The sequence below is a fragment of the Bufo bufo genome, chromosome 5 (genome assembly GCF_905171765.1).
Source record: "Bufo bufo chromosome 5, aBufBuf1.1, whole genome shotgun sequence".
Taxonomy (NCBI): domain Eukaryota; kingdom Metazoa; phylum Chordata; class Amphibia; order Anura; family Bufonidae; genus Bufo; species Bufo bufo.
In genome coordinates, this window is record NC_053393.1 from 438,010,726 (window position 1) to 438,587,441 (window position 576,716).

General features: G+C 45.5%; 2 protein-coding genes across 2 annotated transcripts; both read left to right on the forward strand.

Annotated features, from left to right (window-relative positions):
* Positions 1–23,591: 23,591 nt before the first annotated feature.
* Positions 23,592–282,637, forward strand: LOC121002190 (cytidine monophosphate-N-acetylneuraminic acid hydroxylase-like). Its single transcript, XM_040433533.1, has 18 exons — positions 23,592–23,602; positions 23,970–23,973; positions 31,379–31,383; positions 43,111–43,118; positions 45,955–45,959; positions 46,448–46,651; positions 57,869–57,960; positions 112,029–112,138; positions 117,977–118,167; positions 119,094–119,241; positions 120,930–121,011; positions 126,680–126,817; positions 177,966–178,101; positions 206,095–206,235; positions 211,819–211,993; positions 256,882–256,998; positions 264,238–264,353; positions 282,200–282,637. Exons 7-18 carry the CDS (start codon positions 57,915–57,917, stop codon positions 282,309–282,311), a joined length of 1,512 nt encoding a protein of 503 aa, XP_040289467.1. The 5' UTR covers positions 23,592–23,602; positions 23,970–23,973; positions 31,379–31,383; positions 43,111–43,118; positions 45,955–45,959; positions 46,448–46,651; positions 57,869–57,914; the 3' UTR covers positions 282,312–282,637.
* Positions 282,638–337,119: 54,482 nt separating this feature from the next.
* DAZL (deleted in azoospermia like) lies at positions 337,120–403,333 on the forward strand. The gene is made up of 8 exons (XM_040433995.1): positions 337,120–337,131; positions 337,784–337,900; positions 357,436–357,527; positions 392,187–392,238; positions 394,602–394,665; positions 394,741–394,874; positions 402,318–402,395; positions 403,286–403,333. The coding sequence occupies exons 1-8, from the start codon at positions 337,120–337,122 to the stop codon at positions 403,331–403,333; spliced, it is 597 nt and encodes a 198-aa protein (XP_040289929.1).
* Positions 403,334–576,716: the final 173,383 nt, after the last annotated feature.

A 576,716-nucleotide genomic window follows, 5' to 3' on the forward strand; every position in this document is an offset into this window, starting at 1 on the left:
AGTATCTGGTGCATTGGAGGGGTTACGGTCCCGAGGAAAGAATGTGGGTTCCAGCGTCAGAGGTAAACGCCAACAGGTTAATTCAGACTTTCCATGCCTCTCATCCGGAGAGACCTGGTCCTGAGTGTCCGGAGGCCCCTCGTGAAAGGGGGGGTACTGTCACGAGGGTATCAAGAGCCACGTCTGACTCCGTTATACCCGGGGTCAGGAAGTCGCAGCGGGTGGCTGCGCGCTCTATATCTAAAGATCACGTTGTTTCTTAGTGATTGTTTTCTGTGTTTGCCTTGCTATCCTTTTTGTCTCACTCAGGGATCCGTAGCTTCTCCTCCTCAGCTGTTTCTTGTCTGCCACTCCCTACCTCCTTATATTCTCCCCTCACACTTCTCTAGTTGCCAGTTATAGAGCTTCCTGCCTGGACATCTATACTGACCCACTGGAGTTGTGAATCCTGGTTGTCGTTCCAGAGTGCTACCCTCCGGATCCCTGTTGGGCTTATTGTTGTCTCCTGTTGTCGCCCACCTGGGATTATATGTTGAGTCTGTGTTGTCTGTCCTCCCCTTGGTATTTTCCCTTAGAGCTAGTGGTGCGGACTAGTGTTCCCATCGCCCTGTTCACTATCTAGGGCTCAGCTCAGGGAAAGCCAGGGCTTTAGGCACGTGATCGGCGTACGGGTGAGGAACCCGTCTAGGGACGTCAGGGCAGCCAGGTGCCAGCCGCCAGGTGAGTCAGGGGTCACCATCTTCCCTCTCACTTGGGCAGGGCCTTCCTCGTTCCCTCCCTCTGTGTCACGTATGTGATAGCCACGCCGCCCGTGATACAGGGGTTGCTCGATCAATTTGTATTGTCGTGTCTGCGTGAATGGAGGAGAGCATGTAAACGTCACGCTTGTCTCTCCATTTCACCGCGAGCAGTTCTTCGTTACACAAGGCGCCCCCCTTGCAAGACGGGTGGTAACGAGCCGTTGGGGGAAGCCCACGCGACTAGTTCGCGCGGTGCCACAGGCGCAAATCTGTTCTAGAAACAAATGCCTAAAGAGGGCCACACTTGTGTAGAAATTGTCCACATAAAGATGGTACCCCTTGCCAAATAAGGGTGACACCAAGTCCCAGAGTGTCTTCCCACTGCTCCCCAGGTAGTCAGGGCAACCGACCGGCTCCAGGGTCTGATCTTTTCCCTCATAGATCCGAAATTTGCCTGTGGCCCTTTCACAGAGCTAATACAATTTGACCCCATACCGGGCACGCTTACTTGGGATGTATTGTTTGAAGCCAAGGCGCCCGGTAAAATGTATTAGGGACTCGTCTACGCAGATGTTTTGCTCGGGGGTATACAAATCTGCAAATTTCTGGTTGAAGTGGTCTATGAGGGGCCGAATTTTGTGGAGCCGGTCAAAAGCTGGGTGGCCTCTGGGACGGGAGGGGGTGTTGTCGCTAAAATGCAGGAAACGGAGGATGGCCTCAAATCGTGCCCTGGACATAGCAGCAGAGAACATGGGCATGTGATGAATCGGGTTCGTGGACCAATATGACCGCAATTCATGCTTTTTAGTTAGACCCATGTTGAGGAGAAGGCCCAGAAAAATTTTAATTTCGGAAACTTGGACTGGTTTCCACCGGAAATGCTGGGCATAATAGCTTCCCGGGTTGGCGGATATAAATTGTGTGGCATACCGGTTTGTCTCTGCCACGACTAAGTCCAAGAGCTCCGCAGTCAAGAACAGCTCAAAACATCCCAGGGCCGAACCGATCTGAGCCGTCTCAACCCGAACTCCAGACTGGGCGGTGAAAGGGGGAACTAATGGTGCGGCTGAAGTTGGTGACTGCCAATCAGGGTTTGCCAGCACCTCAGGGATTCTAGGGGCTCTACAGCCTGTCTGTGCGGTGGCTGCGACGGGGTAACTACTGCACGTGCCACCGTACCAGCTTCAACTGCCCTTCTGGTGCTCGCCACTTCACCATGTTGTACGGCAGCGCTGGTACTAGGTCCAGGGAGGGCTGCGCTGCTGGTGTATGCCTCACCACGTGATCCGACAGCGCCAGCCCCACTCTGCTGCTCTTGAAGCGGATCCTGCGCAACCTGTGGTCTAGCGACACAGGGCCGGGTACGCCTGGTTCTATCAGGGACCTCCACCTCCTCGTCCGAACTTTGGGTCAGAGAGCCACTGCTTTCTACAGGTTCATATTCTGACCCGCTAGATTCGTCAGATGAGGGTTCCCATTCCTCATCCGACTGGGTCAGAATCCTGTAGGCCTCTTCAGAAGAATACCCCCTGTTTGCCATTTGGACTACTAAATTTAGGGGTATTCCCTGAGACTACCCAAGAAAAAAAGCAAGCCTGTCTTACAAAGGGGAGGCTAGCGAAGTACCGGAGGTCGCTGCAGTTGATAAAAAATATCAAAACAGATTTTTTTATCGCCGCAGTGCTTGTAAAGTGAATGTGCAGTGATCAAAAAAAAAATATTTTTTGTCACTGCGGTGGGGCGGGCGTGGGTGAACGCACGTGTGGGCGACCGATCATGCCTGATCGGGCAAACACTGCGTTTTGGGTGGAGGGCGAACTAAAGTGACACTAATACTATTATAGATCTGACCGTGATCAGTTTTGATCACTTACAGATACTATAAAAGTACAAATGCTGATTAGCGATACGCTAATCAGCGAATCAGTGACTGCGGTGCGGTGGGCTGGGCGCTAACCGATCGCTAACTACCTAACCAAGGGGCCTAAACTATCCTAAAACCTAACAGCCAATACTAGTGAAAAAAAAAAGTGACAGTTTACACTGATCACTTTTTGTCTTTCACTAAGTGATTGACAGGGGCGATCAAAGGGGTGATCAAAGGGTTAATTGGGGTGCAGGGGGTGATCTGGGGCTAAAGTGTGGTGTTGGTGCTACTCACTGTGAAGCCTGCTCCTCTGCTGGATCCAACCGACGAAAAGGACCAGCAGAGGAGCAGACAAGCCATATAACAGATCATATTTACTAATATGATCTGTTATATGGCTTGTGATTCATTTTTTTGAAAATCGCCAGCCTGCCAGCCAATGATCATTGCTGGCAGGCTGGTGACGAAATTGTCCTTTAACTTTTGCCGGCCCGCGATGGGCATGCGCGGGCCGGCTTTGAGCGAAATCTCGCGTCTCTCGAGATGACGCGTATATGCGTGACTCTGCGCAGCGCTGCCGCCTCCGGAACGCGATCCTGCGTTAGGCGGTCCGGAGGCGGTTAATCAGACCTCAGATGACAGCCCCAATCAGACCCCCAATGTTAATAAGACTCCAATAAGACCTCAGATTAGACTCCAAATCAGACCTCAGCTAAGACCCCAATGTGAATGACCCCCAATCAGACCTCAGATAAGAGCCCCATGCCTCTCATCAGCCCCCATATCAGACACCATTGCCATATTTCACCCCCATGATAGCCCCCATTGCCATATTTCAGCCCCCATGGCCATATTTCAGCCTCCATTACTATATTTCAGCCCTCATTATCAGGCCCCATTGCCATATTTCAGCCCTTATATCAGCCCCCATGGCCATATTTCAGCCCCCATATCAGCATCTATTGCCATGTTTCAGCCTCCATTGCGATATTTCTACCTCGCTGCTCCTCTCCTCCAGCGTGATCCTCTTTCTCCTGCTGTGCTGTGAACTGGCGCGCACAGATGAGGACCAGGAAGCGGTTAGTACAGAGCCTTCACCGCTTCCCGGTCCTCCGGTAATAATGAGCGCTTTCATAATGGAAGCGCTCATTAGTATTCACCCCATAAGACACCGGGACATTTTTCTCCCACTTTTGGGAGGGAAAAAATGTGCCTATGGGACGAAAAATATCCTAATATTTTAAAAGAAATAACAAAGAGAAAATATAAGTCAAAAACCAAAAGTATTTATTTATGATTACTTTTTCAAAAAAATATCCAACTATTACATCATTGTACAAAAATATTGAACATTAAATGAATTATAACAGCTTCATGTCAGCATTATTATGTAAAAGGTCAAGCAGAGGCACATATCATTCGTAGTCATGATAATGCTATGCTCTCCAGCAAATGTACAATGGTGGATTACGCTACAGAGCGAGATTATTGCGATGGACTCACTAGTGGAAAACAGGTCTTTACATAGAGGTAATTATACATAACTCGCATATCCAAAGGTTCCTTAACACTTTTAGCCCCGGAGGTTGTTTTTTTTTGCATTTTAGTTTTGCGCTCCCTGCCTTCCCAGAGCCATAACTTTTTTATTTGTCTGTTCACATAGCCATATGAGGGCTTATTTTTTGCGGGACAATTTGTACTATTAACGCCACTATTAAAATACTGCATATGATGTAGTGGGAAGCGTAAAAAAAAATTCCAAATGGGGTGAAATTGCAACAAAAAAAAAAGCTATTCCACCACAGTTTTAAGTTTTTTTATTTATGATGTTCAATGTGCGATAAAACTGACCAGTTACTTTTATTCTACAGGTCAGTGCTAATCCAGTGATACCTTTATATGTATAGTTTTTCTTGCGTTTTGATAGTGATAAAAAAATTAAAAAGTGGGGAAAAAAATAACTTTTTAATTTTTTGTCGCCATATTTTGAACCCTATAACTTTTTTGTAATTATGTGTACGGAGCTGTATGGGGGCTCATTTTTTGCGGGGCGATCTGAACATTTTTTATTGATATCATTCTGGGGTGTGTATGACTTATTTCAAATACACTGCACCTGAACTAAACTTCAAACAGAACTAGTGCAGATGCCAGGTGCAGTGTATTTGATTGGAAGAGACATGACACAGAGGTGATTTGCCCGATCTCGTGACCACACGGGGGAGACGGAGTATCACCGGAAGCGCGCGCTTCAGGTGTTTCACGAGTTCAGATTGACCACGGCATCTGAGCGGTTAAATGTCCGCGATCGGCATTACTGCCGGTTCCATAAGAAGCAACCGCGGCTATGGCGCCCGCAGCGCTCAGAAGAGGGCGCCATGTTTAAAGACCGGCCCAATGATGTACATGTACATCATCGGGCGTGAAAGGGTTAAAATTAAAATAATACAAGTGCAATGTTAACGTTTTCAAGGTTAAAGAGGACCTTTCACCACTCCTGATATTGCTGTTTTAATAGCTTCATGCATTCCCCATGTACTAACAATTCTGGAGCATCTATTCTTATGACTGTATGTTGTCCCATTTATCTATTTTTTTAACTAGAAGTTATGAATTAATTGCATTAGCTTTCAGTAAGGGTACAGAGGGGAGGAAGTTGGGAGTGTGTACCTGCACAGTCTGAAAATGGCAGCACCGATTGGATAGAGTCAGACTGTGCATGTACACATCCCCAACTTGTTAACTCCCCGCTGTTCCCTTACTGAAAGCTAATGCAATTCATTCATAACTTCTAGTAGAAATAACAGAGGAACGGCACAACATAGAGACATAAGAATAGATGCTGCAGAATGGTTATTACATGGGAAATGCATGTAGCTATTAAAACTGAACTGTCAGGAGCAGTGAAAGGTCCTCTTTAAGGATCATTTCCTTGTACGATATGGGACTGAAAGTCCCATACCAACTCCAAGGACCATGTACATATCAGTGATAGTAAATAGCACCTGAACTACTATTTGACTTCAGGGACAGCTACGGTATAGATCAATGATTACGACCAGCTCATTACAGACAGTTTCAATACCAACATAGAAAAAGCTTTTATAAAAGTTACTATAGAAATAAAAGTTTAACAGTTTGGTCAAAAGCAACATAGCCAATGGTTCGAGAAAAGTGCATAAAAGTGCAAAAATATCCTGTCATCAACAGGTCCTTACGGAATTACAAGTTTTTATAGAAGAAAAAGTGCAACAGTTTTGTCACAAGCAACATAGCCAACGCTTCGATTAAAGTGCAAAAAATATCCTCAGTCATCAACAGGTCCTTACTGAATATGGGACTACTCAGCCAATGTTGACTACATCAAAAATATTTGTTGTACATTTTTTTGTTATTGGTGACCAATGTCTTTGCAATATGCAGAATTTTCTATATTTTCAAAGTTATGCCCCCTGGTTTGACAAGTCCTGTCCATAAAATGGCTGGTGTTGAAGGGTCACGAGACTGGGCAAATCACCTCTGTGTCATGTCTCTTCCAATCAAATACACTGCACCTGTCATCTGCACTAGTTCTGTTTGAATTTTGGTTCAGTGTATTTCAATTGAGATGACATCACATGGTGGTTACATGACCCTCCATCAACGGCCATTTTATGGCCAGCAGCTCTATGTGGACAGCACAAAGGCATTGTAAATAGGGGATCATAACTTATGAAATGTAGAAAATGGTGATTGTACACAAGGACTATATTAGTAAGTGTCATATTATCATGTCACAAAAACACATGGGTCGACCCATAAAAGTGTCCAGCCTCTTTATGGACTGGGCCCTTATCAGTTATAGCATGTGAAATCGTACTTCGGTGTCTGACTCGATCACTTGTATGTAATACATTCCATTAACAATGATAGTTGGCTGTATTTCTTACGGACCTGATGAGGTATTCAGTCATAACTGTTATCAACACTAAATTTGGTTTCACCCTATTGTAGTTGTTGAGTGGATTGCCCCACTACTGGAGCATCAGTAGTGGACCCAAGATCTTCATCACTTTGGTCAAGGAGGGAACACATAAATGACTCTCAAGGTCTATAAAATTTACCCTGCGGATGGTGTTGTAGAGTATGAAGAGGATCGGAGTCAGAACCAGAATGGTATGGAAGGGATTGGTTGGAGGGAGGGGTAGGAAAAGAGGTGGGAGTTGGAAAAATAAAGGGAGAAATAGCATCTTGCTGGCGGATTGTAGAAGAAGTAGATGGAGAAGTCAAATCAGGACCATGTGGCTGAGAGAAGGAAGCTGGTTGTGTTTGAGAACTGGCACTGGATTGGGATTGTGAAGGTGATGGAAAAGAGACAAAGGAAGGTGAATGGGATTGGGAATGGCTTAACAACTAGGGTGGTCAAAATGTAGGTTGATAGGTGGGGGATGGGTTTAAGATGGAGTAAAGGTGTGGGACGTTGGGTAAGGGTGGTGGTGGGACGTTGGGTAAGGGTGGTGGTGGGACGGGGATAGGTTTGGGATGTTGGAAGGGTTTGGGACGGGGGACGGGTGTGGGGCAGGGGAAAGGTGTGGGACGGGGGAAAGGCGTGTGCCACATAGTAAGAGCAAGCAGGTGATGAAGTCATGGCTGTTGGAAAGGAGGTGGTTGGGGGATATGACTAGGGTGGAGGACACGAATGGGAAGGGGGTGGATGTTGAATATTCCAGACTATTTGAATCAATGTCACTCTACAATCACAATTCTGCTCTTGAGTCATGTCGTCCATCCAATGACTTAACATTAATAGAAACTGCTGATTAGGATTAAGGGGATCTGGACGGCTAACACCCTCCATCTGCTGGACCATGGTTATTAACTCTTGCTTATATCGAGTCTGCTGTTCCTCTAATTTTATTAAACAATCTCAAAAGATTTGTGCGAGATCATCCAAGACTCTATGTTGTCTCCAAACAGCTATCGGCCTACTTGATACTCTCTCAAAGGAAAAAGTAATGAACTGGCGAGTATCATGAATCACAGCACATATTTGTGGTTGGCGACCTTGTGACTCTAGAGCAGAATCATGTGAAGTAGAGGGTCCAGAAGCTAGATCAGGAGACGGTCCGGAGACTTGTTCTGTTTCAAAATCATGTTCAACAGGCTCTCCTTCTGGAGGTAGGGTGCTTGAATGAGTACTGTAAGGCTACTTTCACACTTGCGTTAGGAGCGGATCCGTCTGGTATCTGCACAGACGGATCCGCTCCTATAATGCAAACGCTTGCATCCGTTCAGAACGGATCCGTTTGCATAACCATGAAAAAAAAAAAAAATTATTATAATTTTTTTTTTTTGTTCATGATAATGCAAACGGATCCGTTTTGACTTTACATTGAAAGTCAATGGGGGACGGATCCGTTTGAAGATTGAGCCATACTGTGTCATCTTCAAACGGATCCGTCCCCATTGACTTACATTGTAAGTCTGGACGGATCCGTTTGACTCCGCACGGCCAGGCGGACACCCGAACGCTGCAAGCTGCGTTCAGGTGTCCGCCTGCTGAGCGGAGCGGAGGCTGAACGCTGCCAGACTGATACATTCTGAGCGGATCCGCAGAGAGAGAGCCTTCAAACGGAACTCACAAGCGGAGCCCCGAACGCTAGTGTGAAAGTAGCCTAAATTAAAAGAAAAAAAACATCTCAATAATCTCAGTAGGCATCATAGAATATTCAATCCACTAAAAGAGGACCTGTCACTCACGTGTGCAGCTCGAATGAACGTTGAATGAATTAGAGATAGTGTCCATATTGATAAGGTGTTCTTCTTAAAGCCCCAGAACCACTTGGCGCTGTTCGATCACGATTGAGGTCACGCATAACGCAATCACGTATTGACCTCCAGCGTGTTGATATAAAATCAGCTAAAAAATAATTATGAGAAATAAAAAATTGTTCTATTTTAAAACTGTAACAAAACTATGGAATGCTTCTGTAGATTATTGTTGAGCGCGAATATTCGAAAAGCGAATTTTTATCGCGAATATCGGCACTTTGAGAATTTGCGAATATTTAGAATATAGTGCTATATATTCGCAATGACGAATATTTATTTATTTTTTAACACAGTACACATCAGGTGATCATCCCTCCCTTCTTTTAGCTTGTAAGCCAATGAGAAGGCTTTGTCACAGCTTAGCAACATCCCTAGCAACCAATAAAGTTGCCTACCCCACGCCGGTATTTTGCGCGCATTACGCAAATAAAACATTGCAGATTTTTGCAATCAAGAATATTATCTCGAATTCGCGAATTCACGAATATATGACGAATATTCTACAAAATATTTGCGAAATATCGAATATTGTCCCTGCCGCTCATCAATACTGTAGAATATGGTCTTCTTTCAACAGCGCTGGTTATATAGGATGGCACAGATAGTGCTGCCCCAGCCTGTAGAAAATCTGTACTGCTTTTTACCCAATGTGTGTGTATGTGTTTATCTGTGTGTATATACAGTATATATATATATATATATATATATATATATCCCTTTCAGGCCCGGGCCATTTTTTATTTTGTTTTTCACTCCCCGCATTCCCATAGTCCTAACTTTTTTATTTTTCTGTTCACATAGCCCTATGAGGGCTTATTTTTTGAGGGACAAGTTGTACTTTCTAATGGCGCCATTTACAATTGCATATCATGTAGTGGGAAGTGGAAAACAATTCCAAATAGAATAGAATTGGGAAAACACAGAATTCCGATTTTTATTTTAATTTTTTTTATTACACTGTACACTATGTGGTAAAATTGACCTGTTATCTTCATTCTCCAGGTCAGTACAGTTCCAACGATACCACACTTGTATAATTTTTCTTGCGTTTTAATACTAACAAAAAATTTAAAACCTTTGAGGAAAAAAAAATTTTACATTTTATAACCATATTCTGACCCCTATAATTGTTTTGTAGTTATGTGTACGGGGCTGTGTGAGGGCTAATTTTTTGCGGGACTATCTGTTATTTTCAGCGATACCAATTTGAAGTGTGTGCGACATTTTGATCACTTTTTATAAAAAAAATAATTGGGTAGTTGAAGTGACAAAAAATTGCAAGTTGGCAGGTTTTTTTCCCTGTTACGCAATATGCCGTAAGCCCTTAAAATTGTTATATTTTAATAGTATGGGCATTTTTTCACGCAGCAATGCCCTTGGGTGACAATAACTGGCAATCATTAGATTGCCCATTGTGTTCACTGATGGCTAAAAAACCCCATCATTGAACACTTAATTTGGAATATAACAATACAATGCTGCCACCTTGTTATATTTTAATAGTATGGGCATTTTTTCACGCAGAAATGCCCTTGATTTTTATTTTTTTTATTGGTTAAGTATTTTTATTTTTATTTTAAGGAAAGGGGGGGTGATTTGAACTTTTAATGTTTTTTTATTTATTTTTTATATTTGTAAAAACTTTTTTTTCCTTTTTTTAATTTTTTTACGTCACCTTGGGTGACAATAACTGGCAATCATTAGATTGCCCATTGTGTTCACTGATGGCTAAAAAAAACCCATCATTGAACACTTCATTTGGAATATAACAATACAATGCTGCCACCTAGCGGCCTGCATTGGTATATTTCTGAAATAGGCACTGAAGCCTGCTTGAGGCTTCGGTGTATTTCAGCGAAGTAACAAGTTCACCGATCTCAGCCAGGGAACGCTGTTACCGGAGTGCACAACTTCCGCTTCCGGACTGCGCAGATGCTGTGGTCACATTTGAAAATTTATCTTGAACTATTCTACCATTGTAAAACCTCTGACCGATATGACTAAGAAGGGCGCCGACGTCTCTGTCTGGTCAAATGAGGCATTGCAGGCCTTTTCGACTATTAAGGAATGTTTTGCGTCTGCTCCCATTCTGGTGCAGCCCGATGTGTCTCAACCATTCGTGGTGGAGGTTGATGCATCAGAAGTGGGGGTTGGAGCAGTGCTGTCGCAGGGTTCATCTCCTGGCAAATGGGTTCCGTGTGCTCGGTCGCCGAGAGGAATTATGATGTAGGAGATAGGGAATTGCTGGGCATCAAATTGGCCTTTGAGGAATGGCGTCACTGGTTGGAGGGGGCGTCTCATCCCGTTACAGTATATACGGATCATAAGAATTTGGCTTATCTACAATCTGCCAAGCGTCTGAATCCTAGACAGGCCAGATGGTCACTGTTCTTTACCAGGTTCAATTTTGTGGTTACTTTTCGCCCGGGGGTTAAAAACGTCAAGGCTGATGCGTTGTCTCGCAGTTTTCCTGGGGGATGTGATTCAGAGGATCATGCTCCGATTTTGGCTGATGGGGTGGTGGTCTCCGCTCTGTACCCCGAATTGGAGATGGAGGTGTTGGGAGCCCAGGAGGGGGCTCCTGGTTCTTGTCCCCCAGGGAGGTTGTTTGTTCCTGATGGACTGCGATACAAGGTATTCAAGGAACATCACGATATTGTCCTTGCTGGACATCCTGGTGGTAAGTCCACCTTTGATCTTGTGTCCCGGAGGTTCTGGTGGCCCGGGTTACGTAAGAGTGTTGAGGATTACGTAGCAGCTTGTGAAACCTGTGCACGGTCAAAGGTTGCTCACACTCGACCTGCTGGTTCACTTCTTCCTTTGTCTATTCCGTCTCGTCCTTGGACGCACTTGTCTAAGGACTTTATTACGGATCTGCCGAGTTCCTCCGGGAAAACAGTAATTTTGGTGGTTGTTTACCGTTTTAGTAAAATGGCTCACTTTGTATCGTTAGCCAGTCTGCCCAATGCCAAGAATCTTGCTCAGATTTATGTTGATAATATCGTGAAATTCATGGCATTCCATCGGATGTGGTTTCTGATAGGGGCACTCAGTTTGTCTCCAGGTTTTGGAGGGCGTTTTGCTCTCGGCTAGGCATTCAACTTTCGTTCTCTTCGGCTTTTCATCCGCAGTCGAATGGACAGACAGAGCGTACTAATCAAAACCTGGAGACCTACTTGAGGTGCTTTGTGGCTGAGAATCAGGAGGACTGGTCCTCATTCTTGTCCATAGCAGAGTTTGCTATGAATAACCGTAGGCAGGAGTCCACGGGTAAGTTGCCATTTTTTTGGCGCATACGGTTTTCATCCTCAGTTTGGTACCTTTTGTGGGACTGGTTCCTCTGGGATGCCAGAGGAGGAGAGATTTTCTTCTGCCTTGTCTTCTATCTGGCAGAGGATCCAAGTGAATTTGGAGAAAATGGGTGAGAGGTATAAGCTAATGGCTGACAAGAGACGTGTGACTGGTCCGGACCTGTGTGTGGGTGATCTGGTGTGGTTGTTTACTAAAAATATTAAACTGAGCGTACCATCTTGGAAACTGGGTCCAAGACTTATTGGACCTTACAAAATATCTGCGGTGGTCAATCCAGTAGCGTTTCAGCAGCATATCCAAAATCCTTCTTTATTTCAATCGATCACCGCATAACACAGCATAAAAACAGCAGCAACGTTTCGGCTAGGAATAGCCTTTGTCAAGCATATTTTACAATTAAAAAAACAAGTATATATCCAACATATCAATGCCGCCCACTATGATCATGATCCAATCAACTGTTCTTTTTCTATGTTACACCCACCTAGTTAATATGCACCAAGCTGCTATACAACATTCATTAGCTGTTTCAAACAAACATGAGCTGAATTCACATATTCACCTGTGTGGTATAATGGCGTGTAGGCATCCTCATAGTAGCTGGCGTCTCAAGCTAGAAAGTGCGCATGCACGTGCGCGTCATCAGACGGCGACACAAACCGAGACGCGCCGCAACCACTATTGACAAAAAACTCAACGTGGTGGCTAGCGTCCCAATGTTCACACTGCGCATGTCTGTAAACGTCATCAGAGGGCGGCCGGCTAGCGTCACGATGCCGCGCCTATTAGTGACGTGACAGGCAGCGTGACAGGGGAGGCAACATAGCTGCAAATGAGGAATGTCCGCATTGCTAAGATACAAAGCAACGTGCAAACTGATAGATACAATAACACATGGTAAAGATACAATGTGTAGCGTACCTCAGTTAAAACGGAGATCGCCAAGTAGATGAATGGACGCAATACCCACACAGGTGTATACATATGATAATATACAAGAATACAGAAGTATAAAACATGTGTAGCCAGCGTATAGCATTAGAATGAAAAAAAATCGTTCTGACTGGTGACGTGTCAGTAGAAACTGATGATCGGGTGGTTATCAATCGCGGGGCTATGCATTGTGATATATTACAACAGTTTTCAAATACATAAAACATAACATAAAGAGATACATATAACAGAAAAGAGTCTAGCTGATTCCTGCCACATTGAACTCAAGATTGAGTCCAAACGGCTGTAAGGACCTCAGCGTATAGATATGTTGGATATATACTTGTTTTTTTAATTGTAAAATATGCTTGACAAAGGCTATTCCTAGCCGAAACGTAGCTGCTGTTTTTATGCTGTGTTATGCGGTGATCGATTGAAATAAAGAAGGATTTTGGATATGCTGCTGTGGCCCTCCACTTTTTCTACATACCTTGGATTGCTTTGGATCTGTGATCTTCTGCCCAGCTGCTGCATGACTTCCATTATCGCTCTACACTAGCCGCTTGCTGTGCTGCTCCTGCACACCTTTCTTTCTCCAGTAGCGTTTCGTCTGGATCTTCCGCAGACTTTGAGGATCCATGATGTGTTCCACAAGTCTTTACTAAAGAAATATGTGAGACCGGTGGAACCATCGCCATTGCCTCCTCCCCCTGTTCTGGTTGATGGAAATTTAGAGTTTGAGATCTCCAGGGTATTCGACTCAATGGATGTTAGTGCCAGCCGACTGGTGAGGGCTTTTCACAGATCCCACAAGGATAAAGTTGGGCCGGGGTGTCCGGAGGTCACCCGTAGAAGGGGGGGTACTGTCATGCCCTGCTCAGGCTATGTGCGGAGGTCTGCCAGATTAGAAGCACGTGTGTAGCCTTTTGTTTTTGTTTGAAGTTGAGCTATATCCGCCTCCCTTCAGGTGCAGTGGGTGGGGTCGTTAGTTTGAGTTTAAATTACGCCCACTCCCAGTGTCCTGTGCGGGTTATAGCTTTTGTCTGGCTCAGAGGAAGGAAGGATTTGCTGTTCCTGCTCAGAAAGATAAGTTGGTGTTGCTTTCTTGTGGTTGACTGTCTAGGCTGTTAGAGAGACGCCTGCCCCTCCAGGTCTGAGGGAGCAGGCTGCCTCCTTCCCCCTTTTACCATCTTAGGGATTTTAGGGTATCTTCAGCCTAGGCACAGGGACACGGTCATTCCCACCTTCAGGGTCTGAAAGTGGGCATAGAAGTCTAGGGAGAGCTGGTAGGGATTTGTCAGGAGGTGACCTTCATCCCCAGCTTCTTGCCTAGACACTTGTTTGTTTATATTCTGTGTGTCTTGTATTGGACCCAGTATTTTGTGATGGACTGTGGTATTTGGCTCTCCTGGGGTGGTATTATGTGCCTCAATTTTGGTATTGCAGGCCTATCCTACTTGTGTTGACCCTGTCTTTCATCAATTTGGACCCAACTAGAAAACGGGGCCACTTTTAGTATTTTTTCCCAGGATCACTTTAAGTTCCTTGAGGGTCACATTGCCCTGCCTCCCTTTATTGGCTTCAGTGAGCGGTGACAACACTCCCTGTAGCTGCTTAATCACATAGCTGGACAAGAGTACTCTGAGAAAGCTCTATGACGGCGCTGGTAATGTAGGTCACTGGACAGGAAGAAATCAAAGATATTTGGGTATAATTATTCTCCTACAATAAAAAGGCTTGCTACAATACTATATGATAGGGGCAGTGTGGGCATCTCCCAGCACAGCCCATGTACCTACTCACACGGCCTCCACGTCCTCGAAGGACGGCACGCCCACGCTGTCCATGACCACCTCGCCTAGAAATACTGGCTCCAACAGTTGATTGAGAGGCAATTTGCCTGTTTGTTTCTTCCTATAAAAATTTTTTATTTATAGTTTTAGGCCCCTTTCACATGGGCGTGTACACATTGCACCCACCTGAGCCATTCATTTCAATGGGGCTGTGTACATGAGCGATGTTTTTCACGAATCACTTGTGCTTTGCTAGAAAATCGCAGCATTTTCTATATTCTGCGTTTTTCACTCAACGCAGGCCCCATAGAAGTGAATGGGGCTGCATTAAAATCACATTGTATCCGCAAGCAAGTGCGGATGCAATGCGATTTTCTCAGATGGTTGCTAAGGAGATGATAATAAATAGGGATGAGGTCCATTCACATGGTTATAATGGAAAATAATAGCATTCTTTAATACAGAATGCTAAGTAAAATATCCCTTGAGGGTTAAAAAAATAATTAAAAAAATTACTCACCTCATCCACCTGCAAAAGGACCTGCGCTGACGTCACCACGCTCACCACGTGGTGAGCGCGATGACATGAGCGCAGGTCCTTTTGCAGGTCCTGCAAGAAGAAAGAAGACTATAATGGCTGCGCGATCAAGTGGATGAGGTGAGTAATTTTTTTAATTATTTTTTAACCCTCAAGGGACATTTTACTTAGCATTCTCTATTAAAGAATGCTATTATTTTCCATTATAACCATGTTATAATGGAAAATAATAAAATCTACGGAACACCAAACCCAAACCCAAACTTCAGTGAAGAAGTCCGGGTTCGGGTCTGGGTAACACATTCAGTTTTTTATCACGCACGTGCAAAATGCATCAATGCTTTGCACTCGCAAGGAAAAAAATGAACAACACAACACAATCACAGACAAAACCGACTGAAATTGCGTGCGCACTCGCGGGTTTCCCGCAACGCATCCAGACAAAATCTGTGACGCTGTGTGCAAGGAACCTTAAACAACAGACCATTGCATATTTTACATAACATAAGAATTTCTACTCACATCCTTTATTTGAGGAAGACTACTTGATCGAGTTTCACCGCCACTGCAGTTGCCTGAATGTGTACCCTCCTGTGTCTGGAAAAAAACACACAATTAGGACTTACATGGCCGTGTGCCTGCCGTGCTGCAACATAAGGGCATCGCCCATGTAGACTCTTTTATGTAAAGTCATTCGCTAAAGAGTGGTTCCATTTTATTGTCATCTGTATTGTTGGGCGGTGCAGGCCGATCTTTGACCCATTCATTTTGGAGTCTGCATCCTTCAGCGCAAGACACATGGGCTGTACCCTTGCAAATCTAAACATTCGTAAAAAAAAAATAATAATAATATGTCCTACTTACTGCCTCTATTGGCTCTGGAGAAAATTTAAATTCCTCTAGATCTACTTCAGAGGATTCCGTTGGAGAATTTCCCTGAAATATTGAAAAATGTATTGTATAGAAAATATAGATATCTTTATAAAAGAATATTTTTCAATTGATTAGTTACCGGAATCTGAAATAATGGCGTACTTCGACCGCCAACAGAAGGAGAAGGCAAAGACATCTGGAAAAAATAGCAAAGAAGAACCATTTTAATACAAGCTCTTAATTTGACATATGTGCATTGCATTGGAGCATTTTGATGCTCTGCCTTGCCTTGCGATGCATTGCGCATCATCGGCCTTTGGTTCTGTTCAGTGAGGTATCGTGTTTTAAAACATTATGCTAGGCAGAGGCTTCCCAGTAGCATTGAACATAGTTGGTAGTCTATATAGTATCCACCTATAAAACACCCAAGCGCAGCGCTTGACAGCCAAATTAGGCGATGTCACCGACCTAACTGCTACTGAAAAGCCTCTACCTAGTGTAATGTTGTAAAACACGGTACCTCACTGGACAGAACCAGAGCCGGACAATGCACAATGCAGAGAAAGGCAAGGGGGAGTATCACAATGCTCCACTGCTATGCTCATTTATGTCAGCCTGGAATCATGTACAGTCCTGGCCAAAAGTTTTGAGAATTACATAAATATTGGAAATTGGAAAAGTTGCTGCTTAAGTTTTTATAATAGCAATTTGCATATACTCCAGAATGTTATGAAGAGTGATCAGATGAATTGCATAGTCCTTCTTTGCCATGAAAATTAACTTAATCCCCAAAAAAAACCTTTCCACTGCATTTCATTGCTGTCATTAAAGGACCTGCTGAGATCATTTCAGTAATCGTCTTGTTAACTAAGGTGAGAATGTTGACGAGCACAAGGCTGGAGATCATTATGTCAGGCTGATTGAGTTAAAATGGCAGACTTGACATGTTAAAAGGAGGGTGATGCTTGAAATCATTGTTCTTCCATTGTTAACCATGGTGACCTGCAAAGAAACGCGTGCAGCCATCATTGCGTTGCATAAAAATGGCTTCACAGGCAAGGATATTGTGGCTACTAAGATTGCACCTCAATTAACAATTTATAGGATCATCAAGAACTTCAAGGAAAGAGGTTCAATTCTTGTTAAGAAGGCTTCAGGGCGTCCAAGAAAGTCCAGCAAGCGCCAGGATCGTCTCCTAAAGAGGATTCAGCTGCGGGTTCGGAGTGCCACCAGTGCAGAGCTTGCTCAGGAATGGCAGCAGGCAGGTGTGAGCGCATCTGCACGCACAGTGACTTTTGGAAGATGGCCTGGTGTCAAGAAGGCCAGCAAAGAAGCCACTTCTCTCCAAAAAAAACATCAGGGACAGATTGATCTTCTGCAGAAAGTATGGTGAATGGACCGCTGAGGAATGGGGCAAAGTCATATTCTCAGATGAAGCAACTTTCCGATTGTTTGGGGCATCTGGAAAAAAGCCTTGGCTTGTCCGGAGAAGAAAAGGTGAGCACTACCATCAGTCCTGTGTCATGCCAACAGTAAAGCATCCTGAGACCATTCATGTGTGGGGTTGCTTCTCATCCAAGGGAGTGGGCTCACTCACAATTTTGCCCAAAAACACAGCCATGAATAAAGAATGGTACCAAAACACCCTCCAACAGCAACTTCTTCCAACAATCCAACAACAGTTTGGTGAAGAACAATGCATTTTCCAGCACGATGGAGCACCGTGCCATAAGGCAAAAGTGATAACTAAGTGGCTCGGGGACCAAAACGTTGACATTTTGGGTCCATGGCCTGGAAACTCCCCAGATCTTAATCCCATTGAGAACTTGTGGTCAATCCTCAAGAGGCGGGTGGACAAACAAAAACCCACTAATTCTGACAAACTCCAAGAAGTGATTATGAAAGAATGGGTTGCTATCAGTCAGGAATTGGCCCAGAAGTTGATTGAGAGCATGCCCAGTCGAATTGCAGAGGTCCTGAAAAAGAAGGGCCAACACTGCAAATACTGACTCTGCATAAATGTCATGTAATTGTCGATAAAAGCCTTTGAAACGTATGAAGTGCGTGTAATTATATTTCACTACATCACAGAAACAACTGAAACAAAGATCTAAAAGCAGTTTAGTAGCAAACTTTGTGAAAACTAATATTTGTGTCATTCTCAAAACTTTTGGCCACGACTGTACATTCACACTCTCAGAATGTTTTCCAGATTAGAACAGGTGTTCAGTGGTACATATGTACAGAGTACAATAAAACTTTTCATTTGGATAACTACCTTCCTTTTCCTACTGGCTTTCACAAGCTTGGCTACTCATAGTTCAATCAACATGTTCTTCTCTGCATCCCAAAATTGCAAAAGCTCTATGACGGCGCTGGTAATGTAGGTCACTGAACAGGAAGAAATCAAAAGATATTTGGGTATAATTATTCTCCTACAATAAAAAGGCTTGCTACAATACTATATGATAGGGGCAGTGTGGGCATCTCCCAGCACAGCCCATGTACCTACTCACACGGCCTCCACGTCCTCGAAGGCCGGCACGGCCACGCTGTCCATGACCACCTTGCCTAGAAATACTGGCTCCAACAGTTGATTGAGAGGCAATTTGCCTGTTTGTTTCTTCCTATAACATTTTTTTATTTATAGTTTTAGGCCCCTTTCACATGGGCGTGTACGCATTGCACCCACCTGAGCCATTCATTTCAATGGGGCTGTGTACATGAGCGATGTTTTTCACGAATCACTTGTGCGTTGCGTGAAAATCGCAGCATTTTCTATATTCTGCGTTTTTCACTCAACGCAGGCCCCATAGAAGTGAATGGGGCTGCATTAAAATCACATTGCATCCGCAAGCAAGTGTGGATGCAATGCGATTTTCTCGGATGGTTGCTAAGGAGATGATAATAAATAGGGATGAGGTCCATTCACATGGTTATAATGGAAAATAATAGCATTCTTTAATACAGAATGCTAAGTAAAATATCCCTTGAGGGTTAAAAAAAATAATAAAAAAATTACTCACCTCATCCACCTGCAAAAGGACCTGAGCTGACGTCACCACGCTCACCACGTGGTGAGCGCGATGACGTCAGCGCAGGTCCTTTTGCAGGTCCTGCAAGAAGAAAGAAGACGATAATGGCTGCGCGATCAAGTGGATGAGGTGAGTAATTTTTTTTATTATTTTTTAACCCTCAATGGACATTTTACTTAGCATTCTCTATTAAAGAATGCTATTATTTTCCATTATAACCATGTTATAATGGAAAATAATAAAATCTACAGAACACCAAACCCAAACCCAAACTTTAGTGAAGAAGTCCGGGTTCGGGTCTGGGTAACACATTCAGTTTTTTATCACGCACGTGCAAAATGCATCAACGCTTTGCACTCGCACTGAAAAAAACTGAACAACACAACACAATCACAGACAAAACCGACTGAAATTGCGTGCGCACTCGCGGGTTTCCCGCAACGCATCCAGACAAAATCCGTGACGCTGTGTGTAAGGAGCCTTAAACAACAGACCATTACTAGAGTTGAGCGAACACCTGGATGTTCGGGTTCGAGAAGTTCGGCCGAACTTCCCGGAAATGTTCGGGTTCGAGATCCGAACCCGACCCGAACTTCGTCCCGAAACCCATTGAAGTCAATGGGGACCCGAACTTTTCGGCACTAAAAAGGCTGTAAAACAGCCCAGGAAAGGGCTAGAGGGCTGCAAAAGGCAGCAAAATGTAGTTAAATCCCCTGCAAACAAATGTGGATAGGGAAATGAATTAAAATTAAAATAAAATAAATAAAAATTAACTAATATCAATTGGAGAGAGGTCCCATAGCAGAGAATCAGGCTTCACGTCAGCAGAGAATCAGTCTTCATGTCATAGCAGAGAATCAGGCTTCACATCACCCACCACTGGAACAGTCTATTGTCAGATATTTAGGCCCAGGCACCCAGGCAGAGGAGAGAGGTCCCATAGCAGAGATTCAGGCTTCATGTCAGCAGAGAATCAGTCTTCATGTCATAGCAGAGAATCATGCTTCACGTCACCCAACATTGGAACAGTCCATTGTCATATAATTTAGGCCCCGGCACCCAGACAGAGGAGAGAGGTCCCATAGCAGAGAATCTGGCTTCATGTCAGCAGAGAATCAGTCTTCATGTCATAGCAGAGAATCAGGCTACACGTCACCCACCACTGGAACAGTCCATTGTCAGATATTTAGGCCCAGGCACCCAGGCAGAGGAGAGAGGTCCCATAGCAGAGATTCAGGCTTCATGTCAGCAGAGAATCAGTCTTCATGTCATAGCAGAGAATCATGCTTCACGTCACCCAACATTGGAACAGTCCATTGTCATATAATTTAGGCCCCGGCACCCAGACAGAGGATAGAGGTCCCATAACATAGAATCTGGCTTCATGTCAGCAGAGAATCAGTCTTCATGTCATAGCAGAGAATCAGGCTTCACGTCACCCAAAACTGGAACAGTCCATTGTCATATATTTAGGCCCCGGCACCCAGACAGAGGAGAGAGGTCCCATAACATAGAATCTGGCTTCATGTCAGCAGAGAATCAGTCTTCATGTCATAGCAGAGAATCAGGCTTCATGTCACCCACCACTGGAACAGGCCACTGTCAGATATTTTTAGGCCCCGGCACCCAGACAGAGGAGAGAGGTCCCATAACATAGAATCTGGCTTCATGTCAGCAGAGAATCAGTCTTCATGTCATAGCAGAGAATCAGGCTTCACGTCACCCAAAACTGGAACAGGCCACTGTCAGATATTTTTAGGCCCCAGCACCCAGACAGAGGAGAGAGGTCCCATAACAGAGATTCAGGCTTCATGTCAGCAGAGAATAAGTCTTCATGTCATAGCAGAGAATCAGGCTTCATGTCACCCACCACTGGAACAGGCCACTGTCAGATATTTTTAGGCCCCGGCACCCAGACAGAGGAAAGAGGTCCCATAACAGAGATTCAGGCTTCATGTCAGCGACTTAGCAGAGAATCAGTCTTCATGTCACCCACCACTGGAACAGGCCACTGTCAGATATTTTTAGGCCCCGGCACCCAGACAGAGGAGTGGTTCATTCAACTTTGGGTTGCTCCGCAATATAATGGTAAAATGAAAATAAAAATAGGAATGAATGAGGAAGTACCCTGGAGTACAATAATATATGGTTAAGGGGAGGTAGTTAATGTCTAATCTGCACAAGGGATGGACAGGTCCTGTGGGATCCATGCCTGGTTCATTTTTATGAACGTCAGCTTGTCCACATTGGCTGTAGACAGGCGGCTGCGTTTGTCTGTAATGACGCCCCCTGCCGTGCTGAATACACGTTCAGACAAAACGCTGGCCGCCGGGCAGGGCGGCACCTCCAAGGCATAAAAGGCTAGCTCCGGCCACGTGGACAATTTGGAGACCCAGAAGTTGAATGGGGCCAAACCATCAGTCAGTACGTGGAGGGGTGTGCACAGGTACTGTTCCACCATGTTAGTGAAATGTTGCCTCCTGCTAACACGTTCCGTATCAGGTGGTGGTGCAGTTAGCTGTGGCGTGGTGACAAAACTTTTCCACATCTCTGCCATGCTAACCCTGCCCTCAGAGGAGCTGGCCGTGACACAGCTGCGTTGGCGACCTCTTGCTCCTCCTCTGCCTTCGCCTTGGGCTTCCACTTGTTCCCCTGTGACATTTGGTAATGCTCTCAGTAGCGCGTCTACCAACGTGCGCTTGTACTCGCGCATCTTACTATCACGCTCCAGTGCATGAAGTAAGGTGGGCACATTGTCTTTGTACCGTGGATCCAGCAGGGTGGCAACCCAGTAGTCCGCACACGTTAAAATGTGGGCAACTCTGCTGTCGTTGCGCAGGCACTGCAGCATGTAGTCGCTCATGTGTGCCAGGCTGCCCAGAGGTAAGGACAAGCTGTCCTCTGTGGGAGGCGTATCGTCATCGTCCTGCGTTTCCCCCCAGCCACGCACCAGTGATGGGCCCGAGCTGCGTTGGGTGCCACCCCGCTGTGAACATGCTTCATCCTCATCCTCCTCCACCTCCTCCTCATCCTCGTCCTCCTCGTCCTCCAGTAGTGGGCCCTGTCTGGCCACATTTGTACCTGGCCTCTGCTGTTGCAAAAAACCTCCCTTTGAGTCACTTCTAAGAGACTGGCCTGAAAGTGCTAAAAATGACCCCTCTTCCTCCTCCTCCTCCTCCTGGGCCACCTCCTCTTCCATCATCGCCCTAAGTGTTTTCTCAAGGAGACATAGAAGTGGTATTGTAATGCTGATAACGGCGTCATCGCCACTGGCCATGTTGGTGGAGTACTCGAAACAGCGCAACAGGGCACACAGGTCTCGCATGGAGGCCCAGTCATTGGTGGTGAAGTGGTGCTGTTCCCCATTGCGACTGACCCGTGCGTGCTGCAGCTGAAACTCCACTATGGCCTGCTGCTGCTCGCACAGTCTGTCCAGCATGTGCAAGGTGGAGTTCCACCTGGTGGGCACGTCGCATATGAGGCGGTGAGCGGGAAGGCTGAAGTTACGCTGTAGCGCAGACAGGCGAGCAGCGGCAGGATGTGAACGCCGGAAGCGCGAACAGACGGCCCGCACTTTATGCAGCAGCTCTGACATGTCGGGGTAGTTGCGAATGAACTTCTGCACTACCAAATTCAGCAGATGCGCCAGGCAAGGGATGTGCGTCAAATCGGCTAGTCCCAGAGCTGCAACGAGATTTCGCCCATTATCGCACACCACCAGGCCGGGCTTGAGGCTCACCGGCAGCAACCACTCGTCGGTCTGTTGTTCTATACCCCGCCCCAACTCCTGTACGGTGTGGGGCCTGTCCCCCAAACATATGAGTTTCAGAATGGCCTGCTGACGTTTACCCCGGGCTGTGCTGAAGTTGGTGGTGAAGGTGTGTGGCTGACTGGATGAGCAGGTGGAAGAAGAGGAGGAGGAAGCTGAGTAGGAGGAAGAGGTGACAGGAGGCAAAGAATGTTGCCCTGCGATCCTTGGCGGCGGAAGGACGTGCGCCAAACAGCTCTCCGCCTGGGGCCCAGCCGCCACTACATTTACCCAGTGTTCAGTTAGGGAGATATAGCGTCCCTGGCCGTGCTTACTGGTCGACGTTTCTGTGGTTAGGTGGACCTTGCCACAGATGGCGTTGCGCAGTGCACACTTGATTTTATCGGATACTTGGTTGTGCAGGGAAGGCACGGCTCTCTTGGAGAAGTAGTGCCGGCTGGGAACAACATACTGTGGGACAGCAAGCGACATGAGCTGTTTGAAGCTGTCTGTGTCCACCAGCCTAAATGACAGCATTTCATAGGCCAGTAGTATAGAAATGCTGGCATTCAGGGCCAGGGATCGAGGGTGGCTAGGTGGGAATTTACGCTTTCTCTCAAATGTTTGTGAGATGGAGAGCTGAACGCTGCCGTGTGACATGGTTGAGATGCTTGGTGACGCAGGTGGTGGTGTTGGTGGTACATCCCATGTTTGCTGGGCGGCAGGTGCCAACGTTCCTCCAGAGGCGGAGGAAGAGGCCGAGGCGGCGGCAGCAGCAGAAGAGACCAAGGCGGCAGCAGCAGAAGAGGTAGCAGGGGGAGCCTGAGTGACTTCCTTGTTTTTAAGGTGTTTACTCCACTGCAGTTCATGCTTTGCATGCAGGTGCCTGGTCATGCAGGTTGTGCTAAGGTTCAGAACGTTAATGCCTCGCTTCAGGCTCTGATGGCACAGCGTGCAAACCACTCGGGTCTTGTCGTCAGCACATTGTTTGAAGAAGTGCCATGCCAGGGAACTCCTTGAAGCTGCCTTTGGGGTGCTCGGTCCCAGATGGCGGTGGTCAGTAGCAGGCGGAGTGTCTTGGCGGTGGGTGTTCTGCTTTTGCCCACTGCTCCCTCTTTTGCTACGCTGTTGGCTCGGTCTCACCACTGCCTCTTCCTCCGAACTGTGAAAGTCAGTGGCACGACCGTCATTCCATGTGGGGTCTAGGACCTCATCGTCCCCTGCATCGTCTTCCACCAAGTCTTGACCCCTGACCTCCTGTTCAGTCTGCACACTGCAGAAAGACGCAGCAGTTGGCACCTGTGTTTCGTCATCATCAGAGACGTGCTGAGGTGGTATTCCCATGTCCTCATCATCAGGAAACATAAGTGGTTGTGCGTTAGTGCATTCTATCTCTTCCACCCCTGGGGAAGGGCTAGGTGGATGCCCTTGGGAAACCCTGGCAGCAGAGTCTTCAAACAGCATAAGAGACTGCTGCATAACTTGAGGCTCAGACAGTTTCCCTGATATGCATGGGGGTGATGTGACAGACTGATGGGCTTGGTTTTCATGCGCCATCTGTGCGCTTTCTGCAGAAGACTGGGTGGGAGATAATGTGAACATGCTGGATCCACTGTCGGCCACCCAATTGACTAATGCCTGTACCTGCTCAGGCCTTACCATCCTTAGAACGGCATTGGGCCCCACAAAATATTGCTGTAAATTCTGCCGGTTACTGGGACCTGAGGTAGTTGGTTCACTAGGACGTGTGGCTGTGGCAGAACGGCCACGTCCTCTCCCAGCACCAGAGGGTCCACTAACACCACCACCACCATGTCTGCGTCCGCGTCCCTTACTAGATGTTTTCCTCATTGTTACCGTTCACCACAATAAGAAAAATATTATTCGGGCCAATGTATTGAATTCAAATTCAGGCCTTTTGTTTACAGACACCCAACACTATCTGGCTATCTATTTAGGTACCGTATTACACTAATACAGGCACACCAGTAATGACAGATTTAGCTGAATATAAATTTGAGGCCTATTATTTCGGCGCTGGGTGACAGGTATACGTTTAATCACAGAATTAGACTTGGATCTGCACAGTAGCGTGTGTGTGAAGTTATTGAGAACTACCCTATCAGCACCTTGAATCTAATATACCCTTTTAGGGATAGATTTAAAGTAGGCCTGATACAGCAGAAACCACTAATTTAAAGAATTGCAAAATTGGGAATTGTATTTCAACCCAGAGCAAAAACTGTGCTTTGACGGACACTAAATAACTTGACCAGCTAAAGCAGTAATGAATGATTTGGACGAATATAAATGTGAGGCCTATTTTTTAGGAGCTGGATGACAGGTATACGTTTAATCACAGAATTAGACTTGGATCTGCACAGTAGCGTGTGTGTGAAGTTATTGAGAATTACCCTATCAGCACCTTGAATCTAATATACCCTTTTAGGGATAGATTTAAAGTAGGCCTGATACAGCAGAAACCACTAATTTAGAGAATTGCAAAATTGGGAATTGTATTTCAACCCAGAACAAAAACTGTGCTTTGACAGACACTAAATAACTTGACCAGCTAAAGCAGTAATGACAGATTTGGATGAATATAAATGTGAGGCCTATTTTTTAGGCGCTGGGTGAGAGGTATACGTTTACACACAGAATTATACTTGGAATTGCACAGTAGCGTGTGTGTGAAGTTATTGAGAATAACTTTGTGACAGGCTCAGCTTGACCCTGATGTAGGATATAGCCAAAAAATAACCACACTATTGATGGTTAAATGCACTTGTGACAGGCTCAGCTTGCCCCTGATGTAGTATATGGCCAAAAAATAACCACACTATTGATGGTTAAATGCACTTGATGACAGCTTGACCCTGATGTAGGATATAACCAAAAAATAACCACACTATTGATGGTTAAATGCACTTGGTGACAGGCTCAGCTTGCCCCTGATGTAGTATATGGCCAAAAAATAACCACACTATTGATGGTTAAATGCACTTGGTGAAAGGCTCAGCTTGCCCCTGATGTAGTATATGGCCAAAAAATAACCACACTATTGATGGTTAAATGCACTTGGTGACAGGCTCAGCTTGCCCCTGATGTAGTATATGGCCAAAAAATAACCACACTATTGATGGTTAAATGCACTTGATGACAGCTTGACCCTGATGTAGGATATAGCCAAAAAATAACCACACTATTGATGGTTAAATGCACTTTCGTGACAGGCTCAGCTTGCCCCTGATGTAGTATATGGCCAAAAAATAACCACACTATTGATGGTTAAATGCACTTGATGACAGCTTGACCCTGATGTAGGATATAGCAAAAAATAACCACACTATTGATGGTTAAATGCACTTTGTGACAGGCTCAGCTTGCCCCTGATGTAGTATATGGCCAAAAAATAACCACACTATTGATGGTTAAATGCACTTGATGACAGCTTGACCCTGTTGTAGGATATAGCCAAAAAATAACCACACTATTGATGGTTAAATGCACTTGGTGACAGGCTCAGCTTGCCCCTGATGTAGTATATGGCCAAAAAATAACCACACTATTGATGGTTAAATGCACTTGATGACAGCTTGACCCTGATGTAGGATATAGCAAAAAATAACCACACTATTGATGGTTAAATGCACTTGGTGACAGGCTCAGCTTGCCCCTGATGTAGTATATGGCCAAAAAATAACCACACTATTGATGGTTAAATGCACTTGATGACAGCTTGACCCTGTTGTAGGATATAGCCAAAAAATAACCACACTATTGATGGTTAAATGCACTTTCGTGACAGGCTCAGCTTGCCCCTGATGTAGTATATGGCCAAAAAATAACCACACTATTGATGGTTAAATGCACTTGATGACAGCTTGACCCTGATGTAGGATATAGCAAAAAATAACCACACTATTGATGGTTAAATGTACTTGGTGGCAGCTTGCGCTGGCGCACCACAAGCCACAAAATGGCCGCAGATCACCCCAGAAAAAAGTGACTGAAAAACGCTCTGGGCAGCCTAAAAACAGTGAGCAATTGAATAGCAGCAGTTCAATGATCCACAGTTGTAGATCGATCACTGAATGAAGTCTTTTGGAGGAGTTAATCACTGCCTAATCTCGCCCTAACGTCGCAGCTGCAACCTCTCCCTACACTTGTATCAGCAGAGTGACGTGCAGCGCTACGTGACCCAAGCTTATATAGAGGCTGGGTCACATGCTGCACTGGCCAATCACAGCCATGCCAATAGTAGGCATGGCTGTGATGGCCTCTTGGGGCAAGTAGTATGATGCTCGTTGATTGGCTGCTTTGCAGCCTTTCAAAAAGCGCCAAGAAAGCGCCGAACACCGAACTCGAACCCGGACTTTTACGAAAATGTTCGGGTTCGGGTCCGTGTCACGGACACCCCAAAATTCGGTACGAACCCGAACTATACAGTTCGGGTTCTCTCATGCCTAACCATTACATATTTTACATAACATAAGAATTTCTACTCACATCCTTTATTTGAGGAAGACTACTTGATCGAGTTTCACCGCCACTGCAGTTGCCTGAATGTGTACCCTCCTGTGTCTGGAAAAAAACACACAATTAGGACTTACATGGCCATGTGCCTGCCGTGCTGCAACATAAGGGCATCGCCCATGTACACTCTTTTATGTAAAGTCATTCGCTACAGAGTGGTTCCATTGTATTGTCGTCTGTATTGTTGGGCGGTGCAGGCCGATCTTTGACCCATTCATTTTGGAGTCTGCATCCTTCAGCGCAAGACACATGGGCTGTACCCTTGCAAAGCTAAACATTCGTAAAAAAATAAAAAAAAATAAAAAAAATATGTCCTACTTACTGCCTCCATTGGCTCTGGAGAAAATTTCAATTCCTCTAGATCTACTTCAGAGGATTCCGTTGGAGAATTTATCTGAAATATTGAAAAATGTATTGTATAGAAAATATAGATATCTTTATCATAATTATGAAAGAATATTTTTCAATTGATTAGTTACCGGAATCTGAAATAATGGCGTACTTCGACCGCCAACAGAAGGAGAAGGCAAAGACATCTGGAAAAAATAGCAAAGAAGAACCATTTTAATACAAGCTCTTTATTTGACATATGTGCATTGCATTGGAGCATTTTGATGCTCTGCCTTGCCTTGCGATGCATTGCGCATCATCGGCCTTTGGTTCTGTTCAGTGAGGTACATATGTACAGAGGACAATAAAGCTTTTCATTTGGATAACTACCTTCCCTTTCCTACTGGCTTTCACAAGCTTGGCTACTGATAGTTCAATCGACATGTTCTTCTCTGCATCCCAAAATTGCGAAAGCTCTATGACGGCGCTGGTAATGTAGGTCACTGAACAGGAAGAAATCAAAGATATTTGGGTATAATTATTCTCCTACAATAAAAAGGTTTGCTACAATACTATATGATAGGGGCAGTGTGGGCATCTCCCAGCACAGCCCATGTACCTACTCACACGGCCTCCACGTCCTCGAAGGCCGGCACGGCCACGCTGTCCATGACCACCTCGCCTAGAAATACTGGCTCCAACAGTTGATTGAGAGGCAATTTGCCTGTTTGTTTCTTCCTATAAAAAAATTTTATTTATAGTTTTAGGCCCCTTTCACATGGGCGTGTACGCATTGCACCCACCTGAGCCATTCATTTCAATGGGGCTGTGTACATGAGCGATGTTTTTCACGAATCACTTGTGCGTTGCGTGAAAATCGCAGCATTTTCTATATTCTGCGTTTTTCACTCAACGCAGGCCCCATAGAAGTGAATGGGGCTGCATTAAAATCACATTGCATCCGCAAGCAAGTGCGGATGCAATGCGATTTTCTCGGATGGTTGCTAAGGAGATGATAATAAATAGGGATGAGGTCCATTCACATGGTTATAATGGAAAATAATAGCATTCTTTAATACAGAATGCTAAGTAAAATATCCCTTGAGGGTTAAAAAAATAATAAAAAAATTACTCACCTCATCCACCTGCAAAAGGACCTGCGCTGACGTCACCACGCTCACCACGTGGTGAGCGCGATGACGTCAGCGCAGGTCCTTTTGAAGGTCCTGCAAGAAGAAAGAAGACTATAATGGCTGCGCAATCAAGTGGATGAGGTGAGTAATTTTTTTTATTATTTTTTAACCCTCAAGGGACATTTTACTCAGCATTCTCTATTAAAGAATGCTATTATTTTCCATTATAACCATGTTATAATGAAAAATAATAAAATCTACAGAACACCAAACCCAAACCCAAACTTCAGTGAAGAAGTCCGGGTTCGGGTCTGGGTAACACATTCAGTTTTTTATCACGCGTGTGCAAAATGCATCAACGCTTTGCACTCGCACGGAAAAAACTGAACAACACAACACAATCACAGACAAAACTGACTGAAATTGCGTGCGCACTCGCGGGTTTCCCGCAACGCATCCAGACAAAATCCGTGACGCTGTGTGCAAGGAGCCTTAAACAACAGACCATTGCATATTTTACATAACATAAGAATTTCTACTCACATCCTTTATTTGAGGAAGACTACTTGATCGAGTTTCACCGCCACTGCAGTTGCCTGAATGTGTACCCTCCTGTGTCTGGAAAAAAAACACACAATTAGGACTTACATGGCCGTGTGCCTGCCGTGCTGCAACATAAAGGCATCGCCCATGTACACTCTTTTATGTAAAGTCATTCGCTACAGAGTGGTTCCATTGTATTGTCGTCTGTATTGTTGGGCGGTGCAGGCCGATCTTTGACCCATTCATTTTGGAGTCTGCATCCTTCAGCGCAAGACACATGGGCTGTACCCTTGCAAAGCTAAACATTCGTAAAAAAAAAAAAAAAAAAATATGTCCTACTTACTGCCTCCATTGGCTCTGGAGAAAATTTAAATTCCTCTAGATCTACTTCAGAGGATTCCGTTGGAGAATTTCCCTGAAATATTGAAAAATGTATTGTATAGAAAATATAGATATCTTTATCATAATTATGAAAGAATATTTTTCAATTGATTAGTTACCGGAATCTGAAATAATGGCGTACTTCGACCGCCAACAGAAGGAGAAGGCAAAGACATCTGGAAAAAATAGCAAAGAAGAACCATTTTAATACAAGCTCTTAATTTGACATATGTGCATTGCATTGGAGCATTTTGATGCTCTGCCTTGCCTTGCGATGCATTGCGAATCATCGGCCTTTGGTTCTGTTCAGTGAGGTACCGTGTTTTAAAACATTATGCTAGGCAGGGGCTTCCCAGTAGCATTGAACATAGTTGGTAGTCTATATAGTATCCACCTATAATACACCCAAGCGCAGCGCTTGACAGCCAATTTAGGCGATGTCACCGACCTAACTGCTACTGAGAAGCCTCTACCTAGTGTAATGTTGTAAAACACGGTACCTCACTGGACAGAACCAGAGCCGGACAATGCACAATGCAGAGAAAGGCAAGGGGGAGTATCACAATGCTCCACTGCTATGCTCATTTATGTCAGCCTGGAATCATGTACAGTCGTGGCCAAAAGTTTTGAGAATTACTTAAATATTGGAAATTGGAAAAGTTGCTGCTTAAGTTTTTATAATAGCAATTTGCAATATACTCCAGAATATTATGAAGAGTGATCAGATGAATTGCATAGTCCTTCTTTGCCATGAAAATGAACTTAATCCCCAAAAAAAACTTTCCACTGCATTTCATTGCTGTCATTAAAGGACCTGCTGAGATTATTTCAGTAATCGTCTTGTTAACTAAGGTGAGAATGTTGACGAGCACAAGGCTGGAGATCATTATGTCAGGCTGATTGAGTTAAAATGGCAGACTTGACATGTTAAAAGGAGGGTGAAGCTTGAAATCATTGTTCTTCCATTGTTAACCATGGTGACCTGCAAAGAAACGAGTGCAGCCATCATTGCGTTGCATAAAAATGGCTTCACAGGCAAGGATACTGTGGCTACTAAGATTGCACCTCAATCAACAGTTTATAGGATCATCAAGAACTTCAAGGAAAGAGGTTCAATTCTTGTTAAGAAGGCTTCAGGGCGTCCAAGAAAGTCCAGCAAGCGCCAGGATCGTCTCCTAAAGAGGATTCAGCTGCGGGTTCGGAGTGCCACCAGTGCAGAGCTTGCTCAGGAATGGCAGCAGGCAGGTGTGAGCGCATCTGCACGCACAGTGAGGCGAAGACTTTTGGAAGATGGCCTGGTGTCAAGAAGGCCAGCAAAGAAGCCACTTCTCTCCAAAAAAAACATCAGGGACAGATTGATCTTCTGCAGAAAGTATGGTGAATGGACCGCTGAGGAATGGGGCAAAGTCATATTCTCAGATGAAGCCTCTTTCCGATTGTTTGGGGCATCTGGAAAAAGGCTTGTCCGGAGAAGAAAAGGTGAGCGCTACCATCAGTCCTGTGTCATGCCAACAGTAAAGCATCCTGAGACCATTCATGTGTGGGGTTGCTTCTCATCCAAGGGAGTGGGCTAACTCACAATTTTGCCCAAAAACACAGCCATGAATAAAGAATGGTACCAAAACACCCTGCAACAGCAACTTCTTCCAACAATCCAACAACAGTTTGGTGAAGAACAATGCATTTTCCAGCACGATGGAGCACCGTGCCATAAGGCAAAAGTGATAACTAAGTGGCTCGGGGACCAAAACGTTGACATTTTGGGTCCATGGCCTGGAAACTCCCCAGATCTTAATCCCATTGAGAACTTGTGGTCAATCCTCAAGAGGCGGGTGGACAAACAAAAACCCACTAATTCTGACAAACTCCAAGAAGTTATTATGAAAGAATGGGTTGCTATCAGTCAGGAATTGGGCCAGAAGTTGATTGAGAGCATGCCCAGTCGAATTGCAGAGGTCCTGAAAAAGAATGGCCAACACTGCAAATACTGACTCTTTGCATAAATGTCATGTAATTGTCGATAAAAGCCTTTGAAACGTATGAAGTGCGTGTAATTATATTTCACTACATCACAGAAACAACTGAAACAAAGATCTAAAAGCAGTTTAGCAGCAAACTTTGTGAAAACTAATATTTGTGTCATTCTCAAAACTTTTGGCCACGACTGTACATATGTACCACTGAACACCTGTTCTAATCTGGAAAACATTCTGAGAGTGTGAATGTACAGTTGTGGCCAAAAGTTTTGAGAATGACACAAATATTAGTTTTCACAAAGTTTGCTGCTAAACTGCTTTTAGATCTTTGTTTCAGTTGTTTCTGTGATGTAGTGAAATATAATTACACGCACTTCATACGTTTCAAAGGCTTTTATCGACAATTACATGACATTTATGCAAAGAGTCAGTATTTGCACTGTTGGCCCTTCTTTTTCAGGACCTCTGCAATTCGACTGGGCATGCTCTCAATCAACTTCTGGGCCAATTCCTGACTGATAGCAACCCATTCTTTCATAATAACTTCTTGGAGTTTGTCAGAATTAGTGGGTTTTTGTTTGTCCACCCGCCTCTTGAGGATTGACCACAAGTTCTCAATGGGATTAAGATCTGGGGAGTTTCCAGGCCATGGACCCAAAATGTCAACGTTTTGGTCCCCGAGCCACTTAGTTATCACTTTTGCCTTATGGCACGGTGCTCCATCGTGCTGGAAAATGCATTGTTCTTCACCAAACTGTTGTTGGATTGTTGGAAGAAGTTGCTGTTGGAGGGTGTTTTGGTACCATTCTTTATTCATGGCTGTGTTTTTGGGCAAAATTGTGAGTAAGCTCACTCCCTTGGATGAGAAGCAACCCCACACATGAATGGTCTCAGGATGCTTTACTGTTGGCATGACACAGGACTGATGGTAGCGCTCACCTTTTCTTCTCCGGACAAGCCTTTTTCCAGATGCCCCAAACAATCGGAAAGAGGCTTCATCTGAGAATATGACTTTGCCCCATTCCTCAGCGGTCCATTCACCATACTTTCTGCAGAAGATCAATCTGTCCCTGATGTTTTTTTTGGAGAGAAGTGGCTTCTTTGCTGCCCTTCTTGACACCAGGCCATCTTCCAAAAGTCTTCGCCTCACTGTGCGTGCAGATGCGCTCACACCTGCCTGCTGCCATTCCTCTGCAAGCTCTGCACTGGTGGCACTCCGAACCCACAGCTGAATCCTCTTTAGGAGACGATCCTGGCGCTTGCTGGACTTTCTTGGACGCCCTAAAGCCTTCTTAACAAGAATTGAACCTCTTTCCTTGAAGTTCTTGATGATCCTATAAATTGTTGATTGAGGTGCAATCTTAGTAGCCACAATATCCTTGCCTGTGAAGCCATTTTTATGCGATTAAGTTAATTTTCATGGCAAAGAAGGACTATGCAATTCATCTGATCACTCTTCATAACATTCTGGAGTATATGCAAATTGCTATTATAAAAACTTAAGCAGCAACTTTTCCAATTTCAAATATTTATGTAATTCTCAAAACTTTTGGCCACGACTGTACAGAGGACAATAAAACTTTTCATTTGGATAACTACCTTCCCTTTCCTACTGGCTTTCACAAGCTTGGCTACTGATAGTTCAATCGACATGTACTTCTCTGCATCCCAAAATTGCGACTAGCAGGGGTCACATGATCCTCCGAGTTGTTTTTTTTTGTCTCTTCCTGTCTTTTTCGGAAAGTTTACGTATTTCCGTTCCATAAAAAAAAGAACATGTCCTATTCTTGTCCGCATTATGGACAAGTATAGTACTGTTCTATTAGGGGCCAGCTGTCCTGTCCCGCAAAATACGGAATGCACAGGGATGTCATCCGTATTTTTTGCGGATCCGTTTTTTTGCAGACCACAAAATACATACAGTCGTGTGCAAGAGGCCTAAAATTGGAAAACCTCAGCAGAAAATAGAACTTTTTATTGTAGATTTTGAATTTATATCTTAAGTAAAAATAGCTGGCATACAACTCAGGTGACTGAAATTCATTTTAACCCCTTTGTGACGTAACTAATTTTAGCCTTAAAGGGGTTGTCTCATCTCTCCGTTACTAAGGCGGGATGAGACACAGTCCAGAACACCTCCTGGCTGGGAAACAGCAGTGCACACCAGCACTCTGCTGTTTCAGTAGCTCTCATTGCATGGGTAGCTCTCATTGCATGGGAGCTACTGAAACAGCGTAGCACAGTAAACTATGCTGTTTCCGAGTTAGGCAATGAGAGTTACTAAAACAGCAGAGTGCCCGAGCTCTCTGCTGTTTCCCGGCAGGGAGATAGTTGGAACTGTGTCTCATCATGAGACAACCCCTTTAAGGAGCAGTAACATTTTATCCCCTCTGTGTTCCAGCGATAACCTTTTTATTTTTATTTCAATGTAGCTAAATGAGATTATGCATTTTGTAGGACAGCTTGTAGTTTTTTTAGGAACCGTTTTGTTAATTTATTTTTAGGAGGGAAGATAAAAAAAACAACAAAGCACAATTTTAACAAAATTTTGTGGGATTTATTGTCATAGAATTCACTGTGTGGTATAAGTGATATAATAACTTTATTCTGTGACTGACTACAATTATGATGAGGCCAGTTTTATGCAAGTAATATATTAGATTCAAATGTGGGGGATTCAGCCAGCACAACCCTGTATGCAGGTGCACATTGCTATGGCGAAATACAGATACAAACGCAAAAACAAATGCAATCGCACTCTGCAACCAGCACTCTGCCCTGCCTCTATGCTGGATGTTAAATGGGGCATTGGTGTACATTTTGGCCAAAGAGTAATAAGCCACTCACCACGTCAAGGTCGCCTCCATGAGTGGTCCCTAACACTAGTTCCTACCTGTTATGGGCCATGACAGCCACACAAAGTCCAGGGAGCGCAGGTACAGCATGCACGCCAAGCACACTCTGCTTTTGAGATCACAGCCAGCTAAAGGGAGGTGGGGTGTTTTAATCCTTCATATCTGGGTCTATGTAGGAATACTACTTTCAACTGCTATCACTCCTAACCCAAATTCTAAAGGCTATTATCTTCTGATGTAGAGGAGCTAATGCTGAGATCCTAGATTTGTTTTAAAGCTTAGATTGCTTTTAAACAAGACCTTACCTATACCTCTAAGTCCTACAGAGCCCATTATGAAGGGTTAAAACAGTAATATGAAGGGTGAAGCAGCCCACCCCTCTCACCCTGCTGTCTAAGCTCTGCTGGGGCTAAACTGTTAGGTCCTTTTATCAAAGCCCAAGAAGACCTTAAGCAAAACTGTAACGAGGTAAAACTGCACCAGATTTATCACAGTGGCTGATGCTGGACGATAATTCAGGGCATCTTTAAACCATCTAGTGTAACTTTACACCACCTGTTTGTTGGCTTAATTTATCTTAAAAAATGCACCAAATGTTTGGTGCTTGAAATCACATTTAGGCCATGCCCCATTCCCTTCCTTTCGACTGATCCATGACCCCTTTGTGGGAGTAAGTACACCAGTTTCTTGGTGCAAATTCCATTTTCACCAAATAATTCTGGCACATTTTCATTAGTAAATCTCCCCTACTATGTTCTGAAAACTAGACTGGCAGCCTGCTCTACTAAGTGCTCTGCACTACCTCTGATGTCTCCATCTTCCAGTCCCTGCATTGTTTTCTTCCAGCGGTGCATGGCATGAAGCCAGTCATTAGCTGCAGTGAAACATGTGACCAGGCCCATGCAACATTGGAAGACGCTCATTCATCGAGTAATTTGATTGTTTATGCGCACATAAAAGTTCTGTGTCAACACAATCTGATGCGGGCAAACAACAAGTCAGTATGGGGACGAGCGATGGCATTAGTGATTGCTCCTCCCCATACTCTGGAGGAGATCCCTAAATGCAGCGCTCTCGTCATCTGATGAGCAAGCAATTGTTGGGAAGGAGCGCTTCTTTCCCAACAATCTGCTGCTCTGTCATCCTGTGTGGACCTTCAGCTCATAAAACAAGGTAAAAAAGATAACACTTTGTACTCAGCCAAAGAAACAGATAACATTGGGAACTAAATAACTAAATTTGATAAATCCACATGTACTAAAGATAAACTATACTCCTATTTGCAGTACAAAGTTGGGTATGATATTCAACAAACAGTCAGGAATGACAGATTAATCCAAACACCAGGTGTTAAATCACTATCAGACTTAAAATGCAGCCGACTATTCCGCTGGTAAGTATGTTGACTAGAGGCAATAGGGAACAATGTCCTCAGTGGTCTTACAGTACTGTGGAAGCATATTTAGATGTGGAACATACATTTTATCACAGACAGAACATTGATACTTATCTGTCTGTTGTTAAGCATCCTATGTGCGGGATGAACGGCTGGTAAGTCTACTATGTGCTGGATAATTGCCTGATGGGTCTGTCAGAATGGGATTCCAAGCAACGAGCTCCCTGACTTTAATCCACAATGGCACCATAGTTTGCAGTGTGCATCATGGCGTCAGTTCCAGGAAGTACATCACAAGTTAGGACTGAAGTGATGTACTTGATGTAACACATTCAAGGGTGGAAGTAGTGGCATAAGCCATATTCAACAACCTTCATTCCTCATACAAAATAAATCCAATACCCATGCCAATGGCCCTCCCCAATTAAGTTGTTTGTTCAAACCTCCTGGGTGTATAGTATTAGAGGGGTTGTCTGGGTTCAGAGCTGAACCCAGACATAGCCCCTTCTCAGAGAGGCTGCCTGGGTAAAGATGAGCATTGAAGCATTTCATGCTCCAATGCTCTCCATTGCCCTAAAACGGCTAGGGTAGCGCTATGACAGCCCATTAATGTCGGTGACGTCATCGGCAACACTGCTAGGTGGAAGCCTATGTCTAGCAGTGTAAATAAGTAAACAAAAAAGCCTTTGCCCTGTGCAGGGCAAGGGAGAGCATCAGAGTAGGAAATGTTCCGATGCCAATCTCAGAGGGGCTGCCTGGGTGAAGAGCGGGTTATGTTCAGGTTCACCTCTAAACCCAGACAACCCCATTAAGCCTATAAATCCACTGTATTTGCTTCATACAGAAAATCTAATCCAAATTCCTTCTATGTTTCGATTCCCTTACAACCGCCTTTGCCTGGAACGTCTGGATTATTATTGTGACGTTCTCGGACATGTTTTGCAACAGTTTATCATGTGTATTAGTATCATCTCCAATAAGTTCCAGAATGCAAATCCAGAACCCAATAGTCTTACCGAGAAGTCTTAACCTTCCTACTTCCCAGACACCTCATATTGGTTATACTTACTCCACTCCCCAGCACCTGCGTCGCTCCTGCTCCCGGTACGGCCGCCACTGAATCTCCCCTTCGCTGGGATCAAAATATCCAGCAATAGGGATGGAGTGGTGGAGGGTTCATGGGTTAGTCAGCCAATAGCAGGTAGCGATGATGGACGACCCTCCCTAGTGTCACCCGAGATGCTAGGGAGGCTTGTTCCCATCGTAGCCTACTATTGGCTTCTCCCCACATCGCCAGGTTTTTTGATCTGCATGACGGGGAGATGCAGCAACGGCCATGTGGGCATCAGGAGCAAAGCAGGTGCTGGGGAGCAGGGTAAGTATAACTTATATGAGGTGCCTGGGCATTGGGGGGTTATTATAGGGGTTGGATAACCCCTTTTATACACAAAAACATAGATATACTGTATTACTTCCATTGTGTTCTGTAAAAATTGGCAAAGGTGCGTGTAATATCTAACTTCAGTACGAGCATCAAAAAAATATTACTCACTTGTACATATTGGCAAGCATTACATTTGCCACATTGGAACGCAACAAAAAAATAACAGTATACTGCTACAGATGGATCTGGATAGATTTGAGGCTTGAGCAGAGAAGTGGCAGATGAGGTTTAACACTGATAAGTGTAAGGTTAGGACATGTATTTTCCTTACCATGTCACCAGTACATACTAAATGGTAAAACACTGGGTAACACTGACATGGAAAAGGACTTAGGAATTTTAGTTGACAGTAAACTTAACTGTAGCAACCAGTGTCAGGCAGCTGCTGTGCCAAGGCCAATAAGATCATAGGTTTTATCAAAAGGGGCATAGATGCCCGTTTTGAGAACATAGTCCTGCCACCTTACAAATCACTAGTCAGACCGGACATAGAGTATTGTGTACAAATCTGGGCTTAAGAAAGACATAGCAGAGCTAGAGATGTAATAACTGGGATGGCTGGACTACAGTACCCAGAAATATTGTCCATATTAGCAGGAGTGGAATTAAAAATTTTAAGAACCGGTTCCCTACTCAACGGCAAATATACGGCGTCACGACACATGTTTACATATACATACACCATATATTTGCAACACACATACACATAAATACCCCATGTATACACTACAAACACATACCACAAAACGTTTAAAAAGCCTAACGAGCTAAACTATCAATGTTGAAGTTTTTTTCCAGCGCTGGCCCACACCTCTAACTCCTCCCAATGTCTATCTGTACATGTCCCAACCCTGCTTAGTCTTCATTGTGCCCCACACACAGTACATAGGTTTGCCAGATCTGGGATGGTTGGGAGGTATGCATACATAAACAGACTATATAGACACTACACTCACATAATCACATATACAGTCGTGGCCAAAAGTTTTGAGAATGACTTAAATATTAGTTTTCACAAAGTTTGCTGCTAAACTGCTTTTAGATCTTTGTTTCAGTTGTTTCTGTGATGTAGTGAAATATAATTACACGCACTTCATACATTTCAAAGGCTTTTATCGACAATTACATGACATTTATGCAAAGAGTCAGTATTTGCAGTGTTGGCCCTTCTTTTTCAGGACCTCTGCAATTCGACTGGGCATGCTCTCAATCAACTTCTGGGCCAATTCCTGACTGATAGCAACCCATTCTTTCATAATCACTTCTTGGAGTTTGTCAGAATTAGTGGGTTTTGTTTGTCCACCCGCCTCTTTAGGATTGACCACAAGTTCTCAATGGGATTAAGATCTGGGGAGTTTCCAGGCCATGGACCCAAAATGTCAACGTTTTGGTCCCCGAGCCACTTAGTTATCACTTTTGCCTTATGGCACGGTGCTCCATCGTGCTGGAAAATGCATTGTTCTTCACCAAACTGTTGTTGGATTGTTGGAAGAAGTTGCTGTTGGAGGGTGTTTTGGTACCATTCTTTATTCATGGCTGTGTTTTTGGGCAAAATTGTGAGTGAGCCCACTCCCTTGGATGAGAAGCAACCCCACACATGAATGGTCTCAGGATGCTTTACTGTTGGCATGACACAGGACTGATGGTAGCGCTCACCTTTTCTTCTCCGGACAAGCCTTTTTCCAGATGCCCCAAACAATCGGAAAGAGGCTTCATCGGAGAATATGACTTTGCCCCAGTCCTCAGCAGTCCATTCACCATACTTTCTGCAGAAGATCAATCTGTCCCTGATGTTTTTTTTGGAGAGAAGTGGCTTCTTTGCTGCCCTTCTTGACACCAGGCCATCTTCCAAAAGTCTTCGCCTCACTGTGCGTGCAGATGCGCTCACACCTGCCTGCTGCCATTCCTAAGCAAGCTCTGCACTGATGGCACTCCGATCCCGTAGCTGAATCCTCTTTAGGAGACGATCCTGGCGCTTGATGGACTTTCTTGGATGCCCTGAAGCCTTCTTAACAAAAATTGAACCTCTTTCCTTGAAGTTCTTGATGATCCTATAAATTGTTGATTGAGGTGCAATCTTAGTAGCCACAATATCCTTGCCTGTGAAGCCATTTTTATGCAATGCAATGATGGCTGCACGCGTTTCTTTGCAGGTCACCATGGTTAACAATGGAAGAACAATGATTTCAAGCATCACCCTCCTTTTAACATGTCAAGTCTGCCATTTTAACCCAATCAGCCTGACATAATGATCTCCAGCCTTGTGCTCGTCAACATTCTCACTGAGTTAACAAGACGATTACTGAAATGATCTCAGCAGGTCCTTTAATGACAGCAATGAAATGCAGTGGAAAGGTTTTTTTGGGATTAAGTTAATTTTCATGGCAAAGAAGGACTATGCAATCCATCTGATCACTCTTCATAACATTCTGGAGTATATGCAAATTGCTATTATAAAAACTTAAGCAGCAACTTTTCCAATTTCCAATATTTATGTAATTCTCAAAACTTTTGGCCACGACTGTACAATATACACCATACAGTATATAAATGACCCCCTAGGCTACACTTACAGTAGATTTACCTACACTATATGCATTTTATACACATTTGTACCTAGCACTAAAGACATATTTGCATACATATTATATTCTGTGCTATCCAGAATACAGCACCACATACCTCTTATATCAAGTGACTTCTCCTCTGATGCAGATCTCTTTCTGCATCTTCTCCTTTGAGAGCAGACCGCCATGATTATTTTTAACCCATCTCTTGTCTCTGCAGTTTGACAAAAGACATCTTAGGTTCCTACTTTTCCATCATCCTCATACCTTCTTAACAACTTGCCTGCCACCTTCAATAATAATAATAACGTGCACTAGTTCAAAAATGCTCCCGTTCTGTGTGCCAGTACAAAAAATTCCCTCAGTGCCCCCAGTTGAGCTAATGTCCCCATAGTGCCCCATAATGTGTGCAAGTATAAAACATCCCTATATAATGCGCCTAGTAAATGCTCACATAGTGCTCCTCTCCTCTTCCCCATAGTGCCCCCATAATGTGCCAGTATAAGATTCCCCCATAGTGTCCCCCAGAATGTGCTAGCATAAATGCCCCTTGTTAGTGCCCCCATAGTGTGCCTATATAATATGCCCCTATAGTGTTCTTCCTCCCCTCCAACACCATAGTGTCCCATAATGTGCCAGTATAAGATGACCCCATAGTGTTCCCTATGTGCTAGCAATGCCCCCAGTAGATGCCCCCATGTGCCATCACTGTCCCCAGTAGATGCCCCCATAGTGTCCACATGTGCCAGCAATGTCCCCAGTAGATGCCCCCCATAGTGTCCCCAATGATGTACCAGTAGATACCCCATAGTGTCTACATGTGCCAGCAATGTCCCCAGTAGATGCCCCCATAGTGTCCCCTTTGTGCCAGCCATGCCCCCAGTAGATGCTTTCATAGTGTCCCCCATATGCCAGCAATGCCCCCAGTAGATACCCCCATAGTGTCCCCCATGTGTTAGCTATGCAGCCAGTAGATACTCCCATAATGTTGCATATGTGCAAACAATGCCCCAAGTTTCACACAGAAAAGCAAAAAAAAAACAAAAAAAAAACAAACACTTACCTCCTGTCATGGTCTTACCTTCTTGCTGTTCTCCTTCGTTTGACATGTGTTGGCGGCCATCTTGGTTTCTGGGTTTCTTGTAGCCTTCCACCCTGCGGCTCCTCCTTCCCACTGGGAGGAGCTGGATGCCTAGCTCATATATATAGGAGGTCTGTGGCTTCAGTTCCTTGCTTGGTCCTCCTGTGTTCACATGCTTCTAAGACTGCTGCTGCTTCTGGTTCCTGATCCTGGCTTCGTCTGACTACCCTGCTGGTTCCTGATCCTGGCTTCGTCTGACTACCCTGCTGGTTCCTGATCCTGGCTTCGTCTGACTACCCTTCTGGTTCCTGATCTCTGGCCTCTCAAAGACTCTGCTTCGGTTTCACCATTCGTTTGGACTTTTGCTTTACAGCTTTATGTTCAATAAAGCCTTCTTATTTTCACTTATCTCTTGTTGTACGTCTGGTTCATGGTTCCGTGACACCTCCACCCTGTTAGTGATGCGATGCAGGCCTCTTCTGGCCTGTATCCCGTGCTGTACGGCTCAGGCGGCGCGATTACGTCATTGTGCCGCCTGCAGGCCTCTGATAGGCTGCTGGCCTTATGCCAGCAGCCTATCATAGGAACAGGGAAGGGAGACGCCTCTCCCTTGCCCTGCTGCAGTGTTCATCTGCATTGCCGTCCTGAGGACGGTGATACAGATGAATGTAGGGAGATGAGCGCTTCCACAATGCAAACGCTTATCTCCCGCCGCACCGGATCGGGATTCAGCCGATTCTCCGATCCGGCTGTAATTTTAACAACCGAATCTGTAGAACCGGAGCGAACCGGCTGAATCCCATGCCTGCATATTAGGATTATTTTGTTTAGAAAAAAGATGACGGAGGGGAGATCTAATAACTATGTATAATATATATCAGGGGTCAGTACAAAGATCTCTCCCATTATCTATTTATACCTAGGACTGTGACGAGGGGACATCCTCTACGCCTAGAGGAAAGTACATTTCTCCATCAACATAGAAGAGATTCTTTACTGTAAGAGCAGTGAGAACATGGAACTTTCTGCCAGAGTGATGGTTAACTTGCTAAAAGAGTTCAAGGGGGCCTGGATGTATTGGAGTGTAGTAATATTACAGGTTACAGTTACTAGAAATCGGGAGAAGGTTTGTTGACCCAGGGAGTGTTTTTGATTGCCTGATTAGATTCAGGGGGGAAATTTTTCCCTTAAAATTAGAAAAATTGGCTTTTACCTAATGAGGAGTGAGGGATTTTTGCCTTCTTCTGGATCAACTTTGCAGCAGAAAAGGCTGAACTGGATGTTTTTTTTCAACCTATTTTACTATGTTTATTCCTACATAACGTTAGCCATGTGTCCTTTGGTACCGCGAATGCTGAATGACTCTTAACAATGTGGTCACGTTATAGTTGGTAACTCTAACAGAGAATCAGACAATTCTGGGTCTGTTTTTAATAATACCCAATATTTGGTAATAATAATTGAGAATAATTGAGAATTGGGTGTCATACGTGCCTAGGGGGGTACTATTGCATCCCTTTCCTCTCATACGTGCCTATAATGCAGAGATAGGAGACATTATCCCTTCCCAGATTTTTCTTAGAGAAGGGGACCTCTAGGGTATGTCTTCGCATGTTTATAGGCTGATATGATCGTATGTATCGGCTATCCTCTCATTTTGAATCTATCAGCTTCATAGATTCATTCACACAGGACTCCTTTCCAAAGCAGTTTCTACCCAGGAACAAAAACTTCCCCTTGGGGATATTTCTTTTTAAGGGGTAAGGGCTGTATAGTCATAGCCGACTTGATGGCGTTATTACATATTGTATTGACTAAGAATTTTTTCCAGCTTGGATCGGATTTTTACTTACAGTTGCAGGGGACTTCGATGGAGTCCCCTGCAGCACCAAGTGTACCTAATGTATTCATGTAATTCTTAGAACAATGTCATACCTGTGGGTGTCCACACGCCTCAAACATTCTCATGTGGGAGAGGTATGTTGGCAACGTATTTCTGCTGTGGACTGGTAGTGAGATGGTTGATAAATTTGTGGCCAGAGGATATAATAGAGATGAATTGGTACAGGTAGCGCAGGAGGTTGGTGAAATGGATAGGGAAGTGCTGTTAAAAAAGAAATGTATGAATGATAATAAAATCTGGTTCTGTTCCACCTATGATTCATGCACTGCGTTAATTAGAGGAGTGGTTTTGAAGCATTGGCATGTTCTTTCCCAGGATAGCTTGTTTTGAGCTTGTTTTAAGGATAAGCCCCCCCCCCCCCCCTTTATTTATAGAAAAGGTAGATCTTTAGCTAATCAATTAATCAAAGCAGATATAGCTCCAAAAAAGAAAAAAAAAAAAGAAAGAACAAACAAATGTTTCTGTCTGCTAGGAAGCGTGGGACATTATCAAAGAGGATTATGTATTGCATCCACTTCAGGGTTTTAAAATTAAAATAAAGGGGTTTCATATTTGTGAAAGTAAGAATGTAATGTACATGTTGAAGTGTTCCATCGTGAAAGTGTAGGTAGGACAAACTTCTAGACCAGTAAAGGAGAGACTAAATGAACATTGGTCTGCTATAAGAACATACTCTTCTAAAGAACTGCAGCATATTGGTGGTAAACAAGAGAAGTCTCCTCCTAAGAAAAGGTTTGGAGAAACGACAGTAGCCAAACATTTTATTGAGGCTAGACACTATGGGGGTCATTTATCAAACTGGTGTGAAGTAGAACTGGCTTAGTTGCCCGTAGCAACCAATCAGCTTCCTCCTTTCATTTTCCAAAGGAGCTGTCCAAAATGAAAGGTGGAATCTGACTGGTTTTCTATAGGCAACTAAGCCAGTTCTACTTCACACCAGTTTGATAGATGACCCCCAATATCTGTGATTTAAGGTGGACAGTATTAGAAGAGGTTATGTGCAGGGACAGTACTCTTGTGGAGACAAGGCTACTACAGAGAGAAGTGCATTGGCTAGTTAAACTTGATGCTTTATTCTCGGGGCTAAATGAGAATTGTAGCTGTAATGTGTTTCTATAGGACTATGTTTGGAAGCATGCTGCAATTAGAGATGTTTAATCAACAGCTATGATAGAAGGCAGTGCCTATTTAATGGAGATCAGCAGACTAGCCCTCATGCTTGACAAAGGGGGTAGACCCCCCGAAACGTATCTACATTCTTGCTAGGCACGACATGTGCTGAACCTCAAAAAGGACCCAAGCACAAAGGATATTATTAATATGGACTTTTATACAATTATATGTGCTTTTGATATAAAGAGAAAACTTGGTTCCTTGGTTGAACTTGATAGACTTTTGTCTTTTTTCAACCGTATTAACTAGGTATTAATTATGTAACTAATTGTGTTTTGGTGCAGTTTTTTACTTGAAGTCTGAATTAGTGTCAAGTTGGGATATCGACATTAATGCACTTTGGTGGTCCTGTTGTGCTATTGATTGTGCCACCAACTATTGTATGAAGGGCTGTATTACACCAACCAATTTCTGGCCAATGAGAGCAATAGTTGGTATTGTATAACAAAAGATCTGTGTGTGTAAATGGCCATCTGACCAATGATTGGTAAGAAAATCTGTCAGATAATCTGTTGGTGTAATACAACCCTAAGGCCTCTTTCACATGGGAGGGATTTCCGCGCAGGTGCAATGCGTGAGGTGAACGCATTGCACCTGCACTGAATCCGGACCCCGTGAAAATCGCAAGCAAGTGTGGATGCGGTGCGATTTTCACACATGGTTGCTAGGAGATGATCGGGATGGGGACCCGATCATTATTATTTTCCCTTATAATATGGTTATAAGAGAAAATAAGAGCATTCTTAATACAGAATGCTTAGTAAAATAGGGATGGAGGGGGTAAATTTTTTTTTAATATAATTTAACTCACCTCATCCACTTGTTCGCGCAGCCCGGCTTCTCTTCTGTCTTCTTCTTTGATGATCAGGAGGAAAAGGACCTGTAGTGACATCACTGCACTCATCACAGGTCCTTTTCCTCAAAGAAGAAGAAAGAAGAGAAGCCGGGATGTGCAAACAAGTGGATTAAGGTGAGTTAAATTTTTACTTTATTTTTTTAACCCCTCCATCACTATTTTACTTAGCATTCTGTATTAAGAATGCTATTATTTTCCCTTATCACCATGTTACAAGGGAAAATAATAAAATCTACACAACACTTAACCCGGGTTTGGGTACCAAACATGCCGATTTTTCTCACGCGCGTGCAAAACGCATTAAAATGCTTTGCACTCGTGCAGAAAAAGATCGCGCCGCACCCGCATCCTATCCAGCCCAAATCCGTGACACCTGTGTGAAAGAGGCCTAAGGGTGAAAATTATCCCATCTCAATAAACTGTTGCTTGCGCTCTCCTTACTGTATAAAGTTGTCTGAAGACTATTTGTCATCGCCTTTATAAATATAAACTCAGGATAGGTCATCAATATCAGATCAGTGGGTGTCCCGCACTTGGCACCCACGCCAATCAGGTGTATGAAGAGACGGCGCACGCAGTGTGAATGTGCCGTCTCCCTTCTCTCTTTCTGCTCTGCTGCTGCTTTGCCATAGACTATGGCAAAGCAGCAGCAGAGCAGGAAAAGAGATGGGAGACAGCACGTGCACACTATGCACACTGTCTCCTTATGCAGCTCATCGGCAGGGGTGTCGGGTGTCAAACCCCCGCAGATCTGATATTGATGACCTATCCTGAGGGTAGGTCATCAATACCAAAAGCCCGGAGAACCCCTTTAACAAAATACAGATCAGTATTAAAAGTCTCTCTGTAATATAGTATACAGTATGTTCCACATCTAGATATGCTTCCACAATACTGCACGACCACTGAGGACATTGCTCCCTATTGTGTCTAATCTTTATGTGCCATTATGAACATACTTATCGTGTAATAGACGACTGCATTATAAATCCGATAGTAATTTAGCACCTAGTGCTTTACGTAGTCTGTTATTCCTGACTATTTGTTGAGCGATCATGCAGACAATTGTCGGGAGGGAAGTCTGCTGACAGATGCCCTTTCAAAGTATAGCAAAAGGAAACTATCCTCAGCTTTTGTTCATAAAAACTTGCCCAAAGGAGTTCCTCCTCTCATTTCCATATTCTGCTGCATTGATATAAATTATTTAATCAGGTTTCCTCTAATTAATCGAACATGATACATTGTTATTCAGTATAAATGAGCTATTAAACATTGTGATAAAAAGCATTATCATAAGGGATCAGATCTCTTAGGAGATCTGAAGAACTGAACTGTGTCGGAGATGCAATTGCTTTGTATTGTAGTGCTTCGCAGATTCTCTGTGAAACTGATAGCTGGGTGCATCTGATATCATTTGACATGGTAAGAAGGTGCTTACCTGTGAAGCCTGCATCCATTGGTAGAAATTCTAAGCGTATAGGATGACTGAGAAAAATGACATCTGTCATTCACAAACTACTGTAGTGTGGGTGTAAAGTACAGGAATCATTTAACAATAGATTTTAATAAAGGGTCTTTACTCCACCTGACAAGTAATCTTTTTTGTGTTTTCATCTTAAATAGCGTGGGACAAACGGCAAACATTCTCTTCCATATAAATCCTAGTGAAGTTGAAAGTCTGAACGATGGAATCAACTTCTTCAGGAATAAGGAAACAGGAAAGAACTTTATTGTATTTAAAGATGGTGAAGTATTGAGAGCGTGTAAAAATTTATGTAAGCATCAAGGTGGAACCTTCATTAGAGACATTGAAGACCTGGATAGCAGGTAACATTGTTTATTTTCTAAATATACCTTATCACATTGTTATATCTTTGTGTAAATGTCAGACTGTCCAGGAAAAGCTTACTATATTTCACAACACTATCATGTTGGCATTTTCACCAGAGATTTCTATTTCAGAGATAGTTTCTGTAAGTCTTGCATTGTTTTTGTTGAAACAATTAGAGATGAGCGAATTTCAAAAAAATTCTATTCGGCTGGTTCGCCGAATAAAAAAAAAAAAAAATTCTGTTTGATCCGAATTTATTTCCGGTGAATCACGTTAAAAAAATGCTATTTCCTGGCTGCAGAGAGCCTTTATAGTGGTGTAGAACACTGTGCCTTGCAGTTACATGCATATGGAGTCTGCTTTGATAGTGAAATAATACTGTGAGTCAGTATGACATGCAGATGACAGGCGTCGCTCTTAGAATCACTGCACACTTCACTTATTTGAGCAGTCACGGGGCCAAAACTGACCAAATAACTCAAGTATGAATTTAGCCTTACAGGTCGATGTTAGCATCAAGAAGCGCAATCCTTTTACACCGCCTTCACTCGGTCAGCATTTGGTCAGTAATCAATCAGTATTGCTAATGCCAAAAAAAAAAAAACAGGAGTGGATCCAAAACAGAGATGACACGTGAATGGAAAATTTGCATGTCTTTTGTGTTTTGTACCCACTCCTGCTTTTGACTACCAAATCACAAGCCAATTCTGATAGGACCATACAGGCCTTACAGTTGCTACGCAGAAAGGATCCATTTTTCCTTTCTTCTGACAGATGAGAAGAAGGGTCAAATAAATGATGATGTCAGCCAGGCCGAAAGGCAAAATAGTGGCCCAGTCATGAAGTGGGGAGGGTGGGAACACCATGAGAAGTCCAGAGAGTGGCCCTATGACATAGTGGTGAGGTGGAAGCAGCATGAGGAGACTACAGAGTGGCAAGGTGACAGTGTGGAGGTGGCAGCAGCATCAGGAGACCACAGAGTGACTCGATGACAAAGTGGGGAGGTGGATGGCAATACGAGTACCAGCTGAAGATGGTGGGTAAAAGAAGGAGCCCTTGGCATCAGATGTGTGGCTGTTAATATCTGGACTTAAACCCGGGACCTCTGCTGCGTCTGGCGGTGCCTCTACTTGCTGAGCCACCTGAAATGCTGGACAGTTCCTTAGACAATTCCTTGAATGATCTTGTCTTGAATCTTGTTTGCCTTGAACCTTGAACTCTTTGCTCCTCCCATGAACTTCCTGATTTAAGCCATGTCTCTGCACTTCCTGGTTGCCAGAATATTGTGCCTTTACCAGCCAATATCTTGCTCCTGTCTATCCTGCTGCCGACCGTATCTCTGCTATCATCCGTTACTGACATTTGGCTTGTTCCTCGACTACGCTCCTGCTTAATCCCAACCTGCACTATTCGTTACCGACTTTGGCTAGTTTCTCAACCACGCTTCTGCTTGATCCCTGCCTGCTATTTCTGCTCCTGGACCTTGGCTTGCTCACCTCCTGCTTGAGCTATCCTGAGGACTGCGACCTGGTACTAACACGCAGCAAAGTCCATCTCCACCATCAGGAGCTCTGGTGAATACCGGTTAGTACTTAGACCCCGCACCTCAGGTAAACCCGTGTCATCAGCCAGGGTGACTAGTGTGAATATCTGCTCCGCTGCTATAGCTACTGACCTCCGAGCCTGACTCCAGACTGTGACAGTGGCATCAGGCGAGTGGCAGCATCAGAATAGTAGCTGAGGCAGCCAGAAGAAACCGGTCTCTTTTGTCAAAGTGTTGGTGTGATACCATGGATAATCTAGTCTGATGCATCAGGCATTGGTGGGTGGAAATCCTGGCTGATATACGCCTGAGGCCTCATGCACGCGACCGTATTTTTTCACGGTCCGCAAAACGGGGTTCTGTTGGTCCGTGATCCGTGACTGTTTTTTCGTCCGTGGGCCTTCCTTGATTTTTGGAGGATCCACGGACATGAAAAAAAAGTCGTTTTGGTGTCCGCCTGGCCGTGCGGAGCTAAACGGATCCATCCTGAATTACAATGCAAGTCAATGGGGACGGATCCGTTTGACGTTGACACAATATGGTGCTATTTCAAACGGATCCGTCCCCCATTGACTTTCAATGTAAAGTCAGGAGTTAATATACCATAGGATCAAAATTTTCTCCAATCCGATGGTATATTTTAACTTGAAGCGTCCCCATCACCATGGGAACGCCTCTATGTTAGAATATACCATCGGATTTGAGTTACATCGTGAAACTCAGATCCGACAGTATATTCTAACACAGAGGCGTTCCCATAGTGATGGGGACGCTTCTAGTTAGAATATACTACGAACTGTGTACATGACTGCCCCCTACTGCCTGGCAGCACCCGATCTTTTACAGGGGGCTGTGATCAGCACAATTAACCCTTCAGGTGCCGCACCTGAAGGGGTTAATTGTGCGTATCATAGCCCCCTGTAAGAGATCAGGGGCTGCCAGGCAGCAGGGGGCAGACCCCCCTCCCTTCCCAGTTTGAATATCATTGGTGGCCAGTGTGCGGCCCCCCCGGCCCCCCCTCTATTGTAATATCATTGGTGGCCAGTGCGGCCTCCGTCGGCCCCCCTCCCTCCCTTTATTGTAATATCATTGGTGGCCAGCGTGCGCCCCCCCCCCCTCTATTGTAATATCATTGGTGGCCAGTGTGCGTCCTCCCCCCGGCCTCCCCTCCCTCCCTCTATTGTAATATCATTGGTGACCAGTGTGCGGCCTCCGTCGCCCCCCCCCCCCTCTATTGTAATATCATTGGTGGCCAGTGTGCGGCCTCCGTCGGCCGGGAGCTCCTCCTACTGGTAAGTGACAGGTCTGTGCGGCGCATTGCTTAATGATCTGTCACTTACCAGTAGGAGGAGCTCCCGGCCGGTCACAGACAGCGCAGCAGGTAAGTATGATGCTTCTAATATTGTAATATTGCTAAGTAACCATGGCAACCAGGCCTGCAGTAGCGTCCTGGTTTCCATGGTTACCGATCGGAGCCCCAGCGATTAAACTGGGACTCCGATCGGAACTCTCCGCTGCCACCAATGATCGGGCAGGGGGGGGGAGAGGGGAGGCCGCACACTGGCCACCAATGATATTACAATAGAGGGAGGGGGGGCGACGGAGGCCGCACACTGGCCACCAATGATATTACAATAGAGGGAGGGAGGGGAGGCCGGGGGAGGGGCCGCACTGGCCACCAATGATATTACAATAGAGGGAGGGGGGGCGGGGGGGGCGCACACTGGCCACCAATGATATTCAAACTGGGGAGGGAGGGGGGTCTGCCCCCTGCTGCCTGGCAGCCCCTGATCTCTTATAGGGGGCTATGATATGCACAATTAACCCCTCAGGTGCAGCAATGACTTGAATGGGTCCGTGAACCGTTGTCCGTCAAAAAAATAGGACAGGTCATATTTTTTTGACGGACAGGAAACACGGATCACGGATGCGGCTGCAAAACGGAGCATTTTCCGATTTTTCCACGGACCCATTGAAAGTCACTGGGTCCGCGAAAAAAAAACGGAAAACGGCACAACGGCCACGGATGCACACAACGGTCATGTGCATGAGGCCTGACAAAGGTCAGTCTCTCCACATTTTGGGTGGACAGGCGAGTTCTTCTTGGGGTAACTATGACCCCTGCCGCACTAAACACCCGCTCTGATGCCACACTACTGGCCGGGCAGGACAGTTTTTCCAGGGCAAACTCTGCTAGTTGCGGCCACAAATCTAGTTTGGCTGCCCAGTAGTCCAGCGGATCTTCAATGTAGGGTGGCAGGGTACTGTCCAAGTATGCCACCATCTGCTGGTTCAGGTCCTGCTCCAGGTCTAGCTGCTGTTGCTGGTGAGTAGTTTATTTACTAGGCTGCTCATCGGTGACTCTAGACTCAAATTTCTGCTGATGGAGCTGGAACTGCTCCTACCCACCCCCCACCCTGCCACAGCAGCCATGGCAGAGGAACGTGAGCGCAGAGGGCCCCCCTGGTCAAAACTGCGAGAGGATGGACGATGGCACAGATAGGCAGTGGCCAACTCACTACATAGGATGTGTCTATAGTAGTTCAGTTTGTCCTCCCTCTCAGCGGGTGTAAAAAAGGCCCTAGTAGCGAGGGTCCAACAAGGTGGAGAACCAGAAGTCATCCCTCTGCCGAATGGTGACTGTCACTGTCACTATGCAAGCAAATGAGCAAGCATCGGGCCATTTGTGCAAGTGACTCAGAGGGACTCAATGCCTCCATCTCCACTGCATACTGCCACGGTGTGTCTGGGTCCTCTGCCTTGTCTTCCTCATCGCCCAGTAGCTCCTCTGGCAGCTCCTGCTTCTCCCTTACCTGTGTGTAAAAAAACACCCATTTCGCTACACATTGCTTGTGCTCCAATGTCCTCCTCCTCCAGTTCAGCCCCCACAGGGCTCATGTGGCCGTGAGATCTAGGCAACATGTCTCCAGTCCCCTGACCAGCCAGATTTACCAGCATCTGTTCCAGGACATGAAGCAATGGAATGACGTTGTTCATCCCCTAGTTCTGGCGACTGACAAATAACATGGCCTCCTCAAAGGGCCTGACATTGAAGTTACACAGGGGAGTACTCCTGTCCGATTTGATCATCAAGAAATAGTTTATGGCCTTTCTCTGTTTGTATAGTCGGTCCAAAATATGGAGGGTGGAATTCCAACGGCTAGGAATGTTGCATATCAGACTATGTTGGGGGATGCCGTTCTGCCGCTGCAGCTCAAGGAGGGTGTGATTTGCGGTGTACGAGTGGCTGAAGTGCATGCAAAGTTTCTTGACCATTTTTAGGATGTCTTGCAGAGGGGTGGAAGACTTCAGGAACCGGACTGAACACGTGTGCCATGCAGGGTGCATGGCTCAGCCCTCCTTGACGCAATACCGACACCATGTTCTTCCCATTGTTGGTCACCATGGTTCCAATTTTGAGTTGTCGCGGAGAAAGCCAGGATTCGATTTCTTGATGAAGGACACGGAGCAGGCAAACGAGGTGTAGAACAGCGTGACACCGCCGTGCCCTGCACGTGTGGTATGGTGGATGGGCACTGTGAATGTTCACTGCAGTGGAGGCTGAGGACACATTGGAGGATGAGGAGACAGAGGCGGACATTGTCGCAGGACCAACAGCGTGAGAACGTGGAAGCGGCGTGCAGGAACCACATTCACCCAGTGGGCCGTAAAGGACATGTATTGTCCCTGACCGCAGTTACAGCTCTACATGTCGGCGCTGCCGTGCACTTTGGCAGACACCGACAGGCTCAAGGACTGGCCCACCTTCTGATCTACACAGGGGGGCGTTGCTAGTGTCTCTAAAGATCTGGGGCCCAAGCCCCAATTAATATGGCCCAATTCTCTAAGTCGACCAACCGCCACCCCCCCTCCCCGCAAACACTAGCACTGAAGACATTTTACTGTACTAGCTATACAGCAGCACGTACCTCTCACATCCAGTGCCTCCCAGGTGACGTCTCCTCTGATGTAGATCTTCTCTGTCATCATCTTCTCCATTCGGTCCGGACAATTTCTCTCAGCCGCCCCGTCTCTGCAGAGTGTAACACACAGACATCTTAGCTTCCTCACTTTTCTGTACCCCCAAATATTATCCTGAAGAAAAATGAGTGTCATACCCATAGTAATAGTCCTCTTCATAGTCCCACCAATAGTAATTACATTCTAGAATACCCTTATTAGTAATACCGCCCCCTACAGGGCCCCCAACAGTGATAGTGCTCCCCAAGAATGCGCCCATTAGTAGAAGAGCCCTCCAGTATTAAACATGCCCTTACAGAGCCTCCAGAAGAAATTAGGCCCCCCTATTGTCCCCCCAGTGGTAATAAAGCTTTCTGCAGACCCCTCAATAGTAATAAGGCCCCCATAGTGCTCTTAGTAGAAATAATGCAGATCTATAAGTCCCTCCTATAGAGCCCCCAGTAGTAATAAGAACGCCTAATGTCAGCTGGATTTAAAATGCCCCCCCCAGTGCCCCCAGTATTTATAATGCCCCCTAGTGCTCATCCTGAAGTGCCCCAGTATTTATATCGCTCTTTACTGTTATAATGCCCCTACAGTGCCCCCAGTATTTATATTGTCCCCTACTGTTATAATGCGCGCCCTGTAGTCCCTCCAGTATTCATATTCCTCAGTTTAGTGTCCTCAGAAATTATAATTCCTCAGCCCCTCCACCATACAGTCCCATGTAAATAACATTATTTCCCTCCCTCTGCCATAGAGTGCCATGTAAATACCATCACACCATCTCTCCTGCACCCTCCAATATACAGTCCCACGTAAATAACATCACCTCCTCCCCTGCCGCCTTCAACATACAGTCCCATGTAAAAAACATCACCCCCTCCCCAGCCACCGTTAACATACAGTCCCATCACCCCCTTTAATATTCTTTCCCATGTAAACAACATCCCTCCACCAGACACCTTCAACATATAGTCCCATGTAAATAAAATCATCCACCCCACAGCCACCTCCAACATGCAGTCCCATGTAAATAACATTACCCCTCAACATTCATTCCCATGTAAATAGCCTCACTCCCTTCAGCCCTAACTTACAGTGCCAGTTAAATAACTACAACTCCCAGCATTGCTCTGCGTCTCCCTTCACTTACCTCTCCTCATGTAGCAGACCTCACCACAGCTTCTTCGAGGAATTCTCTTCACTGCTGTGCCGTCCTCTCCTGCACTGGTCACATGATGGTGACATCATCGCAGGTCCTTTTCAGCTACTGCATTAAGAACTGATGACATGGACTGTGATGTCATCACTGGTCCTTCAGCTCTTGCAAGGCACTATATTCAAATGTATTGCCGTCCTAAGGATTGCAATACAGTTGTATCTATATGGCAGGCAGTACATTCGGGGTCTGAGACAAAACATCAGGGGCCAGGCCCCGAATGTTTTAACGTAGCAATGCCCCTGGTTCTACTTACGTGTGCAGGGCTGGTACTGCCTTTTTGGCAAAGAAATGACGGCTTGGGACTCTCCACCTTGGCTCGGCACAAGCCATCTTTTCTCTGAAAGGTGAAAAGTCCACCACTTTGAAAGGGATTGACTGCAGCCCCAGCAACTTGGCCAGGAGCACATTAAGCTTCTGCGCCTTTGGATGAGTGCATGCATACTGTTGTCTCTTGGCAATCGCTTCGGTGATCGATTGCTGATGGAATGACTGACGAGGAGTAGGGGGTGGAGTCAGGACCACCAGATGATGGGAAGGACAGACAGCTCCCTTCGGCTGAGATGGTGGAGCCTTGACTGCCTGAAATCGGGTGCGTGCCACTGCGAGGCAGGCTGGACCACCACATCGAAGCCACGGTTCTCCCAGGTCACTTTATGGTGATGCTGCATATGTTGATGCAGGGCCGTGGTGCCAACATTGGCACCCTGGCCACGTTTCACCTTCTGCCCACAGATTCTACAAATGGCCATGTTCACCTCCTCCGGCGGCTTAACAAAAAACTGCCACACTGCCGAGTAGGTGATTTTACCCCCAACACTCCGCACTGACTGACACCACTGCTGCTTCCATGAACCCCTGCACCACTACTTTCCGGGCACGTAGGCTCCTGCGATGCGGGTGGTCTACCACGGGCACGTTTGGCTCCCGACCTCCCACTGCTGCCATCCTGCTGACTCCCAGCCACGCTAGCGACTTTCTGGCTCCACCGCTGCCTCACGGGCAAGCTGCCAGCCTCTTCTCCCGATGACGATAAAGCCCCCAATTCACCCGGCTCCCAAATGTGATCAGCTACATCATCATCGAGTACTGTCTGCACGTCACTGATGTCCTCCTCAAGGGTCCCTGGGTCAGGAGCCTGACCGCTCGCAACACCAGCTCCCACGCCACTCTCCTCATCACTACTTGCCCGCCTACAGGAGGAAGAATCGGATGTCTCCTCCACATCTTCGCTGGCCAGTAGCTGCTGACTGTCCTCTAGTAGCTCGTCCTCGCTGTATAGTGGAGCTGAGCCTACAGCATATAATACTTCTCTGGCTGAGGGAACAGAAAAGGACAGAGGCAGGTTGAGGACAGGTGAGGGCACAGGGCCTGCTCCCGGACCATGCCAACTGAGGGTTGTGTCTCACGAACCCACTGACTCTTGGCTGTGGGTGTCTGATGTCACTTGGGACGAAGTGGATGACCGGGTCAACCATTCAAGAACCGCTGGGTTGCTGGTCAAGACACGACCGCTAGATGACACCGGGAGCTCAGGCCTCTAGCTGCGATTCTTGCTGCCACGCCCCCTTACTCTGCTGCGACCTGTGCCTGCCACTCTTCTGTGCAGGGCTGGGCACTTCTCTGTCTGACATACTGTTAGAGCAAATAAATAAATAGGAAATTAAAACACCCCAAAAAAGTATGTAACTTTCTCACTTTACTACACAACGGCTAATAAGCCCTTTTTTTCCACTAATGCACGCCAATAGAACATATAACTGCACCGCTGAATGGAAAATATATATTTTTTTGCCACTAATACATGCCAAAAAGGGCTGTAATTTTCTCACGTCACAACACAATGGCAAATAAGCCCTTTTTTCCCACTAATACAAGCCAAAAAATGCTTTAGAACATATAACTGCACCGCACAAGGGCAAATAAGACATAGAAAAACTTCCTTGTAATAAACCCTGTTAATGGTTGCAACAGCACTTGCACCCCAATAGCAAGAACAGTTTGCTGGAATTACAGAGCTGTATAATGGCAATTTGGATCCCCAGTCAGTGCAGCAAGGTGTAATAGGATTGTTCCTATAACGCTGTAAACTCCCCTACTGAACCCTATTCTGCTTCAATACTGTGGAATGATTCCTCCCTATCCTTTCCCTGATCTTTTCTACCACTGTTCCAAGCGCCTGCTGGCATCTCTCCCTGCACTAAGTACACTGGAAAATGGCTGATTCCAAGATGGCTGAGGCCATTTGTAGGGCTGTGACATCACAGGGCTGGCTGGCTGCTGATTGGTTGCTTGCATGGCATTGTGGGTGATCCCTCGTTCTCAGATATCTTTGCTGCATGTCCTAACACGTGCCGCAGCCATTTTAGGAAAAAAATGCGATTTGTTACCACAAAGCGTGAGGAAATTTGGATTCGGTGCGAATCAAATTTTTCCTAAAATTCTGATCGAATTCCACTTCGTCAACTTCGATTCGATCATCTCTAGCTGTTTTCCCAAACTTCAACCCAAAAAAATATTAAAGTTAAACTGTGTGGAGATACACCAACACTGATTTATACCCCCACCACCACACAAATATTTTTTTTTACTTCTGTTAAAATGGAGGAAAAAAAAGAACAGAAATGTCCTTGCAGGTAGCTGCTTTTGAGGTCATACAGCAGCTGCCGCTGTGTTATTAGGTAGTAATTTCAGCTGGAATGTACTGCCAGGCACACCCAGCGTCAGCTCCTCACTTTCCAGTCCCTGGCTTAAAGCTTTCACTGCCTTTCCCTATTGTACACAATTATTCTTCTTTGGCCTCATGCACACAGCCGTTGTTTTGGTCCGCATCCGAGCCGCCGTTTCGGCAGCTCGGCCGCGGACCCATTCACTTCAATGGGGCCGCAAAAGATGCGGGCAGCACTCCGTGTGCTGTCCGCATCCATTGCTCCGTGGCCCTGCTAAAAAAATATAACATGTCTGATTCTTGTCCGCGCTTTGCGGACAAGAATAGGCATTTATATTAAAGGCTGTCCGTGCAGTTCCGCAAATTGCGGAACGCGCACGGATTCCATCCGTGTTTTGTGGATCCGCGATTTGCAGACCGCAAAACACACCACGGTCGTGTGCATGAGGCCTTTATAGCCTTTCCCTTCAGTGTCCGTGACAGTAGAATAGAAGCTTAACTGTAAATGTACACTGTCATTAAGATCGTTTTTCTGTCAGACACTGAAGACCCATGCACCCTCATTCACAGCCCAACACAGTATGACGTTCTGCTTGTTCTGTAAAGGCACCTCCCTGCCTGCTCCAGCACTGATCTGTCTGTCAGCCTGGGAGCCAATCAGGGCAATCCCCCACCCCACATCCTTTCATGGTCATGTGAGCATCTTTTTTTCTCCCTAGTGCTTTTTCCAACTGACATGTGCAGTAAAATGGCGCAGTTTTACAGGATTCATCCTAAAACCTAAAAATCTTCGGATGCTGGACACAATTTTGCAAAGTTAATAACAAACTCATTTTTTAAGAACTGGTTTGCTCATGTCTACAGGGAACAATGTTTTTGTTTTATGTTATGTTGGATTTATTGCGACTGCAAACTAGCCCTGCCAATCCGGTCACTAGGTAGTCAAAAAATGTTCCTTTAACGTGCCATTAAAAAACGTGTCTTGCAGTGCAAAGCATGTTTTATAGCACACATTTTTTTAACAGTCTTTTTAATAGCAAACTACCCCATTGAGTTTAAAAAAAAAAAACACTTTCTGTGACTGAAAATCTGTCCATTATGTCTCAATGGAGTTGTTTCTGCAGCATGTGCAAGGTGTCTTCAGGTGAATAAAATAGAAAATTCTGCAACAAATCTGCTCCTTGTGAATATAACCTCACAGGTATTGATCCCTTTCAGTTAATCTGCGCTATTACAGTAAAATACTGTAGATCATCAATATCAGATCAGTGGGAGTCTGACACTTGGCACCCTGCTGATTAACTGTTTGAAGAGGCCGTGGCACTCGTGTGAACACTGTTTCCTCTTCAGTGTTTAAAGGGGTTGTCCAGATTCAGGGCTGAACCCGGATATCAGCTATTCTTTTGCTCTATATGAGTGGAGCACCGGAGCTTTTCCTGGCTCCGATGCTCCCCCTTGGCTTGTGCTGTATCTCGCAGTACAAGATCTACTTGTTTACTGCCGGTGACATACCAGGCTTCTCCTCACTTTGTTAGGAAGAGACTTCCACCCTAGCAGTGAGCCCGGTAACATCACCGGCACAAAAGCCCTAGGCTGTCATTATAGTACCTGCCTCCAAAACAGTTAGAAGTCTCCGCCTAGCATAGTGAGGAGAAGCCCGGTACGTGGGTTTGCTGGTTCCAATGCGCATTGAAAAAAAAATGTTTGTAATAAGGTATTTGTGTCCGTACCCGAACCTGCCGACTTAACAGATATTTCATGTTTTAAACTGATAGTGTATTTATTAACTTGTTAATACTTTTTTTTCTGATGAAATTTAGAACTGTTCGCTGTACCAAACACAACTGGAAGCTGGATGTTAGCACCATGAAATACGTCAACCCTCCGGATAGTTTCTGCCAAGATGAGCTAGGTAATAAATATAATAATCCATTTCTGTTATAAGTCAAATATATCAAACCAACATCATTGTCTTTACTGTGTTTTTACAAACCCCCTCAAAATCAAACCTTTTCAAATATATCATAGCGTCGTCTAAACTGTAAATTCCACTCCCCGACCCTCCCATTAGCAAAATGCAAATTTACAGGATAGAAGACGTCTCTAACTGCAAAAATTAAGGAAACCCTGGTGGGAATAGTATGTAAGGCTATTTTTACAGTAGCGCTTAGCATCTCCGGCAGGCTGTTCTGGCAGACAGTAGCATGCCGGAGATGTCTGGATCCGACACTGATGGTAGCTATCTGAAGGCCCGCTAGCCCCATTAACCCCTTCACAACCACCGCCGTACATGTACAATAGAGGTTTGCACTTTGAAGATGGCACCCACGGTCAGCAGGCCCAGGGAAAAAGTATGTGATCAGCCATAAGGCCATCGCATACATTTAACCCCTCAGATGCCGTGATCAAATGCCGAGCGCTTCTGCACCCGTAACAGCATTCGCTGGATGAGATTAAGGAACCTATGTGCTGGTGATGGCTCGGAGCTTCAAGCAGGCTCTGATACCCATCACCAGAATATTCAAATACAGGCCAGCAGGTAGCAGCACTATATTGGAATACAGTAAATGGAGTGTTCTGTGATAGATATATACCCATCACAGAACACAGTTGGCAATCCAATGATTGCTAGTTATAATCACCTAGGGTGACTTAAAAAAGTAAAAAAAAAAAAAAGAGGACCCCACTTTCCCCAAAATTAAAATAAACAATATAAAAAAAATATATATATATATGACAATATTTATCCTATACGACGAATGGTATAATGGAAAGAAAATTAAAAATGGCCAATTCGCCATTTTTGTCACTACACCTCCTCAAAAAAAATTGAATAAAAATTGATCAAAAAGTCACACACTTCATAATGGTTTCAATAAAGATTTCCCCACAAAAATACATCTTTGTGCACATAACTACTAAAAGTTATAGGGTTCAGAATAAAAAAAATTTCAAGGTTTTTATTTTTTTCAGTATTATAATGCAAGAAAATCTATACAAGTATGGTATCATTGTAATCATACTGACCTGTAGAATAAAGGTACTGTAACAGGCCAATTTTACCGCATAAGGAACGCCGTTAAAAAAAAAAAAAAAAACTGTGGCGGAATTGCGTTTTTTTTCCAATTCCATCCCATTTGGAATTTTTTTTCAGCTCCTCACTACATCATATGCAATATTAAATGGTGCGATTAGAAAGTACAATTTGTCCTGCCAAAAATATGGCTATGTGAATCGAAAAATAAAAAAGTTATGGCTTTGGGTAGGTGGGGAGTAAAAAGACGAAAACACAAAAAATGGAAAATCACAGGGTCCTCTAAGAGTTAACTGTAATGGGGACTGACAGAAAATCAGCCACAACCCAACAAATATGCCAGGAATCGGCTGGACTAAAATGGCTGCATACATACACTCACCTAAAGAATTATTAGGAACACCTGTTCTATTTCTCATTAATGCAATTATCTAGTCAACCAATCACATGGCAGTTGCTTCAATGCATTTAGGGGTGTGGTCCTGGTCAAGACAATCTCCTGAACTCCAAACTGAATGTCAGAATGGGAAAGAAAGGTGATTTAAGCAATTTTGAGCGTGGCATGGTTGTTGGTGCCAGACGGGCCGGTCTGAGTATTTCACAATCTGCTCAGTTACTGGGATTTTCACGCACAACCATTTCTAGGGTTTACAAAGAATGGTGTGAAAAGGGAAAAACATCCAGTATGCGGCAGTCCTGTGGGCAAAAATGCCTTGTGGATGCTAGAGGTCAGAGGAGAATGGGCCGACTGATTCAAGCTGATAGAAGAGCAATGTTGACTGAAATAACCACTCGTTACAACCGAGGTATGCAGCAAAGGATTTGTGAAGCCACAACACGCACAACCTTGAGGCGAATGGGCTACAACAGCAGAAGACCCCACCGGCTACCACTCATCTCCACTACAAATAGGAAAAAGAGTCTACAATTTGCACGAGCTCACCAAAATTGGACTGTTGAAGACTGGAAAAATGTTGCCTGGTCTGATGAGTCTCGATTTCTGTTGAGACATTCAAATTTGGCGTAAACAGAATGAGAACATGTATCCATCCTCTGATGGCTACTTCCAGCAGGATAATGCACCATGTCACAAAGCTCGAATCATTTCAAATTAGTCTCTTGAACATGACAATGAGTTCACTGTACTAAAAAGGCCCCCACAGTCACCAGATCTCAACCCAATAGAGGGTTGGAATGTGGTGGAACGGGAGCTTCGTGCCATGGATGTTCATCCCTCAAATCTCCATCAACTGCAAGATGCTATCCTATCAATATGGGCCAATATTTCTAAAGAATGCTATCAGCACCTTGTTGAATCAATGCCACGTAGAATTAAGCCAGTTCTGAAGGCAAAGGGGGGTCCAACACCATATTAGTATGGTGTTCCTAATAATTCTTCAGGTGAGTGTATATCATGAGGCTACTGCCTATTCATCAGTTCAGCACTCCAGCCTTGCCTGTAACTCATGACCTGTTAGCGAGTGCACTGTGGGGGAGATGCTTATGGTCCATATTAAGGAAAGGCAAATTGATTCTAGCGAATCGATGTGTCTCGTTAACAAGAGGTGAGGGGCTGTCCCAACAGGTAAAGAAGCACCTTAGCCCATCCCCAACAGTCTGGTGTTTTATTTATGTGTACTCATCCAACCCATTAGATGCAATCAAAAGATAGCCCATTAAAGTCCCCTTGTGGAACTAGTAAAAAAAACAAAAAAAAAAAAACAAGTTGCATGTTTTCCAATTTCTTTTCAATGGAAAAATTGCAAAAATCACCTCCATATATTTGGTATTGCTGCACTACACAATTATGATGAAATTTATGCTGCACAGTGAGAGCCATTAAAAAAAGCCAGAATTGATGTTTTTTGCTTATTTGCCACACAAAAATTGAATGATAAGCAATCAAAGTGTTATGAACCTCAAAATGGTGGCAATAAAGTCATCCTGCACATAGTTTTGTAGAAAAAAATATATAAAAAAAGTTATGGGCTTGGGGAAACAGCGATGCAAAAACATTTAAAAAAAATAAAGGGTTTTTATTGTGCAAAAGATGTAATATAAAAAATATATGTGCCGTATTTTTTGACCCATTTTTCCCCCCAAAAGTAGGGGAAAAATGTCCCTGCATCTTATGGGGTGAATACTAATAAGCGCTTACATTATGGAAGCGCTCATTTGTACTCACCGCTTCCTGGTCCTAAGGCTGTCGGCACTGCTGAGGTTACACACAGTGTGAGGACACTGTGACCTCACGCTTTATTTGTTGGGTCACAGCCACGGCATGAAGCAGACAGAGCGGGCTGGAGGTGAGGAGCAACGGTGTCCGGTGCAGGAGAGTCTGATTAATGATCGAAAAATTCAGTATTTGGTATATCTGTAATTGTACTGACAAAAAATAAAATTATAATGCTGTTTATGCCCAAAAAAAAAATTAACATGGCAAAACGTATATAGCAAAAACTCATTGGCAGTATTGCTGTTTTCTCCCCTTCCCCCCTCCATAGTTAATAAAAGTAAGTTAGTATATTCTGGAGCCAGGGTACTTTGGACTATGGACGTTTGTGTACATTTGCTCTTTTTTTACTATGCAAAGCCATCAACTCACTAGTTTATTGTACTTTTGAATAGTTAACTTGCACTGTGATTGTTGTGTGCATTTATACTCTATTTTATATTCTTGAACTGCATTTTATATGTTTATTGTAATATATTCTGTTCACTGTTGCACTGTTATTGCACTATATCTGCACTGTGGAAAGGTTTAATTCACAACCAGCTTAAGCTACTTTCACACCTGCGTTAGGTGCGAATCCGTCTGGTATCTGCACAGACGGATCCGCACCTATAATGCAAACGCTTGTATCCGTTCAGAACGGATGATAATGCAAACGGATCCGTTTTGACTTACACTGAAAGTCAACGGGAGGCGGATCCGTTTTCAATTGCACTATATTGTGTCAGTGACAACGGATCTGTCCCCATTGACTTACATTGTAAGTCAGGACGGATCCGTTTGGCTCCGCATCATCAGACGGACATCAAAACGCTGCAAGCAGAGTTTTGGTGTCCGCCACCAGAGCGGAATGGAGGCTGAACGGAGGCAAACTTATCCGTTTTGGGCCGCTTGTGAGAGGCCTGAAACGGATCTCACAAGCGGACCCAGAAACACCAGTGTGAAAGTAGCCTAATGCTAAGAGACTTTTTGACTTTCTACCTACTGTAAGGGATCGCTCTCTCTCAGGGGGTCACAATCACAGGATTTAATGTCCAAACTGGTGCTTTGTTGTGGCACTTCAGCACCCGCACAAACATAAGCATCAAATAAACACCTGCCCGTCTAGGCACTTCCTAATACACAATAGTTTTCCCTGACTCACCTCTAAGCACAGCTTGTACACAGGGTTTCAGGCTTCAAGCCTTAACAGGTCTGCTCATCAGACACAAGTCCAGACGGGGAAGAGATCAGGCTTCCTCAGCCTTTCTTCCTCCAAGTCATACACAGAGGGTTGTTTTAGCCCTCCTTGATTACAGCAGCAGGCCTTACTTGCGATTACCTCCGGCAAAAGACAATACATGTAGTGGTAGGATGTGGACTGGCAGATCCCACTACCAAACCTATCCACCAGTCCATATGAAATCCAGCCCAGAATAACATCTAGACAAAACTGTCTCCGCAAACTACACTTTGCTGAAACCACTGCAGCTTTCTGGATTTTAGTTATCTCATCCAGCTGAGGTATCTAGGTGGGATATACACACCTCCCAGCACTTATGTCTCCATTCACACGTCCGTACTGTGTTTTGCGGATCCACGGATCCGTGGATTCGCAAAACACGGACACCGGCAATGTGCGTTCTGCATTTTGCGGACCGCACATCGCCGGCACTAATAGAATATGCCTATTCTTGTCCGCAATTGCTGACAAGAATAGGACATGTTCTATTTTTTTGGGGAACGGAAATGGGGACCCGATGTGCTGCCCCATGGAAATGAATAGGTCCGCAAATACGTTCCGCAAATTGCGGAACGTAATTGCGGACGTGTGAATGGACCCCTATACTGTACATATCACCACACTACAGTATTTAAAGTTTTGGAGGGAAAAGGCAGACACACTGGGGGAGATTTATCAAAACTGGTGCAAAGGAAAACGGTCTTAGTTGCCCGTAGCAACAGATTACAGCTTTCATTTTTCAGAACACTTTTCCTTTTACCCTGTTTTGATAAATCTCCCCCACTGACCATGTGTAATAGCATTCCCAGGCTGAGATTGAGGAAGCTGTTATGTGCCAGTGATGGCTCGGAGCTTCAAGCAGGCTCTGATACCCATCACCAGAAAATTCAAATACAGGCCAGCAGGTAACAGCACTATATTGGAATACAGTAAATGGAGTGTTCTGTGATAGATATATACCATCACAGAACATAGTTGGCAATCCAATGATTGCTAGTTATAGTCACCTAGGGTGACTTAAAAACAAGTTTAACCCCTTAGGGACCGGGCTTATTTTCACCTTAAGGACCAGGCCATTTTTTGCAAATCTGACCAGTGTCACTTTATGTGAGAATAACTTTAAAACGCTTTTACTTATCCAGGCCATTCTGAGATTGTTTTTTTCGTCACATATTGTACTTTATGACACTGTTAAAATGGAGTCCAAAAAATTCATTTTTATTTATAAAAAAATACCAAATTTACCAAATATTTTGAAAAATTAGCAAATTTCCAAATTTTTATTTCTCTACTTTTATAATAGATAGTAATACCTCCAAAAATAGTTATTATTTTACATTCTCCATATGTCTACTTCATGTTTGGGTCATTTTGGGAATGACATTAAATTGGGGACGTTATAAGGCTTAGAAGCAAGTTTAGAAGCAAATCTTGAAATTTTTCAGAAATTTTCAAAAACCCACTTTTTAAGGACCAGTTAAGGTCTGAAGTCACTTTGTGAGACTTACATAATAGAAACTGTGGCGAAACCAACCTCGCCACTGTGTGCTGGAGAAGCCTGGTTGCCAGCCTCTTGCCCCAGGATTATGGGCCCTCTCATCAGCCCATGCTAAACTTAAACCCCATGGCGATTTGACTGTGTTTGTGGTATCTGAGCGCTGTTTGGATATATTGAGCGCTCAGATCCAAGCCATCTAGGGATATGTTAAATGTCTATATTTACTGTAATGGTTGGGACATTGTATATTTGAATAGTGATGTCTGTCCTATTGTCCCCACGTGTGTATTGGCGATTTCCCTTTGTCCTGAGAGATAATTGAATTACTCCTCGGTTGTCTCCAGGACAGAAGACATTGTTTAAAACTATGTATTCTCCTGCCTGTGATAATTACATAAACCCCTTGTGTAAGGTAATTGTATCACAGGCAGAGGGGAGGATTTTGTATGGGAGTGTTTAAACTGTAAAGCTGTAAAGGATTGGCTGCTAGGTCATGTCCTCAGTTCCCAACCAGGTCTACGGGGGTGGAAAATGTGTATAAGTCAATGCTTGTGTGTTCAATAAAGAGTTCCTGTTTTACCCTTCATCATGTTGAGGCTGGTGTTTGGGTAACTGATCGACACTGGGGATTGCTATACGCTGAAGATTTGCTATACTCCCCTGGCTATACTATTAGCTCTTGTAAGAGCTGTTCCTGTTCCTGGTTCCTGTGGTGCTTTTGGTGTAGAGCGGAGTGCTTGGAGTCCTCGGGAAGCACTAGGAGCATCTATCGACGGAGGTACCCGGTCGGGGTGCCAGGAGATCCGTTACAGAAACCACCAAAAAATGACCCCATTCTAGAAACTACACCCCTCAAGGTATTCAAAACTGATTTTACAAATGTCATTAACCCTTTAGGTGTTCCACAGGAGTTAATGGCAAATGGAGATAAAATTTCAGAATTTAGATTTTTTGGCTAATTTTCCATTTTAATCAATTTTTTCCAGTAACAAAGCAAGGGTAAACAGCCAAACAAAACTCAATATTTATTGCCCCGATTCTGTAGTTTGCAGAAACACCCCATATGTGGCTGTAAACTACTGTACGGGCACACGGTAGGGGGCGTAGAGGGAAAGGTGCGCCATGTGGTTTTTGGATGGCAGATTTTGCTGGACTGGTTTATTTACACCATGTCCCATTTGAAGCCCCCCTGATGCACCTCTAGAGTAGAAACTTCAGAAAAGTGACCCCATCTAATAAACTACACCCCTCAAGGTATTCAAAACTAATTTTACAAATGTCGTTAACTCTTTAGGTGTTCCACAAGAGTTATTGGCAAATGGAGATAAAATTTAAGAATTTCAATTTTTTGGCAAAATTTCAATTTTAATCCATTTTTTCCAGTAACAAAGCAAGGGTTAACAGCCGAACAAAACTCAATATTTATTGCCACGATCCTGTAGTTTGCAGAAACACCCCATATGTGGCTGTAAACTACTGTACGGGCACACGGTAGGGCGTAGAGGGAAAGGTGTGCCGTGTGGTTTTTGGAAGGCAGATTGTGCTGGACTGGTTTATTTACACCATGTCCAATTTGAAGCCCCCCTGATGCACCTCTAGAGTAGAAACTTCAGAAAAGTGACCCCATCTAAGAAACTACACCCCTCAAGGTATTTAAAACTGATCTTAAAAATGTTGTTAACCCTTTAGGTGTTCCACAAGAGTTATTGGCAAATGGAGATGAAATTTAAGAATTCAATTTTTTGGGCTAATTCTCAATTTTAATCCATTTTTTCTAGTAACAAAGCAAGAGTTAACAGCCAAACAAAACTCAATATTTATTGCCCCGATTCTGTAGTTTGCAGAAACACCCCATATGTGGCTGTAAAGTACTGTACGGGCACACGGTAGGGAATAGAGGGAAAGGTGTGCCGTGTGGTTTTTGGAAGGCCGATTTTGCTGGACTGGTTTATTTACACCATGTCCTATTTGAAGCCCTTCTGATGTACCCCTAGAGTAGAAACTCCATAAAAGTGACCCCATTTTGGAAACTACGGGATAAGGTGGCAGTTTTGTTGGGAGGCAAGGTTACCAAAAATAGAAATTCTGAAATTTCATCTTCATTTGCCCTAAACTGTTAATGAACACCTAAAGGGTTAATAAAATTTGTAAAATCAGTTTGGAATACCTTGAGGGGTGTAGTTTCCTAGATGGGATCACTTTTATGGAGTTTCTACTCTAGGGGTGCATCAGGGGTTCTTCAAATGGGACATGGTGCCAAAAAAAAGGCCATCAAAATCTGCCTTCCAGAAACCATACGGCCTTCCTTTCCCTCTGTGCCCTGCCGTTTGGTCATACAGCAGTTTACGACCACATATGGGATGTTTCTGTAAACTGCAGAATCAGGGTAATAAATATTAAGTTTGGTTTGGCTGTTAACCCTTGCTTTGCTACTGGAAAAAATTGTTTAAAATGGAAAATTTGCAAAAAAATAGCTGTTTTGACAGTGTCCATCTGAGGGGTTAGGTCATGGGGTATTTTTATAGAGCAGATTCTTACGGACGCGGCGATACCTAATATGTCTACTTTTTTTAATTAATTTTAGTTTTACAAAATAATATTTTTTAAAAAATTTTTTTTTGGGTTTTAGTGTCTCAAGTCTGAGAACCATAGTTTTTTTTCCCTATTGTCAGTGGCTAAATGGAATTAAAATTGGGGAAGGGGATTATAAATTTAGTACTCCATGGAAGTGCGGTACTCCCTGAAGCAACCAATAATGCAGAGGCCCGGATGATCGGGGCACGTGTCACACTGAGTGGTGGTGTCCTTCCGTATCCCCCTCCTGTGACACACTCTGCACCTTTTTTGGGTCCGTCCCTTCTTTCCAGTATGGGGGACCACACCTGGAAAGTGTTGGCCAGGGACGATCCGGGTGCCTACAGTTCCCGAGGTACTCCGGCCTGCTCTTTCCCAGTCACAAAAGATCAGGGCCTTGAGGACTGCCTCATAGAACTGGAGGAATTTCCCTGTGTTGCCAGCGCTCCGGGACAGCACAAAAGAGTTGTACAAGGCAACCTGTACCAAGTAGACCGCAACTTTTTTGTACCATGCCCGGGTTTTGCGCATGGCATTATATGGCTTGAGAACTTGATCAGAGAGATCAACTCCTTCCATATACCGATTGTAGTCGACAATACAATCAGCCTTGAGGACCGTTGCCGCGGTACCTCGCACAGGGACAGGGGTGATGCCGTTACCGTTAATTGTGGACAGTACAAGGACATCCCTCTTGTCCTTATATATGACAAGCAACAGGTTTCCACTGGTAAGGGCACGGGACTCACCCCTTGGGATAGGTACCTGGAGGGGGTGGGTAGGGAGGCCGCGTTGATTTTTCCACACGGTCCCACCAGCGGACGTGGATCTGGCAGCGAGGGACTGGAACAAGGGGATACTAGTATAAAAGTTATCCACGTAAAGGTGGTAACCCTTATCTAGCAGTGGGTGCATAAGGTCCCACACAAGTTTCCCGCTAACACCCAGAGTGGGGGTTCAATACGGTAATCTCGCCTCTCGTACACACAAAACTTGTAAGTGTGCCCTGAGGTACTCTCACAAAGTTTGTATAGCTTCACGCCATACCTCGCCCGCTTACAGGGAACATACTGGCGAAAAATGAGTCTCCCCTTGAAAGCAATAAGAGACTCATCAACCGCGACCTCCCTTCCAGTTACATAGGCCTCCAAAAATTTGGCCCCAAAGTAATCGATGACCGGCCTGATTTTGTACAGGTGGTCATAGGCAGGATCTCCTTGGGGGGGACATGCTGCATTATCTGCATAATGCAGGCATTTCCGGATGGCCTCAAACCGGGTATGTGTCATGGCCGTACTGTAAAGTGGGGTCTGGTAGAGGACATCCCCACTCCAGTAATGCCTGACACAGTTTATTTTTTACTAGGTCCATGTGCAGCACGAGGCCCCAAAACGTTCTCATCTCGGCTGCACTGACCGGAGTCCAGCCACCGGCCCTAGCCAAAAAGGAGCCCGGGTGTTGAGCAATCAACTGTTGGGCGAACACATTCGTTTGTTCCACCATCAGATTCACAAAGTGGTCACTGAAAAAAATACTAAAATAGTCATATTCAGTGAAGCCCATTGTGGTAATCTGGATTCCTGCTTGGCCAACAAAATCAGGAATTGCAGGCTCAAAATGCTCTGGGGTACACCATGCAAGTTCACCGGTAGGGAGCTCCAGTGGACTTAACTGGTGGGCCGGAAAACTAGTACGAGCCCCAGAGCTTCTCGTATTAGTGTGGGCCACAGGGTCCCTAGCATGGCGGTCCCCTTGCTCCAACTTGGGGGCTCATCATCATCGCTAGATGATGAGGGGGACGCCGACGACAAAAGTAAAGTGGGGTCATCCTCGTCTTCACTGGGGCTCTCGGAGTCGGAGGCAAGCTGGGCGTATGCCTCCTCGGCCGAGAACATCCGGTGGGCCATAGGGGAGTGTGTGTGCGCGTGCGTGGAAAGCTTTATTTAGTGTGCGTGTGTGTGGGGGCACGGGTGTTCGCCGACTTTGCCCTAAAACGAACATAAAAATAAAAATTAAATTAAAAAAGGCCAAAAAATTTGAAAAAATAAAATAAAAAAATTCTAACTCGCTGATCAGCCGTCCGAAGCTGATCAGCGGTGGGGTGTGCGATGCGCTAACAGTGGCCGGACACTAAGAGTGCCGTCCAGAGTCAGTGTACGCAGAAAAAAAAAAAAACTGCTTGCGCCCCAAAAAATGTGTGTGGGGGGCAGGGGGCAAGCTGCAGCCCCCCTGGGGGGTCTAGGGTCACACAGCTCTGCTGTGGACCCCAGACACCAGATTAGGGTGATGCAACAGTTAAAAACTCTTTTTTTTTCCCACTAAACTTTCCCTGAATATCCCTGCCTAACCTAACCTGTCCCTAACCTTTCCCTAAATACCTTTTAGTGCCAGATAGCTCTGTGGAGAGTCAGAAGGGGGTGCTGGCTCTGGAGATCCGAATGCAGGCTCCTCTCTCCTCCCTCCCGGACACAGAAAGGAGGAGGAGAGAAGCGCTGCAATAATTTGAACCTCCCGCCAGCCCCTGCAGCCAATCAGAGCCGATCCTGAGAGGTGATGTCACCACCTCTCAGGATCGCAAGATGGTGATTGGTGGTGTATTATCACACCACCGATCACCATCCTGTTCCAGGTTATTGGGTCCCCAGAGACCCAAATAACCAGGAAACGCAGCAAACCTCAGGTCTGAATTGACCTGTGGTTTGCTGCGATCGCCGACACAGGGTGGTCACAGGACCCCCCCCGCACATTGTCCCAGGGTGCCTGTTCGGCACTGGGTGTGAAGGGGTTAAAATATGACAATATTTATCCTATACGACGAATGGTATAATGGAAAGAAAATTCAAAATGGCCAATTTGCCATTTTTGTCACTACACCTCCTCAAAAAAATTGAATAAAAAGTGATCAAAAAGTCACACACTTCATAATGGTCTCAATAAAGATTGCCCCACAAAAAAAAAATATTTTTTTCAAGGTTTTTATTTTTTTCAGTATTGTAATGCAAGAAAAACTATACAAGTGTGGTATCGTTTTAATCATAATGACCTGTAAAATGATGGTACTGTAATAGTCCAATTTTACCGCATAGGGAGCGCCGTAAAAAACAACAACCATAAAACTGTGGCGGAATTGCATTTTTTTCCAATTCCATCCCATTTGGAATTTTTTTCAGCTCCTCACTACATCATATGCAATAATAAATGGTGCCATTAGAAAGTACAATTTGTTCTGCCAAAAATATAGCTACGGTATGTGAATCTAAAAATAAAAAGGTTATGGCTCTGGGAAGGCGGGGAGTGAAAAACGAAAACACAAAAATGGAATATCACAGGGTCCTCTAAGAGTTAACTGTAATGGGGACTGACAGAAAATCAGCCACAACCCAACAAATATGCCAGGCTGGACTAAAACTGCTGCATACACACACCTGGCCATGGAACAGCTGAGAAGCCAATTGTCCCATTACTTTTGGTTCCTTAAAAAGTGGGAGGCACATATGCAAACTGTTGTAATTCCTGCACCGTTCACCTGATTTGGATGGAAATACCCTCAAATTAAAGCTGACAGTCTGCAGTTAAAGCACATCTTGTTTGTTTCATTTCAAATCCATTGTGGTGGTGTATAGAGCCAAAAATGTTAAATTGTGTCGATGTCCCAATATTTATGGACCTGACTGTATATATAGTATACATCATGAGCCTACTGCCTATTCAGCAGTTCAGCACTCCAGCCTTGCCTGTCACTCATGACCTGTTAGCCAGTGCACTGTGGGAGAGATGCTTATGGTCCATATTAAGGCCGAATGCACACTGCCGTGTTCTGCGGCCGTGAACAGTCCGTGGTATGCCGGGCTGGATTCCTGCTGACAGCAGGAGCGCACGGCGTCATTGGTTACTATGACGCCATGCGCTTCATGCCGCCGCTGCACTACAGTAATACACTCGTATGATCTATACTAGTGTATTACTTTAGTGCAGCGGCGGCATGAAGCGCACGGCGCCATAGCAACCAATGACGCTGTGCGCTCCTGCTGTCAGCAGGAATCCAGCCCGGCATACCACGGACTGTTCACGGCCGCAGAACACGGCCCTGAGCATTCGGCCTAAGGATAAGCAAATTGATTCTAGCAAATCGATGTGTCTCGTTAGCAAGAGGTGAGGGGCTGTCCTAATAGGTAAAGAAGCACTTTAGCCCAGTCCCAACAGTCTGGTGTATATTTATTTGTACTCATCTAATCCATTAGTTACTTATTTATGGTAACCTAGTCTAAACGTTTCATGGGTCTCTTGTGCAGTGTAGAGCACGCGGCTCTATGTCGCCAATAGTGACCACGGCATATAAGCGGTTTGAAGGGAGGGAGCTCCTTCTGTCAGGCATTTGCAACCCAGAGTATGAGATGGTAGGGTGCTGATGTCTTAGCATAGCAGCTGAGGGCTTAATGAAGGCCCAAGACCTGCCTGCAATGTATGCTCATAAGGCCACTCCTCTCTGGTGTATAATAAACTGTACTGCATATTATAGAAGCAATCAAAAGATAGTCCATTAAAGTCCCCTTGTGGAACTAGTAAAAAAAAAAGCTTTCAATGGAAAAATTGCAAAAATAAATCCACATATTTGGTATTGCTGCACTACACAATTATCACGAAATTTATGCTGCACAGTGAGAGACATAAAAAAAGCCAGAATTGCTGTTTTTTGCTTATTCGCGACACTCAAATTGAATAAAAAGCAATCAAAAAGTGTTATGTACCTCAAAATGGTGACAACTGCACATAGTTTTGTAGAAAGAAAAATAAAAAAGTTATGGGTTTGTGGATACAGCGATACAAAAACATTAAAAAAAATAAAGGGTTTTTATTGTGCAAAAGTTGTAAAATATAAAAAATAATGTGCCGTATTTTTTGACCCATAAGACACATTTCCCCCCCTCAAAAGTAGGGTGAAAATGTCCCTGCGTCTTATGGGGTGAATACTAATGAGAGCTTCCATTATGGAAGAGGTCATTAGTAAAGGAGGACCGGGAAGCAGTGAAGACTCTGTACTCACTGCTCCCTGGTCCTCAGCTGTCGGCTATGTTGAGGCTACGCACAGTGTGAGGACGCCCTGTGACTTCACGCTGTGCTTGTTGGGTCACAGCACAGCCATGGCATGAAAAAGACAGAGCGCGCTGCAGGTGAGGAGCGACGGTGTCCGGTGCAGGAGAGTCTGATTGCTGTTCTGACTTTCTCTAAAACCTAGGTGAGTCTTATGGGCCTGTGCGTCTTATAGGTCGAAAAATACAGTATTTGGTATATCTGTAATTGTACTGACAAAGAGAATAAAATGATAATGCTGTTTATGCCAAAAAAAAATTACATGGCAAAACGTATATAGCAAAAACTCATTGGCAGTATTGCTGTTTTCTCCCCTTCCCCCCTCCATAGTTAATAAAAGTAAGTTAGTATATTATGGAGCCAGGGTACTTTGGACTATTTACATTTGTGTACCTATTGTTACTATGCAAAGCCATCAACTCACTAGTTTATTGCACTTTGAATGGTTAAAGGGTAACTGTCATATTTTTATTTGCTAGTTTATTAGAGCTAGGCATGTATACCTGAGTTAGTCAGTCAATGATTGCCAAAAGATCTGTACTTACCTTATAATAACAGCTTTCATTAACCACTTCACATCCACCCATAGGATATAAACGTCCTATGGGTGGATGTTTAACTCTGAATGGACGTTCTGGAACGTCCATTCAGAGATCGCAGCTGCATGTGTATTTTCCCTGTAACTGTGGCTACTATGTCAGCCCCAGTTACAGGAGAAATAAATAGAGAAAAAATAGCCAGCTCTATAAATATATCACATGATCCACCCTGTCCGATAAACACCATAAAAAATAAAAAATAAAAACTGTGTAAAAAAAAAAGCCATTTTTGTCAACTTACATCACAAAAAGTGCAACACCATGTGATTAAAAAGGCATATGTCCCACAAAATGGTACCAATAAAACAGCCCCTACATTATAAAATTGCTCAAAAAATAGAAAAACTATAGCTCTTAGAACATGGAGACATTAAAATATAATTTCTTGTTTCAAAAATGCTATTATTGTGTTAAAGTGAGATAAATAAAAAAAAGTAGACATATAAGGTATCGCCGCATCCGTAACAACCAGCTCTATAAAAATATCACATGACCCAACCCCTCAGTTAAACGCCGTAAAAAATAAATAAATAAAAACAGTGCCACAAAAAATAATTTTTTTGTCACCTTACATTACAAAAAGTGTAATAGCAAGTGATCAAAAAGTCATATGCACCCCAAAATAGTGCCAATCAAGCCGTCATCTCATCTCGCAAAAATTGATATCCTACCTATGACAATCGCCCAAAAAATAAAAAAACTATGACTCTCAGACTATGGAGACACTAAAACATTATCTTTTTTTTGTTTCAAAAATGATATTATTATGTAAAACTTAAATAAAAGAAAGTATACATATTAGGTATTGCCACGTCCGTAACGAACGGCTCTATAAAATATCATATAACCTAACCCCTCAGATGAGCACCGTCCAAAAAATTAAATAAAAACTGTGCTAAAAAAACACTTTTTTTGTCACCTTACATGACTAAAGCCCCTTTCACACGAGCGAGTATTCCGCGCGGATGCGATGCGGGAGGTGAACGCATTGCACCCGCACTGAATACCGGCCCATTCACTTCTATGGGGCTGTGCACACGAGCAGTGATTTTCACGCATCACTTGTGCGTTGCGTGAAAATCGCAGCATGCTCCTCTTTGTGCGTTTTTCATGTAACGCAGGCCCCATAGAAATGAATGGGGTTGCGTGAAAATCGCAAGCATCCGCAAGCAAGTGCGGATGCGGTGCGATTTTCACGCACGGTTGCTAGGAGACGATCAGGATGGAGACCCGATCATTATTATTTTCCCTTATAACATGGTTATAAGGGAAAATAATAGCATTCTGAATACAGAATGCATAGTAAAACAGCGCTGGAGGGGTTAAAAAAATAAAATAAATCATTTAACTCACCCTAATCCACTTGCTCGCGTAGCCCGGCATCTCCTTGTGTCTCCTTTGTTGAAGGACCTATGGTGAGCATTAAATACAGTTACAGGACCTTTGATGACGTCACTCCGGTCATCACATGGTACGTCACATGATCTTTTACCATGGTGATTCACCATGGTAAAAGATCATGTGACGTACCATGTGATGACCGGAGTGACGTCATCAAAGGTCCTTTACCCAGGTCCTAAAGAAAGGAGACAGAAGCAGATGCCGGCCTCGCTATCAATTGGACTAAGGTGAGTTAAACATTTTTTTTTTTTTTTTAACCCCTCCACGCTATTTTACTTTGCATTCTGTATTCAGAATGCTATTATTTTCCCTTATAACCATGTTATAAGGGAAAATAATACTATTTACAGAACACCGATCCCAAGCCCGAACTTCTGTGAAGAAGTTCGGGTTTGGGTACCAAACATGCGCGATTTTTCTCACACGCGTGCAAAATGCATTACAATGTTTTGCACTCGCGCGGAAAAATCGCGGGTGTTCCCGCAACGCACCCGCACATTTTTCCGCAACGACCGTGTGAAAGAGGCCTAAAAGTGCAACACCAAGTGATCAAAAAGGCGTATGCCCCCCAAAATAGTATCAATCTAACAGTCACCTCATCCCGCAAAAAATTAGCCCTACCTAAGACAATCGCCCGAAAAAAACTATGGCTCTCAGAATATGGAGACACTAAAATATCATTTATCAGTTATTTTACACCTTACATCACAAAAAAGTGTAATACCAAGCAATCAAAAAGCCATATGCACCCTAAAATAGTACCAATCAAACCGAAAAAAATGAGCCGCTACATAAGACCGCCCAAAAAACAAAAATAAACGATGGCTTTCAGAATGTGGAGACACTAAATAAATAATTTTTTTAAATGCTTTATTATGCTTTATAATGCTTTATTATGTAAAACTTAAACAAACAACCAAACAAATTAGTCATATTTGGTATTGTTGCATCTGTAACAACCTGCTCTATAAAAATAGCACATAATCTAACCTGTCAGATGAACATTGTAAATAGCAAAAAATAAAAACAGGGCCAAAACAGCAATTTTTTCTTACCTCTCCTCACAAAAAGTGTAATATAGAGCAACCAAAAATCATATGTACCCTAAAATAGTACCGACAAAACTGCCAGCTTATCCCGTAGTTTCTAAAATGGGGTCACTTTTTTTGAGTTTCTACTCTAGGGGTTGCTTTAGAGTGTCTTCAATTGTAACATGGTGTCAAAAAAGCATTCTAGCCAAATCTGCCTTCCAAAAACCACTTGGCGCTCCTTTCCTTCTGCGCCCTGCCATGTGCCCATACAGCAGTTTACAACCACATATGAGGTGTTTCTGTATACTACAGAATCAGGGCAATAAATATTGAGTTTTGTTTGGCTGTTAACCCTTGCTTTGTGAGCGGAAAAAAATGATTAAAATGGAAAATCTACTAAAAAAGTTAAATTCTGAAATTTCATCTCCATTTTCCTTTAATTCTTGTGGAACACCTAAGGGGTTAACAATGTTAGTAAAATCAGTTTTGAATACCTTGAGGGGTGTAGTTTCTAAAATGGGGTCATTTTTGGGTAGTTTCTATTATGTAAGCCTCACAAAGTAACTACAGACCTGAACTGGTCCTTAACTTCTTAAGGACACAGCCTTATTTCACCTTAAAGGGTTTCTACCACCTCATTTGGACCTAATTAGCTGTCAGACACTAGCGATCTGCTAGTGTCTGCTCTACCTAACCATGCTATTCTAAGACCTTTGTGTGCAGCTGTTACACTAAAAAACCTACTTTTATTGGTATGCAAATGAGCCTCTAGGTGCTATGGGGGCGTCTTTTCAGCACCTAGAGGCTCCGTCCACTCACCCTGTATTCCGCCCCGCTCGTCCCTCCAGCCCGCCCATCTCTAGATTGCCAGCCTCCATCTCATCCATCGGCCTTATTCTCGCGCCTGCGCCGTGTGCGTCTGTATTCGGCGCAGGCGCAGTGACTGTCTGACCGGCCGGGCGTCGTCTGTTCGGGAGTGGTCAGACAGTCACTGCGCCTGCGCCGAATACAGACGCACAAGGCGCAGGCGCGAGAATAAGGCCGATGGATGGTTTTTTTGTGTAACGGCAGCACATAAAGGTCTTAGAATAGCATGGTTAGGTAGAGCAGACACTAGCAGATCGCTAGTGTCTGACAACTAATTAGGTCCAAATGAGGTGGTATAAACCCTTTAAGGACCAGGCCATTTTTTGCAAATCTGTCCAATGTCACTTTAAGTGGTGATAACTTTAAAACGCTTTGACTTATCCAGGCCGTTCTGAGATTGTTTTTTCGTCACATATTGTACTTCATGACACTGGTAAAATGAAGTAAAAAAAAAACATTTTTATTTATAAAAAAAATACCAAATTTACCAAAAATTTGAAAAAAATTGCTAACTTCCAAGTTTCAATTTCTCTACTTCTATAATACATAGTAATACCTCCAAACATAGTTATTACGTTACATTCCCCATATGTCCACTTCATGTTTGCATCATTTTGGGAATGATATTTTATATTTTAGGGATGTTACAAGGCTTAGAAGTTAGAAAGCAAATCTTGAAACTTTTCAGAAATTTTCAAAAACCCAATTTTTAGGGACCAGTTCAGGTCTGAAGTCACTTTGTGAGGCTTATATAATAGAAACCACCCAAAAATTACCCCATTCTATAAACTACACCCCTCAAGGTATTCAAAACAGATTTTTCAAACGTAGTTTACCCTTCAGGTGTTGCACAAGAGTTATTGGCAAATGGGGATGAAATTTTAAAATTTAATTTTTTTGCCTAATTTTCCATTTTAACCCATTTTTTCCACTAACAAAGCAAGGGTTAACAGCCAAACAAGACTGTATCTTTATTGCCCTGACTCTGCCGTTTACAGAAACACCCAATATGTGGCCGTACACTACTGTACGGCCACACAGTGGGGCGTAGAATGAAAGGTGCGCTGTTTGGTTTTTGGAGGGCTGATTTTTATGGACCGGTTTATTTACACCGTGTCCTGTTTCAACCCCCCTGATGCACCCCTGGAGTAGAAACTCCCTAAAAGTGACCCCATCTAAGAAACTACACCCCTCAAGGTATTCAAAACTGATTTTACAAACGTTGTTAACCCTTCAGGTGTTGCAAAAGAGTTATTGGCAAATGGGGATGAAATTTGGAAAAAAAAATTTTTTTCCTAATTTTCCATCTTAACCCATTTTTTCCACTAACAAAGCAAGGGTTAACAGCCAAACAAGACTGTATCTTTATTGCCCTGACTCTGCAATTTACAGAAAAACACCCCATATGTGGCCGTACACTACTGTACGGCTACACAGCGGCGCGTAGAGTGAAAGGTGCGACGTTTGGTTTTTGGAGGGCTGATTTTTATCTGACCGGTTTATTTACACCGTGTCATGTTTCAACCCCCCTGATGCACCCCTGGAGTAGAAACTCCCTAAAAGGGACCCCATTTTGGAAACTACGGGATAAGGTGGCGGTTCTGTTGGGATTATTTTTAGGGTACATATGATTTTTGGTTGCTCTATATTACATTTTTGTGAGGCAAAGTTACCAAAAATTGAAATTCAGAAATTTCATCTCCATTTGCCATTAACTGTTAAGGAACACCTAAAGGGTTAATAAAGTTTGTAAAATGAGTTTTGAATACCTTGAGGGGTGTAGTTTCTTAGATGGGTCACTTTTGTGGAGTTTTTACTCTAGGGGGGCATCAGGGGGGCTTCAAAAGGGACATGGTGTCAATAAAAAAGGCCATAAAAATCGGCCTTCCAGAAACAATGTCGGTCCTTTCCTTTTGCGGCCTCCCTTTTACTGATACAGCAGTTTACGACTACAAATGTGGCGTTTCTGTAAACTGCAATATCAGGGTAATAAATTTTAAGTTTTGTTTGGTTGTTAACCCTTGCTTTGTTACCGGAAAAAACGGATTGAAATGGAAAAGTGCCAAAAATAGCTGTTTTGGCACCGTTTTATTTTTTACCATATTAATCTGGGGGGTTAGGTCATGGGGTATTTTTATAGAGTAGATTCTTACGGACGTGGCGATACTTAATAAGTCTACTTTTTTTACAATTATTTAGGTTTTAGACTATATTATCCTTTTTGACACAAAAAAATGTTTTTGTATCTCTAAAGTCTAAGAGTCATTATTTTATTGTTTTTAGACGATTATCTTATGTAGGGGCTAATATTTTGCGGGATGAGAGGACGGTTTTATTGGCACTATTTTGGGGGCTATAAGACTTTTTGATCGCTTGTTATTAAAATTTTTGTTGGGTAAGGTGACAGAAAAAGTTCTTTTTTTGCACAGTTTTTTTTTTTTTTACCGTGTTAATCTGGGGGGTTAGGTCATGGGGTATTTTTATAGAGGAGATTCTTACGGACGCGGCGATACCTAATTATTTAGGTTTTAGACTATATTATCCTTTTTGATACAAAAAAAAGTTTTTGTATCTCTAAAGTCTAAGAGTCATTTTTTTTTTTTTTTTTTTTTTTTTTTTAGCCGATTATCTTTAAAGGGGCTCATTTTTTGCGGGATGAGAGGACGGTTTTATTGGCACTATTTTTGGGGCTATAGGACTTTTTGATCGCTTGCTATTAAAAATTTTGTTGGGTAAGGTGACAAAAAAAGTTCTTTTTTTGCACCGTTTTTTTTTTTTTTTTTGACCGTGTTAATCTGGGGGGTTAGGTCATGGGGTATTTTTATAGAGGAGATTATTACCGACGCGGCGATACCTAATATGTCTACTTTTAATAAATTATTTTTGTTTTTTTGGGTGTCTCAAGTCTGAGAACCATTTTTTTTTATCCGATGTCAGTGCTAAATTGGGATATAAACTTAGTACTCCATGGAAGTGTGGTACTCCCTGAAGCAACCGTCAATGCAGAGGCCCGGATGATCGGGGCACGTGTCGCACTGAGTAGTGGTGTCCTTCCGTATCCCCCTCCTGCGACACACTGCACTTTTTTTGGGTTCGTCCCTTCTTTCCAGTATGGGGGACCACACCTGGAAAGTGTTGGCCAGGGACGATCCCGAGGTACTCCGGCTTGCTCTTTCCCGGTCCGAAAAGATCAGGGCCTTGAGGACTGCCTCATAGAATTGGAGGAATGTCCCTGTGCTGCCAGCGCTTCGGGATAATACAAAAGCATTGTACAAGGCAACCTGTACCAAGTAGACCGCAACTTTTTTGTACCATGCTCGGGTTTTGCGCATGGCATTATATGGCTTGAGAACTTGATCAGAGAGATCAACTCCTCCAATATACCGATTGTAGTCGACGATACAATCGGGCTTGAGGACCGTTGCCGCGGTACTTCTCACAGGGACAGGAGTGATGCCGTTTCCATGAATTGTGGACAGTACAAGGACATCCCTCTTGTCCTTATATCTGACCAGCAACAGGTTTCCAGTGGTAAGGGCACGGGTCGCACCCCTGGGGATAGGTACCTGGAGGGGGAGGGGAGGGAGGCCGCATTGATTTTTCCGCACGGTCCCACAAGTGGACGTGGATCTGGCGGCAAGGGACTGGAACAAGGGGATACTAGTATAAAAGTTATCCACGGAAAGGTGGTAACCCTTATGTAGCAGTGGGTACATAAGGTCCCACACAAGTTTCCCGCTAACACCCAGAGTGGGGGGACATTCTGGGGGTTGAATACGGGAATCTCGCCCCTCGTATATACGAAACTTGTAAGTGTACCCTGAGGTACTCTCACAAAGTTTGTATAGCTTCACGCCATACCTCGCCCGCTTGGAGGGCACATACTGGCGGAAAATGAGTCTCCCCTTGAACGCAATGAGAGACTCATCAACCGCGACCTCCCTTCCAGGTACATAGGCCTGTACAAATTTGTCCCCAAAATGATCGATGACCGGCCGTATCTTATACAGACGGTCATAGGCAGGATCACCTTAGGGGGGACATGCTGCATTATCTGAATAATGCAGACATTTCCGGGTGGCCTCAAACCGGGAGCGTGTCATGGCCGTACTGTAAAGTGGGGCCTGGTAGAGGACGTCCCCACTTCAGTAATGCCTGACACTAGGTTTCTTGACCAGGCGCATATGCAGCACGAGGCCCCAAAATGTCCTCATTTCGGCTGCACTAACCGGCGTCCAGCCACCGGGCCTGGCCAAAAAGGAGCCCGGGTGTTGAGCAACGAACTGTTGGGCGTACAGGTTCGTCTGCTCCACCATCAGATTTACCAGTGGGTCACTGAAAAAAATTGCAAAAAAAGTCATATTCAGTGTAGCCCACTGTGGAAATCTGGATTCCTGATTGGCCTACAAAATCAGGAATCATGGGCTCGTATCGCTCTGGGCTACACCAGACAGGTTCACCGGCAGGATGCTCCGGTGGATTTAACTGGTAGGCCGGAAAACTAGTACGAGCCCCAGAGCTGCTCGTACTAGGCTGGGCCACAGGGTCCCTAGCATGGCGGTCCCCTTGCTCCTCCTGGCGGCGTCTCCGCCGCCTTGGGGGCTCATCATCATCGCTAGATGATGAGGAGGATGCGGATGACAACAGGAAAGTGGGGTCATCCTCGTCCTCACTGGGACTCTCAGAGTCGGAGGCAAGCTGGGCGTATGCGTCCTCGGCCGAGAACGTCCGGCGGGCCATAGGGGAGTGTGTGTCTGCGTGTGTATGTGCGTGTGTGTAAATCTTTATTTGGTGTGCGTGTGTGTGGGGGCACGGGTGTTCACGGACTCACCCTAAAACTAACAGAAAAAAAAAAAAGGGCAAAAAATGTGAAAAATAAATTCAAAACCACTGATCAACCGTCCGAAGTTGATCAGCGGTGGGGTGTGCGATGCGCTAACAGTGGCCGGACGCTAAGAGTGCCGGCCACATTCAGCGTACACAAAAAAAATAATAATAATAATCCTGCACCCCAAAAACGCTTGCAACTTTTGAATCTCCCGCCAGCCCGCCCACCAACCAATCAGAGGCGATCCTGAGAGGTGATGTCACCATCACCACTCAGGATCGCAGGATGGTGATTGGTGGGGTAAAATCACACCACCATCACCATCCTGTTCCGGGTTATCGGGTCCTCAGAGACCCGAATAACCCGGAAACGCAGAAAACCGCAGGTCTGAATTGACCTGCGGTTTTCTGCGATCGCATACATGGGGGGGTCACAGGACCCCCCGGCGCATTTGCCCCAGGTGCCTGCTCAATGATTTGAGCAGGCACGTGGTTCCGATCACCGCCCGCCGCGCGGCAGTGATCAAAAATACACAGGGCGTACAGGTACGCCCTGTGTCCTTAAGTACCAGGACAAAAGGGCCTACCTGTGTCCGGAAGAGGTTAAAAAGTGGGTTTTGGAAATTTTCTGAATATTTTCAAGATTTGCTTCTAAACCTCTAAGCCTTCTAATGTCCCCAAAAAATAAAATGACATTCACAAAATGATCCAAACATGAAGTAGACATATGGGGAATGTAAAGTAATAACTACATATCTATTATAAAAGTAGAGAAATTAAAAATTTTCTGTCTTCCTTTTAATACTGGTTCAACTGGATCGACACAGCCTGTTACATAACAGGAATGTACCACCTAAATATATATCAACCAAATGTGAATCGGTACTATATAGTATCCATTAAAATAGTTTTTTATTTTTATTAAATGACATAAAAGACATAAACTAATACATAAATGTAGAGACCATTCAGAGTGCCATCGAAGACAGTCCACATAAAAATCACTGTTCAACAATGGATAATCACTATACAATCAGCTATCTTGCTTTGGGAAAGCTGTGTACCAACGACCAGGTCAGCATAAAATATCCAAGCTGGCTCTGGCTGTGCTCACAGCTACCTGAATCCAAAGGTACATATAGCATGAGCATAGACAGGGTATCTCTAACATTCTTATGTTGAAGCCGACATCATATGACCTATAAGGTGCATCATGCGATGCTGCAATGTATGTAGTCAGGCCGATCAAAGTCTCTTTATCTTACCCTGTATCCAGTGTGGTATAAGTGTGGGCTGGCTCCGTTTGGCGTGCTCCTCGACGCACGTTTCGCTTTAATGCCCCTCCTGATGAAGCATTAAAGCGAAACGTGCGTCGAGGAGCACGCTAAACGGAGCCAGCCCACACTTATACCACACTGGATACAGGGTAAGATAAAGAGACTTTGATCGGCCTGACTACATACATTGCAGCATCGCATGATGCACCTTATAGGTCATATGATGTCGGCTTCAACATAAGAATGTTAGAGATACCCTGTCTATGCTCATGCTATATGTACCTTTGGATTCAGGTAGCTGTGAGCACAGCCAGAGCCAGCTTGGATATTTTATGCTGACCTGGTTGTTGGTACACAGCTTTCCCAAAGCAAGATAGCTGATTGTATAGTGATTATCCATTGTTGAACAGTGATTTTTATGTGGACTGTCTTCGATGGCACTCTGAATGGTCTCTACATTTATGTATTAGTTTATGTCTTTTATGTCATTTAATAAAAATGAAAAAATATTTTAATGGATACTATATAGTACCGATTCTCATTTGGTTGATATTCCTTTTAATACTGTATAAACAGAAGGCAGAGGGGCGGTCCTTCACACTGCATGTCTGCATTAGGCTTTAGAGTGAGGAGGCGTGTCTCTCAGTAATCCAATCTGATTGGCTGGCAGGGAGCTGCTGGCTACAGCAAGTGTGTATGGGAAGTGAGGGAAAGAAGTTTTGGCCTCAGAGAACTGGCAGAGGAGCCATCTTAAGAAGGTCTTCATATTGTAAATGTTTAAACAGCTGTAACTAAGGTAAAAACTCAAGAAACACTGTGGTATGTGAAGAAAGTAAAGATTGCTTTATGTATAATGCTGCTGCAGCAGTAACATATGCTAAAATTGATTTTGTGATCAAAACATGACAGTTAACCTTTAACTTGCACTGTGATTGTTGTGTGCATTTATACTGTATTTTGTATTGTAGAACTGCAATTCATGTTTATTGTAATATATTCTGTTCACTTGCACTTTTATTGCACTATATCTGCACTGTGGAAAGGATTAATTCACAACCAGCTAAAGCTAAGAGGCTTTTTGACTTTCTACCTACAGTATGTAAAGTTTTTGGAGGGAAAAAGACAGACACACTGGGGGAGATTTATCAAAACTGGTGCAAAGGAAAACTGGCTTAGTTGCCCGTAGCAACACATTACAGCTTTCATTATTTAGAACACTTTTCCTTTACACCAGTTTTGATAAATTTCCCCCACTGACCATCTGACTGTTTAGTTTAGAGTCAGCCAGACGACTGAGCCACAGACCCTTTGGCCAGGGTACCAGAGAGACAGAAGGACAGCCAGCTCAGGCCTTTCCTCACCATAAAACCTTCTTCTGTTTGGCAGGAGATTGGAGAAGCTAGTTCAGTGCCTTACTTAATTTGTTTTGCACTTGAGTTCCTCTAATAAAGAAGTACACTGGTTTACTGCAGACTCTGACTCTCTGGGCCATTGGAATATAGCAACAGCTGCAGCTTAATGCAAGGAGGAACTATGTTAAGGCTGATAGTAGATGGGGCTACTGTTATATTCAAGTGCAGTTATTCCAGCGTATGAAATGTCTGGTGATGATGTAGATGTTATCTCTGGTAGTCTCCATCTTCATGATGATGTTACAGTCAATGGTTGCTGTTTTGTTCCTAGTAAAGTAAACAAGTTCTTTGTTTCCCACAATATCTGAGCGCTGTTCATGAATGCTGCAAACATTGCAACAGGTTATGGACCCAGACACCAGGAATCTTCCAGAAGTCTCCTCAGAATACAGAATCTTAAACCACAAAGCACACACTATTACCATTAGCAACAGTGTGATATTTACTTAGGATCTGAAAGATGGTTTGATGACAATGCTGGAATCAAGAGCAGAACAAAATACTGAAAGTAACACCAACAGACTACCTGTGAGTCTCCTGAACAAATAGATGAATTAATGCAAGCCCAAGCCCCGCCAATGAACAGATACAACCAAACCCAGATACAGAGCCACGATGTTCAACAACAGAAAAGAAAGTTAACCACCTGAGTGTCTCTCATACAAGGTGATCATAACTTCCAGAAGGGGACGCCAACAATGGATAAAGTCAGCAGAAGAAATTAGATCCATGCATGACACAAAAATATGGAAATCGACAGAACTGCCACCTGGAAGAAAAGCCATGGACTGTAAAAACTTTCAACCTTAAATACAACAGATGGGACAGTAGAACCATACAAAGCCACCAAGTATTGAAAGGCACTCCAGGCGGATGAAGAAGCTGGGTCTAAGATTAAACCTTAGCTGTGTTACAATATAGCAACAGCTGCAGCCAGGGGCGTAGTTAGAACTGACTGGGCCCCACAGCAAATTTTTGTATGGCCCCCCCCAACTTAATGTACACACTCATACACGTACTCACCACATACATGGACACACTCATACATACGCTCACCACATACATGGACGCACTCATATATGCGTTCACCACATACATGGACACACTCATACATGCGCTCACCACATACATGGACTCACTCAGGGGCGGACTGACCGGTCGGGCACTTCGGGCATGGTCCGAGGGCCCGGGCGGGATGGGGGCCCGCCGCAGAATAACATTATGTGTTGTTAATGTTATCCCCCAGGGCTCCATTTGCGACTAGAGCCGCGCCGCAGCTCTGAATACAGCGGCGGGCACAGACAGAAGCTGAACTATCACTTCTTATCAGCAGCGCAGTGGAGGAGTCTCTCCCTCCCCCCTGTGCTGCTGCTGCCGCGGCCAATAAGAAGAGGGACAGGGGGAGGGGCTGTGGCCACTGCGCCACCAATGAAGATAACTGAGCTGTTAATACAAATACAGGAGGCGGGTGCCGGAATCAAATAGCGGCACCCGACCTCTATGACAGGGAGCTGCACCTGAGGGGTTAACTGCCGCTGATCGCAGCTCCCTGTCATAGAGGTCGGGTGCCGCTATTTGATTCCGGCACCCGCCTCCTGTATTTGTATTAACAGCTGTTATCTTCATTGGTGGCGCAGTGTGGCCCCCCCCCCCCAGTATAATAAACAATGAGTGCGGCGCCCCCCCCCCCCCCAGTATAATAAACATTGAGAGCGGCGCCCCTACCCCCAGTATAATAAACATTGAGTGCGGCCCCCCCCCCCAGTATAATAAACATTGAGTGCGGCCCCCCCCCAGTATAATAAACATTGAGTGCGGCGCCCCCCCCAGTATAATAAACATTGAGTGCGGGGCCCCCCCCCCCAGTATAATAAACATTGGTGGCTCAGTGGGAAGTGCCAATGAGGGTTAAAATAAATAAATAAAAATTAACTCACCTCCTCCAATTGATCGCGCAGCTGTTGGTCTCCTGTTCTTTCTTCAGGACCTGTGGTGACGTCACTGAGCTCCATCACATGGTCCATTACCATGGTGATGGATCATGTGATGTATCATGTGATGAGCACAGTGATGTCACCACAGGTCCTTTGACAGGCTGCTACGCGATCAATTGGAGGAGGTGAGTTAATTTGCTATTGCTATTGCTATTATTTTCCCTTATAACCATGTTGTTATAAGGGAAAGTAATACAGTGAATAGACTTTCATCCTAGCAACCATGCGTGAAAATCGCACGGTTCAACCGGAAGGATGGATCCGGCATTCCGGTGTTTTGAATGCCGGATACGGCACTAATACATTCCTATGGGGAAAAATGCTGAATCCGGCATTCAGGCAAATCTTCAGTTTTTTTCGCCAGAGATAAAACCGTAGAATGCTGCGGTTTTATCTTTTGCCTGATCAGTCAAAAAGACTGACCTGAAGACATCTTTTCCGGTATAGAGCCCCTGTGACGGAACTCTATGCCGGAAATGAAAAACGCTAGTGTGAAAGTACCCTAAAATATTAAAGAGGACCTTTCACCTCTATAAACTATGTGAACTGAGTATGCTGCCATATAGAGCGTCGCCCGGGGATCTCACTGCACCTACTATTATCCCCGGGCGCCGCTCCGTTCTCCCGTTATAGGCTCCGGTACCTTTGCTTTTTAAGTTATAGTAGGCGGTGTCTTCCCTTGTCCTGTGGGCGTCTCCTTCTCCTAGGCTGCAGCGCTGGCCAATCGCAGCGCACAGCTCACAGCCTGCAAGGTTTTTTTCTCCCAGGCTGTGAGCTGTGCGCTGCGATTGGCCAGCGCTGCAGCCTAGAAGAAGGAGACGCCCACAGGACAAGGGAAGACCCGCCTACTATAACTTAAAAAGCAAAGGTACCGGAGCCTATAACGGGAGAACGGAGCGTCGCCCGGGGATAAAAGTAGGTGCAGTGAGATCCCCGGGCGCCGCTCTATATGGCAGCATACTCAGTTAACATCGTTTATACAGGTGAAAGGTCCTCTTTAAGTTTAAATCCCCCCTTTCCCAATTTTACATATAAAATATATAAACAATAAATAAACATATTACATAGCGCTGTGTCCGAAAAGTCCAAACTATTAAATTATTAAAAAATATCTCCTATGCGGTGAGCATTCGCCATTTTTAGTCACCTTGTCACCCCAAAAAATAGGATAGGACTGTTCTATTATGGGCCGAACGTTTCATAAAATGCAAAATGCACGCGGCTTTTTTTGGTGTTTTTTTGCACGGTATTGAGTATCGCAATACTTTTTTATGGTGACGAAAGCGAATCAAAACTTTGGTATAGAAACAACCCTACGCCAATCTGATCGGCGTAGCGTTGTCACGATACCAAAATTTTGATTCAGTTTTGATTTGGCGACTAAAAATTTAATTTGGCTCCTAAATTTTTCAGTTCAGGAGCCAATGGCTACTAGGTATTTTTTTTAGTCTGGAGCACTGCGCCCAGCACCCCGATTCCGAATGTTATGCTGGCCTGGTAATGGCAGCGGGGCCCGGTGCAGTCACTGTATTCTATTACACTGGGCCCCGCTCACTGTAATACTAATATTCATATGTGAACAACTTAAAATCCTCTGCGATCCTCTCCCTCTGAGCTCTCTGTACTCACAAACTCAGTAGCAGACCGGGTGGCAGCGCAACTCACTGACGTCACGCGCCTGCTCCTCCCACTTTATGAATGAAGCAGGCGGAGCAGGCGCGTGACGTCAGTGAGTTGCGCTGCCACCCGGCCTGCCTGCTACTGAGTTTGTGAGTACAGAGATGGAGAGGATCGCAGAGGATTTCAAGTTGTTCACATATGAATATTAGTATTACAGTGAGCGGGGCCCAGTGTAATAGAATACAGTGACTGCACCAGGCCCTGCTGCCATTACAACACCAGATGCCGGCCCCCAGACCCTGTATTGGGGGTCATTCACTCTCAGCGACACTGTTATGGGGGGATCTGTGGATGACACATATATAGCATAAGGTGCTATATATGTGTCATCCACAGATCCCCCCCACAACAGTGTCACCCACCGAGCCCCCACAACAGTGCCATCCACAGCGCCCCCACAACAGTGCCATCCGCAGAGCCCCCACAACAGTGCCATCCACAGAGCCCCCACAACAGTGCCATCCACAGAGCCCCCACAACAGTGCCATCCACATAGCCCCCATAACAGTGCCATCCACAGAGCCCCCATAACAGTGCCATCCACAGAGCCCCCATAACAGTGCCCGCTACTTGTGGGCTGCGCGGGAATGAGTTCAGTCACTTCGGTGCGCAATCCCGTCCTGCAGCGCGTGATCCCGCAAGACCCGCCGCTGTAGGTCACGGGTCTCGCGGGATCACGCGCCGCAGGATGGGATTGCGCACCGAAGTGACTAAACTCATGCCCATGTAGCCCGCAAGTAGCGGATCAGTGGAACAAGTACAAGGTGGGTGGGGGGATGATCTGTGGGGTTGCCCAGACGGCTAGGCCCTTCACAGTAGTTATTAACCCCTTTCAGCAGTCCCCCATTCACTGAAGGTGAGACTGCTGAAAGGGATTAATAACTACTGTGAAGGGCCTCCCCCCCTTTCACAGTAGTTATGCCCAGATATGTGCCCCCTTCACAGTAGTTATGCCCAGATATGTGCCCCCTTCACAGTAGTTATGCCCACACTGCTTCTAACAGAGGCTCACTAATGGACGCTGAGATTAGATCACCCCATAGGAAAGCATTGAATCAATGCTTTCCTATGGGGAAAAATCTGACCCTGGAGGTCATCATGCAGGGTGTGAGGACGTCCAGCGTCAGATACCGGACCAAAGGTCTGTTTTACTCCAGGAAGCCCTCAGGTGGCTGCCAGCGACTAGAGGCTGACTTATTGCTGGAACGTAAACAATGCAGTTTCTCTAGAACATTGCAGTTCGATTTGCAAAAGGGACACTGTACCCAGACCACTGCAATGAGCTGAAGTGGTCTGGGTGCCTTTTGTGTCGCTTTAACTTTGAAATCTTATTAAAGATTGTGTAGGGTGTGGCTGGAGGCGGAGCATGGAGGCGGGACAAGGGTGGGGCTTGCAGCAGAACATGGGTGGGGCCTGTAAGGGGGCCCTTGATTTATTTTGCCCGGGGGCCCTGAGGGTTCTCGGTCCGCCCCTGGACTCACTCATACATGTGCTCGCCACATACATGGACGCACTCACACATGCGCTCACCACATACATGGACACACTCATAAACACACTCACCACATACATGGACGCACTCATACATGCGTTCACCACATACATGGACACGCTCATACATGCGCTCACTACATACATGGACGCACTCATACACGTGGTCACCACATACATAGATGCACTCATACACGCGGTCACCACATACATGGATGCATTCATACACATGCTCACCACATACATAGATGCACTCAGACATACACGCGGTCACCACATATATATAAGCACTCATACACGTGGTCGCCACATACATGGACACACTCATACACAGTCACCACATACAGTACAGACCAAAAGTTTGGACACACCTTCTCATTTCTTTATTTTCATGACTATGAAAATTGTAGATTCACACTGAAGGCATCAAAACTATGAATTAACACATGTGGAATTATATACATAACAAAGAAGTTTGAAACAACTGAAAATATGTCATATTCTAGGTTCTTCAAAGTAGCCACCTTTTGCTTTGATTACTGCTTTGCACACTCTTGGCATTCTCTTGATGAGCTTCAAGAGGTAGTCTTCTGAAATGGTTTTCACTTCACAGGTGTGCCCTGTCAGGTTTAATAAGTGGGATTTCTTGCCTTATAAATGGGGTTGGGACCATCAGTTGCGTTGAGAAGTCAGGTGGATACACAGCTGATAGTCCTACTGAATAGACTGTTAGAATTTGTATTATGGCAAGAAAAAAGCAGCTAAGTAAAGAAAAACGAGTGGCCATCATTACTTTAAGAAATGAAGGTCAGTCAGTCAGCCGAAAAATTGGGAAAACTTTGAAAGTAAGGGCTATTTGACCATGAAGGAGAGTGATGGGGTGCTGCGCCAGATGACCTGGCCTCCACAGTCACTGGACCTGAACCCAATCGAGATGGTTTGGGGTGAGCTGGACCGCAGAGTGAAGGCAAAAGGGCCAACAGGTGCTAAGCATCTCTGGGAACTCCTTCAAGACTGTTGGAAGACCATTTCAGGGGACTACCTCTTGAAGCTCATCAAGAGAATGCAGAGAGTGTGCAAAGCAGTAATCAAAACAAAAGGTGGCTACTTTGAAGAACCAAAATTATGACATATTTTCTGTTGTTTCACACTTGTTTGTTATGTATATAATTCCACATGTGTTAATTCATAGTTTTGATGCCTTCATAGTCATGAAAATAAAGAAAACTCTTTGAATGAGAAGGTGTGCCCAAACTTTTGGTCTGTACTGTACATGGATGCACTTATACATGAGCTCATCACATATATAAATAAAAAATAATAATATATATATACAGTACAGACCAAAAGTTTGGACACACCTTCTCATTCAAAGAGTTTTCTTTATTTTCATGACTATGAAGGCATCAAAACTATGAATTAACACATGTGAAATTATATACATAACAAACAAGTGTGAAACAACTGAAAATATGTCATATTCATATTGATGGTCCCAACCCCATTTATAAGGCAAGAAATCCCACTTATTAAACCTGACAGGGCACACCTGTGAAGTGAAAACCATTTCAGGGGACTACCTTTTGAAGCTCATCAAGAGAATGCCAAGAGTGTGCAAAGCAGTAATCAAAGCAAAAGGTGGCTACTTTGAAGAACCTAGAATATGACATATTTTCAGTTGTTTCACACTTGTTTGTTATGTATATAATTCCACATGTGTTAATTCATAGTTTTGATGCCTTCATAGTCATATATATACAGTACAGACCAAAAGTTTGGACACACCTTCTCATTCAAAGAGTTTTCTTTATTTTCATGACTATGAAGGCATCAAAACTATGAATTAACACATGTGGAATTATATACATAACAAACAAGTGTGAAACAACTGAAAATATGTCATATTCTAGGTTCTTCAAAGTAGCCACCTTTTGCTTTGATTACTGCTTTGCAAGAATTTTCTATCAATACATGTGATTATAGCTGTTGTGCGCCCAACACAACGCACTCAGGTGAGCGGTATTCCGTTCTCCCCTCTGCACATTCATCTCTGTATTCCTTCACATCCGGCTCTCCTCTTCTCACTTTCAAAGTAAATTTTCCTAAATGAAAAGTCATGGGTTTAGTACAAAGTCATACAAATTGTAGAACAGTTATAGTAAAATTTCAAGCGTGTTTTCTTTAACTTAGGCCTCATGCACACGACCGTTGTGTGCACCCGTGGCCGTTGTGCCGTTTCCCGTTTTTTTTCGCGGACCCATTGACTTTCAATGGGTCCGTGGAAAAATCGGAAAATGCACCGTTTTGCAGCCGCATCCGTGATCCGTGTTTCCTGGCCGTGAAAAAAATATGACCTGTCCTATTTTTTTCACGGCCAACGGTTCACGGACCCATTCAAGTCAATGGGTCCGTGAAAGAACACGGATGCACACAAGATTGGCATCCGTGTCCGTGATCCGTGGCCGTAGGTTAGTTTTTATACAGACGGATCCGAAGATCCGTCTGCATAAAAGCTTTTTTGAAGCTGAGTTTTCACTTAGTGAAAACTCAGAACCGACAGTATATTCTAACACAGAAGCGTTCCCATGGTGATGGGGACGCTTCTAGTTAGAATACACTACAAACTGTGTACAAGACTGCCCCCTGCTGCCTGGCAGCACCCGATCTCTTACAGGGGGCGTGATCAGCACAATTAACCCCTTCAGGTGCGGCACCTGAAGGGGTTAATTGTGCTGATCACGGCCCTCTGTAAGAGATCAGGGCTGCCAGGCAGAAGGGGGCAGACCCCCCCCCCCCTGCCCAGTTTGAATATCATTGGTGGCCAGTGCGGCCCCCCCCTCTATTGTAATAATAGGTTGGTGGCCAGTGCGGCCCCCCCTCCCTCTATTGTAATAATTCGTTGGTGGCACAGTGTGCGCCCCCCCCCTCCCTCCCTCTATTGTAATAATTCATTGGTGGCACAGTGTGCGCCCCCCCTCCCTCCCTCTATTGTAATAATTCGTTGGTGGCACAACCATCGGCCCCCCCTCCCTCTATAGCATTAACAACATTGGTGGCCAGTGTGCGGCCTCCCACCTCCCCCCCCTCATCATTGGTGGCAGCGGAGTTCCGATCGGAGTCCCAGTTTAATCGCTGGGGCTCCGATCGGTAACCATGGCAACCAGGACGCTACTACAGTCCTGGTTGCCATGGTTACTTAGCAATAGTACAATAGAAGATTCATACTTACCGGCTGCTGCGATGTTCGTGTCCGGCCGGGAGCTCCACCTACTGGAAAGTGACAGGTCTGTGCGGCGCATTGCTAAATGAACTGTCACTTACCAGTAGGAGGAGCTCCCGGCCGGAAGCAGACATCGCAGCTCCCAGGTAAGTATGAATCTTTTACTATTGTACTATTGCTAGTAACCCGCTGCCACCAATGATCGGGGGGGGGGGGGGGAGATGGGAGGCCGCACACTGGCCACCAATGTTGTTAATGCTATAGAGGGAGGGGGGCCGATGGGGGGCACACACTGTGCCACCAACGATTTATTACAATAGAGGGAGGAAGGGGGGGGGCGCACACTGTGCCACCAATGATTTATTACAATAGAGGGAGGAAGGGGGGGGGGCACACTGTGCCACCAACGAATTATTACAATAGAGGGAGGAAGGGGGGGCGGGGGGGCGCACACTGTGCCACCAACGAATTATTACAATAGAGGGAGAAAGGGGGGGGGGTCGCACTGGCCACCAATGATATTCAAACTGGGGAGGGGGGGGGGTCTGCCCCCTGCTGCCTGGCAGCTCTGATCTCTTACAGGGGGGTATGATACGCACAATTAACCCCTTCAGGTGCGGCACCTGAGGGGTTAATTGTGCTGATCACGGCCCCCTGTAAGTGATCGGAAGCTGCTAGGCAGCAGGGGGCAGTCATGTACACAGTTTGTAGTATATTCTAACTAGAAGCGTCCCCATCACCATGGGAACGCCTCTGTGTTAGAATATACTGTCGGAAATGAGGTTTCACGATCTAACTCATATCCGACAGTATATTCTAACATAGAGGCGTTCCCATGGTGATGGGGACGCTTCAAGTTAAAATATACCATCGGATTGGAGAAAACTCCGATCCGATGGTATAAAAGGGACTCCAGACTTTACATTGAAAGTCAATGGGGACGGATCCGTTTGAAATGGCACCATATTGTGTCAACGTCAAACGGATCCGTCCCTATTGACTTGCATTGTAATTCAGGACGGATCCGTTTGGCTCCGCACGGCCAGGCGGACACCAAAACGACTTTTTTTTCATGTCCGTGGATCCTCCAAAAATCAAGTAAGACCCACAGACGAAAAAACGGTCACGGATCACGGACCTACGGACCCCGTTTTTGCGGATCGTGAAAAAAAACGTCCGTGTGCATGAGGCCTTAAAGACAGAGAAGCAATTAAATGTCCTTCCCCTGCTACAAACACAGTGAATACCGCTATTGACAATTTGCTTTGGGAATAATGCAGTATTGGTGCAGGTATGATTTCTGCCCACTGTGTTTTGCCTTAAGGACCCTACCGTTTTTCACCTTAAGGACCAGGCCATTTTTAGCAAATCTGACATGTGTCACTTTATGTGGTAATAACTTTAAAAACGCTTTTACTTATCCAGGCCATTCTGAGATAGTTTTCTCGTCACATATTGTACTGCATGACAGTGGTAATATTGAGTCAAAAAATGTCATTTTTATTTATAAAAAAAATACCAAATTTACCAAAAATTTGGAAACATTTGCAAGTTTCCAAATTAAAATTTCTCTACTTTTATAATAGATAGTAATACCTCCAAAAATAGAAATTACTTTACATTCTCCATATGTCTACTTCATGTTTAGATCTTTTTGTGAATGCCATTTTATTTTTTGGGGACATTAGAAGGCTTAGAAGTTTAGAAGCAAATTTTACTTTTTAAAGGACCGGTTCAGGTCTGAAGTCACTTTGTGGGGCTTGCATAATAAAAACCACCCAAAAATGACTCCATTTTGGAAACTAAACCCTTCAAGGTATTCAAAACTGATTTTACAAACTTTGTTAACCCTTTAGGTGTTCCACAAGAATTAATGGAAAATTTAGATAAAATTTCAGAATTTCACTTTTTTGGCAGATTTTCCATTTTTATAAATTTTTTCGATAACAAAGCAAGCCAAACAAAACTCAATATTTATTGCCCTGATTTTGTAGTTTACAGAAATACCCCATATGTGGTCATAAACTGCTGTACGGGCACACGGCATGGTGCAGAAGGAAAGGAATGCCATATGGTTTTTGGAGGGCAGATTTCACTGGGATAATTTTAAGTTGCCATGTCACATTTGAAGACCCCACTGAAGCAGAAACTCCAAAAAAGTTACCCCATTTTGGAAACTACAGGATAAGGTGGCAGTTTTGTTGGTACTATTTTAGGGTACATATGACTTTTGGTTGCTCTATATTACACTTTTTGTGAGGCAAAGTAAAAAATAGCTTTTTTGGCACCGTTTTTAGTTTTTATTATTTACAATGTTCATCTGACAGGTTAGATCATGTGGTATTTTTATAGAGCAGTAGCATGCAAAGGTTAACATACACAAGAAAAACCCACATAAGATTGGGCAAAATTGTCTGACCCTAAAGAAGCCAGCTCAGCATCATGAAGTAATCCTAAAAAAGCAAACTGAGACTCAACAGGCTAAAATAAACAGTAATTTTATTAAAAATATAAATATGACAAAAGACACAAAAGTACATCAATAGATGTGGTACGAATCACTCCTGAGGAATAGTATAACACAGATATAAATAAATGAAGGCTTGTAATAAAATGCTAAAACATCCCTGGAGGTGGAAGGAAAGATAAGTGATCAGGTGGGGCTGCCATAAAAAACAAAAAGCACCAGAAGTTGTCTTGTTAGTGTTAAATCGCAAGGTAGCAATACAAAGAGGTAGTGCAACACAAAGGTAAGATATATATTAAACCCTAAAATAAGGGAAAATGTCAAAAAGTGTATGCAACTACCTAAATTGTATATAAAAGTAAAAAACAACAAACTGGCAGTCACAGTGAATCACTATCAATGTATGCTTCCCAAACCTCCTAACAGAGATAAAGTGCAAAGTGCAAAAGCAAACACAATGCTCTCATATTACTGACAATAGAATCCCATAAACGTACCCATGAAGTTAGGGGGAGATGATTCCTCAGGAGAGCCGTACACCCCAACGCACGTTTCGGCGTCTGCCTTCTTCCGGGGGCTTCTTCCTTCTTCAGTTTTACATAATAAAGCATTTTTAAAAAAAAAAAAATTTCAGTGTCTCCATATTCTGAAAGCCATAGTTTTTAGTTTTTTTTGTCTTATGAAGGGGCTCATTCTTTTTGGTATGAAATGACGGTTAGATTGGTACTATTTTAGGGTGTATATGACTTTTTGATTGCTTGGTATTATGCTTTTTGTGAAGTAAGATGACAAAAAATGGCTTTTTATTTTTATTTTTTTACAGTGTTAATCTGAGGGTTTAGGTCATGTGTTATTTTTATACAGCAGGTTATTACGGACGAGGCTATACCTAATATGCATACTTTTTTTATTTATTTAAGTTTTACACGATAATTTTTTTTTTGAAACAAAAAAAAAATTATGTTTTAGTGTCTCCATAGTCTGACAGTCATACTTTATTTATTTTTTGGGCGATTGTCTCAGGTAGAGTATCATTCTTGCGGGATCAGACGGCAGTTTGATTGGCACTATTTTGGGGTGCATATGACTTTTTGATCGTTTGCTATTACACTTTGTGTGGTTTTTTTTACACCGTTTTTATTTTTTATGGTCTTCACCTGAGGGGTTAGGTTATGTGGTATTTTTATAGAGCAGGTTGTTACGGACACGGAGATACCTAAAATGTATACTTTTTTAAATTTATTTAAGTTTTACACAATAACAGCATTTTTAAAGAAAAAAAAAATAATGTTTTAGTGTCCCCAGTCTGAAAGACATTTTTTTTATTTTTTTGTGTGATTGTCTTAGGTAGGGGCAAATTTTTTGTGGGATGAGGTGACATTTAGATTGGTACTATTTTAGGGTATACGCCTTTTTGATCGCTTGGTGTTGCACTTTTAGTGATGTAAGGTGACAAAAAAATGGTTTATTTAGCAGTTTTTATTTTATTTTTATTTGATGGTGTTCACCTGAGGGGTTAGGTCATGTGATATTTTTATAGAGCCATATAGAGATATGGACGCGGCGATAACTAATATGTCTACTTTTCTTTTTTTTCCCTATTTTTAAAAAAAAAAATTACTTTATTTTGGGAAAAGGACGCTTTTTTTTTAAACTCTTAAATTTTTCGGGGAAAGCTTTTTTTTTTTTCCGTATTTTTTATCCCACTCTGGGACTTCTACTTTTGGCGGTCTGATCCCCTTTACAATGCATTACAATACTTCTGTAGTGTAATGCATTGGCTGTAAGTGTATTACTGAATGTAATACACTTACAGCCTGTTTGCCTGTGAGATCCAGGGGGCTGGATCTCACAGACTCTCCCAGAAGGCAGCGACAATGCCTAAGGAAGGCATCAGGCTGCCTTCCCTGCTATTGGGTCCCCGTCATAGCAGCGTGGGGACCCGATGGCCACCCTGCACATGTCTGAAGCCCACACGTGCCGCAGTCAGCGCTGACCACGGCTGTGCAGGAGTTAATACTATCAGTGACTGCCGGACCGCTGCCGCTGATCACCATGACATACATGTACTTCTCTGGTCCTTAAGTCATGTCAAGAGATGACGCACATGTACGTCATGGGTCCTTAAGGGGTTAAATGTCCTTCCCCTGCTACAAACACAGTGAATACCGCTATTGACAATTTGCTTTGGGAATAATGCAGTATTGGTGCAGGTAAGATTTCTGCCCACTATGTTATTTGCATTTAAAAACACACTTTTAAAAAAGACCTTTTTGTACTGTAAAACACACCTTGCAAACTTATAAAATGATTATCCCCCCCCCCCCCCAACACCAATATGACAATGCAGGAAAGGCTGATGTAAGATTTGACTACTGTGTTATTTGTGTTTAAAAACACAGTTTCAGAAAATACCTTTCTCTACTGTAAAACACACAGTGTAAACTAGTAATGTGATTGTTCGCCTTCCCCTACAACACCAGTATAACCATGCAGGAAAGGCAGTAATTTTTTTGTCTACAGTATGGTGTAATTGCAATTAATTTCACAGGTATAAAGATGGCATTATTGTCATAAAATGCTTTTGCTATAATGTAAGGATAAGCTAACCAGTTCGTATTGAACGAAGTTTGGTCCAAACTACGCTATTTTTCATATGGCAGATGAACCCAAATCTTTTCAGGTTAATTTTCGACAAATCCACTAAAACGGCTTGTAGTGCCATTTTGTTGCACATGTCAGCGGGAAAAAAGCACTAGGGAGGAAGAAGAAGGGTACCCACATGGGTCTGAGAGAAAGTGTGTGAGAGGTGCCCTAGCAGAACATCATTCTGTGCTGGGCTGTGAATGAGGATGGTTGGGTCTAACAATGTCTGCCCAAAATTTATATTTTTTTGATGGGATCAATTTAATTAAACCAGAATATAGGTGATCAGTACACCAATACACAGGGTAGGGCAAAAATTTACCTGTTAGTGTTAATGGTTGAGTATTAACATAAAAATAAGCACTAGGCCTCAATTATCCATTTCCATTTATTGTATTTCCACATGGTTGGAATTTCATTTTTTTGGTGGGTTACATTTAATTAAACCAGCATATAGGTGATCAGTACATCAATACACAGGGTAGGGCAACAATTTACCCATGTGTTAACGTGCAAATAAGTGCCAATCCATTTATTGCACTTCCACACGGTTGGTATTTCATTTTTTTCCTCTTGCTCAATTTAATTAAACCAGCATAGATGTGAATAGTACACCAATACACAGGGTAGGCTAGCCTATTCATCTGGAGGACTCATATATGCTGTCCGCTTCCTACCAAAGAATAAAATAAATTGTTACTACGCAGAGCGGTGAGTGCCGTCCTTTTGTCTCTTACCTGTATATAATTATCGAAGCCGTAACCGCCTGGTTACATGTGGAACAGAGCACCGCCGGCAGCGTGTATTTTGCAAGTATACCCGCCAAGTTCCCAGGTGACGAGGTGCTGACACAAGGAAAGGGGTTTTCTTCTATTGTATGCAGTGCCACTCCGACCTTTTTCTACAACCACTATCAACAAATTGCCCATGAGTGTTAACGTGCAAATAAGTGTCAGGCCTCAATCATCCATTTACTTTAATTGTACTTCCACACAGTTGGAATTTTTTTTTATTTTTACTTGCTCAATTTAATTAAACTAGCATATAGGTGATCAGTACACCAATACACTTGATAGGACAACAATTTACCTGTGAGTGTTAACATGATATTAAGGGTCAGGCCTGACCCTCAATCATCCATTTTCATTTATTCTTTATCCAGATTCCACATGGTTTTAACATTTTTTTTTAGGAGGTTCAATTTATTTTTAACCAGCATATAGGTGTCCGAAAGGGAGGCCCCTCTCCTCCCCCCACAGAGTCACCGCCCCTCCCACCACCACGAGCAGCAGAAGCCACAGCAGCAGCAGCCATTTCAGTCACCTCAACATGATGGAATAGTTTTTTCACGTGCCGCTCCAAGCTAAGCCCTGCTAGCAAGCTGACAGCTCCCACCACAATGCCCAGGTTCAAGCCTACCTAAACTGTGGCCAGTCTCTGGCGCATACCCTGTTCCCGGACCCTATATAGTTGTGGGCAGGCAGACTGGAACAGTGGCCCAAATTGGCACAACACGCTCTCTTTCTTGCCCAGACTCCATTGTCATCTCGGGGAGGGTTTTCAGTGCCACTGTGGTTGTGGTGACACCTAAACGGACCAAGTTGTCCTCCGCCAGTGTCTAAAACATTGGTTTTGTCCAAATGAATGAAACCTGGGTTCGGGAGGATTATTACACTCCTCTGTCTGAGGCCGATGTATAGATCTCGCTTTGCTGGGAGTGCCCCGTCTTGCCACTGTTGCTGCCTCCCTCCATCATTCCACCACCACCATCATGTCACTCCTGTGACCTGCCACACATCATGTTCTGTACAGCTACTGCTGTTGATACCCACTCCATCATGTCACCGCCACCATCATGCCACTGCTATTACCTGCAAACCATGTTCTGTAGGGCTGCTACTGCTGCTGCCACCTCCATTATGCCACAATCATGCCACCATCATGCCAGTGCTGTGACCTGCCAACCATTATTTTCTGCTGGTTCCATCATGCCACCCTGCCATCATGCCACTGCTGTGGCCTGCCGAACATCATTTTCCATAAGGCTGCTGCTGCCTGTCAACATGTACCATATGGCTGCTGCTGCAGCCATCGCTGCTCCTCGCTGATAATCCCCTACTGCCACCACTATTTACACAAAGCATCTACCGTCACTATCACTACTACTATTACTACTATTACCCATAGACAGCCATTCTACTGCCTTGTATATTCCACGCTATGCTGCTTCTGCTGCCACTACTATTGCGGCTGGATGCCACTATATCCGTACCCTTTCCACATCTACACTGCACTGCTGCTGCTCTCATTTAAAATTGAGAATTACTTGTGCATGTCGTATGGGCAGGCATTTTGACCCTGTCAAGGAATAATTTGCAGACACTTGGTCCCCCAAACCAATTTATTTATTTATTTTTATCCCATAACACAGTGTGTATTTAACCCCTTGAGTACCGAGCCACTTTTCACCTTAAATCCCAGGCTAATTTTTGTAAATCTGACATGCGTAACTTTATGTGGTAATAACTTTGGAACGATTTTACTTATCCAAGCCATTCTGAGACCTTTTTTCTCATGTCACATTGTACTTCATAAATTTGAGTCAATATAGTTCACCTTTATTTATGAAAAAAATCCCAAATTTACCTAAAATTTGGAAAGTGATACTTCAGAAAATATTTATTACTTCACATTTCCCATATGTCTGCTTTATGTTGGCATCATTTTGTATATGTTATTATTATATTTTTTTTAGGAAGTTAGAAGGCTTAGAAGTTTAGAATAAATTTTTCAACTTTTCAACAAAAGTTAGAAAAGTGATTTTTAGGGGCTTACATAATGTAAACCACCCTTAAATGCCCCCATTTTAGAAACCACACCCCTCAAATTATTTAAAACTGATGTTACAAACTTTGTTAACACTTGAGGTGATCCACAAGAATTAAAGGAAAATAGAGGTGAAATTTCAAAATTTTTGGGTCGATTTTTTTATGTTAATCAATTTTTTTATTGCAACACAGCAAGGGTTAACAGCAAAATAAACTTCAATATATATTACTCTGATTCTGAAGTTTACAGAAATACCCCATATGTGGCGTTAAAATGCTCTATGGTCACATGACAGTGGTCAGAAGGAAAGGAGCGCCATATGGATATGGATTTTGGAGGCAGATTTTGCTAGAATGGTTTTTAGGATTAACTCAGAAAAAAATATATATCGTATGACGACGCAATGTATTGAATGGTTAACTAGATTAATAAGTATCGCTAAAATATAACCTTTATTTGGTATCTCTTAAAATGATTGGGGAAATTTTTATATATCATAAAATATATTCCTATCCACTTTGTTACTCAGGGATACTAAACCAGATGGACAGCTAGCAAACTGCAGGCTCCGCTATCCACATGGGGACTAGTGTTAATGTGGGGGAGGAGTATATATTCAGTGCAAACAGCACATGTGGTTTATGGTTGTCACCACCCTGTGTAGCTGGTAACTATGTTACCTAATATGTGCACCTGGACCTAGTGTTGTCGCTCATATCATTCAACAAACAAGCAGTCACCAATAGTCTCTCATACACTTCTATTTCACTGTAAACCTCTAGTGCTATCCCCCCACCAATAAACTAATGCTGGCTATGCCAAATTAGCTTTGCTGGCTATAACATATTAGTTCTAGCTGTCTCATCTGCGATATGAAAATTTCAGATATTACTGCTGTCCTATACTTAAACCCTCGACGCGTTTCTGAGGCAACTATTAAACATTAGCCTCTTCATCAGGAGCGTTTTTTTTCAGCAGCAGACAGACAAACATTCAGACATGCTGCACACTGTTAGTATCAAGCGTGCAGCACACAGAGACAAAGCCTGCAGCACTGGGATGGCCGTAACACGGCCACTCAATGTGCCTGTTTATGTAGACCTATTCCCGCCCCCTCTGGGCTGTGTCGGCAATGCGGGATCCAATCAGCTTCGGGGGAGTGTCAGGTCAGGCACTCCCCTGTCCCACCTCTTCATCGCTGGAACACCAGAGGGTAAGTGATATATGAAGTGAATACAGGCGGCTCAAAAGACTCATACAGTGATTGTATAACCCCCCCATACCAAGCCAAGGAATTAACTAGGGGTGTAATCTAAGCAGTTAACTATATTATCATCAGCTCGCTCACAGTTCAGAAAGTAAACATACGGATCAATTCTGCTATCTATTGTGCTCAATGCACGCACTACTATCAGACACAATATAGATATAGGGCACAGTGTGAACCATTACCTGACACCATTGGAAGACATGTCATAACACATATATATTGGTCACTCGTTACGAGAAAAATATTCCCCAAAAAATCTTTTATTTTTAAATCAAAATTTAAAAAAAATTCTTTCCTTTCTTTTCCACTTCCTTTCCTTCCTCTCTCTCTCTTCTTTTTTTTTTGCCACGCTTTTACCAAGGCAAGGAGACCCCATGTATATGTAAAGATATTCAATATTTCAAACAGTGAATAGTGGACTTATTTTAGCGCATACGTCAGAATTCTACAGGACAGTTACATACAGGGTCAATATACTTTAGATAAAACAGGCATAGGAACAGGGGCGTAGCTAGAAATGCATGGGCCCCATAGCAAAAAAATTTATGGGCCCTCCCCCGTGCCATCCACAGATCCCCCTCCCCTAAACAGTGCCATCCACAGATCCCCCCCCTCCCCTAAACAGTGCCATTCACAGATCTCCCCCCTAAACAGTGCCATCCACAGATCTCCCCCTAAACAGTGCCATCCACAGATCCCCCCCTATACAGTGCCATCCAAAGATCCCCCCTAAACAGTGACATCCACAGATCCCCCCTCCCCTAAACAGTGCCATCCACAGATCTCCCCCCTAAACAGTGCCATCCACAGATCCCCCTCCCCTAAACAGTGCCATCCACAGATCTCCCCCCTAAACAGTGCCATCCACAGATCCCCCCTCCCCTAAACAGTGCCATCCACAGATCCCCCCTCCCCTAAACAGTGCCATCCACAGATCTCCCCCCTAAACAGTGCCATCCACAGATCCCCCCCTAAACAGTGCCATCAACAGATCCCCCTCCCCGACGCTCACAGCAGTATATTTATAAACTAATCAGTAACTACTTTAACTTTAATCATTGCTCATTGCTGAGCTCTTTACTTGGATTATTTGGATATCTTACTCTGTCTTAGCTCCGGTAACAGCAGGCAGTGCGGGGAGCGGCGCTCACTCACTGACGTCACGCGCCTGCGCCGCCTAGTGGGAGGAGCAGGCGCGTGACATCAGTGAGTGAGCGCCGCCCTCCCGCACTGCCTGCTATTACCGGAGCTAAGACAGAGTAAGATATCCAAATAATCCAAGTAAAGAGCTCAGCAATGAGCAATGATTAAAGTTAAAGTAGTTACTAATTAGTTTATAAATGTGCTCCTGTGAGCGGCGTGGCCCTGTATATTCTAACCCCCAGGCAAGCATCCCTGTCACCATGGGAACGCCTGGGGGTTAGAACATACCATCGGATTTGAGTTTTTTACGATCTCACTGAGCTCGTGAAAACTCAGATCCGATGGTATATTCTAACCCCCAGGCAAGCGTCCCCGTCACCATGGGAACGCCTGGGGGTTAGAATATACCATCGGATCTTCTGAGTTACTCAGTGGCCTGGCTGGAGCCTCCGCAGCCACTGTGTCGGCCCTGCGTGCGCCCTGCTCCAGTCCTGACTCCTCCCCAGCCAGGCCCGAGCCGTGGACCGCCCGTGCCCCGCCCACTACACTAGTCTAGTGTAGTGGGCGGGCGGGCGGTCTGCGGCTCGGGCCTGGCTGCCTGTGTGTGGTGTGTGTGTAAATAAAAAAAAATTAAAATTTAAAAAATTAACAGAAGGCGGCCCGGACGGGCCCCCAGTGGCGTAGGGCCCCATAGCCACTGCTATGGTTGCTATGGCGATCCCTATGCCACTGCATAGGAAATAAATTCATTGGGCCCCAAAGGTTTCACCGTTTGCACGATGAACATCCATTGGGCTTCCTTACGTAGGAGGAGATTGTCCGTATCTCCTCCTCTGGGAGGAGTAACTGTCCTGTAGAATTCTGACGTATGCGCTGAAATAAGTCCACTATTCACTGTTTGAAATATTTAATATCTTTTTATATACATGGGGTCTCCTTGCCTTGGTAAAAGCGTGGCAAAAAAAAAATTGTGGAATAGTTTTTTTGTTTTTGTTTTTCGTAACGAGTGACCAATATATACAGTGGATATAAAAAGTCTACAGGCCCCTGTTAAAATGAGACAAAGATAAATCATTTCAGAACTTTTCAGAACTTTTACCACCTTTAATGTGACCTATAAACTGTACCACTCAATTTAAACATTTACTGAAATCTTTTAGGTGGAGGGAAGAAAACAAAAAAAACTAAAATAATGGGGATGTAGCTGTGTACAGAATTAAGCAATCACATTCAAAATCATGTTAAATAGGAGTCAGCATACACCTGCCATCATTTAAAGTGCCTCTGATTAACCCCAAATAAAGCTCAGCTGCTCTAATTGGTCTTTCCTGAAATTTTCTTAGTCGCATCCCACAGCAAAAGCCATGGTCCACAGAGAGCTTCCAAAGCATCAGAGGGATCTCATTGTTAAAAGGTATCAGTCAGGAGAAGGGTACAAAAGAATTTCCAAGGCATTAGATATACCATGGAACACAGTGAAGACAGTCATCATGAAGTGGAGAAAATATGGCACAACAGTGACATTACCAAGAACTGGACATCCCTCCAAAATTGATGAAAAGACGAGAAGAAAACTGGCTACCAAGAGGCCTACAGGAACATTAAAGGAGCTGCAGGAATATCTTGCAAGTACTGGCTGTGTGGTACATGTGACAACAATCTCCTGTATTCTTCATATGTCGGGGCTTTTGGGTAGAGTGTCAAGATGAAAGCCTTTTCTTACGAAGAAAAACATCGAAGCCAGGCTACATTTTGCAAAAACACATTTGAAGCCTCCCAAAAGCATGTGGGAAAAGGTGTTATGGTCTGATAAAACCAAGGTTGAACTTTTTGGCCATAATTCCAAAAGATATGTTTGGCGCAAAAACAACACTGTGCATCACCATACCCACAGTGAAGCATGGTGGTGGCAGCATCATGCTTTGGGGCTGTTTTTCTTCAGCTGGAACTGGGGCCTTAGTTAAGCTAGAGGGAATTATGAACAGTTCCAAATGCCAGTCAATATTGGCACAAAACCTTCAGGCTTCTGCTAGAAAGCTGAACATGAAGAGGAAATTCATCTTTCAGCATGACAACGACCCAAAGCATACATCCAAATCAACAAAGGAATGGCTTCACCAGTAGAAGATTAAAGTTTTGGAATGGCCCAGCCAGAGCCGAGACCTGAATCCGATTGAAAATCTGTAGGGTGATCCGAAGAGGGCTGTGCACAGGAGATGCCCTCGCAATCTGACAGATTTGGAGTGTTTTTGCAAAGAAGAGTGGGCAAATCTTGCCAAGTCAAAATGTGCCATGCTGATAGACTCATACTCAAAAAGACTGAGTGCTGTAATAAAATCGAAAGATGCTTCAACAAAGTATTAGTTTAAGGGTGTGCACACTTATGTGACCATATTATTTTATTTCTATATTTTTTTCTTCCCTCTACCTAAAAGATTTTAGTTTGTTTTTCAATTGAGTGGTACAGTTTATAGGTCACATTAAAGGTGGAAAAAGTTCTGAAATTATTTATCTTTGTCTCATTATTTTACATCACAGAAACCTGCCATTTTAACCAGCCCCCATAGCTTAAACACCCTTAATGACCAGGCCACTTTTTACACTTCTGCACTACACTACTTTCACCGTTTATTGCTCGGTCATGCAACTTACCACCCAAATGAATTTTACCTCCTTTTCTTCTCACTAATAGAGCTTTCATTTGGTGGTATTTCATTGCTGCTGACATTTTAACTTTTTTTGTTATTATTCGAAATTTAACGATTTTTTTGCAAAAAAATGACATTTTTCACTTTCAGTTGTAAAATTTTTCAAAAAAACGACATCCATATATAAATTTTTCTCAAAATTTATTGTTCTACATGTCTTTGATAAAAAAAAAATGTTTGGGTAAAAAAAAATGGTTTGGGTAAAAGTTATAGCGTTTACAAACTATGGTACAAAAATGTGAATTTCCGCTTTTTGAAGCAGCTCTGACTTTCTGAGCACCTGTCATATTTCCTGAGGTTCTACAATGCCCAGACAGTAGAAAAACCCCACAAATAACCCCATTTCGGAAAGTAGACACCCTAAGGTATTCGCTGATGGGCATAGTGAGTTCATAGAACTTTTTTTTTTTTTCCTTACAAAGTCTCATTTTCCGCTAACTTGTGACAAAAAAAAAAAAATTCTAGGAACTCGCCATGCCCCTCACGGAATACCTTGGGGTGTCTTCTTTCCAAAATGGGGTCACTTGTGGGGTAGTTATACTGCCATGGCATTCTAGGGGCCCTAATGTGTGGTAAGTAGTTTGAAATCAAAATGTGTAAAAAATGACCTGTGAAATCCTAAAGGTGCTCTTTGGAATGTGGGCCCCTTTGCCCACCTAGGCTGCAAAAAAGTGTCACACATCTGGTATCACCGTACTCAGGAGAAGTTGGGCAATGTGTTTTGGGGTGTCATTTTACATATACCCATGCTGGGTGAGAGAAATATTTCGGTCAAATGCCAACTTTGTATAAAAAAATGGGAAAAGTTGTCTTTTGCCGAGATATTTATCTCACCCAGCATGAGTATATGTAAAATGACACCCCAAAACACATTGCCCAACTTCTCCTGAGTACGGCGATACCAGATGTGTGACACTTTTTTGCAGCCTAGGTGGGAAAAGGGGCCCACATTCCAAAGAGCACCTTTAGGATTTCACAGGTCATTTTTTACACATTTTGATTTCAAACTACTTACCACACAATAGGGCCCCTAGAATGCCATGGCAGTATAACTACCCCACAAGTGACCCCATTTTGGAAAGAAGACACCCCAAGGTATTTCGTGATGTGCATAGTGAGTTCATGGAAGTTTTTATTTTTTGTCACAAGTTAGTGGAATATGAGACTTTGTAAGAAAAAAATAAATAAAAAATAAATCATAATTTTCCGCTAACTTGTGACAAAAAATAAAAAATTCTTGGAACTCGCTATGCCCCTCACGGAATACCTTGGGGTGTCTTCTTTCCAAAATGGGGTCACTTGTGGGGTAGTTATACTGCCCTGGCAATTTAGGGGCCCTAATGTGTGGTAAGTAGTTTGAAATCAAAATGTGTAAAAAATGACCTGTGAAATCCTAAAGGTGCTCTTTGGAATGTGGGCCCCTTTGCCCACCTAGGCTGCAAAAAAGTGTCACACATGTGGTATCGCCGTACTCAGGAGAAGTTGGGCAATGTGTTTTTGGGTGTCTTTTTACATATACTCATGCTGGGTGAGAGAAATATCTCGGCAAAAGACAACTTTTTCCATTTTTTATACAAAGTTGGCATTTGACCAAGATATTTATCTCACCCAGCATGGGTATATGTAAAATGACACCCCAAAACACATTGCCCAACTTCTCCTGAGTACGGCGATACCAGATGTGTGACACTTTTTTGCAGCCTAGATGCGCAAAGGGGCCCACATTCCTTTCATGAGGGCATTTTTAGACATTTGGATCCCAGACTTCTTCTCACGCTTTAGGGCCCCTAAAATGCCAGGGCAGTATAAATACCCCACATGTGACCCCATTTTGGAAAGAAGACACCCCAAGGTATTCAATGAGGAGCATGGCGAGTTCATAGAATTATTTTTTTTTTGGGCACAAGTTAGCGCAAGTTTTTTTGGCACAAGTTTGTTTTTTCTCACAAAGTCTCCCTTTCCGCTAACTTGGGACAAAAATTTAAATCTTTCATGGACTCAATATGCCCGTCACGAAATACCTTGGGGTGTCTTCTTTCCGAAATGGGGTCACATATGGGGTATTTATACTGCCCTGGCATTTTAGGGGCCCTAAAGCGTGAGAAGTCTGGAATATAAATGTCTAAAAAATTTTACGCATTTCGATTCCGTGAGGGGTATGGTAAGGTTCATGTGAGATTTTATTTTTTTACACAAGTTAGTGGAATATGAGACTTTGTAAAAAAAAATAATAATAATAATTTCCGCTAAATTGGGCCAAAAAAATGTCTGAATGCAGCCTTACAGGGGGGTGATCAATGACAGGGGGGTGATCAGGGAGTCTATATGGGGTGATCACCCCCCTGTAAGGCTCCATTCAGACGTCTGTATGTGTTTTGCGGATCCGATACATGTATCCGTGGATCCGTAAAAAACATACGGACGTCTGAATGGAGCCTTACAGGGGGGTGATCAATGACAGGAGGGTGATCAGGGAGTCTATATGGGGTGATCACCCCCCTGTAAGGCTCCATTCAGACGTCTGTATGTGTTTTGCGGATTCGATCCATGTATCCGTGGATCCGTAAAAAACATACGGACGTTTGAATGGAGCCTTACGGGGGGTGATCAATGACAGGGGGGTGATCAGGGAGTCTATATGGGGTGATCAGGTTAATAAGGGGTTAATAAGTGACGGGGGGGGGGGGTGTAGTGGTGTTTGGTGCTACTTATTACTGAGCTGCCTGTGTCCTCTGGTGGTCGATCCAAACAAAAGGGACCACCAGAGGACCAGGTAGCAGGTATATTAGATGCTGTTATCAAAACAGCGTCTAATATACCTGTTAGGGGTTAAAAAAATCGCATCTCCAGTCTGCCAGCGAACGATCGCCGCTGGCAGGCTGGAGATCCACTCGCTTACCTTCTGATCCTGTGAACGCGCGTGCCTGTGTGCGCGCGTTCACAGGAAATCTCGCGTCTCGCGAGATGACGCATAGATGCGTGACTCTGCGCTGAGCTGCCGCCTCCGGAACGCGATCCTGCGTTAGGCGGTCCGGAGGCGGTTAAAAGGGGTGTGTAGACTTTTTATATCCACTGTATGTGTTATGACATGTCTTCCAATGGTGTCAGGTAATGGTTCACACTGTGCCCCATATCTACAGGGTGGGACATTTATATGGATACACCTTAATAAAATGGGAATGGTTGGTGATATTAACTTCCTGTTTGTGGCACATTAGTATATGTGAGGGGGGAAATTTTTCAAGAGGGTGGTAACCGTGGCGGCCATTTTGAAGTTGGCCATTTTGAATCCAACTTTAGTTTTTTCAATAGGAAGAGGGTCATGTGACACATCAAACTTATTGGGAATTTCACAAAAACAATGGTGTGCTTGGTTTTAATGTAACTTTATTCTTTTATGAGTTATTTACAAGTTTCTGACCACTTATAAAATGTGTTCAATGTGCTGCCCATTGTGTTGGATTGTGAATGCAACCCTCTTCTCCCACTCTTCACACACTAATAGCAACACCGCAGGAGAAATGCTAGCACAGGCTTCCAGTATCCGTAGTTTCAGGTGCTGCACATCTCGTATCTTCACAGCCTAGACAATTGCCTTCAGATGACCCCAAAGATAAAAGTCTAAGGGGGTCAGATCGGGAGACCTTGGGGGCCATTCAACTGGCCCACGATGACCAATCCACTTTCCAGGAAACTGTTCATCTAGGAATGCTCGGACCTGACACCCATAATGTGGTGGTGCACCATCTTGCTGGAAAAACTCAGGGAACGTGCCAGCTTCAGTGCATAAAGAGGGAAACACATCATCATGTAGCAATTTCGCATATCCAGTGGCCTTCAAAGTGGCCTTGAGGTTTCCATTGATGAAGAATGGCCCTACTATCTTTGTACCCCATATACCACACCATACCATCAATTTTTTTGTTCCAACAGTCTTGGAGGGATCTATCCATTGTGGGTTAGTGTCAGACCAATAGCAGTGGTTTTGTTTGTTAACTTCACCATTCACATAAAAGTTTGCCTCATCACTGAACAAAATCTTCTGCGTAAACTGAGGGTCCTGTTCCAATTTTTGTTTTGCCCATTCTGCAAATTCAGTGCGCCGATCTGGGTCATCCTCGTTGAGATGCTGCAGTAGCTGGAGTTTGTAAGGGTGCCATTTGTGAGTATCTAATATCCGCCAAAGGGATGTTCGACTAATGCCACTCTCCAGTGACATGCGGCGAGTGCTACGCTGTGGGCTCTTGCTGAATGAAGCTAGGACAGCCACTGATGTTTCTTCATTAGAAACAGATTTCATGCGTCCACATTTTGGCAAATCCAACACTGAACCAGTTTCACGAAACTTAGCAAGCAGTTTGCTAACTGTAGCATGAGAGATGGGTGGTCTCGTAGGGTGTCTTGCATTGAAATCTGCTGCAATGACCCGGTTACTGCGTTCACCAGACATCAACACAATTTCTATCCGCTCCTCACGTGTTAACCTTGGCGACATGTCAATGGCTGTAAACAAAGAGAAACTTGTAAATAACTCATGAAAGAATAAAGTTACGTTAAAACCAAGCACACCATTGTTTTTCGTGTGAAATTCCCAATATGTTTGATGTGTCACATGACCCTCTTCCTATTGAAAAAACAAAAGTTGGATTCAAAATGGCCGACTTCAAAATGGCTGCCATGGTCACCACCCATCTTGAAAAGTTTCCCCCTTCACATATACTAATGTGCCACAAACAGGAAGTTAATATCACCAACCATTCCCATTTTATTAAGGTGTATCCATATAAATAGCCCACCCTGTATATTGCATCTGATGGTACTTGCAGTGCGTGCATTGAGCACAATAGATAGCACAATTGATCCGTACGTGTACGATCTGCACTGTGAGCGAGCTGATGATAATTTAGTTAACTGCTTAGATGACACCCCTAGTTAATTCCTTGGCTTGGTATGGGGGGTTATACAGTCACTGTATGAGTCTTTTGAGCCGCCTGTAGTCACTTCATATATCACTTACCCTCTGGTGCTCCAGCGATGAAGAGGTGGGACAGGGGAGTGTCTGACCTGACACTCCCCTGAAGCTGATTGGATCCCGCATTGCCGACACAGCCCAGAGGGGGCGGGAATAGGTCTACATAAACAGGCACATTGAGTGGCCGTGTTACGGCCATCCCAGTGCTGCAGGCTTTGTCTCTGTGTGCTGCACGCTTGATACTAACAGTGTGCAGCATGTCTGAATGTTTGTCTGTCTGCTGCTGAAAGAGGCTAGAACACTAGGTCCAGGTGCACATATTAGGTAACATAGTTACCAGCTACACAGGGTGGTGACGATCATAAACCACATGTGCTGTTTGCACTACAGTGGAAACCCTAAAAAGTGACCCCATTTTGGAAACTACACCCCTTAAAGAATGTATTAAGGGGGATTGAGCATTTTGAACCCCTGAGTGTTTTACAGAATTTGGAAACACTTGGCTGTGAAAATGGAAAGTTTCCTTTCGTTAGCCCCAAATTTTTCATTTTCACAAGGGGTAACAGGAGAAAAAGCACCCCATAATTCGTTACCCAGTTTCTCCTGAATACGGCAACACCCCATATGTGTTGGTAAACTGCTGTGGGGACACATGGCACAATTCAGAACGGAATGGAAGGAGAGCCAGATGGCTTTTGCAGCATATATTTTGATGGATAGGTTTACGGGTGCTATTGGTTTTTATTTTTTTAATGACTGTCTTATGTGGGGGTTCATTTTATGCGAGATGAGGTGATGTTTTCATTGGTACCATTTTGGGGTACATACGACTTTTTCCCTATGTTTTAAAAAAAAATTGAACTTTATTTTGGGAAAAGGATGCTTTACTTATTTTTTACTTGAAACTTTTAATTTTTTTGTAAAACGTTCTTTTTTTTTTTTTACTTATTTTTTTGTCCCACTCTGGGACTGCAACTTTTGGGGGTCTGATCCCATTTACAATGCATTACAATACTTCTGTATTGTAATGCATTGGCAGTAAGTGTATTACTCAATGTACGTAATACACTTACTTACAACCTGCTTCCTGTGGATCTCACAGGCTGGATCTCGTAGGCTCACAGGGATGGCAGCCACGATGCCCAAAGAAGGCATCGGGCTGCCGACCAAGCCATCGGGTCCCCGTCACAGCAGCGCGGGGACCCGATGGACAACCATGACCCGTCAGGATACAGCGGTCAGCTATGAAGAGGAAAAATTCATAAAAAATAAAGGAAAAAAGATATGTTTTGCTTAAAAAGTGACGTATATCAGCAGTGGCTGTTGTTTGGCACTCGGGGCGGGTCCATTCTTTGGCACCCCCAAATTCTTTAAAAATTGTACCACCGCACAGTACCATTGCCCTCATTGTACAACCTTCACAGTATAGTCCATATATTTGCCCCCTAACAAAATCCACATTGTGCCCCCACACGGTAGTTATGCCCATATTGTTCCCCCTCATGGTAGTTATGTCCACATTGTAAAACCTTCACATTGTGCCCTCCTTAAAGTACTTATCCCTTCATTGTGCCCCCTTCACAGTAGTTATGCCCTGATTGTGCCCCCCCTCACAGTAGTTATGCCTTCTATGTGCCCCTTTCATAGTAGTAATGTCCTATCTGTGCCCCCTTCGCAGTGGTAATGCCCTGTTTATCCCCTTCACAGTAGTTATGCCCTCTCTGTGACCCTTCAGAGAAGTTATGTCCTCTCTGTGCCCCTTCAGGGTAGTTATGCTGTCTCTGTGCTCCTTCAGAGTAGTTATGGCCTCACTGCGCCCCATAACAATTATGTCCCATCACAGTAGTAATGCTATCTGTGCTCCCCGGTGCTCCAGCAGGCCGTTTTTTTTCTAAACGACATAAATCTGATCATCTCACTGGGTTTTGTAGTCTGTCTATTCCCTGTATTGCTTTCATTGCCTACCTTAAAGGGATTGTCCCACAAAAAATATTCTACAGTTTTCAAACCAGCACCTGGATCAAAACACTTTTGTAATTGCATGCAATTAAAAATGTAATATAGCTATGAGTTATTTAATGATAACAATCTGTATAGCACAACCTGCAGCTTTTTTTCTCATTTCTCTGTCCTCACTGAGAAGGCAGCACATTCCATCCATCAACTGTCACCAGTTGCAGCAGAAATGACACACCCCTGAGAAAAGACACACACACATTAAGCTGACAGCTTGAAATAAATCTAGCAGAGCAACTACAGCAATGAGTGGGGAGATCTATGGGTCCATTTGAGGCACAGGGCTGCTTCTATCAGCTTTGTTAGAAAGACGTTGTCAAGTACTAGATTATTATGATTTCCATTTTTACATAATTCATGAGATAAGCCCTTTAACATGGCTTGTTATGCATTGCACAAGATGTCAATAAATCACCCCGATGCATAACTATATGGAACTATTTATATAATTACACCATATTTCCTTGTTATTGTTCAGTCATTGAAAAGGGTGAAGACGATGGCATATCACTTGTTGAATTAAATCCACCAAATCCCTGGGATACTGACCCTCAAATTCCAAAGGATTTAGAAATTGGAGAACTTCAGGTAAGGTGTCATGGTATACAGTATGAGATGTCACATACACATGACATGCCCACACTGCTCCAACATTAGCTTTTCCACAGAATTTGTCACGTGTCGGAAGAACATTCATGAAAAATCTAGGGCTTTAATCACTTTTCTAGCATACTTTCTAGAAAAAGGTTTGGATATTGGTATCCAGAGAACCACTGATTTACTTTCCAAATCAATTCTTGTTGAACCGAAGTGAAAAACAACACATAATTTACACCGGCTACAGGATTTACAGGCTACATGGTGACTTTGGCCGCAACAAGCATCATGCAACCAAAGCGGCAAGTTGTCACAACCATGACCCCAAAATTGCAAAAGAAAATCAGCACTGTCAGATTTTTTGCAATGCTGAAGTTGTGACAATTTGTGATTCTAATCTGGCCAAAGAGTAAAGGAATAAAGTATTAAAGGGGTGAAAGTGCTCATGCATGAGATTAATATGGAATTAAGGAATTAATTTGTCCACATATTTGATGAGATATTTGCTTACTTTGACTTTTTTTTATGTATTGTACAATATTAATGTATGCAAATGTTTCTATGTTTAGGGGGACTTTTATCAACTACTGTATGCTACAAAAACTGGTCTCAAAAAGTCATAACATTTAGCACATGCCCTCACATACAAAACGTTGCCACTTTTGGGAGGTTTTGCGCCCTTCTTGCCACTTTTCAAAAAAGTAGGTGGAGTATTAAAATCTACACCAAGAAAATTATACCTGAAATCTACACCAGTTTCCTGGAACAGACCTGCATAGATGTACCCTAGTTATTACGAGGCTTGTGCCTTTTAATAATTGTAGCATATTTAATGTCAGTGGGGGATAGATTAATGGTATGTAAACGCCAGTCTTAATAAATGTTTTACTTTAAGTTTCAATTATTTACCATTTTCAAGTCCTCTATTTGCTGACATGAATTTATGTTATACAAACCAGATTCCAAAAAAGTTGGGACACTATACAAATCGTGAATAAAAACTGAATGCAATGATGTGGAGGTGCCAACTTCTAATATTTTATTCAGAATAGAACATAAATCACGGAACAAAAGTTTAAACTGAGAAAATGTACCATTTTAAGGGAAAAATATGTTGAATCAGAATTTCATGGTGTCAACAAATCCCCAAAAAGTTGGGACAAGGCCATTTTCACCACTGTGTGGCATCTCCCCTTCTTCTTACAACACTCAACAGACGTCTGGGGACCGAGGAGACCAGTTTCTCAAGTTTAGAAATAGGAATGCTCTCCCATTCTTGTCTAATACAGGCCTCTAACTGTTCAATCGTCTTGGGCCTTCTTTGTTGCACCTTCCTCTTTATGATGCGCCAAATGTTCTCTATAGGTGAAAGATCTGGACTGCAGACTGGCCATTTCAGTACCCGGATCCTTCTCCTACGCAGCCATGATGTTGTGATTGATGCAGAATGTGATCTGGCATTATCTTGTTGAAAAATGCAGGGTCTTCCCTGAAAGAGATGACGTCTGGATGGGAGCATATGTTGTTCTAGAACCTGAATATATTTTTCTGCATTGATGGTGCCTTTCCAGACATGCAAGCTGCCCATGGCACACGCACTCATGCAACCCCATACCATCAGAGATGCAGGCTTCTGAACTGAGCGTTGATAACAACTTGGGTTGTCCTTGTCCTCTTTGGTCCGGATGACATGGCGTCCCAGATTTCCAAAAAGAACTTCGAATCGTGACTCGTCTGACCACAGAACTTCTATTTTGCCACACTCCATTTTAAATGATCCCTGGCCCAGTGAAAACGCCTGAGCTTGTGGATCTTGCTTAGAAATGGCTTCTTCTTTGCACTGTAGAGTTTCAGCTGGCAACGGCGGATGGCACGGTGGATTGTGTTCACTGACAATGGTTTCTGGAAGTATTCCTGAGCCCATTCTGTGATTTCCTTTACAGTAGCATTCCTGTTTGTGGTGCAGTGTAGTTTAAGGGCCCGGAGATCACGGGCATCCAGTATGGTTTTACGGCCTTGACCCTTAGGCCTCCTGCACACGACCGTATTTTTTTGCGGTCCGCAAAAACGTCGTTTTTTACGGATCCGTCCTGAATTACAATGCAAGTCAATGGGGACGGATCCGTTTGACGTTGACACAATATGGTGCAATTTCAAACGGATCCGTCCCCCATTGACTTTCAATGTAAAGCCAGGAGTTAATATACCATAGGATCGGAGTTTTCTCCAATCCGATGGTATATTTTAACTTGAAGCGTCCCCATCACCATGGGAACGCCTCTATGTTAGAATATACCGTCGGATTTGAGTTACATCGTGAAACTCAAATCCGACAGTATATTCTAACACAGAGGCGTTCCCATGGTGATGGGGACGCTTCAGGTTAGAATATACTAAAAGAACTGTGCAGGTGCTGCCAGGCAGCCACCCCCCCCCTGTAGTTAACACATTGGTGGCCAGTGCGGCCGCCCCCCCCTCCCCTGTAGTTAACTCATTGGTGGCCAGTGGGCCCCCCCTCCCTCCCCTGTAGTTAACTCGTTGGTGGCCAGTGGCCCCCCCTCCCTCCCCTTTAGTTAACTCGTTGGTGGCCAGTGGGCCCCCCTCCCTCCCCTGTAGTTAACTCGTTGGTGGCCAGTGGGCCCCCCTCCCTCCCCTGTAGTTAACTCATTGGTGGCCAGTGGCCCCCCCTCCCTCCCCTGTAGTTAACTCGTTGGTGGCCAGTGGGCCCCCCTCCCTCCCCTGTAGTTAACTCGTTGGTGGCCAGTGGGCCCTCTCCCCTCCCTCCCCCTCCTAATTAAAATCTCCCCCCCTATCATTGGTGGCAGCGGAGAGTACCGATCGGAGTCCCAGTTTAATCGCTGGGGCTCCGATCGGTAACCATGGCAAATAGGACGCTACTGCTGTCCCGGTTGCCATGGTCTCTGCGTCCGGCCGGGAGCTCCTCCTACTGGTAAGTGACATGACCTGTCACTTACCAGTAGGAGGAGCTCCCGGCCGGACGCAGAGATCGCAGCTCGCAGGTAAGTATAATGCTGCTACAAATTGCTAAGTAACCATGGCAACCGGGACAGCAGTAGCGTCCTGGTTGCCATGGTTACCGATCGGAGCCCTAGCGATTAAACTGGGACTCCGATCTCTCCGCTGCGACCAATGATAGGGGGGGAGATTTTAATTAGGAGGGGGAGGGAGGGGAGAGGGCCCACTTACCACCAACGAGTTAACTACAGGGGAGGGAGGGGGGCCCACTGGCCACCAACGAGTTAACTACAGGGGAGGGAGGGGGGCCGGCCGCACTGGCCACCAACGAGTTAACTACAGGGGAGGGGGGCCGGCCGCACTGGCCACCAACGAGTTAACTACAGGGGAGGGAGGGGGGGCCCACTGGCCACCAACAAGTTAACTACAGGGGAGGGGGGGGCCGGCCGCACTGGCCACCAATGTGTTAACTACAGGGGGGGGCCCACTGGCCACCAATGAGTTAACTACAAGGGAGGGAGGGGGGGGCGGCCGCACTGGCCACCAATGTGTTAACTACAGGGGGGGGCTACCCCCTGCTGCCTGGCAGCACCTGCTAGGCAGCAGGGGGCAGTCATGTACACAGTTCTTTTAGTATATTCTAACCTGAAGCGTCCCCATCACCATGGGGACGCCTCTGTGTTAGAATATACTGCTGGTTCTGAGTTTTCACAAAGTGAAAACTCAGCTATGAAAAAGCTTTTATGCAGACGGATCTTCGGATCCGTCTGTATAAAAAGTAATCTACGGCCACTGATCACGGACACGGATGCCAATCTTGTGTGTATCCGTGTTCTTTCACGGCCCCATTGACTTGAATGGGTCCGTGAACCGTTGGCCGTGAAAAAAATAGGACAGGTCATATTTTTTTCACGGCCAGGAAACACGGATCACGGATGCGGCTGCAAAACGGTGCATTTTCCGATTTTTCCACGGACCCATTAAAAGTCAATGGGTCCACGAAAAAAAACGGAAAACGGCACAACGGCCACGGGTGCACACAACGGTCGTGTGCAGGAGGCCTTACGCACAGAGATTGTTCCAGATTCTCTGAATCTTCGGATGATGTTATGCACAGTTGATGATGATAGATGCAAAGTCTTTGCAATTTTTTGCTGGGTAACACCTTTCTGATATTGCTCCACTATCTTTCTGCGCAACATTGTGGGAATTGATGATCCTCTACCCATCTTGGCTTCTGAGAGACACTGCCACTCTGAGAAGCTCTTTTTATACCCAATCATGTTGCCAATTGACCTAATTAGTGTTAATTGGTCTTCCAGCTCTTCGTTATGCTCAAATTTACTTTTTCTAGCCCCTTTTGCTACTTGTCCCAACTTTTTGGGGATTTGTTGACACCGTGAAATTTTGAATCAACGTATTTTTCCTTTAAAATGATACATTTACTCGGATTAAACGTTTGATCTGTCATCTACGTTCTATTACAAATAAAATATTGACATTTGCCATCTCCACATCATTGCATTCAGTTTTTATTCACAATTTGTTTAGTGTCCCAACTTTTTTGGAATCCGGTTTGTACATTCAAAGGCTTAAAGGGGTTGTCTGAGTGTTTTATACAAATGATCTTATCCTCAAGATAGGACATCAGTATCTGATCGGTGGGGGTCTGACTCTCTAAGCACATTAAAGGTATAATTTCATTACAGAACCAATAGAAAAAGACTCATGGGGTCATTTATCAAACTGGTGTCAAGTAGAACTGGCTTAGTTGCCCATAGCAAACAATCAGATCCCACCTTTAATTTTCCAACGTAGCTGTCAAAAATGAAAGTTGGAGTCAGTTATACCTTACACCAGTTTCATAAATGACCCCATTTGTCCATGAACTAAGTCTAGTATTGCTGCTGACTTTTTACCTACACTGGAAGCATATTGGGCACATTTATGCAAAGTTCATTACAGAATTTTCCTTTTATAAAAAATTGTGCTAATATTATGGAACATGTAAATGGTTTAAGAACATAATACAAGGATTATGCTTCTTACTGCACAAAACATATTGGGGGAGATATATTAAAACTGGTGTAAATGAAAACTTAGCTTAGGTGGCCATAGCAACCAATTAGATTCCACCTTTGATTTTCCAAAAGAGCTCTGAAAGATGAAAGGTGGAATCTGATTGCTTGCTATGGGCAACTAAGCCAGATATCCTTTACGCCAGTTTTGATAAATCTTCACAATTTCAATAAGGCTGTAAGGCTATTTGATCACATAAAGAAACCTCTTCTGCATATTATAATGAAATAAGAAAAGCAATGTATTGTAAGGGTATTTTTAAGTACTGATTGGTTCTGTCCCCTTTAATCCTGTCTCTTTTACGTGAAAGTATTGATTTGCCCTATCTCATTACAGCCTGGGATGTTGGTCATGTATTATAACATGGTAGAAAGCAATGTGTTATAGCATGACCGACGGAGTCTCACTCCATATTGCATGTTGCATATTTAGGCTAGTGATGTATTTACTTTTTATTATTCAGTATGTGATTTGTTTGTGATATATTTAATCACACTTAGTAAATATATGTATTCACTTAGCCTCCGTAAACTTACTCATTCTCAAATCTTTTGAATTCACGTTATGTTACAAGCAAATACAGTGAAAATTCTTCAGAAGCAAACCCCTGATTTATGCCACATTTTTACAGATTTTAAATTCCATTATATCCTAGGTATGTACAGTGTACTGTGGAAAACCATTTTTAGGTGGTCGTCTCAAAGAGATTTCACTGCACTTATAAACAAGGTGGTTTAGTAAAGAATAATAGTAACAAATGTCATGTTTTTATAGATTACCTATCTCACTCATGCCTGCATGGAGTTGAAGCTTGGTGAAACATACATGGTTTTTGATCCCTGGCTGACCGGTCCAGCCTTTGCTCGAGGATGGTGGCTGCTTCATGAGCCTCCTTCTGATTGGTTGGAGAGATTGTGCAGGGCAGATTTAATTTATATAAGTCACATGCATTCTGATCATCTAAGGTATGTATGTTCAGATACAAAAAAAAGATTTTCTAGAAATTTACCAACAGAGTGGTTCTCATGAGAAAGATGCAAATTGTAAAATGAATCCTTTAAAATGAAATTTATCACAATCCTTTCTCTCCCCTACAACCCTTCAGTCTCTAGTGACATACTGATACAACATCTCATCACTGGATAGCCAATGGTGTAGCACCGATTCACTGTAAACCAATTGTTAAAGTGGTTTTGCAGTGTTAGGATATTGATGACCTATACTCTGGATTAGGCTACATTCACACAAACGTATTTTGTTTGCGTGTCCAATCTTTTTTTTTTGGGATGAAAACCCATTCATTTCAATGGGTCCGCAAAAAATGTGGACAGTACACCGTGTGCTACCCGCATCAGTATGTCGGTTCTGTAACCCTGCAAAAAAAAATAGAACATATCCTATTCTTGTCCGTTACAATGGATCTGCGAAACAAAAAGGAAGCCATATGGAACATCATCCGTTTTTTATTTTTATGGATCCACAATTTGGGACCGAAAAAAACCCAACACATAAGGTCATGTGAATGTAGCCTTAGTGTGGGTCAGGGCATGCATCCCTGACAATCAGCTGGTGGAAGAGGCTGAGGCACTCATGCGAGTGCTGCATCTTCTTCAGTGTTCCTGCATGCCGTCTCCCTTGTAGTATAATTACACCTGTAGTATAATTACACCTTGTAGTATAATTACACCTTCCTCTCCCATACTAATTACACCTTCCTGTGTATATATTGTAGACCTTCATTACCTTGTCCAACAAGAGTCCAACTGTTGGTTAACCATTAGCAAAGTTTTCAGTTGTTTTTTAAAGGATGGCCAAGTTTCACAAATAATGCCTTGAGGGCAAACCCCACTGACCTGACATTTGACAATTTTTTTTACTAATTGTTCCTCAGTTATCCAACATTGAAGAAGCTTTCTGAAAGAAGACCAGATGTTCCAATATTTGTGGGCAAAACTGAACGCCCAATCTTTTGGTACTTGGAAAAGAGTGGCATTAATCTAACAAATGTCAATGCTGTTCCTTTTGGAATATGGCAGCAGGTCAGCCAAATTGTTTCTTTTAAATAATGATTGAAAATATTATAGACACAATATAATTAAACTGATTAGGGCTCGTTCACATCATTGCTATTATTTTCTATTCTTCTGCTCTGTTATAGGAGCAGAAGAATGAAAATAACGGAAATGCCGGATTCGGCATATAACTGACATGAACGGAACCTAACAGATCCCATTGGCTATAATGGGATCTTTTTGGTTTCCGTTGTGGAGAACATTTTGTGGTGTCTCACAGGGGGAAGTAATTGAGGGTATATATGTGTGTCTCCCAGGTTCTTAGCATATGCTGAAGAAAGTTATTTAGGAAAAGGTTAAAAAAAAAAACTAAGCCTGGGTCCTGATGAGCTGCACCTGGGGAGTTGCTAGAAAACTGGGCTGACAACACACTTGCTCAGAACTTCCTGGGAGTGAGAGAAGCCACATCTCACTGAGGGACCCTGAAGGTCCAGAGCCTACAAACTGCAAGTATCACAGGTTGCTGTTCAGACAGCGTGCTTATTTTGGGTGGACTGAGGATAGCTCAGCCACGTCCTAGAGAGGGGCCTATTGTTTAGTTAGAGCCTGGACAAGGCTAGGTGTTCCGTTTATGTTTTGTGTTTTAATGCAACCTGTGAAATAAAGCTGTCAGGACGCCAGTTGAAATGCACTTCTGTCCCCTGAGGTCTCCTTGTGTGAAATAATCGGACTAATCCCACTACCTTTTCACCTCTGGAAAGGTGAGCTAAATAACGGAAAATCACAATTTGTATAGCAGAGAAAAAAGTCCTGAATGAAGAACTTTTCTCTCCAATATTTCTGGATGGATACCCTTAAATAGGGTCTCAATACTGGAAAAAACGCTTGTTTAGACCCCATTCATTGTCAATGAGGACAAAACGTAACTGAACGGAATTCTCCAAAATGCTCTCATACCGGAGAGCAAAGGGCAGCATGCTGTGGTTTGCTTTCCGTCCTGACACAATAGAAAATGGATCCGTCCCCCATCGACTTTCAATGGAGTTCATGACGGATCCGTATTGGCTATGTTAAAGATAATACAACCGGATCCGTTCATAACGGATGCAGATGGTTGTATTATCAGTAACAGAAGTGTTTTTGCTGAACCCTGCCGCATCCAGCAAAAACGCTAGTGTGAAAGTAGCCTTAGGCTCTGATAAACTTTCTCTCTCGGCTATACGTTTGAATACCCAAAAACGGTACAATTTCCCATTCATGTTTCTACTCTGACCAGCTTTCTGTTCATTTCCATCCTTTTTGCCAGGCAGAATAGCATGGTAGACTATGTTATTCTGTCTGGTAGAAAGCATAGAAGTGGCTGAAAATCATTTCAAACTGAGTCAAAATATAAATGTTTTGGACTCCCATTTGCCTCACTGAAGTGAATGGATCAGTTGTGGTACAAATGTCAATACCGATTGTGGACATTCAAACTTATACCCCTGATCGAAAGGCCAGAGGACGGCTAAAATGTAATGTTACCCAGCCTTATATAAAAAAATGGCTGATTTATTTTTTATTGATTAGAAATTTGGCTGTAGTTGTACATGTTGTTATTCCCTACCTCAGTGTATAATGATGCAATATTGTAATCCAGGTTACTGGATAGATAGCTACATTAGAAACCATTAGAAACCAGTGATGCCTTCATAAACACTCTTATTTTTATTTAGGTCAATGAACATCTCCGCTTTATGATTCTGATGGATGGTATTCACCCTGAAATGGATACATGCATCATAGTAGAATATAAAGGTAAATCAATGCTAGGGATTATTTATAAAAATTGGGAAGATATCTGAAACTGTCTAAAAGAAAAACAGTTTTTGTTGTCCATAGTAAATTACAGATGTAGCAGAGTTAACACTCAAACTCTTAACTCAAATTTCAAAACTAATCGTGTTATCTTGAAACAAAAGCAATTGAAGATGTTTGCTTATTAGTTTAGATAACAATGTCTCATAAAACATGTGTTAACTCTACTACATCTGTAATAGAGAGTAGCTGCTCTTGAAAATTGAAAGCTGTGCTTTGATTGGAGGCTATGACAGTTCTTCTTTTAAGCAATTTTCATAAATCTGCCACTTAGTCTAAGACTAAGAAACATTTATCAAAACTGGTGCTAAGGAATGCTGGTTTAATTGCCCATAGCAAGCAATCAGATGGATTATTTCATTTTCCAAAGGAGCCATAAAAAATGAAAGGTTTTCCTTAGCACCAGTCTTGATAAATGTCCCCATTCATGTCTTTTGTGTTCAAAATGGTGCAGGTGGGGATTTAGAGTTGCACATGGGATTTTGTGACATTATTCACAACTTTTCTATAGGGCCCTTTCACATGAGCGAGTATTCCGTACGGGTGTAATGCGTGATGCGAACGCATTGCACCCGCACGGAATCCGAACCCATTTATTTCAATGGGGCTGTGTACATGAGCGTTGGTTTTTACGTATCACTTGTGCGTTGCGTGAATATCGCAGCATGTTCTATATTCTTCGATTTTAATGCAACGCTGGCCCCCATATAAGTGAATGGAGCTGCGTGAAAAATCGCATCTGCTAGCAAGTACGGATGCGATGCGTTTTTCACGGATGGTTGCTAAGAGATGTTTTTTGTATAGCTTCAGGTTTTTAAATCATTTAACCTCCTCAGGACCGCCGTACGCAGGAATGCGTCTTTGCGGCGGTCCTGTTGTTCTGGGTGGACGCGCCGGTGCGTCCTCTCGCGAGACGCGAGATTTCCTGTGAACGCGCGCACACAGGCGCGCGCGTTCACAGGATCGGAAGGTAAGCGAGTGGATCTCCAGCCTGCCAGCGGCGATCGTTCGCTGGCAGGCTGGAGATGTGATTTTTTTAACCCCTAACAGGTATATTAGACGCTGTTTTGATAACAGCGTCTAATATACCTGCTACCTGGTCCTCTGGTGGTCCCCTTTGTTTGGATCGACCACCAGAGGACACAGGCAGCTCAGTAATATGTTGCACCAAGCACCACTACACTACACCCCCCCCCTGTCACTTATTAACCCCTTATTCACCCTTGATCACCCCTGATCACCCCATATAGACTCCCTGATCACCCCCCCTGTCATTGATTACCCCCCTGTCATTGATCACCCCCCTGTAAAGCTCCATTCAGATGTCCGCATGATTTTTACGGATCCACTGATAGACTGATCGGATCCGTAAAAATCATACGGACGTCTGAATGCAGCCTTACAGGGGAGTGATCAATGACTGTGGTGATCACCCCATATAGACTCCCTGATCACCCCCCTGTCATTGATCACCCCCCTGTAAAGCTCCATTCAGATGTCCGCATGATTTTTACGGATCCACTGATAGACTGATCGGATCCGTAAAAACCATACGGACGTCTGAATGCAGCCTTACAGGGGAGTGATCAATGACTGTGGTGATCACCCCATATAGACTCCCTGATCACCCCCCTGTCATTGATTACCCCTCTGTCATTGATCACCCCCCTGTAAAGCTCCATTCAGATGTCCGCATGATTTTTACGGATCCACTGATAGACTGATCGGATCCGTAAAAATCATACGGACGTCTGAATGGAGCCTTACAGGGGAGTGATCAATGACTGTGGTGATCACCCCATATAGACTCCCTGATCACCCCCCTGTCATTGATTACCCCCCTGTCATTGATCACCCCCCTGTAAAGCTCCATTCAGATGTCCGCATGATTTTTACGGATCCACTGATAGACTGATCGGATCCGTAAAAATCATACGGACGTCTGAATGCAGCCTTACAGGGGAGTGATCAATGACTGTGGTGATCACCCCATATAGACTCCCTGATCACCCCCCTGTCATTGATCACCCCCCTGTAAAGCTCCATTCAGATGTCCGCATGATTTTTACGGATCCACTGATAGACTGATCGGATCCGTAAAAATCATACGGACGTCTGAATGCAGCCTTACAGGGGGGTGATCAATGACAGTTGGGTGATCACCCCATATAGACTCCCTGATCACCCCCCTGTCATTGATCACCCCCCTGTCATTGATCCCCCCCCCCCCCCCCCCCCCCCCCTGTAAGGCTGCATTCAGTCATTTTTTTTGGCCCAAGTTAGCGGAATTTTTTTTTTTTTCCTACAAAGTCACATATTCCACTAACTTGTGACAAAAAATTAAATCTCATATGAACTCACCATACCCCTCACGGAATCCAAATGCGTAAAATTTTTTAGACATTTATATTCCAGACTTCTTCTCACGCTTTAGGGGCCCTAGAATGCCAGGGCAGTATAAATACCCCACATGTGACCCCATTTCGGAAAGAAGACACCCCAAGGTATTCCGTGAGGGGCATATTGAGTCCATGAAAGATTGAAATTTTTGTCCCAAGTTAGCGGAACGGGAGACTTTGTGAGAAAAAAATAAAAAATATCAATTTCCGCTAACTTGTGCCAAAAAAAAAAAATTTCTATGAACTCGCCATGCCCCTCATTGAATACCTTGGGGTGTCTTCTTTCCAAAATGGGGTCACATGTGGGGTATTTATACTGCCCTGGCATTCTAGGGGCCCCAAAGCGTGAGAAGAAGTCTGGTATCCAAATGTCTAAAAATGCCCTCCTAAAAGGAATTTGGGCCCCTTTGCGCATCTAGGCTGCAAAAAAGTGTCACACATCTGGTATCGCCGTACTCAGGAGAAGTTGGGCAATGTGTTTTGGGGTGTCATTTTACATATACCCATGCTGGGTGAGATAAATATCTTGGTCAAATGCCAACTTTGTATAAAAAAATGGAAAAAGTTGTCTTTTGCCAAGATATTTCTCTCACCCAGCATGGGTATATGTAAAAAGACACCCCAAAACACATTCCCCAACGTCTCCTGAATACGGCGATACCAGATGTGTGACACTTTTTTGCAGCCTAGGTGGGCAAAGGGGCCCATATTCCAAATAGCACCTTTCGGATTTCACTGGTCATTTACCTACTTACCACACATTAGGGCCCCTGGAAAATGTCAGGGCAGTATAACTACCCCACAAGTGACCCCATTTTGGAAAGAAGACACCCCAAGGTATTCCGTGAGGGGCATGGCGAGTTCCTAGAATTTTTTATTTTTTGTCACAAGTTAGTGGAAAATGATGATTTTTTTTTTTTTTTTTTTTTTTCATACAAAGTCTCATATTCCACTAACTTGTGACAAAAAATAAAAACTTCCATGAACTCACTATGCCCATCAGCGAATACCTTGGGGTCTCTTCTTTCGAAAATGGGGTCACTTGTGGGGTAGTTATACTGCCCTGGCATTCTAGGGGCCCAAATGTGTGGTAAGGAGTTTGAAATCAAATTCTGTAAAAAATGACGAGTGAAATCCGAAAGGTGCTCTTTGGAATATGGGCCCCTTTGCCCACCTAGGCTGCAAAAAAGTGTCACACATCTGGTATCTCTGTATTCAGGAGAAGTTGGGGAATGTGTTTTGGGGTGTCTTTTTACATATACCCATGCTGGGTGAGATAAATATCTTGGTCAAATGCCAACTTTGTATAAAAAAATGGGAAAAGTTGTCTTTTGCCAAGATATTTCTCTCACTTTTTTGCAGCCTAGGTGGGCAAAGGGGCCCATATTCCAAAGAGCACCTTTCGGATTTCACAGGTCATTTTTTACAGAATTTGATTTCAAACTCCTTACCACACATTTGGGCCCCTAGAATGCCAGGGCAGTATAACTACCCCACAAGTGACCCCATTTTGGAAAGAAGAGACCCCAAGGTATTTCGTGATGGGCATAGTGAGTTCATGGAAGTTTTTATTTTTTGTCACAAGTTAGTGGAATATGAGACTTTGTAAGAAAAAAATAAAATAAAAAAAAATCATCATTTTCCGCTAACTTGTGACAAAAAATAAAAAGTTCTATGAACTCACTATGCCCATCAGCGAATACCTTAGGGTGTGTACTTTCCGAAATGGGGTCATTTGTGGGGTGTTTGTACTGTCTGGCCATTGTAGAACCTCAGGAAACATGACAGGTGCTCAGAAAGTCAGAGCTGCTTCAAAAAGCGGAAATTCACATTTTTGTACCATAGTTTGTAAACGCTATAACTTTTACCCAAACCATTTTTTTTTTTTACCCAAACATTTTTTTTTTATCAAAGACATGTAGAACTATAAATTTAGAGCAAAATTTATATATGGATGTCGTTTTTTTTGCAAAATTTTACAACTCAAAGTGAAAAATGTCATTTTTTTGCAAAAAAATCGTTAAATTTCGATTAATAACAAAAAAAGTAAAAATGTCAGCAGCAATGAAATACCACCAAATGAAAGCTCTATTAGTGAGAAGAAAAGGAGGTAAAATTCATTTGGGTGGTAAGTTGCATGACCGAGCAATAAACGGTGAAAGTAGTGTAGGTCAGAAGTGTAAAAAGTGGCCTGGTCTTTCAGGGTGTTTAAGCACTGGGGGCTGAGGTGGTTAAAATCATTAAATCACATTGCACCCGCGCGATAAAAACTGAACGCGATCACAGGCAAAACTAAATGAACTTGCTTGCAAAATCGTGCATTTTTCACTGAACACATCCGGACCTATTCCACTCACGCTCGTCTTCAATGGGCCATATTTGCCAACCTGGCATTGTTTTATCCTAAGCCCAATCTATGAACAGGATGTATGCCCTGTTGATGAATTTGGCACATTTGGCTCAATGCTCTCTTTATTCGTCCACATTTAATTAATATATAAAAAACAAAACAAAAGAAAAACTTTCATACGTATCAACATTGTCGCTGGTAAATCCGAGGCATGCATTTAGATCTACCCGGGACTTCCAGTTTATGGATGAGCTTGCAAAAGCCCTGCCCATTTCCAGCTTGGGACAACCCAAATTTGAAGGTACAATCTCAGAAAATTAGGGACAGTCCCTGCAAATTTGACACTGGTGGCAACTATGATTTTCTGTCCTCCCTTTAGAGATGAGCAAATTGATTTGTAAGAATCGGTTCACCTCATGAAGCACAGATCTGCACCTGCGACCCGGTGTCCCCGAAGCTAAGGGCGCTCCTCCTACCACTTGACTGACAGGGCCGGACATCTCTGCCAGTCCTGACAATCTCTCACCTGTACTGGAGCTCCAAGTAGCAGCGCAAGCAGAGAGGTTCTGCTTCGGCTATTGGAGCAGCGACTGTGCATAAGTCGCTACACTTCCAGGTAGCAGCGCATGAACAGTCGCTGCTCCAGAAGGGGAAGGAGAGGCTCTGCACATGCGCCACTACTCAAAGCAGCGGCACAGGCGCCAGATTGTCAGGGCCAGATATATGGCCCCTTCAGTCAAGAGGCAGGTGAAACATCTGCAATTTAGTGAACATGAGGTGAACCAATCTTTACAAATCCATTCTACTACCTTTTGTCAGTTAGGAGTTTTATAATAAATAATAACTTTTTAATCTGCAGGTCATAAAATACTTAATACAGTAGACTGTACTAGGCCAAATGGGGGAAAACTCCCCACAGATGTTGCTGTAATGATGAGTGACTTTGCTGGAGGTGCATCAGGATTTCCAATGACATTCAGTGGCGGAAAGTTTACAGGTAAAATATAAACACTTTGGGAGGCATTTATCATTTGCTGTGTTTTTGGTGTCAGTTTTAAGTCTGTCTTTGGTTTGTATTTGCTGCACCAAATTTATAAAGTGGCTCTGGGGTTTATTAAATTTGGAGCAAGTGAGATGTGATTTAGCCACTGTCAGTGAAAATACGCTAGGGAGATGCAACATTTTTGCGACACATACTAAATGAGACATAACACTGTTCTAATCTCTAATTACAATCAATTTTGCATTCCAGAGTGGCGAGGCTAACCAAATGTCGCAAAATTTGTCCAAATGTCACAAAAATCTGCACAAAAAGTTGCATGCAACATCTCTTGAGATATTATTATGTCACAAAACTGGCGTGGCAGATTTGATAAATAATTGATAAATCTTTATATGTAAAAGAACATTAAGGCTGCATTCACACGTCCGTGATGTGTTGCGGACCCGCAAATTGCGGGTCCGCAACACACCAGCCCGGCACCCCCATTGAAATGCCTATTCTTGTCCGCGGACAAGAATAGGACATGCTCTATCTTTTTGCGGAGCTGCGGACCCAAAATCGGGGCCGCGCTGAGGAGGCACATATCTGGCCATAACTACAGTGAGGGGACAAATATCTTGGCAAAACTACTGTGAAGGGGCACAAAAGTGGGCATAACTACAGTGAGGGGGGTACAAACTGGGCATACCAACTGTGAGTGGCACAAAGATTGGCATACCTACTGGCCGGAGGGCCGTCACAGGGGATAGGATTGCGGGACCCGGCAGTTTTGTCCCTCCTTCCCTTTGGTGAAATGCCAGCTGCGCTGGTCACTCCGGGCTGTTTCCCGCGTTCCGGTGGAACCGGCGTCTCTGTGCGGCATGAGGGGGGCATTCCTGGGCCTGGGAATGCCCCCACATTCCTCCTATAGCTGCCGCGCGAGCCTCTGTGACGTGGGTTATCGCGTCATCAGAAGGGGGCGGCGCGACGCATGGGAGGTGGCGGAGCGCCGTTGCATAAGGAAGAGGAAGAGCGGGCTGTTGGCGTCCTCCTGCAGCTCCCAAAGTGCTCCTCTGTCCATCCGACGATGCAAGCCGAAGGAGACTCCCCCAGAAAGCCCACAGACACCTCCAGGCCTTCTAGCCCGGTAAGCCTCCTCCCTACTCTATGTATGAGGGGTATTTTTTTATCATGCACTATCCACTTATGTATACTTGCACCCAGTTTTTTCTTCTGGTGGTGGTTCCAAAAAAAAAAAAAGATAAATAAATCTATAGCTGTCGTTTGTGTTTCCTACGGGAGAGAACCTTCTAAAAAGGAACTATCAGAAAAAAATGTGGCATTTGCAAGAAAACTCTTTCTGGCTCACATAAAAAAATCTTTGTCAGAAATGTTGCGACAAAGTGGTCTCAGAAGAAACCCCTTCCCTAGTGGAGGATGATTAAAGAAGAAGTAGGGGCAGCGGTATAAGCAAAGCTATCTTCCATACCGCCCAGACCTTCCACTTCTAGCACCCCCATTATGGAGCAAGATTCTGACCTTGATGAAGGAGAAATGTCATCCGGTTCAGACTCTGATATTTCGGAAGACGCCTATGGTTGACCCCTTTGTTCAGTGGAAGAGATGGAATCCTTGTTAAAAAATATCAGAGCTACCATTAATATGGAAGAAGCGAAAGAGCCACTATCTGTACAAGATCAGATGTTCGCAGCTCTAGGAGACAAGAAAAAACTTGTTTTTCCTGTCCATGCTAATATTAAGTCCTTTATCCAAACGGAATGGAAAGAGCCTGAAAAGAGACAATCCGCCTCTAAGATATTCAAGAGAAAATATCCGTTTGGGGAAGAAGACTCGGCCACTTGGGATAAGACGCCTAAAGTGGATGCCCCCGTAGCAAGAATTTCAAAAAAATCTGCCCTACCCTTTGAAGACCTGGGACTTCTTAAGGATCTGTCACGGCGGGGAGTGGGGGAAACCCCCCCCTTCCCCCACCGTGCGGTATCAAAGGGATAACGGGTAGCTGCTAGGCCAGGACGCCGGGATCAGGGAGCAGGTCACCTCCTAATGCGTCCTTAATTCTGACCCTGACTCCTAACCGTATGAGCCAACCTAGATGGTAGGAGGGCTCATACTCTGGAAACTCGGGCCCCTACTAACCCTCAGGAAATCTCTGGACTAGGAGCAGGGTAAGACAACCTGTTCCTCCACAACACGGACAAACAGGAGTCTCCACCGGCCAAGCTGCAAGGAGAGGGGAACACATACAGCTATAAGGAGATGGCAGGTAAGTGAAACTAATAACACACTTACCTGCCACAGACACACTGACTGGAACCCGTGCACAAGTGCTAGTGTCCACACCAACATTAAAAGGACACAGCACACACCACAACCACACAGGAACCCAGGATAACCATAGCTGCAGGGTGGCCCTCACTGGACAGATGGAATATAAAGACCAGTAGCATGGCTCCAGCACACACCATGGCTGGAGTACCCCTCAGCTTCAGGCATCCAGCAGAGGCTAAATAGCCCAAGCAGCCACACCCACACACATAAACCCAGTGTTCACCAAACACTAGGAAGGGAGTTAACCCCTCCAACACCAGACAGAGGAAGGAAGCCACATAAAGGGGAAGTGCACACACAAGCATGGAAATCTACACGTTGCCGCAGCCAACAACATGCGTGACAACCATGTCACAGCAATCACCCAGAAGGCCGAGACACTGCCACCGCATGCACACACAGCAACACATTACAGCGGGCAACTGCAAGTGAAGCAACAGTGTCACAGCGCACACCATAGGCCGTGACACTCCCACCCCTCAAAGCCCCCCCACCAAAAAAAAAGGGTACTAAACAGAACACCCAAAAAACAACAGGACAGGGGGTGTAGGGGAAAGTAAGAGAATCAGTGTCAGCGCAAGCGAGTCTCCCCAGAACTGCTGCCAGCCACTGGAGCCTCACACAGGAACCAGGGCGCCAGCCACCAGACAGCCAGGAGAGACCGCACTGATCACTGCGTCCACACTCAGACACGGTTCGCACCAAGTTGCTGCCAGCATGCATCCCCAACCAGCATACCTTAAAGCCAGTTCAACAAGGAATGCAGCCAGCCACCACAACACAAGCAATAGAACCTCTGAGACATGGACGAGGGGAGACCAAACACAAGTGACGGTTCACACCTACTGCAACCTCAGTTACAGAGAACCGCACTGTTAACAGGGTTCCCCTTTCACCCTCCCTCCGGAGGATAAGCATGTGCGCCAGAAAACGGCAGGCGACACATGCTGGGCCCTCTTCCAAAGGCGCCAAGCAAGGAGCCTTTGTGGTCATACTGTCACGGCGGGGAGTGGGGGAAACCCCCCACTGTGCGGTATCAAAGGGATAACGGGTAGCTGATAGGCCAGGACGCCGGGATCAGGGAGCAGGTCACCTCCTAATGCGTCCTTAATTCTGACCCTGACTCCTAACCGTATGAGCCAACCCAGATGGTAGGAGGGCTCATACTCTGGAACCTCGGGGCCCTACTAACCCTCAGGAAATCCCTGGACTAGGAGCAGGGTAAGACAACCTGTTCCTCCACAACACGGACGAACAGGAGTCTCCACCAGCCAAGCTGCAAGGAGAGGGGAACACATACAGCTATAAGGAGATGGCAGGTAAGTGAAACCAATAACACACTTACCTGCTACAGACACACTGACTGGAACCCGTGCACAAGTGCTAGTGTCCACACCAACATTAAAAGGACACAGCACACACCACACAGGAACCCAGGACACCCATAGCTGCAATAAACGTGAGACACCATAAAAACATCTATGACCACAAGGGTGGCCCTCACTGGACAGATGGAATATAAAGACCAGGAGCATAGCTCCAGCACACACCATGGCTGGAGTACCCCTCAGCTTCAGGCATCCAGCAGAGGCTAAATAGCCCAAGCAGCCACACCCACACACACATAAACCCAGTGTTCACCAAACACTAGGAAGGGAGTTAACCCCTCCAAAACCAGACAGAGGAAGGAAGCCACATAAAGGGGAAGTCCACACACAAGTATGGAAATCTACACGTTGCTGCAGGCAACAACATGCGTGGCAACCATGTCAAAGCAATCAACCAGAAGGCCGAGACACTGCCACCGCATGCACACACAGCAATACGTTGCCGCGGGCAACTGCAAGTGAAGCAACAGTGTCACAGCGCACACCATAGGCCGTGACAGGATCCCATGGATAAAAAATTTGAAAGTCTCCTAAAAAAGACATGGGAATCTTCCACCGCTATATTGAGACCAGGTATCTCGGCAACCTACACCGCCAGAACCCTGTCTCTGTGGTTGGGACAGCTAGAGGAGCATATTGAGTCCGGCACGCCTAGAGAGGACTTCCTTGCTTCAATCCCTATATTGAAGCAGGATGCCAATTTTATCGCTGATGCTTCTGCAGATATAGTAAGACTATCTGCCAGAACAGCCGCCCTATCAAACTCTTCACGAAGAGCTATTTGGTTACGTAACTGGTCAGGTTATACAGCGTCAAAAAATAAGCTCTGTTCTTTGCAATGCGAAGGAGATAGAGTTTTTGGCACGGCTCTGCATGACATCTTGGAAAAAGCATCGGATAGGAAGAAGGGCTTTCCCACTGAATCAAAGTTTTTTTTACAAGAGACGTTCCTTTCGGCCCCAGAGACGTGGTAAATTTGACCAAAAAAAGAAGGATTCAGGACAATCTTGGCAGTCTACCAGAGGGAAAGGAAAGGGGTTCTTGTTTAACCCCGAGAAGTCCACCCGCACATCCTCCCAATGACGCCAGAGGGGGAAGGCTCAGGTTTTTTCACTCTGCCTGGGAGAATATTCAAGCTTGCCCCTGGGTACTAGAGGGGATAGAAAAAGGATACAGTCTGGAGCTCAACCATTATCCTCCAGACCGGTATATGGAAAACATAAAATTGAAAGCGGAAAACCAAAAGTCAATGGACCTACAAATATCGCTCCTGTTGGAGAAGAGGGCCATCGTTCCTGTACCAGTGGTAGAACGGAAGGAAGGTTTTTATTCACCGTTTTTTTTTTCTGTTTTTTTTTCTGGTAAAAACCGAACGACTCCTTCAGAGCAATAATAAATTTGAAAGCCCTAAACAGGTACATAGAGTACAAAAGGTTCAAGATGGAGACAATAAAATCCGTGACCAACCTGCTTCAAAAAGACTGTTTCATGGTAACATTAGACCTGGCAGATGCCTATTACCATGTACCAATCCGAGAGAAAGACCAGAAGTTTTGGAGGACGGCGGTATGGTTCAAAGGATCCCTATGTCACTACCAGTTCCAGGTTCTTCCATTTGGCCTCAGTTCCGCTCCAAGACTGTTCACGAAAGTCATGACGGAAGTGGCAAAATATTTTCATCTGGCAGGGATCTTATTCATCCCATACCTGGACAATTTTTTGATTGCGGCTCCATCGAAATACCTGCTGCTTCATCACCTTCAAATTATACAGAAGACCCTGACCAACCTAGGATGGATAATCAACAAGGAAAAATCATGTCTGCTTCCCTCAAAAAGAATGATATTTTGGGGAGTTCTTCTGGACTCAAGGCTGATGACTTCCTTCCTTCCAGAGCAAAAACAGGACACCTTGATTTCCAGCATAGAGAATTTCCGAAGACAGAAGCTTCCCTCTTTCTGGAATATAATGACAGTCCTGGGTCTTATGACTTCAACAATCCCGTCGGTAAAATGGGCCCAGCACCATACAAGAACACTCCAGTCCTTTCTTTTAGAGAGCTGGGACAAAAAACAAACTTCCTTAAACAAAAGAGTAAAAATCCCATCTCGTGTAAAAACATCCTTATCTTGGTGGATGAATCGAACAAATCTTTCCCGAGGCGTGGCATGGAAACCGACGAATCAGGTAGTCATCACTACGGATGCCAGCCAACACTGGTGGGGAGCCCACATGGAAAAACGGTTGCAGCAGGGTCTATGGGAATCTTACCTACAACAAGCCTTGTCAAACTTGAGAGAACTAACCGCAGTATGGGAAGCCCTGAAAGTCTTCGCCCCTTTCATCCTCCTGAAGAATGTAAAAATCCTATCAGACAATTCAACGACTGTGGCCTACCTGAGCAAGCAGGGAGGAACAAGGAGTCGCTCCCTTTCCTTGGTGACAGGGAAAATTCTAAGATGGTCGGAGAAAAATCTACTGTCTCTGTCCGCAACCCATGTGAGGGGAAAAGAAAATCAAGTGGCGGACTTCCTCAGCAGAGACCGACTAAGGGCAGGAGAATGGACTCTGAACCAACAGGTCTTCAAACTAATTTGCTCCAAATGGGGCACTCCAAGTGTCGACCTGTTTTCCACAAGAAAAAACACACAGGTCAGGGACTTTTTCTCCCTCTCGGCCCTAGATTGTCCCCTGAGTGTGGATGCCTTGTCAACACCTTGGCCCCAGCAGCTGCTCTATGCCTTTCCTCCCTTTCCCCTGATACAAAGGGTCTTAGACAAGATCATAGAGGAGAATGCCCAGTTCATACTGATAACTCCGTTCTGGCCCAGAAGATCATGGTTCCCAGTCCTAAAGAACCTTGCAGGGGAAAACTTTTGGATCCTCCCTCCCCGACCGGATCTATTGTTTCAGGGCCTAGTTGTTCATCCCAGAGTCACCCAGCTTCACTTAACAGCCTGGAGGCTGAAAGGAGTATACTAAGAGGGAAAGGTTTTTCAGAGGCAGTTATATCCACCCTTTTGCAAAGTAGAAAACCTGTTACATCAAGAATATATGTGAGAGCCTGGGAATCCTTTCTGTGATTTAGCGGCAGCAAATATGATCCTTCCGGAGAACTTTAGGTGGCGCTAATCCTGGACTTCCTTCAGGCAGGACTAGATAAAGGACTATCTGTGAGTACCTTAAAAGTCCAGGTAGCAGCTTTAAGTGCATTTTCAATCAGCAAGCTATCGGACATAAATGTCATCAAAAGGTTCCTTAGGGGGGCAAGTAGAATCCGCCCAAAATTAAGATCTTCAGTTCCGCCCTGGGATTTAAATCTGGTACTCTCCAGATTAATGTAGCCGCCCTTTGAACCTATAGCAGAAATCCCCTTGAGAACATTGACCCTCAAGGCAGTTTTTTTTTGTTAGCCATCACTACAGCAAGAAGAGTAGGGGAGATTCAGGCCTTTTCCATCCTACCTCCTTATCTTATTATTCTGGAGGATAGAATCATATTGAAACATGCTCCTGAATTTCTTCCTAAAGTTGTAACAAAGTTCCACTGTCAACAGGAAGTTACTCTTCCCTCCTTCTGTTCCCAGGCGACCTCGGAGATGGAAAAACTATTTCATAACCTAGACGTGAGGGGATGCGTCCTACAATATATGGAGGCCACGAAAGATTTAAAAAAATCCAACCAGCTACTTGTACAATATCTGGGTCTGCATCGGGGCCAGGCAGCTAGCAAGACTTCCATCTCTAGATCGATCAAGGCCTGCATTGTCCTAGCCTATGAAACGGAAGGGATTGCTCCTCCACCTTTGTTCAGAGCCCAGTCTACCAGGGCACTGTCCACATCCTGGGCTGAAGGGGCCTCGGCCTCGATAGAAGAAATATGTCGGGCAGCCACATGGTCCAATCCCGGCACCTTTTTTAAACATTACAAATTGGACGTCTCTACAAATAGAGACTTATCCTTTGGACGCAAAGTCCTGTCTGCAGTTGTCCCACCCTGATCATGTCTCCTATGTTATTCCTCCACGTAGTGCTGTTGTGGAGGCGTCAGGAAAAAATAAAAATTACTATTACCGGTAATTGGATTTTCCTTTGGCCTCCACAACGGCACGAGGAATTCACCCCCCCCTCCAAAAAAAAAAAAAAAAAAAATAATATATATATATATATATATATATATACACACTCACCTAAAGAATTATTAGGAACACCATACTAATACAGTGTTGGACCCCCTTTTGCCTTCAGAACTGCCTTAATTCTACGTGGCATTGATTCAACAAGGTGCTGATAGAATTCTTTAGAATTGTTGGCCCATATTGATAGGATAGCATCTTGCAGTTAATGGAGGGATGCACATCCAGGGTACGAAGCTCCCGTTCCACCACATCCCAAAGATGCTCTATTGGGTTGAGATCTGGTGACTGTGGGGGCCATTTTAGTACAGTGAACTCATTGTCATGTTCAAGAAACCAATTTGAAATGATTCGAGCTTTGTGACATGGTGCATTATCCTGCTGGAAGTAGCCATCAGAGGATGGATACATGTTCTCATTCTGTTTACGCCAAATTCGGACTCTACAATTTGAATGTCTCAACAGAAATCGAGACTCATCAGACCAGGCAACATTTTTCCAGTCTTCAACAGTCCAATTTTGGTGAGCTTGTGCAAATTGTAGCCTCGTTTTTCTATTTGTAGTGGAGATGAGTGGTACCCAGTGGGGTCTTCTCCTGTTGTAGCCCATCCGCCTCAAGGTTGTGAGTGTTGTGGCTTCACAAATGCTTTGCTGCATACCTCGGTTGTAACGAGTGGTTATTTCAGTCAACGTTGCTCTTCTATCAGCTTGAATCAGTCGGCCCATTCTCCTCTGACCTCTAGCATCCACAAGGCATTTTTTCCCACAGGACTGCCGCATACTGGATGTTTTTCCCTTTTCACACCATTCTTTGTAAACACTAGAAATGGTTGTGCGTGAAAATCCCAGTAACTGAGCAGATTGTGAAATACTCAGACCGGCCCGTCTGGCACCAACAACCATGCCACGCTCAAAATTGCTTAAATCACCTTTATTTCCTTCTGACATTCAGTTTGGAGTTCAGGAGATTGTCTTGACCAGGACCACACCCCTAAATGCATTGAAGCAACTGCCATGTGATTGGTTGACTAGATAATTGCATTAATGAGAAATAGAACAGGTGTTCCTAATAATTCTTTAGGTGAGTGTATATATATAAAAAGGGATAAGATATTTTCGGCTATTTAACATTTTCGATTCCATTACGCTCAGGAGATTTAATCCTGACCTCGTATATTGAACCATTTTTTTGTTGTTGATGTTATATACCTTATTAAATTTGAATTGTTTGCATCTATCTTTGAGTACTAGGTTACTAACTGGCAAGGTAAGAGGGAGGGGGCCCTTTATTGGCTGGTCTCGGAAGCTGTTTCCTGTCCCTAAAGAAGGCGGGGTAACCCTCCACGTAGTGCCGTTGTGGAGGCAAAAGGAAAATCCAATTACCGGTAAGAGTAATTTTCATTTTTTTGCCCCAGGTGCAGGAAAGTCTAGCTACACATCTGGTTTACGAGATAGGTGCTGGTCCCACCTATGGGACATGCACCTATCAGACAATGGCAGCAAATCTTAGCAATATGCCCCCATTGTCTTAGATGGGATTACCCAGTCCTACCTGAAAAATGTGCCCTTAATCTAACCTGCGGAGAGAAGATGAAGGCAGCCATACTTACCCGTAGCTGAATTGTCCTGGATCCTCTTCACGGTCACATGACTGCTCCTTCGGCATTTTCTGCTGTATCGGTCCCTTGCCATCTTCTTCTCTTCCTCTCAGAAGCAGGAGACGTCATGTCATCACTGACATCACCGCCTCCTGCCTTTCTTTGGTCCCTATGCCTGCATATTTGTGGCTTCTGTGTGGAGCCTGTATTGACTCATACATGGCACGATATGAGTGACAGATAACGATCAGCCACAGTGGATGGCATTTGGGGGCACTGTGGAAGGCATTTGGGGGCACTGTGGAAGGCAATGGGGGCACTGTGGATGTCACTGTTATGGGGGCTCTGTGGATGTCACTACTATAGAGGCTCTGTGGATGTCACTACTATAGGGAGCTCTGTGGATGTCACTACTATAGGAAACTCTGTGGATGTCACTGTCATGGGGCGCTGTGGATGTCACTGTTATGGGGGCTCAGTACGAGTGACCGTGATCGGCCCCAGAATCCATGTCCCGGTCCATGAGAGGCCAAGATAAACACTTCAGCAGGCAGATCCCCAAAATATATGATTAGACCTCATGCACATGACTGTATTCATTTTGCGGTCTGAAAGCTGTGGATGCGCTAAATAAGAATACTGTCTGTATGCGATCTGCATTTTTTTGCAGCGCCATTGACTTATATGGGTTTGAGGCCTGCATTTTGAGGACCAGAATAGGATATGTTCTGTCTATTGCAGAACTGACATACGGATGTGGAAAACACATGGACGTCATTAGTGTTCTTTCCATATCCGTATGTCAGTTTTGCATAACATAGAACATGCCCAATTCTGGTCCTCAAAATGCAAAATGCGGGTAGCACATGGACAGTATCCTTATTTAGCAGATCCACGACTTGCAGACTGCAAAACGGATACGGTTGTGTGCATGAGGCTTTAGATACCAAAGAACGTCCACTTCTATGCCTGTCTATGATTCTTGCAGTCTCTCTGTAGCTCTGTTGAAACCTGCTGATGACACTCTGTGACACTCTAAGCTCAGTAGCCACTTCCGTCTGAGAACATCCTGCTTGAAGCCTCGCAATGGCGAGGTAATTTTGATAATTTGTTATGTGTCGTCTTGGTCTCATGATGTCAAATTGTGAAAAGCATGATGAGGAGGACTGTTTAAATACCGATTCTAACTAAACCAGGAAATTTATTGGGCTATTCATGGATCAAACACCTGTTGTGAATTTTGCCATTAAGCTCCTTATACGAGAACAGCAAGTTGTGCAAAATGTACAGACTGCACTATTATACTTTGTACTTGTCAATTCAGTGTGTGTGTGTGTGTATATATATATATATATATATATATATATATATTTTGTGACAGGACCAGGGGGAAAGTGGTAGAAGGAGTCTACATTTCACCTAGGTTCCTGTCCTATACGTTCTAAAAAGCAGCCAGGAAATTGACAGCAAGGAAAACTAGGTTTACTCTTTGCAAGGGTTTTGTTAAAAAACCTGGTTAGAAGGGCCTGGCTGCTTGGAGCAGGGAGAGTTGGGTGGGTCCCTGCTCCAATTAGCCACTCCAGGTATTCCGGGTAACTGTGGCTAATCACCTTGGAACCTGAGTGTACTATAAAAGGGCAAACAACTCACTAGCTGATCTCTCTGCTCCTGGGAAGAACCCTGCTGGGTGAGTGAAAAACAACAGTGTGTTTTGTTGATGGAGCTGGGCACAAGGCTCAGTTTCATGTAGTTACGGACTACTGCCTGTCTAGAAGTGGTGGCCAGACAACCAGGTATTTCATTTGTTTAGAACTGTTTTGTTTAATTCTTTTTCTGCAAAAGTCAATAAAACTGGCTGAGGCCAGTTGCACCATACTTGCTTGGATTGGACTGTGTTTTATGTGCCTATAGCGCCCGTCTATTCCAGGAGACGGCGGTCCCGTGAGCTAATCCCGCTACATATGGTGGAGGCTGCGCTTGCACAAAAATCCAGCAAGTTTTATGTCCTGGGTTAAGTCTGCTGTTCTGAAAAAAACAAACAGTGCAGATATGGAGGAAGTGCTGAAACAGCTGATCCAGGCTAACATACAGCTCCAAAAGGCGAATGCTAACCAGCAGGAAACCAATCGGTTGTTCATGGAGACTACGCAAGCTGGTTTCAGAGAACAGCAATCGCTTAATAAAAGTCTGGTGGAGCAGATAGCGGTGCTGGGTGAAAGGCCCCATGTCCAGGAGGAATCCATCTCTGTGGGGAGGAGAGTGCAAGCTTCCCTTCAAAAAATGGTAGCAGGGGATGATGTGGAGACCTACCTCACCATTTTTGAAAGAGCCGCTGAAAGAGAGAAACTCCCTGCCGAACAGTGGGTAGACACCCTTGCTCCATTTCTGAGTGGGGAGCCACAGAAAGCCTACTATGATTCGAGTGAGCAGGATGCCAGACAGTACCCAAAACTGAAAGCAGAAATTTTTGCTCGCTTGAGTGTAACATCTGAGGTCAGAGCCCAGCGAGTGCACAACTGGACTTTCCAATTGGATAAACCAGCGAGGTCGCAAATGTATGATCTTTTTCACCTGGCTATAAAATGGCTACAGCCAGAGGTATCTACAGCCACTCAGGTGGTGGAAAGAGTGGTTCGGATACAGCGCTGTGTGGGATAAGCGGACCCCAGGGATGTGAATCAGCTCAGCGCCCTATTGGAGCGGTATCTGAACACCGAGGAGTATCTACAAGACCTCTCTCCTACTTGGCCGGTCCCAGGGAGCCAGAAGTCTACTGATCGCGGTAAGACTGTTCCTAATCTAAAGGGGGCGAGGGATGGCCGTAAAGTAGGAACTGAGACTGACCTATTAGCCAGACCTCTTAAGCCAGTTAGCCCTAGACAGCCTTGGGCGGTCAAAAAAATTGTTTGCTGGCGATGTCAAGGACTGGGCCACGTGGCTGCCAACTGTCCTTTGGCTGATGAGCCTATGGAGTGTGACAGTGGGCGGAGGAGGTCATTGTTTGCGGGACCTGCCTACTCTACCTTGCCGACCCCAGATATGGAGCGACAAACTTGCAGCTTGGTGATTGAAGGACACTCAGTTCAAGCTCTGTTGGACTCTGGTAGTCTATTGACTCTTGTGCATGGCAGCCTGGTGGACACTAGGAAGCTGCAAAAGAGACAGATGGGGTCATCTGCATACATGGGGATACAAAAGAGTACCCCACTGCTATAGTCTCTTTTGAAACCCCGTGCGGGAAAGTAACCCATGAAGTGGGGGTTGTAAACAGTCTGTTGCCTACTGTCATTGTGGGGTGTGATTTTCCTCTGTTTTGGAAAATGTGGAATATGCTTGATAAGTGTTTAAGTGGGTCTGCTGTAGATCCCATTCCCCTGGCTGAGACTGAAAATGTGCAAACAGTAGGGGTGACCCAGAGTGAAACCGAGAATTTTCCCTTAGCAGTGCTTGCAAGTGATACTGATGATATCCCGGAAATTGGTCCCCCTGACTTGCCAGTCTCCAATGATAACTTTGGGACAGCTCAACTCAGGGACCCTACATTAACACACGCATGGCAAAGTGTGAAAGTAGTCAATGGGGTACCTCAAGATACTGGGGTAGAGAAAATATTTCCCCATTTTTCTATAGAGAATGAACTCTTATTGTCACGGATGGTGTACAGGAAACAAGACAATACAATATAAACAATGACTTACTGGATCCACAACTAAGGAACAAAAGGGAGACCCCTGCATGAGACCTGCCGCTCTCCCTTATTGCTCAGCCTATGCGACCACCCCAAAGGTGGATGGGCGCATATCCACGTACCTCGACTATCTTACACCTGAAGACCCTACAATAGTGAGGGGACACGACCACCGGCTCCCTACACAGACACGGAGGGAGTCAGGGTCACCTGGATCCAGAAAACAGAAAATCATAAATACATAAACAGAACTTATCTTGCAGACGACTGGGGACTGTGGACTGGGAACTAGGAACAGCATGCACACACACTCCAGGAAGTAGTATAAGCCGCACACTACTGCATTATGGGGAGGAACTTAAAGGGTAGCAATCAGTCCAACTGCATGACAGCTGAGATAGACTAACGAGATGAGGAACTAAACCAAGACAAAGAAATTCAAGGAGGAGGATCTGAAAGGCTCCTGTCAGAGCTTCTCAGCTGTCTGGCTGTGACACTTATATAGAGTTGATGAGCAAAATGGACAAGTTGTGGAGCAACTTGTGGTCCCAAAATCGCATCGCCAAAAGGTGATGGATCTAGCCCATTCACATGTGCTAGGAGGGCACTTGGCTTATGAAAAAACCAAAGACCGGATTTTGCAGAGGTTTTATTGGCCCAGGGTACATAAAGAGATAAAAGAATACTGTGATTCATGCCCAGAGTGTCAATTACACAACCCGGTAGCGACCTTTAGGAGTCCGTTAGTACCACTCCCGATTATTGAAACTCCCTTTGAGAGGATTGCAATGGATTTGGTGGGACCTCTTGTTAAGTCTGCCAGAGGTCACCAATACATTTTGGTTGTCCTTGATTATGCTACCCGCTATCCTGATGCAATACCTCTAAGGAAAACCTCTGCAAAAGTGATCGCCAAGGAGTTGTTCCAGATGTTTACTAGAGTGAGCATACCTAAAGAAGTACTCACTAACCAGGGGACGCCCTTTATGTCAAAGGTTACAAAAGAGTTGTGTAAACTGTTGAAAATAACTCACTTGCGTACCTCAGTTTATCACCCCCAAACGGATGGACTAGTCGAAAGGTTAAACAAAACCTTAAAAGGGATGCTCAGAAAAGTGGTGGCACAGGATGGGAAAGACTGGGATTGTCTTTTATCATATCTTATGTTTTCTGTACGGGAGGTGCCTCAAGCATCTACCGGATTTTCTCAGTTTGAGCTAGTGTATGGTCGGCACCCTCGTGGTCTTTTGGATATTGCCAAAGAGACCTGGGAGAGTGAGGCTACACCCTACAAAAATGTGATTGAACACTTGTCCCAAATGCAGGAAAGGATTAGAAAAGTAATGCCCATTGTAAAAGAACACTTGCTGCAGGCCCAGGAGAGTCCGTCCCGGGTTTACAACAGGTCGGCTAAAGTAAGAAACTTCAAGCCTGGGGATAGGGTATTAATCCTTGTCCCCACAGTAGAAAGTAATTTTTTGGCCAAATGGCAAGGACCTTATAAAATAGTTGAGAAGGTCGGAGAGGTGAATTACCAGGTTCACCAACCAGGTAGACGTAAGCCCTACCAAATTTATCATGTGAACCTAATCAAACCCTGGAAGGACCAAGAGGTGTTAGCAGCTTACAGCAGTGGGAAAAAGGGATGTAGCGTTGAGATACCAGAGGTAAAAATTGCAGACACTTTGTCGGGATCTCAAACCCAAGAGGCAAAGGAGTTTATACAGAAAAATAAAGAATTATTTTCTGAGCTACCTGGTCGAACAGATATAATTAAACATGATATTGTAACCGAACCAGGGGTCAGAGTCAACCAAAAGCCTTATAGAATACCTGAGGCTAGACGTAAAGCTGTCTCCCAAGAAGTCCAAACAATGCTTCAGTTAGGGGTTATAGAGGAGTCCCATAGTGACTGGTCTAGTCCTATAGTCTTGGTTCCCAAACCTGATGGCACCATACGTTTCTGTAATGACTTCAGGAAACTGAACATTGTCTCAAAGTTTGATGCTTACCCAATGCCTCGAGTGGATGAGCTGATTGATAGGCTTGGTAATGCTAGGTTCTTTACCACATTAGGTCTTACAAAAGGTTACTGGCAAGTACCGTTGACTGAGGGGGACCAAAGAAAAAACTGCTTTTAGTGTCCCTGATGGCCATTTTCAGTATGTAGTCCTTCCCTTTTGGTTTGCATGGGGCCCCGGCCACATTTCAGAGGATGATGGCCAAAATTTTAAGACGACATCGTAGATACGCAGCTGCCTATTTAGACGATGTGATAATCCATAGCACGGATTGGGAAAGTCATCTACCCAGGGTAGAAGTCGTCCTGAATTCTTTTAGGGAAGCAGGGTTGACAGCGAATCCAAAAAATTTTGCCATTGGGCAAGAAGAGGCAAAGTACTTGGGGTACATGATTGGGCGAGGAGTTATAAAACCTCAAATAAACAAAGTGGAAGCCATCCAGAGCTGGCCAAGGCCTTTGAACAAAAAACAAGTCAGAGCATTCCTAGGTTTAACTGGTTATTATAGGCGTTCTATTGAAAATTTTGCCAGCATTGCGAGCCCTTTAACAGACCTTACAAAAGGGAAGGATTCAACCATGGTCAAATGGACCACGGAAGCGGAACAGGCCTTTCAGAACCTGAAGCAGGCTCTATGTGCCCACCCAGTGTTAGTCACACCAGATTTAAAAAAGGAGTTCATTGTGCAAACAGATGCCTCGGATGTTGGTATAGGGGCTGTGTTGTCGCAAGTAAGGGCTGGGGAAGAGCATCCTGTAGTGTACTTGAGTAAAAAGCTAAATGAACATGAAAAGAAATACTCCATTGTAGAAAAGGAGTGTTTGGCAGTTAAGTGGGCCATAGAAGCTCTAAGTATTTGGTAGGGAGAACATTCAAACTGGTAACTGACCATGCCCCCCTTAAATGGATGTGCCAAAACCGTGAAAAAAACAGGCGAGTGACCCAATGGTTCATGTCTCCAAGATTATAGTTTTACAGTTGAACATAGGCCCGGGCGTCAGCTTGGAAACGCCGATGCCCTGTCCAGGATGTACTGTTTAAGGGCACAGAGTGTTCCTACCCCAAGGTCGAAACGGGGGGAGGATATGTGACAGGACCAGGGGTAAAGTGGTAGAAGGAGTCTACATTTCACCTAGGTTCCTGTCCTATACGTTCTAAAAAGCAGCCAGGGAATTGACAGCAAGGAAAACTAGGTTTTCTCTTTGCAAGGGTTTTGTTAAAAAACCTGGTTAGAAGGGCCTGGCTGCTTGGAGCAGGGAGAGTTGGGTGGGTCCCTGCTCCAATTAGCCACTCCAGGTATTCAGGGTAACTGTGGCTAATCACCTTGGAATCTGAGTGTGCTATAAAAGGGCAAACGGCTCACTAGCTGATCTCTCTGCTCCTGGGAAGAACCCTGCTGGGTGAGCGAAAAACAACAGTGTGTTTTGTTGATGGAGCTGGGCACAAGGCTCAGTTTCATGTAGTTAGGGACTACTGCCTGTCTAGAAGTGGTGGCCAGACGACCAGGTATTTCATTTGTTTAGAACTGTTTTGTTTAATTATTTTTCTGCAAAAGTCAATAAAACTGGCTGAGGCCAGTTGCACCATACTTGCTTGGACTGGACTGTGTTTTATGTGCCTATAGCGCCCGTCTATCCCAGGAGACGGCGGTCCCGTGAGCTAATCCCACTACAATATATATACTGTATATATAATCATCTATTATACAGTATTGTCATAAATATGATGTGTGGGTGCATACTTGTACTTGTGGTCATGGCTACGGCAGAGAGCTAGTGCCCCGAACGTGCCGAGACCTGAGAGAGGAAACCAACCTGCCTAAACTGATATGGCTGGAGAGGTGCCCTTAGCCATGCCGCGGGTAAGCCTAAAAGGGGGCATACCCTGAGGAGTATGGAAAGAAAAGGGGAGGGAGGGTGGGGCGCCGAAAACGCCCGCACATGAGGAGAGGGCGTGCCTCCTTTTAAGAGCGCCTACGCCCCTCCCACAAATGCAGGCTGACATGTCAGCCTTAAGCTACTTGTGGTCATGGCTACGGCAGAGAGCTAGTGCCCCGAACGTGCCGAGACCTGAGAGAGGAAACCAACCTGCCTAAACTGATATGGCTGGAGAGGTGCCCTTAGCCATGCCGCGGGTAAGCCTAAAAGGGGGCAAAAATACATATGAGTAGGGAGAGAGAACCTCTGCCACTGACCAAGTTACAAAACCAAACTGTGGAATGCCTGGGATATCTTGGCCTGAGGGTAGGTATGTAACGTGGGAAGCCTGAGGAGCGCCAGCGACCCATTTGCGGATGACGTGGCCGGGGACGTTGTGCTTGAAGCCGCGGATGCAGCTCCAATACGGAAGGAGTGTCCTGAAATGGTCTTGGGGTTGAAACCCAAGCCCGCCGCCAGAATGCGAACGTGGGAGATGAAACTGCGAGGCCGTGCGGGCCAAGACCTGGAACGGGAGCAATGGGCGGTCAGGGGCGGAGTCCCCCAGAGCTGCCAGCCAGCTCCTGAGCACCTGGACCGGGCACCATGCGTTGGTGGACTGGAAGAACTTCACCTCCACGGGTAATCCCACCTGTGAGGTTGGAAGTGAGGAGCTGTGAGGAGAAATGGTCGTCGGGCCATACCAGCTGACCCCCGGTTAAACCCTTGGACCTGACTGAACTGTGGGTGAATTCGTTGTGTCCTAAGAACCCGCGGAACTAAAGTACATGGCAGCCTTTATGACAGTGCTGGAAGGAGCCCAAAAGGAAGACCATCTAGGGAGGTGGAAAGCTTCTAAATAATCCCCTGACACAGCCTGCCTGCTCGGGACGACCGCGTGACTACTCTCCTGAACACCCCCTAACCGTTTGAGACAGAAAAACCGACCTACTTTTGGGGTCTTCCAACATGAGAAATGTTGGACTTCGGCCACATATCGTTGATGGTGTTAAAGGATAGTTGTGGAACAGGATGGCCTGGATCTTGAGGACACATCAGCTGGGGGTGAGCCCTGAAACATGCATGAAGGGGCCCTACATTCGTTGTAATGACAAGCAGTTTGGCTGCGGCAGGGAATGAAAAGCGAGGGAGCAGTCTCGGTAGCGTACGGAACCCTACCTGGGGGAACGGGCCCTAGGGTGGAGGTTATTGGCAAGGCTAGAGTGGACTGGGCAGGTGGCAGCCCCCCATAGGACTTGACGGCCAAGAGGCTGGACTGGACGTCCGAAACCAAGGAGGCGACGGAGTTCATCCCGGCATGTAGCTGCGCCAGGGACACCTGAAGGGTGGACATGGAGACTTGCTCCAAGTCCGGGGCAGCTGGTTCAACCATCAGTAGCCGATACAGCTCTGCTTTACGGCGGAAGCAGGGTATTGGAACCCTCTCCGGTTAAGCTCCGTAACCAACTTCGGAATTGACCAACTCCTTAGGGCCGCTTGGATGCGGGTGTTTCCGGTACAGATAGGCCTTCTTCGATGTTGGAAATGCGACATACTGCAGCTGCGAAGTGACAAATAGAAAATAACATTTGACCAGGAAGCCCCGTACCTTGCAAGCGACACCCGAGACGTGAATGGTGGTTAAAGGAGGACTAGCGAGTGTCTAGTGCTCTGAACGGCGGGACCATGGACTAAGCGTGAAATGACGTGAGAAGGCTAACCGTACTTGGCCCCAGACAGGAAAAAGAAAACTGAAGAGAAAACAAACATCAAACCTGAAATCGTACCGGAGGAAGGACTACCGAATCGAGTCTAAAACATGACAGGCGACAGAAACAGTAAATTAACAGTGTGAACCTGAAGTGACAGGTAACAGAAAATAAATGATACCACGTAAGACTTTGAGTGATCCGGACCCTTATGTACGCCTGAGCGCGATAACCATGGCATGAGAAGTGACGAACGTGGACCCTGAACGAAAGAGGCAACGAAAACTGGAAACGTACATCGATGCGCAGCCGGTGGCAGACACGGCGTGACATGAACGTAAGCCTGAAGCGTGACAGGCAACACCTGAAAAATAAAAAACACGTGAGCCTGAAGCACAACAGGCAGCAGATGATTGATTGAAACGTGACAAATTGAAAACGTAAGCCTGAAACGTAACAGGCAACAGATAATGAAAATAACACGTAAGCCTGAAGCGTAATAGGCAACCTAAGATAAATTAGAAACGTAAGCCTGAAACGTAACAGGCAACAGATAACGAAACTAACACGTAAGCCTGAAGCGAGACAGGCAACCTGAGATGAATTAAAACGTAAACCTGAACGTAACAGGGAACAGACAATGAAAATAACACGTAAGCCTGAAGCGTAACAGAAACAGATGATGAATTGAAAACGTGAGCCTGAAACGTGACAGGCAACAGATAAAACATGGCAAAAAGATGAGATTGAAACGTGCGTTTGAAACGTGACAGGCAACAGATGATACACTGAACAAAAAACGTGAGCTTGAACCGTGGCAGGCACCCGACATGGTGAGGATGTGCACGTGAGCCTGAAGCGCAAAAAGTGGCAATGGTAATAAAGCGTGAGTCTGAAACGTGACAGGCCAATGATTGAGAAAGGAACGGACGCCTGAACAGAACAGGCCGTGGGAGGCAAGAGGCGTGAGCCTGGCCGTGACCGCCAATTGATACATAGGCCTGACACGTGACAGCAACAGCCTGTCGTGGACAGGTATGACAGAGAAACAAAACATGGTGACATGAACAAGAAGTGACCTGGGACGTGACTGGAGACAACCTGGTGACTACGACGTGACCCTGACGCGGGTGACAAAGGAATAGGAAGTTGCATAGCAGCGAAGCCTGGAAGACCGCGAATGTGTGGTAGAAAATGAAGCAGTCGCCGGAAATGTCCGTGGATGTGGAGAGTGGAAAGCGATGGTCGGCAAACGGGACAAATGAGCGCAACCTGGCTGACGAGCGCAGCCAGAGTGGCGCAGCACCCGGGGACTGCAAAATAATTGGTAACGTGAGGGGGAGACTACGCAGACCGGAACGCGCCAATGCGTCCCAACCGTGACATGGGGAACCATCATTTTTTTTTTTTTCAAAGACTTCGATGCTGCTGCTTGACTGTGTGGAGAGAATAAAAACTTTGGGTGTGACTGGAGTGAGAAGGACTAAAAAACCAGCACCTACCTGTTTGAACCCTGAGTGGGGAATTTTATGACCTCTGTAAGGATGCATGGATCCCTGGTTGAAGATTAACGGCAGAGTACCCAGGGTCTGCAACAATAATTTTTATTTATTTATTTATTTATTTATTTGGAAAAAGAACACAAAACTGGGGTCGTACTGTAGAAAATAATATTGATCGAATCTGGAATAAAAATGATAGCGACAAAGAATAGTGATTAACAGCATGAACCTGGCCTGTAACCGGAAATGGATGAAAAAACGTAAACCTGAAGCGTAACGGGGAATAAATACATAAGAGAAACGTAAGCCTGACACACGTGACAGGCCACGGACGTGGTACGTTGGATACGTAAGCCTGAAACGTAACAGGCGACAAAAATAAAAGAAAAACGTAAGCCTGAAGCGTAACAGGCAACATAATACATTGGGAACGTAAGCCAGAAACGTAACTGGCAACAGAAAAGAAAAACGTAAGCCTGAAACGTAACAGGCAGCAGACATGATAGATTAGAAACGTAAGCCAGAAAAGTAACAGGCAACAGACATGATATATTAGAAACGTGACCCTGAAACAGGCACTGATGGCAAATAATACGTAAGCCTGAAGCGTGACTGGCAACAGGTATAGTCTGGGAAAACCGTAAGCCCGTGGCGACATGGGCAACAAATGGTAAGAATGATGCGTAAGCCTGACACGGAACAGGCCACAGACATGTTGGAGCATGAAAAGACATGCGTGAAACATGAAGAAAACCCGGCAATGAACATGGTGGGATGACATGGAAGCAAACCCGCCGTGTGACTGGTGACAGAACGGTGACTGAAAATAAGTATTTACCGAACAACGTCCGCAGATGTGGCAGAGTGGAACAGGCGGTGGTCGACACGGGCGGAATTTGTTTGAAAAACCTTGGCAGACGATGGATGGCAAGCACGGCAGAGTAACCAGAGTCTGCAACAATAACCAATGGCGTGGGGGGGGTTGGTGGCCCCTGCTACGCCATTACTCGACCCTTGACCCAGAGAACTGCGAGTCCCTGTGATCTAATGAGACTGTGTGTGTGGGAGCTGACGTGTGAGGTGGCGGAACCGCTGCCGTGGGGTGTGGAGGGTTAACTGGTCTGCTGCTTTAACAAGACAGGGGAGGGCACGTGGGAGCTAGCGGTGTGCCATGACCCTGGCAAGCAGCTATGCTATGTATGTGCTGGCGAGGGCCTGTGGTGGGGCTTATTATGACGAACCAGTGTGTAGACCAATGCTTTCAAGTGTATTTTTTTTATTTTTTTTTTCAAACTTTATTGATGGTAAACAGCAGCCGGCCGCCGGCCAGTAGCTGCGTGGGAAGAAACGGCACCCCTGGGTCTGGACGGACCCGCCTGTGGGGAGAGCGCCAGGACCAGCCAGACAAGGGGGGTGTGAGCTGCTGCGGCGGCCGGCGCCAGGAAGAGAGCCCGACAGCAGAGGCCGGCCGGGACGCAAGCTCCGTCGTCAAGGCAACGGAAGCGCTGCCCGGCGTCCCGCGAGATCTGCTCAGGGCGGCGCCTGAGCGAGGACGTGCCGGCCGTACCACCCAGGATGCGAGGTGGGTAGCGAGCGGACCGGACCGGGGGGGGGATGGGTGGACATGCCGGAGAGGGGTGCGGGAGGAGCGTGAACTTACCCAGGCAGCTGAGCGGGAAGCGTTGGAGGGGAACCCTCGGTAAACTTACCTGCACCGCAGCACAGCAGGACGGGGCGTGACGTCAGGCGGGAAAAGGCACCGCACCGAAAACGCCCGCACATGAGGAGAGGGCGTGCCTCCTTTTAAGAGCGCCTACGCCCCTCCCACAAATGCAGGCTGACATGTCAGCCTTAAGCTACTTGTACAGCTTCTGTTGTATAAGGTGTGATTTCTGCTGGATAGCTCTGAAGCCTCCGGTCTATCCCAGCAGGATGGGGTTGGGCAGGCTGGGCCTCTGCCAGCTACAAGATGAGCAAATGGACATTTCTCCTCATCATACAGTCGCATCTAGCACCTCTAGCTGTAGTGTCCCACTAGGTAAAGGTGGGCACTGCACAAAAGGGGTTAATGTGTCTGAACTGCATTTAATGTCATGTGTATGCATTTCCCTGTGTAGCTGTGTGTCAGGCCTGTCAGGGTGCAGTTTAGCCTCCCGGACGTTAGAGGGAGCTAGAGAGCCCTAGATATATATAGGAAGACCCAGGCAGGGGAGTGGTAGTTCATTCCAGGGGACTAGAGGAGTTACTTCGTCCACCTGAAGCTCCTGAGGCTAGGATTAGCTCAGTAGAGACACCCCAGTTGCAGGACAGCACCTCCTGGGAGAAACCTGCAGTCCTTCCTCATCCAAGCAAAGATAAGTAACACTGATGGGCAGATGCTTTAGAAAGAAGAGCAAGGATTTAATACGAGAGGAAGATATATACCAAGGATTTAAGCCACCATTTAGGCATCCGGGCCTTGGGATTGAAACCAGACAGGAGTTCTAGAAAGGACAGTGTACGCTATTTCTGAGGAAAGGTACAACCTGATTCTGTGTGCATTGTCGATTTACCCTCTGAGTATCTTGCATAATTACTACCTGCCATCGTGTGGAATAAAGCCTGCTTGTAAAGCTGTGATCTAAAGGACTGTGTTAACATCTGTATGTACAAAGTTGGACTGTTCAGTAAAGCAACGTTTGGTTCACTATACCATCTGTGTACCTCAGTTATTCCAACTATAAATCGGTGTGCCACCGTTACAGGCACTGGCGTCACGAATCCAAAAGGGACCTTGCCCCAGGCACTCAAAATACCTGTAACATCCAGGGCACCTCATCCACCATCAGGCCTGGTCCCTACATACCGAGTGTGCCCCAGAGGAACTTGTGTCTACCTCTCATTCACTGCCGCATGCCTGCCCAGGGTTCTCCAATACAGTGAGCAACCCTCGATTGCCCATAACCGTGACCTCGCTTCGCTATACCCTGCAGGTCTGGCGTGCTGCATAAATTGGTGTCACGAACAGGATTTACGGAACATTCCTGCGCCATTGCGGATATAAAACTGTGTGCTGAAATTCGTCTTAAAGTGACCAAGCCCTATTGTTTTATTCAAAATTGCTGGGCCAAAGAACTGAAAAGAATTAGCGGTGTGAAGATAACGTTTTCTGGACTGTTTGCTGCTTATTTGAGCCACCGCTTGCTGTCAGTGAATAGACAGCCATTTTGCCACTTAAACCTGAGGTGGATTGCAAGTGCGCCCGGTGAACTGTTTGGCGCGAAAAAGAGGACTTTGGCGCAAAAAGAACCAGGCGGAGTCATCACCCAGCCGGCGAGGAGGAAGAACGCCGCCCTGTCTGGAGGAAAAGGTGCCGCCTACCTGAGTCCCGGAGCTACGAGAGGCCGCGCCCACCTGCTGATGCTGTATGCAGGACGTCCGACGCCCGTAGCCACGCATCTCGCGAGACTTGGAGCGAGCACCACCGGAGTGAGTACCGACTTAAAACTGTTGCCGGCTCTTCTGTTTACCTTACCGGAACATTCCCGACCCCTGCCAGGGCACCGGAGTAACAAAAGACTTTTCTGTGAAAAAAAAAAAAGTTATCATTGCCGCTCCGGTCCGCTCCGTTACATTTAAAGGGCCATACCCACCTAGCAACACCATGTCTACACCGGAGGAAATCGGACAGGTGGCCCCAGGCGTGCCTTCTGGAGTATCCCCAGCCGACCCTAGGGCCCCTGCCGCCGCGGCACCGCCAAGTCTGATGCCGCTAACTATGCTGTACTATTTTGGGGCCCCCTGGTTCCCACGTTATTCAGGGGAAGCCCACAAGTTAAAGGACTTTAGGGAGCAGATACTGGCCTTGTTCCGGCTTTATCCCATAACTGCTGAACAGCAAATGGAGATCCTCCTGGCTCAGTTGGAAGGGGCCGCCCGCAGGGAAGTCATGTCGTGGCCCCGCTCTGAGAAAAGTAGCCTGGAACAGATTTTTGATCGCTTGGGCACAACATTTGAGGCCAGAACGGTGTCAGAAGTTAAAATGCGTTTCTTCAGCAGAAAGCAGCAGCCTGGAGAGTCGCTCCGCGATTTTGCCCTGTCCTTACAAGAGACACTGAGAGCTGTAGTCCAAGTGGATCCCAAAGAAGCTGAGGACCAGGACCGGACTCTTAGAGAGCAATTCATTGCAGGCGTAAGTAATGAGCATTTAAAGGGCCAGCTACGCATGTTGTCAGCTCAACACCCCCACTGTGCCTTTCTGGACTTTAAGGATTTGGCCATCAGTATATTAGGCCAGAACCCTGCTCCAGGGCCAGCAGCATCCTATGAACCCCAGGCTTGTCAGCCAAAGACTGTTAATGTGGGGTCTGCAGGGGTCAGTCAGGCCACCCAAGCTCCAGTCACAGATGTAGTGGCAGCCCTCATGGAGCAAGTGAACCATCTTACTCTAAGTCTGGAGAAGGTGTGCAAGAAGATAGAGGAATGGGAGAGACCATTGTTACTAGAAGATGAAGGTCCTTTTCCTCCAAGGCTCCCACCTGCGTATGGAGACGTATACCCTAAAGAGCCTGATGGGCGACCAAGATACAGGCCCAGAAGTAGAAAACAGCCTGTCTGCCACCACTGCAAGAAATATGGACATACTGAATCAATGTGCTGGCAGTTAAACGGGCAACCCCTGAGGCAGAGGACCGCCCCTCGGGAGGTAGAACAGTAGGTCCAAAGGATCCAAGCTGGATGCCTAAGTATGTAGGATCCCGTCCAAAAGTCAATATATGTATCAACGGGATACCCTTTGAAGCCCTGTTGGACACTGGGTCACAGGTCACCACCATTCAACGGCCTGCCTTTGACAAGTTCTGGGATCCAAGTCTCCTCACCCAGCCACCAGAGTCCTGGCTAGATATCATTGCCAGCAACGGTAAGCCAGTGAAAGTGCATGGGTATTGGGAACCTACCCTTCAGGTGGGAGATGCCACCCTGCCACAGCAAGGCGTAATTGTGGTACAAGCAGGAGATAAAGGAGGACACCCTGTGATCTTAGGGACTAACGTTCTAAAAAATTGCTACTCCGAAGTGCTTGAAGCATTGAATCAAACTATATCTTCAGCCTCACCTGCTTCCAGAAGAGTTATCCAAAAGACTATTAGTGTGCTGAGTGCTCAACAAAAGTTTGCCAACAAGAAAGGAGAAATTTGCACTGTCCGGATCCGGGATAACCGGCCGGTAATTCTGCCTCCAAATTCCCAGATCATCCTGTGGTGCCGTGCGGTGTTAGGGATCCAGGGCCAGGACTATCAAGCCCTAGTGGAACCTATTCCCTTTGAAAATCATCCCTTCGTACGGACAGCCAAGAGCATGGTGACTGTGTTTCAAGGTAAAGTGCCTGTCCGCTTAATTAACTTTGGTGATCATCCCGTTACTCTCCTTAAACATTGCCCCGTTGCTCAGCTTTTCCAGGTGTCTTTCCAGGATGTAATCCATCTGCCTGCCACGGAGGCGTTCCAGACCACACAGAGCAGCAGCACCCCTACGACATCCTGGTGGGAAGAACTACATGTGGGGAACGAATCCACCCCAAAAGAGCAAATAGAGAGAGTCCTGAAGCTGGTGAAGGAGCACCACCAGGCTTTCAGCAAGCACTCCACGGACTACGGAGAGGTCAGTGTAATCAAACACACCATACCCACTGGCTCTCATCCTCCTATTAAGGAGAGGCACAGACCCATACCATCTACTACCTATCAGTCTGTGAAAGAGATGATAAAAGAGATGAAAGACTCTAATATAATCCGGGACAGCCATAGTCCCTGGGCTGCGCCCCTAGTTCTTGTCCGAAAAAAAGATGGCAGCATAAGGTTCTGCGTGGATTACAGAAAAATTAATCAAATCACCCACAAAGATGCATATCCATTGCCACGCATTGAAGAGTCCTTGACTGCTCTGGGGTCATCAGCCTATTTCTCTACCTTGGACTTAACCAGTGGGTACTGGCAAGTACCCATGGCCCCAGAAGATCGAGAAAAGACTGCTTTCACTACACCTATGGGCCTGTTTGAATTCAATTATATGCCGTTTGGACTGTGTAACGCTCCAGGAACGTTCCAGAGGCTGATGGAACGTTGTTTAGGCCATAGGAATTTTGAGACTGTACTCTTATATCTGGATGACGTCATTGTATACTCCAAGACGTATGAGGACCATTTAAAGCACCTGGGTGAGGTGTTTCAAATTCTTGCTAAATATGGCCTCAAAATCAAACCATCCAAGTGCCACCTACTGAAACCAGCGGTCAAATACCTTGGGCACGTTGTCAGTGCCGAAGGAATACAGCCTGATCCTGATAAACTTGCTGCTGTCCGCAACTGGCCTACTCCAACGACCGTGAAAGAGGTGAGAAGCTTTCTCAGTTTTGCAGGGTACTACAGGCGTTTCATCCCGCATTTCGCACAAATTGCGGATCCCATCCAGGAACTGTTGAGGGGGCATCCAAAGAAGAGCCCGAAAACCCCTATTCCTGTTGAATGGAACCAAGAACGAGAAATTGCCTTTCAACTCCTAAAGAAGAAGTTGACTGAACCCCCTGTTCTGGGTTACCCAGATTATCAGAAGTCGTTCCTCCTCTACACGGTTGCCAGTAAAAGAGGCCTGGGGGCCATGTTGGCTCAAGTGCAAGACAACAAAGAAAGGGTAATTGCCTACGCCAGCAGATCCCTGAAGGGAGCTGAAAAGAATGACCAGAATTACAGTTCTTTCAAGCTGGAGTTTCTTGCCTTAGTGTGGGCTGTGACTGAAAAGTTCAAAGACTATCTCGCTGCCACACCGTTTGTTGCCTTCACGGACAATAATCCCCTGGCGCATCTGAACACGGCCAAGTTAGGGGCACTGGAGCAAAGATGGGCCTCCCGCCTTGCCAACTATGACTTTACTGTGAAGTACCAGGCAGGCCGCTCCAATGATAATGCTGATGCCCTGTCGCGGCTTCCCACTACAGAGTCCCCAGATGAGCTAAAAGATGCCTGGGAAGAAGTGGAAATGCCTGCGTTCTACAATAAATTCGCCCAGCAGGATAATATCCGTACTGAAAATCTCCCTGCTGCTGATCCTCCCTCATCAGATGGTCCTGAGTCCAGAGGCGATCAAGAAAGATGGAGAGTCCTCGGTGAACTGCTCGACTTCCTTACCAGTGGGAAAATCCCTGAGAGAATTCGCAGGAAGAGTGCAGACCCAGAACTAGTGAGACTGTGGAGACATCGCCACCAATTATTCCTTCAAAGAGGTCTGTTGCTCAGAAGGAGTCTGGATCCAGTGTCCTGTGATAGAGCTTACCAAATTCTCCTGCCACGTCGGGATGCCAGCCTAGTACTGGACATGTACCACAACCAGTCCGGACACTTCGGTGTGCAAAAGACTGAGGCTACCATACGGAGGAGATTCTATTGGATTGGGATGAGAGAGGATATCGAGAAATGGTGCCGAGAATGCACTGCCTGTGCTGTGGGGTGGACTGAACGCCATGACCAGAGGGCGCCTCTCCATCCTATTGTAAGTACAGCTCCTCTAGAACTTGTCGCGATTGATCATGTGAAGTTGGAGCCGAGTCGCTCTGGGTATACTTATGCCATGACTATAATTGATCACTTCACCAAGTTTGTCGTAGCAGTGCCTGTGAAAGACCTGACAGCCAAGACCACAGCGGAGGTGTTCTGGAAGCATTTCCTGTTGCCCTACGGCTGCCCAGAGAGGATCCTCACGGACCAAGGGTCTGCATTTGAGTCACAGCTGTTCCAGGAGATGTGTCTGCTGCACAACTGCCAGAAAGTCCGGACCACCGCCTATCATCCGCAAGGTAAGACTCTCATTGAAATGTTGAGAGCAGTACCCCCTGAGACGAGGGGTGATTGGCCTACTCTGTTGCTGCAGCTCATGTACACTTACAACAACACCATCCATTGTTCCACCGGTTACACCCCGTTCTACTTGATGTTTGGCCGACAAGGGAGATTGCCTGCGGATCACTCCCTGGGTGTCCAGGTACCGGATGTAATCTACCCACTGCCCAGGACCGATTGGGTAGTGGAGCATCAAAGGCGTCTCCTCAATGCTAAGGAGATTGTCCAAGAACGGATGGAGATTGTTCGTGAGAGGCAGCAGAAGGACTATGACCAGACTGCCCATGCGGGACCCCTGGCTCTGGGAGACAAGGTATGGTTGAGAAACAACCACCGGACCAGCAAGTTGGACAGCAAATGGGAAAGGATTCCCTATCCTATTACTGCCATACCCAATGCTGCAGCCCACATTTACCAGGTCTCCAGAGAAGGAAAAGGTCCCCAAGTCGTTCACAGGAACCGTCTCAAGTCCTGTATAGAAGGAGAACCAGCGGCGGAGGAGATGGAGCCTGAGCCTTCTGAGGAAGAATTGCCGGCTCCACCTATGGACCCTATGCAGGCTGTGGAGAACTTGATCCACGATAAAGAGCCACTCCACTGGGCCCTCACGCCTTGGCTGAATTTGCTGGTTCCTGCTCCTGTTCCTGTTGGTCTCCCGTCTCAGGAGACCTTACCTCAGAGTTCCTGAAGAAGCTCCAGAGGCGGTGAGCTCCTTTGACCTTCCTGAGTCCGGGCAGGAAGAATCTCTGCCACCAAGGAGGTCTACACGTTCTACCAGGGGACATCCACTTGTGAGGTTTGAGGACTACATCATGGGCCCAGGTAGCCCCTCACGGGAAACCCCTGTTTGACCCTGTTGCAAGCCTGGGTACGGACTCATGTGTTCCTTTGAGCCTCCAAGAACTTTAAATTGTTTTACATTGTTCTACTGTCATATTATGGACAATTTACACTTATGGACTATCCTGGGTTATTGATACGCTGCACCAGGTCAGCGCCCCTGTTCCCTTCCATTATCCTGAGAGAAGAGAACGACGCCCCTTTTCACCATTCCTTCAGTTACAATGTTTGTATTGTTGCTGTGATATTTGCCATGTATGCCGGTTCTCATTTTGTCTTTCAGGCTGCAGTATCCAGCCGGGCAGGGCCCCTCCATGTTGCGCCGAGGACGGGCAACGTTATAGCGTGGTTGTATGTAGTGTCCCACTAGGTAAAGGTGGGCACTGCACAAAAGGGGTTAATGTGTCTGAACTGCATTTAATGTCATGTGTATGCATTTCCCTGTGTTAGCTGTGTGTCAGGGTGCAGTTTAGCCTCCCGGACGTTAGAGGGAGCTAGAGAGCCCTAGATATATATAGGAAGACCCAGGCAGGGGAGTGGTAGTTCATTCCAGGGGACTAGAGGAATTACTTCGTCCACCTGAAGCTCCTGAGGCTAGGATTAGCTCAGTAGAGACACCCCAGTTGCAGGACAGCACCTCCTGGGAGAAACCCGCAGTCCTTCCTCATCCAAGCAAAGATAAGTAACACTGATGGGCAGATGCTTTAGAAAGAAGAGCAAGGATTTAATACGAGAGGAAGATATATATATACCAAGGATTTAAGCCACCATTTAGGCATCCGGGCCTTGGGATTGAAACCAGACAGGAGTTCTAGAAAGGACAGTGTACGCTATTTCTGAGGAAAGGTACAACCTGATTCTGTGTGCATTGTGGATTTACCCTCTGAGTATCTTGCATAATTACTACCTGCCATCGTGTGGAATAAAGCCTGCTTGTAAAGCTGTGATCTAAAGGACTGTGTTAACATCTGTATGTACAAAGTTGGACTGTTCAGTAAAGCAACGTTTGGTTCACTATACCATCTGTGTACCTCAGTTATTCCAACTATAAATCGGTGTGCCACCGTTACAGGCACTGGCGTCACGAATCCAAAAGGGACCTTGCCCCAGGCACTCAAAATACCTGTAACATCCAGGGCACTTCATCCACCATCAGGCCTGGTCCCTACATACCGAGTGTGCCCCAGAGGAACTTGTGTCTACCTCTCATTCACTGCCGCATGCCTGCCCAGGGTTCTCCAATACAGTGAGCAACCCTCGATTGCCCATAACCGTGACCTCGCTTCGCTATACCCTGCAGGTCTGGCGTGCTGCATAAATTGGCGTGCAGCTCTGAGTCGTCTGAGTAGTGCAGGGAGTCTAAGAATAGAAATTAATCGAATGAGTCACAAGTTAAAAGAATCTAAAGATCCGATTAGTTAGTGACTTATTCGATTATTTGAGTTAAAAGAGCCATGAGTCACTAGAACAGGTTACACTGAGGCTCTCGGCTGCTTTTGTTGCAGCAGTGATAAGATTAAGGGACAGGAGCAGAGAGATAAGAGAAGTGACAGATGACACAGAGTTTAGATTACAGGTTGAATTAACCCTTTAGGGTCAAATTGGCTTCTCAGGAGATATATATGTTAAAGGCATCTCGTTCAGTAGCTATATAACTAAGGGTGGGTTCACATCTCCTTTATAAATTCCGTTAAGTGGGGACTGTGGGGACTATTTTATTATCAGCCAGTGACTGTGTTACTGTAATACTGTTATCAATTCAGCACATAGTTTTCCCTGTGCATGCATTCACATTTCACTTCACTTGGTTCATTGTACTACTGTCAGTGTCATGCTTATAGTATGTAGAGTGAATCTGGATCGCACCTCCTCATTCCTATGCTACTGATATGACCATTGTTTACAATAATAAGCAGCATTTCTTATGATAAAACATGGCTATGCAGCAATGCTATCAATCATTTGCTGTGCACTAGAAGAGGCATTTAGTATACAGTTTGATCAAAGAGCATAGGCCCACTTACCGCGACAAGGTTGCCTCTTGTTTAAGTGGGAACCTACTCTAACCATGGCGCAGAGCCGTGCGGCGACCGCCGCGCCTCCACACCGCTCCAGCAGGCAATGGGATCCAGCAGCCGCACAGCGGCCCCACTGTACAGTGAGGCCACCTGGGCCTCGGGTCCCATCACTCCACCAGCACGGCACAGAAGCAGCGACGGCCACCGTCCAGCGCCGCATGTGAACTGGTGCAAAAGGTTCACCTGTTCACGGCCTCCCAGGAACTCCAACTCCAACTGTCAGTGTCAGACTGTTGTCACTGTGGGTAACAATGCACAACAGACAACAATGCACACCACAGTGACAGCTCCTGAGTCCTCCTGTCCGGCGTCAGCCTCAGCTTCCCTTCACTATCACTATAATCAATCACTCTTCCTGATCCTCACTCACTCATAGAGAGCTGAAGAGCCGACTGAGTCAGCAGCAGCAAGTGAATCGAATGGATAGCATCTGCGCATGCGCACCGGCACCTAGAGTCTTCGGTTCACTTGCGAGTCAGCTCAGCAGTCAGTGACTCAGCAAGTGAACCGAAGATCCGATTCATGAACCGATTCATCTGAAAGATCCGAACTTCCCATCACTATTGTACACAGCGCAGCGTGCAAGAGGGATAACCGCGGGCGCACTGAGGTTATATCTGGCGGGCCGCGGCATTACAGGAACAGCACCAGCTACTCTGACGTCCTGCCGCCGGATATACGTCACAGGATATCCGGCGGCAGGACGTCAGAGCAGCTGGTGCTGTTCCTGTAATGCCGGCCCGCCGGATATGACCTCAGTGCGCCCGCGGTTATCCCTCCTGCACGCTGCGCTGTGTACAACCTGCTCAGCAGTTTCAACCAGCACACGGCCCACAGCGCTCAGCCACACCAGCCCGCGAGACAGCAGGAGATTCTGGAGCAGGGCAGGTATCAGATAAACTCATCCTGTTGGAAGGCAGGGCAATCATAGTGCTGTTATGATTTATAGACACAGCTCTCAGCATGCTTAGCCAGCCTTCTATCTGGCTTTGCATCTTGAGAGTCACAGTCCACAGGCTGTTTCTGAGCCTGTGGACTGTGACTCTCAAGAAGCACAGCCAGATAGAAGGCTGGCTAAGCATGCTGAGAGCTGTGTCCATAAATCATAACAGCACTATGAAAATTACTGACTGGCTAAGCATGCTGAGAGCTCAGTCTAAATAACATAACACATAAAGAAATTACTGTTTCTAGCTGCTAGTCCACAGCAGCTAGAAACAGTAATTTCTTTAAAAGGATTCTGTCACCAGGTTTTACCCCTGTCAGCTAAAAATATGCTGATGTTCAGGGCGTCTTCACGATTCCTAATGTGGGCTTATAAATGTCATCTGTGGGCTTATTTAGCTAAAAAAAAAGCTTTTACTAACCTGTCAGTCAAACAAATAAGGTGCCCAAGGGGATGTGAAGCGATGCCAGGTGCCGGCCGCACCCAGCGCCGCCTTTCCGGACTTCCGCGCCGCCTCCTAATCCTCTGTGCTGCCTCTCGCTCTCCCTCCCTCCCCCCTCCTTCTGCTGTAAGATCTCGCACTTGCGCACAGGGCTCTGCCTGATGCGCCCGTGCGGACTTCTCCATTTGGCTTCTTACAGCAAAGTGTGCATGCGCCGGCACTTCGCTCAACCCCTGTATGCGCGAGATCTTACAGCAGGAGGAGGGGGAGGGAGAGCGAGAGGCGGCACAGAGGATTAGGAGGCGGCGCAGAAGTCTGGAAAGACGGCGCTGGGCACGAACGGCGGCGGGTGCGGCCGGCACCTTGCATCCATTAACATCCCCTTGGGCACTTTATTTGTTTGACTGACAGGTTAGTAAAAGCTGTTTTTTAGCTAAATAAGCCCACAGATGACATTTATAAGCCCACATTAAGAATCGTGAAGACGCCCTGAACATCAGCATATTTTTAGCTGACAGGGGTGAAACCTGGTGACAGAATCCCTTTAATGTGTTATGTTAATTAGACACAGCTCTCAGCATGCTTAGCCAGCCTTCTATCTGACTGGCTAAGCATGCTGAGTGCTGTGTCCATAAATCATAACACAGCTCTATGAAAATTACTGTTTCTAGCTGCTGTTGTCCACAGTCCACAGCAGCTAGAAAACAGTATTCTTCATAGTCATGTTAAATGATCACTATAGTGTCACGAAAACAAAGCGGTTTTCCTGACACTATAGTGCCCTGAGGGTGCCCCCACCCTCGGGGTCCCCCTCCCGTGGTCCCCCTCCATGTTGCCAAGATAGACGCCAAATGAAGGGGTAGTTGCAGGAACAAAATACTTTAATGGTATCGATAAAATATATATGTAATTAAGACACTGAGTGCAGTTCCATAAAAAGGCCCAGCAAAATCCTCAGCACCAGGCCCATGATGCTCTTAATCCGGCCCTGAGTGTGTGGTGTGTACGGAGTAAGAGCTTGGAGGTAGTCTGGCCCCTGGAAGACACATCCCTGGTCACGAGACACGGGTGCATACGTGACAAGTATAATAAATGCAGTGTGTACAGATATACTGTATATTATATACAACAGTGTACTGATATGAGGTACAAGGTACAATAGATGCAATGAGCTAATATAAATAGTATTTACAGCAGTGTATTAACGTGTGAGGTACAAGCTGTAATTTATACCTCACATAGCACACTGATGTATATACTGGCCAGGAATGTGTAGTGGGAGGCGCCATGATAGCCCAGGGGCATGGGGGCCTAATTTAGATTATTGCGATGGGGCCCAGTGTTTTCTATGTATGCCCCTGGCCAGAGCCCTTGGAGAAATAAGTGTGTGACTTCTGACACCTGGTTCTGGCTTGCACAATCTTCAAAGAATGGTCAAATAGACATTTGTCTACCCCAGCTGAGCAACCCCACCCAATACAGGGAAGTGACTTAATAAACCGGATACAAACTAATATTGATAGTACTTGCCCCCTTATTAGTCTGCTGCCCAGTCACTAAAATATGTGGTCGATCACACGAAAAGGGTTACATATGAGGGGGGTCAAACAAGTTAGTGTGTACCCTTAATTTCCTCCTACCCCCATGGAATCAAAAGGACTATAGTTAGAGTTTTTCCTGGCATTTTCTCTCATTTATTTCCTGTTTTCTTGTTGTATGTGTTTTATTTTGTCTTTTTTTTTTTTTTTTTTGGTAAGCCTTGATCCCTTTTTGTATTAAAGTGTTTGCTTTAAAGTTGGTCCTTGGTCCATGCTCCATGGATTCATTGCCTAATAAAAATGTCTTGCCGTCTGACTGCTGGAGAGCAGGGAGTGTGTGTGTTGGGGTACTTATTGAGCTGGAATTCAGTAGATGGTGGCAGTGTGTATCTAGAGTATGCGGACTGTGGTGGGATGTGATTTATGCTCAATTTGGAGCCTGAGTGAAAGGTGAACACAAAGCTGAGTGAGTGTAGTAAAGTAATCACCCGAATACGGACCCTCAAAGCAAACACCACTGACCTCCACTGTCCCTAAAGACATCCTTATGGAAAACCAGTGCCAGTTAAGTGTCACGAGGGTATCGAGAACCACGCCTGACTCCGTTATACCCGGGGTCAGGAAGTCGCAGCGGTTGGCTGCACGCTCTATTTAAGATAGGGCTGTTTTCCTTATGGTAGCTTTTTATGGGTTTGCTTTGCAAACCCTTTTGGCTCACTCAGGGATCCGTAGCTCCTTCCCCTCAGCTGTTCCTTGTCCAGCACTCCCAGACCTCCTTATATTCCCCTCTCACACTTCTCTGGTTGCCAGATATAGAGCTTCCTGCCTGGACTTCTATACTGACCCTCTGGAGCTGTGTTGCTGCGTTCTCTGGTAGTAGGTCCAGAACGCTACCCTCCGGATCCCTGTTGGACCTTTTTGGTCTATTGTGGTCGCCCACCTGGGTGTATGTGTTTGTCTGTTTTGTCTGTCCTCTCCCTGGTGTTTCCCTCTTAGTGATAGTGGTGCGGACTAGCGATCCCACCGGCCCGTTCACTATCTAGGGCTCATATTAGGGAAAGCCAGGGTTTAGGCACGTGATCGCCGCATGGGTGAGGAACCCGTCTAGGGACGTCAGGGCAGTCAGGTGCCAGCCGCAAGGTGAGTTAGGGGTCACCACCTTTCCCTCTCCCTTGGGCAGGGCTTTCCCTGTTTTCCTCCCTGTGCGTGACGTCTGTCATTACATTATCTCTGGCCTTTATTTTGTGTAGGTAAAAAAAAAATAAAAAAAAAAATTTTTTTACCTACTTAGAATCCAATATGGATCAAATTGCTGCTCTGTCCAAACAATTTCATGGCCTGTCTTTGGAGGTGGTAGGATTGAAGGCGTCGGTCCTCCAGCAACAGCAGCGATTGCAACTGACTGCAAGCCCAGCGGTTGCTACTGGTAACCAGGTTGTTGCGGAACCCAAGGTCCCTCTCCCTGACAGATTTTCTGGGGGAAGGGACAAGTTTTTGACATTCCGTGAGGCCTGTAAGTTATATTTTAAACTGCGCCCTTACTCCTCTGGTAATGAAGAACAGCGGGTGGGGGTTGTTATTTCCCTGCTGCAGGGGGATCCGCAGTCCTGGGCGTTCTCTTTACCTACTGATTCCCAGGCTCTTCGGTCAGTGGATGAGTTTTTCGGGGCCTTGGGTCTCATATATGACGACCCTGACCGAGTCGCACTGGCTGAATCAAGATTACGGAGACTCTTACAAGGAGAGCGGCCGGTAGAGGAGTATTGCGCTGAATTCCGTAGGTGGGCTACGGATACCCAATGGAACGACCCGGCTCTCAGAAGTCAGTTCTGCGCTGGGTTATCCGAAAGGGTTAAGGATGCGCTTGCATTATATGAGACCCCCTTTTCCCTTGATGCGGTTATGTCCCTTTCTATCCGTATAGAGAGACGCCTTAGGGACAGGTTGAAAAAACCGGAGCAATTGGTAACCCCTCCCAAGCAGCAGTTAGTCTGTACGGACTTAGACGAGCCTATGCAGCTAGGAGGAACTACTCGTCAGGTCCGTCCTCCTGAGGCTCGCCGTAGGCGTGGGGTTTGTTTTTTTTGTGGGGAGAGGGGTCATTTAATTAATGTCTGTCCTTCTTTCCTCAAACAAAAGACCGTCGGAAAAACTACTAACCCCAGGCTGTGTGGAGGATGTCAGCCGGGGGGTATACGTTTCCTCCATACGTACATCGCAATTTGTGTTGCCAGCAGTTATTATTTTTGGTGATAAGACGGAGACTATTTCTTTCTTTCTAGACAGTGGAGCAGGGGTAAATTTGATAGATGCCCATTTTGCCCGCACTTTGGGTTTGTCTCTCTGTACTTTACAGAGACCCATTCCCATATTCGCTATTGATTCTGCTCCCCTGTCTCAGAGAAACCTCACCCACATGGTTCATAATTTACACCTTCGGGTAGGGGACCACCATAACGAGATGCTTTCAGGTTATGTTCTGGAGGGGCTTCCCACTCCGGTAGTGCTGGGTCTTCCCTGGTTGGTAGCGCACAATTCAGTAGTGGATTGGCAGGCCAGGGAGATATTGGAGTGGAGTGAGCAGTGCAGAGAAAATTGCTTAAATAGCAATTGCTTAGTCGCCTCCATAACTACCCTACCTACATTTATTTCGGATTTTGAGGATGTTTTTTCTGAAAAGGGTTGTCAGAAGTTACCACCTCATCGTCCTTATGATTGCCCGGTTAACCTTATTCCCGGCGCAAAATTACCCAAGACCAGGTTATATAATCTTTCGGGTCCAGAGAGACAAGCCATGAAAGATTATATCTCCGAGAGCTTGGCTAAGGGACACATCAGACCCTCTTCTTCACCCGTGGCTGCAGGGTTTTTCTTCGTTAAAAAGAAAGATGGGGGCCTGCGTCCTTGCCTAGATTTTCGCGAATTAAATCGGATAACCATCCGAGACCCATACCCTCTTCCTCTCATTCCTGACCTGTTTAATCAGATTGCGGGTGCTAGGTGGTTCTCCAAACTTGATCTTAGGGGGGCCTACAATCTGATTCTTATTAAGGAGGGGGATGAGTGGAAGACAGCGTTTAACACCCCTGAGGGGCATTATGAAAATCTAGTTATGCCTTTCGGTCTGACCAATGCTCCTGCCGTCTTTCAACATTTCGTTAATGACATTTTTAGTCATCTAATCGGCAGGTTTGTGGTAATATACCTAGATGATATTTTAATTTATTCGACTGATCTGAAAACACATGAGGTGCATGTCAGACAAGTACTGCAGGTCCTACGGACGAATGAATTATATGCTAAAATTGAAAAATGTGTCTTCGCCGTTCAGGAGATACAATTCCTGGGTTATTTTTTATCTGCTTCAGGTTTCCGTATGGATCCTAGGAAAGTCCAGGCAATTTTAGATTGGGATCTTCCTGAGAACCTCAAAGCACTACAACGGTTTTTGGGCTTCGCGAATTTCTATAGGAAATTCATTAAAAATTATTCACTTATTGTAAAACCGCTTACTGACATGACTAGGAAGGGGACTGATTTTTCTAAATGGTCTGACGCCGCTAAAGTTGCTTTTTCCTCTCTAAAAGAGAGGTTTACCTTAGCACCTGTACTAGTCCAACCTGATGTCTCTCAGCCTTTTATTGTTGAAGTCGATGCGTCAGAGGTGGGAGTGGGGGCGGTGCTGTCTCAGGGTCCGTCTCCTGGCAAATGGCGTCCTTGTGCTTTCTCTTCTAAAAAACTATCTGCAGCAGAAAAGAACTACGATATTGGCAATAGGGAACTATTAGCTATTAAACTTGCGTTTGAGGAGTGGCGTCACTTCTTAGAGGGGGCAGTCCACCCCGTCACTGTGATTACGGACCACAAAAATCTTCTGTACCTCGATTCAGCTAAGCGTCTCACCTCTAGACAGGCTAGGTGGTCGCTATTTTTTACCAGGTTTAACTTTGTGATTACCTATCGTCCTGGGGCAAAGAACACCAAGGCTGATGCACTATCTCGTTGTTTCCCTGGAGGGGGTAATGTGAGTGATCCGGTGCCCATTCTTCAAAGAGGAGTGGTTGTTTCTGCGGTACACTCTGTTTTGGAGGGGAAGGTGTTAGAGGCCCAGGGGGACGCCCCGGTCTCTTGCCCCTCAGAGAAATTGTTTGTACCGTTGAACTTACGTTTCAAATTATTAAAGGAACATCATAATTCGGCACTTGCTGGGCACCCGGGTAGTAAAGCAACCTTGGAGCTATTGTCTCGTCGTTTTTGGTGGCCAAGGTTGCGTCAGGATGTATTGGATTTTGTGTCTTCCTGTTCTACCTGTGCGCGCGCAAAAGTTTCACATACACGTCCTGCAGGGTCTCTATTACCACTCGTCATTCCCAATAGACCGTGGACACATCTGTCAATGGATTTTATCACTGACTTACCTTTGTCTGCGGGTAAAACAGTTATTTTGGTAGTAGTGGACAGGTTTAGCAAAATGGTACACTTCATTGCGTTACCCGCACTACCTAATGCTAAGACTCTTGCTCAGGTATTCGTCAGTGAAATCGTGAAGCTTCACGGGGTCCCCTCCGATGTGGTTTCGGATCGGGGTACCCAGTTTATTTCTAAATTTTGGAAAGCTTTTTGTTCCCGTTTGGGGGTACACTTGTCCTTTTCCTCAGCTTTCCATCCTCAGTCGAATGGACAGACTGAGCGTACCAACCAAAACCTTGAGACATATCTAAGATGTTTTGTGTCTGAAAACCAAGAGTTGTGGTCATCATATTTACCGGTTTTCGTCATCTCTTTCATCGGTATGGCAGAAGGTGCAAGCTAACTTGAAAAATATGGGAGGTAAATACAAATGCATGGCTGATAAGAGACGGTCGCCAGGTCCGGACCTAGGAGTGAATGACTGTGTGGTTGTCTACTAGGAATATTAAATTGAAGGTTCCCTCTTGGAAACTGGGTCCTAGGTTTATTGGCCCTTACAAAATTGTAGCCATTATCAACCCCGTGGCTTTTCGCCTGGAGTTACCTCAGACTTTTAAAATTCATAACGTTTTTCATAAGTCGTTACTCAAAAAATATGTTCCACCTCTAGAACCATCACCGCTGCCACCCCCTCCTGTTGTCGTGGATGGTAATCTAGAATTTCAGATATCCAAAGTTGTTAATTCTCGTCGGGTCCGCCGCTCTCTTCAATATCTGGTGCATTGGAGAGGTTACGGTCCCGAGGAAAGAATGTGGGTTCCTGCGTCTGAGGTAAACGCCGACAGGTTAGTTCGGGTTTTTCATGCCTCTTATCCTGAGAGACCTAGTCCTGAGTGTCCGGAGGCCCCTCGTAGAGAGGGGGGTACTGTCACGAGGGTATCGAGAACCACGCCTGACTCCGTTATACCCGGGGTCAGGAAGTCGCAGCGGTTGGCTGCACGCTCTATTTAAGATAGGGCTGTTTTCCTTATGGTAGCTTTCTGGGTTTGCTTTGCAAACCCTTTTGGCTCACTCAGGGATCCGTAGCTCCTTCCCCTCAGCTGTTCCTTGTCCAGCACTCCCAGACCTCCTTATATTCCTCTCTCACACTTCTCTGGTTGCCAGAGATAGAGCTTCCTGCCTGGACATCTATTCTGACCTTCTGGAGCTGTGTTGCTGCGTTCTCTGGTAGTAGGTCCAGAACGCTACCCTCCGGATCCCTGTTGGACCTTTTTGGTCTATTGTGGTCGCCCACTTGGGTGTATGTGTTTGTCTGTTTTGTCTGTCCTCTCCCTGGCGTTTCCCTCTTAGTGATAGTGGTGTGGACTAGCGATCCCACCGGCCCGTTCACTATCTAGGGCTCATATTAGGGAAAGCCAGGGTTTAGGCACGTGATCGCCGCACGGGTGACGAACCCGTCTAGGGACGTCAGGGCAGTCAGGTGCCAGCCGCAACGTGAGTTAGGGGTCAACACCTTTCCCTCTCTCTTGGGCAGGGCTTTCCCTGTTTTCCTCCCTGTGCGTGACGTCGGTCATTACATTAAGCCAGTACTCTCTGCTCTGCACTGATGAGGGGCAATCACCCCGAAAGAGCTGTCTGCAGATGAGGTGTTGGCTTCTTTAATATCCGAGTCATGTCTCAAGGCTTATTTAAAGAGCTGAACATTGACTTATAGGATAGCTGACTTACATCTGGTGGCATTAGAGGCAGAGCTTGTTAAGAGCTCATTTGCGTCCCTTTCTTCCCAGAATTCCAGAGGAACATGAATGGCCTATAAGTCTCCCCACGACGATAAAGGCGCTCTCTCCCCAAGGAGAGCTAGTACCCCCCCCCCCCCCCCCAACCCTGACAGGCCTCTCACCCAGTTAAGCCAGTAATCTCTGCTCTGCACTGATGAGGGGGGCAATCACCCTGAAACAGCTATCCACAGATAAAGTGCTGGCTTATTTAATATCTGAATCATGTCTCAAGGCTTATTAAAAGAGCTGAACAATGACCTATAGGATAGCTGCCTTACATCTGATGGCATTAGAGGCAGAGCTTGATAAGAGCTCATTTGCATACCTTTCTTCTTATGGAAAACTCTCCTCTAAAAATACTGACCCGAAGACAACATAAGGAGGACTCTAGTTGACAGAGACAAGAACCAAAACTGAGCCAAGCTGAACAAGGCAAGGAAGAAACCAAAACTAACTATAAACTACAAAACGCAGAAACAAGGACTGGGCAAGAATACTCGTAAGAACAAAATACACAAAGAACTAGATCCTAGAAATACTAGAAGTATTTAGTGGATACAAACACACAGAACACTACAGTATCTGCAGCAACCCATTGCTGAAGTCAAAAATATTTGAACAGAGACTAGCCAGGAATCTTCCAATTCAGCACAGCTGCAGGAGAGAGGACAGCTGACCAACACTAACAGATCAGTTGTTAGGGCTCTTTCACACCTGCGTTCTTTTCTTCCGGCATAGAGTTCCGTCGTCGGGGCTCTATGCCGGAAGAATCCTGATCAGTTTTATCCTAATGCATTCTGAATGGAGTGAAATCCGTTCAGGATGCATCAGGATGTCTTCAGTTCCGGAATGGAACGTTTTTTGGCTGGAGAAAATACCGCAGCATGCTGCGCTTTTTGCTCCGGCCAAAAATCCTGAAGACTTGCCGCAAGGCCGGATCCGGAATTAATGCCCATTGAAAGGCATTGATCCGGATCCGGCCTTAAGCTAAACGTCGTTTCGGCGCATTGCCGGATCTGACGTTTAGCTTTTTCTGAATGGTTACCATGGCTGCCGGGACGCTAAAGTCCTGGCAGCCATGGTAAAGTGTAGCGGGGAGCGGGGGAGCAGCATACTTACCGTCCGTGCGGCTCCCGGGGCGTTCCAGAGTGACGTCAGGGCGCCCCAAGTGCATGGATCACGTGATCGCATGGATCACGTCATCCATGTGCATGGGGCGCTCTGACGTCATTCTGGAGCGCCCCGGGAGCCGCACGTACTGTAAGTATACCGCTCCCCCGCTCCCCGATCCTACTATGGCAACCAGGACTTTAATAGCGTCCTGGCTGCCATAGTAACACTGAAAGCATTTTGAAGATGGCTCCGTCTTCAAATGCTTTCAGTACACTTGCGTTTTTCCGGATCCGGCGTGTAATTCCGGCAAGTGGAGTACACGCCGGATCCGGACAACGCAAGTGTGAAAGAGGCCTTAGTTACATAGTAACTGCCCCGAATTAAGAATCAGTGGCATGCCAAGGGTAGGGACCAGGGGTAGTCCATCTGCGGTATGCCAGACCTTGCAGGGGAATTGTGTGAGGTCACGGTGTGAGAAATAGGTGGGCCAAGGTAAATACAGTTCTGGTTACTCACGGTTAGGTCATCCCTGGGCAGGCTCGCATAAGTGAAAAGGAGAACGGCGCAAGGATTCTCTGGGGCACACTCTGGTGTAAGGGACACTGGCCAGATGTTGGTTTGGGGTGCCCTTGGTGGTCTGTATTAATGTACCAGTGGCAAGGTCCCTTGTAGTCGTTACGCCAGTACCTTTTGTATGGAGGTACAACCATTTACTGTTGTATTAATAGAGGAACTTGAGTCTGAGGCAAGCAAGATGAAACTCAAAATGGCACTTTACTGAAGATGACTCTTGATAACAACACATCCAATGCATTAAGACAGTCTCTTGATACAATCTGGCATTAAGCACAATCTCCCATACATATGGGGAAAGGGAAATGCAAATCCTCAATGAAGTACAGGCTCTTGTAATACCTAAGAAAGCTACTGCTCAGACTAGGCTTGTAAAAAATCTGAAAGTCTTACACTGGTCAAAACTCCGGTCTGATCCTAATCCTTGATTTAACCACCTCCGGACCGCCGAAAGCAGCGACGCGTCCTGGAGGTGGTTGATTGATTCCTCCTAGACGCGCCGGAGACGCGACATTTCCTGTGAACACGCGCACACAGGCACGCGCGTTCACAGGAACGGAAGGTAAGCGAGTGGATCTCCAGCCTGCCAGCGGCGATCGTTCGCTGGCAGGCTGGAGATGTGATTTTTTTAACCCCTAACAGGTATATTAGTTTTGATAACAGCGTCTAATATACCTGCTACCTGGTCCTCTTATGGTCCCCTTTGTTTGGATCGACCACCAGAGGACACAGGTAGCTCAGTAATATGTAGCACCAAGCACCACACTACACCCCCCCCCCCGTCACTTATTAACCCCTTATTCACCCCTGATAACCCCAGATCACCCCATATAGACTCCCTGATCACCCCCTGTCATTGATCACCCCCCTGTAAGGCTCCATTCAGACGTCCGTATGATTTTTACGGATCCACTGATAGATGGATCGGATCCGCAAAACACATACGGACGTCTGAATGGAGCCTTACAGGTGGGTGATCACCCCATATAGACTCCCTGATCACCCCCCTGTCATTGATCACCCCCCTGTAAGGCTGCATTCAGATGTCCGTATGTTTTTTACGGATCCACGGATACATGGATCGGATCCGCAAAACACATACGGACATCTGAATGGAGCCTTACAGGGGAGTGATCAATGACGGAGGTGATCACCCCATATAGACTCCCTGATCACCCCCCTGTCATTGATCACCCCCCTGTCATTGATCACCCCCCTGTAAGGCTCCATTCAGAAGTCCGTATGATTTTTACGGATCCACTGATAGATGGATCGGATCCGCAAAACCCATACGGATGTCTGAATGGAGCCTTACAGGGGGGTGATCACCCCATATAGACTCCCTGATCACCCCCCTGTCATTGATCACCCCCCTGTCATTGATCACCCCCCTGTAAGGCTGCATTCAGATGTCCGTATGTTTTTTACGGATCCACGGATACATGGATCGGATCCGCAAAACACATACGGACATCTGAATGGAGCCTTATAGGGGGGATCAATGACAGGGGGGTGATCACCCCATATAGACTCCCTGGTCACCCCCCTGTCATTGATCATCCCCCTGTCATTGATCACCCCCCTGTAAGGCTCCAATCAGACTTTTTTTGGCCCAAGTTAGCAGAAATTTTTTTTTTTCTTACAAAGTCTCATATTCCACTAACTTGTGTCAAAAAATAAAATCTCACATGAAGTCACCATACCCCTCACGGAATCCAAATACGTAAAGATTTTTAGACATTTATATTCCAGACTTCTTCTCACGCTTTAGGGACCCTAAAATGCCAGGGCAGTATAAATACCCCACATGTGACCCCATTTCGGAAAGAAGACACCCCAAGGTATTCCGTGAGGGGCATATTGAGTCCATGAAAGATTGAAATTTTTGTCCCAAGTTAGCGGAAAGGGAGACTTTGTGAAGAAAAAAAAAAAAATAATAAAATTTCCGCTAACTTGTGCCAAAAAAATAAAATTCAATGAACTCGCCATGCCCTCATTGAATACCTTGGGGTGTCTTCTTTCCAAAATGGGGTCACATGTGGGGTATTTATACTGCACCTGGCATTCTAGGGGCCCTAAAGCGTGAGAAGAAGTCTGGGATCCAAATGTCTAAAAATGCCCTCATAAAAGGAATGTGGGCCCCTTTGCGCATCTAGGCTGCAAAAAAGTGTCACACATCTGGTATCGCCGTACTCAGGAGAAGTTGGGCAATGCGTTTTGGGGTGTCATTTTACATATACCCATGCTGGGTGAGATAAATATCTTGGTCAAATGCCAACTTTGTATAAAAAAATGGGAAAAGTTGTCTTTTGCTGAGATATTTCTCTCACCCAGCATGAGTATATGTAAAAAGACACCCCAAAACACATTGCCCAACTTCTCCTGAATACGGCGATACCACATGTGTGACACTTTTTTGCAGCCTAGGGGGCAAAGGGGCCCACATTCCAAAGAGCACCTTTAGGATTTCACAGGTCATTTACCTACTTACCACACATTAGGGCCCCTGGAAAATGCCAGGGCAGTATAACTACCCCACAAGTGACCCCATTTTGGAAAGAAGACACCCCAAGGTATTCCGTGAGGGGCATGGCGAGTTCCTAGAATTTTATATTTTTTGTCACAAGTTAGCGGAAAATGAAGATTTATTTTTTTTTCTTACAAAGTCTCATATTCCACTAACTTGTGACAAAAAATAAAAACTTCCATGAACTCACTATGCCCATCAGCGAATACCTGGGGGTGTCTTCTTTCCAAAATGGGGTCACTTGTGGCGTAGTTATACTGCCCTGGCATTCTAGGGGCCCAAATGTGTGGTAAGTAGTTTGAAATCAAAATCTGTAAAAAATGGCCGGTGAAATCCGAAAGGTGCTCTTTGGAATGTGGGCCCCTTTGCCCACCTAGGCTGCAAAAAAGTGTCACACATGTGGTATCTCCGTACTCAGGAGAAGTTGGGCAATGTGTTTTGGGGTGTCATTTTACATATACCCATGCTGGGTGAGAGAAATATCTTGGCAAAAGACAACTTTTCCCATTTTTTTCTTTTATACAAAGTTGCCATTTGACCAAGATATTTATCTCACCTAGCATGGGTATATGTAAAATGACACCAACACATTGCCCAACTTCTCCTGAGTATGGAGATACCACATGTGTGACACTTTTTTGCAGCCTAGGTGGGCAAAGGGGCCCACATTCCAAAGAGCACCTTTCGGATTTCACCGGCCATTTTTTACAGATTTTGATTTCAAACTACTTACCACACATTTGGGCCCCTAGAATGCCAGGGCAGTATAGCTACCCCACAAGTGACCCCATTTTGGAAAGAAGACACCCCAAGGTATTCCGTGAGGGGCATGGCGAGTTCCTATAATTTTTTATTTTTTGTCACAAGTTAGCGGAAAATGAGACTTTGTAAGGAAAAAATTTTTTCCGAAATGAGGTCATTTGTGGGGTGTTTGTACTGTCTGGCCATTGTAGAACCTCAGGAAACATGACAGGTGCTCAGAAAGTCAGAGCTGCTTCAAAAAGCGGAAATTCACATTTTTGTACCATAGTTTGTAAACGCTATAACTTTTACCCAAACCATTTTTTTTTACCCAAACATTTTTTTTTATCGAAGACATGTAGAACAATAAATTTAGAGAAAAATTTATATATGGATGTTGTTTTTTTTTGCAAAATTTTCCAACTGAAAGTGAAAAATGTCATTTTTTTGCAAAAAAATCGTTAAATTTCGATTAATAACAAAAAAAGTAAAAATGTCAGCAGCAATGAAATACCACCAAATGAAAGCTCTATTAGTGAGAAGAAAAGGAGGTAAAATTCATTTGGGTGGTAAGTTGCATGACCGAGCAATAAATGATGAAAGTAGTGTAGGTCAGAAGTGTAAAAAGTGGCCTGGTCATTAAGGGTGTTTAAGCAAAGGGGGCTGAGGTGGTTAAAGGTGCTTTTCTGAATCCTGAAACTTCTATTCCAATGTTGTTCTGACAGGTGGCCTAACTGTCCTCAGGATTTGAACTGGAGATGTAGATGTTTCAAGCTATCTCCTAACATAGGGGGGAGGAACTTGCACTCCTGGTTGTAAGGCGAGGTGCTGTGGTATATGGCAGAGCCCGTGTATATTTGTAGAGAAAACCATGCACACTCTTGCGAATTTAGATATGCCAACTGGATTTATTGTGAATCACACACTTCAAACTGTGAAGTAGGTGCCAGCAACATTTGCAATAATACGCAAGTAGATGATTCTGCTGGTAAAATAACAAGATACTGCACCAGTCGGGCGTTAATTGCTCCATTTCAATGAAAGTAATGTTGCGCCGTGAGTCATATGGAGAGTTGCGATGTTTCGGTCATATGAGACCTTTATCAATGGATCGCAAGTGGGTATGCAGAAGGCGGGACAGCTCCCTGCTCACACTGCCGTGCAGCAGTCCCGCCTTCCGCATACCTACTTGCGATCTATTGATAAAGGTCTCATATGACCGAAACGTCTGAAACATTGCAACTCTCCATATGACTCACGGCGCAACATTACTTTCATTGAAATGGAGCAATTAACGCCCCCATGGGGCAGTATCTTGTAATGTTACCAGCAGAATCATCTACTTGCGTATTATTGCAAATGTTGCTGGCACCTACTTCACAGTTTGAAGTGTGTGATTCACAATAAATCCACTTGGCATATCTAAATTCTCAAGAGTGTGCGTGGTTTTCTCTACAAATATACTCAAGCTATCTCCTTAGGCACATTTGTAGTAGGTGTAGAAGTCCTCAGGTAATGATTATCTTGCTAATCCTTTGTCTTGCATAAACGTGATAATTCCTTAATCACTCGGCTGCGTACAGTTTAGACATTGGTCACCCTGGAAGAGCGATTTATAGGAGGGAATTGCTCACCTCTAGGTAGAATACTTGTAGGCTTTAACCCTGGGCTATGGAGCCAACAGGGACAGAGTAGAGAGGCTAGGAAGGGGCCTCCCTCCAGATATTCAGCTACATGACTGTTGCTTTCTTGTAGGCTCATGAGAGAACTGCATTGAACTGAACTCTCACTTGGATTGATATGAGCTCACCGGCACTGGTTTGGATTGACCTCAACCAGCTGGTTTGAACTGCCCAACTTAGGTCTGAGTTAAGCTATATATACACACTGACACTGCTCCATCTGGTGGAGAAACAAGTGTAGTGCACCCTGACTAGACCTGTGTAAAGGATATTTGCATATGGAATCACATTGTGACACGGAGAATATGACATTAGATAAAATACAAAATACAGGCATATCACGTGACTAATACATAATTAAAATATGTTTGCGGGGCCCACGGTCACTTAAGTGGGACACTGCACATCCCCAGTGCAAACTCTCAGGGGGGTGCAAGGAGCAATGAGCGCTTCCTTCAATATAGATGGAAGTGCCGGGGAGCTGTGGTTCTTTCACTCACTGACCAGCTCCCAGCCTTCTGTCTCCCCTGCACTGAATGATGAAGTGCTCCATCATTCAGCCTGAAGACACAGCTCACACTGCCAGCCTGTTTAGGAGGAGCCTCCAGCCTGGGAATCTGCCTGTGCTCCTCCCTCACAGTGCTGCAGAGCAATCTGTGTCTGCAGGGGGTGAGCTTCAGGAACGGGACAAGGTGAGTAGTTAGTTGTTTTTTTTATTATTAACACAGAGGTGGCACAGAGGGCTTTACTTCTATGAAGTGTGCCCAATGGGCATTATTACTCTGATGTGGGCACCGACGGAATTACTACTACGAAGGGGGCACAGAGGACATTACTACTATGAAGAGGGCACAATGGGCATTACTACTGCAAAGGGGGCACAGAGAGCATTACTACTATGAAGAAGGCACTATGTATTATTACTATGAATGGGGCACAATGGGCATAACTACTATGAAGAGGGCACAATGGGAATTACTACAATGAAGGGGTTCAATGGACATTACTAATGTAAAGGGGTCACAATGGGCATTACTAATATGAAGGGTCACAGAGAGGGGATTACTACTGTGAATTGGGCACAGAGGACATTACTACTGTGAAGGGGCACAGATGGCATTACTCTTGTGAACGGGGCAGAGAAAGCATTACTACTGTGAAGGGGGCCCAGAGGGCATTACTACTACGAAGGGGACACAGAGGGTATAACTACTTTGAAGAGGCACAGAGAGGGCATAGCTCTTGTGAAGGGGGACAAACGGTATTGCCACTGTGAACAGGGCACAGATAGGGCATTAATACTGTAAAAGGGGCACAATGACAGCATAACTACTGTGGATGGGGCACAATGAAGGCATAAGTACTTTAAGGGGGGCACAATGTGGACATAACTACTGTTAAGGTTGTACAATGAGGGTAATGCTACTCTGAGGTTGCATAATTTTTTTAAGTATTGGGTGGGGGTGCCAGAGACAGGTCCCACCCCTGGTGCCAAACACCTTAGGCACGTCACTGTCTGGAATAGCAGGTCTTGTGGCTCTTGTACCTACCAAAAGTTGTCCAAGGAAGTACAACTGGTGAACTGACGACAGGGTCATGGTGATGAAAGTGTATAGCCTGTTGATCCACCGCATAGGAAAGCTAGTTTAGCACAAATTGTTGAAAGCATTAATACAGAAATGTGTCAGAAAACAGCACATTGCAGTTGGCTGTGTAGCTGCAGACCAGTCGGTATGTCCATGCTGACTCCATTGCTAAATAAAAATCACAATGCAGTGGCATAACTTCAATGGAGGCAGATCACGCAAATGCTATGGGGCCCTGGGAAGTGGGGCCCACACAGAACTCCTTTTTCCAATGTGAAATCATTGCATTTTCATGCAGCCACCACTAGGGGGAGCTCAGTGCAAACAGAATATTACAGCTTTAATGTTAGGCAATTGTAACTGCTTAAATTACTATGCACTGACCTCCTCTTAGTGGTGACTGCAAGCAAGCTAATAGATGGGAAGCACCATGAATACATTGAGAAATATGATGTCAGAATGAGGGCCATATTTATGAAGCACCTGTTCCACTTTACTGGCACAGAAGTCAGATAAGTGGGTAAATCAAGGGTGACTTGTTTGTTATAATTTTTATTTTTGCCTGCTTAAAAACTAATTCCTCAGAAATCTGGGACGTTATATTTAGCATTCTGCATTGCCTGAGCGTGATTGATGCACTTGTACTGGAAAACTGGGTGGGTGGGGGGGGGGGGGGGGGGGGGCTCATACTTACAATGGTTTTGTTATGGGGCCCTATGAGATCTGTGTGTGCCCTTTGAGCATCAAAAATACTGTCATTAAGGTCACTTTCTACAGGACGATATTACAGCAGATAGCCAGAAAGCGTTCCTTTCCCGACAATCTGCTGGTGGAGGAGATAGCTACATATAAATCTCCTGCAGAGTATGGGAAGGGGCGATAGCTAATGCCATCATTCTTCCGCATACTGACTTGCACGATCTGCTGCCGGTAAACGATCGTTTTTGTGTGCGCACAAACAATTGCATTACCCTATGAATAAGCATTTAGCTTGTTTATCGATCAATCTGCGGCGCATTTAGGCCTCTTTCAGACGGGCGTTGCGGGAAAATTTGCGGGTGCGTTACGGGAACACCCGCGATTTTTCCACGCGAGTGCAAAACATTGTAATGGGTTTTGCACTCGCGTGAGAAAAATCACGCATGTTTGGTACCCAAACCCGAACTTCTTTACAGAAGTTCGGGCTTGGGATCGGCGTTCTGTAGATTGTATTTTCCCTTATAACATGGTTATAAGGGAAAATAATAGCATTCTGAATACAGAATGCATAGTAAAATAGCACTGGAGGGGTTAAAAAAAAAAAAAAAGAAAAATTTAACTCACCTTAGTCCACTTGATCGCGATGCCGGCATTTCCTTCTGTCTCCTTTGCTGAACAGGACCTGTGGTGAGCATTCATTACAGGCAAAGGACCTGTGGTGACGTCACTCCGGTCATCACATGATCCATCACCATGGTAAATGACCGGAGTGACATCACCACAGGTCCTTTACCTGTAATGAATGCTCACCACAGGTCCTGTTCAGCAAAGGAGACAGAAGGAGATGCCAGCATCGCGATCAAGTGGACTAAGGTGAGTTAAATATTTTTTTAATTTTTTTTAAACTGGGAGTGATGTCCACCTGCCCCACCATTTACTCTGATAGGCCACAGACACTAGGCTTAAAGCCTATCAAAATTTCTTGCAGGTTTAAAGGGTTACTGTAATCAGAAAAATGGTTATTAACCTGGCTGACATTAGCGATGAAGTGCTCCACTATTCAGCTCGCCGGCTGCCGGCATCCTCACTGCGACGTATTCAGCGCAGGCGCAGTGAGGCAGCCGATGAGCATCCTTCCCTCATTGCGCCTGCGCCGAATATTGAACGGGGCGGCGCAGGCGCGAGATTCCCCCGGCAGACAGGAGACCAACGCTGGCCTGGCCCTGTCAATCAAGTGTAGAAGGGCGTGGAAAGAGGTAAGCCAACGGAGCCTCTAAGAGCAGGTACAATGCCCCCCCCCCTGCCCCTAGAGGCTCCTTTGCATATTATAAAGGTTTGTTTTTCTAAAGAACAGCGGCACATAGTGACATAGGACTAATATAGTTATGTTCAGCTGACATTAGCACATCGCTAATGTCAGCCAGGTTAATACCCATTTTTCTGATGACAGAAACCCTTCAAAGGGGTTGTGCAGGCAGTATCTATTGATGACCTATCCTCAGGAGAATAGCCTCCAGCATCACCATTACCACCTCATGCCACTGTACCATTATGCTGCTCTGCCTGGGTATTAGAGGTTTCTCTAAGTGACATCAATGTGTAAAATTAAAAGGGTTTTCCGAGACATTTATACTGATGACCTAGCCTTCTCTCAGCTCGCCAAGAACAGCGCCATACATTGTACAGCATCTGTGCTTGGTATTGCAGATTCAGCTCCATTAACTTCAATGGAATTGAGCTTCACCTAGGCCACATAACTGATGAACGAGAGGTCACGTGGCCTAGGCTAAGCTGCCAGATGACTGCGGTGCCTTCTCAAATAGCGGATCGACAGGGGTCCTGGGTGTCAGACTCCCATCGATCAGATACTGATTACCTTTCCAGAGGATAGGTCATCAGTATAAAAATCTAAGAAAAACTCTTTAAATTAAATAGCTGTTTAATTACATTACCTCGAGAAGGATGACACATTAAGAATAATACATTCCAATACATTCAATAAATGAATATCAAGTTGTGATTTTTGTCTACAGAGGAATGGAAGTCACAGTTCATCAAAGCAGAGAGAAAGAAACTGCTAAACTACAAAACTCAGCTGGTAAAGGATTTGAACCCTCGTATCTTCTGCCCGTTTGCTGGTTACTTTGTTGAGGCCCACCCATCAGATAAGTATGTTTAAAGGGATATTAAAAGCTGCCTTACACATAAAAAAATTAATAGACAAACTCATTCTTAGATAATCTTAAATTACTCAGGTATATGTATGATAATAGCTTACCCAGGGGTCATGTATGTCCCCTCTGTGTTTCTCCTCACTCTCTATGACCAAGTTTGGGTGGAAGGGAAGACCTAAATGCACCAGAATTCTGGTTTAATTTGCATCAGAAATCTGGTGTACATGTGTTGTATCACATTTATTATGTGTTTTAGAGACTTTACACATCTCACTTGGCAAGGGGCATGACTAAGTGATAAAGGGATTGTATCCTAGTGGTAAATGAGGCACGACTTAAGATGCACCAATGTGCCCCAAAATTGTGCAAAATATTACGAAGTACCATATTTTTCCCCCTATAAGACGCACCGGCCCATAAGATGCACCTAGAATTTTGGGGAGGAGAATTAGAAAAAAAATATTTTTAACCAAAAGGTGTGCTTTTGGTGGGTTTGGAACTAATGGGGATCTGTGGATGGCACTATTACTGGGGATCTGTGGATGGCACTATTACTGGGGATCTGTGGATGGCACTATTACTGCGGATCTGTGGATGGCACTGTTATGGGGGGATTTGTGGATGACGCACTGTTATGGGGGGATCTGTGGATGATGCACTGTTATGGGGGGATCTGTGACGGACACTGTTATGGGGGGGATCTGTGGCTGACACTGTTACAGGGGGGATCTGTGGCTGGCACTGTTACAGGGGGGATCTGTGGCTGGTACTGTTACAGGGGGGATCTGTGGCTGGTACTGTTACAGGGAGGGGATCTGTGGCTGGCACTGTTACAGGGGGGGATCTGTGGCTGGCACTGTTACAGGGGGGGATCTGTGGCTGGCACTGTTACAGGGGGGATCTGTGGCTGGCACTGTTACAGGGGGGATCTGTGGCTGGCACTGTTACAGGGGGATCTGTGGCTGGCACTGTTACAGGGGGGATCTGTGGCTGGCACTGTTACAGGGGGGATCTGTGGCTGGCACTGTTACAGGGGGGATCTGTGGCTGGCACTGTTACAGGGGGGATCTGTGGCTGGCACTGTTTATATATGTGCCATCCACAGACCCCCCACCCCTTAACAGTGCCATCCACAGATGTTCCCCATAAAACTGTCATCCACAGATCTCCCCCCCCCCCCCCCCCCCCCCCGGGGCTCCAGTGCTGCAGTGTACAAATATAAAATGTCTCATTCAATTAAAAGTGATTAAACATGCCCCCTCACTCCTAATATTACTGTACATCCTAACAGCTTCTGTACAATGCAGCGCCAGGTGGGCGGCCGGCGCGTCACTCACTGACGTCACTTGCCTGCGCCGCCTGCTTAATTCATAAAGTAGGCGGCGCAGGCACGTGACATTGTGACATCAGGAAGTTACGCTGCTGCCTGCATTCAACAGAAGCTGTTAGGATGTACGGTAATATTAGGAGTGAGGGGGCATGTTTAATCACTTTTAATTGAATGAGACATTTTATATTTGTATAGTGCAGCACTGGAGCGGCGGGGCCGGACTACAGTGACTGCACTGCCCCGCCGCAATTGCCGGCCCCCAGCTCCTCCTCCCAGTCCCTCCCCGCTCGCTCATACATCGCAGCCAGCAATGTAAAAATGTCAGCATTTACCCCATAAGACGCAGGGACATTTTTTCCCCCATTTGGGGGGGGGGGGAGTGCGTCTTATGGGGCGAAAAATACGGTAAGCCAAACAATAGTATGTGGTGTACACTTGTGTGTTGGGTAAGAAAGCGTGATAAGTCCTAAAGTCCTATTCTGAGGAGAGATCTTCAATATCATGAAATTGAACAACCCTTTAAAAGGGATGCAATTGAATCAGCCCCAGGATTAGAAATCTATATGTATACAGTTAGTGTTATAATCTCATTGCACTGAGCTCCCTCTAGTGGCAGCTAGTAACATAGTAACATAGTTTATAAGGCCGAAAAAAGACATCTGTCCATCCTGTTATCATGCAAGTTGATTCAGAGAAAGGCAAGACATTTGTCCATCCAGTTCGGCCTGTTATCCTGCAAGTTGATCCAGAGGAAGACAAAAAAAAAAAACTGTGAGGTAGAAGCCAATTTTCCCCACTTTAGGGGAATAAAAAATTCCTTCCCGACTCCAATCAGGCAATCAGAATAACTCCCTGGATCAACAACGCCTCTCTAGTAGCTATAGCCTGTAATATTATTACACTCCAGAAATACATTCAGGCCCCTCTTGAACTCTTTTACTGCATTTCACCATCACCCCTTGTCACAGTCCTGGGGATAAATAGATGATGGGAGAGATCTCTGTACTGATCCCTGATATATGTATACATAGTTATTAGATCTCCCCTCAGTCGCCTTTTTCTAAAGTGAATAACCCTAATTTTGATAATCTTTCAGGGTACTGTCTTCCCCCTATTCCAGTTATTACTTTAGTTGCCCTCCTCTGAACCCTTCTGCCTTGTTCACAGGAGCCCAGAACTGTACACAGTACTCCATGTGTGGTCTGACTAGTGATTTGTAAAGTGGCAGGACTATGTTCTCATCACGGGCATCTATGCCCCTTTTGATGCAACCCATTATCCTATTGGCCTTGGCAGCAGCTGCCTGACACTGGTTTCTACAGCTTAGTTTGCTGTTCACTAAAAATCCTAGGTCCTTTTCCATGTTAGTGTTATCCAGTGTTTTACCATTTAGTATGTACAGATGACTTGCATTTTCCTTCCCATGTGCATAACCTTACATTTGTCAGTGTTATCTGCCACATATCTGCCCAAGCCACCAATCTATCCAGATCCCTCTGTAGCGGTATGCTGTCCTCTTCCGTGTTAATTACTTTAGACAGTGTAATCTGCAAAAATTTATATTTCACTGTGCAAGCCTTGTACAAGATCATTAATAAGTATATTGAAGAGAATAGGTCTCAATACTGACCCCTGAGGTACTCCACTAGTGACAGTGACCCAATCTGAGTGTGTACCATTAATAACCACCCTCTGTTTTCAATTACTGAGCCAGTTACTTACCCACATACAGACATTTTCTCCCAGTCCGAGCATTCTCCTTTTATATACTAACCTTTCATGCGGTACAGTGTTAAATGCTTTGGAGAAGTCCAGATATACGACATCCATTGATTCGCCACTGTCAAGTCTACAACTTACCTCCTCTTAGAAACGGATTAAATTAGTTTCACATGACCGATCCCTCATGAAGCCATGCTGATATGGCGTTATTTGCTTATTTTTATTGAGGTACTCCAAGATAGCTATAGTTTCCGGGCTCTGTTTTTGGACCTTTTTGAATATTGGCACCACATTTGCTATGCGCCAATCCTGTGGAACACTCCCTGTCAGTATAGAGTTCTTAAATATCAGAAATAAGGGTCTGGCTATGACATTATTTAATTCTCTTAGGATACGGGGGTGTATGCCATCTGGTCCGGGTGATTTATCTATTTTAATCTTTTTAAGACGCCACTGTACTTCTTCCTCGGTCAGACAGGGCACTTTTAATGGGGAATTTACTTTTACATTCTGCATTTCATCTGACAGTTTATTTTCCTCAGTGAATACATTAGACAAAAAAATATTTTAATAGTTTTGCTTTCTCCTCATCGCTCTCTGCAACTCCCCCCCTCATTACTCTGTAGAGGGCCAAAACCTTAACTTCAGATTTATACTTTTTACTATTTATTGTTAAATCTCTTTATTATAAGAAAGGACAAAGCAAGTAGTCATATCATTATCGACAATGTAAACATTAAATGTCGTTTTTCTTTTACCATATTCGAGTAAAGGCATTAGTGGTAGAACAATCATACATTACAACAAAATCCTCCATTCAAGTCACATTTTGGGCCATAATGATCCGGGGACAACACCCAAAGTAATAGGAATTGTGGAACTGGGACCCCTTGCAGAATAGTAAGCGTACAAAAAAGGTAGACCCTGACTTGGGAACATAATAACACTCTATTTGAGGAAGGTGAGGCTTCTCTAGTTTCATAATGTGCAATCACTTATATTGGCAGAAAAAGAGGACAAACAATGCAGATTTTAGGGCCTCACATGCTGGAAGTGAGTGTATAAAGCACATGTATCAGGTTCCTAAGTTACATATTATAGTAATGCAAATATAATGCTCCTAAAAATGTGGCTCATGGTAGGAGACACGAAAAAATCAACAAACAAGGACAAAGAAACATACAAAACCGGGACAAAGACAGACAAAAGACCAGGGAAGGTAAGAGGGAGAAAGGTAGGCGGGGAAAGGGGAGTGGGCCTCCATCTTGTCAAAGATGTCATCAGGTGTAATCACCTGTATCTAACCAGGTTTGGAAGCGAAAGGAGCTCCTAAACTGTAGCCAAGGCTCCCAGATCGACGTGTACATTTGGATTTGGTTGTGGGCTTCAACCCTAGTTCCTCCATTAAGACCAAAGCGTCCAGGGCACGTACCCACGTGACTCTCCGCAACCTATCTGATGATCTCCATTGGCGCGGTATAATCTGCCTCATAGACTGAACAAATGTTCTAAAAGCCCCTTTTTTGACATGTTGATATCTGCCCGAATAAACAGACAGTAAAGCAATCAGGGGGGATAGAGATATAGCAGTCCGTTATAGCGCGTTGTAGAGAGCAAAGATATCCTGCCACAGGGGGGCGACCCCGGGGCAGTCCCACCAGATGTGGAGCATAGATCCAACTGCTACTTGGCATCGCCAGCAGGTGTTGGGGACCGATGGATAAAATTGATGCAGCTTGACCGGAGTCCTATACCAACGTGTGAGAATTTTATAATTCAACTCTTGTGAACGACATGATGTAGTCGATTTATGAGTAAATAGTAGGGAACTGTTCCATTGTTCGGCCAACAAAGGGGCCGCCAGTTCACTCTCCCAACCAGAGGCAAATCCGACACCCCTCAACTGATCAGTTAACGACATATCACCCACCTCCCCGGCACCAAGCAGACCATAAATCAGAGATATACCGTGGCCTGGACCCGTACTAGCTACACAAAGCTTTTCAAAATTTGTCAAAGGAGCGGATAGTTGCGATCCGGGAGCCAGGGATCCCATAAAACTTCGGATTTGAAGGTAATGAAACCAGCGACTTGGAGAGTTGGAGAAGATGTGTGATAGATCATTAAGGGGGAGAAGTCCTGAGCCCTTAAAAATATCTCTTATTAGAATCTGGGGAGGGGGAGAAACTCGGAATGATGGCAAGCTTCTGATCGAGGAAGGTAAGTCGGGATGAACCGCAATAGCCATCAGCGGGCCAGGTGCGGTAATTAGGCTTATTTTGGAGGCAAATCTACCCCAAGACTTTCAGAGTTTGAAGTAAAAGTGTCACGGCGGGCGTGCACTCAGTATAACAGATAACACACCAACCAGGCTCTGGGCGAGAGACAGGGGAAGGGTAAACTCCTAGCTAATCCCTGACCTCTTTCCCTGCACTGCTCAGCCCACCTACAGACCTTAAAGGTAGGTATGAGGTGTCCCCATGCCTGGGCTGACAAAACCCTGAATTCCCTGAGATGGTGAAGTGGGAAATAGGAGCAGCCTGCTCGCACAGAACCTACATGGGATAGATGACACAAAACAACCAACTAGAAATAACACTTATCTTCCTGAGCTGGAACAGACAGCCAACCTTCCTTCCTAGCTTCCAAGACCACAATGATGAGTATAATCCGCTCAGGGCACTGGGCTGAGGAGCTATTTAAACTAATGACTCCACCCAGTGCACCTGATGAGGGGCGGATCCAGCACGACTCCAAAACAAACACTAAACTCGTGCTGCAATCCTGGCCGACCTCCGCACATCGTCAGAGTGGGGCATGACAAAAAGAGAGCGAAGAGTATGGCGGAGATTGTTTTGTGCGGCAACAGGGAGCCAAAAGATCCCCGACACTAGATGTAGGGCCAGGGTATGTTCTATGTCTACCCAGAGTTTCAGAGAACAATTTTGGATTAGATCCAGTACACAAAAGGCTCTATAGTATGCTTGGAAATCAGGAAGACCTGCTCCCCCCCCCCCCAAACTCTTCGCTCTAGATAATACTTTATAACTCACTCTGGCCCTTGAGCCATTCCAAATAAACCGAGAGGCTATTGACCTAAGTTGGATAAAGAATCTGTTACGAATATTACAGGGGACTGTCTGGAACAGATAAAGTAGTTTGGGTAAAATGTCCATCTTCAGGGCATTAATTCTACCAAACCAAGGGGGGACCATTTCTGGAGAGTAGATTCCACGGTTCTAATCAACGGTTTGTAGTTCAGCTTAAAGAGGTGGTTAGGGTTAGCAGGGAGATTTATGCCCAGGTGGCGGATCGAGTCAGAGGCCAATTTAAACGAAAATGTTTCTTTGATGTGAGTGACTTCTCGATGAGCCAAGGAGATGTTCAAAATTTCAAACCTGCCAAACCTTTCAAATTCCCGGAGGACTGAAGGCAATCCTATTCTAGAGGAGGAAAGGTAAAGAAGCAAGTCATCCGCAAAAAGGGACAGTTTGTGTTCCCTGGTCCCAACTACAACCCCTTTTATAGATTGGTTGCTCCGAAGTGCATTAGCCAGAGATTCCATGGTCAGGATATAAAGGAAAGGGGAAAGGGGAATGGCAGCCATTAACTCGGACCTGGGCTGAGGGGGAGGAGTATAATGCCATGATACAATTAATCATTTTAGAGCCGAGACCCACACATTCTAGCGTTTGGGCCAGAAAACTCCAATTGACTCTATCAAAAGCCTTCTCTGCATCCACAGAAAGTAGGCACAGAGGAGACCCGGTAGACCTAGCTCTAGCTATAATGCCCAAGGACTTCAGGGTACTATCGTGCGCTTCCCTACCAGGAACGAAACGCACCTGTTCTTGATGAATACACTTCAGAATAAGGGGATGTAGCCGCAGAGCAATTAATTTGGCATACATTTTTAAGTCCATATTTAAAAGGGATATTGGCCTATAGTTGGCACAATGGAATGGATCTTTGTCAGGTTTGGGTATGACTGTTATATGGGCCTGTAGAGATTGGGGCGGGAATGGGACTTCCGAAGCTATGGAGTTAAAAGTCTGGAGGAGAAAGGGAGATAATTCTTCCGTGAGAAGTTTATAAAAGCGAGGAGTTAGGCCATCTGGACCCGGACTCTTCCCATTTTTAAGATTTTTCATAACTCCTATGAGTTCTGAGGATGAGAAATCATCTTCCAATGCCAATGAGTCCTCACTGGGAATACGTTTGGGGCCGAATTGGTTCAAATAATCCCTAGCATCTAGTGTATAGGAATCAGAAGTAGGGTCTCTCCCGGTGTTAAGGTCATAGAGGGAGCTATAATAGGTTCGGAACTCTGATGAGATTCCGGAGGGAGTATGTACCAATCCCTTATCTGGCGTGTTAATCGAGGTATCCTGTGTCTGTGGGAGCCTAGGGTGGAGAGCCCTAGCAAGCCATTTTCCACTCTTATCTCCGTATTCAAAGAACCCGAATTTAACCTTATCCCGAAGACATAAAGTTCTCTGGTCAGACGGGGCGAGCTTATTTGATGTTTCTTTACTGTCAAGTGCTATCAGGAGAGAGGAGAGTTTCGCGGAGCGTTCTTTCTTAAGTCTGGCACCATGGGTAATAAAAATTCCTCTAAGTACACATTTTAGGGCTTCCCATTTTATCGGAGGGGGGGGACGGGTCATTTTGGTGAATATTGGCGAATTCTGTAATGGCCCTGCGGATGTCAGTCATGCAGACTAGGTCATTTAGAAGATTATCATTCAATCTCCACGTGAAGGGGCTGTTGGATGTCTGTTGGAACCTAAGTAGGCCATACACAGGTGCATGGTCCGACCAAAGGAATCCATCCATCGAACAGAGTGGGTCTGCGTCCAGTAAGGAATGTGAGACAAATAGATGGTCTAATCTAACATAGCTATTATGGGCCTGAGAGTGGAAGCTAAAATCCCTGACTCCCCGATGTAACACCCTCCATAAATCAACGAGGCAAAGGGAGGCCAGGTCTTCTCTAAAACAGCGCTGGGATGCCAGAGAGATAGCGGACCTACCAGTCGAATAATCTATAACAGGGTCCATCACCATATTGAGGTCGCCACCCAGTATGATAAAGGAACAATCTGCAAAGCGAGCCAGCTTCCTGAGGATCTTGGAGCCAAATAAACATTAGCAATTGTATAAACATGGTGACCATCAGACAGCTTGAGGAATATGTAGCGCCCCCTACCATCAATGTCCGAAGACAAAACCGTTGGGCGGAAGGACTTGTGGAAGGCTATGGAGACACCTCCCAATTTTTTGACAGGATTGGGACTATAGAAGCAAGTAGTATAGTAACCACGCTCACACTTAGGAACCGAAGCCAGCTTAAAGTGGGTCTCCTGAAAAATGATAAGCATGACACGCTTCCGGTGAAAGCGATATAAGATCTGGCTACGTTTTTCTGGTTTATTGAGGCCCCTGGCATTATAAGTGCAAAAAGAGAGGGAAGTCATCTCATACACTGCTTAGGGGACGGGATAGACGTAAAATGTGGGTCAGAATGTCCTGCAATTGTGCAGCGTGATCATTTATGACTTTGCGGTGGCAGTCCAAGGTACTGAGGATCTGAGGGCTGCGGTCTTCCCTCTGGTCACCGGAGTTGAGACGCCGGATTCCTGCGCCATCTTGGAAGCGGTGCCTCCGGAGCCTGGATTCCCGGGCTGGCTGGACGGGCTGAAAAATCTTGAAATGTCGCCCGGTTCACGTGCTGCAGGCGCTGGGGTAGAAGATGGACCCCTCTTGCAACCCATGAAGGATCCCGCGGTCCTCTACGTGCTATGGGTGAGTGTTATAAGCCGGAGGCTTTCAGGAGCTCAAGCTGCGTGCTGCTTACTCCGCCATCGGCAAGCTCCGCCCCCCTTTTTACCATTTATATAAATGTAGAACATTTTAGGGTTAGTTTTGCTCTCTTTGGCAATTAATCTCTCTGTCTCTAGTTTGGCTGCTTTTATTTGTTTTTTTACATATTCTAATTTTTTCCTTATAGTTCAGTTTCAGTGCTTCCTCGCTACACTCCTGTATTAGTGATTTAAATGCTTTCTATTTGTCATTTATTGCTTTCTTTACAGTTCTATTTGTCCACATTGGTTTTTTTTCTTGTTCCTTAACTTGTTATTCCCATAAAGTATGTACCTCTCACAATTAGATTTTAGGATGCTTTTAAAAATATCCCATTTTGTGGTTGTATTTTTATTTTTGAGGACTTTGAACCAGTTAGGCCTATGGCCTATCTTAGTTGGCTATATTAAGCTTTTTTGAAATTTTGGTATTTTTGTTCCTCCCTGAAGAAACACTTTTGAATGACAATTGGAAGGTTATTACTTTATGTTCACTATTTCCCAGGTGTCCCCCAGCCTGCACATCTGTTCTATCAGGTCTATTGGTTAATACTAAGTCCAGTATGGCTGTCCCTCTAGTCAGGCCCTGAACCAGTTGGGAAAGGTAATTGTCTTTGGTTATTGCCAATAACTTGTTTCCTTTATGAGATATACAGGTTTCAGTTTCCCAGTCTATATCTGGGTAGTTGAAGTCCCCCATAATAACCACCTCATTATGCTCTGCCGCCTCGTCTATCTCGTTTAGTAGCAGATTTTCTGTGGACTATTGGTGGTTTATAATAAACTCCTATTAGTATTTTATTATTGTTTTTGCCTCCATGTATTTCTACCCACAGTGATTCCACATGTTCATGTCCCTCACTTATATCTTCTCAGACTGTGGGCTTTAGACAGGACTTTACATAAAGGCAGACCCCTCCCCCTCTCCGTTTTTTGCAATCCTTTATAAACTGACTGTAACCTTGTATGTTAACCGCCCAGTCATAGCTATCATCCAGCCATGTCTCAGTTATTCCCACTATGTCATAGTCCTCCTCACACATCACTAATTCCAGTTCACCAGTTTTATTAGTCAGGCTTCTGGCATTAGTAAACATACAATTAAGAAGTTTATGTATATTTTTTACCCTACACCTTTTCTTCTGAACTGTTCTAATCCCTCCTTCCATTCCTCCCCCAGTCCCACTACCTTGCCCCCAGTCTCTATCTGAGCTGTATCTTACGATTATGTTCTCAGTTATAATGATTTTTAAGCAAGTTCCCACAGCCTGCCTGCTGAAACTGTCTCCATCTTCCAGTCCCCACACTGTTTACAAGGTCACATGCACCACTCCAGCCAATGACTAGCTTCAACAGTGACCCGCTGCTTGAGGCTACATCACCGCTGAAGCCAGTCATTGGCTGGAGCGTTACATCTGACTATGACTATGCACCACCAGATGTAAACAGTGTAGAAGGACCAGAAGATGGAGACAGCCACAGAGGAGGCAATGAAAAGACCAGAGCGGCGTGGAGCAGGTAAGTATGAATCTTCTGTTTCAGCAGGCAGGCTGCAGGTACTTGTGAAAAGATCATTATTACCAGACATCCCCTTTAAATGTGTTTTAGATATGCTAAACTTCACAGTCTCAGGTTTTATCCTCTTCAGATATTGTCTGTTTGTCTTTCCATCTAATATGCTATTCCCTTTTTGTGGGCTTCTAGTTATGTCTATAAAATTATTCAAGCTGTTAAACCTCAAGAAATTGAAGACCTAGTCAGTTAACTTGTGATTTGAACCGCCAACAAAACAGGTTTAATTTCTTAACATTATAATTGCATTAGAACTCCCTTAGATTACTCCAAACAGAAATGGTGACCTGGTCACAACATTTTCCTACTTTATCTACTAAAAGAATGGTGGACGCCTTATACAGTATAGGGAAAATTGGGATATGGCCAGCAGCAGACAAAGCCTACATTTCCCCATTGTGTAATTACTTTATTGGATGAACCACCACTTCTTGCCTAAGATGTGCTAATGTAGATACAGATTTTTTTATCACTGTTTTGGGAGTTGCTCACAAATCCAATTTTTATAAACAGGTGGAGGTGGAATCATTTGTTAAGGCTCACTTGATAAATTTTGTCCCTTTAAGCACAGCGTGGGAGATTTTTGGTCATGTTAATTATGCTATGTTTCCCAGTACCAAAGAAGTTAACAAATTGTTGCACGTAATGTATTCTGCAAGAGTGTCTTTCTCCTAATCCACCTACCCTTAGATTATTCCCTCGAAGGGTATCCTTTATATTTCGGTCTGGTTTGGGTAAACTGGGTGTTTCAATAGGAAGCTAAGGTTTAAAGCCTTTTTACTCTATGGAAGTCATTTATGCAGATCTTGCCACCTAGAATTCCACAGAAATTACGAGACTCCTTTCAATATATCACATGGTATCTACAGCAATCCACTTCATCTGGATCATTATTGATTGCTTAATTGATAACTATGTAAATTAAGGTTCAGCGCCTTGTGCTTCTCATTGGTAGCTTGGGAGATGCTGTCTCCATCTTCCAGTCCCCACACTGTTTACACGGTAACATGCGCCGCTTCAACAGTGACCTGCTCCTTGAGGCCACATCACCACTGAAGCTAGTCAGTGGCTGGCTTTACAACTTTTCCCCCTGTTTTCACCTGTTTTCTTCCCCTAATGTTCCCCTTTCCCTTTTCATCCCAATAATTCATTTAAAATACTCATTGGTGACTTACTTATTTCTATGTAGGTCTTATTTCTCTCACCATACAGAATATATGGAACCAATTTGTTGTTCTTTTAACATGTTTCAAACGAACTTATTTATCTTAATGTAACTATATAAAATGTATGGGACTACATTGAGACCATTTTTTTATGCCTTAGAAAAAAGTTGTCAAAACTACAGCTTTTTGTTTGTCCTGCCTACTAAAAAAAATCTCAGTAAAAAGTGGTCAAAAAGTCATATGTACCGTTGATATCAGTGAAAACTACATCTTTTCTTTTCAAATTCTTTTTATTATTTTGTTATCAAACATGTGACATTTTGGAAAATACAATATAGTAGGCCATAATGAGGCTCAGACATGTATACAAGATCTAAAAGGCAACGTACATGTACAATTAGAAGGCCAACAGCGTAGGCAAGATATTCAGAAATCAGAACTTAACCCCTTAAGGACCCAGGACGTACCGGTACGCCCTATTTCCCGAGTCCTTAAGGACCCAGGACGTACCGGTACGTCCTGACTTAAAATCTGTATTCCGGCGCCCCAGGGGTTAATCGGAACGGGATTTCGGCTGAAATCATTCAGCCGGCATCCCGTAACAATGCAGGGGGGGGGTCATTTGACCCCCCCGTATCGGCGATCGCAGCAAACCGCAGGTCAATTCAGACCTGCGGTTTGCTGCGCTTTTTGCAGTTTCTGATCCCCGCGGGCCCTGACCGCGGGGATCAGAAACTTTTGAGTGCCTAAAATCATTATTTTTCACCCCCCCCCTGCACCCCTGCACGATTTTATGCCGGTGGGTGTCGCATGCGGTGGGGGCGTTGCGGGAGGCGGGCGGTGCGGCAGGCGGGATCGCGATCCCCCGCCCGCCTCCCCATGAATGATCGTTGGCTTCTAGTGGTTATACCAGGGTGCCAGCACATTGCTGGCACCCTGGTATAAACGGCTGACATCTGTGTAGATGTCAGCCGTTTAACCCTTTCCATACCGCGGTCCGTACGGACCGCTGTATGGAAAAAGTTAACTGTCATCGGTCAGGGAGCTCCCTCCCTCTCCATCGGGGGGCTGCTGTGCCTTTGCAGCCCCCCGATGGAGAGGGAGAGAGCCCCCAGAGAGCCCCCCTCAGCCCTGTGCTCACCCTTCCCCGTCTGCGAAGTTCTGAGCAGACGGGGAAGGTTCCCATGGCAACAGGACGCCTGCTCAGGCGTCCTGCTGTCCATGGTGCTGAATAGATCTGTGCTAAAAGCATAGATCTGTTCAGTGTAAGTAAAATACAGTACAGAACAATATATATTGTACTGTACTGTATTATACAGACATCAGACCCACTGGATCTTCAAGAACCAAGTGGGTCTGGGTCACAAAAATGTAAAAAAAAAGTGAAAAAAGTTAAGATAAAAAAATAAAACATTTATCACTGAATAAAAATTAAAAAAATAAAATACACTACACATATTAGGTATCGCCGCGTCCGTAACGACCTGATCTATAAAACGGTCATGTTACTTTCCCCACACGGTGAACGCCATAAAAATAAAAAAATAAAAACTATGAGAAAATTGAAATTTTGCCCACCTTACTTCCCAAAAAAGGTAATAAAAGTGATCAAAAAAGTTGCATGTATGCCAAAATAGTACCAATCAAACCGTCATCTCATCCCGCAAAAAATGAGACCCTACTCAAGATAATCGCCCAAAAACTGAAAAAACTATGGCTCTTAGACTATGGAAACACTAAAACATGATTTTTTTTGTTTCAAAAATGAAATCATTGTGTAAAACTTACATAAATAAAAAAAAAGTATACATATTAGGTATCGCCGCGTCCGTATCGACCGGATCTATAAAAATATCACATGACCTAACCCCTCAGGTGACCACCGTAAAAAAATAAAAACAAAAACGGTGTAAAAAAAGCCATTTTTTGCCATCTTATGTCACAAAAAGTGTAATAGCGAGCGATCAAAAAGTCATATGCACCCCGAAATAGTGCCAATCAAACCGTCATCTCATTCCGCAAAAAATGAGACCCTACTCAAGATAATCGCCCAAAAACTGAAAAAACTATGGCTCTTAGACTATGGAGACACTAAAACATTTTTTGGGTTTTAAAAATGAAGTTATTGTATAAAACTTACATAAATAAAAAAAATAGTATACATATTAGGTATCGCCGCGTCCGTGACAACCTGCTCTATAAAATTACCACATGATAAAACCTGTCAGATGAATGTTGTAAATAACAAAAAAAAAGTGCCAAAAAAGCTATTTCTTGTTACCTTGCTGCACAAAAAGTGTAATATAGAGCAACCAAAAATCATATGTACCCTAAACTAGTACCAGCAAAACTGCCACCCATCCCGTAGTTTCTAAAATGGAGTCACTTTTTTGGAGTTTCTACTCTAGGGGTGCATCAGGGGGCTTCAAATGGGACATGGTGTCAAAAAACCAGTCCAGCAAAATCTGCCTTCCAAAAACCGTATGGCATTCCTTTCCTTCTGCGCCCTGCCGTGTGCCCGTACAGCGGTTTACGACCACATATGGGGTGTTTCTGTAAACTACAGAATAAGGGCCATAAATAATGAGTTTTGTTTGGCTGTTAACCCTTGCTTTGTAACTGGAAAAAAAATATTAAAATGGAAAATCTGCCAAAAATGTGAAATTTTGAAATTGTGTCTCTATTTTCCATTAAATCTTGTGCAATACCTAAAGGGTTAACAACGTTTGTAAAATCAGTTTTGAATAGCTTGAGGGGTGTAGTTTCTTAGATGGGGTCACTTTTATGGAATTTCTACTCTGGGGGTGCATCAGGGGGGCTTCAAATGGGACATGGTGTCAAAAAACCAGTCCAGCAAAACCTGCCTTCCAAAAACCAAACGGCGCACCTTTCACTCTACGCCCTACTGTGTGGCCGTACAGTAGTTTACGGCCACATATGGGGTGTTTCTGTAAACAGCAGAGTCAGGGCAATAAAGATACAGTCTTGTTTGGCTGTTAACCCTTGCTTTGTTAGTGGAAAAAATGGGTTAAAATGAAAAATTAGACAAAAAAATGAAATTCTCAAATTTCATCCCCATTTGCCAATAACTCTTGTGCAACACCTAAAGGGTTAACGACGTATGTAAAATCAGTTTTAAATACCTTGAGGGGTGTAGTTTCTTAGATGGGGTCACTTTTAGGGAGTTTCTCCTCTAGGGGTGCATCAGGGGGCTTCAAATGGAACATGGTGTCAAAAAACCAGTCCATAAAAATCAGCCTTCCAAAAACCATACGGCGCACCTTTCACTCTACGCCCCGCTGTGTGGCCGTACAGTAGTTTACGGCCACATATTGGGTGTTTCTGTAAACGGCAGAGTCAGGGCAATAAAGATACAGTCTTGTTTGGCTGTTAACCCTTGCTTTGTTAGTGGAAAAAATGGGTTAAAATGAAAAATTAGACAAAAAAATGAAATTCTCAAATTTCCTCCCCATTTGCCAATAACTCTTGCGCAACACCTAAAGGGTTAACAATGTATGCAAAATCAGTTTTGAATACCTTGAGGGGTGTAGTTTCTTAGATGGGGTCATTTTTGGGTGGTTTCTATTATGTAAGCCTCGCAAAGTGACTTCAGAGCTGTAGTGGTCCCTAAAAATTGAGTTTTTGTAAATTTCTGAAAAATTTCAAGATTTGCTTCTAAACTTCTAAGCCTTGTAACATCCCCAAAAAATAAAATATCATTCCCAAAACAATTCAAACATGAAGTAGACATATGGGGAATGTAAAGTCATCACAATTTTTTGGGGTATTACTATGTATTACAGAAGTAGAGAAACTGAAACTTTGAAATTTGCAAATTTTTCCAAATTTTTGGTAAATTAGGTATTTTTTTTGTGCAAAAAAAATAATTTTTTTTACTTCATTTTACCAGTGTCATGAAGTACAATATGTGACGAAAAAACAATCTCAGAACGGCCTGGATAAGTCAAAGCGTTTTAAAGTTATGAGCACTTAAAGTGACACTGGTCAGATTTGCAAAAAATGGCCTAGTCCTTAAGGTGAAAATGAGCCCGGTCCTTAAGGGGTTAAATCCTTTTACAGTCTCAAAAAGGATGAATGCCTGTGACCACAGAGACATTGCTAGAGCAAACCTACTGACAAAGGAATAGTGAGGAGGTTAAACAGAGGGAAGTGAGGGAAGGCGAGGAAAGGAAGGGGGGGAATAGCAGTAAGCTAACATTATAAGTCATAGGGTGTAGAGCTACAGAACCTGACAGACCCCGAGGGAGGCTGTGGAGAGGGAGCCTGAGACTGGACAGAAGGGAGAAAGACGTGGGCTGGCGCAGCTATCTGAAAGTCTATAAGTGGTTATAAACACTTCCCTAAACCCATGATGTGAAGTTTCTGTACTTTGCCCAGGGGAGCCAGGTCTTTTGAAATGAAGCACGTGATCTAGTTTCCCAACTCGCCAGCTCTTCCAGCCAAAATAAAGCATTGGTTTTGTCTAACCATTGACCTAGCGTCGGGGAGGATTTGGATTTCCAATAGGTAGGGACTAGTATTCTCGCAGCTGCTAAGAGGTGTCTCAGCAGAAACAGTGTATGTTTAGGAAGTTTCTCAGGGAAGAAATGTAGCAGGCAAATTTCTGGCTGTAATGGGAGATTCAATTTTGTTACTTTATTAATCTGGGAAAGAATCGAGGTCCAGTAAGGGATGATAAGTGGGCATGTCAACCACATGTGGAAGTAAGTACCTTTCAGCTGGCCACAGCGCCAACAATGGAAATCATAGTCAGGGTTGTATTTATTAAGCTTTTCGGGGGTGAGATGCCATCTAGATAAGATTTTTTTTATCCAGATTCTTGCATTCTTACACACCTCGAGGATTGCTTAGGGGCAAGGAACACTCTACTTAGTGCGTCATCTGAAAATTTTCTTCCCAGGCTTTGATGAAAGGAAGTTTAGCTTCAGTGTGCCAGGCAAGCAATAATTTACTAAGGAACGAGACAACCTTCGTGGGAGTTTTAAATTGAGACAAGATGATTTCGAATTTAGTTATTGGCCTCTGTGCATCGGGTCCCTGAGAGATCCGTTTAATAGAGAAAATCACTCTGTTGTACGACACTGCAGTCAGAAACAGACCTCCGAGGAGTTCATTTAGAGTCGTGATGGAGGGACGAGCTCCGTCTGCGATTATAGAATCAATAGTGGAACAGGTATGTTTAATCTCTTTAGGGATGGTGCTATTATGTTCAGCATTAGGACCATAAATCATGTCCTTAAAGTGAAGAAGGGGGGGATGGATAAGGGGAGCACAGAGTACGAACTTCGTTTAGGCTTCAAATTCTGCTGGTTTTAAGGATGAAGCTATTATGAATTGTGCTGGCCAAAGAGGGTTCCGGTGTTCTGCCAAATCTCTATACCTTGCGAAAAGTTTATACCGGAAGTAAAGCAGCCGCACAGGGATCAGCTGGAGGAGGGTGTGCGCGGCGCTGCGCAAGCGCACATCCGACGGCTTACCAAAGAATCATTGCAGCACCGCGATAGAAGTACTTTGTGCACCGCGTGAGCGCACTTAGAGGTATAGAGATTTTGCAGCGCAAAATGTTGCATCAGATCTCCCTACCCCTGAGTGCTCAGGCGACTGGTGACCTCGGTATCCAGCACTGAGCTCTGCGGTAAGGATGAACTGCAACTGATGATTTGTGGGCGCCTGCGCACTCAGGGGTAGGGAGATCTGATGCAACATTTTGCGCTGCAAAATCTCTATACCCTCAAGTGCTCACGCGCGTTGCACGAAGTTCTTTTATCGCGGCGCTGCAATGATTCTTTGGTAAGCCGTGGATGTGCGCTTGCGCAGCACGCGCACACCCTCCTTCAGCTGATCCTTGTGCGGCCGCGTCACTTCCGGTGCGGCAGCGTCACTTCCGGTGTAGACTTTTCGCAAGGTATAGAGATTTGGCAGAACACCGCTTCAGCAAACACAATGTGGCACAGTGGAAAACGCTGAATTTCTTCCTCAATGGGGACCCAGAATTTATGAGGGGGCTTCCTAATCCAGTCTACTATCCTGTTCAAGTGTACGGCTTTCACGAATGTCTGTGGTGATGGGAGATCTATGCCACTGTTCTTTCGCGGGAGCTGCAAGGTAGTGTATTTAATTCTTGGTTTCCTAAGGTGCCATATATATTTGGAGAAGATCCGGTTTAGTTTAGTGTGAGGAATACACACAGGCAGTGAATGCAATAAATAGGTAACCTTAGGCCATAAAAGACATTTGGCTATATTTTTACAACCAAACCATGAGACATATGGGGTAGGCCATAAGGATAGTATCTTTGATATCTCTTGCAGTAATGGCAGAAAGTTGTTTTTGTATAAATGTCCGGGGTCCAAAGAGATTTTAATCCGCAGTAATTTAATGAAGGGCTGTGACCAATCGAAAGGCGAGGTGTTGGAGATCAAGGAAGAAAGACGCCCAGGAAGGGAGATATTTAAGGCCTGAGATTTACTCATATTTATCTTAAAGTTGGAGACCCTGCCAAAATCGTGGAATAAGAGCTCGACTACTGGGAGGGATCTAGACGGGTCGGTCAGTAGTAGCAATAAGTCATCTGCGTACGCTGCCGCCTTATGTTCCCTGCCCCCACAAAACAATCTCTTCAATTCGAGAGTCATTCCTGATTCTAGTCGGTAATGTCTCCATTGCTAAGACAAAAAGCAGGGGAGACAATGGACACCCCTGTCTAGTGCCGTTGGAGATATGGAATTCAGGTGACAGCGTATCATTCATCATTACTCTGGCGGTAGGATCTTGGTACATAGTGAAGACGGAGACCAAATGCCCGTAGGGAAGATCTGAGAAACAACCAGTCCACCCGGTTGAATGCCTTGTCCGCGTCTGTACTTAATAGAATCAGTGGCCTGGCTGTTTGCGTCGCGTTTGTTATAAGTTGAATTACTCTGTATATATTGTCTTTACCTTCCCTACCTGGAACGAATCCCCCCTGGTCTGGGGAGATAAGAGAGGGAAGGATCCCTTGTAGTCTTCTCACCAATATTTTTGCAAATTTTTTAAGGTCAACATTCAGCAATGATATAGGTCTATAATTGCAGCACAGGACCAGATCCTTCCCTTCCTTATGTATAATGGATATTTGGGCCATCAACATTTGTTTGTGAAATGGGACGCCTTCTAGTGCCACGTTGTATAATTTTTTAAGATGAGCTAAGAGGGTGTCTGCGAAATTGCCGTAGTAAAGGGATGTCAGGCCATCCGGGCCAGGGCATTTGTTTTTGGGAGTAGAGGAAATTGCGTCGCAGATTTCCTGGATGGAAATCTCAGAACTTAACTGTGTTGGATTAATTTGAGGGAGAGATAGCGTTGAGAGGAAACCAGAGATAAGTTCCCCTTTAAGGCGAGGATCCACAGAGTCTGTAGCTAAATTGTAGAGTTCTTTGTAGTAGTCACTGAATTCTTTGGCTATGTCTTCAGTTTTATGTATTAAGGTACCTGAGGGGTTTCTAAGACTAGTAATAAATTATTTGTTTTTCCTTGCCTTGATCTGTGCCAGCATGAACCTGGGCGGTTTATCGCCGTGGGCATAGTGTTTAACCTTCGCATATAGGTATGCTTTGCCAGAACCCAAGTTAAGAATGTTCTTAAGATCTCCTCGGAGGGAAGTTAACTCTGCCAAATGGGATGCTTGAAGAGATCTCTTGTGCAGACACTCCAGGCGTGAAATTTTTTGTTTTAAGTCCAGGATAGCTTTAGATATCTGTTTATTAATATACACTGCAAGGGAGATAAATTCTCCTCTAATGTGCTCTTTGTGTGCTTCCCAGAGCGTCTGCACAGAGACCCTCCCATCATCATTCAGTTTGAAGAACTTCTCCAAATAGGTCCTGATTTTCTGAACATTTCGTGGAGTTCTTATAAGTGAGTAATTCAGTCTCCAACACTGTTGGGTAGGAGGTGACAGGGGGAACGTGTATGTCAAAAGCGATTGTAGTAAAGAAAGAGTGGCACTGCACCGTAGTAAATCCCTTATATTGACACAATCGTCACCGGGGTGCTTAGCGGGAGTATATTTGCGACATCGCTGCTGCCGGTGGTGCTCTGTCCAACATGTAACAAGGCAGTTACTGCTTCAATAATCTTGCACATACAAAAGACAATGGATGGCACTCACCAATGCTTGCAGAAAAATTTCCTTTATTCCTGGTAGAGAGCGGACAACATACACAAGTGCACCAGCTGAGTTAGGCGACGGCCGTTTCGCACCTCAGTGCATCGTCTGGCCCATAATCAGGTAAAACAATTCACCTGCTTTTAAAACGACGGTGAGTTGGTGACCGAGGGGTATCGTAAGCCCACGGCCACCAACTCACTTTTGCACTATTCGAGTTATCATGCTCCCAGTGTTAAGAGAGCTATACCCTATGGCCAGTTTGTTAGCCTCAAACGTATCAACAGACATGAGGAAGATTATAATCGACAAGCCTTAGATCTGAAAAATAGGCTTCTGGCCAGGGGGTACCCTCTAAAGTTACTCAATGCGAAGAAGGCCTCATTGACCAAACTTCCAAAGAGTCCCGAACCTACCGGGAGTGATCAGACAGGAAAAATTATGGATAAATGTAGTTCCCACCCCTTTGTCTTCTCCTTCAAGTTTGGACCAATGGCCTCTCAAATCAGAAAAGTTATTAAGGACAATTGGAACATACTCGAAAGAGATGAATCCCTGAAAGGGATTAAAAACATGGCACCAATTATAGCCTTTAGGAAATGTCATACGCAGAAGGATAAATTGGTCCGCAGTAGATTTCAGGAAAAGAAACCCATGACTTGGCTAGAGAATTGGGGACCAAAAGGTAACCGTAGATGTGGCCATTGTTCTTTTTGTAAGCTCAATCCGCAATGGGATACACTGACTTTTGGAGGGATTCAACATAAGGTGAATACCCTCATCACCTGTAAAAGCAAGTATGTGGTGTACCTTATAAAGTGTAAGTGCGGCAGGTTCTATATAGGAAAAACAATAAGGTGTCTCCAGGAGAGGATTAGAGAGCACATAAATTCACTCACCACGGGAAAAGGCTGCTTACGTCTGAGCATGTGAAAAAAGAGCATGCAGGTAACCATCTGGTTCTTAGTTTCGCAGGAATAGAGATAGTACATAGCCTACCACAAGGGGGAGACAGACACAAGGAACTACTTAGGAGAGAAAGTAAGTGGATCTTGCACGCAGGCGCAATGGGGCCGTTAGGCCTGAATGACAAGATCGATATGGGGGTCTTCTTGTAAGTGCCCGTTCCTTCCCAGCAATAAGTTACATGATTAATTTGAGGGTCATATTGTACCTTTTTTTAAGTAATATTTTTTTCACAATGACGCAATCCTTTCTGACGCGCACAGGTGAGCGCTGTGTAAGCGTGCCGCTGGTGCAGCGCAAAGAGAACCGCTTCATAGCTTGAGTCTTTTAAAAGCAGGTGAATTGTTTTACATGATTATGGGCCAGACGAAGCACTGAGGTGCGAAACGGCCGTCGCTTAACTCAGCTGGTGGACTTGTGTATGTTGTCCGCTCTCTACCAGGAATAAAGAAAATTTTTCTGCAAGCATTGGTGAGTGCCGTCCATTGTCTTTTGTATGTGCAAGGAACGTGTATGTCAGTTCCACTATGGAGTGATCCGAGAAAACCGGAGTCTTAATATCTGAGAAGCTACAATGTTGTATGTAAATATATAGTCAATGCGTTGGTACGAGTTGTGAAGGGCGGAATAATGTGTATAGTCTTTGTCAGTGGGGTGGAATGATCTCCATACTCCAGGAGTCTGTTAGGTGAAGGGAGCCTTTTTAGTTTTGCTAATGCTTGGTATCGGATAGTTGACTTGTTACTGGAGGTATCTATGAGTGGGTTGAGAGCTACATTAAAATCTCCTCCCAGAAGTAGGATCCCTTCGGCGAAATTCAAGAGTTTTTTCAGGGTTGTGACAAGCCAAGGGATTTGCGCCCTATTGGGGGCATACACGTTTCCTATCGAGAATATGGCATTATTTAGCTTCCCTTTGATAAAAAAGTAATGTGCTTTAGGGTCTATGGACTTGTCTATTAAAGTGAAGGAGACATGTTTACTGAGACCAATACTCACTCCTCTAGACGCGCCACTATCTGAGCTAGCATGGAACCAGGTAGGGAAGTGCGGTTTAATCATGTTCGGAATTTTGTTATTTTTAAAGTGTGTTTCCTGTAACAGGCAGATATCCGATTTTATCTTTTTAAGAAAGCTCAATACCTGTCCTCTCTTAGAGGGGGGGTTCAGTCCTCTCACATTGTAAGAAGTAACTTTGAACCTAGTCATTTGTATCTTTGAAGTGGAGAGTTCTCATGGGCCGTGTCCAGGCTAAAACTATAGCTCTATAGAAGGAGGGGGAGAAGCAAGGGAAAAAAGGGGAAGGAGGAACAAAAAAGACAAACCTAAAACAATTGCAATAAGTCAACCAAAAGGTAACAATCACCTGGCAAAGGTGTGACAAATGTAACATAAAGCAAAATAATGAGTAAAATGAACCTGGCACCGTAGAGGTGCAGAATTAAGGAGATTAGCCAGGAGCATTGTATTTTCAGGTGCTCCAGCTAACGAGACCCAACATGGCTAATTCACATGGTACCGCATGACTAAGGTTCTGCAGAAAGAAAAAGTGTAGAATATACAGAACAGGTGGAGAAAACCAAGGCAGTTGGAGAGGTTGCAGTAGGTAGCAAGGCTGCGAGAATGGCAGTAGGAAAAGTTGCCTAGAGGGAGTCAGGCTAAGGACGGTGGCGAACTAGAAAAAGGTGAAGTGTCAGAAGAGCCCAATAGTATGTGAACTGATAGTTGAGCGACAGGATAGGTAATCTGTCCGGCTGGACAGTGTTCTTGGGAGAATCCCTCCCATGGAGGTAGGGAAAAAGGAGAAAGTAATGTGTAGAAGAGCTGAGCACAGAACAGGAGTGTACAAGACAAAACAGATTAACACTAAGCCATTTGCAGAGGCGAGTCTCTGCATTATTAGAGTATCAAATTAGATAATGTCCAGAGTAGCGCTGGATCATGGGGTTTATCCTGCTTTCTTCCTGGACTTCTCAGAGCCCCCACGCGTCACTTCCTCCCAGGGAGCTGGAGATGTTACACTTGGCAGATTATCCAGTTCTTTAACCACTGCCCAATCAGGGATCTGTAGATCTGGCAGTTCTAGAGCCTTGTATACTCCGGGGAGATCTGCCACTGATTTAACAAGCAATTGTCTATTTCCGGAAGAAAACATAAGGCCAAAAGGGAACCTCCAGCTATACGGAATGTTCACGGCGCAGAGGGCTTCTGTCAAAGATCTAAGGATTCTCCGTTTTTGTAGTGTTTGCGGAGACAAGTCCTGAAAAACCTGTATATAGGAGCTCTCAAACTCAATTTATGAGGAGGATCTGGCTCGTCGGGAAATTTCTTCCTTCACTTTGTAGTTCAGGAGACGGCATACAACATTCCTTGGAGGTTCTGAATCCTTTGGTTTTCTCCTTAGAGCTCTATGCACCCGCTCTATTACAATGTCTTCATTATAAGAGTCGCTTAGGATTTTGCGGAAAATTTGGAGCACTGTGGAGTGTAGAGCTGCAGGGGTTGCGGATTCTGGTATCCCCTTTATCCGCAGATTGTTCCTACGGGTCCTATTTTCTTGGTCTTCTAAAGCATCAAAGGCCGCATTAAGATAGTTTTGGCAAGATGACATTGTGGACGAGACCGCAGTGCTAAAATCCCATACAGCGGCATAAGACGTTTCAAGTTGCTCCACTCTAGACCCTATATGTTTCACATCTTGTTTGATATCCTGTAGGTCTTTGGAGAGGGGAACTAGAGCTTTAGCCAACGCTTTGTCCAGAGACTTCTGGAGGAAGGATCGGGAGATAGGAAGAGAGTCTTGACTGGGTTGAATGTCAATGTCGCTGTCTGACACCTAATCATTATCAACATAAACGTCAGGTGGGGCCTCCTTAGAAAGAGCAGCCTTTTTTTGGTGAACAGATGCCATATTTTTTTGGTCATAAATTTGTCTATATCAACTTGCGAGGAGGTGAGCTTTTGTGAAATATTGGGATCTTTAGGCATAGCATTTCCAATTTTCACCATGTTGTCGTAAAAGGAAAGCAAAAGAGGTGTTGGATCTACAAATTTACATCAGAAAGCTATAATTTCTTAGTAGGTAAAAATAGTTGCAAGAGCGATCACCAGGGCCCAGAGTAGGAAAAAGGCTTACGGTGCAAGTAGATTGAATATGCTTCAATCCCAAAAAAAAGATCATTGGTTAGATCATTGGCAGGCTCGAAACCAGGCAGCCGGAACCTCAGCAGAGATGGCGGGAATGATTGGAGGTGGCGGGATCCCTGTCGCAGCAGGTGGAGGCTTTAGGCGTCAGCGCTTTAACAAGTGAATCCCATAGGACTCTTCACCGCAGGTAGTCAGTTGGGCCCAGGCGAAGAGGAACGGACCTTTCAAAGTGAGTCCTCTGTGGTGTATCTGCACGTAGCAAATGCCGTGCGGTCATGTCTCGGGCAGTTCGTAACCACTAGAGGTAGGTCTGCGGGAGCTTTTGGCAAATCCTGAACAAGGAGGCCCAGTCAGGTCCCAGCTTACCTCCGATGAGCTTTTTGGAGTGTGCGTCAATTCAGGCCGCAGGCTCACACGCGCTAGGCCCGATCCGAAACTCTGAAGCCAACCGGTCGATCAGCCTGAAAGTAGGCTCAAAAGGCAGCTCAGAGTGCGGGTGGAATAAATTTTGTGGGTCCCCAAGGTTTGTGGGTCCCCAGATGTTTCTCAGGGGAAGATGGAGGGAAGATGGAGGGAGATTTAGATTCTCCAGACGGAGGTCTGTAGGAAACCAGCCTCTCCGATCGACTTCCGGTCACGCCCCCGGGAAAACTACATCTTGTCCTGCAAAAATATTGTGGAACTTTGGCATCTCCATAATTGTACTGACTAACAGAATAAACGTAAGTCATTATTTATGCCGGAAAGTGAACAGCACAAAATATAAAACAGTATAAAACAAAAAACATTTGTGACCTTAGTGTTCTTTTTGATTCCTTCATTGAGGTACTAACAGTTAATCAGTAAGTATATACACAGGACCGGCGTTAGGGATGTGCAACCTGTGCGCATCACCCTGTCCTTGTAAAGGGGGTCCAATATTAGCTGTCCCCATGCGGGACAGCTAATATTGGCACCATGCTCCATCCCTCCCTCCTCTTTCTCCACTTTCTCCATCCTGTACCCCAAAACCAACAACTTTTCCCACCAAAAAATTCTTATACAGCTACATCAATACAAAAATAAAAAAGCTATTGCTTCGCAATAGTAAAACGCATCACAACAGGCAGATCTATCCCTTTTTCTCTTACTGTGTAACAATGCGAGTTCACTCTCATTCTAATCTTCTGCCTTGTTTCACCAACATAGAGAAACCCAGTAGGACACCTGATATATACAAATAAAGGGGTTAAATCAAGTTTTAAAGTAATAACTATCTCGAGAGCTCCTTGTGACAATATTGTTGGAGCTGTTCAGTTGCTATGGCAGCTGACAGACTTCTGAAGGTTCCCAGACCTGCCATAGGAAAATTCTTATCAAGTAGAGATGAGCGAACTTCTGTTTTAAGTTCGGCGTCTAAAGTTCGGCTTCCGGTTAGCGGAGGATCCCGATATGGATTCTGAATTCCGTTGTGGTCCGTGGTAGCGGAATCAATAATGGTCATTATTGATTCCGCTACCACGGACCACAACGGAATTCGGAATCCATATCGGGATCCCCTGCTAACCGGAAGCCGAACTTTAGACGCCGAACTTAAAACAGAAGTTCGCTCATCTCTATTATCAAGCCCTTAATAGGAACACAGTGATTTTCCCATAGACTACACTGGCAGACCATTACAGTGTATTGTATAAGCCATCTACTGATTGCATGTTCAAGTCCCTAGGGGGAATAGGAAAAAAGTTTAAAGGGAACCTGTCATCTCCAAAAACCATCCCAAGCCGGCAGCAGTACCTGAGAGTAGCCAGCAGCGTGTTTCCGACGATCGTTTTCTTCCTGAAGGCAATGAAGCAAAAGCTCATAAAACGTTCTTTTATCCCCTGCCTGCGTGATTTTCTAGTCATGCTTGTCATAGGCGAAGAGACAGGGAAGGGGGCGCGGTTACCTTGACTTGAATCACGGAGGCCGCTGCCCCCTTGACTTCAAGCATGACTATAAAATCACGCGGGCAAGGGATAAAAGAAGGTTTTCTGAGCTTTTGCTTCATCTGCCTTCAGGAAGAAAACGATCGTCGGAAACACGCTGCTGGCTACTATCAGGTACTGCTGGTGACTTGGGATGATTTTTGAAGGTGATAGGTTCCCTTTAAAATATTAAAAGTACACTACCATCAACATTTATATTCAATATTTTTTTTACATTTTATTATATATTTATATTATATATTTATAGTTTTTTTTAATGAACAATGATTGGATGGCTTTTTCCATATAATTTATGCCCAAACTAGCAACATATAAAAGTATTTAACTTATATACTAAAATCTGTAATGGAAAATAAAAAATTTACAAATCCACATTTTTGGGATGTTTTTTTGAATACAAAGTGATCAAAAAGTCCGACATACTCTGAAAGCAGTATGAATGGAAACTACAGCTCACCCTGCAAAAAAAAAAAGGCCCTCACACACCTCTTTAAGGCAGAAATATAAAAATGTTATGAGTTTTTTTAAAACATAACAACTTTCTTTTCCGTCCTGCATAACAGAAACCAGAAGAATCCGTTATGCTTGCCCATAGACCTCTATTATGAAGGATCAAAACGGAATGCCTGTAAAGGATTCCATTTTAAATTCCGCCTTATGAATTCCGTTATTTTCCATTATAACCATGTTATAACTGAAAGCAAAATTCATAATGCTAATGTGAACCCGCTCTTATATCTATTTGGAAAGGGAGTGATTTCCTAAGAGGACTAAAGGACTAAAGAGGACTAAGAGGACTAAAAATGACAAAAAAAAATAAAAAAAATTTAAAAGTATAATAAAAAAGCTCAACTATATTGTTGAGCTTTTTTATTATACTTTTAAAAAAAATTATTTTTTTTTTGTCATTTTTAGTCCTCTTAGGAGACTTGAACATGAAATACTTTGATCGCCTATACTAGTGATGGCTAACCTCCGGCACTCCAGCTGTGGTGAAACTACGACTCCCAGCAAGCTCCATTAATTTCTGTGGAGTTCTGAGAACAGCCAAGCAAGTGTGAATCTTGGGAGTTGTAGTTTTACCCTCAGCTGGAGTGCCGTCGGTTAGCCATAACAGGACCATAGACTGCAATAGTATACTATTTCCTTGTACATGTACTAAAAACTCTCCACAGGTCACAGAGCATGCCTTAATAACTCTCCTATAGAAGTGAAGTCCCCTTCAGACGATTGTGTCTATGGCCCACGTGACTGCCGTAAATCATATTTCTGAATATTCTTAATAACAGTTCAGCAAAGATGGCTTCCCCTATAATCACGTTCAGGAAATAGAATAAAACAATCAGAAAGTAAAAAGAGATTAGAAAAAAAAGATATGTGTTGCTATCTGTTTTTAACTGGTATTAAAAATATAGGTAACAAATTTCCTCCAAGTACCTGCAATAGTATACTGCAACCTTTTCTGGATGCACCGAAGTATGTACCGAATGAAACTTTATTAGTACCAATGTCTGCCCGCACAAGTTGATCTTTGATATTACGTGTGCGTCTATAGGACATCATTGGGGGATTTGCAAATTCGGGTATATGTCTGAAGTTACTGCAAAAAATGGGCCAGTGTCTCTTCAGAATACCACCGATTTTGTCACTCAGGGGAGAAAACCTTGTGACAAAGGGGATACGTTTAGTGTCCCTTGTCTTGTTTATCTCTTTTTCCAATAGGGTCTTTCTAGATTGTTGTGTAGCCCTCACCGTGTGCTGTTGTACCAGTCTCTTGGGATACTCTCTCTTAATGAACTTTTGGCCCATTGTAGTGAGCCTATCCACAATTTCTTCCTCCCCTTGCACTATTCTCCTGACTCCAAGTAGCTGGCTATTCTCCTGACTCTCTCTCTCTCTCTCTCTATATATATATATATATATATATATATATATATATATATATTATATATAAAAGAAAGGATATACAGAATGTATGTGATATCTGTCATTGTAATTCTGCCTGTGGTGATAATGAGATGACTGCTGAAAAGTGATAGAAGTGGTGCTGCTTGCATATGAATATAGATCAGATTTTTTTTTTTTTCAAAACAGATACATTAAGGAAACCAACTTGAAGAATGATGCTGCAACACTAAATCAACTTATTAATAAAGTATCAAATGTCATTACATGGACCCCGAAGCCAGGAGACATACTGGATGTGGGGAGGTTACTGAAAGACCCAGCTGATAGGTGATTTTTATACTATTTTTATTTCTTTATATTACAAAGATTATCCAGCCTTATATAAATGACCCTTAAAGAGGACTTGTCAAGTTTCCTGACATGTCTGTTTTAGTAACTACTTGCATTCGATTCTGAAGTGTTTTTTTTTTCACATAACTCTGTTTTGTGTCATTTTTGTTATTCCTACTAGAAGTTTATTAATTACTCTGAAACTTGGCATTACCAGTTGGAGGCTGTGTCCACACTGGCAGCAGTGTAAGGCCTCATGCACACGACCGTTGTTGTGTTTCGTTACGCAAAATGGGGTTCCGTTGTTCCGTGATCCATTTCCGTGTGTCTTTCTTTATTTTAGGAGGATCACCAGACATGAAGGAAAGTTAAAAAAAAATCTAAATCAAGTTTGCCATGCAAATGATAGGAAAAAAACGGACGAGGATGACAAACTTGTGTGCCTCCGCATTTTTTCACGGTCCCATTGACTTGAATGGGTCCGCAAACCAGTTTCCGTGAAAAAAATTGGACATGTTATATTTTTTTGACGGACTGGATCTAAGGATCACGGACGTGGATGGCAAACGGTGCATTAGCTGATTTTTCAACAGACCCATTGAAAGTCAATGGGTCCGCAGAAAAACTGAACAACGGACACGGAATAAAACAACGGTCGTGTGCAGGAGGCCTAAGACTGTGCCGCAACAAATCACCACTGGTTACATCCAGTTGCAGATTCATTAATACATTTCTAGTAGTAATAACTAAGGAACAGAACAAAAAAACATTTTGTGAAAAGCTTCTCCAGAATAGGTACTGCATGGAGAATAAAGTTATTTAGTAAAACATACATGTCGGGTATGGTGACAGGTCCTCTTTAGTCACTGTAAAGTGGACTTTCTGATATATATTGTTTAAATATATATTATTTTAAAAGATGGTTGAAAGCTCTTTCTGATCTAGTCCTGCTAACATATCGTATCAATGTATCATATCTGATATATCAAATAAATCATTCTGACTGTATACAGCCACCACTAGGGGAGCTACCTGCATATGTTTTCATACAGGTAGTATAAGGGTGCATAAACACGACCCTATAAATGGATCCGCATCCGTTTTGAAATTTTGCGCAACGGGTGCGGACACATTCATTTCAATGGGGCCGCAAAAGATGCGGACAGCTCACCGTTGTTCCGTTCCGCGGGCCGGCAAAAAATATGGAGCAAGCCCTATTCTTGTCCGTGGTTGCGGACAAGAATAGGCATTCTCTATATAGTGCCGGCACACGTACGGTATTCGTGTTTTGGGGATCCGCAATTTGCGGACCGCAAAACACTTAGTCCTCTTTCACACTGGTGTCACGTTTTGGCTCAGGATGCGTCCCGGGTGCATTGCGGCAAACCCGCGCGAGTAGGTACGCAATTTCATTAAGTTTTGACTGCGATTGCGTTCTGTTGTTCAGTTTTAATTGAGCAGGTGCAATGCGTTTTGCACGTGCGTGATAAAAAAACTCAATGTGGTACCCAGACCCGAACTTCTTTACTGAAGTTCAGGTTTGGGTTCAAGGTTGTGTAGATGTAATTATTTTCCCTTATAACATGGCTATAAGGGAAAATAATAGCATTCTTAATACAGAATGCTTAGTAAAATAGGGCTGGAGGGGTTAAAAAATAATAGAAAATAATTTAACTCACCTTAATCCACTTGTTCGCGCAGCCCGGCTTCTCTTCTTTCTTCAGGACCTGGGTAAAGGACCTTTGATGACATTACTGCGCTCATCACATGATCCATCACCATGGTGATGGATCATGTGACGGACCATGTGATGAGCGCAGTGACGTCACCACAGGTCCTTTTCCTCAAAGAAGAAGAAGAAAGAAGAGAAGCCGGGCTTATAACATGGTTATAAGGGAAAATAATAGCATTCTTAATACAGAATACTTTGTAAAATAGCAACGGTGCGTGAAAATTGCACCGCATCCGCACTTGCTTGCGGATGCTTGCGATTTTCACGCAGCCCCATTCACTTCTATGGGGCCTGTGTTGTGTGAAAAACGCACAAAATAGAGCATGCTGCGATTTTCACGCAACGCACAAGTAATGCGTGAAAATAACCGCTCATGTGCACAGCCCCATAAAAATTAATGGGTCCGGATTCAGTGCGGGTGCAATGCGTTCACCTCACGCATTGCACCCGCGTGGAAATCTCGCTTGTGTGAAAGAGGCCTAATGGTCGTGTAAATGCACCTTTAACTTGAATGGCAGCTGTACAAATCTGTGTGACATCCGCTCCCCCTAGTGGTAGCTGCATGTATTTTCACTGCAAGTAGGGGAGTTAGTATAGTATTAGCCCCCACCCCACCACTGGCCTCATATGTCAACATGGCCTGCCTCTGTGCTAGATACATGAGTGTTTCTATTCACTAACTTTTATTTACATAATACAATCAATTTTATTTATTTTTTCTAATAAAGAATGGTATACAGATCCTCAAAGGCTTCATGCTTGTATTCATGTTTTTTTTTTACTTACTGATTTGAAGTCAAAACCGTATTACAAGAGATAACATGACAACAAACACAGATTGCCTAGTAACGTTACAGCAGTATTGTCAGTGAAACCTTAGGCATCCCACACCTAGGATCTAGTTGTGTATCAAACATTATGTAGGAAAAGGTAGTAACAGAAATTGTTGAATAATGGATCCAGAGATAGAAAATAAAAGAAATGCAAACCGCAATGATCGCCTTGTAGGGATATCTCAAGTCCTGCATGATCTCAAAAATATGGACCATTTCTCCTACCACTCCACAGCCATGACTATTTTACCACGTTGGGGAGATTAATAGATTTCTCATGTTGGGCAACTAATGTCCTGGTTACCGTAAGTACAGTATATGGGATATGTCACATTAGCAATAGGCATGTTCTCCATTTTGTTTGGAATTGAAAGTTTGGAATTGATAAAACAGATTTTTACAAATATCTTTAAGTGAGACATCTTCTTCCTGAGCCTCCCATGACCCTTTTCAAGTTTTTTTTACAACTCGACTCAACTTTTAGACGGCCCTCTCTTAAGTAATCAGGCCATCCTATCAGTACACTTTCGAGAGTCATTGCCATTCCAATCTAAATGGGAATTGGATTTGAAACGCTCCTTTACTTTGGAGCAGGGGCGATATATATTTACACTTAGTGTTGCCACATCCAAATGTATCAATCATTTGGAAGCTTCAAGTTAACTGCTATATAGGTGGTACTATACGCCATATCGGCTGTCCAAAATAAATCAACAGACCTACCCTATTTGCTGACAATGTGCTAAAGAGGTTGAGACACCGATGCATGTCTGATGGCACTGCTCTGGGTTGGGGAGCTTCTGGGAAAGAATAGCTAATTTGTTGAGACAAGTAATTGGTAATTGGTGGGGCCCTGAAGTGGCATTATTATCTAATGTATTCAAGTTCTAATGAACCAGGCTTTTTTTTTATAGTTAGGGCTGGTTCACACGTGTGAAGCCCGTCCCCGTGCTGTGGACCGCAAATTGCGGTCCGTAATGCACGGGCACCGTCCGTGGGGCAGCTGCATGGGGATGGTGGACCCATTCATGAATGGGTCCGCGATCCCTCTGTTCTGCAAAAAGATAGAGCATGTTCTATCTTTTTGCGGTGCAGAGGCAGGGAACGGAACCCCTGGAAGCACTCCGTAGTGCTTCCGCAGTGTTCCGTTCCGTTCTGCACTGTTCCACATCGCCGGACTTGCGGATCTATTGAAATGAATGGGTCTGCATCTGTGATTCGGAATGACCACAGAACGGTGCCCGTGTATTGCAGATCCGCAAATGCGGAGCGCAATACGGCAACGGGCAGCACACGTTCGTGTGAGTGAGCCCTTATACAAATCATAACTAGAATTAAATAAAGATCCAACAACAGCAGCTACAGTAGTTCTCTTGCTGCTGTTCTCCTTGTACTAGCATTTTTCTTAAATTATTTTTTAAAACAAACAATGCTAATTACTAAACTTTAATTGCAAAACTAATAGACAGACCCTAAAGTTTATTGTTTGCAATAGATGGCCCTCCCTTAAAAGTAATGCTTCATCTTCATCTACCTGATTGGAGTCAGGAAGGAATTTTTATCATACTGTAAATCCTTGAACAAAGGTGCACCACAATAATATGCGACTGACCATACTGGCTAGACCCTCACGCTGATGTTAAAAGCTGAGACTTTAGCCAATATATTCCAGTCAGGAACATATCGGAGCCCTGCGCACACCGTTAAGGTATCTCAGTGTGGCGTGGGTCCTACCGCTATAAACTACCTATCGTGTGTGAACACAGTCTGATAGATGCTGAGGACCAACTCACAGCCAAGCTCCTACATACCTCTATAGTAAGATCACTAATACAATGAGAGGGAGGAGGAGGCTGCGAGCCCCACCTATAACATGTGACAGAGGCTACCAGGTGCACCAGTATGTTACCAATGACAAGCATTAGCACATTCAATACATGTAAAGAAAAATCCCTGAATTAAGTGGCCTAAATGGGAGGAAATGCTCAACCCCAAACACTGTCTGTAGCATGTTTATAACCGGGGGAGCAATTCCTCCGCAAGTGATCCATTGCTAATGGCAATCCCCAGCAAAAATGCATACAATGGAGGATGCCGGCAGCGGACCACATGCACCACAAAAACATCCTACATAAGATGATGAAATAATGTGTGGATGAAAATATAAGAATACATAAATCACTGAAAAAAGGTGCACTACAATAATATGCGACTCACCATACTGGCTAGACCCTCACGCTGATATTAGAAGCTGAGACTTTAGCCAATATATTCCAGTCTGGAACATATCGGAGCCCTGCACACCCGTCAAGGTATTTCAGTGTGGCGTGGGTCCTACCGCTAAACTACCTATCGTGTGTGAACACGGTCTGATATGTGCTGAGGACCGACTCACAGCCAAGCTCTTAAATACCTCCATAGCAAGATCACTAATACAATGAGAGGGAGGAGGAGGCTGCGAGCCCCACCTATAACAGGCCATGTGACACAGGCTGCCAGGTGCACCAGAATGTTACCAATGACAAGCATTAGCATATTCAATACATGTAAAGAAAAATCACTGAATAAAGTGGCCTAAATGGGAGGAAATGCTCAACCCCAAACACTGTAGCGTGTTTATAATCAAGGGAGCAATTCCTCCTCAAGTGATCCGTTGCTAACAATTGGTTCTATAGCTGGACTATAGAATCCCCAAACAGGTGCTCAGCTATAAAACCAATTGTTTGAGATTAGAAACTAAACATTTTGTCCATGGGCTGCAGATCAGACCCCTTGACTTTAACGTTAAAATGTCTAAAACTATTAACTATTAAATTAAATCAATAAAAAGAAATAACCATAGTTGTCACTATAATTTCTATATATGTTAGCATTTACTGTATGTTCATGTCCTTATATTGCCCAGTGTAAATGATTAACCATATTTCTGATTCTGCTGAGAGCAATTCTGAATTATATTGTAAACCTGCACATTACAAATAAATGCAAAAATATCAAGGTTATTTTTATTTTCAGAGACGGAATTGTTCAAATGCCTCCAGGAACAAAAATCTTTAAAGAGTCTTGGGACTTTGATACATACCTAGATGCCATGTCCGTTTCATCTAAAGATGAGATCTTCAGCTACCCATCCTGGGTTATAGAATATTTCACCTGGGCTGGATTTAAAGGCTATAACCTTGTAGTCAGGGTAAGCACATAAAATAAAGTGTGCCATTTACTAACACACTCATTACACTCGTTTATATGTTAAATGATCAAATGCAGACTTATTTTCTATGAATATCAGCTATAACATTAAAACCTAATATTGTGTAGGTCCGCCCCGTGCAGTAAAAACTGCTCTGACCCATTGAGACATGGACTCCACAAGGCCTCTGAATGTGCCCTGTGATAAGTGACACCACAACATTAGCAGTATATCCCCTATGTACTGTAAGTTGCAATGTGGGGCCTCCATGGATTTGACTTGTTTTTTCAGCACATCCCACAGATGCTCAATTATATTGAGATCTAGGGAATTTAGAAGCCAAGTTAACACCTTGAACTGTTTGTTATGTTTCTCAGACCAACCCTGAACAATTTTTACAGTGTGGCAACAGGTATTTTTCTGCTGAAAGAGGTCACTGTCATTAGAGAATACCATTGCTTTGAAAGGTGTTCTTGGTCTCTGCAACAATGTTTAAGTAGGAGGAGATAACAACGAATTATAATCTATTTGTCTCCTTTTTCCATCCCAGACATGTAATCCATAACCCCCATTATGGTGAGTTTGATTAGGATTAGAGATGAGCGAATTTGAAAAAATTTGGTTCAATCCGAAAATATTCACGGCGAATTTAGTTAAAAATGGCTATTTCCTGGCTTCAGAGAGCCTTTATGGTGGTGTAGAACACTGTGCCTTGCAGTAACACGCATAGGGAGTCTGCTTTGGTAGTGAAATAATACTGTGAGTCCGTATGACATGCAGATGACAGGCGTCGCTCTTAGAATCACTGCACACTTCACTTATTTGGGCAGTCAGGGGGCCAAAACTGACCAAATAACTCAAGTATGAACTTAGCCTTACAGTTTGATGTTAGCGCCAAGAAGGATTGCACTCCTTTTACACTGTCGTCAGCTGATTCCATATAGATGTCTACAGAACTTATTCTATTAAACGTTTATACAAGTAGAGCCCCCCGACAGAGTGGAGAGGGTGTCAGCAGCAACTTTATGTTGACGTCACTGATTATTTTGCCCTTCCTCTGATCCATCATAACTAGGGATGAGCGAACCCGAACTGTATAGTACCGAATTTTGGGGTGTCCGTGACACAGACCCGAACCCGAACATTTTCGTAAAAGTTCGGGTTCGGTGTTCGGCGCTTTCTTGGCGCTTTTTGAAAGGCTGCAAAGCAGCCAATCAACAAGCGTCATACTACTTGGCCCAAGAGGCCATCACAGCCATGCCTACTATTGGCATGGCTGTGATTGGCCAGTGCACCATGTGACCCAGCCTCTATTTAAGCTGGAGTCACGTAGCGCCGCACATCACTCTGCTATGATCAGTATAGGGAGAGGTTGCAGCTGCGACGTTAGGGCGAGATTAGGCAGATTAACTCCTCCAAAAGACTTCATTCTGTGATCGATCTGCAGCTGTGGATCATTGAAGTGCTATTATTGACTTGCTCACTTTTTTAAGGGGTGCCCAGAGCGTTTTTAGATCACTTTTTTTCTGGGGTGATCGGCGGCCATTTTGTGACTTGTGGTGCGCCAGCACGAGCTATCACCAAGTGTATTTGACCATAGATAGTGTGGTTATTTTGTGCTATATCCTACATCAGCTGCAGGCTGAGCCTGTGTCACCGAAGTGCATTTAACCATCAACAGTCTGGTTACTTTTTGGCCATATACTACATCAGCTGCAGGCTGAGCCTGTGTCACCCAAGTGCATTTAACCATCAACAGTCTGATTATTTTTTGGCCATATACTACATCAGCTGCAGGCTGAGCCTGTGTCACCCAAGTGCATTTAACCATCAACAGTGTGGTTATTTTTTGGCCATATATTACATCAGGGGCAAGTTGAGCCTGTCACCCAGCGCCTAAAAAATAGACCTGACATTTCTATTCAACCAAATCTGCACAGTTTTAGCTGGTCAAGTTATTTGTAGTGACCGTAAAAGCAGACTTTTTGTTCTGGGTTGAAAAAGCATTCCCAAATTTGCCATTCTCAAAATAACTAGTTTGTGGTATTTGAGGCCTACTTGAAATCTATCCCAAAAAGAAAATCTTACATTGAAGGTATTGATAGTGTCATTCAGAAAAACCTAAGACACACGCTAGCGTGCTGATAGAAGTGTCATTCTGTGATTAAACCTATAACTGTCAGACAGCGCAAAAAAAAACAGGTCTCACATCTCTATTCAACCAAATCTGCACAGTTTTAGCTGGTCAAGTTATTTGTAGTGACCGTAAAAGCAGACTTTTTGTTCTGGGTTGAAAAAGCATTCCCAAATTTGCCATTCTCAAAATAACTAGTTTGTGGTATTTGAGGCCTACTTAAAATCTATCCCAAAAAGAAAATCTTACATTGAAGGTATTGATAGTGTCATTCAGAAAAACCTAAGACACACGCTAGCGTGCTGATAGAAGTGTCATTCTGTGATTAAACCTATAACTGTCACACAGCGCAAAAAAAAACAGGTCTCACATCTCTATTCAACCAAATCTGCACAGTTTTAGCTGGTCATGTTATTTGTAGTGACCGTAAAAGCAGACTTTTTGTTCTGGGTTGAAAAAGCATTCCCAAATTTGCCATTCTCAAAATAACTAGTTTGTGGTATTTGAGGCCTACTTGAAATCTATCCCAAAAAGAAAATCTTACATTGAAGGTATTGATAGTGTCATTCAGAAAAACCTAAGACACACGCTAGCGTGCTGATAGAAGTGTCATTCTGTGATTAAACCTATAACTGTCACACAGCGCAAAAAAAAAACAGGTCTCACATCTCTATTCAATCAAATCTGCACAGTTTTAGCTGGTCAAGTTATTTGTAGTGACCGTAAAAGCAGACTTTTTGTTCTGGGTTGAAAAAGCATTCCCAAATTTGCCATTCTCAAAATTGTGGTGAACGGGAACAATGAGGAAAACATCTAATAAGGGACGCAGACGTGGACATGGTCGTGGTGGTGTTAGTGGACCCTCTGGTGCTGGGAGAGGACGTGGCCGTTCTGCCACAGCCACACGTCCTAGTGAACCAACTACCTCAGGTCCCAGTAGCCAGCAGAATTTACAGCAATATTTGGTGGGGCCCAATGCCGTTCTAAGGATGGTAAGGCCTGAGCAGGTACAGGCATTAGTCAATTGGGTGGCCGACAGTGGATCCAGCACGTTCACATTATCTCCCACCCAGTCTTCTGCAGAAAGCGCACAGATGGCGCATGAAAACCAAGCCCATCGGTCTGTCACATCACCCCCATGCATATCAGGGAAACTGTCTGAGCCTCAAGTTATGCAGCAGTCTCTTATGCTGTTTGAAGACTCTGCTGCCAGGGTTTCCCAAGGGCATCCACCTAGCCCTTCCCCAGGGGTGGAAGAGATAGAATGCACTAACGCACAACCACTTATTTTTCCTGATGATGAGGACATGGGAATACCACCTCAGCACGTCTCTGATGATGACGAAACACAGGTGCCAACTGCTGCGTCTTTCTGCAGTGTGCAGACTGAACAGGAGGTCAGGGATCAAGACTGGGTGGAAGACGATGCAGGGGACGATGAGGTCCTAGACCCCACATGGAATGAAGGTCGTGCCACTGACTTTCACAGTTCGGAGGAAGAGGCAGTGGTGAGACCGAGCCAACAGCGTAGCAAAAGAGGGAGCAGTGGGCAAAATCAGAACACCCGCTGCCAAGAGACTCCGCCTGCTACTGACCGCCGCCATCTGGGACCGAGCACCCCAAAGGCAGCTTCAAGGAGTTCCCTGGCATGGCACTTCTTCAAACAATGTGCTGACGACAAGACCCGAGTGGTTTGCACGCTGTGCCATCAGAGCCTGAAGCGAGGCATTAACGTTCTGAACCTTAGCACAACCTGCATGACCAGGCACCTGCATGCAAAGCATGAACTGCAGTGGAGTAAACACCTTAAAAACAAGGAAGTCACTCAGGCTCCCCCTGCTACCTCTTCTGCTGCTGCCGCCTTGGTCTCTTCTGCTGCTGCCGCCGCCTCGGCCTCTTCCTCCGCCTCTGGAGGAACGTTGGCACCTGCCGCCCAGCAAACATGGGATGTACCACCAACACCACCACCTGCGTCACCAAGCATCTCAACCATGTCACACAGCAGCGTTCAGCTCTCCATCTCACAAACATTTGAGAGAAAGCGTAAATTCCCACCTAGCCACCCTCGATCCCTGGCCCTGAATGCCAGCTTTTCTAAACTACTGGCCTATAAAATGCTGTCATTTAGGCTGGTGGACACAGACAGCTTCAAACAGCTCATGTCGCTTGCTGTCCCACAGTATGTTGTTCCCAGCCGGCACTACTTCTCCAAGAGAGCCGTGCCTTCCCTGCACAACCAAGTATCCGATAAAATCAAGTGTGCACTGCGCAACGCCATCTGTGGCAAGGTCCACCTAACCACAGATACGTGGACCAGTAAGCACGGCCAGGGACGCTATATCTCCCTAACTGAACACTGGGTAAATGTAGTGGCGGCTGGGCCCCAGGCGGAGAGCTGTTTGGCGCACGTCCTTCCGCCGCCAAGGATCGCAGGGCAACATTCTTTGCCTCCTGTCACCTCTTCCTCCTACTCAGCTTCCTCCTCCTCTTCTTCCACCTGCTCATCCAGTCAGCCACACACCTTCACCACCAACTTCAGCACTGCACGGGGTAAACGTCAGCAGGCCATTCTGAAACTCATATGTTTGGGGGACAGGCCCCACACCGCACAGGAGTTGTGGCGGGGTATAGAACAACAGACCGACGAGTGGTTGCTGCTGGTGAGCCTCAAGCCCGGCCTGGTGGTGTGCGATAATGGGCGAAATCTCGTTGCAGCTCTGGGACTAGCCGGTTTGACGCACATCCCTTGCCTGGCGCATGTGCTGAATTTGGTGGTGCAGAAGTTCATTCGCAACTACCCCGACATGTCAGAGCTGCTGCATAAAGTGCGGGCCGTCTGTTCGCGCTTCCGGCGTTCACACCCTGCCGCTGCTCGCCTGTCTGCGCTACAGCGTAACCTCGGCCTTCCCGCTCACCGCCTCATATGCGACGTGCCCACCAGGTGGAACTCCACCTTGCATATGCTGGACAGACTGTGCGAGCAGCAGCAGGCCATAGTGCAGCACGCACGGGTCAGTCGCACTGCGGATCAGACCCACTTCACCACCAATGACTGGGCCTCCATGCGAGACCTGTGTGCCCTGTTGCGCTGTTTCGAGTACTCCACCAACATGGCCAGTGGCGATGACGCCGTTATCAGCGTTACAATACCACTTCTATGTCTCCTTGAGAAAACACTTAGGGCGATGATGGAAGAGGAGGTGGCCCAGGAGGAAGAGGAGGAAGAGGGGTCATTTTTAGCACTTTCAGGCCAGTCTCTTCGAAGTGACTCAGAGGGAGGTTTTTTGCAACACCAGAGGCCAGGTACAAATGTGGCCAGACAGGGCCCACTACTGGAGGACGAGGATGAGGATGAAGCATGTTCACAGCGGGGTGGCACCCAAAGCAGCTCGGGCCCATCACTGGTGCGTGGCTGGGGGGAAACACAGGACGATGACGATACGCCTACCACAGAGGACAGCTTGTCCTTACCTCTGGGCAGCCTGGCACACATGAGCGACTACATGCTGCAGTGCCTGCGCAATGACAGCAGAGTTGCCCACATTTTAACGTGTGCGGACTACTGGGTTGCCACCCTGCTGGATCCCCAGTACAAAGACAATGTGCCCACCTTACTTCCTACACTGGAGCGTGATAGAAAGATGCGCGAGTACAAGCGCACGTTGGTAGACGCGCTACTGAGAGCATTCCCAAATGTCACAGGGGAACCAGTGGAAGCCCAAGGCGAAGGCAGAGGAGGAGCAAGAGGTCGCCAACGCAGCTGTGTCACGCCCAGCTCCTCTGAGGGCAGGGTTAGCATGGCAGAGATGTGGAAAAGTTTTGTCAACACGCCACAGCTAAGTGCACCACCACCTGATACGGAACGTGTTAGCAGGAGGCAACATTTCACTAACATGGTGGAACAGTACCTGTGCACACCCCTCCACGTACTGACTGATGGTTCGGCCCCATTCAACTTCTGGGTCTCCAAATTGTCCACGTGGCCAGAGCTAGCCTTTTATGCCTTGGAGGTGCTGGCCTGCCCGGCGGCCAGAGTTTTGTCTGAACGTGTATTCAGCACGGCAGGGGGCGTCATTACAGACAAACGCAGCCGCCTGTCTACAGCCAATGTGGACAAGCTGACGTTCAGAAAAATGAACCAGGCATGGATCCCACAGGACCTGTCCATCCCTTGTGCAGATTAGATATTAACTACCTCCCCTTAACAATATATTATTCTACTCCAGGGCACTTCCTCATTCAATACTATTTTTAATTTCATTTTACCATTATATTGCGGGGCAACCCAAAGTTGAATGAACCTCTCCTCTGTCTGGGGGCCGGGCCTAAATGTGTGACAGTGGCCTGTTCCAGTGGTGGGTGACGTGAAGCCTGATTCTCTGCTATGACATGAAGACAGATTCTGCGCTGACATAAGGCCAGATTCTCTGTTACGGGACCTCTCTCCTCTGCCTGGGTGCCTGGGCCTAAATGTGTGACAGTGGCCTGTTCCAGTGGTGGGTGACGTGAAGCCTGATTCTCTGCTATGACATGAATACAGATTCTGCGCTGACATAAGGCCAGATTCTCTGTTACGGGACCTCTCTCCTCTGCCTGGGTGCCTGGGCCTAAATGTGTGACAGTGGCCTGTTCCAGTGGTGGGTGACGTGAAGCCTGATTCTCTGCTATGACATGAAGACAGATTCTGCGCTGACATAAGGCCAGATTCTCTGTTACGGGACCGCTCTCCTCTGTCTGGGTGCCGGGGCCTAAATGTGTGACAGTGGCCTGTTCCAGTGGTGGGTGACGTGAAGCCTGATTCTCTGCTATGACATGAAGACTGATTCTGCGCTGACATGAAGCCAGATTCTCTGCTATGGCATGAAGAGACTGATTCTCTGCTGACATGAAGCCAGATTCTTTGCTATGGCATGAAGAGACTGATTCTCTGCTGACGTGAAGCCAGATTCTCTGCTATGGGACCTCTGTCCAATAGAAATTGGCTCATTTTTATATTTTTAATTTTAATTCATTTCCCTATCCACATTTGTTTGCAGGGGATTTACCTACATGTTGCTGCCTTTTGCAGCCCTCTAGCTCTTTCCTGGGCTGTTTTACAGCCTTTTTAGTGCCCAAAAGTTCGGGTCCCCATTGACTTCAATGGGGTTCGGGTTCGGGACGAAGTTCGGTTCGGGTTCGGATCCCGAACCCGAACATTTACGGGAAGTTCGGCCGAACTTCTCGAACCCGAACATCCAGGTGTTCGCTCAACTCTAATCATAACAATAACCCACAAAAACTGATCCTGTCTGAGCATCCGCCTTCGCTCGTTCAGCATTTGGTCAGTAATCTATCAGTATTGCTAATGCCAAAAAAACAGGAGTGGATCCAAAACAGAGATGAAACGTGAATGGAATATTTGCATGTCTTCTGTGTTTTGTACCCACTCCTGCTTTTGGCTACCAAATCACAAGCCAATTCTGATGGGACCATACAGGCCTTACAGCTGCTACACAGACAGGATCCGTTGTCCATCTCCTTTTTCCTTCCTTCTGACAGATCAGAAGAAGGATCAAATAAATGATGATGTCAGCCAAGCCGAAAGGCAAAATAGTGGCCTAGACTTGAAGTGGGGAGGGTAGGAACAGCAAGAGAAGTCCTCAGAGTGGCCCTATGACATAGTAGCGAGGTGAAAGCAGCATCAGGAGGCCACAGAGTGGCACAATGACATTGTGGAGGTGGCAGAAGCATGAGGAGACCACAGAGTGGCAAGGTGACATAGTGTGGAGGTGGCAGCAGCACCAGGAGGCCACAGAGTGGCAAGGTGACATAGTGTGGAGGTGGCAGCATCAGAAGACCACAGAGTGGCAAGGTAACAGTGTGGAGGTGTCAGAAGCATGAGGAGACCACAGAGTGGCAAGGTGATATAGTTTGGAGGTGGCAGCAGCATGAGGAGGCCACAAAGTGGCAAGGTGAAATGGCGTGGAGGTGGCATCAGCATGAGGAGACCACAGGGTGGCAAGGTGACATAGTGTGGAGGTGGCAGCAGCATGAGGAGGCCACAGAGTGGCAAGGTGACATAGTGTGGAGTTGGCAGCAGCATCAGGAGGCCACAGAGTGGCAAGGTAACATAGTGGGGAGGTGGGTGGCAATACCAGTACCCGCTGAAGATGGTGAGTGAAAGAAGGAGCACTTGGCATCACATGTGTGGCAGCAGGCGGATGACAGCATCAGAATAGTAGAATAGTAAAAGTAATATAAATAGTAAAAGTGTTTGTGTGTGTCACAATGTAGGGGAGGGGAGAAACACCAGAATGACAACAGAAGGAAAATTACCCGAAACTAGGCCACACGGCTAGGGAAAGGAAAAGGTCACCACCTAGGAAAACCCTAAACCTAGCCCTGACTACTTAAAAAAGAGAACAGTCTCCAATTATTGGTGTACTTATCGGCGCTGCAGATCCACCAAGCGACGTGAGTATAGATCGCGTCACAGTACAAAATGTCCAGAATTTGTTGATCGCGCTGCCTTCTGAGTGCAAAGTTCCAATCCCAGACCCTTCCTTCCAATGCTCAGGTTGCTCCACCTTGTAGCCAAACAATCGGTTACCAGAGGCTAGGTGCACTCACGTACACCTGCACCCTAGAGGGAAGTATTAGTACAGTATAGAATAGTACAGAATAGTGAAGTTCCACCAGGTAATATCGCAATCAGCAGGTTTTATTCTACTTACAATAAAATTTCAGTCATAAAAACAAGTCTTTTTCATCACAGATCCACCCGGGTTTCACCAGTCTAGCTTCGTCAGGGGCCATGATATTCTGCCTCACAGGTGCAGTACTTATTGAGCCATAGTCCCTCCTACGGACCGCCCATTAGTATACATATACCTATTTTTCCTCTTTTGGATGTTCACATAATACAATAAAAAACAAAAAACTCAAAGCCCATTCAGGCTCAAAATATTCGCATATATAGTAACAACAAAACATCAATGAACAGAGCATACAATACAAAAAATCAACCTCCCTCCTTTCTCATTCATAAAACAAGGTCGAGCATCCAAGAACAGCGGCAATACACCACCTGATGACATCACGCTGCAAAGAACGGCTCCCGATATCCTACATGAATACACCTCGGTAACGATCCAACCCCTGGCTTCCTCTTCACTCTACCAGACACGGTTTTAAATCGAACTCTACATTGAGCCCTGCTGGTTTTAAGGTCCCCAGTCTATATATCCAGCTGACCTCCTTGCGATTGATATTGGTGACAGGGTCCCCTCCCCTCCAATTCCTCTCCACCTTTTCCAGACCACTAAACCTCAAGCCTTCCGGATTCTTACCATGCACAAGCTTGAAGTGCAGTGGAACACTACGGTCCTCCTTGCCTTTCCTAATATTTCCTATGTGCTCCTGCAGTCGGGTCTTTAATTTGCGAAGGGTTCTGCCCACATACTGGAGCCCACAAGGGCACTCCAGCATGTAGACAACCCCCATAGTCTCACATGACATTTCTTCTTTAATCTTATGTGTCTGCCCTCCTCTCGACTGAATTTCCTGCTGGTTCCTTTTCTTTTTATCGTCCTTGGTGCGGTTCCTGCAGACACTGCAGAAACCGCACCATGTGAACTGGTCCTTACTTGGTTTTTTGCTTTTCACTATACAGCTATGGACCAATGTATCTCGCAGGTTTTGTGCTCGTTTATACAGTACCTTGGGACGCTTGGGGATGACCTGCCCCAACACTGGGTCATTTTTTAAGATGAACCAGTTTTTCTGCAGGGAGTTCTTCAGTGGTCCTACCTAAATTTAAAGTCCAGCATTTTGCTCTCTTTCTCTATTCCCTTCTTTCCTTTGGAGTTCTTAGTCCCCCCCATCCCATTCCTCCACTTCTTTCCTGATCTTATTTAGCGCCTCGGGGTCGTAACCCTTCTCCTCAAACCTCTTCTGAATTAACCCACTCTGTTCCCCAAAGTCCTCAATCTTAGTACAATTCCGGTGGACACGTATAAATTGTCCCTTAGGAATGTTCTGTTTCCAAGGGGCATAGTGGCAGCTCCGCATATCAATGTACCCGTTCACGTCTGTTGGTTTGAAGTAAGTCTTTGTCTCCAGCCGACCTTCTTCTAGAAAGTTAATGCTGCTAGGGCTGATTTCACATGTAATGTATATTTTGATTCAAGCTATTCAGAAATTTCTCTAGACCGCAACGTTCCCCTTTCCACATAAACAAGCTGTCGTCGATAACGCGCTTCCACAATATCAACGTGCCCCCTTCCTGGGCTATTTTTAGCATGGGGTCTATTGCTATTTTTTCCCAGGCAGCCATATACAAATTAGCGAAACTTGGGGCGCATTTCGCCCCCATCGCCGTTCCGGTCAGCTGGAGATAAAAAGTGCCATCAAACAAAATGTAGTTCTTGCTGAGACAAAAATCCAGGCAGTTCAAGATGAATTCCCGCTGCAACGGTGACGAAGCTAGACTGGCGAAACCCGGGTCGGGTGGATCTGTGATGAAAAAGACTTGTTTTTATGACAGAAATTTTAGACCTGTTGTAATTATAATAAAACCTGATGATTGCGATATTACCTGGTGGAACTTCACTATTTGTACTAATACTTCCCTCTAGGGTGCAGGTGTACGTGAGTGCACCTAGCCTCTGGTAACCGATTGTTTGGCTACAAGGTGGAGCAACCTGAGCATTGGAAAGAAGGGTCTGGGATTGGAACTTTGCACTCAGAAGGCAGCGCGATCAACAAATTCTGGACATTAGCCCTGACCACTGTAAGTATAAATAGACCTTGAAGGTGGGAATATTCATACACCGTATACCTAGGCCTTAGATACCCTGAAAATCCCTAGGCATAGTGATGGGGTCTGAGACCACTGGTTCCTTCCCAGATGAACGAACCCTAAGGCTTAGGAAACAATGAGCAAAAGGGGAAAACAAAATACAAATGGAAGTACACTTCTCTTCAATAGAAAATGGATGAGCAGGAACACAGAAGAGGACAACACACCAGCTCTTCCAACTCCAGGCACATAATATCAACCGCATGGTAGGAAGTGTGAGTCTAGACTAAATAGAGGAATAGTAATGACCACAAGTTACTCCTGAAACAAGAGGTGTGATCATACCAGCAACAACACTGCAAAGAGAAACCGAGAGGCTGTCGGATAACCTCACGTGATCCAAGTTTCTCAGATCTTCTAACAACTCTCACGGGAGGGATCGTGACAGTGTGGCACCATGGAGGTTCTAATCTGATGCATCAGGCATTGGTGGGTGGAAATCCTGGCTGATCCCGCCCACCGCACTAAACAACCGCTTTGATGCCACACTACTGGCCGAGCAAGACAGCTTTTCCAGGGCAAACTCTGCTAGTTGCGGTGACAAATCCAGTTTGGCTGCCCAGTAGTCCAGCGGATCTTCAACTTGGGGTGGCAGGGTGCTGTTCAAGTATGCCACCACCTGCTGGTTCAGGTCCTGCTCCAGGTCTAGCTGCTGCTGCTGGTGAGTAGTTTCTTTACTAGGCGGGTAAAGAAAGCTTCTCATCAGTGACTCTAGACTCAACTTGCTGCTGATGGAGCTGAAACTGCTCCTACCCCTACCCTGCCACAGCAGCCATGGCAGAGAAACGTGAGCGCAGAGAGCCCCCCGCTCAAACCTGCGTGAGGATGGGCAATGGCGCAGATAGGCAGTGGCCAAATAACTACATAGGATGTCTCTATAGTAGTACAGTTTGTCCTCGATCGCAGCGGGTGTAAAAAAGGCCCCCTTTTTCAGCCGGTAGCGAGGGTCCAACAAGGTGGAGAGACAGAAGTGATCGCTCTGCCAAATGGTGACAATTCGGCTGTCACTACGCAAGCAAGTGAGCATGCAGAGGGACTCCCTGCCTCCATCTCCACTGCATACTGCCACGGTGTATCTGGGTCCTCTGCCTCATCTTCCTCATCGCCCTGTAGCTCCTCTGTCAGCTCCTGCTCCTCCTCTCCTGTCACCTATGTAGCAAAACCACCCATTTCGCTACACATTGCTTGTGCTCCAATGTCCTCCCCTCCTCCTCCAGTTCAGCCCGCACAGGGCTCATGTGGCTGTGAGATCTAGGCGCCACGTCTCCAGTCCCCTGACCAGCCAGATTTACCAGCATCTGTTCTAGGACATGAAGCAGTGGAATGACGTTGTTCATCCCGTAGTCCTGGTGACTGACAAATAACGTGGCCTCCTCAAAGGGCCTGAGCAGTTGGCTAGTGTCACGCATGAGCTGCCAATGACTGACATCAAAGTTACACAGGGGATTGTCCGCTTGGATCATCTAGAAATCGTTTATGGCCTTTCTCTGTTCGTAAAGTCGGTCCAACATATGGAGGGTGTAATTCCAATGGGTGGAAACGTCAAATTTCAGCCTATGTTGAGGGATGCCGTTCTGCCGCTGCAGCTCAAGGAGAGTGTGCTTTGCGGTGTATGAGTGTCTGAAGTGCGTGCAATGTTTCCTGCCCATTTTTAGATGTCTTGCAGATGGTTGGAAGACTTCAGGAACCGCATGACAACCAGATTCAACACGTGTGCCATGCAGGGCGCATGTCTGAGCTCTCCTTGACGCAGCGCCGACACCATGTTCTTCCCGTTGTTGGTCACCATGGTTCCGATTTTAAGTTGTCGCAGAGAAAGCCAGGATTCGATTTCTTGATGAAGGACACGGAGCAGTTCCTCCCCTGTGTGACTCCGTTAACCCAGGCAAACGAGGTGCAGAACAGCGTGACACCACCGTGCCCTGCACATGTGGTATGCTGGAGGGGCACTGTGTATTGTCCCTGCAGTGGAGGCTGCTGAGGACATGGTGGAGGATGAGAAGGCAGAGGCGGACATTGTCGCAGGACCAACTGCATAAGAATGTGGAGGCAGAAGCAGCGTCAACAGGTCAAATTGCTGTTGTGGCTATGCAGGAACCACATTCATCCAGTGGGCCGTAAAGGACATGTATTGTTCCTGATCATACAGCTCCACATGTTGGCGCTGCTGTGCACTTTGGCAGACACCAACAGGCTCAAGGACTGGCCCACCTTCTGTTCTACGTGTGTGCAGGGCTGGTACTGCCTTTTTGGCAAAGAAATGACAACTTGGGACTCTCCACCTCGGCTCGGCACAAGCCATCAGTTCTCTTAAAGGTGCAGAGTCCACCACTTGGAAAGGGAGGGACTGCAGCACCAGCAACTTGGACAGGAGCACGTTCAGCTTCTGCGCCGTTGGATGAGTGCACGCATACTGTTGTCTCTTGGCAATCACTTCAGTGATCGATTGTTGACGGAATGACTGATGAGGAGTAGGAGGGCGAGGAACAGGAGCATGAGGACCAGCAGATGATGGGAAGGACAGACAGCTCCCTTCCGCTGAGGTGGTGGAGCCTTGACTGCCTGAAACCGGGTGCATGCCACTGGGTGATGCAGCAGTTGCTGTGGCAGGCTGGACCACCATATCGGAGCCACGGTTCTCCCAGGCCATTTTACGGTGATGCTCCAGATGTTGACGCAGCTCAGTGGTACCAACATTGGCACCCTGGCCACGCTTCACCTTCTGCCCACAGATTCTACATATGGCCATGTTCACCTCCTCCGGCGGCTTAACAAAAAACTGCCACACTGCCGAATAGGTGATTTTACCCCCAACACTACCCCCCGCACTGACTGACTGCTACTGCCACTGCCTCCATGAACCTGTGCACCCCTACTTCCCAGGCAGGTAGGCTCCTGCGAAGCGGGTGGTCTACCACGGGAACGTTTGGCTTCTGACCTCCCACTGCTGCCACCCTGCTGACTTCCGGCCATGCTAGTGACTTGCTGGCTCCACTGCTGCCTCATGGTCAAGCTGCTACCCTTTTCTCCAGATGATGATGAAGCCTCTTCATCACCCGGCTCCCAAGTCCGATCAGCTACATCATCGAGTACTGTCTGCACATCACTGATGTCCTCCTCAACCGTCTCTGGGTCAGGAGCCTGACCGCTCGCAACACCAGCTCCCACGCTACTCTCCTCATCACTACTTGCCTGCCTAGTGGAGGAAGCGGTGGATGTCTCCTCCAGACCTTGGCTGGGCAGTAGCTGCTGACTGTCTTCTAGTAGCTTGTCCTCACTTCATAGTGGAGCTGATCCCCCAGCATACAATACTTCTCTGGCTGAGACAGAAAAGGGCAGAGGCATGTTGTGAACAGGTAAGGGCACAGGGCCTGCCCCGGGCCATGTCAAAATAAGCGTTGTGTCAGAGGAACCCACCGACTCTCTTGGCTGGGGGTGTCTAATGTCACTTGGGACGAAGTGGATGACTGAGTCAACTCTTCAAGAACCGCTGACATGACCGCTAGATGACACTGGGAGCTCAGGCCTCTCACTGCAACCCCTGCTGCCATTCCCCTTTTACTCTGCTGCAACCTCTGCCTGTGCCAGAAACATTTAGGACTCTGCCACTCCCCTGTGCAGGGCCTGGCACTTCTCTGTTTGACATACTGTTAGATCCCATAAATAAATAAATAGGAAATTAAAACACCCCAAAAAACTCACTTCAGCACACAACGGCTAATAAGCCCTTTTTTTTTTTTACCACTAATACACTTTTTTTTTTTGTCAACGGTTATTCTTTTTTTATTAAATATTTATTTTCTTTTTTTTAAAACACAGTGAAAAACAGTACATTATTGTAAGCAAGACAATCAACACAGGGTAGCCATTATAAGCAACAATCAACTACCCTATAAAGAGAGGCAGGATCCTAAAATATAAATATCACTATAGATTCAAAATTAATATACAGAGAGTACAACTACAAACCGGATTCCAAAAAAGTTGGGACACTAAACAAATTGTGAATAAAAACTGAATGCAATGATGTGGAGATGGCAAATGTCAATATTTTATTTGTAATAGAACGTAGATGACAGATCAAACGTTTAATCCGAGTAAATGTATCATTTTAAAGGAAAAATACGTTGATTCCAATTTTCACGGTGTCAACAAATACCAAAAAAGTTGGGACAAGTAGCAATAAGAGGTTGGAAAAAGTAAATTTGAGCATAACGAAGAGCTGGAAGACCAATTAACACTAATTAGGTCCATTGGCAACATGATTGGGTATAAAAAGAGCTTCTCAGAGTGGCAGTGTCTCTCAGAAGCCAAGATGGGTAGAGGATCACCAATTCCCACATGTTGCGCAGAAAGATAATGGAGCAATATCAGAAAGGTGTTACCCAGCGAATGTCACAACCAGACAGCTGAGAAGCTCTGACAGGAGCTGTCCAGAACCTCCTCCTTGAGTTTCTTTGTTTTGATTTCAGTTCCTCATCTCGTTAGCCTATCTCAGCTGTCATGCAGTTGGACTGATTGCTTCCCTTTAAGTTCCTCCCCATGATGCATTAGGTTGCGGCTTATACAACTTCTTGGAGTGTGTGTGCATGCCTTTCCTAGTTCCCAGTCGTCTGCAAGATAAGTACTGTTTATGTATTTGTGATTTTCTGTTTGCTGGATCCAGGTGACCCTGGCTTCCTCCGTGTCTGTGTAGGGGGCCGGTGGTCTTGTCCCCTCACTATTGTAGGGTCTTCAGCTGTAAGATAGTCGAGGTACGTGGATATGCGCCCATCCACCTTTGGGGTGTTCGCATAGGCTGAGCAGTCAGGGAGAGTGGCAGGTCTCATGCAGGGGTCTCCCTTTTGTTCCTTAGTTGTGGATCCAGTGACTCATAGATTATATTGTATTGTCTTGTTTCCCTGTACACCATCCGTGACAGCGAAAAATTGCAAAGACTTTGCATCTATCATCATCAACTGTGCATAACATCATCCGAAGATTCAGAGAATCTGGAACAATCTCTGTGCATAAGGGTCAAGGCCGTAAAACCATACTGGATGCCCGTGATCTCCGGGCCCTTAAACGACACTGCACCACAAACAGGAATGCTACTGTAAAGGAAATCACAGAATGGGCTCAGGAATACTTCCAGAAACCATTGTCAGTGAACACAATCCACCGTGCCATCCGCCGTTGCCAGCTGAAACTCTACAGTGCAAAGAAGAAGCCATTTCTAAGCAAGATCAACAAGCTCAGGCGTTTTCACTGGACCAGGGATCATTTAAAATGGAGTGTGGCAAAATGGAAGACTGTTCTGTGGTCAGACGAGTCACGATTCGAAGTTCTTTTTGGAAATCTGGGACGCCATGTCATCCGGACCAAAGAGGACAAGGACAACCCAAGTTGTTATCAACGCTCAGTTCAGAAGCCTGCATCTCTGATGGTATGGGGTTGCATGAGTGCGTGTGGCATGGGCAGCTTGCATGTCTGGAAAGGCACCATCAATGCAGAAAAATATATTCAGGTTCTAGAACAACATATGCTCCCATCCAGACGTCATCTCTTTCAGGGAAGACCCTGCATTTTTCAACAAGATAATGCCAGACCACATTCTGCATCAATCACAACATCATGGCTGCGTAGGAGAAGGATCCGGGTACTGAAATGGCCAGTCTGCAGTCCAGATCTTTCACCTATAGAGAACATTTGGCGCATCATAAAGAGGAAGGTGCAACAAAGAAGGCCCAAGACGATTGAACAGTTAGAGGCCTGTATTAGACAAGAATGGGAGAGCATTCCTATTTCTAAACTTGAGAAACTGGTCCCCAGACGTCTGTTGAGTGTTGTAAGAAGAAGGGGAGATGCCACACAGTGGTGAAAATGGCCTTGTCCCAACTTTTTGGGGATTTGTTGACACCATGAAATTCTGATTCAACATATTTTTCCCTTAAAATGGTACATTTTCTCAGTTTAAACTTTTGTTCCGTGATTTATGTTCTATTCTGAATAAAATATTAGAAGTTGGCACCTCCACATCATTGCATTCAGTTTTTATTCACGATTTGTATAGTGTCCCAACTTTTTTGGAATCCGGATTGTATAGCCTCCCCCCCCCCCCCCCCCCCCGATTGGCTGTCATTAGAGCAGCTTTATCAAATATACCCACAATTACAGTATTAATTATAGCTAAAGAGTCATACGTGCCGCTCTCCGTTTCCTTTCCATATCCTCAAACATTCTAATTTGTTGAAGGTACAGGATCCATTCATTTAGCGAGGGCGGGGAGACAGAGCCCCAGTGTTTAATTAGGATAACTTTTACCGCCATCAAACCCCTCATCCAGATCTGTCTGACCCAGACCGGGATTACCATTTCTGGAGCAAAGTATCCCAATATCACTGTCAACATCCCAGGATTATATATCATAGAGGACTCCTTTTGTAGGGTTACAAAGACCTGTTCCCAGTACTTTTTTAGTTTACTACAATTCCAAAGTAGGTGGCCGTAATCCGCATTCACATATCCACATTTAGGGCAGCAGCAATCTCGGCCTTTATTTTGGGGGAATTTCGCTTGCATTTTTGGCGTATAATACAATCGGTGCAAGATCTTAAATTGAATTAATCTATGAGCATTGGAAATTGTAGCCTTTCTTACATTTCTGTAAATGGTGGTCCACTGTAGTGGAAGGCAATGCAACTCTTGCTCCCACTTACTTGGGCTTTTAAAAAGTGTTACAGTTGCCAATGCCATTTGGAGTTTGCAGTATGATCTAGATATCTTAACCTTCTCATCTTTCTGGGTATAACAATAATCAAAGAATAAATTCTCTCGTGGAAAAATGTAGCCTTTATTCCTAGAGGCCTCATATGTGTTTTAAGCGTGAATACATGAACAGATCTAATGATGAACTATCAGTGCAATTAAATTCCAAAAACTATTTAAAATGTCCCGAAGAAAAAAGGTGACACACATTGACAACCCCCTTACGTAACCAGTAAACAAAGTCTGTGATTTTGAAGAATTCCACCAGACTCCTGTTCTCCCACAGAGGGGTGAAAGCAAAAGAACAGGAAACTTTTAGAATCTCCTTAAGCTTATTCCAAACCCTCTGTAGGGTCCAAGGGATCAGTAGGGACTTCCTCAATTCCATATACCCAGACTCCAAAGATGTGAAGATATTCTCTATTGGTTTATCCATAACCTTAGTCAAATATTGTGCAAGTGAACTCTTTAAAGTTACAACATCGCTGAATCTGTGCACATAAATAATATCCTTGAAAAAAGGAAATGATAACCCGCCCTCTGACTCCGACAGCCATAAATATCTTTGTTTTATACGCACCCTCTTCCTTCCCCAAATTAGATCGTTAATAAGAGTCTCCAATCTATGGAAAAAGATATCATCGATCCAAACAGGGGAAGCACACATCGGGTACATCACAATAGGCAAGAGAATCATTTTAACCAATGCTATTCGATCTGTCTGTGCCAATATCAATTTCTGCCACGCGCATATTTTAGACTTAACTTTATTCAAAACCGGGGCCAAATTAAGCTCATAAAACCTATTTATGGGAACCCCAATCTTAACCCCCAAGTAGTCCAAAGTATTATTAGGAGCAAGAACGCGGACTCCACTCCCCTCATCTACGGCCTTACGGTTCAGCGGGAGGAGCTATGACTTAGTCCAGTTAATCAAATAAACAGAGGGCAGAGTGCTGGATGCAGTGTGCGATCACATTTGCATTTTCCGTTTGTGTATGTATTTCGCCATAGTGATGTGCACCTGCAGGCAGGTTGTGCGGACTCAACCCCCTATATTTTTTTCTTTGCAGTTAATCAAATAACCCGATAATTTACCAAAATCCTCTATTGCTTCTATCACATAAGGAAGGATTTTCCATCCCTGATCCAGGAACAGAATCACATCATCAGCATAGAGGATTATTTTATCGCTCACTCCCGCCACCCCGAAGCCGTCTATACGGTTATCTAAACGGATCTTACTGGCCAACGGTTCAATAAATAGGGCAAAAAGAAGAGGAGAAAGGGGGCATCCCTGTCTCATCCCTCGCCGCATCATAACGGGAGAAGAACTAATACCATTGATATTAATACATGCTAACGGCTGTTCATATAGCATTTGAGTCATTTCCATAATAATGTTCCCCAAACCAAATTGAGACATAGTAGCCCACAAAAAAGACCACTCCATCCTGTCAAACGCCTTTGCGGCATCTAAAGATGGAGTGGTCTATACTACCCCCAACAGAGAGATTCAGATACACCCTATAAAGACACATCTGTATTTGCCGGCCCGGAATAAAACCCGTCTGATTAGGGTGTACCAGAGAGGCTATGACCCTCTTCAAGCGATTAGCCAGAATTTTAGCAAAAATTTTGTAGTCGGTACAAAAGGCTTTTAAACATATAACTGCACCGCTGACCGGAAAATATATTTTTCTTTTTCCACTAACACACGCCACAAAAGGCTTTAGAACAAATAACTGCACCGCTGACCTGCAAATATATTTTTTCTTTTTCCACTAATACACGCCATAAAAGGCTTAAGAATAGATAACTGCACTGCTGATCGGCAAATATATATATATTTTTTCCACTAATACACACCACAAAAGGCTTTAGAACAGATAACTGTACCGCTGAACGGCAAATATATATATTTCCACTAATACATGCCATAAAAGGCTTTAGAACAGATAACTGCCCCGCTGACCGGCAAATATATACCGTATTTTTTGCCCTATAAGACGCACCGGCCCATAAGACGCACCTAGGTTTTTGAGGAGGAAAATAAGAAAAAAAATATTTTGAACCAAAAGGTGTGCTTTTGGTGGGTTTTGAACTAATTGTGGTCTGTGGATGGCACTGTTATGGGGGATCTGTGGGTGACGCACTGTTATGGGGGATCTGTGGGTGACACTTATGGGGGATCTGTGGGTAACACTTATGGGGGATCTGTGGGTGACACTTATGGGGGATCTGTGGGTGACACTTATGGGGGATTTGTGGGTGACACTTATGGGGGATTTGTGGGTGACACTTATGGGGGATCTGTGGGTGACACTTATGGGGGATCTGTGGGTGACTCTTGTTGGGGTCTCTGGATGGCACTGTTATGAGGATCTGTGTATGACAGTTATGGGGGGATCTGTGGATGACACATATATAGCATCTGATGCTATGTGTCATCCACAGATCCCCTCCATAAGTGTCCCTGTAGTGAATGACCCTCAATACACGCTGGGGGCCGGCATCTGCTTTTATAATGACAGCGGGGCCCGTGCAGTGACTGTATTCTACTACACGGGCCCCGCTCACTGTATAATCCTATGTCTAATAGTTAATTGTAATTGTATGTAATCACATAAGGAGCTCTGTGTATTACCGGTACTTACAACTACAAGCGCTCGCATGCTCGGTAGGTAGCAGAGAGGAGGGAGGAGGCAGGCCGGGAGGACGGACGCTGGCAGTGTGAGTCATACGTCATGCGCCCACGCCGCCTGCTTCATTCATAAAGTGGGCGGCGCATGACGTATGACTCACACTGCCAGCGTCCGTCCTCCCGGCCTGCCTCCTCCCTCCTCTCTGCTACCTACCGAGCAGGCGAGCGCTTGTAGTTGCAAGTACCGGTAATACACAGCGCTCCTTATGCGATGACATACAATTACAATTAACTATTAGACATGGGATTATACAGTGAGCGGGGCCCGTGTAGTAGAATACAGTCACTGCACGGGCCCCGCTGTCATTATAAAAGCAGATGCCGGCCCCCAGTCCCGCCTCCCTCACAGCTGATACACCCGCCGCACGGCATCGCTGCGGGTGTATCATTGAAAACTCAGGAAAATCAGCAGCATTCGCCGTATAAGACGCACTGCTATTTTCCCCCCACTTTTGGGGGGGAAAAAGTGCGTCTTATACGGCGAAAAATACGGTATTTTTCTTTTTACACTAATACACGACAAAAATGGCTGTAATTTTAGCACTTCCCCACACAACAGCTAATAAGCCCTTTTTTCCCCACTAGTACAAGCCAAAAAATGATTCAGAACATATAACTGCACAAGGGCAAATAAGCCATAGAAATATTTCCTTATATACAGGGAGTGCAGAATTATTAGGCAAGTTGTATTTTTGAGGATTAATTTTATTATTGAACAACAACCATGTTCTTAATGAACCCAAAAAACTCATTAATATCAAAGCTGAATATTTTTGGAAGTAGTTTTTAGTTTGTTTTTAGTTTTAGCTATTTTAGGGGGTTATCTGTGTGTGCATGTGACTATTACTGTGCATAATTATTAGGCAACTTAACAAAAAACAAATATATACCCATTTCAATTATTTATTTTTACCAGTGAAACCAATATAACATCTCAACATTCACAAATATACATTTCTGACATTCAAAAACAAAACAAAAACAAATCAGTGACCAATATAGCCACCTTTCTTTGCAAGGACACTCAAAAGCCTGCCATCCATGGATTCTGTCAGTGTTTTGATCTGTTCACCATCAACATTGCGTGCAGCAGCAACCACAGCCTCCCAGACACTGTTCAGAGAGGTGTACTGTTTTCCCTCCTTGTAAATCTCACATTTGATGATGGACCACAGGTTCTCAATGGGGTTCAGATCAGGTGAACAAGGAGGCCATGTCATTACATTTTCTTCTTTTATACCCTTTCTTGCCAGCCACGCTGTGGAGTACTTGGACGCGTGTGATGGAGCATTGTCCTGCATGAAAATCATGTTTTTCTTGAAGGATGCAGACTTCTTCCTGTACCACTGCTTGAAGAAGGTGTCTTCCAGAAACTGGCAGTAGGACTGGGAGTTGAGCTTGACTCCATCCTCAACCCGAAAAGGCCCCACAAGTTCATCTTTGATGATACCAGCCCAAACCAGTACTCCACCTCCACCTTTCTGGCGTCTGAGTCGGACTGGAGCTCTCTGCCCTTTACCAATCCAGCCACGGGCCCATCCATCTGGCCCATCAAGACTCACTCTCATTTCATCAGTCCATAAAACCTTAGAAAAATCAGTCTTGAGATATTTCTTGGCCCAGTCTTGACGTTTCAGCTTGTGTGTCTTGTTCAGTGGTGGTCGTCTTTCAGCCTTTCTTACCTTGGCCATGTCTCTGAGTATTGCACACCTTGTGCTTTTGGGCACTCCAGTGATGTTGCAGCTCTGAAATATGGCCAAACTGGTGGCAAGTGGCATCTTGGCAGCTGCACGCTTGACTTTTCTCAGTTCATGGGCAGTTATTTTGCGCCTTGGTTTTTCCACACACTTCTTGCGACCCTGTTGACTATTTTGAATGAAACGCTTGATTGTTCGATGATCACGCTTCAGAAGCTTTGCAATTTTAAGAGTGCTGCATCCCTCTGCAAGATATCTCACTATTTTTGACTTTTCTGAGCCTGTCAAGTCCTTCTTTTGACCCATTTTGCCATTAAAGTTGCCTAATAATTATGCACACCTAATATAGGGTGTTGATGTCTCATTACAGAGATGCACATCACCTAATATGCTTAATTGGTAGTAGGCTTTCGAGCCTATACAGCTTGGAGTAAGACAACATGCATAAAGAGGATGATGTGGTCAAAATACTAATTTGCCTAATAATTCTGCACGCAGTGTAAAACTCTCTTAATGCCTGTTTCAAACAGCACTTGCACCCCAGTAAGAACAGTTTGCTGGAATTACAGCGCTGTATGATGGCAATTTGGGTGCCCAGTCAGTGCAGCAAGGTGTAATAGGATTGTTCCTATTACCCAGGCTGTAACCTCCCCTACTGAATCCTGTTCAACATAAATGCTGTGGAATGATTCCTGCCTATCCTTTCCCTACACCTTGAATAATCTTACCCTGCACTTGTAAATCGTTTTCTTAGCACAATGAACTTTTTTCTAACACTGTCTGACATCTCTCTCTGCACTAAGTACACTGGTAAATGGCAGAATCTAAGATGGCTGATGCTATTTATAGGTCTGTGACATCACAGGGCTGGCTGGCTGCTGATTGGCTGCATGCATGGCATTATGGGTGATTCCGCCTTCCCAGAGTTGCTTTCTCCATGTCCTCACACGTGCAGCAGACATTTTAGAAAAAAATATGATTCGTTACCACAAAGCGCAAGGAAATTCGGCTTCGGTGCAAATCGAATTTTGCCTTCGGATTAAATGCCACTTCGTCAGCTTTGATTTGTTTATCTCTAATTAGGATCTGTTGTAGCTGTTCTGATGACGTGACATATATGACACTCATATAGCGCTCTTTCCCTCTGAGCCCTGCGTTGTGCCCATACAGCAGTTTACAAGCACAAATGGGATGTTTCTATAAACTGCAGAATCTAGGTAATACGTATGGAGTTTTGTTTGGCTGTTAACCCTTGCTGTTTTACAGGAAAAATTTATTAAAATGGAAATCTGCAAACAAAAAGTGACATTTTGAAATTTCACCTCCATTTTCCTTTCATTCTTGGGGAACACCTAAAGGGTTAACAAAGCTTGTAAAATCTGTTTTAATAACTTGAGGGGTATAGTTTCTAAAATGGTGTAATTTAACGGTAATTTCTACTATGTAAGACCCACAAAGTGTCTTCATAACTGAACTGGTCTTTAAAAAAAAAAAGTGGGTTTTGGAAATTGCTTCTAAAATTCTAAGCCTTCTAACATCCTAAAAAATTAAGGCCTCTTTCACACGGGCGAGATTTCCGCGCGGGTGCAATGCATGAGGTGAACGCATTGCACGCGCACTGATCCGGACCCATTCATTTCTATGGGGCTGTGCACATGAGCGGTGATTTTCACGCATCACTTGTGCGTTGGGTGAAAATCGCAGCATGCTCTATTTTGTGCATTTTTCAGGCAACGCAGACCCCATAGAAGTGAATGGGGCTGCGTGAAAATCGCAAGCATCCGCAAGCAAGTGCGGATGCGGTGCGATTTTCACGCACAGTTGCTAGGAGACGATCGGGATGGGGACCCGATCATTATTATTTTCCCTTATAACATGGTTATAAGGGAAAATAGGATTCTTAATGCAGAATGCATAGTACAATAGGGCTGGAGGGGTTAAAAAAAATAATAATAATTTAACTCCCCTTAATCCACTTGCTCGCACAGCCCGGCTTCTCTTCTGTCTTCATCTTTGCTTTGCACAGGAAAAGGACCTGTGGTGACGTCACTGCGCTCATCACATGGTCCGTCACATGATCCATCACCATGGTGATGGATCATGTGATGAGCACAGTGACGTCATCAAAGGTCCTATTCCTGTGCACATCAAAGATGAAGAAAGAAGAGAAGCCGTGCTGCGCGAGCAAGTGGATTAAGGTGAGTTAAAAAAAAAAATTTTAACCTCTCCAGCCCTATTGTACTATGCATTTTGTATTAAGAATGCTATTTTTTTCCCTTATAACCATGTTATAAGGGAAAATAATAAAATCTACACAACACCTAACCCAAACCCAAACTTCTGTGAAGAAGTTCGGGTTTGGGTACCAAACATGCCGATTTTTGTTCATGCGCGCGCAAAACGCATTACAATGTTTTGCACTCGCGCGTTGAAAAATCGCGCATTTTCTCGCAACGCACCTGCATCTTATCTGGGCCAAAAACATGACGCCCGTGTGAAAAAAGCCTAATTGACATTTTCAAAATTTTGCAAACATAAAGTAGACATATGGGAAATGTAAAAGTAAAAACTATTTTATGATCACTATCACTATCTGTCTTAAAAGCAGAGACATTACAATTAAAAAAAAAATTAAATTTTCCCAAATCTCTGTAAATTTGATATTTTTTTTATAAATAAAGGTAAAACATATTGACTTAGGCTACTTTCACACTAGCGTCGGGGCTCCGCTTGTGAGCTCCGTTTGAAGAGTCTCACAAGCGGCCCCGAACGCATCCGTCCAGGTACTAATGCATTCTGAGTGGATGCGGATCTGCTCAGAATGCATCAGTCTGGCAGCGTTCAGCCTCCGCTCCGCTCAGCAAGCGGACACCTGAACGCTGCTTGCAGCGTTCGGGTGTCCGCCTGGCCGTGCGGAGGCAAACGGATCCGTCCAGACTTACAATGTAAGTCAATGGGGACGGATCCGTTTGAATTTGACACTATATGGCTCAATTTTCAAACGGATCCGTCCCCCATTGACTTTCAAAGTCTGGACGGATCCGTCTGAAGCTACTTTCACACTTAGAATTTTTTCTACAATATAATGCAGACGGATCCGTTCTGAACGGATCCCAAGTCTGCGTTATATATGAGCGGATCCGTCTGGGCAGACCCCAGACGGATCCGCTCTGAACGCAAGTGTGAAAGTAGCCTTAAATATATCACTAAGGCCTCATGCACACGACCGTATTTTTTCACGGTCCGCAAAATGGGGTTCCGTTGGTTCGTGATCCGTGACCGTTTTTTCGTCCGTGGGTCTTCCTTGATTTTTTGAGGATCCACGGACATGAAAAAAAAGTAGTTTTGGTGTCCGCCTTGCCGTGCGGAGCCAAACGGAGCCGTCCTGAATTACAATGCAATTCAATGGGGACGGATCCTTTTGACGTTGACACAATATGGTGCAATTTCAAACGGATCCGTTCCCCATTGACTTTCAATGTAAAGTCAGGAGTCCCTATTATACCATCGGATCGGAGTTTTCTCCAATCCGATGGTATATTTTAACTTGAAGCGTCCCCATCACCATGGGAACGCCTCTATGTTAGAATATACTGTCGGATATGAGTTAGCTCGTGAAACTCATATCCGACAATATATTCTAACACAGAGGCGTTCCCATAGTGATGGGGACGCTTCTAGTTAGAATATACTACGAACTGTGTACATGACTGCCCCCTGCGGCCTGGCAGCACCCGATCTCTTACAGGGGGCTGTGATACGCACAATTAACCCCTCAGGTGCTGCACCTGAGGGGTTAATTGTGCATATCATAGCCCCCTGTAAGAGATCAGGGGCTGCCAGGCAGCAGGGGGCAGACCCCCCTCCCTCCCCAGTTTGAATATCATTGGAGGCCAGTGTGCGGCCCCCACCCCCGGCCCCCCCTCCCTCCCTCTATTGTATTATCATTGGTGGCCAGTGTGCGGCCTCCCCCGGCCCCCCTCCCTCTCTTTATTGTATTATCATTGGTGTCCAGTGTGCGGCCCCCCCCGGCCCCCCTCCCTCCCTCTATTGTAATATCATTGGTGGCCAGTGTGCGGCCTCCCCGCTATTGTATTATCATTGGTGGCCAGTGTGCGGCCTCCCCCGGCCCCCCTCCCTCTCTTTATTGTATTATCATTGGTGTCCAGTGTGCGGCCCCCCCCGGCCCCCCTCCCTCCCTCTATTGTAATATCATTGGTGGCCAGTGTGCGGCCTCCCCTCCCCCCCCCCCCCCCCCCCCCTCCGATCATTGGTGGCAGCGGAGAGTTCCGATCGGAGTCCCAGTTTAATCGCTGGGGCTCCGATCGGTAACCATGGCAGCCAGGACGCTACTGCAGGCCTGGTTGCCATGGTTACTTAGCAATATTACAATATTAGAAGCATCATACTTACCTGCTACGCTGTCTGTGACCGGCCGGGAGCTCCTCCTACTGGTAAGTGACAGGTATGTGCGGCGCATTGCTTAATGATCTGTCACTTACCAGTAGGAGGAGCTCCCGGCCGGTCACAGACAGTGCAGCAGGTAAGTATGATGCTTCTAATATTGTAATATTGCTAAGTAACCATGGCAACCAGGCCTGCAGTAGCGTCCTGGTTGCCATGGTTACCGATCGGAGCCCCAGAGCGATTAAACTGGGACTCCAATCGGAACTCTCCACTGCCACCAATGATCGGGGGGGGGGGAGAGGCCGCACACTGGCCACCAATGATATTAATACAATAGAGGGGGGGCCGGGGGGGGGGTCGCACACTGGCCACCAATGAAATTAAAACTGGGGAGGGAGGGGGGTCTGCCCCCTGCTGCCTGGCAGCCCCTGATCTCTTATAGGGGGCTATGATATGCACAATTAACCCCTCAGGTGCAGCACCTGAGGGGTTAATTGTGCGGATCACAGCCCCCTGTAAGAGATCGGGTGCTGCCAGGCAGCAGGGGGCAGTCATGTACACAGTTCGTAGTATATTCTAACTAGAAGCGTCCCCATCACTATGGGAACGCCTCTGTGTTAGAATATACTGTCGGATATGAGTTTTCACGAAGTGAGCTTTTATGATCTTCGGATCCATCTGTATGAAAGTAACCTACGGCCACAGATCACGGACGCGGATGGCAATCTTGTGTGCATCCGTGTTCTTTCACGAACCCATTGACTTGAATGGGTCCGTGAACCGTTGTCCGTCAAAAAAATAGGACAGGTCCTATTTTTTTGACGGACAGGAAACATGGATCACGGATGCGGCTGCAAAACGGTGCATTTTCCGATTTTTCCACGGACCCATTGAAAGTCAATGGGTCCGCGAAAAAAAACGGAAAACGGCACAACGGCCACGGATGCACACAACGGTCGTGTGCATGAGGCCTAACTTGAAGTATAATGTGTCATGAGAAAATGAATGGCTTAGATAAGTAATATTACCACATAAAGTGACACATGTCAGATTTGCAAAAACTGGCCTGGGACTAAAAGTAAAAAGTAGCTTAGTACTGAAGGGGTTAAAGAATTTTTGATGATTTTATTTTTAATTTTCCATATCCATATCTACATTTAAACAAAAACCATAAAATTCTGCGGGTTTTTATACTGCCCACTAAGAATAATGATAGAGACACTTCTTGTTCTGTTTAGATCACTTTACTGGAGTCAACCGCTTATCTATACACAAAAGGTGATAAAATTACAGGCAGGATTAGAATGACAGATAAGACAGGATCCACCATTCACAATAGGTGATTGTCAAAGCTTATCTATTCTTTTCTTATACAGTGACCTCTTCCCAGGTCACAGAGCATGCCTTTAAAACTCTACTATAGAAGTCAATGAGGTCCCCTCCTGACTATTGTGTCTATGGACCATGGGGCTGCCATAAAGCAATTTTCTCAATGCTTTCTAAATGTTGTTAAGAACAGCTCAGGCAAAGTGGCCGCCCCCCGTAATCATGTTCAGAAATAGAATTAAAAAATCTGAAATCAGAAAATAAAAAGAGATTAGAAGAAAAGGAGATGTGTTAGTGCCTGGTTTTAAGTTGCAGAAACCATTTTTGTTACACATTTCCTTTAATTCTGATATAATCACGATGAGAAAATACCACCCCCAATGACATTACAATTGTTCTGACAGAACTAGACATGAATGAACTTCTTGCAATTGGATTCACTGACGTGTCCAAGGATTTTTTTTTATCATTTTTTTTTTTTTACAAATTTTTGCTCCTTCAATTCTCCTTCTTATACTTTTAAGCTATTTAATGCAATGACAGCTATAACAAATAATGTTATAGTGACACTGACATATATAGCTACGGGTAAACGCATGGTTGACAGTGTTAACAAACCGTTTAAAAACACACTGGACCAATGCATGTGTTGTGCTTTTTTATATTAGAAACCTTTCAAAAATTGTCCCTTTTTGTGGGCAGATGGTGCTTAAGTATACAGTGTTATCGAAAAAGAGCAGTGGCTTGTTGGGATCAAGCGTCCCTGTTTATACACAGACAATGGATGATGGCTGACTGCTGCTGTCGGTGGAAGTGGAGGAGGAGGCGGCGGAGGAGGAGAAGTGGGGGTTGGAGCTAGTAATATAGCTGCTGGCGGAGACCCTGATGGACGTAGGGCCCGCAGTCCTGGGCGTGGGTAGCACCTGAGTAGTATAGGGACCCATGTCTCGTCAAACTCAAAATTGACAGGTGCCCCGCCCCTTTTTCACACCATAACCCTTCCCAGAAATGCCCAGAAACGCCCTAACCCCGCCCAGATCCGCCCGTTTCTCTCCCCTCGCTCGTCCCAAACGACGCCTAAATGCCGCCCACTTTGATATGCTTTTCATATCATTTTATACGTCTTAATATAAATTTTATATCAGATGATAATCTTTTCATATCACTTTATAAGTCCTTATCAAATGATAAGCTTTTATTAACACTTTTTATCCTATTTATAACATTTTGATACGATTTTGTGCATTGATATCAAAATGATATCATTTTGATATGCCTTTTATATACCTTTTTATATCATTTTGTGTTTTGATATCATTTTGATATGAATTTTATATACGCCCATGCTTTTTTCATATCACTTTATAAGTCCTTATCAAATGATAAGCTTTTATAATCACTGCCTTACAGACAATGATATGTCTGGACAAGCCTTTTTGGTTTAACCCCCCCCCCCCCCCCACCACACTGGACAACTGAGTCAACACACTGAATTTGAATTAAAACCCTGAAATGCCACATTCCTGCTATACTACTTGTTAGTTCATTTTAACTCAAGAAATGCAGCTGTCATGAGTACGTCCTGTCAGCTATACAAACATTTCTTATGCACTGTACATCCTACAGGAAGCATAATGACACCTCTTCATATTGACAATTAATTGATAAACACCTCAATACGTTTTCCCACAGGACCACACTCGTACATTAGATTGAAACTTGGTTTAATATAAATTTTATATCAAATGATAAGCTTTTATTAACACTTTATATACCATTTATATCATTTTGATACGGTTTATACCACTTTTATGTCATTTTGTGATTTGATATCACTTTGATATCATTTTGATATGCCTTTTATATATTGACATGCCAGGACATGTCCAAAAGACGTATGCTACAACCAGTTCTATCTACCCCCATTGTGAGTGCCTGAGTGTAATTTAATTCCCATTCCCACTTTGATATGATTTTCCTATCATTTTATATGATTTAATAAAAAATTTATATCAAATCATAAGCTTTTTATATCACTTTTTAAGTCCTTATCAAAGGATAAGCTTTTATTAACACTTTATATCCCATTTATAACATTTTGATACGGTTTTATACCACTTTTATGTCACTTTGTGATTTGATATCACTTTGATATCATTTTGATATGCCTTTTTATGTATTGGCATGCCAGGACATGTCCAAAAGACGTATGCTACAACCAGTTCAATCTACCCCCATTGTGAGTGCCTGAGTGTAATTTAACTCCCACCATGACGGACAGCAACACAGTCAACACACTGAATTTGAATTAAAAACCTGAAATGTCACACTCCTGCTATAAATGTACATTTTCCCACAGGTCCACAAGCGTACAGTAGATTGAAACTTTTCATTTCCTACAAGACCACACACATGAGTATCAGGCCAGCAGCTGTGTCAACCTTAGAGGTGTTAATTTTCTCGGGATCCGTCTATAGCCGAGTTAACACAGAAACTACTGGTATCGTTTCAACAGCTGAGGCAAACACTATGCAGTATCTATCCATATTTTTATAGCATCTCGTTTCAGGAAACAAAATGATTGTGATTGGTTGTATAACAGCCACCACCTATTGCAGATGCTAATGTTAAGAAAACCCAAGCAGTATCTGTATATATACATGTGGGCAGATCACCACAGGGTATAATCATTTGACATTGAGGCTCGGCAAGAAAACTTATTTCAAGGTAAGAGTAAACATGCCTGTTTTAAATTCTTTATTGATGCAATATAACACGCAACATTTGACTAATTTCTCTGTGATTATTACTCCTGGTCGTGTCATGCATTTATCTATGTATCTGTCACTACCAGAGCTTTGAGACGTTCTCACAGCTCTGTTTCTCCACCCCTGTGATGATGTCACTACTAGAGCTTGGAGGAGTTCCCTCTGCTCTGTTTCTCCGCCCCTGTGTTGAGGTCTTTACTTCCTCCCAGCTGTCCCTCCTGTGTTTGATTTCTCTGCCTTTAAATCACCCCTCCTCCTTTGTAGGGTGTGGATTATACTTTTCATTTGAGCTGTATCTCTTGCTTGAGTATCTTCACTTGTGTGTTATCTTTCTATGGACCTGAGTTCTGCTGAAGCAAGTACTTCGGATAGTGTCTGCTGACTTTGGATCTGTCTTCACTGCTGCTGCAGCTCCTTCAGTTAAGTGTGCAGACATTGTGTGTTTCTGTTTGTTTTCTGACTGGATCCGAGGCGACCCCGGTTCCGTCCATATTCTGAGCAGGGCACCGGTGGCCGTGCCCCTTCCACTATTGTAGGGGTTACAGTGGTCATCAGCCTTAGGTACGCGGGCATGTCTCGATCCACCATTTGTATCTAGACATGTGCTTAGCAGCATAGGGAGAGCTTTTAGGGTCTGACAGGGGTCACCCTTTATCCTCCCTAGTTTGGGTCCGGTCAGTTGCTTATTCACTGTGTATGCTCTTGTTGCTCACATACAGACGTGACAGTATCTATCTGTCCTATCTATAGAACTTTCTATCTACTGTATCTATCTATGTATCTATCTATCGTATCTATAGAACTTTCCATCCACTTTATCTAGCTAACACAGTGTGAAAAATGGTTGTAATATGAAATAGCTATATGGTTGTATTAACGGCTTATAACGCCCGACTATTTTTACATACATGTATAATTTTGTTATTTCACAACGATTATTGCACCACTATAAACCACGCATTTATTTGGACCATATATTATTTTTGTCATTTATACAATAATTTACAATATTCAAATTGTTTGTTTTTAGATGTTAGCTTACCAAGATACTTTATGGGGCGATTATATGATCCCCGGTTTATTGCCATATTACCCTTAGTTTTACTATTTTTAGCATGCCTGTTTTAAATTCTTTATTGATGCAATATAACACGCGACATTTGACTAATTACTATGTTTGAAATTATTAATAGTTAGAGCTTAATGTTATCTCTTTTAAATTTTAGCCAAAAGAAAGTGCAAAATTTTGTTCTGTTAAAGAGAAACGACGAACAAGCGCAAAGCAGCCGGAACTGTTAACGCCGATTTCCGAAATTCTAACAACCCCACAGCCGGTTCCGCAGAGTGGTGAGCCAACACGCGTAATAAATGATGTTACAGATTTTTGAGACATATCGCCGGCGTTCGACACACAAGGTGCAACGTCTTTTAAAAGGCACATCACATTTCAGACGCCAGATTCGCCCTATGATGTACAACAGACGGACCTAGGGTAGACGCACGACGACCAACAGGCACACGCACCTCATGCTTGTTCTTGCATTTGTTGGGACGAGAATACGTACGATGCGTTGAGTTCTCTCTCAATATGCAATTTTTATGGGGTTTTTTACAGATATATATACTGGGGCGATGAGCACAAGTGTAGCGGTCATGTACGCGACTACATTATACGGCCCTAATTCCTGGCAATTTAGCGGTTAATCCTGTACGCACGGTTTTGTGCGCTTTTTTATCGACGAAAAGTTTTCCGGCTACACGTTCATAGCACAGAATGCCGGTCGTTATGACGCTTATTTTGTTATACAGGTGCTGATCAATGAAAAATTAAAAATTGACATTATAAACCAAGGCGTACGGTTAATGTGCGGTACCCTGACTGATTTTAAAAATTAGATTCATAGAGTCCTCGAATTTCATACCACTGAAGCTCAGTAAGATGCGCCAAGGGTCACTTCCAGCATTTTTTTCAATACGAAAGAAAATCAAAATTACATAGGCGTCGTACTGGATGCGCGGTATTACGGCTGCGATTACATGATGCCCGGCGAGAAAAAAATTCACGGTGTGGTACAAAGAACATAAAAATGTCAGTTAATTTTCAGGAAGAGCTAAGAGCTTACGTTATAGCGGGTGTTGAGAATCGTTTCTGGGTCTTGTGAATGTTACAGGGACACAATTATGGCCAGGACTGAAAAAAAAAGTGACGCAATACTTTAAATGTGAAAAGAAATACACAACAGTCACTAAATGTATCGACCCATATCAACTTATCACGTTGGCGTCAGTATGAGGTCTTGAGAAGGGCTTGTGAATGCTACAGGGACACGATTATGGCCGTGACTGAAAAAAGTGACGCAATACTTTTAACGTAAAAAGAAATACAGAACAGTCACTAAATGTATCGACCCAGAAACGATTCTCAACACCCGCTATACAGTAAGCTCTTAGCTCTTCCTGAAAATTAATTGTCATTTTTATGTTCTTCATACCACACCGTGAATTCTTTTTTCTCGCAGGGGAACATGTAATCGCAGCCGTAATACCGCGCATCCAGGACGACTATGTAATTTTGATTTTCTTCCGTATTAAAAAAAAATGCTGGAAGTGACCGTTGGCGCCTGAAAAGCCCATAGCTTCAGGCATCTTACTGAGCTTCATCGGTATGAAATTCAACGACTCTATGAATCAAATTTTTAAAATCAGTCAGGGTACCGCACATTAACCGTCCGCCTTGGTTTATAATGTCAATTTTACATTTTTCGTTGATCAGCTCCTGTATAACAAAATAAGCGTTGTAACGACCGGCATTCTATGCTATGAACGTGTAGCCGGAAAACTTTCCGTCAATAAAAAAGCGTACAAAATCGCGCGTATAGGATTTACCGCTAAATTGCCAGGAATTAGGGCCGTATAATGTAGTCACGTAAATGTAATTGGGAATATGTATGTGTCACGGCTGAGGATGGGGGAAATCCTCAGCCGTGTGAAGCCAGATGATGTTATAGCTGCTTGGCCAGGAAGACAGGATTAGGGAGCAGGTCACCTCCTAAACGCATCCCTAACCTGACCCTGACTCCTAGCTACATGGGCCGACCTTGATGGTAGGAGGGCTCATGCTCCGGAACCTTGAAGTCCCTGCTAGCCCTCAAGATGGCCCTAGACTAGGAGCTGAGTAAGACAACCCACTCCTCCTAGGCACGGAGGAGCAGGAGTCTCAATGGCCAAGCTGCTGGAAAAGGGGAAACATAAACAGCTCTATGGATATGGCAGGTGAACAAAGAGTTCCACCTACCTGCCACAGCCTTGCTGACTGGATCCCTGTGTAAGCAGGGTGCAGGTCACAAACGCATCCCCACACAGGGACCCAGATCCATAGCTGCACAAAATCACATGGAAACATCAAACAGACATCACACATAACTAGAAATAAACTTAATGAGACATTATGGTTATGACCACAGGGGTGGCTCTCACTGGCAGGTAGTAAAGACAGGAGGCTGCTTTCAGCTAAGCATGGCTGAAGCAACCTGCAGACCTGGAAAAGCAGTGAGGCTATATAGGCCAAGAAGCCACACCCCACAGTCGGACACACCCAGTGAGACAGACACACACTGGGAAGGGAGTTAACCCTTCCAGCACCAAAGAAGGGAAACACACACTAAAAAGGAAAAGTGTCCAAACAACACATACACTGTGGCTGTTACCGCAGGCAACGACATGGGTGGCACTCATGTCCAGGGAGTCAGCCCGAAGGTCGGGACACTGCCACCACATGTACAACAACGACCAAACGTTGCCACGGGCAACCACAGTGAGGGGAAGATGTACGTGCACACCACACATAACACAGAGTGTACACAGACATACATACACACACACCTAACAGAAGGATTGCTAGGTGCAACCGCATGCACAACATAGCAAGCTGCACTAATACAGCTCAGAGTGCTATGCTGCCACATACATACCGTTGCCAGCGGCAACCACAGGTGAGGCAAATACCACAGCCCTCACCTGTGATTGACAATCAAACTAAACCGCTGACAACCGCATGCGGTTGAGGAGTCACGGTCATAGCCATGGCCGTGACACTCCCACCCCTCAAAGCCCCCCCACCGAAAAAAAGGAAACTGGTGAGAGACTAACACAAGGGGATAGGAGAAGGGAACGTCCACTCTCAGGACATGGTTCCCAGGAAGTCGCTGTCAGCTGCATCCTCTCCCAGCACACAACACAGCCAGTCCGACGAGGCCTGCAGCCCGCACCAGCGACACGGGAATGGAACCACTGAGAGTGGACGAGGGGACTCTCCACTCACGTCCCCACTCCAGTCGCTGCCAGCAGACACTCCTAACCAGCACGCAGCCGGACCACTTACGGAGTGCTGCCAGCAGACGACCAGGGATGAGAACATGGAGAGGGACGAGGGATCCCCAACACGGACACGGAAGGTAAGGTGGCGGGGAATAAGCCACCAACCGTGCCGTAAACGAAGATCCCCCAGGAACGCTCTCCCTCCGGAGAACGCGCATGCAGACCACAAGGGGATGGCACTGCATGCTGCACCCTCTTTCGAAGGTATGCCTACCGCATACCAAACAAACACCACGTGTAATAAAATATCAGGGGATGCCAAACGAACACGGTGAAAAAGTGGCGAGGAAAAAACCACTCACCGCGCCGTCAGCGGCGAAACCCCCACAACGCTCTCCCTCCGAAGAGCGCGCATGCACCCCATGCCTATGGCGATGCATGCTTTACCCTCTTTCGAGGGAATCCATACTCCCACCCCTCAAAGCCCCTCCCAACAACAAAAGGGGGAGGTTGGTGAGGCACAAAAAAACAATGGGAGGGGGAGGGGAAAGACAAACAAAGGGGACACCAACACGGACAACGGTGAGCAAGGAATGGCGGGGAATTCCACTCACCGCGCCGTAAACGGTGAAACCCCCATAACGCTCTCCCTCCAGAGAACGCGCATGCACCCCATCCGCAGATAGCGGTGCATGCTTTACCCTCTTTCGAGGGAACGCCACGCGAGAAGCCTCTGTGGTCATACTGTCACGGCTGAGGATGGGGGAAATCCTCAGCCGTGTGAAGCCAGATGATGTTATAGCTGCTTGGCCAGGAAGACAGGATTAGGGAGCAGGTCACCTCCTAAACGCATCCCTAACCTGACCCTGACTCCTAGCTACATGGGCCGACCTTGATGGTAGGATGGCTCATGCTCCGGAACCTTGAAGTCCCTGCTAGCCCTCAAGATGGCCCTAGACTAGGAGCTGAGTAAGACAACCCACTCCTCCTAAGCACGGAGGAGCAGGAGTCTCAATGGCCAAGCTGCTGGAAAAGGGGAAACATAAACAGCTCTATGGATATGGCAGGTGAACAAAGAGTTCCACCTACCTGCCACAGCCTTGCTGACTGGATCCCTGTGTAAGCAGGGTGCAGGTCACAAACGCATCCCCACACAGGGACCCAGATCCATAGCTGCACAAAATCACATGGAAACATCAAACAGACATCACACATAACTAGAAATAAACTTAATGAGACAATATGGTTATGACCACAGGGGTGGCTCTCACTGGCAAGTAGTAAAGACAGGAGGCTGCTTTCAGCTAAGCATGGCTGAAGCAACCTGCAGACCTGGAAAAGCAGTGAGGCTATATAGGCCAAGAAGCCACACCCCACAGTTGGACACACCCAGTGAGACACACACACACTGGGAAGGGAGTTAACCCTTCCAGCACCAAAGAAGGGAAACACACACTAAAAAGGAAAAGTGTCCAAACAACACATACACTGTGGCTGTTACCGCAGGCAACGACATGGGTGGCACTCATGTCCAGGGAGTCAGCCCGAAGGCCGGGACACTGCCACCACATGTACAACGACGACCAAACGTTGCCACGGGAAACCACAGTGAGGGGAAGATGTACGTGCACACCACACATAACACAGAGTGTACACAGACATACATACACACACACCTAACAGAAGGATTGCTAGGTGCAACCGCATGCACAACATAGCAAGCTGCACTAATACAGCTCAGAGTGCTATGCTGCCACATACATACCGTTGCCAGCGGCAACCACAGGTGAGGCAAATACCACAGCCCTCACCTGTGATTGAAAATCAAACTAAACCGCTGACAACCGCATGCGGTTGAGGAGTCACGGTCATAGCCATGGCCGTGACAGTATGCCTGCTTCTTGCATGCACTCAGTCGTAAAAGATGTACTTGTCAGTCGCTTGTTTGGGGTTGTAAGGCTGCATGTAACAGACGTGGTCGTCAAATTTGCCAACCAGCCCGCCGCAGACGCTGCATTTTAGACCGCTACACTTGTGCTCAGCGCCCCAGTCTATATATCTGCAACAAAAACCGCAAAAATTGCATATTGAGAGAGAACTCAACGCATCGTACGTATTCTCGTCCCAACAAATGCAAGAACAAGCATGAGGTGCGTGTGCCTGTTGGTCGTCGTGCATCAGCCCTAGGTCCGTCTGTTGTACGTCATGGGGCGAATCTGGCGTCTCAAATGTGATGCGCCTTTTAAAAGACGTTGCACCTAGTGTGTCGAACGCCGGCGATATGTCGCAAAAATCTGTAACATCATTTATTACGCGTGTTGGCTCACCACTCTGCAGAAGCGGATTTTGGAAATCGGCATTAATAGTTCTAGCTGCTTTGCGCTTGTTCGTCGTTTTTCTTTAACAGAACAAAATTTTGCGCTTTTTTTTCTTTTGGCTAAAATTTAAAAGTGATAACATTAAGCTCTAACTATTAAGAATTTCAAACATAGTAATTAAGTTCTATAGATAGATACAGTAGATGGAAAGTTCTATAGATCGGATAGATAGATACATAGATAAATGCATGACATGACCAGGCGTAATAATCGCAGACAAATTAGTCAAATGTTGCGTGTTATAGTGCATCAATAAAAAATTTAAAACAGGCATGTTAAAAATAGTAAAAAGAAGGGTAATATGGCGATAAACCAGGGATGATATAATCGCCACATAAAGTATCTTGGTAAGCTGACATCTAAAAACAATTTGAATATTGTAAATTATTGTATAAATAACAAAAATAATATACGGGGCAAATAAATGCGTGGTATATAGTGGTGCAATAATCGTTGTGAAATAACAAAATTATACATGTATGTAAAAATAGTCGGGCGTGTCATACAAACATATAGCTATTACATATTACAACCATTTTTCACACTGTGTTAGATAGGTAAAGTGGATGGATCGATAGATACAGTAGTTGGAAAGTTCTATAGATAGGATAGATAGATACGTAGATACAGTAGATGGAAAGTTCTATAGATAGGATATCTAGATACATAGATAAATGCATGACACGACCAGGAGTAATAATCACAGAGAAATTAGTCAAATGTTGCGTGTTATATTGCATCAATAAAGAATTTAAAACAGGCATGTTAAAAATAGTAAAATAGAAGGGTAATATGGCGATACTTTTACCTTGAAATAAGTTTTCTTGCAGAGCCTCAATGTCAAATGATTATACCCTGTGGTGATCTGCCCACATGTATATATACAGATACTGCTTGGGTTTTCTTAACATTAGCATCTGCAATAGGTGGTGGCTGTGATACAACCAATCACAATAATTTTGTTTCCTGAAAAGAGATGCTATAAAAATATGGATAGATACTGCATAGTGTTTCAATCTACTGTACGCTTGTGGACCTGTGGGAAAATGTACATTTATAGCAGGAGTGTGACATTTCAGGTTTTTAATTCAAATTCAGTGTGTTGACTGTGTTGCTGTCCGTCATGGTGGAAGTTAAATTACACTCAGGCACTCACAATGGGGGTAGATTGAACTGGTTGTAGCATACGTCTTTTGGACATGTCCTGGCATGCCAATATATAAAAGGCGTATCAAAATTATATCAAATCACCAAATGACATAAAAGTGGTATAAAACTGTATCAAAATGTTATAAATGGGATATAAAGTGTTAATAAAAGCTTATCCTTTGATAAGGACTTAAAAAGTCAGGACGTACTCATGACAGCTGCATTTCTTGAGTTAAAATGAACTAACAAGTAGTATAGCAGGAATGTGGCATTTCAGGTTTTTAATTCAAATTCAGTGTGACTCAATTGTCCAGTGTCGTGGGGGGGTTAAACCAAAAAGGCTTGTCCAGACATATCATTGTCTGTAAGGCAATGATTATAAAAGCTTATCATTTTAAAAGGACTTATAAAGTGATATGAAAAAAGCATGGGCGTATATAAAATTCATATAAAAATGATATCATTTTGATATCAATGCACAAAATCGTATCAAAATGTTATAAATAGGATAAAAAGTGTTAATAAAAGCTTATCATTTGATAAGGACTTATAAAGTGATATGAAAAGCTTATCGTTTGATATAAAATTTATATTAAAGTGTGCGGCATTTAGGCGTCGTTTGGGACAGGGCGAGGGGAGAGAAATGGGCGGATCTGGGCGGGATTAGGGCATTTCTGGGAGGGGTTATGGTTTGAAAAAGGGGCGGGGCACCTGTCACTTTGAGTTTGACGAGACATGGGTCCCTATACTACTCACCTGTGCCAAAAATTATGCATTAACAGAGACAGAATGCCTGTCTGTATTTATACACACACAACTGTTAATTGTCATAAGAAACAGTGGCTTGTTCTGAAGTTAAACAAGCCTGGAAAACAATCTCCCTTTTATTTGGTAGCAGCAGCCTTACGCTGTAGAAAGGGTAAGGTGTGTTGGGGTAATAGTAGCAGCAATAGTAGCTCCAGGTACTGTGTGTGCGGCTTTGTTGGGGAGTAGTTGTAGTAGTAGCAGATGTGTAGCAATAATGATAGTGGCAGTAAGGATAATGGAACTGGCAGTAGGGGGATTAGCAGCATGAAGTAGCAGTATTTTGAACACTGACAAAGGGCAATTTTGTCCTTTTGGTTGTGATGACGCCCCCTGCTACGTTGAAAACCCTCAATGCGTTGACACTGGAGGCTGGACAAGACTGTACAGAGAAAGCATACTCGGTCAGTTCCAGCCAAACTGCCTGCCTAGAAGTCCATGGGTTCAGAGAAAACTTTATGTGCTGGAGAAAAGCCAGAGTCCAGATAGGACTGAATCTGGTTGTTCAGGTGGTACATCTCGGTTTGCAGATTTGGTGCAGCACATGGAAAAACTACTTCATCATGTTGATGATACTGAACTGGCTGCTGCATATTCTGCTGTTTGTGGTAGTGGAGCTAGCGGGAGGTGGATGACTCAGTGGGGAGGTGAAGAGGGGCCTTCCGTTTAGACACACATGCAGCAGGTGTTTGATCACCGAAAGCTGCAGCAAGCCGCCTACACAGTGTATCCTGGTAATAAAGCAATTTGGTCTCCCTTTTGGCAACATAAAAACATTCCACAATTTTGCATTGATAGTGATGTGGTGGTCTAAAAGTATGGCTATCTAGTAAATATGAGATTAATTGATAATAAGGATACGCCTGTCATTATGTAAGGAGGCAAGCATGCAGCTTGCCATTCTCGCCAGCGTGCCAGAAGGTTTATTCTGGCTTCTCCCCCAGTGAGATGTTGGTCATCATGGCCAGTGTTGTTATCATCATCATCAGCAGCCTCATCCTCTGCACAAGCCACTCCTCCTCCTGCTGCTGCTCCTCTTCCTCCAGTAGTAGCTCCTTATCCTCCACGGGTCTCTCTCTTTGTGAATTTTCAACAGCTACAGGGCAGACAGTAAGATGCGTTAGATGTTCTTCTTCCACCGTCCCTTGTTGCATTAGCATGAACGTCTGCTCTAAGATAAATATAAGGGCTATGATATTGTTGATACCACAGTTGTCCCTACTGACAAATCTGCATCTGATGAGCTGCCACTGCCTGACCTCAAAATGACACATGCCCCCTGCTGAAGTGGTCTGGTGCATGACGAAATCATTTACCACTTTACACTCTAGTATATGCAAGGTGGGATTCCAGGGAGGCGGAACATCGCAGATCAAGCAGCACTATGACAGTCTGTTCTGTCTCTGCAAGCCCAGGAGGTAGTTTCTTGCAACTTAAGAATGGTTGATATGTGAGGGCAGTCTCCTGGACATGGCCAGCATGCATGACTAAATTTATCACGTGTGTCTTACAGGGACTATTGGTGTAATTTATCAAACTGGTGGAAAGTAGAACTGGCTTAGTTGCCCATAGCAACCAATCAGATTCCACCTTTCATTTTCCAAAGGAGCGGTCAAAAATGAAAGGTGGAATCTGACTGGTTGTTATGGGCAACTAAGCCAATTCTACTTTACACCAGTCTGATAAATTACCCTATATGGGTTATTTTCCTCAAATGCAGAGCAGCCAAAATGTTCCTGCCATTTTTACTGACCACCTTGCCCAGTTGGATTTAGTGCCAGCAGAATGTCTATTGCTTGATGCACTTTAGCAACTGGTCGGCTGTATGGCTACTCTCACACAGGCCAATCAGCTCTAACATGGCATGGCAATCCTTTACTTTACACATATGATAGGAGGAGTGGAAGTCACGCTCTGCTGTACTGCTGTTAGGGACAGGAGGATTTTCATGAAAAAGGTCATGGAGGAGGCAGATAAGTGCCTGGTGTGGGAACCCTACGCAAATATATATATGTCGTCATTTGAAAAGCACCATGTTTATACACACAAATATTTCAAGAGTTTTGTCATGGTATGGAAAAGATACATTGACGCCATTTTTTGCGTGTGGGCGGGGCCACTCAAGCCCCCTCCTCGTTCTGCTGGAACATCTAAATAATGTCTGGGAAGAATTAAAATTTACGATGAATTATGATTGCCATACCGTTAGCTTTTTAGATGTACAAATATCAAAACAGGCGGATGGGTGTTTGGCCACAGATTTGTTTCGTAAAGAAACAGATAGAAATAGCGTACTGCATTACCAAAGTGCACATCCTCTTCCCCTGAAAAAGGCTATCCCCAAGTCCCAATTTTTAAGGGTTAAACGGATAGTGTCAACTCCTGAAACACAAACTTTGAGAATGGAAGAGATGTCTTCCAGGTTCCGGGACAGAGGCTACCCAGAGGGGGTACTCAGGGAAGCTAGGAATGCTAGCGAAGCTATAATTAGAGCAAGGGATAGGAATGCAGGTGCACACATACCATTTGTTCATAAATATCATCCATACAACCATCTTTACGATAATATTGTGCGCAAACACTGGCACATCCTGGGTAAATCTTATCCAATGGTAGAGGAGTTTAAAAATCTCCCTCTCATATGCAATAAACGTAGTCCCAACCTGAGGGATCACTCCGATATAGGAACCAGTACGAAAAAACTGACTCAGAGAACTTTGGTCAGCCAAAAGAGAGGTACATTTCCTTGTCTCCACTGCATACAATGCAGTAATGTACAAAAGGGACAATATTTCTATCATCCACGCACTGGGAAGGCCTATAAGATTAGAGGCTACTACACTTGTGACACAAAAAATGTCATTTATCTTATTAAATGCCCGTGTGGGTTGTTGTATGTGGGAGAGACAATTTAAATGGTGAAAGATCGCATATCTAAACATAAATCCACAATACGGAAAGAAAATTTGCTGTTACCCATTTCTTCTCATTTTCAGAACCATAATCATTCTATCGCACAATTGAAATATCAAGTCATAGAGCAGGTACATCAACCAAGGAGGGGAGGTGATTTAAAGAGATTGTTGTTACGCAGGGAGGCCTTTTGGATACATACGTTGGATACATTATATCCAAAAGAGCTGAATAGGGATTATGAGGTCATGTGTTTTTAATTCGGTTTTCACATTTGTTATTTTTTTGCAGACTGCAATGCCACGAAGTTAGCTTGGAAGGACACGAATCAGGACGTCAGGTGTTTGTACTATTAGTTAGTGATGTCAGTTCCTGTGTTACTAATTGATTGATGATGTTGTGATCATGTGACTGCGATCCATGTCTATAAAATGTGAGATAGGGTCAGTTTGCACTGTGGAGTTGAGGAAGGCTGACATGCCGAAACGCGTTCTGTGAACCGTTTCATAAAGCATATCTTGAAGAGCAAGTATGTCTGCTGGGATCATTCTTTATGCATCTTATTGGGATTGCTCCTTTCCCGTGTGGACATCGATACTGAGGTCGTGAGCTGTCTGATTCTGGAATTTTGGTGTGGGAACCAGACCAACACAAATTTGGAGTTGCCAATAGAACCTGGCCTTGTTGCTGGGGTACTGCCTCTCTGCAGTATCAAAAAACATTGACCCAGTGTTCTGTGAAAGACATGTACTGTCCCTGCCTGTAATCTTGACGTGCACCTTACCGGACAGCAGCTATAGCAAGCAGCAACCCATATTATCCAGCACGTGAGAGTCCAAGACAGAGATTGTTTTTTTTTTTTTTTTGGAGGAATAATGTCAGCTAGGTATCTTCCTGTGAGGCTGAGCCCACTCCATCAGTTCCCTAAAGGCAACAGATTCCACGAAGTGGTACGGCAGTGACTGCACCACCAGCAACTTGGCCAGGTGACAGTTAAGCTTGTGCACCAATGGATTCCTGGCCACACATTTCATTATTGACATAGCAGGGGTGTAGTATGAGTAGGAAAATCAGTAACTGATGATGATGACAAAGACACACTGTTGGACATGGATGCAGCCTGGCTGCCACAATGAGACCGGGAGAAGGAGGACACTTGTTGAGCTACCTGGCAGCCACTTCTGGTTTCCCACAGTAACTAGTAATAGAGCTGTGGTGCCTGCATTTGTGTTTGAACACTCATGGCTTGCAATAATTTTGTCTTCTGGCACTGTGGAATGAAAATTCCAGATAGGAGATACTCGCACAGAACTTGGCTTAGATCTGGCACATCTTGCGCTTGCACCTACAGCATCAACAGCCCCCGAGATCTGACCCTGTAAGTTTTTAGGAGGTTTTGACAGTACGTTGCCTCTGCTCTTTATTGCCTCCACCACTACCCTCCTCCTCTGATGTCACCTCCTCCTCATCAATTCTCCTCCCAGGCCCTATCCAACACACAATCATCATCACTGCCATCTTCACCATTCAAACCACTTTTATTAGACTGTGATATGCCATTGTGGGTTCCTTGACCCTTCTCCCGATTACCTGCTCTGTATTAGCCCCTAGTCCCACTGTTTCCACCACTGCCCCTACTGCCACCACTGTGGCTACAAGTGCAACTACTACCAACACAGCTACAGTATGTATGGGGCCCCCACCTCCCCCTGAACCTCCTTCTCATAGCAGTCCAAAGTGATGATGCATTTGAAAGGCTCCTCAGGGGTTGCAAGGAGGAGGAGCAAGAGGAATGCTGTGACTCCCTTCTCCAACGCATGGTGTCAGACGCACAGGTGACATCCACATCATCCTGCTGTGACTGAGAAGAGTATTGAGCCATCCAGTCCACAATCTCATCCTCTTTGTCCTCATAAATAATGTGATGCCTATCAGTAGCGAGTACTGTGGCCTACTATTAATACTAGCCGCATGGCTGGTGTTGCTAATGCTGTTTGCACTAATACCCACTTTTTGACTCTTCGAGGCCAAAAAAATAAACTCATGGGTATAATACACGGATTATAAAATGGTACTAGCAAAATTGCAAGTGGTTTTTTTTGTAATTTAAAGATAGAGGTGAAATTAAATGCTCCTCCCCTACAGAGTGGGCCACGAAAAAGTTGAAAATTAGCCTCTCTCCAGTGATAGTGATAAGATAAATGAGCAACTTAATTTATTTTTTAACTACCCATAAATTGCAAAATATGCTGAAAGTGGTCCCCGTTCATGTCTATGCATATTTGGGGACGTCGGATTATACAATTATTTTTTTTGTGGCCCCACTGAACAGAGCAACAGATGCGGACAGCACACAGAGTGCTGTCCGCATCTTTTGTGGCCCCATTGAAGTGAATGGGTCCACATCCGAGCCACAAAATATGCGGCTCAGATGTGGAACCAAACCAAGTTTGTGTGCATGAGCACTTAATGTGTCATTTCATTTTTACTTGTTTTTGTTGTTATCAAATGTATTTGATATCTCTGTGCAGCCCTCTTTTACCACGTTAGTGTGGGATTGTCTCTAGCCTTTTTAGTGTGATTTTATATTTTTGAAATTAATAAAGATTTGTTCATTTTGCCATAGACTGGGGCAGATAAAAACAATGTCACTTTATCCATAGTTAAAGTTCAGTGACATACTGTACATTTTCCTTTTTATATAGATGATTGAAACTGATGATGATTTTAATGATCTATCTAGAGGATATACCTACTTGGTAGATTTCTCTGACTTATCTTTCCCTGCTGTAAGACCAAGTCGTGACCATGCATATGAAGAGGTGAGTTATTTAATTCATATAGTAATTTACTATTTCATATCAGTCTCGCAATGTGTCACCTATTAATGCATATGGACATCTTTGAGGGGCCTTATCCACCCAGGTTCCCCTCTATGACCTAATATGGGAGGTCACTCTGTAAGAGCAGCTCCCTTTCTGGCAGAGTTATTTGTGTATTACATGGAAGGCCATTTACTTTAATAGCCTTCATGTAGTATTACATTTTTCCTACAAAGAAAGGAAAAGTTCCTAGCTGGCCATGGTTTCCCCTGGCAAAATTAGCAATTTGCTGCAGGTGCCAAGAGCTTGATCTGCGGCGATCACTTCATTTCTGTGGCAGTTCATATCTGATGATACAACCCCCATTGAAGGCTATGGCACATGCACAACCAACTTCTCCAATGCGGTTAAAATTAAAAACTTAAATAAAGTTCTATTAAAATATATCTTTATGTATGTTCAGCTGCTATACAAATGTTTGTTTCTCCATGGTAATAGACTACAAACAAACCCTGTGTAGTCTGATCTTGTATCAAATTCTTTCCTATCCACCACTTATTTCTTGCTAATCATATTTAGAATGAAAAAAAGGTACAATTATAAGGATGTATTACTGTAGGATCAGACTACACAAGGTTTGCTATTTTCCTTTAAAGGGAATGTGTCATATGAAAATGACCTATTGTTTAAATCAAGATTTTGTGTTAAATATATTTTAACCCCTTAAGAACACGGCCATATTTCACCTTAAGGACCCGGCCATTTTTTGCAAATCTAACCAGTGTCATTTTACGTGTGAATAACTTTAAAACGCTTTTACTTATCCAGGCCATTCTGAGATTTTATTTTCATCAAATATTGTACTCCATGACATTGGTAAAATGGAGTCAAAAAAATTAATTTTTATTTATAAAAAAAATTTCAAATTTACCCAAAATTTTGAAAAATTAGCAAATTTCCAAGTTTCAATTTCTCTATTTCTATAATACATTGTAAAACCAAAAAATAGTTATTACTTTACATTCCCCATATGTCTACTTCATGTTTGGATCATTTTGGGAATGCCATTAAATTTTTTGGGGATGTTACAAGGCTTAGAAGTTTAGAAGCAAATCTTCAAATTTTTCAGAAATTTTCAAAAACCCATTTTTAAGGACCAGTTCAGGTCTGAAGTCACTTTGTGAGGCTTACATAATAGAAACTACCCAAAAATGACCCCATTATAGAAACCACACCCCTCAAGGTATTCAAAACTGATTTTACAAACGTCGTTAACCCTTTAGGTGTTCCACAAGAGTTAATGGCAAATGGAGATAAAATTTCTGAATTTTGATTTGATTTAAATCAATTTTTTCCAGTAACAAAACTCATTATTTATTGCCCTGATTCTGTAGTTTGCAGAAACACCGCATATGTGGTCGTAAACTACTGTACGGGCACACGGTAGGGCGTAGAGGGAAAAGAGCGCTGTGTGGTTTTTGGAAGGCAGATTTTGCTGGACTGGTTTATTTACACCATGTCCCATTTGAAGCCCCTCTGATGCACCCCTAGAGTAGAAACTCCTTAAAAGTGACCCTATCTAAGAAACTACACCCCTCAAGGTATTCAAAACTGATTTTACAAACTTTATTAACCCTTTAGGTCTTCCACAAGAGTTATTGGCAAATGGAGATGAAATTTAAGAATTTCAATTTTTTGGCAAGTTTTCAATTTTAAGTTTTCAAGTTTTTGGAAGGCAGATTTTGCTGGACTGGTTTATTTACACCATGTCCCATTTGAAGTCCCCCTGATGCACCCCTAGAGTAGAAACTCCTTTATAGTGACCCTATTTTGGAAACTACGGGATAAGGTGGCAGTTTTGTTGGGACTACTTTTAGGGTACATATGATTTTTGCTTGCTCTATATTACATTTTTGAGAGGCAAGGTTACCAAAAATAGGAATTCTGAAATTTCATCTCCATTTGCCATAAACTGTTGAGGAACACCTAAAGGGTTAATAAAGTTAGCAAAATCTGTTTTGAATACCTTGAGGGGTGTTGTTTCTTAGATGGGTCACTTTTATGGAGTTTCTACTCTAGGGGTGCATCAGGGGGGCTTCAAATGGGACATGGTGAAAATAAACCAGTCCAGCAAAATCTGCCTTCCAAAAACCACACAGCGTTCCTTTCCTTCTACGCCCTGCCATTTGGCCATACAGCAGTTTACGACCACATATGGGGTTTTTCTGTAAACTGCAGAATCAGGGTAATAAATATAAAGTTTTGTTTGGCTGTTAACCCTTGCTTTGTTACTGGAAAAAAAACGGATTAAAATGGAAAATTTGCCAAAAAATAGCTGTTTTGGCACCGTTTTTTATTTTATTTTTTTGACCGTGTTTATCTGAGGGGTTAGTTCATGGGGTATTTTTATAGAGAAGATTCTTACGGACACGGTGATACCTAATATGTCTACTTTTTTATATTTATTTAGGTTTTACACTATATTATCCTTTTTATAGTATAGTATAGTATCTCCATAGTCTAAGAGTTTTTTTAGATTATCTTAGGTAGGGGCTCATTTTTTGCGGGATGAGAGGACGGTTTTATTGGCACTATTTTGGAGGGCATATGACTTTTTGATCGCTTGCTATTACACTTTTTGTGATGTAAGGTGACAAAAAAATACCTTTTTTGGCACCATTTTTATTTTATTTTTTTGACCGTGTTCATCTGAGGGGTTAGGTTATGGGGTATTTTATAGAGGAGATTCTTACAGACGCGGCGATAGCTAATATTTCTACTTTTTTATTTATTTTAGTTTCACAAAATAATATTTTTGAAATTTTTTTTTTTGGGTTTTAGTGTCTCAAGTCTGAAAATCATAGTTTTTTTTTCGATTGTCAGTGGCTAAATTGAATTAAAATTGGGGAAGGGGATTAAAAATTTAGTACTCCATGGAAGTGTGGTACTCCCTGAAGCAACCAATAATGCAGAGGCCCAGATGATCGGAGCACGTGTCACACTTAGTGTCCTTCCGTATCCCCCTCCTGTGACATACTCTGCACCTTTTTTGGGTCCGTCCCTTCTTTCCAGTATGGGGGACCACACCTGGAAGGTGTTGGCCAGGGACGATCCGGGCGCCTCCAGTTCCCGAGGTACTCCGGCCTCCTCTTTCCCTGTCAGAAAAGATCAGGGCCTTGAGGACTGCCTCATAGAACTGGAGGAATTTCCCTGTGTTGCCAGCGCTCTGGGACAGCACAAAAGAGTTGTACAAGGCAACCTGTACCAAGTAGACCGCAACTTTTTTGTACCATGCCCGGGTTTTGTGCATGGAGTAATATGGCTTGAGGACTTGATCAGAGAGATCAACTCCTCCCATATACCGATTGTAGTCGACGATGCAATCGGGCTTGAGGACCGTTGCCATGGTACCTCGCACAGGGACAGCAGTGATGCCGTTACCGTGAATTGTGGACAGTACAAGGACATCCCTCTTGTCCTTATATCTGACCAGCAACAGGTTTACACTGGTAAGGGCACGGGTCTCACCCCTGGGGATAGGTACCTGGAGGGGGTGGGTAGGGAGGCCATGTTGATTTTTCTGCATGGTCCCACAAGTGGACGTGGATCTGGCGACGAGGGACTAGAACAAGGGGATACTAGTATAAAAGTTATCCACGTACAGGTGGTACCATTATCTAGCAGTGGGTGCATAAGGTCCCACACAAGTGTCCTGCTAACACCCAGAGTGGGCGGACATTCCTGGGGTTCAATACGGGAATCTCGCCCCTCGTACACACGAAACTTGTAAGTGTACCCTGAGGTACTCTCACAAAGTTTGTACAGCTTCACGCCATACCTCGCCCGCTTAGAGGTAACATACTGGCGGAAAATGAGTCTCCCCTTGAAAGCAATGAGAGACTCATCAACCGCGACCTCCCTTGCAGGTACATAGGCCTCCAAAAATTTGGCCCTAAAGTGATCGATGACCGGCCTGATTTTGTACAGGCGGTCATAGGCAGGATCACCTTGGCGGGGACATGCTGCATTATCTGCATAATGCAGGCACTTCCGAATGACCTCAAACCGGAGTACTGTAAAGTGGGATCTGGTAGAGGATGTCCCCACTCCAGTAATGCCTGACACTGGGTTTTTTGACTAGGCCCATGTGCAGCACGAGGCCCCAAAACGTCCTCATCTTGGCTGCACTGACCGGAGTCCAGCCACCGGCCCTAGCCAAAAAGGAGCCCGGGTGTTGAGCAATGAACTATTGAGCGAACACTGAAAAAAAGACTAAAATAGTAATATTCAGAGAAGCCCACTGTGGGAATCTGGATTCCTGGTTGGCCAACAAAATCAGGAATCACAGGCTCAAAATCCTCTGGGGTACATCATGCAAGTTCACCGGTAGGGGGCTTAGGTGGACTTATCTGGTGGGCCGGATAACTATTACGAGCCCCCAGAGCTCCTCGTACTAGTGTGGGCCACAGGGTCCCTGGCATGGCGGTCCCCTTGCTCCGTCTGGCAGAGTCTCCAACTAGATGATGAGGAGGACGCGGATGACAAGAGGAAAGTGGGGTTATCCTCGTCTTCACTGGGGCTCTCGGAGTCGGAGGCAAGCAGGGCGTATGCCTCCTTGGCCAAGAACATCCGGCGGGCCATAGAGGAGTGTGTGTGTGTGCGTGCGTGTGTTTGAGTGTGGAAAACTTTATTTAGTGTGCGTGTGTGGGGGCACGGGTGTTCGCGGACTTTGCCCTAAACCAATAGAAAAAAAAAAAAAAAGTTAAACCCAAAAAAAGGCCAAAAAAAAAAAAAAGATTCAAACTCGCTGATCAGCCGTCCGAAGCTGATCATCGGTGGGGTGGGCGATGCGCTAACACAGTCAGCGTACACAAAAAAAAAAATGCTTGCACCCCAAACAATGTGTGGGGGGGGGGCAAGCTGCAGCACCCCTGGGGGGTCTAGGCTCACACAGTTGTGCTGTGGACCCCAGACACCTGATCAGGGTGATGCAACAGTTAAAACTTTTTTTATTTTTATTTTTTTCCCTAAACTTTCCCTGAATATCCCTACCTTTCCTAACCTATCCCTATGTACCTTTTAGTGTCAGATGGCACTGTGGACGTTCAGTAGGGGGGTGATGGGCAAAGACGGGTGTTTCTGGGCGTAGATCTGACGCTGCTCCTCTCTCCACCGGCTCCGGACACGGAAAGGGAGAGGAGGCAGAGCCGCAGGAAGTTTAAACCTCCCGCCCGCCCTGCAGCCAATCAGATGCGATCCTGAGAGGTGATGTCACCATCACCTCTCAGGATCACGGGCTGGTGATTGGTGGTGTTTTATCACACCACCGATCACCAACCTGTTCTGGGTTAACAGGTCAACAGAGACCCGAATAACCCGGAAACGCAGCAAACCGCAGGTCTGAATTGACCTGCAGTTTTCCGCGATCGCCGATATGGGGGTCACAGGACCCCCCCACGCATTGTCTCAGGGTGCCTGCTGATTGATTTCAGCAGGCACCCAGATCCAATCACTGCCCGCCGCGCGGCTGTGATCGGTAATACACATGACGTACCGGTACGTCATGTGTCCTTAAGTACCGGAACATCATGACGTACCGGTACGTTATGTGTCCCCAACAGGTTAAAGACTTTTTTGTGATGTTATTTTTTATTTCCACCTCACTATATTTAAAAAAGGCCTAAACTACAGAATTTTACACTGGCCACTAAGCCTAACAATAGGAGTTACTTCTCGGTTGGCACAGACTGCTTTCCAGTAGTCATCTTTTTAATATGACAGGCAAGACTACAATGACAATGATTAAATATTAAGTATATATAAATATACAGTATATATATATATATATATATATATATTCATATACATGTGTATATATACACACACACCATCCAACCACAGCCAGAGGACTCTAATACTGCTAACCAGGTGCAGGATCACTAGTGGCAAACCTACCAAAATGACCAAGGAGGTATATAGGGAAATTGGCAAGCAGAATCAACAGCCGGAGAAACTGACATGGGCTATGCAGAGATTGAAGGGTTAATCCAGAAGCAAGCCAAGGTCAGTTTGCCAGCATAAAATGGCAGGAACAACAAACACAGGATTAATCCAAAAAAAAGTCAGTAGTCAGTTAATCAGGATTGTCAGTATAAACAGGAACAGCAAACATAGGGTTAATCATGAAGCAAGCCAGTAGTGAGTTCACCAGGAGGGTCACTATACAGGATAAAGTATATAGCACTATATAGGAACAGGGTACAAAATCACAGGCAGAGATTCACAATCGCTGCTGAGTTTAAATCCGCCACCCAGCCTTCTGATTGGATGCTGAACCACAGCCCTGGCTGCCTCTGCGTCCTCTCACTCTGATAGGCCAATCATCCAGAGCATGGCTGGTTAGTGTAGTAACCTTCCGGGAACTAATCCGTTCCTGATCTCCCCCAGCACAATCACCCAGACAAGAATGACAGCTGCTGGGTGGAGAGGAAGGCATTACAAGTAAATTATCCCATGGTGGCTGTTAACAAGATGTCTCCTTAATCATGTACGGAAAATAGAATAAAAGAAAAATCTGCAATCAGAAAATAAAACAGATGAGAAAAAATGATAAGTATCACTATTTGGTTTTAATTTGGCAGGAAAATAGGTGACCTATTCCCTTTAACTATGGAGACACATTGGTCTACGTGGATGTTGTAGATGCAAAATAGTAGTAGCTTTTTTAGATGCATTTAAGAAATTAAAAATTGGTTGTGAAATTGTCCATAGGGTGCATGTACACTTATTTTAATTCTAAAGAGATTCATAATTCTGTACAGAGTAATTTCAATATGTATCTTCATGGGGCCAGGGTTCCATTTGGCTCCTGTATACTGTAGCTCCAAATTCCCTTCCTTCCTTCACACATAAATAGATAACACTTTGTTCATACTAGCATCATGGCTTTATTCTGTAACAGAGGCCATGACACTGTGATAGATCTACTTATATCCAATGAACAGAAAATGACACTGACAGACCCCATTGACTTTAATATGGTCCTTAAGGGCTTTGGTGTTAGACGTTTGACTGTGTCAAAAATACTGGAATGACCAATATGACCTGTGATGGAATCTCCTGATGCAATTTTGGACACCATTAAATTCCAGTCTGCCAACAGCTACCACTAGTCTTTTCACAAATAAATAATACTGCTTAATATCAATGCTAACAATACAATTTTCTTTTTTATATCAGATACGAACTCGAGCTACGGTCATGAGACATGTAGTAAAGAATGGACTCCTATGGGATGATTTGTATATCGGATTTCAAACTCGTATTCAACGGGACCCAGACATCTACCACCATCAGTATGTTTTCTGATTCCATAGTGAAGGCAATAGCAACTGGTGCTAGGTTCTTATAAACAGTCTGACTGAAAAGTAAATATTCTAACAGTTGATAGACTAAAAGGAAGAAAATAACATCAAATTAGGAATAGCTGCCTGTACTTGAGTCCAGCCTCTATGATGTCCATATGCTAATAAGGCATGTGAACAGGGGTTGTCTTTATGAGACATCCCCCTTTAAGTATACAATATATGGCATATCTACAAGATAGACCATAAATGCCTTAGAGGTGGGGGTCATCCTGACCTCGCACACTTCACATATTTCAATCAAACAGCTCTCAGCTATCCCACAAATTGAAACATTTTTTACTCAAATATTTGGAACACTTTCTTCCCTTTCACTAAGTGAGCAGCAGCTTGTCACATGACACAATCAAGCACCTGCACCTTCTGAGATGCATTGCAATTATCTCTTGTTAATCCCTTCCTCATTGCATAGATAATAGTCCCTCACATATAATCCTACATTTACATATGGTATGCAATGCCCCATCAATTTACTATTTTACTGTTTAGAGACAGATATCTATATATTTCTATGAATTTAGAAGTAGTGATGAAGGAAATAATGATTAAATCAATCAATGAAAGGTGTGTTGGCCACATCACACACTTCTTAATAAGATCACCATGCCTACACTGGGAGAAGGAAGAGCGCACCAAAGCTGCTGAGCATGGAAATCAACCACTGAATGCAGGAGAATTTGGATCAGAAGGATAAACCGCAAGGGGCATTACCAGAGAGGAAAATATAATTGTTTCAAAATGTGAATTTAAAAGATTTGAAAATGAATAAGCTTGCACAGGCTAAGTGAATAAATATACACTGCTCAAAAAAATAAAGGGAACACTTAAACAACACAATATAACTCCAAGTCAATCACACTTCTGTGAAATCAAACTGTCCACTTAGGAAGCAACACTAAGTGACAATCAATTTCACATGCTGTTGTGCAAATGGGATAGACAACAGGTGGAAATTATAGGCAATTAGCAAGACACCCCCAATAAAGGAGTGGTTCTGCAGGTGGTAACCACAGACCACTTCTCAGTTCCTATGCTTCCTGGCTGATGTTTTGGTCACTTTTGAATGCTGGCGGTGCTTTCACTCTAGTGGTAGCATGAGACGGAGTCTACAACCCACACAAGTGGCTCAGGTAGTGCAGCTTATCCAGGATGGCACATCAATGCGAGCTGTGGCAAGAAGGTTTGCTGTGTCTGTCAGCGTAGTGTCCAGAGCATGGAGGCGCTACCAGGAGACAGGCCAGTACATCAGGAGACGTGGAGGAGGCCGTAGGAGAGCAACAACCCAGCAGCAGGACCGCTACCTCCGCCTTTGTGCAAGGAGGAACAGGAGGAGCACTGCCAGAGCCCTGCAAAATGACCTCCAGCAGGCCACAAATGTGCATGTGTCTGCTCAAACGGTCAGAAACAGACTCCATGAGGGTGATATGAGGGCCCGACGTCCACAGGTGGGGGTTGTGCTTACAGCCTAACACCGTGCAGGACGTTTGGCATTTGCCAGAGAACACCAAGATTGGCAAATTCGCCACTGGCGCCCTGTGCTCTTCACAGATGAAAGCAGGTTCACACTGAGCACATGTGACAGACGTGACAGAGTCTGGAGACGCCGTGGAGAACGTTCTGCTGCCTGCAACATCCTCCAGCATGACCGGTTTGGCATTGGGTCAGTAATGGTGTGGGGTGGCATTTCTTTGGAGGGCCGCACAGCCCTCCTTGTGCTCGCCAGAGGTAGCCTGACTGCCATTAGGTACCGAGATGAGATCCTCAGACCCCTTGTGAGACCATATGCTGGTGCGGTTGGCCCTGGGTTCCTCCTAATGCAAGACAATGCTAGACCTCATGTGGCTGGAGTGTGTCAGCAGTTCCTGCAAGACGAAGGCATTGATGCTATGTACTGGCCCGCCCGTTCCCCAGACCTGAATCCAATTGAGCACATCTGGGACATCATGTCTCGCTCTATCCACCAACGTCACGTTGCACCACAGACTGTCCAGGAGTTGGCAGATGCTTTAGTCCAGGTCTGGGAGGAGATCCCTCAGGAGACCGTCCGCCACCTCATCAGGAGCATGCACAGGCGTTGTAGGGAGGTCATACAGGCACGTGGAGGCCACACACACTACTGAGCCTCATTTTGACTTGTTTTAAGGACATTACATCAAAGTTGGATCAGCCTGTAGTGTGTTTTTCCACTTTAATTTTGAGTGTGACTCAAAATCCAGACCTCCATGGGTTAAAAAATTTGATTTCCATTTTTTTATTTTTGTGTGATTTTGTTGTCAGCACATTCAACTATGTAAAGAACAAAGTATTTCAGAAAAATATTTAATTAATTCAGATCTAGGATGTGTTATTTTTGTGTTCCCTTTATTTTTTTGAGCAGTGTATTTACTAAGTGTGACTAAATATAATATAACACAGAGAAATCACATACAGAATAGTAAAAAGTAAATAATCATCACTGGCCTACAATATGGGGGGCACTCAGAGTCAATCATGCTATAAGACATGGCTGTCTACCATGGTATAACACATGACTGACACCCCAGGGTGTACAAGAGATAGGGAAAATCAATACTTAAATCCTACCTAGAATGAAGTTTTCAATGGAGTGCCAACATATGTGTAACAGAGTTTAAACTTTTTAGCCCCTCCAGTCCTCCAGTGTGCATGTCTCTGAGATCACTTAGGAATGTAATCTTATCAACACAATGGGGAATGGGTACTAACTATCTGTAACCCACTACATTACAAGGCACATCATTACACAAAAAGGGGACAGAACCAATCAGTTCTTCAAAATACACTTACAATACAGTAATGTACATAAAAACTAAACAATATATTTATTGCACATATATTACAATAAAATTTCATTGCATAGTAATAACTTTTCATGGAATTTTCATGGAATAACCCCTTTTAAGAAATTTAAAGTTGGCCAGCATCTGTCTTGGTTAAATAAAAATCAAGGCTGTGAAAATACATTAAAAAATTACTTCTGTATGAATAAACTGCTTACATAATTCAAACCCACTGATTCTTAAAAATAGCATGACATTGTTACAAGAAACTTCCCATTCATGTAATACATCAGGTTGTCAATTGCAAGCGTGCAAAATATACAATCTATATCACATAATAAACAATTTGGTCCACAAGTATACCACAAAAATAAATGAACACACAAACATAACAAAAAATGGGAACAAACAAGTGTTAACTGCCACAAAATACCTGAAAACTGCACTGAAACCAAATAAGTTTACTGAATATGGGACAATTTCAATAAATCTATAAGTCCACCCTATAATTTAGACCATGAGGAAATCTGGTCTGCAATACTAAAATCCAGTAATAAAGATGAGCGAACTGATTCTACACAAAATTGAATGTTACAAAATCGTCTTCAGGTTACTTAGTTACTTTCTATAGTAAGAACCAACATCGGCTCAGTGATGAGTGACTTATCTTTGGACTGTGGAAGACCACTTTCCTGATTTTCTTGTCAGACTTTGGACCTGTCAATTCATGGATGGTGTCAGTAGGAATTAAACAGGGATCCTTAGACAAAAATTATGGGGGCATCAACCACATGTCATAAAGGCTTTATGCAGATACAGATCAAGTTCCATGATCAGCTGGGCTTAGGTCAATGCACATGTGTGCAGGTTTTTTAAGTCATTTTGGCCTTACTGTCACTGTGAGGAGTGGGGGCAACTCCCCACCGTACAATGAGGAGGCAACTTGCAAGCAACAAGGCCAGGAGGAGAATTAGCGTTCCTAATTCTGGCCCTGACTCCTAACCGTATGAGCCAACCCAGATGGTAGGAGGGCTCATACTCCGGAACCTCGGGGCCCTACTAACCCTCAGAAAAAAAATCCTTGGACTAGGAGCAGGGTAAAGACGACCTGTTCCTCCAAAATACGGACGAACAGAAGTCTCTACCGGCCAAACTGCAAAGAAAGGAGACCAGCATATGGAATTGGCAGGTAAGCTACGAATGCAACACACATACCTGCCACAGGCACACTGACTGGAACCCGTGCACAAGTGCTGATGTCCACACACCTTAAGGACACAGCACATACAACAGCCACACAGGTATCCAGGACACACATAGCTGCGTATGGACACTTGGTCCCCCCTCCGGGGAACCAGAGACCCCCTTCCGGAGGATACAACCAACGTAAGACAGGGGAATGTCTAGCAAACATGCTGGACACCAAACACCACCAGACATGTAACACCAAACTAGACATACAAACACCCTGAACATAACCCACTCCATACAAATAGGGAAAGGAAGGGAAGGAGACACCGGGATGACATTGCTAAAAGACCTTGATGTCCAACAAGGTGGCCCTCAATGACTGGGCTGATGGAATAGCCACAGAATGGAGCATAGCTTCCAGCTCAAAGCAAGGCTAGAGCACAACAAACCTCCAAAATACAAGCAAAGGCTAAATAGCTAGAAGAGACCACACCCTGATCTAACCAAGTCAGGATATTAACCCCAAGCACACCACACAGCAGGGAGACACAACTTCAAGATGTGCACGTGCAAACCGAAAACTACTCGCTGCCCCCGGCAACTAGTCTGCAAGGCAACAGCGTCAAATTGTCCTGGTTGAGAGATCTGTTGCATTATGTGGCAGATCAAGAGTGGGGGGGGGGTAAAGAGGGTAATTGGGGGGGGCTTTGTGATGCGTCTCATACATTAAGGAGAGGGGAGTTGGGGCTATTGGAAGTTTCTATGGGTTGGGATTCTTTTGGATGAGTTAATGTTAGCTAGAATTTTAACTTGGGTCTGGGTGATAAATTGAAGAGACAAGCGTTTTTTGATTTAGTGTGGAGACATCTTTCAGTGATTGTCTGTTTGGTGGAGACTCATCTTACTGAGAAGACTTCCCGGCGTGTTAGCAGGGGATGGGCTGCCCAGACTTATCACTCTACTTTTACTAGATATTCCAGAGGAGTAACAGTTCTTATTCAAAGGGCAATTGATTATGTCGGTGAGGCATCCTCTGTTGAGAAGCAGGGGAGATATGTTTTTCATATGGTAAACTTGCTGGGCAATTATGTATCTTGGCTTTTGTTTATATTCCAGCTCCTTTTTCTTTATATGTACTTAACTCTTTGCTTACCTTTATTGAGCAATGGCCTGCATGTCCTTCCTTAGTGATTGGGGATTTTGATTGTGTTATGGATCCGACCATAGATAGGATTTCTATGTGGGGGGGGCTGCCATGGCTTTCCTTTCTCTAGAGGGTCACCCTTAGCCCAATTTTGTAAGGAATCCGGCTTTGGGGACATCTGGAGATGCTTAGGGCGAGGGAGAAGAGTTTATTCTTGTGTAAGCAATTCGGGGAAATCTATGTCTGGCCTTAATAAATGAAAAATATATGAGTTATGTAAAATCTATGAAATATGAGGCCAGATCTCTCTCGGACCAAGTACCTCTCTCCCTTGAGCTATGCATGGCTCACTGTCAAGGTATGGTAAGACCCCCATTTAGATTAAATCCCTATTGGTTGTCAGTAATGGATAATCATTAATTAATACAACAGGAAATTGTGTGATTTTGGGAGATTAATTATAAATCAGTAAAGACACAAGTAGTATACTAGTATGGGATGCATTTAAGGCCTATATGAGGGGGATTTTTATTAATAACATCTTCAATTTGAGGAAAAAGTATAGTATTAAGGAGAAGGCTTTAAAAGAAGTATCAATATCAGCTATGAATGACTTTTCTAGGAATAAGATAGAAGAAAATAGAAAAGCCATGCAGAATGCAAGTCAAGCATATGCAGATTTTTTGCTTGATAAGGTCCAGCAGAGGATATTTTTTATAAGGGTCAGAAATATTTCACTGAATCAGGTCTTTCGGGAAAACTCCTCTCCAAGGGTGATTTCCGTTCAAGATAAAAAAAAATATCTATCTGATAGATGGTAGAGTTGTTGCAGATCAAGACTGTATAAAGGGGACTTTTCTGAAATATTTCTTAGACCTATATAAAGCAGACAGTAATATCACGATGAAATGATGGATTCCTATTTGGATACCATTTCTTTCCCAGTTCTTACAGATAGTCAGAGGAAATCACTTGAAGCAGATTTTTCCTTACAAGAAGTAGAGGCTGCAATTAAGGCATGTTCTGGTAACTCCTCCCCAGAATCAGATGGTTTTCCATATGAATTTTATCATAAATATAGAGAGGTTATCCTCCCTAAATTATTGAGGGTGTTTACGGACTCTTTGGAGGAGGGGACCCTACCAGAATCAATGACAGAAGCGGTAATAATATTAATATTGAAAAAAGGTAAGGACCCCTTGGATTTGGGGTCATATAGACCTATATCCTTACTGAATACTGATGTGAAGCTTCTTCAAGGATTCTGACTACACGGCTCTCCAGATTGGTTTCTTCAGTCATACACCCAGACCAGAACGGGTTCATTCCAAATAAGGGTACCCACTATAATCTTCATCGTTTATTTGCTAATTTACAGTCTCCCGGGAAGGGGGGGGAGGTTCTTGCTCCATCCTGTCCTTGGATGCTGCCAAGGACTTTGACAGGGTGGAGTGGAGATTCCTCTGGACTTTGACAGGATGGGTTTTGAAGACAGATTTATATATATGATCCAATTGCTGTATAGATCACCGTCGGTGAGACTGAATATTAATGGGAGTTTGACAACGAGTTTTGCTTCGAATAGGGGTACTCGCCAAGGTTGCCCGCTCTCCCCATTGTTAATTGATATTTATATTGAGTCCTCAGCCCTGGCTGTTAGGCAGGACCCCAAGATAGGAGGATTTGGCTCCGACTTCCTTTATCTAGAGCTGATAGAGTTTCCTTGGTCAAGATGGTTATTTTGCCCCAACTCCTCTATATTCTTAGGAACTCACCTATATGGATAGAGGATACATTTTTTAACCACCTCCGGACCGCTGTACGCACAGACGCGTCCTGGAGGTGGTTGTTTCATTCCGAGTGGACGCGCCGGCGAGACGCGAGATTTCGGTCACAGCCGGCCCGCGCATGCGCATCGCGGGCCGGCAAAAGTTCGAGGACAATTGCATCAGCAACCTGCCAGCCAATGATCGTCGCTGGCAGGTTGCTGATTTTTAAAAAATCGAATCACAAGCCATATAACAGATCATATTAGTAAATATGATCTGTTATATGGCTTCTCTGCTCCTCTGCTGGTCCTTTTCGTCGGTTGGATCCAGCAGAGGAGCAGACTGAACTGTGAGTACACCAAACACTACACCTTAGCCCCAGATCACCCCCCTGCACCCCAATTAACCCTTTGATCACCCCTTTGATCGCCCCTGTCAATCACTAGTGAAAGACAAAAAGTGATCAGTGTATTGGCTGTTAGGTTTTAGGGATAGTTTAGGCCCCTTGGTTAGGTAGTTAGCGTCAGTTAGCGCCCACCCCACCGCACTGCAGTCACTTTTATTCGCTGATTAGCGTATCGCTAATCAGCATTTGTACTTTTATAGTATCTGTAAGTGATCAAAACTGATCACGGTCAGATCTATAATTGTATTAGTGTCACCTTAGCTCGCCCTCCACCCAAAACGCAGTGTTTGCCCGATCAGGCCTGATCGGTCGCCCACACGTGCGTTCACCCACGCCCGCCCCACCGCAGTGACAAAAAATTATTAGTTTTTGATCACTGCACATTCACTTTACACGCACTGCGGCGATAAAAAAATCAGTTTTGATATTTTTTATCAACCGCAGCGGCCTCTGGTACTTCGCTAGCCTCCCCTTTGTAAGACAGGTTTGCTTTTTTTCTTGGGTAGTCTCAGGGAATACCCCTAAATTTAGTAGTCCAAAATGTCAAACAGGGGGTATTCTTCTGAAGAGGCCTACAGGATTCTGACCCAGTCGGATGAGGAATGGGAACCCTCATCTGACGAATCTAGCGGGTCAGAATATGAACCTGTGGAAAGCAGTGGCTCTCTGACCCAAAGTTCGGACGAGGAGGTGGAGGTCCCTGATAGCACCAGGCGTACCAGGCCCCGTGTCGCTAGACCACAGGTTACGCAGGATCCGCTTCAAGAGCAGCAGAGTGGGGCTGTCGCTGCCGGATCACGTGGTGAGGCATACACCAGCAGCGCAGCCCTTCCTGGACCTAGTACCAGCACTGCCGTACAACATGGTGAAGTAGCGAGCACCAGAAGGGCAGTTGAAGCTGGTACGGTGGCACGTGCAGTAGTTACCCCATCGCAGCCACCGCGCAGACAGGCCCGTAGAGCCCCTAGAATCCCTGAGGTGCTGGCAAACCCTGATTGGCAGTCACCAACTTCAGCCGCACCTGTAGTTCCCCCTTTCACCGCCCAGTCTGGAGTTCGGGTTAAGACGGCTCAAATCGGTTCGGCCCTGGGATTTTTTGAGCTGTTCTTGACTGCGGAGCTCTTGGACTTAGTCGTGGCAGAGACAAACCGGTATGCCACACAATTTATAACCGCAAACCCGGGAAGCTATTATGCCCAGCCTTTCCGGTGGAAACCAGTCCAAGTTTCCGAACTTAAAATTTTTCTGGGCCTTCTCCTCAACATGGGCCTGACAAAAAAGCATGAATTGCGGTCATATTGGTCCACGAACCCGATTCATCACATGCCCATGTTCTCTGCTGCTATGTCCAGGACACGATTTGAGACCATCCTGCGTTTTCTGCATTTTAGCGACACCACCACCTCCCGTCCCAGAGGCCACCCAGCTTTTGACCGGCTCCACAAAATTCGGCCCCTCATAGACCATTTCAACCAGAAATTTGCAGATTTGTATACCCCTGAGCAAAACATCTGCGTAGACGAGTCCCTAATACATTTTACCGGGCGCCTTGGCTTCAAACAATACATCCCAAGCAAGCGTGCCCGGTATGGGGTCAAATTGTATTAGCTCTGTGAAAGGGCCACAGGCTATACCCACAAATTTCGGATCTATGAGGGAAAAGATCAGACCCTTAAGCCGGTCGGTTGCCCTGACTACCTGGGGAGCAGTGGGAAGACACTGAAAGAGGAACCGCATATGTCTCCAGGACCGTTTTCTTTTACTTACCTGCAGCCTGTTACGGGAACACTCCCCCAGGGCCTCTGGAGCCGGGACCATATTTATTACGGAGGTGAGCTGGATAAAGTTTTTTCTATATTACAAGTGTTGGTTTCCGTGCCACACCTCCGTTGTCCCGAGGAGATAATATTACCTCTGGCTTTGAGACTAATTATACAGACTCCCAACTGATTTTCACATTGACACACCTTGCAACTATGGCCTTCAGCAACCGACCAAACCGACAATCGAAAGCTGACTCAGTGTTTTCTGCCAAAAATCCAGACAGCTCCAAAGACCTTGATATTAAAAGTGGATTAAATAAATTGGAGCGCCTATTGAACCAAGAGACTCGAGTATGGTGGGACTGCACCACACTCACAAAATACATGGAACAAAATATGATACCGCGTGGTTTAAGAATTAAAAAAGTGCCCACCACAGTTTTTTCGGATGATTTCGTGGATCGATGGAATAACATTTTGACAAACTGTTCAATGGAACTGATGAAGCTTATTATAGAGCTAGAAAATGACAAACTGTCTATACTACAACAGGAAATTGAATCCACCAGAGATTTCCTGGGGAAATATGACAACAACACGGAATACATTGAAAGAGAGGAAGATATGAGATTATCAACTACTAAACTTGAGGACACTATAATGGAATACAAACATTCTAAATACCAGCGGGACCTGTATGACTACGAAAATAACCAGGTCTATGAATGGGGGAGGAGGGATAATATGTATTCCACACCGAAATCAATACTTAAAAACCGCAAAAGAAAACAAATACCCAAAAGAATGTCTAAAGTTAGTTTTTGCTCAGATACAGAGGGCTCTGAGCTTTCATATGCAACTGGTGAACTGGAGCCAGGAGCCGATGCATCCGCCCTGCCTCTTTCACTTGATGAGACAGGTAATATTACCTCCTATTATAAAAAATGTAAAACAGATAAAAATAGAAAAGACACAGTTGTTGTCTCAAAAAACATAGAAGGAGGAGCGGACGGAGGCATAGGTCAGCGGCATCCCAGGAACACCAGATTGCAAGTGAAACAAAAATGAATTCTGACTTATTGAGTGTTGTGAACTTGTCCGGTAGGGAATTGACTGATGAACAGAGATGTGTGCTCTCTCTTGGTTTAAACTTTGCGCCCACAGGGCATTTCGATATGTTCTCTACCTTGCTAGACATAAACAAATTTGTGCGTAATATCACTGTTTCACGTCATTTCTATGATGTCCCATCTCAGCCTGATCCCCTGCCAGACAAAACATTAACTTATGAAGAAAACTCATACAAAAATTTATCATTTAAAGAACAGGTATCATTATGCTGTCTGGAGGGGCTCCAACATGAGCAGGGAATCAAAGATTTGCCCAGACCCCCTGGAGATTTTCGTACAAAAAATACAAAATTTTATCCATATATGTCCCGTACAAATAGTATGGATACTTTCCAGGAGGTTCTAGAAAAGGAGCTGACAATTATTGAGAGAGAGAGTAAAAACACAAAACACAGCAGTAATCTTAGTGCATCCCAAATCCAGGCACTCCAGGAGTTACAGCAATGTGACTCTCTGGTCATTAAAATGGCAGACAAGGGGGGGGCGGTGGTCGTTATGGACAAAGAAAGTTATGGCAGCCAATTACGGGAAATGCTTACAGATACCTCCACATATAGTAAACTACCTAAAGACCCACTACAAGATTATATGTCAAATTATATGTCACTTTTACAAAAAGGCAAAGACCTGGGTATTTTTAGTGATAGTGAATTCAAGTATCTATGTGTGGAGGCACCGGTTACACCGATCATGCATGCTCTGCCTAAAGTCCATAAGGGCGTCCACCCCCCCCCCCCCTTCGTCCCATAGTATCTGGCATCGGTTCCCTGACGGAGCGCCTGGGCAGTTGGCTGGACAATATTCTCCAGCCACTGGTCAGGCGCACCCCAGGGTTCCTTAAAGACTCAGCTGATGTTTTGCGAGCGATGTACAATTTTGTTTGGAGTGCCAATTACTGCTGGATCACAGCAGATGTAGTCTCTCTCTATCCATCTATTCCCCACGGGGTTGCTCTGCTGGCGATGGAATACCATCTCCATCGATATACAGGATTTGGCTCAGGCTATGTGGATTTTATATGTGAAGTAACTGCCTTCCTGCTGAATCATAACTATTTCATGTTTGATGGGGTGTACTACCTGCAGACCCGCGGTGTGTCAATGGGAGCTAAGTTCTCACCATCATTGGCAAATTTGACGTTGTCATATTGGGAAGAAAAATATATTTATGATCCAAATAATCCCTTTATGCCTGGTTTGGTCTGGTACGGCAGATACATCGACGACGTGCTTATGGTATGGTCGGGCGGTGTGTCTGCCGTCCCAGACCTCCAGGCATATCTAAATGACAACAATTATAATTTACAATTTATATGCGCAGCACATTGTGTGCATACGAACTTCCTGGATTTGACACTCCGCGGGTCTCCAGGTGAGGCAGTGCACACCATCACGTATAGAAAAGAAGTGGCAGGCAATTCCATATTAAATGCCAGGAGCCATCATCCTATCCATACCATCAGAGCAATCCCCGTTGGTGAATTTACACGTATAGCTAGAAATTGTAGTGAAGGAAATAAATTGGAAGAAGAGTTTGATAAGGTGGAGAAAAGATTGAGAGAGAGAAACTATCCAGGTTGGATGATTAGAAGGGGACGAGAGAGAGCCTCAAAAAAGGACAGAAAAGATATGTTATTTGGCGGTTCAAAGCATAGTTCAGCTAATAAATCGACCACGGGCGGTACCAGGGAAAGTGGAGACAGTGACCAGAACAGAATTCCAACTCTATCATTAACTTATAGTAGTGAATTCAATGCAATTAGCTCTGTCATACAGAAATGTCTACCTATACTATATGATGATCATATTTTATATCAATCCCTGAAATCAGGATGTAGAATTGTGTCTAGAAAAGCCACAACCCTGTCCTGCTCGCTGTCTCCGTCCCTGTACACCGCCAGTGGTAAAGGAACTAATTTCAAACAGAATTGGCTTGTTTACAAGGGCTTTACAAAATGTGGAGGTAACCCTTGCAAAACCGGTGACTATGTGCTGCCTACCAAGTCATTCGAAAATTCAAGTCATACATATAAATATCCCATCCGTAGTTACATTAACTGTAACACGGAGGGTGTAATATATGTGATAAAATGTACGCATTGTGATCTAATGTATGTAGGCAGCACATCCCGCAGGTTCAAAAATCGCATTCTGGAACACTTGAATTATATTAACAACCCTAATATTTTAAATATATCGAATGCAGCCAAGCACTTTATATATAAACATTCACGCCAAGTGTCATCATTTCAAGCTTTTGCCATCGAGCGAGTACTGGCCCCCAGAAGAGGGGGGGATTATCGGAAAAAAATCCTTCTCAGAGAAGCCTACTGGATTTTTAGACTTGGCACTAGAACTCCAGTAGGTCTCAATCTGAAAAAAGAACTGACTTATGTCTATCAATAGATTATGAAATAAAACTGTTCATCTGTGCTAGCAACCCGGTATCATGGTTTAAATATACTTACTGATCTGTCTTGATAGACTGTCCCGAGGTCCGCGCACATCTCTGTTCATCAGTCCTCCAACATAGGGTCACAGTCAGACGGTGCGTCTTTTCGGCTTTACATGAAGTGTTTGAGAATCGACCTCATCATGGCACTTGTGACCTATCACAGGTCATACGTGCACACACAGTGCTGATACCTGCATACTATGTTCAACGCAGAATGTCAGCATTTTTGTTATATGATGAATCAGACTAGGAATAATTTACTGACAATCTTTTTTGAATTATATATAACATTATTCAGTTGTCTGATACAATTTACCTAGATGTAACAATCTGTTAATGAGGGGAGTTCTGAGGGCCATTGTTTTCTTTGTTTTATTATTATTTTATTTTTATGTAACATGTTAATAGGGAAGATAAATGTATTTTAAACAAGGACACATTCACACTATGCGGCTACTGATAGCAGGCAAATGCCACAGCGATCCTAGGGTTAATTTTTCTCTGGGCGGTGTTCGCATAGTGTGATAGCAATTATACTAACCATGATTGCAAGGTGTGCTGATATGTGTGGCAACCTATGAAGTCGGAGAATCCCTTCCCTGTCATAGGGGGGAGTGCTCCTTGACTCTTTAAATAGGAATACCACACTTGACAAATTGTTACGACTAAGGGTGGTTACCCGAAACGCGTTAACGCTATGTCATGTGGAATGTGGTGATGTCTGTGAATTGATCAACCATTAAAGCAAAGCTGAAAGAGGAACCGCATATGTCTCCAGGACCGTTTTCTTTTACTTCCTGCAGCCTGTTACGGGAACACTCCCCCAGGGCCTCTGGAGCCGGGACCATATTTATTACGGAGGTGAGCTGGATAAAGTTTTTTCTATATTACCAGTGGGAAGACAGTCTGGGACTTGGTGTCACCCTTATTCGGCAAGGGGTACCATCTTTATGTGGACAATTTTTACACAAGTGTGGCCCTCTTTAGGCATTTGTTTCTAGAACGGATTTGCGCCTGTGGCACCGCGCGAACTAGTCGCGTGGGCTTCCCCCAACGGCTCGTTACCACCCGTCTTGCAAGGGGGGAGAGGGCTGCCTTGTGTAATGAAGAACTGCTCGCGGTGAAATGGAGAGACAAGCGTGACGTTTACATGCTCTCCTCCATTCACGCAGACACGAAAATCCAAATTGAAAGGGCAACCCGTGTCATTGAAAAGCCCCTCTCAGTCCACGACTATAATGCGCTCATGGGAGGGGTGGACTTCAATGACCAGATGTTGGCTCCCTATTTAGTTTCCCGCAGAACCAGACGCTGGTATAAGAAGGTGTCTGTATATTTAATTCAATTGGCGCTGTATAATAGTTTTGTTCTCTACAGTAAGGCTGGGAGAACACGATCCTTCCTCAAATTCCAGGAAGAGATCATCGAGAACCTCCTGTATCCAGAAGGTTCCGTGGCCCCATCCACCAGTGTAGTTAGCCGTCTACACGAGCGACATTTCCCCAGTGTCGTTGCTGGTACCTCAACCCAACCGCCACCCCGAAAAAAATGTCGTGTCTGTAGCAGGAGTGGAATAAGGCGTGACACCCGCTATTTCTGTCCTGACTGCCCTGACCACCCTGCCCTATGCTTAGGAGAGTGTTTCCGGAAGTACCACACACAGGTACACCTAGCATAGGGATTGCATCTCACAGGACAGGCACACAGGGCTATTAGGGCCCTTTTACTCACAGCTGCTGCAAACCTCTCCTTTCACCTGGGATAAAGTGCATAACGTACTTCGCCACATCTTTGGGCGATTTGCGCTTTGCACATTGTCCCATGGGGAAGGAGAGGTTTGTTCTATAAAGGTAAAAAAAACGAAACAAAAAAAAAATTACCGGTAAGTAAAAAAGTTAAAAAAGTAAAAAAAAGTTAATATGTTCTGTTCTGAAGTTAATAAATTTATTGCGTTGCGGCCTGGTTTTTTCTTTTTTTTTTTTTTTTTTTTTACCTTCCAGGTGGACCAACCGATCGACTAGCTGCAGCACTGATGTGCATTCTGACAGAAGCATTGCGCTGCTGTCAGATTACACGCAAGTCGGTGTATGCGGCGCTGCAAGACGAGATTTCTCCTCTGCAGTAAAAGATACGTTTGCCGAGGCATATGAGCTGAGGAGGCGGCGGTGTTCATATACTTTGGCAAACACTTTGTATATATATAAAAAAAAATATCCCGGCAATGATTTATTCATCCACATCGATTGATGTGAATGGAGAAATCGGGTTTGCCAGGGCATACGAGCTAAGTGGGTATGGATGTTGGGCGGAGCTCCTATGTCCTGGCAGACGCCTTTCCCCTCCTTTTTCATTTTTTGGCAGAGATTTTTTCATCCACATTGATCGATGCGATTGAAAAAATCTGTGCCGTTCATTTTTTTCTTTCAGCCCAGAGGCTGAACGGAAAAAAAAAAATCTCATTACCCGTATGCTCATTATAAGGAGAATAGCAGAAACTCCTAATGCTGGGCATACATGTAATGATTGCGGAGACCCTCAAATGCCAGGGCAGTACAAACACCCCACAAATGACCCCAATTTGGAAAGAAGACACCTCAAGGTATTTGCTGAGGGGCTTATTGAGTCCATGAAAGATTGAAATTTTTGTCCCAAGTTAGCGGAAAGGGAGACTTTGAGAAAAAAAAATAAAAAATCTATTTCCGCTAACTTGTGCCAAATTTTTTTTTTTTCTATGAACTCGCCATGCCCCTCATTGAATACCTTGGGGTGTCTTCTTTCCAAAATGGGGTCACTTGTGGGGTATTTATACTGCCCTGGCATTTTAGGGGCCCCAAAGCGTGAGAAGAAGTCTGGTATCCAAATGTCTAAAAATGCCCTCCTAAAAGGAATTTGGGCCCCTTTGCCCACCTAGGCTGCAAAAAAGTGTCACACATGTGGTATCTCCGTATTCAGGAGAAGTTGGGGAATGTGTTTTGGGGTGTCATTTTACATATACCCATGCTGGGCGAGATAAATATCTTGGTCAAATGCCAACTTTGTATAAAAAAATGGGAAAAGTTGTCTTTTGCCAAGATATTTCTCTCACCCAGCATGGGTATATGTAAAATGACACCCCAAAACACATTCCCCAACTTTTCCTGAGTACGGAGATACCAGATGTGTGACACTTTTTTGCAGCCTAGGTGGGCAAAGGGGCCCATATTCCAAAGAGCACCTTTCGGATTTCACAGGTCATTTACCTACTTACCACACATTTGGGCCCCTAGAATGCCAGGGCAGTATAACTACCCCACAAGTGACCCCATTTTGGAAAGAAGACACCCCAAGGTATTCCATGAGGGGCATGGCGAGTTCCTAGAATTTTTTATTTTTTGTCACAAGTTAGTGGAAAATGATGATTTTTTTTTTTCTTACAAAGTCTCATATTCCACTAACTTGTGACAAAAAATAAAAACTTCCATGAACTCACTATGCCCATCAGCGAATACCTTGGGGTGTCTTCTTTCCAAAATGGGGTCACTTGTGGGGTAGTTATACTGCCCTGGCATTCTAGGGCCCCAAATGTGTGGTAAGGAGTTTGAAATCAAATTCTGTAAAAAATGACCAGTGAAATCCGAAAGGTGCTCTTTGGAATATGGGCCCCTTTGCCCACCTAGGCTGCAAAAAAGTGTCACACATCTGGTATCTCCGTATTCAGGAGAAGTTGAGGAATGTGTTTTGGGGTGTCATTTTACATATACCCATGCTGGGTGAGAGAAATATCTTGGCAAAAGACAACTTTTCCCATTTTTTTTATACAAAGTTGGCATTTGGCCAAGATATTTCTCTCACCCAGCATGGGTATATGTAAAATGACACCCCAAAACACATTCCCCAACTTCTTCTGAATACGGAGATACCAGATGTGTGACACTTTTTTGCAGCCTAGGTGGGCAAAGTGCCCATATTCCAAAGAGCACCTTTCGGATTTCACTGGTCATTTTTTACAGAATTTGATTTCAAACTCCTTACCACACATTTGGGCCCCTAGAATGCCAGGGCAGTATAACTACCCCACAAGTGACCCCATTTTGGAAAGAAGACACCCCAAGGTATTCCATGAGGGGCATGGCGAGTTCCTAGAATTTTTTATTTTTTGTCACAAGTTAGTGGAAAATTATGATTTTTTCTTTTTTATTTTTTCTTACAAAGTCTCATATTCCACTAACTTGTGACAAAAAATAAAAACTTCCATGAACTCACTATGCCCATCAGCGAATACCTTGGGGTGTCTTCTTTCCAAAATGGGGTCACTTGTGGGGTAGTTATACTGCCCTGGCATTCTAGGGGCCCATAGTGAGTTCATCGAACTTTTTATTTTTTGTCACAAGTTAGCGGAAAATGATGATTTTTTTTTTTTTTTTCTTACAAAGTCTCATATTCCACTAACTTGTGACAAAAAATAAAAACCACACGCCAAGAACAAATTTGAACAATTGGTGTAACAGGGTTAAAATGTATGAGTATTTCTTATCTAAGCAAAGAAATAGCCAGGAGAAATGGACTAAGATATGGGAGGCTTGGAGGTTTTAATCTCTTCCCGCTTTCAATTCTCCATGACCTCTCTTTTTTTCCTCTTCTTCTAGTTTCTTGTATTGGAATGATAGAGGGTTTTTAGACACATCGCAAGGGTAGGGAGGGTTGGGTGATGGGTGGTTATGAGTAAGGTAAAATAATAACAATGTTATATTGTAATTTTGGATGAAAATGAGATGGTCTGTCTATTTTTACTCTAATAAAGATATAAAAAAAAAGGATCCAGATGAGATTAATTTCCAGGCTGAATCCTTGCTATTATGCACAAACAGTAGGTCAAAAGATGCTTCTGCTAAGGTTCCACAGAAGATGTGACCCTGGGTCATGTTTACTCACATCCTTTTTAAGTACTGAAGTAGCCCCAAACATGAAAGTACAGTATCATAAATGTTGATAATTAAGCATTTGACTTATGTAACAGATCCAGCATTCTATGTAACATGATTGCTGATATGTTGTGTGAAGAATCCATGTATTCTATACTACTAGTAACATGGTTTGACTGTTCCCTTACATAACCATTCCATGTTTTTTCTATGCATTATAGATTTTGGAACCATTTTCAGATCAAACTGCCGTTGTCACCACCGGAGTGGGATGCATTTTTGATGACAGAGAAACAAAATAAGAATAATTCACAGAGCTGCAACATGATGTGAACCATGGGATCAAGAATGGCTTACAGGCCGCAAACTTACTGTTTTATGGGATGTTCATGGGTAACCTCAGAGGAATGTCAGATTAACCTTAATTAATATTTTAATAAAAATAAATGATTAATAAGAAGAAACAGAAAATCAACAAGTAATCTTAACATAGAAGAAACAGTTGCCTGCATTATGTTTGAACTAATTTTATTGTGTATTTAGACACATTTAGACATTTAGACCTCATTTTAGTACCTTGGAAAATAACCAATGCTATTATCAACAAAGTGATCCATTCAGGACATATATACTGTACAGTCACTTCAACCTTTCAAGATGCTGATTAAATTAGTTCTAAAACTACCTCTGTATTTTTATTTATATTGTAAAATGTATTTACTACAAATGCTATATATTAAGTTGCTTTCACTGGAAAAGGTTTCACTAGAGTTCATATAGTGGGAATAGTGTTACTGAAATGAAGTGAAAAATTTGCAGTTTTTTACTTACACTTAGAGATGAGCGAATTAAAAAAAATTTGGAATTTTTTTGAATAAATGTGCTTCAATCCGAATTTATTTGCGGCGAATCGCGTTAAAAAACTGCTATTTCCTGGCTGCAGAGAGCCTTTATAGTGGTATAGAACACTGTGCCTTGCAGTAACACGCATAGGGAGTCTGCTGTGGTAGTGAAATAATACTGTGAGTCAATATGACATGCAGATGACAGGCGTCGCTCTTAGAATCACTGCACACTTCACTTATTTGGGCAGTCATGGGGCCAAAACTGACCAAATAACTAAAGCATGAACTCAGCCTTACAGGTCGATTTTAGCACCAAGAAGAAGTGCACTCCTTTTACACCATTGTCAGCTGATTCCACATAGATGTCTACAGAACCTGTTCTATTAAACGCTTATACAGTAGAGCCCCCCGACAGAGTGGAGAGGGTGTCAGCAGTAAGTTTGTGTTGACGTCACTGATTATTTTGCCCTTCATCTGATCCGTCAGAACAATAACCCCCAAAAAATTCACCAATTAATGGTTAATCGAAATGGAAATCTAATTTTTCAACCCATGGAGGTCTGGATTTGGAGTCACACTCAAAATTAAAGTGGAAAAACACACTACAGGCTGATCCAACTTTGATGTAATGTCCTTAAAACAAGTCAAAATGAGGCTTAGTAGTGTGTGTGGCCTCCACGTGCCTGTATGACCTCCCTACAACGCCTGTGCATGCTCTTGATGAGGTGGCGGACGGTCTCCTGAAGGATCTCCTCCCAGACCTGGACTAAAGCATCTGCCAACTCCTGGACAGTCTGTGGTGCAACGTGACGTTGGTGGATAGAGCGAGACATGATGTCCCAGATGTGCTCAATTGGATTCAGGTCTGGGGAACGGGCGGGCCAGTCCATAGCATCAATGCCTTTGTCTTGCAGGAACTGCTGACACACTCCAGCCACATGAGGTCTAGCATTGTCTTGCATTAGGAGGAACCCAGGGCCAACCGCACCAGCATATGGTCTCACAAGGGGTCTGAGGATCTCATCTCGGTACCTAATGGCAGTCAGGCTACCTCTGGCGAGCACATGGAGGGCTGTGCGGCCCTCCAAAGAAATGCCACCCCACACCATTACTGACCCAATGCCAAACCGGTCATGCTGGAGGATGCTGCAGGCAGCAGAATGTTCTCCACGGCGTCTCCAGACTCTGTCACGTCTGTCACATGTGCTCAGTGTAAACCTGCTTTCATCTGTGACGAGCACAGGGCACCAGTGGCGAATTTGCCAATCTTGGTGTTCTCTGGCAAATGCCAAACGTCCTGCACGGTGTTGGGCTGTAAGCACAACCCCCACCTGTGGATGTCGGGCCCTCATATCACCCTCATGGAGTCTGTTTCTGACCGTTTGAGCAGACACATGCACATTTGTGGCGTGCTGGAGGTAATTTTGCAGGGCTCTGGCAGTGCTCCTCCTGTTCCTTCTTGCACAAAGGCGGAGGTAGCGGTCCTGCTGCTGGGTTGTTGCCCTCCTACGGCCTCCTCCACGTCTCCTGATGTACTGGCCTGTCTCTTGGTAGCGCCTCCATGCTCTGGACACTACGCTGACAGACACAGCAAACCTTCTTGCCACAGCTCGCATTGATGTGCCATCCTGGATAGACTGCACTACCTGAGCCACTTGTGTGGGTTGTAGACTCCATCCCATGCTACCACTAGAGTGAAAGCACTGCCAGCATTCAAAAGTGACCAAAACATCAGCCAGGAAGCATAGGAACTGAGAAGTGGTCTGTGTTCACCACCTTCAGAACCACTCCTTTATTGGGGGTGTCTTGCTAATTGCCTATAATTTCCACCTGTTGTCTATCCCATTTTCACAACAGCATGTGAAATTGATTGTCACTCAGTGTTGCTTCCTAAGTGGACAGTTTGATTTCACAGAAGTGTGATTGACTTGGAGTTACATTGTGTTGTTTAAGTGTTCTCTTTATTTTTTTGAGCAGTGTATAACTGCACTGCTGAACGGCAAATAGGCCCTTATTTTTTTCTACTTATACACACCAAAAAAGGCTTTAGAACAAATAACTGCATCGCTGAACAGCAAATATATTTTTATTTTGCCACTAATACACGACAAAAAGGACTGTAGTTTTCGCACTTCACCACACAACGGCTAATAAGCTCTTTTCCCCCCACTAATACAAGCCAAAAAATGCTTTAGAACATATAACTGCACCGCACAAGGGCAAATAAGACGTAGAAATATTTCCTTGTAATAAACCCTGTTAATGGCTGTATTTAAAGTAGTGATGGACGAACATCAGCCGGGACGGTGCGCAAACGCGATCAAATGTTCGCGAAGCGCGAGTTCACGGCGGGCCCCATTCACTTTAATGGCAGGCGAACCTGAAAAACCTTCAGCTTATATTTTCAGCCACCAAATACTTCGCAGAAGTGCACAAATAGTCCGACAACATGGACAGTGACATACTAGAGGATGATCAATGACAAAATTCCAACAAAAAAGATGTATCTTAATCAGGGGACATTTTTATGTGCCTTAAAGGGAAAATCTCTGAAATGTGCCCTGTTGGAGCCTAGAAATTTTTTATTTTAGGCCACGGGAGTACAGGCCTTAAAAATTAGGCATTCACCTGACATAAAATAAATTCTGATTATGTGGCTCAAGGTACATTATGCGGTCAATGGATAAAAAATTTACTGTAGGCCACTGGACTATAGGCCCCAAACATTAGGCATTCACCAGACAGAAAAGATCAAGTGATTATGTAGCCGGGGGTATATTACACGGTCAATGGATATCAATTTTACTGCAGGTCAGCACAAATACAGGTCAAATACATATATTTAAAAGAACTAAAAATCTAAAATTGGATTAAAAACATGGCTAACAAAATCCCCCCTCTTGAAAAAAAAAATAATGATAATAGTTGAAATTCGATAACACGTGGTCGTCACTGGTGTTGAATTACTCCGAGGCCCTAACAATTATTTATTCACTATACAGAAAAGAACAAGTAAGTATGTGGCTGGCTGGAGGTAGATTACACAGTAATTGGATATCAATATTACAGCAGTCCAGTGGACTACAGGCCCCAAAAATTATATATTCACTGTACAGAAATGAACAAGTAAGTATGTGGCTGGAGGTAGATTACACGGTCATTGGATATAAATTTTACTGCAGGCCAGTGTATTACAGGCCCCAAAAATTATGCATTCAGCGTACAGAAAAGAACAATTAAGTATGTGGCTGGAGGTAGATTACACGGTCATTGGATATCAATTTTACAGCAGGCCAGTGTATTACAGGCCCCAAAAATTATGCATTCACCGTACAGAAAAGATCAAGTGATTATGTGGCTGGAGGTCTATTAGACGGTCAATGGACATCAATTTTACTAGGCCAGTACAAATACAGGTCAAATACATATGTTTAATATAACTAAAAATATAAAATTGGAATAAAAACATGGCTAACGAAATCCCCCCTCTTGAAAAAAACCCTAATGATAATAGTTGAAACACGTGGTCGTCACAGGTGTTGAATTCCTCCGAGGCCCAAAACATTAGGCATTCAGAGAACAGAAAAGGCCTTTTATGCTGCTGTATTCACATAAGACAGGGACCATTATTTGTTCTGTGTGGTGGCGGATATTTGTGGGCTGTCATGAGGAAATTCAATTAAACGTGGTCGACTCATCACATGTGTTGAATTCCATCCGAGATCCATGCCTCATTCATTTTTAGAAATGTGAGGTAGTCCACACTGTCATGAGCTAGGCTAGTGTGCTTATTGGTCACAATCCCCCCTGCTGCGCTGAACGTCCTTTCAGACAGGACACTGAACGAGGGGCAAGCCAAGAGTTCCATTGCAAATTATGCCAGCTCTGGCCACAGGTCAAGCCTGCACACCCAGTAGTCCAGGGGTTCCTCGCTTCTCAGAGCGTCCACATCGGCCATTAACCCGATGTAGTCGGACACCTGTCGGTCTAGGCGTTCCTTGAGGCTGGATCCGGAGGGCAGCTGTCGATGGGTTGGCTGCAAGAATGATCTCATATCTGAAGTGACCAACACATCTTCAAACTGCCCTCTTCTTGCATGCGTTGTTGGATTAGTACCCGCAACTGTATCTCTGTGTGTGAAAATTCCTCTGCCAGCACCCGCAAAAACAGAATGCAGCATTTCTTGAAGCAAGGCCTGGAAGTGCTGCATTCTGACAGCCCTCTTTGATGCTGGTAACATGTCCGCCATTTTGTGTTTGTACCGGGGGTCTAAGTATGTTGCCACCCAGTACTGGTCCTTGCCCTTTATGCTTTTTATACGGGGGTCCCTCTTCAAACACTGGAGCATGAAGGCCCCCATTTACACTAAACTGGAGGCGGTGGCCTGGCTCCTGCTCATCGTTCAGGATAATGTCGTCCTTGTTCTCTCCCCCCAGCCACAGACAACACCAGGGATCCCAGAAAAGTTTAAAGCATTCTCTTTTTGCTCCTCCTCCGCCCCGGCACCATCCTCCTCTGACTCTTTAGACTCCTGTTGACTTGTCTCAGATGGAGTAGCCCCCCTGGGAATTCATCCAGCATTACAACTTCCTCATCTTCCTGCTCCTGCTCCTCCATGGCTTTATCAATGACACGATGCAATGCATGCTCCAGAAAGAAGGCACCCTGGCTGCGACTGGCCAGTTTGGTGATCTCATCAAATGGCCACAGAAGTCTGCATGCGTCGCGCATGAGCAGCCACTGGTGCGGTGAAAAAAAAACAAGCTTCCCAGAACCTGTCCTGCCGCAGAGTTCGTACAGGTAGTCGTTAACTGCACGTTTCTGCTGGAGCAGCCTATCAAGCATATACAAGGTGGAGTTCCAGCGCGTCAGGCAGTCACAAATCAGACGTCTGACAGGCAGGTGGTGTCGCCGCTAAACGTCAGCAAGGCGAGCCATGGCCGTGTAAGATCTTCTAAAATGGCCAGAGATTTTCCTGGCCTGCCACAAGACATTCTGGACCCCGGGGTATTTGGCAACGAATCGCTGCATGACTAAGTTTAGGACGTGTGCCGGCATGTGTGTCATTTTGCCCTGTTTCAGCGCGCTCAGCAGATTGGCACCGTTGTCGCACACCACTTTACCAACTGTCAAATTGAGCGGGGTTAACCACTGATCAGTCTGTGACCGCAAAGCTGAAAGGAGTGCAGGACCAGTGTGGCTCTTGGCTTCCAGGCACAACAGCCACAGCACAGCATGGCAATGTCTCACCTGGCACGTCGAATAGGTTCTGGGGAGCTTTGGGGGCGCAGAGGAAGAGGCAGTAGCAATGGAAAAGGAGGAGTCAGCCGAGGAGGAGACAGAGGATGGAGTAGGAGGAGGAGAAGAAGAGGCAGGCCTGCATGCAATCCGTGGCGGTAACACCAAATCCACACAGGTGCCACGGGTTGCATGCTTGACGGCCGTCAGAAGGTTCACCCAGTGGGCAGTAAAAGTTATGTACCTTCCCTGCCCGTGTTTGCTAGACCACGTGTCTGTGGTCAGATGTATCTTGGCACCGACAATGTGTGCCAGAGATATATTCACTTGCCGTTGAACGTGGCCATATAGCTCCAGGATGCCCTTCTGGGAGAAATATTTCCTTCCGGGGACCTTTCATTGTGGTGTTCCAATGGCCACAAATTTTCTAAAGGCCTCAGAGTCCACCAGTTTATATGGCAGCAGTTGGCGGGCTAGCAGTTCCGACAAGCCAGCGGTCAGCCATTGGGCAAGATGGTTATACGGCTTTATCTTATTTTTCGAACATTTGGGCCACGGAAGCCTGCCTTTTGCCAGATGAATGCGACAACGGCACAGTGGAAGGTGGAAGGTGGAGGACAAATGGGAGGAGAGAGGAGAAGGAAAAGAGGCAAGATGTGGAGCGCCGGGAGTGTGGCTTTGTGGGTTCTGACAGTGTTGCTCCCACTGGGCTCGGTGATGGGAGGCCAGGTGCCTTCTTAAGGCGGTCGTCCCTAGGTGAGTGTTGTGCTTACCGCGACTTATGCGTTGACAGCACAGGCTGCAGATGGCAACAATATTGTCAGTAAAGGACACGTTAAAAAAGCCCACACTGCGGAGCCATGTGCCGGCGTCCTGGGAGCGCCAGATGTGACCGTGCATGGTGGATGGCTCGTTCCAGATACATTAACAGTCTGCTTTTTGCCTCCTGTGCACTATAAGTTCTGCCTGCTCCTCCTCCTTCTCCTCCCTATCTGCTGCTCCGTCTCTCCCTCTGAACCCCCCTTTATTTCCTCTCTTGTGGGCACCCACGTGACGTTCATCGACACGTCATCATCGTCACCTTCACCACCACTGACATTAGAGATCTCGGAGTAGGCAGGGACCAACTTCTGTGGGCTGATCTGGGTACTGTGGTCAGAATGCTGGGTGGTGACCATTGATACCTCCTCTTCCTGATCCGATGCCAAGAATGGCTGCGCATCGGTAAGGTCTTGTAATGGATGGGAAAATAATTCCTCTGACTTGAGCGGAGGGGATATGGTGGTGGTGGTGTATTTGGGGGTGCACACAGCAGAGAATGAAGAGGGAGCAGATAGAGAGGATGAGGAGGGTGCAGAAGCGGAAGTTGAGTGAGCCACTCAACCAAGTCTGGTGCGTCCTTTGACGTAATCAAATGCTGCACTACCCAAATGCACTATATAGAAAGTATATCACACCCCTGCTTCAATCAGTTTTTTGGGGGGGCAACTGGTATATCACACCAGTTGAAATTATTTGTTCCAATAGCGTTTGTCACTCTGTGTAGCTGCGGTATCGCAGCAGAAACTCACACAACTGCTGCACAATACAAATGCACTATAATATACTTTCTATGTTAGAAAGTATATTATAAGTATATCACACCCCTCAGTAAGTCACCCCTATCGATAGCACACCTATACCAGTCCTTAAAAGGACTGGTATATTAACCTCTATTAACCTCTCTATTAACCTCTTCAGGACACATGACGTACCGGTACGTCATGTCTTGTTCCGATCACTGCCGCCCGGCCGGCTGTGATCGGAACAAGGTGCCTGCTCAAATCATTGAGCAGGCACCTCGGCTAAATGCGCGGGGGGGTCCCGTGACCCCCCCATGTCGGCGATCGCAACTAACGCTTTCAGCAGTTTCTGATCCCCGCGGTCCCTGACCGCGGGGATCAGAAACTTTATATGCCTAAAATATAGTTTTATTCACCCTCCCCTGCACCCCCGAATGATTTTATGGCGGCGGGAGGTGCAGGGGGAGGGTTGCGGGCGGTGCGGCAGGCGGGATCGCGATCCCCCGCCCGCCTCCCCTTGAATAATCGTTGGTGGCCAGTGGGTATACCAGGATGTCAGCACATTGCTGACACCCTGGTATAAACGGCTGACATCTGTGATGCGATGTCAGCCGTTTAACCCTTTCCATACCGCGGTCCGTACGGACCGCTGTATGGAAAAGGTTAACAGCTCAGGGAGCTCCCTCCCTCTCCCATCGGGGGGCTGCTGTGCCTTTGCAGCCCCCCGATGAAGAGGGAGAGAGCCCCCAGAGAGCCCCCCTCCTTACCCTTCCCCATCTGCGCAGTTCTGGCCACTACTGAGCAGACGGGGAAGGTTCCCATGGCAACAGGACGCCGTCTCATGCATCCTGCTGTCCATGGTGCTGAACAGATCTGTGCTAAAGGCATAGATCTGTTCAGACAAAGTGTAAGTAAAATACAGTACAGTACACTATATATTGTACTGTACTGTATTATACAGACATCAGACCCACTGGATCTTCAAGAACCAAGTGGGTCTGGGTCAAAAAAAAGTGAAAAAAAGTAAAAAAAAAAGTAAAAATCAAAAAACACATTTATCACTGATTAAAAATGAAAAAAATAAAATTCCCTACACATGTTTGATATCGCCGCGTCCGTAACAACCTTATCTATAAAACGGTCATGTTACTTTACCCGAACGGTGAACGCCATAAAAATAAAAAAACTATGATGAAATTGAAATTTTGCCCACCTTACTTCCCAAAAAAGGTGATAAAAGTGATCAAAAAAGTCGCAAGTACGCCAAAATTGTAACAATCAAACCGTCATCTCATCCCGCAAAAATCATACCCTACCCAAGATAATCGCCCAAAAACTGAAAAAATTATGGCTCTTAGACTATGGAAACACTAAAACATTTTTTTTGCTTCAAAAATGAAATCATTGTGTAAAACTTACATAAATAAAAAAAAAAGTATACATATTAGGTATCGCCGTGTCCGTATCGACCGGCTCTATAAAAATATCACATGACCTAACCCCTCAGGTGACCAACGTAAAAAAATATAAAAATAAAAACAAGCGATCAAAAAGTCATATGCACCCCAAAATAATGCCAATCAAACCGTCATCTCATCCCACAAAAAATGAGACCCTACTTAAGATAATCGCCCAAAAACTGAAAAAACTATGGCTCTTAAACTATGGAGACACAAACTTTTTTTTGTTTTAAAAATGAAATCATTGTGTAAAACTTACATAAATAAAAAAATTGTATACATATTAGGTATCGCCACGTCCGTGACAACCTGCTCTATAAAATTACCACATGATCTAACCTGTCAGATGAATGTTGTAAATAACAAAAAAAAAACGGTGCCAAAAAAGCTATTTCTTGTTACCTTGCCGCACAAAAAGTGTAATATAGAGCAACCAAAAATCACATGTACCCTAAACTAGTACCAACAAAACTGCCACCCTATCCCGTAGTTTCTAAAATGGGGTCACTTTTTTGGAGTTTCTACTCTAGAGGTGCATCAGAGGGGCTTCAAATGGGACATGGTGTCAAAAAAAACAGTCCAGCAAAATCTGCCTTCCAAAAACCGTATGGCATTCCTTTCCTTCTGCACCCTGCCGTGTGCCCGTACAGCAGTTTATGACCACATATGGGGTGTTTCTGTAAACTACAGAATCAGGGCCATAAATATTGAGTTTTGTTTGGCTGTTAACCCTTGCTTTGTAACTGGGAAAAAAATATTAAAATGGAAAATCTGCCAAAAAAGTGAAATTCTGAAATTCTATCTCTATTTTCCATTAAATCTTGTGCAACACCTAAAGGGTTAACAAAGTTTGTAAAATCAGTTTTGAATACCTTGAAGGGTGTAGTTTCTTAGATGGGGTCACTTTTATGGAGTTTCTACTCTAGGGGTGCATCAGGGGGGCTTCAAATGGGACATGGTGTCAAAAAACCAGTCCAGCAAAATCAGCCCTCCAAAAACCAAACAGCGCACCTTTCACTCTACGCCCTGCTGTGTGGCCGTACAGCAGTTTACGGCCACATATGGGGTGTTTCTGTAAACTACAGAATCGGGGCCATAAATAATGAGTTTTGTTTGGCTGTTAACCCTTGCTTTGTAACTGGAAAAAAAATATTAAAATGGAAAATCTGCCAAAAAAGTGAAATTTTGAAATTCTATCTCTATTTTCCATTAAATCTTGTGCAACACCTAAAGGGTTAACAAAGTTTTTAAAATCAGTTTTGAATACCTTGAGGGGAGTAGTTTCTTAGATGGGGTCACTTTTATGGAGTTTCTACTCTAGGGGTGCATCAGGGGGGCTTCAAATGGGACATGGTGTCAAAAAACCAGTCCAGCAAAACCTGCCTTCCAAAAACCAAACCTTTCACTCTACGCCCCGCTGTGTGGCCGTACAGTAGTTTACGGCCACATATGGGGTGTTTCTGTAAACGGCAGAGTCAGGGCAATAAAGATACAGTCTTGTTTGGCTGTTAACCCTTGCTTTGTTAGTGGAAAAAATAAGTTAAAATGGAAAATTAGGCAAAAAAATTAAATTCTCAAATTTCATCCCCATTTGCCAATAACTCTTGTGCAACACCTAAAGGGTTAACGACGTTTGTAAAATCAGTTTTGAATACCTTGAGGGGTGTAGTTTATAGAATGGGGTCATTTTTTGGTGGTTTCTATTATGTAAGCCTCGCAAAGTGACTTCAGAGCTGTAGTGGTCCCTAAAAATGGTGTTTTTGTAAATTTCAGAAAAATTTCAAGATTTGCTTCTAAACTTCTAAGACTTGTAACATCCCCAAAAAATAAAATATCATTCCCAAAATAATTCAAACATGAAGTAGACATATGGGGAATGTAAAGTCACCACAATTTTTAGGGGTATTACTATGTATTACAGAAGTAGAGAAACTGAAACTTTGAAATTTGCTAATTTTTCTAAATTTTTGGTAAATTTGGCATTTTTTTATGCAAAAAAAATTATTTTTTTTACTTCATTTTACCAGTGTCATGAAGTACAATATGTGACGAAAAAACAATCTCAGAATGGCCTGGATAAGTCAAAGCGTTTTAAAGTTATCACCACTTAAAGTGACACTGGTCAGATTTGCAAAAAATGGCCTGGTCCTTAAGATGAAATAAGGCTGTGTCCCTAAGGGGTTAAACAGCACTTGTACCCCAATAACAAGAACGGTTTGCTGGAATTACAGAGCTGTATAATGGCAATTTGGGTCCCCAGTCAGTGCAGCAAGGTGTAATAGGATTGTTCTTATTACCCAGGCTGCTGTAACCTCCCCTACTGAACCCTGTTCAACATAAATGCTGTGGAATGATTCTTCGAGGAAAAAAAGGAGACAATGCGGCAGCACTCTGCAAATCAGACAAAGTACAACAATGCTTACAAAAATTATGGTGCTAATACTACGCTTAAAAAGCGAGATGCTTGGTCAATGCATTTTGTACAAAACCATCTAAGCCCGTATGCCAAACGTCAAGGCGATCTCTGTTACACGGGTCCTAACACTAAATACTACCTGTTATGCGCCATAATGACCGCCATAAAATTCAGGGAGTGTTGGACCCACATGCATGTTGGATCCACTCTGCCTTTTTCCGTTTTTTGTGCCAAAATGGCCTCCATTACAAGGGATGCAGGTACCAACATGCATGCTGAGCCCACTCTATACCCTTCCTGGTGCTAAACAGCTTCCAATGAATGTAGTGAGAGCAGGCCACAGCTTTATACTGAAAATAATTAAAATCAGCCTATGGGGCAGACAGGCTAATCAGGAGTGCACGACTCGCTGGAGTGCCACATCTCCAGCATTGTAAATCTGCAAAAAAAGAGGGTTAGTCAGCACCTCCCAGTGCGCAGGTGCACGCCGCCATGGCAAAGACCTAGAGGAAAAAAAGGAGACAATGCGGCAGCACTCTGCAAATCAGACAAAGTACAACAATGCTTACAAAAATTATGGTGCTAATACTACGCTTAAAAAGCGAGATGCTTGGTCAATGCATTTTGTACAAAACCATCTAAGCCCGTATGCCAAACGTCAAGGCGATCTCTGTTACACGGGTCCTAACACTAAATACTACCTGTTATGCGCCATAATGACCGCCATAAAATTCAGGGAGTGTTGGACCCACATGCATGTTGGATCCACTCTGCCTTTTTCCGTTTTTTGTGCCAAAATGGCCTCCATTACAAGGGATGCAGGTACCAACATGCATGCTGAGCCCACTCTATACCCTTCCTGGTGCTAAACAGCTTCCAATGAATGTAGTGAGAGCAGGCCACAGCTTTATACTGAAAATAATTAAAATCAGCCTATGGGGCAGACAGGCTAATCAGGAGTGCACGACTCGCTGGAGTGCCACATCTCCAGCATTGTAAATCTGCAAAAAAAGAGGGTTAGTCAGCACCTCCCAGTGCGCAGGTGCACGCCGCCATGGCAAAGACCTAGAGGAAAAAAAGGAGACAATGCGGCAGCACTCTGCAAATCAGACAAAGTACAACAATGCTTACAAAAATTATGGTGCTAATACTACGCTTAAAAAGCGAGATGCTTGGTCAATGCATTTTGTACAAAACCATCTAAGCCCGTATGCCAAACGTCAAGGCGATCTCTGTTAAACGGGTCCTAACACTAAATACTACCTGTTATGCGCCATAATGACCGCCATAAAATTCAGGGAGTGTTGGACCCACATGCATGTTGGATCCACTCTGCCTTTTTCCGTTTTTTGTGCCAAAATGGCCTCCATTACAAGGGATGCAGGTACCAACATGCATGCTGAGCCCACTCTATACCCTTCCTGGTGCTAAACAGCTTCCAATGAATGTAGTGAGAGCAGGCCACAGCTTTATACTGAAAATAATTAAAATCAGCCTATGGGGCAGACAGGCTAATCAGGAGTGCACGACTCGCTGGAGTGCCACATCTCCAGCATTGTAAATCTGCAAAAAAAGAGGGTTAGTCAGCACCTCCCAGTGCGCAGGTGCACGCCGCCATGGCAAAGACCTAGAGGAAAAAAAGGAGACAATGCGGCAGCACTCTGCAAATCAGACAAAGTACAACAATGCTAACAAAAATTATGGTGCTAATACTACGCTTAAAAAGCGAGATGCTTGGTCAATGCATTTTGTACAAAACCATCTAAGCCCGTATGCCAAACGTCAAGGCGATCTCTGTTACACGGGTCCTAACACTAAATACTACCTGTTATGCGCCATAATGGTTTTGTACAAAATGCATTGACCAAGCATCTCGCTTTTTAAGCGTAGTATTAGCACCATAATTTTTGTAAGCATTGTTGTACTTTGTCTGATTTGCAGAGTGCTGCCGCATTGTCTCCTTTTTTTCCTCTAGGTCTTTGCCATGGCGGCGTGCACCTGCGCACTGGGAGGTGCTGACTAACCCTCTTTTTTTGCAGATTTACAATGCTGGAGATGTGGCACTCCAGCGAGTCGTGCACTCCTGATTAGCCTGTCTGCCCCATAGGCTGATTTTAATTATTTTCAGTATAAAGCTGTGGCCTGCTCTCACTACATTCATTGGAAGCTGTTTAGCACCAGGAAGGGTATAGAGTGGGCTCAGCATGCATGTTGGTACCTGCATCCCTTGTAATGGAGGCCATTTTGGCACAAAAAACGGAAAAAGGCAGAGTGGATCCAACATGCATGTGGGTCCAACACTCCCTGAATTTTATGGCGGTCATTATGGCGCATAACAGGTAGTATTTAGTGTTAGGACCCGTGTAACAGAGATCGCCTTGACGTTTGGCATACGGGCTTAGATGGTTTTGTACAAAATGCATTGACCAAGCATCTCGCTTTTTAAGCGTAGTATTAGCACCATAATTTTTGTAAGCATTGTTGTACTTTGTCTGATTTGCAGAGTGCTGCCGCATTGTCTCCTTTTTTTCCTCTAGGTCTTTGCCATGGCGGCGTGCACCTGCGCACTGGGAGGTGCTGACTAACCCTCTTTTTTTGTGGAATGATTCTTCCCTATCCTTTCCCTACACCTTAAATAATCTTTCCCTGAACTTGTAAATAGTTTTTTTTATCACAATGAAGTCTTTCCTAGCACTGTCCATAGCGCCTGCTGACGTCTCTCCCTGCACTAAGTACACTGGAAAATGGCAGAATCCAAGATGGCTGAGGCTATTTATAGGGCTGTGACATCACAGGGCTGGCTAGCTGCTGATTGGCTGCATGCATGGCATTATGGGTGATCCCGCCTTCCCAGAGTTCCTTGCTCCATGTCCTCACACGTGCAGCAGCCATTTTAGGAAAAAATGCGATTCGTTACCACGAAGCATGAGGAAATTCAAATACGGTGAGAATCGATTTTTCCCTGAAATTCGGATTGAATTCCACTTCGTCAACTTTGATTCGCTCATCTCTATTTACACTATTTATTGATCACCATAAGTAATGTGTTCAGTATATTGTGAGGGTTATTATGATTATAATGATACACAATACTGTTTTCTGATTTTTAATATAATGTTCCAAAAATGCACTTATTATAATAGTTTTTCATCGTTATGTTTGTTTTTTTTACTAAAATGTAGCTTTTACTTTCCAGCATTTAACCATAAAAGGAAAGCAGGAAACTAAAAGTTATATTTTTCTGTCATAACCTTTACTAAAATTATTTTGCAGGTATTCACTAAGAATTGAACCTTATACCTTCTTTATAGCAGGCAGCAGGTTTACTCCTATATTGTAGAACTACACTGTTATAATCATTTTCTGTGCCTAAAAAGCAACTAAATAGTATTACTATTTATATTATTTAATATTATGCCTGTGAAGAAAACAGTAACACTATATAGTAGGTTCTTTTAAGCACAGAAAAGAGCAATTTTATAGACTAGTGGTATGCCTGTTATATAGAAGGTACCACTTGCAACCAAACCCGAGTTCGGGAAATGTTTTTTTACAGGATAAATCAATTTCTGAAGTTATTATGCGAAGTCTCGCGAGACTTCGCAAAGTAATAACTTCGGCTCATCGGAGCCAATACATTCTAATACTGTACGGAGCTAATTTTATGCGAATCGACTTCGGATGTTTCATCTGAAGTGTTGTGCCTTTTCATAGGTAAATGCATTGATATCCAATTATTCTAGTCAAGATGGATGTTCATTGCTTTTAAGAGCTATGTTCGACTATATTTACAACTTTGTATGTCTCGAGTAGGCCGAAGTAAGGTCGTACAAAGGTTTCTTCTTTTTAGTGTTATTCTTCTCATGAGTGTACCAGTCTGAGAAGCCTCCTTGTCTACTTATAAATTTATGACGGGAGATAAAGATAAGCTCTATGCAGCTGGTGATAATTACCTATACAATTAGGTATTTATAATTGAAGAAAAATATATAATATTCATGTATTCATTCAATGAGCCTTAGTACTTAGCATAAGACAATCAGTAGGACATATATATTTATATTGTTATATGTTATGAAGACGACATGTATCCAGTATATTATATATATTTCTCATTAGGAGAATATTCGTCTCTAAAAGAGTGTCTGTAAAGATGTGTGTTTTGTAACAATGAATCACATCTTTGGTATGACAGGAGGTACTGATATCTCTGTGAGAAAACAATGCCATTTATATCATTATGGTCCATAAATCAACAGTGTGAGAAACATTCAGAGAGACGCCTAGAGGTCTGTCTCTAATTGCTACAAGTGTCAGAATTAATCCCTATAGCTTTGAATTAAAGCTTCTAAGGTCAAATGTATAAAATACGTTTTATTCAGACTTACATAAGTTAACCCTTTATACTATGATGCAAATAGCTTATACAGCAGTGCCACCTAGGTATCAGTAGGTGAAATTACAACAGTAGCAAAAGTGCATTCTGGGTAAGGTTATGATGTCACATTTTTTATCAATAGTCACGCCCATCCGACAATGATTGGAAAGTTCCAAACTAGGAAGGTGTGTCTAACTGATAAGTTTGTGGTCATAAACCACACAAAGGAGAAACACATTAGAGGGAGAGGAGAGAAGAGACAAGTGGAGCTCTCTAGAGAGGTCTATCAAGATGAAAGCCATTGTGAGATGCGCTATGATGGACCACCCAGCTTTCCTAGGAGCAGAAGTGAGATTCCTACTAGGACTTAGTAAGAGACACAGAAAATGATATTTCATTTTATTAAGACTAATTTGATAGTGTGGGTGAAATTATACCATCTAGATTGGCGAATAAATAAATTAATTAATTCATTGATCATCTCCATATTGAGATGTAGTCTTAGGATATTGTGATGCTTCATTCTATCTGCAGAAGAATCAAGACTCAATCTAGCAAAGCATTTAAATGATTGCTTATATATATATATATATATATATATATATACACAGTACAGACCAAAAGTTTGGACACACCTTCTCATTCAAAGAGTTTTCTTTATTTTCATGACTATGAAGGCATCAAAACTATGAATTAACACATGTTGAATTATATACATAACAAACAAGTGTGAAACAACTGAAAATATGTCATATTCTAGGTTCTTCAAAGTAGCCACCTTTTGCTTTGATTACTGCTTTGCACACTCTTGGCATTCTCTTGATGAGCTTCAAGAGGTAGTCCCCTGAAATGGTCTTCCAACAGTCTTGAAGGAGCTCCCAGAGATGCTTAGCACTTGTTGGCCCTTTTGCCTTAACTCTGCGGTCCAGCTCACTCCAAACCATCTCGATTGGGTTCAGGTCCGGTGACTGTGGAGGCCAGGTCATCTGGCGCAGCACCCCATCACTCTCCTTCATGGTCAAATAGCCCTTACTTTCAAAGTTTTCCCAATTTTTTCGGCTGACTGACTGACCTTAATTTCTTAAAGTAATGATGGCCACTCGTTTTTCTTTACTTAGCTGCTTTTTTCTTGCCATAATACAAATTCTAACAGCCTATTCAGTAGGACTATCAGCTGTGTATCCACCTGACTTCTCCTCAATGCAACTGATGGTCCCAAGCCCATTTATAAGGCAAGAAATCCCACTTATTAAACCTGACAGGGCACACCTGTGAAGTGAAAACCATTTCAGGGGACTACCTCTTGAAGCTCATCAAGAGAATGCCAAGAGTGTGCAAAGCAGTAATCAAAGCAAAAGGTGGCTACTTTGAAGAACCTAGAATATGACATATTTTCAGTTGTTTCACACTTTTTTGTTATGTATATAATTCAACATGTGTTAATTCATAGTTTTGATGCCTTCAGTGTGAATCTACAATTTCCATAGTCATGAAAATAAAGAAAACTCTTTGAATGAGAAGGTGTGTCCAAACTTTTGGTCTGTACTGTATATATATATATATATATATATATATATACACACACACCTAAATAATTATTAGGAACACCTGTTCTATTTCTCATTAATGCAATTATCTAGTCAACCAATCACATGGCAGTTGCTTCAATGCATTTAGGGGTGTGGTCCTGGTCAAGACAATCTCCTGAACTCCAAACTGAATGTCAGAATGGGAAAGAAAGGTGATTTAAGCAATTTTGAGCGTGGCATGGTTGTTGGTGCCAGTCTGAGTATTTCACAATCTGCTTAGTTACTGGGATTTTCACGCACAACCATTTCTAGGGTTTATAAAGAATGGTGTGAAAAGGGAAAAACATCCAGTATGCGGCAGTCCTGTGGGCAAAAATGCCTTGTGGATGCTAGAGGTCAGAGGAGAATGGGCCGACTGATTCAAGCTGATAGAAGAGCAACGTTGACTGAAATAACCACTCGTTACAACCGAGGTATGCAGCAAAGCATTTGTGAAGCCACAACACGCACAACCTTGAGGCGGATGGGCTACAACAGCAGAAGACCCCACCGGGAACCACTTATCTCCACTACAAATAGGAAAAAGAGGCTACAATTTGCACGAGCTCACCAAAATTGGACTGTTGAAGACTGGAAAAATGTTGCCTGGTCTGATGAGTCTCGATTTCTGTTGAGACATTCAAATGGTAGAGTCCGAATTTGGCGTAAACAGAATGAGAACATGTATCCATCCTCTGCTGGCTACTTCCAACAGGATAATGCACCATGTCACAAAGCTCGAATCACTTCAAATTGGTTTCTTGAACATGACAATGAGTTCACTGTACTAAAATGGCCCCACAGTCACCAGATCTCAACCCAATAGAGCATCTTTGGGATGTGGTGGAACGGGAGCTTCGTGCCCTGGATGTTCATCCCTCAAATCTCCATCAACTGCAAGATGCTATCCTATCAATATGGGCCAACATTTCTAAAAAATGCTATCAGCACCTTGTTGAATCAATGCCACGTAGAATTAAGGCAGTTCTGAAGGCAAAAGGGGGTCCAACACCGTATTAGAATGGTGTTCCTAATAATTTTTTAGGTAAGTGTTGATAAGAATATTCTTCGCCAAGCTAAATGATGGATTCCCACAGGAAAGACTTGTTTCAAGTCCTTCTTATTTAAGATATGGTCTAGCAAAGATCCTAGATCCCTGTTATTTGTCTTAATAGTCTTACCAGAGTCATATGTGTGAAAATAGTCCAGGATTGGGCAGAAGGATACAGTTATCTCTTCTAAATTATATTCTTGGATGGATATGCCCATCCTTGAGGTCATGTGATGTGTAATTGGTTAGAGGGGGGCAGAATGTATTTAGCATTCCTTATTGATGTCTAGGATTAGACATCCCTATCCTGATATCATGAGGTTTTCTCTGAACAGAAGTGAAATATATAACTTATGTTCCTACTATGATATCCTAACCTAATAATAGCTTGGATATAATGTGACAAGTTATTTCCACTAAGTCACATGTATCGTTAAGCTTGTAATTTTTTATATTAACGCTATATATATTCATTTGCATGTATCATTGTGTTTATTTACTTATATATGTTTATAACCTTGTAAACAATAAACCTGTGTATTATTGTATAATGCAGAACTACATGTTTATCATTAACGTCATCTCACGTCAAAAGAACTTATTATCTGAGGAAATAGTCAGACTCAGATGTGAATTGTATCGATTAGTTTGTCTACAATTCACCAGGTCATGATTTTAAGAATTTATGACAAATTTTATAAATTTAATTTTTTTATGGTTAATTATTTTTATGACCATAATTAATAATTCTTAATTGATTACTTCCTGACAGAAGTCAATTTGTTCATCCCTAATTATCAGTTGATCTACCTCATCAGGTGTACTTCAAAATGGTACTAATGAAAACATCACCTTATTCAGCAATAAATGAGCCTTCACACAAGACCATCACCAGACAAATTAAAAAAAATACGGCTCTCAGAAAATGGCAACACAAAAACAAGTTTTTATCAATAATATGTGTAATGCGTCATTCACACGTCAGTATTTTGGTCAGTGATTTCCATCAGTGATTTTTAGTCAAAACCAGGTGTGGCTCTAAACACAGAACAGATGCAGATCTTTCCCTTATACCTAATCTCTGTGGAGGCTCCAATCCTGGTTTTGGCTCACAATCACTGATGGAAGTCACTGACCAAAACACTGAGGCTGAAAAAGTGATTTTTTTTTTTTAAATAGACTTATTAGGTACTGCTATGTCTTTCATGACCTGCTCTATAAAAGTATCACATGATCTATCTCACCAGGCGAACCCTATAAAAAAAAATTGCCAGAACAGCCATTTTTGCTCACTTTGGTCACAAAAAGAATAATACCAAGCAATCAAAAAGTCTTATGTAATCCAAAATGGTACAAATGAAAACATCACCTCTCTCCACAGAAAATATGCACTTATACAAAAATATGGCTTTCAGAAAATGGCAACACATGATTTTTCCTATAAAAAATGTTTTGATTGCAATATGTAAATGTAATATGATCTACTCTCTCAGAAGAACACCATAAAAAAAAAAGTAAAAACTATGCCAGAACAGCCACTTTTTGGTCAACTGACCTCCCAAAAATCATATTATCAAGTGATAAAAAGTCTAATGTACCCTGCAAAAAAAAAAGCTCTCATACAATACCATAGCTAAAAAAAAAATAAAAAAAAATATAGCTTTCAGAAAATTGTGATGCAAAAAACAGATTTCCCCCCCCCCAAAATGCTTTGTGTAAAAATGGTAAAAAAAAAAAAAAAAAAAAAAATATATATATATATATATATATATATATATATACACATAAAATCACAAATAACGCAGCAGCACAGTCAGACCACTTGCCCTGGGTGCAACTCCTCACAGAGATCGGCTTCTCCTCCACGATATATATTCATCAAATAACGAGGCAGCACTTCCAGCTTTTGGTGATAGGGTGACGACCCCAAAACTTTATTCCCAGCAACGTTTCGGCCTACTCAATGAGGCAAAGGCCTCATTGAGTAGGCCGAAACGTTGCTGGGAATAAAGTTTTGGGGTCGTCACCCTATCACCAAAACCTGCAAGTGCTGCCTCGTTATTTGATGAATATATATACACATATATATAAAATTGGTATCTGCAATTTTATTGGCCTGCAGAATAAAGATATCATGTCATTCTCCCCACACAGTGTACGCAACAATTACAAAACTAAAAAACAATGGCAGAATTTCTGCCTTTTCTTTATCCTGATTCCCTGATTCCTAAAAAGTTAAATAAAAAATGATCAAAAAGTTGTATGTGCTCAAAAATAGAATCAATGATAATGGTGACTCATCCTACAAAAAATAATCCTTCACACAACTCTGTCGAGAGAAAAATAAAAAATATACCAGTATATGCTTCACATAAAATGGCTGTAATACTATCCCAGAGGCTGTTCCATTTTCCTTTAATTATTGTGGAACTGGTAAAGGGTTAACAAAGTTTGAAAAATAGGTTGTGAATAATCTGAGGGGTGTAATTTCTAAAATTGGTTCAATTATCGGTGGGGTCTATTTGATAAGCCTCTTAAAGTATCTGCATCACCAAATTGGTCCTTAAAAATGTTTGTTTTTAAAATTTTCTTGAAAATTGGATTTACAAGATGATGCCAATATATATTGAATTTAATTAAAAACTATTTTATGGGGTAAAACTGTCTGTCTTAAAAGCAGAGAAATTCTAATTTTGAAAAAAGAGATTTGTAAGTTTTGGATTTTTTATAAATAAAGGTAAAACATATCAACTCAAATTTACCACTAACATAAAGTATGACGTGTCACCAGTAGTTATTCTCTTATCCATTAGCTTATGAATGTGAGAAGGGCCAGAGGGCAGGGGAGCCTCATACAGTTTGCCTGAAATTCCCGCTGGTAGCCCTGGAAATGCCATCGTGGCTGTGCATCCTGATAGGAATTCTCAACACTGACTACAGGCATCGGAGTGCATTGCTAGTGAAGCCAGGCCCCCTCACCCTCCACACAGTTCTGTACTATTATTATTTTTTATTATTATTATAGCGCCATTCATTGCATGGCACTATACTTATGAAAAGGGGTGCACATACATGATACAGACAATTGCAATAAGCATGGACAAGAGTTACAAACTGGTACAGAAGGAATGAGGACCCTGCCCACGAGGGCTTACAATAGCTGGATGCAACCCATCCTATTCACATAGGATAAGTTGCTAGGAGCCATTTAAAAAAAAATTAACCCCTTTTATATCAAGAAGTTGCAATAAACATCCATAACCAGTGTTCTTAAAGAGGTTATGCCATAGTTTATGTAAAAAAATCAGAGATCATATAGTACATGACAATCTGTTTCTAACAAACCTAGAACCAGCCCTGTGCCTCACAAGGAGTCAAAACTCCTTTCATTCATTGCTTCCATTGCTCTGCTAGATTTTCTTCAGGCTGGTAGATCATGGGGTGCGTTGTTTCTCAGGGGACATGTCCATTCTGCTACAACACTCTCCCTGTAACTGCCACAGCTTCAGAAGATACATTTGACGGTACCTGAAGGATGAAACCGAGCATGTGCAACCAGCTTCATAGGTGGACGTGCACATTAGGCTACTTTCACATTAGCGTTTTTCTTTTCCGGCATAGAGTTCCGTCACAGGGGCCCTATACCGGAAAAGAACTGATCAGGCATATCCCCATGCATTCTAAATGGAGAGCAATCCGTTCAGGATGCATCAGGATGTCTTCAGTTCAGTCATTTTGACTGATCAGGCAAAAGAGAAAACCGTAGCATGCTACGGTTTTATCTCCGGCGAAAAAAACTGAAGACTTGCCTGAATGCCGGATCCGGCATTTTTTTCCATAGGAATGTATTAGTGCCGGATCCGGCATTCAAAATACCGGAATGCCGGATCCGTCCTTCCGGTCTGCGCATGCGCAGACCTTTCAAAATGAGAAAAAAATAAATACCGGATCCGTTTTGCCTGATGACACCGGAAAAACGGATCCGGTATTGCAATGCATTTTTCTAACTGATCAGGGATTTTTCCGACTGATCAGGATACTGATCAGTCTGAAAAATGCCTTATCAGTCAGAAAAAATGACATGCGTTTGCATACAGTTTGCCTGATCAGGCAGGCAGTTCAGGCAACGGAACTGCCTGCCGGAATCAAACAACGCAACTGTGAAAGTACCCTTACTCTACACTTTAAACACCAGGGAGCACCATAATAACGAAGTTTAAAAAATATCTAACAACAGGAGCATTTTCATGCTGACATAATAAATTAACATTTAAAGGGGTTTTGCAAGATTTTTATACTGATGACCTATCAGGATAGGTCATCAGTATCTGATTGTGGGGGTCCAATACCTGGAACCCCGCTGACCTGCTTTTTCAGAAGGCAGCAGTGCTACTGTGAGCACCAGGGTCTTCTTGCAGCTTTTTTTAGGCTGGTTGATGACATTTTCATGTGTCACATGGCCTATGAGCAGCTCAGCCCCATTAAAGGGAATGGGGCTAAGTACAATACCAAGCTCAGCCGCTATACAATGTACGGCGCTGTGCTTGGTAAGCTGCGAAAAGGCAGCAGCACTTACAGGGGCATCGATACCTTCTCAAAACAGCTGATTGGCGAGGGTCCTGGGTGTCAGACCCCCACTGATCAGATACTGATGACCCATCCTGAGGATAAATCATTAGTTTAAAAATCCTGGAAATCCCTTTTAATGGTGCAAACCCCTTTAAATTGGAAATACCATAAGTTGTTTACTTACAGAGGGAGGATAACATGAATCCCTCCTTACAAGTTGGCCAGGCAGTTGAGATTTCCTTCATAGTTGGTCTGGTTGGTTTTGGGCCACAACATCATAATTTAAAGCAAATAATTGTGAATCTTAACTTTGATCTGTTGCCTAGGCTTTTATTGATGGGGTGCACATGACTTCCCAAGTATTACCACCTGACCAGAACTGACAACAAATGGAACATAATTTCCACAAATATTTGACTTTGGTCTTTGCTAGGGATGAGCGAATCGACTCCGTACAGTTTTAGAATGTATTGGCTCCGATGAGCCGAAGTTATTACTTCGCGAAGTCTCGTAAGACTTCGGAATGACTTCATAAATGAATTTGTACTGTAAAAAAACATTTCCACAATAAAGAATTGTTTAAAAAAAAAAAAAAAAACATTTCCCGGTTTGGTTTGGTTCGGTTCTAAGTGGTACCTTCGGCTCATCGGAGCCAATACATTCTAATATTAGTATTGGAACAAAGTTTTATGCAAATCGACTTCGGATGTTTCATCCTTAGTCGATTCGCTCATCCCTAGTCATTGTCCTTCATGATCGTTCGTGTCACAAAAAGACACCAACAGGTGCCTGGAGTCAAAAGTGGCTTGATATTAGAGGGTGCACGTTATGAGAAGAATTTATTATTTGTGGCGATTTTGGTGTCCATTTAAAGTCTGTCTTTGCTTTGTGAGGTTGCACCAAATTTATGAAATGGCGCACAGTAATAATATATTTAGGGGAAGTGCAATGTGGTGTATGCCTATGTCTGTAAAAGATGCAACTTTTTTCAGACTTTTTTTTAAATATCTCACTTCATAAATGAGACTTATGCCTCATTCACAGGTCAGTGTTTTGGTCAGTAGTGCCGTCAGTAGTTTAGCATGGTCAAAACTGTGGATTGATTCCTTTTAATAAATCAAACTATCATGAAGTATTGCATAACGTTTAACTTTCATAACATTTTACTACTGTTTCCTGTAATACCAAGCCACTAAAAGGGTGAATTTATGATAAAAACCAAGTACCATCTTCAGGGCCAACATACACACCGATTGTGTCAACTGCAATAACATGAAGAAAACCACACTTAAGAAACACAGCAATACCCACTAACATAAAATATAGGGGGGTGGGGTGGAAAAATACCAATGAGCAATAAAACACAAAACCAGAATACAGTTGTACAACATGAATAGAACGCAAGTGTCAAAAATGATTGGCTTCTAGATGGGACAAACCCAGGCATTTAGCATATACACAAATATATTACACAAATGTATATCCAAAAATATATCTTTATTGAAATCGATAAAACAAATAAATAGATGCATAAATTGGCAAAGACAACCACAACCACATGGAGAGTGCACAAAACACGTCGGGACATCAAGTCATAGCATTGCAAGTAATGGAGAAGGTGGGATAGAAAAACCAAGTATAAATAGATACAAAATCAAACCATGTGGCTCCCCCACATAGATAAAAAACCATGATTCACAACATATACACAATACAGACCCGGCTAGTGGCACCTCCAAGAGACCCCGACATGTGTTTCGCGTCAGCTTCCTCCCCATGTGCCTAGGCTTGTCCCATCTAGGAGCTATAACATAAAATATAGCAAAAATGAGCCAGATATTCATCTCCAAAGTGAAAAACTAACAGAGATGTAACAGGAAAATAAAATAATATATTTATTATTATTATTATTATTAATAATAATCATTTTTCTATTGAAGGAGGATTGGTTAGCACTACTCAATGCAAAAAGAGACAAAAATAAATGTCCTTCTTCCTCCTACACCATTCATAATCCACACATAACCCACCTCCAAAACTAAATTCTCTTACTTGACACCATTCCACTCCCTATAATTCCACCACCACACTCCCCTGGAAGTCCCCGGATCCTGGATGCAGCTGTGGCACTCAGAAGTCAATTTAAAAAAAAAACACAAATCTTGTGGTGTCATTACCCACCATTATCCATGCCTCCAGATATGATGTTATCTCTTGTGACATCACCTGTTATGTGGCCTTAAAGGGGATGTTTAGGCAGGGTCACTGACATTGCCCAATGTGATGTCATTTGACGTAATCACATGCACTGGTGCCCTACAGGGAACCCACAAATACTGTATATACTTCATGTTTAAGGGTGCTGCCACACAACACAGTTGTGATGCATTTGAAAACTGCACCAACAAACGTGCATTCACAAAGCAGTTACAGGGGTTTGCTGACTGTTTAATACTGATGACCTATCCTCAGGATAGGTCATCAGTATCTGGTCAGTGGAGGTACCCCCAGCCATTAGCTGTTTGAAAAGCAGCTGTGTGTGGTATTGCAGCTCATCCTTCTCGATGTACGTTAGAGAAAATCCCCTGATTGGTTGTGAGTGATAGCCCCTGTACAAGCAATGATCAGATTATGTCAGGGTAAGTGATCATGTCAAGCAGAATGTGTGCTAAATGTAAGCAAACTGTATTCAGTGACCCAATAACAGCTGTGCAAAAAAAGTAACCCACACTTTAACAGTATAGATTTACATGTGAAATATTTAAAACTATCTTTAATCTTATCCTAATTTTATCACATAATATACATCATAGCACTGTTTAGTCCAGGTATTTGTATTTATGGCAATTTTAAGTTCTACAGATGTAGCAGGGTTAGCACTCAAACCCTTAACTCAAATTTCTTAAATCATCGGGTTATTTTGAAACAAAAGCCATTGAAAAGCAATTGAAGGTGTTTGCTTAGTTTAGATATCACATCTCAGAAATCTCAGAAAGCATGAGTGTTAACTCTACTACATCTGGTATATATGGCTATAGTCCTCACCTCAAGAATAAACATTTTGTTGTATGGAACCGTAATACTGCACCCTTAGACTTCTATAAGGTCCTAATGCACCTCTGCATAACCCCAATCATACACAATGTTTTGTTTGCTCATGTTTTCTCTATTTGAATCATATGTACTCTATGAGTGCCTATCCCTTAAACTTGACATGGGCTGAATGTTATGATTTGGCCTTTTATGAAGTCCAGGGCTGCGTCTGAGGTTCCTATATGTTGCTTTGACCACTACTGCTCTACAGAGGCATTTTCTACAAATGAGGTTTCTTTTTTCTTTTTTTACATATATTTATTAGAATAAGACATATACAGACCATTTTTAATACAAAATTAAAATTCTAAATTATTATACTTTATTTTCCCCATAAACCACCTAGCTCCTCCCCCTTTACCCTTGAGATGCATCTCAAATCCCTCTGTTACTCAGAAAAAGAACAACAAAAAAAAAGAAAAGTCAAAAAGAGTCAAAGATAAAAATAAGGGGAGGAGGTTTAACACCTCCAAGCCTCCCATATCTTCGTCCACTTCTCTTGAGCATTTCTTTGCTTATAAAGAATATTTTCATAATTTTTTACTTTATTAACCAAATTTATCCATGTGTTCAGCTCTGAAACATATCGTGAAAACCAGGCCCAAGTAATCAAGAGTCTAGCCAGAAACAATATTCTTCCTAAAAGAATCTTCTTATACTTATGGGTACTTAACTTAGAAAGATCACTCAGCATCCAACATTCTACCATAAAAGGAATCTGCAGTCTCAATTTATGAATAAGAAAATTATTAATACTGTAGCACTCCAGTATTATTTTAGTTTTGGACAAGACCAAAGCATATGCAGATGATCTGCACTGATAGATCACACCGTGGACACTTAGAGCTATCTCTTAACCCACATTTATTAAGCCATAAGGTCTTAACATATAATCTATGCAGAATATTGAATTGTACCAAAACATGATTCAAATTGTGAGATATTAAACTTAAATTCACAAAAATATTCCCCCATCCCTCTAATTGAATACCTGGACACTCAACTCCCCAAGCCCTTTGTCCTGGTGATTGTATTTTAATAAATAGTCCCTTAAAAGGGTTGTCCGGGTTCAGAGCTGAACACGGACATACCCTTATTTTTACCCATCCAGCCCCCCTGATGTTTGTCATCAGAGCATCTCATGCTCCGATGCACTCCCTTGCCCTGCGCTAGATCGCGCAGGGTACGGGCTCTTTCATTTACAATAACACACTGCCAGGCGGTAGCTTCCGCCCGGCAGTGTGTTCGGTGACGTCACCGGCTCTGATGGGCGTGCTTTAGCGCTGCCCTAGCTCTTTTACTGGCTAGGGCAGCGCTAAAGCCCACCCATCATTGCCAGTGACGTCACAGGGCCTCCTGGCAGCCCCATGGAGAGCCCGGTACCTCACCGGAACTCCTGAAAATGCCTTTGCCCTGCGCGATTTAGCGCAGGGCAAAGGAGAGCATTGGAGCATGAACTGCTCCGATGCTCGTCAGGGGGGCTGCCTGGGTGAAAATGGAGGTATGTCCAGGTTCAGCTCTGAACCCGGACAACCCCTTTAAGTAGTAGTTTGTAAATATGTGCAATCTTAACTTTCCGTTCTAAATTCACTATCAAATCATTTAAAAAAGTGGAAGTGTCTATCTCCAAAAGTGATTTATCCTTTACACTAGAAAGTGCCAATCACAACAGAAAGTATCTAAACCACGACAATTTATCCAAATTCTCCTTTTGTGCTAACGCCAAACAAATGAGGTTTCTGAACAGAGAGCCTGCATGCAGGGAATCGGACCTACATGCTGCTTGTATAAAAGGAGGATGTTACTTTCCTCTAATAAGATATGTAAAATATGTTTTTTTATATTCACATATGTTATTCATTTATAACAAAAGAAGTTTAAAGGGGTTTTTCAAGTTTTATACTGATGACCTATCCTCATAGGTCATCAGTATCTGATCGGTGGGAGTCCCGACACACCAACCGATCAGCTGTTTGAAGAAGCTGTGGCTCTCCAGTGTGTCCTGCGGCTTCCTTGCAGCTTACTTGAATGGGACTGAGCTGTGTCTAGGCCACTTTATCAAGAAATGTGACATCACTGGCCTAGGGTAAGCTGCAAGGAGGCCACAAGGATCACTTGAGAACTGTGGCCTTTTAAAGCAGTTGATCGATGGGGATGCTGGGAGTCAGACTCCCACCGATAGGTCATCAGTATAAAACACTTTAATGAAACAAAAATGATTTTGTTATTCCAGGTAAAGCCTCATTCACACGTCCGTGCTCAAATCCGTGAGCAGGTGGTCAGTGATGCATCCGTGAAGGATCCGTGTTGGGTCCGTGTGTTCGTTTTTTGCTGTCCGTGTTGCATCCGTGTTTCACTAACCCTGAACAGCTGAAAAATAATTTTCAAAGCATCTCTTCCTAATGATCCATGAAACACGGATGCAACACGGATGGCATCCGTGTTGCATCCGTGGTTTTCACGGCCCCATAGACTATAATGGACGTGCTGGATATTTGAACACAGACAAAATAGAGCATGCATCCGTGCTGAAAACACTGACCCACGGACTATGCTAAAACACAGATGTCTGAATACACACATTAAGGCTACATGCACACAAACGTTGTTTGTTTCCGTTAAAAAAAAATTGCGAATAGGATGTGGAGACATTTATTTCAATGGGTCCGCAAAAAATGTCCGTTCCGTAGCCCCGCAAAAAAATAAAACATGTCCTATTCTTGTCCGTTTTAGGCATTGTTACAATGGAGCCGTAAAAAAAACACAGATGGCATACAGATGTCATCCGTTTTTTTATGCGCATCCGCAATTTGCGTACCTCAAAACACATACGGTCGTGTACATGTAGCCTTAAATGAATGGGGACGTGTGCTGTCCGTGGAGAACATGTGCAGCACACGTCCGTGGAACACGGACGTGTGAATGAGGCTTAACACCTATAATTTGGAAAGATCATTTGAAGGCTCTAAAATCAACATAAGGTCATTAACTATGGCCTTCTACTCAGCTTTCTTTTTCTGGCTGGGATTGTATCAATTATGTAACAGAAGAAATGAAAAATCCAAAGAGGTAAAGTATTTACTAGCATCTTATATGTGAATATAATATGTTAGCAAAAGTTTTGCATATACTGTATTTGTATATAACAGTGATGGTGAACCTTTCAGAGACAGAGTGCCCAAACTACAACCCAAAACACACTGATTTATCCCAAAGTGCCAACATGGCAATTTAAAACGAAAGTCCAATAAAGTAAATATCTTCCATGTACTTTATCATTTAGCTATAATAGCCTGCATGCGTTCAATGCGCTGCCTGTACAGTAGAGGTATACGGTTCAATGCGCTACAGCCAATTATTTTTCTAAAATGGTCTTGTGCTGTATACTGCTGAGGACAGTGATTGGTTGTATGAGTCACGTGCCATATATCTGCATGTCATGTTCTTTTTTATCAGTGTACTGTATTTTCATATATGCTGCACATTATATTTCAATTATATGGACACCTTCAAAGCCATTTTTTGTTATTGATTTATATGGGATAAAACAACATTTTGATAATATGTTTTTACTTATTCAAGAGATTTATTGACTTTGTATGGTAATAGTTTTTTTTATTTAAGATAATTTACCATTTGACTTCTGCAACTTCTATTTTTCACAGAATATAACTACCTATAAAAAGCTGTTCTTCTCTGACCTCTGATCAAGCATCTTCTGAGGTGATTTATCAAAGTTCAGCATTTACTGCAAATTATAACACTATGGCTATATTTTAATAATCAGCTCAAGTATTCAGACCCTTTACTCAGGACTTAGTTGAAGCACCCCCTGACAGTGATTACAGTCTCCAGTCTTCTTGGGTATGATGCCACAGGTTTGCACTTCTGCAATATTGTATGACCATCGATGGACAGCCATTTCCAGGTCTCTCAAGAAATGTTCGATTGGGAAGACAGTCCTCTGACTGGGCCACTTAAGGACATTCGTAAAGTTGTCCCTAAGCTGTGTTGTCTTGGCTGTGTGCTTAGGGTTATTTTCTTGTTGGAAAGCCAACCTTCAGCCCAGTCTGTGGTCCTGAGCAATCTGGATCAGGTTTTCATTAAGAATATCTTTGTACTTTGCTCCATTCAGCTTTCCTTCAACCCTGAACAGTCTCTTTGTTCCAGCCGCTGAAAAAGACCCCCAGAGCATGATGCTGCCACTGCCATGCTTCACTGTAAGGATGGTATTGGGCAGGTTATAAGCATTGTCTGGTTTTCTCCAGACAGGGGCAGATTGAGAACTTAAAGTGGCCCTGGGAAAAAACAAAAAAGTGGTCCCATGTTGTAGGTGGGTCCAAATTGACAGAATACGGGACAAAACAAATAGTCGGGGACAACAGTAGGAAGTAGGAAGAGTCTGCAACACCATAGTGCAGCACACATTACCGCCCCAGCAGAACCAAATACCACAGGGCAGCACAAAATACCACAGTATTCAACTGTATCACCGTCATGAGGACTGTAACACAGTTGAGTTCAAGAGGTGCCCTCTTGAACTCAACTGTGTTACAGTCCTCATGACGGTGATACAGTTGAATACGGTGGTATTTTGTGCTGCCCTGTGGTATTTGGTTCTGCTGGGGCGGTATTCTGTGCTGCACTATGGTGTTGCAGACTCTTCCTACTTCCTACTGTTGTCCCCGACTATTTGTTTTGTCCCGTTGAGCCGTGGCCGTTGAGCATCAGATCATTATGTACCTGCCATGCAGCTAATCCGCCCCTGTATCCAGACATGACACTTAGATCATGAGAAAAAAAGATTCTCTGGTCTGATGAAACCAAGATTTAAGTTTTTGACCTCAATTCTAAGGCTTCGTTTACACATGCAGAAGAGCAATCTGGTAGGCTGTTCAGGCAGATAACAGCCTGCCGGAGTTCTCCGTATCCAGCATGGCTAGTTAGTGCCGCATGGCTGCCAGACCCCATAAACTATAATGGAATATGACGGGAAACCAAACACTCCCCGACATTTATACCGGGATTCGGGCACACAAAAATCACTGTGCACAACAATTTTCTGTCCGACCAAAGCCGGTTCTCATTACAGTCAAAAGGCTCTGGCGGAATCGCCTGCCAGGTTGCTCTGCCGCATGTGTGAACCTAGGATAAGAGTCCTTTAGATACTTTTATGGCAAACTCCAGGTGGGATTTTATATGTCTTTTCCTGAGGAGAGGCTTCCTTCTGGCCACTCTGCCATAAATCCCAGATTGATGGAGTGCTGCAGTGATGGTGGACCTTCTGGAAGTTTCTCCCATCTGCACACAGGATCTTTGGGGCTCACATCTTGGTTACATCTCTTACCATGCCCTTCTCCCATGATTACTTAGTTTGGTGGGGCGGCCAGCTCTAGGATTAATCCTGGTTGTTCCAAACTTATTCCATTTAAGAATTATGGAGGCCTCTGAGCTCTTGAGAACTTTCAATACAACAGAAAAATGTTTGTATCATTCTCCAGACCTGTGCATCTACACAATCCTGTCTCTGATTTCTACAGGCAGATGTTTCCTCCTCATGGCTTGGTTTTTGCTCTGATATGCAGCTGTGAGACCAGGTACTGTAGCGGAGGGGTAGCATGATCCACAAGGTCTCCGCTGGTAGACAGGAAACAGGAGCAAGCTCTTACAAGAGCTTATACTCAGGGGAGTATTATGATATAGCAATCCCCAAGAGTGTAGTTATTCCATCCCCCAAACAGGAGCCAAGACTTCATGAAGGTATAAAACAGGAACACTTTATTGAGGGCTACCCGCCCGTATTTATGCAGCTCCCCATCTGGTGGACACGCCCCTAGTGGACCAGAAGGAAGACTGCGACACAGGACAGATATGCAGCAACACATCCCCACAATGCATCATGGTTTCCTCCTCTCTGCCCTGGAGACACCCGAGGAGTAATCCAATTATCTCTCAGGACAAAGGGAAATCACCAATACACATGTGGGAACAACAGGACAGGAATCTCCACCCAAACACACAATGTCACACCCTCCCAGCAACACAGACATTTAACATATTCCAAGATAGCTCAAGTCTGAGGGCATATCATTAAGTGAATGCCGCTCAGAATACACAAATACAATAAAATTAGCTATCTGGGTGCCCTCACATAACAACATACAATTGCATGAATGCTGGCGGTTTTCATGCAGCCAGCATAGGAACGTTACAGCCCACCTGAACCATATTACACAAAACATATATACGCTTGGTTCTTTAACGTGGCATACACATATGCAATAACATCGTACATACAGGAATGACAATATACAGTGGCTGGGTTTGCCACAGGTAAATAGCTACCATTGAAGTGGCTGCTACAGGATCCAAACTCAGGAAGGGGCCCAGGAGGAAGAAAAGGCCCAGAGAGTGGTCAGAATGGTATTCCTGGTCCTAACACTTATATTACTCACCACTCCCTGGACTTCTTTAAGTCCTGGCAGCACACAGCTTCAGGATGGGACTTGATGACCTGATGCTGTGCGGCGTAAGGTCACAGTATAGTGCATGCCTAGACACAGTGCTGCAGAAAGAGCTGAGGTGCCTGTAGGAGGAGGAGAAGAGAGGCGAGTATTTCTTTTTGGTCCGGTCTGTGGTCTGCATTAAGGAGATGGAGTAGGAGCCTCGTTCGGAGCCCTGTTCAAAAATTGCGGTGGGGTCCAGTCAGTTCTAGTTAAGCCACTGTGCGAGTCCTTATATAGACAGGGTTTGTCTTTCCGAATCATGTCCAGTCAACTTAATTTAAGTGCAGAAACATCTCAACGATGATCAAGAGAAATGGGATGCACACAGAGCTAAATTTCAGGATTCATAGTAAAAGGTCTGAATACGTATTGGGTCATTGTTTTGGGTCATTGTCATGCTGAAATGTCCACTGGTGCCCAAGGCCAAGTTTCTCTGCAGACGGCCTGATGTTGTCGTTTAGAATCCTCATGTATTGCTCTTTTTTCATGGTGCCGTTTACTGTGATTAGTTTCCCTGGTCCATTGGCTGAAAAACACCCCCAAAGCATTAGGTTCCCACCACCATGTTTGACAGTGGGGATGGTGTTCTTTGGGTTGAAGGCTTCTCCTTTTTACGCCAAATGAAGGAAACATCATTGTGACCAAACAATTAAATTTTTGCTTCATCTGACCATAACACAGAAGACCAGAAGTCTTCTTCTTTGTCCAGATGAGCTTTGGCAAAGGCCAAGCGAGCTTTTGTGTGCCTTATCTTGAGAAGTGGAACCCAGCAGTGTGCAGTGTCCGCTGGATTGTCTGCCTTGAGACACTGCCACCAGCATAGCCCAGATTCACCAGGATGGCCTTGGTGGTGATCCTTGGATTCTTTTTCACCTCTCTAACTATCCTCCTGGCCAGCACAGGTGTCACTTTTGGCTTCCGACCACGTCCTCTGAGATTTTCCACAGTGCAGAACATCTTGTATTTTTTGCTCAAATGTAAATAAAAGCTGAGAAAAGTTTTTTCCCCACAAAAATGCCTCTTGTACATACACTGCGTGCAGAATTATTAGGCAAATGAGTATTTTGACCACATCATCCTCTTTATGCATGTTGTCTTACTCCAAGCTGTATAGGCTCGAAAGCCTACTACCAATTAAGCATATTAGGTGATGTGCATCTCTGTAATGAGAAGGGGTGTGGTCTAATGACATCAACACCCTATATTAGGTGTGCATAATTATTAGGCAACTTCCTTTCCTTTGGCAAAATGGGTCAAAAGAAGGACTTGACAGGCTCAGAAAAGTCAAAAATAGTGAGATATCTTGCAGAGGGATGCAGCACTCTTAAAATTGCAAAGCTTCTGAAGCGTGATCATCGAACAATCAAGCGTTTCATTCAAAATAGTCAACAGGGTCGCAAGAAGCGTGTGGAAAAACCAAGGCGCAAAATAACTGCCCATGAACTGAGAAAAGTCAAGCGTGCAGCTGCCAAGATGCCACTTGCCACCAGTTTGGCCAGATTTCAGAGCTGCAACATCACTGGAGTGCCCAAAAGCACAAGGTGTGCAATACTCAGAGACATGGCCAAGGTAAGAAAGGCTGAAAGACGACCACCACTGAACAAGACACACAAGCTGAAACGTCAAGACTGGGCCAAGAAATATCTCAAGACTGATTTTTCTAAGGTTTTATGGACTGATGAAATGAGAGTGAGTCTTGATGGGCCAGAAGGATGGGCCGTGGCTGGATTGGTAAAGGGCAGAGAGCTCCAGTCCGACTCAGACGCCAGCAAGGTGGAGGTGGAGTACTGGTTTGGGCTGGTATCATCAAAGATGAGCTTGTGGGGCCTTTTCGGGTTGAGGGTGGAGTCAAGCTCAACTCCCAGTCCTACTGCCAGTTTCTGGAAGACACCTTCTTCAAGCAGTGGTACAGGAAGAAGTCTGCATCCTTCAAGAAAAACATGATTTTCATGCAGGACAATGCTCCATCACACGCGTCCAAGTACTCCACAGCGTGGCTGGCAAGAAAGGGTATAAAAGAAGAAAATCTAATGACATGGCCTCCTTGTTCACCTGATCTGAACCCCATTGAGAACCTGTGGTCCATCATCAAATGTGAGATTTACAAGGAGGGAAAACAGTACACCTCTCTGAACAGTGTCTGGGAGGCTGTGGTTGCTGCTGCACGCAATGTTGATGGTGAACAGATCAAAACACTGACAGAATCCATGGATGGCAGGCTTTTGAGTGTCCGTGCAAAGAAAGGTGGCTATATTGGTCACTGATTTGTTTTTGTTTTGTTTTTGAATGTCAGAAATGTATATTTGTGAATGTTGAGATGTTATATTGGTTTCACTGGTAAAAATAAATAATTGAAATGGGTATATATTTGTTTTTTGTTAAGTTGCCTGATAATTATGCACAGTAATAGTCACCTGCACACACAGATATCCCTCTAAAATAGCTAAAACTAAAAACAAACTAAGAACTACTTCCAAAAATATTCAGCTTTGATATTAATGAGTTTATTGGGTTCATTGAGAACATGGTTGTTGTTCAATAATAAAATTAATCCTCAAAAATACAACTTGCCTAATAATTCTGCACTCCCTGCAGTCTTATTATCTTATGGGAGATACCTATGTCATTTCCCGTCAAAAAATTACTTGCTGGTTGAATAAAAGTAACTTTAAGTCAAAATTTGCCAGGGGTATGAATAATTATGGGCAGCACTGTACATATATATATATATATATATATATATATATATATATACACAGTACAGACCAAAAGTTTGGACACACTTTCTCATTCAAAGAGTTTTCCTTATTTTCATGACTATGAAGGCATCAAAACCATGAATTAACACATGTGGAATTATATACATAACAAACAAGTGTGAAACAACTGAAAATATGTCATATTCTAAGTTCTTCAAAGTAGCCACCTTTTGCTTTGATTACTGCTTTGCACACTCTTGGCATCCTCTGATGAGCTTCAAGAGGTAGTCCCCTGAAATGGTCTTCCAACAGTCTTGAAGGAGTTCCCAGAGATGCTTAGCACTTGTTGGCCCTTTTGCCTTCACTCTGCGGGCCAGCTCACCCCAAACCATCTTGATAGGGTTCAGGTCCGGTGACTGTGGAGGCCAGGTCATCTAGCGCATCACTCTCCTTCATGGTCAAATAGCCCTTACTTTCAAAGTTTTCCCAATTTTTCGGCTGACTGACTGACCTTCATTTCTTAAAGAAATGATGGCCACTCGTTTTTCTGATGGTCCCAACCCCATTTATAAAGCAAGAAATCCCACTTATTAAACCTGACAGGGCACACCTGTGAATTGAAAACCATTTCAGGGGACTACCTCTTGAAGCTCATCAAGAGAATGCCAAGAGTGTGCGAAGCAGTAATCAAAGCAAAAGGTGGCTACTTTGAAGAACCTAGAATATGACATATTTTCAGTTGTTTCACACTTGTTTGTTATGTATATAATTCCACATGTGTTAATTCATAGTTTTGATGCCTTCAGTGTGAATCTACAATTTTCATAGTCATGAAAATAAAGAAAACTCTTTGAATGAGAAGGTGTGTCCAAACTTTTGGTCTGTACTGTACATATATATATACATACATATACAGTGGCGGAAATAATTATTTGACCCCTCACTGATTTTGTAAGTTTGTCCAATGACAAAGAAATGAAAAGTCTCAGAACAGTATCATTTCAATGGTAGGTTTATTGTAACAGTGGCAGATAGCACATCAAAAGGAAAATCGAAAAAATAACTTTAAATAAAAGATAGCAACTGATTTGCATTTCATTGAGTGAAATAAGTATTTGAACCCCTACCAACCATTAAGAGTTCTGGCTCCCACAGAGTGGTTAGACACTTCTACTCAATTAGTCACCCTCATTAAGGACACCTGTCTTAACTAGTCACCTGTATAAAAGACACCTGTCCACAGAATCAATCAATCAAGCAGACTCCAAACTCTCCAACATGGGAAAGACCAAAGAGCTGTCCAAGGATGTCAGAGACAAAATTGTAGACCTGCACAAGGCTGGAATGGGCTACAAAACCATTAGCAAGAAGCTGGGAGAGAAGGTGACAACTGTTGGTGCGATTGTTCGAAAATGGAAGGAGCACAAAATGACCATCAATCGACCTCGCTCTGGGGCTCCACGCAAGATCTCACCTCGTGGGGTGTCAATGGTTCTGAGAAAGGTGAAAAAGCATCCTAGAACTACACGGGAGGAGTTAGTTAATGACCTCAAATTAGCAGGGACCACAGTCATCAAGAAAACCATTGGAAACACATTACACCGCAATGGATTAAAATCCTGCAGGGCTCGCAAGGTCCCCCTGCTCAGGAAGGCACATGTGCAGGCCCGTCTGAAGTTTGCCAATGAACACGTGAATGATTCAGAGAGTGACTGGGAGAAGGTGCTGTGGTCTGATGAGACCAAAATAGAGCTCTTTGGCATTAACTCAACTCGCTGTGTTTGGAGGAAGAAAAATGCTGCCTATGACCCCCAAAACACCGTCCCCACCGTCAAGCATGGGGGTGGAAACATTTTGCTTTGGGGGTGTTTTTCTGCTAAGGGCACAGGACAACTTATTCGCATAAACGGGAAAATGGACGGAGCCATGTATCGTGAAATCCTGAGCGACAACCTCCTTCCCTCTGCCAGGAAACTGAAAATGGGTCGTGGATGGGTGTTCCAGCACGACAATGACCCAAAACATACAGCAAAGGCAACAAAGGAGTGGCTCAAGAAGAAGCACATTAAGGTCATGGAGTGGCCTAGTCAGTCTCCGGACCTTAATCCAATCGAAAACCTATGGAGGGAGCTCAAGCTCAGAGTTGCACAGAGACAGCCTCGAAACCTTAGGGATTTAGAGATGATCTGCAAAGAGGAGTGGACCAACATTCCTCCTAAAATGTGCGCAAACTTGGTCATCAATTACAAGAAACGTTTGACCTCTGTGCTTGCAAACAAGGGTTTTTCCACCAAGTATTAAGTCTTTTTTTGTTAGAGGGTTCAAATACTTATTTCACTCAATGAAATGCAAATCAGTTGCTATCTTTTATTTAAAGTTATTTTTTCGATTTTCCTTTTGATGTGCTATCTGCCACTGTTACAATAAACCTACCATTGAAATGATACTGTTCTGAGACTTTTCATTTCTTTGTCATTGGACAAACTTACAAAATCAGTGAGGGGTCAAATAATTATTTCCGCCACTGTATACACAAACCGGATTCCAAAAAAGTTCGGACACTATACAAATCGTGAATAAAAACTGAATGCAATGATGTGGAGGTGCCAACTTCTAATATTTTATTCAGAACAGAACATAAATCACGGAACAAAAGTTTCAACTGAGAAAATGTACCATTTTAAGGGAAAAATATGTTGAATCAGAATTTCATGGTGTCAACAAATCCCCAAAAAGTTGGGACAAGGCCATTTTCACCACTGTGTGGCATCTCCCCTTCTTCTTACAACACTCAACAGACGTCTGGGGACCGAGGAGACCAGTTTCTCAAGTTTAGAAATAGGAATGCTCTCCCATTCTTGTCTAATACAGGCCTCTAACTGTTCAATCGTCTTGGGCCTTCTTTGTTGCACCTTCCTCTTTATGATGCGCCAAATGTTCTCTATAGGTGAAAGATCTGGACTGCAGACTGGCCATTTCAGTACCCGGATCCTTCTCCTACGCAGCCATGATGTTGTGATTGATGCAGAATGTGGTCTGGCATTATCTTGTTGAAAAATGCAGGGTCTTCCCTGAAAGAGATGACGTCTGGATGGGAGCATATGTTGTTCTAGAACCTGAATATATTTTTCTGCATTGATGGTGCCTTTCCAGACATGCAAGCTGCCCATGCCACACGCACTCATGCAACCCCATACCATCAGAGATGCAGGCTTCTGAACTGAGCGTTGATAACAACTTGGGTTGTCCTTGTCCTCTTTGGTCCTGATGACATGGCGTCCCAGATTTCCAAAAAGAACTTCGAATCGTGACTCGTCTGACCACAGAACAGTCTTCCATTTTGCCACACTCAATTTTAAATTATCCCTGGCCCAGTGAAAACGCCTGAGCTTGTGGATCTTGCTTAGAAATGGCTTCTTCTTTGCACTGTAGAGTTTCAGCTGGCAACGGCGGATGGCACGGTGGATTGTGTTCACTGACAATGGTTTCTGGAAGTATTCCTGAGCCCATTCTGTGATTTCCTTTACAGTAGCATTCTTGTTTGTGGTGCAGTATCGTTTAAGGGCCCGGAGATCACGGGCATCCAGTATGGTTTTACGGCCTTGACCCTTACGCACAGAGATTGTTCCAGATTCTCTGAATCTTCGGATGATGTTATGCACAGTTGATGATGATAGATGCAAAGTCTTTGCAATTTTTCGCTGGGTAACACCTTTCTGATATTGCTCCACTATCTTTCTGCGCAACATTGTGGGAATTGGTGATCCTCTACCCATCTTGGCTTCTGAGAGACACTGCCACTCTGAGAAGCCTTTTTTATACCCAATCATGTTGCCAATTGACCTAATTAGTGTAATTGGTCTTCCAGCTCTTCGTTATGCTTAAATTTACTTTTTCCAGCCTCTTATTGCTACTTGTCCCAACTTTTTGGGGATTTGTTGACACTGTGAAAATTGGAATCAACGTATTTTTCCTTTAAAATGATACATTTACTCGGATTAAACGTTTGATCTGTCATCTGCGTTCTATTACAAATAAAATATTGACATTTGCCATCTCCACATCATTGCATTCAGTTTTTATTCACAATTTGTTTAGTGTCCCAACTTTTTTGGAATCCGGTTTGTATATATATATATATATATATATATATAATGAAAAAAAATCGGACTGCACTCCAAACGGTTCTTTAGTAAAACAATAAGTTGTTTTTATTCACCCATGTGGTGGCAATAAGCGACGTTTCGGCTCAACATGAGCCTTTCTCAAGCATTGATAAGAAGTGCAAAACATGCATATATAGGTGTGTCAATAAAACCAATTGATACATCAACATAATTGATACTTAATAAGAAACTGTGTAAAAAGTATACAAGCATACATAATTTTTTTTTATCCTCATGATCATTAGTAAAGTGACTATAGCTACAAATAAATCAAGTGCATAATATAGTTGAATATCATATATTATTACAAACCGGATTCCAAAAAAGTTGGGACACTAAACAAATTGTGAATAAAAACTGAATGCAATGATGTGGAGATGGCAAATGTCAATATTTTATTTGTAATAGAACGTAGATGACAGATCAAACGTTTAATCCGAGTAAATGTATCATTTTAAAGGAAAAATACGTTGATTCAAAATTTCACGGTGTCAACAAATCCCAAAAAAGTTGGGACAAGTAGCAATAAGAGGCTGGAAAAAGTAAATTTGAGCATAACGAAGAGCTGGAAGACCAATTAACACTAATTAGGTCAATTGGCAACATGATTGGGTATAAAAAGAGCTTCTCAGAGTGGCAGTGTCTCTCAGAAGCCAAGATGGGTAGAGGATCACCAATTCCCACAATGTTGCGCAGAAAGATAGTGGAGCAATATCAGAAAGGTGTTAACCAGCGAAAAATTGCAAAGACTTTGCATCTATCATCATCAACTGTGCATAACATCACCCGAAGATTCAGAGAATCTGGAACAATCTCTGTGCGTAAGGGTCAAGGCCGTAAAACCATACTGGATGCCCGTGATCTCCGGGCCCTTAAACGACACTGCGCCACAAACAGGAATGCTACTGTAAAGGAAATCACAGAATGGGCTCAGCAATACTTCCAGAAACCATTGTCAGTGAACACAATCCACCGTGCCATCCGCCGTTGCCAGCTGAAACTCTACAGTGCAAAGAAGAAGCCATTTCTAAGCAAGATCCACAAGCTCAGGCGTTTTCACTGGGCCAGGGATCATTTAAAATGGAGTGTGGCAAAATGGAAGACTGTTCTGTGGTCAGACGAGTCACGATTCGAAGTTCTTTTTGGAAATCTGGGACGCCATGTCATCCGGACCAAAGAGGACAAGGACAACCCAAGTTGTTATCAACGCTCAGTTCAGAAGCCTGCATCTCTGATGGTATGGGGTTGCATGAGTGCGTGTGGCATGGGCAGCTTGCATGTCTGGAAAGGCACCATCAATGCAGAAAAATATATTCAGGTTCTAGAACAACATATGCTCCCATCCAGACGTCATCTCTTTCAGGGAAGACCCTGCATTTTTCAACAAGATAATGCCAGACCACATTCTGCATCAATCACAACATCATGGCTGCGTAGGAGAAGGATCCGGGTACTGAAATGGGCCAGTCTGCAGTCCAGATCTTTCACCTATAGAGAACATTTGGCGCATCATAAAGAGGAAGGTGCAACAAAGAAGGCCCAAGACGATTGAACATTTAGAGGCCTGTATTAGACAAGAATGGGAGAGCATTCCTATTTCTAAACTTGAGAAACTGGTCTCCTCGGTCCCCAGACGTCTGTTGAGTGTTGTAAGAAGAAGGGGAGATGCCACACAGTGGTGAAAATGGCCTTGTCCCAACTTTTTGGGGATTTGTTGACACCATGAAATTCTGATTCAACATATTTTTCCCTTAAAATGGTACATTTTCTCAGTTGAAACTTTTGTTCCGTGATTTATGTTCTATTCTGAATAAAATATTAGAAGTTGGCACCTCCGCATCATTGCATTCAGTTTTTATTCACGATTTGTATAGTGTCCCAACTTTTTTGGAATCCGGTTTGTACATAAAATACATACACATTCTCAGCTGTTCCTTGTGTATACATGATTAAAAATATAACATTAATTGTGAACATGTGTAGAGGGAATATACTGATGAATTGATACCTGGGGGAGTGATGGTGCCCACATATACTGTCACGCTGTTCAGCGAGTCTCCAGGATGTTACCGCGCATGTCCCGATCGCAAATGCATCATCAGCCGGTGTCCGAGCGGTGTCGCACATGTCAAGTAACGTCACATGTGAGTGACGTAACCGGCGCACATTGCAGTCACTCGCCACGTCACATCCACCGATGATAGAAGAAGGAGGCGCATGCGCACTGTCATCATTTGAGATGGCAACCGCCATATTAGAAGAGGGAATATAACCAGTATATGTATAAACACTATAATAGAAGCTGACATCCTGCGCCGTTCTACATCGGGTCACGATGGGTAAATCCCACTACCAGCTATGCAAAAGGAGGTCCCCACTTTTCCAAGATGGGAAACCCTCCTTTAATTGTTACCCAGATGCTGCAAGCACGTTAGTGCCATCCGCACCGTGGGTCACATTCTTGCTGCAATAAGTGACCTAGAGGGTTCTCCTCAGTTACATGTAACAGAACGGTAATTGTCGTAGGGTCAAAAGTCAGCAATATGAACCTAGTCATTATCTTTTTTTAAAAAAAAACATCCTCCATTATATGCAATCGGGACAGCGGCACCGACCCCCAGAGAAAAAACCCGACATTTATACAATAAAAGGAAGAAATACATTGTGGGCTCCTCATCCACCATCCAGGCTCATCAGTTTTCCGTCATATCTTCCCCCAAAATTCAAGTGTACCTAAAATGATACAAGAGTGTTAGTGAAACAAGTAACACCAAAGGAACCTAATACCATTGTTTTACTTATTTTTGTTATTTTTATTGATACTTTTTCCAATTTCCATTTTTTATAATATATTTTTTATTATCAATAAACTTGTCCCCAACAGGAGGGAATACTTTACATACCACTAGCAGCAATATAAAGGGCAAACGTGCCTCCTCACATACCACCTCCATACCTATAATCAATATTTAATCCATTAGGATGTAGACTGTTAAGAGTTTGAATCCAAAATGATTCTCTCTTTTTAAGTAAAGCTATACGATCACCACCCCTGCGAGGCATTTGTATCTGGTCTATGATCCAGCATCTTAGATCTTTTTCATTGTGCTTTTTAAGTGAAAAATGCCTTGGTACTGGAAGATCTGTACGTCCCTTTCTGATAGTGAATCTATGATTATTAAGCCTGGTCTTAAAGGGTTTCTATCACTTCGTATGACATAATTAGCTGTCAGACACTAGCGATCCGCTAGTGTCTGCTCTGGCCAACCATCCTAATATAACAGCTTTTGGGGCAGCCGTTTTGCTAAAAAAAGAGCTTTTATAAATATGCTAATGAGCCTCTAGGTGCTATGTGGGCGTCATTAGCACCTAGAGGCTCCGTCTACCTTCATAAACAGCCGCCGCCCAGCGCGTCCCTCCGGCCCGCCCATCTCCTGCTGAATGCGATCCTCCGTGTGACGCAGCGGACGAATTCTCGCGCATGCGCCGTGCGCGGCTGTATTCGGCGCATGCGCAGTGAATGTCTGACCGCTTCCCTGCTCAGACATCTCCACTGCGCCTGCGCCGATGACGTCATAGTGCTCCAAGGAACAGGCGCAGTGGAGATGTCTGAGCAGGGAAGCGGTCAGATATTCACTGCGCATGCGCCGAATACAGCCGCGCACGGCGCATGCGCGAGAATTCGTCCGCTGCGTCACACGGAGGATCGCATTCAGCAGAAGATGGGCGGGCTGGAGGGACGCGCTGGGCGGCGGCTGTTTATGAAGGTAGACGGAGCCTCTAGGTGCTAATGACGCCCACATAGCACCTAGAGGCTCATTAGCATATTTATAAAAGTTCTTTTTTTAGCAAAACGGCAGGACAATAAGCTCTTATATTAGGATGGTTGGCCAGAGCAGACACTAGCGGATCGCTAGTGTCTGACAGCTAATTATGTCATACGAAGTGATAGAAACCCTTTAAGGTCCGTAGAAGTTTTACCTACATATAGTAACTGACAGGGACAGGAGAGAACGTACACTACAAAAGTAGAGTCACATGATAGATGGAACTTAATTGGGTATGTTATGCCCGTATTGGGATGTGTAAATATCCTGGATCTGCAGATGAACCGACAGTTGACACAATGAAGGCACGGGAAACAACCAGTGCCTGATGGTGCCAGCGTGGTTTGTCTAGTTACGACTTTGGGTCCAACATCAGCTTTCACTAGCTGGTCTCTGATGTTTTTACATCTCCGATAAGCGCAAAGGGGAGGTGTCCTAAATTCAGGCGCCACCTTTTTACAACCACTTAATATGGGCCAATGTCTCCTCAGAATCTTGTTAATATCATTACTGTATTCGGAGTAGGTAGATACAAATGTAACCCTATTTTCTGTCTTCCTTTTTTTATTATTAACCTGTAATAGGAAATCTCTGTCTAAAGCTAATGCTTTTTCCTTCTGTGCCACCAGTAGTGCACTGGGGTACCCTCGTTGTTTGAATTTAGAGATCATCTCATCAACAGTTTTGTCTAAGGTATCACTATCTGTGACTATCCTCCTTGCCCTCAAGAACTGCGAGTACGGTAAATGTTTCACCATACTGCGAGGGTGACAACTCTCATACCTCAGCGTCATGTTTCTATCAGTTGGTTTTATGTAAAGTTGCGTAATGAAAGATCCATTGGACACTATGACGTTGGTATCAAGGAATTGGACAGCGACATCAGAATAAGTGATCCGAAAAAAAACTGAAGTTACTCCGTGTGCATTCCGTTTTCGTATGTCCGTTCCGCCAAAAAGTAGAACATGTCCTATTATTGTCCGCATTACGGACAAGGATAGGACTGTTCTATTAGGGGCCAGCTGTTCCGTTCCGCAAAATACGGAATGCACACGGAATTTATCTGTATTTTTTGCGGACCGCAAAATACATATGGTCGTGTGCATGAGGCCTTATCCTGAGGATAGGTCATCCATATATACTGCCTGCAAAACCCCTTTAAATTTTCCAATTGACATGGCAATATGAGCTGATATATTTTTTGGCGAAATAATTTTTTATTTTTTTTCAATTATACCATTTTGGGGTATATATAACTAATTGATTAAAGAGGTTGTCTGGCCTTGGAGCCAACAACCCCTATAGTCCTGACCTGTGGCCCTTAACATGAAAAACAAGATTTACTCATCCGCAGTCCCACTGGTGCTCCATTCCCAAATGCGTCTGGTTCTCTCAGGACCAGGGAGCTGTTGGGTCCTTGTGACCCCTACTGCCAATCACAGGCCTCAGCAGTCACATCAGCTTGTACGCTACATCACAGCAGTGAAGACAGATTGTTGTCATCCCTGCCTTCCACTCAGGTTGCAAATTGAGCAGGAGGCCTCATAGACACGACAGAACCCTATGCAGGATATACGGTGGCACATAGAACCAAGGTACTATGGAAACACAGAGATTATGGGCCCCTACACTGTTATTGGTTACTATGAGCAATAATGCAGTATGTTCTAAATCGAGCAGAAAATAAAACATCAGTATGCTCCCGGAAGGAATTGAGTAAATATGGAGCGTGGCCTTATTCTGTGAGGATCCTATAGGTTTCACAGTGATGCGTTCCATGCCACGTAAAGGAGTTATCCCATGACTAATGTAAAAAAAGAAAATCAGACATCATCTAGTACACGACAACCTCTTTCTAACAAAGCTAGAACCAGCTCTGTACCTCACATGGATCCAGAGATCTCCCCATTCATTGCTCTGCTAGATTTATATCCAGCTGACAGCTCAAGGGGAGTGTCTTTTCTGCTGGAGCTAAGGGGGCGTGTCCATGCTCTCCCTATTACAACTCAGGAGGCAGTTGAAAGATGAAACTGAGCATGTGCGGCTTTCTCAGTGAGCAGGACAAAGAAATAAGAAAAAAACAAACAGCAGGTGGCGCTATACAGATACATTTTATTGAATAACAAATTGGCAATGCAAAATTTTTAATTACATGCAATTACAAAAGTATTCAGCTTAGGGTGCTGGTTTGAAAACTGTAGAATATTTTTTGTGGGACAAACCCTTTAATTCTCAACCTTTATAAAACTGATTAGGCCACTGATATGCACATGCATGAATATGTAACTGCTGGTGCCAATGTGATGATGCAGACATCAACAACTGGCCCTAGGTCTGTTGGAAAGTCTACCCTACCATGCTGGCATTGGTGAAAATGTATGTGCTACACGTTGACACAGTCACTTACATGCAAGCTTCTAGTTTTTCAGTATTGATTCCTCCCCTTGCTTTATCAAAAATAGTACCGTGCTGTTCTTAGCTGCCACCATAATACAGTCATTGACAAAAAAAAAAAAACATACCCAGATACTGTAGAAATGTTGAATTGCTGTAAAACTCAGCATGCAGTTTGGTCTCAGGCAATTATAAAAAAATAATTACTGGTGCGGTCTGATTAGATATTGTGTCTTGTCACAAGAAGAAGGCTCTCAGAGGTAGTGATGGACGAACATCTGATGGGACGGTTCGCAAAAGCGATCGCTCGAACTTGCTCAAATGTTCGCGAACCGCAGGTCCCATTCATTTTAATGGCATGCGAGCATGAGAAACCTCCAGGTCATATTTGCAGCCACAAAATACTTAGTAGATGCGCACACATAGTCCCACAACATGGACACTGACATACCAGAAGTATTAAGCGATTTTACAATCTACAAGCATTCTTTTTTTATCAGCGAAATTATTAGATGTCTGGCACAAAGAGAAAGTACCAGTCACACAGCAAGACAAGCAGTTAAGGCCTCTTTCACACGGGCGTTGTGGGAAAATGTGCGGGTGCGTTGCGGGAACACCCGCGATTTTTCCGCGCGAGTGCAAAACATTGTAATGCGTTTTGCACTCGCGTGAGAAAAATCGCGCGTGTTTGGTACCCAAACCCGAACTTCTTCACAGAAGTTCGGGCTTGGGATCGGTGTTCTGTAAATAGTATTATTTTCCCTTATAACATGGTTATAAGGGAAAATAATAGCATTCTGAATACAGAATGCATAGTAAAACAGCGCTAGAGGGGTTAAAAAAAATATTAAAAATCATTTAACTCACCTTAATCCACTTGCTCGCATAGCCGGCATCTCCGTCTGTCTCTTTTACTGTATAGGACCTGTGGTGAGCATTAACTATAGTTCAAGGACCTGGGATGACGTCACTCTGGTCATCACATGGTACCTCACATGATCTTTTACCATGGTGAATCACCATGGTAAAAGATCATGTGACGTACCATGTGATGACCAGAGTGACGCCCCCGCCAATCAGCTGTTTGAAGAGGAGGCAGTGCTCCATGCAAGAGCTGCTTCCTCTTCATTACACTGCCCATCGTATAACACCCTATAAATGTTCTACATTTGTGTGGGCTGCTCTACCCCAGAATATTAACTTTACTGACCTGCTATTTCAGCCTGGCATGGGTTTTCTGTGCCAGGTGGATCGTGGTGATTGGATGTCTAATGAAAGATAAACCTTTTATTTTATTTTTTTTAATAAGGGTTTCATTGTGCAAAAGTAGTAAAAAAAAACGACAAAAAAACTGCGTAAATTTGGTATCGCCACTATCATATTGGCCCAAAGAATACATTTACCATCAAAACAAAAAAAATACAATGATGAAATTGCTGGTGTACACCAAAAAGCACACAAAAAACTCTTAGGGCTCATGCACAAAGCTGTTGTGTGGCCGTGGTCGTATTGTGGTCCGCATACGGCGGGACCGCAATACACGGGCACCGGCCCGTGGGCACTCCGCATCACGGATGCGGACCCATGCACTTAAATGGGTCCGCAATGACGGAGACGCAGAACGGAAGCACAGATCAGAACCCCACGGAAGCACTACGGAGTGCTTCCGTGGTATTTCTGGCCGTGCCTCTGCACCGCAAAAAAATAGAACATGTTCTATTTTTTTGCGGTGCAGATGGATCACGGACCCATTCAAGTTGAATGGTTGTAGATCCGTCCCGGCCACCGAACGGACGTTGCCCGTGCATTGGGGACTGCAAATTGAGGTCCCCAATGCACGGAACGGCCGCACAACAGCCGTGTGCATGAGCCCTTATACTGCTATGTCGATGGAAAGAAACATAAGGTTATGCTTACTGGAATGCAACGATGAAACAAACTAGAAAATTGCTGTCACTAAAGGGTTAAAGTGGTTTACAATTTACATATGCATAGATACTATCCCATATTCACTAAGTTACAGTCATTCATTAGTTATACATGTTGATATGAACCCTTAGTACCAAAGGCATGCACAGTGCTTTTAGTAAGGGTAGGCACTGGGGGGGATTTTTGGTAGGGATTCTCTCACTTTTTTTGCCAAACCGTACAGTATCGGAGTCCAGCTTAACGCATAGATACAGTGCCAGAACTAAGCCTGGTGTATAAATACAGCAACAGAACCAAGTTCAATACAAAAGACACAGTGCTAGAACCAATCCCACATATTTTGCGGCCCCATTGAAATAAATGGGTTTGCACCCATTCTGTAAAATTGCGGAAAGGATGTGGACTCATTCATACTCTAAAGGCTCATGCACACGAAAGTATTTTTTTTTCTGTGTCCATTCCATTTTTTGCGGCCTTTATGCAGAACCATTCACTTTAATGGGGCCACAAAAAAACGGAAGTGACTCCATGTGCGTTTCATGTCCGCATGGCCGTTTCACAATAAAATGGAACATGTCCTATTATTGTCCGCATTATGGACAAAGATAGAACTGTTCTATTAAGGGCCGGCTGTTCCGTTCCACAAAATGTGGAATGCACAAGGCTGGTATCCGTGTTTTGCAGATTGCAAAACATCCGATGGTCGTGTGCATGAGCCCTAAGGAGGACTCAGTGAGCTGATCCACACTTTATTTGCTTATAATAGTAGAACCAAGCAAACTACATAGATACAGTACTAGAACAAAGTTCAGTGTGTAAATATACGGTAGTTCCAAAACCAAGTACAGTACATAGATACAGTACCAAAAGCAAGCTCAAAACAGAGATACGGTAAAAGGACCAAGCTCAGTCCACACATACATTCAGTACCAGGACCAGGCTCAGTACAGACCAAATGAATGATCCGAAGTACTAATCAAAAGTAATCAGAGGAAGGATAAACAGTTAAATCTAGTGATTCACGAGTGACATCTATTCTCATTGGTGTCATTCTCTTATTATTTCTCTATCCAGACCACCATAACTACATATATATATATATATATATATATATATATATAGAGCCTGTCTGTATCCTACACTTCATTGGACTCAACATGGGGAGGGGGCGGCAGCACAGACAGTAAATCAACTGGTGGCAGAAGGGCAACAAGGCCTGTGATGCACCTGGTGACAGGGGGCAACAGCTACAGTGAGGTACCTGATGGGACAGGGCAGCACAGACAGTGTGGCATAACATAGTACCTGCAAAAATGTAAAGTACTGGGAGTTACAGTGCAAGTACTGTGGAGCATTGAGCAGGAAATTGCTGCAAGTTTAATTTTGCTCTTTATTTGTGGACAGGATACAAAGCAGCAGTGGAAGGATATGGGATTTATTAGACCTACCAGCCATCTGACTGACTGCTGCAGCAGTTCACTTTCCAATTTCGCTCATCTCTCCCAAGCTTCCCCAGCCCAGCCCTTCATTCGTCAGTTTTTCTTTACACGTGTGAAAAACAAAACCTCGATGCATCCGTGCTGAAAAAACTGAATGCAGCCACAGACAAAACTGACTCAACTTGTGTGCAAAACTATCAGTTTTTCCCTGAACAGACCCTGACCCACTCTGTGTTGGTCATGTGAAATAAGCCTAATGAGTTACACCTTGTTCCTCCAGAACTCCCCGCTCTGCGGTCAGCATCCCCCTGAATCAAGCAGCTGATGCACACAGAAAGACGGAGCAGCTCTGGCACTGGACAGGCCGTTGTGGCGCTGCACGACAAGACTTTGTAAAGACATGCTAAGGCCTCATGCACACGACCATTTGCGGAACGGAACGGGCGGACAAGAATAGGACATGTTATATTTTTTTTAGCAGGGCCGTGGAACAGAGCCACGGAGTGCTGTCCGCATTTTTTGCGGCCCCATTGAAGTGAATGGGTCCGCATCCGATCTGCCAAAACGGCGGCTCGGATGCGGACCCAAACAACGGTCGTGTGCATGAGGCCTAAAGGAAATGTTTTCTGTGGCTTAAAAAAAGCGTGTCAACCAAGACAACAGTGCATGTTCTTTTTTTACTGTGACTGCGCCTGCCATACCCGCACACCTACTTCAGTATCTTTCGCACGGTGAGTAGCAATAAGCGAGTCTCGTTCTTCACCTGTGAGGGGCTGTCCCCCTTGTTGATAGAGGCTGTATAGTGAAAAGATATCGATAACCAATCTTCAGGAAAGGTTATCAATGTCAGATCGGCAGGGTACAACTCCTGGCACCCTCGCAGATCAGGAGTAGTGGCGCTACTTCGCTTAAACGTTACTTGCACTTCGTCTCCTTTGTAGAGGCAGAGCTGTGCAATTATAACTGCTCCTCCCATTCAAGTGGATGGAACAAGAAGGTGGAATCACACTGCGTGGCTGCTGCAAGTGGAACTGGACCCCCGCTGATCTGATATTGATGACCTATAATGAGAATATCCTGAGGCTCTGACTTTCGCAGTGTGAACTGACAGTCTCACACCCACGCTGCTGCTGCTCGTCGTGGCGACGCCAGTGCAGACTCTGCTTCCGCAGCGCTTGTCAGGGTGGGACGAGATGTCGAGCCCTGTTAATCTAGCGGCAGGGGGCAGCTCCTTCATCAGCGGGGACAGCCCCTGACGGGTAAAGTGCTCTTGTTGAGACAAATCAATTCACTTCTCCCTGTCCCTGAGCTCTGCAGTCAGCAGGATACAGGCGCTGTTTTGGCCACATGCACACGGCGGTATGTGTTTTGCAGTCCGCAAACCATGGATCTGCAAAATACAGATACCGGCCATGTGCGTGCTGCCATTTTCTTTTTCCATTCTATAGAAAGGTCCTAGCCTTATCTTCAAACCGGACAAGTATAGGACATGTTCATGCAGGACTGCGGCACGGAAAAAGGTGTGGTGTGTTGTCTGCATTTTTTTGCAGCACCATTGAAATGAATGGGTCCGCATCTGTTCCTCAAAAAACGTGGATCGAATACGGAACAAAAATACGGTTGCGTGCATGAGGCCGTAGCCGGCCCGTGCCCTCAGTGGGTCCACAATATACGGGACGTGTGCGCAATCATTCACTTAGACAGGTCCGCAATATAGAAGATACGGTGCCGAACGGATCAGAAGCCGGCTACAAACGGAACACCTTCCATTTCTATCATCCACTGACTATAACGTTGGAAAAAAAACCCTGAAAACTCCATTCAGTCAGGTATCCGTTGGTTTTGGTGGAGAGAAAAATCCTGCAGACAGGTCTTCTGCCAAAAATATCGGAAACCTAACAGAGCGGATGCTAACAGAGCAGAACTTATTCTCAAAAGCAGCCATTTAAACAAATGGGGATTAAAACGGATATGTTGGGGAAGATTTATCAAAACTGGTGGAAAGGAAAAGTAGCTTAATTGCCCATAGCAACTAGTGTTGAGCGAACTTGTGTTTTAAGTTCGGCATCTAAAGTTCGGGTTATCCAAGAATCACCTTATGGATTCTAAATTCCGTTATGGTCGGTGGGAACGATTCTTCGATAACCCGAACTTTAGATGCCGAAATTAAAACACAAGTTCGCTCAACACTAATAGCAACCAATCAGATCCCATCTTTCATTTTCCAAAGAAGCTGTGGAAAATGAAAGGTGGAATCTGATTGGTTGCTATGGGCAGCTAAACCAGTTCTACTTTGCACCAGTTTTGATAAAGCTCCCCCTTTTTTTCAGCTCCTCTGGCGACACAAAATAGTGCAAACGTCAACGCAAAAAGCCCTAAATAATACCAAAGGCTCCAAATGCAGAGGAAAGCTCTAGTTGTACAATTAAGAACGTAGGTACTAGCTCTATATTGGAAAACTGCCTGTAATACAATTGCTTGACACGTCTAAAAGTAAGCCAAGGTGGACATTTTGTTTAATATTGTAATGTAATCCTTTTTTGGAGCTTCTGACTATATTATGTCTCCTGCAGTCTTGAATTCTATGACCCCCTCATGACTAGTAAATAAAATATCAGCACAGAGCCACAGACTCCAGAATAATCCGGCTCTAGTCTGTGCAGCCCTTGTGTAAACAGCAACTGCGCGCCACTTTCCTGAGCGGCTTGATACAAATTGTCTCTGCACGGGACTACTTTAAGTCTGGCGGAAGCATACATAAATGAGCTAGTACTTTCACACTATAGAACCGTCCATCCCATGGGGGTTTGACACAGTCAGGCACGTCTATTTAAAAGCCATTCTGTCCGGGCATGAAAACCCATTTAAACAATTACATTTGCAATGAAATAAAGTAGACAGGGACTTCTCTTTGTCAACCGTGACTGCTCCATGGGCGTGCCGAAGTCTGCTCCCCTCTAGAATGGAATGCGCTGCTCCGGGGAAGGCTATAAATAGACACGCCCTTCGCGGCGTTTGCTAGTTGGCGGAAGTTTTGTTCGAGTTTTAAAGGTTTTTACGCGTTCTCGTTGTGTTTATTGAAAGAATGGTGAGTATGGCTGTCAAGTATTAGCTGGTACTCATCGTGACATACGATTTGTGTGTCGTCACTCCTCAACCCATGGCTCATACTTGTATGAAGTAGTCCATGCTGGTCTGTATACATCGGGCTATGGCTGCGCATCTCCCGCGCTCCAATTCTCCGTACACTACACACAGGGGACATGTCACCTACAGTCTGTGGTGTGTGCGACCTGGGGGGAGGGGGGGTTGTCATATCCTCAGGGAGCTGGTGTGTTGTCAGAACGATCGGTGAAACTGTAGATCGTCGTATGGTGCTGATCTACCCTTCAGATCGAATCCATTTAATTTATTGTGCCATCCCATCGGCCTTGTGTTTCAGTACCTGCAAGTTCAGGTCAAGGAGCTGACAAAATGGAGAAACCACTACTCAGGGAAGTGTCTGCCTGTCCAGGGACTTACTGTCGGCTGGAGGATCACTTACAGCCCGAGCTCTCTGCTGGATTCGGTGGTACAGGCCTGTGCAGCATTTCTGAAAAAATACTAATAATAAAAAGTCCTACATTAACCTCTTAAGCTGGTTTCACATCACATTTTATGCCTCCGTTTGACGTATACGTTACAAATAAAAAAAAGATACAAAACCGCAGACCACCATGTTCTTGTTTCCTGCACAGTCCGGTAAAAAAAAAAAAAAGTATAATTTTATTTTTACAATGGAACTCTATGGTGAACGCATTCCACTGTATGGCTTCCGTTTAATGTATTCGTTAAACGGATGACGGATGGGAAAAGCGTGACCCCACCCTTAGAGGTGACACGAAGCTGAAAAGTGTTTTAGCTCCTCTCAGGCTTCTTTCACACTGGCGTTAGGATTGTCCGGCAGGCTGTTCCAGCAACACACGTTTGCAGACACGTACTGGAAGTCCGCTCCGGCCCCATTCACTGCTGGAGCGATGGGTAAAGATGGTGCGCGGGCGCCATGGCCGACGGGTCTCTGCTGTTTCAAGCAACAAAGACTAATGACTGTGATCGGCATTATTGCGTCATTTAAAGAGGACCTTTCACTACAATAAAAAATGTAAACTAAGTATACAGACATGTAGAGCGGCGCCCAGGGATCCCCCTGCACTTACTGTTATCCCTGGGCGCCGCTCCGTTCTCCCGGTATAGGCTTCAGATTTTTGACTCAACTGGGAGGAGCCTGCTGGCGTCTCCTTCTCCCAGGCTGTAGTGCTGGCCAATCGCAGCGCTCCGCTCATAGCCTGAGAGGCTTTTTTTTTTCTCTCAGGCTATGAGCTAAGCGCTGCCATTGGCAAACGCTACAGCCTGGGAGAAGGAGACGCCAGCAGGCTCCTCCCAGTTGAGTCAAAAATCTGAAGCCTATACCGGGAGAACGGAGCGGCGCCCAGGGATAATAGTAAGTGCAGGGAGATCCCTGGGCGCCGCTCTACATGTCTGTATGCTTAGTTTAGATATTTTATTGTAGTGAAAGGTCCTCTTTAAAGCCTTTATCTAAAGTGTGATCGCAGTATTTACAGGGTGAAAAGCGCTTCTAGTATTATATGAAAAATATGTTCGTGTGCAACACTTGGAGGTGTTACTGTGGCAGTATTTTAACCCCTTAATGGGCTGCCAAGTGCATATGTAATGTCAGCCAGTTTCATAGGTACAAATCTGCTGACAGATGCCCTTTAATGAGCCATTGCATTTGGTGAGAAAACCCTCACTTAGGCCTAGTTCACACGAACGGGTGTGATCCGTGGCCACAGTTCCGTGTGCATTCCGCATCACGGATGCGGACCCATTTTCACTTCAATGGGACCCATTTTCACTTCAATGAGTGCTTCCGTGGGGTTCTGTCCCATACTTCCGTTCCGCAAAAAGATAGAACAGGTCCTATCTTTTTGCGGAACGGGCGGATCGCGGACCCATTAAAGTGAATGGGTCCGCGATCCGATGCGGCTGACCCATGGCCGGCGATCATGCATTGCGGGCCGCAGCACGGGTCACACACGTTCGTGTGAACTCGGCCTTACTGCAGTTTTCCACAGTGGATTTGGATTTCACACTTTACAATCTTGATGTGGAAATGTTTCCACCCTTTTGGCAGTGCCCTAAATAAAGTGAACTTTAATTTTTTTTTTTCAGGATGATCATTTTTGCCCAGAAGCAGAATCCAGTGCTCACCTGGGCATACTTGCGTATGAGGCTACTTTCACACTCGCGTTTTGGCTTTCCGTTTGTGAGATCTGTTCAGGGCTCCCACAAGCGGTCCAAAACGGATCCGTTTTGCCCTAATTCATTCTGAATGGAAAAGGATCCGCTCAGAATGCATCAGTTTGCCTCCGATCAGTCTCCATTCCGCTTTGACGAATCTGAGCCAAACGGATCCTGGCACACAATGTAAGTCAATGGGGACGGATCCGCTTTCTATGACACAATCTGGAACAATAGAAAACGGATCCGTCCTCCATTGACTTTCAATGGTGTTCAATACGGATCCCTTTTGGCTATGTTAAAGATGATACAAACGGATCCGTTCTGAACGGATACAGACGGTTGTATTATCTGAATGGATCCGCACCAAACGCGAGTGTTAAAGTAGCCTAAGAGAATCTGTCACCCCTCTTGACATGTCTGTTTTAATGGCTTCATGCCCTCTCCGTGTGATAACACTTCTGGAGCCTCTATTCTTATGTCTCTATGTTGTCCCATTCCTCTATTATTTCTGCTAGAAGTTATAAATGAACTGCTATTGGTCTTCAGTAAATGACAGCAGTGATTGGATAGAGTCAGTCTGTGCAGGTACAGACACCCCCCCCCCCCAACTTGGTACCTCCCCTCTGTATAATAAAAGAATAGTACAACATACAGACATAAGAATAGAGGCTCCAGAATTGTTATTACATGGGGAATGCATAAAGCTATTAAAACAGACATGTCAGGAGAGGTGACGGCTCCTCTTTAACCTTGCTGTATGAATCCATATTCAGTAAGTGGCTGCATGATGTCTTGCCTCTGAGACCCTAATTGATTCTGAAAATGCAAGGGTTGCAGCACGATTTCGCACTGCGTCCCACTTCTAGTTTTCGCCTGCAAAGTGATGACTTGGGCACTGATGTGAAGAGGAGGACCCTGTGCTGAGTCAGCCCTGCAGCCTCTTCATTCTCTGGATCGGGATTGTCCCAGAAGTCTAACATTCCCCCCGATCATAGAATGATGACCTAGCAGCGGCACCCCTAAAGGGTCCATTCACACATCCGTCTGTGTTTTGCGGATCCACAAAACACTGACACCGGCAATGTGTGTCCCGCATTTTGCGGACCGTACATCGCCGGCACTCTCATAGAAAATACCTTTTCTTGTCCGCAATTGCCAGAACATTCCGGCCCCATTGAAAATGAATGGATCCGCACCTGTTCCACAAAATTGCGGACCCATTTTGCAGACGTGTGAATGGACCCTAAAAGGGTTTTCACAGTATTAAAGTCTCAGAAAACGCCTTTAATTCCCACTGTGTGTGGTCCAGTGTCTGTGTTTTTTTTTTACTTTTTTGATTGTATTGCTTTTATACAGTATATATATGGTTTTCCTATTTGCAGTCTTCTTCCGGATGCAGAAGTCCACCTGCGGAGGAACAGTCGGCAAATCAGGGATACGTGTTTCCTGAGGGTAAAGTAATGCCGAACACCATTTTTGTCGGAGGGATTGATGTTCGGGTATGTGATGTGATTAATTTTTGTTTTAGTCTAGTGATTAAAATAATACTATTATTGTGAATAAAGCAGTAATATGTATATTGGCTTTGAGCAGATCTCAGTGTGGTGAAGCTATAGTACATAGTGTATATGATATGTAGATGCTAGGACACAGCTCTGCCCTCAGCTTGTCTAGCCCTGTCAATCAAGGGGAAGGGCAGAGCAGTGCTCCAGACTAAAAAAAATACCTAGTAGCCATTGGCTCCTGAACTGAAATTTTTTTGGAGCCAAATGAAATTTTTAGTCGCCAAATCGAAACCGAATCATAATCAAAATTTTGGTATCGTGACAACGCTACGCCGATCAGATCGGCGTAGGGTTGTTTCGATACCACAATTTTGATTCGCTTTCGTCACCATAAAAAGTATTGCGATACTCAATACCGCGCAAAAAAAAACACACCAAAAAAAGCAGCGTTTTGCATTTTATGAAACGTTCGGCCCATAATAGAACAGTCCTATCCTATTTTTTGGGGTGACAAGGTGACTAAAAAGTGGCGAATGCTCACCGCATAGGAGATATTTTTTAATAATTTAATAGTTTGGACTTTTCGGACGCAGCGCTATGTAATATGTTTATTTATTTATTGTTTATATATTTTATATGTAAAATTGGGAAAGCGGGGATTTAAACTTAATATTTTAGGGTACTTTCACACTAGCGTTTTTTCTTTTCCGGCATAGCGTTCCGTCACAGGAGCTCTATACCGGAAAAGAACTGATCAGGCATATCCCCATGCATTCTGAATGGAGAGTAATCCGTTCAGGATGTCTTCAGTTCAGTGATTTTGACTGATCAGGCAAAAGATAAAACCATAGCATGCTACGGTTTATCTCCAGCGAAAAAAAACTAAAGACTTGCCTGAATGCCGGATCCGGCATTTTTCCCCATAGGAATGTATTAGTGCCAGATCCGACATTCAAAATACCGGAATTCAGGATCCGTCCTGTAAAAAGATACAAGACTGATCCGTCTGTCCGCATGACAAGCGGAGAGATGGATTCGTTCTTGCAATGCATTTGTGAGACGGATCCGGATGCGTCTCACAAATGCTTTCAGTCACATCCAGATCGGCGGATCCGGAAGGCAGTTCCAACGACGGAACTGCCCGCCGGATCACACTGCCGCAAGTGTAAAAGTAGCCTTAGGCCCCTTTCACACGGGCGAGTATTGCGCGCGGGTGCAATGCATGAGTTGAACGCATTGCACCTGCACTGAATCCTGACCCATTCATTTCTATGGGGCTGTGCACATGAGCAGTGATTTTCACGCATCATTTGTGCGTTGCGTGAAAATCGCAGCATGCTCCTCTTTGTGCGTTTTTCACGTAACGCAGGCCCCATAGAAATGAATGGGGTTGCGTGAAAATCGCAAGCAAGTGCGGATGCGGTGCGATTTTCACGCATGGTTGCTAGGAGATGATCGGGATGGAGACTCCATTATTATTTCCCTTATAACATGGTTATAAGAGAAAATGATAGCATTCTGAATACAGAATGCATAGTAAAATAGCGCTGGAGGGGTTAAAAAAATAAATAAATAATTTAACTCGCCTTAGTCCACTTGATAGCGCTGCCGGCATCTCCTTCTGTCTCCTTCTTTGCTGATTGTAGGAACAGGACCTGTGGTGACGTCACTCCGGTCATCACATGATCTTTTACCGTGGTGATGGATCATGTGATGGACCATGTGACGACCGGAGTGATGTCACCACAGGTCCTGTTTCTACAATCAGCAAAGAAGGAGATTCTCGCAGCGCGATCAAGTGGACTAAGGTGAGTTAAATTATTATTATTTTTTAACCCCTCCAGCGCTATTTTACTGTGCATTCAGTATTCAGAATGCTATTATTTTCCCTTATAACCATGTTATAAGGGAAAATAATACAATCTACAGAAGTTCGGGTTTGGGTACCAAACATGCGGGATTTTTCTCACGCGACTGCAAAACGCATTACAATGTTTTGCACTCGCGCGGAAAAATAGCGTGTGTTCCCGCAACGCACCCGCACATTTTCCCGCAGCGCCCGTGTGAAAGGGGCCTAAGTGTTTTTTTTTTTTTTTTTACTTACTATTAGCCCCCTTAGAACCCTTGTCCAATTCACCCTTAGGCCCCTTTCACATGGGCGAGATTTCTGCGCGGGTGCAATGTGTGAGGTGAACGCATTGCACCCGCACTGAATCCGGACCCATTCATTTCTATGGGACTGTGCACATGAGCGGTGATTTTCACGCATCACTTGTGCGTTGCGTGAAAATCGCAGCATGCTCTGTTTTCTTTTTTCACGCAATGCAGGCCCCATAGGCAAGTGCGGATGCAGTGCGATTTTCACGCATGGTTGCTAGGATGAAAGTCTATTCACTGTATTATTTTCCCTTATTTTCCCAACACCCCAGTATAATAAACATTGGTGGTGCAGTGCGCCCCCCCCCAACACCCCAGTATAATAAACATTGGTGGCGCAGTGGGCAGTGCCAATGAGGGTTAAAAAATAAAATTAACTCCCCTCCTCCAATTGATCGCGTAGCAGCCGTTCTCCTGTTCTTTCTTTAGGACCTGTCAAAGGACCTGTGGTGACATTACTGTGCTCATCACATCGTACATCACATGATCCATCACCATGGTAATGGACCATGTGATGAGCTCAGTGACGTCACCACATGTCCTGAAGAAAGAACAGGAGACCGGCAGCTACGCGATCAATTGGAGGAGGTGAGTTAATTATTATTTTTTTAACCCTCATTGGCACTGCCCACTGCGCCACCAATGAAGATAACTGACCTGTTAATACAAATACAGGAGGCGGGTGCCGGAATCAAAAAGGCGGCACCCGACCTCTCTGACAGGGAGCTGCGATCAGCGGCAGTTAACCCCTCAGGTACCGCACCTGAAGGGTTGACTGCCGCTGATCGCAGCTCCCTGTCATAGAGGTCGGGTGCCGGCTATTTGATTCCGGCACCCGCCTCCTGTATTTGTATTAACAGTAGGGATCGACCGATTATCGGTTTGGCCGATATTATCGGCCGATATTGAGGATTTTGAACGTTATCGGTATCGGCATCTATTTTGCCGATATACCGATAACGTATTGGGAACACAGAACGCGCTGCTCTCAGCGCTCTCTGTGTTCCCTCCGCAGCACAGGGGAGAAGGAAGCAGTGTCTCCTCCCCCTGTGCTGCTGCTGCCGCTGCCGCCAATGAGGGGATAGAACATAAGAGGAGGGGAGGGGCTGTGGCCACCGCTCCACCAATGAAGATAAGCCTTTCATTCATTCATATACAGGAGGCGGGAGCTGGCTGCAGAATCACATAGCCGGCTCCCGACCTCTATGAGCAATAGCTGCGGTCCGCGGTAGTTAACTCCTCAGGTGCCGCGGATCGCAGCTACCGCTGATAGAGGTCGGGAGCCGGCTATGTGATTCTGCAGCCAGCTCCCGCCTCCTGTATATGAATGATCGAGAGACTTATCTTCATTGGTGGCGCAGTGCGCCCCCCCAAGTCCCCCAGTATTAATCATTGGTGGCGCAGTGCGCCCCCCACCCCCATCCCAATCCCGGCCAATAGTAAAAACATTGGTGGCGCAGTGCGCGCCCCCCCCCCCCCACCCAGTATTAATCATTGGTGGCAGTGGCCACAGGATCCCCTCTCCCCTGCTCCTCCGATCGGAGCCCCAGCTGTGTAAGCCTGGGGCTCCGATCGGTTACCATGGCAGCCAGGACACTATTGAAGCCCTGGCTGCCATGATAAGCTCCATGCTGCTGTGTGCACTATGCACAGAGCAGCAGGGACAGTGTGAGATCCTATTCACCCTGATAGAGATCTATCAGGGTGAATAGGACAAAGGTTCTAGTCCCTAAGGGGGTTAAAAGTTAGTAAAAAAAAAACACAAAAATATTAAGTATAAATGAAAAAGATTTATAAAAAAAAAATACACATTAACAATAAACAAAAAAAATACACATTAACAATAAACATATTAATTTTCAGCAGATTTGTGTAGGAATTTTTTTTTTTCTCAAAAATGAAAATTCCCAGAATATCGGTATAAATTATCGGCTATCGGCCTGAAAGTTCACAAATTATCGGTATCGGTATCGGCCCTAAAAAATCAATATCTGTCGATCCCTAATTAACAGGTCAGTTATCTTCATTGGTGGCCTAGTGGCCACAGCCCCTCCCCTCCTCCTCCCGTCTCCCTTCTGATTGGCAGAGGCGGCGGCAGCAGCACAGGGGGGAGGGAGAGACTCCTCCACTGCGCTGCTGAGAAAAACATCGGCGGCGAGACAGTGAACTATCATCTCCTGTGCTGTATTAAACGGCAGAGCTGCTGCGGCGGGTCTAGTCGCAAATGGCGACAAGACTAAAAAGTCTTGTCGCCATTTGTAAATTCTAAGTCGCATTGGCGACCATTTTGGTCGCCATCTGGAGCCCTGCAGAGTGCAGAGCACAGGGGGTGTTACAAAGCAGTGCTCAAAGGATTCATACCCACCCCCTGTTGCTCAAACTTCTCATTCGCATATGAATAAAAATGCAGATATCTCTGCAGCTGTTTAGCATACAGAGAAAAGAAAGGTATTATTTCTCGCCCATTCCATTGGGGGACACAGACCATGGGTATAGCTTAGGCTATTACTAGGAGGAGATACTATGCAAATAAGAAAGAACAGCTCCTCCTCCACTGACTATACCCCAATGCTCCAACAGGAGGACCTCAGTTTTAGCTTAGTGTCGGATAAGGAGGTGACACTCCTGCAGGGTTGTCCCTGTAATTTTTCTCTCCTCCTGTTTGTTTTTTTGCTCAATAGAGGACGCAGGGTCGCATGGCGTGCCTGGTCTCTCAGTAAAGCGAGCGCCGGGGTCGAATAGACGTCCCCGGCTACCTCCCCTTCCCCCCATAAGATAAGTAGAACCGGGCTCTACCAGCAGCTCCGGTGGCCTACCAGATCCTGGGTCACCTACTCCTGCCCTCTATCCAGTGCACTGCCACTCCTTGTGCCAGATGACTGAAGAGGTGACCCCGCTGGTCCGGAACAGAGGGTGAAGACTGCAGGACTAAGATAAGTACATCGGCTCTCCTGCAATCTCCCCCTCCCCCCGTACTAGCTGTGTGACGCGGTGCTTTAGGGCTTACCTGTGGATCAGGGTGGCTGCTGGATTGAGAGGGAGGAGGGATTCCTTTTTGGGGCTGTGATTATTCGCAGCGCCTTGCTGCTGCGCCTTTTCCCGTTTGCGCAGAGGGCTTTTTAACCCCTTCATTCATGGCGGTGGATGCCATTTTCAGAGCCGGGGTCTGCTTTTTTTTATATTTCCCGCGCGATCTGTGACGCGTCTGGGGGGCGGAGCCTATCGCATCTGCTCTGGCGCTTCCGCTTTGCCTCAGCGCTGCTCCGCGCTTGGCTGCTCCTCCAGCTCCTCACAGGTCACGGTAGGACTGTAGCGTTCTGCAAAGCTTGGAGACCCTGACTCTGGGATTGTCGCCATCATGCCTAAACCTGGGGCCCCCCAAAAATCTAAAGAGGCAACTCTGGTCCCTCTGGGATCCTGTAAGGTATGCCGCCTGCCACTATCGGTTACTGGATCCAGTGACTCTTGCCTTGCCTCAGGACAGGATCATCCTCCTCCAATCCAGCCCAGTCCCTCCACCGCCCTTTCGGTGCCCGCGGAGCCCTCCTGGGCCTCTGCCATATCTAGGGCGGCCGTGGACTTGGCCCAAGTCTCGCGCGTGGCCATGCCCTTTATGGAACGCATGGCGGCCACGGATCCTATGGTTAGCACCGCTCCACCTCCCGATGCCCCCCACAGAGGATGCTCGACTGTTAAGAGACAGCGTATGCTTCCCCACCCTCGCCTGGAAGCATGTTCAGCCTCTCCCCATCGCAGGGACTACAAGTCTGAAGGGGAACGGTCCAGGTCGGACGAGGACACGGAGCCAGAACCCTCGCCTAAGCTCTCCACCATGGTGGCAGACTTGGTCACGGCGGTCCGTGACACCTTTGACATCCAGGGAGAACGTCCTTCTACTAGTAGCCAGGAATTTCCCCTTTTCCACTCCAGAAAACCGGAGGCAGTCACATTCCCCATTCATGGCGAGTTCGCCAAGGTCCTTTTAAAGGCTTGGGAGTGCCCTAATCACCGTTTTTTCTGCCACAAGGCGCATGGATACTCTTTATCCTTTCCCGGCAGATAATGTGCAGCAGTGGTCTTCTCCTCCTAAGGTCGACCCGCTGGTGGCCAGGTTGGCTAAGAATACGGCAATACCTGTCCTGGACGGGTCCTCCCTACAGGACTCCGTTGACAGGCGTTTGGACTCTCTTTCCAAAGCCATCTTCACTCTGGTGGGCACAGGTCTGCGGCCCGCGTTCGCTTCGGCCTGGGTAGCCAGGGTGTTTTTGGTGTGGTTGCAACGCCATCATCAGGACCTCGCGGAGCAGGATGCATCTGCGGACACCCTGAACTTCGTCCTCTAGATGTCCCTGTGAGGCCTCATTGGACGTCAGCACTCTCTTTGCGCGGATTTCGGCCTTCTCGGTCACGCAGCGCAGGGAGGTCTGGTTGAAGGTCTGGGATGCCGACGCTTCCTCCAAGCGCTCCCTCACTAACCTCCCCTTTGCGGGCGCCAGGCTCTTTAGTGCTAAGCTGGATGAGATTATCTCTGACGCTACGGGGGGAAAGAGTACACACCTGCTCCAGTCCAGATCCAAGCGCGCTTTCAGAGCCCGCCCCTCTGGCTCTAGAAACCAGTCCTTTTCGGCGCTTCTCCTCCTCCAGGTCTGCGACAGCCCCCTCCTCCGGCGGCTCTCAGGACTCCCGCAAGAAACCTTCCTTTAAGCCTCAACCTTCCTGGCGCCCGCGGGCACAATTCCAGGGGAGTTCTGCCAGCCCCGCGGTTCCCAAGCAGTCCTCACCCTGAAGGGGCGCTTGCGGTGGGGGGCCGTCTGCTCTCCTTTCAACAAGTCTGGAGAGCTCACGTTCAAGACGCCTGGGCCCTGGAAATTGTAACTTCCGATTACAAGATAGAATTTGTTTCCAGACCTCCGGAACGTGGCGGCTCCTTTTGAGCCTCTGAGGGACATTTCCCTGAGTCTTCTCACTTGGAAGGTGGTCTTTTTGGTGGCCATCACCTCTATCAGGAGGGTATCGGAGCTGGCCGCCCTTTCCTCTAAGGAGCCCTTTTTGGTCTTCCACAGGAATAAGGTGGTACTGCGCCCAGTCCCTTTTTTGCCCAAGGTGGTTTCCGCCTTCCACCTTAATGAGGACATAGTCCTGCCATCCTTTTGCCCCGCTCTGGCGAACCCCAAGCAGCGCGCTCTCCATTCTCTGGATGTTGTCCGCGCTTTGCAGGTGTACCTGTCGGTTACTGCCCCATTTCGCCGCTCGGACTCCCTTTTTGTGGTTCCCGAGGGGCCTCGTAAGGGTCTGGCGACCTCCAAGGTCACTGTGGCTCGGTGGATTCGGTCGACTATTGCCATGGCCTATCGATCCCGGGGTAGGGTTCCCCAGCGGGGGTTACCGCACACTCCACCAGGGCGGTGGGGGGGGCCTCCTGGGCTAGGCGCAATCGAGCCTCTACTTCACAGCTTTGTAAGGCGGCCACCTGGTCGTCCTTACATACCTTTACAAAGTTCTACCAGCTGCACTCTCTTGCATCGGCTGATGCTGCCCTAGGGCGCAAGGTATTGCAGGCTGTGGTTCCTGTTTAACCGTTGGACGTTTTCCCTTTGGTGGTGCTGGTCTTCCCACCCCATGGACTGCTCTAGGACGTCCCATGGTCTGTGTCCCCCTTTGGAATGGGCGAGAAAAGTAGATTTTTTTTGTGAAACTCACCTGTAAAATCTTTTTCTCGTCTTTTCCATTGGGGGACACAGCTCCCACCCATTCTTGTCCGTTGCAGGAGGGGTTGGTTCTATTCTATTGGGACCTTATGGTTAATGGCCCGATGGCGGTGTTCCTCGGTTCGGGTTTTCTTTGTTACTATTTGGTTTTTGGTCTTCTTCTCCTACTGCTTTTGCTCGCACTGAGGTCCTCCTGTTGGAGCATGGGGGTATAGCCAGTGGAGGAGGAGCTGTTCTTTTTTTATTTGCATAGTGTCTCCTCCTAGTAATGGCCTAAGCTATAACCATGGTCTGTGTCCCTCAATGGAAAAGACGAGAAAAATATTTTACAGGTGAGTTTCACAAAAAATCTTCTTTTTAATCAGCATGATGGGCCTTATCAGGCAGTGTGTCTGGTTTAATTGGGTTGATCCTGGTGACAGAGCCGCTTTAATAGGCTAAAGACTTAGGCCTTTTTCAGACGGGCGTTGCGGGAAAATGTGCGGGTGCGTTACGGGAACACCCGCGATTTTTCCGCGCGAGTGCAAAACATTGTAATGCGTTTTGCACTCGCGTGAGAAAAATCGCGCATGTTTGGTACCCAAACCCGAACTTCTTCACAGAAGTTCGGGCTTGGGATCGGTGTTCTGTAGATTGAATTATTTTCCCTTATAACATGGTTAAATATGCATAGCAAAAAAAACATCGCTGGAGGGGTTAAAAAAAAAATAATTTAACCCCTTAAGGACCCAGGACGTACCGGTACGCCCTATTTCCCGAGTCCTTAAGGACCCAAGACGTACCGGTACGTCCTGACTTGAAATCTGTATTCCGGCGCCCCAGGGGTTAATTGGAACGGGATTTCGGCTGAAATCATTCAGCCGGCATCCCGTAACAATGCAGGGGGGGGTCATTTGACCCCGCCGTATCGGCGATCGCAGCAAACCGCAGGTCAATTCAGACCTGCGGTTTGCTGTGCTTTTTGCAGTTTCTGATCCCCGCGGACCCTGACCGCGGGGATCAGAAGCTTTAGAGTGGCTAAAATCATTATTTTTCACCCCCCCCCTGCACCCCTGCACGATTTTATGCCGGCGGGTGGTGCGGGGGGGGGGTGTCGCAGGCGGTGGGGGCGGTGCGGCAGGCGGGATCGCGATCCCCCGCCCGCCTCCCCATGAACGATCGTTGGCTTCTAGTGCTGGCACCCTGGTATAAACGGCTGACATCTGTGCAGATGTCAGCCGTTTAACCCTTTCCATACCGCGGTCCGTACGGACCGCTGTATGGAAAAAGTTAACTCATCGGTCAGGGAGCTCCCTCCCTCTCCATCGGGGGGCTGCTGTGCCTTTGCAGCCCCCCGATGGAGAGGGAGAGAGCCCCCAGAGAGCCCCCCTCAGCCCCGTGCTTACCCTTCCCCGTCTGCGAAGTTCTGAGCAGACGGGGAGGGTTCCCATGGCAACAGGACGCCTGCTCAGGCGTCCTGCTGTCCATGGTGCTGAACAGATCTGTGCTAAAAGCATAGATCTGTTCAGTGTAAGTAAAATACAGTACAGAACAATATATATTGTACTGTACTGTATTATACAGACATCAGACCCACTGGATCTTCAAGAACCAAGTGGGTCTGGGTCACAAAAATGTAAAAAAAAGTGAAAAAAGTTAAGATAAAAAAAACATTTATCACTGAATAAAAATTAAAAAAATAAAATACACTACACATATTAGGTATCGCCGCGTCCGTAACGACCTGATATATAAAACAGTCATGTTACTTTCCCCGCACGGTGAACGCCATAAAAATAAAAAAATAAAAACTATGAGAAAATTGAAATTTTGCCCACCTTACTTCCCAAAAAAGGTAATAAAAGTGATCAAAAAAGTTGAATGTACGCCAAAATAGTACCAATCAAACCGTCATCTCATCCCGCAAAAAATGAGACCCTACTCAAGATAATCGCCCAAAAACTGAAAAAACTATAGCTCTTAGACTATGGAAACACTAAAACATGATTTTTTTTGTTTCAAAAATGAAATCATTGTGTAAAACTTACATAAATAAAAAAAAAGTATACATATTAGGTATCGCCGCGTCCGTATCGACCGGCTCTATAAAAATATCACATGACCTAACCCCTCAGGTGACCACCGTAAAAAAATAAAAACAAAAACGGTGTAAAAAAAGCAATTTTTTGCCATCTTACGTCACAAAAAGTGTAATAGCGAGCGATCAAAAAGTCATATGCACCCCAAAATAGTGCCAATCAAACCGTCATCTAATCCCGCAAAAAATGAAACCCTACTCAAGATAATCGCCCAAAAACTGAAAAAACTATGGCTCTTAGACTATGGAGACACAAAAACATTTTTTTGGTTTTAAAAATGAAGTTATTGTATAAAACTTACATAAATAAAAAAAATTGTATACATATTAGGTATCGCCGCGTCCGTGACAACCTGCTCTATAAAATTACCACATGATAAAACCTGTCAGAGGAATTTTGTAAATAACAAAAAAAAAAAACGTGCCAAAAAAGCTATTTCTTGTTACCTTGCTGCACAAAAAGTGTAATATAGAGCAACCAAAAATCATATGTACCCTAAACTAGTACCAACAAAACTGCCACCCTATCCCGTAGTTTCTAAAATAGAGTCACTTTTTTGGAGTTTCTACTCTAGGGGTGCATCAGGGGGGCTTCAAATGGGACATGGTGTCAAAAAACCAGTCCAGCAAAATCTGCCTTCCAAAAACCGTATGGCATTCCTTTCCTTCTGCGCCCTGCAGTGTGCCCGTACAGCAGTTTACGGCCACATATGGGGTGTTTCTGTAAACTACAGAATAAGGGCCATAAATAATGAGTTTTGTTTGGCTGTTAACCCTTGCTTTGTAACTGGAAAAAAAATATTAAAATGGAAAATCTGCCAAAAATGTGAAATTTTGAAATTGTGTCTCTATTTTCCATTAAATCTTGTGCAACACCTAAAGGGTTAACAAAGTTTGTAAAATCAGTTTTGAATAGCTTGAGGGGTGTTGTTTCTTAGATGGGGTCACTTTTATGGAATTTCTAATCTAGGGGTGCATCAGGGGGGCTTCAAATGGGACATGGTGTCAAAAAAAACAGTCCAGCAAAATCTGTCTTCCAAAAACCAAACGGCGCACCTTTCACTCTACCCCCTACTGTGTGGCCGTACAGTAGTTTACGGCCACATATTGGGTGTTTCTGTAAACAGCAGAGACAGGGCAATAAAGATACAGTCTTGTTTGGCTGTTAACCCTTGCTTTGTTAATGGAAAAAATGGGTTAAAATTGAAAATTAGGCATAAAAATGAAATTCTCAAATTTCATCCCCATTTGCCAATAACTCTTGTGCAACACCTAAAGGGTTAACGACATATGTAAAATCAGTTTTGAATACCTTGAGGGGTGTACTTTCTTAGATGGGGTCACTTTTAGGGAGTTTCTCCTCTAAGGGTGCATCAGGGGGCTTCAAATGGGACATGATGTAAAAAAACCAGTCCATAAAAATCAGCCTTCCAAAAACCAAACGGCGCACCTTTCACTCTACGCCCCGCTGTGTGGCCGTACAGTAGTTTACGGCCACATATTGGGTGTTTCTGTAAACGGCAGAGTCAGGGCAATAAAGATACAGTCTTGTTTGGCTGTTAACCCTTGCTTTGGTAGTGGAAAAAATGGGTTAAAATGAAAAATTAGACAAAAAAATGAAATTCTCAAATTTCCTCCCTATTTGCCAATAACTCTTGTGCAACACCTAAAGGGTTAACAATGTATGCAAAATCAGTTTTGAATACCTTGAGGGGTGTAGTTTCTTAGATGGGGTCATTTTTGGGTGGTTTCTATTATGTAAGCCTCGCAAAGTGACTTCAGACCTGAACTGGTCCCTAAAAATTGAGTTTTTGTAAATTTCTTAAAAATGTCAAGATTTGCTTCTAAACTTCTAAGACTTATAACATCCCCAAAAAATAAAATATCATTCCCAAAACAATTCAAACATGAAGTAGATATATGGGGAATGTAAAGTCATCACAATTTTTTGGGGTATTACTATGTATTACAGAAGTAGAGAAACTGAAACTTTGAAATTTGCAAATTTTTCCAAATTTTTGGTAAATTAGGTATTTTTTTGTGCAAAAAAAATAATTTTTTTGACTTCATTTTACCAGTGTCATGAAGTACAATATGTGACGAAAAAACAATCTCAGAATGGCCTGGATAAGTCAAAGCGTTTTAAAGTTATGAGCACTTAAAGTGACACTGGTCAGATTTGCAAAAAATGGCCTGGTCCTTAAGGTGAAAATGAGCCCGGTCCTTAAGGGGTTGACTCACCTTAGTCCACTTGATCGCGTAGCTCGGCATCTCCTTCTGTCTTCATCTGATCTCTGTGCAGCAACAGGACCTGTGGTGACGTCATTCCGATCATCACATGATCCATCACCATGGTAAAAGATCATGTGATGACCGAAGTGACGTCACCACAGGTCCTATTGCTGCGCAGAGATCAGATGAAGACAGAAGGAGATGCCGGGCTACGCGATCAAGTGGACTAAGGTGAGTTAAATTTTTTTTATTTTTTTTTTAACCCCTCCAGCAATGTTTTACTATGCATTCTGTATTCAGAATGCTATTATTTTCCCTTATAACCATGTTATAAGGGAAAATAATAATGATCGGGTCTCCATCCCGTTCATCTAGTAGCAACCGTGCGTGAAAATCGCACCGCATCCGCACTTGCTTGCGATTTTCACGCATCCCCATTCACTTCTATGGGGCCTGCGTTGTGTGAAAAACGCAGAATATAGAACATGCTGCGATTTTCACGCAACGCACAAGTGATGCGTGAAAATCACCGCTCATGTGAACAGCCCCATAGAAATGAATGTGTCGTTCACCTCACGCATCGCATCCGCGCGGAATACTCGCCTGTATGAAATGGGCCTTAAGCCTTATCTAGCTGAAGATGCGCTTTAAACATTGATAACCTCTCCAGAAAGGCTTGATAAGGCAACTTGTCCGAGTCAAGTAAAATGTGCCCTGGAGAAGCCATTTAATACAGTGTAGTATTATGTTTGGTTAACCACTTGCTTACTGCAGCACAACTATATATGTTGCGCTGCAGATCTCATTAAAACCCCTTCACGCATTATGACGCACAGGTACGTCATTGCGTGACAGGGGATGTATGGAGCGGGCCTCTGCAGTGAGCCTGCTCCATGCGCGAGATCTGGCCGCACTGACAGGAAGTGGCGATTGCACCGCCCCTGCCATTTACCTCCTCAATTGCCGCGATCAAGGCTGATCGTGGCACCTGTGAAGTGACGCTGCTCCATCTTCCTTCTGATCGGACCCCGTGCAGTGAAATCGCGGGGGTCCGATCGGTTGCCATGGCAGCCTGGACGCTGTTGAAGCGATCCAGGCCTGCCATGGCTTTCTCAATACTGAGCTATGCACGAGGCATAGCGCAGAATGGAGTGTGTAAAAATCCTATTCACTGTAATAGATCTCTATTACGGGGGGGATCTGTGGATGACGGACACTGTTACGGGGGGGATCTGTGGATGACTGACACTATTATGGGGGGATCTGTGGATGACGGACACTGTTACGGGGGGGATCTGTGGATGACTGACACTGTTACGGGGGGGGGATCTGTGGATGACTGACACTGTTACGGGGGGGATCTGTGGATGACGGACACTGTTACGGGGGGATCTGTGGATGACGGACACTGTTACGGGGGGGGATCTGTGGATGACTGACACTGTTACGGGGGGGATCTGTGGATGACGGACACTGTTACGGGGGGGATCTGTGGATGACGGACACTGTTACGGGGGGGATCTGTGGATGACGGACACTGTTACGGGGGGGATCTGTGGATGACGGACACTGTTACGGGGGGGGGGGATCTGTGGATGACGGACACTGTTACGGGGGGGATCTGTGGATGACGGACACTGTTACGGGGGGGGGATCTGTGGATGACGGACACTGTTACGGGGGGGATCTGTGGATGACGGACACTGTTACGGGGGGGATCTGTGGATGACGGACACTGTTACGGGGGGATCTGTGGATGACGGACACTGTTACGGGGGGGGGGGGGGATTTGTGGATGGCACTGTTACGGGGGGGGATTTGTGGATGGCACTGTTACGGGGGGATCTGTGGATGGCACTGTTATATATGTGCCATCCACAGACTCATTCATAAAGTAGGCGGCGCAGGCACGTGACATCAGGGAGTTACGCTGCCGCCTGCCTGCATTCTACTGAAGCGGTTAGGATGTACGGTAATATTAGGAGTGAGGGGGGCATGTTTAATAACTTTTAATTGAATAAGACATTTTATATTTGTACACTGGAGCGGCGGGGCTATAGTACAGTGACTGCACCGCCCCACCGCTATTGCCGGCCCCCAGCTCCTCCTCCCAGTCCCTCCCCGCTCGCTCATAAAAAAAACTCAATGTAAAAAAGGTGTATGTTTGTATATTTTATACACAAAGTATTCTACTGTTAAAACTACCGTATTTTTCGCCCCATAAGACGCACTTCACCCCCCCAAAATGGGGCGAATGCCATAAGACGCAGGGGCATTTTCCCCCCATTTTGGGGGGGGGGGGGGTGAAGTGCGTCTTATGTGGCGAAAAATACGGTAGTTTTAACCAGGGCTGTGGAGTCGGAGTCGAGGAGTAGGAGTCGGGGGAAATTTTGGGTACCTGGAGTCGGAGTCGGCAAACAATGCACCGACTCCGACTCCTACTAAATTTAGATTGGAATAAAAAAAAAAAAGCAAGTTTAAATGTCCCAATTCACAAAAAGTTATAATTAATGACTTCTCTACTGTAAGAATAAAGACCAATGCATGCAGTGCCTCACGTAACCGCAAAACGAACACGTTAAGTGATCGTGAAGAAGCATGCTTTTCATGTGCTTCACTATATGGCACGCAACGCACAATTAGGAGCTGCAATACTTATACTTTCCATAGTGTTGTGTTCTGCTTTTACAGGGAACGCAGCGTCCATGTGTAACCTAGCCTCTCACTGATAAGGGATTAAATAAATATGTTTTTTGCAGGACTAGAGAGTGAGACACTTGTATAAGTGAAGGGAATGGAGGGCCAATAGTTCAAGACTGAAGCTGTAAACCATTGGAAAAACTGCTTTAATTTAGCTAAGGCTATAAAAACTTGTAAACTCCGATTGTTAGCTTAAACTTTAAACATGACTATGGGATTCTCCTAGGAAAATCATGTTTTAGAATAAATGGTAGGTTGCGTTTCTTTCCCTCAAGGAATGTATAAAATACATTCGCATATTAATACAGAGGAGTCGGGGAGTCGGAGTCGGAAGTACATAAAACTGAGGAGTCTGAGTCGGAACATTTATCTACCGACTCCACAGCCCTGGTTTTAACAGTAGAATACTTTGTGTATAAAATATACAAACATACACCTTTTTTCTTTTAAATTAAGTAATTTTTTATTAGCATTTTTTAATAATACAAACATAAGGCCCCAACCCCCACATACCCTCCCCCCACAAATCATCATTGCGATGCCCTTTTTCTTTGATAACAAAATAAAAAAATATAGGTATTCGTTTTAGCTATATTTAGTATAGCAATTTTTTATGCATAAACTCTCTAACCCTCGCAAAGTCACTTTCAAGGAGTTTCTAATGTTTTGGTGCTGTAGAAACTAGGGTTGTCAGGATACCAAAATTTTGATTCGATTTTGATACCATAAAAAAGTATTTCAATACCACGCAAAAAAAATAAACCACCAAAAAACACAGCAGCAGGGAGCTTACCATGGCAGCCAGGGCTTTGTCCTGGCTGCCATGGTAACCAATTGGAGCCCCAGGATTACACTGCTTGGGCTCCGATCAGAGCTGCCACTGCAACCAATGAGGAGGGGACCCCATGACCACTGCCACCAATGTCAATAATACTGAGGGGGCGCACTGTGCCACCAATGAATATAATCAACACATTAACCACCTCCGGACCGCTGTACGCACAGACGCGTCCTGGAGGTGGTTGATTCATTCCGAGTGGACGCGCCGGCGCGTCCTCTCGCGATGGCCGAGATTTCCTGTGAACGCGCGCACACAGGCGCGCGCGCTCACAGGAACGGAAGGTAAGAAAGTGGATCTCCAGCCTGCCAGCGGCGATCGTTCGCTGGCAGGCTGGAGATGTGATTTTTTTAACCCCTAACAGGTATATTAGACGCTGTTTTGATAACAGCGTCTAATATACCTGCTACCTGGTCCTCTGGTGGTCCCCTTTGTTTGGATTGACCACCAGAGGACACAGGTAGCTCAGTAATATGTTGCACCAAGCACTACACTACACCCCCCCCCCCCGTCACTTATTAACCCCTTATTCACCCTTGATCACTCCTGATCACCCCATATAGACTCCCTGATCACCCCCCTGTCATTGATTACCCCCCTGTCATTGATCACCCCCCTGTAAAGCTCCATTTAGACCTCCGCATGATTTTTACGGATCCACTGATAGATGGATCGGATCCGCAAAACGCACACGGACGTCTGAATGGAGCCTTACAGGGGCATGATCAATGACTGTGGTGATCACCCCATATAGACTCCCTGATCACACCCCTGTCATTGATCACCCCCCCCTGTCATTGATCACCCCCCCCTGTCATTGATCTCCCCCCCCCTGTCATTGATCACCCCCCCCCCTGTCATTGCTCCCCCCCCCTGTCATTGATCACCCCCCCCCTGTCATTGATCACCCCCCCCTGTCATTGATCACCCCCCCCTGTCATTGATCACCCCCCCTGTCATTGATCACCCCCCCTGTCATTGATTACCCCCCCTGTCAGGCTGCATTCAGATGTCCGTATGATTTTTACGGATCCACGGATACATGGATCGGATCCGCAAAACACATACGGACATCTGAATGGAGCCTTATAGGGGGGTGATCAATGACAGGGGGGTGATCACCCCATATAGACTCCCTGATCACCCCCCTGTCATTGATCACCCCTCTGTAAGGCTCCATTCAGACATTTTTTTGGCCCAAGTTAGCGGAAATTATATATTTTTTTTCTTACAAAGTCTCATTATTCCACTAACTTGTGTCAAAAAATGAAATCTCACATGAACTCACCCTACCCCTCACGGAATCCAAATGCGTAAAAATTTTTAGACATTTATATTCCAGACTTCTTCTCACGCTTTAGGGCCCCTAGAATGCCAGGGCAGTATAAATACCCCACATGTGACCCCATTTCGGAAAGAAGACACCCCAAGGTATTCCGTGAGGGGCATATTGAGTCCATGAAAGATTGAAATTTTTGTCCCAAGTTAGCGGAAAGGGAGACTTTGTGAGAAAAAAATAAATAAAATCAATTTCCGCTAACTTGTGCTGGGTGAGATAAATATCTTGGTCAAATGCCAACTTTGTATAAAAAAATGGGAAAAGTTGTCTTTTGCCAAGATATTTCTCTCACCCAGCATGGGTATATGTAAAATGACACCCCAAAACACATTCCCCAACTTCTCCTGAATATGGAGATACCAGATGTGTGACACTTTTTTGCAGCCTAGGTGGGCAAAGGGGCCCATATTCCAAAGAGCACCTTTCGGATTTCACTGGTCATTTTTTACAGAATTTGATTTCAAACTCCTTACCACACATTTGGGCCCCTAGAATGCCAGGGCAGTATAACTACCCCACAAGTGACCCCATTTTGGAAAGAAGACACCCCAAGGTATTCGCTGATGGGCATAGTGAGTTCATGGAAGTTTTTATTTTTTGTCACAAGTTAGTGGAATATGAGACTTTGTAAGAAAAAAAAAATAATCATCATTTTCCGCTAACTTGTGACAAAAAATAAAAAGTTCTATGAACTCACTATGCCCATCAGCGAATACCTTAGGGTGTCTACTTTCAGAAATGGGGTCATTTGTGGGGTGTTTGTACTGTCTGGCCATTGTAGAACCTCAGGAAACATGACAGGTGCTCAGAAAGTCAGAGCTGCTTCAAAAAGCGGAAATTCACATTTTTGTACCATAGTTTGTAAACGCTATAACTTTTACCCAAACCATTTTTTTTTTTTACCCAAACATTTTTTTTTTATCAAAGACATGTAGAACAATAAATTTAGAGCAAAATTTATATATGGATCTCGTTTTTTTTGCAAAATTTTACAACTGAAAGTGAAAAATGTCATTTTTTTGCAAAAAAATCGTTAAATTTCGATTAATAACAAAAAAAGTAAAAATGTCAGCAGCAATGAAATACCACCAAATGAAAGCTCTATTAGTGAGAAGAAAAGGAGGTAAAATTAATTTGGGTGGTAAGTTGCATGACCGAGCAATAAACGGTGAAAGTAGTGTAGGTCAGAAGTGTAAAAAGTGGCCTGGTCTTTCAGGGTGTTTAAGCACTGGGGGCTGAGGTGGTTAATTCAAGGGTAGGCTGTGGGTGCTGACGGCAGTACCACATATCCGACCTCTGACAGGGTGCTGTGATCCCTGTCGATTAACCCCTCAGGTGCTGCCGGTTTGCAGCCTACACTTGAATTAATTTTGTTAATTACATTCATTGGTGGCGCAGTGGCCACAGCCCCTCCCCTCCTCCTCAGTAGAATGTCCTCATTGGTGGCGCAGTGGCCACAGCCCCTCCCCTCCTCCTCAGTAGAATGTCCTCATTGGTGGCGCAGTGGCCACAGCCCCTCCCCTCCTCCTCAGTAGAATGTCCTCATTGATGGCGCAGTGGCCTCAGCCCCTCCCCTCCTCCTCAGTAGAATGTCCTCATTGGTGGCAGCGGCATCCGCATCACAGTGGGGAGGGAGGGCAGGCAGTGTGTGTCGTGTTCTCTAACTGATACTACGCTGTGCAGCCTAGTATCGTTAAATAGTAAAACCTGGTACCGGATCGATCCGGGTATAAAAGTATCGATTGGGTATCGATACTTCTATACCCGATGCAACTCTAGTAGAAACATCTGTACTGGCAGTATGGGGCCATAGAGCCAGTAGTAGAAAATTAGGCTGCCAAAATGCTTTCCAGTAGATAAATTATACAAATACAGTAGTGTCCACTTTCACTGTACAAACATACGGTAATGATTTTAGAAATGTTTTATCTTGAAATCTTTTGGAACAGAAAAAAAAAACGAGGAAAGAAAAAATGGCACAAAAGAAATTTCTAAGGTGTCCCATGAAAAATATCAAATACATGTAGTATGGCTCAGAAATTAACTAGTTATTTGCAGTAATGATTCGTAATGAAGTGGTTAATTAACCCCTTACAGTTGTGTCCAAGCCTCTTGCTTGCCATCGCCAATCGAAGTTGTAGAACATGGATTTCAGAAGTGATTGAAGCACGTTTTTAAAGTACCAGACTCGCATAAAGGGTTATTGGGGGGGGGGGGTCTGTGTCCTGCACTTACCCTCCAACTGAATTTGCCATCTGAGCTCCTCCACATGAGTCCAGGCTATCAGTGAAAGGCCAAGGACACCCTATTACAGACAAGTGACGTTTGACAGTGGATGGGATCTGCAGCCCCGAAATAGATTTCTCTTTATGAGCAACTTAAAAGATTTTTATTTTATTAACTGTGTGAAACCACTTCATTTGGGTTCTTCACCCCTAATGTTATGAATCCTTTTTTCCATTTTGATTTTATTTTTAGATGGATGAGATGCAGATTAAAGACTTCTTTTCTAAATATGGAGTAGTGAAAGAAGTGAAGATCATTACTGACCGGTCCGGGGTTTCTAAGGGGTAAGTTTAACTGAAAAAGTGTATACGGGGGACTTATTTGGTTATCACAAATCCAATGCTTGTAGTGAAAAGCAGGTTTGATGCAGTTAAAAACTGAACAAAAACACCATATACCTCGATGCCCATGTAGTCTAAAGAGTAGACTTCTCACACAAAATTCAACCCAGCACAGACACAAAATACATTATGGCACCCAAGAGTTTAAAGGTGTAACGTTTTGTAAAGTTAAAGAAGCACCACCACTACTCTATTCTCTGACACGCATGGGACTCGCAGCGTGAGTATGTGGCAGCTCCCGTCCTTACCTCCCAGCACTGATGGGGTCGCATAGCATTATATTGATTTAGGATGCTATGTAAAGCCCCATTCACACGTCCGCAATTTCTTCCGCATTTTATGGAACGGAATTGCAGACCTATTCATTTCTTATGGGGCCGCACGATGTGTGGCCCGACTCCGGAAATGCAGACCCGCACTTCCAGGTCTGCATTTTTCCGTTCCCGAAAAAAATAGAACATGTCCTATTCTTGTCCGCAATTGCAGACAAGAATAGGCATATTCTATTAGTGCCGGCGATGTGCGGTGGGTGTTTTGTGGATCCGCAAAATACGTTACGAACGTGTGAATGGGGCCTAACCCTTAGGCCCCTTTCACACGGGGCGAGTATTCCACGCGGATGCGATGCGTGAGTTGAATGCATTGCACCTGCACTGAATACCGACCCATTCATTTCTATGGGGCTGTTCAGATGAGCGGTGATTTTCACGCATCACTTATGCGTTGCGTGAAAATCGCAGCATGCTCTATATTCTGCGTTTTTCACGCAACGCAGGCCCCATAGAAGTGAATGGGGTTGCGTGAAAATCGCAAGCATCCGCAAGCAAGTGCAGATGCGGTGCGATTTTCACGCACGGTTGCTAGGAGACGATCGGGATGGAGACCCGATCATTATTATTTTCCCTTATAACATGGTTATAAGGGAAAATAATAGCATTCTGAATACAGAATGCAAAGTAAAATAGCGCTGGAGGGGTTAAAAAAAATAAAAAATAATTTAACTCACCTTAATCCACTTGCTCGCGTAGCCCGGCATCTCCTTGTGTCTCCTTTGTTGAAGGACCTATGGTGAGCATTAAATACAGTTACAGGACCTTTGATGACGTCACTCCGGTCATCACATGGTACGTCACATGATCTTTTACCATGGTGACTCACCATGGTAAAAGATCATGTGACGTACCATGTGATGACCGGAGTGACGTCATCAAAGGTCCTTTACCCAGGTCCTAAAGAAAGAATACAGAAGCAGATCCCGGCTGTGCTATCAAGTGGACTAAGGTGAGTTAAACATTTTTTTTAAATTTTTTTTTAACCCCTCCAGCGCTATTTTACTTTGCATTCTGTATTCAGAATGCTATTATTTTCCCTTATAACCATGTTATAAGGGAAAATAATACAATCTACAGAACACCGATCTCAAGCCCGAACTTCTGTGAAGAAGTTCAGGTTTGGGTACCAAACATGCGTGATTTTTCTCACGCGAGTGCAAAACGCATTCCAATGTTTCGCACTCGCGCGGAAAAATCGCGGGTGTTCCCGTAACGCACCCGCACATTTTCCCGCAACGCCCGTGTGAAAGAGGCCTTAGGCCCATTTCACACGAGAAAGTTTTCCGCGCGGGTGCAATGCGTGACGTGAACGCATCGCACACGCACTGAATTTTGACCTATTAATTTCAATTGGTCTGTGTACATAAGCGTTTTTTTTCACGCATCAGTTCTGCGTTGCGTGAAATACGCAGCATGTTCTATATTCACGCAGTCCTGGCCCCATAGAAGTGTATGAGGTTTCAGTGAAAATTGCATTGCATCCGGAAGCAAGTGCAGATGCGTTTTTCACTGATGGTTGGTAAGAGATGTTGTTTGTAAACCTTCAGTTTTTTATCACTCGTGTGAAAAACGCATTGCACCTGCAATCGCAGACAAAACTGACTGAACTTGCTTGCAAAATAGTGCGAGTTTCGCTGAACGCATCCGGACCTAATAGTCACGCTCGTGTGAAAGAGGCCTTAGGCCCCTTTCACACGAGCGAGTATTCCTCGTGGATGCGATGCGGGAGGTGAACTCATTGCATCCGCACGGAATCCTGACCCATTCATTTCTATGGGGCTGTTCACATGAGCGGTGATTTTCATGCATCACTTGTGCGTTGCGTGAAAATCGCAGCATGCTCCTCTTTGTGCGTTTTTCACGTAACGCAAGCCCTATAGAAATGAATGGGGTTGCGTGAAAATCGCAAGCATCCGCAAGCAAGTGCGGATGCGGTGCGATTTTCATGCATGGTTGCTAGGAGACGATCGGGATGGAGACCCGATCATTATTATTTTCCCTTATAACATGGTTATAAGGGAAAATATGAGCATTCTGAATACAGAATGCAAAGTAAAACAGCGCTGGAGGGGTTAAAAAAACAAAAAAAACCATTTAACCCCTTAAGGACCCAGGACGTACCGGTACGCCCTATTTCCCGAGTCCTTAAGGACCCAGGACATACCGGTACGTCCTGACTTAAAATCTGTATTCCGGCGCCCCAGGGGTTAATCGGAACGGGATTTCGGCTGAAATCATTCAGCCGGCATCCCGTAACAATGCAGGGGGGGTCATTTGACCCCCCCGTATCGGCGATCGTAGCAAACCGCAGGTCAATTCAGACCTGCGGTTTGCTGCGCTTTTTGCAGTTTCTGATCCGCGGGGATCAGAAACTTTAGAGTGGCTAAAATCAATATTTTTCACCCCCCCCCTGCACCCCTGCACGAGGGGGGGGGGGGGGGGTGTCGCAGGCGGTGGGGGAGGCGGGCGGTGTGGCAGGCGGGATCGCGATCCCCCGCCTGCCTCCCCATGAATGATCGTTGGCTTCTAGTGGGTATACCAGGGTGCCAGCACATTGCTGGCACCCTGGTATAAACGGCTGACATCTGTGCAATGTCAGCCGTTTAACCCTTTCCATACCGCGGTCCGTACGGACCGCTGTATGGAAAAAGTTAACTGTCATCGGTCAGGGAGCTCCCTCCCTCTCCATCGGGGGCCTGCTGTGCCTTTGCAGCCACCTGATGGAGAGGGAGAGAGCCCCCAGAGAGCCCCCCTCAGCCCTGTGCTTACCCTTCTCCGTCTGCGAAGTTGTGGCAGACGGGGAAGGTTCCCATGGCAACGGACGCCTGCTCAGGCGTCCTGCTGTCCATGGTGCTGTACAGATCTGTGCTAAAAGCGTGTAAGTGTAAGTAAAATACAGTACAGAACAATATATATTGTACTGTATTATACAGACATCAGACCCACTGGATCTTCAAGAACCAAGTGGGTCTGGGTCACAAAAATGTAAAAAAAAAGTGAAAAAAGTTAAGATAAAAAAAAAAACATTTATCACTGAATAAAAATTAAAAAAATAAAATACACTACACATATTAGGTATCGCCGCGTCCGTAACGACCTGATCTATAAAACGGTCATGTTACTTTCCCCGCACGGTGAACGCCATAAAAATAAAAAAATAAAAACTATGAGAAAATTGAAATGTTGCCCACCTTACTTCCCAAAAAAGGTTATAAGTGATCAAAAAAGTTGCATGTACGCCAAAATAGTACCAATCAAACCGTCATCTCATCCCGCAAAAAATGAGACCCTACTCAAGATAATCGCCCAAAAACTGAAAAAACTATGGCTCTTAGACTATGGAGACACTAAAACATTTTTTTGGTTTTAAAAATGAAGTTATTGTATAAAACTTGCATAAATAAAAAAAATTGTATACATATTAGGTATCGCCGCGTCCGTGACAACCTGCTCTATAAAATTACCACATGATAAAACCTGTCAGATGAATGTTGTAAATAACAAAAAAAAAACGTGCCAAAAAAGCTATTTCTTGTTACCTTGCTGCACAAAAAGTGTAATATAGAGCAACCAAAAATCATATGTACCCTAAACTAGTACCAACAAAACTGCCACCCTATCCCGTAGTTTCTAAAATGGAGTCACTTTTTTGGAGTTTCTACTATAGGGGTGCATCAGGGGGCTTCAAATGGGACATGGTGTCAAAAAACCAGTCCAGCAAAATCTGCCTTCCAAAAACCGTATGGCATTCCTTTCCTTCTGTGCCCTGCCGTGTGCCCGTACTGCGGTTTACGACCACATATGGGGTGTTTCTGTAAACTACAGAATAAGGGCCATAAATAATGAGTTTTGTTTGGCTGTTAACCCTTGCTTTGTAACTGGGAAAAAAATATTAAAATGGAAAATCTGCCAAAAATGTGAAATTTTGAAATTGTGTCTCTATTTTCCATTAAATCTTGTGCAACATCTAAAGGGTTAACAAAGTTTGTAAAATCAGTTTTGAATAGCTTGAGGGGTTTAGTTTCTTAGATGGGGTCACTTTTATGGAATTTCTAATCTAGGGGTGCATCAGGGGGGCTTTAAATGGGACATGGTGTCAAAAAACCAGTCCATAAAAATCAGCCTTCCAAAAACCAAACCGCGCACCTTTCACTCTACGCCCCGCTGTGTGGCCGTACAGTAGTTTACGGCCACATATTGGGTGTTTCTGTAAACGGCAGAGTCAGGGCAATAAAGATACAGTCTTGTTTGGCTGTTAACCCTTGCTTTGTTAGTGGAAAAAATGGGTTAAAATGAAAAATTAGACAAAAAAATGAAATTCTCAAATTTCCTCCCCATTTGCCAATAACTCTTGTGCAACACCTAAAGGGTTAACAATGTATGCAAAATCAGTTTTGAATACCTTGAGGGGTGTAGTTTCTTAGATGGGGTCATTTTTGGGTGGTTTCTATTATGTAAGCCTCGCAAAGTGACTTCAGACCTGAGCTGGTCCCTAAAAATTGAGTTTTTGTAAATTTCTGAAAAATTTTAAGATTTGCTTCTAAACTTCTAAGCCTTATAACATCCCCAAAAAATAAAATATCATTCCCAAAACAATTCAAACATGAAGTAGACATATGGGGAATGTAAAGTCATCACAATTTTTTGGGGTATTACAGAAGTAGAGAAACTGAAACTTTGAAATTTGCAAATTTTTCCAAATATTTGGTAAATTAGGTATTTTTTTTGTGCAAAAAAAATTATTTTTTTGACTTCATTTTACCAGTGTCATGAAGTACAATATGTGACGAAAAAACTATCTCAGAATGGCCTGGATAAGTCAAAGCGTTTTAAAGTTATGAGCACTTAAAGTGACACTTGTCAGATTTGCAAAAAATGGCCTGGTCCTTAAAGGGAACCTGTCACCCGGATTTTGGGTATAGAGCTGAGGACATGGGTTGCTAGATGGCCGCTAGCACATCCGCAGTACCCAGTCCCCATAGCTCTGTGTGCTTTTATTGTGTGAAAAAAACGATTTGATACATATGCAAATTAACCTGAGATGAGTCCTGTCCCTGACTCATCTCACCTACAGGACTCATCTCAGGTTAATTTCCATATGTATCAAATCGTTTTTTTTCACACAATAAAAGCACACAGAGCTATGGGGACTGGATATTGCGGATGTGCTAGCGGCGATTTAGCAACCCATGTCCTCAGCTCTATACACAAAATACGGGTGACAGGTTCCCTTTAAGGTGAAAATGAGCCCGGTCCTTAAGGGGTTAACTCACCTTAATCCACTTGATCGCGATGTCGGCATCTCCTTCTGTCCCCTTTACTGAATAGGACCTGTGGTGAGCATTAATTATAGGATCAAGGACCTTTGATGATGTCACTCCGGTCATCACATGGTACGTCACATGATCTTTTACCATGGTGAATCACCATGGTAAAAGATCATGTGACGTACCATGTGATGACCGGAATGATGTCACCACAGGTCCTGTTGCTGCACAGAAATCAGATGAAGCAAGAAGGAGATGCCGGGCCGCGAACAAGTGGACTAAGGTGAGTTAAAATTTATTTATTTTTTAACCCCCTCCAGCGATGTTTTACTATGCATTCTGTATTCAGAATGCTATTATTTCCCCTTATAACCATGTTATAAGGGAAAATAATACTATTTACAGAACACCGATCCCAAGCCTGAAATTCTGTGAAGAAGTTCGGGTACCAAACACGCGCGATTTTTCTCACGCGAGTGCAAAACGCATTACAATGTTTTGCACTCGCGCGGAAAAATCGCGGGTGTTCCCGCAACGCACCTGCACATTTTCCCGCAACGCCCGTGTGAAAGAGGCCTTACAGTTCTGGAATATATTGGATAACACTGACAACATTATGTCACTGGTAGTGAAAGGGTCAAGTTACATCTATAAAACTACAATATTGGATTCACCTGTTGTTTATAGTGAAACTATGGTGACTTCCCAGTTGCTGACTAGTACAACACATTCCTTTAATGGCTATTTGAGGTCTGTTTTCAGTGGTAAAAATCTGTCTGTAGAGATGAAGTCTGGTCACAGAGATCAGGTTACAGGTCACTGCCCATAGTAGTCTAGGGTTGTTTCGATACCAAAATTTTGATTGTTTTTGATACCTTTAAAAAAAGTATTGCGATACTCTATACTATTCGATACCACGCGAAAAAAATAAAGCACCAAAAAAAGCTTTGTGCATTCTGCATTTTATGGAACAACCGGCCAATAATAGAACAGTCCGATCCTATTTTTTGGGGGCACAAGGTGACTAAAAAAAGGCGAATTGCGAAGTTTTTATTTTTATCTGTTACGGCGCTCACAGCATAGGACATTTTTTTTAAATAATTTAATAGTTTGGTCTTTTCAGACGTGGAGATATGTAATGTTTATTGTTTATATATTTTATATGTAAAATTGGGAATGGGGTGATTTATACTTTATGATTTATACTTTTTTTTTTTAATTTTTATTTAATAATTTCTCGCCCATTCCATTGGGGGACACAGACCATGGGTATAGCTTAGGCCACCACTAGGAGGAGACACTATGCAAATAAGAAAAAACAGCTCCTCCTCTACTGATATACCCCCATGCTCCAACAGGAGGACCTCAGTTTTAGCTTAGTGTCGGATAAGGAGGGGACACTCCTGCTCTTGCAGGTTTGTCCCTGTAGTTTTTTGTCTTCTCCTGTTTGTTTTTTTCTCAACAGAGGACGCAGGGTCGCATGGTGCATCCCTGGTCTCTCAGTGGAGCGAGTGCCGGCACCGTTTTCTTAGGGCTTACCTGTGGACTGCTGGGTTGAGAGGGAGGAGGGATTTCTTCTTGGGGCAGTGGCTATTCGCAGCGCCATGCCTTTTCAGTTCGGTTCGGAGGGCCCATTAACCCCTAGCATCCTTGGCGGTGGACGCCATTTTCGGAGCTGGGGTCTGCCATTTTTCATACTTCCCGCGCGCGGGTTTCGCGCGATCTGTGACGTGACTAGGGGGCGGAGTCTATCGCATCGGAGCCTATCGTTTCCGCTTTGCCTCAGCGCTTCTCCACGTGTGGCTGCTGCTCACAGGTCACGATAGGACAGGTTGCGTTCTGCAAACAAACTGTAGGAGACCCTGACTCTGGGATTGTCGCCATCATGCCTAGACCTGGGGCCCCCAAAAAATCTAAGGCGCCTACTCAGGTCCCTCTGGGATCCTGTAAGGTCTGCTGTCTGCCACTATCTGTCACATAGTGAATCTTGCCTTGCCTCGGGACAGGATCATCCTCCCCCTCCGCCAAATCAGCCCAGTCCCTCTTCCACCCCTTTGGAGCCCTCCTGGGCCTCTGCCATATCTAGGGCAGCCGCGGACTTGGCCCAAGTCTCGCGCGCGGCCATGGCCTTTATGGAACGCATGGCGACCACGGATCCTGTGGTTAGCTCCGCTCCACCTCCCGGTGCCCCCCACAGAGGACGCTCGACCGTTAAGAGGCAGCGTACGCAGCAGCATCCCTCCTGGGATGACTCTGCTTCCCCCCCTCGGCTGTAGGCATGTTCAGTCTCTCCCCATCGCAGGGACTACAGGTCTGAAGGGGAAAGGTCCGGCTCGGACGAGGACACAGAGCTGGAACCCTCGCCTAAGCTCTCCACCATGGTGGTAGACTTTGTCACGGCGGTCCGTGACACCTTTGACTTCCAGGGGGAACCACCTTCCACTAGTAGCCAGGAATTCCCCCTTTTCCATTCCAAGAAACCGGAGGCAGTCACTTTCCCCTTTCATGGCGAGTTTGCCAAGGTCCTTTCTAAGGCCTGGGAGCGCCCTAATCACCCTTTTTCTGCCACAAAACGCATGGATACTCTTTATCCTTTTCCGGCAGATAACGTGCAGCAGTGGTCTTCTCCTCCTAAGGTCGACCGGCCGGTGGCCAGATTGGCTAAGAATACGGCAATACCGGTCCTGGACGGCTCCTCCCTACAGGACTCCGTTGACAGGCGTTTGGACTCTCTTTCCAAGGCCATGTTCACTCTGGCAGGCACAAAAACTGCGGCCCGCGTTCGCCTCGGCCTGGGTAGCCATGGCGCTTTCGGTGTGGTTGCAGCGCCATCATCAGGACCTCGCGGAGCAGGATGCCTCTGCGGACACCTTGAACTTCGTCCTCCAGATGTCTCAGGCGACAACATTCCTCTGTGAGGCCTCATTGAACGTTAGCACTCTTTGCCCGTGTTTCGGCCCTCTCGGTCACGCAGCACAGGGAGTTCTGGTTGAAGGTCTGGGAAGCCGACGCTTCCTCCAAGCGTTCCCTCACCAGCCTCCCCTTTGCGGGCTCCAGGCTCTTCGGTTTTAAGCTGGACGAGATTATCTCTGACGCTACGGGGGGCAAGAGCACCCACCTGCCCCAATCTAGATCCAAGCGCGCCTTCAGAGCTCAGCCCTCTGGCCCTAGAAACCAGTCCTTTCGGCACTTCTCCTCCTCCAGGTCTGCGACAGCCCCCTCCTCCGGTGGCTCTCAGGACTCCCGCAAGAGGCCTTCCTTTAAGCCCCAACCTTACTGGCGCCCGCGGGCACAATTCTAAGGGAGATCTGCCCGCCCCGCGGCTCCCAAGCAGTCCTCCGCCTGAAGGGGCGCCCCCACCGCCTGCAGTGGGGGGCCGTCTGCTCTCCTTTCAGCATGTCTGGAGAGCTCACGTTCAAGACGCCTGGGCCCTGGAAATTGTGACTTCCGGTTACAAGATAGAATTAGTTTCCAGGCCTCCGGAACGTTTCTTTCCTTCTTGGGATCCGGCCCGAGCCTCAGCCCTTTTACAAGCGGTCTCTTCCCTTCTGGACTGGGGAGTAGTTGCCCCAGTTCCTCTGGAGGAACAGGGTGCAGGGTTCTACTCAAATCTCTTTGTAGTACCGAAGAAGGAGGGATCAGTGCGTCCGGTCCTAGACCTGAAGCTATTAAACAAGTCCCTGCGGGTGCGGAGGTTCCGGATGGAATCCCTCCGCTCCGTTATTGCTTCTCTTCTTCCGGGGGAGTTCCTCGCGTCGGTGGACATCCGGGACGCCTATCTGCATGTCCCTATCGCAGAATCTCACCACAGATTCCTGCGCTTCGCCATTGGCGGCCGTCATTATCAGTTCGTCGCCCTTACCTTCGGGCTGGCGACAGCCCCGTGGGTATTCAGAAAGATCTTGGCGCCGCTCATGGCGCTTCTCCGTACCAGGGGCATATCTCTGTTGCCCTACCTGGACGACATACTGATAAAGGCTCCCTCTCGTCCCCAGGCCGAGGACAGCGTCAGGATCACTGTTCAGACTCTGCAACAGTTCGGCTGGCTGATCAACTTCCCGAAGTCCTCTCTCCAACCTTCCCAGAGGGTGACCTTCCTGGGGATGATTATGGACACCACTGCAGCCTGGGTATTCCTTCCAGATTACAAGTTCACGGATTCGGGAGTTGGTGTCTCGCCTTCTCCATTCCCCGTGTCTCTCCGTCCGGGAGTGCATGCAGGTTCTGGGGCTTATGGTGGCCTCCTTTGAGGCAGTCCCCTTTGCCCAGTTTCACACTCTGCCTCTGCAGCAGGCGATCCTGTCCTTCTGGGACAGGACATCGAGGGGTCTGGACTCTCGGATCCACCTACCTCCTCTGGTTCGCATGGAACTCCCGTGGTGGCTGTCCCCTCAGAATCTGACTTCGGGGAGATCCTTCCTCCCAATCTCCTGGACTGTCGTCACCACCGATACCAGTCTCCTGGGTTGGGGTGGCGTTCTCCGGGCTCGGACGGTTCAGGGGGTGTGGTCAGAGGTGGAAGCCCGCCTTCCGATCAACATACTGGAGCTCAGAGCAATTTTCCTCTGTCTCGTTGGACCCCCCTCCTAGCGGGTCTCCCTGTAAGGGTCCAATCGGACAATGTCACAGCCGTGGCATACATCAATCATCAGGGAGGAACCCGCAGCCGGACGGTGATGCAGGAGGTGAAAAGGATCCTCCAGTAGGCGGAGGCTCACGTTCCAATATTGTCTGCAGTGTACATCCCAGGGGTCGAAAACTGGACGGCAGACTTTCTCAGCCGCAACAGGGTGGATCCGGGGGAGTGGTCTCAGCATCAGGACGTATTCGAGGACGTCTGTCGCCGTTGGGGCCGCCCGGACGTGGACTTGATGGCGTCCAGGCTCAACAACAAGGTTCCCACGTTCCTGAATTTACAGCCACTTCGTTTAACGGCGTGGCTGTTGAGACCACCATCTTGAAGAAGAGGGGCTTCTCGGATTCTGTCGTGAAGACCATGATCAAAGCCAGGAAACCAGCTTCCTCCCGGATATACGATCGTACCTGGAAGGCCTTTCTTGCATTTTGCGAGAAGAGAGGCGGTTTTCCCCTTAGTTTCTCCGTTCCGGTGGTCCTCTCCTTTCTCCAGTCGGGCCTTGAGATGGGAATGTCCCTGAGCTCTCTGAAGGGTCAGGTCTCCGCTCTGGCCATTTTCTTTCAGCAGTCTCTGGCTCTGCTCGGTCCGGTGAGGACCTTCCTACAGTGGGTGGCGCATTCGGTCCCTCCGTATGTCCCTCCCCTGCCCCCATGGGATCTGAACCTGGTTCTGTCTTCTCTCCAGGCGGCTCCTTTTGAGCCACTGAAGGACATTTCCCTGAGACTTCTCACCTGGAAGGTGGTCTTTTTGGTGGCCATCACCTCTATCAGAAGAGTATCTGAGCTGGCCGCCCCCTTTCCTCTAAGGAGCCCTTTTTGGTCTTCCACAAGGATAGGGTGGTACTGCGCCCAGTCCCTTCTTTTTTGCCCAAGGTGGTCTCTGCCTTCCACCTTAATGAGGACATAGTCCTGCCCTCCTTTTGCCCCGCCCCGGCGAACCCCAAGGAGCGCGCTCTACATTCTCTAGATGTTGTCCGTGCTTTGCGGGTGTACCTTTCGGTTACTGACCCATTTCGCCGCTCGGACTCCCTTTTTGTGGTTCCCGAGGGGCCTCGTAAAGGTCTGGCGGCCTCCAAGGTCACTGGCTCGGTGGATTCGGTCGACTATTGCCATGGCCTATCGGTCCCTGGGTAAGGTTCCCCCAGCGGGGGTTACCGCGCACTCCACCAGGGCGGTGGGGGCCTCCTGGGCTAGGCGCAATCGAGCCTCTACATCACAGCTTTGTAAGGCGGCCACCTGGTCGTCCTTACATACCTTTACAAAGTTCTACCAGCTGCACTCTCTAGCGTCGGCTGATGCTGCCCTAGGGCGCAAGGTATTGCAGGCTGTGGTTCCTGTTTAACCGTTGGACGTTTCCCTCTGGAGGTGCTGGTCTTCCCACCCCATGGACTGCTCTAGGACGTCCCATGGTCTGAGTCCTCCAATGGAATGGGCGAGAAAAGGAGATTTTTTGTGAAACTCACCTGTAAAATCTTTTTCTCGTCTTTTCCATTGGGGGACACAGCTCCCACCCATTTTTGTCTGTTGCAGGATGGGTTGGTTCTGTTCTATTGGGACCTTATGGTTAACTGTCCGATGGCGGTATTCCTCGGTTCTGTTTTTCTTTAATATTTGGATTGGTCTCCTTCTCCTACTGCTTTTGCACGCACTGAGGTCCTCCTGTTGGAGCATGGGGGTATAGCCAGTGGAGGAGGAGCTGTTTTTTCTTATTTGCATAGTGTCTCCTCCTAGTGGTGGTCTACGCTATACCCATGGTCTGTGTCCCCCCCAATGGAAAAGACGAGAAAAAGATTTTACAGGTGAGTTTCACAAAAAATCTCCTTTTTTTTCGCCTTAGGGGCCAGAACCTGGGATCTTTTAATCCCTGGTCTTATTCACCCTGATAGAGATCTAACACGGTCTCCCTGCTGCACTGTACATAGTGCACACAGCAGCAGGGAGCTGACCATGGCATCCTGGGCTTCAGTAGCATCCTGGCTTCCATGGTAACCGATCGGAGCCCCAGGATTACACTGCTGGGTCTCTGATCGGAAGCTGCGACTGCCACCAATGAAACAATAGCTGATCTTAGGGAGACCAGCTACAGAAAACACTGTGGAGCCTCATTTAAGAGTCTCGACACAGCAATCCAAAGTGCAAAGCTCCCTGGGAAACAGTGATATGCAAAATAACCGTGGAGCCCCAGTTATGGGTCTTCAACACAGTGAAAGCCAGATATCCCTCAAAGGAAGGAAAACCGAGCAAAGGGGTGTCCCCATTACAGAGATCACCAAATCCACCATATTAAGTGGCCCCTATGTCAAGATCCCACTCTTTTACAAGCTTTAACCACCTCCGGACCGCCTAACGCAGGATCGCGTTCCGGAGGTGGCAGCGCTGCGCACAGTCACGCATATACGCGTCATCTCGCGATGGCCGAGATTTCCTGTGAACGCGCGCACACAGGAACGGACGGTAAGAGAGTTGATCTCCAGCCTGCCAGCGGCGATCGTTCGCTGGCAGGCTGGAGATGTGTTTTTTTTTAACCCCTAACAGGTATATTAGACGCTGTTTTGATAACAGCGTCTAATATACCTGCTACCTGGTCCTCTGGTGGTCCCCTTTGTTTGGATCGACCACCAGAGGACACAGGTAGCTCAGTAAAGTAGCACCAAGCACCACTACACTACACTACACCCCCCCCCGTCACTTATTAACCCCTTATTAGCCCCTGATCACCCCATATAGACTCCCTGATCACCCCCCTGTCATTGATTACCCCCCTGTCATTGATCACCCTCCTGTAAAGCTCCATTCAGATGTCCGCATGATTTTTACGGATCCACTGATAGATGGATCGGATCCGCAAAACGCATCCGGACGTCTGAATGAAGCCTTACAGGGGCGTGATCAATGACTGTGGTGATCACCCCATATAGACTCCCTGATCACCCCCCTGTCATTGATTACCCCCCTGTAAAGCTCCATTCAGACGTCCGCATGATTTTTACGGATCCACTGATAGATGGATCGGATCCGCAAAACGCATCCGGACGTCTGAATGAAGCCTTACAGGGGCATGATCAATGACTGTGGTGATTACCCCATATAGACTCCCTGATCACCCCCCTGTAAAGCTCCATTCAGATGTCCGCGTGATTTTTACGGATGCACTGATAGATGGATCCAATCCGCAAAACGCATCCGGACGTCTGAATGAAGCCTTACAGGGGCATGATCAATGACTGTGGTGATCACCCCATATAGACTCCCTGATCACCCCCCTGTAAAGCTCCATTCAGATGTCCGCATGATTTTTACGGATGCACTGATAGATGGATCCGATCCGCAAAACGCATCCGGACGTCTGAATGAAGCCTTACAGGGGCATGATCAATGACTGTGGTGATCACCCCCCTGTCATTGATCAACCCCCTGTAAAGCTCCATTCAGATGTCCGCATGATTTTTACGGATGCACTGATAGATGGATCGGATCCGCAAAACGCATCCGGACGTCTGAATGAAGCCTTACAGGGGCGTGATCAATGACTGTGGTGATCACCCCATATAGACTCCCTGATCACCCCCCTGTCATTGATTACCCCCCTGTAAAGCTCCATTCAGACATCCGCATGATTTTTACGGATCCACTGATAGATGGATCGGATCCGCAAAACGCATACGGACGTCTGAATGAAGCCTTACACGGGCGTGATCAATGACTGTGGTTATCACCCCATATAGACTCCCTGATCACCCCCCTGTCATTGATCACCCCCCTGTCATTGGTCACCCCTCTGTAAGGCTCCATTCAGACATTTTTTTGGCCCAAGTTAGCGGAATTTTATTTTTTTTTTCTTACAAAGTCTCATATTCCACTAACTTGTGTCAAAAAATAAAATCTCACATGAACTCCCCATACCCCTCACGGAAACCAAATGCGTAAAATTTTTTAGACATTTATATTCCAGACTTCTTCTCGCGCTTTAGGGCCCCTAGAATGCCAGGGCAGTATAAATACCCCACATGTGACCCCATTTCGGAAAGAAGACACCCCCAGGTATTCCGTGAGGGGCATATTGAGTCCATGAAAGATTGAAATTTTTGTCCCAAGTTAGCGGAACGGGAGACTTTGTGAGAAAAAAATTAAAAATATCAATTTCCGCTAACTTGTGCCAAAAAAAAAAAATTTCTATGAACTCGCCATGCCCCTCATTGAATACCTTGGGGTGTCTTCTTTCCAAAATGGGGTCACATGTGGGGTATTTATACTGCCCTGGCATTCTAGGGGCCCCAAAGCGTGAGAAGAAGTCTGGTATCCAAATGTCTAAAAATGCCCTCCTAAAAGGAATTTGGGCCCCTTTGCGCATCTAGGCTGCAAAAAAGTGTCACACATCTGGTATCGCCGTACTCAGGAGAAGGTGGGGAATGTGTTTTGGGGTGTCATTTTACATATACCCATGCTGGGTGAGAGAAATAGCTTGGTCAATGTCACGGAACCATGAACCAGACGTACAACAAGAGATAAATGAAAATAAGAAGGCTTTATTGAAAATAAAGCTGTAAAGCAAAAAGTCCAAACGGATGGTGAAACCGAGCAGAGTCTTTGCGAAGCCAGAGGTCAGGAACCAGAAGGGTAGTCAGACGAAGCCAGGATCAGGAACCAGCAGGGTAGTCAGACGAAGCCAGGATCAGGAACCAGCAGGGTAGTCAGACGAAGCCAGGATCAGGAACCAGCAGGGTAGTCAGACGAAGCCAGGATCAGGAACCAGAAGCAGCAGCAGTCTTAGAAGCATGTGAACACAAGAGGACCAAGCAAGGAACTGAAGCCACAGACCTCCTATATATATGAGCTAGGCATCCAGCTCCTCCCAGGGGAAGGAGGAGCCGCAGGGTGGAAGGCTACAAGAAACCCAGGACCCAAGATGGCCGCCAGCACATGTCAAACGAAGGAGAGCAGCAAGCAGGTAAGACCATGACAGTCAAATGCCAACTTTGTATAAAAAAATGGGAAAAGTTGTCTTTTGCCAAGATATTTCTCTCACCCAGCAAGGGTATATGTAAAATGACACCCCAAAACACATTCCCCAACTTCTCCTGAATACGGCGATACCACATGTGTGACACTTTTTTGCAGCCTAGGTGGGCAAAGGGGCCCACATTCCAAAGAGCACCTTTCGGATTTCACAGGTCATTTACCTACTTACCACACATTAGGGCCCCTGGAAAATGCCAGGGCAGTATAACTACCCCACAAGTGACCCCATTTTGGAAAGAAGACACCCCAAGGTATTCCGTGAGGGGCATGGCGAGTTCCTAAAATTTTTTATTTTTTGTCACAAGTTAGTGGAAAATGCTGATTTTTATTTTTTATTTTTTTTTTATTTTTTTCATACAAAGTCTCATATTCCACTAACTTGTGACAAAAAATAAAAACTTCCATGAACTCACTATGCCCATCAGCGAATACCTTGGGGTCTCTTCTTTCCAAAATGGGGTCACTTGTGGGGTAGTTATACTGCCCTGGCATTCTAGGGGCCCAAATGTGTGGTAAGGAGTTTGAAATCAAATTCTGTAAAAAATGACCTGTGAAATCCGAAAGGTGCTTTTTGGAATATGGGCCCCTTTGCCCACCTAGGCTGCAAAAAAGTGTCACACATCTGGTATTGCCGTACTCAGGAGAAGGTGGGGAATGTGTTTTGGGGTGTCATTTTACATATACCCATGCTGGGTGAGAGAAATATCTTGGCAAAAGACAACTTTTCCCATTTTTTTATACAAAGTTGGCATTTGACCAAGATATTTATCTCACCCAGCATGGGTATATGTAAAAAGACACCCCAAAACACATTCCCCACCTTCTCCTGAGTACGGAGATACCAGATGTGTGACACTTTTTTGCAGCCTAGATGGGCAAAGGGGCCCATATTCCAAAGAGCACCTTTCGGATTTCACAGGTCATTTTTTACAGAATTTGATTTCAAACTCCTTACCACACATTTGGGCCCCTAAAATGCCAGGGCAGTATAACTACCCCACAAGTGACCCCATTTTGGAAAGAAGAGACCCCAAGGTATTTCGTGATGGGCATAGTGAGTTCATAGAAGTTTTTATTTTTTGTCACAAGTTAGTGGAATATGAGACTTTGTAAGAAAAAAAAAAATAAAAAAATCATCATTTTCCGCTAACTTGTGACAAAAAATAAAAAGTTCTATGAACTCACTATGCCCATCAGCAAATACCTTAGGGTGTGTACTTTCCGAAATGGGGTCATTTGTGGGGTGTTTGTACTGTCTGGCCATTGTAGAACCTCAGGAAACATGACAGGTGCTCAGAAAGTCAGAGCTGCTTCAAAAAGCGGAAATTCACATTTTTGTACCATAGTTTGTAAACGCTATAACTTTTACCCAAACCATTTTTTTTTTTTACCCAAACATTTTTTTTTTATCAAAGACATGTAGAACTATAAATTTAGAGCAAAATTTCTATATGGATCTCGTTTTTTTTGCAAAATTGTACAACTGAAAGTGAAAAATGTCATTTTTTTGCAAAAAAATCGTTAAATTTCGATTAATAACAAAAAAAGTAAAAATGTCAGCAGCAATGAAATACCACCAAATGAAAGCTCTATTAGTGAGAAGAAAAGGAGGTAAAATTAATTTGGGTGGTAAGTTGCATGACCGAGCAATAAACGGTGAAAGTAGTGTAGGTCAGAAGTGTAAAAAGTGGCCTGGTCTTTCAGGGTGTTTAAGCTAGGGGGGCTGAGGTGGTTAAGGATGTGACGGGGAAACAGCTGTCTGAGGATGGATAACTGGCTTAGGTTTTCCCCGTCGCATCCTTAAAGCTTGTAAAAGAGCGGGATCTTGACATAGGGGCCACTTACTATTATGCCTGGGTGCCGCTCTGTTCTCCCACTATGTCCTCCGGTATCTTCGGGGACTTGGTTATAGTAGGCGGAGACTGCCCTTGTTCTCCTGGGCGTCTCATTCTCCCAGTCTGTAGCGCTGGCCAATCGCAGCGCAGAGCTCACAACCTGGGAGTTTTTTTTTCTTCCAGGCTGTGAGCTCTGCATTGCGAGTGGCCAGCGCTACAGCCTAGGAGAAGAAGACTCCCAGAAGAACAAGGGCAGTCTCCGCCCAGTATAACCAAGTCCCTGAAGATACCAGAGGACATATCGGCAGAACGGAGCGGCGCCTAGGGATAATAGTAAGTGCAGTGAGATCCCTGGGCGCCGCTGCACATATGATACTTAGTTCAGAATTTGCCAGATGAAAGGTCCTCTTTAAACATTTACTTTCCCTCTCTCCTCATTGGCAGCAGCGGCACAGGGGGGAGGGAGAGATTGCTTCCTTCTCCCCTGTGCTGCTGAGGAGAACACTGTGCGCGCTCAGAGCAGCGCACTCATTGTTCTTTGATACTAGACTGCGCAATAGCTAAGCCTAGTATCGAAAAAAAGGCAAATCCTGGTATCGAGGTCAATACCAGGCAAAAGTATCGATTGGGTATTGAATATTCGATACCCGAAACAACCCTAGTCTATGGGTATTAGGACTCGGCTGCAGAGAGAGATGGACACTCATACTACTACTTCTAAGATTGTTCACATTTGACAAGGATCCACATCAAATACAAAAGTAATCTGCAAACCTTGCATGTGTCTGGAATCCTTGAACCCTGTTCACATTGCTAGAAAAAATAAAATCTGTGAGAAAAAATAAAATCTGTGAGACTAAGTAGCATGTTGCTTTTCTCCATGGACTCCGCTTGGAAAGTCATTTAGATAATTCCAAATTGGACTAGACTCATTGGATTTTCAAATCTGCAACATGGCAATTGTTGAGTTTTTCTTGATTAGTTGATTTCATCCTTCTTGATGAAGGGGTGAGATCTGCTAAAAATCCTGTGTAAAATCTAGGCTCTGTAAATTTAGTCTAAAGATGCACTGAATTTATCACAGTGGCTCAGGTTGGATGATAAATTTAGTGCACAGCAAAACACTTGGCTAATTTTCTACCACCTGTTGGTTGAAGGTACAAAATAACTACCGTATTTTTTGCACGATGAGATGCACTGGCCCATAAAACGCACCTAGGTTTTAGAAGATGACAATAAGAAAAAAAATATTTTTCATTAGACCTCAGGTCAGACTCAATGTTAAAGGGAACCTGTCACCAAAAAAAAAACACTTACTAAGCTGTTAATAGTACCTTATAGTGCTGCATAGTAGTTTCCTAATGCACTTTTTCATCGTTTAGCCGCATTTAGCCTCCTTGAGAAATCGATGTTTTATTCAGCCACTGCCCCCTGCTTCAAGTCAGGTTTGAAGTCAAGGGGGCATCGGCCTAGGCGTCTCCAATGCTGCTCTCCCTGCCTCCCGCCGCCTTTATTGACAAGCCGGATCTCAGTGCCGGGACTGCGCAGTAGCGAAACTGAAGCCGGCTGAGTGTACGAGCCAGAGCCGGGATCGCGCTACAGCAGCCCTTTACTGCGCATGCGGGCTGGGAGCGCGGTCCCGGCACTGAGATCCGGCTTGTCAATAAAGGCAGGGAGAGCAGCATTGTAGACGCCTAGGCCGCTGCCCCCTTGATTTCAAACCTGACTTGAAGCAGGGGGCAGCGGCTGAATAAAACATCGATTTCTCAAGGAGGCTAGATGCGGCTAAACGATGAAAAAGTGCATTAGGAAACTACTATGCAGCACTATAAGGTACTATTAACAGCTTAGTAAGCGTTTTTTTGGTGACAGGTTCCTTTTAATCAGACCTCAACTCGGACCCTAATGTGAATGACCCCCCATTGCCTCAGATCAGCCCCTATTGCCTCGGATCAGCCCCCATTGACTCATGCTTAATAAAATAAAAAACACTTACCTCTCCTGCTCCGGACGCCAATGCTCCTCTTCTTCCTCCTCTTCCGTTGGCTGTGCTGTGAACCGGAGCCCTTCCAGTCCACAAGATAGTAGGTCTTCTTGCCACACTTCTTGATGTCCAGGATGTCTTTGACCTCAAATATCTTGTCAGAATCTTCAAATACTGGAGTTGGACTAGAAGGAGCCGCTGAGAAGTGATTAAGAACTACTGGTTTTAGTAAGGACATGTGGAAGGTATTAGGAATACGCAGCGAGAGAGGCAGACGTAACTTATGTCACTTCGTTTATCTCCTTAAGGCCCCTTTCACACGGGCGAGATTTCCGTGCAGGTGCAATGCGTGAGGTGAACGCATTGTACCCGCACTAAATCCGGACCCATTCATTTCTATTGGGCTGTGCACATGAGCGGTGATTTTCACACATCACTTGTGCGTTGCATGAAAATCGCAGCATGTTCTATATTCTGCGTTTTTCACGCAACGCTGGCCCCATAAAAGTGAATGGGGCTGCGTGAAAAAACGCATTGCATCCGCACTTTCACGCAGCCCCATTGCCCCCATGGGTCCGGATTTAGTGCGGGTGCAATGCGTTCACCTCACGCATTGCACCCGCACGGAAATCTCGCCTGTGTGAAAGGGGCCTTAAGGTGACCAACGAAGTGACATAAGTTACGTCTGCCTCTCTCTCTGCGTATTCCTAATACCTTTTAACGGATGGTTGCTAAGAGATGGTGTTTGTAAACATTCAGTTATTATTCACGTGTGTAAAAAACGCATCATTGCGCATTGCACCCGCGCGATAAAAACTGAACGCCATCGCAAATAAAACTAATTGAACTTGCTTGTGAATTCGCGCAGTTTTCACTGAATGCATCCGGACCTAATCCGGACACGCTCGTTTGCAAAGGGGCCTAATACTTCAAAGGGTCCAAGGAACCTAGGAGCAAACTTGAAACTGGGAACCCTTAGGCCTCTTTCACACGGGCGTTGCAGGAAAATATGCGGGTGCCGATTTTTCCGCGCGAGTGCAAAACATTGTAATGCTTTTGCACTCGCGTGAGAAAAATCGCGCATGTTTGGTACCCAAACCCGAACTTCTTCACAGAATTACGCAGCCCGGCTTCTCTTCTGTCTCCTTCTTTGCCGATTGCAGGAACAGGACCTGTGGTGACGTCACTCCGGTCATCACATGATCCGTCACCACAGGTCCTGTTGCTGCACACAGAAAAGAAAGAAGTCAGAAGAGATGCCGGCTGCGCGATCAAGTGGATTAAGGTGAGTTAAATATTTTTATTTTTTTTTTCCCCTCCAGTGCTATTTTACTATGCATTCTGTATTCAGAATGCTATTATTTCCCCTTATAACCATGTTATAAGGGAAAATAATAAAGATCGGGTCTCCATCCCGATCGTCTCCTAGCAACCGTGCGTGAATATCACAGCATCCGCACTTGCGTATGCTTGCGATTTTCACGCAACCCCATTTTTTTCTATGGGGCCTGTCTTAAGTGAAAAACACACAATATAGAACATGCTGCGATTTTCACGCAACGCACAAGTGATGCGTGAAAATCACCGCTCATGTGAACAGCCCCTAGAAATGAATGGGTCGGGATTCAGTGCGGGTGCAATGCGTTCAACTCACGCATCGCATCCGCGCGGAATACTCGCTCGTGTGAAAGGGGCCTTAAAGGGATTCTGTCACCAGATTTAACCCTATTAAGCTAGCTGACATTAGCGATGTGCTAATGTCAGCTAAACCTAACTAGCCTATGCCTACTTTTATCTATGCCCCCGTTGCGCCAGAAATCTAACTTTCGTAATATGCTAATTAGCCTCTAGGAGAAGGAGGGGCGTTGTTCCTGCTCCTAGAGGCTCCTTTCTCTCACCTTTGTCGCCTCCCTCCAAGTCCTGATTGACAGGGCCAGGCAGTGCTCGCATACATCTCCCAGCTTTGTGCTCTGGTGAAATCTCGTGCCGTTCAGTATTCGGCGCAGGCGTGGTGAGGAACCCAGCGAGCGTCTTTTCCTCACTACGCCGAATGCTTAACGGCGCGAGATTTCACCAGAGCACAGCGCTGGCAGACAGATGCGAGCGCTGCCTCGCACTGTCAATCAAGACTTGGAGGGAGGCGACAAAGGTGGGAGAACGGACCCTCTATGCAGGAACAACGTCCCCCCTACTCTTAGAGACTAATTAGCATATTAGGAAAGTTAGATTTCTGGTGCAACGGGGACATAGATAAAAGTCAGAATAGGCTATTTAGGTTTAGCTGACATTAGCGATGTGCTAATGTCAGTTAGCTTAATAGGGTTAAATCTGGTAACCGAAACCCTTTAAGCGGATGTTTAGAGGAGAGCCGTGCCTTTTTCTCCAGACAAAAATTGGGGTGGTTTTCTTTTCTTGTCTCCATTAGTTTTCATGCGAGTCACTGCTTTGTTGATGCAGTCCTTGGTGTCTCACCAAATCTTCAAAAAATCCCTAAAAGAGGAATCCGCAGCTGGTACCAGAAGATGTAAGAACAGGGAGAGGAGTATGAGGGTGTTGTCCATAGACAAAGAATGATGAGGATCCAGTAGACTCACTAGAGTGGTTGTTATAGGAGAATACAGCCCAAGGTAGCAATTGTACCCAGTTGTCATGTTGGGCTGAAACAAAATGCAAGAGCTCGTTCTCTAATACTTGATTGACCTGCTCTACTTGCCTGTTGGTCTGGGGATGATAACCGGAAGAGAAGTCCAGCTAAATTTCGAGCAGCCGGCAAAGAGCTCTCCAGAACTTAGAGGTAAACTGGACTCCGTGATTTGAAACAATATGCTAGTAGACCATGCAAGCAGAATATGTATCTCACAAACCGTTTAGCATGTTCAGCAGCCGAGGGCAGTCCAGCCAAAGGAATGAAGTGCGCCATCTTAGAGAACCGGTCCACGACCACCCAGATAGCTGTACATCCGGCAGAAGAGGGCAGATCTATAACAAAGTCCATGGCAATGTGTTGCCATGGGGCAAAAGGAAGAGGTAACAGCCCGGGTGGTTTGATCCTGGAGACTTTATTCTGAGCACTGACTGTGCAGGCAGACACATAATCACACACATCCTTAGACAGTGTGGGCCACCAGTAGCGGCAAGACAAGAGTTCTGTGCTCTTGCGGATCCCTGAGTGACCAGCCAGTTTGGAGTTGTGCCCCCAAGCTAGAATACATTTTCTCTTGGCAGATGGCACAAATGTTTTTTCCGGGAGGGATGTCTTTTACCAAGACAGGAGCCACTGTGATCAAGCGTGCTCTACAATGTACTGGGGCTCATCCTGCTGGTCGTAGAAGTCACATGACCGAGACAGAACATCCGCCTTGATGTTCTTCTCGGCTGGGCGAAACTGAAGCTCAAGATCAAAATGGGAGAAGAGTGCCCATCTGGCTTGGTGAGGGTTTAGACTCTGGGCCGTCTGCAGATATGTAAGGTTCTTGTGGTCGGTGAAGATTATCACTGGATGCTGGGCCCCCTCAAATAGATAACACTACTCCTCCAAGGCAAGTTTTATGGCCAGAAGCTCTGTCTCCTATACAGTAATTCCTCTCAGCAAGGGAGAAGAGCTTGGAGGAAAATCCACATGTAAACATCTTGCCCTTGGAACCTTTCTGTAGTGAAACGGCACCGGCTCTTATGGAGGAGGTGTCCACTTCTAAAAAGAATTGGCAGGAGACATCGGGATGACGCAGAACAGGTGCAGAAGCAAAGGACCTCTTTAATTGGACTAAGGCGGCTTCCGCCTCAAGAGTCCGGACTCTGGCATTCACCCCTTTCTTAGTAAGAGCCGGGATGTAAAAGATGAAAAATTTGGGATGAACTGACAATAGAAATGAGCAAATCCAAGGAAGTGCTCTATAGCACGAAGACCCTGTGGGAGGGGCCAGTCTATTACTGCATTCAATTTTTCAGGATCCATTTGCAACCCGGCATCCAAGATTATGTATCCGAGGAACGGTACGGTAGATTTTTCAAAGATGCATTTCTCGAATTTTGCATAAAGTCAATTTTCAACCGCTGTAAAACTAAACGTACATGCTTCTGGTGAGTGGTCAAATCTGGAGAATAGATCAGTGGTCCAGATGACGACCAAAATGTTCGCCAATGAGACCAGGAATTTGAAAATGGCGATAAGACTTGTAAGTTCATTATTATTGTGAAGGGGGCACAGTGGGCATTATTACTGTGAAGGTGTCACGGTGGGGAGTGGGGGGAAACTCCCCACCGAACACCGATGGGAAACAGGAATATAAACTAGGCCTGGACACTGGGGAAAAGGAGCAGGGCAACTCCTAATGCCACCCTCATCCTAGCCCTGACTCCTATCCATCTGAGTGGACCTAGATGGTAGGACGGCTCATACACCGGAACCTCGGACCCCGAGTCACCCTGATGAACCCTGTAAATAATGTCAGCACTGAGACGACCTGTTCCTCCAAGATACAGATGAACAGGAGTCTCCCACCGGCCTAGATGCAAGGAAAGAGGAAGACAGTGAACAGCCACTGGATCGGCAGGTAGGAGCCTAGAACAACAAGCACTTACCTGCCGCAGCAACAACGATTGGAACCCATGCATCTGTACTGGAGCCAGAACACCAAACAGGAGGCAGCACAAAACAACAAACACAGAATCCAGCAAACCAGTAACTGCCTGGACCCCCATGCGGACAGGGTGCATGGTGGCCCCCGGCAAAGCTGCTCACTGACTACTTGTTCCCCCTCCGGGGAACCCTGGATCCCTCTCACTGAAGGCACAGACAGGGGAATGTCTATCATCCATGCAGGACAGTACACACCAAAGACAGACCAGACTTGGAACAACAACTAGACCTAACACAAACCCTGAACATAACCCACACCACAAATAGAATAGGGTAGAAGACAGAGGAGACATTGATGTCCCACAAGCACCAGACATGGAAGGAACCAGGAAAAAAGGGGCATAGTACACACATGCTGCAACACAACACATTGCCCCTGGCAACCAGCATGCATGACTAACGTGTCACGGTGAACAACAATGAGGCCGTGACAGAAGGGGGCACAATGGGGATTTCTACTATGGAGGGGGCACAGAGGGCATTACTAGCACAGTGGGCATTATTACTATGAAGGGGACACAATGGGGATTATTACTGTGATGGGGGGCACAAAGAGGGCATTACAACTGTGAAAGTGGCACAGTGGACATAACTATCAGGGGGGCACAATGTGGGCATAACTACTGTGAGGGGGCACACATCTGTACAAAACTACCGTGAAGGTTGTACAATGAGGGCAATACTACTGTGAGGGGGTACAATTTTTTTTTTAAGTATGGGGGGGGCACCTCAGGGAACATAGAAGAGCTGAACCAAGGACAAAGACAAGAAAGGAAGGAAGTACTGTATACACAAACAGTTGTACACGTAAGGAAACAATGGGTTACCTTCCCTTCATTATATATTCCCTTTTAGGTCCCTTTCACACGAGCGAGTCCCACACATTGAACTCGCAGCGCGTGTCAGGGAGAACACCCGTCCTGACCTCCCAGCACTGCCGGGGTCGCATAGCATTGTATTGATTTATGATGCTATGTAACCCTTACAGTTCTGGAATGTATTGGATAACACTGACAGCATTATGTCAGTGTCATCTAATACATTCCAGAAATAAAAGGGTTACATAGCTTCATAAATCAGTACATTGCTATGCGACCCCCATCTGTGCTGGAAGTTCAGATAGGTGATGGTAGGCGTGGAAAGGTGTTGGTTGTCTTTTTTTAGTTAGTTTTTTGTTCCCCAAAGAAAGAGTAAAGGGGTTCTCTGGACTTGAAGTATTGATGACCTATCTTCAGGATAGGTCATCAATATCATGTCAGCGGGGGTCTGATACTCAGCAGTATGAGGAGACTGCGTGCGTAGTGTGCAAATGCCACCTCCCGTATCTCTGAGCGCTGCTGCTTTGCCATAGACATAGCAGCAGGGAGCATGATAGGTAATCTATATTAAAAGCCCAGAGAACTGTTTTAATAAAAGTTGATCAATAAATTATATATATACCCCAGGATGGTACTATTGAAAAGTAGAACTTAATCCAGTGTGAACGAAGGTTTTATCTGCCCAAAACAGAATTAAATCAAAAGTATGCAATCAATTTATATTTCTACACTGGAGAATCTAATCAGAAGGCCCTTCACTTGAGCCATTTAATCCTGAGCCCTGAGTAAGATGCTGGTTTTGATCTAAAAGAAAGAGGATGCCTCATTACACATGATGTCCAAGTGATGCTGACATTTTTACAGTCAGTCATTTTGAACTATGTAATCAGTGATGAAAGTTCAAGTTTTTAAGTTCAGCTGTGAGAGGACCAAATGGAATGAGAAGGAGGAGAGAGATGCGGGACACTGCACACAGTAATGCCTTATTCACACAGTAAGTGTTCAGTCAGTGATTTCTATCAGTGATTTTTGAGCCAAAACCAGGTGCAGCTCTAAACACAGAACAGGTGCAGATCTTTCCCTTTACCTGATGTCTGTGGAGGCTCCAAACCTGGTTTTGGCTCACAATCGCTGACCAAAACACTGACGATGTGAATGAGGCAATTAGGGCTGCAGTAAACGATTATTTTAGTAATCGAGTATTCTATCTATTTTATTATTTACGATTAATCGAGTAATCTGTTCCCCCCCAGTGCCTACAGCTCTCCCCCACCCCAGTGCCTTCAGCTTTGTGCATTGACCCAATGGAGGAATTCAAGGTAGTTGGGCAGCTAATCCGTAGCTTGCAGGGTGCATAGTACTACAAGTCCCAGCAAGCTGACATGTTCTTATACAGACGGACCATGCTGCCACTTGTAGTTTCACACTCAGACTGCTGCCTCTGCTCTATAGGAATGTTAGTGGTAACTAAAGGAGTAGGTGTAATGGACGTAACAAGACACAGAAGGGCTCAGTCGACCACTTGGATGGAGCAGGGCACAGAACCATACATGCAGAATGATAACTTATGCAAGTCCGACGGCCTACTCTATCTAATTTTCTTAGTCTGGAGCATTTGAACAGTATATCGTCCAGGTACACTATCACGCAGACATAGAGCAGGTCCTGGAAGGTATCGTTTACCAACTCCTGGAATACTGCGGGAGCATTGCACAGACCGAAGGGCATGATGAGATACTCGTAGTGTCCCTCACGAGTGTTGAAAGCAGTCTTCCACTCATCGCCCTTTCGAATGCGGATAAGGTTGTATGTAGGGTTGTTTCGGGTATCTAACTTTCCCCTCACCCATGACGGCACCCCATGCGACCAGGGACCTCCCATCCGGGACAGGAAACCTGAGAAGATAAAAGGTTCACACCCCCACCAAGCACCAGTTCAGGCTTCCTGTCCTCCGGATAGGAAGTCTCTGGGAAGCTCACGTTAGACGTTGGTTCTCACCTACAGCCGGGGGGAGGCCCAGGTTCTTATCCGGTGGGTGGCCTCCCCCAGGTGGCGTCATGCTCTCCGGGGCTGCTGCCTACAGTCTGGGCCTCTTCCCCCACATTCCGGCGCTGGCCTGAGGGAGCTGCTGTGGCCGTGTTCAGGCGGCTTCCCTCCTTGCTCCCGGGTTGCCCGTCTTCCTGTCGGCGTCGGAAGGGGCGTCTGCGCATGCGCACGCCCCGACGCGGGGGGGCGGGGCTTGACCCGGAAGTCGGGTTGAGCGCCGATGTGTGCCCTGGCGCGTCTTTTAAAATATAAATGGGGCAGAGGGGGGGAACCCAGCCGGCTTGTGTGGCACACAGTGTGGTGTTGAAGAGGCTCTTTGTGGTCAGCAAGATGTCAGCCTGCAGACGGACGCGCCGAACCCCTGGAACCCTCAAGGCCCGCGAGTCCGGTACCAGTCCTGAGGAGTGGGGGCTAAAGAAGGTGGTGTGAGATATATCCTTTTTATTAATGGGATGTTATCTGCTTGATTTGTGTAGGTGGCAAAGCCCCCCAAAAAAGCGGCCTCAAAGACGAAGCATAAGGAGTGTGCAGGATGTAAGGTCCCCCTAGCTTCCTCCTATTCTAAGCCGTTATGCTCCCCATGTATTGATAAGTTGGTGGCAGAGGAGTCACGGAGCCTTTCCAGGAATATGCGATCTTTAATAAGATCTGAAGTGAAAGCCTCCCTAAAATCCTTAACTACGAATCGCCCGCAGTCTCCGGGAAGATCTCCGGATATGAGGGATTTGGATATAGACCATTCAGACGCAGAGGAAAAAGAGGCAGGCCAGTTACTCTCTGATGATAATACTTCGTCAGCAGAAGAGGAAACAGGGGGATCCCTTTTCTCGCCTGAAGATACCCAAAACCTCAAAGCGGTCAGAGCGACGATGCAATTAGAAGAGGTGAAACAGGCTAAGTCGACAGCAGACGTTGCCTTTCAAGGGTTAGGTCCCAGAAAGCAGATAGTTTTTTCCATTCATGAGAATGTGCAGGCATTAATTAAAAAGGAATGGAAGAATCCTGATAGGAAGTTTTTTATTCCAAGCTCTGTCAAGAGGAAATATCCCTTTGATGAAAAGGTAGCAGCCTGTTGGGACAAGGCCCCTATTGTTGATGCTCCGGTGGCAAAGATTGCCAAGAAGTCTGCTCTACCGTTCGATGACCTGGGTAACCTATCTGATCCTCTGGATAAAAAAGCGGATTTTTATTTGAAGAAGGCCTGGGAATCATCCTCTACCTGCTTGAGGCCGGCGGTTGCAGCGTCATGGGTCTCTAGGTCACTACATATCTGGCTGGAACAACTGGAACAGCATCTCAGTGAGAAGAAACCAAGAGAAGAAGTTTTGGCCTCTCTTCCCACCTTTTTTAAGGCTGTTGATTTTTTAGCCGATGCCTCCACAGATATAGTTAGGTTCTCAGCCAGATCATCCGCCTTATCCAATGCAGCTAGAAGAGCTATTTGGCTGAAGTCCTGGAAGGCGGATCAGGGTTCTAAGGCTAGGTTATGCGCTATCCCCTGTGAGGGTGACAGGCTCTTTGGGTCTTCCCTTGATGATATACTTGAAAAGGCCTCAGATAAGAAGGGTTTTCCAGCTCCTCAACGCCCCCCCTTTTTTCGTAGATATCAAGGCAGAAGGCAAAGGGGTAGGCAGTATGATAAAAGGGAAAAGGATAGATTTCCTAAGAAATCCGGAGGTTTCCTCTTTAAACCCCAAGATCAAAGGCCCAAAGATAAGCAATGACGCCGAATCCCAGGTAGGGGGAAGATTATCTCTTTCTCCCAGCCTGGAAGAACATAACCAAGAACGGCTGGATCCTGGGGGGGATTGGAGAGGGGTTCCGGCTGGAGCTTCTGACCCGTCCCCAGGACTCGTTCAGGCTAACAGATTACCCCAAGGATCTAGTCAAGAGACAGGCCTTAGAGTCAGAGGTCCTGCTGCTTCTGCGAAAAGGGGTGGTTGTCCCGGTTCCGCAGGCAGAGAGGGGCAGGGGTTTTTACTCTCCTCTTTTTTTAGTAAAAAAACCCAATGGATCCTTTCGGGTAATCCTGAACCTGAAGAAATTAAACAAATTCCTCAGCTCCAAAAAATTTCGCATGGAGACCATAAGGTCGGCCATAGATCTCCTATCAAAGAATTGCTGGATGGCGACTCTGGACTTAGAGGACGCGTACTACCACGTGCCAATACATGTGTCCTCCCAAAAATATTTGAGGACAGCAGTCTGGGTTCAGGGGGAATGTCTACACCTGCAATACAGAGCCCTCCCCTTTGGGGTTTCTCAAGCCCCCAGAATCTTCACAAAGGTGATTGCGGAAGTAACCTCCTTCCTAAGGTTGTCAGGGGTTCCGTTGCTGCCATACTTGGACGACTTCCTGTTTATTTCCCAGACCAAAGAGGGCTTGATTCAGAACATCAAGGTTTCCTGCGCCCTGTTAAAGAGCCTGGGCTGGAAAATAAATTGGAAAAAGTCTTGCCTAACACCATCCCAGAGTTGTGTATTTTTAGGCATCCTTTTAGACTCCCGAGTAGAAAAGTCCTTCCTCCCGTCCGCCAAGATATTCTCCATCAGGGAGCATGTTTTGGATCTTTTCAGATCCTACCTCTGCTCGTTCAGGAGGGCAATGGCAGTGCTGGGCCACCTGACAGCAACCTTTCCAGCGGTCCTATATGCACAAGCTCATTCAAGGAAGCTACAGTCATGCATCCTGCGCCAATGGGACGGCTGCAAGCAGTCGTTGGACCGGCTTTTCCACTTATCCGCAGAGGCGAGAGTGTCTCTTCTTTGGTGGACTGTGACAGAGAATCTCTCAGCAGGAGTACCATGGGCCTTTCAGGATCCCATTGTAATAACAACGGACGCCAGACCGTGGGGTTGGGGGGCCCACTCGGAGAACAAGGGTTGGCAAGGGAGGTGGGATTTAAACACCAGGAAAGCCACCTCGAACTTCAAAGAACTGAAAGCAGTAGAAATGGCCTTAAAAGCGATAGCTCCAGACATATCCTTCAGAAACATAGTTCTATACTCAGACAACTTGACTACAGTGGCATACATCAACCATCAAGGCGGAACAAGAGTACCTTCTCTGGCAATACTCTGTCACCAGATCTTTCAGCTAGCAGAACAGAGACATCTATCCCTGTCGGCAGTCCACATAAAGGGGAAAGAGAACATAGTAGCCGATTTTCTGAGTCGCACCCAGCTAAAGCAGGGGGACTGGTGCCTAAACTCAGAGGTCTTCTCCCAGTTAACGCAGAAGTTCGGCCTCCCTACGGTCGACCTATTTGCCTCCAGAAAGAACAGGAAAGTGGAAAGGTTCTTCTCCATAAATCGTCTGGACGATCCAACAGCTTTAGACGGATTAGCACAGAACTGGACTCAGGAGGAGGGTTATGCCTTCCCTCCGTTTTCCCTAATTCCGCAGGTCCTGAAAAAAGTCCAGAGGGAGAAAGCAACGATTACCCTAGTGGCCCCAGTGTGGCCGAAAAGGTCCTGGTACTCCTGCCTCCTAGACCTAGCAATAGCCCCCCCTTGGATTCTCCCCCCTCGGGAGGATCTATTATATCAAGGCCCGATCCTGCATCCCAGTCCAGGAATTCTGCATCTGGCAGCATGGAGGCTGAGAGGGAGATTTATTTAGGTCGGGGTCTGTCCCAATCTGTAGTTTCCACCATGTTGGGAAGTAGGAAAGACACCACGGCCAGAAAATATAATAAAATCTGGGAAGTCTTTTCCTCCTTTTTAGGGATCAATCCTGACCCCTTCTCTCCTCCAAATGTCTCTAGGGTCCTAGATTTTTTACAAGCTGGCTTGGATAAGGGGGTTAAGGCTTCCACCCTAAGAGTACATGTGGCAGCCTTGAGTTACTTCTTCGATTCCCAGCTGGCCCTGCATCCTTGGGTTAAAAGGTTTCTGTCGGCAGCCTTCAGGATCCGTCCCTCGATAAGACCCTTGTCCCCTCCTTGGGACCTAAACACGGTCTTGACGGCCCTGTCACAGAAACCTTTCGAGCCCGTCAGACTTGCCAATAGATATGCTCTCTTTCAAGATGTCCTTTTTACTGGCCATTACTTCAGCTAGGAGGATCTCAGAGATTCAAGCTTTCTCGGCCTTTCCTCCTTATACCCAGGTCTTGGATGACAAAGTTATCATTAGGCCTCTCCCGTCCTTCCAGCCAAAGGTGGTTTCGGACTTCCATAGAAGTCAGGATGTTGTCCTTCCATCTTTTTGCCCTAATCCCTCTAATAGTTTAGAAAGAGAGTATCATTGCCTGGACGTCAAAAGATGTCTGCTGGCTTATTTAGAGTCTACCTCGGCCTGGAGGTTGGATGAAAACCTCCTTATTCAGTTTTGGGGTAGAAATAAGGGGCGAAAAGTGTCCACGGCGGTTATTGCTAGATGGGTTAAAAGGGCCATTTCCGAAGCCTATTTAGCGCAGGGTCTCTCGCCCCCTTCAGGGTTTGGAGCCCACTCCACTCGAGCGGTAGCTACGTCCTGGGCCGAGAAGGCGGATGCCTCCCTGGCCCAGATTTGTAGAGCAGCAACTTGGAGCTCTCAACATACCTTTTTAAAACATTACAGGCTCCAACTTCACGCGGATTCCGCCTTTGGTAGGAAGGTGCTTCAGGCGGTTGTCCCCCCCTAGTTTCTCATTAATAGTCTATCTCGCATGGGGTGCCGTCATGGGTGAGGGGAAAACAACATTGCTTACCGGTAATTGTTTTTCTCGATACCCATGACGGCACCCCCGAAATTTTCCCTTCCCTATAATAAAAGTATATTAAAAAAAAAAAAAAAAAGCTTTTAGTTGTCCTTTTATTAGGTTATATGCGGGGTAGCCCGCTACTTCCTTATTGGTTTCTGAGAATTTTCTCTCTCAAGTATTGAAGAGATATAATGTACCGTATTGGATCTCTCTCTCTCTCCTTTTCTTACGTGTATTCACCTCCGGAGTACTGTTTATTACTATCACTGGTGCTTGGTGGGGGTGTGAACCTTTTATCTTCTCAGGTTTCCTGTCCCGGATGGGAGGTCCCTGGTCGCATGGGGTGCCGTCATGGGTATCGAGAAAAACAATTACCGGTAAGCAATGTTGTTTTCGATACCCAGCCGATACTTTTGTCCCGGTATCGATACGATACCGGGATTTGCCTTTTATCGATGCTAGGCTGTGCTACTGCACAGCCCAGTATCAGAGAACATGGATCGCGCTGCACTCAGCGCGGCCATGTTCCCTCAGCAGCACGGGGAGGAAGCAGTCTCTCCCTCCCCCTGTGCTGCTGCTGCCACTAATTAGAGCGCAGAGGGGCGTAGGAGGGAAGGGGCTGTGGCCACTGCACCGCCAATGATAACTAACGTTTAATACATTACAAATACAAGCGGCAGAAACACATTGTCGGCACCCTGCCTCTGACAGCGTGCTACAATCTGTGGCAATTCACCCCTCAGGTGCCGCACCTGAGGGGGTTAACTGCCGCTGATCTAAGCGCCCTGTCAGAGGTCGGGTGCCGGCAATGTGTTTCTGCCGCCGGCTGTATTTGTATATTAAACATTAATTATCATTGGTGGCGCAGTCCGCCCTCCCCCATCCCCAGTATTAAAAACATTGGTGGTGCAGTGTCTGCCATGGTATTCTCCCTGCAGCTGTGTGTACTATGCACAGGGCAGCAGGGAGAGTGTGCAGTCCTATTTACCCTAATAGAGATCTATCAGGGTGAATAGGACAAGGGATTAAAAGATTCCAGGTTCTACCCCTAAGGGGGGAAATTGTTATTAAATAAACTGTAAAAAAAAAAAAAAAAGTAAAAAAATACACCGAAATAGTATAAATCACCCCCTTTCCCAATTTTATATATAAACAATAAATAAAATATTACATCGCCAAGTCCGAAAAGTCCAAAATATAAAAAAAATCTCTTATGCGGTGAACGCTGTAAAAGAAAAACTGCGTGATTTGCCATTTTTTCATTTTTTTTCTTTTTTTTTTTTTGTCACCTTGCCCCCCCAGAAAATAGGATATGACTGTTTTATTATGGGCTGGACGTTCCATAAAATGCGGAATGCATGCGTTTTTTTTTTTTTTGCGGGGTATCGAGTATCACAATACTTTTTTATGGTATCGAAACCGAATCTAAATTTTGGTATCGAAACAACCCTAGTTGTATGCGCCGCGCAGGTTGAATTTTGTGAAGACCTTACTCCCCGGATCCTGTCAAAGAGTTTGGAGATTAGCGGAAGAGGGTATCGATTCTTGACTGTGACCTTATTCAGACCTCGATAGTCGATGCAGGGCCGTAAGGGTCCATCTTTTTTTCTGCACAAATAAGAACCCGACACCTGCTGGTGAAGTAGATTTCTGGACAAACCCCCTCTTGCGATTCTTCTTGATGTTATCAGACATCGCTTAGGTCTCACAAAGTGAGAGTGGGTAGACTCGACCGCGAGGAGTGGCACCAGGCAGAAGGTCAATCGGACAATCATAAGGACGATGAGGAGGCAGGGTCTGGGCCTCTTGCTTACTGAAGAGCTCAGCAAAACTGGCATACTGCTGCGGAAGTCCAGGCATGTCTACAGGTACAGTAGGCGAGGAAACAGGTTGGACTTCTGATAAGCAGGTGGACTGGCAGGATGATTACCAACGCAGAATCTGACCGGAGTGCCAGTCCAGAACTGGAGTGTGCTGACGCAGCCAGGGAAGACAAAGGATAACCGGATTCACGGACGCTGGCAGCACATAGGAGATCATCTCTGAATGCAGAATCCCTATTTGCAACTTAAGGGGCATAGTAACAGAAAGCACAGGTTCAGGGAGTGGCAGTCCATTTACCAAAGCCACTGACAGAGGCCTTCTAGACGGATGGTAGGAAGCCGGTACTGATGGACCAGAGCTTGCTGAATGAAGTTACCGGCTGACCCAGAGTCCAAGAATGCAGGCACAGACAGTGTGACTCCCTTGTGAGAAAGAGTCACCAAAACTGAAAGTTTCGTAGAGGACTTCTCCTTGTCTAGGACCACCTCTCCAACTGATCCTAGACATTGGCGTTTCCCGGCTTCTGTGGACAATTACGCACAAAGTGGGCCTTGCCTCCACAATACAGACACAGGTTCTCTGCTTTGCGGTGTAAACGTTCCTGGGTAGACAATCAAAGGTGCTCTATTTATATGGGCTCTTCAGATGGGATGGACACTAGAGGAAGAACCGGCCTCTGGAAGGATGGAGCCAAACGAGGTGGTCTTCTGGTGCCTGTGACCGCCTTAGAATGTTTCCTGAAATGCATATCTATCCTTGTGGCCAAGGTGATCAGGTTATTCAGAGTAGACGGACGGTCGCGAGCAGCTAATTCATCCTTAATCGGGTCATAAAGGCCCTCCCAGAACACCGCCAGTTGAGCTTCATTGTTCCATGCAAGTTCGGCAGCCAGGGTACAAAACTGGATGGTGCACTGAACCACAGACGAGGAACCCTGTCGTAGATGCAGCAGAGCTGATGCTGCAGAGGACGTGCAGCCGGGCTTTTCAAAGACCAGCTGGAAGGTAGCCAGGAAAGACTGCAGATTAGTGGTCTCTGGACCTCCATGTTCCCAAATAGGATTTGCCCAAGCAAGGGCCTCATCAGACAGCAGGGACACAATGAAGGCAACCTTGCACCGCTCAGTGGGAAACTTCTGCCCATGCAACTCAAAGTGGATCAGACACTGATTCAGGAATCCACAACAGTTTTTTGGATCTCCACCATAACGTGATGGCAGAGGGAGTTGCACAATGGTATATCTGTATCAGTTTCCCCATCTGTAATTCTCAGTTCTCACTTAGCTAGTAGGTGGTGACTAGCTGCCATGATGTCTCCAATAGACTGCAAATGGAGAAAAAAAAGTTTTGCGCTCCAGCACCACCATATAGGACTTTATAGAGAAGTACTGAGCAGTATTGATGTGAATAAAGCACTTGGGCTTAGATAGACAACTCACTAATTAGGTAGTGGGGGCTAAAATCGGGTTTGCATAATATGCTTGCTTTCATTCAGCTTGATTTTTATCTCTTCCTAGATATGGCTTTGTTTCCTATTGTGACGATGTTGATGTCAAGAAAATAGTAGAAGTAAGTATGCTTTGCTACAATAGTGCAAACATTTAGTAAAAGGTTGGCCACTTTCTGATTCAATTTCTGAACGGCCATAAACATGTTTATTGGTGTATGAAGGGCTTAAACTCCTCTCTGCAGCTCCCCAATGAAAGCCTCTCATGAGATGGTTGCTGCATGCATAGCTCTCAAAGATGGCAGTGGTCAAACGATTTACCCATGAGACTGCTTCCTTAGCTGCATCCTCTCAGTGCAGATATAGGTAGTGTTTACACACGTACCCATCCCAGGGGCAGCATTGGGGGTTTAGGTTGAAAGCTGATGTAAGGAATTAGTCAAATGGCAAATTAAAGGGGCTTTCCATAATAATGTGGATAAAAACGCGCCATTTAGTCTTGATTGGCTCCTGCACCGTATTTTCACCATACTCCATATACAAACTCCTTTCAGTCACAAGCATGTGCAGTCATAAAAGCCATATTATAACTTGTGATAAGGAGAAGAGATGCACTACTCATTGTTATATCAGTATAAAACACCTTTTATTATCCAGAAGTGCACATACTCGATCGGGATAGACTTATAGACAGACATCCTGTCCAAGTCTTCAGCATATCCTCATCACTCGTGCTTTTACTATACCATGGCCTCTTAATCATTCATGTTTAAGGAGCGTGGTCTTCGAGATATTGCGCACAATGAGGATATGCCAAAGACTTGGCATTCTCCGTGATTGCTGTCTATATGTAAATCCCAGCTTGGGAGTATGTGCACTTTTGGGTAATAAAATAAGGTATTGTTATACCAATGGAACAGTGAGTAGCGTATCTTTGCTCACTATCATAAGTTACGATTTGGCTCTTATGACTTCACATAGTCGTGATTTAAAATGACTTTCCAGCCACTTAGAGGACCGTTCACCTCTCTAGCTTCATGCATTTCACATGTAATAAAAATTCTGGAGCATTTATTGTTATGACTGTATGCTGTGCCATTCCTTTATTATTTCTACTAGAAGTTATGAATGAATTGCTAGCAGTCTGCCGTAAGGGGACAGAGGGGCGGTAACCAGTTGGGGTTGTGTACCTTCACAGTCTGAGAATGTGTAACGGACCAGCGGGTGTAAACCCACTATTGCCACTGACTGGCTACTCACTGGAGGGGCGTAACTAAGAAACACCTGGTTTTCACTAGCGCCTCTGGTGGTGAGGATAGACTTGAGCCATGGTAGTTGCCAGGGGCGACTCCAAGAGTAACATCAAATCAGTGGCAGCTGGTCCGGCATAACAGAACATACCAGCAATGGTACCACAAGTACAGGCAAAGACAGCAGGTACAGAATCGGATACAGATTCAAATTGAGTGGGCATTCCCCCTCCAGGGAACACAGGAACCCTCTTCCGAAGGTAACATGGAAGCAGTAAAACACTGCCAGAATGGACTAAGACAGAATACATAATGGGCGCAGTTACGCACTGCTAGGTGATCACGGAACAGACATGGAATCATGGACAGGACAAGATAATAAACAAGATACAAGAAACAGAATACAACAATGTAAAATCAGGCAAACAAACGGGCGGATGGTAAGACCCCTTGGGTCAGCAGCAAGGAGATAAACCTAGAAACAGAACAAGACTGACTGACTCCCAGCTCACAGGAAGATAAGGCTGCTTAATGAGGCACCTGAGAAGCCCCACCCAGCCACAGAAGCACAGGCATAAAACAGGGTAATTAACCCCAACAGAAGCAGATGCACAGGAACCATCCAGACAGAAGCATCGGAAGTTGCCCATGGCAACCAGCGAACATATACAGAAACGAAGGGGTACACGCGGGCAAGGTTCACACCAGACACCGCAGCCAGCACGCAGCCAAAAGCAACCATCCTACACAGGACACCGCAGCCAGTATGCAAAAGTCGTGCAGCCAGCCTGCACGGCAATCCAAGTCACGGTCAACCGTACCGTGACACAATGGCAACACTGACTGAATAGAGCGAGTCTGTGCAGGTACACACCCCCAACTAGTTACCACCCCTCTGTACCCTTACTGCAGACTGCTAGTAATTCATTCATAACTTCTAGTAGAAATAATAAAGGAATGGGACAACATAGAGCCATAAGAATAGACGTTCCAGTATTGTTATTACATGAGGAATGCATGAAGTTCTTAAAACGGGCATGTCAGGAGTGATAAAAGATCCTTTTTAAATTTCATTTAAAACCTTTCAGAATAGTGTAAAATGGTAAAAGTAGTAATTCTCAACCGATCCCTACTACTCAAGGTTCTGACACTTCTGGGTCCCCCTCCCCCTCTATGCTTCTGATCATCTGATATTGAGAGAATTCCTTAAAGTAATGACTCTTTTTACCCTTTAGTCACAGATCAATTTTCACGGAAAGAAACTGAAGCTTGGACCAGCCATAAGAAAGCAGAATTTGTGTAAGTATATCTTTGCATCTTACTTTGAATGATTTGAGAAGGTGGAAATGAACTGTGGTGTTTCTCTGCTTATAGGCACCTATGTACAGCCAAGACCAGTTGTCATTAACACTCCTGCGCCTCCCTATCCCAGCATGTGGAGCCCTCCTGTATCTGATCCATATATTCAGCAGGCACCGGTTTTTAGTCCAGTGACTCAGTATATGCAGGTATTTTATTTAACCTTAGAACTGAAGAAGATGCCAGCAGTTAAGCAAACTTCTGGTACATTTCTTCTGCCATTATTCATTCAGTTGGTATATTGGGGAGGGCGACCTTGCTTTTGTAATTGGTCACTGGGATGCTGCGCACTGTTAAGACCAGCTGGGAAGCTGATCTTAGAGAACCTGTCACCGTGAAATGCTGTGCAATCTGCAGTCAGCAGGTTATACAGCAGGAGGAGCAGACCAGATTGAGATATATTTTTGTGGGAAGAGATTAAATAAAACTTGTAGTTTTATACAGTGAAATTGCTGCCGTTTCTGAGCTCAAGATGGCCCATTTGGCTATCTGGGAGAGGGGACTGTCCTTTGTCACTTGGCGCCACGGTTGATGTAATGCCACAAGTGGCACATCTTTCCATCATGGATGGTGCTGTGGATTTCCATATACATGTGGATGGCATATACCTGGTGAATTTTTCTCGTTCATTCCATTGGGGGACACAGACCATGGGTATAGCTTAGAGATATTACTAGGAGGGACACTATGCAAAAAAAGAAGCTCCTCCTCCTTGGGCTATACCCCCAGGCACCTCCAGGAGAACTTCAGTCTTTGCTTAGTGTCCGTCCAAGGAGGTTGACTCTTACTCTTCTCCTGTTTGTTATTTTCTGTTTTCAGATGGGGACGCAGGTCAGCATTGCGCTTTCCTGGCCCCTGTGGAGTGTCTGCCACGGTCTTCTGAAGGTTCCTGGCTACCTCCCATTCCCCCACAGAAGAAAAGTGGATCCAGGCTCGACATGTAAGCTCTGGCATCCCACCAGCTGCTGGGACACCTGCTGCCTACCCTCCCCAGAGCACTGCCCTCCCTTGGAGTCAGATGTCTGAAGAGGTGACTCCCTGCTGGTCTGGACATCGAGGGAGCATGCTGAGCAGATAAGTATTGCCTGCTTCAATCTCCCTTCTCTCTCTTCCCTCCCCCCTATCTTCATGCCGTTTGTCTGGCACTCTGAGGCCGCCTGGGTGAGCTGGAAAAGGACCTGCTGGGGGCATTTTTTCCTAGGGGAGGGGGCCTTCCGGGTAGGGCTGATGATTCCCTATCTTCATTTTTCCTACCTGCCTACAGCTCAAACGGCAGCTTAAGATCGGCAGAGACAGGACGCCTCTGCATATGATTATTTCTGTTCCTTTAGACTGCGGCCGCTGCGCTCTCTGCAGCTCCCTGCCGGACCGCTCCGTCATTCATTAACCCCCGCTGCGCCGTACGGCTATGGGGTGTAGTTTGAATCGCGCGCTTTTTTCGCGCCGCAATGACGCGCTCAAGGGGGCGGAGCTTCGGCGTCCGGCCTGTTTTCTCCTTACTCCGGAGACTCTGCTGGATTGTGGCCGTGCAGCTCCTCAGTGACCGGAGACTTCTGCCTTTTGCCTGGGTGGTAGGAATTGCAGCAACCTGGTAGGAAATCTGATTTACATTGGAATCCATCATGCCTAAACCTGGGGCCCCTAAGCCTTCCAAGGCTCCCTCTCAGGCTCCACTGGAGTCATGTAAGATATGCCTTAGGCCTTTTTCTGTCACTGGTTCTTGTGACTCATGCCCTGCTCCTATACAGGATCAGCCTCCTTCTCTTGCTCAGCCCGGTCCTCCCTCTGCCCCTGCGGAACCAACGGTACCCGCCTGGGCCTCCGCCATGTCTAATGCGGCAGCTGATCTGGCCTTAGTTGCCAAGGCAGCCATGTCCTTCATGGAGCGCATGGCGGCTACTACCCCTGTGGCAGCCACCACTCCATCTCCTCTCAGTGACTCTCACAGAGGGCGTCTGACTTCTAAAAGGCAGCGTGAGCGGCAGCATTCCTCCTCGGATGACTCCGCTTCTCCCCCTCGCCTTGAGGCATGCCCGGTTGACTCTCCCCCCCCGCAGGGAGCGCAAATCCGAAGGGGAATTGTCCGGATCGGACGAAGTCACGGAGCGGGAACCCCTGCCTAAGCTTTCCACCATGGTAACCGAGTTGGTGGCAGCCGTCCGTGACACTTTTAATATACAAGGGGATTCTCCTCCCTCCACTAGTCGGGAGTTCTCCCTTTTTCCACCTAAGAAGCAGGAGTCCGCTGTGTTCCCTATTCATGAGGAATTCATTGCGGTCATATCAAAAGCTTGGGATCGTCCTAATCAAAAGTTTTCGGCCACCAAGCGTATGGATACACTGTATCCTTTTCCAGCTGACACAGTGGAAAAGTGGACTTCTTCCCCTAAGGTAGATCCTCCGGTGGCCAGGTTAGCCAAGAACTTGGCCCTTCCCGTTCTAGACGGTTCCTCTCTGCAGGATGCGGTGGACAGACGTTTGGATTTACTTTCCAAGTCTATCTTCTCCCTGGCGGGCGCTTCCCTGCGACCGGCCTTCGCGTCAGCTTCGGTTGCCAGAGCCCTTACAATGTGGTTGCAGCGCCACCACCAGGATCTGTCAGAGCAGGACGTCTCTGCAGATACTCTGGATTTTATCATTCAGATGTCTCAAGCTTCCAAATATCTCTGTGAGGCTTCAATGGACATCAGCTCCCTCTTTGCCCGTATTTCGGCCCTCTCTGTCATTCAGCGCAGGGAGGTCTGGCTGAAGGTGTGGGATGCTGATGCCTCATCTAAGCGTTCACTCGCTAACCTTCCCTTTGAAGGGTCCAGGCTCTTTGGGGCTCAACTAGATGAATTTATTTCGGCCGCAACTGGGGGCAAGAGCACTCATCTACCTCAGCCCAGGACCAAGCGTCCCTTTCGGTCTCGGCCTTCAGGTTTCCAGGGCCAGTCCTTTCGTCGCTTCTCCACTGCCAGGACGCCGTCTTCCTCATCGGCAGGGGGGTCCCAGGACTCCCGCAAGAAGCCTTTCTTCAAGCCCCAGCCTTCTTGGCGGCCTCGGGCGCAGTCAGCCCGTCCTCCTGCTCCCAAGCAACCCTCCGCATGAAGGGGTGCCCCCACCCCTCGTGGTGGGGGGACGTCTGCTCTCCTTTCAACAGGTTTGGAGGGCTCACGTTCTGGACGCCTGGGCTCTGGAAGTGGTGACGTCCGGTTACAAGTTGGAGTTCGCGTCCAGTCCGCCGGAACGTTTTTTTCCCTTCTCGCGTTCGGGGGATCCGGCCAAGGCCTCGGATCTCTTTTTTGCGGTCTCCTCTCTTCTGGACCGTGGTTGTCATTTCCCCCGTTACCCCAGAAGAGCAAAGACAGGTTTTTACTCAAACCTGTTCGTTGTTCAAAGGAGGAGGGGTCAGTGCGTCCGATCTTGGATCTAAAACTCTCCACAAGTTTCCTACGGGTGCGGAAGTTTTCGCATGGAGTCCCTTCGCTCCGTTATTGCTTCCCTTAGAGTCCAGGAGAATTCCTCGCGTCTGTGGACATTCAAGACGCCTACTTGCACGTCCTATTGCAGATGTCCCCACCATCGGTTTTCTGCGCTTTGCCATAGGGGGGCGTCATTACCAGTTCGTCGCCCTACCTTTTGGGTTGGCGACCGCCCCTCGGGTTTTTACGAAGATTTTGGCGCCTCTCATGGCGCTTCTTCGCACCAGGGGCATCTCTTTGTTACCATACCTAGACGACATCTTGATAAAAGCTCCGTCTCTTCCACAGGCCGAGGACAGCGTCCGAATCACCGTTCAATCCCTGGAACGGTTTGGGTGGCTGATCAATCTTCCCAAGTCCTCTCTTCACCCCTCCCAGAGACTCTCGTTCCTGGGGATGATCTTGGACACCTCGATTTCTCGGGTGTTTCTTCCGGATTCCAAGGTTTCCCAGATTCGACTGGCAGTGGTGTTTCTTCTACGCTCTCCACGTCCCACCATTCGGGAGTGCATGCGGGTGCTGGGCCTTATGGTCTCCTCTTTCGAGGCGATTCCGTACGCCCAATTTCACACTCGTCCGCTACAACAAATGATCCTTGCCCTCTGGAACAAGAGCCCTCGGGGCCTAGACACTCCTGTTCTTCTGTCCCGGCAAGTTCGAGCTTCTCTCCCTTGGTGGCAGGCTTCCCTCAACCTATCGTCAGGAAGGTCCTTCCTTCCGTTCTCCTGGACGGTAGTCACCACCGACGCCAGCCTCATCGGTTGGGGAGGTGTTCTCCGGAACCTCACAGTTCAGGGTGTCTGGTCGACGGAGGTGTCCCGTCTCCCGATAAACGTCTTGGAACTAAGGGCGATTTTCCACTCCCTCTCCCACTGGACTCCTCTCCTTGCAACTCGCCCGGTGCGTGTTCAGTCGGACAATGCCACGGCTGTGGCTTATGTCAACCATCAGGGCGGGACCCGCAGTCGGGCAGTAATGCAGGAAGTAGCGAGGATCCTCTTATGGCGGAGTCGCATGTTCCAGTATTGTCGGCAGTGTATATCCCGGGAGTCGACAATTGGACGGCGGATTTTCTGAGTCGCACCAGGGTGGATCCGGGAGAATGGTCTCTCCATCCGGAGGTTTTCGAGGACATCTGCAACCGATGGGGCTGTCCGGACGTAGATTTGATGGCTTCCCGGCTCAACCACAAGGTGCCGGTGTATCTAGCCCGCGCTCGAGACCCGCGGGCGGACGGGGTAGACGCGCTGGTAGCTCCATGGCAGCGGTTCAGCCTCCTTTACGTCTTCCCTCCGATTCCTCTGTTGCCGAAGGTGCTGCGCAAGATAGAGGCGGAGGGGATACCAACCATTCTCGTCGCCCCGTATTGGCCTCGCCGCGCCTGGTTCTCCAGCGTCGCTCGTATGTTGGTCGACGTTCCGTGGCCGCTACCCGACAGAGAGGATCTCCTGTCTCAGGGGCCACTCTTCCACCAGAATTCATGGCAGCTGCGTTTAACGGCGTGGCTGTTGAGACCTCCATCCTAAGGAAGAGAGGCTTCTCTGATGCGGTGGTGAGAACCATGATCAGGGCTTCGGAGCCGGCTTCTTCACGGATCTATTATCGCACCTGGAAGGCCTTCCTGTTTTTTGTGAGAAGTCGGGCTACCCGCCCCTACGTTTCTCTGTCCCAGTGGTGCTGTCCTTTTCTCCAATCCGGCCTGACATGGGTCTGTCGCTCAGTTCTTTGAAGGGTCAGGTTTCTGCTGTGGCTATCTTTTTTCAGAAGTCCATTGTCCTTTTTGAGACCTGTGAAAACCTTCCTGCAGGGGGTGGCGCATTCTGTTCCCCGTATGTGCCTCCCTTGCCCCCCTGGGATCTCAACATGGTTCTGCGCGCCCTTCAGTCGGGCCCTTTTTGATGCCTCTGAGGGAGATCTCTCTGGTTTTACTCACCTGGAAGGTAGTTTTTCTGGTGGCCATATCCTCCATCAGGCGAGTTTCGGAGCTGGCCGCACTTTCCTGCCGAGAACCTTTTCTGGTCTTTCACCAGGATAAGGTGGTGCTCAGACCGGTGCCTTCTTTTTTGCCCAAGGTGGTTTCTCCCTTCCACCTTAACGAAGATCTTGTCCTGCCCTCTTTTTGTCCTTCTCCGGCGAACCCCAAGGAATGCGCTCTCCACTCTCTGGACGTCGTCAGGGCTCTGAAGGTGCACCTGGGGGCTACTGCCTCCTTCCGGCATTCAGACTCTCTCTTTGTGATTCCTGAAGGGTCTCGTAAGGGCCTGGCGGCTTCCAAGGTCACCGTGGCGCGGTGGATCCGTTCCGCTATTGCTGCGGCCTATCGCGCTCGTGGCCAGGTTCCGCCGTCACGGATTACTGCTCACTCCACAAGGGCAGTGGGAGCTTCCTGGGCTAGACGCAATCGCGCATCAGTTTCCCAGTTGTGTAAGGCGGCCACTTGGTCGTCCTTACATACTTTCACAAAGTTTTATCAGCTACACTCTCTGGCCTCGGCTGATGCTGTTTTTGGGCGCAGGGTATTGCAGGCTGTGGTTCCTGTTTAACTGCGGGACGTTTATTCCAGGCGGTGTTGGTTTGTTTCTTGTTCCCACCCCATGGACTGCTTTGGACGTCCCATGGTCTGTGTCCCCAATGGAATGAACGAGAAAAGGAGAGTTTTTGTGAAACTCACCTGTAAAATCTTTTTCTCCGTCTTTTCCATTGGGGGACACAGCTCCCGCCCCTTTTTTATGGTTTTCGCCTTATGGTGTGCGGGTTGTGATGGTTTCCATTGTGTTTTATTCCGTTCTCCTTCTCCTACTGCTTTTGCAACGACTGAAGTTCTCCTGGAGGTGCCTGGGGGTTTAGCCCAAGGAGGAGGAGCTTCTTTTTTTTGCATAGTGTCCCTCCTAGTAATATCTCTAAGCTATATCCCATGGTCTGTGTCCCCCAATGGAAAAGACGAGAAAAAGATTTTACAGGTGAGTTTCACAAAAATCTCCTTTTTGCGTTGCATCAGCACTGCAAAGCCAATGTGTAAATTCATCCTTTGGCGTGAAATATTCTGCAAAGTCTGCATAGGCTATAAGCTGAGTTAGCTGTCTATTTGCAGCACGTTGAGCACTAAGAAGTTCTTCCACCTGCTGACCACAGTCTGTGAAAGGGTTTTGTTCTTTTTGCAGCTTCCATATTGTACACGCATTTAGTGTGCCATCAATGAGGAAGGATGTGTCTGCCTCCCAAATGACAGTGCCCCAGAGCTTATAAAATATAAAACCAATTGTCTGGTTTCAGGAGGAAAGCGAACAACCCTGCGTATCCACCTGCAGTAAGGAACGAGTAAGTACTTATTGACAAATCACACAATGCCATTCCGGTTTCTTCTGGCTGATGTGGCTACCAGATGCAGAGATGACGTCACATTCATAAGAAGTGACTGATGCAATCAGTCACTGGCCTTGTTGGGTAAACCATTGACGTCACCACTGCAGCAGTGTAAAGAGAGTCTGGTGGGGAGAATTGGAGCCGCGTTGTAGAATTTGTTCAAGTAAGTACTTACCAGTTTCCTCCTGAAACCATACAGTGCTTTCTACTTTCACGTATGCGCTCTTGGTGTCCGGTTTTGAGATCCGGCAGGGCATCTCAAGACCACAGCAAAAGACATCTGTTTGAATCATACAACCGGCTGCATGAGTTCAGAAGGGATCCAGGTTTATTATATCAAAAATGAAGAAACCGGATCCAGCACTAGAACCATTGTAAGTCTATAGGTGCCGAATCAGTTTTCTTATGTCTGAAAAAAAACCGCATCTGGCACTATTGACTTGTATGGTTTTCCCATGCCGGACACAAAGCCGCAGCTTGTGCAGCAGTTGTGTCCGGTCACAGAATGCAGCAAACCGGAACGGAATGCATTCTGGTGCACTCCGTGTCGGTTTGTTAGTTTTGTCCCCATTGACAATGAATGGGGACAAAACTGAAGCGTTTTCCTCCGGTATGTGTAGTGACATCTAAAAATAAAATCAGGTTGAGCAGTTATCTAACGATATGTAATATTGAATCGTGGTAGCAGGAACTGTTCATTCACTTCACATATACAATGCCTGAAGGTGATCCTTTGTGTGTTCTGAAGCCATTTTTATGTTCTAGACTTGTCCTTACCCAAGCAACACACAGATCATGTATCCGATACCAGTGGGACCGTCACATGGATATTACCAATACCAAGTAAAGTGTCTATTTTAAGGGTATTTGTAACTTCTACAACCTATAATTTATAAAAAGATATAGATAAATAGATTTTTAATTTTTTTTGTAGGCACCACCACCTCCGCAATGGCCTAGTTTTGTTTCTCCACAGGTAGATGTAAGTGTTTGAATATTGGTCAGATTCTGGTGGTATGTTATGGCAGAGCGGAACCAACTGGTTACTGCCTAGGGCAGTGATGGCGAACCTTTTAGAGACCGAGTGCCCAAACCGCAACCCCAAAACCCCCTTATTTATCGCAAAGTGCCAACGCGGCAAGTTAACCTGAATCCTACAGTCCAATATAGTATATCTTTCATGTACTTTATCATGTAGTAGCTATAATAGCCTGCCTACATTCAGTGCGCTGCCTGTGCTGTTCATGGTGCGTCCTGCGCTGATGAATGGCAGGAAAGGTCTAAGGCATATTGGTACACTCAGACTTTTTCCAGGGTGTGGGTGCCCACAGAGAGGGCTCTGAGTGCCGCATCTGGCACCCGTGCTATAGGTTCGCCACCACTGGCCTAGGGCCTGGGCCTACACCGCAACTGTTTGTAGCGCAACTGATTGATTTTTAACTGTTGAACTACAGCTGCAGCCCACAAGATTGCATTCAACTGAATACATTCATCTGGACTGCAGCTGTAGTTCAATAGTTAAAATCAAAAAGTTGCAGTGTAGTCCTAGCTTAAAGCTTCCCTATGCGTTCTAGAGAGTGCTGCCGCTCTGTTTATATTGCCTTTTTTATGTGAAAATTACACCATGAAATTCATGTTTTGTTTTTTTGTTGTGTTTTACAAGCTTATTGCTGGGGGGGTTCTTTAGTTGCATGTTTTTCTAGCTTGTTCTTAAGACTGTTTTGTCCCTAAAGAAAAGCCTGCAGGGAAAAGCCCTGACTCTGCTCCTCACCCTGAAGTGAGTAATTCAGGTGGTGGTTGCCTCACTATTGGTTGGCTGTGGGTTCATGGAGCTTAGCTTGAATGGTGGGCGGTTCCCCCTCCTTACCAGTGCTCCATATGGGATACAGGGGTTGGCAGAAGCTGCATGATGGTATTAGGGACAACACTACAGGTAAGTGAACCATGCATGTAAAATAGTGTTGGTAAATTCGGATTCATCCACTTTTGGATGAATCTGAATCTTTTAAATGTACGTGTCACATTGTTAGAGTTCTCGATCTGTACCTGTAATAGAATGTATGGGCTCAGCTGAGGCCACATGAAGATGGCCGTCAGTAACGCGAGACTGAGTCTCGTGCATGCGCCATTGCTTTAAATAGCAGCCTATGCAGAACTGTATTATAAAACAAACTTAGATTCATTATTGTCGGGTATATAAAGCAAATGCATTTATGTAAAGATAAAAAAATTTAACGGATCAAAAGAAAAATTATGCAAACGATATTGACCCGTGAGATGGACATAATCATCTCAAAAAGAGTTCGATCAAGAACCTGATTATTTTGTGCAATCAGTAAAACAGGGTACAAGCGTCTATGCAAAAATATAAATGGTTTATTATACAATAGTTTAAAATACAATCAAAAATTAATCAACGTAAATTTCAATAATATACAATGATATGCAGTACCCAGAATTCACCACTACATGGTGCCAACAAAACAATACTCAACAAACACAAGAATATTATGCAATACAGCTTTAAATTTGTGAGAGATATACAATCAATGGATTATGTGGAAAACTCAATCAAGAAGATGACAGATACGAGCCCTTGCTCCGCCCAAAAATGATGACCAATCTCCGATAATGGTAGTATTGCAACAAAACTTATAAATTATTGGCTTGATGTCAAACTAGGGAATACTAAGATTCCCAACAGAGAGTTTCTCCAATATTATCCCCTTTATTCAGTTATATGCATCGTAACTGAAATCAGAGAAAATACTGATGTAGCTACTAACGTTACACATCCGCAAATGAGCGGGTATCTGACTAAGTATCAAGCCAATTAATTTAGATCAATACTACATAAAACAAAAATACACATTACCCAAGGGTCAAGTGATGTGCAGAGTCTTGGGGCAGCCAGCTCTCAAGAGTTTTTCCCGATAATCCAAATGATTCTCCAGAGATCTATAATCCAAATGTGTTTTTTCTTTCTCCTTTTTTTTTTAAATCTGGTTTCTTAACCCAAAACTTATCAGATGAACACGCCCTCCGAGTTTGGAACTTTCCAGTCATTGTTGGATGGGTGTGTGCATTGATAAGGAGCATGACGTCATAATACTACCCAGAATGCACTTTTGCTACTGAGTAGTATACCTGCTCATATCTAGGTGGCACTGTTGTATAAGCAATAGGCATCATACCATTAAGGGTTAACTCATACATGCCTGATATTTTCAATACTTCACACCTCTGACATCTGGAGGCCTTTTCTCAGGGCCGAGGGACAAACTTTGATACATGAATATATACTTTGAGGAACATCTAGACAATTCTCACACTGTGGAATTCATGTTCAGATAGGAAAAACAATGAAGCCTCAGAATCTGCAGGTGCGGTGTATCTTCTAACTTTCTAAATGTATAATATATTGTTACAATAACACTAGCTTTTGAACAGCACAGTAATCTTCTCATGGACTTACTTTGGCCTACGTGAAAATCCATACAAAACAGTGAATATAAATCAACATTGCTCTTAAAGGCAATGAATACCCATTATAACTAAAATAAGTAGATATAACGGTTTACACTTATGAAAAAGCACAACATTATGGATTCTGGCACAATCGATGATTCGTTGTGTAAAACAGTTCATGTGCCGCCACTTTCAGTAATGGCACATAGTCTCGCATTACTGTTGGCCTTCTTCATGTGGCCTTAGTGGAGTTCACACATTCTATTACAGGTGGCAATCAGGAACTCTAAAAATGTGTCACAAAAAGCTAACATATTCAGATTCATCCAAAAGTGGTAGAATCAAAGTCTACCAACACTAATGCAAAGTTTCAGGTAAGTAGAACCATGCATGTGTTTAACCAGTCTGCCTCACAGGTTGTAATGTACGGCGATGGGCAAACATGGCGCGTGCAGCAAGCATCCTGGCCGGCTGTTCTCCTCTGTTTCAAACAGCAGAGACCCTCGGCTAATTACTGCGACCAGCAATAATGCCGATCGCGTTCATTAAAGCCTTTAGAAAAAATATAAAAAAAATATAAATTTAAATCACCCCCCTTTCCAAAGAATAAAAAAATAAATAAAAACATAAAGAACAAAAAATATAAACAAGAGTATCACCGCCACCAAAAACACCCTTACTATTTTAAAATATTAAAATATTTTTCCAATACGGCGAATGGCATGAAAAAAAAGGGTCAAAACGGCCAGTTTACCATTTTTTTTCATCGCTTCTTTTACCCCAAAATTTTTTATAAAATGTGATAAGGTCACATGCACTCCAAAATGGTATCATTAAAAACTAAAGATTGTCCCGCAAAAAATTTGCCCCCACACAGCTCAGTAAATATAGCTATAAAAAAAAGTTATGGGGGTTAGAAAGTTTTAATTTTTACACTATTTAGACATAAAAACCTATACATATGTGGTATCGTTGTAATCGTACTGAGAATGAAGGGCATAGGTCAGTGTTGGCGCAAACGGAACGCCGTGGAATCAAAACTTGTAAAACTGTGGAGGAATTGCATTTTTTTTCCAGTTTCCCCCCCATTTGGAATTTTTTTCCCCGCCTCCCACTACATTGTATGCCATATTAATTGGTGGCATTAGAACGTACAACTTGTTCCACAAAAAAATAAGCCCTCATACCGCTATGTGAACAGAAAAATTAAAAGATATGGCTCAAGGAAGATAGAGAAGAAAAAACCTTTGGTATTCTAAGGGTTAAGAAAGCACCCAACATTCTGTTTTGTCAAAGACTAAGGCTACTTTCACACTAGCGTTCGGGGCTCCGCTTGTGAGCTCCGTTTGAAGGGGCTCACAAGCGGCCCCGAACGCATCCGTACTGCCCTAATGCATTCTGAGTGTATGCGGATCCGCTCAGAATGCATCAGTCTGGCAGCGTTCAGCCTCCGCTCCGCTCAGCAGGCGGACACCTGGACGCTGCTTGCAGCGTTCGGGTGTCCGCCTGGCCGTGCGGAGGCAAGCGGATCCGTCCAGACTTACAATGTAAGTCAATGGGGACAGATCCGTTTGAAGATGACACTATATATGGCTCAATCTTCAAACGGATCCGCCCCCATTGACTTTCAATGTAAAGTCTGGACGGATCCGTTCAGGCTACTTTCACACTTAGAAAAATTTCTAAGTTATAATGCAGACTGATCCGTTCTTAACGGATACAAACGTCTGCATTATAGGAGCGGGTCCGTCTGATGAAACATCAGACGGACCCGCTCTGAACGCTAGTGTGAAAGTAGCCTAAATCTTATCCAGGTCTAGCAACTTGATTGGTTTGTGTAAATTACATTAACCCCTTCAGGACACAGCTATTTTTCACCTTCCTGAGGGGGCAAAAATTTGAAAATCTGACTTTCTCGCTCGTATCATTGGGGGACACAGGACCGTGGGTATCACTAGGAGGTGACACTAGGCTGAAAAGTGATAACTCCTCCGCTGCCGGCTATACCCCCTTCAGCCTGCAGAGAGCATATCGGTTTTTAGCTTAGTGTCGTAGGAGGCAGACCTCCCTGATTTAGCAGGGCGGCTTCCGTTTCTTATTTTTTCTTTCTTGTTTTATCTTTTTCCCTTTTAGGTAAGGTAAACAGGCGTCTACCCCGGGAGCTAGACCGGTGTCGGAATCCCTCACCGCTCGACCTCCCCAAGAAGCAAAAGTGGACCAGGGCAGCCCAGCTCCCCTGCTTCCCGCAAGCCAAACAAAGGGTCACCTGGATCCGGTGAGACCCCCGCCATTCCAGTCTCCTGTCACTTCGGGTGCCAGTTGCTGAAGAGGAGACCCTGCTGGTAATCTGAGGAGGGGTGAAGAGAAGAGGATGAAGATGGGGTGAGTAGTCCGGATTGGGTGAGTATAGGGCTGCAGCTAACGATTATTTGAATAATCGATTAGTTGTCGATAACTGCATCGATTAATCGGGAAAAAAAACCAAAATGACAAAAAAAAGGGGTTTATATGATTTTACTTGAAAAATTATGTTCAAAGGTCATATTGAAACAAATTGTGGATGGCACTATTATGGGGGATCTGTGGATGGCACAGTTAAGGAGGGGATCTGTGGATGGCACTGATATGGGGGAATCTATAGATGACACTATATAGCATCTTATGCTATATGTGTCATCCACAGATCCCCCTCCCCATAACAGTGCCATCCACGGATCCCCCTCCCCATAACAGTGCCATCCACAGATCCCCCTCCCCATAACAGCCCCGGCCCCGCTGCCACAGCAGACTATTCTGGCAGTAACTTTTACTCAGCGCATCTTTATTACCTTACAATGAAGCTCCGGTAACAGGCAGACTTTATGAATGAAGCAGGCACGTCACGTGAGTAAGTGACGTTCCGCCGCCGCCTGCTCTGCCTAAGATGCGCTGATTTAAAGTAAACTGCCCACCCGCATAGCAACAAAACGGCGATTATTCGATAACAGGATTCGTCGACAACGAATCCAGTTATCGAATATTATCAATAAAGTCGATTAATCGTTGCAGCCCTAGGTGAGTATCAGCCTTTCTCACCCCCCTCTCCACTACGGTTTTGGGGAGTGAACACAGTGAGTGTTCTTTATGTGTAAAACTTTAAGGGTTCTCCTATCTTGTTCCTTAGGCCCTGCGGACTGCGCCATTTTCCCAGCCTGCGGAGTGTGCTCCTGCGGCAGAGGGCGCCTTTCTGTGCTCCATGCTGGGTCCCCTCCTTCTACTGCTGACCGGGCAGCGGTCGGCCGGGTGGGCACTTTATTCGGGCCGCGGGGTGAGCACCCGGGCCTTGTCTGACACGCCAGGGGGCCTGCGAGCCCTCCGTTCCCCGGGCGGCTGAATGGGCATTCGGTTGGCCGGGTGCCGCAAAAAATGTAGGCCCCGGCTTCATTCGCACTTCAGTCCAGGTCTCTCTGGGCAGCCGACCGGCAGTGCTTTCCGGTCGGCCGCACAGTAAACTTTAGGTCCCGGCTTTGCGGCAACTTCATTCCCAGGGTTCATCTCTCTGGTGGGAATTCTTCCCGCCTAGCTGTTGCCTTCCCCCAGAGCCCGCTGAACTCCGCCTCGGTCTTCAAGGCAGGGTTAACCCTTTCTGACCAGCCACCTCTTTGAGGCCGGCACCAGACTTTCCAGGGTTCCTTTTGGCAGGCATTGTGCTTTACTATGGAAGAATTTAACCCCTTCCTGCCTCTTGTCCACTTGAGGCTGGGGCATTTCGGTTTAAAAATAAAATAAAAAACAAGATAAAAAAACAAAAGGTGGACCCATATAGGTCCTGCCTCCCTCAGCCCACATCACCGCAGGACCACCCTTATTGTGTGGTACCACACTGAGCCCGTGCCCTATTCCGAACAGTGGAGGATCTCTCTGTTTCCCAATCCGCCCTCCGGGGCCGTTTGGTTGATAATTCTCCATCTGCGCAAATCCAGTGGAGGACATCTGGAGGATTCCCAATCCGCCCTCCTGGGTCGTCTGGTTGATATTTCACCACCTGCGCAATCCAATGGGGGACCTCTGGAAGTTCCCAATCCACCCTCCGGGGTCGTCCGCCTGCGCAATCCGGTGAGTGGACCTGTAGAAGTTCTTATTCCACCCCATGGGTAGCTTGGTTGTTATATCACCACCGGCGCAGCCTGCAACTGCCATGGGCTAGATGCTGAGAGGTAGAACGGCGCACTAGCGGGCCAGAGCTTGACATATTTCCTCCTTGCTCACCTCTGCACCCCCACCCTTCCTCCCTAGGGTCACGCTCAGAACCCTCCCTTCCTAGAGGGGTTAGTTCCGAGGGGGGGCGATCAGTTATTCGGACTCTGACATGAATCCGGTTCAATCTTCCAAGATTGTGTCCATGCTAGCCAGCAGTACTGGTAGTATAGAAACATAGAATGTGTCGGCAGATAAGAACCATTTGGCCCATCTAGTCTGCCCAATATACTGAATACTATGGATAGCCCCCGGCCCTATCTTATATGAAGGATGGCCTTATGCCTATCCCATGCATGCTTAAACCCCTTCACTGTATTTGCAGCTACCACTTCTGCAGGAAGGCTATTCCATGCATCCACTACTCTCTCAGTAAAGTAATACTTCCTTATATTACTTTTAAACCTTTGCCCCTCTAATTTAAAACTGTGTCCTCTTGTGGTAGTTTTTCTTCTTTTAAATATGCTCTCCTCCTTTACCGAGTTGATTCCCTTTATGTATTTAAAAGTTTCTATCATATCCCCTCTGTCTCGTCTTTCTTCCTAGCTATACATATTAAGGTCCTTTAACCTTTCCTGGTAAGTTTTATCCTGCAATCCATGTACTAGTTTAGTAGCTCTTCTCTGAACTCTCTCTAGAGTATCTATATCCTTCTGGAGATATGGCCTCCAGTACTGCGCACTATACTCCAAGTGAGGTCTCACCAGTGTTCTGTACAGCGGCATAAGCACTTCACTCTTTCTACTGCTTATACCTCTCCCTATACATCCAAGCATTCTGCTGGCATTTCGTGCTGCTCTATTACATTGTCTTCCCACCTTTAAGTCTTCTGAAATAATTACTCCTAAATCCCTTTCCTCAGATACTGAGGTCAGGACTGTGTCAAATATTCTATATTCTGCCCTTGGGTTTTTACGCCCCAGGTGCATTATCTTGCACTTATCCACATTAAATTTCAGTTTCCAGAGTTCTGACCATTCTTCTAGTTTTCCTAAATCCTTTTCCATTTGGCGTTTCCCTCCAGGAACATCAACCCTGTTACATATCTTTGTGTCATCAGCAAAAAGACAAACCTTACCAGCGAGGCCTTTTGCAATATCACTTATGAAGATATTAAACAAAATCGGTCCCAGTACAGATCCCTGTGGAACCCCACTGGTAACATGACCTTGTTTTGAATGTTCTCCATTGACTACAACCCTCTGTTGTCTGTCACTCAGCCACTGCCTAATCCACTCAACAATATGGGAGTCCATGCTCAATGACTGCAGTTTATTGATAAGTCTTCTATGTGGGACAGTGTCAAAAGCCTTACTAAAATCTAGATATGCGATGTCTACTGCACCTCCACCGTCTATTATTTTATTCACCCAGTCAAAAAAATCTAAGATTTGTTTGACATGATCTCCCTGAAGTAAACCCATGTTGTTTTTCATCTTGCAATCCATGGGATTTTAGATGTTCCACAATCCTATCCTTTAATAGGGTTTCCATTAATTTGCCTACTATTGATGTCAGACTCACTGGTCTATAGTTGCTCGATTCCTCCCTACTACCTTTCTTGTGAATGGGCACGACATTTGCCAATTTCCAATCTTCCGGGACGACTCCTGTTACTAATGATTGGTTAAATAAATCTGTTAGCGGTTTTGCCAGCTCACCACTAAGCTCTTTTAATAATTTTGGGTGTATCTCATCAGGCCCCTGTGACTTATTTGTCTTCACCTTAGACAGCAAACTTAGAACATCTTCCTCTGTAAAGATACATGCATCAAACGATTTATTAGTCATTCTTTCTAGTGGAGGTCCTTCTCCTTTTTCTTTTGTAAAAACTGAACAGAAGTATTCATTAAGGCAGTCGGCTAGCCCTTTATTCTCTTCTACATACCTTCCGTCCTTTGTTTTTAATTTAGTTATTCCTTGTTTTAATTTCCTTTTTTCATTTATATATCTGAAGAATGTCTTATCCCCTTTTTTCATAGACTGAGCTAGTTTTTCTTCTGCCTGCGCTTTAGAAGTTCTTATAACTTTCTTGGCCTCTCTCTGCCTAATCTTGTAGATTTCCTTATCTTCATTGCTCTGTTTTTTTTTATAATTACAAAATGCTAGCTTTTTATTTTTAATGATTTGGGCCACTTCTGCTGAGTACCACAGTGGTCTCCTCCTTTTTTTGCTTTTACTGACAAGTCTAATGCAATTTTCTGTTGCCTTCAATAATGCACCTTTTAAGTAGTCCCATTTCTCCTGGACTCCATGTAATCCGTTCCAGTCTGATAAGGACTCATTTATGACTAATTTCATTTTTGAAAAGTCTGTTTTTCTAAAATCTAAAACTTTTGTTTTTGTGTGGTGGGACTCTTTCACAGTTCTTATATTAAACCACACTGACTGGTGATCACTAGATCCCAAGGTTTCGCCTACAATGACATTATATACCGAATCCCCATTTGTGAATACCAAATCCAAAATGGCCTCCCTCCGGTTTGGCTCCTCAACCACTTGTTGTAGAGATAACCCCAGTAGGGAATTTAGAATATCTGTACTCCTGGTAGAACTTGCTATTTTGGTTTTCCAGTTTATATCTGGAAGATTGAAATCTCCCATAATGATAACTTCTCCTTTCATTGTCATTTTAGCTATTTCTTCAACTAGTAGATCATCTAGTTCTTTAACTTGACCAGGTGGTCTATATATCACACCTACACGAGTTACTGCATGGTTAGCAAACTGCAACGTAACCCAAACTGACTCTATGTTGGCCTCACCAACTTGTATTAGGTTAGATTTAATGCTATCTTTCACATACAGGGCCACTCCTCCTCCTTTCTTGCCTTCTCTGTCTCTTCTGTATAAAGAGTACCCTGGTATGGTTATGTCCCAGTCATTTCTTTCATTAAACCATGTCTCCGTAACAGCCACTAAATCTACATTCTCAGATGCCATTATTGACCCAAGTTCATTGATTTTTTTACCTAAACTGCGAGCATTTGTAGACAGGACTCTGAGCTTATCATTTCTTAACCTCTGTGCTTCTGACCTGTTCTGGCATTGTTTTGGGGGGCAATTGGACTCTTTTATTTTCACTCTTTTGCCCCCCCTTCCTAGTTTAAATACTCTTTTCGCAAATTCTTGGAGTTGTTCACTAAGTACATTTGTTCCTTTGAGAGAAAGATGCAAACCATCTTTTTTGTACAGTTCCTTTCTATTCCAAGTAGAGCTATCATGAGAAACAAAGCCAAATCCTTGCTCTTGACACCATTTACCAAGCCATATGTTGAACTCCTTTATGCGCCTCTGCCTATCATTCTGAACATTATGCACAGGCAGAACTTCAGAAAATGAAATGGTGGATGCAAAATCCTGTACGTCATTACCAAGTGTGATAAAAGATTTTTTCACCTCTGACACTTCATTGCAAGCCAGGTCATTTGTCCCTAGATGGACAAGAACATCCACGTCCCCTTCCTGCTTTGCTTGCTTAACAATATTAATAATACGTCTTCTATCTTTTCTAGCAGTAGCCCCAGGGAGACATCTTACAAAACCATTTTCTTTAAGCTCCACACTTCTTATGATTGAATCACCCAGCAACAGCTGCTTCCTTTGAGACTTCACTTTATCTTTTTTGTTGCATATATTAGACATAGGAGTCGATGGTTTCTCACCCTCTGTGCTTGAGTCCATATCCATGTTGTCCTTACATTCTGAGAGTGCTGCAAATGAATTATGGAGAACCACCGACTGTGGGACATGTCTTCTATCCACCACTCTAAGACTTCCAGAACCTACAGTAACCCATCTGCCATTTCTGGGGGTCCTCTGTGGCAGTGGCATTGCAGCAGTCCTAGCTGGAGTTTGTTTAACAGATAATTTTAAATATTTCAGCTTTCAAAAATGCAATTTCCTGCTGCAGTAAGGAGAACTGTCTACAGATCTGACAGCATCCGAATCTCCAAATAGTGGAACATGAAATAAATGCACAACAATTCCTGCACTGAACCAAGTCTGCCATTTTAACCACCTCAGCCCCCAGTGCTTAAACACCCTGAAAGACCAGGCCACTTTTTACACTTCTGACCTACACTACTTTCACCGTTTATTGATCGGTCATGCAACTTACCACCCAAATGAATTTTACCTCCTTTTCTTCTCACTAATAGAGCTTTCATTTGGTGGTATTTCATTGCTGCTGACATTTTTACTTTTTTTGTTATTAATCGAAATTTAACGATTTTTTTGCAAAAAAATGACATTTTTTCACTTTCAGTTGTAAAATTTTGCAAAAAAAAACGAGATCCATATATAAATTTTGCTCTAAATTTATTGTTCTACATGTCTTTGATAAAAAAAAAATGTTTGGGTAAAAAAAAAAATGGTTTGGGTAAAAGTTATAGCGTTTACAAACTATGGTACAAAAATGTGAATTTCCGCTTTTTGAAGCAGCTCTGACTTTCTGAGCACCTGTCATGTTTCCTGAGGTTCTACAATGCCCAGACAGTACAAACACCCCACAAATAACATTTCGGAAAGTAGACACCCTAAGGTATTCGCTGATGGGCATAGTGAGTTCATAGAACTTTTTATTTTTTGTCACAAGTTAGCGGAAAATGTTTGTAAGAAAAAAAAAAAAAAAAAAACATTTTCCGCTAACTTGTGACAAAAAATAAAAAGTTCTATGAACTCACTATGCCCATCACGAAATACCTTGGGGTCTCTTCTTTCCAAAATGGGGTCACTTGTGGGGCAGTTATACTGCCCTGTCATTCTAGGGGCCCAAATGTGTGGTAAGGAGTTTGAAATCAAATTCTGTAAAAAATAACCAGTGAAATCCGAAAGGTGCTCTTTGGAATATGGGCCCCTTTGCCCACCTAGGCTGCAAAAAAGTGTCACACATCTGGTATCGCTGTATTCAGGAGAAGTTGAGGAATGTGTTTTGGGGTGTCTTTTTACATATACCCATGCTGGGTGAGATAAATATCTTGGTCAAATGCCAACTTTGTATAAAAAAATGGGAAAAGTTGTCTTTTGCCAAGATATTTCTCTCACCCAGCATGGGTATATGTAAAATGACACCCCAAAACACATTCCCCAACTTCTCCTGAGTACGGAGATACCAGATGTGTGACACTTTTTTGCTGCCTAGGTGGGCAAAGGGGCCCATATTCCAAAGAGCACCTTTCGGATTTCACTGGTCATTTTTTACAGAATTTGATTTCAAACTCCTTACCACACATTTGGGCCCCTAGAATGCCAGGGCAGTATAACTACCCCACAAGTGACCCCATTTTGGAAAGAAGACACCCCAATGTATTCGCTGATGGGCATAGTGAGTTCATGGAAGTTTTTATTTTTTGTCACAAGTTAGTGGAATATGAGACTTTGTAAGAAAAAAATAAATTAAAAAAAAAATCATCATTTTCCACTAACTTGTGACAAAAAATAAAAAATTCTAGGAACTCGCCATGCCCCTCACGGAATACCTTGGGGGGTCTTCTTTCCAAAATGGGGTCACTTGTGGGGTAGTTATACTGCCCTGGCATTTTCCAGGGGCCCTAATGTGTGGTAAGTAGGTAAATGACCTGTGAAATCCGAAAGGTGCTCTTTGGAATGTGGGCCCCTTTGCCCACCTAGGCTGCAAAAAAGTGTCACACATCTGGTATCTCCGTACTCGGAAGAAGTTGGGGAATGTGTTTTGGGGTGTCATTTTACATATACCCATGCTGGGTGAGATAAATATCTTGGTCAAATGCCAACTTTGTATAAAAAAATGGGAAAAGTTGTCTTTTGCCAAGATATTTCTCTCACCCAGCATGGGTATATGTAAAATGACACCCCAAAACACATTCCCCAACTTCTCCTGAGTACGGCGATACCAGATGTGTGACACTTTTTTGCAGCCTAAATGCGCAAAGGGGCCCACATTCCTTTTGAGGGCTATTTTTAGACATTTGGATCCCAGACTTCTTCTCACGCTTTAGGGCCCCTAGAATGCCAGGGCAGTATAAATACCCCACATGTGACCCCATTTTGGAAAGAAGACACCCCAAGGTATTCAATGAGGGGCATGGCGAGTTCATAGAATTTTTTTTTTTTTTGGCACAAGTTAGCGGAAATTGATTTTATTTATTTTTTTCTCACAAAGTCTCCCTTTCCGCTAACTTGGGACAAAAATTTCAATCTTTCATGGACTCAATATGCCCCTCACGGAATACCTGGGGGTGTCTTCTTTCCGAAATGGGGTCACATGTGGGGTATTTATACTGCCCTGGCTTTCTAGGGGCCCTAAAGCGTGAGAAGAAGTCTGGAATATAAATGTCTAAAAAATTTTACGCATTTGGATTCCGTGAGGGGTATGGTGAGTTCATGTGAGATTTAATTTTTTGACACAAGTTAGTGGAATATGAGACATTGTAAGAAAAAAAAAAAATATTCCGCTAACTTGGGCCAAAAAAATGTCTGAATGGAGCCTTACAGGGGGGTGATCAATGACAGGGGGGTGATCAGGGAGTCTATATGGGGGTGATCACCACAGTCATTGATCATGCCCCTGTAAGGCTCCATTCAGACGTCCGTGTGCGTTTTGCGGATCCGATCCATCTATCAGTGGATCCGTAAAAATCATGCGGACATCTGAATGGAGCTTTACAGGGGGTTGATCAATGACGGGGGTAATCAATGACAGGGGGGTGATCAGGGAGTCTATATGGGGGTGATCACCACAGTCATTGATCATGCCCCTGTAAGGCTCCATTCAGACGTCCGTGTGCGTTTTGCGGATCCGATCCATCTATCAGTGGATCCGTAAAAATCATGCGGACATCTGAATGGAGCTTTACAGGGGGTTGATCAATGACAGGGGGGTAATCAATGACAGGGGGGTGATTAGGGAGTCTATATGGGGTGATCACCACAGTCATTGATCATGCCCCTGTAAGGCTCCATTCAGACGTGCGTTTTGCGGATCCGATCCATCTATCAGTGGATCCGTAAAAATCATGCGGACGTCTGAATGGAGCTTTACAGGGGTGTGATCAATGACAGGGGGGTAATCAATGACAGGGGGGTGATCAGGGAGTCTATATGGGGTGATCAGGGGTGATCAAGGGTGAATAAGGGGTTAATAAGTGACGGGGGGGGGGGGGTGTAGTGTAGTGTGGTGCTTGGTGCAACATATTACTGAGCTACCTGTGTCCTCTGGTGGTCGATCCAAACAAAGGGGACCACCAGAGGACCAGGTAGCAGGTATATTAGACACTGTTATCATAACAGCGTCTAATATACCTGTTAGGGGTTAAAAAAAAATCACATCTCCAGCCTGCCAGCGAACGATCGCCGCTGGCAGGCTGGAGATCCACTTTCTTACCTTCCGTTCCTGTTAGCGCGCGCGCCTGTGTGCGCGCGTTCACAGGAAATCTCGGCCATCGCGAGAGGACGCGCCGGCGCGTCCACTCGGAATGAATCAACCACCTCCAGGACGCGTCTGTGCGTACAGCGGTCCGGAGGTGGTTAAAGAGGAGAAAAAAAAAATAAAAATTTGTAACTTTAAATCAAACAAATCTTACCTTTTTTTTTTTTTGTATTGTTTCCACCTTCCAGCCTACCTCCTGACTATCTCCTGCAATATCTCTTTACTAGTACTTAAGGTAGTACTTGCAGCTAATGAATTAGGCCAGCTAATGAGTCTGTCTCTATATATACACACACTCTTTCCCAAACTCCTCCCCCAGCAACAAATGTAACACCTTAGTGAGCTAGGCTCATTAGCAAACGCACAATAGCAAACCCTGACCAAATTCCTTACCTCTTCTCAAGCAATGATCAGCAAAAACAACACAGATGAGCCAGTTGGAGACTCTAAGCCAATCTCTTGCAGTATCTCTTGAATCTCTTCAGTCTCCTGCAATATCTCTTTACTAGTACTTAATGTAGTACTTGAAGGTAGTACTTGCAGCTATAACAGTATGCATTACCCCCTTCCTTAGGCGGCATTTGCACTACTACTGGATACAGTACTTACCTTATGTATTACCTCCTTCCATAGGTGGACTAACCACACTAGCACTGGTCTCAGTGCAAGCCATAGGCGTTCCGCCTTCCGTAGGTGGCGGAATTGCAGTTCCACTGGGTACAGTACTGTCTGTATGCATTAGCCTCTTTCATAGGTGGTTATGGCATTATCAATGGTTGCAGTGTTTACCGTATGCATTATCCCCTTACATAGGTTGTGGAATTGCACTTCCCACCGGGTACAGGACTCGTCATATGCATTACCCCCTTCCATAAGGGGCATAATTTCTCTACCATTGGATTCAGTTCCTGCCGTGTGCATTACCCCCTTCCATAGGTGGTGTACTTGCTCTACCTCGGGATACAGTACTTGCTGTATATGTTTCTCCCCTTCATAGGTGGAGTGATTGCACTGCCACTGAGTGCAGTGCTTAACGTAGGCATTACCCTCTCCATAGGTGGGGTAATTACACTACCGTTGGATACGGTTCTGACTATCGCGGTACCCCCTTCCAAAAGTGATTCGTTAACGGGGGAAATCACTAAGCATCTTTGCATGCTATAATTCAACTACGCCACAACACTAGATGCCTTGGCTTCCTTCACAGGTGGGTCGTGGCAACAGTCGGTGCCCGCTGGTGCCTTGTACTTCTTATCTGTAACGGGGCGCCGAAGGCGCACTCGGTCTCTCATCAGCCGCAGACCTGCTGCTTAGCTTCGGGAGCAAGGATCTGTGTTCGGCCTCGTTCCCAGGGCGGCTTTTGCTAGCTGGGAGGCTCCCTGCTCCTAGGTCTGCCTTGAGCGCCGAGCTGATCACTCGGTGCTCGACTTGTCTGTCTGTCGGTCATGTGACGCTGGCCACGTCACATGACCCTCACTCCCCACTATAAATACAGGCAACCTGCTGGCTACAGGGTGCCTGTGATTTTGGTCCTTTAGGCTGTGTATTATTATTGTTGTTATTAAGCTTACCTTTGGAATTGACCCTTGATCTACTTCCTGACACCTCTTCTGCCTTCTCCCTGAACCTTGACGCTACCTCTCGGTTTTTGACCTCTGCCCGCTCTCGGATCTGTCTGTCTTCTCCCTTGTACTGACGTGACCTCCTGGACTGACACCGGCTAGTTGACCCACCTCGCCCTTCTGTTTTTGGTGGTACCTTGCTTGTTCCACCTCTCTGTCCGCTCAAGTGCTACCTCTCATTGGCTGTCCGTTTCCCTGCTGTCTCTAGCTCTCTGCTTGCACTTACTCAGGTCAGGGACTGTCGCCCAGTTGCGCCCCGTCACCTAGGGCGGGTGGTGCAAGTAGGCAGGGACAGGAGACCGGATGGCAGCTCAGGGGGTGCACCTCCACTCTATCTTTATACCAATGACGCTACCCTGTGACATTATCTAGTGGTATATGGACACTGCCACTGGATATTGTGGCTAATTCCATATTGTATCCTTATTTTCTTCCGGCGCTGGTTGAGGGCACAAATATGTCGACCTTTGTTCTCTCAGTGGGGTCACCCAGCAACACTTGTGTCCTAGAGACCCCCCATCCCCATGGGCCTCCACCGTTCAGGTCGGTCATGGTATTTGTCCTCGACAACGTGTAGTGTGCATGTCACTACTCAGAATATTGTGATTACGATCCAGCGAGCTGAATGTTGCACTGTATTCTTTGTCCACCACTCTTCCTTATCTAGGTGAGGGTGTTATGCTGGCACTCTGCAGCAGGGCTGTGGAGTCGGTAGATAAATGCTCCGACTCCTCAGTTTTTGGTACTTCTGACTCCGACTCCTGTGTTATTAATATGCAAATGTATTTTATACATTCCTTGAAGGAAAGAAAGGCAACATACATGTCATTACCACAGAACTACTGGCTAGGAAGCAAACAGTCTACTGTATTGAACCGTTTAAGCAAAAGACGAACACAATGAAAACAACAATTTTTTTTTTTTTTTTTATCAAGTGGCTGGATAGTAGCAGCATAAAAATCAGGAACAGGAACTTTACCAGTTCAAAAATGGTGCTGCTGCTGCTGCCTTCTCCTTTGTGTGCTGATCTTCTGCTGAAGATAGGGCAGTGGGAGGATCCAGGAAGGGGCATTTATTTTAAAACATGATTTCTCGCCCATATTAATTGGGGGACAAAGAGACCGTGGGTATAGCTATGTCCTCTAGGAGGCGTTGACACTAGTAAAAGCTGTTAGCTCCTCCCCTGGCAGCTATACCCCCTCCAGCCTGGAGAGAGAGCTTCAGTTTTTTTCTAGTGTCCATAGGAGTCAAGACCTCCCTGCTCTGCAGGGAATCTCCTGAAGATTTTTTATTTTAGTTTATTTTTTTCCTTCTTTATCAGATGGGAAAACAGTGGACGCCTCACCTCCCTGTTCTCCCGGGGTCGAGTTGCGCCAGCTCCAGTCACCCGCACTGCTGCTTCCCCTACAGAAGACAAGGTGGACCAGGGCAGCCTCTCTCCCCTGCATCCCGCCAGCCAAGGGGTCACCCATCCAAGTCCCTCAATTCCAGCGTCCTGCCACTACGGTGCCAGTAGCTGAAGGGGTGACCCTGCTGGACCAGAGGAAGGGTGAAAATGGCGGCAGGTAAAGGGAAGAGGATGAAGATGAGGTGAGTAAACTGGACTAGGTAAGTATACCTAGTTCCCCCCCTGACCATCCCTCCCTTGTTGGTTATCAGGGACAGCCCATGGCTGGAAGATCACCAATTCCAGGGGGACCGCTGGGGTGCCCTCAGTGTTCGAGTGGTAAGACACTCACTTATGTAGCACATCCTCAGGCAGTTTAGTCCTGCTGGCACTCTGGCCTTATTCCCTCATCCTCCCTCTACATTCATGCTGGGCAACACATAGGGGGTTAATGGCGCTGTATGCAAGAGACTGAGCGCACCGCTGTGTATCTGGGAGCGCTCGGTCAGATGTGCAGAGAAGGGAGCGGAGGAGGCTCCTGCTCTCCGACACCTACCGCCATGATCCACCCCTTCCAGGAGCGGACACGCTGCTCCGGAGGGGGTTAACTTTAACTGCCGCGCACCGGCCCACGAATTTTCCCTGCTCGGCCCGCGTTATAGGAGTTGTGGGCGCATCGCACTGCTCCGGTACCTCTGCGCCCTGGCCGGCCGTGCGCAACATGCGGATGCGACCACCTCCGCTGCGATCTGGGGGCATGCGCCGGCGGACAAACAGGGAAGTGAGCGGGGAGGCTCCCCCCAATGTAGGATTGCAGGTGTCGGGGCACTAGGGGGTTAATAACAGGCGTGAATTATTCCCGCCACTCCCACCCCCCCCCCAAGCGCTTGGCCCCGCCCCCCTTCCTCACGGCAGCTTAACCCCTTCTGGTCAGCCAGCTCCAGATATTCTGAGGATTCTGCCTTCATTACAAGGCGCCTGTGAATTAACAGTTAACCCCTTCCTACCTCTCTGCCCACTTGTCATTTGGGCATTCTAGAACGAGATAGATGCGCGGTCATAAGGGCCCTCCCTACAGGGACTGTATTGCATTCCTCTGCCTCGTCACCGCAGGCCCCCCCCCCCCCCCCCCCCCCGTCTGTGAAGGGGACGGTATACCAAGCTGGGCCTGTGTTCTATAAGGACAAAGGAGGACCTCTCATAGTTCCCAATCCACCCTCCAGGGTCGTTGGTTAATTATCCTCCACCTGCGCAGATCCAGGGAGGACAGTTGGGAGTTTTCCCATTCCACCCTCCGGGGTCGTCTGCTTGATCAAATCCACCTGCGACATCCAGTGCACAACCTCTGGAAGTTCCCATTCCACCCTCCGGTGTCGTCTGGTTGATAATCCTCCACCTGCGCTATCCAGTGGAGAACCTCCAGAAGTTCCCATCCATCCCCTGGAGTAGTTTGGTTGATAAGGCTCCGCCTACACACTCCAGTGGACGGACCTCTATTTCCCACTCCACCCTCTGGGTAGTTTGGTTCCCACCTGCGTGGCCTACAACCGCCACAGGCAAGCTTCTACATGGGAGAACTGCGCATAAGAGGGCCAGAGCAGAACATTCTCCTTGGCCACCTCCGCGCACACACCTCCTCCCTACGATCTCAGCTCAGACACACCACTCCATTCCTGTAGAGGTTCGGGCCCGGGTGGGGGGGGGGGGGGGGGGGGGGGGTCAGGGATGGTTGATATTGTGATTCAGGCTCTCTCAAGAATCCGTTGCAACCTTAAGATTGCGTCCACGGTAGCCAGCGGTCCTTGTCTGCATTACCCCATCCTTCAGGCGGAGTATTGCACCACTGCTGCATACAATACTTACCGTAGGCATTATAGGTGAACTAAATGCTAGAGCGCTGTTCAGTGACGCCAGTGGGCGTTTCCCCCTTCTTAGGGGACGTTTCCCCCTACTTAGGCTCCTTCGTCAGGTGACTGATTCTTCTAACACTGGAATCGGTGGCCTCTACGGTGTGGCCTCCTCCTCAGCTGGAGTATGGCGTTAGCATTACTCTTGTGGCTTCCCTTGTATGTCCGCCTCCTCAGGCAGAGTATTGCTTTACCACTAGATTCTGTAGAGCGCCAGTCTCAGATGGGAATGGACTTAAGCCCTGGCCTCTTACTGATTTACACTACCGATAATTGACCGTTGCTCTGACAAGGTAGCTTAGTCCCTGCGGCACTCGTCTACCACTAGATTGCCATTATAAGCGGAACTTGGGTGCTAATAGTTGATGCTGTGACACCATCGGTGCTACCTCTCTTCAGATATGAGTAATGTCTACGTCACCTCAAGCCGATAGTGGTCATTCCTTTCACTGCTCATTCCGGGGGTGGACTAAGATTCTCCCCACGCCGGGCAGAGCGGGTGTCTAACGCCTTGCCACCGCTGGTAGGGGTTTCGTTCCTGGAATGGAACACACTTTTCTTTTCCTGTCCCTCCTCGAGCTGGATGGCTGACCTCCTTCCCCTTCTGTCTAGCTGACCAGTAGCCATGGGTTATATGGCTCTGGAATCCCATCTCTATTTTTTTCCACGTGACCAGGGTTCCTTGGGTACGGTGGGGGGCATTGGACGTTGTAATTGCACTCCACCCAGCAAGAGTATTTCTCTCATCTTGGTCCTACTCCTCTGCCCTTCCTGGCAGTGTTGCCTCATTGTCAATATATGGTCACCGACGGGGCTTCTCATCACCGGTGATGCTCACATTGGTTTTACTTCTACCTTTCTCCGAGGTATTGGTTCTTTGGCCTGCAGTTGGGCATGCCTGGCTCAGGCGTTTTTTTTTCTCGGTGGCTTCTCAAGCAGCTTCTCTCGCTAGAAGTCTCGCTACAAGCCTCTATGGCTCTAGGGGCATTGGTCCACCAATTTACCGCTTCCTAGGGGGCGTTCTCTTGACCAGAGGAGGATCCTGTGGACCTGAATTTTTGGTTCTGCTTCCACAGTTGTGGCCAGGAGCCGGCTTCGTCCAAACGACCTGTAGGTCGTTTGGTGGTGTTTCAGTGAGGAACAGGTCCTCCTTCTGGGACGTCTTCTCCTTTTTATTTCTGGGAAGGCGGCATTCCGGGTGGCAGGATCATTCAACCGGCGTTTTTCGGAGTTGATAGCGCTTTATTGTATGTACATTTTTCTTTTGTCATGAACATAAGGCAGTGCTCCGCCCATTATCTTCTTTCTTTGCAAAAGGTAGTCGCCGGCTTCCACATAATCACAGACATGGGTTTCTCTTCTTTCTCCCTCGTGTTATAGAGAGCGAGCTCTCCGTCAGTCATGTGATTTGGCCTTTTGATCTTTGCTTGTCCATGACTAGCGCTTAACGCCGTACAGACTTTTTCCCTTTTTTTTCCCTGGAGGTCCTTGTCAAAGCTTGACGGCCTCCAAAGGGATGTTTTCCAGGTATATCTGTTTAACAGTTGCTCGGGCAGTCCGCTCCCGGGGTAAGGCACTGCCCAGCGGAGTTATGGCCCACCCTACCAGCAGTCTGCACTTCTTGGGTTCATCTCCTCCATGCATCAGCTTTCCAGTTGTAGAAGGCAGTGTCTTGGTCTTCCGGGCACACGTTCACCAAGTTTTACCGGGTGCCTTCCTAGGCATCAGCGGATGCTGCTCCGGGCAGCAAGGTCTTGCAGGCGGCAGTGGATTACGCAACCTCAAGGGCGTTTTCTCCATGGGCGTGTGATTTGTTTCCCTCCCCTTGGGCTGCTTTAGGACGTCCCACGGTCCTGTCTTCCCCAATGATACGAGCAAGAAAACGAGATTTTTGTGAACTCACCTGTAAAATCTTTCTCGCTTAGGGCTCTTTCACACTTGCGTTATTGTCTTCCGGCATAGAGTTCCGTCGTCGGGACTCTATGCCGGAAGAATACTGATCAGGATTATCCTAATGCATTCTGAATGGAGAGTAATCCGTTCAGGATGCATCAGGATGTCTTCAGTTCCGGTACGGAACGTTTTTTGGCCGGAGAAAATACCGCAGCATGCTGCGCTTTTTGCTCCGGCCAAAAATCCTGAAGACTTGCCGCAAGGCCGGATCCGGGATCAATGCCCATTGAAAGGCATTGATCCGGATCCGGCCTTAAGCTAAACGTCGTTTCGGCGCATTGCCGGACCCGACGTTTAGCTTTTTCTGAATAGTTACCATGGCTACCGGGACGCTAAAGTCCTGACAGCCATGGTAAGTGTAGCGGGGAGCAGCATACTTACCGTCCGTGCGGCTCCCCGGGCGCTCCAGAGTGACGTCAGGGCGCCCCAAGTGCATGGATCATGTGATCACATGGATCACGTCATCCATGCGCATGGGGCGCTCTGACGTCATTCTGGAGCGCCCGGGGAGCCGCACGGACTGTAAGTATACTGCTCCCCCGCTCCCCACTACTACTATGGCAACCAGGACTTTAATAGCGTCCTGGGTGCCATAGTAACACTGAAAGCATTTGGAAGACTGTTCCGTCTTCAAATGCTTTCAGTACACTTGCGTTGTTACGGATCCGGCAGGCACCTCCGGCAACGGAAGTGCATGCCGGATCCCAACAACGCAAGTGTGAAAGAGGCCTTAGTTCATTGGGGCACACAGCTCCTATCCAGTGATTTCTGTTTGCCACAAATGATGGCGGTTGGTGGGCCAGTATGGTCCTCAGTTCTGGTTCGGTCCGACTGGCATTTGTCAGTTATTTGTTGTTTACCGTATGGTTTTTCTCCTACTCGTATTGCTTGGACACAAACTGATATGCTCTCTCCAGGCTGGAGAGGGTATAGCCGGCAGGGGAAGAGTTATCACTTTTCAGCCTAGTGTTGCCTCCTAGTGGCAGCAAACAGCTATACCCACGGTCCTGTGTCCCACAATGAACTAAGCGAGAAAGAGATTTTACAGGTGAGTTCACAAAAATCTCATTTTATATGTTAACATTTTTGGTAACACATTTCTTTATTTGCCAGTTAAAACCAGAGAGTAACAAATCTTCATTTTCTCTAATCTGTTTTCTTGTACTTTTATCCATTGGGGGACACAGACCATGGGTATAGCTTAGAGGTATTAGTAGGAGGGACACTATGCAAATACAAAAGAGCTCCTCCTCCTCGGGCTATACCCCCCAACTCCACCAGGAGGAACTCAGTCTTTGCTTAGTGTCCGGTGAAGGAGGTTGACACGATACACTATCTCTACTCCGGTTTGTTATTTTATTTCTAGATGGGGACACATGTCGGCATGGCGCCTTCCTGGTCCCCCATGGAGTGCCCGCCGCTGTCTTTAGACGTTGCCAGGCTGCCTCCATTATTCCCCCGAGAAGGCAAGTGGATCCGGGCTCGACCTGTTAGCTCCGGCATCCCACCAGCTCCTGGGTCACCTGCTTGCCACCCTCCGCCAGAGCACTGCACTCCTGGGCAAGGAGTCAGAAGTCTGAAGAGGTGCATCCCTGCTGGTCCTGGAGTCGAGGGAGAAGATCTGCAGGAGCACATAAGTATGGGCCTCCTGGGTGAAGGGGATCTGGGTGTCATTGCTTGTTCTGTCTGGGGTGCAAGGGTCTGGAGGCACTTAGCTGGGCAGGCGTCTCTTGGCAGCATATCATTTTCTATGAAGCGGCTACTCTCTGCAGGCAGCGCACTTCCCCCTCCGGTCTCCGCTCTCTCTGGGCCTTACAACCCCCTTGCTGGGGATGCCATATCTTTGTTACGCGCCGGGGGCCATTTTATTCATCTTCTTTAAACAGAGCGGAGCGCGTGCTCTTTTCGCGCTCCTATGACTCGGCCGAGGGGCGGAGCTTAATCGTGACCGGGGGCGGAGCCTAATCGGCGCTAAAAAAGAAAAAGGCCTTTTCCTGGGGGCGGAGCCTAATCGCGACCGGGGCGCGGAGCCTAATTGGCGCTCAGAGGTTTCTCTCACTGAACGGCTGTTCCCCCACTCCTCTCTGGGTTTGTGCTTGCGCTGTTACCTGAGCGGTTGGACTTTTTCATCACTCTTTGTGAGGGATCATCATGCCTAAACCTAAGTCCATTAGACCTCTTCTCAGACACCAATAGGGTCCTGTATGGAGTGTATGCTCCCACTTTCGGTCACTGGTACCTGTGCCTCCTGCCCTGCTCCTGGACAGAATCACCCTTCTCCCCCTTCTCTTGCCCAGTCCAGTTCTCCCCCCCCCCCCCCCCCCCCCCCCCCCCGGTCACTGCGGAGTCTGCGGCTCCCGCTTGGGCATCTGCCATGTCCTGCGCGGCTGCTGATTTGGCCCTGTTCGCCAAGGCAGCCATGTCTTTTATGGAACGTATGTCCGTTTCCAATCCTGCGGCGACAACCACTCCGACCCCTCACAGTGGTTCCCGCAGAGGACGCCTGACTACTAATAGGCAGCGTGAGCGACAGCATCCCTCCTCGGATGATTCAGCTTCTCCCCCTCGGCTAGAGGCTTGCTCAGACTCTTCCCCCCCCCCCCCCCCCCCCCCCCCAGGGAGCGCAGGTCTGAAGGGGAATTGTCCGGCTCGGACGAGGTCACGGAGAGAGACCTTCCGCCAAAGCTCTCCACCATGGTGGCTGATCTAGTAGCGGCTGTCCGTGACACCTTTAATCTCCAAGGGGATTCTCCTCCTTCCACTAGGAGAGAGTTCGTCCCTTTTTCCTCCCAAAAAACCGGAGGCTGCTGTCTTTCCGGTCCATGACGACTGCTCGGACGAGCCATGTCCTTTTTAGATTATAGGGCATTTGCAAATCCTGTGACACCAACCACCTCTCTGTGTTTTTTTTTCCACAGAAGACGCCCAACTACTAACAGGGAGCGTGAGCGGCAGTATCCCTCCGTCTCTTCCCCCCCCCCCCCCCTCTCCTAGAGGCGCGTTCGGGCGACTCTCCCCTCCCCCTTAGGGAGCGCAAGTCTGAAGGGGAATTGTCCGGCTATGACCAGGTCATGGAGCGAGACCCCTCGCCTAAGCTCTCCACTATGTGGCTGACTTAGTGGCGACGGTCTGAGACACCTTTATTCTCTAGGGAGATTCTCCTCCTTCCACGGGTCAGGAGTTCCCCCCTTTTTCCGTCCAGGAAGCGGAGACTACCGCGTTCCCGGTCCATGAGGGATTTTTCGCGGTCATATCCACCGCCTGGGGCCTTCCTAACAAGATTCTCGACCACCAAGCGCATGAATACACTTTCTCCTTTCCCTGCTGACGGCAAGGAGAGGTGTCTCCTCCCCCTAAGGTGGATCCCCCGGTGGCCGGACTAGCCAGTTATACGGCCTTCCCTGTCTTAGACAGTTCCTCTTTGCAAGGACGCTGTAGACAGGCGCATAGACTCTCCTTCCAGGTCCATTTTTCACTGGCAGGCGCGTACCTGTAACCTACCTTTGTCTCAGCAGGGGTGGTCAGTGCTCTCTCGGTGTGGTTACAACGCCACCACCAAGAACTGGCGAAACTAGACGCGTCTACTGACACACTGGATTTGGTTCTCCAGATGTCTCAGGCTTCTTTGCGAAGCTTCTGGGGCATTGTTTCCCTCTTTGCCCACATGTTAGCCATGTCTGTCATTCAGCGCAGAGAGGTCTGATTAAAGGTGTGGGTCGTCGACGCATCCACCAAGCGTTCCCTCGCTAATCTCCCCCTTGGGGTTTTCAGACCTTATGGGGATCAGCTAGACGAGTTCATCTCTGCATGCCTTTTGCCTTTTCTTGTCTGTAAGGCCGCCTGCTTCCTCCGCTGGAGGTATAAGGTCGTCCGCAATAAGGCCCGCCTTCAAACCAGCCTTCCTGGCGCTAGAGGGCCCAGTCAGCCCGTCCTGCTGCTACTAAGCCTATCTGCATGTCCCGATCGCGGAATCCCACCAACGATTCTTGGGGGTCGACATTGTCAGTTTGTCGCCCTTCCTTCGGGTTAGCGACCACCCCTCGGGTCCTTACCAAGGTCCTGAACCGCTCATGGCGCTTCTTCATACCAGGGACATTCCTTTGCTGCCCTATCGGGACGATATCCTGATAAGGGCCCCCTCTCTGTCCCAGACGATATCCTGATAAGGGCCCCCTCTCTGTCCCAGGCCGAGGACAGCATCCGGATCACTGTTCAGACGGAGACTTATTGGCATTCTCCTTTTGGATAGAGAGCTAGTCCTGGGTCTTATGGTAGCCTCTTTCGAGGCTGTTCCAGATGCCCAGTTTTCACACTCCCTTTGGCAACAGGAGATCCTTTCCCTCTGGGACGAGACCTCTCGGGGTCTGGACGATAGCATCTGCTTGTCTCAGCGGGTTCGGGCAGCTCTCCCTTGGTGGCTGTCCCCGATGAACTGAGGTCAGGGAGATCTTTTCTCCCATTCTCCTGGACGATCATCACCACCGATGCCAGCCTCCTGGGTTGGGGCTGCGTTCTCCAGTCACGCACGGTTCAGGGGGTTTGGTCGGCGGCGGAATCTCGCCTTCCGATCAACATTCTGGAGCTGAGGGCGATTTTTTTTTCCACTCCCTCTCCCATTGGACTTCTCTCCTTGCGGGCCTCCCGATGAGGATCCAATCAGACAGTGCCTCGACTGTGGTCTACATCAACCATCAGGGCGGGATCCGCAGCCGGATGGTGGTGCAGGTGGTGACGAGAATTCTGACGTAGGCGGAGTTGCACGTTCCGGTGTCGTCAGCAGTTTACATTCCAGGAGGGGGCACCTGGACAGCGGACTTTCTAGGCCGCATCAAGGTGGATGCAGGCATGTGGTCTCTGAATCCAGATGTATTCGAAGAAATCTGCCACAGATGGAGCCGTCCGGATGTGGACTTGATGGCGTCTAGGCTCAAGAACAAGCTCCCGGTGTCCCTGACTCGCTCCCGGGATCCGAAGGCGTACAGGGTGGACGCGCACGTGTCTCCATGGCAGGACATCAGTCTCCTCTATGTCTTCCCTCTGCTCTTTCTACTACATACGCAAGATCGGGGCGGATGGGATTCCGACCGTTCTCATCGCCCCAGAGTGGCCTCGCCCTGCGTGGTTCTCAGAGGTGGCTCGTTTGTGGCGGAAGCCCCATGGCCTCTTTACTGGAATTTACGGCCTCTTCGTTTAGCGGCGTGGCTGTTGGACCCGCCATCCTGATGTAGAAGGGGTTCTCGGATTCAGTGATTAGAACCACGGTCAGTGCGAGGAAGCCGGCTTCCTCCAGGATTTACTATCGTACCTGGAAGGCCTTCCTGACTTTTTGAGAGACCTCGGGGTTCCCAACCCTTCGTTTTTCCATCCCGGTGGTGCTGTCTTTTTCTTCAGTCCGGGCTTGAGATGGGACTGTCGTTAAATTCCCTGAAAGGTCAGGTTTCGGAGCTGGCCGTCTTCTTTCAGAAGTCCCTTGCTCTTATGGGTCCTGTGAAGACCTTTCTTCAGGGGGTGGCACTTTCGATTCCCCTGTATGTTCCCCCTTGCCTCCTTGGGATCTTAAATTGGTCCTGCGCGCTCTGCAGATGGCCCCTCTGAGAGAGGTCTCCCTGATTTTTCTCACCTGGAAGGTGGTCTTCCTTGTGGTCATAACTTCCATCAGACAGGTGTCGGAGCTGACTGCTCTTCCGGCCAGGAGCCTTTTTTCTGGTTTTTCCCCAGGACGAGGTTGTGCTCCATCCGGTTCCCTTCTTTTTGCCCAAGGTGGTCTCTCCCTTCAACCTTAACGGGGATCTTGTTCTGCCCTCTTTTTGCCCTTCCCCGGTGAACCCCATGGAACGCGCTCTACCTTCCCTAGATGTCCGGGCCCTGAAGGGTATCTCGCGGCTTTCACTTCCGTCTGCCGTTCGGATTCCCTCCTTGTGATTCCCGAGAGACCTCGTGGGGGTCTGGCGGCCTCCAAGCTCTCTGTGTCGGCTATTTCCGCGGCTTATCGCGCTCGTGGTAGGGTTCCCTCGGCTCGGATTACTGCTCACTCCGCTAGGGCGGTGGGGGCTTCCTGGCTAAGGCGCAATTGTACCTCTGCGTCTCAGCTGTGTAAGGCGGCCACCTGGTCGTCCTTACATACCTTTACGAAGTTCTATCAGTCGTATGCACTGGCTTCGGCTGATGCTGTCTTTGGCCGCAGGGTTTTGCAGGCTGTGGTTCCTGTTTGACTGTTGGACGTTCCTCCTGGCGGTGCTGTGATTTTTTTTTTCCCACCCCATGGACTGCTTTAGGACGTCCCATGGTCTGTGTCCCCCAATGGATAAAAGTACGAGAAAAGGAGATTTTTTTGTGAAGCTCGTCTGTAAAATCTTTTTCTCGGCTTTTCCATTGGGGGACACAGCTCCCACCCATTCTGCCTGTTGCAGGAGGGGTCTTCAGTTCATTTTCTGTTTGTGGTTGGACCTTATGGCTTGGTCCGATGGTTCCATGATTTTTCTTGCTCCTTCTCCTACTGCTTGTGCAACGCCTGAGTTCCTCCTGGTGGAGTCGGGGGGTATAGCCCGAGGAGGAGGAGCTCTTTTGTATTTGCATAGTGTCCCTCCTACTAATACTTCTAAGCTATACCCATGGTCTGTGTCCCCCAATGGAAAAGCCGAGAAAAATATTTTGCAGGTGAGCTTTACAAAAAATCTCCTTTTTGTTTTCAGATTGTAGATTTTTTATTTTCTGAACATGATTATGGGGGGCGGACATCTTGCCAGAGCTGTTCTTAACAACATTTAAAAAATTGAGTAGATAAGCTCTGACAATCACCTGTTGTGAATGGAGGTCCTGTCTTATCTATACACAGAGGGGATATCATTATAGGCAGGATTAGAATGAGTTAACTGCAGTAAAGCAATCTGTACAAACCAAGACGTGGCGCCAATTATTAGACATGGTGGCCAGTGCAAAAACTGCAGGATTTTATCTTTTTTGTTTAAATATATTGAACACATGAAAAATTTAAAAACATCAAAAATTATTTAAAATATGTTAAACCTAAAAATGATTTAAACAGCAGGTGATTTTCTGAAGACACATTCCCTTTAATAACTTTGGAATACTTTTACTCATCTAAGGGTACTTTCACACTAGCGTTTTTCTTTTCCGGCACTGAGTTCCGTCCTAGGGGCTCAAATCCGGAAAAGAACTGATCAGTTTTATCCTAATGCATTCTGAATGGAGAGTAATCCGTTCAGGATGCATCAGGATGTCTTCAGTTCAGTCTTTTTGACTGATCAGGCTTTTCAGAAAACCGTAGCATGTTGTATTTTTACCTCCGGCCAAAAATCCTGAACACTTTGACTGAACGCCGGATCCGGTCTTTTTCCCATTGACTTGCATTAACGCCGGATCTGGCGCCGTGTGTTCAGTCAATCCGCATCCGGCTTTTGCATGTTAAACCCGAAAAATTAGAAAAAACAGTTAGTCCATAAATGGCGGATCCGTTTTTTCCAATGCATTTTTTCATTGTGATCAAAATCCTGATCAGGATTCAAATGTAATCTGTCTTCACACGTTTTTCCGGATCCGGCGGGCCGTTCTGGTGTCGGAATTGAACGCCGGATTTAAACAACGCTAAAGGTATGAAAGTGTGAAAGTAGCCTAAGTCATTCTGAGATTTTTCTCCTGACACATTGTACTTCCTGACTGAGATGAATTTGAGTTGATATGTTTATATATAATTTGCTATTTTCTAAATTAAAATTTCTCTTGTTATACAAATAATGATATTTACCATATGTCTACTTTACTTTTTTTGGCATCGTTTTGAAAATGTCATTTTAGTTTTTTGGACGTTTGAAGGCTTATAAATGTTAGAAGCAATTTTTAAAATTTTCAACATCCGACATAAAAAAAAAAAAAGATGCCTGTACAGTCAATCTGGAGTCCAGAGCTGGCCACATACTCTAAGAATTTAGGGCTCATAAACCTCAGGGGATGGGGTCCACATGGGATCACTATGGGGAGTTGCTTCAGCTTTTCTCCTGGGGTGTCTCCTTGAGGGTCCCTCAATGCTGGAATATGCGGAGGAAGGGGAAGTGTAGAGTAATGTGGCATCCCCTTGTCCCTCACTGGCCGCGTAGTTTCAGAGGCATGGATGGCGTATGCCTCCTAAGCTGAATAGACTCTTTGGGATGAATGGGCCATTCTAATTTTTTTGGAGTGTGTGTGTGTGTGTTTTAACACGTGTAAAGTGTGTAATTTTATTTTACTCAGAGGGATGTGTGTTTAGTGATTCTAAACGTGAAGAGGCTTGTTATAGATTTAAAATAGATTGCAGGAGAAATATACACTCACCTAAAGAATTAACATAGTAACATAGTACATAAGGCCGAAAAAAGACATTTGTCCATCCAGTTCGGCCTGTTATCCTGCAAGTTGATCCAGAGGAAGGCAAAAAACCCTGAGGTAGAAGCCAATTTTCTCCACTTTAGGGGAATAAAAAATTTCTTCCCGACTCCAATCAGAATAACTCCCTGGATCAACGACCCCTCTCTAGTAGCTATAGCCTGTAATATTATTACGCTCTAGAAACACATCCAGGCCCCTCTTGAATTCCTTTATTGTACTCACCATCACCACCTCCTCAGGCAGAGAGTTCCATAGTCTCACTGCTCTTACCGTAAAGAATCCTCTTCTATGTTTGTGTACAAACCTTCTTTCCTCCAGACGCAGAGGATGTCCCCTCGTCACAGTCACAGTCCTGGGGATAAATAGATGATGGGATAGATCTCTGTACTGACCCCTGATATATTTATACATATTAATTAGATCTCCCCTCAGTCGTCTTTTTTCTAAAGTGAATAACCCTAATTTTGATAATCTTTCAGGGTACTGTAGTTGCCCCATTCCAGTTATTACTTTAGTTGCCCTCCTCTGAACCCTCTCCAGCTCTGCTATGTCTGCCTTGTTTACAGGAGCCCAGAACTGTACACAGTACTCCATGTGTGGTCTGACTAGCGATTTGTAAAGTGGTAGGACTATGTTCATATCACGGGAATCTATGCCCCTTTTGATGCAACCCATTATCTTGTTGGCCTTGGCAGCAGCTGCCTGACACTGGTTTTTGCTGTTTAGTTTGCTGTTTATTAAAATTCCTAGATCCTTTTCCATGTCAGTGTTACCGAGTGTTTTACCATTTAATATGTACGGGTGACTTGCATTTTTCCTTCCCATGTGCATAACCTTACAAATTATTAGGAACACCTGTTCTATTTCTCATTAATGCAATTATCTAGTCAACCAATCACATGGCAGTTGCTTCAATGCATTTAGGGGTGTGGTCCTGGTCAAGACAATCTCCTGAACTCCAAACTGAATGTCAGAATGGGAAAGAAAGGTGATTTAAGCAATTTTGAGCGTGGCATGGTTGTTGGTGCCAGACGGGCCGGTCTGAGTATTTCACAATCTGCTCAGTTACTGGGATTTTCACGCACAACCATTTCTAGGGTTTACAAAGAATGGTGTGAAAAGGGAAAAACATCCAGTATGCGGCAGTCCTGTGGGCAAAAATGCCTTGTCGATGCTAGAGGTCAGAGGAGAATGGGTCGACTGATTCAAGCTGATAGAAGAGCAACGTTGACTGAAATAACCACTCGTTACAACCGAGGTATGCAGCAAAGCATTTGTAAAGCCACAACACGCACAACCTTGAGGCGGATGGGCTACAACAGCAGAAGACCCCACCGGGTACCACTCATCTCCACTACAAATAGGAAAAAAAGGCTACAATTTGCACGAGCTCACCAAAATTGGACTGTTGAAGACTGGAAAAATGTTGCCTGGTCTGATGAGTCTCGATTTCTGTTGAGACATTCAAATAGTAGAGTCCGAATTTGGCGTAAACAGAATGAGAACATGTATCTATCATGCCTTGTTACCACTGTGCAGCCTGGTGGTGGTGGTGTAATGGTGTGGGGGATGTTTTCTGGGCACACTTTAGGCCCCTTAGTGCTAATTGGGCATCGTTTAAATGCCACGGGCTACCTGAGCATTGTTTCTGACCATGTCCATCCCTTCATGACCACCATGTACCCATCCTCTAAAGGCTACTTCCAGCAGGAAAATTCTCCATGTCACAAAGCTCGAATCATTTCAAATCGGTTTCTTGAACATGACAATGAGTTCACTGTACTAAAATGGCCCCCACAGTCACCAGATCTCAACCCAATAGAGCATCTTTGGGATGTGGTGGAACAGGAGCTTCGTGCCCTGGATGTGCATCCCTCAAATCTCCATCAACTGCAAGATGCTATCCTATCAATATGGGCCAACATTTCTAAAGAATGCTATCAGCACCTTGTTGAATCAATGCCACGTAGAATTAAGGCAGTTCTGAAGGCAAAAGGGGGTCCAACACCGTATTAGTATGGTGTTCCTAATAATTCTTTAGGTGAGTGTATATACAGTGGTCCCTCAAGTTACAATATTAATTGGTTCCACTGACCATTGTATGTTAAAACCATTGTAACATGAGTAATTGGTTCCAAAGCCCCAAAATGTCATCCAAGATAAGAGAAAATGTGGATTTAATAAAAATAAGCCGATAACTTAAGACAAATAAAACAAGTCCTTATATATAACATCCAGGAATAGCTGCGAACCTGCAACTAATACAGCAATTTAACCAGAGAAGTGGTTTGATCTGAGTCAGAGACATTGTATGTGGAGTCTGATTTCAACTTACAATGGGTCAGAAAAGATCATTGTATGTTGAAAATATTGTATCCTGAGGCTATTGTATCTTGAGGGACCACTATAATTTATATAGAGGTATAGATTAGGGATCGACCGATATTGATTTTTTTTAGAGTTGATACCGATATCTTGTGAATTTTCAGGCCGATAGCCGATAATTTATACCGATATTCTGGGAATTTTCTTTTTTGAAAAAAAATAAATTCCTACACAAATCTGCTGGAAATTAATGCTTATTGTTAACGTGTAGTTTTTTTTTTTTTTTGTTAATCTTTATTTTTCATTTATACTTAATATTTTGGCGTTTTTTTATTTTTTTTTATTACTAACTTTTAGCCCCCTTAGGGACTAGAGCTCTTGTCCTATTCACCCTGATAGATCTCTATCAGGGTGAATAGGATCTCACACTGTCCCTGCTGCTCTGTGCTTTGTGCACACAGCAGCATGGAACTTATCATGGCAGTCAGAGCTTTAATAGCGTCCTGGCTGCCATGGTAACCGATCAGAGCCTAGGGGCTCCGATCAGGGGAGAGGGGATCCTGTGGCCACTGCCACCAATGAGTAAAACTGGGGGGGCTTGGGTGGGGGGGGGGGCGCACTGCGCCACCAATGTTTTTAATACTGGGGTGGGGGGGCGCACTGCGCCACCAATGAAGAGAAATCTCTCATTCATTCATATACAGGAGGCTGGAGCTGGCTGCAGAATCACATAGCCGGCTCCCGACCTCTATGAGCGGTAGCTGCGATCCGCGGCATCTGAGGGGTTAACTACCGCAGATCGCAGCTATTGCTCATAGAGGTCGGGAGTCGGCTATGTGATTCTGCAGCCAGCTCCCGCCTCCTGTATATGAATGAATGAGAGATTTCTCTTCATTGGTGGCACAGTGGCCATAACCCCTCCCCTACTCTTGCCCTCCTTCCTCTCATTGGTGGCAGCAGCACAGGGAGGAGGGAGACACTGCTTCCTTCTCCCCTGTGCTGCTGAGGGAACGCGGAGAGCGATGACAGCAGCGCGATCTGTGTTCCCAATAAGTTATCGGAATATTGGCAAAATAGATGCCGATACCGATAACGTTCAAAATGCTGAATATCGGCCGATAATATCGGTAAAACCGATAATCGGTCGATCCCTAGTATAGATATAATAGAGTGGTATAGATACAGTGAGGAACAGTGAACACCCTGCGATTTTGCAAGTTCTCACACTTAGAAATCATGGAGGGGCCTGAAATTCACATTGTAGGTGCATTCCCACTCTGAGAGACAGAATAAAAATAAAAAAAATCTGGAAATAACATTGTATTATTTTTGAAGAATTTATTTGTCTTGCACTGCTGAACATAAGTATTTGAACACCTGAGAAACAGCAAGCATTCTGGCTCTCAAAGACCTGTTACTGTGCCTATAAAAAGTCCACCTCTACTCCACTCATTAATCTAACTTAGTAGCACCTGTCTGAGCTCTTTAACTACCTCCGGACCGCCGAACGCAGCGATGCGTCCTGGAGGTGGTTGATTCATTCCGCCTGGACGCGCCGGCGCGTCCTCTCGCGAGACGCGAGATTTCCTGTGAACGCGCGCACACAGGCGCGCGCGTTCACAGGATCGGAAGGTAAGCGAGTGGATCTCCAGCCTGCCAGCGGCGATCGTTCGCTGGCAGGCTGGAGATGTGTTTTTTTTAACCCCTAACAGGTATATTAGACGCTGTTTTGATAACCGCGTCTAATATACCTGGTCCTCTGGTGGTCCCTTTTGTTTGGATCGACCACCAGAGGACACAGCTCAGCAATATGTAGCACCAAGCACCACACTAAACTCAACCCCCCCCTGTCACTTATTAACCCCTTATTAGCCCCTGATCACCCCATATAGACTCTCTGATCACCCCCCTGTCATTGATTTTCCCCCTGTCATTGATCACCCCCCTGTAAAGCTCCATTCAGACGTCCGCATGATTTTTACGGATCCCCTGATAGATGGATCGGATCCGCCAAACGCATACGGACGTCTGAATGGAGCCTTACAGGGGCGTGATCAATGACTGTGGTGATCACCCCATATAGACTCCCTGATCACCCCCCTGTCATTGATCACCCCCCTGTAAAGCTCCATTCAGACGTCCGCATGATTTTTACGGATCCACTGATAGATGGATCGGATCCGCAAAACACATACAGGCGTCTGAATGGAGCCTTACAGGGGGGGTGATCACCCCATATAGACTCTCTGATCACCCCCCTGTCATTGATCACCCCCCTGTAAGGCTGCATTCAGATGTCCGTATGATTTTTACGGATCCACGGATACATGGATCGGATCCGCAAAACACATACGGACATCTGAATGGAGCCTTATAGGGGGGTGATCAATGACAGGGGGGTGATCACCCCATATAGACTCCCTGATCACCCCCCTGTCATTGATCACCCCCCTGTAAGGCTCCATTCAGACATTTTTTTGGCCCAAGTTAGCGGAAATTATTTTTTTTTTTCTTACAAAGTCTCATATTCCACTAACTTGTGTAAAAAAAAAAAAAATCTCACATGAACTCACCATACCCCTCACGGAATCCAAATGCGTAAAAATTTTTAGACATTTATATTCCAGACTTCTTCTCACGCTTTAGGGCCCCTAGAATGCCAGGGCAGTATAAATACCCCACATGTGACCCCATTTCGGAAAGAAGACACCCCCAGGTATTCCGTGAGGGGCATATTGAGGAAAGGGAGACTTTGTGAGAAAAAAATAAATAAAATCAATTTCCGCTAACTTGTGCCAAAAAATAAATAAAAAATTTCTATGAACTCGCCATGCCCCTCATTGAATACCTTGGGGTGTCTTCTTTCCAAAATGGGGTCACATGTGGGGTATTTATACTGCCCTGGCATTCTAGGGGCCCTAAAGCGTAAGAAGAAGTCTGGGATCCAAATGTCTAAAAATGCCCTTCTAAAAGGAATGTGGGCCCCTTTGCGCATCTAGGCTGCAAAATAGTGTCACACATGTGGTATCGCCGTACTCAGGAGAAGTTGGGCAATGTGTTTTGGGGTGTCATTTTACATATACCCATGCTGGGTGAGATAAATATCTTGGTCAAATGCCAACTTTGTATAAAAAAAAATGGGAAAAGTTGTCTTTTGCCGAGATATTTCTCTCACCCAGCATGAGTATATGTAAAAAGACACCCCAAAACACATTGCCCAACTTCTCCTGAATACGGCGATACCACATGTGTGACACTTTTTTGCAGCCTAGGTGGGCAAAGGGGGCCCATATTCCAAAGAGCACCTTTAGGATTTCACAGGTCATTTACCTACTTACCACACATTAGGGCCCCTGGAAAATGCCAGGGCAGTATAACTACACCACAAGTGACCCCATTTTGGAAAGAAGACACCCCAAGGTATTCCGTGAGGGGCATGGCGAGTTCCTAGAACTTTTTATTTTTTGTCACAAGTTAGTGGAATATGAGACTTTGTAAGAAAAAGAAAAAAAATCATCATTTTCCGCTAACTTGTGACAAAAAATAACAAGTTCTATGAACTCACTATGCCCATCACCGAATACCTTAGGGTGTCTACTTTCCGAAATGGGGTCATTTGTGGGGTGTTTGTACTGTCTGGCCATTGTAGAACCTCAGGAAACATGACAGGTGCTCAGAAAGTCAGAGCTGCTTCAAAAAGCGGAAATTCACATTTTTGTACCATAGTTTGTAAACGCTATAACTTTTACCCAAACCATTTTTTTTTTACCCAAACATTTTTTTTTTATCAAAGACATGAAGAACAATAAATTTAGAGCAAAATTTATATATGGATGTCGTTTTTTTTGCAAAATTTTACAACTGAAAGTGAAAAATGTCCTTTTTTTGCAAAAAAAATCGTTAAATTTCGATTAATAACAAAAAAGTAAAAATGTCAGCAGCAATGAAATACCACCAAATGAAAGCTCTATTAGTGAGAAGAAAAGGAGGTAAAATTCATTTGGGTGGTAAGTTGCATGACCGAGCAATAAACGGTGAAAGTAGGGTAGGTCAGAAGTGTAAAAAGTGGCCTGGTCTTTAAAGAGGACCTTTCACCAGAGGAAAGCCTCTAAACTAACTATACAGAGGTGTAGAGCGGCGCCCAGGGATCCTCCTGCACTTACGGTTATCCCCGGGCGCCGCTCCGTTCTCCCGGTATAGCCTCCGGTATGTGAGTAGTTAGGCTCCACCCACTTGATCCTGCCGGCGTATTCTTCTCCTATGCTGTAGCGCTGGCCAATGGCAGCGCTCAGCTCATAGCCAGGCTATGAGCTGAGCGCTGCGATTGGCCAGCGCTACAGCATAGGAGAAGAATACGCCGGCAGGATCAAGTGGGTGGAGCCTAACTACTCACATACCGGAGGCTATACCGGGAGAACGGGGCGGCGCCCGGGGATAACAGTAAGTGCAGGGGGATCCCTGGGCGCCGCTCTACACCTCTGTATAGTTAGTTTAGAGGCTTTCCTCTGGTGAAAGGTCCTCTTTAAGGGTGTTTAAGCTATAGGGGCTGAGGTGGTTAAAGACACCTGTACACCCCACAGTCAGACGCCAACTACTACCATGGGCAAGACCAAAGAGCTGTCAAAAGACACCAGTGACAAAATTATGGACCTCCACAAGGCTGGAAAGGGCTACGGGGAAATTGCCAAGCAGCTTAGTGAAAATAGATCAACTGTTGGAGCAATGGTTAGAAAATAGAAGAGGCTAAAGACAACTGTCAGTCTCCCTCGGACTTGGGCCCCATGAAAGATCTCATCTCGTGGGGTATCACTGATGATAAGAAAGGTGAGGAATCAGCCCAGAACTACCAGGATGGAGCTGGCCAATGACCTGAAGAGAGCTTGGACCACCGTTTCAAAGGTCACTGTCGGTAGAACACTACGCCGTCATGGTTTCAAATCATGCATTGCATGGAAGGTTCCCCTGCTCAAGTCATTACATGTCCAGGCCCGCCTGAAGTTTGCCAATGACCATCTGGATGATCCAAAGGAGGCATGGAAGAAAGTCATGTGGGCAGATGAGACCAAAGTAGAACTTTTTGGTCTAAACTTTACTCGTGTTTGGAGGAAAAAGGATGAGTTGCATCCCAAGAACACCATCCCTACTGTGAAGCATGGGGGTGGTAACATCATGATTTGGGGGTGCTTTTCTGCAAAGGGGACAGGACGACTGCACTGTATTAAGAAGAGGATGAATGGGGCCATTTATTGTGAGATTTTGAGCAACAACCTCCTTCCCTCATTCAGAGCATTGAAGATAGGTCGTGGCTGGGTCTTCCAACATGACAACGACCCGAAGCACACAGCCTGGATAACCAAGGAGTGGCTCTGTAAGAAGCATATCAAAACCCTCATCTGGCAACCACCCAGCTTCCTCTGGGTGAGATACACTATTTTAATGGCCTCTGGCAGCTCCACTGCCACTATAGGATGGAGTAGAGTGAACACTCCTGTTTTCTGAGATTTCTGAGTTGTTATCTAATCTAAGCAAACACCTTCAATTGCTTTTCAATGGCTTTTGTCTCAAGATAACTCGATGAGTTAAGAAATTTGAGTTAAGAGCTGGAGTGCTAACCCTGCTCCATCTGTATATAGAGAGAAAGTAATATATGTGTGTGTGTGTATATATATATATATATATATATAGAGAGAGATCTATATATACACAACTCACAAAAAGTTAGGGATATTTGGCTTTCGGGTGAAATTTATGGAAAATGTAAAAAGTTCCCACTACAGTAGTGAAAGTAGGGCATTTAAGTAGAAGCATGCAATAGCGATTTCCGCATCTCAAACAATTTGTTAAAACAAAAGCCAACAACAGTGGTGGGTATACCCCCCACAAAAATGTCATGCTTGCTAGGCACCACATGTACTGAACCGAAGAAGGACCCTATGCACACAGGACATTATTGCTAAGTATGGGCTTTGTGATATGTGCTTTTAACTGAGTAATTTATGTATGCACTATAATAGGAAATATTTTTGATTATTTGGTATTTGAGTCCGTTTACCATGTTGCTATTCTCCTTGGGGAACACCTTTATGCTGCAAACCCTTTCAGAGATCACAGCGGTCTGCGTGAGGCCTTATTTTTTCTGTTCCTGCAAGGCTATTTCCTCATAAAGGAATAAGACCACCTTAGCCAAAGGTGGTCTTATTCCTTTATGAGGAAATAGCCATGACAAAGAAGCATCCCTCGGCGCAAAATACCAGCCAGAAGATTCAATATGCGTAGATTCTCAATTTTTATTGTGCAGATATATACAACGTGTTTTCGGGAGTTTTCTCCCCTTCATCGGGTAAACTGCATATCTCCTGATGAAGGAGAGCAAACTCCCCGAAACACGTTATATATATCTGCACAATAAATATTAAGAAGCTACGCAATATTAAGAAGCTACGCATTTTGAATCTTCTGGCTGGTATTTTGCGCCGAGGGATGCTTTGTCTTGCCAGAATCCCCAAGAAGATTTGGAAATTGCCATCTTCGATAAGAGGAGTTCCATCCGTAGCTGCAGACCAACCGATCTTGGGATCTACTTTGGCTCTGATGAGCTTCTTCTAGAGTTGTGCGTAAAGTTAGCACAACCCTTTAAGGTGGGCCTCCTATTGGAGTAGAATATTTACCTCATCTGTACGATATCACCCTATGGTGCGCTTTTCTCTTACCAGCAGGCATCGCCTGTATTACTGATACTGTATGAGGAAATAGTCCTCTCTTCTCTCTCCAGCCCTGGCCTACCCCAGGAGGCAGCACTACACACCTTGGGTGTGGTCTACGCACTCAAACTCTATCTGCACAGACTCAACGCTTTAGCAAATCGGGCCTTCTTTTCGTGGTCTCTGCACGTCGGACAGCAACTCCATCAGTCACAGGATCTGGACGTGGTGCAGCGAGGCTTCGCATTCTGAGGGCATAGCGGCAACCTTTCGGTTGGCTACTCAATCCACCGGAACGGTTGGCACCTCTTGTTAGATACGGCACAAGGCCTTCCCTTATGTGACTGGGCAGCACAGCTACTTAGTCCTCCCTGCACACTTTCGCTAAATGATAGGGTGCATCCTTTTGCATCCCCTGAGGCAATTGACAGGATTGTGAGCGTAAATCTCATTCAGGTCTAGCAACCTTTTCTTTGGTATCTCGGATTTCCTTTAATAAGGAAAGTATGCTTTTTTCTGACCTTGTTCCACTAATTGTGGTGTTTAGAAAGTATTGCCATCTCCTGTTTGGTCTTGGGACCAGTTGTTGTTAAAGGGGTTTTGCCATCTCAGACAATGGGGGCATCATTGTCTGATAGGTGCGGGTCCCACCTCTGGGACCTGCACCTACAATGAAAACAAAGCGGGGAGATGAACGGAGGGCGCATGCGCAGCCGCCCTCCATTCATTTCTATGGGGCCGCCGAAAATAGCTGGTCCCAGGGGGACCCACACCTATCTGACAATGGGGGCATATCCTAGCGCTATACCCCCATTGTTTGAGATGGGAATGCCCCTTTAAATTCATACTGAACTTAGCTTTCAGTTTGTGCCTGGCGTCCTGCCGCGGGGCCTTTGTGCCTGGCGTCATGCCTCGGGGCCTTTGTGCCTGTCCATTACCGTTTTTGTTTTTCTGTTCACATAGCTGTATAAGAGCTTGTTTTTTGTGGGATAAATTGTACTTTCTAATGACACCATATCATCTAGTGGAAAGCTGGACAAAAATTCCAAATGGGGTTGAATTGAGCAAAAACACACAATTCTGACATAGTTTTATGGGTTTTGCTTTTATTGCCGTTTCCTATGTAGTCAAACTGACCTGTTCACTGAAAAACGGATGTGAGTAAAGATAAAAATATATAAACTTTGGCACTAAAAGCCTAAAGAAAGTGACACTGGTCCCCAGAGTGAAGATCACAATATGGATACGATGTAATCAATAAGTTGTCACACGCAGCTATCTAATAAGGTGCAATTATAGCATCTACAGCCATCATGTATCCAGAATTGCCCTTCTGCCACTGTTATTAATCTAAGAAGTTACCAAGCCAGCAGATAGAATATGGGCTTAGACACTCACAGCGCAGAGTGCTCCCCAGAAACCTCCACACATGTGGCTCTGTTACATCTAAGGAACCCTCAGATCAGTGATAAAGGCTCATATCAAGCCTGCTGACAGGACAGCAGATCTTCTCCATTTATCCACCATTGCAGTCTATGGGAGATTCCCTATCTTCCTGTGGTGGTCTGCTACAGGCAGGGCTCCATAGGAACATAGCTGTGACAGGCCTTGGATCCTTCAGAGGGTCAAAGGCTGCCACAGCCTCCAAAACACTAAGAAACTGACTGACCTGTTGCATGTGCGCTTGGCTGGTGAAGGCATCTGTGTTGGTCCCATGCTCATATGTGTCTGCACAAGGTGCTGAAGACGTTTCCATGCTTATATTCTACATTTCTCGTTCATTCCATTGGGGGACACAGACCATGGGTATAGCTTAGAGATATTACTAGGAGGGATACTATGCAAAAAAAGGAAGCTCCTCCTCCTCGGGCTATACCCCCAGGCACCTCCAGGAGAACTTCAGTCTTTGCTTAGTGTCCGTTCAAGGAGGTTGACGCTTATTCTTCTCCTGTTTTATTATTTTCTGTTTTCAGATGGGGACGCAGGTCAGCATTGCGCTTTCCTGGCCCCTGTGGAGTGTCTGCCACGGTCTTCTGAAGGTTCCTGGCTACCTCCCATTCCCCCACAGAAGAAAAGTGGATCCAGGCTCGACATGTTAGCTCTGGCATCCCACCAGCCGCTGGGACACCTGCTGCCTACCCTCCACCAGAGCACTGTTCTCCTAGGTTGGAGTCAGATGTCTGAAGAGGTGAATCCCTGCTGGTCCGGACATCGAGGGAGCATGCTGTGCAGATAAGTATTGCCTGCTTCAATCTCCCTCCTCTCTCTCCCCTCCCCCCTCTCTTCATGTCGTCTGTCTGGCGCTCTGAGGCCGCCTGGGTGAGCTAGAGAAGGACCTGCTGAGGGCATCTTTTCTTATTGGGAGGGGGCCTTCTGGGAAGGGCTGGTGATTCCTGCCTACAGTTCGCCCGGTGCGTGTTCTACGCCGGAGAGTGACTAGATATGTTTTTCCTACCGGCCTACAGTTCAGCAGCAACTTGGTATCGGCAGAGGCAGGACGCCTCTGCAGATGGTGTAATCCTGATTCTCTTAGATTATGACCGCTGCGCTCTCTGCAGCTCCCGCCGGTCCGCTTCCCTATAAGTAACCCCCGCTGCGCCTTATCAGGCGAAGGGGTGTATTTTAAATCGCGCGCTTATTTCGCGCCGCAATGACGCGTTCAAGGGGGCGGAGCCTCGGCGTCCCGCTCTGTCTCTCCCTACGCCGGAGACTCTGCTGGATTGCGGCCGTGTAGCTCCTCAGTTCTCGGTGACCGGAGACTTCTGCTGTTGCCTGGGTGGTAGGAATTGCAGCAACCTGGTAGGAAATCTGTTATATTTGGAATCCATCATGCCTAAACCTGGGGCCCCTAAGTCTTCCAAGGCTTCCTCTCAGGCTCCACTGGGGTCATGTAAGATATGCCTTATGCCTTTTTCTGTCACTGGTTCCTGTGACTCATGCCCTGCTCCTGGACAGGATCAGCCTCCTTCTCTTGCTCAGCCCGGTCCTCCCTCTGCCCCTGCGGAACCAGCGGTACCCGCCTGGGCCTCCGCCATGTCTAATGCGGCAGCTGATCTGGCCTTAGTTGCCAAGGCAGCCAGGTCCTTCATGGAGCGCATGGCAGCTACTACTCCAGTGGCATCCACCACTCCATCTCCTCTCAGTGACTCTCACAGAGGGCGTCTGACTTCTAAAAGGCAGCGTGAGCGGCAGCATTCCTCCTCGGATGACTCCGCTTCTCCCCCCCCCGCCTTGAGGCATGCCCGGTTGACTCTCCCCCTCTCAGGGAGTGCAAATCCGAAGGGGAATTGTCCGGATCGGACGAAGTCACGGAGCGGGAACCCCTGCCTAAGCTTTCCACCATGGTAACCGAGTTGGTGGCAGCCGTCCGTGACACTTTTAATATACAAGGGGATTCTCCTCCCTCCACTAGTCGGGAGTTCTCCCTTTTTCCACCCAAAAAGCAGGAGTCCGCTGTGTTCCCTGTTAATGAGGAATTCACTGCGGTCATATCAAAGGCTTGGGATCGACCTAATCAAAAATTTTCGGCCACCAAGCGTATGGATACGCTTTATCCTTTTCCAGCTGACACAGTGGAAAAGTGGACTTCTTCCCCTAAGGTAGATCCTCCGGTGGCCAGGTTAGCCAAGAACACGGCCCTTCCCGTCCTAGACGGTTCCTCTCTGCAGGATGCGGTGGACAGACGTTTGGATTCACTTTCCAAGTCCATCTTCTCCCTGGCGGGCGCTTCCCTGCGACCGCCCTTTGCGTCGGCTTGGGTCGCCAGAGCCCTTACAACGTGGTTACAGCGCCACCACCAGGATCTGTCCGAGCAGGACGCCTCTGCAGATACTCTGGATTTTATCATCCAGATGTCTCAAGCTTCTAAATATCTCTGTGAGGCTTCAATGGACATCAGCTCCCTCTTTGCCCGTATCTCGGCCCTCTCGGTCATTCAGCGCAGGGAGGTCTGGTTGAAGGTGTGGGATGCTGATGCCTCATCCAAGCGTTCCCTCGCTAACCTTCCCTTTGAAGGGTCCAGGCTCTTTGGGGCTCAACTAGATGAATTTATTTCTGCCGCAACTGGGGGCAAGAGCACTTATCTACCTCAGCCCAGGACCAAGTGTCCCTTTCGGTCTTGGCCTTCAGGTTTCCGGGGCCAGTCCTTTCGTCGCTTCTCCACTGCCAGGACGCCGGCATCCTCGTCAGCAGGGGGATCCCAGGACTCCCGCAAAAAACCTTTCTTCAAGCCCCAGCCCTCTTGGCGACCTCGGGCGCAGTCAGCCTGTCCTCCTGCTCCCAAGCAACCCGCCGCATGAAGGGCTGCCCCCACCCCTCGTGGTGGGGGGCCGTCTGCTCTCCTTTCAACAGGTTTGGAGGGCTCACGTTCAGGACGCCTGGGCTCTGGAAATTGTGACGTCCGGTTACAAGTTGGAGTTCGCGTCCAGCCCGCCGGAACGTTTTTTCCCTTCTCGCGTTCCGGGGGATCCGGCCAGGGCCTCGGACCTCTTTTTTGCGGTCTCCTCTCTTCTGGACCGTGGTGTCATTTCCCCCATTCCCCCGGAAGAGCAAGGGACAGGTTTCTACTCAAAGGAGGGGTCAGTGCGTCCGATCCTGGATCTGAAACTTCTCAACAAGTTTCTACGGGTACGGAAGTTTTGCATGGAGTCCCTTCGCTCCGTTATTGCTTCTCTGCTTCCAGGAGAATTTCTCGTGTCTGTGGACATTCAAGACGCCTACTTGCACGTCCCTATTGCAGAGTCCCACCATCGCTTTCTGCGCTTTGCCATAGGGGGGCGTCATTACCAGTTCGTCGCCCTACCTTTTGGGTTGGCGACCGCCCCTCGAGTTTTTACAAAGATTCTGGCGCCTCTCATGGCGCTTCTTCGCACCAGGGGCATCTCTTTGTTACCCTACCTAGAAGACATCTTAATAAAGGCTCAGTCTCTTCCACAGGCCGAGGACAGCGTCCGAATCACGGTTCAATCCCTGGAACGGTTCGGGTGGCTGATCAATCTCCCCAAGTCCTCTCTGCAGCCCTCCCAGAGACTCTCGTTCCTGGGGATGATCTTGGACACCTCGATTTCTCGGGTGTTTCTTCCGGATTCCAAGTCTTCCCAGATTCGACTGGCAGTGGCGCTCCTTCTGCGCTCTCCACGTCCCACCATTCGGGAGTGCATGCGGGTTCTGGGCCTTATGGTCTCCTCTTTCGAGGCGATCCCGTACGCCCAATTTCACACCCGTCCACTACAACAGATGATCCTTGCCCTCTGGAACAAGACCTCTCGGGGTCTAGACACTCCTGTTCGCCTGTCCCGGCAAGTTCGAACGTCTCTCCCTTGGTGGCAGTCTTCCCTGAACCTATCTTCAGGAAAGTCCTTCCATCCGTTCTCCTGGACGATAGTCACCACCGACGCCAGCCTCATCGGTTGGGAGGTGTTCTCCGGAACCTCACGGTTCAGGGTGTCTGGTCGACGGAGGAATCCCGTCTACCGATAAATGTTTTGGAATTAAGGGCGATTTTCCACTCCCTCTCCCACTGGACTCCTCTCCTTGCAACTCGCCCGGTGCGTGTTCAGTCGGACAATGCCACGGCTGTGGCTTATGTCAATCATCAGGGCGGGACCCGCAGTCGGGCAGTAATGCGGGAAGTAGCGAGGATCCTCTTATGGGCGGAGTCTCATGTTCCAGTATTGTCGGCAGTGTACATCCCGGGAGTCGACAATTGGACGGCGGATTTTCTGAGTTGCACCAAGGTGGATCCGGGAGAGTGGTCTCTCCATCCGGAGGTGTTTGAGGACATCTGCCACCGATGGGGTTGTCCGGACGTAGATTTGATGGCTTCCCGGCTCAACCACAAGGTGCATCTAGCCCGCGCTCGAGATCCGCGGGCGGGCGGGGTGGACGCGCTGGTATCTCCATGGCAGCGGTTCAGTCTCCTTTACGTATTCCCTCCGATTCCTCTGTTGCCGAAGGTACTGCGCAAGATCGAGGCGGAATAGATACCAACCATTCTCATCGCCCCGGATTGGCCTCGCCACGCCTGGTTCTCCAGCGTCGCTCGTATGTTGGCAGACGTTCCATGGCCTCTTCCCGACAGAAAGGATCTTCTGTCTCAGGGGCCGCTCTTCCACCAGAATTCACGGCAGCTGCGTTTAACGGCGTGGCTGTTGAGACCTCCATCCTGAGGAAGAGAGGCTTCTCTGATGCGGTGGTGAGAACCATGATCAGGGCTCGGAAGCCGGCTTCTGCACGGATCTATTATCGCACCTGGAAGGCCTACCTGTTTTTTTTGTGAGAAATCGGGCTACCCGCCCCTACGTTTCTCTGTTCCAGTGGTGCTGTCCTTTCTCCAGTCCGGCCTCGACATGGGTCTGTCGCTCAGTTCTTTGAAGGGTCAGGTTTCTGCCTTGGCTATCTTTTTTCAGAGGTCCATTGCCTTTTTGGGACCTGTGAAAACCTTCCTGCAGGGGGTGGCGCATTCTGTTCCTCCGTATGTGCCTCCCTTGCCCCCCTGGGATCTCAACTTGGTTCTGCGCGCCCTTCAGGCGGCGCCTTTTGAACCTCTGAGGGAAGTTTCTCTGGTTTTACTCACCTGGAAGGTAGTTTTTCTGGTGGCCATAACCTCCATCAGGCGGGTTTCGGAGCTGGCCGCACTTTCCTGCCGGGAACCTTTTCTGGTCTTTCACCAGGATAAGGTGGTGCTCCGGCCGGTGCCTTCTTTTTTGCCCAAGGTGGTTTCTCCCTTCCACCTTAATGAGGATCTTGTCCTGCCCTCTTTTTGTCCTTCTCCGGCGAACCCCAAGGAACGCGCTCTCCACTCCCTGGACGTCGTCAGGGCTCTGAAGGTGTATCTGGGGGCTACCGCCTCCTTCAGGCGTTCAGACTCTCTGTTTGTGATTCCTGAAGGGTCTCGTAAGGGTCTGGCGGCTTCCAAGGTCACCGTGGCGTGGTGGATCCGTTCCGCTATTGCTGCGGCCTATCGCGCTCGTGGCCAGGTTCCCCCGTCGCGGATTACCGCTCACTCCACAAGGGCAGTGGGAGCTTCCTGGGCTAGACGCAACCGCGCATCCGCCTCCCAGTTGTGTAAGGCGGCCACTTGGTCGTCCTTACATACTTTCACAAAGTTTTATCAGTTACACTTGCTGTCCTCGGCTGATGCTGTCCTTGGGCGCAGGGTATTGCAGGCTGTGGTTTCTGTTTGACTGCTGGACGTTTACTCCTGGCGGTGTTGGATTTTTTCTTTTTTCTCACCCCATGGACTGCTTTGGGACGTCCCATGGTCTGTGTCCCCCAATGGAATGAACGAGAAAATGAGATTTTTGTGAAACTCACCTGTAAAATCTTTTTCTCGTCTTTTCCATTAGGGGACACAGCTCCCGCCCCTTTTTTTATGGTTTTCGCCTTATGGTGTGCTGTGTGATGGTTTCCATTGTGTTTTATTTTCGTTCTCCTACTGCTTTTGCAACGACTGAAGTTCTCCTGGAGGTGCCTGGGGGTATAGCCTGAGGAGGAGGAGCTTCCTTTTTTTGCATAGTGTCCCTCCTAGTAATATCTCTAAGCTATACCCATGGTCTGTGTCCCCCAATGGAAAAGACGAGAAAAAGATTTTACAGGTGAGTTTCACAAAAATCTCATTTTGTATCCCTTGGAACTGAATTAGAACGTCCCATGGTCTGTCCTGTGTCCACCAATGACGTGGATGAGAAAAAATTGATTTTTGTTACTTATGTAAAATTCTTTTCTCTTCCGTTCACTGGGGACAGCTCCCGACCTGATTCTTGTTGACCATGATTTTTTTTTTTCTGCATTCACAGGCCTGTTCTTTTGCAAGGTGTCTGCTACTTTTCATTGATTTATATTTTCCTCTTCCTATGGCTTTAGCATGCACTGATTTAGCTTGGCCTCTATGGGAAAGATATAGCTGGTGTGTGGAGTGAACACTCTCTATGCTTAGTGTCCACCTCCTAAAAAAACATAGTCAACAAAACGAAAATCTATTTTTCTGTTCAGTGATGTTTTATTTGGATTTTTGGGGATTCGTGGGGCTTTATTTATTTATAATCCATATCTGATCAGCAGAGGGTCTGACACTCGGCACCCCGGCCGATCAGCTGTATGAAGAGAAGGCTGCCCTCCCCATTGCCAGTGATACTAGTCATGACGTCACCAGGCCTGCGGGAAACGGTGAGAAGGCCGTGGTGCTACCGCCAGTACCTCTGCCTTCTCAAACAGCATCTGAACGCCGAGGGTCCTGGGTATCGAAAGGATAGATCATCAGTAAGAAAAAGCTACAGAACCCCTTTTATTGTTTACCTGCTTCACCTCTATGGGACAGCTTCTTGTAATTACACCTGTCAGCCACTGTGATGTCGAGGGCAAGCAGGTAAACAACGAAGTAAAGGCTGTGCTGGAACTGCTCGCAGCCTTCTCTTCAACCAGGTGATCACCGGGAGTTTCAGGTGTCGAGCCTTGGCAATCTGATATTGATGATCTATCCTGAGGATAGGTCATCAATATTAAAATCCTGGAAAAACCCTTTAAAAATATTTGTATTTTTTTTTTTAAATGGTGCAAAATGCAACTAAAGTGCTATTGTGACAGGTGCTTAAGGCTATGTACATCTTTTGAAGGCAATTTTTTCCTTGATTACATTTTATTCATTTTTGGCTAAAAAAATCATATTTTCAGTTGGCCTTTATTAAAAATATTGAGCCGTTCTGTCACAAAGGGTTAACTGTTTGGCTAGCTGTGTGACTGATACTTTCACTTTCGCTTTGTGCTGGTCATCTAATAAACCTTATCTCTAAACTACTAAGAGGTCAAGAAAAACTATTTAAGCTACATTCTTATCAGTAAGAGAAGAACTATAATGAGTGTTTATAAGGTCAGAGAGCAGAGATAAGGGGTCTGTTAGCTCCCCAAATGATGGAAAAGACAAAATCCACAAGCAGCTACTACAGCATCTCAGCTGTGTACACAAAAAGGATTCATATTTTTAATAAAGGTAAATTGAAAAAATTATTTTAGCTCAAAATAAGTAGAATGCAATAATAAAAGTTGCCCCCAAAAGTGTACATAGCCTTTAAAATGACTTTTGAACAATGACTTGGGAAATAAGAGAAAATGCAAATCTCCAATAAGGAGCTGTAGACGGCGGTTTTAGATTTTGCGTTTCGACAGTGCAGATGATTTTGGTAAATTGCATTTGTTTTATTTGACAGATCTGTTCAAATTGCTTGCATTTACAGGCTTTGGCATGGAATACAGGTAATGAAGTTACTAGTGAAATTTTGCCTGCCGAAATTTTGTCAATCCAGGAGCAACCTGTTTCAACAAGTCCACAAAAGGTAACATTGGCATTTTGCAGAGTAAACATATCATGAATGTTTTTATCCTTGAATTTTTTTCTCTGCATTTTTCTTTGCTTTCTTCAGAAAACATTAGAAATATTTGCTGCCCCTTTTTATTGCATCCTAGCTTGGTCAACTCAATACATTTTTAACCCTTTGATTGTGCAACTGGTCATGTATTCTCCAGTCAGACCATGTCCTTCCCCAGAGCAGCGCATGCTTTCCTGTGTAAGGCCAGGTTCACGTTTTCTCTTTGAACTCCGACAGTCTGTTCTGGTGGCGGAACAAACTGCCGGAATTCACTTTATCCCGCGTCCATGCAGGCTTTCAGACAGACAAAAAATACTATACGCAGCATTTTTTGACCGACCTAAAGCCACCATATATACCGGAAAGCAGCCGGATCCTATTACAGTGAACGGGCATCTGGCTATGCCGGAAACGGTAAACTCCGGTAGTCTGTTCCTCCACCATAACAGACTGCCAAGCACATATGTGAACCCAGCCTAAACAGGACATCAGCCTCTCCTGTGTGGCTAACTACCTGTGAACTGCAGGGTTACATAATCGCCTATTAAATCCTACTTGGCAGCTCTCAGACACCACCTCTCTCCACCCCCTTTTTTCTGTGCATGTCCCTTTGTGCATAGTACTGCTGAAGATACCATTTTTGCCTTAGGCCCCTTTCACACGAGCGAGTATTCCGCGCGGATGCGATGCGGGAGGTGAACGCATTGCACCCGCACTGAATACTGACCCATTCATTTCTATGGGGCTGTGCACACGAGCGGTGATTTTCACGCATCACTTTTGCGTTGCGTGAAAATCGCAGCATGCTCCTCTTTGTGCGTTTTTCACGTAACGCAGGCCCTATAGAAATGAATGGGGTTGCGTGAAAAACGCAAGCATCCGCAAGCAAGTGCGGATGCGGTGCGATTTTCACGCACGGTTGCTAGGAGACTATAGGGATGGAGACCCGAACCTTATTATTTTCCCTTATTACATGGTTATAAGGGAAAATAATAGCATTGTGAATACAGAATGCATAGTAAAACAGGGCTGGAGGGGTTAAAAAAAAAAAAAAAAGTCATTTAACTCACCTTTATCCACTTGCTCGCGTAGCCGGCATCTCCGTCTGACTCTTTTACTGTCTAGGACCTGTGGAGAGCATTAACTATAGTTTAAGGACCTGGGATGACGTCACTCCGGTCATCACATGGTACGTCAGATGATCTTTTACCATGGTGATTCACCATGGTAAAAGATCATGTGACGTACCATGTGATGACCAGAGTGACGTCATCCCAGGTCCTTAAACTATAGTTAATGCTCTCCACAGGTCCTAGACAGTAAAAGAGTCAGACGGAGATGCCCGGCATCGCGAGCAAGTGGATTAAGGTGAGTTAAATGATTTTTTATTTTTTTTAACCCCCTCCAGCCCTGTTTTACTTAGCATTCTGTATTCAGAATGCTATTATTTTCCCTTATAACCATGTTATAAGGGAAAATAATACTATTTACAGAACACCGATCCCAAGCCCGAAGTTCGGGTTTGGGTACCAAACACGCGCGATTTTTCTCACGCGAGTGCAAAACGCATTACAAGGTTTTGCACTCTCGCTGAAAAATCGCGGGTGTTCCCGCAACGCACCCGGACATTTTTCCGCAACGCCCGTGTGAAAGAGGCCTTACAGTTCTGGAATGTATTGGATAACACTGACCTAATGCTGTCAGTTATCCAATAAATTCCAGACCTCTAAGGGTCACATAGCTTTATAAATCAATATAATGCTATGCAACCCCGGCAATGCTAGGACTTCAGGACCGGAGCTGTGTTATACTCGCGCTCTGAGTCTGGAGTGTCAGTGGGTTGCCAGCACCCGGGGCAAGCCATGTATTGTGCCCTCCCCCCCAAACCTGTGGACACGCCAATGTAGTAGTCACCTGCAGTCCTATGTAACACCACAGCTAACAGTGATAACTCTGAGTACAGTAAATGTAGTAGATGGATGTGAGGCCCCAGAATTCAGAACATGCACAGTGTTAACTGAAGTCTGGGGCCAGGATGCGGCAGGGTGGGCCATATTCTCAATCCAGATATGTGGATGGACATTACATACATCACTACAAAATATACAGTAGAATACAGCACCACATACCTCATCCATCCAGTGACATCTCCTGTGATGTAGACTCTCTCCTCAACGCCTTCATTTGGAGAGAAGACCGCTATGATACCTTCTTTCAGCCGCGTCTCGGCCTACAGAGTTTCACAGAAAACATTTTTAGATTCCTCACTTTACGATCATCCTCTACTATCATTATACAGAGGGGGCCATTATATATACTAATAATACAGAGGGGACATTATATATAGTAATACAGAGGGGACAATATATACTAATAATACAGAGGGGGCCATTATATATACTAATAATACAGAGGGGCCATTATATATACTAATAATACAGAGGGAGCCATTATATATACTAATAATACAGAGGGGCCATTATATATACTAATAATACAGAGGGGCCATTATATATACTAATAATACAGAGGGAGCCATTATATATACTAATAATACAGAGGGAGCCATTATATATACTAATAATACAGAGGGGCCATTATATATACTAATAATACAGAGGGGCCATTATATATACTAATAATACAGAGGGGCCATTATATATACTAATAATACAGAGGGGCCATTATATATACTAATAATACAGAGGGGCCATTATATATACTAATAATACAGAGGGGCCATTATATATACTAATAATACAGAGGGGCCATTATATATACTAATAATACAGAGGGAGCCATTATATATACTAATAATACAGAGGGAGCCATTATATATACTAATAATACAGAGGGGGCTATTATTTATCCATTTTAGTTACAATATTATTAATGGCCCCCTCTGTATAATGTGGCCCCTCTGTATAATATATAATTATATTATTTATTCTATTTATACTGATAGTGCCCCCAGTATGGCCTGCCTTAGTGCTCTTTCACACTTGCGTTGTCCGGATCCGTCGTGTACTCCATTTGCCGGAATTACACGCCGGATCCGGAAAAACGCAAGTGAACTGAAAGCATTTGAAGACTGATCCGTCTTCAAAATGCGTTCAGTGTTACTATGGCAGCCAGGACGCGATTAAAGTCCTGGTTGCCATAGTAGTAGTGGGGAGCAGTATACTTGCCGTCCGTGCGGCTCCCGGGGCGCTCCAGAATGACGTCAGAGCGCCCCATGCGCATGGATGACGTGTCCATGCGATCACGTCATCCATGCGCGTGGGGCGCCCTGACGTCACTCTGGAGCGCCCGGGGAGCCGCACGCCGAAACGACGTTTAGCTTAAGGCCGGATCCGGATTAATGCCTTTCAATGGGCATTAATTCCGGATCCGGCCTTGCGGCAAGTGTTCAGGATTTTTGGCCGGAGCAAAAAGCGCAGCATGCTGCGGTATTTTCTCCGGCCAAAAAACGTTCCGGTCCGGAACTGAAGACATCCTGATGCATCCTGAACGGATTTCTCTCCATTCAGAATGCATTAGGATAAAACTGATCAGGATTCTTCCGGCATAGAGCCCCGACGACGGAACTCTATGCCGGAAGAAAAGAACGCAAGTGTGAAAGAGCCCTTAGGGTACACCCAAAAAAAACCTCTCTTCCTCACTCCATCACCGCTTGTGGTGTCCCGGCGTAGGTGGTCAGGAACACATCACCGTGCCCTGACTGAGACCCGACGCAGGAGGTCACGGTGAGGTAATCGTGCTGTTCTACTTCCTCATAGGCTTCAGGCCTGGCCATAGCGTCCCGTGGCCCTCCTTAAAATGCCTGCTGCCTGGCGCCACCTGCAATTTGGCGCCCGGGGCAATGCCGCCTGCTACGCCACTGCGGAGTGTACAACTCGCTCGTGTGAAAGCGGCTAATAAGTTGAGTGGAGTCTCCCAGTTTGGGGAACCTTTTGTTATTAGCCAGAGAGCATCTAACAAAGAAACATTTGTTTCTCTTGAATGCATTGGGGGACACAGCAACATCGGTATATGCCCAGCTGACACTATTAGTAAAAAGTGTTGGCTCCTCCTATCTGGGCTATACCCACTGCAGATGCAGGAGTCACACGACCTGCTTTTTTCCTGCAGGTCTTGCTGCTATTTTGTGATTTTAATTTATTCTTTCTTTTCCTTCTTTATGCGGGTTTTCCTCCTGCTGCAGGTGGGTGCTCCATCGTGGGCTGCCACTTTAGTTGCACCCCTGCGGGCGCGTACTTCGGTACCGCTGGTCACCCAGTCCCCATTACTGCCGCCGCAGTGGCTTGCCAGCATTCCTACGGGCCCCGTGTTGAGTCTGCTGATGGGGTGACCCTGCTGCGCCTGAAGACGTCAGAGGGCAAGTACAGCTCTTTCCCCTCTCCCCCCTCTGGGCAGATCCCTTCTACCTTGGCCAGGGCGTCTGTTCATGGGGCTCCTGGGACTCTTCCATTCAGGGACACATGTGCTGGACAAATGGGCCTGCAATCCTGCCTCCCAGTCGGTTCCTCTTTTTTTCTGGTGGTCTCCTGGGGCACTGCTTCCTCGTTTGGCTCCGCATCTTTAGCCCTCCTGTTTCTGTGTGCGGCAGCCGGGGCTCCGGTCCGGCAGCTTCAACTAATTTAGTCCCCGGCTTAGCTCCGCCCCCTTTTTTCTTCCTGTGCTTAGGCCTGACTCCTCCTCTCACTGGGAGGGACCTCCTGCTTAGCTCCTATCATGGCTATGCGCGGTCTTTTCCTCTGGAGGGGCGGTTTCTTCTGCTGCTGAGAAGAGGCTCCATCTTGCAGCTCAGGGCCTGATCGCCATTCGCCGATTTTCTGTAGTTGGTCTCTTTTTGCCATCATGTCATCTGCTAGTACGGACCCTAAAGCCCGGGTGCCTATTGGGGTGGCTATTTTTTATGCTTGCTCTAAGTGCAGTAAGGCTTTTCCTTCCCCGAAACCTAACTCGCTGTGTGCGCAGTGCGCTGCTCCCATGCCCCCTACCCCCTACTAACGCCCTGGCCCCCCCCCCCCCCCCTGTGGTGGCAGTCCCTCCTGATTGGGCCGCCTCACTGTCCCAGTACCTTGCCAGCCTGTCCCAGTCCATGGTTCAGTCACTGGCCCGCTTGCCTGCTTAAATTGCGCCAGTCTCAGCCCTTGCAGGGACCATGTTGCTGAAGGGGACGAGCTCTGACACCAGGTCCTGTAAAAGACCGCGAGTGATCTCAGCCACGTCCCTCTCATCCTCAGTGTCCTCTTGTCATTTCCTGGACAAGTCTGAGGCAGACGACTTCTCGTCATCTGCCGCTCCTGGGGATACCTCTGACTCAGATTCTGTATCAGAGCAGAGTTCTACTTTATCTGCGGCCATGGAGGACCTCATTAAGGCGGTTAGAGGTGCTCTCCATGTGCAGGAGGGTACTTCCTCCTCTTCTCAGCATTCTGCGTCCTTCCGCCGTTCCAAGCGTTCCGTTTTGGTTTTTCCTAACCACCCGGACCTCGACGCACTCCTGGCCAAGGAGTGGCGTCAGCCTGATAGGCGCCTGCAGATCTCTTAAGGATTCGGACGCTCTGTGTCCTTTCAGTGCAGAGTCAGTGAACCTCTGGTCAGTCCCACCTCTGGTTGATCCTCAGGTGGCCCGTTTGGCCAAGGCCACCACCCTTCCCTTGGCTTATGCAGCTTCCTTGTCGGATCCCACTGACAAGAAGATTGATTCCTTTTGTAGTGGCAGGCTTCGCTGTTCAGCCTGCTTTTGCCGCCTCCTGGGTCGCCAAAGCCTGCGTGGTCTGGACCAAGCAGCTCATCCGTTTTCTGCCGGATTCTGCTCCTGATGAGGTTTCCATTCTTGCCTCTCCGCTTCTCCAGGCTTCCTGGTACCGATGTGATGTCTCCCTGGAATCGGCTCGCCGGTCTAGCAGGGTTGTTGCTAACTCTGTGGCCATCCACCGTATGGTCTGTCTCCGTTCATGGGCGGCAGATGCGGCTTCCAATAAAGCGCTGATCTCTCTCCCTTTTCAGGGTGAAAAGCTGTTTGGGAAACGCCTGGTGGAGCTTATTTCAGAGGCCACGGAAAAAGCTGCCTCCTCCCCCAGAACTGCCCTCCCTTGGCGGCTTCATGGTCCAAAGATTTTTGCTCTTTTCGGGACTCTTCCTCCCGCTCGGACAAGAAGTCGGGGGGGCTTTTCTTCAAGGCCAGGCCTGCCTGGCATTCTCGCCCCAAGCCTTCAAAGCCACAGTCTGCAAAAACCTCTTCTGCATGACTGCGTTTTACCACATGTGGGGTACCGCTTGCTCGACTTTCAGGAGTTGTGGCGTGCAAGCGTCGAGTGTTCCTTTCCCAGGACAAAGTGGTGGCTCTCTGAGATGCAGTGGTTCGCCTTCGCAAGCCGTCCCCCCTCCCCGCCAGACGTTCATGCAGGTTTTGGGCCGGATGGTTGCCTTCGAGGCAATTCCGTTTGCGCAATTCCACTCCAGGCCTCTTCAGCTGCCGATCCTGTCCAGCTAGGGCAAGTCCCAGCTGGGCCTCGACCATCTGGTTTGTCTTCCCCATCTCGTCCGCAAGGAGTTGTGCTGGTTGCTTCTACCTCGCACCCTATCTCTGGGCAAGTCCTTTCTTCCCCCTCGTTGGCAGGTGATCTCCACGGATGCCAGCCTGACTGGGTGGGGAGCCGTCTTCGGGTCCCTCTCTGCTCAGGGCCTGTGGTCAGCAGCGGAATCCTCCCTGCACATCAATATTCTGGAGCTCAGGGCAATTTTTTATTGGCTCTCTCATTGGACACACCTTCTCTCCGGTCTTCCGGTCCGAATCCAGACGGACAACTCCACTGCGGTGGCGTACCTGAATCAGGGGGGCACCAGAAGTGTGAGAGTCATGGAATAGGCCTCTTGCATACTTCGGTGAGCGGTGTCCTTTGTTCCGGTCCTCTCTGCAGTCCATATTCCCGGGATCGACAATTGGGCAGCAGACTCACCCAGTCGCCAAAGCCCCGACCCGGGCGAGTGGTCTCTTCACCCAGAGGTGTTTCTTCACCGGACATAGACCTTTTCGCCTCCCGTCTCAACCACAAGGTACCGCGTTACTTATAGATCCCGGGACCCTCGGCCGCTGGCCTCTGATGCTCTGGTCCTTCCTTGGTCCCAGTTCAGTCTCTTGTACCTCTTTCCTCCCCTTCCGCTCCTTCCCAGGGTTCTCAAGCCCCTGAAGTCGGCCCAGGTTCCGGCTATTCTGGTGGCCCCGGACTGGCCTCGCTGAGCATGGTACGCAGATCATCTGTTCCTTCTCGCAAACGCGCAGTGGCGTCTCCCTCTCTATCCCGACCTCCTTTCCCAAGGTCTGCTACTCCACCTGAGTTTACATCAGCTGCATTTAACGGCATGGCTGTTGAGGCCGCGGTACTGAGGTCCAGAATTTATCATCGTACCCGGAAGACTTATTTTTCCTGGTGTGAGGCTGCTCAGTTTCACCCTCTCTACCTTTCTATTCCCAGAGTCTTGTCTTTCCTCCAGGCGGGCTTTGACAAGGGCCTTCGGCTGGCCTCTCTCAAGGGTCAGATTTCGGCCCTATCTGTTCTTTTCCAGAAACCCCTGGGTTCTTGCCACCAAGTGAGAACCTTTTTGCAGGGGGTTGCTCACCGCGTTACACCTTTTCGTCTTCCTGTGGAACCGTGGGACTTGAACATTGTTCTGGACGCTCTTCAGGCCTCTCCCTTTGAGCCTTTACAGGATATTTCTCTTTCCTGTTGTCTCGTTTAAGGTCGCCTTTCTTGTGGCGATTACTTCTATTCACAGAGTTTCTGAACTTGCTCCGCTCTTGCAGATCCCCTTCCTTCCTCCCTAAGGTGGTGTCCTCATTCCACATTAATGAGGAGATTGTCATTCTGTCCTAACCCCTCTCATCCTAGGGAGCGTTCTCTTCACCGTTTGGATGTTGTTAGGGCTCTTCGCCTCTAACTTCTGTTGACTGAGTCCTTTCGCCGGTCGGACTCCCTCTTTGTGGTCCCTGAGGGTCCTCGCAAGAGCCTGCAAGCTTCCAAGGCCACCATATCCCGTTGGATTAGGTCGGCAGTTAAGGAGGCCTATGTTGCGACAGGTCGTGTTCCTCCCTTTCAGTTGACCGCTCATTCCACTAGGGCGGTCGGGGCTTCTTGTGCGGTTAGACATCAGGCCTCAGCTTCCCATGTCTGCAAGGCCGCCACCTGGGCCTCTGTCCACGTGTTTTCCAAATTTTATCACATCCACTCCTTGGCTTCTGCTGATGCCAGTTTGGGTCGCAGGGTTCTGCAAGCAGCCGTGAGTTAGTTGCGTTGCATGGCTGTTTTTCTGCCCTCCCTTGTGGACTGCTTTAGGACGTCCCATGGTGCTGTGTCCCCCAATGCATTCTAGAGAAAACTGGATTTTTGTACTCGCCGTAAAATCCTTTTCTAGTAGGATGCATTGGGGGACACAGATCCCACCCTCTGTGGCTAGTCTTTTCTGTAGGTCCTCTCTGGTTTAGGACTTGTTGGCTTATAGTTTTGTCTTGTGCTCCTTCTGCTTTTCTACCTACTGGTTTGCTCCTGCATCTGCAGTGGGTATAGCCCAGATAGGAGGAGCCAACACTTTTTACTAATAGTGGCAGCTGGGCATATACCCATGGTGCTGTGTCCCCCAATGCATCCTACGAGAAAAGGATTTTACTGTGATTACAAAAATCCAGTTTTTGGTGTACCCTGATTAATATTTGTTTGCTCAGATGAGTTAAAAAAATAAATAAATAAAAAGTGGTCACATCTTTCATGTGGCTTGGGGCCCAATAGGCTGCAGAGGAGCCACATTGTTATGGGTGGTGTACCTGTGTGGATATACAGTAACCACGGATGCTTCTTGGCTAGTTGAGTTGGGCTACTTTCACATTGGCGGCATGGAGATCTGGACGTCTGATCCAGCAAAAATGGCAAGAATCAGCTGGACACAAATCGCAGCATGCATTGGTTTATGTCTGGCCGATTCTCGTAATTTTTATCGAAGGTGGCTGGATCTCCGCCGGACCCAATTATACTTAATGGGGCCAGCGCACATTTTGTTTGCATCCGGCAGTGCTGGATCCTGAGAAAGACAGAAGGCTGTTCTCTGCTGGAACAGCCTGTTGTAATCGCTGCCGCAGATGTGAAATTAGCCTTATTTTAGTCAGCATTTTATGTGTACTTCGAGACCTCACCCCTAAATCCAACATTAAATGGGTTGTCCGGGCTTTTACTATTGATGACCTATCCTCAGGATAGTTCATCAATATCACGTTGGCGGGGGTCCGGAACCCCTGCCGATCAGCTGTATGAGGAGACCGTGCGTGCAGTGAATCGGTGCTGTCTCCCGTCTCTCTTCCTGTCCACTGCTGCGTTGCCATAGACAGCAGCAGCGGACAGGAAGATAGATAGCGATGAAAGAAAAATGCAGAGCAGCACAAATGTACCTCCTGACCAATCCGGAATGCACCAGCCACGATAGGACCACAGATCCACAGCAGTCCCAGGAACAGTGGTAGATAGCAAAAAGGTTCACAGCAGCATGTCCGGTGTGACTTTATTAGGAACCAAGAGTGCACACACAAAGAGATATGACGTTTCGGCTACGCAGTAGCCTTTATCAAGTATACAGATACAAAAAAGTGAGCAATCATATATACACCAGAGTGACCACTCCTGTGACATAGTAAAGCCAATCAACTGGGGGCTCAATTAAATCAACACATGTGTAACAATTAAAATGGCCTGAGCTCCAATCGGGCTATACATAGTTAATAATAAAAGCAATGTGTACCTGATATCCCATTGAGTACATTCCGATTGCCTCAGCCATGTTAATCTCCTAAGTCGGCGTCTCAACAAACCTATTGCGCATGTCCGTGATGACATCACGTTTTGTTGTGGGCGTGCAGCCGCATCTGATTCCATAGCTTCACCACATACAGCCATATCAAGTCACATACATAGCGCGTCATCGGCGCACGTGACCGTCACATGACCGGCAAAAGGTCCTAGATCCACCTTAACATAAAGAACGCATGTAAACCTTATATATACCATTTCCAACCACTGGTATGTAGATGGGGACAAAAATTATGTCTCACTCACATCTAATCATATTATAGGAGGTTTAGAAAACTTCTGATAGAGGTTACTTACATCTCCCTACATATCTTGTGATGGATAAACTCTAATCAAATTGTCACTAGACATCGGCTTAAAGGAAACTGGAAAGGCAATGGATGGAACAATGAGTATCGGTATATGTATATGTGTGTGTGTGTGTGTGTATATATGTATATATATTGTACCCCCAATATATATATATTGTACCCCCAAAAGGTGTAACAAAATATACCTTAAAGTACCATATAAAAACATAATATACTGAATCAGACAACAATATATGAAACTATTCTACCTATCTTCACTGTTTACATTAAATTCAATGTTGAGTCCCTGGGGTTGTAGGGATTGTAATGTGAAGATCCATTTTAACTCTTTCTTTCTCAACATGCGTTCCCTATCACCACCTCTCTTGGGAACCTGAACAGAGTCGATGACCCGAAATCTCAGTTGGCTGAGAAGAGTGTCCACAATCCATGAAATGTTTAGCCACCGGCTTGTCTATCATTTTTTTTCCTTATAGTGCTTTTGTGTTTAATACGCTCCCTAATTTCCATGGTCGTTTCTCCCACATAGATTAAACTGCAGGGACAAACGATCATGTAAATGACAAACCTAGAACGGCACGTGTAATATTCTGCAATGTTAAATTTCTTGCCACTGTATGGATGAACAAAAGTATTCCCTTTTAGCATGTTCCCACAATTGCAGCAACCCAAACATGGGAAATTCCTTGTCTTTCTGGGCTTAAGATAGGTCTGGCCCCCTTTACTGACATCACCTATGTCGGTCTTGATAAGCTTGTCATGCAAATTAGTACCCCGTTTGTATGCCATCAATGGCGGATTGTCAAATTCACTAACTGTAGGTAGGCCCCTATGTAAAATGTGCCACTCCCTTCTCAAAATCTGTGCGATATCAGCACTGTGATTGCCATAGGTGGATACAAATGGGATGCGTCCTGCATTCCTTCTCCTAGGAGAAGCTTGAAAGGTGGACACTCTGTCAACCAAGGAGACTCTGGTCCGCGACCTGTGTAGCAACCTGCCTGGATATCTTCTATTGGAAAATTTGTTACACAAGTGTTGATTGACAGGGCCAGGCCTTCTGCCTGCCCTGTGCCCTGGGGAAACCCTGCGCCGTTTGGTATTCTGCGCAGGCGCGGTGTGGAAGCTGGCAGCCTGCGAGCGTCTTTCCCTTACCGCGCCTGTGCAGAATACCGAACGGCGCGAGATTGGCACAGGGCAGGCAGAAGGATGCGAACGATGCCTGGCCCTGTCAATCAACACTTGGAAGGCGTGACTTGAGGTGGGAGACAGGAGCCTCTAGGTGCAGGAGCAACGCCCCCCTGCTCCTAGAGGCTCCTTTACATATTATAAAAGTAAGAATTCTACCGTAACGGGGGCACGGATAATTAGAATAGCAGAGTTAGGTGCAGCTGACCTTACCACATCGCTAATGTCAGCCAGTTTAGTACTGAAAATTCTAATGGCTGAAACCCTTTAAATGTTTTTGTCAGCAATTCTTTTTATGAGAATTGTAAAAACTACGGACACCTTTTTTGTTTTTTTAGGGACAGAAGAAAACTTTTTCCAATAGTATTTATTAAAAATTTTCTGCCGTCCACATCTCCTCACAGATATTCCAAGCTGCTGTCCTGTATTCACCACTAGGTGCTATCTCGTGGTTGTGTGTAGCCCTTATCTGTACTGTCCTGAGAGTTCATAACCACTTATTTCTTAGCTTTTGGAAGGCTCAGTGTGTGGCATATGTCTATTTCTAACCTTAGTAGATATCCTGTTCATGTTACATAAGAGCTAGTACAGGGTTTTGTAAGAGTGTTCAATGTGTATAGCGGGGTGAAGGTCCACCTACTGAGCTGAGCGCTGCTTGGTCACACATGCTCAGTCTCTCCCCGCGGCCTGGTCTCTGCATAGTAATCTTTTCTTCACTGCAGGGAAGATCACTGTGCAGAGACGTAGCTGTGGGCAGTGTCTGAGAGCGTGACCAACAGCACTCTGCTTAGTAGACAGATGTGCATATCACTATACACTTGATCGCCATGATCACCAGATGGTGTCCTACTATGGTAGTAAAGTTCAGAACTCTTTACTACATCTTTTATTTTTTATTTTTTATTTTTTTTTTTTTTTACAGCAGGTAAAGAATAGCAAGTATATTCATTAATAGAAATTTATAAAATAAATAAATCATGCATATTGCAACATGAGGGAAATTAAATGCAAATGATTTTCACTCACCTTACCAACTTCCCCTATGCTTGCCTATCGCTGTACCTCCTGCTCCAGTGATCACATCCTGACATAGATATGTGGCATCTGCAGCCAATCACTGGCTGCAGTGGTGACCTTCAACAATGGTTAGTACTGGTGCCGTGCAGCGCTGGGGTCCTAGGTACAAATCCAAACAAGGACAACCTCTTTATGCAGTTAGTAAGTTCACCTTTTGGGCTTTCTCCAGGCACGACAGTTTCCTCCCACCCACCTTAGACATATTGATGAGGGACTTAGATTGTGAGCCCCACTGGGGACAGCAAGTGCTATATAATTTCTGTGAACCGAATATGTCAATGCTATATGTGAATAAAATACAGAGGTCACTGCTGCAGCCAATAGAAAACCCCTTTTCTCGTGCATGGCATTGGGGGACACAGCACCATGGGTATATGTCCAACTACCACTAGGAGGCGACACTAGACATAAAAAAAAGTGTTGGCTCCTCCCCGTTGGGCTATACCCTCTCCACAGACACTAGGCAGCTCAGTCTTGTTCTAGTGTCCATAGGAGGCAGACCTGACCTGCTTTTTTGTGCAGGTCATCCTGCTACTTTTTTATTTTATTTTTTCTTCAATAATTTTTTCTTTCTCTGCAGGTTTCGGCCTGCGGCAGGGGTGGCTCCATCGTGTTCCACTTTAGTTGCCCCCCTGCGGGCGCGTACTCAGGTACCTGGCAGCCACCCAGTCCCCGCTTGTAACTGCTTCCGCAGTGGAATTCCGGTAGACCCACGGCTCCTGTGTTGAGTCCTCCGAGGGGGTGGTCATTGCTGCGCCTGAAGACATCGGAAGGTAAGTAGAGATCCGGATCCATTGTGGGGGCCCTGTAGTCCCCTTCTCCCTCCCTCCTTCCCCTTCCCCAGCTCCCTCCCATGGCCTCTTAGGATCTGGGGCACTTTGCTGGGTGGTCCACCCACTTTATCTCCCCTATCACCATGAAGGGGGTTATTTTGGGGCCAAGATACCTGCAGAGAGGCCCATGTCTCTTCTGGGTCCGGCACTTCCACGGAAGTTGCAGCATTAATGGGGGTCATTTTCGGGTGTTTTTTCTGAGAGGGCTTCCTCAATTCCCCCTCGGCCCTGTGTTCCTCCCGGCTTCCGGACGCCTCCGCGATCGCAAGCGTCCGTTTCCGGCTGCACTTTCCTAATCTAGGCCCCGGCTTTTCGGCCGACTAGGCCGCAGGTCACGTGGGGCGGAGCCTTCTCTCCGCCCACTCCTGGTTTCCCGGGCTCTCTCATTCTCCCTCCCTCTGTGGGAGGAGCCTGGGAGGGGCCTCTGCTCCTTGCCCAATCCAGCGTCACGTGGGGCGGAGCCTTCTCTCCGCCCACTCCTGGCTTCCCGGGCTCTCATTCTCCCTCCGTGGGAGGGGCCTCTGCTCAGCTCCAGCTGCCCTGCTCTGTCAGAGGGGCGGTTCTTCCTCCGGCTGCCGGCTTCTTTCTCTTCACCGGGTCCATCTTCTCCTGCATGGGGCGCGCTGACACAGCTCCTGGGGTCGGGTAGGCAGCCTCTGGCTGATTTGCTCTGCAGGCTCCCCCCCCGCTCCTTCCTCTCAATTGCTGCATTCTCCTGCAGCCCTGCCACCTGATCTATTGCTGCTGCTGCACCTCTTAGGAACAGTGGCACCGGGGACAGTTAGGTCAGCCCTGCTGCTCTATGAGGGCCTCCTCTCCCAGCCTCCTCATCGGATCGCCACGTATTTCACGTGCGTCCGTTGTCTTACAGAGTTTTCCATGTGGTCGGCTTGGATCCCCCCCCCCTTTTTCCACCCTTTTGTGTAGGTCCCCCCTGAATGGGCTCCCTCCTTTTCGAACCATGGGAACCTGGCCTGACTCGCCCAATCCCCGGCGGAGTCGCTGGAGCGCTACCTACGAATTGCGGTCTCCTCTCCCCCCTAGGCTCACGTCGATACAGGGTCACGCAAGGAGTAGCCCACGGACCAACCACTGGTGGTCTTAACTAGCTTCCACCCCTCCTCGGCATCCTTGGGTCTCCCCAGGACAGGCCTGAGGCTGGTGACGAAGCCTTCTCTGTCAGTTGCCTCTGGGGACACCTCTGCACCGATTCTCTCGGAACAGAGCATCAGGCGGTCTTCCACCATACAGAAGTCTTCTGCGAGGTCAAGACAAACGTGCACGGAGGAACCTACCCTACCCAGGTTTCGGTGTCCCTCTAGTGGACTTTCGGATGGCGCTCTCCTACCTGCACAGGTAATTACTGCACTGGTAAGCCAGCCGTCTCCGTGCTTAGCAACTGGGACACCTACGTGGTGTCTCTGGTACGTGCGCCCTCGTAGGCTGTACACAACAGACCTTCCTGGTTCCCCTCACCAGGGGCTATGTTCCAGGCAAGCTGATAATTCAGGCAAACGCCTCTTGTAGGGTTGGTAACCCTTCTCGGCCTCTAAAGGTTCTTTTGTAGTAGCCTGTATCAGTGAATACAGGCCGGCTTTTATTGCCGTGGCGATTAGTTCCTACACTTACTCCAGATGCTGTAGCCATTACCCCTGGTTGGCACTATGGTGTTCCACGTGGCACTATTTCCCCCTGCCGGGTGAGATATACAGGCCGCCTTCAATTGCCGTAGCAATTGTCCCTGTCTGTTTCCAGCCACCTTGCTCCCTTCATAGGTAGAGTTCCTACACCATCTCCTGATGCTGTAGCCAATACCCCTGGCGGGCTCTATTGTGTTCCATGCGGCAACATTTCTCCCTACGGGCGAGATATAGAGGCCACTTTCAATTGCCATAGAATTGCCCCTCTCTGGGTCTAGTGGGCACCAAGTTGCCACCTTGATCCCTTCATAGGTAGAGTACCTACACCATCTCCGGATGCTGTAGCCGTTACTCCTGTCTGGCTTTATGGTTTACCATGTGGCATTTTCTCTCCCTTACCGGACGAGATATTGAGGCCTCCTCCAATTGCCGTGGCCATTGCACCTACCTCATCATAGTGTGCACCAAACAGCCATCTTACTCTCTTCTTAGGTAGATTCCTGCAACCGTTACACCTGTCTGGCTCTATGGAGTACTATGCGGCCCTGTTTCCCTCTGGTGAAATAGAGGGCCTCCTTCAGTTGCCATTGCACTTACTTAATTGTGGTGTGCACCTGTCGTTTTTTGTGGTACCGTGTGGCCCTATTTTCCCCCTTCCGAGCGGAATATAGGTACCATTGCTAACGCGGTAGCCGCTGGACTTCTCTGGTCCTAGGGGGCACCATGCGGCCACATTGCTCTAATTTTAAATCTAGTACCTCTACCATCTCCAGATGCTGTACCCATTGCACCTGTCTGGTTGTATCTCTGCACTACACAGCCGTATTGCTACTTTACCAGGTTGTAGACCTGTACCCTCCAAATGCGGTCGCATTTCCGGATGCTGTGGCTTTTTTTCCACACTCCTTAGTGTGCAACATGCTGCCACTTTAGCTCGGTTTTAGGCGTGTATTTTTAGCCCACGTGCTGGGCCCTAGGGTGCAATCTGTGGCCCATACAGTTTCTGTATTACGGAGTGCTTCCTTCCCTGGACTCTATTCTATACTCCAGACATCTACTGTCGTGCTCTATGGTCTTCTTGTGTTTTCTCAAGGCACTGTCTACAACAGGCCATCCTGGTTCAGCATGTACACGGTAACCATATCTGCCAGGGGTGGGCCAGCCCAACCCCCACCTCCACCTTGTCGGTCTACTGCTACTTCTGGTGTACCCAGTATATGGCTGACCTGTTCTGATCTGGTGGGTGGTCCACATACAACCACGCCCCCTACACCATGGCCAGGTGGTTGTTGGCTTTCGTGCTAGGGTTGCTCTTGCCATCCCTATAGTACTTCTGTCTGCGGCACTCCGCGTTACCCCATATCATAAGGAGTACCCGCGTTGTTTTCTGTTACAGGGCGGACCACTCCTGGTGGAGTACAGTCATCTCCACTGGATCTTTTTCCTTGTTTGGGTACGAGCTTGGTGAGCTCTGGCCGCTGCAGCGTTTTTCGGCCATCACTGGATGTCCTCCGCCACACTGAATCCTTCTGGGGTCACCGTTTTTTCCTCGTTGGACGTCCTTCCTAATGGTCAGGGACGGAAACACTGAGCGCCACACACCTGCCTGGTAGGTGAATTTTCTGCTGATTGCTCTGGCATCGGACAGGGTTCCTTAGTTCCTTCTGGGTCCGGGTGTTCCCTTATATTCTCTGCTTAGTTGTACTATATGACAGAGGGCAGTTCCCTTGGACCTTGCTATTGTCTGCGCCTGTCAGGTACTTTCTCCCCCTGGGAGTCTTCTGTGTGTCGGTCGCAGCTGGTTTCTACATTTCGTGTAGTCACTCCCAGTTTCTTTGTAACGACTTCGCCATTCCTTATGCGTATGGGTGTTTGTCGATTTTGTGGTACAACCCAAGCCGCTGTACTTGTCCTCTCCGAGACAATGTATATAGATTGCTAGCCACTATTCTTAGAATGGTTAGTTGTCCATGACCAATCCCTTCCCATGTAGCGCTTCTTTTAATTTTTTTCTTGGTTATTCTGCCTTTCGTTGTCCTCTGGTGGTTCAGTTCCTGGTTCCCTGTGAGCCCATACCGGGTACTCCTTTCTGGAGTCCCTGTCCCCGTTCATGGACCACGCAGATTCTGTATGATAATCGTTGTTTGTAGATTCTTCCTCCTTAGATTGTTGGGAGTACTCTCCTTCTCCTCCCATGCCTCTCAGTCCAGTGTGTCCCTGCTGAGATTTCCTGGGCCTGCATCTCCCTGATACTTCATTTGGCCGGAGTTTCTCCGGTCTTGCGCTTTTCAGCGATATTTTGTTTTCAGAGGCTCGTTCCTCGTCTCCTGGTTGTGGGATGCAGGTCTTATCTTATTTTTATTTTTTTTTATTTTTTTCCTGGCCTTTACTTGCAACCCCCTCCCTTTCCAAGGGTTGGCGGTTTCCCTTGGCACCTTTGGGGCTTCAACCTTTCAATAGGGCGCTTAACTTCATCACCTGCCTTGCGGTGGGGGGAGTCCTGCTCACTTCATTGTGAGCCTTGCTATGGCTTCTATCACTCCAGGGTGTCCCTGCTGAGATTTCCGGGGCCTGCATCTGGCCCCTTTTTTCCCTGATACTTCTTTTGGCCAGAGTTTCTCCAGTCTTGCGCTTCTCAGCGATATTTTGTTTTCAGGGGCTCGTTCCTCGTCTCCTGATTTTGTAATGCCGGCCTCATCTTTTCTCTTTTCCTGGCATTTACTTACAACCCCTTCCCTTTACAAGGGTTGTCGGTTTCCGTTATCGTCTTTGGGGTTTTTTCCTTTCAATAGGGCGCTTATCTTCATCACCTGTTTTGCGCTGAGGGGAGGCCTGCTCCCTTCTCATGTGAGCCTTGCTATGGCTTCCCTCACTCGTTTGGCCTTCAATGAGTCCATCTTCCCTTGTTCCCCTGGCCTGTCAGTGCTTTTGCCTGAGTCAATTAGAATGTTGGGTAGCTCCAATACGTGGTGCTGTCCTACTTTCTCTCTCCAGCCTTTGGCTGAGCTCGGTGTTTCCCTTTTGCCGCCTTCTTGCATTTGGGTCCTTCTCCCAGGCATTTGTCCTGGGGTGCGGGCAGTCTTCGCTGTTGCTTCATTGGGGTTTCTACCTTTATTATGAGGCTTCTTGCCTATTCTGTGCTTTCCCCCTGTTGGGTCACATGGTTCTCCCGCACCTGTATGCCCAACCGGTGGCATGGCTGTCCTTTTCCCACCCTCGGGGACTGCTTTGGGACGTCCCATGGTGCTGTGTCCCCCAATGCCATGCATGAGAAAATTAGGATTTTTTGTACTCACCGTAAAATCCTTTTCTCGTAGTAGGCATTGGGGGACACAGATCCCACCCTATATTGTTTTCTTCCGTTTCTCCGGGCTGGTCTCTTGATCTTTCCCGGTACGGGAGTTGTTGGTTCCTTGCCTTTCTTCTCTCTCCTACTGCTTTTGGTACAAACTGAGCTGCCTAGTGTCTGTGGAGAGGGTATAGCCCAACGGGGAGGAGCCAACACTTTTTTTTATGTCTAGTGTCGCCTCCTAGTGGTAGTTGGACATATACCCATGGTGCTGTGTCCCCCAATGCCTACTACGAGAAAAGGATTTTACGGAGAGTACAAAAAATCCAATTTTAACAGTTTGGCCTCTGTATACATTAGGCCTCAGTAACTTTGCATCCATATTTGGTTTTACTATTATGGCTACCACATACAAGTGACACTGGAACAGAATGAATAGTTTAACTGTAGTTATTTTAGATTTATTTTACTTCTATCACTGTCCAAAGGTTGGGCAACCCTTTTTAAAGGGGTGATCAAAGACTGAATAATTCCCTGTCCCACAATATTGACAATACCTGGTCCCTGATGCCAGTTTCCTCCCAGATCGCTCCACGGCCGTCCGCAGATGGAGGTACAGCTAATAGGCCGCGGCGGTGACCTGCCCCCTCGCGTCACGTTTTGACGGATGTTTTCTTCAGGCAGGGGAGATACGAAGACTGCCATGGAGCTATCCGGGAGGAAACCAGGGTCAGGGGCCCACCTAAGTATTGTCAATATGACGGGTCCCTGCATTGTAGGGGGGTCTTTAGTCTTGGATAACCCCTTTAAGTAATAAAACATATTACTGATTTTGAGGGAATTCCATTTGAAGTGTAACGGTCATGTTTTTATAAAAAATAAAAAAAAAGCAATCTTTAGTTTTTTCACATACCACTGTTTTCTTTTAACTTTTCCCTTAGTTACAGCTTTTTAACCCCTACAATATGAGAATCTTCTCAAGATGGCTCTTCTGACAGTTCTGAGGCCAAAACTGCCTTCCCTCACTTCACACACACTTTAGCTAGCAGCTCCCTGCTAGCCGATCAGATTGGATTACGGAGAGACATGCCTCCTCACTCTGAGGCCTAATGCAGGCGTGCAGTGTCTGTCTCCTGTTTACACTAAAGGGAAGACAGAAAAGCCCTAGCAACTTTGTTTTAAGGAACCAGTGGTATAAGGTAATTACAAATCTTTTGGCAATCATTGACAGAATAACTCGGGTATACATGCCTAGCTCCAATAAACTGGCAAATAAAATAAAAATGACCGTTACACTTTAATGTTTTCATAAAACGGGTCTTCGATTTGGTGAAATCAGTATTCTTAAAGTGACTCCTTCAGGCTTCATTAACACAGGTAAATATATTTTTAAAGTGTGCACTTTAACATTTCATGGGAAACTATTTCCTGTTAATCTGTATTTATTTATTTATTTTTTTCATTCCAGAAAGTGGATAGAAGCATTCAAACTGTTTTATCGGGTCTTCTTAATGGAGATGGAATTATTCAAAGATCGTTCATTTCACACGATGATTATTACAGGGTACAGAAAATTTGATTACATTGTATCTATCTAAGTAGATTTGTTTTATTTTATGTTTAGCCACAGTGTATAATTTCTGACATGCTGGATGACCACTAGTAAGAAAGATGCTTTCATAGTGCATTAAAGGGGTTGTCCGAATTCAGAGCTGAACCTGGACATAACCCGTTCTTCCCTCATTCAGCATGAGTGAGTGGATCATCGAAGCATTATCGTGCAGGGCAAGGGCTTTTTCTTTAGATCTGATGATGTACCAGGTCTCTGTATGGGAATGCTAGGTGGAGATTCCTGCCAATAGTGAGCCCAATGATATCATGGCACTAATGGCCGTATCTTTAGTGCTGCCCTAGCCTGTAAAACAGAAGCGCTATAGACCCACCAATTAGTGCCAGTGATGTCACTGGGATCACTGCTAGGAGGAAGCCTTTACCTATCAGTGTAAAAATGTAAACAAAACAGTCCTTTGCCTGTGCAATGCAGGGCATGGGGAGCATCTGAGCATGAAATGTGCCGATGCTGCACTCATAAGGACTAAATAGGTGAAGGGGTTATGTCCGGGTTCAGCTCTGAACCTGGACAACCCCCTTTAGAGAGGACCTTTCATGTTGTTTTTTAGTTTAATTAAATAACTTTCCTTGCGGGGTACCCCCCACTGACGCTGCCACCCTTCCTATCTGTTTCATATAGCTCATACACCTCGCTGTGTCCCTCCTGCAGTTTTCCTGCTCAGTATGTTAATCCTGAGCATCGGTACAGGTAGGAGGAGACTCCAGGATTTCTCAATGGGCGTCTCCTCCCTGGCTGTGCCACGATCTAATCACAGCGGAGAGCATCACAGCCAGGGAGAGAAAAAAAGCTTACCTTCTCCCTAGCTGTGACTGTATTTAATTAAACTAAAAAAGAAACTAAAAACATGAAAGGTCCTCTTTAAAGATAAATGCTAACAAACATACCATTCGTGGAGTTCTTTAGGAGTAGTGTAAATATGACATTTTATTCTGCCAGATTCTACTCCTTAAGTGCAATGTGAAGTCCTTAGTGTTACGACAGTGGTGTAGACCCCAGAGGTTGCAGTAGATGCTTGTACAGGCACTATTACGCTTTGAAAAAAGTAATGCATACTAATAAACCTCAAGCTTTCCCTGCGCACTGTGAACAATACGGGCATCACAGCAATACTTGCTGGTGCCAAAGCATCCACTTACAAAGCTCCATACTCGCAACAGGTCAGAAAAAACTGTTAGGCAGCGAGTAGATAGCTTGGTTATGTATTAGGGAGGCTGTTAATTGGCCAGTTTCAGCGCACTACTACTTGATGGCGCTTCCTTCTGATGCGACTGTGGAGGGGGACTCTCGTATGTGTGGAGGTACTCCGGGAATAAAAAAAAAAAAATGTAAATACTTTAATATTAAATTATGATAAATATATTCCCAAATACTTTTCATTAGTTATAAAGGCTTGTTTTGTCTGGAGAGCAATCATTAGGAGAAATAAAATGGCTGCCATCCTATTAGTGCACACAAAACATGTCCTTATCACACAGGCGGACAAGTTACTTCACAACACTGAGATAAAGAGCTGCCTCATCCTCCTCAGCTCTGCTTGTCAGTATACAGCTGATAAGATCATCAGCTTAATCTCTGTAAGAATGGCGTTCATGAGGAGACATGAAGTACAGAGTGGAGGTGGGGATGTGGATAATGAGCAGCAGCTATTATATTCAGTCTCCATTACCACAGTCTGTCCTGTCCATCCTCTCTGTACTTCATGTCTCCTCATGAACTCCATTCCCACAGAGATTCAGCTGAAGATCTTATCTGTATTTAGGATCATAATCTCTGACAAGCAGCGCAGAGAGGAGGATGAGGCAGCTCTTTACCTCAGTGTGGTGAAGTAACTTCTCCTGCTGTGTGATTAGGACAGGTTTTGTATGTACTAACAGGATGGCGGCCATTTTGTTTCCCCTGATGATTGCTCTAAAGACAACATGAGCCATTATAAATAATGAAAGATATTTGGGAATATATTTATCATAAAGTAATTAAGTATTTTCCTTTTATTAATTCCCGGAGAACCCCTTTAAGCAGCGCTTTCATGTGGTAAAAGATAGGGAGGGGTGGGCGGTCAGGCGTTTGTGGGTGTGGGGAGCATTTAAGTGAGAGCGTTAGCACACAGGCAGGTGTCCAGGACAACTCATGTAAGCAGGATGGAGCTGACTCCGCAGTGACCTGTCTCCATACAGCATTAAAATGTATGGGCTCCAGCAAGGCGAATTGAGTATCAACTTCGGCCATCAATTTTTAAACTTTAAAACCACTTTAAAACATGGATCCGAAGTCAGCGACTGGTACCTCAGTACCAAAGCTTGGAGTAATCATTGCAGTCTCCTGGTAATCACCATTTAAACCTTGTACAGAGATCTGAATTTTGCTGCAGGGGAACCACCAGGCTGCTACCTCATGGAATAATCTGTGATTGACAGCTGACCAAAGGGGGTCAGAAACATCAGTGCCGGGCACCAAGGGATAAGCTGAGATCAGGGCAGGCAGAGTACGACCAAACAGTCTGGGCAGGCAGCAAAGGGTCAGTACGGAGGTCCGGCAGCAGAGGGTCAGAATCAAGGAATTGGGCAAACAAATGGATACAGCACACCTTTGCAGGAACTAGCAAGCTAGAAAACCTGTTGCCAAGCCATCCTATTATAGGGGGAGGTGTCTTGCTTACCCAAGCCATAAGCTGGTGTGAATTGGGGTGCACACAATGGCCCTTTAAGAGCTGGAAGGGGCTAACGCCCTTTGAGTAGAAGGAAGAAACATTGCCAGGAAGAAGCAGGTAACTCTGGTGGCTGGGCCCACTGCAAGGATGCAGGGGAAGATCAGCAAGTCCAGGTCCGAAAAAATTTAGGAGGGTGAGTGAAGTGGTGCCTATGCCCGCCCAGGAGAACAGAGGCGGCAGGCATGGGCTTTCATTGCAACAGTACCACCCTCACCCCCACATCCTTTCTTGCAACTTTTTTGTCTGGAAAGTTGTAGGAACCACTTCAGCAGAACAGGAGCATCATTAGGCTCTGAGGACTACAGAATACTCTTAACTGATGTACATTTTCAGTGCCACCTGGAGAAGAAACAGGAGTAGAACCTCTGGAATAACAATTAAAGACAACTGGCTTGAGGAGTCGAGGACACATAAAGAGAATTAGGAATACTTAAGGAGACTGGAAGGTGTAACGTAAGACCAGATTAAATTGTTTTAACACCTAAAATTGACCAGTAAGGCAAGGTGCCAACTTGTATGAGGGTACTTTGAGTTTATTTGAGGAAATTCAGTGAGCAGAGCACTGTAGAGGAAAGGCTTTAGTTTTTTTCTAGATCTGGACAAAGATGACAGGAATCAGCTGCTGGAACTCCCGAGGAGACTGTTACCACAAGAGGATTCCGTAATTGGTGACCATACACAATACAGAAAGGGGTTTTACTGTCATCATGACATGTAGAAGTGAAGTGTCGCAATTAATTGATCAAAACTTTATTGTTGTGTTCCATCTGTTCATTGGTCTGCGGATGGTAAGCAGAGGAAAAGTCAAATTTGGTATCCAGCAGTACACAGATGGCTCTTCAGAATATGAAAGTGAACTTTACTCATATCGTGTCAGATCGAAGGGGCAAACCATTGAGCTGGAAAATATGCTTCAGGAATAAGTTGGCCATTTGACTCAGAAGAAAGACTAGGCACAGGTACAAAATGTGCTATTTTTGAAAATCAGTCTACCACCCAAATTAAATAGCATCCCAAAGAGGAAAAGTCTGTTATTGCCATGGACCATCAGGCACTGTCACAGGGAGTTAATGTCTTGCATGTCTTTTTCTGGACACAGGTTTAACAGGCAGCAACAAAATCCTGGACATCCTTGGAAATCGTAGCCCACCAATAATGTTCAGAGAGCAGACTAGCAGTCCTCAGGAGACAAGTGAGCAGCTACTTTGAAGCAGTGACCCCCAGACGAGTTGAGTCCACTTAGCCTTACGGGACATAAGTCTTTCCAGGTTGGATGTCCTTGAGCTGAAACCGAGCGTCTGAAATAATGTAGACAGGATTGATGATATGCTGGAGATTTTCTACCTTATCAGAAGAATCAAATGAATAGGGAAAGAATAGCATCTGCCTTTGTATTCTTCTCTGCAGGGCGGAAGTGCAAAACAAAATGAAATCGAACAAAAAAAGACCGCTGGGCTTAGCGAGGGTCAGGGCTGTCTTTACCAAGGGGCAAAAGGGGCAGCTGCCCCGGGCCCAGTTGCTCCTGGGGGGCCCAAGGCAGCTGTCTCTTGAGCCCTGCTAGCCACTGCTCCGGGTGTCAGGCTGTCAGCTCTACCAGGATTCCAGGCATCATGATCGTACCGTGTTAAAGTTGTGATTTAGGACCTTAATGACATCATCACCATGTGACCAGTAACCTAGCAATTACTGGTCACATGGCTATGAGGTCATCACAGGTCCTGTGGAGTGTTGCAGAAGTTAACTCTGGAGCTTTTTTGTGTGAAGATTACATCAGAAAAAGGTGCCAGGGGCTGTTATGTTAATATATGGTAAACTACTGTATAGTGGGGTGCTGTATACTGTGTGGGGGCCTGTATACTGTGTGGTGGGCTGTATACTGTGTGGTGAGCTGTATACTGTGTGGTGGGCTGTATACTGTGTGGTGAGCTGTATACTGTGTGGGGGCCTGTATACTGTGTGGTGAGCTGTATACTGTGTGGTGGGCTGTATACTGTGTGGGGGCTGTATACTGTGTGGGGGGCCTGTAGACTGTGTGGGGGGCCTGTAGACTGTGTGGGGGGCCTGTATAGTGTGTGGGGGCCTGTATAGTGTGTGGGGGCCTGTATACTATGGGGGGGGGCTGTATACTGTGGGGGGGCCTGTATAGTGTGGGGGGGCCTGTATAGTGTGGGGGGCTGTATAGTGTGGGGGGGCTGTACTGTATACTGTGGGGGTCTGTATAATGTATACTGAGGGTGCGGTATAGTGTGGAGTGCTATACTGCTGTACTGTATAGTGTGGGGGGCTGTATTGTGTATTGTTTGGGGTGCTGTATACTGTGAGGTGTTGTATACTGTGGGGTGCTGTATACTGTGGGCTGCTATACTGCTCTACTATATACTGTGGGGTACTGTATAGTGTGGGGTGCTAAACTGCATACTGTGTGGTGCTGTATACTATAGGGTGCTATACTGCATACTGTGGGTTGCTGTATACTATAGGGTGCTATACTGCATACTGTGGGGTGCTGGGGTGCACTGGAACACTAGGGTGAGCCGAGCCCTGGTCTCCTTCCTGCAGAGCGCTGCCCAGAGCACTGATCCTGAGCCCAGCTGCACAGAGCACTGATCCTGAGCCGCTGGAGTCTTCAGAACTGGAAGTATTTACAGTAATTTACTGGACTCTACCAGGTGTGTGGATTTTTTGTGTGTGTGTGTTGTGGTGGAGGGCGTGATTGCCTGCTAAGGTGTGGGAAAGCGGGATCCAGGGGGCCCAAGTAAATTTTTGCCCAGGGTCCAATCAATATTAAAGACGGCCCTGGCGAGGGTTAAGGCATTGGCATACTGAAGGCATGTCAGATTCTTATGGGCAGGTTTACACCCATCCCTTCAGAAGATGACTCCACTTCTCCAGGGCCAGTTTGATAAAGAGCAGTTCTGGACCCAATAGAGTAATTCCGCTCCTCAAGAGATTGACCTGGACATGAAACTACAGGTGAGCATTTTTCCTAAGGACTTTTTCTGAGTGAGGACCACTCCAGCTCCCACAGAGGATACATCCATCTGAATTACCAGTAGTAATTGACAAAACCCAAAAAACAATGTATGGCCCTCAGACCCTTGGGGCGAGTCCATTCCAGAACTTTTCAGCTTCTCATGGTCCGTCTGAATACCAGATGTTAGAAATTATATAACCCAGGAAAAGTAGGGAGGTTTTCTCAGACATTTTTCAAATTTGGCATAGTCTTTTCTGTTGCAAATGCTGGAGGACAGTGCAGATGTGCTTCCGGTGTGAGAACAGATCAAGAGAAGACAAATATTTCATTAAGGTATGCCACACAGACATACAACAGGTCACAGAACACATCGTTAAAGGGTTTCTATCACTTCGTATGACATAATTAGCTGTCAGACACTAGCGATCTGCTAGTGTCTGCTCTGGCCAACCATCCTACTATAATCACTTGTGGGGCAGCGGTTTTGCTAAAAAAACTAACTTTTATAAATATGCTAATGAGCCTCTAGGTGCTATGTGGGCGTCATTAGCACCTAGAGGCTCCGTCTACCTTCATACACAGCCGCCGCCCAGCGCGTCCCTCCAGCCCGCCCATGTCCTCCTCCGTGTGACGCAGCGGACGAGTTCTCGCGCATGCGCCGTGCGCGGCTGTATTCGGCGCATTTGAGATCTCAGCTCGGAGCGGTCAGACATTCAATGCGCATGCGCGGCTGTATTCGACGCATGCGCATTGAATGTCTGACCGCTCCGAGCTGAGATCTCAAATGCGCCGAATACAGCCGCGCACGGCGCATGCGCGAGAACTCGTCCGCTGCGTCACACGGAGGAGGACATGGGCGGGCTGGAGGGACGCGCTGGGCGGCGGCTGTGTATGAAGGTAGACGGAGCCTCTAGGTGCTAATGACGCCCACATAGCACCTAGAGGCTCATTAGCATATTTATAAAAGTTAGTTTTTTTAGCAAAACCGCTGCCCCACAAGTGATTATAGTAGGATGGTTGGCCAGAGCAGACACTAGCAGATCGCTAGTGTCTGACAGCTAATTATGTCATACGAAGTGATAGAAACCCTTTAAATAATTCCTGGTATACTGCAGGAGAGTTGCAAAGACCAAAGGACATGTCAAGCTACTCATAATATACAAAAGTTTTGTGTATTAGATTGTGTGCCAATATTAGCTGCAGTCCCTTTGTAGAAGTAGGTCCTCACTACTTTCAGTCCAAAACGTATAAAAAGGTTGGGGTCTGTGCTGCAATAAAGGAAAGCTTAGGGGTAACACAAAAATCACTGGTTCTTTTTATGGCAATCTCCTCCTTATCCAGTTTTACCTGAAACGCCCCAGACGAAGCAGGAGCAAAACCCGGGTCGGGCTTTATATGTTCACCACTATCGCTCATTGGTTCAGAGACTAAGAATCTGCGAAGGAGGAAAGATAAGGAGGAGATTGGAGGAAGCAGCAGAAAAACAACCAGTGATTTTTGTGTTACCCCTAAGCTTTCCTTTATTGCAGCGCGGACCCTAACCCCTTTTTATACGTTTTAAGCTACTGATCATGGCTATCATGGGAATTAAAGACTATCTTCCAGGGGGGCATGGCTGACTGCCGATGTGAGCGCACGCACTTAGGAGCCGCTCTGTTCCCTGTATAACATCCTGACTTATCCTGCAAAGCTGTCTACTCCAAACTCCGCGTGGCAAGTACAAAGGAGAAGGAGGAAGCCCGAGATGGGTCCTAGCAAGGCGCAATCTGCGGCTGATAAACTTAAATAAAATGCTCGGCAGGAGAATCAACATGGCGCCGGTGCTCCCGCCACTCCTCGTACGGCAGTTACGCGAGGCCAGGCCACACAGCATGTGGAGCCTGAGGATACCGGAGAGCCTGAACTCACCCTGAAGGCTGTCTCTGACCAGCTCCTAATGGCGATATCTTCCTGCCAATCTTCTCTCACCTGCAAAATCGAAGAGGTACGGGTGGACCTGGGTCTCCTGAGGCAGGACGTGCAACAGCTCAGAGAGAGGGTGCGCCAGACCGAGGACAGAGTCTCGGCTCTGGGGGATCTTACCAGACCACTTAATAATAGACTGCAAGATGTGGAAAGGTCGGTCAGCTTGTGGCACCAGAAGTGCGACGACCTGGAGAACTGGGCTCGGCGCAACAATGTGCGGATTCTAGGCATCCCGGAGAGAGCAGAAGGTCGAGACCCAGCTAACTTCTTAGAGCAATGGTTTAAAGCGCAGTTCCCTGGAGCCACATTTTCCGCTGCTTATGCTGTTGAGAGAGCTCATCGGGTTCCCGCCAGACCACCTCCACCGGGAGCCCCGCCACAGCCGCTACTTGCCCACTTGCTCAACTGGAAGGATCGCGATCTTATACTCACCCAAGCAAGAAACAAAGGGGAGATAAAGCACGACAACGCGAATGTATCGCTTTTCCCCGATTTTTCTGCTGAGCTTCATAAGAAGAGGGCTACTTTCACCTCGGTCAAAAGAAGCCTTCGAGAATTGAATCTGCAGTATTCGATGGCCTACCCAGTCTTCGTCACTAATCCTAAAGAAGCGGAGGACTGGATCTCTAGGCGCCCGAGACCTCGCTGATACTTCTTGCCGGCCGGCACTGCAAGTATATCATCAGTCGCCGTGCTGCGCCATGTTGCCGATTATACGCATAGCCTTTGCATATCTTGGGACACTTTACTTCCCAGCCCTTGCGGCTCATCTGTTTGACAGTCGTGTTTAGCTCTTGTTAACTGGGGGGGGGGGGGGGGGGGGGGGGGGCATTTCTAAATGATTCATGCCCATCTCTACTTAACTGCCCCTACAGCTTGATATTATGTAAGTTCGGGAACGTTTGGCTACCTGCATGGGCTTACCATCTTATACACTATGCAGGTCCCTGAACAATTAACCTTGGTGCAGACTAGAGTTGTACTTGCACTTTATGTATATTCCTGGTTGATAGTTGATTGTATGCAAAGTTGTATGCTACTTTTTATGTTGAAAGCATGGATCACCAATACTCATTACTCGGGTGAGAGGGAGTGGAAATTACCAGAGATGAACGGGGGCATTTGTTCCTCATGATGGGAGGTGTTGCTGTGTATGGATAGGGATCTTGCCTATTATCCATGGGGTCCCTGACCGTGATGTCTTGGAACGTGAGAGGTTTGGGTGCACCGAACAAAAGGATTGCTGTATTCTCACATATAAGGAGATATAGCCCACATATTTTAGGTCTGCAAGAAACTCACATGACACCCGAGACTGGGAGGAGAATTATCAAACCGTGGGTTCAGTGGTCATTGCAAGCGTATGGCACCTCACATTCCAGAGGAGTGGCCCTACTAGTCCACAGGAGCCTTAAGTGGGAGGTTCAGCAATCAGTGAATGTGGGTTTATTAATAATGCTCCCTATGTTGTAGTAAACCTGTACAACCCTCCCCCGGCTAATCTCTCCTTGCTCCAGACGACATTGGGCTTTGTTGCTCAATATCCTAATGCCCGTTTGCTATGCATGGGGGATTTTAATATGGTGATGCAGGAGAGCCTGGACAGATTTCATCAAGCAGGGGAGAGGGTTGACGGTTCTTCTCCTGTTACTACCCTGTATAGAATTACTGCAGAGATGGGTTGGCTGGACATGTGGAGACTCAGACATCAGCACCAGAGAGAATACTCCTGTTTCACGCCTGCTGGAGGCGCTCTATCTAGAATAGATTTCATTCTGGGTAATGCTGCTGTCTTCACTGATCTTGAAGACATTCAGTATGCACCACAGGGTCCATTGGACCACGCCCCTGTACTGGCGCGATAAAGGTTGTCAGGCGTTATTCCTAGGGGAGGAAAGTTGAGAATCCATCCCTTCTGGCTTTCTCTGATGACCACAAATGAGAGAGTCCCTGATCAGCTCCAAGCATTCTTAGAGATGCAGGGTGAGGAGACGGATGATTTATTGCTTTGGGATACACTTAAAGCATACCTGAGAGGCTGCTTAAAATCCATCCCTTCTGGCTTTCTCTGATGACCACAAATGAGAGAGTCCCTGATCAGCTCCAAGCATTCTTAGAGATGCAGGGTGAGGAGACGGATGATTTATTGCTTTGGGATACACTTACTTAAAGCATACCTGAGAGGCTGCTTAAAATCCTTTATATCCTACGTTAAAAAGAAGTCTATGAGGAAGGAACTGGAGTTACATGCAAAATGTAAGGAGGCTGAGGTGTTTCGCTCTGCCCCTTCAGAGGCGAACAGAAGCGAGTGGATGGCTAGAGGTAGATCATACTTGATTCCTCTAAAAGAAAAAAAGTGAGCGCAGGTTGTTCTTTTTGAAACGGCAGTCCTTCGAGTCTGGAGATCGGGCTGGAAATCTTCTTGCCCACATAGCTAGAACCAACCATATGTCTCCCCCTGTAATACGTATACAGACCCCTGAGGGCCCGATTGTAGATTATGTGGATGGCATCCTGAACAGCTTTAGGGGCTTTTATCAGACTCTTTACAGCTCTGCAGCGCAATATAACGCTGGGGAGCTGCGAGAGTACCTATCAGAGGTCCTTCACCCTCGGCTAAGTCCGGAGGACAGGAACCTGCTAGACGAAGATATAACGCTGGAGGAAATTCAGCTGGCTGTGAAGGAGCTTCCCGCTGGGAAAGCATCGGGACTTGACGGGATCCCTGTGGAGGTGTACTCTAAATATAATAACATTTTAGGGCCTCAACTCCTTAAATTATACTCAGCGGCATCAACTTCCCGATTCCTTATATGACGCTACCATTGTTGTTATTCTGAAACCAGATAAAAATCTGATTGAATGCGGCTCCTACAGGCCGATTTCATTATTGAATCTGGATTACAAGATTCTAACTAGGCTTTTTGCCACTCGCCTAAATAAGGTAATAACCTCTATTGTACATAAGGACCAGGCAAGCTTTATCCCGGGTAGAACGACCTCTGACAATGTCAGAAGGGCGCAGGTTGTGGACCAGATAGGAGTGGCGGCGGAGAAGCGTTGGGCTTTGGCGTCCCTTGACACGGCCAAGGCCTTCGATTCTGTTGAATGGCCCTTCCTGCTGGAGATTATGAGGAGCTTTGGGTTCGGTCCTAAATTTATAAGATGGATAGAAATCTTGTATCAGAAACCTACAGCTAATATCCTTAATGGGACGCAGTCTGAGTCATTTACTCTTCACAGGGGTACCAGGCAGGGTTGCCCCTTGTCTCCACTGCTATTTGCGGTAGCGATAGAACATCTGGCCCTGAGGATAAGACAGGATAGGTCCTTTTTGGGAGTAACTATAGGTAGCAGAGAGGAAAGAATAGGCCTGTATGCTGATGATCTCCTCCTGTTTATGGGTGAGCCTGAAAGCACACTTCCAGGTGCAATAGATATAATAGAGAAATTTGGCACTTACTCTGGCTTACACATAAACTGGACGAAATCGGCCATCATGCCCCTATGGTCACATGACTGGCCGCCACGGCTCCATAATCTGCTGGTGGTTGATCATTTCAAATATCTGGGAATTGTAATCACCAAAGACCCTTGCATGTCGCTCGCCAAAAATATAGTCCCTCTAGAGTCACTATTTATTGATAAGTTCAAAACGTGGAAGTCCCTGCCGCTTTCGGTAATAGGAAGATTCAATTTAGTCAAGATGATACTACTTCCGAAGGGTCTGTACCTCCTAGCACAGGGGTCTGCAACCTTTAAGACATAAAGAGCCACTTGGACCCGTTTCCGAAGGAAAAAAAAAACTGGGAGGCGCAAAACCATTGCGACATTTAAAACAAATATAACACTGCATATATTGTTTATTACCTTAATGCTATATACAGGATCATGCAGTCAGCAGTCAATCTGAAGAAAAAAAGGACTTTTTCACTTAACAATGTAAAATATATTTTTGCAAATTAATAGCTAATTAAAATATTTTATTTACTTGTGCCAGTAATACCAGACCCCCCTCCAATCATGTGCCAGTAATACCAGACCCCCCTCCAATCATGTGCCAGTAATACCAGACCCCCCTCCAATCATGTGCCAGTAATACCAGACCCCCCTCCAATCATGTGCCAGTAATACCAGACCCCCCTCCAATCATGTGCCAGTAATACCAGACCTCCCCAATCATGTGCCAGTAGTAATATCAGACCCCCCCCCCCCCAAATCATGTGCCAGTAGTAATACCAGACCCCCCCCCAATCATGTGCCAGTAGTAATACCAGACCCTCCCCCCCCCCCCCCCCCCCCAATCATGTGCCAGTAATTCCAGGGGCCAGTATAATACCATTATGTGCCAGACTGCCAGTTAAAAAAAAAAAAAAATTAACACTTATACTTACCTCTTTGATGCGATGCAGGCCTCTTCCGGCCTGTGTCCCGACTCCAGCGCTGTACGGCTCAGGTGGCGCGATGAAGTCATCGCACTGCCTACGCCGGCCTCTGATAGGCTGCCGCCCTAGTAGAGCCGGCAGCCTATCAGAGGAACAGGAAAGGGACACACCTCCCTGCTCTGCTCATCCGCACAGCTTTCTGTTTGTATCGCTGTCCTGAGGACGGCGATGCAAACAGATCACTATGGAGATGAGCGCTTCGCTTCCACAATGGAAGCGCTCATCTCAGTGCCTGCCCCGCCGCCGCACACACACTGCTCATGCCGCACACACACTGCTCATGCCCATGCCGGAGCCGCGGCAAAGGTTTAAAAGAGCCGCATGCAGCTCCAGAGCCGCGGGTTGCTGACCACTGTCCTAGCACATGCCTGTGTGCCTGTCCCTAGAGCCTTCTTCGATCGACTACACTCCATGACTGCTGCTTTTGTCTGGGGGAAGGCTAGAAGAAAGCTTTCCCTTAGTGTGCTGCAGAGGTCCAAATTACAGGGAGGAGCCGCCTTGCCTGACTTCTTCCTATACTACATTGCTAGCCAGCTGAAGTATTTATCTTCATGGGTGTCATCGGGAGAATTACCTGGTGCAGAGTATTGTCTACGGGAGTATCTTCACATGTCCACCCTATGGCCAGTATTGGAAAACCTGTGTTCAGCGCCTAGGGGATTGCTACCTATACATAAACTGGCTAATCAGGTATGGAATGCTGCTAAATTATATGCATTCAAGGACGTGCCTGACGTCATCCCACTTTAGGATAATCCCATGTTCACACACTTAGCAGCCCTAGAGGGTACAGCTGTATGGAGACAACATGGGGTTCTAACCCTTGAGGACCTTTATGAGGGGGGTGTCCTGCGCTCCTTCCAGCAGATTCAGGGGAGGTTTGGGGTGCCTCACACTCTATTTTTCTCGCCCATTCCATTGGTGGACACAGACCATGGGTATAGCTTAGGCCATTACTAGGAGGAGACACTATGCAAATAATAAAAAAAAACAGCTCCTCCTCCACTGGCTATACCCCCATGCTCCAACAGGAGGACCTCAGTTTTAGCTTGGTGTCGGATAAGGAGGTGACACTCCTGCTCCTGCAGGGTTGTCCCTGTAGTTTTTTCTTCTGTTTGTTTCTTTCTAAACAGAGGTCGCATGGTGCGTCCCTGGTCTCTCAGTGGAGTGAGCGCCGGGGTCGAATGGTGTCTCCGGCTACCTCCCTTTCCCCCAGAAGATAAGTGGAACCGGGCTCGACCTGCAACTCCGGTGGCCTACCAGATCCGGGGTCACCTAGTCCTGCCCTCTATCCAGTGCACTGCCACTCCTTGTGCCAGATGACTGAAGAAGTGACCCCCTGCTGGTCCGGTGCAGAGGGTGAAGACTGCAGGACTCGGATAAGTACACCGGCTCTCCCGCAAGCTCCCCCTCCCCCCGTGCTCACACTGTGACACGGTTCTTTAGGGCTTACCTGTGGATCTGGGAGGGCCGGCTGGTTGAGAGGGAGGAGGGATTCCTTCTTATCCCCTGCATTCTGGCGGTGGGCGTTATTTTCGGAGCTGGGGTCTGCCTTTTTTCATAGTTCCCGCGCGATCTGTGACGTGACTGGGGGGCAGAGCCTATCGCATCAGCTCCGGCGCTTCCGCTTTGCCTCAGCGCCTTTCTACGCTTGACTGCTACTCCAGCTCCTCACAGGTCACGGTAGGACAGATAGTGTTCCGCAAACCTGTAGGAGACCCTGACTCCGGGATTGCCGCCATCATGCAAAGACCTGGGGCCCCCCAAAAATCTAAAACGACACCTCAGGTCACACTGGGATCCTGTAAGGTCTGCTGCTTGGCACTATCGGTTACAGGCTCCTGTGACTCTTGCCTTGCCTCGGGACAGGATCATCCTCCTCCCCCTCCACCAAACCAGCCCAGTCCCTCCTCCGCCCCTTCGGAGCCCTCCTGGGCCTCTGCCATAGCTAGGGCGGCCGCGGACTTGGCCCAAGTCTCGCGCACGACCATGGCCTTTATGGAATGCATGGCGGCCACTGATCCACTGCCTGTGGTTAGCACCGCTCCACCTCCCGGTGTCCCCCAACATAGGACGCTCGACTGTTAAGAGGCAGCGTACGCAGCAGCATCCCTCCTCGGATGACTCTGCTTCCCCCCCTCGCCTGGAGGCGTGTTCAGCCTCTCCCTCTCGCAGGGATTACAGGTCTGAAGGGGAAAGGTCCGGCTCGGAAGAGGACACGGAGCCGGAACCCTCACCTAAGCTCTCCAGCATGTGGCAGACTTGGTCACGGCGGTACGTGACACCTTTGACATCCAGGGGGATCCTCCTTCTACTAGTAGCCAGGAATTCCCCCTCTTCCACTCCAGAAAACCGAAGGCAGTCACATTCCCCATTCATGGCGAGTTCGCCAAGGTCCTTTCTAAGGCTTGGGAACGCCATATAACGTGCAGCAGTGGTCTTCTCCTCCTAAGGTCGACCCGCCGGTGGCCAGATTGGCTAAGAATACGGCAATACCAGTCCTGGACGGGTCCTCCCTACAGGACTCCGTTGACAGGCGTTTGGACTCTCTTTCCAAAGCCATATTCTCTCTGGCGGGCACAGGTCTGCGGCCCGCGTTCTCCTCGGCCTGGGTAGCCGGGGCGTTTTCGGTGTGGTTGCAGCTCCATCATCAGGACCTCGCGGAGCAGGATGCCTCTGCGGACACCCTAAACTTCATCCTCCAGATGTCCCAGGCGACAACATTCCTCTGTGAGGCCTCATTGGACGTCAGCACTCTTTTTGGGCGGATTTCGACCCTCTCGGTCATGCAGCGCAGGGAGGTCTGGTTGAAGGTCTGGGACGCTTACACTTCCTCCAAGTTCTCTCTCACTAACCTCCCCTTTGCGGGCTCCAGGCTCTTCGGTGCTAAGCTGGATGAGAATATCTCTGACGCTACGGGGGGCAAGAGTACACACCTGCTCCAATCTAGATCCAAGCGCGCCTTCAGAGCTCGCCCCTCTGGCTCTAGAAACCAGTCCTTTCGGCGCTTCTCCTCCTCCAGGTCTGCGACAGCCCCCTCCTCCGGCGGCTCTCAGGACTCCCGCAAGAAACCTTCCTTTAAGCCTCAACCTTCCTGGCGCCCACGGGCACAGTTCCAGGGGAGTTCTGCCCGCCCCGCGGTTCCCAAGCAGTCCTCCGCCTGAAGGGGCGCCCCCACCACTTGCCGTCTGCTCTCCTTTCAGCATGTCTGGAGAGCTCACTTTCAAGACGCCTGGGCCCTGGAAATTGTAACTTCCGGTTACAAGATAGAATTCATTTCCAGACCTCCGGAACGTTTCTTTCCTTCTCATGTTCCGGGCGATCCTGCCCGAGCCTTGGCCCTTTTACAAGCGGTTTCTTCACTTCTGGTCAGGGGAGTAGTTGTTCCAGTTCCTTGGGAGGAACAGGGGGCAGGTTTCTACTCAAATCTCTTTGTAGTGCCAAAGAAGGAAGGATCAGTGCGTCCGGTCCTAGACCTGAAGCTGTTAAACAAGTCCCTGCGGGTGCGGAGGTTCCGGATGGAATCCCTCCGCTCTGTTATTGCTTCTCTTCTTCCAGGGGAGTTCCTCGCGTCGGTGGACATCCGGGACGCCTATCTGCATGTCCCTATCGCAGAATCTCACCACAGGTTCCTGCGCTTCGCCATTGGTGACCGTGATTATCAGTTCGTCGCCCTTCCCTTTGGGCTGGCGACAGCCCCGCAGGTATTCACAAAGATCATGGCGCTTCTCCGTACCAGGGGCATATCTCTGCTGCCCTACCTGGACGACATTCTGATATAGGCTCCCTCTTGTCCCCAGGCCGAAGCAGAGTCTGAACAGTGATCCTGACGCTGTCAACAGTTCGGCTGGCTTATCAACTTCCCGAAGTCCTCTCTCCAACCTTCCCAGAGGGTGACCTTCCTGGGGATGATTATGGACACTACTGCAGCCCGGGTATTCCTCCCGGATTGCAGGTTCTCACTGATACGGGAGTCGGTGTCTCGCCTTCTGCATTCCCTGGGTCTCTCCATCCGGGAGTGCATGCAGGTTCTGGGGTTTATGGTGGCCTCCTTCGAGGCAGTCCCCTTTGCCCAGTTTCACACTCGGCCTCTGCAGCAGGCGATCCTGTCTTTCTGGGACAGGACATCGGGGGGGTCTGGACTCTCGGATCCGCCTTCCTCCTCGGGTTCGCATTGACCTCCCGTGGTGGGTGTCCCCTCAGAATCTGACTTCGGGGAAATTCTTACTCCCAATCTCCTGGACAGTCGTCACCACCGATGCCAGTCTCCTGGGTTAGGGCGGCGTTCTCCGGGCTCGGACGGTTCAGGGGGTGTGGAAGCCTGCCTTCCGATCAACATATTGGAGCTCAGAGCAATTTTCCCCTCTGTCTCATTGGAGCCCCCTCCTAACGGGTCTCCCGGTAAGGATCCAGTCGGACAATGCCACAGCCGTGGCCTACATCAATCAGGGCAGAACCCGCAGCCGGCCAGTGATGCAGGAGGTGAAGAGGATCCTCCAGTGGGGGGAGGCTCACGTTCCTATATTGTCTGAAGTGTACATCCCAGGGGTCGAAAACTGGACGGCAGACTTTCTCAGCCGCAACAAGGTGGATCCAGGAGCAGGGCTGTGGAGTCGGTAGATAAATGGTCCGACTCCTCAGTTTTTGGTAACTCCGACTCCTCTGTATTTAATATGCAAATGTATTTTATAGTATAAAATACATTTGCATATTAAATACAGAGGAGTCAGAGTTACCAAAAACTGAGGAGTCGGACCATTTATCTACCGACTCCACAGCCCTGTCCAGGAGAGTGGTCTCTGCATCCGGACGCAACTTTGTCACTTTGTAAGGCGGCCACCTGGTCGTCCTTACATACCTTTACTAAGTTCTACCAGCTGCACTCTTTGGCGTCGGCTGATGCTGCCCTAGGCCGCACGGTATTGCAGGCTGTGGTTCCTGTTTAACCGTTGGACGTTTTCCCTCTGGAGGTGCTGGTCTTCCCACCCCATGGACTGTTCTAGGACGTCCCATGGTCTGTGTCCGCCAATGGAATGGGTGAGAAAAGGAGATTTTTTGTGAAACTCACCTGTAAAATCTTTTTCTCGTCTTTTCCATTGGGGGACACAGCTCCCACCCATTCTTGTCTGTTGCAGGAGGGGTTGGTTCTATTCTAGTGGGACCTTACGGTTAACGGCCCTTTGTTAATATTTGGTTTCTAAACTCCTACTGCTTTTGCACGCACTGAGGTCCTCCTGTTGGAGCATGGGGGTATAGCCAGTGGAGGAGGAGCTGTTTTTTTTTATTATTATTTGCATAGTGTCTCCTCCTAGCAATGGCCTAAGCTATACCCATGGTCTGTGTCCCCCAATGGAAAAGACGAGAAAAAGATTTTACAGGTGAGTTTCACAAAAAAACTCCTTTTTCACTATCTTCAGCTGCGTCATGCCCTTAGGGCTCAGTTTGGGGTGGGCATCTCCAAATTCCCCTTGATCGGAGTACTACGATCTCAGGGACATAGGGGAATCATTTTTGTGCTGTATACACATCTCCTTGGCAATCGTATGTTGCTTCAGCCCCTTGTGGTGAATAGATGGAAAGTTTCCATACCGTCACTATCTGCGGAGGATTGGGAGGAGGCTTTGTTGACCCCCACTAGGGTTTCCCCTTCTATCAATAATAGACTGATTCAGCTGTATATACTGCACAGAAGCTACCTGTCTCCCACTAGAATGGGCAGGCTAACCCACAGTAGGTGTCATACTCCTGGAGCGGACTTCTGGCATTTGATGTGGGAGTGTGAGCACTTACGGACTTTTTGGAGGAGAGTGGTGGATGTTCTGTCAACTATGGTTCCCATCCCGGTATCTGTGTCCTTGGAATATTGGACGAGGAGAAGTGGCCGCATTATCAGAGGATTTTCCTGGGGGAGGCTCTATTCTTTGCCAGGAAGGCCATAGCCCTGAGGTGGATGGCAGATAGATCACCCACAATAGACCAGTGGAAAGCGTTGGTTAACCATGCAGTCTCCATGGGAAACTTAGTTTTTATACACAGGAAGTGCCCTCAGAAGTTTCAAAAAGTATGGGGAGAGTGGCGCTCTTCCCCTCTTTCCTTACTCCATTACATATGTATTCAGTGTCAGATGACACTTGTCCGCCAGCAGCTCAATGAAACTCTGACTCTTGTGTTCCGGACACTTTTTTCTTTAATTAGCGTTGACAGGGGCTCTGTTGCGGAATTTGCTAAATGTATGTACAAAGCAGTCACCTTTTACTGTTATGAGATAAAGGTCAAAGCTCCCCTGCGAGGGATACATCTGTCATATTGTAATGACCATGCCTCTTTTTTTAAACTTCAATAAAACGAGTTTAAAAAAAAAAGCTATCTTCCAAAGGTAGTGGGCACTTATTTCTTACCGTGATCTTATTCAGACCATCTATACATGGCTGAAGAGATCAATCCGAAGAATGCCCAGGCTAGAGAGGAGGACATTTAGATAAATCCTCTTTCAAGGCTTTATGCAGGAAGTTGCCAAACCTGAATCCGGGAAGGCCTTTTCAGAGATGGCCTGGGTTTTTTAGGCAGGACTATTGGGTAAACCTAACCATGGGGTGGAGTGGTTTCAGCAGTGGCATACATAGAGAAGTAAGGGCCCCATAGCAAGGATCAAACCAGGCCCCCACACTGGACAGAGAGGGCAATTTTTCCACTGCTTCATTTGCTAAAAGTTCTTCCTTGAGAGGGTAGAGTCCTGACCAAGTTTTTACCTCCAGTAGAAGAGGAGATAATCCCAACTATGTCTGGGCTTCATAGCAGTCGCATGGTCTGCCGCTATAGTGGTTACGCCCCCTGGGTTTCAGGTAACAGGCATATGGGACAGTTGCAGGATTGATGCAGTGGCAAATTCCCCTGTTAAGCATGTCAGAGTAGCTGGTATAGGTGGAGGTAGTCCCTGTAGATTCCTTGGAACCTGAGGAGGCCGTACTGAAGTCATACAGCAAGAATAACAATCAGTGCCCTAAAACAGAATTTGCCTACTGTTCTAGATGATTGTAGGTGCATGGAAGAGGAATTACGGCAACCTCAACAAGAGCACGCAGTGGGTGTGCAGTGCCGAATCACCAAGGCTTTATGAAGGAAGTTGCCAAAACGGAATCTGGGAAAGACTTGTTTTGGCAAGTGAGTATTCTTGCCCAGAATAGTCTCTCCAACCAACCCTTGGTGCAGTAATTTCCTGCCATGTGGGGACAGGACCTGACATAGTGCCTCTTGCCTCTGCAGTATATACAAAGGTTGTTCTGCATTTTTATCCTGCACTCTTCTTCTGACAGTCTGATTCTGTCCACCTGCATGGGTTCCTGGGCTAGAGTTGAGGGAGGAGCTAAGGGCCTCTGAATTGATGGTGCCAATCCGAAAGTTCACTTTTTACACACACTCCTTGAGGAGTTTCCTAGAGTGGTTATCTGTGCAGTTGACCAGGTCATCCAATGTGGATGGGACCTCACATCCTCCTAATTCATCCTTTGTGCATCCTGACAGACATTCCCAGAAGACTGCCACCAAGTCACAGCTCTGTGGCAAGCATGTGGAATTGAATGACATACTCCCTGACCGTGAGGCTGCCCTGGCAGAGGCGCAGAAAAGCTAAGGCCACTGAATCAGTATGACCAGGTTCTTTAGAAGTACTCCTGATGGTTGCTGGTCAATGGGTCATTGCACTCCCAGAGAGGAGTGGCCCAGGCGAGTGCTTCACCAGACCGGAGAGAGACTGGGAAGGCTATTTTGGACCTGTTGGGTTTATAGCTCAAAGTGGATGGTGCACTGATTCAGGAAGCCTCAGCATAACATGTACTCCCATTTATAGCATGGGGGAAGCATCAGATGCAAACAGAAGCTGCCCTATGCTGTTCATGGAGGAGATGACCATACAGATGCTGAGGTTTGAGATGGCAGTAGTAGTCAAGGCATCCAATCTGGCTGAAATATTCAGAAACTACAGGATTTGGTCCTGGTGACCACTGACTGGTTAATTCTTATACACCACAGGCAGACCCATCTTGGGTGGGCCAGTGGGCTCCATGGCCTTAGCAAGCTGTTATAGCAGTGGGTGTGGAAACAACGGTCAACCAACAGATTTGGCTTTGGACTGAACCTAAGGTCATTATCCTGGCAGTCACCTGGGACTCTCCCTTTAAACCAGGGTGGGAACCACCAGGCCGCTATCTCCTGAAAGTGTCTGTGATTGACATCTGATTCACAGGAGTAGACACTAGAGATGAGCGAACTTCTGTTTTAAGTTCGGCGTCTAAAGTTCAGCTTCCGGTTAGCGGAGGATCCCGATATGGATTCCGAATTCCGTTGTGGTCCGTGGTAGCGGAATCAATAATGGCCATTATTGATTACGCTACCACGGACCACAACGGAATTCGGGATCCTCCGCTAACCGGAAGCCGAACTTTAGACGCCGAACTTAAAACAGAAGTTCGCTCATCTCTAGTAGACACCAGTGTGGGGCATACAAGAATACAGCGAAACCGTAGTCAAGGGCACACCAAGGTGTCAGGGCCAGCAGACAATGAACAATCCAATGTTTGGGCAGGCAGTGAATAGTTAATATGGAGGTCAGGCAGCAGAGGGTCTCAATCCAGTGGACAAATGGATACAGCACATCTTTGCAGAAACTAGCTTTTAACCTGTTACTCGTGCACCCATACAAGTTCTTTAAGGGAAGGTTTCTTACGTACTTGAGGGTTTCCGGTTATAGGCTGGTGGGCATTAGCATGTTCATGTGCTGCTGTTAGCAGCCTAGCATGGACAAAACTGCTGACAGTTGTTCACACAATGTAGGTTGGTAACATTTTCGTGTCAACACATATAGTAGCAATAACTTTACCCTAGAGTGCCCTTTTCACTGTAAATTAAGGAGATACTCTCCCCATTATATGGTATATGAGCCAGCAATGCCCAACCTGCGGCCCTCCAGCTGTTTCAAAACTAAAACTCCCAGCATGCCTGGACAAGCCTACAGCAGGGCATGATGGGAGTTTTACCGCAGCTGGAGGGCCGCAGGTTGGGCATTACTGGTATAAGCGATCCAATGATCAGATTAAAAAAGGTTTTTAAATTGTACTCTATATAAAATAACTTTATTAAACAGTCAATCTCCCCCCCCCCCCCCCTTTTTTCTCAGTTTTGCATATAAAAAACATAATCAGCATCACTTAACCCCTTAAGGACGCAGGGCGTACCGGTACGTCCTAGCTTGAACTCAGTATTCCGGCGCCCGAGGGGTTAAGCGGAACGGGATTTCGGCTGAAATCCTTCAGCCGGCATCCTGTGACGACGCCAGGGGGGGTCATGTGACCCCCCCGTGTCGGCGATCGCAGCAAACCGCAGGTCAATTCAGACCTGCGGTTTGCTGCGCTTTTTGCAGTTTCTGATGCCCGCGGTCCCTGACCGCGGGGATCAGAAACTTTTGAGTGCCTATAATCAATATTTTTCACCCCCCCCTGCACCCCTGCACGATTTTATGCCGGCGGGTGGTGCGGGGTGGGGGCGGTGCGGGAGGCGGGCGGTGCGGCAGGCGGGATCGCGACCCCCAGCCCGCCTCCCCATGAACGATCGTTGGCTTCTAGTGGTTGTACCAGGGTGCCAGCACATTGCTGGCACCCTGGTATAAACGGCTGACATCTGTGCAGATGTCAGCCGTTTAACCCTTTCCATACCGCGGTCCGTACGGACCGCTGTATGGAAAAAGTTAACTGTCGTCGGTCAGGGAGCTCCCTCCCTCTCCATCGGGGGGCTGCTGTGCCTTTGCAGCCCCCCGATGGAGAGGGAGAGAGCCCCCCTCAGCCCTGTGCTTACCCTTCCCCGTCTGCGAAGTTCTGAGCAGACGGGGAAGGTTCCCATGGCAACAGGACGCCTGCTCAGGCGTCCTGCTGTCCATGGTGCTGAACAGATCTATGCTGAAAGCATAGATCTGTTCAGTGTAAGTAAAATACAGTATAGAACAATATATATTGTACTGTACTGTATTATACAGACATCAGACCCACTGGATCTTCCAGAACCAAGTGGGTCTGGGTCAAAAAAAAAGTGAAAAAAGTTAAGATAAAAAAAAAAACATTCATCACTGAATAAAAAAAAAAAAAAAATACACTACACATATTAGGTATCGCCGCGTCCGTAACGACCTGATCTATAAAACGGTCATGTTACTTTCCCCGCACGGTGAACACCATAAAAATAAAAAAATAAAAACTATGAGAAAATTGAAATTTTGCCCACCTTACTTCCCAAAAAAGGTAATAAAAGTGATCAAAAAAGTCACATGTACGCCAAAATAGTACCAATCAAACCGTCATCTCATCCCGCAAAAATCATACCCTACCCAAGATAATCGCCCAAAAACTGAAAAAACTATGGCTCTCAGACTAAAGAAACACTAAAACATGATTTTTTTTGTTTCAAAAATGAAATCATTGTGTAAAACTTACATAAATAAAAATAAAGTATACATATTAGGTATCGCCGCGTCCGTATCGACCGGCTCTATAAGAATATCACATGATCTAACCCCTCAGGTGACCACCGTAAAAAATAAAAACGGTGTAAAAAAAGCCATTTTCCATTACGCCCCATGACAGCACCTGTGAGAGATCCTCCTCCTTCCGGACAGGAAACAGGAACTTCCCAGATCTTTAAATTGGTCCCATGCCTTCCACCTTCAGTTCTTTCCTGTTTCCTGTCCAGGGACAGGAGGATTTCTTTCCAGGTCTATTTTGTGGCTGCAGGACCTCTAGGGTTAAGACGAAACCTAGTGGAGGTACCTGTCGGCGTAAGTCTCCACTAGGAGCCGCTGAGAAGTCCGGCGTCTGCATTTTCTTCCCTTCTTCGGAGCCATGGGGGGATGCCTGGGCTGCCTCGTGTCCCTGCCTGCCGGCGAAGTCGCGGCATGAGGGGGGAGCTGCGTCTTCCCTCTCATTGAGGCTGGCTGTGCTGGACGCGCGCGTCGCGCCGGAAGTGACGCGTGCGTTCCACCGGCCGGAAGGGGAGGAGCTAAAACATGGCGGGCGCTGCGCGGCCCATTTGAAAAAGGGAACGCCGGCCAGCCAGCGTCGAGGGAGTAGCAGCAGGATCGACTGGCACAAGCGGCACCTACAGCCCTCGATTGCCCCCCTTTACACAGCACGATAATGCAGGAAGAAGGGGATGTACAACAGCGCACCGACAGACAGGAGCAGCTTTTGGAACCCAGCATGGTACTCCTGGGGGTAAGAGGGGTTAACCCCCACCATCTCCCTTTGGGGAGTTATTATTTTGGCCAGGTTAAACTGATGGGATGTTTTATTAAATGCAGGCTAAAGAGGCCCCAAGGAAAGCTTCCCACAAAAGAGCTAAGGAGTGTGGAATCTGCAAGAGGAAGTTGGATTCATCTTACTCCAAGACATGTTGTCAGCCATGTCTGGATAAGTTAGTGGCAGAGGAGTCGCCATCTTTATTACAGAGTATCCAGAATTTAGTAAAAAATGAAGTCCGTTCGTCCGTAGAGGAGCTTAGAAAATCCCTGCCTAGCTCATCCAGGCATAAGAAGGCCCAGGCGGTAGCGGAGGATACTACGGACTCCGAGTCTGAGGAGGGCGATATTGTAGACTCAGATTCCTCTTCCGAGGATTTGACAGGGAAGCCGTTGTTTAGAGCTGAAGATACGGACCTATTATTGAAGGCGGTTAGATCCACGATGGAGCTGGGGGAGGAAAAGGAGTCCAGGTCTAGACCAGAGCTGATGTTTGAGAGCCTTAAGCCCAAAAGGTCTAGAGTTTTCCCCATTCAGGACTGTATAAAGGACCTGATTAAACGTGAATGGGAGAAGCCCGATAAAAAATTCTTTATCCCTAGAGCGGTCAAGAGAAAGTACCCCTTTGATGATCAGGAGGTCTCAGCTTGGCAGGAGGTACCAAGGGTAGACGCTCCTGTAGCTAAAATAAATAAAAAGTCAGCCCTTCCGTTTGAGGATCTAGGGTCCCTTAAGGATCCCATGGACAAAAGGGCTGACGCATACTTAAGGAAGAATTGGGAAGCTTCCACCTCTGCCTTTAAGCCAAATATAGCAACTACCTCGGTGGCTAGGTCATTAAAGCTCTGGTTGGAGGAATTAGAGTCTCATATAGAGAATAAGACTCCTAGGGATCAGCTGCTTGAGGCAATACCAACTATGTCCAGGGCAGTGGACTTTATTTCTGATGCCTCTGCTGATGCATTGAGGCTTTCCGCTAGGGCGGCTGCCCTATCCAATTCAGCCAGAAGGTCCTTATGGTTGAAAGGGTGGAGGGGCGACGTAGCTTCAAAATCTAAGCTTTGCGCCTTGCCTTGCCAAGGAGATTTTTTATTTGGATCAGCCTTAGATGACATTTTAGATAAGGCATCCGATAAAAAGAAAGGATTTCCAGCACCGTCCTTTCCTAAACAGGGGAAGCCATTTCGGAATAATGAAAGAAGGAAGGCTTTTGGGGATCCAAAGAAAAGGAGGGAGTGGAGATCTGATAAATCAAAAAGTGTCCTGTTTAAACCCAGACCTCAAACATCAGGTTCCACTCAACAATGACGCCAGACCCCAGGTGGGCGGTCGTCTTTCTTTATTTTTTCCAGCCTGGCGAAATATTACCGCAAGCGCCTGGGTAAAGGATATTATAAAGGAAGGCTATCGCCTAGACTTCAAGAGACTACCACCCAGGACATTCAAAGTTACCTCTTTAAATCAAAATTCTCCAAAACAGGTGGCACTTTCGGAGGAGATAAACAACCTCCTGGGAAAGGCAGTCCTTGTCCCAGTCCCCATGGACGAACAAGGAGAGGGTTTCTATTCAACCCTATTTCTGGTCCCCAAGCCCAACGGTACGTTCAGACTGATTATAAATTTAAAAGGTCTCAACCAGTATCTGTCCTACCAGAAGTTCAGGATGGAGTCCATCTCCTCCACGGTCCTCCATCTGTTTCCCAACTGCGTGATGGCCTCAATAGACATAAAGGACGCCTACTACCACGTGCCCATCCATCCCTCGTCCCAAAAATACCTGAGGGTGGCAGTGAAGATGGGGGAATCAATCGTCCATTTACAGTTCAGAGCACTTCCTTTTGGTGTATCACAGGCGCCGAGGCTCTTCACAAAGCTGATGGCGGAGGTAATGGCGGAAGTAAGGAGGTCGGACATCATTATAGTCTCATACCTGGACGACCTTCTCCTGGTAGGGCAGTCCCCAGAGCAGTTGAAATCTCACATACAAAAGGTCCTGGGGATCCTCATGAGCCTGGGCTGGTTAATAAATTGGGACAAATCATCCCTGATTCCAACATCCAGATGCGTTTTCCTCGGCATCCTGTTAGACTCTCAGACTCAGAAATCTTATCTTCCAGCAGACAAAAAGGAGGGGATTCAGCAGAAGATCAGGTCTTTCAGCAAGGTCAAGGAAGTCCCCTTAAGAAAAGCTATGTCTATTCTGGGTCTGATGACGGCTTGTATTCCGGCTGTGAGGTGGGCCCAATTCAGGTCCAGAATACTGCAACGGCTCATTCTATCCAAATGGGATGGGAGGTCGCTATCCCTGGATCACAAGATTGTGGTCCCGGGTTCAGTAACCCGGTCCCTAGCTTGGTGGCTAAAGGCTTCGAACCTCGGTCAGGGGGTAGAGTGGGTGAGACACGATCCCTTGATAATTACCACCGACGCAAGCCCTTGGGGATGGGGGGCCCATTCAGTTTTGGGGTTTTTCCAAGGTCCTTGGTCAAGAGACCAGAGTGCTCAGTCCCAAAATGCCAGGGAATTAAGAGCAGTCCTGTGCGCACTAGAGAAAAGTCTCCCTTTTTTGTCCCAAAAGCATGTCAGGATCTTATCAGACAACGCCTCGGTGGTGGCTTATATAAACAAACAAGGGGGGACAAGATCCTATCGACTAATGGAGCTGGCATCCAGGATTTTCTTGTTGATACAGAGGAAAGTTCTGTCCCTCTCAGCGGTGCACCTGAAAGGCTCAGAGAATCACCAAGCGGACTTTCTCAGCAGACACAGATTCAGTCAGGCGAATTGGTGTCTGAATCAGGAAGTGTTTCACCAAATACAGGCCCTATGGGGATCCCCTACGATAGATCTATTCGCCTCAGTGGAAAACAAAAAGTGCAAAAAGTTCTTTTCTCTCAGCAGGGAGGATCAGTCGATAGGCACAGATGCGCTCTCACAGTCGTGGGGGAAAGGCCTAGTCTATGCGTTTCCTCCCATCAGTCTATTGCCCAGAGTGATCCAGAAGATCAGAGGGGAGCAGGCGACGGTGATACTAATAGCACCATTCTGGCCAAGAAGAGTCTGGTTTGCTTGGTTGAGGAGACTATCAATAGCCGATCCTTGGGTGCTTCCGGAAAGACAGGACCTATTATATCAGGGCCCTCTACATCATCCGGAAGTCAAGAACCTCCACCTGACGGCTTGGATTTTGAGAGGACATTCTTCAGGTCTAGAGGCCTATCAGAACAGGTCATCGGGACTCTCCTAGCTAGTAGGAAGAAAGTCACCTCCGAAATCTATCTGAGAGTATGGAAAACCTTCCTTCGGTTTGCAGGTCCAGGCTTAGACTTGAGCTCACCCAACATCCCGTTAATTTTGAACTTTTTGCAGGAAGGCCTTAACAAAAAGCTTAAACCCAGCACTCTCAAGGTGCAGGTCTCAGCTCTGAGTGTCCTGTTTGACTTTCGATTGGCTACTCATCCTTGGGTCAAAAGGTTCATTAGGGGGTCCTCTAGACTATGTCCTATAGTTAGATCTAAGTCAGCCCCCTGGGACCTTAACCTGGTTCTTTCTGCTCTTACCAAGGCTCCGTTTGAGCCTCTGGGGGACATCCCCTTAAAGATGTTGTCCTATAAGACCGTATTTTTAGTGGCCATTACATCTGCCAGACGAGTAGGAGAGCTGTCCGCCTTGTCCTCTTCCCCACCATATACTCAGATTCTGGAGGATAGGATTGTTTTCAAACCAGACCCTGCATTCCTGCCCAAGGTAGTGTCTGTATTCCATAAGTCTCAGGAGATAGTTCTCCCTTCCTTTTGTCAGGACCCAAAGAACGAGGGAGAAAGATCTTTTCATACTTTAGACGTTAGAAGGTGTGTCTGTGAGTATTTAGAGTCTACAAAGGACTTTAGAAAGACCCCGCAACTCTTTGTTCAATTTCAGGGTCAGAACAGGGGCTCAAAGGTTACAAGCCGTACCTTAGCCAGATGGATCAAGAGAGCGATAGGTTTGGCATATTCACTATCAGAGTGTCAGGTCCCTTCAGATTTTTCAGCCCATTCTACCAGGGCAGTAGCCTCTTCCTGGGCAGAAAAAGGGTGTGCTACTATAGAACAGATCTGTAGGGCTGCAACGTGGAGTTCTCCCTCTACGTTTTACAAGCACTACAGGTTGGACCTTTCATCTGTGCAGGATATGTCTTTTGGGAGAAAGGTGCTGCAGGCTGTAGTCCCTCCCTAATAATTATCTAGTCTAGTCTCTCACAGGTGCTGTCATGGGGCGTAATGGAAATACTTCAATTACTCTTACCGGTAATATGTTTTCCATGAGCCCATGACAGCACCTACATAATTCCCTCCCTTATTTAAAGAAAAAAAATATATATATATATATATAATAATAATAAGACTTTTATTTATAAAGAATGATGATGGGAAAAAAGAAAAAAAAAAAAAAAAAAAGAGAGAAGGAGAAATTTACTCTTTAGTATAGAGGGGTGCCAAAGAAGAGATATGCCTGGCATATATTTGGCGCAGAGTTTTTTCTATTATGTTTTCTCGCCTATGTTGTTAGTTTTTACTATATATAGGTGCGTTGCTGGTCCCAGGAATCTTGTCAAATACTGAAGGTGGAAGGCATGGGACCAATTTAAAGATCTGGGAAGTTCCTGTTTCCTGTCCGGAAGGAGGAGGATCTCTCACAGGTGCTGTCATGGGCTCATGGAAAACATATTACCGGTAAGAGTAATTGTAGTATTTTTGTCATCTTACGTCACAAAAAGTGTAATAACAAGCGATCAAAAAGTCATATGCACCCCAAAATAGTGCCAATTAAACCGTCATCTCATCCCGCAAAAAATGAGACCCTACTCAAGATAATCGCCCAAAAACTGAAAAAACTATGGCTCTTAGACTATGGAGACACTAAAACTTTTTTTGGTTTTAAAAATGAAGTTATTGTATAAAACTTACATAAATAAAAAAAAGGTATACATATTGGGTATCACCGCGTCCGTGACAACCTGCTCTATAAAATTACCACATGATCTAACCTGTCAGATGAATGTTGTAAATAACAAAAAAAAAAAAAACGTGCCAAAAAAGCTATTTCTTGTTACCTTGCCGCACAAAAAGTGTAATATAGAGCAACCAAAAATCATATGTACCCTAAACTAGTACCAACAAAGCTGCCACCTTATTCCGTACTTTCTAAAATGGGGTCACTTTTTTGGAGTTTCTACTCTAGGGGTGCATCAGGGGGGCTTCAAATGGGACATGGTGTCAAAAAAACCAGTCCAGCAAAACCTGCCTTCCAAAAACCGTATGGCATTCCTTTCCTTCTGCGCCCTGCCGTGTGCCCGTACAGCGGTTTACGACCACATATGGGGTGTTTCTGTAAACTACAGAATAAGGGCCATAAATAATGAGTTTTGTTTGGCTGTTAACCCTTGCTTTGTTACTGGAAAAAAAATATTAAAATGGAAAATCTGCCAAAAAAGTGAAATTTTGAAATTGTATCTCTATTTTCCATTAAATCTTGTGCAACACCTAAAGGGTTAACAAAGTTTGTAAAATCAGTTTTGAATACCTTGAGGGGTGTAGTTTCTTAGATGGGGTCACTTTTATGGAGTTTCTACTCTAGGGGTGCATCAGGGGGGCTTCAAATGGGACATGGTGTCAGAAAAACAGTCCAGCAAAATCTGGCTTCCAAAAACCATACGGCGCACCTTTCACTCTACGCCCCGCTGTGTGGCCGTACAGTAGTTTACGGCCACATATGGGGTGTTTCTGTAAACGGCAGAGTCAGGGCAATAAAGATACAGTCTTGTTTGGCTGTTAACCCTTGCTTTGTTAGTGGAAAAAATGGGTTAAAATGGAAAATTAGGCAAAAAAATGAAATTCTCAAATTTCATCCCCATTTGCCAATAACTCTTGTGCAACACCTAAAGGGTTAACAAAGTTTGTAAAATCAGTTTTGAATACCTTGAGGGGTGTAGTTTCTTAGATGGGGTCACTTTTATGGAGTTTCTACTCTAGGGGTGCATCAGGGGGCTTCAAATGGGACATGGTGTCAAAAAAACAGTCCAGCAAAATCAGCCCTCCAAAAACCAAACGGCGCACCTTTCACTCTACGCCCTACTGTGTGCCCGTACAGTAGTTTACGGCCACATATGGGGTGTTTCTGTAAACGGCAGAGTCAGGGCAATAAAGATACAGTCTTGTTTAGCTGTTAACCCTTGCTTTGTTAGTGGGAAAAAATGTGTTAAAATGGAAAATTAGGCAAAAAAATGAAATTCTCAAATTTCATCCCCATTTGTCAATAACTCTTGTGCAATACCTAAAGGGTTAACAAAGCTTGTAAAATCAGTTTTGAATACCTTGAGGGGTGTAGTTTATAGAATGGGGTCATTTTTGGGCGGTTTCTATTATGTAAGCCTCGCAAAGTGACTTCAGACCTGTAGTGGTCCCTAAAAATTTGGTTTTTGTAAATTTCTGAAAAATTTCAAGATTTGCTTCTAAACTTCTAAGCCTTATAACATCCCCAAAAAATAAAATATCAATCCCAAAATGCTACAAACATGAAGTAGACATATGGGGAATGTAAAGTCATAAAAATTTTTGGGGGTATTACTATGTATTACAGAAGTAGAGAAACTGAAACTTTGAAATTTGAAAATTTTTGAAAATTTTTGGTAAATATGGTATTTTTTTATGCAAAAAAATTAACTTTTTGGACCCAATTTTAGCAGTGTCATGAAGTACAATATGTGACGAAAAAACAATCTCAGAACGGCCTGGATAAGTCAAAGCGTTTTAAAGTTATCAGCACTTAAAGTGACACTGGTCAGATTTGCAAAAAATGGCCAAGTCCTTAAGGTGAAATAGGGCTGAGTCCTTAAGGGGTTAAAGTATTTTTCCTGAACAGTGAATGTTGTAATGGGGGGAAATCTGAATGCACAGATCATTGTGGGTTTTTTACCGCCCCAAAAAGTTGTAGATGCGTACTCCTAATTGGTGCCAATAAACTACAGCCAGCCTGCCCTGCAAGCCCTCTGTAGACTAAAGTATATAAAAATAAAAATTCTGGATTTTAGAATATGGTGACACCGCAAATTTTTCTGTTCAAAGCATGTTGTAGTGAAGCATATGAAATCTAAGTGTGGTATTGCGGTGTTCGTACTGACCTGCAGAATAAAGGTAACCTGACATTTTCAGTGCACAGTGAATGGAGGGAGGGGGGCTGGGGTCAGAAAGGGTTAAAGGTTCCTTATGACTTTCTGAATTTTTTTTTGCACTGTTCGCCTTTTTCTGGCGCTTGACTCTGTCCGGTGTGCAGATTCCAGGGGCAGACTGGGAACTTAAAATTGCCCTGTAAAAAATAAAATAAAAACTAAAAGTGGCCCCATGTTATAGGAGGGTCCAAATTGACAGAAGGTGGGGCAACACAGGTAGGCGGCGTCAGCAATACCATAGCGCAATATTGTCCCATCAGAACTGTATACCATATTGTAGCACAATATACTGCCCGAAAGTGATCTCTCTGGTGGCCATCAATAGATGCCAATTTCTGTCCTCCTCCAGTTGTTTCTGATTAGAATATGGAGCAGGGGGCTTAGGAGGTGAGATGCGGCCACACCTGGGGGGATCCAACTCACCCCGGCCACAGCCTTTTCACTCCCCTACCCTGCGGTAGGCGTCTTAGAGCCCTGCATGCCCGCATCACTAGGCTGAAGAACAGCTTTTACCCCAAAGCAATCAGTCTCCTAAATGCTCAGAGACTATTGCCCCTTCCTACGATAGAAACTACCACAGACTGAAAGTGACTGCTGCTGTATGTGTATATATGTATGTGTATGTGTGTGTGTATATATATATATATATATATATATATATATATATATATATATATATACTGCTCAAAAAAAATAAAGGGAACACTTAAACAACACAATGTAACTCCAAGTCAATCACACTTCTGTGAAATCAAACTGTCCACTTAGGAAGCAACACTGAGTGACAATCAATTTCACATGCTGTTGTGCAAATGGGATAGACAACAGGTGGAAATTATAGGCAATTAGCAAGACACCCCCAATAAAGGAGTGGTTCTGCAGGTGGTGACCACAGACCACTTCTCAGTTCCTATGCTTCCTGGCTGATGTTTTGGTCACTTTTGAATGCTGGCGGTGTTTTTACTCTAGTGGTAGTATGAGACGGAGTCTACAACCCACACAAATGGCTCAGGTAGTGCAGCTTATCCAGGATGGCACATCAATGCGAGCTGTAGCAAGAAGGTTTGCTGTGTTTGTCAGCGTAGTGTCCAGAGCATGGAAGCGCTACCAGGAGACAGGCCAGTACATCAGGAGATGTGGTGGAGGCCGTAGGAGGGCAACAACCCAGCAGCAGGACCGCTACCTCCGCCTTTGTGCAAGGAGGAAGAGGAGGAGCACTGCCAGAGCCCTGCAAAATGACCTCCAGCAGGCCACAAATGTGCATGTTGCTTACAGCCCAACACCGTGCAGGACGTTTGGCATTTCCCAGAGAACACCAAGATTGGCAAATTCGCCACTGGCGCCCTGTGCTCTTCACAGATGAAAGCAGGTTCACACTGAGCACATGTGACAGACGTGACAGAGTCTGGAGACGCCGTGGAGAACGTTCTGCTGCCTGCAACATCCTCCAGCATGACCGGTTTGGCATTGAGTCAGTAGTGGTGTGGGGTGGCATTTTTTTGGAGGGCCGGACAGCCCTCCATGTGCTCGCCAGAGGTAGCCTGACTGCCATTAGGTACCGAGATGAGATCCTCAGACCCCTTGTGAGACCATATGCTGGTGCGGTTGTCCCTGGGTTCCTCCTAATGCAAGACAATGCTAGACCTCATGTGGCTGGAGTGTGTCAGCAGTTCCTGCAAGACGAAGGCATTGATGCTATGGACTGTCCCGCCCGTTCCCCAGACCTGAATCCAATTGAGCACATCTGGGATATCATGTCTCGCTCTATCCACCAACGTCACGTTGCACCACAGACTGTCCAGGAGTTGGCAGATGCTTTAGTCCAGGTCTGGGAGGAGATCCCTCAGGAGATCGTCCGCCACCTCATCAGGAGCATGCACAGGCGTTGTAGGGAGGTCATACAGGCACGTGGAGGACACACACACTACTGAGCCTCATTTTGACTTGTTTTTAGGACATTACATCAAAGTTGGATCAGCCTGTAGTGTGTTTTTCCACTTTAATTTTAAGTGTGACTCCAAATCCAGACCTCCATGGGTTGAAAAATTTGATTTCCATTTTTTTATTTTTGTGTGATTTTGTTGTCAGCACATTCAACTATGTAAAGAATTATTTCAGAAGAATGGAAAATGCAAATGTGATCGCACACTGCATCCAGCACTCTGCCCTCCATGCTGGATGAGACATTGGTTTATATTTTGGCCAAAGCATAGTAAGCCACTCACCGCGTCAAGGTCGTCTCAATTGAGTGGTCCCTAACTCTTGTTCCTACCTGTTCATGGGCCATGACAGCCACATAAAATCCAGGGAATGCAGGTCTCAACCTTCTGACTCAACCTTCCACTTTTTTTCTTTGTAGCATATATTGGAGGCGTGGCGATCTCCTTTGAGTCATGCACACCTGACCAGTCAATCTGTCCTGGAGGCTGGTTTTAAAGTCAGTATAAAACGGAGTCTGCTTATATAGAACCTACCATTAGCCATCTGGCTCCAGGAGAAGTATATGGTGGGCTCAGCATGCATGTTGGTACTTGCATCCCTGGATCCGATGAAAGCTGTAATGGCACTGGACGGGGTTACAAGCAAAGTGTACTTGGCTTGCATGCTGACCTGCATTCCCTGGATTTTATGTGGGTGTCATGGCCCATGAACAGGTAGGAACAAGAGTTAGGGACCACTCAATTGAGACGACCTTGACGCGGTGAGTGGCTTACTATGCTTTGGCCAAAATATAAACCAATGTCTCATCCAGCATGGAGGGCAGAGTGCTGGATGCAGTGTGCGATCACATTTGCATTTTCCGTTTGTATATGTATTTCGCCATAGTGATGTGCACCTGCAGGCAGGTTGTGCTGACTCAACCTTCCACTTTTTTTCTTTGTAGCATATATTGGAGGCGTGGCGATCTCCTTTGAGTCAAGCACACCTGACCAGTCAATCTGTCCTGGAGGCTGGTTTTAAAGTCAGTATAAAACAGAGTCTGCTTATATAGAACCTACCATTAGCCATCTGGCTCCAGGAGAAGTATATGGTGGGTTCAGCATGCATGTTGGTACTTGCATCCCTGGATCCGATGAAAGCTGTAATGGCACCGGACGGGGTTACAAGCAAAGTGTACTTGGCTTGCATGCTGACCTGCATTCCCTGGATTTTATGTGGGTGTCATGGCCCATGAACAGGTAGGAACAAGAGTTAGGGACCACTCAATTGAGACGACCTTGACGCGGTGAGTGGCTTACTATGCTTTGGCCAAAATATAAACCAATGTCTCATCCAGCATGGAGGGCAGAGTGCTGGATGCAGTGTGCGATCACATTTGCATTTTCCGTTTGTATATGTATTTCGCCATAGTGATCTGCACCTGCAGGCAGGTTGTGCTGACTCAACCTTCCACTTTATTTCAGAAGAATGTTTAATTAATTTAGATCTAGGATGTTATTTTTGTGTTCCCTTTATTTTTTTTGAGCAGTGTGTATATGTATATATATATAACTATGTAGAATCAGGGCAGCACACCTGGTGATGAACAGATGGGTGCCAGCGGTGGAAACACCTTACCAAGGTGTATAATATAGAAAAAGAAAGGACACCGCAGCACATCCGTAGGTGAAAAATAGTGGATCTTTATTCACCCTTGCGACGTTTCAGTCCACTTGCTGGGACTATTATCAAGCAATACATCATACAAAACTGTGGGTATTTATGTGATCAAATCAAGTTAACATACATAAGTGGTAATTAACGACATATACAGAAAATGTACAGCAGAGTATCTCATATATAAATGAGAAAAGCATCGTGCCTGGAAAACCATATAGTCAATCCAGATATTCATTTAAAACACATCCTAGTATTGTGATTTATCAAAAAACATAATAATATAATCTACAAGTGATAATCAACGAGTGTAATACTCATCACCTGTATAAGTGTAGGTGTAGGCAGGACCAACAAGGAATCAGGTGGGCTCAATGGCAGGCGGATACATTATTGCGGCTATCACCGCATGGATACGGCGTCCCGGAACTAAAGCTGCGCATGTCCATGATGTCACTCCAGAGATAATCACGTGATCCCTTGCGAAACATGGAACTGTGTCTGCGCATGTCCGTGAGGTCATCCTGGGAGTAATCACATGATCCCATGCGGAGGCATCACCTGACACGCCGTATAGCAGTCTATTGTAATAAGACGTCTGATGTTAATGCAAGCGTATTGAATCAATATACGTAAGGAGTATTCGCTATTAAATCAGGATGTGACACCCCGGGTAAAGTGTCGGGTGACGTGCTATCTTGCGATGCACTGTCATCCGAAAATTACGAGAAGAGAAGGGGGAGAACAGCGGCAGCCGTTATCCTCCCGTCTCTCTCACTATGTGGTAACCCTATCAGGTGAAAAACATCCAATATAGCCATATAGCTCTCGCAAACATATTTTAAAAGAAAACAAAATCTAATAAATATGCAGCAGTCACGGGATGAGTCGTGCATTTTCTATGAGTATCCACCCTCCTGTTGAGCGAACCCTGTCATCCATGGGTCCTATAAGTGATAAAAATAAATGATAAAAATAAAGCTGAAGCTACCCGTCAGTTATCTGACACTGCTGTGTACGTAAAACTCCAAAGGGACCCCAAATTTGACATACAGCGAGAATTAAAGTCACTTGTTAGCAGATACACACGAATGGGCCTCATAGATGATCAACTTAGTGAGTTCCTATTGATAGACCATCCGGTTACCCCATTACTTTATTTATTATACAGGTGATGAGTATTACACTTGTTCATTATCACTTGTAGATTATATTATGTTTTTTGATAAATCACAATACTAGGATGTGTTTTAAATGAATATCTGGATTGACTATATGGTTTTCCAGGCATGATGCTTTTCTCATTTATATATGAGATACTCTGCTGTACATTTTCTGTATATGTCGTTAATTACCACTTATGTATGTTAACTTGATTTGATCACATAAATACCCACAGTTTTGTATGATGTATTGCTTGATAATAGTCCCAGCAAGTGGACTGAAACGTCGCAAGGGTGAATAAAGATCCACTATTATATATATATTGGGAACTGTGAATAGTAATGCTTTCTAGTGCAATGTGTTTCTTATTTTTTTTTTCTATTGTAATACTTTAATTTAAACGTCAGTTCTTTGTTTCTCTGTCCATGGCATCTAGGATTGCTCCAAACAACATTTCATTGTATTGTACATTGTATTCCTTGTATTGTACAGTGACAATAAAGGCATCTTATCAGTTGAATTCAGGAGGGCATGTGCGATAGCTGGCCATGTACATAAGTACCCAATTCTCGAGCTTTAATTATCCCTGAGAGCTCATTATGTACCTGTCCAGAGAGGAGTACTTAGGCGGCCCCCTGGGCATCGGCCCACCTGGAAATTTCCCTGTAAGGTCTATGGCCAATCATGTCTGAAAATGATAGGTACCCTATGGGGTATGTCTGAGAAATATGGAAATATTTCTCATCTGTATATTGTTGAGGGACACAGGCTTGACCATGGTTATAGCTGTGGACACCAAGTGTGAGCTCCTCCTATCAGCTATACCCTACCTACAGGGACTGAACTAAACCAGTTTGGGGGAGAGCTATAAAACTGGTGTAAAGTAGAACTGGCTTAGTTGCCCAGAGCAGCCAATCAGATACCCCCTTTTTTTTTTTCAAAGGAGCTGTGAAAAGTGGTTGCTCTGGGCATCTAAGCTAGTTCTACTTTACACCAATTTGATAAGCACCTCCGGCCAGGTGTGGAATACAATCAGCTGTTCATTTTGGAGGCCACAAACTTAACCAAGGCCAGGGCTTGTTGTGGCAGTTCCTCTGGGTTGGGCCAGCGGCATAGCCGTATAGGTAAATTTTGCGTTTGCCTGTGCTGTACACGCTGGGGGTGGAGCACGGAGTCATCCTCCGCCCTTTTTTGCATTTGACTGAGGATCTCTTCAGGGCACCTGAACACTTATTCTCCCCAGGGGACACCTCCTCGCAAGCCACCTTGAGAGACACAGGCTGTGTAAAATACATCTAACTCTTCCTACGGGGTCTAGCTTCTCTTTCTCTCTTCCCCTTTTCCTGTGCTTCTTGTCATTCCAAAACTAATTACGAGCGTTTCTGACCCTGACCCAGTTGCCCTTTCTCCTCAGCCTATGGCGGAACCCGAGTGGGTGTGCTCCCTGGAAAAAATGATACAGGATGTCTCCCATACCAACAACCCCAGTCTCTGGGAAACCCGCAGCTAGTTACCATCATGACTGACCTACTATTGGCCTTGTCAAGTATGGCACACATCCCTGGTCGCCCTTCTTGATGAGGAACCCTGCCATCTACCCCTTTAAGAGGTTCTCTTATCCTAGGGACCTATCCTGCACCCGAATTGATCGTATGATTTATCACCTGACCTAGAAGACCTACTTTGGTTGGTTGGTGTGAATGCCAACTGTTTCCTATTCGGTATTTGCTGTTAAGGGCCAAGTTTCCACTCTTTCTATACTGTTTCAGTGGAAATTGCCTTTCTCTTTCTGCGGTTCTGACTTTTCTGCAGGGCGTTGCTTTCGCAGTACCTTTTTCTCGTACTTTTTTCCATTGGGGGACACAGACCATGGTATAGCTTAGAGGTATTAGTAGGAGGGACACTATGCAAATATAAAAGAGCTCCTCCTCCTCGGGCTATACCCCCAGGCTCCACCAGGAGGAACTCAGTCTTTGCTTAGTGTCTGGTGAAGGAGGATGACACTTATTTTTTCTACTCCCTTTTGTTATTTTCTTCTAGATGGGAACTCAGGTCGGCATGGCGCCTTCCTGGTCCCCTGTGGAGTGCCCGCCGCCGTCTTTCGGACGCTGCCTCCATTTTCCCCCAAGAAGGCAAGTGGATCCGGGCTCGACCTGTTAGCTCCGGCGTCCCACCAGCCCCTGGGTCACCTGCTGCTGCCCTCCATCCAGAGCACTGAACTAATGTGAGTTAGATGTCTGAAGAGGTGAGCTCTGCTGGTATTCATCTGAGGGAGAAGACTTCAGGAGCAGATAAGTATAAGGCTGCATCCTCTCTGCCCCCCCCCCCTCCCTCCCCCCCCCCTCCTCTGCACTAAGACCTATGAGCTGTCTGGGTGAATGGGGAATTGGGTGTATTCCTTCTGTCTGGGGCTTCTGGAGGCACGGACAGCGTGGAGACTTTGTCAGGACAAGCTCCATTTCTATGCGGCATGTATGTTCTCTGAGCGGCGCCGCTTTCTGCAATGCAGCAGCACACACCAGCGGCGGATCTCCACTTCATCGGGGGCCTCAGAAACCCCTGCAGGGGGTGCCATAACTTTTATTAACTCCCGCTACGCCGCGTTCGGCGCGGGGGGCCATTTTCTTCAGTAGCCCTGGGACTGGAGCGCGCGCTCTTTTCGCGCTTCCATGACGTGTCCTAGGGGCGGAGCCTAGCGCTTCGCTCCGGCTCTTTCCTCCGTCTGTTGAGAAGCTCCTCTCGCCGGGTGGCTGCTCCCCTGCTCCTCTCCGGTGTTATCCTGTGCTGTTGCCTTGGTGGTAGGAGATCTTTTTGGTTGCCATCATGCCTAAACCGAAGTCTGTTAAGACCTCTTCTCAGACCCCAATAGGGTCCTGTATAGAATGTCTGCTCCCACTTTCTGTCGCTGGTACCTATGCCTCCTGCCCTGCCCCTGCACAGGATCACCTTTCTCCCCATTCCCTTGTCCAGACCAGCCCACCCACGGTCCCTGCGGAATCTGCGGCTCCGTATTGGGCATCCCCCCATGTCCAGTCCCGCTGATTTGGCCTTAGTCGCCAGGGCAGCCATGTCCTTTATGGAACGTATGGCAGTTTCCGACCCTGTGGCACCTACCACTTAGTCCCCCTCGCCTTGAGGCGTGTTCAGACGACCCCCCCCCCCCCAGGGAGCGCAAGTCCGGGGAATTGTCCGGCTCGGACGAGGTCATGGAGCGGGACCCTCCACCTAAGCTCTCCACCATGGTGGCTGACTTAGTAGCGGCTGTCCGTGACACCTTTTAATGTCCAAGGGGATTCTTCCCCTTCCACTAGGAGGGAGTTCGCCCTTTTTCCACCCAAAAAACCGGAGGCTGCCGTCTTTCTGGTTCATGAGGAATTTTCCGCGGTCTTATCCAAAGCTTGGGACCGTCCTAATCAAAAGTTTTCTGTCACCAAACGCATGGATACTCTTTATCATTTTCCGGCGGACAGTGTGGAGAAGTGGTCTTCTCCCCCTAAGGTGGATCCCCCGGTGGCCAGGTTAGCCAAGAACACGGCCCTCCCTGTCCTGCACAGCTCCCCTCTGCAGGACGCTGTTGACAGGCGCCTAGATTCTCTTTCCAAATCAATTTTTTCACTGGCAGGCACGTCTCTGCGTCCTGCCTTTGCCTCTGCATGGGTGGCCAGAGCTCTTTCAGTTTGGTTGCAGCGCCACCACCAAGACCTGGCGGAACAAGATACGTCTGCTGACACGCTGAACTTGGTTCTCCAGATGTCTCAGGCTTCCAAGTTCCTCTGCGAGGCTTCAATGGACATTGGTTCCCTCTTTGCCCGCATTTCAGCCCTCTGTCATTCAGCGTAGAAAGGTCTGGTTGAAGGTATGGGATGCTGACGCTTCTTCCAAGCGTTCCCTTGCTAACCTCCCCTTTGAGGGTTCCAGACTTTTTGGGGCTCAACTGGACGAGTTCATCTCTGCTGCTACTGGGGGCAAGAGCACTTCTCTTCCCCAACCTAGGTCCAAACGCCCCTTTCGGAACAGGTCTTTTGGCTCCCGGTACCAGTCCTTTCGCCGCTTCTCTTCTAGCAGGACGTCATCTGCTTCCTATGCCGGGGGGTCACAGGACTCCCGCAAGAAGCCCTCCTTCAAGCCTCAGCCTTCCTGGCGCCCAAGGGCGCAGTCGGCCCGACCTGCTGCTCCCAAGCAGTCTTCAGCATGAAGGGACGCCCCCACCCCTCGTGGTGGGGGGCCGCCTTCACTCTTACCAGCAGGTTTGGAGGGCTCATGTTCAGGACGCCTGGGCTCTAGAAGTTGTAACGTCTGGTTACAAGATAGAGTTTGCGTCCAGGCCGCCGGAACGTTTTTTCCCTTCTCGCGTTCCGGGGGATCCGGCCCGAGCCTCGGATCTCTTGATGGCAGTTTCTTCCCTTCTGGACCGGGGGGTTATTACCCCAGTTCCCCCAGAGGAACAGGGCACAGGTTTCTATTCAAACCTGTTCGTAGTCCCAAAGAAGGAGGGGTCGGTGCGTCCGATCCTGGATCTGAAGCTGCTCAACAAGTTTCTGCGGGTGCGGAGGTTTCGAATGGAATCCCTCCGCTCCGTTATTGTTTCTCTTCTTCCAGGGGAGTTCCTCGCGTCCGTGGATATCCAAGACGCCTATCTGCATGTCCCCATCGTAGAATCTCACCAACGATTCCTGCGTTTCGCCATTGGTGGTCGGCACTATCAGTTCGTCGCCCTCCCTTTCGGGTTACCGACCGCACCTCGGGTCTTTACGAAGATCCTAGCGCCGCTCATGGCGCTTCTTCGCACCAGGGGCATTCCTGTGCTGCCCTACCTAGACGACATCCTGATAAAGGCATCCTCGCTTCCGCAGGCCGAGGACTGCATCCGGATCACGGTTCAGACTCTAGAACAGTTCGGCTGGTTGATCAACTTCCCAAAATCCTCTCTCTTCCCGTCTCGGAAGATCTCCTTCCTCGGGATGGTTTTGGATACCTCGGCCGCCAAAGTTTTTCTTCCAGTCTCCAAGTCCTCCCAGATCCAGGGGGCAGTGTCGCACCTGTTTCACTCCCCGGGTCTCTCCATCCGGGAGTGCATGCGGGTCCTGGGTCTTATGGTAGCCTCTTTCGAAGCCGTTCCATATGCTCAGTTTCACACTCGTTTGCTGCAACAGGAGATCTTTTCCCGCTGGGACAAGACCTCTCGTGGTCTGGACCATCGCATCCGCCTGTCTCAGCGGGTTCGGGCAGCTCTCCCTTGGTGGCTGTCCCCGATGAAGATCGGGAAGGTCTTTCCTTCCGTTCTCCTGGACGATAGTCACCACCGATGCCAGTCTCCTGGGTTGGGGCGGCGTTCTCTGGTCTTGCACGGTTCAGGGGGTTTGGTCGGCGGAGTAATCTCGCCTCCCGATCAACATTCTGGAGCTGTGGGCGGATGGTGATGCAGGAGGTGACGAGAATTCTGCTGTGGGCGGAGTCGCACGTTCCGGTGTTGTCAGCCGTATACATTCCAGGAGTAGACAACTGGGCAGCGGACTTCCTAAGCCGCAACAAGGTGGATCCGGGCGAGTGGTCTCTGCATCCAGATGTATTCGAAGACGTCTGCCACAGATGGGGCCGTCCGGATGTGGACTTGATGGCGTCCAGACTCAACAACAAGCTCCCGGTGTTCCTGGCTCGCGCCTGGGATCCGAAGGCGTACGGGGTGGACGCGCTGGTGTCTCCGTGGCAGGACTTCAGCCTCCTCTGTCTTCCCCCCGCTTCCTCTGCTACCGAAGGTTCTACGCAAGAACGAGGCGGAAGGGATTCCGACCGTTCTCATCACCCCAGAGAGGCCTCGCCGCGCATGGTTCTCAGACGTGGCTCGGATGCTGGCGGACGCCCCATGGCCTCTTCCCGACAGAGGATCTACTGTCTCAGTGCCCGCTCTTCCACCGGAATTTACGGTCTCTTCATTTAACGCTGTGGCTGTTGAATCCGCCATCCTGAAGAGGAAGGTGTTCTCGGATTCGGTGATTAGAACCATGATCAGTGCAAGGAAGCCGGTTTCCTCCCGGATTTACTATCGTACCTGGAAGGCCTTCCTCACTTTTTGTGAGAACTCGGGGTTCCCTCCCCTTCGTTTTTCCATCCCTATGGTGCTCTCGTTTTTTCAGTTGGCTTGAGATGGGACTGTCGCTGAGCTCCCTGAAAGGTCAGGTTTCGGCTCTGGCCGTCTTTTTTCAGAAGTCCCTTTTGCTCTTATGGGTCCTGTGAGGACTTTTCTTCAGGGGGTGGCACATTTGGTTCCCCCGTATGTTCCTCCTTGGGATCTCAATTTGGTCCTGCGCGCTCTGCAGACGGCCCCCTTCGAGCCTCTGAGAGAGGTCTCCCTGACTTTTCTCACCTGGAAAGTGGTCTTCCTTGTGGCCATAACTTACATCAGGCGGGTGACGGAGCTGGCCGCACTTTCCTGCCAGGAGCCTTTTCTGTTTTTTCACCAGGATAAGGTGGTGCTCCGTCCGGTTCCCTCCTTTTTGCCCAAGGTAGACTCTCCCTTCCACCTTAACGAGGATCTTGTTCTGCCTTCCTTTTGTCCTTCCCCGACAAACCCCAAGGAACGGGCTCTCCATTCCCTGGATGTCGTCCGGGCCCTGAGGGTGTATCTGACGGCTACCGCCTCTGTCCGCCGTTCAGACTCGCTCTTTGTGATTCCCGAGGGACCTCGTAAGGGTCTGGCGGCCTCCAAGGTCACTGTGGCGCGATGGATCCGCTCGGCTATCTCCGCGGCTTATCGCGCTCGTGGTAAAGTTCCCCCGGCTCGGATTGCTGCTCACTTCACTAGGGCAGTGGGAGCTTCCTGGGCAAGGCGCAATCGTGCCTCTGCGTCTCAGCTGTGTAAGGCGGCCACCTGGTCGTCCTTACATACCTTTATGAGGTTTTATCAGTTGCATTCGCTGGCTTGGGCTGATGCTGTCTATGGCCGCAGGGTTTTACAGGCTGTGGTTCCTGTTTGACGTTCCTCCTGGCGGTGCTGATATTTTTTCCCACCCCATGGACTGCTTTAGGACGTCCCATGGTCTGTGAGAAAAGGAGATTTTTTGTGAAACTCACCTGTAAAATCTTTGTCTTGTCTTTTCCATTGGGGGACACAGCACCCACCCATTTTTTTTTTTAAACTCGTTTTATTGAAAATTAACAATAAGCATGGTTCAGCATATTTTGGAGCATTGACACCCCACGCAGGGGGGTCTCCAGCTCCACATAGTACAGACGTGATACATAATGTGTCAGGTGATTCTCAGCAATATTTCGCTACTTGGCATCAAACAATACAGCATATCTACTTTCTAGTGTTTAGACATTTAATGCAATGCTACCCTCCGACACAGAGTGCAAGTGCACAGGTTGCAAGGAATGATTTGAAGAGCACCACTCTCCCCACACTTTCTGAAATTTCCCTGGGCATTTTCTATGTATGTATACTACTTTTTCCATATTCATTGCATGGTTCATCAAGGTCTTCCATTGGTTCACTGTGGGGACTCTATCCGCCATCCACCTCAATGCTACAGCCTTCCTAGCCAGGAAGAGGGCTTCCCCTAGGAATATTCTCTGGTGATGTGTCTACTGTTCCTCCTCTAATATCCCTAGGATACATATTTTTGGGCAGGCTCCTATCGATACAGGCACTATCGTAGACAGAATCTCTAAAACCTTATTCCAAAATACTTGTAAGTGTCTACATCCCCATATCAAGTGCCAGAAATCAGCGCTCCCTTCTTGACATCTATGGCAACTGCTGCTAGGTAGTCTCCCCATCTTATAGAGCCTGAGGGGGGTTAAGTAGCTTCTATGCAATATGAATAATTGTATCAGTTTATTATTTACCGACGGGGAAACCTTAGTGGGTACCAACATAGCCTCCTCCCATTCTTCAGCATCAAGAGTTGGGATATTAACCTTCCATTTCGCTTCTACTTCCAATGGCTGAAGAATCATGCGATCACCTAGTAAATATGTGTACAGTATAGAGATAATGCCCTTAGGTCCCTGCGATCTTAGCACCCCTATCAGAGGATATTTGGAAATACTGCGACCTGTCCCTCTAAACTGATCATTTAGGGCGTGCCGTAACTGAAGGTACCGAAAAAACAAAGAATGGGGAATCTCAAATTTCTCCTGTAGTTGTTGCAAAGTTCGTAATACGCCCTCTTCATACAGCTCTGCTAATGTCAACACTCCGCATCCCTTCCATATCCCTGCACCCTCCAATGTTTCCAAGTGCGGCCACATGGGATTGTCCCAGAGCGGGATTGCATCTGGTAAATCTGCATACGAATTTAATTTGGCTGCTTTCCATATTTGGTTAGCCAGTCTATGAGCAGGAAGTAGTCTCCTGGATACTGTACTTGGGGACTCCAAGACAGGCCACAGATTAGAAAGATTAAGATATTCCCTCAACCAATATTCCGGTCCTGGTAGTTCTCCCTGTTTGACCCATGCCGCTATATATTTCAACTGGCCGGCTAAGTAATATAGAAAAAAATCGGGTAGAGCCGCTCCCCCCCTCGTCTTAGACCTCTGTAATACTTTCTGCGAGAGCTTCCTCCTAGCCTTTCCCCACACAAACGCCGTTATCAGGGAGTGCAGCCTGTCAAAGAAGGCCTTTGGTACCGGGGCGCATGCATGTGACAGGAGATACAGGCCCTTGGGGAGCAGAATCATTTTAACTAGGTTCAATCTCCCCATCACCGAAATCGGTAATGCCTTCCAAGTTTTAAATTTATCAATAAATAAGGACTCTATCGGTTCTATATTTCTCGTCACAGACACACCAGGGTCCCTTGTGATCACGATGCCAAGATACTTAAACTGGTCCACTACCGGTAAATTATGTATACTCTCCGGCCACCCATGATCCCAAAGTGGCATAATAGCTGACTTCGTCCAGTTTATGAGCAAGCCCGAGTATGTGCCAAATTTCCCTATTACCTCAATTGCTCTGGGCAGAGTCAGCTCAGGCTCGTCCATAAACAGAAGGAGATCATCTGCATATAAGCCTATCTTCTCCTCTCTGTGGGTTTTTTCTGACCGACCCTTGGGACTGCTCTGAAACGTTCCATGGTCAAGCCTGTGTCCCCCAATGATACGGATGAGAGAACTAGATTTTTGTACTTGCCTTAAAATCTATTTCTCTTCCGTTTATTGACTGGCCTGGTTAGGTTTCTGGATTTGTACATTGTTCTGTTTTCCTGCTTCTTCTACTGTTGTGTGCACAACGACCAATTGGTAGCTCTCATCCCGAAGCATGTATACTTGGATATGGCACTATACCTAACCATTGCCTGCTCAGCTTTGGTCCCCAAGGTGCTTCTTGGGACCGCATTTCAAAGTCCTGATACTTGTTTATTTAATTTGGATACACCCCTTCCTGTACAGACAATGAAGCTTCTGCCTTTAGACCACTTAGAAATGGCTGTAATAGAGCACTCGTACTGTGCCCTGATGTGCCTCTGGTTTCATACATAAGCACAAGCTCTGACAGAACATATTACACAAGTATTCTAGAAGCATTTTAATGGAGACACTGGTATAAAACTTAATATCTGAGACTTGCCATGACAAGAACATGACTGTAAAATAGTTTTCCCTTTTAGTCATGGCATTTCCCCCAGGCATAAAGTTCCACCCTCACTGTGAAGGCTTAGCCACAGAATGTATGCATCAGATGGATTCTGTTTTTGGTGTTCTGTATAAGGAAGTCATGGTTTATGGCATTAATTTGGCAGTCTGCTTAGAAATGTTCCTCTCAGAATTTTATTTTTTTGTTTTGTTAAATTGACTCAAAAGGGAGATTACTTTAATGTATCAAAGGTATACTCATATACAAAAAATAAACCACCCAGATAGAAATGTCAGATTGCTGCAAAACACTGCATCAGTTATGTAAATGGTTTATAGGTGTGGTGTCTGATTATACTGCATCACCGGATGATCATTTCAACAACTTGCCCTCCACCTAGGCCATTGTGACTTGCTGTTAGGAGGTGTTGGGAGCAATGGTTATGTGAGAGCATGGACACACAGCAAAGAGAATGTCTGGCACAGACAGACCACCAATAAAGAGGATTGTTTTGTCCACCGACAGGCTTGAGCAGATCTCTGTTTTGTTGTCCACTGTCTAGACACCAGATGGCATCTTCATTACACACCCTTGTCTTTTCTCTGACCATTTCCAGGCACTTTGCCGACAGAAATTTGGTGTCAAACAGCCAAATTCTGTCACCTTTCTTTGCAGTGATGTCGTGAAGGAGAAACTTTATAGAAACATAGAATGTGTCGGCAGATAAGAACCATTTGGCCCATCTAGTCTGCCCAATACTAGGACTGGAACCGTAGGAATCGCGGTTCTGTTTGGGATCTGGTGACAGTCAGGTTCTAGTATAAAGGCCTCATGGTGAGCGCTTTAATCCTGCCTTTACCATGGAGTGACACACTGCCTCAACAGCTGGTTTGGTGATCTGTTGAGCCATCACATACGACAGTCTGCACCCCTAGTAGTAATATGAGGGACACTAACAGCTCAGTGATATGTGCAGGACATCCTGCGTCCACGTGTTTCCTCTCATGGCAGGACTACCAACTGGCTTTTTTCAGCAGGATAATGCTCACCCACACACAGCAAGGGTTTCCCAGGAATGTCTCTACCAGATTGCAATTGTTCCTTGGTCTGTCAGGTCTACAGATTTATAGGCAATCAAGCATTTATAGGACCAGCTTCAACAAACTACAATTGTGCGGGATCTACAGCCCCAGCTGCAACATCTGTGGGCAAATGTGCTGCAGGATACCATATGGAATCTGCCTCCATGCACAACCATATCTCATCTTGTATCAACGCTAGAGGGTGGCCCAACAAGGTACTAGTGATTCCTTTCAATTGTACAGTTTTTTCCCCCCCCAGTAATCTTATCCTTTTGCTCTAATATTGTAATTGCTTACATTATATTATATTCACACATAACGTTTCACTGGATTCATACAATTCTTTCTTGGTGGAGTGTATTTAAAGGATATGAGTATCATTGTGAGGCTTTTTTTATTACATGGCTGTAGTATAGGATTAAAAGCTTTTCAGTTGGTTAACAATGCCGGCATCTTTACAACCAAAAGGGACACCAACCTTCAAGTGAGCTGAGATGAGGGCTGCAGACAGAGCTGCTCATCCATAGAGACCTAACTTTAAATGACAGCATCAAGCAGTCGCTGCAATACACTTTGTCCTTATGGAGTCCTGTTTTTCACATTAGGCTAGAGGCTATTTCAATTATGCTGGACACAATAAAGGAGTACATACAGTGTGATATGATTAGTACTTTACAGCATCATTTACAGCAAGTCTTCAGTAAAAGTCCCAACATAGACAGAGTAGTATATAGGAGCTATTACGTCAACCTTCCGACACCAGTCTGTTTTTAGAAGGTGGGTAAGGGGGAAAGGATAAGTTATGGGGGATTAGTACTACAGAAACCATAACTTCAAACCGCAAGGTGAATAGAACATAACAGTAGCCCAACATGTTCACCTCTCCTCCACAGTTAGTGGAGTTAGAATCCAAGCAGGCGCGCAGGAACCCCTGCTGAGCACTCAAGTAGGATCATATCCCTGAGATTGGCAGATCGTTTAGTAAGACGTGTCGGATACCAGGAAGTGAGTTGAAAACATTCCTGGATGCTTCTTTTAACCTGGAGGGGCAGTATATCTATGAAGCTCTCCCAGCATGCAAAGAATTGCTTCCTATGGATATCCTTCCTGGAAGACTCCTCTACCCAGTCCATCTTCATTACGAAGGAGACTTAAACGAAATAGCTTAAACGGTGTGGGGTCGATCCATGTGTGGAGGATAGTCTGGATTCCTTCTGCTGCTATCAGACATAACAGTTTCCTACTACCAGGGGTGCACCTTGTACTAGTCGGGTCAATGTACCCAAAGATGGCCCACATAGGGTCCAGAGGTGCTGCTGATGTCAAATGAGCCATTTAGCTATTGCCTATTCACCCATACCATAGTCCAGAGGGGTGTGTAGAAATTTATAGTAGCTAGTGGTATGTCCCCTTAGGGTAGCGGTATGTTTGAGGGAGGCCTGTAGAGCTGGGCTCCATTCTCGGGGGTTAAGTTGGGAAGTAATTTTTTTGGAGATGACTTGTAAATAAGCAATCTTCAAATGGTGGGATCTTGTGTGTGGTGTGGTCCACCAAGTGACTAATCAGAGTTAGTTCTCCCTTATGCCAATTATAGAAATCCCTATGGGGTGACCCTGCTTGGAAATGTGGGTTTGCCAGGGGGGTAATTTGTAATGAGCAATGAGGGTGTAAGTTTTTGAGAAGCCTCATCTTTTGCCAAGCCTGCCAGGTCAACATCAGTAGGATGTTCTCTCTGGCCCGCTCTGGAATCTCACCATATGGGGTATGGAGAAAATTGGGCAGAGCCAGTCTGAGAACATGGATGTATGATATTGCTATTCTCATCAGAGCTGCAATATTATAAGCCCTGATGTTGGGAAAGTTCAGCCCCCCATTCAACCTAGGTTGTTGTAAAATAATATAAGGTATCCTGGGGCAACGACCATGCCAGATAAATTTGCGGTATAAGCAGTTAATATAAGCAGTTCATTTTCTTCTCTTCTCTGGGGAGTAGATATACTGGTAGGGAATGTAGAAGATACAGCAGGTGGAGAAATTCCACCATCTTAAGAAGGTATGCCCGCCCCATGTACGACAAAGGAAGATGTTGCCAGCCTGCTAGTGTGTCCTCCAGTGTACGCACATAGGGTGCAATATTTGCATTATATAGCTTACCAGGTGATTTAGTGATCTGTACCCCCAGATATGATAGAGTGCGAGCGCCGTTGAAAGGGCAAAGGAGCAGTCCATCTCTGTCTTGTGGGGCTTTAACCCCTTCACGCCCAGCGCTGTACATGTACAGCGCTGGGTGGGTGTTTAAAGATGGAGCCCGCTGCGGGCCCCATAGCCACAGGTGGACTCCTGCTTCTAGCAGACACCCGCGGCTAATGTCCGCAACCGGCAGTAATGCCGATCGCGGACATTTAACCCCTCAGATGCCTTGGTCAATTCTGAGCGCGCTGAAAACCCTTTCGGTTGTGCTCCGGCTCCCCCGTCTGGCGATCGAGGAGCCGGAGCGTGTATGCAGCAGCCCCTGTCTTTATAAATGACAGGAGGCTGCTGCATAGTATTTCCTATGGAGCCCTTGCCTGTAATAGGGCTCCATAGGAAAGTAGTGAAATCATCATAGATTCCAATGCAAGTGCTTTGGAGTCTATGATAGCAATCTAATGATTGCATGTTATAGTTCTAGTTCTATGTTATAGTAAAATAAACAAAAGTTTTAATCCCCCCCCCCCCCTCTTTTCCCAAAATAAAAGAACAAAAAAAATACACATCATGGGTGTCGCAATGTGCGAAATCACCCATAATAAAAAAATATATTCCCCATACGGCAAAACGGGGGGGGAAAAGCGTCCAAATGGCCGATTCGCCATTTTTGGTTGCTTCATTTTCTACAAAAAGTGATCAAAAAGGCATACACACCCCCGAATGTTATCGATGAAAAGTTCAGATCGCCCCGCAAAAAATTAGCCCCCAGATAGCTCCATACACATAGTTACAAAAAAGTAATAGGGGTCAAAATATGGCGACAAAAAAAACTGATTTCTTTTTTTCCCCTCACTTTATAATTTATTAATTTTTTTAGCACTATCAAAACGCAGGAAAAACTATAAATATAAGGTATCGCCGGATTCGTACTGACCTGTAGAATAAAAGTAACCGGTCAGTTTTATCGAAAGTCTTAAATAGAAAAGGGAAAAAAATATTAACTGTGGTGTATTTGCTTATTTTTTTTAATTTTTTTTGCAGTTTCACCCCATTTGGAATTTGTTTCCCCCCGCTTCCCATTAATTTATATGCAATATTAAATGGTGGCGTTGGAAAGTACTGTATTTTTTGCCCTACAAGACGCACCTCCCACCCCCCTGCACTGCGCGGTCGGAGGTGTATCAGCGAGGAGGGGCTGGGGGCCGGCATCTAGTTTTGTAATGGCAGCGGGGCCCGATGCAGTTATTGTATTCTATTGCCCTGGGCCCCGCTCACTGTACTAATCGTATCTAACTGCAGGCAATGTTTAACTATAGAATGTCTTCAATCCAGCAGCCTGTACTTGCGTCCGTAGCAGGCAGGAGGCTGGGCGGGCGGGCACTGGCAGCACAACTCCCTAAGTCACGCGCCTGCTCCACCCACTTTATGAATGAAGCAGGTGGCGCGGGCCCGTGACGTAGTGAGTTACGCTGCCAGTTTCCGCCCAGTCTCCTACCTGCTACAGACTTAAGTACAGGCTGCTGGATTGAAGATATTCTATAGTTAAACATTGCCTGCAGTTAGATACGATTAGTACAGTGAGAGGGGCCCGGTGCAATAGAATACAATGACTGCACTGGGCCCCACTGCCATTACAAAACTAGTGTAGATGCCAGCCCCCACCCCCTGTATTTGGGGTCATTCACAATACACAGGGACACTGTTATGGTGGGGAAGGGGGGGGGGGGGAATCTATGGATGACGCATGGCATAAGATGCTATTTATCTGTCATCCACAGATCTCTCCCCGCCCCCCCCCATAGCAGCCATCCACGGATGACCCCATAACAGTGCCATCCACAGATGCCCCCATAACAGTGCCATCCACAGATGCCCCCATAACAGTGCCATCCACAGATGACGCCCATAACAGTGCCATCCACAGATGACGCCCATAACAGTGCCATCCACAGGTGCCCCCATAACAGTGCCATCCACAGGTGCCCCCATAACAGTGCCATTCACAGGCTACCATTAGTTCAAAGCACACCTTTTGGTTCAAAATATTTTTTCTCTTATTTTCCTCCCCAAAAACCTAGGTGCTATGTGAACAGAAAAATAAAAAATTTATGGCTCGAGGAAGGCAGGGAGCGCAAAACGAAAACGCAAAAAAAAAAAAACTCCGGGCCTTAAAGGGTTAAGGAGCAGAGTTTTGGATTTATCCAGGTTAAGGGTGTAACCCTAAAGCTGTCCGATATCTGTAAGGTCTTGTAGTGTTTGTGGGAGTGTGGTTTCTGGGTGTTTAACGATTAACAGTATATCGTCGGCAAATGCGGCCAGGGTGACTGGAAGACGGTCGTCTTGCGGAGAGGTGTTGAGTGGTTATAGATAATGTAGAAGGAGGTCTAAATAGATATTAAAAAGTAGAGGGGAAAGAGGGCATCCCTGCCTGGTCCCCCTAAAAATGTCTAGATAGGGGGTGTTGTAGCGCGAGTGTGGTGCGAACATCTGATTGAAGATGACAGGTCAGAAAACAGGGCCAAACTAGGGTTGGACGATATCAAAAATATTCCCACGATAACGATATTAAGAAATTTATCGCGATAACGATATATATCGCGATAAATGCCCATTTAGAAGAAAAAACCACTTGGGGCCACAAGGAGACATTATACTGTATGGGGGCAGCCACAAGGAGACGTTATACTGTATGGGGTAGCCACAAGGAGACGTTACACTGTATGGGGGGCAACAAGAAGACGTTACACTGTATGGGGGGGGGGGGGGCACAAGGAGACGTTACACTGTATGGGGCAGCCACAAGGAGACGTTATACTGTATGGGGGCAGCCACAAGGAGATGTACACTGTATGGGGGCAGCCACAAGGAGACGTTATACTGTATGGGGGCAGCCACAAGGAGACGTTATACTGTATGGGGGCAGCCACAAGGAGACGTTACACTGTATGGGGGCAACCGGGCAGCCACAAGGAGACGTTATACTGTATGGGGGCAGCCACAAGGAGACGTTATACTGTATGGGGGCAGCCGGGCAGCCACAAGGAGACGTTACACTGTATGGGGGCAGCCACAAGGAGACGTTACACTGTATGGGGGCAGCCACAAGGAGACGTTATACTGTATGGGGGCAGCCACAAGGAGACGTTACACTGTATGGGGGCAGCCACAAGGAGACGTTACACTGTATGGGGGCAGACGGGCAGTTCCCCAGCCTCTGATCAGCCCCCCCAGCCTCTCCCTCTTATCAGCCCCCTCTGGGAACCCCCCCCCCCCCCCCTAGTATTAATCATTGGTGGCAGTGGCCACAGGGTCCCCCTCCCCATCATTGGTGGCAGTGCCCCTTCCCCCCAGTATTAATCATTGCTGGCAGTCGCCACCGGGTCTCCCCCCCCCCCATCATTGGTGGCAGTGGGCAGTGCACCCCCCCCCCCCCCCCAGTATTAATCATTGGTGGCAGTGGCCACAGGGTCCCCCTCCCATCATTGGTGGCAGTGGGCCCCCCCCCCCCTCCCCAGTATTAATCATTGGAGGCCACAGGGTCATCCCCCCATCATTGGTGGCAGTGGGCCCCCCTCCTTCCCCAGTATTAATCATTGGAAGCCACAGGGTCTTCCCCCCGATCATCGGTGGCAGTCGGCCCCCCCTCCTCCCTCCCCAGAATTAATCATTGGAGGCCACAGGGTCGTCCCCCCATCATTGGTGGATGTGGGCAGTGCCCCCTCCCTCCCCAGTATTAATCATTGGAGGCCACAGGGTCGTCCCCCCATCATTGGTGGCAGTGGGCCCCCCCTCCTCTCTCCCTCCCCAGTATTAATCATTGGAGGCCACAGGGTCGTCGTCCTTCTCCTCCCCCCATCATTGGTGGCAGTTTGCAGTTCCGATTGGAGTCCCAGCAGTGTAATGCTGGGGCTCCGATCGGTTACCATGGTAGCCAGGACGCTACTGAAGCCCTGGCTGCCATGGTATGTTAGTGAGCAGCATTATACTCACGTGCGTCGTGGCCGCCGGTCGCTCCTTCTGTCTGTGCGGCGCATTGCTAAGGCTTATAGCATTAGCAATGCGCCGCACAGACCTATGAGAAGAAGGAGCGCCCGGCGGCCACGACGCACGTGAGTATAATGCTGCTCACTAACATACCATGGCAGCCAGGGCTTCAGTAGCGTCCTGGCTACCATGGTAACCGATCGGAGCCCCAGCATTACACTGCTGGGACTCCGATCGGAACTGCAAACTGCCACCAATGATGGGGGGAGAAGGAGGACGACGACCCTGTGGCCTCCAATGATTAATACTGGGGAGGGAGAGAGGGGGGAGGGAGAGAGGAGGGGGGGCCCCACTGCCACCAATGATGGGGGGACGACCCTGTGGCCTCAATGATTAATACTGGGGAGGGAGGAGGGGGGCACTGCCCACATTCCCGGCACCCGACCTCTGAGAGGACGCTGTGATCACCTGAGGGGTTAATTGCGCGGATCACAGCGTCCTCTCAGAGGTCGGGTGCAGGAAATGCGAGTGACAGAATTCCTTCCCTCCCCCACGCCGGCCGAACTGCTAAGAGCGCCGCCGCAAGCGGCCAGCAGGTATCGGGGACATTTGCACGAGTAGAAGTACTCTGCAAATGTCCCGTATCGGTTCATGCTGGGGCGGGCGGCCGCAGATTTAGAAGCGGTCAGCGTACATGACCGCTCCTATGACGTCACGAAATACCGCGGTATTAACAAAACGGCGATATCGCCATATCGCCGTTTTTTAATACCGCGGTATATCGTGATACCGGTATATCGCTCAACCCTAGGCCAAACCGTCTGTGAGATAAAGTGGTGTTTAAAGAGGGCCATGACACTGTCAGACGCCTTTTCGGCATCTAGACTTAGTAGTAGGGCGGGGGGCCGTTATTATCTTGTATCTCAAGGGTGGCAGCTATGGCTGCCCTGATGTTTGACAAATTGTCTAGAAACTGGCTGTTTCTGTGGAAAAGTCCATACTTTCGGACTCCTTGTAACTATTCACTGGTCTTCTGGTCCTTGTCTCTGAACATGGATGGGGTCAAGAAATTAATGGCCTCAACAATGATGTCTCCAAGATGCATGTGACCCAGCAGTAACGTTGTGCTTAGAGACATACCATTTTGAGGCCAGCCATTGGAAGTTGAGTGAATAGTGCTAGGAGCTAGAAGGGGGAGTGCAGAGGCAGATTAGTTGAATGATCCTTCAGCTGCCTCTCCAGCCTGCAATGATCAGGTTCGTGCCTGCAGAGAGACAGAAGATTAAAAAGTTGGGATTTCTAAGTGGTTGATACATTTTAATGACTAACTGAAAAGATGACACCATTGCACGCTTTCAAGGCTACTTGAGCCACTACCTCAGGAGTCTTTTAAAGGGGTTGTCTCACTTCAGTAAGTGGCATTTATCATGTAGAGGAAGTTAATACAAGACACTTACTAATGTATTTATTATCTATATTGCTTCCTTTGCTGGCTGGATTTATTTTTCCATCACATTATACACACTCGTTTCCATGGTTAGACCACCCTGCAATCTATCAGAGGCAGTCGTGCTTGCACACTATAGGAGAAAGAGTCTACCTCTCTGGTGACCGGGACCATGGGAGTGCATATAGGCTTTTGTTTTTTCCTACATTGTGCAAGCACGACCACCACTGATGGATTGCAGGGTGGTCTGTAACCATTGAAACGAGCAGTGTATAATGTGCTGGAAAAATGAATCCAGCCAGCAAAGGAAGCAATATCAATAATATATTAGTAAGTGGCTTGTATTAATTTTCTCTACATGATAAATGACTGTCATGCCCTGCTCAGACTATGTGAGGAGGTCTGCCAGGTTAGCAGCACGTGTGTAGCCTTTTGTTTTTGTTTTGGAGTTGAGCTATATCCGCCTCCCTTCAGGTGCACTGGGTGGGGTCGTTGGTTTGAGTTTAAATTACGCCCACTCCCAGTGTCCTGTGCGGGTTACAGCTTCTGTCTGGCTCGAAGGAAGGATTTGCTGTTCCTGCTCAGTAAAGATAAGTTGGTTTTGTTTATCTTGTGGTTGTCTGTCTAGGCTGTTAGAAAGACGCCTGCCCCCTCCAGGTCTTAGGGAGCAGGCTGCCTCTTTTCCCCTTTCACCATCTTAGGGATTCTAGGGAATCTTCAGCCTAGGCACGAGGACACGTTTATTCTCACCTTCAGGGTCTGAACGTGGACATAGAAGTCTAGGGAGAGCTGGTAGGGATTTGTCAGGAGGTGACCTTTATCCCCAGCTTCTTGCCTAGACACTTGTTTGTTGATATTCTGTGTATCTTGTATCCTGTCCGCCGTGACAATGACACTCACTGAAGTGAGACAACCCCTTTAAGACAGTATCTGAAGAATCACATATGTGTACACCAAAGCACCTAGGAATAATGAGGTAGATGAGACAAGTGATGAAGAGCAGATCAATTTGAGTAGAGAAGTAAACAGTTGTAGCAGTAAATTGTTGGTCCAATTATAGATAAGCAGCGTGAGGTTTTGTTTTTTCCGTTTTACGTTCCGAATACAGAACCATTCATTTCAATGGGTCTGCAAAAAAACAGAATGTACTCTGTATGCATTCCGTTCCGTTCAAAGATGGAGCATGTCCTATTATTGTCCGCATAACAGACAAGTTTAGTACTGTTCTATTAGGGGGCCAGATGTTCCGTTCCGCAAAAAACGGAATGCACACAGATGTCATCCTTATTTTTTGCGGACCGCAGAACACTGAAAAAGCCATACGGTCATGTGCAATAGGCCTAATAGATATCCAGTTCAATGCGATGAACCCAGGAGGAGTGAGAGGCACATTTCTAGGACATAATTCCACAAGACATTCATTTCTGATCTAAGTGTCAAGAGTTGTTATAATTTTGTATTCCCAGATTCTCCTGTCCTTCCTAGATTTGAAATTCCTTTTTAAAATTAATACTTTCATGTCTGTGATGATGTGGTCATTGCTGTTTACTCCTACACTCATAGTGATCTGCTTAACATCATTTGTCTCATAACCTCATTATTCCTATATACAAATATGAATCTTCAAATACCGTCGTAAAAGATGCTTGAGTAGCCTCGAAAGCTTGCGGTTGTCATCATCTTTTCAGTAATTCATTAACCCCTTAAAGATGGGTCCTATTTTCATTTTTGCATTTCTATATTTTTTTTCTCTCCTCCCCACATTCCAATAACCGTTTATATAGCTATATAGGGCTTATTTGTTGCGGGACACGATGCATTTTTTAATGCCACAATTTCATTTACTATGTTTTGGATTGGAAAACGGAAATAAAATTCTGCCAAGGTTTTGGCGTTTTGACATCACAGCGTTCACTGTGCACTAAAAATGACCTGACGTCCTTATTCTGCAGCTCAATACAAATGCGGCAGTACCAAACTTGTATAGTTTTTTTTTTTCTTTGCATTGCCATATTCTGACACCCAAAACTTTTTTATATTTTGGTCTACAGAGCTGTAGTTTTTTTATTGTTACCATTTCTGTGGTATGTATGACTTTTTGATGTAAAATTGGGAAAGGGGGGTGACTTAAACTTTTAATATATTGGTGTTTTATTTTATACTTTTTCCCTTTTTTTTTTTTTTTTTTTTTCTTTTTTTTTTTTTTTCACTATTAGCCCCAGTAGGGTGCTAGTACATGGAATCTTTTGGCCTGCCCTGCAAGTCCCTTGCATCATCCACAGGAGCGGCCACGGCCCGGGCATGCAGTCCTCCTGTTTGATTCTGATCCACCACCTAGTCACTTGTTTCTCGCCGTTTGCCGGAGCATGCGCACTACATGTAGCGATGCCGTGTCCACAATGGGCATCGCAGTGCCTGGGCCGGCCGGTTGTGCACTGTGCAAGCGCGGGGTCTCGGCAAGTCTTGTGGATCATGCAAGGGACTTGCAGGGTGGGCCAAAGAAGAGACTGGGGAGGAGTAATGTAAAAAGAAGGGAGAGCAGCCTGGGCAGCTACACACCGAACGCTGCCTCAGGGCACTTGCGAGCCCTCATTTGCGTATGGATTAAACTACGTTTTTCCTGCTGGTGAAAGTCAGAAAAAAATGACAAAGGTACCATTTGGTGACTGCCTTTCTTTCTTTAATAAAATGCAAAAAGATAAAGAAGTTTGTAAGTACTCGGCTCTTTCATAGATTGGCCAAAGCACTGTATGAGCGCTCTGCCAATTCTCCTAAGGGAAACGGTCTAGCACTGCTGGAGCACCATAACTGCAGACTTTAAGCAGACACTATTTAGGAAGATTTTTCTTCAAAGTGCATCCTACAGTCCGAAAAATTGTAGGTTTTTCCAGAAATGTTATTTAATGCCACCCTTTTCTCTTTTTAAGGATAGAAGAACAAATCAATTTAGAAGAAGACCGGTCATGAAGCCAGCCTTTGAAAAAACCGGAATTTGAATCCTGCTGCTGCAGTTGCTCTTTTGTTAAAGGGGTTCTCCAGGCTTTTAATATTGATGACCTATCCTCAGAGGATAGATCAGATCGGCGGGGGTCCGACACCCGGCACCCCTGCTGATCAGCTGTATGAAGAGGAGGTGTGCAGTTGCAGTCTCCTGTCTCTCTTCCTGCTGCTGCTATTTCTATGGCAAAGCAGCAGCGAGCAAAAAGTGAGATGGCATACTTCAGGCGCAGTCTCCTCATACAGCTGAACGACGGGTGTCGGACCCCCACCGATCTGATATTGATGACCTATCCTGGAGATAGGTCATGAGTATTAAAAGGCCGGAGAACTCCTTAGTTTGTGTTGAGTATTTATTTGGTTATCTGAGTGCACATGCTATAGGAGTTAACGGGCTGACTAGTCTAGTTTGCTGTGCGCACATTTAGTTTCTTGGCACTTGCCACCAGTTATGGAATATTTAGCACTTTTAGGAATGTCACATATTAGAGCCCAGTTGTATTCACCACTAGTAATGTGACCAGTAATGTCTCTTGATTTGGATGGTTCACTGTTTTATTTGGTTTGTGATAACTTTGCATTGCACTTCAATTACTTTTCATCGGGTTGTTGTTTACCACACTGTTGTGTTCACTTTTACTTTTGGTTTGTTATAGTTTAGAAAAATGTTTGCTTTTTTAATCCCCAATATGTGAAATACTTTTTTTGCACTAGAATGTAATACACTAGCCCATAATGAGAATCTACACATACATTTTATGCAAGTTCCTGCACCAGTTGGTTTTACAGTTTTGTTTTGTCTACCAAAAATTCTGTATTTTTTGTATGCTTGCTGCACTCAGATTTTTGTTAGTTTTGTCCCTTTTATAAGATTCTAGGGGTTGGTATTATTTTGCCTGACATGACTCTTCCTATGCACTTGTGCTGGTTATGTTGTAGTAGGCTCTTGTCCCTCTGCACCCTATAAAAATAATCATCGTTGCATTCATTGGTATATATCATCTGATATTTATTTGGGTTTTAAGAGATCTCCATTAAGGTATACCCAGATACAAAAATGCTGATCTAGTGATCACTGGGGACCCCTAGATATCAGACTTATCGCCTATCCTGTAGATGGTTGATAAATATCAGTTGTGGGAAAACCAGATCAATGGGAATGAGATGTTGGCTTTTATTTTTCTTGCACACTTCTAAGATTTAAGGCCCCTGTCCTGACCTCAGAGGAGAAGGGCCATGGTGGTGCCACATAAGAAACATCCAGTCATCAGATTGAAATACTGGTTGTTTCTTCTTTTAACTGAAATTATGTAGGTTTTTTTTAATGGATTTTAGAACCATAAAAGCTGTCGCTAATATTCCCATTGTAATCTGGTTTTGTCTAAAGATGTAGAACTAGAAAATTTGTTTAATGGGTTTTCCTTCCCCCAGTGAAGTTTTAAAAAGGGTTGTTTAGGATTAGGAACCTTCCACCAGATTCAGTACCATCCTTGTACAGTGGTGGCTGGATATGGTGTTGCAGCCAAACCCCATTCAAGTAAAGGGATGGAACTGCAATAGTATACACAGCCCATGGAGACCAAATATGCATTTTCTGTCCTGGGTATCCCTTTTAAATACAGATGCATATTGTCTGATACTCTCCAGCAAGGGTGATCCTTAAAGGGTTATACCCATCTCAGACATCGGTGGCATATGGCTAGGATTGGCCACCAATGTCTGATAAGAGTGGGTCCCACCTCTGGGACCTAGTCCTATCTCCAGAACAGACCCCCCTGAAGTGAAGGAGATGGTACAGCGCAAGCATGGCCACCCTCCATTCACCACTACGGGAGTTGCAAAAATAGCTGAGCAATGGTTCAGCATTTTTTTGGCAGTGCCATAGCGGTGAATGTAGTGGTGTCTGGCTCTCTATTCACTGCTATTGGAGTTCTAAAAAAAGCCGATTGAGTGCTATTTTTAGAAGTCCCATAGTGTCAAATATAGAGCACGCACATGCACGGCCACCTCTACATTCACCACTATGGAACTGCCAGAAATAGCTGAACTGGCGCTTGGCTATTTTTGCAACTCCCATAGTGATAAATGCAGGGTGGCCGCGCTTGCGCTGGGCACTTCACTTCAGGAGGCCCATTCTGAAAATTGGAGCAGGTCCCAGAAGTGGGATCCACACATCTGACATCAGTGGCATATCTTAACAATAAGCCACCAATGTCTGAGATGGACTTGTGCCAAGATTTAAACTTGTGCCCTACACTCTGAATAGTGGATAACTATCTGATTGTGGGGATCTTACCCCATGGACCCCCACTGATCATGATCCTGTGCCAAACCCTTATGACTAGAGCGACGGTCGAGCATGAGTGCTGCTGTTCCATTAATCTCCTAGAGCAGGGAGCTGCAGCCTTTGGCGCTCCAGCTGCTGTGAAACTACAACTCCTAGCATGCACACTTTCTTGGCTGTTATTGTAACTCCCATAGAAGTAAAAGGAGGATTCAGGGAGTTGTAGTTTCAGAACAGCCACAGGTTGCTGATTCCTAGAGCCTCCCAGATATAGCCACTATACTCAAATGATTCAGCAGCACATGTGCAGGAGACTGCTCCAGTGACAGAGTATGCTACCCCAGTAATTGTTGGGTTACCAATGGTAGGACCCCCATCAATCAGACACTTATCTCCTTTCATGTGAATAGGGGATAAGAGTAAACCTTTGCACAACCTCTTTAATATCAGTAGATAAGAGCAAGTTGATTATGCTGTGGTCAGTCCTAACCGCTAATGCTCTAGATATTTTTCTGACACTTGAAGATTACTTTTTTTTCCCTAAATGTCTAATGCCTTTTAAATTATGGAATCCCTCATTATTTGTTGGTTATGCCGCCAGGACTAAGGTATTCGTTTAAACCAGAGCCACCTTGTTGCTTTTAAACGCTACAGTGATTCACAGTTTTTGCATGCAATGTAAAATGGTTACACTAATTTTATAATGGTAACTATCATGAAAAATCAGTTTAAATGTATTGAGGGCAGCACAGAGTATTTCTACTGAGGAAGAAGTATTCTTTTTATTTTTTTTCCTTTTTTTTTTTATATGTATATGCTGTTGCCTTCAGTATATGAGAGTTGATTTCATGATGCTACTGCAGCCATCTAAAACGTTTTTAAGTCATGTTTTGTTTTGTTTTTGAATACTGAATATGCTATTTTGTAACAGATTATTTTGTACGTAAAGACAACACATTAAAATGAGAATGTTACCAAAATTATTTATAGTGTTTGTTTATAATTCCCTGTAATAAATATAAATAATAAAAGATAAATGGATGTTAACGGAAAGCAGTCATTACTGTGGCTTTGATCATTTAAAGGGGCTGGACTTTCTGGCACATCAGTGGGATATGCCATAAATGTATAATATAAGTGGGTCCAAGAGGTAGGAGCCTAGTCGTAAATGAGAGGACAGCTCAGCTATTTTCAGAATTCCCATAGCAGTGATTGGAGAAAGCACATGTACTGCATGCAGGTGTGCACCGCCAATGAGGTGATGTGATTTGCTTCAGGCAGTGTTAAAGCTGGTCTTAAGCAGACCTCCAAGTTCTCCCCTGGTGCTCCAAATCAAGTTACCCCAAGGGGTTAATATCCACCTGTGGCTGAGAGACTAGACGCTGACACATAGCTGGTCAAGGTAATCTGTACGTTTATTACAATAAGTAAAGCAGTTATACACCTTCAGAGAGGTGGTCCTTCCTGAGGCACATGCCATGATTTCATTGGCTAAGAAGGAGATAAGATAACACTTGGCTTCTGCACAGTATGCACTAGATCACAAACTTTAAAATGTAAACATCTGAGTCCGCACCATGTCTTAATGGCGGACTCATAGCCTACCCTAACCTACATACGTCATATGTGACACTTCAAGGAGGTGCTTTTCTATAGGTAGTAAATGTGTGTATGTATCATCCAGCTAAGTGATTGGCTTAAGCATTCTTCCACAGTGCGTACATCTTCCTTAAAGCATCTGTACAAAGAGAAGACAAACACTGCCCACAGCAGAGCTCTACCCCCCCCCCCCCCCCCCCCCCATCCTCCAGTGTGGAAGCAAAAGGAAGGCGCTTGTGATTAAAAGAAGTAGTTTGTGACGACTTCAGAAAAGTTAACTAGTTACAGTTCTAGAGATACAAAATATCTCTATCAGGAAAGGGACTGGTGGATGGGAAAAAGGGGGGACTACAAATGAGGCAGCCCTAATACCGTTCCAAGGGAAACTCTGCCTTCCCAGGTCCCTCTACCTCATGATGGCACAGGCAACCCATGGAGTGACGCACCAGACAAAAACTGCTGTGTGATTTAGTACATAGCGTATGGTACGCCCAAGAGTTCAGCACTATAGCAGTTAGATATAGTCAAGGATGTATGATTTGTGCCCAGAACAACATGGGCAAGGTGGTTAAGGTACCTCAGAAACACATGTCTTGCCCTTTGTATCTGATTCAACGCTTTTAGACTACCTTCAACTACCCAACGTGGGCATGTATGAGTATATATTCATGTGTGATGACTTGTCTTCAGGATGGCCAAAAGCATACCCAAAGAAGATTATGGCCGAAGTTGTATGCAGGTATGGGGTACCTGAGACCATTGAAAGTAACAGAGGTGTTCACTTCACAGGTGAAGTGATGCAGGAGATGATGAAGGTTTTGGGTGTAGAACAGGCCTTACATGCTTTGTACCATCCATAAAGCAGTGGTAGGGTAGGGAAAAAGAACTGAACGAGACACTAAAATCAAAAATTCAAAAAGTTATGAACAGAGTGCCTGCTGGTAGCCCTCTTTTCCGTAAGGTATACCCCTAACCATAAGACAGGCCTTGGTCCCTTTTGGGTCAGCCCCTAGGATAGGATTGTATATCGCACAGCAGCTCCAGATGCAACATGGTTGTCTGACAAATTATGTGATAAGTTTGCACAAGCATTTGATTAAAATACGTTCTTGAGTTTTTTGCTTCACTTCCAGATCTTTATAAAGTACCAGGATTGGGTGGTAGTAAAAAGACACTTTAGAAAAGTCCTCAAACCCTGGTTTGATTGTCCATTCCGAGTGTTGTTGACCACAAGCACATCAGTGAAGCTTGAAGGAAAGCCTAATTGGAGTCATTTCAAGAAAGTGTAGAGTGGGGCGTGGCCTGACCGAGCTAGATGGCGGCTGCTTGTTAGCAGAGCTCTCGCCACCAGGACATAACTTAGCCTCTACAATAGCACTATCCTACTAACGGCATGAAGATCCAGTCAAAGGACTGCATGCTGAACTCATCAGGGAACAAGGAGGACCCAAGGTTAAGCCAAGATATGGATAAATATCTTAATAAACCGAGCTCACAGCCGCCGGCGAGGAACACCAAAATGGCGCCGAAACAACATGGAGCGGCCGCAGATGATCCCGCTTCTTCTCAGACATCCAAGGCAATGCGGGAAAGTGAGTTTTTGAGCGACACCAGCTCAGCATCGGGTGGGGAGAGGTCCGATATAACCAGAGAGTTTCTGGAGGGAGCTTTGCAGAGAGCGCTGGCTCCGTTAGCTGCAGATCTGGTCTCCATAAAGGCAGATGTCCACCATATAGGGGACCGTGTTGAGACGCTGGAACAAACTCAAGACGCAGTGCTAAACTTCAATTCAGCGGTGAAAGAGTCTCTTCTCTCCCACACTAGGGCAATGAATACACTCCTGCTCCAAATGGAAGATCAGGAGGAGGAATATTAGGCTTAGAGGCTTACCTGAAGCTGAGGACAAAGAGGACCTGTTTCAAGTCATGGACTCCTTATTCAATATGTTAATTGGCCCAGAACAGGCAATACATGTCACGGTTGAAAGAGTACACAGAGTCCTGAAACCAAAGCCGGCGTCCCGTGAAAACCCGAGGGACATAATCTGTGGGATCTTAAGCTACAGAGACACTGAATTGATCTTGCAGGCAGCAAGGAAAAAGGGAGAGATAAAGCTCCAAGGAGTTAGCGTCCAGATATATCAGGACTTAGCGGCCTCCACACTACAAAAACGAAGATTAATGAAGCCACGTACAGACCTGTTGCGGTCAGCCAAGTTTCCATATCGATGGCTCTTTCCGTTTGGGATTCAAATCACAGCAGAAAACCGCCGTATAACCGTCAGAACGCCTGATGATCTCAAACCGGTTTGGGAAGCGCTACAACAATCGCCAGTGGAGATTCCCTCCTGGCTGCCTGTCCCACACATGGAGGACTTACCACCAATCCCCTTAGCGTCAAGATGGCTGAAATCTAAACCTCAAAGATCCGGGAAGAACAGGAGAGCGTGGTCTCAAGGAGCTCCTGACTGAGGGTTTGCAGCTAATGCCATTTTTCCTATTTGGCAGTTAATGTTTTCTTATTTTTTCTTTCCCCTCTTTGCCAGGGGCAGCTGCTGCTCGAAAAAATAGCTGCATATTTTCTGATATAATGCAAATGTATATTAATATGCATATATTAGAGTTCTCTCTCTATACCTTCTTTTAATATCTCTACTTGCTCATTAGATGATATTAGCCAGGATAGTATTCTCAGTTTAGCGGTTCATAAATACTGAGGCTAAGGGATTCTGGGCTGGTCGGGAAACACATGTTATCCACATGTGCACTTACTTCACCTCCCCCAGCACAAAATTCCAGATTCTTTTGGAATCACTTTTAAGTTATGGTTATGGTTCTATATTGTTCATTGCCTTATTGTGTACATCCTTGATACCTGGTTGGTTATACGATTTTAAATCGCAAAACGACACCTAGCTAAGATGGCTCCACTAAATATGTTTATCCACTTTTAATGTACATGGTTGCAACAATCCTATGAAGCGTAGCAGAATTTTCCAAGTCCTCAAGAAAATTGGCTCAGAAATAGTGCTCCTCCAGGAGAATCACTTCTCTCACACACATATTCCTAACCTCAGCAACTCTCCCTTTAATGTATGGTTCCATGCCACCTCTAGCAGATCTGCGGCTAGGGGAGTCAGCATAGGATTCAAAAGAGGCACTCCTTTTGCATTGCATTCTGAGGTGAAAGATCCTGAGGGGAGATACCTATTATTAAAAGGGGAAATAGGCCATCTCACTGTCACGATTTGTAATTTATATGCGCCCAATGTGAAACCGGTCAGTTGGCTGAAAGATGTACTGGGGAAAATTGAAATATTTGCTGCGGGTATACTGTTAGTAGGTGGGGACCTTAACCTCACCCTGAATCCTCTGCTTGACTCCTCTACCCAGAAATCGGCGGTGTCTTTCCGTGCTCTCAAATCAGTTCATGCTTACCTGAGAAAATTACACCTTAGTGACGTTTGGAGGTCGGCGCATGGTGACAGGCGTGATTACACGTTTTACTCCAACCCACATAGAACATATCAGAGGTTAGATTACCTCTTTGTACAAGATAAGCTTTTGCAAAAGATTAAGTCCTCCACTCTCCACAACATCACGGTCTCTGACCATGCGCCGGTCTCCTCCGTTATCTGCTTCCCGGAAATATGTGGTAGGGAATGGACCTGGAGGTTGAACCACACTCTTAGATTCACAGACTCGGGTAGATTCTATATCACAAAAACTGCATGCATATTTTACTACTAATGCAACTCCCAATATGTTTAATGCGATATTATGGGAGGCGCATAAGGCAGTCATTAGGGGGGAGTTTGTTGCTCTGGGATCACATATTAACAAGAATAGAGCGAAAAAATTGACGGAACTTATATCCCGGATTGCTAACTTGGAATCATCGCATAAACGCTCTCATGCGCTTAAAGATCTAGAAGAATTAAAAGCCGTGGGACGAGAGCTGCAGGAGTTGCTAAATGTCAGGGCGTCCAAAGCCTACTTGAAGGTTAAGCATAAACACTACGTTCACAGAAACAGAGGTGGCAAGATAATGTCTGCGCTTATAAAAAAACGGGAAGACCAGGCCTTTATTAAACACATGAGGTCGCAAGAGGGAGCCCTTGAAACGGATACTCAAAAGATATCTAAGATTTTTAGAGATTACTATCAGGATTTATATAATCTTAGAAGTGAGGAACAGAATGATGTACAGGCAGCACGTAAGGGGAAAATAGATAACTTCTTGGGGACATTGAATTTGCCGGTTATTAGTGACAGCTCTAGAGCATCACTGATTGCCCCCGTCACTTTGGCTGAGGTAAAGAAGGTTCTAAACACGACGCCATCTGGAAAGAGCCCGGGACCTGACGGACTCACTGTGGCTTACTACAAAAAGGTTTTCTCTGTCCTAGGCCCACAACTGGTGAATTTCTTCAATGCCTTGTTGAATGGTACACCTCTAACTAGACAGGCTCTGGAGGCGCACATAGTTGTGCTACCAAAGCCAGGCAAAGACATTGAGATTCCCTCTAGTTTCAGACCAATATCTCTGCTGAACGCAGACGTGAAATTGTGGGCTAAACTTCTAGCTAGTAGGCTATCCCCTTCTCTACCAGGAATAATATCTCCTGAGCAGTCTGGCTTTGTGGAGGGCGGGGAGTGCAGAGACAGCACCTTTAGAACTTAGCAGGCCCAGCAATTTGCCTTGAGAAAAGGAAAGAAGCTAGTACTACTAAGTACAGATGCTGAAAAGGCATTTGATAGAGTTGATTGGGAATATATGAAAGCCACACTGCTGAAATGTGGGCTTCCCCCTCAGTTCGTGGAGGCGGTGCTGTCTCTGTATTCTAACCCCTCCGCAAGAGTGCAGGTAAATGGAGTTCTGTCACCCCCCTTTGTGATTTTAAACGGGACACGTCAGGGATGCCCACTTTCGCCCACATTGTTTATTTTATGCTTGGAAACATTTATACAATCTATGAGACAAGACCCCGAAATTATAGGGCTCAAAGTGGACAGAGATGTGCATACAGTTGCCGCATTTGCGGACGACATGCTTATCTTTTTAACAAACCCAGAAGAGGCGCTGCCGGCTCTACTAAGGAAATTATAAAATTTACGGCTCCTTGTCCAATTTTAAAATTAACCTCTCCAAATGCACGGCAATTGGCATTAATATTTCCCTTACTTCTGTAGCAAAATTCGAGAAGGATTTCCTATTTAAATGGCATAACTCACATATCAAATACTTAGGAATCAAAGTAACAAAAGACCCTGGCCAACTTTTTCAACAGAATTACCTGCCATTGCTCTCAAATATTAAACAACAATTAGCTGACATAAAGATCCCCTTTTTGTCATGGATGGGTAGAAAAAACTTATATAATAATTTTGGTAAAATGTATGTTTTTAATATCATGCAGACCTTGCCTATACCTCTACCCCTATCTTTTCTAGCTAGGGTACGTAGCCTTTTCACCTCATATATATGGAATGGAGGTAGACCCAGACTAGCGTACAAGGTTCTTTCTAAACCCATTTCTGGGGAGGCTTCGGACTTCCTGATGTGGCAACTTATTACAAGGCAATTCAACTCGGATTGCATTCCGAAATTAGTAACCCCACAAATTCCAAGATGGGGTGCAAGATAGCCAGAAACCTATTGGGACCAGAGGGTATGGCGACCTTATGGGATCCCAAACCAGCGACGATTAGAAGTGTAGACAAAAAAGGGCTTGACCCTTGTAAAGGGAGAATATTAATTACCAATATTTATGCAAATATCGATAATTAATATTCATAAACAGGAGGAGCTGTCTATTGATGACTCCGCCTATTTATGCCTTTATATAATATTAACAATACCTTTGCTATACTTTACACTGATCACTAAGCTAGCTGCATGTGCCTTACTATCGCCAATAACTACACGCCACACAGATAGTTATAAACCAAACCCAGTATTTATTAATACTAAACACGCAATACAGTAAATACACAGCACTACATATACAGTACTCAACTACACTACACGTTCCCAATTCCACCCATAAACTAACTATAAAATACACACATTCAATATTAACAGCCCACCCACCTATTACTATATACTATCCCTATGGGGTAGACGAAGATTGACGGTGGTCTTACAAGGGTGTAAGCCAACCACAAAGCATAAATATACCGCGGGAAGTGTTTAGGGTAAATCAGGGGTATGTAGGGTAAATCAGGGGTATATAGGGTAGGGTTACCAGGGGTATATAGGATAGGGTTACCAGGGGTGTGTAGGATACCAGGGGTGGGTAGGGTTACCAGGGGATAGCAGGAGGGTATATAGCAGGGGGGGTATATAGTGATTGATTGTAGGGATAGCAAGGGGGTATATAGTGGGGTAAATATCAGAGTGGGGTATATAGTGGGGAGGTATATAATGGGGTATATATCAGAGGGGTAGTATATAGTGGGGTATATAGTGATACTTAGGGTTAATGCTCGTTGTCCAGGGGTCGCTCGTTCGTCTAGGGGTGCTCGTTAGTCCAAGGGGGTCTCCTTCCTTCAGGGTGGGTGGGCGGCCGGCTCTCTTCTACCTAGTGCAGGCCTGCCGGACTTATATGTCCGGCCGCCCGCACTGCCGTACCGCCCACACAGCGGCGCGCGAGCGCGCACCACAGTGCAGGACACGTGGGCCGGCGCGGTGAGATGACGTCACCGCGCCTGCACGCGCACCGCAGGGCCGCGTGCACTTGCTGACAGGCGGGAGATCTATATGGTATGGGGGGTGACGGGGGGATTTATATGGTATGGGGATATATATGATATACAGGGGGCATTATAGGATACAGGGGGCATTATAGGTATATATCTATTAAAGGGGGCACATACATATATGAATTCCCACAGGGGCAAGAATGAGCCCCTGGGGAATATCAGAGGCGGATGGGCGCAGGTGCTGGGCACATCTGCGCACATCGCCCTCTGAGGGGCTAATATATACATATATATATTAATAGGGCATATGCATATATATCAGGGGGCACATTATATGAATTCCCACAGGGGCATGAATGAGCCCCTGGGGAATATCAGGCGGATGGGCGCAGGTGCTGGGCACGTCTGCGCACATCGCCCTCTGAGGGGAACATTATGCACCGCTAACATATATATACATGTATGTCCAGTAGGCATGCATATATATTTATGGATACCTGCCACCCTTCCTCAACAACCCTTTAAGGGGAGTTATAAACACATGGTCTAAAACATCACCATCATTACGTGCTTCCCCTTGCATTTCACCTTTTACTCCTATTTGTTACGTTCCATATTTGACAATGCAGGGCTTTCAAGATGATTTAGGTCTTTGGAAAGCTTTAGGCTCTGAGGCTATAGGGGATATCTTGAAACAAAGGTGTGTCCCTAATATCCAAGATTTGAAAGTCAGGTTTCCTCGCATCACTTGGTCAACTATAAACTATTCTCAGTTCTTGAAAGTATGCAATCAATATTTAGCAAGTACCCCTAGTAAACTTGATCCCACCTGGTACGACATGTTTTTATTACAACAGACAGGCAAAAAAGGGTCAGTTTCTAGATTATACAACAAACTGTTAGATGTTGTAGGCTCCAATAGGCCCTGGTTCATATCCCAATGGGAAAAGGAGTTGAATATCTCCTTTGATGATAACACTGTAAATGAGATCTTATGTCACTCCCATGGATATTCAAGATGCATTAGAATACAGGAGAACGCCTATAAACTGGTAACTAGGTGGTACAACACGCCAGTCAAGCTTCATGCCATGGACCCCACACACTCAGATCAATGCTGGAGATGTGGAGACTCTGCTGGTACTTTATTACATATCTGGTGGTCTTGCCCCATGATTTCCCCGTTCTGGGACATGATCTCCAAACATATTCTAGAGGTTATCCCCTCCTCGCTATCAATCCCCCCCATAATGGTCATGCTGAACTTACCTGGTGTAAAATCTGTTTTGTCCAGACACAATCTACTGTCCTCACTAGTAGCTGCAGCAAAATTGCTGATCCCAATGTTTTGGCTTAACACAAAAATACCAAGAATCAAAATTATCACACACACCTAGTAGTGTCGAATAACACAGAGGTTGTACAGAGTACTCAAATAATATGCATAAATCGACTTAGGTGGTTTATTCTATTTCAAATGTTCCTCACATCCTTTAGTTGCAGATATTGACAGTACCAGTATTTGTAATTATTATACACCTATAACTGTAACCCTCTAGCCACCGCAATTTATTTATGTCATTTATTTGTGTCATTATGCGAATATATGCAAATGTATTTCTTGCAAACCGAAATTATGTATCATGAGCACCAAGTATCATATTGTGGATGTACGCCTTTGTTATTTCCTTTTCTGTTAATAAGGATTTGTTATTGTCTTTATAATTTCTGAAAATCTTAAAGATTTGTTAAAAAAAAAAGAAAGTGTAGAGTCTGGAGACTTGAAAGGATGATGTTTCTCGAGACGTGTGACTGCTGATCCTGACTCAAAAGAATATGGGAGAATTGTATGAAGACTTCGATACAGAAAAATCAGCAGCACTGATGACCTCCAGTCTACCCCCTTAGGGAAAGATCATCTGACTTCCCCATGCTCAAATCCAGTGTCATTGGAGGCTGTTCACTAGGAATGGCTTGTCATGGAAGCTGGCGAAGAGGATGTCTGAGCATTGGCACAGATGTTTAGGTTTAGGGAGAGAATGAAATTCAAGGGGGGACTGAGAGATGTGAGAATTTTATTCTATATTTTGTATCTCTAGAACTGTAACTAGTTAACTCTTCTGAAGTCGTCACAAACTACTTCTCTCCAGTGTCGAGGGAAAAGGGAGGCGCTTGTGATAAGAAGTGGGGGGGAAAGAGCTGTGCTGTGGGCAGTGTTTGTCTTATCTTTATACAGATGCTTCAAGGAAGATGTATGCACTGTGGAAGAATGCTTAAGCCAATCACTTGGCTGGATGATACATACACACATATTATTCACCGCCTATAGAAAAGCAGCTATGTGTCAGCGTCTAGTCTCTCAGCCATGCATGGATATTAACCCCTTGGGGGGTACCTTGATTTTGAGCACCAGGGGAGAACTTGGAGGTCTGCTAAAGACCAGCTTTAACAGCAGCACCAGGTAGGGGCAAGAGGGGGGCAGCGGAAGGGCAATCCCTACATGTTCAACTGCATCACTGTATTTAGTCCTTGTTCCTGTAGCCTATCGAAGGTCAGTGTCATCTTATATAGAGCTCAGGGCACAGACTAGAAGAGGTCTGTGTCTTGCACTGCATCGCTGACAGCAGAACAGATGTAGGTATTAGAGTTTATTTTTATTTGGCAGCATGCTATTGGGCCACAATGGGGTTGGGGTTGGGGTTGAGAAAGCACTGTGGGGACATTGCGGCTGTAAAATAGAGCATTTTTGTACTGGCACATATTATAAGGGGGCCAATATGGGGACATCCGTTCTACTGGGGGCACTAAAAGGGAGCTTTTTTTTTTTGTACTGCCACATAAGGGGGCATTTTTTGTACTTAGCGCATATTATAAGGGAGCATATTTGTATTTATACTGGCACAAATTTTAAGATGGCCACTATGTCGATTTGTTGTACAGGGGGCACTAAAAGTTATTTTTTTTTTTTTTTTTTTTACTAGCACACGTTATAAGGGAGCCTTTTTTTGTATTGGCACACGTAAGGGGGCATTGTGTTTTTTTGTTTTTTTGTACTGGCATATATTGCAAGGGGGAATTATTTTACTGGCAAACATTAGGGGCCATTTTTTTGTACAGGCACACATAGCGGGAATTACTACTGAGGGGCACTATGTGGGGCATTATTACTTCTGGAGGCAAAATGAGGGACATTATTACTATTGGGTGCACTGTTAACACACAGTGCACTCTGGCAGAGAATTATTGCTATTGGGTCTTTTGGGAGGACTGTTAGATTAGGAGGCACCCTGGCACAGTATCAGCTTAGCACAATTATTTTTGGATGGCACTATAGGTTTCACGGACACTATTTTCTGGGCACAGTTATTTTTTAAGCCACTGTGTGCCAATAATTATTGAAAGGGAACTATCTGTGTGGTACTTTTTTCAGGATGATTATCTGTTTCTATAGTATAGTATTGGGAAGCACAGTATTAGAGGTGTCAGGATAGTGTGTTCAGAAGGAGGATGGAAAAGAAGGAAACTAAGTCTGTTTGTTAAACTTTACAGAGGAAAGAGATGGCGGTCTAGTCTGAATAGAGAAGATAAAGGAGAACATCTCCCTATGTTTTGTAGCTCTGTAGGATATGTTTTTCAAGTGTCTTTAACAGCAGGGGCTAGGTCAGGAAATTGGGGTGGGTGGGTTTTTGCCATTTCAGTTTTTCGCCTTAGGTGGCAGAAAGCCTAGATGGGCCCCTCGCTGCATCCCCTCCATTTACAGGGGCCCCAATTCTTGAGATATATATGGGTATAATTTCAGTATTCCATTAATGTCCAGATGGGACAACCTTGTTAACATCTTGTATTCTTAAATGTATGCATGTTTGGGGCAGTGTGGTATGATATGCTATGACATATTGCAAGTGCTCATGTTATAGATGCCATGCTGTGTTATAGTGGGAATCTGGGTTAATCTGACAACAGCACAGAATGAGTTTGTACAGTACTGTTGTGTCCTAATTCTGTCTTTCTGGGTAAGCCATCTATGAAAGCCCATTATAGGCTAATAAGCTGTCAGTGTTAGGGCTCACTCACACATGTGTGCCAGCCATTCCGTGCATTGGGGAACCCCAATGCATGGGCATCATCCTTGCAGCTGCCGCAGACAGATGCAGACCCATTTAACTTGAATGGGCCCGTGACCTGTCTGAACCACAAAAAAAATAGAACATCAAGTGAATATGGGCACGGCCGGGTACCGGCCATGTGCATGACCCCTTAGGCTGTGTTGATCAGGTTTTTGGACAGTGGCTGTTAGTCCCCTAGTAAAATGAGCGTGAAAAAAGTTTAAAAATCTTCAAGTACAAAAAATGTTTACTCCATCAATAAAAGAGTATGTCAAAGACAAATAAAAGCAGCCAAACTAGAGACAGAGAGACTCATTACCAAAGAGTCAAACTAACCCTAAAATGTTCTTGAATTATATAAATAGTAAAGGGTACACCCCAAAACATTGGGAAATATAACCTGTGATGACACCCTCCAGCCGTGCTAAACAAACGTTCAGACAATACACTGGCTGCAGGGCAGGCCAGCACCTCCCATGCGTAAAGGGCAAGCTCAGGCCATGTGCCCAATTTGGAGACCCAGAAGTTGCAGGGGGCAGACCCATCAGTCAGTTCGTTTAGGTGTGTGCTCACATACTGCCCCACCATGTCACACGTCCCCATGATGTTCACGATCCAATTTGATATCTGCTCTATCAACTTTAGATGTTATTTTCTGCGCCTACCATGTTGATCATGGTTAGCGGCGAATCGGGGTTCCACGCCGGAGAGGGAGCGTGAGAAAGGGATAGCACATCCAAGGGAGATCAATGGATGAAATTTTATTGTGATCGAGCGGAAATGTGGGAGAAGTGATTAAAACAGAAGAATCGAAGGAAAGGAGGGGGCGCGCGGCAATTACCCACTACCGACTTGGAGTGGTAGTGACGATAAATAACAATACAGGACTCTTAAGATGCCCTGTTATTGGAATGATTAATAAAAAATTATAGGGAATGTCACTGGGATATTTAGGATTTGGAAACGTTATACAGGAGAGGCCCTGCTGCCGGTTTGTTGACTCTAGATAACTTCTGCCTGATCGCACGTCACCTTTTGGATATCTTCTCTATCAACTTTCGATGTTCTTTTCTGAGCCCACCATGTTGATCACGGTTATCGACGAATCAGAGTTCCACGCTGGAGAGGGAGCGCGAGAAAGAGAGACCACATCCAAGGGAGGTTAATTCTTTTAAATTAAATATGATCGAGTGGAAAAGTGGGACAAGTTGTTAAAGTTTAAGCATTGAATGAAAGGAGGGGGTGCGCATCAATTAAAGAAGAATTTTTGAAACTTAATTCCCTGTCACCTATGCAGAGCAGGGGTTTGTATACGGCAAAATTGGTCAAATGTCACCCAAGAATGTAACAGACAAATTAGTGAAATTTGTTTACCTGTCTACTAGGTACAGCAGGGGTATATCACACCCAAAAATTGGTGAATTTCACCCGAATATGTCAGCGTAACACCTTCACTACCAATTCAGCACAGCCAAGGGTAAATGACAGCAGGCAGTTTTAAAGTGTATCTGTTTGGGGGACAAACCCCACACCGTGCAGAAGCTGTGGACGGGCCTTGAACAACAGACCGAAGAGTGGTTGGTCAGTGAGCCTCAAGCCCGGCCTGGTGGTGTGCGAAAATGGGCGAAATCTTGTAGCATTTTATGCAAGTTCGTAGCATTTTATGGAATAGAAGCTTGAACTACTGCAATTATATTCTGGGTTTAAAAAAAAATCACCCATTTTTGGCAAGACCCTACATCTGTGGCCTTTGCAGCATTAGTCAGTGTGCAATTTAAGCAAATACAGCAATAATTTTCTGTGTTTTAAAAAAACACCCTTTTTGGGCAAAATACTACATTTTACAGCCCTTGCTGCGTCTGTCAGTGTGAAATTTAAGCGTTATATACTGCTGTCATATGTTAGTAAAAAAACACCCATTTTGGGCAAAGTACTTAATATTGCATAAAATGCTACGAAATTTCGCCCATTATCGCACACCACCAGGCCGGGCTTGAGGCTCACTGACCAACCACTCTTCGGTCTGTTGTTCAAGGCCCGTCCAGAGCTTCTGGACGTGTGTGGGGCTTGTCCCTCAAACAGATACGTTTTAAAACTGCCTGCTGTCATTTACCCTTGGCTGTGCTGAAGTTGGTAGTGAAGGAGTTACGCTGGCCGGTAGAGGATAAGGAAGCGAGGAGGAGGAGGAAGCAACAGGTGGCAAACTGAGGTGCCCTGCCATCTTTAAGGATGGAAGGACATGCGCCCAACTTCATTTACCCTGTGTGCTGTTATAGAGATAGAACGTCCCTGATTGTGCTTACTGGTCCACGTATCCGTAGTTAGGTAGACCTTGCCACAGATGGCGTTGCGCAGTGCACACCTGATTTTGTCCCCCAATTTTGTTGTGCAGGGAAGGTATGGCACACCTGGAAAAGTAGTGGCGGCTGGGCATTCAGGGCCAGGGATCACTGGTGGGTAGGGGGGTACTTCCTCTTCTGCTCCAGTGTTTGGGAGACAGAGAGCTGAACGCTTCCGTAGGACATTGTGGAGATGCTTGGTGACCCAGGTGGTGGTGTTGCTGGCAGATCCTCTGTTTGCGGGGTGGCAGGTGCCACTGTCACTCCAGAGGTGGATGAAGAGGCCGAGACTGCAACAGAAGAGGTAGCAGGAGGAGCCAGAGACCTTTCTTGGTTTTTGAGGTGTCTACTCCACTGCAGCTCATGCTTTGCACTTAGATGCCTGGTCATGCAGGTTGTGCTCAGGTTGAAAACATTTATGCCTTGCTTCATGCTCTGATTGCACAGCGTGCAAACCACTCGTGTCTTGTCGTCAGCACATTGTCTGAAGAACTGCCACGCCAGGGAACTCCTTGGAGCTGGCTTTGGTGTGCTCGGTCCCTTGCTGCGGTGGGCAGTAGCAGGTGTACTGTCTAGGAGACGTCCGCTCCGCTTTTGCACCCTGCTCCCTCTTCTGCTGTGCTGGTGGCTCTGTGCGACCACCGCCTTTTCCTCCGAACTACACAGGTCACTCGCATGACCTTGATTCCATGTGGGGTCGAGGACCTCTTCGTCCTCCACATCATCCTTCACCCCTGCCCTCCTTGTCGGTCTGCACACTTTCAAAAGCCACAGCAGTTGGCACCTGTGTTTCGTCATCATCCGAGACGTGCTGCGGTGGTCCTCCCATGTACTCATCTTGAAACATAAGTGGTTGGGCATCGGTGCACTCAATCTTTTCCACTTCTGGGGCAGGGCTAGTTGGATGGCCCTGGGAAACCCTGCTAGCAGAGTCATCAAAAAGCAGAAGAGACTGCTGCATGACGGGGCTCAGACTGCTTGGCTGATTTGCAAGGGGGTGAGGTGAAAGACTGATGGACATTGGCTGCAGGTGCCAACTCTGATCTTTTAGCAGGAGACTGGGTGGGAGACAATGTAAAGGAACTGGAGGCACTATCAGCAACCCAATCTACTATCGCCTGTACTAGTTCTGGCCTCACCATTCGTAGAGCTGCATTAGGCCCGACCAAATACCGCTCAAGGTTCTGATGCCTACTCGTACCCGAGGAAGGTGTTTCACTTGTGCGTGTAGCTGGCACAGATCGACCACGTCCTCTCCCTGCAACAGGAGCTCCACCAGCAGCACCACAACCGGGCCACGTCCCTTATTTGACACTCCTGATATTTCTCAAATTTAGGATCTTACCCAAAATGGGTGTTTTTATAGCAGAATAGAACAAAAGTATCTAAAGGGTGTATCTCACATTGACAGATGCAGACAAGGCCGCAAATTTCGTTTTATGCCCAAAATGGGTGTTTTTTTAATAACCGAATAGACCACCAGTATCTACCGCGTGTATCTCACAATGACAAATGCAGCAAGGGCTGCAATATTAAGTACTTTGCCCAAAATGAGTGTTTTTTTAAACCCAGTATATTTATTGCTGTATTTCAAGATTGTATCTCACACTGACAGATGCACACAAGGCCGCAAATTGTTTTTTGCCCAAAATGGGTGTTTTTTCAATAACAGAATAGCACTGCAGTATCTAATGCATGTATCTCACAATGACAGATGCTGCAAGGGCTGTAAAATTTATTATTTTGCCCAAAAAGGGCGTTTTTTTTAATAACAGAATATGACAGCAGTATATAACGCTTGAATTTCACACTGACAGATGCAGACAAGGCCGCAAATTAAGTATTTTGCCCAAAAAGGGTGTTTTTTAAAACGCAGAAAATTATTGCTGTATTTCTAGCTTAAATTGCACACTGACTAATGCGGCAGAGGCCCCAGATGGAGGGTATTGCCAAAAATGGGTGTTTTTTTAAAACCCAGAAAATTATTGAAGTATTTCAATCACAGATGCATCAAAGGCTGCAATATTAAGTACTTTGCCCAAAATGGGTGTTTTTTTACTAACAGAATATGACAGCAGTATATAACTCTTAAATTTCACACTGACACATGCAGCAAGGGCTGTAAAATTTTGTATTTCGCCCAAAATGGGTGTTTTTTAAAACCCAGAAAATTATTGCTGTATTTCTAGCTTAAATTGCACACTGACTAATGCTGCAAAGGCCACAGATGTAGGGTCTTGCCAAAAATGGGTGTTTTATTTTTTTTAAACCCAGAATATAATTGCAGTAGTTCAAGCTTCTATTTGACTGTCACAAATGCACATATGCTGTTCTGTTGTACAGAACTTGCATAAAATGGCCACCGCTGCCGCCCACCTAACTAACAGACGAATAAAAGTTATTTTTCTGGGCTCAGGGCAGGGTAAAAAGATTGTCCACTGCACCCACAAAACAAAATCTAGGTAGATCGCTGAGTTAACAAGCACTTCTGATTAAAGATTCTGTCCTATTCTCTCCTTCATAGCAGCAGCATCCTCTCCCTACACTAATCACGGGCAGCGCTACGTGACTCCAGCTTATATAGAGGCTGGGTCACATGCTGCACTGGCCAATCACTCCCATGCCATTAGTAGGCATGGCTGTGATGGCTTCTAAGGTAACACGAGTTAAATGCTTGTTAATTGGCTGCTCTGCAGCCTTTCAAAAAGCGCCATAAAATAGACGAACACTGAACCCGAACCTTTACAGAAATGTTCGGGTCCGGGGTCCAAAAATCCTAAAGTTCGGTACGAACCCGAACTTTACAGTTCGGGTTCGCTCAACCCTAGTCATGTCAAACTAATTCCATCAGTTTCTGTGAGGAGGTAAGTTCTAGACTTGACTATATAAAATGAGCACGCTTGGACTGGGAGAAAATGTCTGTATGTGGGTAAGTAACTGGCTCAGTGATAGAAAACAGGGTGGTTATTAACAGTTCACACTCAGATTGGGTCACTGTCACTAGTGGGTTACCACAGTGGTCTCAGTATTGGGCCCTATTCTCTTGTAGAAGGCTTGAACAGTAAAATATATATATTTTTTTTAATTTGACACTAAACTGAGTAAAGTAATTAACACAGAAGAGGGCCGTTTACTGCTACAGATGGATCTGGATAGATTGGAGGCTTTGGCAGAGAAGTAACAAATGTAAGGTTATGCACATGGGAAGGAGTAATATAAGTCACCAGTACATACTAAATGGTAAAACACTGGGTAACACTGACATGGAAAAGGCATTAGGAATTTTAATAAACAGCAAACTATGCTGTAGAAACCATTGTCAGGCAGCTGCTTCCAAGGCCAATAAGATAACTGGTTGCTTCAAAAGGGGCATAGATGCCCACTATGAGAACATAGTCCTGCCACTTTACAAATCACTAGTCAGACCACACATGGAGTACTGTGTACAGTTCTGGGCTCCTCTGAACAAGGCAGACATAGAGCTGGAGAGGGTTCAGAGGAGGGCAACTAAAGTAATAACTGGAATGGGTGGACTACGGTATCCATAAATATTATCAAAATTAGGGTTATTCACTTTAGAAAAAAGACGACTAAGGGTAGATCTAATACCTATGTATAAATATATCAGGGGTCAGTACAGAGATTTCTCCCATCATCTATTTTTACCCGTGACTGTGACGAGGGGACAACCTCTGCGTCTGGAGGAAAGAAGGTTTCTACACTAACATAGAAGAGGATTCTTAACTGTAAGGCTTCTTGCACACAAAGTTTTTTTTTCCGTTCACGTTCCGTATACGGAACCATTCATTTCAATGAATCCGCAAAAAAAACGGAAGGTACTCCGTATTCCGTTTCCATATTTCCGTTGTTCTGTTCAAAGATAGAACATCTCCTATTATTGTCCGCATAACAGACAAGAAGAGTACTGTTCTATCAGGAGCAAGCTGTTCCGTTCCGCAAAAAAACTGAATGAACACAGACATCATCCGTATTTTTGCAGATCCGTTTTTTGCGGACCGCAAAATACTGAAAAAGTCATACGGTCATGTGCAAGAGGCCTAAGAGCAGCGAGACTATGGAACTCTCTGCCTGAGGAGGTGGTGATGGTGAATTCAGTACAAGAGCTCAAGAGGGGCCTGGATGTATTTCTGGAGGGTAATAATATTACAGGCTATAGCTACTAGAGATGCATTGTTGATTCAGGGAGTTATTCTGGTTGGAGTCGGAAAGGAATTGTTTTTCCCTAGGTCTTCTACCGAACAGATTATAATTTCTTTTTCAATTCTATTTATTGAGAGGAAATCAATCAAGTGGCCATACATAGTCCATATAAAAGCAAGACATATATAACACTAAGTCAAGTACTAGAAATAAAATTGCTACAGTGTGTGGCCATACAAAGCCCATATAAAAGCAAGACATATATGACAATAAATCAAGTACTAGAAATAAAAGCAGTACAGTGTGTAGTTGACCGTGAGTCTCAAATCTTGTCAGGCCATGCTTTTTCACACATATGAGCCACCATTAGAAACATGTCTCGAATACATAAAGGGGAGGGGAAGGAAAGTGGGAAAAGAGAAGAAAGTGGGGTAGGGTGGGCGGAGCTACACTGCTAAAGGACCTAAAGTACCTCGTAGAGAGGATTTGCGATACCATGATGTATACTGGAAAGGTTTGACTAACTCAGTGATGTCTGCGGGATTAAGATAGGCCCCGATAAAGGTCTGCCATTTGTTGAAAAATTTTGAGGCTGAGCATTCCTTGTGTCTTACTGCCTCCACTCTCTCAAATCCCATCAGAACCTTCAATTCCGAGATCACCACATCAATGTCTGGCATAGTGTTTACTAACCATCGTTGCAGTAAAACTCGCTTAGCTATCAGCAATATAGAATGTATGATAATCGGCATCTTGGTAGTGTGACCGGACTGGTTCTTTTCGAGGCGTATGTAATGAAACACTTAGGCCTGTGACTCCAATGGTAAGTCCAAGGACCAGTGTTTCTTGATATAGGATAACACACTGTCCCAGAAGTGAGATACCTTGGCACACACCCATATGCCATGCCAAAAGTCAGTTGCCTGCATGTTACAGTTAGGACAATGAGTGATGTGATCCGGAAATCGGGGAGAGGCTGGAAAATTGAAGCCATATATTGCGTGGTGCATCATTTTGAAAAACGTTTCTCACCATGTTTTGCTTATCACGCACTGGCAGACTTTGCTCCAACCCTCTAAGATTTTTACCCCGATCTCATCATCCATTGTAATATGTTCCCATCTCCGAAACAGAGTGGAAGGCTTAGCTTTTGTCAGATTCCCAGAAAGTGCCCTGTAAAACCTTGAGAGCGACACTGTTTGAGGTGAGTAATTAAGAATATCATCGAAGGGATTAGTAACTGCCTCCCTCGATAAGTTCCTTAATCTCTGCTTACAGAAACCCAGAGTCTGCATAACAACAAGAAATGAGAATCTGGTAAGGCATATTTTTCTTTCAATTCTGAAGGAGTCAACCATCGTTTCTCCTCTAGGTGCATCAGATGTTTTGTTCCGACCACCCCTCTGGATACCCATAGCTCAGAAAGTCCTGTCTGGTACCCCTGAGGAAACTCCGGATGTTCCCACAGTGGCATTAGCTTGGAGATTGAATGGGATAGACCAAAAGTCTTCCTTATCGCCTTCCAAGCTGCGATCATGTCCCTTATCAATACTGAGGTTTTGATGTCCCTAGGAAGCGAGGCCAGGTTCGAGTGAAGGCATGCCACCAAATTCCACGGGGCCACTCGATTTTGCTCTAGCTCTCTGTGACGGACTGAACCGTCACTGGGGCTGCTGGAGAAGCCTGAGGGCCAGCCTCCTTCCTCCAGACTATGGACCGAGAACTATGGAGACCCCCTCAGACCTTTTGGGGTTACAAGGAACTATGAACCCTGATTTATGTGTGTAATTTATATGCCACATATTTCCTATAGCCCATTAAAAAGGCATGGTGTGGATTCAGCAACACAAGGGTTAACTCTGCACTGAGACTCCCACTGATTGTGTTAGTGATTGGATTAAGATAGTTGATTATAATAGCAGCTGACTCCTATGATACTCAGGAGATAATCCCATCACATGCGTCTCCTCTTCCCATTCATTTATTATGGAGGGGGTGAAGATATCTGTTTGCATGTTCATTGTTGATTGCGTCAAAGACAATGCCAGTGTGTTTGTTAATTGCGTCACAGACAATGCCATTGTGTTTGTTGAATAGGGTTAGTTTTGTGTTTAAACTGCACAGGATTGGCTTCTATGTCATGTCCTCAGTATGTCATGTGTATATAAGTTAATGCTGTGTGTTCAATAAAGAGTTCCTGTTTTACCCTTCATCGTGTTAAGGGTGGTGTTTGGGTAACTGATCGACACTGGGGATTGCTATACGCTGAAGATTTGCTATACTCCCCTGGCTATAACTACTAGCTCTTGTAAGAGCTGTTCCTGCTCTGGATTTAGGAGAGGTTCACCCACTGGAGCCTTGTCGTAGGTCCAGGGTGGGTAGGAGACGGCGAGACCTCAACCAAGCTTCAGCCGTTTGTGGGGCCTGTGGTGGTTATGGTGTCAAGTGGAGTGCTTGGAGTCCTCGGGAAGCACTAGGAGCATCCATCGACTGAGGTACACGGTCGGGGTGCCAGGAGATCCGTTACACTCTCTATTAGAAAAATGGTCAGTGTGGTGTACCTACCTATCTTCAACCCCAGATAAGTGATATGTTGTTTTACCGTTGTGGAAGAAAGACCATGGGAAGGCCAAAAATGAGGGGAATTTGCGGTGTGTAGCTCCAGGACCTCACTTTTAGAGGAGTTTATTTTATAGCCCGAGAAAGATCCAAAAAGATGGAGGAGATCCATCAAAGGTCCCAAATGCTGCTGGGGATTAGACACGAAAAGCAATAGGTCATCAGCGTATAACGCCATCTTGACCTTCTTTTTCCCTACTGTGATTCCCGAGTAAAGCTTAGAATCCTCTAGGAATCTGGCCAGAGGCTCAATGGCTAGATCAAAAAGGAGAGGGGAGAGCGGGCACCCCTGTCTGGTCCCTCTCTGGAGGGGGAAAGTGTGAGATAGAAACCCTCCCGTATGAACTCGTGCAGCTGGACTCTTCTAAAGCCCCTGTAAGAAGATGCGTATGTCCCCAAAGATCTTGAATTTGTCAAGCACCGACCCCAGCCAGTCTCATCGAAGTGAGTCAAACGCTTTTTCCGCGTCTAAGGCTAGTAATATGGGGGCTGTGTCTGCTGAGTGCTGTGCCGGACCCAATCCAAGGCTGCTAGCACCTTTCTGATGTTGGCCACCCCCGAACGACCTTTTATAAAACCCACTTGCGAGGGACCTATCAAGGTGGGCATCAGGATGCTCAGTCTATCAGCCAAGATCTTGGTTAAAAGTTTGAGATCCTGGTTGATGAGTGAGATCGGGCGATAGGAGCCCGGGTCCTGTGGATCCTTATTAGGCTTCAATATCAATTTAATGTAGGCCACATTGACATGGGCGGGAAAACTACCCGTACGCAAGAGGTGATTAAAATACTCAACTAGGGTGGGGGCGAGATGTTCTTGTAACACCTTATAGAACTCGCCTGAAAACCCATCAGGTCCTGGCGCTTTCCCATTATGTAACGAGCTTATGGTGTATACAGTGGCGTCGCCAGAGGGGGCCACGGCCCCCCTACATCACGGTGTGCCCCCCCATGTGCCCCCTCCAACTAAAATGCCCCCCCAAGTGAGCCGCCGCAGTCGGGCACAGGGAGATGAGCGCTTCCATTGCGTTTATCTCCATAGTCATCTGCCTGTGCTGCGGCGGGGGAGGGAGAGGTGTGTCCCTTCCCCTTCCTCTGATAGGCTGCAGGCACTAGGCCGGCAGCCTATCAGAGGCCGGCGCAGGCGGCGCGATGACGTCATCGTGCCACCTGAGCCATACAGCGTGGGACACAGGCCGGTAGAGTCCTGCATCGCATCGCATCGCTGACATGGAGGTAAGTGTTTTTTTGTTTTTTTTTACAATAGTTTTACAGGCACATTAGGGGGGCTCTTGTTACTGGCACATTGGGGGGGCTTATTACTGGCACATGTTGGGGGGCTTATTACTGGCACATGATGGGGGGCTTATTACAATACTGGCACTTGATGGGGGGCTTATTACTGGCACATGATGGGGGGCTTATTACTGGCACATTGGGGGGGCTTATTACTGGCACATGAGGAGGGGCTTATTACTGGCACATGATGGCGGGCTTATTACTGGCACATGATGGGGGCTTATTACTGGCACATGATGGGGGCTTATTACAATACTTGCACATGATGGGGGGGCTTATTACTGGCACGTGATGGGGGGCTTATTACTGGCACGTGATGGGGGGCTTATTACTGGCACGTGATGGGGAGCTTATTACTGGCACGTGATGGGGGGATTATTACTGGCACGTGATGGGGGGCTTATTACTGGCACGTGATGGGCTTATTACTGGCATGTGATGGGGGCTTATTACTGGCACGTGATGGGGGCTTATTACTGGCACGTGATGGGCTTATTACTGGCACATGATGGGGGGCTTATTACTGGCACATGATGGGGGGCTCTTGTTACTGGAACATTGGGGGGCTCTTATTACTGGCACATGATGGGGGGCTAGGCTCTTATAACTGGCACATTGGGGGGCTCTTGTTACTGGCACGTGATGGGGGGCTCTTGTCATTGGCACGTGATGGGGGCACTTATTACTGGCACGTTATTGGGGGCACTTATTACTGGCACATTATTGGTGGGCACTATAGGGGCATCTACTGAGGCCACAAAGAAGGGGTATTTTATATGGGGGGCTCTGTACAGTAGCATTTTATACTGGGACACATTATGGTGGGTACTATGGGGAAGGGAGGAGAGGAGTACTATGAAGTCATCTACGAGGGGCACTAAGAAGGGGTATTTTATACTTGCAAATTATGGGGGACACTGAGGGCATCTACTGGGGCACGATATATGGGGCATTTTATACTGGTACATTATGGGGGGCACTAGGAGGAAGGGGGAGAGGAGCACTATGGGGGCATTTACTGGGGGCACTATATAGGGGTATTTTATACTGGCACATTATGGGGGACATTAGCTCAACTGGGGGCATTACAAGGGGGTATTTTTTGCATTGTCACATTATAAGGAGAATTATTTCTACTGGGGGGGCATTATGGTGGGATGAAAATCACCGCTCATGTGAACAGCACCATAGAAATTAATGGGTCGGTATTCAGTGCGGCTGCAATGCGTTCACCTCACGCATCTCATCCGCGCGGAATACTCGCCCGTGTGAAAGGGGCCTTATGGAGGGGGAAATGGGGATGACACTGTCATGGGGTGGATCTGTGGATGACACATATAGCATAAGATGCTATATACGGTATGTGTCATCCACAGATCCCCCCCCCCCATAGCAGTGTCATCCACAGATCCCCCTCCCTATAAAAGTGTCATCCACAGGCAACTACGACATGTTGAAATCGGAATGATTTATTATTATTTTTTAAACCACAGACAGCAGGACTTTTCTTCCCTGTTGCGGTTTTAGGTATTGGGTAAAGTATCGCAGCATTTCTAAGCGTACTTGTGTAAATGTATCGTTGTTATAGCTGCCCCCCCCCCCCCCTACTTTTGTCCTGGCCCCAGTGTGCCCCACCAAAATTTGAAAGCTAGAGACGCCACTGGGTGTATAGATTCTCCTCAGCAAATATTTCAGCGTTCAGGATCCCCTGCTGTTCCGCTGTCAGGGGTGGGAGCTTAATCTTGGATAAGGAGCATTTACCCCCCCCCCCCCAGGAGTGTCCCGATAGAGCCGTTCATAATACTTCCCTAGCTGCTCGTTAATTAATTTAGGGTTCGTCTGCGATACTCCACTCTCATCTCTTAATGACGTGATGACTGTGGGAACCCTTCTGCCCCTGGCTAGATTTGCTAACATTTTGCCAGACTTGTTCCCAAAACGAAAAAGATCAGTCTGGTACTCTGAGCGATACATGGCCTCCCGCCTATCGAAGCAGCAGTTCAAAATTACTTCTAGCTGCCAGCCATATACCCTTGAGCTGAGTCGTGGCCGTCTGAAGAAAATTTGTGTATGCTATTCGCAAAGCTGTGCTAGCTTCCTGATACTGCTGGGCAACCACTTTGCGCAAATTACTCACATAGCTGATAATCTGTCCTCTCAAGACCGCTTTGGCAGTTTCCCAGTGGATTGAAACATCTGATGCACCCCGAGGATTATCGCCCTGGAACTCCAGCCACCAACCTCGCAGAATATCTTTGAAGTTGTCATCCTTGGCTAGGAACGAGGGAAAACGCCATAGAAAATCAGTCCCTCTAGGGTACGTATTCTGCAAGAATATGGATATAGGTGAGTGATCAGAGTTGAGTAACTCATGGATCTCGGAGGATACCACCCTAGAGGACATGTGTGAGGACACAAAAATATAGTCCATTCGAGACCAAGCATTATGAGCATGGGAAGAATGTGTATATTCTCTATCATCAGGATGTAGGGAACGCCATGTGTCATGTAGGCCTGTGGAGGCCAAAAAAGAAAGCCCCAGCGAACCTTTAGCCCCTTCAGCTCTTTTCCGGTCTTCCAGAACAGAGGCAACTGAGTTAAAATCGCCACCCATAACCCTATTGGGAGTACCGTCCGTGTGCAATCTGTTCTCTAGAAGAGCATTGTTATCATTTGGAGTATAAACATTGTGAATGCTATATGAGGTTCCTTCAAATTCAACCTGTAGCCTATGCCATCTACCCTCACTATCATGAGATTCTGAGGTCACCGTTCCTGAAAAGTGTTTGTGGAGCAGTGTAAGCACTCCTGCCCTGCGCTCTCTGGCCGAGGATCTGTAAACAGAGCCTACCCAGAACTTCTTTAGACGAAAGAAGTCTTTTTCATCAAGATGGGTCTCCTGAAGGAGAACTATATCAGGCTGCAGGCATTTTAGATGTCACAAAATTTTGGAACGTTTCTGCGGTGAACGCAGTCCCTTAACGTTCCAGGAGATAATCTTCATTATGGCTCCAGTGACCCCGGATCCCCGGGCAGAGAGAGCAACTGTGAGTAGGGAGGGAGGAGGGGAGGAAAGAGGGGGAGAACACAATAAACTAAATAACTGACAGAAACACTGCCTGTAGATACTGCAAGTGATACCCGCCAGGCACTAAGGCTAGATGACTTTTGCCTATCCTAAATCTAGGTGTTGACTTCTCTTTTTTCTGCCGTGGCGGAACTCCCTAATACACCGCCTAGTAGGGATAACAACTAGTGAGGTTAACTTTACTATCGCATGTAGACTAGAAAAACAAATTCCTGACTACATACAAGAATATCACTCCTGTAGACATCATGAAACAAACAAGGCACATTTGAGCCAGAGTGCTACTACCACATTTCAGAGGTTCTTAAATAACATAGATCGACCACTCACACCTCATTGACATCCCATTAATTGAAAACACTTGACTAACTTCACCTTTAAATTACCTGCCAGGTTCACATACTTTTGTCCCTCAGACATGTGATATTGGATCATGTGTAATATTTTTGACTTGTTCGATTTGATTATTTTTATTTACTTCTAGAACTTGTGTGAAAATCTTGTTTTGGGTCAAATTTATGGAGAAATGTAGAAAATTCTGGAGAGTTCACAAACTTTCAGGCACCACTGTATGTGATAAACTGTATACCTCAGCTGTCTGGTCCAGATGTGACATAAACAGAATTGAAACTAGTAGGTGAATTTTCCATTTACCACAAGTTATTTCTAAAACAACCACAGGATGGCATCAGAGGTACATTCACCCATTGCTGAACATTAACCATATGACCGCACAGCACCAACTGCCTTGTATATACCGATACCAATAAAAGATTTTTCTACAGTGCTCAGTTGTATCTTACAATGTACAGTCTGCCTATAACTCCAATAAATGAGTGTCTGCAATATATTCTAACTGATCTATTAGTGTAAAGCTTCCTTCACGTTTTTTCTTGAAAAAAAATTCCAAAGTTAATGGCCTTTTTGGATTTTTATTCATTTTGTTTTAGTCCTGTAGAGAAGCCCGTGGTAAACTTAATGTAAAAAAGTGCCGCCCCTAGAGCATGCAAAAACTAACCAGTTACAGAGGAACGCAGGAACATTTTATAATTCCCTGTTGGCATACTTCTGGCCACAGTGTTAAGTATTACAATAAAAAGGTCTTAGGTGTACTCTAAGGCCTCATGCACATGACCATATGTATTTTGCGGTCTGCAAAAAACAGATCCGCTAAAAAAAATTATGACGTCCGTGTACATTCCGTATTTTGCGGAACGGAACAGCTGGTCCCCTTATAGAACAGTCCTATCCTTGTCCGTAATGCGGACAATAATAGGACATGTTCTATTGTTTTGCGGAATGGACATACGGAAGCCGAATGCACATGGAGTAACTTCCTTTTTTTTTTTGCGGACCCGTTGAAATGAATGGTTATGTATACGGTCCGCAAAGAAAACAGAACGGACACGGAAAGAAAATACGGTCGTGTGCATGAGGCCTAAGGCTAGTTTCACACTTGCGTTTATCTGATCCGGCAGAGAACTCTGAAGTTCACCGGATACTACTGTTCACTGCCGGACCCAATTGACTATAGTGGGATCTGACAGGTTCCCAGCATGAGTGTCAGCCGGACAACATGCACCCGTTTTTGTCCACCCGAAACCTGGCACTCGTGTCAGAAACCAACCAGATCCATTTATAGTTAGTGGGGTCTGCCTGTGAATGGCAGTATCCAGCTGTTATCCCATGCTCCATTCACTGATCAAAGAACAGCCAAAAACTTGTGTATATTGAGAGTAGTAGTTTCACCACAGCTGGAGGTTGCAGATTCCTGGATTAGATCTTATCTCTGTAAGATTGGTGATATTGCATTAATAAAGTGACATGGAGCTTCCTAATCATAATTGTAACTGTTAACCATTTAATGGAGAACAATGTGAATATTGTAGGTTCCACATAACCGCAGTTTTGGACCGTATCCCGTTCGTATTTTTTGCAGATCGTACACAGACCCATTCATTTCTGTGGGTGCACAAAATAAAATGAACTGCACACTGATGTCATCCGTGTGCTGTTCCATTTTGTGCTGATGATAGAACCTATCCTATTTTTATCCGTTTTGCACACAAGAATAGGCGTGCAAAACGGATAAGGTTGTGTGCAAGAGGCTATAGTATATAGAACATCTAAGAAATGGGAAGGGCAAGAACTGGGGATCATACAACTACTTCTGCTCCCAGTGAAGCTGGTTTGGCATGATGATTATACAAAAGAAACAGTTTAGGGATGTGATAATTACCATAAATTTCAAGCATTATTATAGATTTTTTTTAATTTATTTTTTACATTTTGTATATGAACTATTTCCTGGTGTAATCTTTTTGCCATAGATGTGACCCATCATTTTCACAAACTTTTAGACATGAGAAGCTTTGATCAATGAGGTCTGGGTGCTGACCCCATGATCACTAAAATGAGTGGGAAGAAGGTCTCAGCTGTGTCCTGCACCCCTTTGTTTCTACTTGGCTCTGTTCTGCTCTCCTCAAAGGGAAGCACGGATTCATAGAAAATCGATGCCGTTTAAAAAAATATGTAAATCGTTTGCTTGAAAGGCAACATAGAAATGTCCCATTGTTAGTGATTGTGGTGGTTTAGGCATCCAGCCCCTCATTACTCAAAACTTCTGACATGTCGAAAAAATTTGAGGTCCTATTTACAGTATAGGCACGCCAGAAATGGTACACAACAACAGGTGTCCATGCAAAAAAATCCACTGCATTTTACAGTAGCAGCAGCCCAGAGAATGAGTTTATTTTTTTTTCCTTACGTCATCTGCATGCTGTCGGAAATGTCTACAATAAACTTGCACATAACTTGACATGTGAGGCAGATTTTAAAGGGGTTGGCGAATCCCTATTTAACATTGTCAAACCCCTTTAACCAGTAATGTTTTATGCATGCAAGCATAAGTGATCCTGTACTGCACCCCAGTTCTGCAGACCACTCCGCATTTGCCCCCTTCCAGTGCAGGAAGCCAAGAACAGCCTAAGGACGTGGTCATGTGCTCGAGTCACATGACCATCACATCTTCCATCCTTTCGACGCAGAAAATTCAAAGCTGATGTGCTGACATCGCTGATAAATTAAGCCTAAGGCCTCAGGATCACAGGAGGCCTTCAACTCCAGAGCTGGGATAGAGTACAGGAGGGCTTATGCCCTTGTGCATAAAACATTACTGGTTATGGGGTTTTACTGTTTAGGTAGAGATTTGCCAACCCAAACCTAGAGAGTGAAATCTTATGCACACGACCGTATCCATTTTGCAGGCCATAAACTTCAGATCTTTAAAATACGGATACCATCCGTGTGCCATTCACGTTTTTTTTGCGGACTCATTGACTTCAATGTATCTGTGGACCAGAATAGGGCATGTTGTATAGCTTGCAGAACAGACATATGAATGTGAACAGCACACTGATAACATGTTCTATTCTGGTCCACGGACTCAAGTCAATGAGTGTGGACCACAAAACGGATACAGCCGTGTGCATGAGGCTTAATGCTTAATTTTTTGCACCAAATTTCAGAGAATATAATTCAAAAGCTTGTGAGATATTCCTAGTATTGTGATCACAAAGTCATCTCCTAAGGGTAGGTTCACACTGAGTTTTTTGGCGGAAGTTTTGAATAAATATGGTTTATGTTTTATCTAAGTAGCCTTACTTACATAATTACATGATAGTAAGAAATAGCCCAATGTTATCATTTTACTATGGTAAATTTTTTTATTACTAAATTATTGGATATTAATGAAGGAGCCAGAGTTGAACTGTGATACAATGCAGGAGTCAGAACCTTGGCTTACCCACTCTGCAGCCCTGCTTTTGATTGATTTTAACAATCAAGTGACAGCTGCAGCCATCAGGGCAGAACTGGCAGTTCTGTAGTTAGGGGCCCCGGGCCAATTCATTTCGGGTCTGTGATCTCATCAGTTTCATTAATATTTAATTCAGCAATGAATACTAATAAATCGGTGTGGCCCTTCTGCTGGACATGGGTTGGGGGGGGGACCCTCTCTCCACATCTAGACATTTACTAAAGAAATTATTTGACAGGTCTCTGTAGCAATTTTCAGGCCAGTCAATGCATTCCCTATGGGAAGCAATTCGCTTTAGGGCTCATTCAGACGGCCGTATGCTGTCCGCAAAAATGCAGATCCATTTTTTTGTGGATTAGATGCAGACCCGTTCACTTCTATGGGGCCCTTTTCTTCCATTCCACAGCTCAGCAAAATAAATGAAACATGTCCTATACTTGTCAGTGAAAATCAGGACATGGCCCCATTGAAGTCTATGGGTCCGCAAAAAAAACAGAATGCAATCCATTTTCTTGCAGACACGCTGAACTGTCTGCAAAAAAACGGATCCGCATTTTTGCAGACAGAATACGGCCATCTGAATGAGCCCTTAGAGTGACAAAAAAAGTCTGGGTTTAACCTAAGCCTAAGGGCTCATGCACATGACCATTGACTGTTTTGCAGTCCGCAAAACATGGTTACCAGCCGTGTGCATTCTTTATATTGCAGAACAGCTGGCCCCTAATAGAACAGTCCTATTCTTGTCCGTAATGTGGACAAGAATAGGACATGTTCTATGTTTTTGCGGGGCCGCGGTCATGTTCATTAGCCCTAAGATGGATGAGGCCTACAAACAAATACTGCAATGATGGATTTTAAAACCGAAATTGGAAAAGGAACTGAAAATATAACTGAAATGAAGCAATGGAATATGAAATGGTTAATTAGCAGCTGTATATGGGGTAATGGAGAAGTTTCTTCAAAAAAGAAAACCGCGTACCTGTCAATGTGACTCATTTTAAAGTGAAACGCTGCTTCACTTCTGCTTTTCATGCTGTTCTACGTCAGTTATGTGGAGTTCGGGACCTTTTCCTTTTATCAGTTAACTAATTTATCTCAAGTTTTTTAATTGGGAAATTACTGTGAAAAGAAGCAACATTATCGCCTTAAGGGGAAACATCTGTGGTTTGGTATTTACAGCCCTCATTTCCATGTAATAAATTGCTTCTTTTTTTTTTTTATTGTTGTCATCTTTTCACCAGTCACTTGACCTAATAAATAGTTTTGTAACAAGTATAATCTAATTAAAAACATTATACAATTTTAGCAACTACACCTTAGGCTGGGTTTACATATTCTGTCTTTTAGGCCTCTTTCACACTTGCGTTGTCCGGATCCGGCGTGTACTCCACTTGCCGGAATTACACTCCGGATCCGGAAAAACGCAAGTGTACTGAAAGCATTTGAAGACGGAACCGTCTTCCAAATGCTTTCAGTGTTACTATGGCACCCAGGACGCTATTAAAGTCCTGGTTGCCATAGTAGTAGTGGGGAGCGGGGGAGCGGTATACTTACAGTCCGTGCGGCTCCCGGGGCGCTCCAGAATGACGTCAGAGCGCCCCATGCGCATGGATGACGTGATCCATGTGATCACATGATCCATGCGCTTGGGGCGCCCTGACGTCACTCTGGAGCGCCCGGGGAGCCGCACGGACGGTAAGTACACTGCTCCCCGCTCCCCACTACACTTTACCATGGCTGCCAGGACTTTAGCGTCTTGGCAGCCATGGTAACCACTCTGAAAAAGCTAAATGTCGGATGCGGCAATGCGCCGAAACGACGTTTAGCTTAAGGCCGGATCCGGATCAATGCCTTTCAATGGGCATTAATTCCGGATCCGGCCTTGCGGCAAGTGTTCCGGATTTTTGGCCGGAGCAAAAAGCGCAGCATGCTGCGGTATTTTCTCCGGCCAAAAAACGTTCCGTTCCGGAACTGAAGACATCCTGATGCATCCTGAACGGATTTCTCTCCATTCAGAATGCATTAGGATAATCCTGATCAGGATTCTTCCGGCATAGAGCCCCGACGACGGAACTCTATGCCGGAACACAACAACGCAGGTGTGAAAGAGCCCTTAGGAAGGTTTTTAAGTGAGAGCCAGGAGTGGAATAGAAACTCTCCTTTTTAGTTTTATGATCAGTTTTACTGACCATGTAAACCCACCCTAAGGCCTTATTCACATGTCTGCGACAAGACATTGTTGGTTTGTTTTTTGCCCTCCGAATTCCACGCGTAGTGCTTGGCTGAAAGGGCGGTTTTTCAGAGTTTCTCCTACCAATGGTCAGTGAAAACCACTGACTGATGCCATCCGTGTTCTGTAGATAATTTTTTATACTGACCCATAGACTTCAATGGGCATGTTTGCGTTGCACAATGGCCCAAAGTAGTGCATTTGTATAAACACGTTGAAATCAATAGACTGACAAAAATTTGGGTTTTCACATAGTTTGCTGCTTCAGTCTTTTTAGATATTTTTGTAAGATGTTTCTCAGATATACTTCAGTACAATTCTATGTATTTCAGTATAATTTTTTTTTTTTTACTTTTATTGACAAATGCATCAAGTTTAGGCCTCTTTCACACTACCGTTTCTTTTTCCGTTTTGCGGGCCGTTTTTTGCGTTCCGTATACGGAACCATTCATTTTAATGGTTCCGCAAAAAAAACTGAATGTACTCCATATGCATTCCCTTTCCGTATTTCCGTTTTTCCGTTCCGTTGAAAGATAGAACATGTCCTATTATTGCCCGCAAATCACGTTCCGTGGCTCCATTCAAGTCAATGGGTCCGCAAAAAAAACGGAACACATACGGAAATGCATCTATTGAAAATGTTATGCCCAGCCCAATTTTTTCTATGTAATTACTGTATACTGTATATGCCATACGGGAAAACGGAACAGAAAAATGGAATGGAAACGGAAACACAACGGAAACAAAAAAACGGAACAACGGATCCGTGAAAAACGGACCGCCAAACACTGAAATAGCCATACGGTAGTGTGAAAGAGGCCTTATGCAAAGTATTTTTACTGTTTACTTTTCTTTTTCAAGAAGGGTCAAATTCGCCCTATCGCGCTGGATATCAGCTTCTGGACCAAATCCTGACTGGCGGCACCCCATCCTTGTTTAATTGGTGCTTGGAGTTTGTCACTATTTCTGTGTTTTTGTTTGTTCACATGCTTTTTAAGAATTGACCACAGGTTCTCAATGGGATTGAGATCTGGGAAGTTTCCTGGACCCACAATTTTATGAAGATGATAACTCCTTCCAATGTGTTGAGGCAGACTTTGCAGCTGGAAGAAGTGTAAGATTAACCAGTTGGGCAGAAGGAAGACCGAACAGGGGAGTAAAATATACATTCTTGGAAAAATTATCCACAACCACCCAGATGACTGTGCATCCAGAAGATGGCGGTAGATCCATAATATAGTTCATCGCGATGCGCTAACATGGAGCATCAGTTACAGGAAAATGCTGAAGTAGACCTGCAGGCTTCTGCTTAGGAGACTTGTTCTGGGCACATACGGCATAGGACACAAAATAGTCAGGCATAGATATTACCATTTGCAATGCACGGGGTGAACTCCGTAATTTGAGTTACAAGGAGATTTTGTGGCAGATTTCACCCTATGCTTTGCATAGGGTGAAATCCACAGCAGAATTCCACAGCAGAATTCAAGGGGTTATCCAGGATAGGTCATCATTATGACATTGGCGGAGGTCCGAGTCCCCAGACTCACGCCGATCAGCTGTTCCAGGGAGCCGCCGCACTCACTGGAGCTCTGTTGAGCACAGCCGGCTCCTGGCAGCTCACCAAGCACAGCGAATTACATAGTATAGTGGCTGTGCTTAGTATTGCAGCTCAGGCACTCCAGCTGTGGTAAAACTACAACTCCCAAGATGTACACTTGCTTGGCTGTTCTCAGAAATTAATGGAGCATGCTGGGAGTCGTAGTTTCACCACAGCTGGAGTGCAGGAGGTTAGCCATCAGTGACCTAGGCCATTTGACCAATGTACAATGACGTTACATGACCTAGAAAGGGGTCGTGCCGCTCACATAGTGCTCAGCGTCTACTAATAGCTGATCAGCTGGGTCCTGGGTTTGGACCCCCGCTGCTCTGATATTGATAACCTAGGCAAAGATGACCACATATTCCCTCACTGAATGTTTTGATCCGTACGATGGGGAGATGCAGCTGCAGCCGTGTGGGCATTAAAAGCAACGCGGGTGTCGGGAAGCAGGGTAAGTATGACCAATATGAGGGGCCTGGTCATTTTGGGAGGCATTATAGGGGTTGAAAAACTCCTTTAAGATTTCCCCAAGCATGTCATAAGCTAATTTCATATGCATGCAGAGGGAGCAGTACAGACATGGAGGGTGGTCTTCTTAGCTTGTCTATGCCACTTTAAGTTGCAGAGAACTCACGCAACACAAAAATATGTGAAAACTACATGCTGCTGCTATTTTACAACTGTGATTTGGCAGTGAAAACACTGCCAAGTTGCAGGTGAGTTATGTTCAACCTCCATTAAAGTCAATGAAGAAACAGTCGCATGCGATGTGCGACACAAAATCTGACATGTCTGGATTTTTTGCCACTGTCGCTGCATGTTGCATTGCGACACCATTGACAAACCGTACATGAATTGCGTGACTTTCTTGCTAGCATGGTCACATGCTGGAGGTAACTGGTGAGTTGTCTGTGAGTCGGCCTTATGCTCCTGTAATTTGCCCACTGGCTCCTGGTAATGCCCATATGGCACAGGTAGGAGAGTGTTAGGTTCCCGAGCTACTTGAGAAACCTCGGCGCGGTGCTCGGGCTCAGACATGTCCTACGCCGTAGGACATGTTGGCTAATCTCTCAATTTTAAAACCAGTTTGAGGGTTTAGGAAGACCGCAGAGTGCACCTGTCTTTGCTATTATTTTGTTATATTGTTATATTGATTATCACATCCACATAATTGCTATCTTGTGTAGGATGTATATTGTGGTACTTGTGGTTCGCTGCGGGCATCCTCCACTGTATGCATTTTTGCTGGGGATCGTCATTAGCAACGGGCCACACGTGCAGGAATTGCTCCCCTATATATATGCACAACTGCATGTGGGTTTGAGAACTTCCTGCTTGCTTAATACCACGCCATTCTTTTCAGTTTGTATATATAGAGATGCCTGGAGGTGTATAAACTCCAATTTAAATGTGCCTGTTTTCCATCTACAGGCCACATTTAGGTGCACCTGTGAGGCCTGGGCCTTATCAGCCAGTCTTGAGTGGGACTCGCAGACTCCTCCCTCCTCCCATTGCTAGCATGGTCGCATGCTGGAGGTAACTGGTGAGTTGTCTGTGAGTCGGCCTTATGCTCCTGTAATTTGCCCACTGGCTCCTGGTATTGCCCACATAGGCACAGGTAGGTGAGTGTTAGGTTCCCGAGCTACTTGAGAAACCTTGGCGCGGTGCTCGGGCTCAGACATTTCCTACATCGTAGGATATGTTGGCTAATCTCTCAATTTTAAAACCAGTTTGAGGGTTTAGTAAGACCGCAGAGTGCACCTGTCTTTGCTATTATTTTGTTATACCGAACCCTCAGGCCCAATTTAACAAATGGTAAATGAGAAAAAAAAAAGTGACATAGCATGCTGTGGGTGTCTTACTTGCAAATTCAAGTGGATTTCTTCCGTTGTATATGTATTCACATGGATTGTGCTATACTTCAGTTGTGGATCCACGTCAACAATTTGCAGCAAATCAGCATCATGTGAGCATGGAGTATTATGGTTTCAGCAAATAAAGCATTATGAGGGGCAGTAAGACATTTTTATTAAGTGGATAGAAATCTGTCCTGTCCACCCAGGTGCAGAACCGATTGCAGAGCTGTATCTTGTACTTGCCCCTGCAGTTGTGTGTCACGTAACCAGGACAGATTTTTATCCCGTAAGTGTAAACTATAAAGGTTCCTATTGGAAAAATTGAGAATAACCTTTATTGGCTGAAACCAAAAGACTTCTTTAAATTGCAGATAATAAGATATGACTCATATTACCTGACTGAATAGTAATTGTGAAGTTATGAATTTCTTTGTGTCCCTGAAAATTGCATGTCCTGACCTATGTTCCAGCTCTTCTAAAGCTCTAACAATTTTGACATATTGAATTGTTTAAAGCACATATTTTCAGTACCTTTTTTCTTGTTATTTTCACTTCTTTTTCCAGTGTGTTTTTTCTCTGTACCGCATTTGAATTATTTTTTTTTTTAAATAATAAAATCTCATGCTTTTGCTTTACAGACCCATAGGTCCCCTATATTCTGCCATAAAGAGCCCTGCTAATCTGTATATTCTCCCCCAAATTTCTATGGGTGATATATTATGGTTCTGTGTGACACGAATTCAGGTGACAGCCATGTATATACTGTGCTGTGCCCCTGCAGGTTGATTAATATAGAAATATAGGAAACAGAAACATATACAATAACTATTCTGTTAGTACAGGAAAGGGAGCCAGCCCCCAGATTAATCTTAAAGTGAATCTGTCAGCTCCAAAACACTGGAGTAAGCAGTATATTGTGTATGTGGCGCTGAGTACGTTTATGTAATTTTTTATGTTCATACTCACTTTTATTCTGACACTGGGCTCCAACAAACCAGTAGTAAAATGCATTGACTCAAAGAGGAAACCTCTCAATGCATTGTACTGCTGGTTTGTGGGAGCACAGCAATTTAGTATGACTATAAACATACACAGCTTACTCTAGTTTTTGGGGTGTTTTGGAGCTGACAGATTTCCTTTAAAGTGTCAGTGAACTTTCAACAACTTTTTCAATAACAAATAGTGCATAAAGGTTGAAACCAGAAGTTTCAATACACTACATAAAAAGACACATATGCATGTTTTTCTCAATATTTATGTCGGGGATATAAAGCAAATGCTTTATATAAAAGAAAGGATCAAAGGAAAAATTTCAAATTTATCCTAGAGGTGGACATATAAAACACCTCAAAAAGAGATTGTCGTTAATTTAATTATATTGTGCAATCAGTAAAATAAGGTACAAGCATCTATGCAAAAATATAAATGATTTATTATACAATAACTCAAAATACAATCAAAGCTTAATGAATGTAAAACTCAATAATATGCAATAACACACAGTGATATGCAATACCCAAAATTTGCCACTAGATGGCTCTAACACAAATACCAGCCTTCCATATCACCTCTCAAACATAAAAATGTAATACAAGCGTCCCGACGACAATTATGAGATATGCACAATTCAATAGTGATAAGGATAGATACGAACCCTTGCTCTGCTCAAACTATGACCGATCTCGGATATCGGGTAGTATTACTACACAACTTATAAATTATCAGGCCTGATATTACTATGGAATTTGAATATTCCAATCAGAGATTTTCTCTGATATCAATATTAGATCTTTTATTCAGTAATATGCATCTTTACTGAATATTGATAATATTGATGTAGCACTTTTAACATTTTACATCTGCACTAAAGCGGAGAGTTACTAAATAATTTAATCAATACTACACATAATAAACTTATACGTTACCCAAGAATGAAAATTATATGCAAAGTCTATGGGAAGTGAGCTCTAAAGTATGTTCTGGCCATTGGGATTTTTTCTCCTGGGGTCTCTCCTTTCTTTGTTTCTCTCAGTTTTTTCTCTTTCCATGTGTGTGTGGCTTATGATCACAAACTTATCAGCTAGACACACCTTCCTAACTTGGAGTTTTCCACTCATTGTCGGTTAGGCGTGTACATATGATAATGACTGTGATGTTACTATATCACCCAGAATGCATTTCGGCTGTTGGTGCAATGTTATCTATTCATACCTAGGTGGCACTATTGCATAAGCTATTATCATCATACTAGTAAAGGTTAAATGTCCAGGTCCGATTTCGTCTTACATTCCATACACATAACATAAGGAATCCTAAATCAGAGCTAAGGGATGATTTTTGACACATAAACCAATTAAAACACAGAAGTTTGGGTACCATTTGAGACATTTCCGAAGCTACTAAATTTATGGTACTGATAAGAATATAATGGACCTCGTACTATCACAGACATGTGTGTCTCCTCTGTTACTCCAACAGTTGATTGATTGTTAGTTAAAATAACACCATCTTACTAACAAAGACTACACTTAAAATTCTTCTCATCATGCTGTAATGACCGGCGTCACGCACAGGGAGGGAAAAGGGAAAGCCCTGCCCAAGGGAGAGGGAAAGGTGGTGACCCCTGACTCACCTTGCGGCTGGCACTTGACTGCCCTGACGTCCCTAGACGGGTTCCTCACCCGTACGGCGATCACGTGCCTAAACCCTGGCTTTCCCTACAATGAGCCCTAGATAGTGAACGGGCCGGTGGGATCGCTAGTCCGCACCACTGACACTAAGAGGGAAACACCAGGGAGAGGACAGACAATACAGACAAACACATACACCCAGGTGGGCGACCACAGCAGTCCACAAAGGTCCAACAGGGATCCGGAGGGTAGCGTTCTGGACCAACAACCAGAGAACGCAGCAACACAGCTCCAGAGGGTCAGAATAGATGTCCAGGCAGGAAGCTCTATATCTGGCAACCAGAGAAGTGTGAGAGGGGAATATAAGGAGGTTGGGAGTGCTGGACAAGGAACAGCTGAGGAGAAAGAGCTACGGATCCCTGAGTGAGCCAAAAGGGTTGCAAAGCAAACCCAGAAAGCTACCATAAGGAAACAGCCCTATCTTACATAGAGCACGCAGCCAACCGCTGCGACTTCCTGACCCCGGGTATAACGGAGTATAATTCATATATATAATCAAATCCACTATAACTAGGATATTTAGATATAAATGTTATACACCTATTAAAAAGGCACGACATATTTGACATGCAATCAGAATAATCCTTTCCTGTTTTTGGTCAATAAGGATTACCATAATTATTATTATTTGCCAAATGCCAGAATAATGAGAGAATGTTTTAAGGCATTTGTTTTACTTTCTGCAAAGTCAAAAGTTTACATACATTTCATTAATATTTGGTACCATTGCCCTTAAACTGTATGATTTGGGTCAAACGTTTTGGATATCTTTCTACAAGCGTCTCACAATAGTTGGTCTGAATTTGGGCCCATTCCTCCTGACAAAACTGGTGTAACTGATCCATGTTTGTTGGTCGCCTTGCTCGCACCTACCTTTTCAGTTTTGCCCTTAAAGTTTCAATAGGATTGAGATCAGAGCTTTGTGATGGCCACTCCAAAACATTGACTTTGCTATCCTTAAGCCACTTTGTAGCCAGTTTGGCAGTATGCTTCGGGTCATTGTCCATTTGGAAGACCCATTTCCACCCAAGCTTTAACTTCCTGGCTAATGTCTTGAGATGTTGCTTCAGTATTTCCACATAATCTTCTTACCTCATGATGCGATCTATTTTGTGAAGTGCACCAAAACAACCCAACAACATGATGCTGCCACCCCCGTGTTTCACAGTTGGGATGGTGTTCTTAGGCTTCCAAGCTTCTCCCTTTTTCCTCCAAACGTAACGATGGTCATTATGGCCAAAAGGTTTAATTTTAGTTTCGTCAGACCACAGGACATGTCTCCAAAAAATTTAGGTCTTTGTCCCTGTGTGCATTTGCAAACATTAATCTGGCTTTTTTATGTTTCTTTTGAAGTAATGGCTTCTTCCTGGCAGAGTGGCCTTTCAGCCCATGTTGATACAGTACTCATTTCACTGTGGATATCGACAAAATCTTACTAGCTTCCGCCATCATCTTCACAAGGTCTTTTGCTTTTGTTCTTGGGTTGATATGGACATGTCGGACCAAAGCACGTTCATCTCTGGGACACAGAACACGTCTCCTTCCTGAGCAGTATGATGGCTGGACATTCCCATCTTGTTTGTACTTGCGTATAATTGTTTGTACAGAAGAATGAGACACCTTCAGGTATCATGAAATGGCACCCAAGGTTGAGCCAGACTTGTGCAAGTCCACAGTTCTCCTCCTGATATCTTGGCTGATTTCTTTAGACTTTCCCATGATGCTACACAAAGAAGCAGTGTGTTTCAGGTGTGCATTTAAATACATTTACAGGTGTGTCTCTAATTAACTCAGATGTTGCCAACAAATCTAACAGAAGCTTCCAAACACATGACATCATCATATGGGCAGTCCAGAATTGTTTAAAGGCATAGTAATCTTAGTGTATGTAAACTTTTGACATTGCAGAAAGTAATAAAAATGACTTAAAACATTCTCTCTGTCATTACTCTGGCATTTGGCAAATTATAATAATTATGGTAATCCTAATTGACCAAAAACAGGAAAAGTTTATTCTGATTTCATGTCAGATATTGAGAAAAAAATGCATATGTGTCTTTTTATATAGTGTATGTAAACTTCTGGTTTTAACTGTAGTGTGTATATGAGGAATGACACTGTTTCTGGCCATTATATCACTTGTATCTGGCATTTTATGGCAGTTTTCCTCAGTGCTTGCTGAATATCTAGTTAGCAGTTTTCCTAAATATGGTTGCACACACAGAAAGTAGAGGAGAATCTCCTTCCTATCTTACAGTCACTCAGAAGCAGCCCCAGGATAATGGAGGACATTACAGAGTAATACTGACCTGTACTTACGGACCTATGTAAATGAAGAACTGGTGCTGAGCTATAACCTTACTATGCAATCTCTCTTCGTTTGTGCCTGTCTTCTCAGCTCCTGCTCACTCCTCCCATCTCCCTGCTCCATAGATTTACATGGACATGTGTAATATGATCCTCCTGTGGAGCTGCTCTGGACAGGAATAAGACATTTTTCAAAGTGAAAAGCAATTATTCTGAGGGTTGAGGGCCTGGTGATAACAGGAGAACTAGACATTTCTCACTGATGAAACATATTACACAATTTCTTGTGGTCGCTTGTACTATTAATTTATGCAAAGTTGTGTGAAAATTTTTAGACACCCATACAGATTAGTATATTGTCAGCCAAACCGCATAAGAACGGCAGCTTTTAACTACAGTTTAAAGTGTATAGGGAGCTCCCAACTCTGCCCCGACAGATGGTGTAGAGGGAGAGAAGGATCTGGCAAAATGAATATGTTCACCTAATCCTTTTGTTCTCCAGGAAGGTAAGCTGCCACCAGAAATGACTGGCAACAGCTTTCTCCTCTCTCCCCATTAACTACATATACATGTTTGGCTGAGTTGAATGTGTATGCGTATGAGAGAGTCGGGAAATATAGCTGTCAGCTAAATTGTTACAGTTCAGATCTGTCTGAATAATCAATACTGAAGCTCTGGGCAACCAAGGATTAAATCATAGGAACAACCTGTCATTTCCGTTGTGATACTTTTATAAAGGGAACCTGTCATCACATTTTCAAATGCAACAAATACCATGTTGCTGCTGGGCACATTACACCATTTTCAAACATATTTTTCTTATAACTGACCATAGATCTGTTTTCCTGAAATAAAAGTTAATATTTTGACCTGACCTGAGGTCAGTGCAGGACCAGGAGTTACCTGGACATATAAGTGAATTCCCAGAGTCATGAAGTCACTGCCGACAGTCTGCCCATCTTGCTGTGATTGACATTCCCTTAGCTTCCTGATGTCAGCACTGGCTAATCCGAAATCTTACATCTGCCCATTGAACTGTCCTCTCCAAAGTAGGGATACTGCTGCATCTGTCAGACTGGCTGTTCAAGATCTACGGACTTATTGCGCATGTCTACTCAGCTTACTGCGCACATCTCGAGTGAGGAGAAAGCACAATGTTTCATGCGTAGGCACTAGATTTTAGACAGAGAGGTTCTGGTGGCCCATTATATGCCCCAGTTACTCCTGTTCCCACAATGACTAGTTTTTTTCTTCAGGAAAACGGCTTAAGGGCTCATTCAGATGGCCATAAGTCTTTTGAGATCCGCAAAACACGCATACTGGCCGTGTGCAGTCTGCATTTTGCAGACTGCACATTGCCAGCCATATGATAGAAACGCCTATTCTTGTCCGCGATTGCGGACAAGAATAGGATTTGCTCTATCTTTCTTGCGGGGCTGCGGAACAGAAGTACAGATGCGGAAGTACAGATGCTGTCAGCATCTTTTGCGGCCCCATTAAAATGAATGGGTCCGCGCATGTTTTCCAAAATTACAGAACGGATGCAGACCCATTGATACATTTGTCTGAATAAGCCCTTATGGTCAGTTTTAAGAAAAATACGCTTGAAAACTTTCCAGTAGCAACAAGCTATGTGCTACATAAGCAAAATGTGATGACAGGTTCTCATTAATGTTTGCAAATTGTTTGTTATTATGCTTGTTTGTAATGGGCACATGATATGCCGGTGTGGCATGCTGAGGGGTTTAAACACGTTTGCAAACCCCCATCAGTCCTTGCGCAAACGTCATGGATGCAAAACGGCCATAGGTCACATGATACATCTTTCAGCACATGAGCACCTTCCAATAAAGTCTGCCACAATGATTTTTGTATTATTTTTCTCCAGTCTGGATATTTTCTGGACTGTTCGTTATATCCTAAACACCACCTACAGCACACTGTGGAGGACTATAGGGTGTAAGAGTGCACATGTATTGCTGGCGTCTGGGGTGCTGCTGATCTTGTATGCTGTATTGACTGCAAATAACAAGAATGGAGTTCTGGTTCCAGATCATTTGTAGTGCCTGATGTTTCTCTGATTATAATGGAGTAAGTACAGGACTAGATCATCCCCCAGAGACCAAACAATTATCAGAATCAATTCATAATCTACAACCACTGCAAAACCAGTGAGAAAGGTAAAGCTTAAAGGGGTTGTCTCACTTCAGCAAATGGTATTTATCATGTAGAGAACGGTAATACAAGCCACTTGCACACTATAGGACAAAGTGCTGGACTCTCTGGTGACAGGGACCACGGGAGTACACATAGGCTGGCACATTTTCCTGTAGTGTGCAAGCACGACCACCATTGGTGGATTGCTGGGTGGTCATAACCATGGAAATGAAAAGTGTATAATGCAATAGAAAAATGAATCCAGTCAGCAAAGGAGGTAATATGGATAATAACAATACATTAGTAAGTGCCTTGTATTAACTTACTCTGTATGATAAATGCCACTTGCTGAAGTGAGACAACCCCTTTAATAGGATTTTCTAAATCCATCCTCTCCACGCTTTAAAACATTGGGCCTCTTTTTAAACCAAGATCTATGCATTTAGAAAAGATTCTACATCTGCAATCTTGGTTGTTCTGTAATGGTTGGAGCTCAGTAAATCTGCTTTTCTACATGGATAGAAACAAACCCTACTTCAAAAATGAAATACCCTTATTGTGCAGCTAGGCAAGTGCAGGATACAGAGATAGTGTAGAAAGCAGCCAACCGTGGACACAAGTTTATCTCATATTTTACTTGTCTTTCTGATCAGCAATTTATGCAAAACAAATATATACAAAGATTAATGTGACAATTTGTAGATCTGAGGGCAAGACTTTTTCTCAGAAGAAATTGAATATGTTTTTGGAGTACCTGGAAGCTATTTGTAAAGAAATGAACAGCATCAGTGTCTCTTATCTTTGAATTTCAGGCACCTCAGTTTCTCTATAAAGAACTATTAAATGTGATTGTCTTGGTTAATTTAGAAATTCTCTCATTTACTTCATGAATAAATATAATTCATGAATAAATATAATAAAAATGTTTCTATTAACCATATATGCAAGACTGGATTATAGAGAGAGCACAAGGGCATGTGCCCAGGGGCTTCCACCACTTTTTAAGATCAAAGTAGTCTACAACTTACCCATAGCCTACAACTTACATGTAGAGTAAATACTAACTGCTCACTTACAGGCAGCAATAAGACATTCAAGATGATTGATTAAGGGGGTCCATATAGCAAGAAGGTAGGTCCCTGGGGAGAGAGAATACTGTCTGGCCTGTCTTTGTATGTAGAAGTCATCTTAGCCATCTGATGCATCTATAATTATAAATCTACCCCATTTTTTATGGATATAGGCCGGTTGAGATGCTGTGCTGGGGCCCTGTCAGGGGCCCTCCGGAGGGTCATCTGTTCCTCTGTGGGCAGGTCCGAGCCTGCTCCCTACCAAAGGTGGTTCTTACGTTCCACCTAGCCCAGCATTTCTAGTTACACCAATTGAAGCCATTATTTATATGGGAAGTGTTATATACTTTTCACATCTGGGACCCTCACCCATCTGGCACTTATATCCAAACCTAAAGAGGTTGTGCAGAGGAGTAATATTGATGAGCTATCCACAGGATCAATCAATACTGGATCAGCAGGGGCAGGGGTCGAGTCGAGGGGGAACGCGTGGGAACGGCGTTCCTGCAATTTTTTCATGGCAGGAACGCCGTTCCCTTTCAGGGCAAAAGGACCAGGAGGGGAAGCGGTGAAATCAGATTCACAGGGGGCGGAGCGGAGGCGAGGCCCTGCGTGACTCGCACTGTGCAGGGCAGGCTAAGTGAGGAGGGAAGGGGAGCGGCTTCAGTTGAGGACGGAAGACTCACTGACTGACTCCCCCCCCCCCTCCTGGCTGAGAGCTCCCCTCCTCCTATCCTGAGCCTGCGACTGCCTGACTGCAGTGGCGTACCTACCATATAGGCAGACCGCGCAGCTGCTATGGGGCCCGTGAGGAAGGGGGGGCCCTGCAGTGGAGGAGAGTCCCCGCCCCTGTCTATCTTCCTAACTGTCTCCCGTCTGCTAGCCCCGCCTCCTAGCTCCGCCTCCTGCCTGTTAGCTTCGCCCCCGCCTGATTCCTCTGTATTGCCACAACCAGTAATGAAGTAAGTGAGGACTTGTAGGTGAGGACAGTGCAGAGGTGTATGTGTGTGGAAGGGGGGAAGGTCACTCAGCTTTCCCAGGCTATTCCTCTGCACATATGCCATTCAGAACAGGAGGGAAGTTGGGTGACACTACATTATGTAATGTGACTCAGCTTTCCTGATGTCCTGCATGGCACAAGTGCAGAGGCATGAGAAGATATGAGGGTTGTGTTACTCAGCTTTCTCATGTCTCTCCACATGTGCCATGCAGGACAGCAGAAAAGCTGGGTGCTGTTACATCATGTAATGTCACTCAGATTTCCTGCTATCCTGCAAGGCATAAAAGCAGATAATAAGAACATGGAAAGGCAGGGGGGAGGGGTTCACTCAGCTTTCCCAGAGACTCATGTCTCTGCACATGTGTCCTGCAGGATAGCAAGTAATGTCACTGTCTCCCAGCTGTCCTGCATGACACAGAGTATGGGGGAAGGGGGACACTCACTTCATCAAACTTTTCTCATGTCTTTTCTCATGTGCATGTGCCATGCTGGACAGCAGGAAAGTTGGGTGGTATTACATCATGTAATGCCCCAGATTTTTGTCAATATATGCTGAACACTGCCAGAACCTACCAGATCCCATTCACTATAATGGGTCTGTTGGGTTCCAACGTGAGTACTGCTGCACGAGATGGGGCAGGGGAGAAGTTAGGGAGGGTAGTGAGAGGAGCCAGGGCGCATAGTGGGAGGGACTAGGAACGGGCATGGGGGCCCAATCTAAATTCTTGCTATGGGGCCCAATGATTTCTGTGTACGCCCCTGCCTGACTGTCTGCTGAGGTGAGCGTGGCTGGACCATCCGACCGGACCGGGGTCCTGGTGGTCCGGTCCAGACCAGTCTAAGTGTCTGTGACTGTCCCTGAGTGAGTCCGGGGGCCCTAACCCGCCTGGTGGGAGCGCCGGTGGCCAGCAGCCCCAGACCAGACCAGTCAATACCCCCTCTTTTATCTCAGTCAGTACTCTCATCAGATGTGACTGCAGGCAGCACAGCAGCAGGCCAGAAGAGATCGATCAGCCAGGATTAATGTGCACAGCCTGGGTGGGAGGCCCCCCTTACCCTGGCCTTAGGCAAGTGACAAACTGCCCCCCACCCCTCCTCAATCTTAGGCAAGTGACAAACCCAGCTCTGCTACATCTACAATGAGCAACTACAACAAATGTAATGTCAAACTGCAGTTCCTCTATGCGATTGTGATGCCTCAGATAGCTTCCACTGGACCCACAGCCTGTGGGTCCAGTGGAAGCTATCCAAGGCATCACATAGAGGAACTGCAGTTTGGCATTACATTTGTTGTAGTTGCTCATTGTAGATGTAGCAGAGCTGAGTTTGTCACTTGCCTAAGCGAGGCCTCCCACTGTGCACATTAATCCTGGCTGATCGATCGCTGCTGCTCTCACATCTGATGAGAGATTTCCTAAGGGGGTATTGACTGGCATTAGGGACGGGCTGGTGGATGAGGGCAGCCACCCGGTCCTGCCTATGGATCACCCAGTTTGCACTTAGCTATGCCCAGGCCCCATGCCAGGGGATCCCTGATGTATTAACTGACCAATAACATGGAGATCCCAGTGCCAGCTGCCTTGCTGGTGGACGATTGGCATATACTTATGCTGTGACCCACAGCAGAAGTATATGCCAATCGTCCACCAGCAAGGCAGCTGGCACTGGGATCTCCATGTTTATTTCATGTTAATTTTGCAGTTGTTTGTGTAAACTGGCACTTTACAATAAATTTTGCACTGAATTTTCAGCGAAATATATATTTATTTATTTTTGGGGGGGGGGGGGGTTGCAGTGGATCTTGGGTAAGTTCCCACACTTTTTTCCCCAGGACTTGACCCCTGAGCAGGGGGCTGACTCCCATCAAAGAAGCGTTGTGACACCTTCAAACTGTTGATCATGGGGGTGATGGGAGCCTGACCCCTATCAATCTGATATTGATGACCTATTACACCACTGCACAGCCCCTTTAAGAGATGGACATGCATCTGTGTGGCCCACTGTTTTAAAGTCCAAGGGCAGTATCACTCGGGGATGATTTTTCACAAACATTTCTGAGACTGAAGATTAGTTGTTGTCAATTGCCTTGAATGCGCACTAACCTTTGTTTTCTTCTTTTATAAGTACCTGAAACGTCCGTTGAAGAGCAGGACCAATCATCATTCACCAAGGGCACCTGCAACTTTCTCCAGACGTCATTCATCGATGACTTCTCCAATCAGATCCTATTGCCAGGTAAGAAATTATGAACTTTATTATACACCACATACACCTATACAATGAATGGAACCATGCCATCATGTGTTCCCTTCATTGTATACACAATTATGGGCCCATACATACTGTAGAAATCAATAGAGCAGCAGTTTGCATGCTCAACCACCACTTAATTCAGAAGGGGGGCACAGGACCCCATTCATGTAACCAGTGGAGATCCCAGTGGTTTCACTATCTAGTAGAAAGGAAATAACTTCTTTTAGCTTGAATACCCTATTAAAATGGTTTTCTGAGATTTTATAGCCTATAACCTCTAGATATGTTCTGGGTGTCAGACCCCCACCGATCAGATGCTGATGACCTATCCTGAGCATAGGTCATCTGTATTAAAATCATGGAAAACCCCTTTAAGTTAAATTTAAATATAACTTCTTCATTTTTAGGCCTTCGGAGCACAGATAATCTTTAACATTTTGTAGCAGCATTTAAAGCGCCATAACTTTTTTATTTTTACACTGACGTGGCTGTATGAGGGTTTATATTTTTGGCAGAATTTGGAGGTACATATTATTGTTTCATTAGTTTTTGGGAGGAGGGTGAATGTGATAAACTAGCAGATCTGCTATTGTTTTTTGGCTTTTTTTTTTTTACAATGTGTTATAAATAACTATGTTAGTATTGTGACACAGTGAGAGGTTTGATCTGGGAAAACAGGTATTTTCCTCCCAGCATGTGCTGCTGGTCTGATTTACGGCCAGGTGAGGTCAAATGCCGGACCGGATTTTAAGTGCCGGTCCGGGTTTTGGAAGCA

Coding starts and splice junctions, on each gene's coding strand:
- LOC121002190 (XM_040433533.1), top strand. CDS start 57,915: ATGAAATACGTCAACCCTCCGGATAGTTTCTGCCAAGATGAGCTAG. Junction 121,012..126,679: donor CATCATAGTAGAATATAAAG/GTAAATCAATGC, acceptor TTTAATCTGCAG/GTCATAAAATACTTAATACA. Junction 206,236..211,818: donor CTGAAAGACCCAGCTGATAG/GTGATTTTTATA, acceptor TTTTATTTTCAG/AGACGGAATTGTTCAAATGC.
- DAZL (XM_040433995.1), top strand. Junction 394,666..394,740: donor CATAAGAAAGCAGAATTTGT/GTAAGTATATCT, acceptor CTCTGCTTATAG/GCACCTATGTACAGCCAAGA. Junction 402,396..403,285: donor ATGGATATTACCAATACCAA/GTAAAGTGTCTA, acceptor TTGTCCCTAAAG/AAAAGCCTGCAGGGAAAAGC.